Below are 576,716 nucleotides of genomic sequence, written 5' to 3'. Positions count from 1 at the left end.
TCTTCTAATATTATGATTGATTCTTTTCTTAGAATTTTTTTTTTTAATCCCCTAAGATCCACTAGAAGAAGAACATTTCCCAGAATAGAACGTTTTCCCTGCATGGACTGGTCTGATGTTAATAATTCTATTCTCCAAATTCACTTAACTGAAAAGTGATGAAAGTAGCCCCTCTCAGAAAAAAACCCAACAACAGCACATCCTTTGTTAAGACAGTGCCTTGTTGCTATTAGATTGAATTCAAAACCACATCAATGGAAATAATTTAATCAACAAAAGGGATCCCGAATTCCAGCAAAGAAGAGTTTTAGAATTCCCTCAGAAGGAATTGTGAAATTGGCAACAAAATATTTGGTGTTCACTAGAAAGACAAAAGAACCTGCTGATGTTCACTACACTTATTCCTGGGACAAATTCCCTAGGCATCTGTGCATATCAGGGTGTAGTGGAAAAAACAAAGACTCCCGGAGTAAAGCAAATCTGAGTTTGAATCCCAGGTCTGTTTCCTAGTGGTGTGGCCTCCAAGATGTTCCTTACTCACTTGTCTCTGCTTCTCTATAAAATGTGAATAATGGTGCTTAATATGTGCCATTGTTTAAGTATTTAAAGTATATATTTAAAGTACCCAGCAAGTTGTCTGCATTGAATGAATAGAAACAATGAATATTTTTATTTCTGTAATCATCATTATTATTATCAATAGTACACATCTAGCTAAGTGATAAGTTCCTTGGAAACAAGTTAGGGTATGGTAAGGCTGATTTTGGAGATATCCCTGGCAATATATTCTGTTTTGCCCAAATTCAAGTCTCCAAAGTTTTATTCATTCCAGCTATTCCTAGGGAATAAAAAAAACCTGTGAGAAGGGAATTTCAAACAAAAAAAAAACCTCACAAAATTCTGCAGGACCACATCTTAACAATAGAAATTTGCTGGGCACTGGTGCTAATTGTTTTTTATGCATTAACTAACTTAATCTTTATAACTTTATAATCTTTAAGATAGGGACTATTGCAAATGAACAAAGCCTTTCAGAGGTTAAACAACTTGCCCAAACTCATACAGTAGAATGCAAAGCTTGGATTCAAAGTCTCATCTCTGAAACCTTTGCCCATTAATTTCCACTCAGTCCTGTTCTCCAGATGATCCAAACCCTCTGTGTTTCAGTCCTCCCGGCAGCTCACCTGGCCAATTCAACATTTGCACCTGCTTAACCGCGAAGTGAACATGACCCAGAAAGTAAAGTGCCATGACATTAGGAAATCATATGTTTTAAAGGTGCTACAAATGAAAATGTCTAATAAGGCAGGGGGCAACCAATATTGGTGGGCATTTGCAGTTCTGAATAGGACTCACTTTTGTTCCTAACACTTTGCTGTTTTTCACTAACACTCACAAGTGTTGGCCTGTTGGCATTTCCCCTGCTCCCACCCACGTTTACCAATGGAGAGAGCAGAGCCGGCTTCTATCTGCAGACCTTACCCACACAACAGAGTCAATCATCCTCGAAGCCAGCAAAGGGACTGGTTCTCTGCTTTGTCATCAGAATTCTTTCCTTTTTGTTGCTCCAGGTTAATGAGTGAGAAACTTCAGGCCTAGAGGGAACAACAACAGATACTGAGATTCATTGCAGAGATCATATTTTTAAACGCATTTGAGGACAAGAAGCCTATGTTCTAATCTGAGGATGTGTGAACTGAATTGAAACATTCTCTTTCCCTCAAAATGACTACAATTTTTTTGAAAATGATTTTGTGGTCCTTATTAAAAATAAATAAAAATATCACTCTATCACTCCTAAAAGGCATGCCGTAGCAGAGCTATCGAGGCAAAAAGGTTTCAAATTGGGCTTTTGTTTTAAGAAAGGTATGCTGATTTAATTCCTAAATTTTTGGAGTGTGTGTGTGTCTAAGTGACATGTAATGGAGTTTTAAGATTTAAGTTCTAATAAACTCTTCCTGGGAAAGTGTTATGATGATGATCATTTGCAATTAGTCAAAGCTATTCAGAGAGTCACAAAGTCCAACAGAATTCCTTCATCTCTTAATACGAATCAGGTTGCCCCTAAATTCCCACTTAGCACAGAAAAGCAAATCTGTATGTATGTATATGTGTGTGTTTGTATGTGTATGTGTATGTGTGTATGTTTGTGTTTGTATGTGTGTGTATGTGCATGTGTTTGTGTGTGCTCACATGTATACATTCCTGCAAGTATCTGAAAGAGAAAGGCAATTCACATTTTTTGACTTTGGGTTTAGTTAAATTTTTTTCTTTTTTTTTTTAAGAAGGAGTCTTGCTCTTGTCACCCAGGATGGAGTGCAATGGTGCAATTTTGGCTCACTGCAACCTCCGCCTCCTGGTTTTTCTAGTGGCTCACCTTACACAAACTGAGAAGTATGACACAAGAAAACCAGTAGAAAAATTTATAGAATGCTCCAGAAACTAAAATGTACAGGTTCAGGGCTCAATTTTTTTTTTTGGTTTCCAAAATTTAAAAAGATCCTATAAAAGTTATTTATAGCTTACCGTATAAAGAAGAAAGGAACTAATCTATGTAACGTACTCTCCTTGAAAAATAAAGACTGACATGGATGTTGAATACTGTATGAATCAATAGTATGCAAACATTTTATATCTTTTTAAGCTGGGCAGAACCGGTACTGTCTTGATTAAGAAACACAAGAGGACATTTGCCCTTGCCCTAAAAAAAAAAAAAAATCAAAGAGAAGATGAGGTAAACCAGATTACCACATACAGTTGTATATTTTGTGCACTGCTTAAACATGCCTGACCAAAAGGTCAAATGAGGTTGGAAATGTAAGTTCTAGTTGCCTAGCTGGACTCTATGGGTCTCTAGTGTGGATTAAGCCAAATCAGAGAGAGTATAGTTGACCAGTGTGTGTCTTCTAATTTATCCACCCAGGGGGAACACTTTTTCTAAGGTCCTGTAGAGGCTGGCTGTGGCCTGATGAAAATATCACATTCTTCATGACATGCATGTTCCTTGTTTAAATGCACAATTTCTTAGGCGCCATCTCAGCTCACTGGAAGCTCCGCCTCCGGGGTTCACGCCTTTCTCCCGTCTCATCCTCCCTAGTAGCTGGGACTACAGGCGCCCGCCACCACGCCTGGCTAATTTTTTGTATTTTTAGTAGAGACAGGGTTTCACCGTGTTAGCCAGGATGGTCTCGATATCCTGACCTCGTGATCCGCCCACCTCGGCCTCCCAATCTTAAGCTTAATTTCTTACCTGCTTAATTAATTCAGCAATTATTTATTGAGTCCTTTGGCTATGCCAAACACTGATACAATCAGAAACAAAACATAGCGCCTAATCACAAAGAGATTTTAGCCTAAGGACTAGGGAGCCTGTCACCAGATGCAATTATCTTTAGCCCCTTGTGGGGCTCTGTTCCTAAAATTATTGGGACTATCAAAATTACTGGAACTATCAAAACTAAAGCTGGCAAAATTAAGATCTGGTAGAAAATAAGGGGTTTGGAGAGATCTTGTTTCCACGACAGAGCAGATTCTCCCATGTTAAAAACCTGCTCCAACAGTGAACTTTTCTCTTGATGAATTTTATCTATTTAGAAAACATTATTGCATCCCTGGGATTTGGGAAATTACAGAATTTCCTACCGATTCCACAATTTGTAGACTCTAGAATTAGTTTCCCTAGGTCTAATACAAATGCTGCCTTTTATTAATATACGACCTAGGGCAGGTTCTGTGCCTCACTTTCTCATCTGTTAGATATGGATTACAATAATGCATTTACCTTATGAAATTCTTATCATGATAAAAATGAAATAAATCACAAAAAGTGACATACATGAATACATATTCTCTCTTTTCTGCATTTAAGTTGCAAATCTCATGTTGCTGCTAAGTTTGAATGTAATGGCTTTGGGTGTTGGGGGTTTGTCATTGTTTTGTTTTGTACATAGATTCTCCCTTGGTTTATTCTCACACTGTCAAAGTTCTCAAAAAATTCGTCTTTACCTCCTGAGTCTCTCACAACCTCTCAAGTATCTTCAAGTTGAAGACTGATTTTCTGAATCTGAAAAGCACAGGGTAATATTTTACAAATACTGGTTCTGAAGTCAAGACAGTCCTGAGTCTAAACTTGCCTCTGCTGCTCCTCAATTCTAATGCCTCTGACGTCAGGGTCGGTCTTACAATGTGCATATATAAGGTCATGTTTCCTTCTCTCCCTGTAAAGCTGTTGTTAAACCTACAATGTTTTGGTGGTGGTTTTGAATTTTTGGTGGGCTTTTGCCTTGTTTTATTTTGACAATCTTCATATTCAGGAAACAAATTATTTCTTTTTAAACAAACAATTTATTTAAACTCTGTAAGTCACTGTTTCTTCATTTACAAACATATGTTACACATAAACTTATTTCTTAAAGTTGATGTAAAGAGTAAGTGAAATAATGCATATACAATGCTTGGCATGGTGTCAGGCATGTAGTAAATGATTTATACATGTTATTAATAATTTGTGTCTGCATTTTGCATTTGGATGTTGAAATATAGCTAGATCCCTTTTCTCTACAGTAAACCATAAACTGGCCCCCATAAGGGTCTGTGGTTGGAGGAGTCATTATCACCACTTTTTTTTATCTTTTTTGAGACGGAAATTCACTCTGTCACCCAGGCTGGAGTGCAGTGGTGCGATCTTAGCTCACTGCAAGCTCTGCCTCCTGGGTTCACACCATTCTCCTGCCTCAGCCTCCTGAGTAGCTGGGACTACAGGTGCCCAACACCATGCCTGGCTAATTTTTTTTTGTATTTTTAGTAGATATGAGGATTCACCATGTTAGCCAGGATGGTTTTGATCTCCTGACCTCATGATCCACCCACCTTTTCCTCCCAAAGTGCTAGGATTACAGGCGTGAGCCACCATGCCCGGTTATCACTACCTTTTTTTAATAGGAAATGCATTAGAATATTACAGATCTTAAATGTTGGGTGTTTATATATCAGTGGGGGATGGCTATAGTATAGTGGCTATTTTGACAGGCTGAGTGTAGAGACCAAAGTAAAAGCATCCTTGGGGAAGTATCTTAGTCTATTTGTGTTGCTATAATGGAATACAGAAGGTTGGGTAATTTGTAAAGAAAATAGGTTTAGTTGGCTCCCCATTCTGCTGGCTAGAAGAGTGGGCATCTGGTGAAAGCCTCAGGCTGTGTCCTCTCATGGCAGGAGGTGAAGGGGAGCTGTTGTGTGCAGAGATCACATGGTCAAAGAGGAAACAAGAGAGGGAGTAGGGAGGGGCCAGGCTCTTCTCAACAATCAGCTCTCACTGGAACTAACAGAACAAGAACTCACTGATTACCATGAGAATGTCACCAAGTCAAGAGGGATCCATCCCCATGACCAAAACACATTAGGCCCAACCTCCAACATCGGGGATCAAATTTCAACGTGAGGTTTGGTGGTACAAACATCCAAACTCTAGCAGGAAGTGACCTCTAGACTGAAACCTGGAGGATAAGCAGGAGCTAGTCAGGTAAGCAAAGGGGAAGGAAATCTACAAGCAAGGGAGCAAGATGCACCAAGTCCTCAAGGTGAGAAAGAGTTGGTGTGTTAGAGAGACCAGTGTGATTAAATTATGATTTGTCATATTTACGGAATATTGCATATTTGACCATAAGTAATAAATGAACATCTTTCAAGCTTAAGGGAATTGTTCCTAAAACACAGGCCTTTAGATTCTTAAATAACTCAGAAAATAAACCCTTTCCTTTTTGAGATAAGAAAACCAAAGCCCAAAAATGAATGAAAGGGAAGGGGGGAGATAGAGAGACGGTCGCTAACATAATGGGCATCTATTATGGTCAGGCAAGTGACATCATACACTGTTGAGGCTCAGAAAATGATATCCCAAAGTGAAAGCCTCAGAAGCAGCTCACTCTGATTTTCTCCTACCCTCCTGTTTCTGGCCCCTCATTCTTCCCTAAGGCAAGCCATAGAAGCTAATTCCTTCTTCACCAAGACAGATCACAGAAATCAGAACCTGTTTCCCCCAAACAGTCATGAAACCTAAAAATCTTACTCTAACTTTCCCTCCATCTTTCTGTGTAAAAATTGGTTATAAAAGAATTATCTGACCTACCTGGTTTGATTGTAGGTCGTAAAACTTCCACTGCAGAGTGTCCTGCCTCACAGAGGGAAGGAATTCTGCACAGGGATGCCAAGAAGAATCTGAACAGACAGGTCTTCCTGAGTTTCCCCACTCAACCCATTAGCAGGAGAACATACCCTTTTTTCCAATCCTATTTCTATTTGGCTGTCCATAATATGTTGAACCTAAGCATAAAAATGGACAGTTTCATCTGTATGTCTGGGTCTTCATTCTGAAGGCTCCTGTATCATACCCAAACTCTGATCAAATAAATTTGTATGCTTTTTCTCCCATCAATCTGTCTTTTGTCAGTGATTTGCAGTGAACCTTCAGAGGGTAAAAGGGAAGTTTTCCCTTTGCCCCTACAACATACCTAATTGAAGAGGAGATTGTGAAATAGACATGTGAAATAACTCACTCAAAGCCATAGCTTTAGTAAGAGTAGAGCCAGAATTCAAATCCAGATTTATAGTTCTCAGAGTCTAAGATTGTTTTTGTTAGACCCCTGTGGAACTTGCGTGAGTTCATCCACATGTGAACTTATCTCTACAATGGTGTTGAAATTGTTCGTATGTTCATTTCTGTACTAGTCTGTGAGCCTCTTGGCAGTCTTTTTCTATTTGCAAGCACAGCTCCTGGAAGATGGATAAATTCAACAAGGTAGTGGATGGATGGATGGATGGATGGATGAATAGATGAATGGATATCTGAGAGAATAGTTGAATGGATTTTTCTGAAGGTTTATTCAATTACCTTTCAAAGGTATTGTGATACTCTTAAGTGTATTTTTAAATCTAATTAGTCACATGCATTTCAAAAAATTAATAAGAAATCTTCCATAATTTTAAAAACAAAAAATATAAAACTGAATGGTTCTAAATCCAGGAGCAGAAGTCGTTCCTATATAGTGAGTTCCTTGCAGACACAGCATGTGGCCAATTTGTTCTTTTGTCCCTTATATCTGGCCTCTGAGCATATTTGTCTGCATATAACGAAACTCTAATCAGTCAACAGTTTTGATTAGAGTACTTTATGACTGGCCCTTTAAATGATAGAATTTAAATCCACTTCTGAAAATAAAATTTTTCTCGTGGACACATAATTCTAGCCTCATCCTAAGAGGGGGCTAGAGCTAATATTTTACCACAAAAAGAATCTTCATTTATTGCAGAAATATCTAACCACTGGTATATACAGGCATCAGCTAGTCAGAACAGGTGCCGTGGCTCACCAAAAAAATGCCTCAATACATCGAAGCAGATATCCGTGTAAATAACCAGCCCAATCCACTCTGTAGGGCATAAATATCAGCCCTGCTCACAGGTCCTTGGAGATGAGCAGAGACGTGGTTCATGTGGAGCAGAGAAAAATAGATGAAAGGAAAGAGAATCATAGAACTAGGCTGCAATGTGAGGACTTGGTTCTAGGAACAGAATAAAGTACAGTTTCTAGAATTTAACCACAAAATCCCCATCAGCCTTCTAATAAGGCACAGGGGTTACTAAGAATATGGAGCATGGATCAGTTTGCATATCTGGCACTGAATAATCCGAGTATTGACTTAGGGGTCCTGACAAATGATGGAATTGGTCCAGTGGCTTTCAGAACAAAATAGAAACTCTAGGTGGAGGCTCTAGCTGATTCAGCTGTGGAAAAGAAAAAACAAGAAAACCACTTCTGACCTTGAAAAGAATATCATGTGTTAGCAGGGCCAGCTCCATTTCTTCTTTCCCCTCTGTTTCTTTCTTTTCCGTCTGAATTAGCTAGAGTCAGTTTCTGTTGCTTGCAACCAGAGAATAACTAATATATCAAATACTTTTCCTTGTTCTTGACACATTTCTATTAATCCGATCTAATCTCATTAGCTCTTTGAACAACCCACTGCTTATTCATTAGTTACTTCTGCAGATGTTCATGTAATTTTGAGGTCTTGTTCTAAAATAATTTAATGCAAGATTAATGAAGAAAACTTAGCAAGATTTGACAATATAAGTAATGAACTTTTCCCCCATGGCTTTATAGTGAAGAGGCTATTGTTGGTTATTGATCACTGCTAAGTTCCAAGGCTCTGTCTCCCACACAGCCCTGTCCCTTAGTTCATGCTGCTTTTTCTCCCTTAAATGCCTTTTCTAATATCTCCACCTGTACAAAGCATACTTATCCTTAAAAGACTGATTTAAATATCAGTTCTGCAAAGTATTCCCTATTTCTCAAGATAGAACTAATCACTCCACATCTGTGATTCCTGGCAACACCACTGCTGTTGGAACAGTGCCTTGGACTGCAGGTAACTGAGCTTCTCAGAGGATTCATCTTGGGTTGCCCAGAGCTATAGCAAATATTAAAAGTTACATTTTATGACTCATTGGTATAAGGATGAATATGTTAATATTATATATTAAAACATTTACTCTGACCTAAAAGTTCACTTTTTTCTTCCAATTTCAAAAGACATTAAAACATTTTTATGGACATTTAAAGGTATAGTGGACCCTTGGCCCTGTGCCTGCTACATTTAGTGGGTAAGTTATCACTGCCTGCATGTGCCCTGACTTAGACATTTTTCTCACTTATCAGTCCATAGCTTAAAGGGGCTTCTCTGCAGGGGGACAAAATTGGTTCTCATCTGGTGATGAGACAAACTTAGCATAAGGATTAAGTGATTCAGCTTCCAGGGGATTCTCTTAAAGGAGGTTTGAGTTTATCCCCACCAAAGAGCATGTTGAAATTTGATCCCCATTGTGGTGATATTGGGTGGTGGGGCCTAGTGCAAGCTCTTTGGGTCAGTGGGGCAGATCCCTCATGAATGACTTGGTGTCATTTTCGAGGAAGTGAGTGAGTTCTTGCACAGGCAAGATTGGATTAGTTCTCAGGGAAATGCATTCGTTCTTATGAGAGCGTGTTTTTATAAAGCCAGGATGCCCCTCAGGTTTTGTTTCTTCATACATATCTACCTCCCCTTTGACCTTTTCCACCATGTTATGACACAGCACAAACGCCCTCACCAGAAGCCAGGACCATGCCCTTAAGCTTCCCAGCCTGCAGAACTGTGAGCTAAATAAACCTCTTTCCCTTATAAGTTATCCAGTCTCAGGTATTCTGTTAAAGCAACACAAAATGGATGAAGACAGAGGCTTGTATTTTTTCCTAATTGAATTATTTCAAGTATATAATGATCCTTTCTTAAAACAAGAATTCTAAATCCATTGAAAGTTTGCTAATTCAAAGTTTAAAAAGAATTTCTAGATAAAATCAGGGCTACTATGGGCATCAGCAGTCATTTGTTTTATCTAGGGATATACCAATTGAGAGCAAAATTTTAGTTAATCTGAAATAAAATTACTATCATTTGCATGATGCTTCACAATTTACTTAGCACTTTCACATATATTATTTATATCATCTGCACACCAAATCTGAAATATCGCTGTCATTTATTTTTCATTTGACAGGAAAGAAAAACAAACCTCATACAGATTAAGTGACTTGCCCAAGGTCACACAACAGGTAGTATAGTCTGGAAGTCATGCCCAGTTCTTCTAATTCCAGAACCTTACATTCTTTTTACTACATCATGCTGCTTGTAGAAAAAAAGCATCTATGTAAACACATGCATAAAAATGATGAGCTCATAATCTAAGTAGGTTGATGCTCTGTTAGAAAACCTAATGGCATTTTGTGGAGATGTAATTGTGTTGTGTGTTTAGTTCTAAACATTTCTAAAACATTTTAATAAGAAGATGGTTGACAAAATTTATTTTCAATGAGAGTCAAAACAAACAAAATAAACAAAATTTATTTTCAATGAGAGTCAAAACAAAATTTTGTTTATGCAAAATTCTATGGATCATGAACTTTGGTTGAAATTATGACAAACATATCAGAAATACATAGATATGTGTTTATCTTTTTAATTTCAAGTTCCAGGTCTTTGCTGTTTAGGTTGTTACTGTCCCTCTTCTTTCTTTCTCTTCCCAGCCTTTCAAGCCCACTCTTTTCAGGTATACAGGCAAAAGCAAACTTGATTTTGAGAGTGTTTTCTTTCATCAACTCTTGTGCTCCTGAAAGGGGTAATTTCTCCACAAAAGAAATAAATGAAAGGGAGGAAATGGCATCGAACAAATCTGATCATGAAAAAGGCAAAATTCTTTACAGCATGAAGACTAGATCATACATTATTTTCTTCATGAAAGCTTATTAAAATCAGCCAGAATGGATCTTTGCTCTTCAGAAGAAAGTTGGGCAAACTAAAGAATGAGGTTTCAGAGATTTCAAAAGGATGTGTGACTCAACGCCATACAATAGACAAATTGACTATGTCAAGTATAAATATGATTGTAGTTTTCACTGTTCTAGGAACTAGTCTGAACAGAAATTATATTAAGGTAAGTCTCCAAGGTCAGAATGTCAATAATTGAATAATTTAACATACACATTTCACCTCAGTTCAATTTCATTTCAATTACCCACAGGAAGGATGGTGAGCAGTTATAAGATTTTTCTGGAATGTATTTCCAGTTTAAAAATATGTGTTATTTGGGGGTCCGTTCCAAGATGGCCAAATAGGAACAGCTCCGGTCTGCAGCTCCCAGCATGATCAACCCAGAAGACGGGTGATTTCTGCATTTCCAAGTGAGCTCAGAAGAGAGCAGTGGTTCTCCTAGCACACTGTTTGAGCTCTGAAAACAGACTGACCTCCTCCTCATGTGGGTCCCTGAACCCCATGTAGCCTAACTTGGAGACACCTCCCAGTAGGGGCCATCTGACACCTCATACAGCTGGGTGTTCCCTGCGACGAAGCTTCCAGAGGAAGGATCAGGCAGCAATATTTACTGTTCTGCAGTCTCTGCTGGTGATACCCAGGAAAACAGGGTCTGGAGTGGACCTTCAGCAAAATCCAACAGACCTGCAGCTGAGGGGCCTGACTGTTAGAAAGAAAACTAACAAACAGAAAGGAATAGCATCAACATCAACAAAAAGGACATCCACACCAAAACCCCATCTGTATGTCACCATCATCAATGTCCAAAGGTAGATAGCACCACAAAGATGGGGAGAAACCAGAGCAGAAAGTTTGAAAATTCTAAAAACCAGAGTGCCCCTTCTCCTCCAAAGGATTGCAGCTCCTCACCAGCAACGGAACAAAGCAGGACGGAGAATGACTTTGATGAGGTGACAGAAGTAGGCTTCAGAAAGTCGGTAATAACAACTTCTCTGTGCTAAAGGATGATGTTCGAACCCATGGCAAAGAAACCTTGAAAAAAGATTAGACGAATGGCTAACTAGAATAACCAGTGGAGAGAAGTCTTTAAATGACTTGGTGGAGCTGAAAACCATGATACGAGAAGTATACGACACATGCACAAGCTTCAGTAGCAGATTTGATCAAGTGGGAGAAAGGGTATCAGTGACTGAAGATCAAATTAATGAAATGAAGCAGGAAGAGAAGTTTAGAGAACGAAAGAGTAAAAAGAAACAAACAAAGCCTCCAAGAAATATGGGACTATGTGAAAAGACCAAATCTGTGTTTGATTGGTGTACCTGAAAGTGACGGGGAGAATGGAACCAAGCTGGAAAACACTCTTCAGGATGTTATCCAGCAGAACTTCCCCAAACTAGCAAGGCAGGCCAACATTCAAATTCAGGAAATACAGATTACACCACAAAGATACTCCTAGAGAAGAGCAACTCCAAGACACATAATTGTCAGATTCACCAACGTTGAAATGAAGGAAAAAATGCTAAGGGCAGCCAGAGAGAAAGGTCGGGTTACCCACAAAGTCACAAAGGGAAGCCCATCAGACTAACAGCAGATCTCTCAGCAGAAACCCTACAAGCCAGAAGAGAGTGGGGGCCAATATTCAACATTCTTAAAGAAAAGAATTTTCAACCCAGAATTTCATATCCAGCCAAACTAAGCTTCTTAAGTGAAGGAGAAATAAAATCCTTTACAGACAAGCAAATGCTAAGAGATTTTATCATCACCAGGCCTGCCTTACAAGAGCTCCTGAAGGAAGCACTAAACATGAAAAGTAACAACTGGTACCAGTCACTGCTAAAACATGCCAAATTGTAAAGACCATCAATTCTAGGAAGAAACTGCATCAACTAACGAGCAAAATAACCAGCTAACATCATAATGACAGGATCAAATTCACACATAACAATATTAACCTTAAATGTAAATGGGCTAAATGCTGCAATTAAAAGACACAGACTGGCAAATTGGATAAAGAATCAAGACTCATCAGTGTGCTGTATTCAGGAGACCCAGCTCACATGCAGAGATACACATAGGTTCAAAATAAAGGGATGGAGGAAGATCTATCAAGCAAATGGAAAGCAAAAAAAGAGCAGGGGCTGCAATACTAGTCTCTGATAAAACAGACTTTAAACCAACAAAGATCAAAAGAGACAAAGAATGCCATTGCATAATAGTAAAGGGATCAATTCAACAAGAAGAGCTAACTATCCTAAATATATATGCACCCAATACAGGAGCACCCAGATTCATAAAGCAACTCCTGAGAGACCTAAAAAGAGACTTAGATTCCCACACAATAATAATGGGAGATTTTAACACCCCACTGTCAATATCAGACAGATCAATAAGACAGAATGTTAACAAGGATATCCAGGACTTGAAATCAGCTCTGCACCAAGCAGACCTAATAGACATCTACAGAACTCTCCACCCCAAATCTATAGAATATACATTCTTCTCAGCACCACATCACACTTATTCAAAAACTGACCACAGACTTGGAAGTAAAGCACTCCTCAGCAAATGTAAAAGAACAGAAATCACAACAAACTGTCTCTCAGACCACAGTGCAATCAAATTAGGATTAAGAAACTCACTCAAAACCGCACAACTACATGGAAACTGAACAACCTGCTCCTGAATGACTACTGGGTAAATAATGAAATGAAGGCAGAAATAAAGATGTTATTTGAAACCAATGAGAACAAAGACGCAACGAGGCAGTGTGTAGAGGGAAACTTATAGCACTAAATGGGACACATTTAAAGCAGTGTGTAGAGGGAAATTTATAGCACTAAAACCCACAAGGGAAAGCAGGAAAGATCTAAAATCGACACTCCAACATCACAATTAAAAGAACTAGAGAAGCAAGAGCAAACAAATTCAAAAGCTAGCAGAAGGCAAGAAATAACTAAGAACTGAGCAGAACTTAAGGAGATAGAGACACAAAAAGCACTTCAAAAAAAATCCATGAATCCAGGAGCTGGTTTTTTGAAAAGACCAACAAAATTGATAGACTGCTAGCAAGACTAATAAAGAAAAAGAAAGAATCAGACGCAATAAAAAAATGATAAAGGGGATATCTCCACCGATCCCACAGAAATGCAAACTACCATCAGAGAATACTATAAACACCTCTATGCAAATAAACTAGAAAATCTAGAAGAAATGGATAAATTCCTGGACACATACACTGTCCCAGGACTAAACCAGGAAGAAGTTGAATCGCTGAATGGACCAATAGCAGGCTCTGAAATTGAGGCAATAATTAACAGCCTACCAATCAAAAAAAGTCCAGGACCAGACGGATTCACAGCCGAATTCTACCAGAGGTACAAAGAGGAGCTGGTACCATTCCTTCTGAAACTATTCCAATCAATAGAAAAAGAGGGAATCCTCCCTAACTCATTTTATGAGGCCAGCATCATCCTGATACCAAAGCCTGGCAGAGACACAACTTTTTTTAAGAGAATTTTAGACCAATATCCCTGACGAACATTGATGCAAAAATCCTCAATAAAATATTGGCAAACTGAATCCAGCAGCACATCAAAATGCTTATCCACCAAGATCAAGTTGGCTTCATCCCTGGGATGCAAGGCTGGTTTGACATATGCAAATCAATAAACATAATCCATCACATAAACAGAACCGAAGACAAAAACCACACGATTATCTCAATAGATGCAGAAAAGGCCTTCGACAAAATTCAACAGCCTTTCATGCTAAAATAAACTTGCAATAAATTAGGTATTGATGGAACGTATCTCAAAAAAAAATAATAAGAGCTGTTTATGACAAACCCACAGCCAAAATCATACTGAATGGGCAAAAACTGGAAGCATTCCCTTTGAAAAGTGGCACAAGACAGGATTGCCTTCTCTCATCACTCCTATTCAACATAGTGTTGGAAGTTCTGGCCAAGATAATCAGCCAACACAAAGAAATAAAGGGTATTCAATTAGGAAAAGAGAAGTCAAATTGTCCCTGTTTGCAAATGATATGATTGTACATTAGTAAACCCCATCGTCTCAGCCCAAAATCTCCTTAAGCTGATAAGCAACTTCAGCAAAGTCTCAGGATACAAAATCAATGTACAAAACTAAGCAACTTCAGCAAAGTCTCAGGATACAAAATCAATGTACAAAACTCATAAGCATTCTTATACACCAATAACAGACAAACAGAGAGCCAAATCATGAGTGAACTCCCATTCACAATTGCTACAAAGAGAATAAGATACCTAGGAATACAGCTTACAAGGGATATGAAGGACCTCTTCAAGGAGAACTGCAAACCACTGCTCAACAAAATAAAAGAGGACACAAACAAATGGAAGAACATTCCATGCTCATGGACAGGAAGAATCAATATTGTGAAAATGGCCATACTGTCCAAGGTAATTTATAAATTCAATACCATCCCTATCAAGCTACCAATGGCTTTCTTCACAGAATTGGAAAAAAAAACTTTAAAGTTCATATGGAACCAAAAAAGAGTCCACATTGCCAAGACAACCCTAAGCAAAAAGAACAAAGATGGAGCCATCACACTACCTGACTTCAAGCTATACTACAAGGCTACAGTAACCAAAACAGCATGGTACTGCTACAAAAACAGATATATAGACCAATGGAACAGAACAGAGGCCTCAGAAATAACACCACACACCTACAACCATCTGATCTTTGACAAACCTGACAAAAACAAGAAATGCAGAAAGGATTCCCTGTTTAATAAATGGTGCTGGGAAAACTGGCTAGCCATATGTAGAAAGCTGAAACTGCATCCCTTCCTTATACCTTTATACAAAAATTAATTCAAGATGGATTAAAGACTTAAATTTCAGACCTAAAACCATAAAAACCCTAGAAGAAAACCTAGGCAATACCATTCAGGACATAGGCATGGGCAAGGACTTCATGACTGAAAGACCAAAAGCAATAGCAACAAAAGCCAAAATAGACAAATAGGATCTAATTAAACTAAAGAGCTTCTGCACAACAAAATAAACTACCATCAGAGTGAACAGGCAACCTACAGAATGGGAGAAAATTTTCACAATCTACCCATCTGACCAAGGGCTAATATCTGGAATCTACAAAGAACTTAAACAAATTTACAAGAAAAAATCAAACAACTCCACCAAAAAGTAGGCAAAGGATATGAACAGACGCTTTGACACGTTTCAAAAGAAGACATTTATGCAGCCAACAGACACACGACAAAAATGCTCATCATCACTCGTCATCAGAGAAATGCAAATCAAAACCGCAATGAGATACCATCTCACACCAGTTAGAATGGCGATCATTAAAAAGTCAGGAAACAACCAGCACTGGAGAGGATGTGGAGAAACAGGAACACTTTTACACTGTTGGTGGGAGTGTAAACTAGTTCAACCATTGTGGAAGACCATGTGGTAATTCCTCAAGGATCTAGAACTAGAAATAATGTTTGACCCAGCCATCCCATTACTGGGGATATACCCAAAGGATTATAAATCATGCTACTATAAAGACACATGCACATGTGTGTTTATTGCAGCACTATTCACAATATCAAAGACTTGGAACCAACCCAAATGTCCATCAATGATAGACTGGATTAAAAAAGTATGTACATATACACCATGGAATACTATGCAGCCATAAAAAAGGATGAGTTCATGTCCTTTGTAGCAACATGGATGAAGCTGGAAACCATCATTCTGAGCAAACTATCGCAAGGACAGAAAATCAAACACTGCATGTTCTCACTCATAGGTGGGAATTGAACAATGAGAACATGTGGACACAGGGAGGGGAACATCACACACTGGGGCCTGTCGTGGGGTTGGGGGCTCGGGGAGCAATAGCATTAGGAGAAATACCTAATGTAAATGACAAGTTAATGGGTGTAGCAAACCAACACGGGACATGTATACATATGTAACAAACCTGCAGGTTGTGCACATGTACCCTAGAACGGAAAGTATTAAAAAAAACACATTATTTTATTTATAAATAAAAATTAAATTACCTTTACAAGTGCCTTGATTTTATATATCTTACATTTTATTCACTTCATTTGTGATATGAATACAAATAATTACACTGTATGTTTTTAAAATACACAACCTAATTTTGTTATTCATTCTATATTCTTCAACTTTTTGGTCTCTGGGTCACAAAATAAAAGACATATTTCAGGTGCTGTCCCATGAGGTTACCACTGCCACAGATTGCTTTTTATCTACAGTGGGCATCCTAATGAGCAAGTCCACAGGTCAACCAAATGCTGCATTACAACCTGGCTCAACACAGCAGTGAGGCACTTGAAGCCATGTTTGCACAGTATGTGTTCCTTGTAGTCAGGTAGTTTGTTGCTGTAGTAGTAAATTTCATCTGACAATCTAAGAACAAGATTTGCTCCCCCGTATTTTACTGATTGGCACATGGAATAGCCCCCAAAATTTGGATAAACATTATAGGAGCTAAGATGAAACAGTCAGTACAGATGGAATGTTTCACAGGGCAGATGGGCTTTTGAGGATACTATTTTTTTTTTATGTATACATTAAGTTCTGGGATACATGTGCAGAATGTGCAGGTTTGTTGCATAGATATACACGTGCCATGGTGGTTTGCTGCACCCACCAACCTGTCATCTACATTAGGTATTTCTCCCTCCCCCGGTCCCCACCCCATGCCAGGTCCTGGTGTGTGATGTTCCCCTCCCTGTGTCCATGTATTCTCATTGTTCAACTCCCACTTATGAGTGAGAACATGCAGTGTTTCATTTTCTGTTCCTGTGTTAGTTTGCTGAGAATGATGTTTTCCAGCTTCATCCATGTCCCTGCAAAGAACATGAACTCATCCTTGTTCGTGGCTGCATAGTATTCCATGGTGTATATGTGCCACATTTTCTTTATCCAGTCTATCATTGATGGGTATTTGAGTTGGTTCTAAGTCTTTGCTATTGCGAATAGCACTGCAATAAACATATGTGTGCATGTGTCTTTATAGTAGAATGATTTATATTTCTTTTGGTATATGCCCAGTAATGGGATTGCTGGGTCAAGTGGTATTTCTAGTTCTAGATCCTTGAGAAATCGCCACACAGTCTTCCACAATAGTTGAACTAATTTACACTCCCACCAACAGTGTAAAAGCGTTCCTATTTATCCACATCCTCTACAGCATCTGTTGTTTCCTGACTTTTTAATGACTGCCATTCTAACTGGCATGAAATAGTACCTCATTGCAGTTTTGATTTGCATTTCTCTAATGACCAGTGATGATGAACTTTTTTCATATGTCTGTTGGCCACATAATGTCTATTTTTGAGAAATGTGTTTTCATATCCTTTGCCCACTCTTTGATGGTGTTGTTTGTTTGATTCTTGTAAATTCCTTTAAGTTTTTTATAGATTCTGGATATTAGCCCTTTGTCAAATGGGTAGATTGCAAAAATTTTCTCCCATTCTGTAGGTTGCCTGTTTACTTTCATGATAGTTTCTTTTGCTGTGCAGAAGCTCCTTAGTTTAATTAGATCCCATTTATCAATTTTGCCATTGCTTTTGGTGTTTTACACATGAAGTCTTTGCCCATGCCTATGTCCTGAATGGTATTGCCTAGGTTTTCTTCTAGGATTTTTATGGTACTAGGTCTTACATTTAAGTCTTTGATCCATCTTGTGTTGATATTTGTATTAAGTGTGAGGAAGGGGTACTGTTTCAGTTTTCCCAACACCATTTATTATATAAGGAATCCTTTCCCCATTGCTTGTTTTTGTCAGGTTTGTCAAAGATCAGATGGTTGTAGATGTGTGGTGTTATTTCTGAGGCCTCTGCTCTGTTCCATTGTTCTATATATCTGTTTTGGTACCAGTACCATGATGTTTTGGTTACTGTAGCCTCGTAGTATAGTTTGAAGTCAGGTAGTGTGATGTCTCCAGCTTTGTTCTTTTTGCGTAGGATTGTCTGGGCTATACTTTTAATAGTGATTTATGGAAGATCTAACATTGGTCAGGTGTGTGTTAAGCTCTAGGGAATACTAGGAGGAAGAAGACATACGCCTAATTTCAAAGAGCTCAACAGGATTATCATTATCTTACCTCCAAAATCTAGCACTCTGATTGACACACAATAGGTGCTCAGTAAATCTTTGCTGAATCAATGGAAGGTCTGCTTAGTATTACAGAAAGATTGCTGCAAACACAGTCATAAACACACAGGAACTCCAAGCTGGAGGGGCAGAGTAAATAAAAGGATCAGGCATGAATGAAATGAGGGGGGATAATAATAGGTGTGGCTGGGATTAGACAATATGGAAGAGAAATGTGGTGTGAAAAAAAAAATGTTCTTAAAATGGAAGATGTAGGCTGGGCTCCATGGCTCATGTCTATAATCCACACACTTTGGGAGGCTGATGCGGGTGGATAACCTGAGGTCAGGATTTTAGGACCAGCCTGGCCAGCATGGTGAAACTCCATCTCTACTAAAAATACAAAAATTAGCCGGGCGTGGTGGTGCATGCCTGTAATCCCAGCTACTCGGGAGGCTGAAGCAGGAGAATTGTTTAACCCTGGGAGGCGGAGGTTGCAGTGAGCTGAGATCATGTCACTGCACTCTAGCCTGGGCAACAGAGTGAAACTCTGTCTCAGATATAAATAAATAAATGGAAGATGTAAATTAATTTTATAAGAAAGGCAAAAAGTTAATGAAGACACGAAAACTAAAAATTTTCCAACACTTACTTGGAAATTGAAAACTTTGACATCATTGATAAATATGCAATATTGTATTAATTTAAGCAAAAGATAAATATTAAAACATATTTTGGAGATTTTAATTACGACTTGCCATGAACAAAATCAGCAATGTTTTAAAACTTCCATTTTTTCAACCACTTAAGTTTCTATGCTGAATAATTATAGATTGTTAAGCATTGTTTTCCCATAGTAATCCTTAGTTTTTGAAATTAGTCTTTTAACTTAAGGAAGGAATGTTGTGTCATAGATGTAGTGATGGGAATTGTCAAAAATAAAATTAATAAAGAGCACACTTTAAGAAAAACTAGCACTCACATAATTTATAACTATCCCAGAAAGTTCTTAATGTTTTTCAATTTTACTTTTAATGAAAGTACATAGAGTAATAACTAATGATTTGCATAAGTCTACTGAGAATACCTTTTAATTCTTCAAAAAGAATCCCTTTGAATTAATAGAACTGGAATCAGAAATATAAGCAAGTCATCAATTTGACTTTGCCGGTGAAGTCTGCCAAGGTCCAGAGAGCAACTGAAAATCTGACAAAGCAGACAGTGCAAATTTAACATTTCAGATCTCAGTTGCATTTTGGCTATGGGAGTTTTTTTTTTAATTGAAAAGCATGACAAATCTTAAAAGGATAATTTCTTAAAAGGACAATCTTATAATATCTATGTGAGATATAGGCATTGCTAACAAATATATATGATTCTCACCAAGATTTCTTCCTTCTTATAGCTAAAATGTAGCCAACTATCTAAGAGTTATCTGTTGCTAAGACAGCTCTTAACTTTTGTCTCCGCCAATAGAGACTTTTTTGTTTTAGAAACCTGACAATGTTTAAAGCCCTCTCACAGAAAACCCAGCTTCCCAATAAGATATATTTATGGGCTGGGCGCGGTGGCTCACGCCTGTAATCCCAGCACTTTGGGAGGCCGAGACGGGCGGATCACGAGTTCAGGAGATCGAGACCATCCTGGCTAACACGGTGAAACCCCGTCTCTACTAAAAATACAAAAATTAGCCGGGCGCAGTGGCAGGCGCCTGCAGTCCCAGCTACATGGGAGGCTGAGGCAGGAGAATGGCGTGAACTCGGGAGGCGGAGCTTGAAGTGAGCCGGGATCGCGCCACTGCGCTCCAGCCTGGGCAACATAGACAGACTCCATCACTTAAAAGGAAAAGATGTATTTATGCCTTCTTTACACATCAAAGTAATAAAAGGCATAATACATTTTTTGAAAGACATACAATAATAAATGCATTTATGTAATTTTCAACTTTTTTCGTTAACAGAAACATTCTGAATTACAAAAGACAAATTTAACCTGATTATTGATATTGGTTAGAGGTGAATGTTTCCATTTTACTTGATAACATGTAATTTGGTCCTCTAATTGCTTAGGCATTTAAACATTAGTTAGGTAAGTTTTACAGTGTTTCAAGCAACTCACAGAATAATATATTAATTTTTAAGATTATTTCAATGAAATATAGATTTATTTAAATATTTGGAATTTACCTACTCTATTCTTGCTAAAGCTTGGGACAAACCAAAATAAATATGCCAGTAGCATAATATTGCTGCCAGATTGTTAAAAAAAATCTTACCAAATTTGATTATATTCAAGACCAAATTTTATTTTCAAAATATATAATGGGAACTATCAAAATGACTAAAACTTTCTATACACACAGGCCTTTATAGTCTATGGATCCAAGTTTATCCAAGTTTTACTCTATTTAAAATTGGTTTGGGTCTATCAGTTTATTTTGGAAATAAAGGGATTAATTTCCTTAGAACCTATAAGAGTAGAACCTACAACAACTCGCCCATTAGAAGCAATGCAACTATTTTCCAAAATACTGGAAAGAGACTACTAGAAGATGACAATGTTCTGGAGATGTAAAGCAAAGATGTTCTGAAGAGGAAAGACAAGATGTTGTGGTCCCAGAAAGCAGTGAGGTTCAAATGATATAAAAAGCGATAATAAGAGTAGGGCATAGGCAGATTTGGCTCAGAGGGGTTGAGGGAGAAGACAGATTGATAATTGTTAAAACTGTGGCAAGTAATTAGAAAAGGCCCAAGTAAAATTCTCTCTGTCTGATGTTGATACTAAACAGAGCACTTATGCTTTGGCTGAGCCTACTGTGGAAATCAACTGAACTTAGCAGTTGCTAGGGGGATAATTCTGGGCAGAAGCCAAACAAGTCAGTGTAGTCTCAGTAAATTGTACCCAAAAAAGGACTGTGCTCCTACACAGGTAGCCAACAATTATTCTTATCTCCAGATGTTCATGCCAATCTTCTCTTCAAAAAGGAGAATCTATTTCCCCTCTTCTCAGCTCTGACCTGGACTTGTGACTTATTTTGGCCAAGAGGATATAGCAGAAGTGATGGACACTGTACCTCTTCTGAGCTGAGACATTAAGTACCCTGGTAGCATCGATTTTCTCTCTCTTTTGGAAACCAGTTGTCATGCTTGAAGGAAGCCAGCTTAGACTGCTCGAGGAAGAGATCTACCTGGAAGAGGACTAAAGTGCTCCAGCCACTCAAACCACCCCAGCTGAGCCACCAGATGTGTAAAAGGGGCCCTTTTCAATCTTCCAGACCCAGCCCAGCCACCAACTAATTATACTTGTGTGACCTCAGTTGATACAACATGGAGCAGAAGAGCTGCCAGTCAACCTGTAAGAGAAATAACAATTCATAAGCCACTAATTTTCAAGGTACTTATACAGCAACAGATAACTAGAATTTACAGCAATCCAAAGGAAATGTAACAAGAGCAGAGACTAGTAGCTGGAAAGTAATAGATGAATTTTAAATGAACTATTTTTCTAAAGTAACATGAACTGACAAATGCTAGGGTAGACAACAGAAGAATGGCAATAGAAAGTGGCAAAGAAAGGCAAGTAATGAGCCTGGGAGACTGATAATTGAACGTCTAGAGTCATTAAACGAAAAAGCATCTTGAATATAGGAGAAAATTTCATTGTTGTGATAAAAGAAAATTGGCCATTTTTGGTAATAGTAAAAGAGCTTACTGCATTCCAATTTGAATATGACTAGGGCAGCCGAACAAAAGTTAAACAAAAATCTCTTTGGAGAAATCGGGAAGCTACTAAAGCAGTCAATACTTCAGGAGCCATGATCCCAGAGAGAAAGGAAGCTTGTTGACATGACCTCAACAATCTGCGGAAGTCTGATGCATTTGATGATTTCTAAGCTACAGCTACGTAGGACTGAGAGACTAATAAACCAATAAGCAGGTAATGTCTAAAGGCTGGAATCCTAAACAATGTTCAACAATCTCACTACTGAAAAATTAGAGTTCAGGGTGCTCCCAGGAGGAAGACTAGTAGTAAGTTTCTTCTACTTACAGTCGAGACTTCAGAAGGACTATATTCAAAGAATAAATGTGAACTACAATTAGACTTAATTTCACCAAGTACTGAAACCATCTCTGAGTCAACTCAACCTCAGGTAGAACTGCAGTGAACTTCTCTTAATCTAATTGCTAATTAGAAAGGAGGGAAAATCCTCCCTTGAAGAAGGTAACATCTATGAAAGCCTCAAATTATTTACATAATTTTTCAAACACAACGTCTGGTACTCAGTTTAAAAATTAGAAGGTATGCCTGGAAAAGACAAAATATCTGGCATATAATAGAGAAAACAGACAATGGGCACAGACCTATAGGTGATCCAGATATTACAGTTATTACTTGTAGTCTTTGAAATTATTGTAAATATATCCAAGAAAATAAATGACAAGATGGAAAGTTTCACTAGAGAACTGGAATCTATTAAAAAATTACATTTAAGTAAAAAGCCTGTAAATAGACACTACAATAACAAAACACAACCCAATAGATGAGATTAACTCCAATTTAGACATAGCAAAAGAAAAAACTAGAAACTAGAAGGAAATTTCATAGAATATATTCACTAAAGCATGGAGAGAAAAAAATGATAAAAGCCACAGTAAAAAGTGTAAACGTATAGGCTAGGTTGAAAAGATCTAACATACTCATACATAGCCTATAAAAAGTTTGAAAACAAAGAATAGAAGATTATACCTTACCAAAGATGGTCATATACTCTTTAGTATGGTACTTCTCCCACTGAAAGGTGAAATCTAATTCCTCTCTCCTTGGATTTGGGCTGGTCTTAGTGACTTTCTTGACCAGTAGAAAATGGTAGAAGTGACATTCTAGGACTTCTAATCTTGGTCATAAGAAGTCTTGAAGCTTCCACTCAAGCTTCTTCAAACACTATGTTTGCTAGTCTTGAGCTATAATGTAAAAATTCAACTAACCTGAGACCACCGTACTGGAGAAGTCACATGTAGCCACCATGGTGAATATCCCCAGCTGAGCCAGGTTTCTAGTGATCCCTGCCAAGGGGACGTGTAAGAGAAGCCATCCACCAGCTGAATACCTCAAAGTGACCGCTCTTCATACCATATGAAACCCCAAAATTTCCCAGGGTTATGTTCATTATTAATGTAGCAGTTGATGAAGGGTCAAGGACATCTTGTATTTAAATGGTATGGGGTGACAAATGTTACCAACCATTTTCAGATTAATGAAAGAGGATCTCCGATATCATAAACTGCTGAAATAACACAGAGCATCTCCTATCTACTTAGTTCACTAGAACAGAGGTCAGCAAACATTTCCTGCAAAGTTTCAGATAGGATATACTTTAGGCTTTATAGGCCAAGCCTATACCTACTATATATATGTAGTAGGTACTTACGTATATGATATTTATGTTATATATATGTATATATTATATAATGTATATATTATAATGTGTATGCATGTTATATATAATATATATGTATATATAGTAGGTACTTACATAACAGAGAATAAACTGCCATTAAAATTTTATTGAAAATATTTTAATTAAATATTAATAATAGAGTATAACATTTTGTAACACAGGTCTACTAACGAGAAGAATGAAATTATTTTGGGGATGATAGCATTTAGTTTAATTGGGGTTCCAAATTAGTTTGCCCTATCATCAAATAAATTGGACAAGTTCAGCTGTAAAAACCATTCTTAGCTCATAGGCCATACAAAAATAGGCATCAGACCAGATTTGACCCACAGGCTGCGGTTTGCTAACGCCTGTACTATAATCTAAAAAAAGTAAATTGAGTAGCTTTCCTTGAAGCTCCTCTGCAATTAGGTAAATAAACACACAAGGTTAGGGTTGGTTTTGTTTTATATGCTCTTCTGTTGGCTTTGCACAAAGCAGGGAAGATCCACAAACATTTTGCTGGGTGCCTTTATGTAATTACTGAGACATATGAGTAATTATGTGGTTTGGCTGTATCCCCACCCAAATCTCATTTTGAACTGCACCTCCCACAATTTCGTGTTGTGGGAGGGACACAGTGGGAGGTAATTGAATCATGGGGGCAGGTCTTTCCCATGTTATTCTCATGATAGTGACTAAGTCTCATGAGATCTGATGGTTTTATAAAGGGGAGTTTCCCTGTACAAGCTCTCTTTTCTTGTCTACCACCATGTGGGACATGCCTTTCACCTTTTGCCATGATTGTGAGGCCTCCCCAGCCACGTGGAAGTGTGAGTCCATTAAAGCTGTTTCTTTTGTACATTGCCCAGTCTCGGGTATGTCTTTATCAGCAGCATGAAGAAGGACTGATACAACTAAAGTGATAAGAAACTGCCCTTCAGGTTTCTCCTCCCTTTTTTCTACATTTCTTGACTTCACTTAAGACCCCCTTTAGAAAGCCTCCCCATCTCTCTGGCACAGAATCACAGAATTGGCTCTATCTGCTAAATATATCTGGGCATTGAGACTCTGGGTTACTCATCCTCTCTCTGTAAAATCTCCCCTACTTAAGTGTAAGCATCTTCATTATCAAGAACATTTTTTCCAACTGCAGTCATTTAAATTATGATATAAATTGCTTTGAATTTAACTAAAGTAGAAGTTGGTTACTGGTCTGCAAGTATCCCCTCCGTACCTTACGGATAGTCCTATCTCTTCCTCTAAGTGTGTGACAATGTCTCCTTTAATATAGGGAGTGTTTGCTAAGAAACACATTGTTGTGCTAGATCTAAGACAAAAACCAACACCATCAATGAAAATAGTTACATGGTATCATTATGTTCACCTGTAATTAGCTATGGGGTTTTTGTTAAAACCCAACAGACTGTATCTGAAAAACAATGTGATCTGAGGTGAATCAACGTTCTTAGAAAAATTCCAGTAACTCCTACTAAAAATTGCACACTACCATTAAATAAATTCACATGTTGCTAACAAAAACGCACAGTTTAGATAATTGAATTCAATTACCCTACAATGGAAACAGTACTATTTTGGAAAAGACAGAATTTTAACTGTCATTACTAGGCATCCTCCCATTCTCCCATTTTATTTCTTTGTATGAAAACATTTATTTTGTAAGAACTAAACTATTTTTGAAATTCTCTAGAGGCACAATTTGTCTGAAATGATAGATAATGAGAAATGTATAAGATACGTAATTAGCAGATACTTGCACAAAAAAATGAATAACCTAAAACTGGAATTTCTTCATTATTTTTTCTGTGCCTAGAAAATCAAAGAAGATTATATTCATCTTTTCTTCAAACTCTCTTACATGGTGTTTTGTTACTTTTATATTTTCTTATAATGAGTGAGTTATCTTAAATGACTATCTTATCTTGCCCAATCCTTTGTCCACATATTTCCATCTACAGAATTACAGCACTAGAATTTGGCCCAATGATGGGCCAAACTATGTTGGTTAAATTACCAACTCCTAAGAGTTCCCACCAACTTGAGCAATTACATTTTTGTTCACAAGGACATGAAAGGATTTCTGTCAACGTTGTCTGCTTTCCTAACAGAATTACACTTTGACTTCTGATAATTGAATCTAAACTTTAGGGTGGGCCTTTCCTCTGGAATATGTTAATTAAGACCCCAAGGATCTTAGCATATTTTGCTTATCTAACATATCCAATATGTCATGCTCTTTCTCCTGGAACAGATTCTCTTATGGAAACAATATATATACATTTTTTTGTCTCAACAAAGATGCATTAAGCCTAGGCATGGCAGTTCCTAAAACCATAGTAAATGTCATTGTGCAAATTTTAGTTACTTCAAAAGGGCAGAATCATCAGAAGACTCATAGCTGTTGGCTTCGTTTGTCACGTGAGAATGGAATTGAACAACTGCACCAAAGATTTTCTGTACTTGGTTCTAAGAGCTTTTCATGAAAACATAAATGTGTTCCATCATTTTATTTTATTTCCTGTTTCCATATGTCTTCATCATGATTCCTCCATTTTGTCACCATGCATTCTGGGAAGGATAGTTCATTTTTGGATTATCAGTAACCACACATGGCAAGGATTTCATTGTTAATTAATTGAGTTGTAAGTGAATTCTACTATTAGCAACATCTAGAGTATCTCACTCTTCTCTGAATTTTCCCAAAGCATACCCTTAGTACGTGTTATGGGCTGAACTGTGTTCTCCCCAAAGTTTTATATTGAAATATCAACCCCCTTACCTTGGAATGTGATTGTATTTGGAGATGCGGTCCTCAGGGAGGTAATTAAGTTTGAATGAGGTCATGAGGGTGGGCTGTAACCCAATATGACTGGTATCCTTATAAGAAGAGGAGAATAGAGCCGGGCACAGTGGCTCATGCCTGTATTCCCAGCACGTTGGAAGGCTGAGGCGGGTGGATCACCTGAGGTCAGGAGTTCCAGACCAGCCTGGCCAACATGGTGAAAACCCATCTCTTCTAAAAATACAAAAATTAGCTGGGCATGATGGCGCATGCCTGTAATCCCAGCTACTCAGGAGGCTGAGGCAGGAGAATCGCTTGAACCTGGGATTCTTGCAGGTTGCAGTGAACTGAGATGGTGCCATTGCACTTCAGCCTGGGGGACAAGAGCGAGATTTCATCTAAAAAAAAAAAGAATAGGACACAGGCACAAAGGAAGACTAAGTAAAAACAAAGGAGGAAACACATTATAAGCAAAGGAGAGAGAGATCTTAGAAGAAATCAATCCTGTGAACCCAAAATATCTGAGACAGGTCTCAACCAATTTAGAAAGTTTATTTTTGCCAAAGTTAAGGACACGCATGTGACACAACCACAGGAGGTCCTGATAATGTGCCAAGGTGGTCAGGGTACAGCTTGCTTTTACACATTTTAGAGAGACATGAGACATCAATCAATATGTGTAAGATGTACATTGGTTCGATCCCATAATATGCGACAACTCGAAGCAGAGGCTTCCAGGTCATAGGCAGATAAGAGAGAAAAGGTTGGGTTCTTTTGAGTCCTTGGTCGGCCTTCCACTGAATACACAATTTAGTCTGGCTCAGTGATTCTGCATTTCTACATAAACAATAGTTTAGAAGAAGCAATCAGATAGATGTGTATTTGTTTCAGGTAAGCAGAGGGATGACTTCATGTCCTGCACCTGTGGAGATAAGCTATCCTAATGCAGTTCTGCTGAATTTCACCCTGGCAATGCCAGCAGAACTGCATTAGGGCAAAGATCTTGAGCCCCATGAGGAATTTTTGGGTGGGATCAGATGGGGTTTTGCTCTACCAGAAGGTAGTCCAGCCAAACCAGACTACCTTAATTTAGCCAGCAGTATAGCTCCTCTTTTCTTTTCATGGTTTGCCTTCCTTATTTCTGAAAGACTTAGTGAAGCCATAGTCACAGTAATAATGGGTATGGGGATAGCATTACACCATGAATTTTTTGTCTTACCACATTATCCCAACTGGTTCAAAGCCCTGAGGGTAGTAGTCACTTTATTGGCTACTTTTTCATTTATAACCACTTTTGTAGTTAAAAGTATTTTTCCAGAAAAAGGACATAAGAGACCTGATCAAGTATAAAAAATATAAAAATACACTATAGATAACATTAGTATGCCGGCTACACCTTCTTCTACTTCTGTTTGGCTCTTTTTTCCCACACCAATGGTAATTTATTCTTCATAGATTGTTCTTCATTTCTAGAAGTTGTTATTTCATAGTAATTACTTGAGCAAAAGCTTGAAAATCCCTGACAAGTACTTTTCTTTTCTTTTTTTTTTTTTTTTTTGAGACGGAGTCTCACTCTGTCGCCCAGGCCGGAGTGCAGTGGCCGGATCTCAGCTCACTGCAAGCTCCGCCTCCCAGGTTTACGCCATTCTCCTGCCTCAGCCTCCCGAGTAGCTGGGACTACAGGCGCCCGCCACCTTGCCTGGCTAGTTTTTTGTATTTTTTTAGTAGAGACGGGGTTTCACCATGTTAGCCTGGATGGTCTCGATATCCTGACCTCATGATCCGCCCGTCTCGGCCTCCCAAAGTGCTGGGATTACAGGCTTGAGCCACTGCGCCCGGCTGACAAGTACTTTTCATCTCATAGTATATTAGTTTTCACTCATTCATTTTACGAATAGTTATCCACTTAAACATTTCAATTATTTTAACTGTCTTGAAAATTAAAATAAAAGATTAAAAATCCCCTTTGTTAAAAAAAAAAGAAAAAAAGTCCACGTCCTAAACATGTCCTCTGCAACATACTCTTTTGCACATAACAGATGTTTAACAAGTATAAACTGAACAAATTAATTTTAAAATACAGAAATAGTACATGATTTGTCTACAAGAATATTTTAAAGCAAGCTTTGAAATACATTTTTTAAAAAATACGTTTAATTTTTAAACACAATATTAAGGAGAAGGACTTGTAAGTATTATGATGTTCTACTATGAATAATACCTAACATGGTATTATGATCTTGAAAAAGCTTTTATATATATGGTAATTGGATTAGTTCCTTATCACCACTATAACAATTTACCATAAATAGAGTAACTTGAAACAACACAAATTACCCTCTCCCAGTTGTGGAGGTCAGAAGTCTAAAATCCAGGTCTTGTCAGGACTGCTGCCTCCCAGAGGCTTAAGGAAGAATCTGTTTCCTTCACTTTTCCAGTTGGTAGAAGCTGCCTGCATTCCGTAGCTCCTGGCCCCTTTCCCCATCTTCAAAGGGCATCCCTCCAACCTCTGATTTTGTCACCACATCTTCTTTTTTTGACTTTGATCCTCCTGCCTTCCACTTATAAAGAAACTTGTGATGATGTTAAGCCCATCTGGATAATCTCCTCATCTCTAAATCCTTAACTTAATCATATCTGCTAATCCCTTTTACCATAAAAAGTAATATACTCACAGATCCCAGTGATTAGAACCATGGACATCTTTGGAGGACCATCCATCAGCCTACCACATATTTGGGCAAGCTCTGGGCTAGTCACGCTGTAATAGAAGCAAGTGAAGAGGCTAAAGCAGCCCTGGAGACTGCCCAGAAAAGGAAGTAGAGAAGAGAACCTGCTCCAAGGTGAGTATAAGTGAAGGCAGACAGGCAGGCGAGGGTCAGTGTTTAAAAGGCATATCAAGCTCAGGAGTGGTCCCAGAAAATGAAAGTAAAACTTGTTCCCAGTTCCTGTCAAGCCCACCGCCATGGTAAATTAACTTTTAATTTATTTAGTAGGATGGAGAAATGGAAAGTATATGCCTGCTAAATTTGAAAATTAATTCCATTTAAACGATGAATTCTGGAAATCATTCCAGGTCCATGTCCTAAAAAGTACTTAACCCTTACAGAGATATCATATTAAAACATAATTTAATGACCAATAGGTATATGAAAAATACTCAACATCACTAATTACCAGGGAAATGCAAATCAAAACCACAGTGAGATATCATTAAATATTAGTAAATTAGTATAGTTATTATGGAAAATAGTATGGAGATTTCTCAAAAACAACAACAACAAAAAAAAAAAACCAGAACTATTATATAATCCAGCAACCCCACCATTGGATATTTATCCAAAGGAAAAGAAATCAGTATACCAAAGGGATACCTCCACTCGCATGTTTATCACAGCTCTATTTACAATAGCAAAGATACGGAATCAGCCTAAGTATCCATCAGTGGACAAATGGATATAGGAAATATGGTATATATACACAATGGAATACTATTCAGCCATGAAAAGAATGAAATCATGTCACTTGCAGCAACATGGGTGGAACTGGAGGTTATTTTATTAAGTGAAATGAGCCAGGCACAGAAAGACACATATCGCATGTTCTCACACACATGTGGGAGCTAAAAAAGTTGATCACATAGAGATAGAGAGTAGAATGATGGTTACCAGAGGCTGGGAAGAATGTGTCTGTGGTGGGAAGGGGGTAACAAAGACAGGTTTGTTAACGGGTACAAACATACGGCTAGATAGAATAAGTTCTAATGTTCAACAGCAGAGTATTGTGACTATATAGTTAACGTATTGTATATTTCAAAATAACTAGAAGAGAGCACTTAAAATGTTCCTAGCACTTGGAAATGATAAACACTGGAGGTGACAAGCACCCCCCAAACCCTAACTTGATAATTACACAGTCTATGCACATAACAAAATATCACATCTACCCCCATAAATATGTATAATGTGTATTAATTTTAAAATGTCAAAAAAAAAAAAAAGGACTGAGCATGATGGCTCACATCTGCAATCTCAGCACTTTGGGAGGCCAAGATGGGAGGGTTACGAGAGCCCAGGAGTTCAAGACCAGCTTGGGCAACATAGTGAGGCACCCTATCTCTACAAAATCTTTATTTTTAATTTCAAAATAATTTGATATGTAATAGTTTAATTGCTTTAATAGCACTGCTGAGAAAGTGACACCATTAAATTTCAGATATATATATATATATAATGATTATATCTCAGTAGGAAGTATAGACCATAAAGTTTAGTAACTTATTTTGAGATTATGATCAACTGGGTATCCTGGGTAGGAATTTTACAGAAATATAAAATAAACACAAATAAGCAAAAAACCAAAACAATTTTGGCTTGGAAAATAAATGGCAAACTTGGTTGTTTTGTTTTGTTTTGATATTTTGCCAGAATTTTTCAGATGTATTATCTACTTTGCTTAATTAGTTCAACCTTATAGCTGCATGAAGTGAACATACTTTATGACTCTCTTTAATCTTTCTACCAGTATCTATTGTTAAAGCAAACTAAATATAGCCTGAGAAGGACTCCATACTTCTATATTTGAGTCCTTGTAGATGAACTGTAATGTAGCTTAATAGTCAGACAAGATTGAAAACCTAATTTAGAAGTATGCAGTTGTAATAATAGCTGTGGCCAATCCCAGCAGCCATACTTCAACCACTTATAGGCTGCTAAGTGTTCAAACTGTGTTCAAATAAGGCAAACGCCAATCTGTAACCAATCCAGCCATTGCTGTACCTCATTGCTAATTTTTGTACATCATTACCCTCTTTTTGTTCTATAAATCTTCTTCCACCACGTGGCTGCACTGGAGTTTGTGAATCTGCTGCAATTCTAGGGGCTGCCTGATTCATGAATCGCTCATTGTTCAAGCAAACTCCTTTAAATTTAATTTGGGTAAATTTTTTCTTCTGTCACTATTTACCAACTAACTATAAAGTTTTAAGATTTTTCCTAAATATAAAACTAAATTATTTTTATGACTTACTGAAAGTTAAAACTACTAAAATTATGCAAAGTTTCACACACACACGAACGTGTGTCATGCCATGAAAATATTCAAAACATACAAAAGCATCTGAATAATTTTGAAACCTCTAAAACATAACATGTTCCAGGGACCGAGGGAAAACTTCCCCTTAGCTTTCCAAAGGTTCACTTAAAGTCAACTGACAAAAGGCAGATTAATAGGAGGAAGGCATACAAATTTATTTATTTGATCATAGTTTTATATATGACACAGGAGCCTTCAGGATGAAGAACCAAAGATATAGAGGAAACTGTTCATATTCATGCTTAGGTTCAGCAAAGTATGGACAGCCTTGTAGAAATATGACTGGACAAAAATGGCATGGTCTAATACAAACAGACTGAGCGAGGAAGCCCGGCAAGGCCTGTGTGTCTGGATTCTTCTTGGCCTCTACACAGCATTCCTTCCTTCTGGGTGTAGGACAGGATCCTCTAGAATGGGGGCTCTTACAATCTACAATCAAACAAAGTAGGTCAGATAATTTCTTTATGACCAGTTTTTACACAGAAAGGTGGAGGTAAAGTTAAAGTAATATGTGTAGGTTTTTATGGCTGACTTTGGGAAAAAGGGTTCTGGTTGCTACGACCCACCTTGGAGGAGGGATTCTAGTTTCTATGGCTAGCCTCAAAGGAGAATGAGGGGGCTAGAGACAGGAGGACCAGAGAAAGTCAGAGAAAAACTTTTGCTTCCAAGCTGCTCTGAGACCTTCATTTCGGTGTATTATATTCTGACCCCTAACAATGTAAATCACACATCACCAGGACTGTTTTTAGTCGCTATTGTTCATACGTCTGAGTAAATAGATGCATTCAGTATTCTCTGTCACTGAGTAGAGTAGCAAATAGGAGTTCATTTAACAGTTTAAACTTTTTACTAGCTGTGTAACTATAGGCAAATCACATAACTTCTCTGAGCCTCAGTTTCCTTCTCTGAAAAATGAAGGAACTAAATTAGAGGATTGCATAAGTTGCTTCCTACTCTCAGATTCTATTATTTTTAGGTCTGTGGGTCCACTTTACCCACATAGTAAAACCCCACTATGGTGAATTTCAGATCAATTTTATAATTTTTAGTCAAATAAAATGTTAGGAAGTCACATATTATTAGAATTAAGAACCTAGAAATAAAACAACTGAGAGAGAGAAATTAAGTGAAAAAAAGCCCTGGTGCATGTAAAGTTCTTTCACTTTTTTTTATTTCAATAGGTTTTTGGGGAACAGGTGGTGTTTGGTTACATGAATGAGTAATTTAGTGGTGATTTCTGTGATTTGGGTGCACCCATCACCCAAGCAGTGTACACTATACCCAATGTAGAGTGTAGTCTTTTATCCCTCACCACCTCCCACCCTTTCCCCCAAGTCCTCAAAGTCCATTGTATCATTCTTATGCTTTTGCATCCTCATAGGTTAGCTCCAACTTATAAGTGAGAACATACAATGCTTGATTTTCCATTCCTCAGTTACTTCACTTAGAATAATAATCTCCAATTCCATCCAGGTTGCTGCAAATGCGATTATTTCATTCCTCCTTATAGTTGAGCAGTATTCCATAGTATATATATACAACAATTTCTTTATCCACTCATTGATTGATGGGCATTTGGGCTGGTTCTGTACTTTTGCAATTGAGAATTGTGCTGCTATAAACATAGGTGTGCAAGTATCTTTTTCGTATAATGACTTATTTTCCTCTGGGTGGATACCCAGTAGTGGGATTGCCAAATCAAATACTTTTTTTTAAAAAAGGAACATCCATACATCAATGTAATAATAGCCGTCTATGACAAACCCACAGCCAACATAATACAGAATGGAGAAAAGTTGAAAGTATTCCCCCAGTAACTGGAACAAGACAGGGATGCCCACTCTCATTATTTCTATTCAACATAGTACTGGAAGTCCCAACCAGAGCAATCAGACAGGAGAAAGAAATAAAGGCATCCAAATCAGTAAGGAGGAAGTCAAACTGTCACTGTTTGCTGGCTTGCTGATGATATGATTGTACACCTAGAAAACCCTGAAGACTCCTCCAAAAAGCTCCAGAACTGATAAATGAATTCAGCAAAGTTTCAGGATACAAAATTAATGTACATAAATCAGTAGCTCTGCTATACTTCAGCAGTGACCAAGCTGAGAATCAAATCAAGAACTCAACCCCTTTAACAATAGTTTCAAAAAAAAATAAAATACTTAGAAATATACCTAACCAAGGAGGTGAAAGACCTCTCTACAATGAAAACTAAAAAACACTGCTGAAAGAAATCATAGATGACACAAAGGAGTGGAAACACATCTCATGCTCATAAATGAGTAGAATCAATAGTGTGAAGATGACCATACTGCCAAAAGCAATCTACAAATTTAATGCAGTTCCCATCAAAATACCACCATCATTTGTCACAGAACTAGAAAAAAAAAAATCCTAAAATTAATATGGAACCAAAAAAGGAGCCCGCATAGCCAAAGCAAGGCTAAGCAAAAAGAACAAATCTGGAGGCATCACATTACCTGATTTCAAACTATGCTATAAAGGCTATAGTCACCAAAACAGCATGGTACTGGTATAAAAATAGGCACATAGACCTATGGAACAGAATAGAGAGCCCAGAAAGAAACCCAAATGCTTACAGCCAATTGACAAAGCAAACAAAAACATAAGACACCCTATTCCACAAATGGTGTTGGGATAATTGGAAGCCACATGTAGGAAAATGAAACTAGATCCTCACTTCTCACCTTTTACAAAAATCAACTCAAGATGGATCAAGGACTTAAATCTAAGACCTGAAACTATAAAAATTCTAGAAGATAACATCGGAAAAATCCTTCTAGGCATTGGCTTAGGCAAGGGTTTCATGACCAAGAACCCAAAAGCAAATGCAATAAAAACAGAAATAAATAGGTGGGACTTAATTAAACTAAAGAGTTTTGCACAGCAAAAGGAACAGTGAGCAGAGTAAACAGACAACCCACAGGGTGGGAGAAAATCTTCACAATCTATACATCTGACAAAGGATGAATATCCAGAATCTACAATGAACACAAACAAATGAGCAAGAAAAAAAATCCCATCAAAAAGTGGGTTAAGAGTATGAACAGACAATTCTCAAAAGAAGATATACAAATGGCCAACAAACATATGAAAAGATGCTCAACAGCACTAATGATCAGGGAAATGCAAATCAAAATCACAATACGATACCACCTTACCCCTGCAAGAATGGCCACAGTCAAAAAAACAAAAAATAATAGATGTTGGTGGTGATGTGGTGAATAGGGAACACTTCTACACACTGCTGTTGGGAATGTAAACTAGTACAACCACTATGGAAAACAGTATGTAGACTCCTCAAAGAACTAACAGTAGAACTACCATTTGATCCAGCAGTCCCACTCCTGGCTATCTACGCGAGGAAAAGAAGTCTTTATATGAAAAAGATACTTGCACATGCATGTTTATAGCAGCATAATTTGCAATTGAAAAAATGTGGAACCAACCCAAATGTTCACAAATCAACAAGTGGAAAACGAAACGGTGGTGTGTGTGTGTGTGTATATATATGGAATATATATGGAATACCACTCTGCCATAAAAAGGAATGAATTAATGGCATTTACAGCAACCTGGCTGGGATTGAAGACTACTATTCTAAGTGAAGTAACTCAGGAATGGAAAACCAAACATCGAATGCTCTCACTCATAAACGGGAGCTAAGCGATGAGGATGCAAACACATAAGAATGACAAAATGGACTTTGGGGACACAGAGGGAAAGGATGGGAGGGGGTGAGAAATAAAGACTACAAATTGTGTTCAGTGTATACTGCTTGGGGATGGGTGTGCCAAAATCTCACAAATCACAACTAAAGAACTTACTCATGTAACGAAATACCACCTGTTCCCCCAAAACCTATGGAAATAAAAAATTTAAAAACAGTAGTATTCATAATAATTTTACCCTTAAAAATAAAATAAATGAAAAAGAAACATCAATTTCCTTCTCTTGACCTATTCTTCCACAAGCTCCTAGATGCTGCCCGGGTGATCCTATTGTGGAGGTTGCAAATTCAAGTGTATTCTCCAGAAGGAGTTGTTGACATATATGAAGCAAGAAAACAAACAAACAAAACAAAACAGAAGCTAATTGTTGTCCTTGGCAAAAGAATTACAGAACTACATACAGGTGTGATCTCAGAGCTGCAATGCAAACAGCACAGAAACAAGCTATTTGACAATGTCTAGCAAAGACCAAGAGGAGAATTTCTATAAGAAGACTCAGAGTATAGAGCCAGGAGAAGGCTGTGGGCCAAGAAGAAAACCATTACAAAGAAGAGTTTGCTGTAACAAAGTTATTTCTCCACAGAGAAATAACTAATGGCCCACAGCAGGGGCAGAGAAGTAACTTTATTATAGCAAACTCTTCTTTTTTAATAGTTCTCTTATACTTGCACATTTAACCACGAATGTCCCCTTACCTGACTGAGGCTTACCTGGCCTGTCCACCTGCAGTAGTCACCCCCACCACCCACTGACTCTGTGTGGAAAAGGCCAACGCATTTTCGTAGAGAAGAACAGATGGGTGCATATGGCCGTAGGCAGTTCTGTCTTCCCAGAAGAACCAGCTTGTTCTGGCAGAAGGGTTTGGAAAATGAACTGAAGGAACCACTCTGTTCAGACAAAGCAAAAACATCACCATTTCTCCTTTTGTATGCATAATTGGAAGCTACATGTATTAATCCTGTTGATCAGAAAAAGCTGGTAAACAGAGTATGTTGTTTTCTGGGACCAGCTGAGAATAATTTCATTCGATCTCATATTTAGTAAACTGGGTTGTAGGGGATTGAGGTGGGAGGAGGTAATCTTGTTTCACTAAAGAATCTTTTAAGTGAAGCATATTTGGTCAGAGATGCTATCAAAACCCTTTCAAAAACAAAATATCCCCTGCCCACTAGCCCAGTTTGACCCATGAGAAAGACAATGGTTTAGAGACAAAACAAAAGCAAAATGTATGCAATTACCTATTATTTTTATCAAATCTAAGCTGCTTAGACCACCATGGTTTGCTTTTTTCCTCTCCATATCAGGTACATATTGTGGGAAATCTGGGTGGTTTCCCAAAAGGCATAGTAGGAAGTATGCAGTCGTTCAGGAAAAATCACATTCTCTAGTGATCTCCAAATAAGAAAGTGTCCTTCCTAACTCCTTTATTTATTTGCTTTTCCAGTTCATTGCTCAGCACTTCATCACTGACCTCAGGGATGAGGCTGGCTTGTTTGCGAATGGGCAGATGTCCCTCATTGGACTTGGTATGCCTGTGACAAGAAAGGCTAGAGAATATGAGACCAAAAGAACATAGGGGATCAATCTTGAGTGCAGCTCCTCAGAATCTGCTTAAGGCAAGCAGAAGTCCAAGTTGCCCAAACACTTTGAGTTCTGCTGTATCCTAGTATGGTGGGTCTGGGAGGGCAGCTGATGTCATAACACCCAAATGTGAAGCAGAAAGCAAGTGTATATAATGTGGGACATAGTTCTTTCATGGTCTGGCTTGCCTCAATGGTAAAGCTATAGTACATGTACCTATGAATATTAGATATTCATATATGTTAATATTATTGCTTTAGGCCAGGTTTTAAATATTAGTCAAATGTATTCATTTTGTTCTTCTAAATGGAGTTTTTGAAAATGATTGAGTAGTAGGATCTTCAGGGTTAAAATTTTGGGTAAGAAACCTGGTGTGGCTAGTCTATGGGTCTAACTAGTGGCAGATTAATAGGTTTTCAAATCCACTGAAACTAATGATTATTTTCTAAGAGTGTTGAAGAGCTAAACTAGGACTCCTGGTTACCAGGCATCTGCATGAAGGGAGCAATAAAGCATTGTTATTGTAAGGTCAGGTCTCAAGCTACCAGCTAAGCATCACAATCTTGGCATAGCATATTACTTAAACAGAAAAGACAGAGTCCTAATAATACTATATTTTTATGTTTCTCTAAAGTAGATTAAACAATACTACACTTTTTATTTTTCTCTAAAGTAGATTAAAATGTCTCTGTTACATTATTTCTTTCTGATTGTGTGTGTGTGTGTGTGTGTGTGTGTGTGTGTGCACGAGAGAGAGAAAGAGAGAGAGAGAAATGGAGCAAATTGAGCCCAGCAAAAACAAGTGTCTTGTTCAGCAAGGTAACAGATTGAATTAGATATACTGGAGTTTCCTCATTCTAAAATTTCTCTACAAGATGCCTAAGCAACTAGACAAATCAGTTAAAGTCCGTGATTGATATCAAAGAGGGCAAACCACAAACAGATTGAATTTTCACTTTCCACCAGACACATGCTTCTGCTTAAAAAAGCTACCAGTAAATCTTATCAATTATCTCATGTGAAAAATGGTACTCATGTTGCAATTTCAAAATTTCTTCTTAGGATAAGCCATTCAGCAACAAGATCTGCAAATTATCTGATGTTAAAAGACGGGAAAAATTGTATTTTCTTCCATCTGACACAAACAGAAATCACTCAAACTCAAGAAAAGACAGGTCTGTGATGTAATCAGATTATTTTAATTGTGTAAGCCAAATGTTTTTCTGTTGCATTATAGAAGCAAAACAGCAGGACTGTCGCTTTTCATGCTCATAGGTCAATATCAGCTCCTTAGGGATGCTGATGTGAACATGTAATAACTTCCAAATCCGAAAAGTTGTTCAATCTTCTACTGGAGAAGAAAAAGGAATGATATTTTGAACATATCTTCTCTACCATACCAGGTCAGCCCTCAGATATATTTTGAATTTTATTTAAAATTGTTTTCCACAAAAGCTTTATATGGAGCATTCTATATATGATAGATTCATACAATTTTAAAAAGTCAAGGTAATAGCCTGCTAATGAGCTTTAAAGCTTCAAACAGACAAAGGTATTTCCTATTCAATGCAGGAAAACTTTGGTTGACATTGTACTTGCTCTCATGACATGTTGTAACAGATATTCCACTGAATTCATTTTGTCAACATACAATTTACCTCTACTTTGGTAAACATGAGCTTTCTCAGTTATGCTGCCAGACCAAAAGGTCCAATTTTCAAAAAGATTTCACAGTATTTAAGCAGATGTTTAAACAATTGTTTCTGTGTAAACAAGTAAAAAGTGAGCAGGCCCTAGAGAGAGGTATCCCACATGAAATTAATATCCTTTGTGTGACACTGCCTACCCTATGCTGAGCTGTCGGTTATGCACGTTAGCTGGTGTGCCCAGGGGCCTGGAAGGAGCTCAAGGGTGAGACGTGGCTTGGCCACAAACAAAAATTTTCCCAATAACTGTTTATAGCAATGATGAAGCTGGCTTCAGAGCAGACTCTGTGTGGTTTGTCTCATGTTTATGAGCAGCTCTTAGTAAACAGGAACCAAAAGGTTTGAGCATGGGTTGTGCAGACTGTATACTACTGTCAGGCTTCGAGTGGAATGCAGGAAGGAACTCTGGGTTCCCATGGAGTCAGTCAGAGAGATGCTTGCTTGTCCCTGAGAAGGCTGATGCAATGGTTCTATCAGCTTCAAGTCACCACGCACCGAGGAACAGCCCAAAGGGACCCTTGGAAAAGATGATGTTGCTTTTACCTGGTCTCATGTGACAACATGTAAGTGGGAAATCAGAACTGAAATTGTTTCCTACACAGGAACTAGCCAACATAGGTGGTGTTATCTGCTTCGGGTGTGTTCTGTGTGAATCCATGCCCACGTCCCAGGCCCCAAGAGTCTGTGTGGAGCCGAGTGATGGGCTGATGGCACCTCTTACATGAGGCCTTTTGGGAGATACTGAGAAAGCACTGGACTAGGAATTGAGGCTCCAAGCTCAGATTAGTCATCATCTGTGTGTCAGAGCTGGTGTCTCCTCTTAAGTTTCACTTTCCAGAGTTTCACCCTCTTCACAATCCCTTCGTCTCTGCCCTGGGTCCGCCCCTCATGGCCCTCTCCAGGGTCTTTTAAAGTCTCCTAAATAGTTTTCCTGTCTCCAGTCACTCATCTTTTTAATCCATCCTTCAAGAATTATCTTTTCAAGGTTACATTTGTTTTTTGAATATAAAAGAAATGTGTGTCTATAATGAAAATAATGATGCTAAATATACAAAAGCAAAAAAGCCGAAATCACTCATACTCTCACTTTTTTTTTGTATATGAAATGAAAAAGGAAACTCCTCCTTTCCTTCTCTCCTGACACTTCAACCCCCATTCCTGTAGCCACCATCAAGAGATTGTTTTATATTCTTCCAGACTTTATTCTGTGTTTATAGGAACACATATTTTTGTTGTTATTCTTTTGCAAAATGAAAATAGAATCAGGCTATGAATATGGTTTTGCAATGTGCTTTTTCTTTTACTTACAATGAATAGTTTTCCAAGTCAGTACATATGAATCTGTTCTTTCTTCTTAACTGCTACCTGAATTTCCTTTGATGAATATTCTGTAATTGATTCAAACATTTTCCCAAAGATTGAGAGTTTTTCTCCAATTTGTGACTAGTTAACAATACTGCAATTAGCATCTTGTGACATATTTTTTATACAATTAAGCTAACATTTCTGTCGGGTAGAACTCTAGAAGTAGGATTCCTTGTGAAACTGCTGGGTCAAAGGTCATGCATATTTTTAATTTTGATAAATGATGCCAATTTACAGATATAGCTTTTAGTATGTAAAAGCTATACCTGTATTTACTCTCATCAATACAATATGACAGTGTCCATTTTTCCTCACCAAGTGTGAATGTTATTAATCAATTGAAATGTTGCTAGTCAGGTGGGTAATACAGTATCTTATTACTGTTTAATTCTCCCTTTATAACTGAATCCTTTTTTTTTTTTTTCAGAGTACTGCTCTGTCGCCCAGGCTAGAGTGTAGTGGTGCAATCTTGGCTAACTGCAACCTTCATCTCCCAGGTTCAAGCAATTCTCCTGCCTCAGTCTCCCGAGTAGCCAAGATTACAGGCATGCACCACCACCCCCGCTAATTTTTTTTTTCTATTTTTAGTAGAGACGGGGTTTCACCATGTTTGCCAGGCTCAAATCAAACTTCTGACCTCAAGTGATCCACCTGCCTTGGCCTCCCAAAGTGCTGGGATTACAGGTGTAAGCCACTGCACTCATCTGGTGAATCCTTTTTCAGGTTTATTGGACATTTATATCTGCTCTTCCATAAATGTCTTGTTTATATTCTTTGTCAGTTTTTTTATGTGGCTAATTGTCTTTTTTATTCTACTTAGTAGATTATTAGTAAAATATTCTAGATATTAATCTTTGCTTTAAATATGTTGCATATATTTTCTCCCAATCTCTCACTTATATTTTAACTTTATATTATCTTTTCAAGTAAAAGATATCTTTTCAAATAAAAGATAATATAAAGTTATAATATATTAATAGTTTCTTCTATGATTTCTAGGTTTTCTATCATGCTGAGAAAGTCCTTTGCCATCCCAAATTATTAAAATGTGTTTCATTCCTTTTCTTCTAGCACTTTTGTAGTTTGGGTTTTTTTTTTCTTTTAATGTCCAGGTCTTAAATCAATGTGGAGTGTGTGTTTGTGAAAGATGCAGCACAGAGATCTAATTAGATAGTCAATTATCTTAACATCATTTAGAATAATGCTTTTGTCTATTACTTCTTAAATTCCCCAATTATCATACCAAATACCCTAATTTGTTAATGGATGTTTTTAATACAGACATAGTGTGTGTGTGTGTGTGCATATGTATATGTGTGTGTGTGAGTGTATGTGTGTATTTGTTACATACATGTTTTAATATCTGGCAGGCAAGTTTTCTATACCACAGATTTCATCCTAAAGGCAGCAATTATGTCTATGATCTATAGAACATAAAATGACCAATGAGATTTTGTCCAAAAAACTGATTCCCTTATTTAAAATGATGTTATTTATTTTTAAGCACATACAGAAAATGTGTTTTAATTAGTTCTTTTAAAATATTGCAAAAAGTGTATTGTAAATTAATGTGTAAAATAGTTCTAGAAAAGTTTTTTTTTAACATTATCTCACATTCTAGTTGAAAAAGAAATGCTTTCTGTGAAAGCAGATGATTTTCTGTCATTTCTTTAAGCTGAGAGTAAGTTATTGCTACCACATTTTACAGTTCATGTCATGACATAGCTCCAATTAGGAAACAATTTACTCTGTCCAGTGAGACAGAATAAATGGCTTGCAGTAGCAGTCCATTTTGCAGTTGGCAGCACTCTAATCCAACAGGAATATAATTTTTTCACAGATGGGCCGTTCCCGAGAGATCTAATGTCTGGAATCTTCTTCCCTCACAAAATCTGCACTTAAAAAATTCTTTGTTCCAACCCAGAAGAAACAGTTTTACCCCAAACCTTATTCTGAATAACACCAAAAGCATAGAAAAGAAACTTTTTTAAAAAAGATTCCTGAGTAACCCAGACAGAGTTAGCATGAAGAATATCACCAGCAAGGAGCATAGGTGCTAATAAACTGCCACCCCACCTTCACCTTCAGCCAGGTATTCGTTCCACTGTCGCTGCAGCCACCGACATTATGGAAGGAAAGGAAGCATGGGGACAGGGTGTCAAAGGGACACAAAAACATGACCCCACTTCAGGACCCTGCTCTTCCCAACCCTCCAGCCCTCCACCATTTTTATGCAGTGTAAACATCTTCACAAAGGGAATGGATGGAAATGCATACACACGACTGAATTACTAGTGTTCTTCACATTGTGAAGCTAAGTGATGAAATGTTCCCCAAATTAGCTTGACATGAAGATGTGGATTTTGTCATCCACTAGGTTGTCTTTGTAGCTGCTGAAGAATGTTCAGACACAGGTCATATGTAGCTGAATACAGTTTGAGAAAAGGCCTGCCACACGGTTCTTAATGAAAGTAAGGTCAATTGAAATCAGTGGGCACCCCCCATGTCCATAAGAAGGCACAGATTAAGTGCCCCCAAGGGAATCTTTGCATCTGTCTATACACCTGAGCATCTGCTCCTTCAAATTGATGGAGACAATTAAGCCAGGCATAATTTGCATTGTGGCCAAGAGCTAAGATCGTGCCAATATTAATCAAACTACTTTCTTGTCCTTTAAAGATTATATTGCCTACCATCCTCTATGTCTATGTGTAATGTCTTAATCCCTCCATATTAGAGGGCAAGGACCATGCTTCACTCATTTTTATATGCTTTAAAGCATAGAGCATACAGTTCCTTGCAAGTAGGTACTCAGTAAATACAGTAGGCGAATTATATGAAGCATCAAATATTTTCTAGAATAGCATCGTTTAGATGGACATCTAGTCCCATATTACTATATAAAAACTCAGCACTCATTTGAAAATGCAATTTTAATTTTAAAGATAAAGGTTTAAAGATATAGTCATTAGAAATTTTAAAGCTAATGTACAGAAAAAAAATGTGTAGCTATAAATTGTAAAACAGTTAAATCTCACATTCTTTTGGATAAATAATAATTGTTATAGTACATGCCAAAAGAAGGCAATGCACACCTAACTTCCTAAACATTTACCTTGCTTGTTCCTCTGCATATTGAGAATTAAATAAGTAGTTGCTAAACTAAATGTGTTCTTATGCATATTTCCTTATACAATCTTCAGGATTGAGCAGGAAGCAACACTTCAAACACCGCAAAGAGAGGTGACAAACCCTGGGTCAATTACTCTGATAAGGATACTCAGGCAGCCCTTCTAAGAACCAGAGCCATGTCAATTTTGTGGTTCTGAGCTGTCCTTTTGCTCTTAAGAGGGTTCTAGGGAGAATTCACATGAAAAGTGTTGACAAGGTATAGGAAGAGTATAAGGTCTAACAAAGAGTGCTGGGGTTAGAAGCATAACATTCATCCTGAAGGTAAAACTAGAGTACAGAAAAGGAAATCACTCACAGAATGCTGTCATAAGGCTTGGGCAAACATGATGTGGGAGAAGTGGGAAGATGCTTAGGGACACTCAATGTGAACTTATTCCAGACCATCACTAGCTACAGCTGAGCCCACTGACTGACTGTTGCCTTGGGCGGCATGAGTTTGGAGTTGGGCAGGAGAGGAGCCTGCTGCAGGGAAGAGCTTCTGTGTCTGCAGCTGAGAGGGGCCAGGTGAGGTGGAAACTAACCAATTACATTCATTAATGGGCCTCTCCCACAATCTCACTCATATGCAGTGACCATCTATCAGAATAATTGAGTATTTTATGGACACAGCTCAAGTATGCTACTTTATAAAAATACTTATTTTATCTTTTGCAGATGGTAGGATTTGTGCAGGACAAACAAGGAGAGTAGGTGGAATAGGAAAAGCATTTTAAAACATTTGTAAAACAGACTTGGGGGTTTCATTGCTACCATGATACAATGTACAACAAATTTATAAACCAGTGTATGAAATGGCCATTAGTATAATATTTTCCTTGGGGACTATGCTATGAAATTGCCTTCCCGAGAGCTAATTTATTTAAACACATATAAACCACTTTCTGTACTTCATCCAATAAATCTTCACAGATAAAACAAAGAAGACTCCATTTTATGCCAAATTTCTCTATATTACGGATCCTAACTGAATACCATAGATTGGGATCTGGAAGGAAGACCTTGGAATTGACAGTCAAAAATTAGTATCATGGTCTATAACGCCCTAGGCCAAGGCCAATAACCTGAATTACAGCATCCATCAAAGTGAAGAGAGTAGTAAACAGTGTGGAAAATAGCCGGAGTGGCAAAGCCAGATTCAAAGTTCTAGATCAAAATCCCAGAACAACATAGGAAAGCCAATGTGATGTGAAGAGGGTCTTTTGGCTCTCATTCATTACAGAGGATTCTAAGCACCTCTTTTTTTTTTTTTTTTTTTTTTAATTTATTTATTATTATTATACTTTAAGTTGTAGGGTACATGTGCATAACGTGCAGGTTTGTTACATATGTATACTTGTGCCATGTTGCTGTGCTGCACCCATCAACTCGTCATTTACATCAGGTATAACTCCCAATGCAATCCCTCCCCCCTCCCCCCTCCCCATGATAGGCCCCGGTGTGTGATGTTCCCCTTCCTGAGTCCGAGTGATCTCATTGTTCAGTTCCCACCTATGAGTGAGAACATGCGGTGTTTGGTTTTCTGTTCTTGTGATAGTTTGCTAAGAATGATGGATTCCAGCTGCATCCAAGTCCCTACAAAGGACTCAAACTCATCCTTTTTTATGGCTGCATAGTATTCCATGGTGTATATGTGCCACATTTTCTTAATCCAATCTGTCACTGATGGACATTTGGGTTGATTCCAAGTCTTTGCTATTGTGAATAGTGCTGCAATAAACATACGTGTGCATGTGTCTTTATAGCAGCATAATTTATAATCCTTTGGGTATATACCCAGTAATGGGATGGCTGGGTCATATGGTACATCTAGTTCTAGATCCTTGAGGAATCGCCATACTGTTTTCCATAATGGTTGAACTAGTTTACAATCCCACCAACAGTGTAAAAGTGTTCCTATTTCTCCACATCCTCTCCAGCACCTGTTGTTTCCTGACTTTTGAATGATCGCCATTCTAACTGGTGTGAGATGGTATCTCATTGTGGTTTTGATTTGCATTTCTTTGATGGCCAGTTAAAATGGGGTTCATGGGTGAGTGAGAACTAAGAGGCAGGTATAGCACAACAGATTATTAGCTCCTTATCACACACAGCCTAGCTTTTCAGCCCAAGAAAGCTTACATAGTGAGATGGTTCGGCTCTGTGTCCCCTCCAAATCTCATGTTGAAATGTGATTGCCAGTGTTGGAGGTAGGGACTAGTGGGAGGTGTTTGGATCATGTGGATAGATCAATCATGAATGTCTTGGTGCCCTCCTCACAGTAATGGGTGCGCTCGCACTCTACGTTCATGAAAGGTCTGGTTGTTAAAAAGTGTCTGGGACTTTCCTTCTCTCTCTCTTGCTCTGCTTCCTGTTCACCTTTCACAATGAGGAAAAGCTTCCTGAGTCCTGACTAGAAGCAGATGCTGGCACCATGCTTCTTGTGCAGCCTGCAGAACCATGAGCCAAATAAACCTCTTTTCTTTGTTTCAAGAATTATCAAGTCTCAGATATTCCATTATAGCAACATGAAACAGACTAATACACAGAGTTGAATCTGAAACTTAAAAAAAAAAAAATCATTCCAAAGCATTTTAGGAATGCATATCAGAAACACTTTCTATCAGATCTCATCTCTACTTACCATTTGATATAGTTTGGATATTTGTCCCTTCCAAATCTCATGTTAAAATTTCATCCCCAGGCCGGGCGCAGTGGCTCAAGCCTGTAATCCCAGCACTTTGGGAGGCCGAGGCGGGCGGATCACAAGGTCAGGAGATCGAGACCACAGTGAAACCCCGTCTCTACTAAAAATACAAAAAAAAATTAGCCGGGCGCGGTGGCAGGCGCCTGTAGTCCTAGCTACTCAGGAGGCTGAGGCAGGAGAATGGCGTGAACCCAGGAGGCGGAGCTTGCAGTGAGCCGAGATCGCGCCACTGCACTCCAGCCTGGGCAACAGCGTGAGACTCCGTCTCAAAAAAAAAAAAAAAAAAAAAAAAAAAAAAAAAAAAAAATTTCATCCCCAGTATTGGAGATGGGACCTAGTAGGAGGTGTTTGGGTCATGGGGGTGGATCCTCCATGAATGGCTTGGTGTCATTCTCCCAGGATTGAGTGCATTCTTACCCTATTAGTTCATGGGAACACTGGTTGATTAAAAGCCTGGAACCCCCTCACCCGAGTTTATTCCTCTCTCACCATGTGATGCCGACTCCCCTTTGCCTTTTGCCATGAGTGGAAGCTTCCTGAGGCCCTCACCAGCGAAGCAAATGCTGGTGCCATGTACAGTGGGCCGAACTATGAGCCAAGTATCAATTAACCTCTTTTCTTTATAAATTACCCAGCCTCAGGTATTCCTTTGTAGTAATGCAAAGTGAACTAAGACACCATTCTGGTGTTATCTACCACCACTCTACAACTTGAACCCACTAAACAGGTTCATGCATGTCTCCCAAATATGCCTTGTGCCTTCCCATCTATATACCTTTTGTTAGCTATTCCCCCTATCAAACAATGCCCTCTATCACACCATTTACTCAAGTATTTCCCATCCAATGTTCAAATTCGACATCTCCCATGAAGTCTTTTTTATTCATTCTGACTTGAAATGATTTCTCACTCCTCTGAACTCTCAGGTCACTCATTTGACCTTCACATATATTATCTTGCATTATTAATTTTATTTTCCTGTTCCTATAATTAACTGTATTCCTAGCACTTTGAGAATGCAGTGATTGTATCTGATCACCTCTGGATATCTGTTGTACATTAAGGTACTCAGTAAAGATTTAGTGGACTGAACTTAAGGTCAGAGGCCCTGTCTTGGAGTATCTATCTATCTCTGTATCTCCCCAGCTCCGGCAGTTGCTAAATAAAGCTAAGCAACTAAAAATTGTACCCAGTACTGGCTCAGATTGGTTGAAATACAAACACATGTTTTCCTTTTTTTTTCTTTTTTTGCCAGTACACATATTCTTTTCTAAAGCAACATTATATTGCTAGAATTTGAAAATGTTCTGCCAAATGGAATTAGAACAAAACTACAAACTACAGGAAAAAGTACAAGCCACATTGTAGTCATATTATTTCTCTGTTTCTCAAATCATGCACAATCATTATAGGCAAATTTGAAAATAAAGAAACATGCAAAATACATATTTTAAAAAAATCATTTACAACAGCTACCCAAATAATGTCATTTAGCTATAACATTGATGAGAAAAGGAATCAGACGTGGGGACCACTGTTTGTGTGGAGTTTGCATGTTCTCCTCATGCCTGTGTGGGTTTCCTCCAGGTCCTCTGATTTCCTCCCACATCCCAAAGATGTGCACATTAGGTGTGTCTTAACTGTCCTCATATGAGTGAGTGTGTGTGTGTGTGTGTGTGTGTTTATGTGTCAGTGCACCCTGTAATGGGATGGTATCCTGTCTAGCATAGGTTCTTGCCCTGCACCCTGAGCTGCCAACACAGGCTCCAGTCACCATCAATTCTGAACTGGAATAAGCAGGTTGAGAAATGAATGAATGGATACAAATTGTTGTAAGATAAAAATCAGTCAAGTTTATGATAACCATACAAATGCAGGACAATAAATGAGGCAGTAGGAAAACATTCATCAAACCACCATATTTGTGATTGTTTTTGAACCTCATGGTGGGAAGAGGTGCTCCTTACAAGTTTTGCTTTGGAAGCATTTATTCCTTAATTTAAACCACCACCACGACAATAGTCATCACTCACTCATTCACCAAAAACTGGGTAAATCATTATCGTATATTTATTAATTTTTCTTTAGTATGTATGTAGCTCACATTTATTTCAGTACGTAATAGTAGAAGTGTTTGGGGTCTTTATTTAGAAGTTTGGTGATGTTTCCAAGTAACAATTTCTGTCTTGAGAATTTAAACTGAAAAACAGCAATAAGTTCTGAAACCAAAAGGTTATGAATTGAAGAAACTATACTGTGCTACAGGCATGTGCATGATGCCTACAAGCACCAGGCATCATGCACATGCCAGTTGAAAGTGGAACAGAAAGAAGCTGGGAGTCATAGTCACAGTGTGACTGAGTCACATTAAATGGGAGTGTTAGAGGGAAGGCTCCAAATTCTGATCCCCTGGAGCCTCCTTAAATCCAGAACTCCCTCGAGCTCCAGACTTCATGACGTCTGCTGTATAATGGCTTCAACTCCTGGATTCCCAAGAGATTTCTCTTACAATTTCTTACATAACCCATCAATGAGATCGCATTACTCAAGCAAGCTTGAATATTTTAAGAACAAAACTAAGGACTGTCCCAGACTTTTTCCACATACCTATGAAAAAAAATATATATACATATATATGTATATATATTTTAAAATACTTTATATATATATATTTCAAAGCATAGTACATATGCTGCTTAGAAGCCTGCTTTTGGACACAGTGATATGCTATAGACATTAAATATTAATGTGCATCTCCAATGCAAATGGCTTAATGACATTTTGTTATAGCATAATCTGTTTATCCTACACTCCTGACATTTAAATCGTTTCCAGTTCTACCTTACTATAAACTATTCTTTATTTGACACTCTTGGCATGTATTGTATTTTCCAGTTGTTTCCTCAGGATAAGAATACACTCTTCATACAATATTATTAACATATTTATCAAAATTCTATCCTTTAAGTTATAAGCTGACAAATATTAATTAAAATAAATAGGGTTTGGAAACAAAAATGTGATTGCAGTTACATTCTCTAAGCATTATTCTAAGGCATACAGAACAGGAATTCATAAGGTCGAAATTCAGGGATGGGCATCAGAGATTTCATGGATCCCCTAAAATTATATGCAAACATTTATGTTCATGTACATATTGGCATCTTTCCTTAAGCAGGTCTATAGCTTTAAACAAATTCTCAAAGAGTCCATATCTATATGAGGTCAAAATATCTCTGATATGGAGACTCAATAAACTTCATATACAGACATATAATATATATATATAAAATGATTATATGAACCATAATTATAATAACAAAATCCATTGGATCTACTTTGCATTATGCCTGACACATGTTTAACTTGAAATAAATTTTAATTAATATAATTAACAATAATCATATATACCAGATTTTCCATTGCGTTCTACAGTCTTTTAGATGACAGATGATATCTATCATTAAAAAGGCATCCACAGAAATGATGGATATAAATGGATGTGAAAGATATCCACTGAAATGATTTCCATATGTCCACAAATTAAACATAACCTTGCTAATCTATGTCCAGACTCCTAGCATGCAGCTGTAGCATTTTTATTAATTGTGGACAGACAGCAATTTATTTTCTGCTTGATAAGGTAGGTGATAGTAGTATGATGAACCAAATTATGTGAATAATTCTCATTTTCCCATCTACTTTAAGATTATCAAATAAAGTTGTCAGTCTATTATTTTATCTTGAACAACTCACTGCAGCTATACTTAACTTAGTCTTTACTGGTTTTGTTATGGCCTTTTACTCTTCCTTGAGAGAGAAGATATTCTGTCAACATGAAATAATCACCTACAAAAAGTTATTTTTCATACAGTCTGAGTTTAAATCACCTTAAAAAAAATTCATCGGCCGGGCGCGGTGGCTCAAGCCTGTAATCCCAGCACTTTGGGAGGCCGAGATGGGCGGATCACGAGGTCAGGAGATCGAGACCATCCTGGCTAACACGGTGAAACCCCGTCTCTACTAAGAAATACAAAAAAATAGCCGGGCGAGGTGGCGGGCGCCTGTAGTCCCAGCTACTCGGGAGGCTGAGGCCGGAGAATGGCGTGAACCCGGGAGGCGGAGCTTGCAGTGAGCTGAGATCCGGCCACTGCACTCCAGCCTGGGCTACAGAGCGAGACTCCGTCTCAAAAAAAAAAAAAAAAAAAAAAAAAAAAAAAAAATTCATCGATGCACTTATACAGATCCAGGCACAATTTTTAATGATGATACTGATAGTGACTTCTCCTGAAATTGAGTTACAGCTTCTTAGGTGATGAACGTATTATTTGATTACTTTCATTTGAAATCTTATTGTATATTTTTAGTGACGTGTGGCCCAAAACGTCATTCTAAATTATTGTTATAGTGTAAATATACAACCAGTTCTCACAGAATTCCTTTCTTGGAGCCATTAGAACAACCTCATTTACCTAAGGCAAGGGTTCCCCACTAAGAAATGCTGTGAGTGTTTGGTAATTAATGTCTATATACTGATCACGGTAGGGACACATAATAATCACATTTGCTTCCCAAAATATAAAGAACTCAAGACTAACCTCAGCTTCCCCTTCTGTAAAATGAAATTAGTACCCACTTTATAGTTTTGTTTAAGGATTAAGCAAGATACATATGAGAAATCATTTGGTTAGCCTCATATGTGGCACATAATAGGTATTCATAAGTATTTGTTGTATTTGAATCTGAATTAGCCACCATTAGGAAACCTAGCACTGTTTTTGGTTGGAAGCTGGAAGCCCATGAAACAGCCCAAGGATTTGTGACAGACTTTACAGAGGTAGTTCTATATAATCCTCAAAAAATCTGGAAAAAATATATCAAATTATCAGAAAATGTCAAATGTTTTCTACTCACACTCACTCATACTACTGAAGACAATCAATAGAAAGAGAACACCCAAAATTATCTATCTTATGTTACTTCTAACATAATCTAAGTTGGACACAGTAGATCATATTTATTTATGTTAACCAGATTGTGTTGAGGAATAAATCGGTTATAAAATATTATGTCAGCCTTAAATAAGAGAAAGGATTTTTAAATGAGGTAGTAGAGCAACAAGAACATTGCTACAGAAGGGACTTGGTTTTGAAGCATGAGGCCAATGGAGCTCCATTAACCAAACAGGAGGAGTAATTGAAAAGCAATAAATAGTCTTAACTCATCAATTCCTACTTATTTTATTAAATTATAGTATTATCTATTCTCTTTAGATTATTTATGTCTATTATATGTATATGGCAAAAATGCTATATAATGGCGTACCACTGTGACTCTCTCCCCGACTCCAAGTTCAGTAATGTTTTATTGGTGGCTTGGAATCAGCTATGATGAAGCATTTACACTATAGAAATCAGCCAATGCTGCAAATCAGAGCTTTTTTTTTTCTTTTCTGTTTTACAGAGAACCAGTTATTAAACATTTGTCAGCATACCACTGAGTATCAGTCTTCTATTTGCTTTCAGAAAGACATAAATTCTGACCAACTGGCTTTGGAAAGGAGATAGGTCTTTTTAACCTTGTTCGGAGACAGTTCCCCATGAGTCTCCCCTGTTTCCACACCTCTCACAAAACAAGGCTCTTAACAGCATTTATATTGAACCATGTTTTCAATGATTTTTGTAAAGTTATACAAAACTTGAAAGTTATAATGTCTGTATCCAGAGCAAAAGCAGGCATGCATGTTATCTGTTATAAAAGATTCGAGTTCCCAGTCATGTGCGGTGGCTCACACCTATAATCCCAGCACTTTGGGAGGCCGAGGCAGGCAGATCACTTGAGGTCAGGAGTTCAAGTTCAACTTGGTCAACATGGTGAAACCCCATCTCTACTAAAAGAAATAAAAGTGCAAACATTAGCCGGGCGTGGTGGCAGGTACCTGCAATCCCAGCTACTTGGGAAGCTGAGGCAAGAGAATCACTTGAATCCAGGAGGCAGAGGTTGCAGTGAGCCGAGATCGTACCACTGCACTCCAGCCTGAGTTCCCTAAGCTCAGCATTCCTCTCCTATAACTCAACCCACTGCCTGTGAAGGAATCTACCTGGGCTCATCTGTCACCTCTGTGGAATTAGGGGCAAAGGGAACAAACCCAAGTCTGCTGATGCTCACACAGCTTGCTGTGCTGTGAGGATTTGTGTCACCCTATGCCCCGGAATTCCAGAGTCTTCTGCCAGCCTCCATCAAACTGTGGCAGGCTCACTTGTTAGCTTGCAATTAGGGTGAAATCTTAGACACATCATAATTCTTAATAATCCTTTCCTGAGAACAACAGTAGTCTCATAGTTTGGTATAACCTACAATAAGGCAAGGAGGGGCTAAAAGGGTGTTGTTGCTGTTGTTGTTTCTATTTCAGCATGTTAATTTTCCTAAGTGTAGTTTCTGGGAAAATCAACATGTTGAAATGTAAACAACAAACAAACAACAAGTTGCTAAATCCTAAATACTTCCCTAGGCCCATTTCTACCTGCCAGAATCTTCACATGCTCTCTATTCCAGACTGGGCGTCTTCTGCCTCTCTTCCACGGTATAAGCAAAAAAGTGTTATTGTCAAGGGAAGATGGGGGAAAATGTAATAGCTTAGAAAGAAAGATAATATCTTTCATTTTCAACAATGAAAATTAAGTTTAAGCTACCAGTGAAAAGTTTAAAAATCAAAAGACTGTTAGAAAAATCATGAAAATAAAAAATAAACCTGTTTTGAGGAAATGATCGTTGATATCAGAGTAATCGATGAAGTCCCCAGGGAAAATAGTGCCCAAAGTTTCTAAGAAGGCCTTGCTTTAATACATTTATTATTATTATTATTTTCATATGATACTATATCCGTTTGAGAAATATTCATGTTCTAACAACACAAAATCTTATCTTTTAGAGGGTCATGATACCTTGAGGTTGTGTCCTCCTTAGCCAACCCTGAGGCTCTGTGCAGCCATCTTCCCCTTTAGTTACTCTGACAGGCTGTAGGCACTAAAGACTACTGTGAGAGTCACCAGAATGAAGATTTGTGAAGACAACTTCTGTATTTATCACTAAAGCAATGCTTGATCCAGGTGGCACACGTTTGGAGCATTGCCATCAATGTTTATGACAATTAAATTGCATCCATTCACAAATAAGTGGGTAGTAGCATTTATAGCCTATCACCCCTTGATAGTATACTCTGACATAAAATCTCTTCAGTTGAACATTTTCACGTCAGTGACTCTGTTTTATTTCTCAAAAACAAATGAGGAAAGCATAGCAATAGAAAGATAATCCATTATACACCAACATGAACTTAAAGGTAGACAATATTTTTTTTTAATCTGGTCCTCTGCATTCTTCACCATTTACAGACCTGTAAGAGCTTTGGAATTAATTTGCACTTAGAAGTCAAAGCAAAGTTTTCATCATCTAAAAATAGTTAAGCAGCAAGGAAATAATTTTTGTGCAAAACAAGAGGCTTTTTAAAAATAAAGACATGTTGATGAGTAGTTGATTTTACCATCTTTTTTTTCTTTCTCATAACTCATTAAATTGGATTTAAAATATAATATTTCAAATTAACCTAATCAGTACATGTTGCCCATATTTAACCTTATAATACCCAACTAGAGAATAGAATTAAGGCACATTCATAGTAACAACTCGTATTTCTTCTGACTTTGTCCCTTCAGGCACAATTTTGGGATCCCCAGATTCTCTTGAAATCGCTCTCCTTCTACCTGGGAGTCCTCAGGAGCAAATCTATTCTGCTTCCACTACCTGCGAAGAAGCAGCCACAAAAACCCTGCATCTGCAGTAGCCATGCCTCATGACGCTGAGTTGTCATGATGCTAAATGTGAGAAATCTCTGGAAGCTACATTGTGCCAAAGCCATGTGTACTTCCTCCTGAAAGGGGAAGATGCATCTCTTCCTTTTTGGCTTTGTACCTAGAGACCAAAGTGGAGGTGCTTAATGTCCTCATGTCTTAAATATACCCACTCTCAATGACTATTCCCTGCAAGTCCTGTGTGACACTGGGCCAAGGACAGCACTGAGAAGCTCACAAGGTGCTAAATCACCAGAAACACAAATTTAAAATCTTAAAAAATCGATAAACTGGTGCTGTGATCTAAATGTGTGTGTCCTCCCAAAATTCATATATTGGGATTTTAACCTCCAAGGTAACGATATTAGGAGATAGGGCCTTTGAGGGGTGATTAGGTCATAATGGCAGAGCCCTCATGACTGCAATCAGGGCCCTTATGAAAGAGACCCTAGACCTCTAGCTTTCCCCTTCCACCATGTAAGAAATCAGCAAGACAGCACCATCTATGAACCTGAAAATAGGCTCTCACCAGACATCCAATCTTCTGGTGCCTTGTTCTTGGACTTCCCAGCCTCGAGAACTGTGACAAATACAGTCATGTTGTTTATAAGCTACCCAACTTATGGTATTTTGTTATAGCACCCCCAATGGACTAAGATAATTGGCTTTTTTAAATTTTAAAACTTGTGTTATTAAAAAGCCACTGCCAAGAGGGAAAAAAGGAATGCCACATACTTAGAGAAAATATAAAGAATATATTTTTTAAACTTTCAAAGCTTGACAGGAAATAAAAACCAAGCCACATAATTACTTTAAAACAGTCAGAATATTTGAACAGACATTTCAGCAAAGAAGGCGGATGAATAGCAGACAAGCATATGCAAAGATGTTCAACATCTTTAGTCATTAGGGAAATGCAAATTAAAACCACAATAAGTTACCACTACACAGCTCCTAGAATGGCTAAAACTCAAAAGACTGACTACACCAAATGTTGGCAAAGATAATGGAGCAATTGCAACTCTCCTCCACTACTAGTAAGAATGTAAAATGGTACAATCCCTTTGGAAAACAAGTTGGCAGCTTTTGAAAAATTAAGCATAGGGCCGGGCGCGGTGGCTCAAGCCTGTAATCCCAGCACTTTGGGAGGCCGAGATGGGCGGATCACGAGGTCAGGAGATCGAGACCATCCTGGCTAACACAGTGAAACCCCGTCTCTACTAAGAAATACAAAAAACTAGCCGGGCGAGGTGGCGGGCGCCTGTAGTCCCAGCTACTCGGGAGGCTGAGGCCGGAGAATGGCGTGAACCCGGGAGGCGGAGCTTGCAGTGAGCTGAGATCCGGCCACTGCACTCCAGCCTGGGCGACAGAGCGAGACTCCATCTCAAAAAAAAAAAAAGAAAAATTAAGCATAAACCACAGGATCTCATGATTCTATTTCTAAATATTTACCCTAGAGAAATGAAAATAGGTGTCCACACAAAGATTTATCTAAGAATGTTCATAGCAGCTTTATTATAATAGCCCAAGCTGAAAACAACCCAAAAAAGACAAACAAAATGTAGTGTGTCCATATCATGGAGTACAATTCCGTATCATGGAGTATGACTCATCGAGACACACAACATAGGTGAATCTGAAATATCTATCTTGTCTGAAAGAAGCCAGACAAAAATAGTGTATACTAGCTAAATCCCTTTATCTTAAATCTGAAGACATACCAACTAATACACAGTCGCAGAAAACAGATCAGTGATTTATTGGGGAGACTGGAAAGAGGGAAGAAAGGAGGAATTACAAAGTGGGATAAGGAAATTTTGGAGTGTCACAGGTGTGTTCACTATTATAATTGTGGTAACAGTTTCACAGGTATATAAATAAGCTAAAACATCTCATTGCACACTTAATAAATGAAGTTTGTTGTATGTCAGTTATACCTCAGTAATGCTATTAAAAGCAAATGAAACACACACACACAAAGTTTTTCCAAACTACAAACAGCAAATATCACTTGAAGTTTTAACTTTAGTTGGCACTAATATTAAGAATTGTTAACATTCATATCAACTTCCTAACTTCTAAACAATATGCAAAACCTAAAGTAAACGGAGATTTGGAATGACATTCTTTTTGTAGAATCTAAGAAGTGACATTTCTGAGACTATTGAGTCCTTACAGGAACATACAAATATCCATCCCTAAAAACTAGAAACAAGCTATCTCAGAAAATGCCTTGTGATGTGCTGTTTTATATCAAGTCACTAATAGTCTTATTTTGCACTTTAGTGAAAGAGTAAAATGTTAAATTACCACAGTTTTTTGTTTTGCTTTGTTTTGTTTGAGACAGAGTCTCACTCTGTTGCCCTGGCTGGAGTGCAGTTCCCCAATCCCGGCTCACTGCAACCTCTGCCTCCTGGGTTCAGGCAATCCTCAGACTCCTGAGTAGCTGGGACTACAGGCATGTGCCACCATGCTCCACTAATTTTTGTGTTTTTAGTAGAGACAGGATTTTGCCATGTTGGCCAAACTGGTCTTGAACTCCTGGCCTCAAGTGATCTGGCCACCTCCGCCTCCCAAAGTGCTTGGATTACAGGTGTGATCCACCATGCCAGGCCATTACCACAGTTGTTGAAGCAGTTAAATGATAAATTGCTATTCTTTAACAGGAGAGTCTTGCACCAATTTGAGAAGGACTTGATAGGATCCTGGATGAGAAGTTCACTCTTCCTGAAGTTTTAGCTTAAAAGTGATGCAGGACAGGTAAACCTCAAAATTGAGGCTCAGCCCAGGAAGGTCCTTAGCTCGGGAGGGTCCTTGACTTTGCCCTTGGAAAGAATTCAAGGGCAAGCCCTTGGTGTTAAACAGCAACTTGTATTGAAGAAACAGTTACAGCAGCAGCAGAGGCACTGCTCCTTGTGGATCAAGGCTACCCTCTCGGCAGTGTGCCCAGAGTAGCAGCTCAGACACACGTCTGCACTCACATTCATACCCACTTTTAATTGTATACAAATTAATGGGTAGTTTATGGCCCTGGTAGGCATGTCTTATGGGGTGGTGCTTCTGCCCTGGACCCCTTTAAACTAATCCTCAATTTGTTCCACTGTCCAAGCCCGCTTCCGGAGTTGCGTTTTGCCTCCTACTTCAATGCTATTGTATCATGAATATAATTTAGTAGACATATTGCTAAAGAAAAAGACGTAACTCTTTAATTGTAGAAATATTTGCTTTGAAATCTGTAGGGAATATGGCTTTATGCCTAGAGAGCAAAAGGTTTACTGGATGGGACTGTGGTTTTGATTTGTGAACATCCTGTGAATCAGACATTCTGACATAAAAAAGATTATGCATGGTGCTTGGATGATACAGGGAAAGAGGGAAAACCAGGCACTGTGTAGCAAATTATCTGTTCACTAAGTTGCCTTTCACTTGAATTTATTTTTGCCAAATATGAAGATTGCTATTTCATATAATAGACTTTCTTTTGACATCTGCAGAATGTTTCCAAGTTGATTCATTTACCTTGGTGATATACTTCAAATCCTATTTCCAGGCTTTCTTCACAAATTCCAGGACCAAGATCAACTGCTTGCTGTGTTCATTTCTCAAATAAGAAAGTACCTTGCATCATTCGAATAGATGTGTCCTAGATTGTGGTCAGCAAGTTTAAATAAACAAATGCAACTTCTGATAGGTGTAGTGCCTGTATAATGAGTGTACTTAGGTAGGCAGTTCCCCATAATTAGTTTTTGACCTTTCACAATAACTCTCACTCCTATTAAAAAATCATTATAGGTTTTGCATTTAACTCTGCCTTGGCAACTTGGTTTAAATTCTAAATGCTTTGGTCATGTCAATGCAGCACAAAGCAAAATAAAGATCTTAAGAAGTTAACTTGGATACAGTAAATCTGAGTAATTTGAATGTATGTTGTTGACCTATGAAAGCTAAATAACTATTCAGCCCTAAATTTTGTTTCTCTTACTAAGTAAAACATTTGATTCAGCTAGTACAAACTAGAGATAATTATGCATTGTACTCCTGGTTGCAATGCCCAAGCCTAATTAAAAGGGCTTTGGTGAACATCTGAAGGTGTTTCAGCTCTCTCTATAGCTTAAAATTTTCCACCAAATAATGTAAGAAGTGAGTCAATAGAAAAATTGACTATGTTTACTAATAAAAGATAACCTGTTAGTTTGTAGACCAGAATTGGCTGGACAAGTAACTAGATTACTATACTAACAGAAAGCTCTTTAAGAGTTTGTCTAACTTCTCTCCTCAGTCAACATCAATCACAGATAGCATTGTGTTGCTGAACAAACTTATTTCTATCAGCAAGAGCCAAAGTTAAATTAATACAGATTGATTTAGCTTACTGGAGTACATTTTTAGTGTAAACAGCTATCAACTTGGCTACACTTTTCTTAATAGTACACTATTTCCAACTTGCTAATCCACTCAATGCGCCTTATTATACAAATGTCTGTAGTATCATCATAATATTGTAATGAAGCAAATTTCATAATATTTGAAGTGAATGAATGTGAATCACTGAAATATGAGCCTCCTTCGGGAATTTCTAGAATGCACATTCTAACACCAGCAAGAGAAATGAAAACAAAGCCTAGCTTTAATGATTCTGCTCTTTTTCTAGACATTCCTTCACTAAGAATATATCTACCAATGCTAGTTTTTATCTATAGTCAGAATAAAGATGAAATTTTCTAACAAGGAACCAACCTGTGCAGGATTGTGTAGAGAATTACAAACAGTACATTTATGCCTCCTCCAGTGTTTTCTGCCTTCTCGATTACATCCTTCAATTGCGTTAACATTACTTCTCTTGGGAATTTCCCATTAACTGATCAATATGTCCATTAGGATATTTTCCCTGATATCATATTGAGCTTCTGCTCTCATTTGTTATTTCCCCCCTATTAGTGCTAATTAGGTCCCCTTGGATCGAGAAGAATAATGCTGTTCCATCTTGGCATTGCCTCTCAAATGCTGTAAACAATGATGCACAGCTTTATTTATTATGCATTGAATACATTTAAATTATCCTCAATAATTCTGGGTGGATTGTAATTATGCCAACTTGCCCTTCTTCAAAAGTTCTTAAACTATGTGATCTTTTCAAAGATAAAATATTTGAAATGTATTATAATACATTAGAAAAAATGCTGAATTCCACACCAGTAACTTCTAACAGTAGTTAAAATTTAACATAAAAAGAAGAAAGATAGGCAGGAAGGAAGGCAGGAAGGCAGGAAGGAAGGAAGGAGAGAAGGAAGGAAGGGGAGAAGACAGAGAAAAAAGGGAGAAGGAAAGGAGAAAGAGAGGAAGGAAGGAACAGGGAGGTAGGTAGGGAAGGCAGGGAGGAAGAGAAGGAAAGAACAAAAGAGGAAGGAAGGAAGGAAGGAAGGAAGGAAGGAAGGAAGGAAGGAAGGAAGGAAGGAAGGAAGGAAGGAAGAAAGGAAGGAAGGGAAGAAGGTGGTTTACAAAAAAATTAGATGCGGAATTCCACACAAAAATACATTTATAACCATTTTCACTATGAAATTGATAAACCAAATTTTTAATTTAGGGTAAAATATTGTAAGTTTATAATAAGTCCAGTTCTTACACTTAATGAGCCGAAAAGTTGGTGACTCTATTTTCTTTTGTATTTTTCCTCTCATCTGCTAATATTCCCTTAAAATGTCTTTTGTTCAAACCACCTTAGGCATTCAAAAAATGCTGGCGAATTGACAAGTACTGTATTGATGAATGATGGGGGAAATAAATACTTCCAAGTAGGATTAGAATGCCTTCGTTCCATAAGATTTAATGTGTAACATGGGTTGCCATATAATTTATCTATGGGAATCTATGTTTGAATTACTTATTTTGATAATCAATAACTTACAATAAGTAAATGGTATAAAAATAAGTGAAGGGAACTGTTCTAGACTAAAAGAGACAAAAGAGATCTAACAACTAAGCATAATGTGAGAATTGTATTTGAATTCTGTTTTAAACAAACTACCTGTAAAAAGATATTTTTTAGCCAACTCGGGCAATTTGATTATGGACTGAGTATTACATGATACCAAAACATATTGTCAATTCATAAGGTATGATGATGGTGCTGTGGTTATGTAACAAAAGTTCTATAACACTTATGGAGCCATACTGAGTTAGGAGTGAAATGATATGCTGTCTGAGATTTGCTTTAAAGCATTTTAAGAGCAGTAAATAATTGAAAGAAAGGTAGGTTATATGTGAAGTAAGTGAGTTAAAACTGATGAGTTTTGGCTGCAGTAGATGGTGCATATATGGAGATTCATTACACTATTTTCTTCTCTGTGTATGTTTAAAATTTGTATGATAAAATATTTTTTAAATAATACAAAAGTAATATGTACTCAATATACAAAAGTACAAATAATACAAGGCAAGTTTAAGTTAAAGTACAAAATTCTCCCTCCTACCACCCACAAACCCTACTCTCAGGAGAAAATCACTATTAACAATTCCTTGTGTATATCAATAAGGACATTTCTATCTCCATATATACCCATTACACAGTTTTTTTTACTAATATGTATTTTAATTTTTTTTTTAAGTTTTTGAGACAGGGTCTCACTCTGTCACCCAGACAGGGGTGCAGTGACATGAACATGGCCCACTGCAGCCCCGACCTCCTGGGCTCAGGTAATCCTCCCAGCTCAGCTTCCCAAGTATCTGGGATGCAGGCGCGTGCTATCACACCCAGCTAATTTTTGTATTTTTTTTGTAGAGACGACGTCTCATCATGTTGCCTAGGCTGGCCTCCAACACCTGGGCTCAAGCGATCTCTCCACCTCAGCTTCCCAAAGTGCTAAGATTATGGGTGCGAACCACCATCCCTCACCTTAACCTTCTTAAAATAAAAGTTATATCTTGAAGATTTTTCCATGTTAGTGAATTTAACTCTACCTTATTCTTAGTAACTGATACAGAGTATTCCACTGTTTGGATATTTTACATGAATGCGTTCATTTTTACATTTCCATATAAATGAATATTGAGTCTCTTCCCAGCTCTCAACTATTGCAGGCAGTATTACAGGGAACCTTTCCATACATGCCTTTTTGTCCATGTGTCTGACCATGTCTGTAGGATGAAGCTGAAGAAATAGAATTGAGAGGCAAAGTTAGTGGACAAGGGTGTGGACACTCCATTCAGGCTCCCTGGGTCCTAATTTCAGTGCAGTTACTGACAATCTGAGTGATCTTGGGCACATTGTTTAACCGTCTCAACATCAGTTTTTTCTTCTGAAAGTGAGATTAGTAACAATCACATTTACTTTGTGACGTTATGAGAATAAATGATATATATAAAGAGTTCAGAACAGCTCATGACACACACAATGAGTGCTCAGTAAATGTCAGTGATCATTACTGTTAATATAGCTTGGGTAAATTTATATTCCCACCAATAAGAAAATCGATCCTTTTAACCTAATCTGATGGAGGAAAATCATCTCCTTGCTTCAAGTTCAATTTTCTTACCATTTATTAAGGTTGAACATTTGTCTATGGATTTCCTGGCCACCTGCATATTATTACTATGGAATATTAATTAGTGCCCTTTGCCCATTTTCCCACTGAAATATAAACTTAGTGATGGCAGATTCCAGAGAGGTAGACAGCCACCTACAAGTCCTGATTGGACCTAAATTTCTAGATAGAGAATCTGCATACTTTAGTTTTAATCTATCCTAAGGAAATTCCAGAGGACATCTATCTACAGGTATGGATCAGACCAGCACTCTCACCAAGAAGGTGGGTAAAATTCTATTTTAAAACATCAGTTATTTGAACCCACTAGGAGGCAGCTCAGCTAGTAAATACTTAAAGGCCCAAGATCACAGGGAGAAGAAAAGTACATAAATGTGAATTCAACATTCTCCTCCACGTTGCCCCTTGATAAATTTGCCAATTCTTAAGCACCACAGGGCCTAGTGGCCAAGCAGAGCTTTCAAATTTCAAGCTCAGAACTTCCAGCAAGTTTACAAGGATGCGAAAATAAAAACTGATGTTTAAAAACCATCAAGGTAAATGACTTGGCTTAAAGTTAGAACCCCCAGAAAGGCTATGTCCAAGGATTAAGAACAAACCAAAATATGCCAGACCTTACATGGACCTAAATTCTATCACACATCATCTTAATCATTGGTTAAATCAAGGTGATCTACCCTTACACTAACTGCCTACCAACAGAAAAGAATATCCTCTCTGGAAGGAATATAAAATCACCCAAATGTCAACAATTTTATATACCTAATATCCAGCATTCAATCAAAAATTACTAACCATGCCAGGGGACAGGATGAAATTACTGAAAACCAGAAACCAATACAACAACAACAAAGGAAGACAATGGAAATGGATTCACAGCCAGGTTCAGTGACCATGCTTGTTGTCCCAGCTACTCAGGAGACTAAAGTGGGAGGATCGCTTAGTCCAGGAATTCTAGGCTGCAGTGAGCTATGATCATACCACTTCACTCCAGCCTGAGTGACAGAAGAAGTCCCCAAATCTTAAAAAAGAAAAAAATAGAAGGAAGAAGGAAGAATAAAGAAGGAAGGAAGGAAGGAAAGAAGGAAGGAAGGAAGGAAGGAAGGAAGGAAGGAAGGAAGGAAGGAAGGAAGGAAGGAAGGAAGAAGGGAAGGAGGGAAGGAAGGAAGGAAGGAAGGAAGGAAGGAAGGAAGAAAGGAAGGAGAGAGACAGAAAGGAAAAGAAAAGAAAAGAGAAAAGAAAAGGATTCACAGACAATCACATAATGCACATAATGGAGTTATCACTTATGGCCAAGAAACATGAAATATTTCCTCCAAATAACAATTATAATGACAGCTGACTTCTCACCATCAATTATGGAAGAAAATAACTTTCAAGCTATATTTCTATGCCCAGAAAAAATAATCATCAAAAGTAAAGGAGAAGTTTTGCAACATGAAAACATTCTGGGGATTGGTTGCACAACAACGTAACTGTATTTAACACTTCTTAATTACACACTTAAAAATGGTTACAATGGTAAATTTTATGTTGTGGATTTTACCATAATTTTTTTTTAAGTGAAAGAAAGAGGAAAAAAATAAAGTGAAGGAGAAAATGGCTTTTGTGGTACTAAAATTGTAAAGTTTTTTTTTTTTTAAAGTAAAGAAGAAATAAAAAGATTTTTAAACAAAAACTAAGAGAATGCATCATTAGCAAACCGGCATTAAAAGATACAGTTATTCAGAGGAAAAGAAAATAATCCCAGGTAGAAACAAAGAAGCTCAAGACAGAATGAAAAGCAGAGTAAAGGATAACCATAAATAATTATAACTGTAGAAAACAATAGTATTCTTAAGGGAGAAGGACTAAAATACACACACATACATAAAATATATACACATATATGTATGAAAATAAAGAAAAATGCCGAAGTATAGTATATAAAGTCAACGTGTTCTGATGTCCTGATATTGTTCAGCAAGTGGTAAAAGTATTGTTTTGTAGATTCTAATAAGTCAAGAATTCCTGTTGTGATGTTGATGACAACCACTGGAAAATATTGTAAGATAATACATAAAGAACTACTAATAGAGGAAAAAATAGACATAAAAATAATTCAAAAGAGGTAAGAAAGGGAAGAAAATTTAAAAAACAAAGAACAAACAGAAAACAGATAATAAGATGATAGATTTAAACCCAACTATATTAGCAATTTAGATGCAATTTTCCAATTGAAGAAAACCATCATGCTGGATTAAAAAAAAAAAACTCAGTATTGTTTATAAGAAACACACCTTAAACATAAGGACACAGAAGAATTAAAAACAAAATACTGGAAAAGCATATTCAATGCAAAAACAAGAGAAAGTTGCTATTACTATACTAATATCAGAAAAAAAGACATATTACTGAAGGTGGTGAATATTTTATAATTATAAAAGTGTCAATCCACTAAATTGATTTAATGATTATAAATTTGCATACACCTAGTAAATAATAGTAATAGCCTCAAAGTACTTGAAGCAAAAATTGACAGAATCACAACTAGATTTGAATATATCTATCTCAGTAAAGAAGAGAAGCAGAAAAAAGTACACATTTTCTTAAGTGCATATTAAACATTTGCCAAAGTTGACAAAGTGGTAGGCCAAAAATCAAGTCTCAACAAATTTCAAAGCATTAAAATCATAAATCTTATGAAATTTGGCTAGAAATTAATAATAAAAATAACTGGAAAAGGCCTAGATGTTTGGGTAAAAGGCAGCACACTTTTAAATAACCCATTGGTCAAAGAATTACTCACAATAAAAATTTTGAGCTCAACTATAACAGAAAATATGCCATATAAAAAGTATGAGATGCAACCGAAACTGCTCTGAGTGAAATTTAGAGCCTGAAACTCTGATATTAGGGAAACAAAAGGCTGCGATTCAATGATCTAAGTGTCCATCTCAGTAAGTAAACATGTGCTTTTGATTTTTAGTATGTGGGTTCTACTTCAATTTTTTAAAGTTTACTTTTTAAAAAGTTTTTAAGAAAAAGAAACTCCACAAAGTCCAGTCTCGGATTCTATACTAATTGAAAGGATCTCAAAGTCTGTTAATGTGCTTGATAAACCACAGTCAGCTCTTGCTGCTCCTTAACATGTATTGAAAATCCTGTGCACGTCCTAATCTCCCAAGGGTTTTTATTTGCTTGCTTGTTTTTGCAACTTGGTGTATATTCTAAAGTTAGCTTCGCTGTTTCAGAACCACTCTGCAGCAGGAAAGAATAGAAAAGCACTCAGTGCTTCAGACTCACCCTTTCAGAACAGGCAGACACAAGCCTCTGGGCCAACAGAAAAAACCAGTTACTCTCCAGGCATTCATCTCACCACACCCAGATAGTAAGAAATATCTATGTAGCATATATATTTTCACACTGGCCTCAAAACAAGCTTTGCTAAGTATGAAATGATAGAGGCAATACCTGACCTCCTTTCCTAACACAGTCAAATGGAAAGTCAAAAGTCTTTAGTTGCATGTTTTAGATTACCTGAGCAGCAGGCGTTTCATTACTGCAATGTACTACAGTTGACCTACTACTGTACCTTATTCATAAAACTAAATACTGTTTGAGAAAGCAATACATTCAGTATTTTAGTTCTAGAATTTAACAACTAATGTATCTGAAAGAGAATTTTCATAATGTACATGTTACTGTTCACTTGAAAAAGTATTTTGGACCAGGGTGTATTAGTGGAAGGTATTCAAATTTATTCCCCATATAAATAGATTATCGGTGAGCACCAATTAGGAAGGCTTAATTGAAAACATCAGATTAACGTAATATCAGTGTGATCTATCCCAGCCACACTAAATATTCAAGAGCTTTATAATTTTCTTGCTTTCTTTTACAGCACTAGTATGACACTAGTACATTTATATAGTTTGGTTAAACAAAAATGTAGGAAACTGCTTCTTCAGTGAAATGGCTAACTTCATTTCTCATATTTTCCTGTTTATAGAAATATTATTGGAAATAATACTCTTGAGAAATCAAGAGTCCAGTGCTTCCCACTGTGTGCAAGCAACGCATCGCCTTAAGCATGGAGGGACAAAGAACCTTCACCCTACCCTACACCTAGGTTTCCGTGGCAGCAGGTCACCTCTACGGCCCTTACAATCAGCTTTCTTTCTCTAGTCAGGACCTGAAACTCAGAAAAAATAACTTTCTCTGCTGTAGCCTTTTCTTCTTGAATGTTCCCAAGTCCAAGTCAATGTCTCACTGCTCTCTGAGTTATTTTGAGAGGAGGACATTCCTTCTTCCTGCGAAACACACCCAGGGACTCCTTCTGGAAGTTTGCAACAGCCTTGCAAATGGGGAGGGAGGGAGGATGACTGGAAAGAAGGAGCTTGGAGCAGATATTTAATCCTAGACCTTGATCATTGTTGAAAGGAAGATTTATGCCCCTTCTGTAATGCATGTGCAACAGGCACCACCCTTTGTTGAAAGATAATAAGCGTCTTGCAAATCTCTCCCCATTTCCTTCTATTTCTTCACTTCTCATCTCCTTTGCACATTTAAACTTTTAGAACAGATGCTGTACTCCTGTTGCTCACTCCTTCTGCTTCCACTAATCCTGATCTTGATGACTTTCTGTCTGAATTCTGCAGCCACTTTTTAAAGTGCTCTTGGAAATTACCAATACCTTTCTCTCAGTCAAAGCTAAAACTCTCTTTCAGAGCAATTATCTTTCACAAAAGTGCCACCTATTTCAATGTTCAAAATATCTGGAATTACAGAATCAAATATCTGTCAATTTGCAACTAGAGCCCTGAAATACAGATAGAAAAAAGAGCCTTAAATGCTACTCAATGCATTGAGACACTGTTAAAAAAAACAGCTCTATATGACATTTTATAAATTTTTTTCCATTTATTTGTCAATTTTTTATTGAAGTGTCTCTAATACCACAGTAATTCCTTCCTACTTAAAAGATACATTTCAGAAGAAAAATGTGCTCTTTTTTTCCCCCAGAAGCAACTCAAATAATAATATCTTCTGTTTGAATAGCATTCTCCTGACACCTCATTTTCACATAGCTTCTGTAATTTAATCTTTCAAATAACCACATGAGGTGGGCAAGGCAAGCCTCATTACTTGCATTTTAGCACCAGAACCATCAGTCAGGTAGCTAACACAACATTCTGGCACTTTCACTATGACACACTTTGCCTCTTCAAGCATTCATAGCAACTTAAATATTCATAGCAACAATCCATCACCATAGATAATACCTAGGCAGCACTAAAAAACATGACATTTTCATTTTCTATGACATCTTCAAGCAAGAAAATGAAATGCTAAATATAAATTCAACCCCCAAACTGTAGGACCTAAGGGATATGTCCTCCACGGGTGAAAGTACCCAGAGATTGTTGTAAGTGATGCTCCAGAGTCTGCTATTTAGTTAGACAGGCATGAGTCCATCTCTTTCTGCTAAGGGGAGGGCCTAAGGAAAGAGTCTTCATGAGCTTACCAGGGTATGCCAGTTTGTGACCCAGTTCCAAAAGCCCGAGTGGGAGGAGTGCTAGAATCTCAGCATGTAGGTCTATGTGCAAGAAAGAGGTAATTTCAACTCCCCCTCACCACTCCACCCCCGCCAGTCCAGAGAGAACTTAGACTCTGTTTCTTGGTAAGAAGACAGGAATTCCAATGAAGGGAAACTTGCCTAGGGAAGGGCTCACAGACAGTTAAGAGAGTCACTATTGCTCATTATTGGAGCTGGTCTGAGCGACCTAAAAGTGAGTGGTTGAGTTTCTCACCATAGCAGAGAAATTATGACATACAAAATGCTCCTTATGACTCTCCAGCCTCAGCAGCACTGAAATACTGAGGGTTCCTGACTGCATCATACTCTTCCAGTTCTCAGGATTTGCACAAACCTTGGTTTAGAATAAGCTCCATCATTACCTACCTATCTCCTACTCATCCTTTTTGACACAGCTCAATCATCACCTCCTCCAGGAAATCGTCTTTCATGATATAGGCTCCCCACCAGCAGTTTGCATGCTCTTGCAGAGCCCTGTATTTATCTTTATTATGGTTCTCACCACACTGGATTATCATCCTCTTATCTAGCTTACCTAAAAGACTAAATTATTGGAGGACAGGGGCTTTGTCTTAGCATCTTGGTAGTCACAAAAACTTAGCATAGAACCTCTATGTAATAGACACTGAATGAATGAGGGAAGGAAGAAAGTCTTACCCTGATTCCACCCGAGAACTTCTGATACTTCCATTTGGTAGGATACCCAAAGCTCATCTCTGAATCACTGGATTTATCTCTTAGCTCTACTCTTGCTCATACACTCCTTGGGAATGGTTGAGAGGCTCTTGACCAACACAAGCCTAGTGGGACCCTGCAAGTAAAGGAAATTTTGTCCTCCAGCCAAAGGAGGGGGACACAAACAGACCCATTCTTGCTCCAGTTACTTCTAACATCACTGCCATTAACAGGCAGTCCTACCTAATTCCAGAACACGCTGGATTATAATTTAGCAGGTTATTAGTAGCTCTCTCTCTACCTGGTTTGCTTTGTTAAAATAGTCTGGTGAGACACTCCCTGTCTGCTGTTTTGTTTTTGTCACAGTTATCCTACCTTCCCTGAGCTGTCAATATGCCTGAATCCCTTTTACTCACATTAGCTTTTCTCAGTCTCTCTATCAACAAGCCAAACTCTTCTTTTGTATTCTAGCACTAATGCAATGACCTCAGGTGATCTGCCTGCCTCGGCCTCCTAAGTTGCTGAAATTGCAGGTGTGAGCCACTGTGCCTGACCCCTTGATAATATCTCTTATTTGTCTTAGACCAGTACTGCTTTTCCCTGTTAACCAGCTGTCCTTGAAATCCATGTGGCCCAGCATTTCAGATTCCACATTGTGTTACCTGCTTCCCCCAGATCGCTTTACAACTCTGCCCTTCAATTTCCACACCTCCTTCTGTACTTGGGTTAGGACAGCCTGTTCTACCCTGGGGCCAGGACCTGCACTTTGCTTAGAGGGTTTTCCAGTCTACATTCACTCATTTTTGCCCTATTTATTCCAAATTCAACTTCAGAAGCATATTTCCCACTGAACTTAAGAATAATCAAACTGAAAGACAGCATATGACATTGTATATTTTGAAGATAATTAAACCACTCCTACATGTTCCCCTAAGAGTTATTAAAAATTATTTTTGATAGATCCTGCCAATAACATTGATGGAATAGCTGACCAATCATTTAGAAGAACACTATAAATCAAGCCAAAATTAAGAGTCTGAAATAGTTGGAGAGTTTTCTCTATAAACTTTCATGTGATTACACCACAGCCATTATGTTTTGTGGCATATTCATTTTTATAAGTCTATTTATGAATACAAAGAGGTAGCCTCCACTGCCTTAGCTTGCCAGCTTGGACTAACTGCTGCTATTTTAACCACTTCCCCCTTTAGAAAGAGCATGGCCAACAGTTCCAAATTCCTAGGGGAACTGTAACTGTTTGTGCTGAGAAAACTGAATGACACATCATTTAGAAATTTGTTACTATTTATGCCACTATCAACTTGACTTTTTAAAAATTTGTCCAGAATGATTTCTTAAGGTCCAGAGTCCAATACCTCCAACCCTACCCCAAGGGTGACTGGTCCCAGGAGCAGAAAACTATTCTGTGAAAGAGCCTAGACAATCAGACACCAAGAACCAACACACTCTAAAATGGGCTGAGCCAGTGTTCCCCAATGGGCCAAGAACATCACCTTCCCTTAAACACCGGTAGTGATAATGACTAGGGCCTGGCATTGGGCTAGAACAGCCCAAGGACTTGGCAACTTAACAACTAAAATGCTTACCTATGGGTCACTTTTGGAGGAAGGAAAAAAGTCCAATCTGTGAATAGCCGTGCCCTAGAGCAGAAAGGAACCAAGGGTTAGTTTCTGTGAACCTATTTCTGACCACATTTGTCTGGAATACAAGCCAACCTAACCTCAGATGCCTACTCATTTCTAACTTTGTCTATTCATTCAGGTCTGCTCTGAACCCAGGTTAGGCAGCTTTCCTTGGATAATATCAGGTCAATCCTGTTCCCTTGATAATGTCTCTCTCTCTCTTTTGGTATTTTTTTTCTTTTTTTTGACATGGAGTCTCACTCTGTCACCCAGGCTGGAGTGCAGTGGCCCAATCTTGGCTCACTGCAACCTCTGCCTCCCAGGTTCAAGCGATTCTCCTGCCTCAGCCTCCCAAGTAGTTGGGATTACAGGCACGTGCCACCATGCCCAGCTAATCTTTGTATTTTTAGTAGAGATAGGGCTTCACCATATTGGCCAGGCTGATCTCGAACTTGTGACCTCTGATGATCCACCTGCCTCAGCCTCCCAAAGTACTGGGATTACAAGTGTGAGCCATTGCGCCTGGCCCCTTGATAACGTCTCTTATTTGCCTTAGGCCAATACTGCTTTTCCCTCCAGATTTGACCTCTGCCTCACATTTGCCATCCAGCAATGATTTGCACCAGAGGTCCCAATCCAAGACAAGCCTGATGGCCAAAAAAAACCAACCTGGGCCAAGAACTGTTAAGGTTCTTTTACCAAGCTTTGCAAGCCAACAAGTTAGCCTGCCATATTTCTTGGATACTGGTAGAAGACACAAGTCTCCTGGGTCAGAGACAAAGAACTTTATTACTCATGATGTAGTCAGCACCCTGAGCTCCATTTTCATGTTGCTCCCCTTATTTCTCAAGTCCCATGAGGGTTATATGGAGCACCTTAGGTAGAGGCTACTCACATCATGAGTTTGAGCTGAGAAACCCTGAGCTGGGAAACCCCAATCTTTTATTATAAACAATTTGGCTGCAAGAAAACCTGTCCAATAAATAAATGAGCTGCAAGAAAACCTGTTCAACTTTTGCTTTGAAGGAAGGCATTATTTATGGTATGCTGGACTGAATCTGCTCCAGAAGTTTGTGTCCAGAAGTAGATACTATCTCTATCTTGTGTTCACTATCAAATATCTTTTAAAAGATTATTCAGGAAAAAAGGCTGCCAGTGCCTCTGCTCACAAGATATGCAGAAACATTAGAAACCTATGGGAAATGGCTCCCGACAGTAAGTTGAAAAAGCTAGTGAATGAATGAATGACAAATTTATGGACATCTTAGAGAAAAAGACAAAGTAATGAGTAATCAACACAAATTTTTCATCCATTTGCCACTTTTCTAAATAAGCACACAAGCATATGTCAACAAAGATCATTTCTGTTCACCAAGGAAGATTTTCATTTTGTTTTATTAATTTAAACGTATGTTGCTCTTTCAATCATTGGTACTCATTTGAATAAATGTTGCAAAACTGCAAAACTTAGCAAGTGAGACTTTTGAACATACCAAGTACTATCTACTTCATGGAAACTTTTTTTTCAAATATCATTCCATCACTACACTCATAAATTGTTTGTACATAACTCTTGATTCTGAAAATTTCTATCTCAAAGACTAAAATGTAAATGACACAAAATCCTGAGATTTAATTTAGTCAAATATAAAGAAAAAATACAGAACACTTATATATTAAGATTATGCTTCCAACTACAAAGTAGAGTAGATTACACACCTCATAGGGCAAGTAGACATGTGTTTAAAATACAGGATTAGTTCCATAAGTTCTCCCCATCTTGTGTGGCTTTCTTACAAATGTCTTTTTGGGCATAGCACCTTTTTCTGAGTAAATTAAATTATTCCTGGCAGAAATGGCATGAGCAACATTCAAGGAATTCTAAGCATTATGATGATTAGGCAGCAGTTTGCAAACTATATTCTGGGAAGCACAAATGTCTCTCATAATGTTAACCAATAGTCTGCCACTTCAAAACTTTTTTGGTCAAATAAGTTTGGTAAACTATTAGAATGGCTTCTTGCTGTAGAATTTTCAGAAACTCTAATTGGGTTAATGTGTCTCATGAATATCCAATAAGGGGGCTGGTCATGGTGGCTTACACCTGTAATCCCAGCACTTTGGGAGGCCAAAGCAGAAGGATCACTTGAGGTCAGGAGTTCGAGACCAGCCTGACCAACATGGCAAAACCTCATCTCTACTAAAAATACAAAAAGTAGCCAGCTGTGGTGGTGGGTATCTATAATCCCAGCTACCCAGGAGGCTGAAGCACGAGAATAGTTTGAACCTGGGAGGTGGAGATTACAGTGAACTGAGATCATGACACTGCACTCCAGCCTGAGTGACAGAGCAAGGCTCTGTCAAAAAAAAAAAAAAAATCCCAGTAAAGGGTTAGGGACATGGTATTAAACGTTTCTCAAACTTGTTTCACCATGAAAAAATTTTAACATTAGATGCTTTATGATAAGTGTAGAGGACTACGTGCTCGCAAACAGGGCGTTCCCCATAAGTCCTGCTCTCGCAAACGAAGCAGGGCGTTCCCCATACGTCCTGCTCTCACAAACGAAGCAGGGCGTTCCCCATAAGTCCTGCTCTTGCAAACGAAGCAGGGCGTTGGGGGCTTGTTTATGTGTAAACATCTTGAAAATCCAGAAAGTCAGGGAAAGGTCAGAAAAACAACAATGTGTCTTGTGACTTGGCAACATTCCACAAAGGACTGTATAAAATAAAGCAGAGCTCGACATTCGAGGCGGCCGCCATGTTTGTCTTGTCTGGTGTTGTCTTGTGTGTTCATTCCTTTGTTTAGGAAACACGCGGACCCCAACACTAAGGGACACTAGAGTTCCAAAAAACCCAGTCAAAAAAACCCTGGACCACAACTCAGGCTAGATGTGGGACAGGAATGGTAAAGTTACGGAGTTAGCTGGGAGTTAGTTTTACAAAGGACCTTGAATTACATGCTAAGATACTTTATTATGTAGACAATGGTGAAACATCCTTTTGACGTTCTTTTTTACTATGTGGCATAATTAAATGTAGTCATTTTAGACAGAAATCTATTAAAAGATCCTAAAAACTTTCTAGTTTGCAGTAGATTATTCCAGAGAAGTACATCTACAGAAGAGAATTACCTCTGTAAACAACCCAATTTCAAAACTTAGCCATCACTCTTAAAAAAGTCTCCTTTATGCCTAAGAATTCCCATAAAGTTGTTTTGAATGAATTGTCCTTTTTTCTGTTCTGCATTCATTGTTCTTTTCTTCAGAGATGAGCTGAGATACCAAGTCCATTTATAGATTATCCCAGTCTGAATAAGCTCACTCTTCACATCTCCAAATTTTTATCATTTTGACTTATTTTCCAAAGCTTGGTCAGCTTTGGGATTGTCTTGGTTATTCCTATCAAGTTTATTTGTTCTGACATTCAAGGAATATTTAATGAGCAGCTGCCTGAGGCGAGGCACTGTAATAAGTGCTGAGAGAAATAAAGGGATTTAGACATTCCCCTCAATATTTGAGTACACTTTTAAGCATTCTACTTTAGATCAAATCAGGTTTCTTTCAAGCTTTGAGTGATTTCTGCATCTTGCAAGGGCCAAGTGTGTAAAGAACAACCCAGTCCATCAGTCAGTGAAAATTTATTGAGCTCCTATTACAGTCAACCATTATGTTAAATGCTGGAGAAGCAGCAATGAACAAGACAGCCCTAGTTTCTCCTCTCGTAGAACTTATAAATTTAGCTATAGCTACAGACACTAAAACAAAAGTGAATTTTTTTTTTTTTTTTTTTTTTTTTTTTTTGAGACAGAGTCTCGCTCTGTCGCCCAGGCTGGAGTGCAGTGGCCGGATCTCAGCTCACTGCAAGCTCCGCCTCCCGGGTTTACGCCATTCTCCTGCCTCAGCCTCCCGAGTAGCTGGGACTACAGGCGCCTGCCACCTTGCCCGGCTAGTTTTTTGTATTTTTTTTAGTAGAGACGGAGTTTCACCGTTTTAGCCAGGATGATCTCGATCTCCTGACCTCGTGATCCGCCCGTCTCGGCCTCCCAAAGTGCTGGGATTACAGGCTTGAGCCACCGTGCCCGGCCAAAAGTGAAATTTTTATTAGCTATGTTCCCTAAATTCTAAAAAAAAGTTATTATTTTAAATGGAGATAAAACATACATGGCAAAATGTTAATAACTAAGTCTAGGAGAATGGTATATGAATATTCACTTTAATATTATTTCAATCTTTTTGTTGATTTGAAAATTTTCCAGTGAAGAAGTTGGGGGAAAAATTTAAGAATAAATCAAGTCGCAAAGTTAAAAAAAAAAAGACAATTTTTTTTTCCGTAATCTAATACCTCTTTATTTAGTTGTAACAGTTTGAGGTTCCATGACTTCTTATTCGGTTGTTTTCATACCAGAACCTCAAAGACAGAAGGCAAAACATTACCATATGAATGAAAGTAAACTGGGATTGCATTTTTCCTTACCACAGAATGCCCTGCTGCAAATCCACACTGTGCCTTTTGAATTTGGCCAGGGTTTTTGTAAAACGTTCTATAAAATATGTCAGAATATTCAGTCTGTGGCTAAGTAAATAAAGAGAATTGCAATGTTCAAACATGATATTTGTTGCCATTCATTGGACATTTGTTAAGCCATTTTCTAAGGCAAGTATATATGATTTAGCGATAACCTATAACCACTAAACTCAATGCATTTGCTGTATATACGCTAAAATATATGAGGAAGAATCCCTTCATTTTACTAGTGGCAAAGAGAGAATTGTAGTGTATCCAAATAAAACAAAAGATGTTAAGAGAGAGTGTGAGTGAATATAAGTGGCTTTTAACACTGTCTTTCCCTTACCCTTAACCCCACTCCCACCAAACAGAGAGTATCATTGTTCACATTTTTTATTTTATCACCATTTCCTAGTTGCCAGATGCAACTTTGACTCCGATGCATGACATACCTGTATTTCCAGCAAGGAATGCAAATAGGAAAAAAACCAAGTGTGTAAAAATGAAAGTCAGTGATTAAGAGGGAAAAGGAGCATAAAGGAATTTAATGGAGGAAGAAATATAAAATCAAAGTCCTGCTACTGATATTCCCAAAGAATAAAAACACAGGTTAAAGACTAAGTGGCATTTTGCCTCTATTCATTTATTCAAAAATGCATTGCATGTCTGCCATTAATCAGACACTATGCTAGGCAGTGGAGGTAAAATAATACAATATAGTCCTTACCTTTAAAAACTTACCAGATGCCAGCTAAGTACACAGACAACAAAAGAGAATCCAATATGCATGCTAGAGATAAGAGAGATGGTAAGTGTAGTGGAAACAGCAATGTGGACCTTGGAATCAGACTCAATTAAGTCTCTGTCATTTACAAACTACCTTCGGGACTAAACCTCTCTGAGCTTCAATTTCCTCGTCTACAAAATGCGAAAAATAACACTTAGCTTGCCCTATAGTTGTAATAATTAGGAATAAGGAATGCAAAATGTCTGACACACATAAACTACAAATACTTCAACAGGGGTATGTGCATAATATTTAAGAAACACCAACTTTTTCCCTTCTACAATTGTATAGTCTGATGAATCCCAAAAGTTATGGTATCAATTTATGTCTTAAAAGAAATTGGGATTTTGAAAAGAACTTGATGACAAGGCTTTTTACAGAAATGAGGACAGCTTTAGGAGACTCAACAAGGGATGTTGAGTTCCCCAAAGGCCAATAATAGAAGAAAGACATTACCACCCCTAAGCCCAAGCTCAGCGAGAGGTAGATCCTTGGAAGATCATCCCCTCTATAGAAACATCTCTGGGGTGGAGAGGACAGCTCAGGCTATCACAGTCTGATGTAATCAAAGATAACTACTGTATTATCCTCACTCAGTAATCAGCTGGCTGACTGTGATTTCATTTTTTCATTTAGGTTGCCTTCAAGAAAAAAAAGTTGCTGTCCAGTGAACTCAACAGTTTACATGGTTCATTGAAAAACAATAAATTGGAACTGAGTGTAAATAAAATATTAAGATGATCAAATAACCAATACAAGCATTCCTGCTCAAGATGTGTGTTAAGCCCAGCAGAATATGGTGGCACCATTATCTAGAAATTGTATCTCTATTAATCAGCTTACCTATTTTAGCCACCAAACAGTCTATAATTGAAATTCCTAGGTCTTTTTGCTCATGAATTCCTGCTAAGCTACAATTTTTCATAGTGGATTTTTTAACTTATGTTTTACATTTTACCTTTATCTCTGTTAAAATAGTTTTACTCCAGCACTTCACAACTTGACATCAACATACTGTATATTCAATTTAAATTAGCAACGATTGTCTAACTTCATGTCATCTACAAATTTGATAGGCATGTCTTTCTTTCATTTCTTTTTTTTAAGAGGCAAGTTCTCCTTGTAATGTCCAACCTGAATTTGAACTCCTGGGCTCAAGGGATCCTCCTAGCTCAGCCCCTGGAGTAGCTGGGAATACAAGCATACCCCTGCACCTGGCTTGATAAGCAAGCCTTTCTATTTTTTTCTAAGTTGCTGATAAAAAGGTTGAATGGCATAAGGGCAAGAACAAAGCCATATACATGCATTCATTTTAAAAAAATATTGAGTACCTAATATGTATGAGGCTTTATGTGAATTGTTGGGGATACAGACAATGTAGAAAGAAGTTAAAAATGTTGGTTAGTGATAAATACTACAGATAAGCAAAATACAGTAATAAACTAGTGGCTGGGTAGGGTATAGGCAACTTTAGACAGGGGACCAGGGAGGCCACACTGAGCCCTAAATGATGACGATGAGACTGTCCTATGCATACCTGATGGAAAAGTGTTCCAAGGAGATGGGAATAGGAAGTTCCTAATGCTAGAAAAATTTATATTTATATTATCTATATTTATATATAAATTAACTTTATTATGGAAATTTTAAAACACATAAAAGTAGAGAAAAAAGTACAATGACTTCAATGTACCCATCATTCAGCTTCAGTAATTATCAATATTTTATTATCTTTATCCTCTCTGGACCTCAAAATTTGGTTCTTGGGGTATCTTAAAATAAATGCCAGAAATTGTATCATTTCACCTTATAAATACTTCAGTATATATTTAAAGTAACAATAATTCCTTGGTGTTAGAGGCTATTGGTATACATCCAGTTCTATAAGAATTGTTTTGGGCCAGGCGTGGTGGCTCACGCCTGTAATCCCAGTGCTTTGGGAGGCTGAGGTGGGTGGATCACAAGGTCAGGAGATCGAGACCATCCTGGCCAACATGGTGAAACCCCATCTCTACTAAAAAAAAAAAAAAAGAAAAAAATACAAAAATTAGCCAGGTGTGGTGGCATGCGCCTGTAGTCCCAGCTACTCAGGAGGGTGAAGCAGGAGAATCTTGAACCCAGGAGGCACAGGTTGCAGTGAGCCGAGGTCGCACCACTGCACTCCAGCCTGGGTGACAGAACAAGACTCCACCTCAAAAAAAGAAAAAAAAGCAATTGTTTCTTGTTTTCAAAGAGCTTACAATCTAAAGGCATAATAAGATCTTTATTTAAGTAACCAAGAGAAGCAAACATCATAAGAAAAGTAGATATAAAGTGCCGTGTGAGGTCGAAGAGGGACATCTCTATTAATCAGGAATGGAGACTTCAGCACTACGATAAAATCAGAGCCCAGAATCAGGTATGTGACCAGGAAATCAAGATGATATCCTAACATTGAGGAAGCTGAGGACCCAAAATCAGCACCTGGTGAAAGGGCTTGGCACAGCTCAGAATAACAGGAACAGAGAACATAGAGACAAGGAAAGGAGAACCAGTTATCTTGGTCGCAACCGAGGGGCAAATAAAAATCCCCAGTGAATGGCCCCAGTGATGAAACCAAGAAGGGTTAGGAATTGGGGGCCCTCAGCTGGGATGCATTGGTCTGGCTGAATCTGTTGTACACTGCTCGCTTCTCTTTGGATTGTAGGGGACTGTGTTGCATGAGTTGTTAAATATTTGAACATTACCATTGATTACAGATGATATTGCCATAACATTGGCTTTTACCCAGAGGTATTCCTAGAGCTTAGGTCAGTGCCTGAAAGAGAAAACATTCAAACATACTCTGATCGAACAGATTGGTGCATGAATTTCATATTGTTGTTCAGACCGTTTGTTAGGCTATTTCTAAAGCTATATAAAAAAATCTTATTCATTCATTTAACTTAGTTTTTAAAGCTCCTATTATAAGAGTTTCCAGCTGTGAAGACAGATTTCCTCATTAACCCAGGCATAAATCGACTCTAAGAGAAAAATGAAGAAAGAAAATTTTAGAGAAATGTTTGTCTCAATATGCCTCAAAAAGTATACACTGCCTAGTGATAATCAGAGAAAAATCTTAAAAGAGAAACTGAAGATTATTGTCAAATTAACATGACTGTCAATTATTGGGTTGGTGCAAAAGTAGTTGGGTTGTTTTTGTCATTGAAAGTAATAGCAAAAACCGCAATTAGTTTTGCACCAACTTATTAGATACTAATCTTACTTGCAGAAGCATGAATGTAAAAAGACATACTAAAAGAAAATATCTGACTAATAAATGCTCTTAACTGAAAGAGAAAATTCCTTCTTAAAAATCATAAAGCAGTATTATCTTAAGATTACCTTATTCTTTCATAAAGCAAGAGTTACCTGGAGATCATATATTTCTGTCATTTCTAATAGTATTGTAATCTTCCTTATTAATAGTTCACTATTGGAAAAAACTAGATGTCAGTGTGACTATCATTTGTTGCTTACACAAACATTTAATTCACACTCTCATTTACATAAAGACTGTAATAGTCAAACCTGTTCCTGAGCAAGTTTTATCTTGTATGGGAGGGCTAAGTCAATTAAGCTCCTAACACAATGTGTTAGAATAAACAAAGCTGGTTAATAACAGGTCATCAAATTATTGGGCAGGTAACGCCTTTGTTACACAAACAAGTTTATAAAAGTACAGTGCTGAGTAAGAACTTTGGTTTGGTTCACAAATCACTGAAGGTCATAACTTAAAATTATATGTAGCCTTTTCCAGCACCCACTTCAGAAGGCTGCATGTCTGTTTTTGTCTGAGAGGTAAACATTCACATTATATTAGAGTAAATTTTTGCTTTACAATAACAAAAATAAAAATGCAAAGCGCTATTCCCAGAGTTACACAGAAAGTTACGGCCACCACCTGCATCGGTCAGTATCCCAGCTGGATATAGATGAGTAAGAGGAGAGGTTTAGAAAAGTATGAGCTGTGATAGTGAAGTGATAGTGAAGCATCCCAAAGCTAAAATAATTGCAAGCCATTCCCTTCTCCATATGTTAAGGGGCAAGGGTAGCAAACAATTACTAGAACCTGAAGCGGGTTATAGCCGTAGGTGTAGAAAAAAGATGCTGAGAAGAACTTGTGGACACGGGTAGAGCAAAGCAGCCACAAGGCTCTGTAGAGAGAGGGTTGGGTAAGTAAATGCCCTAATCCCACTCTCCTGCCCCTCCTGTTTCTTTCCCATGCCTCCTATTGGCTGAACCCAAATGGAAGCCAGAAGGCAAGGGAATCATTTGATACAGTTCACAAAGGTTAGTCAAAGCAGGACAGAGAAGAGTGGAGAGTGGGTCTGGAAACCAGTGAGAAATATTCAACACATACCCACTTCCACCATTATAACTCCAGTTTTACTAGCCTTATACGTATTTTTCAGCAGTTTCTCTCATCTCCATGAGGCCAAATCAAAGAAGTAATCAGTAGGTATTTAGGAGACTCTATCCAGACTTTAGTGCTATATTATAGGAAACTGTTATAGAAAAATAGAAAGCAGTATAATATGTGGACTCTGCTCCCAGGGTCTTTAAATTAGTTGCAGGGTAAGATAAAGACATGTGGCACAAATAGGAGCAAGATAAATAACAAGTTGTAGATCCTAAAAAGGACTGAAGATTTGGGTTTAGGCAAGGCCAAGTGTCTCCTCTAAGACATTTTTTTAGAAAGCCTGGTGTGTAAATTGTGGTTTTTTCTATTTTTATAGATAATTCAGGAAAAGGAAGCTGCAGAGCAAAGATGTTCTTTAGGAGTGGCAGTCACATAACATCCTTAGAAACATTCTAGTAGCAACCTGGAACTTTGCCCGGCCTATTTCACTGGATAGTAACCTCTTCCAGGATAGGAATGAAGGTGAAGGAAGGAGAAATTGCCAATTCTTTTTGCTCTCTTCACATGTACCTTTCTGCAAAGTGCAAAGACTGACCATCACCATAGCATCTGTTTTCCATTGTAAGGCTGTCACATCAAAACCAAACTCAACATCAACTGGTGGAAGCTATCCCCCCACCTAAAACACTTTCACAACTTCGTCATCATGCAAATTCCTACTGATTTCTTCAAGACTCCACTTACACAAGAACTCTATAGTTTTTGTTGAATATCCCAGGCAAAATCATACCCTCCTCTGAACTTTAACCTCCAAAATGATGTAAAAGGGTTACTTTACAGTGATGCCCTCTTTCGTATAATTACTTCTAAAGCAGTTATATCTTCTTTTACTTCTTTATCCCAGCATAAAGTTGTCAAAAAATATACATATGACTATCTTTGTGCAGAATCAAAAGCATTGCCTAAAGAGATTTTTTCATGATTAATAAAAGTCTCTAGATGAGAAAAATAAGAATTTGCAACAACTATTGTATCTTCTGAGATAATAACTCTAAATTTGAAAATATGGGAACTTTTAATCTAGCAGTGAAAGAAAAACCCTCTTCTCCCATCAAATATCTCATTCTTTATTGAATAAAAAGCTATTACCCAATCATAATGTATTTATTTTTCATAGATTTTCCATAGCAATAATTAAGATTGTATTTTTTGTTTGTTTGTTTCCTAAGCATACCCGTGGTATCTCATGGCTTCATAACTTAGCAAGTCACCATTGAGCCTGATTAATTTTGAGAGAAGAAGAACAGAAGTACCTATAGAGAGATGCTCAACAAATACCTTTTTATATGAAAACTAGCCATGATGAAACCAAGGAGAATGTGTACTGGAACTTCAAAGAGCAAAATAATCTAAATGGAATTAATATATAAATCAAATGGATACAAATATGAAGAAATAATACTTTTTTTCACCTCGTCCCCATTTATAATTCTGGAAAGTATGGTCATTTGGAATCTAAAACAAGTTGGGGGTGAGAGACGTTGAAATGGCTCCAACTTCATTCAGTTTTCCATTTGAATCAGGTATGTGTCTGGTTGAATACAGATTGGTTCACTTAAAGCAGGTAAAAAGCCACCACAAGTTCCAAAGCAATTTGGAAAGAAATCAGAGCTACTCATTCATTCATTAAACATTTATTGAGTGCCTGGCCTAGGCCAGACACTGTGCTTTATCTCCCTCCCTGCCTGTATATTCTAATGGGAGATGTAAACACATTGTTAAAATTATACATGTTATGTGCTGAAAGGGGAAGCAAGGAATTAGCATTCATTAACAGGCCAGACACATTATACACAGAATTCCATTTAATCTTAACAATGATCCTGTCCACTAGGTACTATTCATCCAATATTCCAAATGGGAAACTAAGGTCAGAGAGACTCAATGAGTCACCAAGGTTACCCCACTAATGAGTGGTGAGGTTTAAATGCCAACTAAGATCTCCTTGACTCCAGACTCCATTCTCTTTTCTCTGTGCAAGTGGTTTTTAGGATTTAAAAAAAAAAAAAAAAAGGACTCTTTTTTCAAACATAATAGTTTTCTATGGAAACTCTGTGTAGAAAAAAACAAATAAAGTAGATTTACTCTGTTGTAGGAACCAAAACATCTTTTTTCACTCATTACTAGGTTCAAGCTGATGCTCCTATAACAAAAGACAGGTTAAAAAGAGAAATGCATACACACTTATTTAATGTACATTTTACACGATACAGGAGATTTCAATAATGAAGACCCAAAGAACAGGGAAAACTGTGTATATTTACTCTTTGATCAAACGTGAGTAGTTGTGAAGTATGATAAGGACATTCCTTTGCTCTGGGTCTAAGGAAGGCACCTTTTGAACGAGGACCTCTTCAGAAGAAGGTCGGATAATTCTTTTAGGGCTTTGCTTCATGAGAGGGGAGCAAGGAAGAGCCAGACACACCTTCCTGCTTCTGCTGCCAGATGCCAAGGTGCCATATTTTGGGGCAGCACTTTCTGAACCCTGTCATTATTTAACACTTGGGTTGGAAGGCCAGAACGTCTGCCTACCCAAATGCCACTAACCACACACACACACACACACACACATCACATCACATGAGGAGACTCCTGAGGCACCCGTGCAGAAGTCATACTTCTTCTCAGAGTGTGTGCAGAGTGAAAAGTCACCGTCAGACACTATGTGAGGGGGAGCAGAGCATAGTAGAAACACCGAGTGACTGATCTGTGTGGTGGAGCCAAGCCTATGTTCACAGAGAAAATGGACAGAAATGGAGCAGGCTAAGAAGCAGAAAGGAACATTCAGGAAAGGAGAAAAGTGGTAGGGACACAAACATTGAAAAACAAGGCTAATTTCGGGAATATTGAAAAGCCCAGTCTCTGTGGCTGGCAAATACCAGGAAGTAGCAGATGGTGCCATGCAAAGTAAGGCTGAGTTAAATTATAAAAATTAAGAGGCCTTTTTAGCCATGCTGACAAGGAATGTGATGATATATTATGTATTCAAATTCAGATTTCGGAAAATAATGCACAGATTATAAAATATTAAGATAAAAACATTGATGTACCCTACAGAGAACAAACTTTTCCTTTAAAAAAGACCAAATGCCCAGCTTTTCTAATGCCAAAATAGTTATTGTTATGTAAATCACTATTTATATTTCTGTTAACTAGGTCTTGTTCTCAGCAAAAAAAGGAGATAGTTTTTATCCTTAAAAATGGAAATTAAGCCAATTTAAAAATATACAATAAAACTCAACAAAAATTACAAAATGTGTTTTCCTATAGTTCATACTTTTCAGTGACCCTATTTTCTATGTTATCAGTATACGATGTTTCCACAATTTGTATTGGTTGATTTTTTTTCCTTTTTGCCATCCAGTAATGTTCAGTAATTAAGTAATTTTTTAAGTAATAGTAAATATTCTCATCATTTGTTAAAACTTGTACAAAAAGTAAATCGCCGTCCACAATACAAGACGAATAAGCGTTTATCACTTTAGAAATTCCTCCCAAGCCGACATATAAGTCTAGGATTTTTTTTTTTAAATCATGGCTGATTGGATCTAGACTTAGTTCTAACTCTAAGGTCTACACAGAGGGAAAACATTGCGACTCTGTAACCGGTAAAACTGAAGCATTTTCTTTATGCTCAACAATATCATCTGGTCTCTGTAGTTGATCTTGTTGATCTATTAATTTTGCTGAGGCAAAATTAATATAAGTGAAGAATCTATTTGGACCAAACTTGAGGATTCCAACCCAGAATCATCAATTCATGTTGCTTTGAATATTACTCTAATTAGCAGGAGTTACAAGTAGATTTTTAAAGAGAAAGAAGAGGCCGTTTCTGAGCTGTTTGCCAATAATTTACATTAAAATAACTTAAGCGATTGATTGGCTATCCATTATTAAGCTATTGTGTGTAGGTTATACTGTCCAGCGCAGCATTAAGTTAATTTATAGCTACTTGTGAAAATAGCAGGCAGTTTCAAGAGATGAATAGATAGCTCTAACGGGGGTCAATAGACATGATTACTATCTCAATTTCTCTTTGGGCCTGATCACTTCAAACGACTCTCACTCTTCAAATACAAGTTCTTTTACCTTCTCAATTTTCTATTCCAATTCCTGTCTCCTCCCAATGGGAGTGAGGCTCCTGAACCTTCTCCTGCTAGAATTGGGGCTCTGCTGTTCTTGCTTGTCCCTCGAAAAAGGGGAAAGACCCATGAGCAGAGTTCTGTTCCATAGAGAGTAAACTATGAATCCCACTTCTAGCCAGATTGCTGGAGTATTATCACTGCCAAGATATTCCTCCTGCTGTACTCACAGAAAAGACTACCTCCCACTCCAATGCTACCCTCAACTTCCAACCACTCTCCATCTGGCTTCCTTCTTTTCCTAACAGCAGTTACCCTCAGATCACAGCAAGTGTCATGAAATCGGATGGTTTTATCCACTAAGTCATGGGTCACTCTTGCTAAAAAGTGAGAAAGGTAGGGATTTTGTCTTATGTTAATGATCATTAGCATCTAAATGAGTGGGAGGCACTAGGGCTAGTAAGGCCAGAAGCAAACATTTTAATGTTGCCTTCTTCTAAATTCATCAGTATTTGTATCTTTGCATGACCTACATCAAATGTTAAACCCTTCAAACCCAACTATTCAATGGAAATAACTTTATTATTAATGGCTAATGTCACCCATTAGACCACCAGGATGGCTAAGTAGTAGAAAGGAGAACTTTATTGGTGCTATCAGTTTGCAAGCCCGGAAGAGAAAGTCTCCAGCATGAAACAAAGACACTCTCTCTTCAAAGACAGGAAGAACAAGTTGGGTTTTATTCTTTATAGTCTCCAAATTACACAGAGAATTATACATGTTCAGCAGGTTTCGGAGAAAAGCTTTACATCTTTATGGAGGGAATCAAATGCATGGGTAAACATATATGTAACATACATCCCATGTTCACTTTGAGGCAGGATTTTAGCATTAAAATGAGGTGGAATTTGACTCTTACATCAAACAGTGAATCATAGGACACAAAGACAGTTTCTATGCAGCCCCTATAAATGGACTGAAACTGGCTTAAGGTCTGCAGTCACTTACCAGAAACCAATATTTGTAAGGCTAGTCCTCTATCCAATCAGAGCTGAAGTTGCCTGGATTGTAAATCAGAGATAGGAGGGGTGTGATAGATCCTGTGGTTAGAGAGTTTAGCAATAATTTGTTTTTCTTGTAGCCATGGGAATCTATAAATCTGCCATGCCAGCTGGGTCCTAAACCCTCAACTAATAGGTAACTTTTTTTTTTTTTTTTAATTTTTTGAAACGGAGTCTCGCTCTGTCGCCCAGGCTGGAGTGCAGTGGCGCGATCTCGGCTCACTGCAAGCTCCGCCTCCCGGTTTCATGCTGTTCTCCCGCCTCAGCCTCCCGAGTAGTTGGGACTACAGGTACCCGCCACCACGCCGGGCTAATTTTTTTGTATTTTGGGGGGTGGGGGACAGGGTTTCACTGTGTGAACCAGGATGGTCTCGATGTCCTGACCTCGTGATCCACCCGCCTCGGTCTCCCAAAGTGCTGGGATTACAGGCGTGAGCCACAGCGCCCGGCCACTAATAGGTAACTTTTTAGAGTACATCTTAGTTAATAAAGGAGCATCTATTTTGGTCTCCTAGATGACACTAAGCACTAATGATACACTTTATTTTTCCTGGCACATATTTTTTTGAGATATCATTTACATACCATAAAATGCACCATTTTAAAGTGTACAATTCAGTGGATTTTTTTAGTGTTCTCACAAGGTTCTGCAACCATCACCACTGTCTAATTCCACAATGTTTTCTTCACTCCAAAAGAAACTTATATATCCATTAGCCGTCACTCTCCATTCCTGTTTCCCCCAGACTCTGAAAATCACTATTCTACTTTCTGTCTCTATGGATTTGCCTATTTTAGACATTTCATCTAAATGGAATCATAGAATATGGCCTATTGTGACTAATTTCCTTAGCTTTGCATAACGTTTTCAGGTTAATCCATGTGGTAGCGTGAATCAGCACTTCATTCGTTTTTATGACCGAATAATATTCGATTGTGTGGGTTTACGATATTGGTTTATCTATTCATCAAATGATAGACATCTCCATTGTTCCCACTTTGGGTTATTATGAATAGTGGTGCTCTGAACATCTGTGTGCAAGATTTTTCGTGAACATATGTTTTCAGTTTTCTTAGGTATACATCTAGGGATGAAAATTCTGGGTCATATGATAGGTAACTCTCTGTTTAACTGTTTGAGGAACTATCAAGCTGTTTTCCAAAGAGGCAGTGCATTATTTTACATTCCCGCCAGCAGTGTAGAAATATTCATTACTGTTTTTTTTCAGTAGCCACGCTACTGGGTGTGGAGTGGTATCTCATCGTGGCTTTGATTTGTACTTCCCTAATGGCCAATGATGTCATTTATAAAAACAACAATAATAATGAGGAAAGTGTTTTTTGTGAAAAATAATAAGCTATTTATATATTAATATAGTTTTCAAAACTGAAAAATAATAAGACTGGTATTATTTTACATATTGGCAAATCTCTTTAATATTTTGCCAAATAGAAAAGAATTCAGATTTCCATATCTGCTTCTACACTCAATCTGTTCTAGTACATTGTTGTGGCTGAAGTAGATAAAGAGTCTTATGTAGACCCATAGTTGAAAAAGAGAGGAGTATTTTAATAGCCTTTCCAGATAATTGTGGATATTATTATTATTATTATTATTATTATTATTTTGAGACGGAGTCTCGCTCTGTCGCCCAGGCTGGAGTGCAGTGGCCGGATCTAGGCTCACTACAAGTTCCGCCTCCCTGGTTCAGCCCATTCTCCTGCCTCAGCCTCCGGAGTAGCTGGGACTACAAGCACCCGCCACCTTACCCGGCTAGTTTTTTTGTATTTTTTTTAGTAGAGATGGGGTTTCATTGTGTTAGCCAGGATGGTCTCGATCTCCTGACCTCGTGATCCGCCCGTTTCGGCCTCCCAAAGTGCTGGGATTACAGGCATGAGCCACCGCGCCCGGCCGGATATTATTCTTTAATAACTACATCAAAACTGCACAAGTGACAGTTTCTTAGAAGTTAGTTGCAACATGGAATCTAAAATCATAGCAGTGAACTTTACATTCTCTGTTACATTAAAATCTATTGATCTGTCTTGCACTTTGAATGGATTTCTTACCCCTGACTTTGCAACATCCTGCCTTCATCATTTGGCAATTATTGGCTCACTGAGCTATCTAGATCTTCTAAATATTGTCATAGTTCATTATACCATACCAAAAAATCACATTTATTAATTTCACTAACAATAATTAGAAAAATTGTTAAGTGTTAGGATACCATCAAGTTCATGGTGGCTGATAGAAATTTTTCAAAATTCTAATTTTATCATGGGCAACAAGTATTATTGTTTTCTTGAAGTCACATGTTCGTTTCATTCACTTTGAAAAAAATACTGCCAAATAGCCAAGGATGGAAGACCATATTTGTCATCAATCTTTTTTTTTAATAATGTGAACTTTTATTTTAGATTCAGGGAGTGTATGTGCCAGTTTGTTACATGGGTATATTGCATGATGCCAAGATTTGGATTCCGATAGATCCTGTCACTCAGGTAATGAGCACAGTACCTAGCAGTTTTTCAATTCTTCCCCTCCTTCCCCACATCCCCCTCCAGTAGTCCACAGTGTCTATTGTTGCCATCTTTATGTCTTTGAATACCCAATGTTTAGCTCCCACTTATAAATGAGAATATTTTGCTTTTCTGTTCCTGTGTTAATTTGCTTAGGATAAAGACCTCCAGCTACATCCATGTTGCTGCAAAGGATATAATTTTATTTCCTTTATGTCTGTGTAGTGTGTACCACTTTTTATTATCCAGTCCACCACTGATGGGCACCTAGGTTGATTCCATGTCTTTGCTATTGTAAGTAGTGCCATAATGAATATACAAGTGCATGTGTCTTTTTGGTAGAATTATTTGTTTTCCTTTGGATATATAGCCAGTAATGGGATTGTTGGGTCAAATGGAAGTTCTGTTTCTTATGTTCTTTGAGAAATCTCCAAATTGTTTTCCACAGTGGCTGAACTAATTTCATTTCCACCAACAGTGTATAAATGTACCCTTTTCTCCACAGCCTTACCAGCATCTGTTGTTTTCTGAATTTTTAATAATAGCTATTCTGAGTAGTGTGAGATGGTGTCTCACTGTGGTTTTTATTTGCATTTCTCTAATGATGAGTGATATTGAGCATTTTTTCATTTGCTTGTTGGCCACATGTATGTCTTCTTTTGAAAAATGTGTGTTCATATCTTTTGCCTACTTTTTAATGGGGTTGTTTGTTTTTTGCTTATTGAAAAATGTTCCTTATAGATTGTGGATCTTATACTTTTGTCAGATACATAGTTTGTGAATATTTTCTCCCATTCTGTAGACTCTCTATGTACTCTGTTCATAGTTTATTTTACTATTAAGAAGCTCTTTAGTTTAATTAGGTCCCACTTGTCAATTTTTGTTTTTGTCGTAATTGCTTTTGATGACTTAATCATAAATTCTTTCCCAAGGCCAATGTCCAGAATGATGTTTCCTAGGGTTTTTTCCTAGGATTCTTATAGTTTGAGGTCTTACATTTAAGTCTTTAATCCATCTTCAGTTGACTTTTGTATATGGTAAAAGGCAGAGGTCCAGCTTCATTCTTTGGAATAGGACTAGCCAACTATCCCAACACCATCTATTGAATAGGGAGCCCTTTCCTCATTGCTTGTTTTTGTCAACTTTGTTAAAGATTGGATAGCTGTAGGTATGAGGTTTATTTCCAGGTTCTCTATTCTGTTTCATTGGTCTATGTGTCTGTTTTTGTACCAGTACTCATGCTATTTTGGTTACTCTAGTCTTTTATAGTATAGTTTGAAGTTGGGTCATGTGATGCTTCTAGCTTAGTTCTTTTTGCATAGGATTGCTTTGGCTATTCAGGCTCTTTTTTGGTTTCCTATGAATTTAAGAATAGTTTTTTCTAATTCTGTGAAAAATGTCATTGGTAGTTTGATAGGAAGGGTGCTGAATCTGTAGATTGTTTTGGGCAGTATGGCCTTTTAACAAAATTGATTGTTCCAGTCCATGAGCATGGAATATTTTTCTTTTGTTTGTATTATCTATGATTTCTTTCAGCTGTATTTTGTAATCCTCCTTATAGAGATCTTTCACCTCGTGGGTTAGATGTATTCCTAGGTATTTTACTCTTTTTGCAGCCATTGCAAATGGGATTGTGTTCTTGATTTGGCTTTCAACTTTAACGTTATTAGTGTATAGAAATGCTACTGATTTTTGTACATTGATTATGTATCCTGAAACTTTACTAAAGTTGATGATCGGCTCCTGGAGCCATTTGGCAGAGACTTTTGAGTTTTCTAGGTATAGTATCATATTGTCAGCAAAGAGAGATAACGTGACTTCTTCTTTTCCTCTTTGGTTGCCTTTTATTTCTTACTCTTGTCTAATTGCTCTGGCTAGGACTTGTGGTACTATGTTGAATAAGAGTGATGAGAATGGGCATCCATGTCTTTTTCCAGTTCTCAAGGGGAATGGTTCCAGCTTTTGCCCATTGAGCATGTCATTGCCTGTGGCTTTGTCATAGATAACTCATTATTTGGAGGTATGTTCCTTCATGCCTTGTTTGTTGAGGGTTTTTGTCATGAGGGATATTGAATTTTATTGAAGGCTTTTCCTGTGTCTATTGATATGATAATATGCTTTTTGTTTTTAATTTTGTTTATGTGTGAATCACATTTATTGGTTTGTATATATTGAACCAACCTTGCATCCTAGGAAGGAAGCCTGCTCGATCATGGTGCATTAACTTTTTGACATGCTGTTTGATTCTGCTGGGGAATTCTGTGTCTGTGTTCATCAGGGATATTAGCCTGTATTTTTCTTTTTTTGTTGTATCTTTGCCAGGTGTTGGTGTCAGAGTGATGCCGGCTTTGTAGAAGGAGTTAAGGAGGAGTCCCTTCTCCTCAATTCTTTGAAATAATTTCAGTAGGATTGGTACCAACTCTTCTTTGTACATCTAGTAAAATTTGGGTGTGAATCCACCTGGTCCAGGGCTTTTTTGTTGTTTGTTTTTGTTTTGTTTTTCAGTTGGTAGGATTTTTACTACTGATTCCATTTTGGAACATAACATTGGTCTGTTTGGGGTTTCAATTTATTCCTGATTCAATGTTGGGAGGTTGTGTGTTTCCAGGAACTTATCCATTTCCTCCAGATCTTCTAGTTTTTGTGAACAGAGGTGTTTGTAATAGTTTCTGAGGATCTTTTGTATTTCTACAGAATTGGTTGTAATGTCACCTTTGTCATTTCAGATTGCGCTTGTTTGGATCTTCTCTCTTTTTTCCTTTAGTCTAGCTGTCACCTGTTGATCTTGTCTATCCTTTGAAAGAACCAATTTTGGTTTTGTTCATCCTTTGTATGGATTTTTGGGGTCTTAATTCTGTTCAGTTCTGCTCTGATTTTAGTTATTTCTTTTCTTCTACTAGATTTGGGGTTAGTTTGTTCTTGTTTTTCTAGTTCCTCTAGGTGTGATGTTATGCCATTAATTTGAAATCTAACTTTTTGAGGTAGGCGTTCAGCTCTAAAAACTTCCTGTTAACATTGCTTTTGCTGCATCCCAGAGATTTTGTTTTGTTGTTTCTCTGTTTTTTATTTCTGTGAAATAATTTTTTGATTTCTGCCTTAATTTCATTTACCCAAAAATCATTCAGGAGCAAGTTGTTTAATCTCCGTGTCTGTCAGTCATACTTTCCAGAAAAAAAAAAAAGTTCCAATGTAGGGGGGAGACTAATTCAGTTTGCAATTTAAACAATGACACAACTGTTTTCCTCAAAATATCTCTATATATTTTGATATGCAGTAGAAGTGTTTGTATATACTTCCCAGCTGGGTGTGGTGGCTCAGGCCTGTAAACCCAGCACTTTGGGAGGCCAAGGTGGGTGAATTGCTTGAGCTCAGGAGCTCGAGACCAGCCAGGGAAACATGGTAAAACCCTGTCTCTACCAAAAATACAAAAATTAGGTAGGCATGATGGTGCACACCTGTGTTCCCAGCTACTCAGGAGGCTGAGGTGGGAGGATCACTGGAGCCTGGGAAGTCAAGGCTGCAGTGAGCCTTGATTGCACCACTGCACTCCAGCCTGGGTGACAGAGCAAGACACTATCTCAATATGTGTGTGTGTGGATGTGCACGTGTGTGTGAGTGTGCGTGCGTGTGTGTGTGTGTGAATCCTTGAGAATCCAGGATTCTTGCCTGGCTATGGCTGAACATAATGAAAATACATCCAATATTAAGACATGGGACTCTTAGGAGTCCATGGCAGATGGCAAAATAGCTAATTAAAAGAGTCCATTAAAAGCTTTGGGGGACTGCCGTAGAAGAGCATGAAGGGTATGAGTAAATCAAAGACTGTGGGTTAATCAGATGGTTAATTTTAACAATCTTGGATGCCTTAAACAAAGAATGACAATATCAAAATTACACTTTGTTTTCTCTGTCAGGTCTCCTATGTGAAAGGTAGGCCATTTAGTGGAAACAGCAGAACTTCAAGAATTAGAAGGAAGACATATGGGAGAATTCAAAGGTCTCAGATAGCTTCAAACCTGGAAGCCTCCACTACACCTCCTTGCTGTCAGTTGAAGCATCCCTACCTCCCCTGTCTGACGACATGGTTTTTGTACACATGCACATACACACACACACACACACATATCCCATTTTATCAAATAGATTAGTAAAAAGCTGTGTACTCAAGGGTCAAGATTTAATAAAATTAATACCTATTACTGCATCATCGATGTCATCAATGATATTCTTAAGTAAAACTGGCTTTTTTTTTGAGACAGAGTCTCGCTCTGTCGCCAGGCTGGAGTGCAGTGGTGTGATCGTGGCTCATTGCAACCTCCGCCTCCCGGGTTCAAACTATTCTTCTGCCTCAGTCTTCTAAGTAGCTGGGACTACAGGTGCATGCCAGCACGCCCAGCTAATTTTTGTATTTTTAGTAGAGACAGGGTTTTACCATGTTGGCCAGTATGGTCTCAATCTCTTGACCTCATGATCCGCACACCTTGGCCTCCCAAAGTGCTAGGATTACCAGAGAGCCACTGCGCCCGGCCATTTTTTCTTTCTTCCTTTTTTTTCTTTTTTTTTTTTTTTTGTGCTACAAGTGTATGAGTAAAGAATACAATGATCAATGCCTGCTACAGTTTAGTACCCCTGCCTTGAGTCATGCTAAGGAGCAGTTTTAGCCACTAGTACTTTAGCATCATCAGTATAAATTTCAACACAGTGGAAAAAGGCAAATAACACTTTAGTATGACCATGAAGGTAGTTTTAACCTTGCAGAACCACTACAAGGGTCTCGGAAACCCCAGCTGTCCATATTCTGAGAGCTGCTGCCCTTGGCAGCCACTGAGTTCACTTGGGAATAGAACATTTCTAAATGAGACCGTGGTACTTTTATCATCAAGAAAATTGAATATGGTAATACTTTGGTGAGACATGGGTTCTGTTAGGGAACTCTAGCATTTAATCTCTGCAATACTGTCTCCTGTTTTTACACCTTCATTGCTGCAGACAATATCTAAGTTCAGGCACATATCACCTTCTATTTAGAGAGTTCTCTGAAATGTTCTTTGGTTCTCTGCCTCTAAAATCTCCTTTCTCCAAATGTGCTTCTACACTAACTGTTGCGGATTAATATTCCTAAATCCCCCTTTTATTCCTTTGCACAAATTTCCTTTGAAATTTCCAGTAAATTTCCAGTAAACTTTTTCCGTCTATCAAAAAAGTCTAACTGCCTTTATTTGATTGCCAGGGGTCCCCTTGTTCTGGACCCAACTTCCAATCCAGAGTTTTTTCCACCTTTTCTTCATAATTTCCAACCTCAGAACATACATAGCATTTCCCAACTCATAGTAGACGTTTATCTGAAACCCCCTTTTAATGTTTGGGGCACTTCCTTACCTTTTGAGTCTTTATACATGGCAGAGCCTACCTCCCCCTAAAGAAGTAGAGGACAGACACTTCCTTTCCAGGAATTGTGATAGTGAGGTCATCAGTGCATAATCAAGCCTTAGCCAGTCATTAGAATTAGCCTCTTAGGGCCAGGCATGGTGGCTCACACCTATAATCCTAGCACTTTGGGAGGCCAAGGCAGGTGGATCACCTGAGGTCAGGAGTTCAAGACCAGTCTGGCCAAGATGGAGAAACCCCATCTCTACTAACGATACAAAAATTGGCTGGGCATGGTGGTGTGCACCTGTAATCCCAGCTACTTGGGAGGTTGAGGCTGAAGAATCACTTGAATCTGGGAGTCGGAAGTTGCAGTGAGCCGAGGTGTCCCCATTGCACTCCAGCCTGAGCGACAGAGCAAGACTCAGTCAAAAAAAAAAAAAAAAAAAAGCCTCTTAAAGATGTTGAATCTGGAGCTAGTGACATAAAGACCTAGGGAGGCTTTGGATTCATCAGTGGGAGGGCAGGGCAAAGGACCACTGTGGTATCAGGATTCAGTACTGCAGTAGCATTCTGTGTTCTAGGGCCACAGTGGTATCAGTACTCAGTACTACAGTAGCATCCGGTATTCAGGAGCCACAGTGGTATCAGTACTCAGTACTACAGTAGCATCCGGTATTCAGGAGCCACAGTGGTATCAGTACTCAGTACTACAGTAGCATCCGGTATTCAAGAGCCACAGTGGTATCAGGATTCAGTACCATAGTAGCACCCAGTATTCAAGGGCCATGGTGGCAGCAGTGGCAGCAGCAGCAGCAACTGCAAACATGCTGACTGTGCCAGTGGTATTACAGCTGCTAGTTTTTGTGCTCAGGGTGTGGTGAAAGTGGTAACCATGTCCTACCCAAATCAGTTTTGCAGTAGGATTTTAGCCATTTTCCTTGCTGAGTTTCTTCTTTTTTATGCCCATTTTCTGAGTCTACCTCTCTAGCACCCTATATGATTCTTTTCAATATCCTTTCAGTATACTTCTTTTCTGCTTGTATCAGCTAAAAACCATTTTTGTTACTTGCAACTGAGAGCCCTGACTAATTCTGAAATTAGTTTGTGGAGGTTGCATCAACGATCCTTCAGGAAAAAGAAGGTCGGCGAGAATCCAGGATTCTTGCCTGGTTGTGGCTGAATATAATGGAAGCACGTTCAGTATTAAGACATGGGACTCTTAGAAGTCCATGGCAGATGGCAAAGTAGCAATTGAAAGAGTCCATTAAAAGCTTTGGGGTTATGGAAAAAAATAAAAGAAAATTTAAAAAGAAAAAAAAAAGCTTTGAGGCCTGCCATAGAACAGTATAAAGGGCATGAGGAAAATTAAAGACTGTGGGTTAATCAGATGGTTAATTTTAACGATCATGGATATATCACACAAAGAATTACAAGCTCAAAATTACACTCTGTTGTTTCTGTCAGGTCTCCTATGTGAAAAGTAGAGTATTTAGTGGGAAAGAGCAAAACTTCAAGAATTAGAAGGAAGACATATGGGAGAATTCAGAGGTCTCAGACAGCACCAAACTTGAAAGCCTCCATTAAACCTCCTTGTTGTCAGTTGAAGCATCCCTACCTCTCCCGTCTGATGACATGGTTCCTGCCTTGCTCTGATGGCATGGTTCATGCCTGTGATGGCATGAGGAAGAATTACATTATCGTCACATTATCTCTAGAGCTATACCTAGAGTCAGAGCCCAGGATTCCTCAAAGAACAATTTAAAAGTCATACCTGGGAAGATACAGAGTACATATCAATATGGTTGGCAAAAATCTGGAGAATATAGATGTAAACAGGTTCTGAGTATGTGACAACAAGGAAAAAAGGACGCAAACTTAGTCAAGCTGAATTTGTGGATATGGGGGTGCTTACGAATTATTCTGGATTCCTTGTGAAAACTTAGGCACTTTGAGCCTTCCGATTTTTGGTTTAATTGGTTGACTAATGCATAGATTGAAGAGTGGCCCATGCTAACTGAAGCTGAGATGCTAAAGATGGCAAGAAAGATGAGAGCCTGGGTCACTGATGACAATGCAGAGCTGCCAAACAAGCCCTTGAACAGTGCATCATCAGATTACATTTATATGAGCAATAAAAGTTTGATCTTATTTGGGCGAATATTACAAATATATCTCTTCTATGAAGCAAAGTTAATTCTAATTAATACAATGTGAAAAGTACACATCTCAAATCTATTAGCCTTTTTCAAAAGGACAGATGAAAATTTATCAAGACAACTGTATATTAGAATTCATGATGTATTTTTTTCTTGAAAAAAAAGTACACATTCCTAATTCTATCCACTGAAAAGACCCAGGAACAATGGCAAACCCAGTAGCAATGAGCACCCTAGTACCCACTAAAATGAACAAGGGCACCTTGGAGAAATGACCAATAGTGGAGCTGAATAAAGAAATATACAAAATGAATGTCCTTCCTTGGATCAGGAGGTAAGGAATCTGTCAAAGGCTAATGGGATGCCAGAAGGACACAGGAGCCAACTTGAATGGTCTCTCATTGTCCAACGATTAGATCATTTGAGGATCAAAAAGAATGACTCTAATTACTAAAAACACAACACATACATACAAATGAAATTGTCAATGATAATGCTAGAAGAAAATCATCCCATGGCTTATCATTAGAAACGGCTAAGACATAACTTATTACCACGAAAAATAAAGGGACACATAAAACATTTATTCTGTCTTTCTTGTATGTATTTTATTTTTCTGGTAAATAAGTGATCGATAAAGAGCTCTTCTTTATAGAAGAGTTTTTGTTAAAAAATACAGAAAGAATGAAAGAATTAGAGAATTATCACATTTCAATTCCAAAATGACAAAAGAGGCCTAAGACTTAATCATTAATAAGTGCCAAAATTGGCCAGACACAGTGGCTTATGCCTATAATTCCAGACTTTTGGGAGCCTGAGGCAGGAGGATTATTTGAGTCCAGGAGTTTGACACCAGCCTGGACAATATAGGCCCCCATCTCTACCAAAAAAAAAAAAATCACATGTTTTTAAATTAGCCAGGCATGGTGGCATGGGCCTGTAGTCCCATCTACTCAGGAGGCTGAGACAGGAGAATTGCTGGAGCCCCTGAGTTCAAGATTGCAGTGAGCTATTATCGTGTCACTGTACTCCAGCCTGGGTGACAGAGTGAGACCCTGTCTCTCAAGAAAAAGAAAAGGAGAAGGAGAAGGAGAAGGAGAAGAAGAAGAAGAAAAAAGAAAGAAGAAAGAAGAAAGGAAGAAGGAAGAAGGAAGAAGAAGAAAAGGAGGAGGAGGAGGCAGAAGAGAAAGAGAAAATAAAAGAATAAGTGCCAAAACTATTAGATGAAATATGGGTGGGGAGTTTACAGTGGATGGATCAGGCTGATCACACGTGAACTCACTGATCAGTCCTGGCTTTGGAAAAACGAGACCATCGGCCAATATGAGCCTCCTGATGTAAGACAATAGGATCATCACCATCTCTGAAATACTTTTAACCCCAAAAATGAAACTGAATTTAGTCATGTCTCAATTTAGCCAAGTCCCTACAGAAATATGTAAAATAAAACATAAAGCCACTTCCAGGATGTGGGAAATTCTTTAAAAACAATTTTGAACAAGTAAATGACATAAAAATAAGAGGCATCTATATCACAATAAATTACAAGAGACTTAGCAACCAACATTGTTTGGCTCCTGATTCAAACACTTGAGAAAATTAGGAGGATTTGATTATGTTCTAGGTACAAGGTGACATTAAGAAATTATTGTTGACTTCAGGCCTGGCATGGTGGCCCACGCCTGTAATCCCAGCCCTTTGGGAGGCTGAGGCGGGCGGATCACGAGGTCAGGAGATCGAGACCATCTGGCCAACATGGTGAAATGCCATCTCTACTAAAATCCAAAAACAATAATTAACCATGCGTGGTGGCACGTGCCTTAGTCCCAGCTACTTGGGAGGCTGAGGCAGAGGAATCACCTGAACCCAGAAGGCAGAGGTTGCAGTGAGCCTAAGCCGAGGTCGTGCCACTGCACTCCAGCCTAGTGACAGGGCAAGTCAAGAAAGAAAGAAAGAAAGAAAGAAAGAAAGAAAGAAAGAAAGAAAGAAAGAAAGAAAGAAAGAAAGAAGAAAGAGAGAAAAAAAAGAAAGAAAGAAAGAAAGAAAGAAAGAAAGAAAGAAAGAAAGAAAGAAAGAAAGAGGGAGGGAGGGAGGGAAGGGAAGGGAAGGGAGGAAGGAAGGAAGGAGAAATTATTGTTGATTTTATGTGATATAGTGATATTGTAGTTATCTTAAAATGTTAGAGATTCATTCTAAAATATTTATGGATGAAATGATATGATGTCTGGGATTTGCTTTATTATATACTTGTTAAAGCCAGAAGGGAACTGATGACACTAGGTTGACAAAATGCTGATAGTAGTTGAATCTGGGGATTTACAATATCAATAGTCCTACTTTTGTGTATGTATGAAGAAGAAAAGCAAAAGGAGAAGAAAATGCAGATGACTGCTGGTGCTTCTTCTTCCTTCTTCCTGTTTCTTCATTGTGAATGATATATAACTACAGGACTTACAGTGTAGCCACCATCAGGTGACAATAAGGCAAAACACGAGCATGGGAATAAAAATAATGTAAGAATAGTAGACAAATACAAAGGAAAATGCTGAGCTGCTACACTAACTCCTCACCTACTGTGGATACCTTTTTGCATGAGACACCTCAATCTTTACATATGTAAGCCATTGTGAGTGGAATTTTCTGTTCACTGCAGACTCACATTGTGGTTACTAATACAGTTTGACTTAATTACCACTAGCGATTTGGGGTTCTTCGTGTCCCCTGGGTAAACTTAGCTAGAATGACTGGCACTAACAAAAAATAGGGTTGCTGCGTCACAATAAAGTCAAGTCCCAAAATTAACAGGCTCAAAAGAAGTTTGTATTCTCTTTTGCCATGCCAGAGAGAAAATATTGGAAGGTCATATGGAAGATTTTACCTTTTGTCAGTTATTTCTGGGTAGTTTATTAGAGCTTGGAACTAATGAGGCCATGGATGCCTTTTTGTTTATTTTAGTGACCAAATCAATGGTTTTGCTGTAGTTTGGTATCACACCAAACTTTTAAAGTATAGTTTAAATCAATGGTTTTGCTGCAGTTTGGTATCACACCAAACTTTTAAAGTATAGTTTAAATCAATGGTTTTGCTGTAGTTTGGTCACACACCACTGACTAGGGCCCAGAGGTTTTTGCGTGGTCATACTATAATCCCAGGGTAAATGTATATTTGGATCACTGACAGTATTAAAACCACATTCTAACTGCATGGTTCAGTGAAGCAATTTCATTATCTTCATCTATGTTAAATAGAGCTTGTTGACTGAATCTGTCCTTCAAAACCTAATCTGATAGAAAATTTCGTTTATTTCACAAAATTTGAATTGGCACTTACTTTCTTGCTACTTACATCAATACACTAGAAGAACTGAAACAGTTCCCTCTGTTAGGTTCACAAGATAACTAACAAAAAGGCATCATATTAAACAAACCCTCTGCTACCCAATTTTCTACCTAGGGGAGTGACATGGGAAATTATTCGGCCTTTACTGATTTCTTTCACATCCAAAGTTTGCTCTTGTTTTCATGATTCTATTGATCTCTGGATTCCACAAGTATACAAATGACTTACCACTGTGCAAACAACTATGCATTAGTCAGAACTTTGATAAAGTTCTGCATGGGAAGCTGGAGGAGGTTCATGATCAAAGACAGATATAATTTAAAATTTGGTGGTAAGGAGTGAGTAAAGGAAGTGAATTTATATGAATTGAAATAATGAAGATGTAAGAAGGACCGAGTCTTGTTTTTGAGTATTAAAAAGGCTTGTATATAAACGATACAAAACAATTATTCTCAGTCCCATGTGGCAGATAGAAATTACAGCAGAGAGAATTTAAACCAGACATTAGAAGAAATCTAAAGATTGTGAAACATGGATCTATATTTCCACATGATTATAGAGTTAGTTTTTTAAAAATTAATATGGAGTTATTATTTTCAAATAACTTTAACTCAAACTAAAAACAGGATAACTTAACTCAATTTCCTAAAACAAATATTCACATCAACTCTCTGCAGGAATAGAGTGATAAGTGAGACACATCTCTGCCCTCTGAGAGTTACAACGTTGGAAGGATGGTGAGTAGAATTAGCCAAATACCAAAATAACTGCAAAATAATGTGTAACTGCCAGGCGAGGTGGCTCACGCTTGTAATCCCAGCACTTTGGGAGGCTGAGGCGGGAGGATCACTTGAGGTCAGGAATTGGAGACTAGCCTGGCCAACATGGTGAAACCCTGTCTCTATTAAAAATATAAAAATTAGCCAGACATGGTGGCTCATGCCTATAATCCCAGCCACCCAGGAAGCTGAGGCAGGAGAATTGCTTGAACCCAGGAGGTGGAATTTGCAGTGAGCTGACATCACGCCACTGCACTCCAGCCTGGGCAACAGAGTGAGATTCTGTCTCCAAAAAATTAAAATTAAAATTAAAATTAAAATATAAGGTGTAACTGATAAATACCAAAGCAAAATCCTGTATTTCTCCAAGTCATGTCACTGTAATAATAATGTATCAGGCTATGTTATTGGTAGCAAAAACTGTGATTCAGATGTGTCAGCCCGTAGAGCTATGTTTGCTCCTCATGGCGAAGCTGCACCTTGGCTGAATGACCAGAAGATGGATTCACTACAGACGATAAAAAGAAGCTGCCATTTGGCTATGGTGTGCAGCAATATCATCTAGCACAGTTGGTAACCAAGGCGGAGCATTACTGATTTTCTTATCTCATCTTTGAGGAAGTATATAACGAGAAGGGAGGTTTCAAGTTAGCAAAGCTTGCAAAAGGCAGAAACTGTATTTAGCTAATCTTTCAATTTCATAAATTCTAATTCAAAATAGGCATAGACAAGTTTTTTGTTTTTTTTTGTTTGTTTGTTTTTGTTTTTTTTTTTTTTTGAGACGGAGTCTCGCTCTGTCGCCCAGGCTGGAGTGCAGTGGTGCGGTCTCGGCTCACTGCAAGCTCCACCCCCCGGGTTCGCGCCATTCTCCTGCCTCAGCCTCCCGAGTAGCTGGGACTACAGGCGCCCGCCACCTCACCTGGCTAGTTTTCTTGTATTTTTTAGTAGAGACGGGGTTTCACCGTGTTAGCCAGGATGGTCTCGATCTCCTGACCTCGTGATCCGCCCGTCTCGGCCTCCCAAAGTGCTGGGATTACAGGCTTGAGCCACCGCGCCCGGCCGACAAGTTTTAATTTTAAAATTTCTACAGTATGACCAAGTATTTGCACCTCTGGTAATTGATAGAATCACCATATAAAAAATACCATGAGTAAACCTTGATGAAGAAGCTGAATAGCAAAGGAAGAATAGTTTTAAAACTTGCTCTCTGAGTATTGCTATGCTTTGGGCACTTAATAAGTACAGGCAACAACGAGAACCTTTGCTTAGTATCACATTTGTCTGTACTGCAATGATACACAGAAACAGCAATAAATATGCTGCTTGATGTTTTTCAGTATATGTAATTCATAGTGGAAGGTCATATTTCCTAAGAAAATGTCTGGCAATTTGCGAGAAATGTGTTAGGAGTGGAGGTGGGACAATAGGTTCAATAATACTTAGAAAACTCTGTGGGTTAGACAGCTTGGGCTGCCGTACAAAATAACATAATCTGGGTGGCTTTCAACAACGTAAACTTATATTCTGACAGTTCTGGAAGTCAAAGGTGAGGTTGCCAGCATGGTCAGGTTCCAGTGAGGACCCTCTTCCTGGCTTTCAAATGGCCACTTTTGAGCTATAGCCTCACATTCAAAGAAAGAGAGAGGGGCACAGGGAGAGAGAGAGAGGGCTCTCTGGTGTCTCTTCTTTTAAGTGCGCTAATCTCATCATGAGGGTCCCACCCTCATAACCTCACTTAAACCTAATTATCTCCCAAAGGCCCCATCTCCAAATAGCATCGCATTGGAGGTTAGGGCTTCAACATATGAATTTGAGAAGGAAACAATTCAGTCCATAGTGCTATATTTAAAAAATAATGTTTCTATGTCAATTTAACTATATAATAATACTAATAAAACCCATACTAAGTTTAACTCATGTGTTAAAGTTCTAGCACTCTACTGTAATACTTTTAAAAACAAAAAAGTACTGAAAAAAATTCTATTTGGTATGACAGGATTAGAAAATCATGGTTTTGCAATACTTAGTAAATGTTTGCTGAAATCATAACGTGGAACATCCTGTTGGGAGAACAGGATATTCCTGCGGTGTCCTAGGATCACCTCTGAGATTATTCATTAACTCCAAAGAGTAAAATGTACCTTTACAACATGGTCATCTGTAGTTGCCATCCAAACTTAGTATCACCAGTAATAGGATGACCTGACATGTGTCACCTGATAACATATGAAGCCACAATATTACCTGTCTTGAGTATAAAATTGAACATTCTTGACAAATAGGTTAAACCTGAATTTAATCAAGTCTAGACCTAAATACATGAAATAAAGGGGATAAAAAAAACAGGTTGAACAACACCATGGGAAACAGTCAGGATACGGGACATACTATATAGGAAAACTGGCTTATCCTCTTCAAATAGTCAACGTCATGAAAAAATATTTGGGTAGAGAATTTTTCTTTTTTTCCTTCCTTTTTTTGTTTTTCTAGAGACAGGGTCTCATTCTGCTTCCCAGGCTGGAGTGTAGTGGCGTGATCACAGCTCACTGCAGCCTCGAACTCCTGGGCTCGGTTGACTCACCCACCTCGGCCTCCCAAAGCACTGGGATTACAGGTATAAGCCACCACACCGAGCCAGTCGAGGATTATTCTAGATTAAAAGAGAAAGAAGGGCGATCAAACTCAATAATCAAATTCCATACATTCAAATATACATCTGTAAAAGGAATTTGGAGGCAAGATGGAGCATTTGACTATAGACTGGATATAAAATAATATAAAACTATTGTTAAGTTTCTTGAGCATAATAATAACATTGTGATTAAGTAAAATATTCTTATTCTTAGAAGTCTTATAGTGGTATATTTAGGAGTGAAGTTTCATATGTCTGCAAATGACTTTATAAAAATTATTTTATGCATGTATATAGGCAGAAATATTTAAACATTTGCCAGCATGTTAATTTTTGAAGTAAGGGGAAGGTACATGAATATTCTTTGTACCATTCTTTCAACTTTTCTCTGTATTTAAAATTTTAAAATGAAACGTTGAAAAGTACATTTAAACTTGTTTTATTTAAGAATAAGTAATACGATCAGGCACAGTGGCTCACTGTAATCCCAGCACTTTAGGAGGCTGAGGCGGTTGGACACCTTGAGCCCAGGCATTCAAGACCAGCCTGCGCAACATGGCAAATACTTCATCTCTACAAAAAATAGAAAAAAATTAGCCAGGCGTGGTGGCGCATGCCTGTAGTCCCAGTCACTCAGGAGGCTGAGGCAGGAGGATCACTTGAGCCTGGGAGGTTGAGGCTGCAGGGAGCTGTGATTGCATCACTGCACCCCAGCCTGGGCAACAGAGTGAGACTCTGTCTTGAAAAAATAAAATAAAAATAAAAATACATAGTACTAGTATATCAGATATGTGATAAATATGTAAGTTATAAAAATTATACTCATGATCTGATCTAAGATCCTGAACATGAGCAATTTCATGAAATCTGGGTATATGCTCTCTTCATCCTAACCCTCTAACTTCTCCCCAACTATCTTGATATCTGTAAAATGTATTATAGACATTTTCAAGTATACACAAAAAGCTCTAGCCCCAGCTCTGCAGGTTTTTTTTTGTATTCATGTTGTTGTATGTTCTATGTTATCCTTAGAGAATTCCTTTATTATTTGCAAAACAAGCAATGCCTCCAATGTGTACCAATAAGTTAAATAAGAAGGAAGATCCACTCAGAGATATTTAGTCCAACATAGTTTCAGAAGTGGAAATTCTTCATGCGATTTTTAACCTTTTTGTGAATAAGTATACACTCTTATTTCAGTTAGGGTCAGTTTTTTTAAAATAGCATTGTTTCGGATACAATGTTTCTTTCTATACAAAAACAAATCGATTTTAATGTGAAATGCAGAATATATCTGATGACTGTCATCACCTGGAGACCCTGTCCTCTTGCTTCATTCAGTTAATTCATTGCTACTGTAATTTCTCTGTAAAACAGAAGTGAAACTCAGTTCTCTATTCTGAGCACCAGTTGAGCGGAATACAAGTATGCCAGTCAGGAGACTGATATTCTTGGAGTTCAATGAGAAAAATAGCACTTAGTTGAGCATAAAGAAAGAATTCTAGTTAGTAAATAAAATGAACCGAGTAGAACACTGAATAACTGAGAACAAGAAGCATTGAAAAAAAAAGAAAGGAGAGAAAGACTTGAGTCAAAACTTGGAGTCCTAATAAAGAGGAAATGAGAAGAGGAAGTGGTTTATAGAGTAAGAGTTTTTATTAACTTGAGATTTTTTACCTCTATTGACAAGAAACATAATGGTGGCTGTTAAAAAAGAAAAGGAAAAAAAGAAGAGAAGCAGAAAGAAAAGAAAAAAGCTGGATTTAGAGCAGTGGCTCTGGCCTTTAATCCCAGGGCTTTGGGAGGCCAAGGTGGGAGGACCATTTGAGGCTAGGAGTTCAAGACAGCCTGGGCAACATAGTGAGACTCCATCTCTACACGTACAAAAAATTAGTCTGGCATGGTAGCACACCTATCATCCCAGGAATTCAAGGTTACAGTGAGCTAGGATCATGCCACTGATCTCCAGCAAGACCCTGTGTCAAAAAACAAAAAAAAAACAAAACTAATACGTTATGGGAAGAACCTGTTAAGGCATAAAGTAATTACGCTTTTCACACTAATCAGTTTTCCCCTGTGTATCTAGAGGCTCTCTCATGGTTTGATTTTAAAGAAAGATAAAATGTTGTACACCTTTTACATGCCAGATTTTCTTAAGCGTGATCTCATTTAATTCTCCAAAAACTCTAGAAGACAAGGAACATCCTCTCCATTTTATGACTGAAGTTAATTTGGGCTCAGAGAAGTCAAGTACATATACAAATGACACGACTAGTAAGAGTAAAGATAACTTTTGAAATCTGATTTCTCTGACTCCAACTTAATGCTTTTCATTTACAAGGCTAAACTACCTCAATAGCCTAAATAAATTTGTAAGTTAAACCAACTTTCATAAGACTAGCGTTTCCGAGCTCTTAATAAATGTAAGATTAGATAGTTTGATTATTACTAATCAATCTGAAAAATAAATCTTAATATAATGAAATTTTAAAAGTTGCCAGTGGTAGTTAGAAAAGCAAAAAACAAACAGTTCCCAGAAGATAAAGTAAAATAGGTACACACACACAGATTTTGTGTGTATGTGTGTCTGTATATGGTAAGAACACTTAACATCCACTCTACATTTCTCAGGAATATGTGGTCCTTAACTATAGTCATCATGCTATACTTGAACTTACTCCTACTGTAATTAATATATTCTTTGACCAATATCTCACAGCCCCCTCTCCCTACTAGCTCCTACAACCTCTAATAACCACCATTCTACTCTCTACTTCTATGAGGTCAACTTTTTTAGATTCCATATATGAGTGAGATCATGCGGTATTTGTCTTTCTGTGCCTGGCTTATGTAACTTAACGTTCTCCAGGTTCATCCATGTTGTCACAAATGACAAGATTTTTTTTTTAATTAAATGTATATTTTATGTGTATTTAAAACATCCATCTAGCAAACAAAAAATGACAACAGAAATTATGCATTCTTTTTGCCTTTAACCTTGGCAACTTATATTTATGCTAGCAGAATGCCATGACACAGATGCTTCTATGATTGTTCTTTGGAGTTACAGTGGACATGAAATTGATATGTGCTCACTTACAGACAATTTTGGCAATCCAGTTTGCCAAATGCATTTTTCTTTCCTTCCTTTTTTAAGGTTTTCTTTCTTTAAAAAGAAAACCTGTTCATGTAGCATTTCCATTTCTAGCCCAACAGAAATAGAATTGGAAGTCAGGTCAAAATTTTATGGAGAATGTTACGCATCCTGCCACTATTTACAAGGGTGAAAGAACAGAAAGAAATGAACAATAAAGGGGAAATTGTTGAATAAAATATGGTACTTTCATATGTTACTTATTATATGGCCATAAAGAATAATTTCTCAAGCAATTATTAATTATATAAAAATTATTATAACCTAATTTTAAGCTCAAAAAGCAAGATACAATATTGGATATACAGTGCAATCTAAAATACCTTCAGAAATATACACACATAGAGAAGAACTACTAAATTAAAATTCACCAAAATATTAACAGATGTTATTTCTGGGTTGTGGTATTATGGATAAGGTTTTTCTGCTGAATTGCCAAAGTTGTCTACAAATGAGCACATATTAATTTTAAAATAAAAAGGCTACAAGCCTGATTTTTAAATGACAAGGTTTAGTCATCTGTTATTGATGTATTGGTAATGATGTTTCCTAGAAAAGATATAGTATCGATCCTTGAATTCTTTTATTTTTAAAATGTATTTGTCTATAGACAACATTCCTTTTGGGTTTAAATATTGGGGACAAATAAGCATCATATTCCTTAAATGCTGACTGGTCAACTAAAATTAAACAATCAATGTATTTTATCGTGTACCTGATTTATTAAAGAATTCTAATTCAGGAGAGGTATAAATATAAGATGGTTTTGTTCTCTTTAATCAAGCACACTTTGTTAATAACTTCTTAAGCAGATTGCAGATTCCACAGGATGCAGTCACTTTTTTCTCAGCTTCCTCTCCCTCTAGTACAGGTTTGACCAGTAGCCAAAGACCTAAATTGTGAAGAGAGGTGTGGTCTGCTCACTTAGTTCCCTTTTTCCTTCTTCTTCAAAGTATAGGTTCAATGGGGACAGGAGCGAGGAAAGAGGGATTGAGGCAAATCGACCAGGTGGGAAGGCAGTTCTCTGTACATTAGTTCTTGTTATTGGACTGGTCATGAATACCCACTGTCTCAGGCCTCCAAACACTGGCTCTCTCATGTGGTGCCTGAGTGAGTTCTTTGGCAATGGTGAAGGACTTCTCCACCATACAGTTCTCTAAACCATGGGAGACCTGGCTCCAGTTCAACCCTTTTAAGTCCCTTTTACTTACATACTCCCACCATCTCTGGGATTCCCACAGTCTCCAGCTATTGGAATCTCCTTTCCTGGCAGGAAGTGATCCTAAGTGGTATTCCAAGTAGATGGCTCAAATCCAGCTCTATTCCTTCCTTCTCACTGGACTCACAGAAACTCACATATCCTGTCCTGTTGGAAGATTGGTTGCATGAAGAGTTCCAGTTCTTGGCTGGGCGTGGTGGCTCACGCCTGTAATCCCAGCACTTTGGGAGGCCAAGGCGGGTGGATCATGAGGTCAGGAGATGGAGACCATCCTGGCTAACACAGTGAAGCCCCACCTCTATTAAAAATACAAAAAATTAGCCGGGCGTGGTGGCGGGTGCCTGTAATCCCAGCTACTCATGATGCTGAGTCAGGAGAATGGCATGAACCCGGGAGGCAGAGCTTGCAGTGAGCCAAGATCGCGCCACTGCTCTCCAGCCTGGGCGACAGAGCGAGCCTCTGTCTCAAAAAAAAAAAAAAAAAAAAAGAGAGAGTTCCAGTTCTTTACCCTCCCTATGTCCACACCCTTTAACATGACCTTGCCTTGCAGACTCCTTCAGTAAAGATATGGAGTTTACTTTCCTGTTCCTCAAGTCTAGGCTTGCCTTTGGATTTCTTTGTCCCCAAATGATTTTATTTTCTTTAATCAATGCTGTTTTGGGTATGAGGGATTTCTTTGGCCAATGGGTTATTAGCAAATAAGACACAAACAGGAACTTGGAAAGTGTTGATGCAACTGGGCTTGCATGCTGTTGCTCACTGCCATCAACATGAGAAGGCCATGTTTGTGTTGACCCACTGTTCCAAGATCAGAAATGCCAAAGATATCCTAGTTGACAAATTCCTAAGTCACTCAGCAGCCATCGCCCCTCAGAAAAATAAGTGAACCCAGCCCAGATCAGCTGAAACTCTCAGATTTTTGAGTGCGATCAGTGCCTGTTGTAGCCACCACAATTTCATTTTGTTTGTTGTGGGACATTATTGTGGCAATAGACAATTTGTGTACTTCATCCAATGGTGGTTATACAAGCTGGTCCATTCAATTTCTTCTTTCTGTCTAGCCTTCTTTCCCTGATTCCCTTTTCCTGTGCTCAGATAAGCACAAGGGAAGAGCATCACGTTGACTACCTAAGCAAATTGTCATGAACTTTGAAGAGTCTGAAACTTACTTGCAAGCTAAGTAGTTAGTGTGCCATAGCTACAAGGATGCTGGTAAGAAACACAAGACTCCTAGGTCAGAGAAGAACAGTTTATTCACAGCAAGAGCAGTATCCAGAGTATCATCAATTTTGTGCTGGCTCCTCAAGCCCCAGTTCCCACAAGGAGTCATGAAGAGGGGCAGATGACACCTATACACATAGGTGTGAGCTGCATTTCAAGAAACTTTGAGCTTAGGGAACCCAAATCTTTTTTTTTTTTTTTTTTTTTGAGACAGAGCTTCATTCTTGTTGACCAGGCTGGAGTGCAATGGGGCAACCTTGGCTCACCACAACCGCCACTTCCAGGGTTCAAGCGATTCTCCTGCCTCAGCCTCCCAAGTTGCTGGAATTACAGGTATGCACCACCACGCCCGGCTAATTTGTATTTTTAGTAGAGGTGGGGTTTCTCCATGTTGGTCAGGCTGGTCTCAAACTCCCAACTTCAGGTGATCCACCCATCTTATCCTCCCAAAATGCTGGGATTACAGGTGTGAGCCACTGCACCTGGCCAGGAACCCAAATCTTTTAAGACGGGCACTCAGAGAGCCTAACTTTTGCTTAGAGGCAAGTATCTTTACGATACTAGATAGCAAGCATGCATGCCCTTTGCTCTGGAGGGATATACCATCTCTAACTTTCAAAGCCATGTGCTAGACAAACATCCTTGAAAAGACCAGAAAAGGTGGTCCATGCTTTGCTTGTAGGACATCTGGGTATGTGAGAGAATGTGGGTATGAGAAATTTTCTCTTAACGCAGATGTCTTCCAGGAAACAGAATGACAGTCTCTTCTTCTAGTCAATTATTCCCAATTTTTAGAAGAGATTCTCTGGGTTTCTCCCCTCTCCCTCCACTTCCACTAGGCTGACAACTCCCAACTCTTTCTTATTCTCTTGACTTACAATCTTCTTATATAGACTGAGAAAGGATGTTGGGCACCAGTCATTGCAGCACCAGATCTGTGGTCTCTAAGCAATCCCAACCGAATTCTCAGTTAACAGGAAAAGTCCCTGTTCTGTTACAAATGGACCATATTGCTCAATAAGTGTGTGGAAAACAGATTGACTTAAGAAATAATGCAATCAAGCAGCAGATACTTGACAAAAACTCAGAGATACCCAAATTTCAATGTACAGTATAGATGTATACTATTGGAACTTGGCAGCAAATGCTATATGAATAATTCTTGCAACAATCTTGGGTAGAGTTCTTTTTAGGCTATTCCACATCCCACATAATATACAGCCTATGAGGCAAAAAACACTTAGACTCACCCAATGATAAATACACTTTTTGTGAATGACATCTCCAAGTTAACAGGCAAGTCACAGATATTTGCAATATTGTAACAAATAAAGGATTAATATTCAAAATATATAAGGATTCCTTAGTATCCATGAGAAAACAATGGGCAACTGTGATGGCCATGGAAATGCATTACCCAGATCTCCCTTCAAGAGAAATTGCTAAGGAAGAGTAGTTGGCAGATAGCTGCAACACCTCTGGATCCACTGTGGTGTTCATATCAAGGCCAGGTTCTCCAGGTCAACTCCCAAACAGCAAGTGAACATGGCAAGCGTCTAGGGCCTGACTATTCCCTCCCAATGCCAGGTTACTCTGACAAGTGTTCTTTATTCTGGGGCTCCCTGTTGGCCCAGCTGAGACTTTCTCAGAGCTGCATTGCAGTGAGAGACTTTCACCCTGACACTCATGCTTCTCTCTTTTCACAGGTGTCAAATCTGCATTGAGGCCTGGAAGTTTTCCCTATATACCCCAATCACATTTATCCTTCACAGGCATTCCCCCTAACCAATGTCTCTGTAGATGTCTGTCTTGGTGCTTCTGCTTCCTGGAGAACTCAAACTGACACAGGAACCCAATAAAAGATAGCAAAATATTTGAACAGGGCTGGGCGGGGTGGCTCACACCTATAATCCCAGCACTGTGGGAGGTTGAGGCTGGTGGATAACTTGAGGTCAGGAATTTGGGACCAGCCTGACCAACATGGTGAAACCCCATCTCTACTAAAAAAAAAAAAAAAAAAAAAAAATACAAAAATTAGCCAGGCGTGGTGGCATATGCCTGTAGTCCCAGCTATTTGGGAGGCTGAGGAAGAAGAAACTCTTGAACCTGGGAGGCAGAGACTGCAGTGAGCCAGGATCACACTACTGCACTCCAGTCTGGGCAACAGAGCGAGATTCCATCTCAAAAAAAAAAAAAAAAAAAAAAAATCTACCTCAATATATGAAACTGAGGATCCATTGAAGGAAAGAAAATGGAATTAGAATTCAGAAAAGTAAGCCCCATTGAAAAAAAGTGGGGTTATTTATGGACCAAGGAAAGGACCATAAAGATCAGTGGTCCTGGTAATTGTAATGGTCTATATTTACTTAGCTCTTACTATGTGTTGAGCACTGTTCTGAGTTCCCATGAACAAACACAGGTACTACTATAACCTCTATTTTAGAGATGAAGACATTGAAGGACACAGAGATTAGCTAGTGTGTCCAAGTTATTTAAAAAAGAATCCACTCAAGCTCTATTTAAAAGGTCGTATATACACATGGTTTAGAGAATCTATTCTAAATGCTATTTAAAAATATGATGGGAAATTAAAATAGGAAGAAATATAGCATTCAACAACATTTTAATTTTGTGATCTTGGGCACATTTTCTTTAACCTTCCTGGGACTCAATTTCCTCATCTAGAACATAGGGATGGGGCTTTTTAAATTTTGAGACAGCATCTCACTCTGTCACCTCAGCTGGAGTGCAGTGGTACAAGCATAGCTCACTGCAAGCTCTGCCTCCTCAGCTCAGGTGATCCTCCTGCCTCAGCCTCCTGAGTGAATTGGACTACAGGCATGCACCACCACACCTGATTAGTTTCGTATTTTGTGTGGAGTTGGGGTCTTGCTATGTTGCCCAGGCTAGTCTTGAACTCCTGGTCTCAAGCGATCCTCCCACCTCAGCCTCCCATAGCACTAGGATTACAGGCATGAGCCACCACACCGAACCAATACTTTCTATTAACAGTTACATTTTGGAAATTATGTTTAAATCTATAGCATGCTATATTAATATCAGTTTATTTGCTAAAGAAATTGAATTTTTAAAAAGAGGATAGCATACAGCTTAGAAAATCCTAAATTTGAAGGCATGTAGTAAAGCCAAGTATCAACTGAAAATTTACTTTAGCCAATTATTTTTATTCTTCCTCAGCTATGCAGCTATGTATTTAGGCATACATGCACTACTGCATTACTAAAGATCTGTAAGCAGGTATTTATTTTTGCAGAGCTCATAGAAAGTAACAAAGTTTTAATATCATTACCTTTCAAGTTCACTCTCTTGAAAATTAACAATGAATCAGTTTACTGAAGTTCTTGTTTTGATAAATAATTTATCAAAATCATAAAGCACAAGAAGCCACAGTGATGATTTCTGTGCAGAATGGAATGCGAAGAACCAGAATGAAATGTTCTCATTGATTCTGTAAAATTCTGCTAAACCTCTACTTACTTTAATGCTCTGTCCTCTTACATTTTCTCTCTCCAACCCAATTATTTCCCTTTATGAAATTCTTTCTAAATGTTACCTGTATTAACATGGTCAAATAAACTAAAAAGTACAATGGCCCCAGAAGTATTTGACTTTATTTATTTATTAATAAGGCTGCACCATAAGCCCATATGGTAACGTATCCATGTCATATAGGACACACTGTTTCTGTGGTAGTCTGCAGAGGCATTGTTCTATAACCAATTACATAAAGTATCAAACCATTGCAGTGGGATTTACATAGTTTATAATAGTTTATTCAATAGTTATACGTGTGCAATTATTAAAAAGCAATAACTTTAATAAGTAAAAAAAAATCTACAAAATAACCCTGATATTCTGAATTTGTGAATTGTAATAATACTACTGACTAATGTGTTTATCAAATCTTGAATTGGGGGATGTACTTCTCTTGAACAGAACAGGAAATTGATGATTTCCTTTGTATTATTTTATGTCAGGGTAAAGAAAGAAATTTAGGGGTGCTCCTCAGTTCTGTAATGGTGGCTAGAAAATGGATTAATGGGCAAGATATTGTATACATACACACACACACACACATTGAGACAATGCTTCCTTTTGTCAAAAGAATTACTTTTCTCTTGCATTCTGTAAACACCCTTATGATAGGCCAATGTTCATTTTTAGAGGCCTTATATTGTTTTGAAATAAAGATAAATTAAAGAATGTTAGAGATTTGCAACTAATTCAAGTACATTAAGCACCAATATTATAAACAATATTGGGTGGCTTCACTTTCAGAATTTACCATCTGGTGGCACATGTCTGCAGTCCCAGCTACTCAGGAGGCTGAGGCAGGAGAATCACTTGAACCTGGGAGGCAGAGGTTGCAATGAGTCGAGATCGTGCCACTGCACTCCAGCCTGGGCGACAGAGTGAGACCCTGTTTCAAATAAAATAAAATAAAATAAAATAAAAAGGAATTTACCATCATCTGATTTTCTCATTATATTTTCCTTGGTATAAATATTAAATAACGTTAACTTTTTAACCTATTAAAGAAAGATTTTATTATTTGTGTGGGAAGAAAAAGGGGATTGTCAAAGGAGATGAGTATGTCAAAAAAATTTATAATAGCCTTCAAAACTACGTTTCCTGTGTTTTAAATATTACGGGTTAAATTAGTCACTATTTCCACTTAAAAAGAGTAACACTAACTTTTCTCTTTCCACATTAGAATTGAGGCCAACTGAGTTCCTCAAACTAAAACTGAAGTAGACAGACTGGCTGGCTTAGGCGGGGAATTTCTCTCTGTGGTAGAACACTCAGGGGGCTTCCATACGTGTTCAGTTTTTATAAAGCATGTAGATAAAGCTTAATGTGAAGCTGGATTTCTCTTGCCCTTCTTGAAATAGGTTAAGAAGGAAAATAGATACTGTTTACCCGAGACTATTGTAGCAACAGTAGTTAAGTAATTATGCCTCTACATCCTTTCCATGATATACTTCTCAGGGGCCATTTATACCTTACACAAGTGTTGACTAACACAGAATCATTTACGATATCCTGAGTAGACGCTGAATGATGATTTATGAGACTATTTTAGTTAGAGACCTTGCCTCTCTACTGCTCTACCAGCAGGAAAGTAAAACCTATGTACTACACAAAGAGAGCAGCAAATCTCTACCCAGCCGGGAGGGCAGTATTTGCCAGTCAGACCAAGAGAATGGCATGTGTCTACTAGACCAGACATGTGATATCTTCCTACCAGAACCAAAGGTCAACATCTGTCTACCAAGCAGGAGGGTAGCCTCTGTCTACCAGTACAGGACGGTAACATTTTTCAGAGCCAACGTTAAGTGCATTTATGTGGCTTTTGTATTTGCCTACTTGCTTTAAAAGGTTATATTGTGAAAAATGCGAATGATTTAATGACCAAAGATCCATGTATGTATTTTGATATGAAAGTATAAATATTAGAAAGCAAATCCTTGAATGCAGAGTAACACATATACTTACAAAAGCAGTAGGAAGTCATAGAAACAGATTATTAGTAGATACACCTCTAAATAATTTAGTTTCAGATGGTAAATATATTCTAAGCACAGTATTTATTCAACTTAATATTTTAAGGAAAACTATGTGATAAATATATTTGTATATAGATTGACCTCACTAAAAGGTGGTCTAATGGTATTTTTCTTGAGAACATCTTAATATGAGGTAAAGCACATTGCAATGTCAGAAAGCTAAAATAGTCATATATGATTTGTTTCACTCAAAAATATGATTATGTAGTAGATAAATCAAGAAGTCTTTTATATTAAGGTATACAATAAAACAAAACAGTGTTCATACAACACATATCTAGATTTTATTAATCTGGTTCAAACAAGAAAATAACAAAGAACTATTCTGGTGGGAGAAAAATCAGGTTTAAAGATACATATTACATATTCTACAAGAATTACAGATTGTCATAATTAGGAAAAACACAAAGCTAACTATTTACTTATTCATTTACTTACATTCTCTGTGCTATCGCTCAGAGATTTGAGTTGATTTGGACCCAAAGCACACATTTTGAGATAGTAAAATATAAATCAAAGCAGAATATTAAAATCAAGGAGAAGACAAATATAGCAACCAAGCAGGAATGCCAGACTAGTAATCAGTGTTTTTTTCCAACCCTATCAGTACACCTCCTCTTTATAACAAATATGCAATAACTTCTTTACTACCCTGGTGGGAAATTTAAAAATACAGTTTATGTAAGTAATAAAGAATACAAAAGAAAACTAAAGTTAAAAATATATATACAATACTTTGGCAAGATTTCACTACAAGACATGAAGAAGTAATTGGATACTTGAGTATAAATGTTGAGTCACCATGAATGCGACAACTCCAAAGATGAACTGATACAGGATACAGGTGTGTTATATCGATCACTCAGACACAACCAGTGAAATTCCAAGCCAAACAAAAGTCACATTTCCCTTGGTTTATACCTTTGTTATATTCTGGAAAATTCTTACAGCTGGATAAAATCACTAAGTGTCTGAGTGAGGTAACTAGTGTCTGAAGTTGGCCCTCAGTCTTCCTCTCCTCCCTGTACTGGCAAGCTGCCTCTCACATCAAGAGTCAAGTTTACTTGTCCTTGCCTTAAGCCTGGACCAGCCCTGAGTCTGGCCTTGACCAATAGAAAGCAGCTGAAGTTCTGTTTTGGGGCTCCTGAACCCAAGCCTGAAGAGGACTGGCTGTTCTACTTGCCACCTCTTGGACCTCAGCTACTATGCTATGAGAAGCCCAAGCCCTCCATTTGATGTAGGCCTGAGGTGCTCTAACTAACAGCTCCAAACTCAAGTGGCAGCCATGTGAGTGAGCTATGTTGAGCCCCCCGCTGACTGTAGTGCCAATCAATATCACATGGAACAGGGGAACTGCCCAGGTGAGCCAGTCGTCCCACGGGGTCTTAGCAGATAATAAACTTCTGTGGTTTTAAACCCTTATCTGTTGGGTTGTTTTATTATGCACCAATAGACAACCAAAACATCATTTATATGTAAAATGGAATTAAGTTCTAGTTTCAGAAAGATATAAATAGGCTTTTAATCTATTTGAAAATTCAGTGGGACACTTGAAAGTCTTGTTGGACAGGGGATAGTTCTTCATGATGAGTGATTGTCCCATTTAGTGCAGGATGTTTATCATCTGTGGCACCTACCCTAAATGTACGTAATGTTTCCCGGTTATTATGACAACCAAAACCATCTCTACACATTTCTAAAGTGCTTTCTAGGCAATGGTACTGACTCTTACTAAAATAATTATTTAGTTAGTGACTATGGTGGTAGGTAGTGGTAAAGGTAGAAATGAATTATAGTCCATGTCTTCAAGAAATATTTAATTAGTGAGGTAAAGAAATGTCAAACCGTAACACAAAATAGTAAATGTTGGCTGGGCACAGTAGCTCATGCTTGTAATCCCAGCACTATGGGAGGCTGAGGCAGGGGAATCATTTAAAGCCAGGAGTTTGAGACCAGTCTGGTCAACAAAGTGAGACACCCATCTCAAAAACAAAAAAAAGGACACAAAAATAGGCTGGCCATGATGGTGTGAGCCTATAGTTCCAGCAACTCCCAAGACGAAAGGTGGGAGCACTACTTGAGCCCAGGAGTTTGAGGCTGCAGTGGGCTATGATTGTGCCATCGCACCCCAGCCTGGGTGACAGACTGAGACTCTGTCTCAAAAGAAAAACAAAATGGAAATGTTATGATGGAGACATCTTCCTGGGACTGTGGTAGCACAGAGAACCAGCTTAGGAAGGGATGGTCAGGTTAAGTTTCCTGGAGGAGTTAATTATTGAGATGAATTTTGAAGTAAATACATGAGCATCCAAGTGGAGGAGAAGGAACATGGAAATTCAGGCAGAAAAACAGCTTACGCAAAAGCACAGTCTGGGGCAGTGGCAGGTATAAAGATGGCAAGGTGGGCTGGGGCCAGAGGGTAACGTGTCTTTTATGCCTTTTTAAGGAGTTTATTAAAGCCTGAAGGCAATTTCGTAGCCAAAGTCAATGTCGTGTGTTTGCCACATCACTCTCCCTATCTCCCTTGCAGTTGGCTTGGGGCCTTGTGACTTGTTCTGGCCAAAAAGAAAGGTGGAAGTGATATAAGCCACTTCTAGGCCTGGCTCCTGATAGCATCCCAAGCAGTCTTCCAACTCACTCTTCCTCTGCGTCATGTTGGAGGCCATGTATTCCAGATGGCAGAGCTCTAAGAATAAAGAGGGCTACCTGACCTGTGTGAGACTGGCATGTGCAGGAATTAATCCAGTATATTATCACTGAGTTATCACTGAGATTTGGGGGGTAGCAGTCAGAATTCTGTCAAGAGACAAATTGCCCCCAGATGGTTCGAGTAAACAGATTTTAATGAAAGAACTCCTTTCAGAATTGTGGCAGGGTAAGGGCAGAAATATGATAGGTGGGAAGCTGTTACGACCTCTAGATCTGAAGGGGCATAGAGAGGAACTGGAGTTATGAGAGCCCTAACAGTGGAGTCAAAGAGGAGAAGCTACCCAGAGGAGCTCTAGTCAGAAGCACAGCCTGGGCACGGTGGCTCATGCCTGTGATCCCAGCACTTTGCGGGGCCGAGGTGGGCAGATCACCTGAGGTCAGGAGTTTGAGAGTTCGAGACCAGCCTGGCTAACATAGTGAATAACTGTGTCTACTAAAAATACAAAAATTAGCCGGGCATGGTGGTGGGTGCCTATAATCCCAGCTACTCAGGAGGCTGAGGCAGGAGAATCGCTTGAACCTGGGAGGCAGAGGTTGCTGTGAGCCAAAATTGAGCCACTGCACTCCAGCCTGAGTGACAGAGCAAGACTCCACCGCAAAAAAAAAAAAAAAAAAAAAAAAAAAGAAGCAGCACATAGGCCCTGTCAGAGGCTGTGAACCAGGAGGAAGCGAGGTGGAAACAAATACCCTGAGCTGCCTCTTCTCCTGCCCTTCCATCTCCTGAGAGGGGATCCCCATTGGCCAACCCCAATCAGAAGGCAGCCTGGAAGGAGCCCAGGTGGCAGAGTGCACAGGGGCCAGCCTCCAGGGGGCACAAAGCCGTTCAGTAAAGAGAACAGAATGCCTCTAGGGGGTGAAGAGATTCAGCAGCTCACAGGTTTGGCTGTTGTGGCAAATAGCTCTAATTACCCTGCTTAATAAAAATCATGGAAGGATTTTAAGTGGATTTTAAAAATAAGATTTATTGAAATATAATGAACATACCAAAAGATTCATCCTCTTAAACTACAATTGAGTGCTTTCTGTGTAGTCACAGTTGTGCAATCATACACAGTAATTGTAGAACATTTTCATCACCACCCTGCCCCCACCACCAACCTGCACACACAAATCTCATACCCATGAAGCACTCACTCCCCAAACTCCTCTCCACCCCCTCCCCACCCAGCCACTGGAACCACCAGTCTACACAGCCTGTTTCAGTGGATCTGTTGACTCTAGATGTTTCATATAAGTGAACCCACATAATATGTGGCCTCTTGTGTCTGGCTTCTTTCACTTAGCATTATAATCTTTTTTTTTTTTTTCCCATGGTAAGAAAGACTTTATTCAACACAATTTCAATAGGTATAGAGACTACTACAACAGGGTCTGCAGTGAATGGGAGAGATTGGCCTCAACCTTAGCAACATATTTTCAAGGTTTATTCATGTTGCAACATGCATCAGTATTTCATTCTTTTTTATTGCCAAATTACATTTCATTGCATCTGGTACAATTTTAAAAGATCACAACAGTGTGGAGAATAGACTGGATGGATCCAAAATCAGTGGCAGAGGTATGTGTATAATGTGTCTAAGTGGAGGAGTGATCATGTTCTCTAAATACGTTCTCAAATTCTTATCAGACCAGGAAACAAGTTAGAGAAGATAAACAGCACTCTTCATCTCCCATCCCCAAATCTCCTCCTTTTCCTGGACTCCCCATCTCGATGAAGCCATTATCCATCCAGAATCTGGGGTCCTATTAGGAACCTCCATTTTCCCCACCCATGTTAGATCAGTCACTTTTTCCTGTGCATGAAACTTCCCAAAGGGCCCTCTTTTCTCTATACCAACTGTTTCCACTGAGGCCCTCAATGGGGCCTTGTTGAACTACAGCAGTAACTGCCTAACTGGTATCTTTGTTCATGGTGCCCAGCCACATTGTATCACTGGGATAACAACAATGATAGAATATCAGTAGTGAAATGTAACAACTTATTTTATTGTTGAGTTAGGAAGGAGAAATCAGGCATCAATAGCCTATATCCCCTTCCTCTTTTTATCCAACGAGAAGGTAGGAGCCTTCGAGAACTATGCAGTTTCCTCCCTGTTGCATAGGGAGAACTGCCCTGCCTCTACGAGAATGAGTCGATGGATACAATTGCTAGCATTTGAGGTTTAGAGGAGAGAGCTTTGTTAGCTTTACATTAAGCTGTATCCTCCCATTAAACCATTATTGTAACAAAAGTGATATGGACTTCCATTTGCTGCAGGTGTTTTAACCAGTTTTTCAGAATTTGGGGAAGGACTGTAACAAAATATCAAGTTTATTCTCTCAGTAGCCAAACATAAAGGGAATAATGATCAATTGCCTAGTTTTCATTAATAAAGGGAGAGAACGGGTTTTCAGGAAAGTAATGTCTTCCTGAGTGCTTAATTCTAAAACAAAATCTTCAGGTGAGAAATTCGGGTCATGACACCATGTCATAAATAATGTCATCAATATTTTAAGCAGGTGAAATGACAGATTACATCCTTTACTCATTATAACTGTCTTGGTTTCAGTTCCTCAGGAAACCGTCTCTGAGACAAAAACTTGTGTGCAGGAAGGTTACTAGCAAGTATACTCAGGAACACAACCTGTAAAGATGTCAGAGAAGCAGAATCAGATAGAGGGAGAAGTGAACTGAGGATAAATTAAAAACAGGGGTATCAGCCAAACCCACAGGGAGTTCTGGAATTGGCCTGGCCCTGGGAGTTGCCTGCGCATTAGGGGGACAGGACTAGGTCTTTGTACCACTGCAATGTTAAGTCACTTGAAGCAAACTGCACCTCAGGGAGGTGACATGACCATAAGCCAGGCAGCAGTCGTCAGCTGAGGACAAGTCTCAGCAAAGGGCTCAGCTGTGAGCTGTCGGCAGCCAACGCTTCTGACAGCTGGGAAATAAGGGACTCGCTCCCAAGAGAGCAATCTGGGCAATGCACTGCAAAATCCATTACAGTCCATCCCCAGCATTGCTCAGACCCGCTTGCTTCTCTAGAGAGTTCATCCTATGTCCAGGATTGTGGGTAGTTGTTTGTTTTTTCCTGTTGAAACCTAAAAGAGGAAGACACATGGTATGAACTGGAGCCCTTGTTGCTATAGCTGGTTTCAATGCTATAACTGAAACTCATAATGCCTTTCTTCCACATGCGTCCTAGATTGCTTTCTCCTTCAGCTAGAACCCCTGCTAGTCTAGAGGGCCTATGAACAGAATCACCCACATCCTCATCTCAGAAATCTGAGCCCCTGTTCACCATGCCCTTCTCAGACCATGGTGACTGTACTTGTTCATTTAATGTCAAAATTAAGTAAGGAGTACCAAGAGACGCAGTCATGGATCACCTAAGTGCTAGACATATTCTTCCCTGTGGCCATATGTAATGGCAACCCTATCTACTCCTGCTAATAGAGGTCACTTATAGCTGCCAGTGTAGGACTCCTTTCTTTGTCTGCTGGTCTCCTGGACTGAAGGGCCTGAAGCGACTGAAAGAGACCCAACCATAATTTAAAGTCCAATGGGGTTCTTACTATGTCCTGTGGTGGAAGTGTTACACCTTTTGGAACCAGGAGCCTGAGCAGAACAGAAACCACAAATTCTCTAAGAGGTTACTGAAAGTAGAGCTACTACCACTTCTGCTCTGGACTCCTGAACTCATATATTCTATCAGAAACACAGCATCACAGAATAGGTGTTCACTTAAAGTCTACTATGTGTAGCTGTGCCCCAGTGAGACCTTCAAAAGACCACAGCACTATTCCATCAGCAGCAGGTTCTGGGTGGCATTTTAGGTAATAGGATAAGTGGATCCAATGGACATTTTATCAGTTTCCTATTGCCGTTGCAACACATTTCCTGGATTAAAACAAACTATCTTGTATTTCTGGTGGTCACAAGTCCTGAAATCAAGATGTAAGCAACGCTACATTTCTTTCATAGGTTCTAGGGGAGACTTTGTTACTGATCTCTTCCAGCTTCTAGAGGCCACCTGCATTTCTTGGCTCCCAGCCCCTCCTCCATCTTTAAAGCCAGCAGCGTAGCACCTTCAGATCTTTCTCTTTCTCTTGCACCTCCACTCATTCGCGGCATCTTCTTCTCTGACTCCGCTTCTGGAGTCACATCGCTTTCTCCCACTCTCACCCGCCTGCTTCCCTCTTATCAGAACTCTTGTGATTACATGGGCCCACCTGGATAAGCCAGGATAATCTCTCCATCCAAAGATGCTTAAGTTAATCACATCTGCAAAGACCTTTTTGCCACGTAAAGGAACATATTTACAGGTTCTGAGGATTATAACATGGACATCTTGGGAAGGGGGGCATTATTCAGCCCACCATAGACATGTATCTACTGTCACATATCAGATACCATAAGGTAAGTGGGCTTCTTGGTCTGAGCCAATGCTTTTCAGGATCCCATATCTATGTGAGTCTTCAGATAATGGTGCTGGCCAATGAATGTCCTATGGACAAAAAAGGCAAACCCATATCAGAATAGGTACCAACCTTAGCCAAGTTAAATCACTGACCCTTCCAAGGTGGAATGTAATCAACTATCCAGCCAGTGCCTGGCTGGTTGGCTTGAGGGATCATGCTGTCTTAAGGGCTTAGTGTTAGTCTCTTTTGCTGGCAGTTTGTGCATTTGGCAGTAGCAGTAGCTAGATCAGCATTGCTTAGTGAGAGTCCTTGCTGCAAGTTCCATGCACAACCTCCATCCTTGCCACCCTACAGAGCCTCCATCTCTGCACCAGAGCTACACCAGAGCTACTCCATCCATGTGCCTTTTGTGCCACCATCGGGTGGACAAAAACAGAGAGTAACTTCAACTGGTGGAATCGTCCTATATGATTGTTCACTGACTCTTCCAGGTGAGATGCTCTCTGATGGGCGTCACCGTGTGATTCAAAGATATTCATGCTTCGTGCTCACTCCAACAACTCCACTCACATGCCTCTTTTACAGATCTTCTTCTCCCCAATCTTCTAATCTTTTTGCTTTCAGTCCCTTGACCAAAGAGCCAAGCCATCTGCCACTACCATGAATATTACATATTCTTACTTCAGACTACTTCTTTTATGTGTAAAATGAATGAGAATGTATACTGCATAAAGACTGAACCACTGAGAGGATTTTGCCTGATCACTATCTAGTGATCCTGCACTGTTAGGATCACAGTGCAACAGCTGTCCATTTTCAGCTTGCTCCCACTCACCAAGCCAACCATTGAATGAACCAAGCTCAACTTTTTTCCTCCCCTACACAAACAGCCATATATTTGAGCTTAGAGGCAGGCATCTGTGCAATAGTGGGGGACAACATAGGCGTCTGGCCTCATCCTCACGCAGCTTACTTGTGCTTTGGCCTGCCCATGCCCAGTTCTGGGTATATCACCTTCACCTTATCATACGTTGACATTGGGCCCACTGGACCTTATGAGTTGGTGGGTCTGACAAAACGCAGCTCCTAGTGGGCGGTTCTAGCCACTTGACATATCTTGTGATCACCTGACATCTCAAGAGGAGATATTCTGTCTCTCTCAGAGCTCAAATAGTATGCCAAGAGCCATTTTTCAAATAGTGTATAATGTTTTTGCTAAAGATCACATGGTCTTGCTCCAGAGTCCTTAAGCTCATCTTTGTGATTTTCCCACTGAAACTTCTCATTAATTCCAAAGCATCTTTTCCTGTCACTGACATCTGTAATTTCATAGGTTCTGTCATGTTGTCTGGCCCAAGGAGCAGAAGTGCTTTTTGCACAGCCTAGAAATGATGCAGAAATTTTTTTCTGCTTTGGGCATCACTTAAAGCTGTCAGTCATCTGTGTCATTCAGGAAATGTGTCAGAGTAATATTCTCAAGTAAATATTGTGCCTTCGGAAAATAGAGAAAAAAGATAGAAAGAACAAGATGAAATAATTTACCCTTTACCTTGTAGGAGGTATCTGGCATGCCTCAGACATCTATGCACCCAACAAGGGGAATCTAATTCCACTAACTTTATAACTAACACCTTCCTTGAACCTCTCAAAAGCTTGAGTTACTGCACCTGCAGGCGCATTGACATCCACAGGTATCCCATCCTAGCCATCTCCAGTGAAAGTTTTAGCAATTGTACAGTTACACTTACCACATGTCAGGGCTATCAGTGCTCCATATTCTATCCATCCATCATCAGTGATAGCCCATTAGTATTCTATTGCTGCATAACAATATTACCACAAACTTAAAATGACACACACTATCTTCTAGTTTCTGTGTATCAGGAGTCTGGGCATGACTTATCACTGTCCTTTGCAAGTCTCTAGTCAAGATGTCAGCTGAGGCTGCAGTTCATCCGAGGCTCAACTGGAAAGGAACCACATCCAAACTCACATGGTATTTGGCAGAATTCAATTCCTTGCAGGCTGCCAGGCTGAGGACTCAGTTCTTCCTTGGCTGTAGGCCAGAAGCTACCATTAACCCTTTTATCATATGATCCTCTCTGTATGATGGCTTACAAAATGGCAACTTGCTTCTTCAAAGCCACTAAGAGAGAGAGGATCCCAGCAAGATAGTTACAGTAGTATGCAACTCAATTACATAAATATAATCAAGTACCTCTTGTCACTTTTCTCATATTCTATTGTTTTGGAGGAATTTGCAGGTCCTACCCACAGACAAGGGGAAAAGTTTATACAAACACAGAGATATTAGGATATAGAGATCACGAGGTCACCTTAGAAACTGTCCATTACAGAGGGCCCTCATTGCCACCTAACCAGTGGATAATCCAGCTCCAAAATTCCATTTTAGAGTTTGGTTCTTCAGACCACTCCCCTTACAACTGAATTAAGTTGGGCTCCCTGGGAAAGAGACTGGGAAACAGATGTAGACTTGCATGCAAGAAGTTTATTGCAGAGTTCTTCTGACAATACTACTAGTGAACGAGTGAGAAAAGCAGGATCAGTTGAGAGAGAAAAATGGAACTGTAATGTAACCGCAACAGAGGCCTTAGCTAATCGCACGAAGGGTTCTAGGAGCTGGGATGGCTTTTCAAAATCATTCTGAATTAAGGTAAGAGTGCCTGGTCTTTGTATACCACTTTGAGCAGTTATTTGATGCAGGCACCCCCTGGAGAGGGGTTGTAACCTGGCATAAGGCAGTTCCCTAAGGCCAAGAGCAACTTATGGGAAGTCGTTTAGCCTTGAGCAGCCAACAGTCAATATTCTCAACAGCTGGGGAATAAGTCTCATACCAGAAGGGGTACCTGGGAGGCACACTATTGTAGTAATCTTATAAAATCCAAAGGCATCATATAAAATACAATTCAGTGAACTTTCTGATGCTTTGACTTGACTAAAGGAAGAAAATTTAGGATCCAGGGGAATGAATGGGTTTTTATGCTTTTAAGTATTTTCCATAAATATATATTTCTTTCAGACAGATTACTGACAGATTCTAGACAGGGAATGCATCCTGAGAAGATGCTGGAGTTGGTATATCAAGTAGAATGCTTTGACTGCAAGTAACAGAATACTTCATTAACAGTAGCTGAGACAATTAGGAATTTGATTTTTACCTTATATAAAAATAAGTTTGAAACTTTGTTCAATGGTTCTATGATGTCAGGGTCAATATTTGTAATGCTCTTGGCCTTATCTCATGCCTCTTGTCTTAAGGCTATGAACATCAGCCATTCTGTCCATCTTTTATGTAGAAAGAAAGGGAGAGAGAGAGAAGTAGTACCAGCAGATTTTCTCTCATTGTGCTGTTCTGAATTGTGTCACAGTGCCAACTCTAGGTGCAGGACAGACTCGCAGAGAAAATATTTCACTTTTTCCAGCATCCAGAGTGGAGGCAGGCAAGGAAGGGGATTCAGAATGGGTGTGGGTGAGCCAACTAATATTTTCAAAGCAGATTTCTGTTTTGCTACTTGAAGTCAGATCTGCAAGCTTTCAAGACCAGGTGAAAGATAACAAAATGCCATGCTTTGGCTGAGAAACCAAATCAGGTTTATTATTTGGATGGAAGACCATCTGTATCATTCAGGGTCCAATCAGGAAAACAGATAAATGCATGCCAGGTCATTAAGAGAGAGAATTGAATATGGGGAACTAATTGCAATGCTACTGAAGGAATAGAAAAGCCAAATGAGGAACAGAGATATTTACAATCCCTAGGGCTGGAGACACCAAGGAGAAAACACTGCTACCAGGGTCCACAAGCTGGGGCTGCTCAGTGAGAACTGGCTCTACAAGAGGTTACCTGATTGCATCTGGACCGTGGAAGGAGAAGCTGTTCAGCAGGAGCTGGAACCACGGAGGAGATGTTGCCTAAAGAAGGGGGAGAGAGAGAGAGAGAGAGAGAGAAAGAGAGAGAGAGAGAGAGAGAGAGAGAGAGAGAGAGAGAGAGAGAGAGAGATTCTCTTGCTGCCTACTTGCCAGTCACCCATTTCGCCCCCAGGCTGAAGCTAATTTGAAACTAGCTGGCAAGGGAAGCCTGGTAAATGGAATTTGCAGGGATCGTTCCCCTGCTGTACAGAGCAGAGCAGGAGAATGGACAGGAATGGACTCAAGAGCAAATAAGCAGATTCCTGTCACACCACTCCACCAACACCCAGGCAGACTTTAGAAGTACCTGCAGGAATGTCACAGTTTGTCTCTGCAAGCAGTGCTCTTTGCTGCACCACAACAATTAGTATTTAATTAAGTTCACAACATTTGGCATCAAATAGATAAGATTATTTTGTCTATCCAAGAAAATTCTGTCACCACATATTAATTTAGGAAGACTGTGAAATATTTTTTATGACCTTTTTGTTCTAAAAACTTTTTAAATAGCTTCCGGTCTAGTTTGAAGGCAAACCTGATACGATATCCAAAAAGGGGCAAAATATTCTTAAGAAAAATTTTTTATGAAGGACTGGTAAATTGGCTTTTTACTTTCTAAATATAAATGTAGGAATATTTATCAAAATAGAAAGCCAAACTAGGCAAGGTCAAGATTTTGATGTTAAATTTACAGAATTTAACATCAAATGTAAATTATATATATTTTTACATCAATAAATTATATATATTTAACATCAAATGTAAATTATATATATATACATTTACAGAAAATGTAAATTATAGATGATTTGTACTTTTTGAACCTGGAGAGATACCATAGCTACTAGCCTTTTGAGAAGAAACTATAGTCTGTTTTGGCTGTTACATGTCAAAATGTATCCATCAGTGAAAATTCAAAACACTTATTGAATTTTTGAAGGTAGGCAATGTGTTTTGTGAGTTAACAAATTACACAAGAATGGGTATTTTAGGGAAACAAGTATTGTCTTTGGATTCTATTCTTCCTGTCATGTCAAGACACAGTAAATCTTTATTTGTGGACAGGACTCTTTGTTAAGAAAACAACAACAAAACCAACTTTCAAATCCAAGTCTGTATAACTCAAATTGTATAACTCTTTTGTTACTTCTTCTAGCACAAGATTAGGACATCCCTCAAATAAGGGATCATTAAGATATTAACATAATATTGACAATAATAGCTATGGCCTGCTAGGTAGTATGTTAAGCAAGTAAGTCATACAGATTATTTAATTTAATCCTCAAATAATCTAATGAAGTAGGTGCTATTATTATTCACTTTACTGATGAGGAGATGTAGCATGAGAGAGGTAAAAATCTTTGAAAAAAAAGACCATGACTAATATAGTCATTTTAGAACCATTTATTATATCTGGTTATCTGGATTTGGCAATAACCCTATTAAATATATTTAAAGGAAACACTAATACAACACAATTGCTATTCTATATGGGAATTTCAATTATTCTCTTATTATTTAATTTTAATAATAAAGATCAATCTAATATCACCCCAGTTAAAAATGGCTTATGGCCAGGCGCAATGGCTTGTGCCTCTAATCCCAGCACTTTGGGAGGCCAAGGGGGGCGGATCACCTGAGGTCAGGAGTTTGATACCAGCCTGGCCAACATGGCGAAACCCCGTCTCTACTAAAAATACAAAAATTTGCTAGGTGCGGCAGTGCACGGCTGTAAGCCCAGCTATTTGGCAGGCTGAAGCACAAGAATCGCTTGAACCCGGGAGGCAGAGGTTGCAGTGAGCTGAGATCACGCCATTGCACTCCAGCCTGGGTGACAGAGTGAGACTGTCTCAAAAAACAAACAAACAACAACAACAAAAAAGTTTCTATCCAAAAGACAGGCAATAACAAATGCTGGCGAGGATGTGCAGAAAAGGGAACCCTTGAACACTGTTGGTGGGAATGTAAATAAGTACAACCACTATGAAGAACAGTTTGGAGCTTCCTCAAAAAAACTAAAAATTGAGCTACCATATGACCCAGCACTCCCACTGCTGGGTATACACCCAAAGGAAAGAAAATCAGTATATAGAAGAGATGTCTGTGCTCCTGTTTGTTGCAACACTTTTTACAATGGCGAGGATTTGGAAGCAAACTTATTGATGTAAATGTCCATCAACCGATAAATGGATAAAGAAAATGTACACACATACACAATGGAGTACTATTCAGCCATAAAAAGAATGAGATCCAGTCATTTACAATAGCATGGACTGAACTCCAGATCATTATGTTAAGTGAAATAAGCCAGACACAGAAAGACAAACATCACATGTTCTCACTCGCTTGTGAGATCTAAAAATCAGGCCGGGGGCGGTGGCTCACGCCTGTAATCCCAGCACTTTGGGAGGCCGAGACGGGCGGATCACGAGGTCAGGAGATCGAGACCATCCTGGCTAACACGGTGAAACCCCGTCTCTACTAAAAATACAAAAAAATTAGCCGGGAGTAGTGGCGGGGGCCTGTAGTCCCAGCTACTCGGGAGGCTGAGGCAGGAGAATGGCGTGAACTCAGGAGGCGGAGCTTGTAGTGAGCTGAGATGGCGCCACTGCACTCCAGCCTGGGCGACTGAGCAAGACTCCGTCTCAAAAAACAAACAAACAAACAAAAAAAACAATTGAACTTATGGACATAGAGAGTAGGATGGTTACCAGAAGCTGGGAAGAGTCATGAGGAGTTCAGGGAGGGGAGGGTGGTGATGGTTAATGGGTACAAAAAAAAAGAATGAATGAATAAGACCTACTCTTTGATAGCACAATAGGGTGAGTATAGTCAATAATAACTTAACCATATATTTTAAAATAACTGAAAGAATGTAACTGGATTGTCTGTAACTCAAAGGATAAATGCTTGAGGGGATGGACACCTTATTCTCCATCATGTGCTTATTTCACATTGCATGCCTGTATCAAAATATCTCATGTATCCTATAAATATATATACCTTCTATGTATCTAAAAATTTCTTTAAAGTAATAACAAAATTTTAAAAAGATTAATCTAATAACTTATAAATGACACTAAAGTTTTCAAGGTTGAAATACTATAGTTTTAAAATTTCTCTTTTTAGGACAATTATACTTTATATAACCTTCTACATCAGTTGTGAAAACATCCTCTGGGCTAAATGTATCACAACAATGAGATTTTGAAAGAATGTGATTTGCATTCAGATATATAGTATTGAGTTCACATACTTAAAAAATATATACTAACACATTTTAGAATAAATTTTCAAGGATGAAAATGTCAATATATAACTTAGGACCCCTGGAACCTAAATTTTTGGATGTGGGAAAACTTGGACATATAATTTACATCTTTTAAAACTACTATGAATAAAAAAGAAAAACATTAACTCATCATGCTTACAAACTACTGAATATCCCAAGGCCCTAAAAATATAGTTGTTTAAAGCAAGAGGTTAAGATAGCCAGGGGATACAATATGTAATTTATGTTTAAAATAATTTCAATCGCCATGTTGAATTTTTCCCTTCAGTTTGGAGTATTAAATATATTACATGAAATATACTTTATTTTACAGTGCAATATATTTGTTAAGAATGCATCATCTTATTACCCTTAAAAAGCGAAGGTCACTGAAGGGTAGAGCATGTCTTCACTCTTCAAGCCTAAGCTTTTTTTTCCCCCCAAATTGTTCCTAGCTACCAATTTTGTTTTTAAATTCCCCAATACATTGTTGTACAAATCCAGGAAACAAACGCAGACTTGACCACAGCATTTTCAGCAGTCTTGATGTATCTGATAATATACATACTTCCTGTGTTTGTAATCTTGTAGCTTTAGTACAATATTAACCTTTTAAATGAAACTAACAAACAACACTAATCTGTCCTCTTATATACACGTTATGGTTCCTGTCCTGTCATTTACTACATCAGCACGGGTAGCTTCCTTTAAAAACAAAATCGTTAAAGATGAGAGTAGGAAAAATGTAAATGTGATGAGTTCAAAAAACTGTGGTCCAGGTTTGTAATGTTAAGTGGAAAAGAACGACTAAATCTGTCATCACAAGGTGAAAGATGAAGCCATAGTCTTATACATGGGCAGAGGCCAGAGAGATCTCTTTTGCGAAATGAGCATACCAACCACAAAGACTAAAAAATACTACGCCCGTAATAAAATGGGCACAGGCAGGATTTGCCGTAGTTCAGTGCTATTCTTCGAGGGCGAACGTGTCGTAGGTGAACTGCTGTCTAGCCCATTCCGACACCCAAGCCGCCCAGGCGGCCCCCACGCCCCACCCCCGGCTGCAGCCCTCCCTGTACACACAAATGCACACACGCCCAGCCCGGCCGCTGGAGGAAACTAAGATGGCAGCGCCGAAAGCACGGGGGCCGTGCTCGGTTGGGTGGGGAAAGAAAAGCAAAGCCCTCTGTGTTTTTTTCATTCTGTATAGGTCCCCCTCTTTCCCCAAACACATGGGCTGCGTAAGGCGTTCAGTAGTAGAGCTCGCTGGAGCGGTGGGAGGGGACGCTTGCTTTGCATATTGCCAGAAACCCACGTCTCCGATCTGCAGCGACGGTTCAGGCGATCCTCGCGACTTGTGACCACACTCCCCTTCACGTCCCCTTGACAGTAGAAATAAGGGTGCCTCCAAAGGCCTTTTTCTTCCTGGCATGCGCCCCACTACCCCGCTATCCCAGGGGAGCCTTCTAAGGTGCCCAGCTGCCAAGGCGGTAGCTGTGGCAGTTGCGGGGACCGGGGAGCGCGCGGTGCGGAGGCAGGAAGAGGAGGAGGAGGAGAAAAATCGCTGCACTGGCTATCAATTTAGAGGAGAGCGAACGCTGCCGCTGCCGTGGAAGGAAACGCTGCCAACCGCAACAGAAACGCCACCCTCGGATACCTAAGTGAGCATGTGTGCGACTCTGCGCACGCCTAGTTGCGCAGCTCAATGACATCGGGCTTCTTAGGAAGTTATCCAGTTTCCGGGTTTTGAGTGTACCCAGGAGGCTCCGAAGGGGCCTGTCTGGGACTGAACAGCAGTAAGGATTGAAGCGAAATTAATGAATGGTGGGAAGAGCCTGGAGACCAGGGCAGCCGCGCAGGTCAATGTCCACTAGAAACTCTAAATGAGCAGTGACTGCACATTCCACCACCTGGCCCTGCGCTGTAAATGTTTTCTGTGCAAGCAACATTCATTTAGCCAACATCTATTTCCCTCCTGTTTAGGGCTAGACCCTGTGCTAGGAGCCTGTGATGGTTGAACAGACACCATTGCTACCTTACAGAAAACCTAGTGTTTTGTTTAGTATGTGCTACCATTTGTGAAAATTCATGTGCCAAGTTGGACATCCTAGATCCTTTAAGTCCTCCCTCAATCTCATGTAGTTGGTATTCTTTTGAGCATTATTCAGAGGAGATATTTTGCCCAAAGCCAGACAAGTATTAAGTAGCAGAATCAGGATCCAATTCCAGGGCTGTCTGATTTCAGAACCTTTTAGCTACCCTGCTAGGTCTTGCAATAGTAATGGGCCCTCTCATTGCTTACCTGTCAGGCCTTAGAATTCTTAGAATTTAGCTGCCTCTACACCATTGTCTTGGCTCTCACTCCAGGGTGAGGGGCTGCCTGGTCAACACGGAGGTCTTGAACTGTGCTGAAGCATTAGGATAGAAATTTAGTCTAATAAATACTTACTGGATACCTAGTATGTGCAAAGTCCTGAAGTGGCTGAAGAAGACACAAAAACAACAAGCTCTGAAGGAACTTAAGATAGGTAAGGAGACAAGACAAGTAACAAAAACTTAACAGGACTAATTACAGTACTAAAATGCTATGATTCCACATGTCTGTCCTTTGTTCCTATGTTTATCCCACTGTTAATTATCTTTAAAAAAATTTAAATGAAATCCATCTATTATTTAAAGCTTCAGAAAAAATGCAATGCTTTCAGCAACCTTCAACCCTAAAACTCGAATTACTTTACTTTCTTATTCCCTGTTGTTTGCACTTCTCAAACACTAAGGAGGATTTTTTAAAATTTTTTTTTTTTTTAAGAGAAGGCCATCCAAAGAAGAGGCACAGATATAAGAACTAGTACATAGATGAAAGATACAGTACGGGGATGATAGAACTTATAAATTATTTTGTCAGGACTATAAATTAGGCAACTAATTGAGAGTCAAAGGATAAAAAGGTAGTAGGAATCAAGGTGCATTGGCACGTATATTTCTAGAGCATATACTTAGACGGGGTTCATAGGTTAGTTTGGAACAAAGGACTGAGCACATGTTCCTTTATAGATACTAAGATCTGTCAGGGATCTGACATTTTCAGATGCTATACAGTCTCAGTCACAATTATTGTTTCAGATCACATTCAAGAATTATCTTTAAAAATGTAAGTTTGGGCAGAAAAAAATAAACAAGTAAATGGCCACTGCCAAGAGATAAAAGTGCACTCTTAGGTGAGTGAGGAGTCAACAAAAAGAGTAATTTAAAAAATATTATTGCTCTGTTGAGAAGAAGAATTTGGGAATGATTCTGGCTTATAAATACTAGCCTATCTGTTAATTCTACTTTCACACACAAAAGAATGTGCTAGATTACTACCTCTCTTTGTAAGTAAAAGCTATGTTAAACAAGCTTAAATCCTAATGACAGAAACCATCTAAAATAAGATCTCTAAAGGCACTTCTAATTGGGATGGTTTTCTCTGCCTTAAACTCTGAATTAACCAGCACAGTGCACAGGAAATCTTCCTGTTGGCAGCAGAGCCTTGGGGAGGAGGTAGCAGGAGTGCGTGCCACTCCTCCTTGGTCGATGGGCACGTTCCCTCTTGCTTTCTGGTCCTTGTTCTTCCACCTGGAGGGAACCTGAAGTCAGACGCCAGCAGCTGATAGCCTCCCCGGCACTTTCCTTACTCTTCCTTAAGCTGCCAGTAAAACCCGGAGAAGTGGATTGCTTCGGATTCCGCACCACCCAACCGCCCCAAACCCAAAGCCCCGAGGCGGAGGGAGTGGTGGCGGAGAGGGGGTGGGGAGGAAAAGGGGCTGCAGTTACTGAGCATGTGCGAGGAGTGGCGCATGCTCTGTGAGGCCGGCAGCTTCCCATTGCGGGTAGCCCCGGCGGTGGTAGCGGTGGTGGCGGCGGCAGTGGCGGCACCGCCTCCTCCTCACACTCCCGGGGTGGCGGGGTTAGATGAGCGGCCCCAGTAGCGGCGAGGGCGGCGCGGGGGGGAGGAGGAGAAGAAGGAGGAGGAGAAGAAGGTCGCTGTCTTTGTAGTCTCCCTGCTGCGGGAGCCAGAGGCCGCCGCCGGAGCCGTCGTCGTTGGAAAAGGGCTGTGTGTGCGCGCGCGTGTCTGCCCGCCCGGCCCGCGGGGACGAGGCGGCGGCGGCGGCGGCGGCGGCGAGGATGATGATGTGCGCAGCGACTGCCTCCCCCGCCGCCGCCTCCTCGGGGCTCGGCGGGGACGGATTCTACCCAGCCGCCACCTTCTCTTCCTCCCCGGCGCCGGGGGCGCTGTTCATGCCGGTTCCCGACGGCTCCGTGGCTGCTGCAGGGCTGGGGTTGGGGCTACCCGCTGCGGACTCCCGGGGTCACTACCAGCTGCTGCTGTCAGGCCGGGCCCTGGCCGACCGCTACCGGAGGATTTATACAGCTGCGCTCAATGACAGGGACCAGGGGGGCGGCAGCGCTGGACACCCAGCCTCCAGGTGCGTCCCCAGGGTGCCCTTCCTTGCTCCCCATGCCGCGCGTGCACCCGCGTGTGTGTGTGCGTGCGTGTGTGTACCTGCGCTTTTACTGAGCTTTCAACGCGCTCTGGATGTCGGCTGGTAGGAGCGCTTATCGAGATAGGAGGGTGCGGTGGCTGCAGTTTCTGCTCTAAGTGTGTGTGTGTGTGTGTGTGTGTGTGTGTGCGCGCGCGCGCGCGCCTATGTGGGGGATAGTGAGGAGTGGCAGGGGAACCTGTGATCCTGGAAAAGGCGATGGTGCTGGTCGGCTGTGACACGTGTGTGTATCATTGAGGTAGGAGGTGGCATAGGTAGAGAGGGTAAGAGGATGATACACGAAGTGAATGGCAAGAGTGGCAAAGGAAGTGGCATTTTCAGTGTCTCTGCCGCAATGTTATTCGCACGTGCCCCCTCTCCCATGACATTCCTTCCAGCCCTTTCCACCTCCCTTCAATCTGCCTTTCACGAGTCATGGTATAGATTGGTTGAGTTTTGGATAGGCAGGCCCGAGGGATAGGCGTGAGGTCTGGTTTGAAAAGATTTATGGATAAGAGACGCAGAAGACGGAGATCTATGTAGATGCGAAGGGTGTCTGATAGAGATTTTTAGAGCTGTACTTTGATAACGGGGCCGTTTGGTCTTCTCGAAATGAGGTTGCAGTTACTCTTGTGATCTGATGTCCCATCGGCCATTTCTCTTCATCCTCTGTTCGATTTCCTCTGTTACTTACGGGCTTTAGAGTAGAGAGGGTTTTGTAGGGAAAAGGGGAAAACTGCAGAACTTCAGAATATGACAGCTGGTACAGCGTTCAACGGCCACTAGCTAGAAAATCTGAATAGCGCGTAGATCTCTCCCTTTTACTTAGGCTCACTACACCTTCAGCTTCCTTGATGTAGATGTTCAGTTAGTTTCATTTTCTTTTTGTTAAAATGTGGGTGCTTTTTTTTTTTTTTTTTTTTTTTTTGCTGAGGACTCTCCTATTGTTTTCTTTTCCATGCCCTTGCATGCCGCATACCCTGCAGGATGGTGACTGACTTGTTCCACCAGCTTTGACAGTGGTAATTGGGAGTTGGCTTCATCTTTTTTTCCCACAGCTTCTTGCAGTACATGGGGAAAACATAGTAGGAAACTGTCAAAATGAGTTAAAGAGTTTACTGTTATTTTTTGAATGTGCAACTTATTAGGCAATTGTTAGATGTCTTTTTCTGCCATTATGAAAGGGAGGAGGCAGTAAGTCAGGTATTTGTAGTTTATCACTATGTATTATGGCTTATCTGTTGGAGAGAGTTGTAAAGATGGAGCTTTGTTCACGCTTTTTCTAGGTTAACCAGTCTTTTCATGTCTGTGATTGTTTACAGGATTGGGCACAGGAGTAGTTTTACCATATGGATGTAAACGTATGTAACTACTTTTTGCTATCTGAACTGAAGGCCAGAATGGTGCAAGTTTGTTTTTGCTAATGTTTTTGAAAATAGCACAAAACCACATGAGACAATTTGCTCTGATAATTAGGTATAATTTTGATCTGTAGATCTCTAAATTATGGCACCGCAGGAACATCTTTACAAACTCCTCTTAAAGAATTTAGATTTATTTTGTGTATGGTTTCCAGACTTAATAATTTGTGACTGGTATATTCCTGTTTTGACTTTCTACTACTAGTGTAATATGATTTCTGTGTATCTAGAACTATATTAACAGTTTTAGACAAAATTAACATAGATTAATCACATAATATTTGTGAATGAATTTTTAGCCTTTGGTCCATTTTTGTACAAGCTGTCAATGAAAAGTAATGAAGAATTAGTTCAAGTATTTCAAGAACTACTCATGGAAATCAGCCTTACATTATGATATTGCCTGCTAATGCTTGTTCAACACATTATTGTTTATTAAAGTGCACATTATTTTATTACAAAAAGTAGCCTGCAACTACTCTATTGATGATTTGATTAAGAATTAAATCACATTTCTTATTAAAGATGTTGGGGAAAGTAGAACTGGGGTTTCAACTCTGAATGAATGATAGAATTATTTGTATAGGGACACTAGTTGAGTTAGAGGAGAAGATGAGATCATTTAGACTGAATGGAGGAAGAATAGAGAATGACGCTCTAGTGAGCATCAGGTTTAAAAGTGTGAGAGAAAGGAGACAGTGAAGGAAACAGAATCAAAATTAAGAAGAAAATCATGAGACAGTAGCCTCTGTGGCTCTAGGAGAGTGGATTGAAAATTCTCAGAAGTGGTAAATGTTGAAGAAAGTGAGAACAGTGTTCAGGTGATTGATAACTTTTGAGGAAGTGGTGAGAATAGAGGGATGTGGTGAGGAGTGAATGGAATGTGTTTTTGGTAACTCAAGGGGATTTCAAAGTTGAGGGAAGGATATTCAAATATAGGAGGTTGGGTGGGATATGCAAATGTGGGAGGCTAAATGGAGAGACAGAGTGAAGAAGTGAGAGGGGATAATTGATAGGAAAAGGTCAAAGGGATCTCAGGGACAGAGTAAAGGTGGCAGGTGGGGAGGTTAGCCATTGAAAAAAGGAGCAGTTAATATAGAAGGAGTGGAGGTAAGTACTTGTAAATACAAAGACTGGGAGTTTATTGAGGATAGGAATCATATCCTGTTCGTTTTGAAAATCCCAATGTCTAGCACATTTTTTGGCATGAGTTCTGTAAACATCAAGTGCCTGCTCTGTGCCAGGCACTATTGCAGGTGCTGAAGATGTAGCGGTGAGCAAGATAGACAAGGTCTCTGCTGTCTTGAAAAATCCACTCCAATGCGAGAAATAGACAACTCATAATTTCACTTAGTATTAAGTGACTATGAAGCCAATAAAACCTATTTCAGGTGATAGGGCAATTTGTAGTGGGGCTATTTTAGGTAACATGGTCAGGAAATGTCTCTCTGAGAGTTGGCATTTAAATTGAATTGCAATGATGAGGAGGCAGATGTAGAGGAAGAATGTTCTGGGAATTTATAAAGGCCTTATGGGAACAAGCCTGTGTTCAAGGAACAACAACTTGATGAGTGAGTTATCAGTCAATGTTGAATGAATGAATTGCTCTTTGCTTTAGGTGTACAGTTGAGAAGTTGAGAGTTTCAAACCTAATGGACTCAGTGACTTTGATGACAGTCTAGCAAAGTGGTTAAGAGCTTGGACACAGAAGCTAGACTGGTTTTGCATCCTGGTTTTGTCATTTGCTAGCTGTGTAACCTTGAGTATGTTACTTAACTTCTATGCCTCAGTTTTTTAAATATGTAGAATGGGGATCATAATACGTGAATTGTTTTGTAGATTAAATCAGTGTATGTGCTTGGCATGTTGAGTGCTATGAAATATTAGTTACTGTTTTTTTTTTGTTTTTTTTTTTTTTTTTTGCTGAGAGTGAGGGTTTTGGGGACTTGAAGAGAAGGCAAGGATCATGTCTTACTCTTTTATTTTTGGTCTCAATGACTGTGTAGAATGTGGGAATAACTCTTTCATTTATCCCGTGACTGAATAGATATATTTTTGGATGAATGAGGCCAATCAAAATCGGAACATTCTCTTGGGGAAAAGGGGTTGGACAGAAAATGTATAAAGGAATGTTTGATCTGTTCTGAATGTGAATGGCGGTATAGCCATGCACTTGGGAGGCACCATAGCACAGTGGCTAAATGTTAGAGCTCTGGAGGTAGACTCCCTTCAAATGCCATGTCTGCCTTTTTCTTTTTTTTTTTTTTTTTTTTTGAGACGGAGTCTTGCTCTGTCGCCCAGGCTGGAGTGCAGTGGCCGGATCTCAGCTCACTGCAAGCTCTGCCTCCTGGGTTCACACCATTCTCCTGCCTCAGCCTCCTGAGTAGCTGGGACTACAGGCGCCCGCCACCTCGCCCGGCTAGTTTTTTGTATTTTTTAGTAGAGACGGGGTTTCACCGTGTTAGCCAAGATGGTCTCAATCTCCTGACCTCGTGATCCGCCCGTCTCGGCCTCCCAAAGTGCTGGGATTACAGGCTTGAGCCACCGCGCCCGGCCCACGTCTGCCTTTTTCTACTTGTGTTAAATTGGGGAAGTTAATTGGACTTTGTCTGTTTCTTTACTTGTAACTTTATAGCGTTATCAAAAGGACATTATGTCTGCACCTGGTAAGTGCCCATTAAATGTTACCTGTAATTATTAAAATCACATTTAAAATTCCAATCAGTATGGCACTGTATGTTTTTCCACACAAAATAGAAATGGAGAAAACCTAGTTGAGTTGATTTAGGGTTAAAGAAAAAATAAAAGGAAGGTTTTGGGGACAGTGTTTGACCATATGGTAAAAAGGAAAGTGATGCCAAGAGGGAACTGATAGACTGGAAGATAAAGAGGAGTCAGGGTATCTGGGTCCTGAAGTCATAGAAGAACTATGTTACTGAAAACAACAGACGGGATTGTGACCAAAATGGGGAATCTAAACTTAACCCCCTTAGTCCTTTCAGCTGCTTTATCTCTTTCTTGTTAGAAATGGTATTTGAGTCCATCCTTCAGATGCATGGGATTTTGGTTGTAAGAGGTTAAGTAGTCATTTTAGCAAAACTTCAGGGATTATTTTATTTATTTTGAGACAGGCTGGAGTGCAGTGGTGCGAACGTGGCTCACTGCAGCCTTAACCTCTTGGGCTCAAGTGATCGTCCTGCCTCAGTTTCCTCCAGGGACTACAGGCATGCATCACCACGCCCAGCTTGTTTTTTTATTTTTTGTAGACACAGAGTCTCACCATGTTGTCAAGACTGGTCTTGAACTCCTGAGCTTAAGTGATCCTCCCACCTCCGCCTCCCAAAGTGCTGGGATTATGGGTGTGAGCCACCATGCTCAGCTTGTTCAGGGATTATTACTTGGCACTAACCATTGGCCCTATAAAAATTTATAAGACACAAATTCATAAAACACAGATTCTAGACTTGAGTTTATTGTTTATCTGGGAGCGTAAGATACAAAGGCAGATACTTATAGAAGTGTTAAATGAAATGACCAAGAAAGTATAACCTACTATGACAAAGACATGGCATTCTAAGCTGGCTCAAAAGTGTGGGCAGAGACGGGAAAGCACAGTTTGTATGTAGATAACAGTAGAAATTCTGTTAGAGCTAGATTGCAGGTGTCATGAAGAACAATAGTGGAATTCATTCTGGAAATGGAGGCTTTGGCTAGTATGGGGCATCTTGAAGACCAAGGTAAGAGTTAGATTTTATTCAGTAGACACTGATCGCCCTTGATGGTTTTAAGCTATGAAGAGACGTTATTTATTGTAGGAGTATGTCAGGAAGTAATGTGGGATTGAATCTGTATGTGTGCATTTGTATTTGTGCATAGGTAGTAATTTTCTTCATGTTGCTGTTACATCAATGGAATGTGTATGTGTATAAACACATGTTAAGGGAAAACTGCTCTGTTGGTATACTGGTAAGTAGAAATGTGAAATGAATTAGTTTCCTAACTCAAGAGAAGAGAAAAATCTTGCCTTTGGGCTTAAGAGGAAAATAAAAATGTCAATCTAAAAATACTTTTGTCCTTTAAAATATTTGTTTAAAAAATCAGCAGAATAGCCTTACTTTTTTCTCAAAAACCAGATTAAACATTTAGGTTTTCTGAGGAGGGGTTAGGTTAATTGAGGTTTAATTTACATACAATAAAATTCATCCTCTTTAAGTGTTCATTTGAAGAATCCTGAAACCATCACCATAGTCAAGTATAAACTGTTTCCATCACTTCAAATAAAAAGTTCCGTCAGACCCTCCTACCCCTGGTTCCTGACCACCGCAAATCAGTTTTCTGTCACTAACATTTTACCCATTCTAGAATGTCATATAAATCTAGCTCCTTAAGGGCAGCGCCCCCAGGTATTGTTCATCTTTCTGTCTTTTATCTGTATTTCCTGTAAGTGGAAGTTAGACCTTAAGGGTTTATTGGGTGTTGGTTAGAAATGTTTTAGCAAGAATATTGTATATGGTGCTGGGTACTGCATGTTGCATCCCATCCAGAGGTTGTGAGGTTGTCTCACTATTTAATATGTTAAATCTGATTACTTGGGTAAGATGGTACCTACTGGATTTCATCTCTGTAAATGTATCTTTTTTCCATTTGTAAAGAGCAAGTAATCACAGGGTAAAAACTTGAGCACATTGTGAATATCTTTTACCTAATGCTTTTAGCATTTTTTGGTAACCTTGTCTGAGTCAGTAATTTCATTAGGGTTTGCAAAATGATGAATTAAAAAATAATTCTGTTATTTCTTCTGTATTTATTAGCTGGGACTCTTCTGCAAAGAAGAGTTTGCCTTCACTGATGGTCAATGAAATGTAGTTTCTCTTCCCTCATTAGCCAAATTGGTGTAATAGTCCAGTGGTAGTGTGGCAGGTGCTGTGGTTAGACATTCAGATCCCGCTTTCAGGCACATGTTCCCCTAGCTGTTGGGAATATTGGCAGCTAAAACTGATTGCAGCTGAGTCCAACTCCACGCATTGCCCTGAGCCAAGAGTTACCTCCCCCAAAGTCATGCCTCCTCTTCAGGGGCAGTTTACATCTAATATCTATACAGTGTAGGGATATAAATGCCTGGCGCTTTTGCTGTAAGACAGGCCAACCTTGAAGTGTATCCCAACACCAGAGAGCTCCCCCATGGGTCTGTCCCCCATGGGTCTGGCTGAGGCCTTCCTGTGACTGCATTGCAGATCAGCTCCTTCCTCTCTTCAGTCTTACATCTTTCACTGCCCCACAGTTTTTGGTTCGGAGAGCACTCCCCATTAAACTTCTGGTGTGCACATCTGCATTTGAGAGTCTGTTTCCTGGGAACCCTACTACCCAAAATAGTTGGTGCCAGGAGTAGTCTCAGAAAGTAAACTTTACAGTGAGATTTTGAAGCTGGATTATTGGCTGGCTGGCAATGAGAATCGATTCTGGTGCTAGATGGAGAACTACTACTGATAACGCTTAGCATGCACTGTAGTTATGCAAACTGTTAAAACTTTCACTGGTGATGACTTGGAATGATATTCCTGTGGAAGGTAATGCGCTGGTGGGTACACTAGGCTTTTGAGAAGTTCAGAAAAATTATTAATTGTGAGGACAATCATCAGATGGCTTTTGGTAAATAACATTGATAGATTGGAGAAAGATGATGCAAAGTGGAAGATAATTGGGGGCAAAATGTAAAAGGAAATTTATTTAGCAGCATGTAAAGAAACGTATATGCACTAAGAGGAAAAATCTAAGGATTAGACCCAAAACTTAATTTTAAGGATAGCAGAGCGCCAGGGTGGGTAGAATTCTCTCTCAGCTATGCTGAGGTCAGTGTTCTGGTTGGGAAGGAATCCTGACCCTTAGGATGGGGCATCTGAGTGCACTTGAAAACCCTGAAACCCCAAATTCCTCTTAACCCTTTGAGCCTGCAGAAGTGGCCTTCTTCTCCTAGCTAGAGGGTAGTTGCTTGAAGACTGTGCTGTCCCTCTTACCCCGAGCTCCTCCTCTCTCCCCTGCTGACTATCACCAAACCAACAACTAGGGTTAAGTCACAAGAACACCTAGTTCGGGGTGCTGGATCTGCGAAGAGAGGAAGGGACTGTACACACACACACACACACACACACACACACACACACGTACATTCCCAAACTGCATCGAGGCACCCTAAAGCACTAGCACGGACACATAAGAATACCATGGGATATTTCATAATTTTAAAGGAAACACAGCAATATCTGTCACAAACTACTAGCTCGAGGTAGTTCACAGTCTTGACATTAGCTCATGCTATATTCCTTTTGATGACATCATATTTTTGCAGGGTTGGATTTTTAGTAGTTGTGATACAGATCAAGCACTGCACAAAAATCAGTGTGGAATAGGAAAGGAGGGTGGTGTGTTCAGTCTGATTTCAAGTTTGAGAAGTTGTTCTGTGTCTAACAGGCACACATCAAGTAAGTCCTAATATCAAGTAATTGAAGTTGTTTGTTTGTTTGTTTTGAGACAGAGTCTCGCTCTGTCGCCCAGGCTGGAGTGCAGTGGCGCGATCTCAGCTCATTGCAACCTCTGCCTCCCGGGTTCAAGTGATTCTCCTGCCTCAGCCTCCTGAGTAGCTGGAATTACAGGCATGCGCCCCCCACACCCAGCTAATTGTTGTATTTTTACTAGAGACAGGGTTTCACCATATTGGTCAGGCTGGTCTCGAACTCCTGACCTCGCCCACCTCAGCCTCCTGAAGTGCTGGGATTACAGGCGTGAGCCACTGCGCCCGACCCAGTATTTATAGTTTTTAAGAAGGAAATAAAAATATTTTTTCTGCCAATTTATATGTGTTATTTATTTCTTCCAATTTATATGTGTTATTTTTTCAAATGTCTACTCATTTGTTAGGACATGAATTCTTATTATTTGGATCTAACTACTTAATAAACACTACTGTTTGGTATTTCTTTTGGACTGTGAGTGCATGGAAAAATTACTGATGATGGCTGTGCATGGGCCCAATAAAAGGATTTTCATTCACCATTGCTGATCTAGCAACTGCTGCTGCTGAATATCCAGCCTGACAGCAGCAGAGACCAATCATCCTTCAAGCAGGCCAACCAGTCCTTATCCTGTGGAAAGGACTGTGATTCATTTTGATTGGATTTGAAACATATTCTGGGTCTGAATTTGTCTTTCTAGCAGGGTCTCACCCAGGACTACTGTTTGAGGGCTTGCAGGATGTTTGATCTTCCAGCACAGGGATCATTTCAGACTAAGGAACCCACTCTTATTTATTTATTTTGGTTTATTTTTTGAGATGGAGTCTCGCTCCGTTTCCCAAGCTGGAGTACAACAGCATGATCTCAGCTGACTGCAACCTCTGCCTCCCGGGTTCAAGCAATTGTCCTACCTCAGCCTCCTGAGTAGCTGGGACTATAGGCGCACATCACCACACCCGGCTAATTTTTGTGTTTTTAGTAGAGACGGGGTTTCACCATGTGGGCCAGGATGGTCTTGAACTCCTGACCTCGTGATCCGGCCACCTTGGCCTTCCAGAGTGCTGGGATTACAGGCGTGAACCAACGCACCTGGCCGGAACCCACTTTTATAGAATAGGAGAATCATTTGTCCCATCTTGCACCAACCATCCAGAAGCTGATGACTTGATAGAGCAGTAAAACAGTCCTTTGATGGCACAACTGATGATGAGATCCTGGAGCTTGGGCATGATACCCTGCAAGGGTGAGGTGCCCATTCTCCAGTGTTCCCAGTAGGAAGAACACATGAAAGTGGGAGTGGCTCCGCATAGCATCACTCTGTGATTCACCTGGGCAGTTTCTGCTTGCCATCTCTATAGCTCTGATCGCTAGGGGTTAAAAGATCCTGGTTCTCAGAAGAGAAACATTTCCAACAGAGGGCGCTATGAGAATCTTGTTCTGTTTTAAGCTACGGCTGCCCCTGGGATTTGGGGCTCCTTTTCTAAATAAATAAGTCACCAGGGCTGGGCGCGGTGGCTCAAGCCTGCAATCCCAGCACTCTGGGAGGCCGAGACGGGTGGATCACGAGGTCAGGAGATCCAGACCATCCTGGCTAACACGGTGAAACCCCGTCTCTCCTAAAAAATACAAAAAACTAGCCGGGCGAGGTGGCGGGCGCCTGTAGTCCCAGCTACTCGGGAGGCTGCGGCAGGAGAATGGCCAGAACCCGGGAGGTGGAGCTTGCAGTGAGCTGAGATCCGGCCACTGCACTCCAGCCTGGGCGACAGAGCGAGACTCTGTCTCAAAAAAAAAAAAAAAAAAAAAAAAAAAAAAAAAAAAAGGTCAGCAGGTCAGGTGGCTCACGCCTGTAATCCCAGCACTTTGGGAGGCCGAGGCGAGTGGATCACTTAAGGTCAGGAGTTCGAAACCAGCCTGGTCAACATGGTGAGACCCTGTCTCTACTAAAAATACAGAACAATTAGCCAGGTGTGGTCCCAGCTAATTGGGAGGCTGAAGCAGGAGAACTGCTTGAACCTCGGATGTGGAGGTTGCAGTGAGCTGAGATCGTGCCACCGCACTCCAGCCTGGGCAACAGAGCAAGACTCCGTCTCAAAAAAAAAAAAAAAAAGTCAACATTTGGACGGAGTTAATGTCCTTGTTCATGTGGAGGAGATAGGGCTGTGTTCCACAATGGAGCGTGGAGGTTTGGCACACAGGTGATCAGTAGGTGTCTCTTGGTACTTCCTTGTCCAGTGTTTCTGATAAATGGACATGAGAAAGGCCCAATGACCACCCCATGAAGTCAGTCACCTGGACCAGCAGATATACCAGCCATAGATTAAAGGAATCTAGAATGGCTAGTAGAGAAGGGTTGTCTATATCAATTTTACCATCTGTAGTGGCTGGGACTGTGGTTTGACCCACTTTCCTTCCTCTGGAAAGTTTCTCCAGGAAATGACACTCACCAGAATTCTGGAGGAACTTTTTCCATGCCTTATTGAAGCAAGTGAATCCTAATCGTATAATAGGCAAAATACAGTGAATCCTGTAGTGTGGAACTCAGAGCCCCTGCCCAGCACTGATGTGCTCATTCCTCCACAACTGCTGGGAACATTGGTTGGCTACAGACTCTTGCGTAGTTCCAATATGGGCATTGCCTTTGGCTGAAGAGAGCTGCCTTGCCCTAGGTGATGGATCATTCTTGAGGGCAGCCTGCATGAACTGGTTGATTGGGGCATTTTATGGTTTTTAGTGCTACTGTAACTAGTTTTGCCTATTTTTCAGTTGTTTGATATGAATGTATAACAACACAGTTGCTTTTGTATGTTAACCTTGTATCTCTGATCTTGTTAAGCTCATTTATTAATTTTAATGGTCTTGTAAATTCCCTGGGATGTTCTGTGTAAATAATCATATTGTCCTTCTTTCTGATCTCTAGGTTCCCTACCCCTCAGCACCTACTTTATTCAAATTAGAAAAGCCTCATTCTTTCTTGTTTTCAATCTGAGAGAAAAACAACTATAAATTAATCTTACAGTTTTTTTACTCATTAAGTATGATATTAGCTGTAGGTGTTTCAATGGTCTTTATCAATTTGAAGATATTCCCTAGTATTCCTACTTTGCTGGTAGTTTTTATTTTTTATATTTTATTTTATTTTTTGAGACAGAGCTTCGCTCTGTTTCCCAGGCTGGAGTGCAGTGGCATAATCTCGGCTCGCTGCAGCCTCTGCCTCCCAGGATCCAGCAATTCTCCTGCCTCAGCTTCCTGAGTAGCTGGGATTACAGGCACATGCCACCATGCCTGACTAATTTTTGTATTTTTAGTAGAGACGAGGTTTCACCATGTTGGCCACTCTGGTCCTGAACTCCTGACCTCAAGTGATCCACCTGCGTCAGACTCTGAAAGTGCTGGGATTATAGGCGTGAGCCATCACTCCCAGCCTGCTGATAGTTTTTAATTATAAATGTGTATTGAGTTTTGTCAAATGCTTTTCCTCCACCTGTTAAAATGATCATATAGTAAAAGAACAAAGGAAAATTGAATTACATTAATTAATTTTTGAATGTTAAATCAACTTTGCATTCCTGAGATAAAACCATCATATTTGGAATGTATTACTCAATTTGATTTGCTGATATTTTGCTAAGAATTTTCAGGTTTGTATTCATGAGGGATATTGGTCTGTAATCTTTTTTTTTTTTTTTTCTTGGTAATTCTGTCAGGCTTTAGAATTAGTTATCCTCGTCTCATAAAGTAAGTTACATAGTAATCCTACGCTACCCAATGCTACTCAATTTTTAAAACGTTTGGGTAAGATTGTTGTTATTTCTTCCTAAATGTTTGATAGAATTCACCAGTGGCACCATCTGGTCCTGGAATTTTATTTTGGGGAAGCTTTTGACAAATTCACTTTCTTGAACAGATAGAGGGTTATTCAGATTTTCTGTTGTTATTCCTGTCAATTTTGGTAACTTTTTTTTGGACAAATTCATTCATTTCATCTAAGTTGTTGAAGTTTTTAGCGTGAAGTTATTCATAGCATTCTTTTATTATCCCTTAAGGTCTGTGGGATCTATGGTAATAACTCCCTTCTTCTTTTTTTTTTTAAAAAACGTCTTTTAAGAGCAATCTTAAGTTCGTAGCAAAATTGAGAAGAAGGTACAGAGATTTTCCATATATCCCTTTCCCCAACTCATGCATAGCCTCATCCATATCAACATCCCCCACCAGAGTGGCATTTTTGTGGCTGTTGTTGAACCTCCACTGACACATCATAATCACCCTCAAGTCCAGAGTTTACATTAGGGTTCACTCTTGGGGTTATACATTTTTTGGGTTCAGAAAAATGTATGATGACATGTATTTATCACTGTAGTATCATACAGAATATTTTCACTGTCCTCAATATCATCTGTGCTCCACCTATTCCTGTTTCTCTGCCACTCAACCCCAGGTAATCATTTACTGTCTCCATGGTTTTGCCTTTTCCAGAATGTCATATAGTTGAAATCACACAGTATATGGCCTTTTCGGATTGGTTTCCTTCACTTAGTAATGTGCATTTAGGTTCATTCTTTTTGTGTGTGTGTGGCTTGATAGCTCATTTCTTACCGCTGAATAATCCACCATCTAGATGTACCACAGTTTATTTATCTGCTCACCTACAATTTGGTGAATTTGGAGGACAATTTGGTTGCTTCCAAGTTTTGGCAATTAGGGATAAAGCTGCTATAAACATCTGTGTGCAGGTTTTTGTGTGGACATAAATTTTCTTTTTTAGAAATTGACAAGTAACATTGTATGTTTTTATAATGTACAGCATGATGTTTTGATGTACATATACATTGGGGAATGGTTAAATCTAGTGGATATGTTTTCAGCTCCTTTGGGTTAATACCAAAAAGAGTGATTGTGGGATCCTGTGCTAAGAGTACGTTTAGTTTTTGTAGGAAATCACCAAACTGTCTTACAAAGTGGCTGTTTCATTTTTCATTTCCACCAGCAATAAATGAGAGTTGCATTAAATCCTCACCAACATTTGATGTTGTCTATGTTCTGGATTTTGGCCATTCTGATAGGCATGTAGTAGAATTTCATTGTTGTTTTTTTGCATTTCTCTGATGACATATGATGTGGGACATCTTTTCATATGCTTATTTGCCATCTATGTATCTTGTTCGGTGAGGTGTCTGTTAAGGTCTTTGCCCCATTTTTAATTGAGTTGTTTCTTTTCTTATTGTTAGGGTTTTGAAAGTTCTTGGTATTCTGTGAGGGTATAACTGAGGAGATGGGGAAAAAATTTCTTGGTGTTTTGGATAACAGTCCTTTATCAGATGTGTCTTTTGCAAATATTTTCTTCCAATCTGTGCCTTGCCTTCTCATTCTCTTGGCATTGTCTTTTGCAGAACAGAGGTTTTTAATTTTAATATTCAGCTTATTAATTTTTTTAATGGATTGTACCTTGGTGTTGTATCTAAAAAGTCATCTAGGTTTCCTCCTGTGTTATTTTCTAAGAGCTTTATAGTTTGCATTTTACATATAAAGTCCGTTTTCCTTTTTTTTTTTTTTTTTTTTAAGACGGAGTCTCGCTCTGTCGCCCAGGCTGGAGTGCAGTGGCCGGATCTCAGCTCACTGCAAGCTCCGCCTCCCGGGTTTATGCCATTCTCTTGCCTCAGCCTCCCGAGTAGCTGGGACTACAGGCGCCCGCCACCTCGCCCGGCTAATTTTTTGTATTTTTTTAGTAGAGACGGGGTTTCACCGTGTTAGCCAGGATGGTCTCGATCTCCTGACCTCGTGATCCACCCGTCTCGGCCTCCCAAAGTGCTGGGATTACAGGCTTGAGCCACCGCGCCCGGCCCCGTTTTCCATTTTGAGTTAATTTTTGTGAGGGTGTAAGGTTTGTTTCTAGATTCATTTCTTTGTAAGTGGTCCAAAGAACCAACTTTTGGCTTTCTTCATTTTCTCTATATTGATCTGTTTTCTATTTCATTGGCTTTTCCATCATCATTGTAATTTATTTCTTTCTACTTTCTTTAAGTTTACTTTGCTGTTTGTTCTAATTTCTTAAGGTGGAATGCTAGACCATTGATTTTAAATTTTTCTTCCAATATAAGTATTTAAAGCTATGAATTTTTATCTAGGCTGTGCTTTAGTTATATCCCACAAATTTTGATTGCTATATATTTGTCATTTAGTTCAAATTATTTTCCAATTTGTTGTTTAAAATTATTAATAAGTTTCAGATACGGTGTTTTCTTACATAATAGTATATTATTGTTTTTACTTTCTAATGTAAACCTTGTATGATTTTGATCTTTAACATTTATTGAGATTTGTTTTATTGCCCAGGATATGTTCTGTCTTGGTGATTGTATCATATATGCTTGAAAAGAATATGTTCGGTCATCTTTGGACATAAAGTTCTCTAAATGTCAGTTAAAGTTGGAAGATAAGTGTTGTTTGGATGTTTATGTTTTTATATTTAAAGTTTCTCCTCTTAGGCAACTAGTATAGAATCTTGCCCTTAAAAAAAGAAATCCACTGTCAATTTTTGCCTTTCAGTTGGAGTGTTTAGATCATTAATATTTAATATGATTAATTATTTACATATTTACCATATCAACAGTGATAGGTCTGCCACTTTATTATCTTCTGTTTCTCTTTTTTTGTTCCTTTCTTCCTCCTTTTCTGCCTTCTTTTGGATTATTTTTTAGTATTTCATTTTAGTTGATCTATTGGTCTTTTCTGCAATATCTCTCTGTATTTATTTTTTTAGCCCTACGGATTACAGTATGCATACCTAACTTTTTACAGGCTACTTAGGGTTATTATTATACAAATTCACTGAAAACACAGAAACATTGCAACCATACAGATCCTTTTATTCTCTCCTCCCCACAGACCTTTATTTTATAGTTGTCATGCATACTATACCTTGCAAACCTCACCAAACAATGTTATAGTTTTTGTTTTTGACAGTCATGTGTACTTTTTAGAGCTTAAAGGAAAAATCTAGTATTTTGTGTTTTCCTATATATTTATTGTTTCTATTGCTCTTTCTTCTTTCCTGAAGATACAGCATTTCCTTTCAGCCTAATGTTGACCTTAGCTTTTCTAGGAGATCAGTCTGCTGGGGATACATTCTCTTTGTTTTTCTTTGAGAATGTGTTTATTTTACTTTCGTTCCTAAAGGATATTTTAGGTGGATATATAATTCTGAGTAGATGCTTGCTTCCTTGAGCACCTTAATGATGCCATTTAGCTGTCTTTTCACTTCTCTGATTTCTGGTGAAACATCTTTGTAATGTAAACTTTATTCCCCTCTATGTAGTGTGTAATTTTTTTTTTTTTTTTTTTTTTTTTGAGATGGAGTCTCGCTCTGTCACCCGGGCTGGAGTGCAGTGGCCGGATCTCAGCTCACTGCAAGCTCCGCTCCGCCTCCCGGGTTCACGCCATTCTCCTGCCTCAGCCTCCCGAGTAGCTGGGACTACAGGCGCCCGACACCTCGCCCGGCTAGCTTTTTGTATTTTTTAGTAGAGACGGGGTTTCACCGTGTTAGCCAGGATGGTCTCGATCTCCTGACCTTGTGATCCGCCCGTCTCAGCCTCCCAAAGTGCTGGGATTACAGGCTTGAGCCACCGCGCCCGGCTGTAGTGTGTAATTTTTTTCTAGCTGCTTTCAAAAATTTTGTCTTTGTTTTTGGTTTTCAACAGTTTAATTTAATGTGTGTCTAGTCATTTTCTTTGAGTTTATTCTCTTTGGAGAGTACTGCGCTTCTCAAATCGGTAAATTTTTGGCTTTCACTGAGTTTAGAATGTTTTCTACCATTGTGTCTTTCTTCTCACCTTTCAAGAGTCTAGTGGCAATTATGATAAAACTTTTGAGATTGTTTCACAGGCCTCTGACTGTTCAGTCTCCTCCTATCAATTTTTTTTCTCTGTTTTTCAGATTAGGTTATTTTTATTGATACCTATTCAGGTTCACAGACTCTTTTCTCTCATCTCCATTTTCTTATTGAGCCCAACCAGTGAACTTTTTACGTGTTGTTTATTTCACTTTTAACATTTACATTTGGTTAAATGTAAAAAAAAAAACTTCTCTTTCTCTGCCGAGAACCTCTTTCCATTCCATTCAGTTGTCCTTGTCTTTCCTCGATGTAGCATATTTATAGTGGTTACTTTCCATTCATTGTTGGATAATTACAACATGTGCATAGTCTTAGGGTTGGCATCTTTTGATTGTCTCTTCCCTTGAAGTTGTTCACATTTTCCTTTTGCATTGTGAGAATTTGGAGTTGTATCTTAGACATGGTTAATGTTATATTTTGTAAGCTCTGGGGTTTGTTATAATTCCCTGGAGGATGTTGTGTTTTTTGTTGTTTAGGGGATCCCTTTCTGTGTCCTTCTCTTTTTCAGGACTTCCTGCACATTTTCCATCATATCAGTTTCTCTTCGCAGTTCCTCTGGCCAGAAAGAGTTTTAACTTGGACTTTTCGCTTCTGGGTTGTGGCCCTGTAATGCAGTGATCTCTTCCTGGCCTTCAGGCAAAGCTGTTAGTGAAAGGAGAAAAACACCAAACTGGGAAATTTACTCTTCTGTGGATCACTTTTCCAAGTTTTGATTCCCCTCCAGAATTTACTTTTATTTGTTTTTCAGAGTCCTGAAGTACTTTTTCTGTCTTTTTAAAAAATTTGCCCAAAGTAGTTGAAAACAGTGGGGAAAATAGGCCATTTTGGGGTTTATGCCAATGTACTGGAACTGGAACTGTCTTATCTAGCTTTTAAAAAAGATTTTACTTTTTATTGATTTTTAGCAGCTTGATTGTATTGTACCTAAATATGGGTGGTGTGTGTATGTGTGTGTGTGTGTGTGTGTGTATGTGTGCATGCGTCTGTGTCTGTGTGTGTGTGTATCCTGCTTGGTATCCACTGAGTTTCTTAGATCTGTGTGATATTAATTTTTATTTAACTTGCAAATTTTGGTCTTTATTTCCTTAAATATTATTTCAGACTCAATTTCTTATTTCCTTCTGGGGATCCAATTTTATATATATATATATTTATATATATATGAGATACTGTTTGATATCATATGTGTCTATAATCATATATATGACATATTTATATGACCAAATAGTAAATAACTTAGACTTTATGGGCCATAGAGTCTCTGTTGCAACTATGCAGCCCTGTTCTTTAGTTTGAAAGCAACCATAGACAATATATATAAATGGATAAGCATTGCTGTGTTCCGATATTACTTTATTTACAAAGATAGACAGGAAGCTGTTTTTGGTGTGTAGACTATATTTTGCTGACCCCTGAGTAGGTGGTAATAGTTGCTGGAGCTACATTGTGAATTCAGGGATAAAAATCAAAGAAGTGCAAAACAGAAATGTTGGAAATAACTAAAATGTAGGGAGCGGGGTGTATGAGAATGAGGAGGTGGGAGATATGACTAGAAAGATATGTTAGGACCAGGTTATTATGTTCCATGTATTGCTTTATTTGAAAATAGTATGGAACAATCATAAGGTTTTTTGGTTTGTTTGTTTTTTGTTTTCTTTTTTTTTTTTTTTTGAGACAGAGTCTCACTCTGTTGCCAGGCTGGAGTGCAGTGGGGTGATCTTGGCTCACTGTAACCTCCGCCTCCTGAGTTCAAGAGATTTTTCTGCCTCAACCTCCTGCGTTGCTGGGACTACAGGCACCCGCCACCACTCCCAGCTAAGTTTTGTATTTTTAGTAGAGATGGGGTTTCACCATGTTGACCAGGATGGTCTCCGTCTTTTGACCTCGTGATTTGCCCGCCTCGACCTCCCAAAGTACTGAGATTACAGGCGTGAGCCACTGTGCCCGGCCAATCATAGGTTTTTAAGTAATATAATGGAAGAGTTAAACTTTCAGTTTTTAAAGGTAATCTCTAGTAGCATTATAGAGGATGAATGAAAAGGAGCAGATCCCCAAAGCAGGGCTACCTTTAAAGAGGCCGTTGCAGTAATTCTGACAAGTGAAAATAAATGCTGAGAAAAGAGAATGGGAATAGATGGAATAAAGTGGATTTGATGATATATTTAGCAGGTGACTAGATCTCAAGTGCAAATATAATAATGACTTTCATCTGAATAGAAAGAGAGGAAGAGCGAGTTTCTCAAGAGTCCATTCTTGGGATTCTTCTCTCTGAATTTTCTTCTTTGGTTATCTCAGGCTTATGATTTCAGATATGCATTTGATTTCCTGGTGTGTGGTTTTTAGGTAAAACCTCTTTTCTTAAGCTCTAGCCTGTATTTTGAAAAGTCTACTGCTAGGATTCTCTCAGTCCTGTTCAGATACATTATGTTCAGTATATTCAAAGTCTCCTCGTGAACGTACTGTCACTCACAAACTGCCTCTTTTCCTTTAGGCCAGTGAAACTGAAGTCTCAGGTGGGTCCTTGAAGTTGGCAATAAGAAATTATAATGAACCAACACCCACTCACTCTACCTCCTTTTTTCAGGAGGCAAGAAGAAGTCACATTTCAGTGGGAAAGTGAGGCAGGACATGGTAGTATTTAGAAATAGTGTTTAATAGTGCTTAAAGGGAAAGAAGGAAAGCAGTAGCTGAAGGAAGGAGACAAATAATTAATTTATCTTTTGGATTAGATACCTGTAGCAGATGTTCTTAGTGTCCTAGCCATATCCCTTTGGCATCCATTTGCATACTGTCTTCTGCAAACATCTATGACTATCTTCCTGAAAAGAAACACACTTGGCCTGTGTGCAGGGCAACTCACACATGCCAGAGAGTTAAATGCCTTCAGAAAAACTTTCCACCAGTGATGGATGGGGAGTTGTTAGATAAATACCTTTGTCTCACCTGCATTGGGATAACTGAGCCATGTTTTCTGCTGTCTACCAGAGTTCTCCACTGGATCAGGCCCTAGTTCCCCATCAGGGTAAATGGCTTCATAATATATCCTTTCTTGACTTCCTTCTTTTCCCTGTTTTACTCTTGTTTTCCCTACTGGTGTTTTTCCTGGGATCACCTCTCAAAATAACTACTGCACTTGAATTCTTGAATTGAGGTCTGCTTCTGGGGAAACCCAAACCAAGGTAGGCATTTAATTTGGCATGGGAATAATAATAAAAATGTGTTTAGCACTTACTAAATACCAGGCATAGTTCTAAGTGTGTCATCATCCAGTGGGAGAGGTACTGTTTTCACCCTGTTTCATGGATGAGAGAACTGAGGCACAGAGAGGTTAAAGTAACTGCCAAGATCGCAGTGCTGGTAAATGACAGAGCCTGTGTTTGAACCCAAGTCATTTGTTTCTAAATTCTGTACTCTTAACCTATCTTGACCTAGTAGACTGAAGGAAAAGGGCAGGAACAGTAAAAAAGAGAGAGAGAGAATGGGAATAATTAATAGAGTAAGGCCCTGGGGTGGAGATCATTTCAAGGTGGGTAGAAGAAAAGTAAAGGGAGTGCATCTGTAATTGTGTCTCTGTTTTATCAATTATGGTTAGATTCTCTGCTCTGAGTTGATGAGTAGGGGAAGGATTTTGAAGTAGCGGGAAAGGTTCTAGATTTTCATGGTAGATGTACCTTGATAGAAAACTTAACTGGCTCTAGACCAGCAGTCTGATGATGTTCAGTAACTCCAATAGCTATTATTGTTTAGGGTTGTTATAGCTTATTGAGCAAGGTTTGTAACTAACTGGTATAGAAGTAAATATAGAACATGAGCAGATAGCTCACATTAGAAGTGGTATATGTAGTAAAGACTTAAGGGACAGGAAAAGGAAGAAAAAGGAGCCAGTAAAGAAGACTGAGAAGGAACCATCATCAGAGATAGAAGGAACACTAAATAGGGGTTCTAGAAGCTGGTTGGTTGGACAGGGGGCAGGGATGTAAAGAAGTAGGCACTGTTTGGTAGTTATCATATGTGGGAGAATGTGAAGGATAAAGACTGAAGATGGGCAGTTGAATTGGCAACTAGAAAGTTTGCATATTGAGACGTCTCACAGACTTGCATGAGTTTGATAGTAAGGTGTTAAAAAGTTCAACACAGTGAAGCTTTTTTTTTTTTTTTTTTTTTTTTTTTTGAGACAGGGTCTCACTTTGTCATCCAGGCTGGAGTGCAGTGGCATGACTGTAGCTCAGTGCAACTCTAACTCCTGAACCGAAGTGATCTTCCCATCTCAGTCATCTGAGTAACTGAGACTACAGGCACATGCTACCATGTCTGGCTATTTTTTTTTTTTTTTTAACAGAGATGGGGTCTTGCTATGTTGCCTAGGCCAAGACTATTTTTTTCTTCAAGAAATTTAGTGATGAAGAGGGATAGAGGATTATTTAAACTTTTTATCCCTTTTGAATGGGAGAATGATAGTAGGCCTGTAAGGTTAGAAACCACAGAAAAGAGCATGAACGGTAAACAAAGAGAGGGATGTGTGGTTGAGCAAAATCTCAAGGATGGTGAATGAAATGGGATCTGGTGTATGAGAGTGAGTGCATACTTGGATAGAGTAAGGGCTGTCTCTTTTGGGATGGGGAAGGAGGAAGTTTCAGATTTGAAAAGGTCTCAGGGACATATTTTTAGCCTTTTTATCTTTCTGTGAAGAATTCCAGGTTTTTTTTTCTGATCTCTTTTCTAGATCTTAAATTTTCTATTCAGCTGTGTCCTGTACACTTAAACCCACCTATGGAGTCTGTAATGTCAGTTATTTTTCATGTCTAGTTTGATTTTTTTTCAAATGTGCTCAGTTGTTCCCCATCCCTTGCAGATATTTTAGCGGTAGTCTTTTATTTCTTTAAATTTGATAAACATATTCTTGTTACAGTCTTTCAGAAAATCCCACCATCTGAAGTCTATTTGGGTATCTCTCTGTGGTCTTGTTCTGCTGTTCTCACTCAGGGTGCCTTGTATCTCTATGTGCCTAGTTATTTGCTTGCTCTCATTCCTTTTGTAGTTCTCTGAGGCCTGGGATGAATAGATTGTCATTCATGCTATCAGTAGAAAGTATTACAGTTTTACAATTGCTTCAAGGCTTGAGTTTCCCTGGCCTACCTAGGCTATGTTTACTTAGAGTACAAATATGCATGAGGCTGAGTCTATAGCCACAACTTTTCAGAGACTTCTCCCCTCACTCATGCTCCCCTCCACGTTCCCCTACCCTCTTTTTTCTTCTGCTGCTCTGCCCATTGCCAAGGTAGCTTGCTTTATAGTCCTCCTCCCACGTGAAGATTTCTGAATAAGATCAAGAGACTGAAGCTATGTATAAGACATCTATTTGCATCTTTCCCCTAAATCAAGTTGAACTGTTACAAATCTCTTTCTTATTACTAATTAGCAGGCTAGGTTAAGTAAATAAAAGTTTTCTACTTAGTAGTGAGACAGCTATTCCTCCCTAATTTATTCATTGATGCTTGAACATAATGGGAGTATCATTACATTAATTACACAGAATGAGTCTGGCTTCTGTGCAAAAGTTTCAGTTTACATAAGGTGCTTCATAGATCGATTTTTAAAAGTTAGGCTTGTATCCAGTGACCTTGGTAATTCACTTGTTAATTCTTTATTTGTGGATTATTTTGTATTTTCTATAAATACAATTATCTGCAAATAAAAAAATGCTTTACTTTTAATTTTTAATTATTACGACTTTTAGTTCATTTGCATCACTTACTGACCTTCAATATTGTGTTAACAGAAGTGGTGATAGTACAAATCCTTGCATTTCCCCCCCATGCTTAAGTGGAAATATTTAATTTTTCAACATTCAGTATAATTGAATACACTGTTAAAAGTAGGTTTTTTGTAGGTAATCTTTATTAGATTAAGTAAAATCTGTTCCTGGTTCATCGAGGAGTTTCATCACTAGTGGTTGTTGAGTTTTAAAAATACTTTTCCTGTTTCTGTTGAAGTAATCATATGTTTTGTTTCTTTTGTTCTCTTATTATATTGAATTATGTTGATTATGTATGTATTCTTTCCATATGTTGTTAGACAAAATTATTTGTAGGTAAATGACTCTCTTTTTTAAAAATAAAAGGGGTAATTCACATACCATAAATTCACCCTTTTAAAGTGTACAACTTACTGCTTTCCAGTATATTCTCAAAGTCATAGAACTAAACATTTTTGTCACTCCATAAATCCCAAAGCTATTAGCAGGCAGTTTCTATTCTCCTTTCTATCAGTTTCTGGCAACTACTACTTCCTGTTTTTATGAATTTGCCTGACTAGACATTACATATAAATGGAATTATACAATTTATGACCTTTTGTTGCTGTTGTTTCTTTCACTTAGCATAATGTTTTCAAGGTTCATCCACGTTGTAGCATGAGTCAGTACTTCAGTTCATTTTTTTTATGGGTAAACAACATTCTCTTATATGGAAGTTCTACACTTTATACATTCATTAGTTGGTGAGCATTTGGGTCGTTTCTACTTTTTGGCTGTGCAGTATTTTTGCTTCTATATTCATAGGAGATACTGGTCTGAAACTTGTATTTTGAAATGTTCTCTTCAAATTTTGATATCAGAGTTATGCTTGTCTTATGAGTTGGGAAATGTTTCTTTTTATATTGTCTGAAAGAGTCTAAGGTTGATAATGTTTGAAAGAACTACTAGTGAATTTTTTTTTTTTTTTCACTGTTCAAGGTTTATTGGGGTTTTTAGTTGGTATAACACTTGGATAGTTGGTTGTATTGTTTATATGTAGATCTTTTTATGTTATATGGTAATGTACACTACTGATATATATAGTTCACAAAATAAGCTCCTTTGGAACAATTATGCACAAGACATACGATACTGGATTTATACACTGGATCCCAGGATGTGACTGACTGGGAAAAAATGTTGGACTAGGCATGTTCAGTGAAGGAGCCAGGAAATTATATAACACACAGTAAACATCCACCTGGCTCAAGGGGCAAATGCAGCATGTACAGAATTGGCAGTGGTGCGTCAGAACTATTTCACACTAACCAGTTTAGGACTACACAAGATTAATACCATCTAGCATCAGGATATAGCTGTGGATTTCACAAACCATTCCTATTTCTAACTTCAGGAGTTAATGCTTTTCCCAGTCCATCTTAAAATATTACTGTTTTAATCACAGATCAGATAAAAAGGACAACATGCACAACCTCCAACTAGAATCCTGTTGTAGCCTAGACAGTGAAATGCTATGACATCAGAAGACTTTAAAATTGCAGCTCTTTTTGGATCCCCCAAAGTGTATCTGCACTCTTCTTCAAACGGGCCTCTTCCTCAGGAGTCAGAGTCACCTTCACAAGGTCTGAGATTCCATTCTGTCCCAAAATGCAAGGAACACTGAGGAAGACATCATCCTTTATTCCATAGAGACCCTTAATCATGGTGGAAACTGGGTGCACTCGCCTAAGATTCTTCATTATACTCTCTGCCAAATCTGCTACAGAGAGTCCAATGGCCCAGGATGTGTAGCCTTTGAGTTTGATCACCTCATAAGCACTCTCAACCACCTGCTTGTGAACCTCTTTCCATTGTTCCTTATCTTTATCAGTCCCTAAATCTGGGTGCAGAGTCTTCAGGGAGACACCAGCAACATTCATTCCACTCCATACAGGCACACTGGAATCTCCATGTTCCCCAAGGACCCACCCATGACAGCTTAATGGGTGAACTCCCAGTCTTTCCCCCATCAGGTAACGGAATCTGGCTGAATCCACATTGCAACCACTTCCAATAACACGGTTTTTGGGAAAACCACTTATCTTCCAAGCCACGTAGGTCAAGCTATCCACTGGATTTGAAACAATAAGCAACTTGCAGTTCGGGCTGTATTTTACAACATTAGGAACGATGAATTTAAAGATGTTCACGTTACGCTGGACCAAATTAAGACGGCTTTCTCCCTCTTGTTGACGTGCCCCAGCCGTGATAATGACCAGCTTGGAGTTTGCAGTTACACTATAGTCTTTCCCAGAGACAATCTTTGGTGTTCTAAGGAAAAGGCTGCCATGTTGGAGATCCATCATCTCTCCCTTCAATTTGTCTTCGATGACATCAACAAGAGCAAGTTCATCTGCCAAGTCCTTCATTAAGATACTGATGGCACAGGCCATGCCAACAGCACCAACCCCAACAACTGTAATCTTATTCTGGGGAGTCTGTTCTTCCTTTAGAAGATTATGAATCAGCTGATCCTTCAGAGTTGCCATATTGGACTTGGAACCAAAAGGAATCGGGAATGCACGTCAGGCGGTCGTCCGGGACACGCGGCAATGAGATCCCGAATCGGCGGCAGCGGCTGCAGCACTACTAGTGAATTTTTAAAGTATTTGGAAGAATTCACCAACAAAGCCATCCAAGTCTAGCGTTTTCTTTCTGGATAGGTTTTGATTAGGGATCCAGTTTTTTTTTTTTTCCCGGTATATAGAAGGCTATTCAGACATTATATTTTTTCCCTTGTTTAATGTTGAGAAGTTATATTTTTTCGAGGAATTTATCCATTTTATTTGTCAAATTTATAGGCAGCATCTGTAGTGATGCCTCCTTTCTTATTTCTCTTATTGATAATTTGTGCTTTTACTTTTTTCCTGACCACTTTTGCTCTAGGTTTATATTCATTTTATTTAAAAATATTTGTTATATATTTAATTCACAAATAATTGTGCATATACATGGGGTACAATATATTTTGATACATGTTTACAATGTGTAATGATCAAATCAGGATAATTAGCATATTTATCACCTCACACATTTATCATTTTGTCATTTCTTTGTCATGAGACCATTCAGAATCCTGTCTTCTAGCTGTTTGAAGTTGTATGATACATTGTTGTTTATGATAGTCACCCTGTGATGCTATATAACACTCAAACTTACTCCTACTTTCTAGGTCTGATTTTGCATCTATTAGCCAACCTCTGGCTACTCTTCAAAAACTCTTCTGCTCTCTACTTTTATGAGATCAACTATTTTAGCTTCCACATATGAGTAAAAACATGCCATATTCATCTTTCTTTGTCTGGCTTCTTTAACTTAAGATAATGTCCTCCAAGCTCATCCACATTGCTGCAAATGACAGAATTTTACTCTTTTTTTAATCACTAAATAGTATTTCATTGTGTATATATATCACATTTTCTTTATCCATTCATCTGCTTGTGGAAACATAGGTCGATTCCACATCTTGGCTATTGTGAATAGTGTAGCAGGGAAAATGGGAATTCTGATATCTTTTCAACATACAGATTTTTTTCCTTTGTATATATACCCAGTAGTGGAATTGCTGGATCATATGGTAGTTCTGTTTTTAGTTTTTTCAGGAGCCTCCATTTTGTTTTCCACAATGGTTGTACTAATTTACATTCCCATCAACAGTGTATGAGTTCTACTTTCTCCACATCTTCAACAACATTTATTTTTTGTCTTTTTGTTACGTATACTAATCTTTTTAGAGAACCAATTTTTGGCTCTTGATAATCTCTATTGAATGTCTGCTTTCCATTTCATTGGTGTCTACTCTTATTTTTATTTCCTTTCTACTACATATTTTGCATTTAATTTGTGGTTTTCTTTTTAGTTTCTTGAGTTGTGAGTCTAGATAATTTACTTTCAGTGTTTTTTTCCAATATATGCATTTATGTGTATGCAAAAAGCTATGCATTTTGTGGAAGTACTGCTTTAGCATTCTACCAATTTTGTTATGCCATATTGCATTTTCATTTTATGGAAAACACTTTCTGATTTCCATTGTGACTAGTTCTTTGACCCATAGTTTATTTATGAGTCTTGTTTTTTTGATTGCCAAGCATTTGGGAATTTCTTCGTGTTTTTCTTTTTTTTTTTTAATTTCTGGTTTAATTTTTCCATGACCAGAGAATTACCTTATGATTCAGTCCTTGGAAATTAGTTTAGACTTGGTCTGTGGTCCAGCATATTATCTGTTTTGGTAAATGTTCTATATGCACTTGAAAAGAATATGCATTCTACTGTTGTTGGATATGTTTCTGTATATATGCCAATTAAGTCAGGTTGATTAATCATGGTTTGTTTGTTGGTTTGTTTTGAGACGGAGTCTTGCTCTGTCGCCCAGGCTGGAGGACAGTGGTGTGATCTTGGTGCACTGCAACTGCCACCTCCCAGGTTCAAGCGATTCTCCTGCCTCAGCCTCCTGAGTAGCTGGGACTACAGGTGCCTGCCACCACGCCTGGCTAATTTTTGTATTTTTAGTAGAGATAGGATTTCACCATGTTGGTCAGGCTGATCTTGAACACCTGACCTTGTGATCCACCTGCCTTGGCCTCCCAAAGTGCTGTGATTACAGGCGTGAGCCACCGCACCCAGCCGATTAATCATGTTTTCAAATTTTTCTATGTCAGTGCTGTTTTGGTCTCTACTTGTTCTGTCAGTTACAGAGAGGTATGTTAAAATCTACTCTTTCAATTGTGGATTTGTATTTTCTCATTTTACTTCTGTCAATTTTGCTTTATATATTTTGAAGCTGTGTTACTGGATGCATTCAAATTTAGGATTGTTATGATTTCCTAATGATTTGACCCTTTTGCCATTTAGAAATGCTCTTCTCATTTCTTATAATACTGTTGCCTTAAAAATTACTTTGTCAAATATTAAAATAGCCACACCAACTTTTTTTGGGACACTGGTGGGTGTGCTTGTGATACATCTTCTTCTATCCTTTTAGCATGTATCCTTTAGTTTAAAATTATGATATTACAGTTATTAAAGGAAGACTTTCCTTCAGTATTTCTTGTAATATTGGTCTCTTGACAGTGAATTATGCCAGCTTTCATGGATCTAAAAACATCTTTATTTTTGTCTTCATTCTTAAAGGATACTTTTAGAATCCTTTATGTGAATTATGTCAGCTTTCATGGATTTAAAAACATCTTTATTTTTGTCTTCATTCTTAAAAGATACATTCTTCAAGGTTATGTGATTCCAGATTGCTTCCCCCAACCTCTAACCCCCATCCCTCCAGTCCACCACCTCCCCTCCCCACCCCCCAGCACTTTTCAACACCAAGAATGGAAACTATCAATTTTATTGTTCCTTTAAGTGTATCTCTTCTCCGGCTGCTGTGAAGGTTTTCTCTTTATGCTTTGCTTTTAGCACTATGACCATGTTGTGCCTAGGTATGCTTTTCTTTGCATTTTCCTGCTTCAAGTTCCCTGAGTTTCTTGAATCTCTCAGTTGATTTCTTTCTTCACTTTTGGGAAATTGTCAGTAATTATCTTGTCATGTATTGCTTTCGTTCCATTCTTCTTTCTCTCTTTCTGGGATTCCAATTATATGAATATGAGACCATTTGACTGTGTCCCACATGTCTCATTCTCTGTTTTGTTTATCCCATTTTTTGTGTGTGATTGAATTTATTTATTTATTTTTGGCCTGTTTGCAAGTCTGTGAAACCTGTTTTCCTATAATTTACTCTGCTCTTAAAATCATATGAGACATTCTTAATTTCAGATGTTTGTTTTTCAGTTTCAGAATGTCCGCTTGGTTCTTTTTTTAATAAATTATGTTGAAAATTGCCAATTCCATTATTTTACACACTTTGTTAATCTCTGCTTCTCAAGTACTTGCCTCCTAATGTTAATATCTGGGTTTTCTGTGAGTCTGATTTTCTGGTTTTCTCTTGATTATGTGTCTGCCACGTATTTTGCTTCTTTTGATGTCTCTTAATGTGTTTACTTAGTGTCCCCAAACTAGAGTAACACTGTGTATGAATGAACAGGATTTTCTTTCAGATGATGTGTTTTCTCCCAGAGAGGTTTGCTCTTTGCTGTGTCAGACAGATAGAATGAGGAGTTTGATTATCTCAATCCACTGAGGGATTACAGAGACCGCTCCCTCCGTCTACTAGGAATCTGACTTCTTACAGAAGTTTTCTCTTCCCTTTTTACTCAGCCTCTCTCTCTCTTTTTTTTTTTTTTTTTTTTGAGATGGAATCTTGCTCTGTAGCCCCGGCTGGAGTGCAGTGGTACAATCTCGGCTCTTGGCTCACCACAACCTCTGCCTTCCAGGTTCAAGCGATTCTCCTGCCTCAGCCTCCTGAGTTGCTGAGATTACAGGCGTGCACCACCACAACCAGCTAATTTTTTTGCATTTTTAGTAGAGACAGGGTTTTACCATGTTGGCCAGGCTGGTCTTGAACTCCTGACCTCAAGTAATCTGCCTGCCTCAGCCTCCCAAAGTGTTGGGATTACAGGCGTGAGCCACCACGCCCAGCCTTGACCTAGCCTCTCTATCATCCTTCAGTGTTCCATTTCTGAGGAGATATACCACTGGGAAAGCTGTTTATGTATCTGGAGCTTTTCTAGATTCTAGTCTGTCATTTCACCCCACGTGGACATCTAAAGCACTACTAGTCTCCTGTTTCCTTTATTAAAGTTCCTCTGCGTAAGCCAAACTCAGTCCTTACTCATGCCCAAACTCTGCAATTACCCACATGGAAGAACAAGCCAGTGGTCTCAGCTGTCTTGGAAGTGCTCTTCCACCTCTGGATTGTTCATTCTTTTAGTCCTCATTGCTTCCACAGCTTTCTTGTGTTGGTTAGTCTAGCCTTTGAAGCAGGCGCATTGGCCTGCCTCCTATCTAATCACTTACTTTAGGGAAGTGGAAGTCCAAAGTTTATCTTTATAAAAAGAAAAGGCAGATAATTTTAGGCGTGCTTATTTTTATAAGCGTGGTGATGTTTTGAATAGTTTTATCTGTGCTGCATACTCATAGCTATAAAGCATTTTTTTCCTTTCTGATATGGGCGTGTTTATCAAAATACGCCCCAGATCTGGGGTGAGCAAACAATGACCCACAGACCAATGAGGCCCAATTCTTGTTTTTATGTAGCCTGTGAGCTAAAAATGGTTTTTACATTTTTAAAAGGTTGAAATGAAAATAAAAAAGGAAGAGAATGTTTTGTGAGCATTTTGTGAAATTCGGAAGTTTTATTGTAATATATGCACACTGCTGTCTTTATGTGCTGCCAATGGCTGCTTTCATGCTGTAACCATTGAGTAGTTGCAGCAGAGATCTTGTGACTCACAAAGTGTAAAATATTTGCTATCTGGCCCTTTGCAGAAAATAATTTCCCTATTCCTGCTTTAGATCACAGCCTCAGAAATTTTTTATTTCTTATTATGAAGGGAAATTAAGCAAAAGATTGAAACCATTTTATTTCAGAAGTTCTGTAAATTTGGATTTATTAAAATCTTAGCATTTTACCGGATGTAGAAGGAACCTCAGTCTCCTTCATCGCTTTATTTTGCAAATGAAGAAGCAGATTTGAGTGAAAGAGGTTTTAAAATTATGACTCTATTTTTGGTATAAAGTATACTCAGTAATAAGCTGATAGAGAAACTGTTGATCTATATCACTGAACAATTTGCAAAATTCGTTTGTTCTTATATTGCAGAAGTATATGGTTTCTCTTAAACAGCGTAGCTCTTAAGAAAATCTTTTTGGAATTTTTAAAGTAAATATTTTAAAATAAATATTTAAGGCATGTTAATAGCCTTTCCCTTTTATTGTCAACCACAATTCTTTCAAATCTCATGGATATGAAGTTATTTTTGTGAGAAGACTAAAAGTCTTACAGGACCAATTCCAGACATTCTTCATTAAGCTTCGATTGATTTAGAATATCAAGCCCTAAATCATCAGAAATTTCAAGGTAAATTTTAAATGTGTAAGACTGGTTTTTAGAGTTTCTCTTTTATATTTCTATCCTCAGATATTGTGAAAGGTTTAAGCTTAGTTCTCAAATATAGAGATATAATGGTGTGTTATATTACTAGCAAATGGCATTTTAAAATTTTCCAATGTTGAATACAAATTTCATTTGTATAATTTTCAACTTATTACTGGCTCTTTTAGAAAACCTCTACCTCTACCTCTACCTCTACAAAACAAATCAGCAGCAACAAAAAAAAAAACACAGTAAAAGTAATTTATAATTAATTTGGGAATAGCTAATTCTTGGATGGTCTGTACTTAAGAATTGATGGGTTCAGATTCATTAGAATTGTTACAACCAATTAAATGCCATCATGCATAGAAAGAAGTATTTTAGAAATGTACGTAAAGTCATTTGAACTTTAAAGAAGTTCCATTAGATAAAACAGACACAAAAATTGGTCTCTAATTGAGAAAATTTAAGTCAGTTATAACTAGTCTTTAGGAAATCTATCTGAATTTGGATTTATATATTCTACTTCTCTGAAAATTGGTTTGGGATAAATTTTGATGCTTTTATAAGTTATATAGAAGGGGCTAACCTCTTAGTAGTTATGTATTCCTGTTGCTCAAATACCTGATTTCACTCAGGTAATCTTTAATATAAAGGAAAGTTGGTTTCCTAAATAGTATGAAGAATACTTATTGTGTTTTATTTGTTTATTTGTTCATCTGATATTTATTGGCCATCCATGATGTTTCACATTGATGCAGGTGCTGAAAGTACACAGTTGAAATAGACATTCGTCATGCCCTCATAATGCTAGTAGTTTAGTAGATTCTATAAGCAGGTATATGCATTTATGTTTAGCATTTGGCACTGTTAATCTTTCTCTTTCTCTTTACTTTTATGGCATACTATCTTGTGAAAATCTCATCCACATACATAGTTTCCATGACCTCCTTTGTACTGAAGTCTGTGCAAAATAATCCCATGGATAGCTCCTTAGTGGGCCTTTCTGGCTAGATATGCTTTAAATGCACTCATGTATCCATACCATAGATGTAGATACCTTAGAGTAGTGAACAAGAAAGACAGAGCCTCTGCACTGTTGGAGCTTATAGCTTGGCGAGGAAGCAATACATTAAACAGTTCCATACATAATTACAGTTATTGACTATACAATGAAACGTAAGTATACGATGAACTGAGAGTGTATATTAGGGAAACTCATCCAGTGTGGGGAGTTAGACTTAAGTGACACTTATGCTGAGACCTCGAAGATAAGTAGTGGTTAGCAGGAGAAGATGTGGTAGAGAATTTCAGGAAGAGGGAAAACCTTTGTGAAAGTTGTGATGAAGCTTAACAGGTTCAGACAACTGAAAGAATATCCTTCTTGCTGGAGTATGATGAACCAGGTGGAAAAGAATGCAAAATGAGGCAGGATAGATGGGTGGAGGTCAGTTATTGGAAGAGGATTTTTTAAACGATGTTGGTGCTTTTGGACTTTATCTTAAGAGAATTGAGAAGATACTGATTTTTAAGCTGGGGAATTATCCACTCAGGTTTGTGTCTTTAAAAGTTCAGTTAGGTTCCTATGTGAAGAATGGATTGAAGGGTATGGATGTGCAGAAATGAGTTAAGCTTTTGCAGTGGTCCAGGTAAGAGGTGGTGGTAACCTAGCTTATTAGCATTGCAGCAGTAAAGATGGTGTGGACAGATTCAAGAACTGTTCATGAGATATAATTGACCAGATTTTGTGATTATTTTGATTTCAAGAGTGAAACTGAAGGAAATGTCAAGGATAACGTTTTCATCTGCCTGTTACTCTTATCTATTTGTTGACATTTTGGTATTTTGAAGTTAAACATCTTTTTTTTTTTTTTTTTTTTTTGAGACGGAGTCTCGCGCTGTGTCACCCAGGCTGGAGTGCAGTGGCGCGATCTCGGCTCACTGCAAGCTCCGCCTCCCAGGTTCACGCCATTCTCCTGCCTCAGCCTCCGAGTAGCTGGGACTACAGGCGCCCGCCACCACGCCTGGCTAGTTTTTTGTATTTTTAATAGAGACGGGGTTTCACCATGTTAGCCAGGATGGTCTCGATCTCCTGACCTCGTGATCCACCCGCCTCGGCCTCCCAAAGTGCTGGGATTACAGGCTTGAGCCACCGCGCCCGGCCGAAGTTAAACATCTTCAAAATCAAACCCATTACTTTTTTTCCAGCAGACTAACTCTTCCTTCTGACTTCTCAATTTTTATGAATGACATTGTCTACCTCCAGGTGACCTAGGCTTAAAACTTTTCTATTTTGTCACTGCTCTCACTAAATTAGTTACCAAATCTTAAGGACTTGACCTCTTCAGCATCTGGAACAACCTCCTCCCCTTTGCTCTCCCCTGATTCCCTCTTTGATCACCAAAGTGTGCTTTCCATTCAAGTCTCTGAGCTCCTTGAGGACAAGAACTGTCTTTTTCATTTTGTGTCTTTACTACCTAGTATCTCAGCATGGTGAACATAAAACATATTAAGTGAAATGAAAATAAAATGTTTTCCTTGCTTCTTGTTTCTTGCACCATAATTCTTATTCTTTATCACATTTTTTTTTTTCTGTTTCTCAAAGTTATTCAGGGGCTTCCTTATGCTTAAAGAATAATTTGGTCTTAGGGCCATGAGATAATGAATGTATCCAGATTGGTTGCTGGATACATAAAGTATATGAGTTGGGAATTTTGCTATAGTAGTTTAGTAAAAAGTGGCTTTTAAGTCCCTTTGCACTATAGCCCTCACTACCAAAAAGAGCAGATTTTTTTCTTGGAAACATTACTGATATTTGTAAACATCCCCACTATGGATAAAGTGTAAAATACTTCATTTAATGCCTTTTTAATGTTTTAAGTTTATATATGTTTTTGCAGAATTCAAATTTTTATTATCATTTAATGTATATTGCTTAGCTGCCCCATGTTATCTTCTCAATAGCTACTTTATATGTTAGTGTCTTATATGTGTATGTAAAGTATATTGTTTCACATAAAGAAAGTTTGCAAGAAAAAGATCCAAATGTCTCTTTTGGAAATACGCATTTTTGATAGCTTTGTATGTCCTAATATGAACATTCATATGTTTTTTTCCATTTTTCTTTTAATTTTTAGGAATAAGAAAATATTAAATAAGAAGAAATTGAAAAGAAAACAGAAGAGCAAATCAAAAGTGAAGACAAGAAGCAAGGTAAAACTGTTGGTAATTTATAAGGAATAGGACTGTTTCATATGGTGATTTGAATAAAAATGCCAAGATTTAAAAATATAAGTATAATTAGCAAACCATTTTGTTTGTATGTGCTGAAGTAATTTTGTAAAAGCCCTTTATGATTTGGTTCCTCTTTTAGTTTCATCTTTCTTTTGGGTGTTTCTTTTCTTTCTTGCTTTTTTTTTTTTTTTTTTTTTTTTTGAAACAAGGTCTTTTCTGTCACCCAGACTGGAGTGCAGTAGTTTCCTGGGCTCAAGTGATCCTTCCGTCTCAGCCTCCTGAGTAGCTGGGACTACAAGTAAATGTCACCACACCCAGCTAATTGTTAAATTTTTTGTAGAGACAGGGTCTCACTGTATTGGCCAGTCTCGAACTCATGGGCTCAAGCAATTCTCTCACCTCAGCCTCCCGAAGTACTGGGATTGCTGGCGTGAGCCACTGTGCCCAGCCTATTTTTGGGGGGTTTCTTGACCAGTAGCCTGGAAGTTAATATCTGAATGTTGAAAATTATTTATTATTTATTCTTAATATCTCTGATCAGTCCTTTGGGGGAACATATCCACTTCTGTTCTCTTTTTTCAATCTGACTACAGGTACTAGAAACTTAAGTAAAATTAGCTTGTAAACCAGGACTTGGGTTTGGGTTTGTCATATGCCTTTCTTGACAGAAATTAGGGAAACTTGGTGTGTCCATATTGTTCTGAGCCTCTTTTGACTGTTGGTAGCTGTACAAAAGAAAAGGCAGTATGGAATATTTGAATTAGGTGAGAGCTTAGAAACCAAGAATCTATTTTCACATAATGCAGAGATCTCTATAAAATCCATCTTTTTTATACTAAACGTTTTCAGTGACCAGAGCTCTTTATATAATAGTCTCTTTTCTATTGAACATCTAGACAGAAGGAAGAGGAGAGTCATAACTGTGATTCCTGAACAGCTTCACTTTGAGTTAAAGAAACAATAGATTTGCTGGGCCTGTATATCAACTGTAGAGGCAATTGTTTCCTACACTTTTTAAGTTAGTGTTCTTGCTATTGTAACTGAGAGAAATCTACTTCAAAGTAGCAAACCCAAAATAAAATGAAAGGTTGGGGGATGGCATTTATTTGGTGGCTCTATCTTGAGACACAGCTGGATCCAGGGATGAAATAATATCATCAGCCAGCCACAGTGTCTCATGCCTGTAATCCCAGCACTTTGGGAGGCCGAGGCTGGCAGATTATGAGGTCAAGAGGTTGAGACCATCCTGGCCAACATGGTGAAACCCTGTCTCTACGAAAAATACAAAAATTTGCTGGGCGTGGTGGCATGTGCCTGTAGTCCCATCTACCCAGGAGGCTGAGGCAGGAGAATCGCTTGAAACTGGGTGGCGGAGGTTGCAGTGAGCTGAGATCGCACCACTGCACTCCAGCCTGGTGACAGAGTAAGACTCCGTCTCAAAATAAATAAATAAAATCATCAAACCCGTATTTTCAGCTCTTAACTTCTGCCTTCCTCTGTGTGTGGACTTATTACCTGTGACTGAGGACTGAGGCTGCCAGCAGCTCCAACTCCATTTGCTCTGAGCAAGAGTCAATCTGTTCTACTAGTCATAGCAGAAAGTCTTGGGTAGGATTTTCGGTTTACCTGCATCATTTGCTTTGACCACGGAGACATGGGATGCTTTGGTTAGACTGAGTTGTATTTTTAACCCGGAGATGGGCAGTGGGTGAGCACCCTGGTGTATAGGCCACATGGAATGAGGGAGGAATAGTTACCCTAAGGAAAGTGTTGCTGGGCGGGCAGAAAAATAATGTCTGTTCACTGTATCCCTTCTCATTACTTCTGCTTCTGGGATAGAGGAGGGAAGTGGAATGCATTCTCAATGTACAGAAAACCTCTAACAAATACAGTCATTCAGATTTCCAACCTCTGTCCCTTTCCAACTTTTTGGTGCTATGTGCAAATCAGAGTATGGGAATTTTGAGTATCTTTGAAGTTTTTCTAAGGTTTCATTTGGTGATTTCCTGAAGTGGTGGCATATGATATCCAGGAAGAGATGAGGAGAAGTCAAGGTCTTTTGTCCCTTTCAATTTGGCCTCCAACTAGCTTTGTGCCCTTAGCAATTCAGTTTTTTTCCTCTTGCCCTCAGTATTTATATATCTTCTTTTTAAGAGTAGTTTGAGATAGCAGTGATATAAATAAGTTCATTAATTTGTTCCTCAAACATTAATTGCGTGCTGAGTATGTGCAGGCATTATACTGGATGTTTGGGATACAAAGATGAGTAAGAGGCATTTTTTGCTCATGGAAAGAGTATAAAGTAGTAAAATGGTGTTGTTAGTCTCCTTGACCTGTATTACTTTTTCCAGATTATTTTTCATCTACTTTGTTTTTGAAAGTTATTTTCAAAATGCCATTTAGCTGGCATTTTATCTACTTTATATCTACTTTATGTATTACATATACATAGATGTTACATCTACTTTATATCCTTTATGGCTATCAACCCCTCTATTTCTCCTCATCTCATCCATCGGTCATCTCCTTTATTTAATTTCCATCTTACCCAGATTAGATACCACAGTCTTTCTTTTTAGAAAAACTCTTACTTAATCTGCAACAAATTACACAAACTTGGTGGTTTAAAATAACACTAGTTATCTTACAGTTCTGGAAATCTGAAGTCCAAAATGGATCTCACTGAGCTAAAATCAAGGTGTCAGCAAGGCCGTATTCCTTCTGGAGGCTCTAGGAGGGAATCTGTTTTTTTGCCTTTCCAGTTTCTATAATAGAGGCTGCTCAAATGTCTTGGGTTGTGGCCCTATTCCATCTTCAAAGCCAGTGGTGGTTGGTTGAGTTTTCTCATGTGGCATCACTGATAGTTTTCTGTTGTTTTATCTCTTCCTCTCACTGTCCAGCCTTCCTCTTTCACTTGTAAGGACCCTTGTGATTACATTGGCCCATCCAGATAATCTGTGCATTTCAAAATCCTTAGTTTAATCACATATACAGCGTCCCTTTTGCCATGTAAGGTAACATTCACTTAGGTTTTGGGGAATTAGGGTGTAGATGTTTTTGGAGGCTATTATTTACCTACCATATCTCACTTGTATGTTTTTGCATTAATCTGACAAAACTCAATCTTGTATGAATCCAGTTATTTTGTCCCTCTCTTAAGGTGAGTTTCATGTGCTGCCAAAGAGAGTTATACAAGAGTTAATTGATGACAATACACATTCATGATCATCAATCTCAAGTATACCATAGCCAGACTATCTTACTATTTTTTCTGGTCAAATAGTTCTCTTTTCTTCTGTGATTATTTCAGACCTTTGCCATGCTCCTCAAACCTCTGATAAATTCTACCCTCCAGCATATGACTTCACTTTCTTACAGGAGAAATCAAATTCATTAGTCAGAAAACTTCCTCAACTTCCTGATCCCAAATGTGTCTGTCTTAGATCAGGCTTCTCAGTAGCTGAGCCTGACATAGAGATTTGAAGTTTGCAGTTCTGTGAGTTTTGGAAGTTAACATTTATGCATAGAAGCACTACTGCAGTCAAAGTTCAGAACACTTCCATCATCTCCAGGGATTTTCTTTTTATTTTTCGAGATGGAGTCTCACTCTGTTTTCCAGGCTGGAGTGCAGTGGTGTGTGATCTTAGCTCACTGCAGCTTCTACCTCCTGGGTTCAAGCAATTTCCCCACCTCAGCCTCCTGAGTAGCTGGGATTATAGGCACCAGCCACCATGTCCAGCTAATTTTTGTATTTTTAGTAGAGACAAGATTTCACCATGTTGGCCAGGCTGGTCTCAAACTCCTGACCTCAGGTGATCCACCCGTGTTGGCCTCCCAAAGTGTTGGGGTTACAGGCATGAGCCACTGCGCCTGACCGGTTTTCTTATCCTCTGCTGATTCTATCCCTCCCTATAACCCTGGCTCTAGACAACCACAGATATATTTTCTGTCACTGTAGATTAGTTTTCATTTTCTAGAACTTCGTATAAATGTGATCATATTGTGAGTACTCTTTTTTTAAAAATCTGGTGTCTTTCCCTCAGCATAATTTGTGTTTATGTTGTTGTATATCAGTAATTCATTCCATTTTTTTGCTGATTTTATATACCTATATATGCACTTGTGTGTGTGTGTGTGTGTGTGTGTGTGTTCATTTTTCTTGGGTGCATACTAGGGAGTGGAATGGTTAAGTGGTTTTTCCTTTGATTTGCCAGAAGGACTCATAAGTCTCATAAGCAGTTTATACTCATGGCTAAGATTTATTACAACAAGGGATGCAGAGCAAGCAGCAAGAAAAAGATATGTGTTTGTGATGTATAGGGAGTTATGGCATAGGCTTCCTAGTTCTTTGTTGACTGAGCACACAAGACATGTTTTCTCTCTGACAGTGAACTGCAGAGAAATGTGTGTATTGTTTTTGCTCAGGTGAATTTTAGAATTCAAGACTTTTTGTGGGTTTGGTCACATAGACATATCTTGTTAGTCAGCCACAGTAAGTGAAACTCAGGTACACATCGTAAAGCTTGATGTTTGTACATGCAGAGCAGTCTGATAGGCCAGGAGACATGGTCCATTGCTCCATGTGTTCATAACAAAATCATCAATCACTACCACAAAGAAAACTCTAAACATCCACATTCCCGAAGGTTGGCCAAGGGTCAATCATGGTTTCCTTGGGGAAATATAAGCAGTAAGCCATCATGCCTGTGGCATTAACTTTTTCCTCAGCGTTGGCACAGTAAATGTACGTTTAGCTTTTTAAGAAACCAGAAAACTCTTTTCCAAAGTGGTTGTTCCAGTCTGTAGTCCCACCAGTAGTATATGACCAATCTAGTTGCTTCACATCTTTGAAACACATGGTATTAGCTTTTTAAATTTTAGTCAGTGTACTGAGTAGGGGTTTCCCATTGTGATTTTAGCTTGCTTTTCTCTAATGGCTAATAATGCGAAATCTTTTCATGTACCTTTTGCCATTCTTATTTTTTTGATGTGAAATGTCTGTTCAGATCTTGCCTCCTTATTTTTGTAATTGTCTTCTTATTACTGAATTGCCAGAGTTTCTCATATATTCTAAATACAAGTCTTTTGTCAGATGTCTGCATTCCAAATACATTTCTCCTATTCTGTGGCTTGTGTTTGGGGGAAGAATTGCCATTTTAATGATGTTGAATTTTCCAATCCATGAACATGGTATGTATCTCCATTTATTTAAGTCTTTAAATTTCACTCAGCAACACTTTTTTGTTTTCAGTGTGTAGGGCTTACACTTATTTTATTACTTTTATTTACAATTTTATATTTTTGATGTTATTGTAAATGCAGTTATTTTTGAAAATTTATTTTGCTTTGAGATGATTTCAGTATGAATGCGGTGTGTATGTGTTCGTGTGCACGTAAGTCTGTGTAATTTTATCACATGTGTAGGTCCATGTGACTCTTACCACAGTCTGGATATACAGTAGTTCCATCACAAGAATTCTCTGTGATATCCTTCATAACCTTTATAGTATCTTCCTTCCTCATCCTCTCCTTAGCTTCTGGCAACCACTGATGTGTTTAGAATTTATAATTTTACCATTTTAAGAATCTTATCCAGTGGAATTGTGTAGTATGTAATCATTTAACGATTGGCGCTTTTTTCCCCCACTCGGCAAAATGTCTTTGAGATTCACACACGTTGTTGTATATTGTTTGTTCCTTGCTGAGTAAGCATTTCATGGTATGGATGTACCATAGTTTGTTTAACCATTTACCCATTAAAGGATATCTCGGTCATTTCTAGCTTTTGACTGTTTTAAAAGAAAGCTGTTACGAACATTCATATACTGGTTTTTGTGTGAACATAAGTTTTTATTTCTCTGGTATAAATGTCCAAGAGCATAATTGCTGGATTATATGGTAAGCACATATTTAGTTTTGTAGGAAATTGCTGTACTTTCTTCCAGGGTGGCTATACCATTTTACATGACCATCAACAATGTGTAAGTTTCTCCTCATCCCCATCAGCATTTGGTGTTGTCACTATTTATTTTAGCCATTCTGATAGGTGTGTACTGTATCTCATTTTAATTTGCATTTCCTGGTAACTAATGATGTTGAAATTCTTTTCATGTGCTTATTTGCCCTTTGTATATCTTCTATATTGATGTGTTTATTCCTATCTTTTGCACATTTTCTAATTAGATTCCTTGTTTGTTTTTACTGTTGACTTTTGAGAATTCTTTATATATTCTGAATACTCATCCTTTGTTGGATATGTGGTTTGCAGATATTTTCTCCCAGTCTGTGACTTCAATGCTATTATTTTTGAAATTACATTTTTCATTTGTTCATTCCTAGTATGTGGATATACTACTCTTTTTATATAGTAATCTTATATCCTGATTTTGTTAAATCTGCATACTATTTCTGGTAGCTTTTTTGCAGATTCCTTAAGATTCTTTACATGTTTTTTTTACAAGTAAAAACATTTCTTTTTTAGAAAATACTTCTTCTTGCCTTTTTCCCTTGGCTGGATAGGATATTTTCCTTGTACTAGGTAGGATATCCAGTACAATGTTGATGAGTTGCTGAGAGTAGACCTATTTGCCTGGATCACAATCTTAGAGGGAAAGCATTCAGTCTGTTACCACTTTAGCTGTGGTTATTTTGTAGGTACCCTTTATCAAGTTGAAAAAATTCCCTTCTATTCCTAACTTATACATTTTTTTTTCTGTCATGAATCAATACTGGATTTTTTGTCAAATTATTTTTCTGTGTTTGTTTGCAGTATAATATATTTTTTCTCTGTAGTGACAGTGATTACTTTTGCAGTGTTGCACCAACATTGTCCCTGGATTGAACCTCAGTTGGTCATAATATATTACTTTTTTATATATTGTTGGATTTGAATAGCTAATATTTGTAATATCTCTGGATATTTGGATAAGAGATGTTTGTAATATCTCTTATGCATATACTCATAAGTTATATGCCATGCCAGTTTAACTTTGATATATTTCTTATTTAACAAGAGTATTTTGTTTTGTTTTTTTCCAATTCTTTATGGAAGAAGAGTTGAATTTTTGGGACCAAGTTTTTTTGGTACTTGTGGTATCATTTTGTTTATCTTAGATACTTCCTAGACATACTTTAATTATTCGAACTTGAATTTCTAAAATATCTTAAAACAGCTTTTTATATTTATAATGTAAATGTTGATCTTGAAATTGTAGTTGCTGTCTGATGAATAAAATATTGGGCATAAAAGAGAAACTGTTTAGTCTTAACAAATTACCAAGCACATGATTTTTAGCCGTTATCAATACTGATAGATGAGAGAGAGCTTAGGGAAGCATCTACAGTTTACTTGGCATTACTGTTATTTGAATGAGAATGAAATCGGTTGATGAAAATTAAGTTTTTTGGGGGGAGACCCTCATTTCTGTGTAAACTTCTTTTTTTTTTTTTTTTTTGAGACGGAGTCTCGCTGTGTCTCCCAGGCTGGAGTGCAGTGGCGTGATCTCGGCTCACTGCAAGCTCCGCCTCCCGGGTTCACGCCATTCTCCCGCCTCAGCCTCCCAAGTAGCTGAGACTACAGGCGCCCGCCACCACGCCCGGCTAGTTTTTTGTATTTTTAGTAGAGACGGGGTTTCACCATGTTAGCCAGGATAGTCTCGATCTCCTGAACTCGTGATCCACCCGCCTCGGCCTCCCAAAGTGCTGGGATTACAGGCTTGAGCCACCGCGCCCGGCCTCTGTGTAAACTTCTATATGTACTTATAAAAGTATTCAAAATGCAATCTAATGTTTGTAGTAGGTCACTGAGACTCTACAGTATATCTGGTGTCTCTTAGGAAGGCATCAAATGAACTTCTTTGATCCAGAACTCTAGCAGTTAAGCTTTGTTGAGTCTATTCCTGTCATGACGATAAGAGAATATTTCTAGGTTTTTTTGCCCATCCCTTTCAAGTGCTTGTCAGATTGGTTGGTTATTGCTGCATTACTCAAAAAATAGTGAGGTATAGAAAAGGGGACTAGAACTTGGGTCCATAGACTTAGACTGTCTCTGCTGTGTCATATAAGGTGTCTTCTGCAAGTCAGTTAGCCTGTCTAATCTTTACTTTTATTTAAAATGGGACTTGATGATAGAAAAGAGTGTGAAATGGAAATACTCTGTTTTGTATTTCAGTCTGAAAACTTGGAGAATACAGTAATCATACCAGATATCAAACTACATAGCAATCCTTCTGCTTTCAATATTTACTGTAATGTACGCCATTGCGTTCTGGAATGGCAGAAAAAGGAAATATCGTTGGCAGCTGCATCTAAGAACTCTGTGCAGAGTGGAGAATCAGATAGTGATGAAGAAGAGGAATCCAAAGAGCCCCCTATCAAGCTTCCAAAGGTAAGCCACTGAGTTCTATTAATATTTAGATGTATAACCTGCAGGTGTTCTGGCTGTAATGCATATATATGCATTGTTAAAATACCTTGCTTTATGTAAAATTACATGCTAAAGATAACATGGCTTATGGGCAAAAATAGATTTGGAGCAGAAAAGGAAAACTCTGCAACTTTATATCTAAGGTGCTAACAAAGTCAATAATTGATAATTCACTGGAAAGCGCAGGAAGGGAGATGAGTGGATTGGAGTCTGTTACAGGGGCAATTAAAAAATGTACAAAAAAATGTACAAAATGCTGGTATAGAGGCATGGAACCATGGCAGATGGAAGTAGAGCTCTGAGCCAGTGGGCTGAGAGAAGGTGGACACAAGAAAAAGCCAAGAGCCCTGGAAAGTGGGGAGGTGCTCCTCTCCTGGGATGCAGGTATGCAGTTTTATTTCTCTTGAAATAGAACTACAAAGCCTCTCAGCTGTGTGGTAGCTAGGCTGAGAGCCTTTTCCTTTCTGCCTAAGCTTATAATTGTACTCTTGATATTGTGGCTTCCCTTGATTAGGGGAAAAAAAAAAATCACATATGAACCAACTTAACTTTTGCATTATTCTGATATTACTCCCTTATTTACCAGGAGCATATAAGCTAGTTGGTATTTCTACAATAGAAACACGTATTGTAGGCCGGACGCAGTGGCTCACACCTGTAATACCAGCACTTTGGGAGGCCGCGGTGGGTGGGTCACCTGAGGTCAGGAGTTTGAGAACAGCATGGCCAACATGGTGAAACCCTGTCTCTACTAAAAATACAAAAATTAGCCTGGTGTTGTGGCGGGCGCCTGTAATCCCAGCTACTCAGAGGCTGAGGCAGGAAAATTACTTGAACCCGGGAGGCGGAGGTTGCAGTGAGCTGAGATCATGCCATTGCACTCCAACCTGGGTGACAAAGTGAGACTGTCTCAAAAAAAAAAGAAACCTGTGTTTCTTTTTGTACTCTGTTCTGTTTAAGCATTGGTATATTTAAGACTGGAAGGTTATTTTATGTATTTAATATATTTTTTTCTATATAGTAGGTATAGTTAATATTTATAACAAAAGAATAGGTGAAAATATAGACATTTTTAAATGGTGCCTTTATATGACTTATGCATGTTGCTTTTTTTCTAAACAGAGATACTCAAAATGATTTTATAATTATAAGTGATTTATGTACTATTGCCTTTTTACTAAACTGATAACCTTAAAATTATGCCTTGAAAACTTACACATTTCCACAAGGGATTGTGTAAATATTTTTTATGACTTGTAAATAGCAGCATAAATGGAACCTGGTCTGAGTTCTTTTGCACATTTTATGGTGGCTGTTCCTAAGTATACCACCATCCTTAATCATATTGTCAGGTTCTTCTCACCTTATTCTTGGCACATGGCTTGCTTCATATTTCATAGAGTAATAAAGGTTTTGTCAACTTACTCAGCTTCTTGATCAGCCATCTTCACATGTCCTTTTTGCCTCCTGTTTTAGAGTTGAGACCCTTTTCTTTTTCTTATTTCCTTTGTCTGCAACATCCTAATTGCTACTCTAATAGCTCCTTCCTTCCTTCCTTCCTTCCTTCCTTCCTTCCTTCCTTCCTTCCTTCCTCCCTTCCTCCCTTCCTCCCTTCCTCCCTTCCTTCCCTTCCTTCCCTTCCTTCCCTTCCTTCCCTTCCTTCCCTTCCTTCCCTCCCTTCCCTCCCTTCCCTCCCTTCCCTCCCTTTCCTCCCTTCCCTCCCTTTCCTCCCTTTCCTCCCTTTCCTTCCTTTTCTTTCTTTCTTTGATGGAGTTGTGCTTTTGCTGTCCAGGCTGGAGTGCAATGGCATGATCTTGGCTCACTGAACCTCTGCCTCCTGAGTTCCAGCAATTCTCCTGCCTCAGCCTCCTGAGTAGCTGGGATTACAGGCATGTGCCACCACGCCTGGCTAATTTTGTATTTTTAGTAGAGATGGGGTTTCTTCATGTTGGTCAGGCTGGTCTCGAACTCTGGACCTCAGGTGATCCACCCACCTCGGCCTCCCAAAGTGCTGGGATTACAGGTGTGAGCCAACACACCCGGCCAAAAGCTTCTTTCTTTAACCTAAAACAAACATGTTTATCTTCACTATGGGAGCCCCTCTAGGTAGAAATTATGGTCTGTAATTGTAATTTCTTATGCTTAACTAGGAGAGATTGAGATAAAAAAAATAGTTGAGTTAGGACGTAAGGCTGCAGGACTTGTATAATTTACTTTTTAGTTAGAATACCAATTCTGTGTATGTGTGAGTCACACTGTATTATAGTAATTGTGCTACTTAAGTTCAGTATTGTGAGAGAAAACAAAAGCCTGGATAAATTGTTTACGTAGGTATGCAGGTTTTGAATAGTAAACTGTAGTTCAAATTAAATTGCATAAACAAGAACAATGGATTCTTAGGCTGTTTTAAAACATCAGGATTGGTGAGTATTAAATAAAATATCAGGCATTCTTAAGATAACCTTTTGCAGCATAATTAACAGAGTCAAAGGGGGATCTTTCAAAGAAAATTAAAGAAGATCAGATAGCCCAAGTGATTAATACTGAATTTTCCACCAAGTACTGACCTGTCTGCAAACAGGGTTAACATGGGTTATGGAGCCAAACTGCTGGGGTTCAAACACCATTAAAATTACTAGCTATGTGACACTGGAAGTTATTTGACACATCCATGCCTCAGTTTTGTCATCTATAAATTGGGGGTTGCATCTACCTCATAGGGTTGTAGTGACAATTTAAATGAATTAATGGATGTTGAGTGCATGAGAGAACAGTACCTGGCAAAAAGAAGTGCTCAGTAAATGATATATATAGTTATAAGTGTCAGGTTAGGTGCAAACAAGAAAATGTGTAGGTGCAAATGAATTTGAGAGGAACTCGTCAGTTTATTAAAAAAATTATGCAAGCAAATGAAACTTCTAGAGAATCAGTGCAATCACCTGATGAATGAGAGATGAAGAGAAAGGAAGAAGTGATGAGATGCCTTCATGCAGAGGCAAGCAGATGCTATGGGTGGGGAGTGAAACTTTCAGGTGATATTTTTTGGCAGTCATTTCCATGACATGAAGGATTGACACTGAGGACAAAATTAGTCTCGTAAGGTTTGAGGTGATGGGATTTGAAGGCAAGTGGGAAATGTTGGTATTTTTGTTTTCCTTTTGATCATCTCTGTACCTCAGCCTCAAATGCTGCTGTCTAGTATCCTAGTTTGCTTCCTTTCTTTGTTCCTCTGTTGCTCCTAAGCATGTGGCTGTCCCATTCCTTCTCACGTGAGGTTTCTGTCTCTCCTACTCTTTTTTTTTTCTTAACATGATTAAGACAGTTTTTAATCTGTTGTTGAAGTGTTGTTGTAATACAGTTTTATTTTTCCCATTCTTGAGTTTTAAAATTTAGTTATTAATAAATTGAGTTTGACTGTTATATAGATATTGTCACCCTATTTTTGCTTTTTGCGTTTGTTTTTGTGTTTTGCGGATCAGTAATCATTGATATATTTAAAGGAGCTTTCTATTCCCTGAATGCTTCTGGAACATTAAGTTTTTTACCCAGCTCAAACTGTCAGTAAACTCTACATCCTCTAAAACTTTACAGATTTTACACCTACATAATTTTTATTTTTATTTTTGTTTTTATTTTCATTTTGAGACAGAGTCAGGCTCTATCATCAGGGCTGGAGTGCAGTGGCATGATCTCAGCTCACTGTAACTTCTGCGTCCTGGACTCAAGCGATCATCCCACCTTACCCTCCCATGTAGCTGGGACTGCAGGCGTTTGCCACCACCCCAGGCTACTTTTTGTATTTTTAGTAGAGATGGGGTTTTGCCACATGGCCTAGGCTGGTCTCGAACTCTTGAGCTCAAGCAATCTGACCGCCTCAGCCTCCCAAAGTACTGGGATTACAGGCATGAGTCACCATGCCCAGTGCATAATTTTTAAATAGTAACAAACACTTAGAATTCATATTTCCCATCTGAACCCATTTGAAGCCAGTCATGCCACATTATTAAAAGATTTAGACTTACATAGGATCATTTCTTTCTTAATTCAGTATATATTTTTTGAATTTGTAGCCAGCATTGTATTAGGTCCTGAGAACAAAAGGATGAAACATAATTCCTGCCCTCAAGAAAGCATTGTCTTGTAGGGATAAGAACCAGGTCAATAAATATTCTCTAGTGCCTTAAGGATTGATAGGGAGTGCTAGATATAGTGGAACACGTTAGAGAAAGGACTCAACACTGGCTGAGATAGAGCAAGAGAGACAGCAGGAAGCTAAATCATGAAGGGCCTTATGTGCCATGTATTTCAGATGTTATCTCGTGATTAGTAAATATTGAAGATTTTAAGCAAAAGAATATCATCAGACTTGCGTGATTGCATCGGACTCACTACCCTTTAGTTATGGATATGCCTTACTAAGACTGGAGTAACTTTGTAAGTTTACTCCTGTTAGTAAAGCATATCCATAACTAAAGAGTGGTGCGTGAGACTGGAGACAGAGGAACCATTTAGGCAATTATTGCAGTTGTCTAGAGAGTGTTAATGAGGGTTGGAATTATGGTAGTGACAGTGTTTTGAATCTAAGAAATGTTAAGCAGAATTGACAGGAATTAGTAATAAATTGGCTCTAAAGGCTGAAAAAGAAGGCAGAATATAAAGTTATTCTTTAAGGTTCTGTGTGTTGAGGCTGTTGACTGAAAGAGGGAAAACTGGATGAGGAACAGTGCTTGGCTGAAATGATGATCAAGTTTAGTTCTGCACATGCTGATTTTGAATTAAATGTCAGGGGTCCAGTGTGTGCTATGTAGGGCTGAAGTTTGAAAAATAATTGCCAGCTAGAAATATAGATTTGGGAGTTATCACTATGTAGGCACAAGTTGAAACAAATTTCTATGAGAAATGGGAGGGAGTGGGATCAAGAACATTGAAAAAATAGCTTTGAAAAGTTGAAAAGTTTTGAAAAGTTCTCTTCCTCTGAGTGTGAAGAGAAGGGAAGATGGTAGTAGTCATAGATAAGTGTGTTTTTTAGACAAGGAACTCAGAAACTTCACACTCATACTTTTTTTTTTTTCCCTGAGATGGAGTTTCACTCTGCTTGCCCAGGCTGAAGTGCAATGGCACGATCTTGGCTCACTGCAGCCTCCACCTCCTGGGTTCAAGTGATTCTCCTGCCTCAGCTTCCCAAGTAGCTGGGATTACAGGCATGCGCCACCATGCCTGGCTACTTTTGTATTTTTCGTAGATAAGGGGTTTCTCCATGTTGGTCAGGCTGGTTTGCAACCCCTGACCTCAGGTGATTCACCCACCTTGGCCTCTCAAACTACTGGGATTACAGGCGTGAGCCACCGCACCCGGCCCCACATTCAGAATTCTCTGCCTTAGCCTTCTCGTCCTCTCCCTCTGCTGCTGCCTCTTCCCCCTCCCTTTTCCTCTGTCTCTAGAGTTTTAAATTTTTTATTACTTGTAGATATTATCACTGTACCAAATATTTGCTTTATACAAACAATTTTACAAGGCAGTATACTTCACTCTGTGGTAATATGTAAATATAATTTTGATTTCCTTTTGACCTTTTTCAAATATATAAGTATTGGAAGTGATTTTAGGACTTTTAACTGAACAAGATACGATTTTTAAGGGTAAAGAGTTAATTATTAAATCCAAATGTGATGTAACTAAACTTTTATGATCACACTTATTCATGAAATAATAAAGTCACATTTGGAAATACATGGTTTGAGATGGGCAAAATAAAACCTTGAAATTATATATCATTTTATATCATTTTTCTTTGGCCAAATATATTTTTATCTTACTTTCCTAGCATATTAGACTGGCTATATCAGGTAATTATTTTGGCTTTATGTTTATCTTTCAAATATAATAGATAACCTTCAAAATTTAATTATTTGAGAGCAGCAGTAAAGATAAAATTCAGTAAATTTACAAAAGACTTTTCTGAAGAGAAGTGTGAAACCGTGTGTTGGGTAATTAGTTATAGTTTGTTATCAAAAGTATTGAAGCTTCTTGTGCTCTTTTATTGTTGTAATTATTATTTTTCTTAAGTGTCACGTTTATTTATTTTGCTAATTGTATGTATTTATTGTAGATAATTTGAAAAATCAGAACATTTTTCTAAAGAAGAATGAAAAATCAGAAGTAATATTTGAAATCCTGTTAACCAAAATATACCCCTATATAAATATTTTTATTTCTTTTGTCATTTTTTCTAGGTACACATTAAAATATGTTTTTTATACACAAATGAAATAATACTATATTGACAGGACTATATTTTTTCTGCTTATGCTTCCTTCCTGATACTGAAGGAGGGAGAAATATATGTTTTCACTGACTATAAGACTTCTGTTTTAAAGTCTACTTTCAAAGTTCAAACTTTTGGTAAATTATTTTATACTTAGCCAAACAGCAGAAAAAAACTTATTTAAAAACTTGTCTGGTAACTGTGTGCAATAATAATCCATAGCTAAATATTAAAACTTCTTTAATAGTTGCAGAACGTGAGGTTGATTTTTGTTGTATATTGAATATATGTTCCTATTCTGAAAATGAATGTTTTCCCATTTGTTAAACAAAAAGTCTACAGTGAACCAAGATGTAGATAATTAGTGAGACTTCCACAGTGTTTAACCCAGACAGATGAAGAGTTCTCTATCATGATCATTGTGACCAAAGTTTTATGGGCCAGTCTCACTAAAACTGGCTGGCTCTGTTTCTAGGCAGCCTACCCGAGTTGCCTATTGCCATTCACTTATTATTACACCTTAAACTTACCAGAGAGATCAAGAACCTGTTCATTAGGTAGACTTACTGTTTCTGGCAAGGTTCAGTAATTCCTTTGTCACTATAATAAATGAACCTTAGCCAAAAATGTCATCTGTGAAGAATCCTCTTGGAGTTATGAAAAATCATGGTTGGTAGCAGAGTAAGCAATCTGAAAGAATAGCAGAATATAGTAGTCTTCCATTGGCTTGAGAATAGAGCACCACATTTTGTACTTTGGAGATCTTTGACTTCAGATTTCTCTTTCCTGTAAGTACATAAGCAGATACAAACCTTGGACAGCATGTTTTTATTTTCTAGTCCATTCCAGGAAAAGAAACTATATCAAGTGTAAAAGTTTCATCACTTAATGTGTTTAATCAATTGAAACTCGCTATGCAAGTTCTTCTGTAATATTAGTTATAATCAAATCTGTTAGGATTTTATATAACTTCTCTAAAGATAGTCCTCCTAGTCATTTGACTTCTCAGCTATAGCTGTTGTTTCCAGAAAACTTGTAAATGTTAATCAGAACTACAATTGACTTACCTTCAGCTGATTTACCTCTTGTCTAGAAAATGTGTTTCTGAGATGCAGTGGTTTTTAGCAAACAACTTAGTGAATAATTCAACAAATATTTAATGTATGCCTACCATATGCTAGGTAATTGGCTAGGCATGAGAGGTATTAAGCCATTTAAGACATGTTCCGTGTGTATTGGAAGATCACAGTATAGTTGGGAAAATGAAAACAAAAATAGTTACACTATAATGTAATAAATGCTGTAACAGAGGTCTGTACTGAGTATGAATTATATACATGACTAATTTACCCTGTTAGATTATAAACTCTTAGAGGACAGGGTCTAGTATACCTTCATATTTCCTAAAGTGAGTTTGCACAATGTGAGTGCTTAGGAGGTATTTATGTAATATGTGAATTAATGCAAAAATATCAGCAGAGAGATTCTTCCACTGTTGTGTTCAATAGAATTAATGGTTTCAGGAGTTTCTACTAATTAGTCTTATTTTGATTTTTCTGTTACTTCTCCAAACAATTTACTTAATACTTCCTGAACTGGTTCTCAGAATGTTGACATTGCCTAAGAAATGGAATTTGTCTTTTATCAGTCTTGTGAAGGTATATCCTTAACTCATTCTTTGCAATTTGCTCTCTCAATCTTTAGTAACAGATTTATCTCTTTTGCTGGATATAGAGTCTGATTTTTCTTGCACCTGATGAGGAATGGTAAGATAATTAAAGGAAAAGTACCAGTGATATTTTTAGCTAAGCCGTTTTAAATTGTTTTGTGATCATCCTACAAGAAGGGATATCACCTATAAATAATAATATAGTGATTGTACCATTATAGAAAAGGCTAAGATGAAAAGCTCCTTATAAAATCTTTTTACTGTATGTGCTATGTTGACTTTATTTTTGGTTGTAGGTAACAATTAACATGACTTTTGACAAAAAGAGTACTGAGTTTTCCTTGAGTACAACCAAATGAACTTTGCAAATTAATACAGTTTATTCTGAGTGAATGCAATCTAGTCTCTAGTTCATTGTTATAAGCCATTTTCATGATGTTTTATATGGCTCCATTATATACATATACATATACATATACATTATCATTTGCTGTGGAAGTAACTTGTACCAACTAAACTGCTTAGAAAGTGTTACTAGCTTACCTGTCATAAAGTATATATATTTTTTCCTTTTAAATAGATTATTGAAGTTGGCCTTTGTGAAGTTTTTGAATTGATCAAGGAGACACGATTTTCTCACCCATCCCTGTGTCTCAGGAGTCTCCAAGCCCTGCTCAACGTGCTGCAGGGCCAGCAGCCAGAAGGCCTCCAATCTGAGCCACCCGAGGTCCTAGGTAAGAGCCAAGACTCATTCAGTGAAGCATTTAAAAGTGAATATAGTTAATAATAGAGTATTATACACTTCAAATTGTTAAGAGAATATTTCTAAAGTTCTCACTACAGAAAATGTTAAGTACTTGAGGTGATAGATGTTAATTAGTCCACATTTTATTCATGAATCACTTTATATCCTATAAATTTATACAATTATAAATTGTCAATTTGCAATTTTTAAAAAGTGAAGAGCATCTTTTATGAAGCACACACAATAGCCTATAATGTAGTCTTTATTTAATTGTGGTATGGAAACAGCAGGGGTATAAGTTTTAGAGTATTTTTTTCTGTGTTCCTCTGAAGTTATGGTTTAAGAGTTGAAGTTCATGCACACACATTTCTCAATTAGCATGATGAAGCAGGGGGCAAACAAAACATAAATCCCTGAAATCCAGAAATAATCCTCAAACCTTAAGGTCACTATTAAATTAAATCGTTCTTATTAAACTTTTGGCCAAAATAGCTAACATTCACTTTCTCTAACTTGTTACTCTCAATAGTTTTGAAAAACAGGGAAAAGGAAATAAATGCCACAAACCCAAAACAGTACAATTAGTTTCTAAATTGAGGGGACATTTTTTTTTGTATTCATCATAAATAAAAATCTATTTGTGTTATGGATTAAACTTCTGACTTAGCAGCTTTCATTAAGTAAATAAAATGTTTGCTTTTCTTAAAGTGTGTTCCGATTCTTGCCTTTCATATCAGTGACCTAGGCTCGACATGTAATACTTTAAATAAGATAAGAGCTTTTACTCAAAAGGTAGTAAGGAATAGAAATATAGATGGAAGCATAATTTTTAGCTTGTTAATTGCTTTTTTTCTCCGATGCTAACTATGGGTCTTTAAACTGTCTAAAGTTTTCTAGATCCTTCTAGTATTATAGGAAAATTCTCTGAAGTACTAGATCTGTGGTTCTCATTATGTGGTTCTCAATTCGCATTAGCATGTATCAGAGTTATCGGGGCCTTCCCTATGGTGTTTCTGATTCCATAGACTTGGGGTGGGGCCCAAGAATTTGTATTTGGAGTAAGTTTCTTGGTGATGCAGATGCTGGTTTGGGGACTACATTCTGGTTTAGACTAAAGCTTGGTCCTTTTTTTTCTGCTTGGCTGTTTGGATTTTGTAGGACCCACCTGTGAGAACCAAATTGCATGAACCTAACTACATGTCAGATTTTTCTTTTTTTGGTCGCATGTGGTGATTCAGTTTTTGTGTTTGACTTGTTTGTTGGTTGGTTGGTTGATTTTAATGGGAGAGAGGATGCTGGTCATTAAAACAAGCTGAGGATTTTTTAAACCATCCCCCTCACATACACAGTTATTAAAAGCTATTATCAAATAAAAGCTGTCATGTTGACAAGCAGGCGCCGTGTTGGTTATTGTTAAGATAACACCATTGATCATATTAATATTGTGAAGTGCTGCTTGACTGGACAGCATTTTACTGAAGATTTGACTTATTTTATTTAACAATAGTTTGCTGGGTTTTCTTGGCTTTGGTTTTGTCAGTTAGCAAATAATTGGAATGTTAAAATACCCACTAAGACTTGTATGTCATATTTCCTCCTTTGAACATGTTATTTCTCTCCTCCTAAGTCTTCTACCATTCTCATGTCTTATGTCAATTGTTAAATACTTTTCCTTCGTATCCGTTCTGTATATACTTTCTTTCCTTTATTCTTTTAAAACTAGACTTGTTCTTAATACTAGCTTTGAAACATAATGTGTGCTTTAGTCTTACTGTCTTGCATCAAAACTTTCACATTGGATGGGTGTGGTGGCTCACGCCTGTAATCTCAGCACTTTGGGAGGCTGAAGCAGGAGGATAACTTAAGGCTGAGAGTTTGGGACCAGTCTGGGCGACTTAGACCCCTATCTCTGCAAAAAAAAAAAAAAATTTGGTCATGGCAATGAGTGCTACTCAAGAGGCTAAGGTGGGAGGACCGCTTGAGCCCAGGAGTCTGAGGCTACAATGGGCTGTGATTGTGCTACTGCACTGCACTCTAGCTGGGTGACAGAATGAGACCTCATCTCTACCAAAAAAAAAAACCCCGAAAAAAATCCTACAAAACCCAAAAACTTTTCACCTTATTAATCTGTTTGTTTTTATTTTCTTGTTAAAAGTTTCTAATTCTGCTGTGCTGCCTTTCGTCTGTCTTCCATCCTTTCAGTGTTTACTGCTGATCTCATCACTGCTTTGGCTTATTTTTCTATGTAAGGGATTTCTTATCACTTCATATTTTCTATTTTGTTAAATTAGCTCAAAGATAAAAGCACTGATTTGGTTCTTTTATAATAAATTTCTGTTGAAACTTGCCTCTCCTCCTTTTTTTAATCTAATATCCCAATCTTACTGGTTATTCTTTTTTTCCCTATTTGGTTATTTTCATGTTATTCATGAAAATATGTGTATATTTATGTAACTCTTACTGTAGAATATCTTGATGATTAGTATACACCAAGCCTCTTCTCTTTGCAAATAGATTTTGATTTTTAAATTATTTATTTAAAAATGTATTCCCTTCTGTTTAGTTAGATTATATTCTCAAGTATTCACTGAAATGTAATAGCACCCCCTTTGTTATGTGCTAAGAATGTATGATACCATTGCTGTTATTATGGAACTTAGCATCAGATATGTGTATAATTACAAGTGTGGATAAATTGTATGGAGGAAAGTAGAAGGAGTTCTGAGAGTCCTTTTTTGTTTTTTGAAACAGAGTCTCGCTCTGTTGCCCAGGCTGGAATGCAGTGGTGTGATCTTGGCTCATTGCAACCTCCACCTCCCGGGTTCAAGCTATTCTCCTGCCTCAGCTTCCTGAGTACCTTGGACTACAGGAGCATGCCACCATGCCCAGCTAATCATTGTATTTTTAGCAGAGACAGGGTTTCACTGTGTTGGCCAGGCTGGTCTTGAACTCCTGACCTCAGGCAATTTGCCTGCCTTGGCCTCCCAAAGTGGTAGGATTACAGTCATGAGCCTCTGCACCTGGCCGTGATTCCTTTTTTAACTTAAAAAAATTTTTATTTACTTATCTTTAGGGACAGGATCTCACTCTATTGCCCAGGGTAGACTCAAACCCTGGACTCAAGTGATCCTCCTGCCTCCACCTCCCAAGTAGCTGTGACTATAGGTATACACTGCTGCACCCAGCTCCCTAAAAGCCTCCCTGAAGATGCGACATTTGAGATTTAGAGGGTGAATAGGAGGGAGTGAACTAGATTGTAAGTGCTCCAGGTAGAAATAACAGCATGCAATAAGGCTCTGAGTCAAAAGGAGAATGCATGAAAAGAAGAGCAATATGGCTAGAATGTGGAGAGTGAAGGGAACAGTCTTGTGACAGGTGAGGAAAGAGGCAGGGACATGTGGAGCTTTACATGCCATGTTAAAGAATTTGATTATTGGGCTAGGAGGAATGGAAGGTCATTCTGTATTTCATTACACTAAGAATATTGTTTTTAAAATAGCCTGTTTTCTTAAATTATTTGCTTAAATTATTGACTGTTTTCTTTCCCTGGAATCTTAACCTTTTTGAAAGGGTAGAGACTTTCTTTGTCATGTTTGCCAATACCCTAATGTAGAGTAGTTGCTAATGTGCGAGAGTTCAGTAAATATTTGCTGAATAATCAACAGATGTACTCGCTGAAGGGTAATAATTGGAGGAAGGATGGGTAGATGGAAATATGGACAAACAGGGGTAGATGAAAGGATGGAAGGAAGGATAGCTGGAGGAAAAGGTAGAGGAAAGGATAAATGGAAAAAAAATGAAAGTATAGGATGTGTACAGACAAGTGAAGAGAGGAAGGGAGAAAGAAAAGAAGGAAGAGGAAGACAGAAGGGAGGAAGGAATTAACAAAAGAGTGAAAGAATTTTAGGTAGACAATTAGATGTTTGGTTTGAAATTCTCCCTATTGGGGCAATAGCGAATGGTAAGAGATAATTTCTTAACACTTTTTAGTCAAAGAGATGATGATAGCATGGATTGGAAAGATGGTGATGAGATAGAGAAAAGTGGTTATCAGTTAGGATGTAAAATAAACAGGGCTTAATTTGGGATTAGCTGTGGAAGATGAGGGATTGGTAGGGGCTCCCTAGGTTTCTGTAAGTTACCAGATAACCCACAGGTGGCATTTTAGTTTTTAGAGAATTGCAGTACATTACTCCTCTTTCTCTTGTTCTCCTCCCTCTCTCCCTTCCCTTTCCCTCTCTTCATCTTTCTCAGTTTTCTGACTCTCTTTTTCTCTCTCCATCTGATTATTCACTCTGTAAGGATTTTTAGATCTCTCTTCTATGGAAGAAATACCCAGATGTCTGTTGATTGAATCTTGGATGGAGGTGTTCAAGGAATTTTGTGTGGAGACCTCTGCTGGTTTTAAAACATTTGTGTGTGTGTGTGTGTGTGTGTGTTTCATCTTCACCACTAAATGACTTTATGATTTAGGAAAAATCTTTTGACTACCCTGTATCTCAATTTCATTGTTAAAGGAGGAGAATATCTGTCCTATTGACTTGGAGGTTTTTCTAGGGTATAAATGAATTACATCCTCTCTAAGTGTGAATTGCTATTATGTTAATGATGTAGCCAATTTTATATTAAAGCACATTATGGCATATGCTTTATGTTTCTGTTACTTTGAAAATATATACATAATTTCCTGGACACTTAACATCTTAAGAAGCCTCCTAATCTAAAAGGTAAAATAAGTATGATGAGTAGTCTGTTACTTGATAGGATGAGTTTCTTGAATATGTGAATGTCTCTAGGCAAGCTTGTTTTAAAAGACCTTAGATTTTCTCTTTTTACTAAGAAAAACAAGGAGTTGAACCGAATGTTCTTTAAGGCCCTTGTTACATAAATATTTCAACTTTGGGGGAAAAGAGTAACTGGAAAGAAAGTAATGCAAAGTAATTGTTCTAGATTCCTTAAATTTTGTTTATAATGAGACTAAAAATAAATAAATATAGGCATATAATGTTCTGTATGTTGGATGAATATAATTGAATTCTATTTATCCACAGAGTCTCTCTTCCAGCTTCTTTTGGAAATCACTGTTCGAAGTACTGGGATGAATGATAGCACAGGACAGTCCTTAACAGCACTTTCCTGCGCTTGCCTCTTTAGTCTGGTGGCTTCTTGGGGAGAAACAGGAAGGACACTTCAGGCCATCTCTGCTATCCTCACCAACAATGGAAGCCATGCTTGCCAAACTATTCAGGTATTTCATATTTATGTCTGCTTAGAAATTTGTAAGATGACAAGTTACAGTTTCATCTCAATTTCTGTCAATAGGAATTCTGCTTTTTCACACTCATTACAGTAACTTGATCTAAGATTGATACATAAGTAATCTACAGTATTTCAATTACATGATATGTATGTTTAACTCTGAAGCTTTAAATATAATAAAATGAATTTTGGCCAGACCTCTTAAATCTTTAAGCTGGTCTTTGCCTTAACACTGTAGCCTTCTCTTTCCTTGCTGTTGTCTTACTCTCTGCGTTCTCCCCTCTTCCCATCTTTCCCTGAATTTTTTAGAATGGAATTCATTCTTAGTTTTAAATATCTTTTCTCTGTTGAAAGAAAAAGATATGGTATCCATCTGATATATTTTTGATTGGTTGATTATATGATTTTTAATGAGTTGATTTGTTTCTGAGTTGCTTCAGCTATGTATAAAACATTTTAGGCTTTTAATATTCAGTTGTGGAACAGACAAGCTCGTCACCATTTTAGTAGTGGGAAAAATAATCCTTCTTATAGGCAAACTTGACTTAATTATTTGGGAAGGCTCTGGAAATTGAGAAAGAAGTTAAGATTTTAAGACCTGACTGTCTACTCTTCTCTGGCCCCTTGGGCAACCCCAGAGCAAGTGGAAGGGCTGCCCCAATCCTGTTATTAGCAGACCAAAGATAGCAAAAGGAGTATATTGGTCATTTTCTGTCTTATTCAGTGATCTTGAACTCCCCTTGTCAAACAAGAGCCATTCCCTTACTCTGGATTTCTGCTCTTTTCTTCCTTTCTGCCTTGCTTGGAATCCTTTTGTCCCTTTTTATGGTCCTTAATTATTTTGAAGTTGCTCTAATACAACTGTGGTTTTCAAGCTGTGTTCTGTAGATGTACTTTCAGGGTTTGGCAAATGTTTAATTTAAATATATGTTTAAAATATACAAATATTTTAAAAATTGTAATAAAATAATGCAAACATTCAGATACTATATACCAGATTTTAATAGGATAGTGCCCACCAACATGTGAGCTTATGAATTTTGATATGATTTGCTTTTATGTAGAGACTTAGGAATGCCATTAGAGCTCATAGCAGGAGTACGTGAACTATGTTCATGGAAAGCCTCCCAGAGGATATGAGGTGAGATCTAAACAATGGGTTGAAATTAGCCAGGAGAAATTGTTGGTGTTGGTGGTGTAGAGAGAGAATGTTCTAGGTATCCACATGCTAAGGCATGGAGGTGAGAGTAAGAGTGGAGTATTTAAAAGCTGAAAGAAGTTTAGTATAGCTATAGCATAGAGAGCTGGCAAATAGTATACGCACAACATAGAGAGCTGGCAAATAACAGAGACAGGACTCGAGGGCTTATCTGTCTCCAATATTTTCAATCACTAGACAACACAAAACTACTTGATCCTCTGAATCAGTAGCTATGGTTCTCTACAGACCTGCCACATCACTACATCCCCAGCTCTAGCTGAAATATATGTTTAAAATATACAAATATTATATTTGTATATTTTATATACCATATTATATTTGTATATTTTATATACCATATTAAAGCCCATTACCTTAACATGACTTACAATGCTCTTCATGATTTGGCCTTTTATCTACCAGCTTCATTTCTCAAAACTCGCCTGACTGTTGGTAGAGGGAGAAAAGCTTTCCCTGATGATGTGTGCAGTAGTCCATTTTCACACTGTTGATAGAGATGTCCCTGAGACTGGGCAATTTACACAATAAAGAGGTTTAATGGATTTACAGTTCCACTTGGCTGGGGAAACCTCACAATCATGGTGGAAGGCAAGGAGGAGCAAGTCATGTCTTATGTGGATGACAGCAGGCAAAGAGAGCTTGTTCAGGGAAATTCCTCTTTTTAAAACCATCAGATCTCGTGAGGCTTACTCGCGATCATGAGAAGAGCACAGGAAAGACTTGCCCCCATGATTCAGTTACCTCCCACTGGGTCCCTTCCACAACACATGGGAATTCAAGATGAGATTTGAGTGGGAACACAACCAAACCCTATCAGTGTGTATAACTATTCACATCTCAGATTTATTTTGGCACCCAACTGCATATTACTTGTCCATTTCAAAAAGCTTAGCAGAGAGTTTAAAGCAAGGTGGACATGGTAGTACTGCAAGGTGCTGTATTAAAGGAGACTGAAATCCTTTCTGGAGGGTTGAACTCTCGACTTCAAAGGTTTTCTGCAGATAAAACACTGTTTATTGCATTTGAGCTCAGAAACAAATCAATAAAAAAAGTACATGGAAAAAGGCACCATTATTGAGAATTAGCAGAAACAAGTATGGTAGAATCAATCCTGCCAAATCCTTAGATATTGAAATTATTTGATATAGAATGTGTATGTGTATGAATATATAAAGTATGGTTAAAGTAATAAAAGAAAATACCAAAAGTATGATTAAGGAGTGAGAATATAAAAAGTAGTCAGACATTAGGAAAGAAAACAAATTGAATTCCTAGAAATGAAAAACCAAACAATTACAATTAGAAACTTAAAATGGGTTAACTATTGTATAATATGATTGAAGGTGGAAATGGCAAACTGAAGGATAAAGAGGAAGGAATTATCTTGAATGCAACAGAGTGACAAGGAGAGAAATATGGAAGATAAAATAAGAAACATGGATCAAGAGTGACAAAATCTAATGTAATACAGTCTGAGTTCCACAAGGCAATAATAGATTTGTGGAGATAGAGTACTTGAAATAATGGCAAAGATTTTACAGTATTGGTGAATGACATGGAATCCCAAGAGTAAAGAGTTCTACCTTGCTTGAGATTTGCTTCTTATAGATGAACTTTTAGTTGGTACTTTTTGCTGGCATGCGAAGTATCATTCTGAACAATTTATTGTCTTATCAATGATGATATGTTACCAAAGTATCTTTGTTTTGTGTTTGTAACATTTTAAAATGTTTTTTCATTTTTTTCTTCTCTTTTGGCTAGGTGCCAACAATTCTAAATTCGCTACAGAGAAGTGTACAAGCAGTTTTGGTGGGGAAAATTCAAATTCAGGACTGGTTTAGTAATGGCATTAAGAAAGCAGCTTTAATGCACAAGTGGCCATTAAAAGAAATATCTGTTGATGAAGATGACCAATGTCTACTTCAGAATGATGGATTTTTTCTTTATCTGTTATGCAAGGATGGATTATATAAAATAGGCTCTGGATACAGTGGAACAGTTAGGGTAATGTGCTTTCTTACAGTTCCTTAATTATACAGAGTTATAACCATAACGAATTGTGTTCTGTGTGTTTCTAGTTTCATTTCTAGAATGTGACCTAATTTGGGTGTAAAAATATTTATTTGAAAACTATAATTGAAATACAGGCGTTAAATGTCATTCACCCATTTGTATTATTTTTCATTGACTGTTGATTATGAAACCACTGATAGACTAACTTTTTTGATTTTGCAGGGCCATATATACAATTCTACATCCCGTATTAGAAACAGAAAAGAAAAAAAGTCTTGGTTAGGGTATGCTCAGGTAAGAGACTATCCACAATAAACCAAAATTTTCTTATCTTTTAAAACATGTGATTTGTCCTTGTTTAATCAATAATGTCACTTCTATTTAAACAAAAATGATATAGTTTTACTAATATGGCCATAACAACTGAATAGTGTAGTGTAAAGAACACTGGCTCAGAACTCATAAGAGGTTCAGTTTTAGTTCTGGCTCTGCTTATTACTAGCTATATGACTGGACAACTCATTTAACTTATTTGGTCCTCTGTTATTTAGCTTTAAGATGGGATTAAACATACCTTCTTTAGAGTTCTTGTTTAAGTGAGTCTCTAGATAAGAATTGAAGACCACCTTTATCATTAGCACTTTTTTTTAAAATTGAGACAGAATCTCGCTGTGTCATCCAGGCTAGAGTGGAGTGGCGCAGTCTCGGCTCACTGCAACCTCTGCTTCCTGGGTTGAAGAGATTCTTGCACCTCAGCTTCCTGAGAAGCTGGGACTACAGGCCCATGCCACTGTGCCTAGCTAATTTTTTTTGTATTTCTAGTAGAGACAGGGTTTCACCATGTTGGCCAGGCTGGTCTTGAACCCCTGACTTCAAGTGAGCCACCTGCCTGACCTCAAATGAGCCAAAGTGCTGGGATTACAGGCCTGAGCCACCCCACCCAGCCTGATTAGCATGTTTTAATTGGAAATGTGTACGTGTCCTGAGGCCAAATTAGGGTTTCTTACTAGAAACTCTTTCATTTTAGTCTAGTTTCAGTACTTTCTAGGAAACAGTGTTTGGCCTGCTCAGTAGACAGCTACCTGCATGGAGAATATGCAAAGAATCACAAGAGAGAAAAGCCATGGGCTGGTGTGTCTTTCTTAATGTTGTGATCTTATCTCCTGACCAACATAGCCAGATAGGTGTCACCCTTTTACAAGGTCAGCAGCCAGATGGATACATTACTCCTCCTCTTATGGAGAAAAGCAAATGAAGGATGGACAAGAGGGACTAGAAATATTTTTTTCCATATGGTACCCACCTGAACAGTGAAACCCAAGTTCCCTTGTATAAGGATAGAGAATAAAGATTTCCCTGCATGCCTGCCTTGCTGAGCTCATGAGATTTGTTGTCAGGATCAAATGATAAAAGATATTTGAAACTATTTTGAAAACTATGGAAATTATTATTGTTGCGTGAAGAATAATTCTACTATATCAACTGTTGGGGAGAATTTGGAATTAAAATTTTTTTTGGTGCTGTAGTTTCACTTTTGTCACCAAGGCTGGAATGCAGTGGCACGATCTCAGCTCACTGCAACCTCTGCCTCCCAGGTTCAGGCGATTCTCCTGCCTCAGCCTCCTGAGTAGCTGGGACAAATCCCAGCCTCCCAAAGTGCCTCAGCCTCCCAAAGTGCTGGGATTACAGGCATGAGCCACCGCCCCCAGCCTGAAATTAAATTTTAGATAACAAATTAGTTTCTCAGTAATTGTCGCTTAAAAGTTGAACTTAGCTTAAAATATGTCATTGAATTTTTATTTGCCACTCTACTGTGTTTTATCTAAGAAATAATGCCGTGGAAAATATTTTATTATAGAAGTGTGTTCAGTGACATATCACACCTTCTGAAACCACTGTGCTATTCATTTTCAAATAGCAAACTCAATACTTGTTATTTTTCTTAAATTATTTGTTAAAGTAACAGTGATCATTTATATCATTTACTTGGCTAGTGATATGGTCATATACAAAATGTTTGTACCTGTACTGTCCTGTTTAGTATACCTAATTATGTTTCTGGGAATATGTTAAATCAATTTTCAATAATGACTTTTCCTCTAAATGAGAGGAATGTTCTTATATTTTTAATCTTTAACATCTTTTAGACATCAATATTGATGTATTATTGTAACTCAAAAACCTGTAATATGGAGTTGTATGGCTGCTTTTTCTGCTGAATTAGTAATAAATATTTTAACAGGAAAATGTTTTGCTGTTATCAGGGTTATTTATTATATAGAGATGTGAATAACCACAGCATGACAGCCATAAGGATAAGCCCTGAAACACTGGAGCAAGATGGTACTGTAATGTTACCAGGTATGTTTCAAGTAGTCATTTTTTTTTCCACAAGCAATTTTAAGAAATGTGCATGTTAGGCTATTTAGACACATAAAGAATGATTAGCAAGGGATAGTGCTTGCTTATAAAAGGGTTTTAAAAATCTTGACATACAAAGCATTTTATAGTCTATGTAAAGTTAATACATATCAAGACAATAGACATAGAAATATAAGTTTTAATATTTGTTTTCAAAATTGGCCAGCTATGGCCTAATCTCTGACCTCACCCCACCACGATTTTCTTAGCTGCTGAATTAGTGGAGTGATGTAACTGTGTTGCTCTTAATAAAATCAGAACTCTGACTCTCATGTGATCCAGTATAAAGAACCTTCTGTTTATTTTTACTTTAACAACACTGCAGTTGAGTTTTCCTCCTTTATTTTATTTTATTTATGTTAAAGAGGTTTCAGAGACAGAGTTTAGGGTGGATCAGGAATTTTTTTAAAATTTCATCATTTATGCTTCTTATGCTTCTTATGCTTCTTAATAATGCTTTGATAAAGGTCTTTGGACATAGTTTATTTTGCTTTAATTTTGAGGCTTTTATATATTCACTTAAATCACTGCTAAATTTTCAGGCAGTAGGTCTCAAATTTTGTCAAATGCTGGAAAAATGCATATTCTTTATTGTAAGGTCTTTGAATTTGCTTATAATGTTGATACTTTCTGAAGCTGTTTATATTAAAATCTTGAACGTCTAATGTGTCTGTCAATAATTTCATAGTAGCAATATTACTTGTAAGCACTTGACCATCTGAAAGTGAGAGCTACTTCTGAAGAGTGCGTTAAGAAGAATAGCTGCTCCTGGGCTGCATGTTAATTTTTAAATATAATCTTAATAACTTCATAAAACATTTATTGGAACCTTAATACCTATACATAGATACATATTAGTGTACATGACACTATGTTAAAGTAAATACCACATTTCATGTCCATTTCAGAAATAGAGCAGCTTTGGAAAGCGGTTGACTTAATAAAATCATTTTGAAAATAGCCATCTATTTTCAGATATGTCAACAGTTTTTTGTTTGTTTGTTTGTTTTTTCATTACAAGTCCTGGGCCATGTCTTTGGTCATAATAACAATAATGATAATAATAATATTAAAAAATACTTTTGATAACATGCACACTCCCTGCACATATTTATACATATATTAAAAGTAATCATGTTTGTTGTATAAAAATCATATGAACTAAAAAGAATGAATTGAAATAATTATAATCCCACTTCCCATATATAAACACTATGAACATGTTGGTAAATATCCCTCTCGTATTTTTCCTGTGTGTATATGTCCATACTTGTAAAAAAGTGTGATCATATGCTACATATTGCTTTTTTAATCTATCTCTTTCACTTAATATTCTGAAAATATTTCTAGGTCATTAAATAGTCTTCTACAATGTCACTTAAATGTTACAAAATATATTCCATTGATTAATGTTTGGGAATGAAAGCCTTCCAGTGTTTTGCTATATAAATTACACTGTAATGAGCATTCCTGCTGTGCTATCTTTGTGCCAGTCATTTTAGGATAATGATGTAGAGGAAAAATTCTAAATTGACACATGCCCTCCGCTATAACTCATGGGTACTAATATCAAGGATTTACTTCTGAGAAACCCTGCACATGTAATAGAGACAGTGACTGAGAAGACAATTTGAAAATATCTGCCTACAGCTGTTTTATTTATTCTGCCTTGATAAAAAAAATTACTCAATGTCTTTATTCAGTTTAAATTCCATTGCTTCGTTTAACTTCTGAAATGCAACTTTGAACGATATAAGCGTGGCTTTCTGTGTTTCATAAGTGTGTGCTGTATTAGTGGTGAAGAGTGAACCAAACTTCGGGAAGATAGTCCCGTATTTGTCTTCAAAACTGGCAGACATTGCTTGATATATTCCTGAAGATATGATCTTAAAATACTACATGATGGATAAAGAAACCATAAAGAGAAAATCTTGAAACCACGTGGCAGAAGACTCCTCCCTCAAGCCTGAAGAAGCCTTTTGTAATTTTCTCATTTTTTTGACCTGGACTGAATTTTCATCAAATAGCACTTTTTGTTTTTCCTGGGTAGGGATAGCTCCGCTCTGTAGCCTTCCAATCAAGGAGCAGAAGTAAATTGTCAGGTTTGTAGATGGTAATGAATACCATGTTTCAAGTTGACATAAATCAGGTAATTCCCTGAGCTTCATGTTCCAGCTTGTCTTACAGTATAGTTTATTTAAAAAGTATTTCAACCTAGTTTTGACGAGCTTAAAACATACTTTTTTCTCTGATAATTGTCATTTTATTCTTTAAACCTCAGCTTATCTTACAGATTGTATCTTTATGTCATTTTCTCCCCATGTCTGGTGACAGGTTGCCTCAGTTCTGAGGCTTTTTGCTACTCTTCTTGCGCCGCTTCACTCCTCACCCCTGCATTTATCTGAAATTATAATGAGTTTTTCTTCTTTGCTTTTTAGTTTAAAATCTTACTGCTTAGAGCTTGAGAAGCATCTTTCTTGCGCCTCTTTGTGTTCTGTACAGTGGACTAGGAACTCTTTCTTTTGATTTCTCCTCTCTTTGATTACCAAGTCTCTTGGGCTACCAGTGGGCCTTGTCTCCCAGTTTCTATTTCCAGTTTGTGATCCCTGAATTCTCTATTTGGTAAGGGTCTGCCTGTGTTTTGCATATTTATGATAAGGAAGTATGCTAGTATGAAGCTCCTGGGCAAAGATAAAGAATAATCTAGCTTATTCGGGTGGGCTCCATTACTGCATTCCAAAATCAGAATTTTATGTTTTATTGATTCAGGTGCAACTAGAAATGAAATGTTATTTTTTGTTTTGGTATTGTGATTAATGGAGAGATTCATCCTAGTTCTCTGCAGTTATTTTGGGAAGTATGTGTGTGTGTGTGCTTTTAACTTGCTTGCTGAAAATTTGTTTTTCCAAAAGGATAGAATTTATACTTAGATGTTGATTTTGCTTGTAGTTTTGTGTTACTTAGTAGCAGTCACTAACACATGTTCCTGTGGTCCTTCTGTAATACTGGTATCCCTTGTTACAATTGAGCTTGTGCATTATTTTGATCAAAGTATGTGGTGTACTATTTTATGGAGATGCATACAGTATTGATGAAATACGGTATTCTAGCCAAGATACATGACTGCTTTGAGATAAAAGTAAAAACGTAAGCATGTATTTGTCTGCTCTGTGTTGGACAAATATTTAAAAAGTTTAGAGCACACTAAATGCTAAAAATGCTGTGAATAAACATAGAATTTCTAAGTGGGAAATGCACAACTGGTTATGAATATCCATTTTACAAAGCAAGGGATATCTAGTTGGGCACAATAGACATCAAATACAGAAGCTTTAAGTCTGTATTTTTCTGTGACACTAATGACTGTGATGTATGTCTGAGAGTAGAGTGTTGCCTCCATTGCATGTGATTGTATTGAAATGATTGTAACCAACATTATAGTTTGTTCATTGTGGTGCATGTTTACTATCAGACTATATCTAATACTAACTCATTTTGAAATGAGGTGGGATCTCAGGTCCTTGGTTATGGAAGATTTATAAATATAAGCAAAAATGTAATAAGTATGATTAGTTGAATTAATCTGCTAATTTGTAATTCTTTATTAAAAAGCACAGTCTCCTTTTGAGTTTAAGTTTATCCTTATTGCGTGGAGAACTCTCATTTTGACTTCAACAGAGGAGTAAATTCATTTTGCAAGGTATTTGCTTGTATTGTAATATAAATACTTTTTCTTCCTTTTGCACAGATTGCCACACTGAAGGTCAAAATATTTTATTCACTGATGGAGAATATATTAATCAGATAGCTGCTTCAAGAGATGTAAGTATCCTGAATCTTAAGTAACTAGTGTAAATTGAATTTCTCTGCCTTAAATTATTTAGCTTTTATTAGATAGACTGTAGAGCCTTGAACGACCTCTTTCTGTAATATAATGCTGCGGATGTTTTATTTTTCTTAGGATGGCTTTGTTGTCAGGATATTTGCCACAAGCACTGAACCTGTTCTGCAGCAAGAATTGCAACTTAAACTGGCTAGAAAATGCTTACATGCCTGTGGTATCTCACTATTCGATCTGGAAAAGGACTTGCATATTATAAGTAAGATAGCAAATCAAGTGTTTTCCCCGTATTTTAATTTTCAATTTTTAATTCTCTTAAAAATGAATTGTGTTTTCACCAGTTCAGTTTATATTGTAGCAGCTGTTTTGTGTCTGTTACTATTAATATAAAGGATAATTTTGAATTAATATGAATAAATAGGAAATGCGGCCTTTAAACAAAGTACAATATTTGAAGACCATTCTAAGGAAATGACTAATAATTTCTCATTTTTGTTTTGAATAGAGCAAAAGAAAATAAAATTTAATGAGAATTATGGATGGATATTGGTGAATGCCATTAGTTTATATGCTGCATCATTATTCAACTATTTAAAAATTTGAAAACTTACGTTGTAAATGTCATTACAACAATATGCATAGTTCTCTCATTGAAATTTTTTAAGTTTTTACTTGAACAGATTTTCAGGGTAACTATAGAATGGTGTTATAGATTGTGACAGTGGTAATTGGCCTTACACACAGGTCAGTAATCTTTCATTTGGATAGAGAAATGCAGATAACCACAGAGTATTTCTTCGGCTTAGATTATTTGCTGTTGTAATGTTGTAAAAGTAATTAGGATCATGAGTTCTCCTGAGAGTTTTAGTTTTGGCTTGCCACGCCACTCCAGGTTTAATAGTGACCTTCCATAACTTGTAGGGTTCTTTGCAAGATCCTCCTCCTTTTTTGACTGTTATCTCATTATATTTAATAAACTTGGCATTAGTGCTTTACTTTATATATTCTAATTTTGTAGTATTTTTATAATTCTTCCCTAGAAAAATATCGAATTGAAATTACATATTTAAAATTTTAAAAGCCCAGAAACTAATTAGTAGTTTGTATAGTTGGACAAAATCATAAAATGTAGTATATATAAAGTTACAATTATTCATAGTTTTACAATTTGAAAATATGCATAAGGATCTGTGTGTATATGCATTTTATATATATATATATAAAATATATATTTGAATTCATGGAGTAGCTATATAAGATGTTCTTCTGTAGAAAAAGACATAGGCAGAGAATCTGAAATACTTTAATTCAGATATCTGCATGGCATTGTTCCAAGCTCAAATGACTGTGTCTGGACTAACCTCTCCAACCTTTATATTTGCTTATTTGTAAACCAAATGGTATAGTTGAGGAATCAAATGAGATAAATTTTGTGAATGCATGGTACCTAATAAATGCTCAATAAAAATTTGGCCATTTTTACATTAATTCAAGGAATATTACTGACATTGAATTTTTAAAATTTTTTGTTGTATATTTAAAAAATTAATTTGTTACTGGTTTGGAACAAGAGAAACAGATTATGATAGCTTTATCATTCCTTGGAGTACTATACCTATGGTTAATATGTTTAAAAATTTGAGTGTATAACATTTTGTCATCCTTGTTTTTTAGTGATTTTGAATTGACATTGCAATCACTCAAAATAGTACATGTTGTGTTTAGAATTCTTCATATTAGAAATGCAATAGTATTTATTAGTCTCGTATTTCAGGTACAGGATTTGATGAGGAGTCAGCAATTCTTGGTGCAGGACGAGAGTTTGCGCTAATGAAAACAGCAAATGGAAAGGTAAGTTATTCTCTTTGGATTAAAAATTAGCATTCTCTGATTTAAGAGATTAAAGTACAATCTGTTGATTAGTTTATATAGTTTGCATCTTTAATGAGAATAATCTTTTAAATTTTGATTTAAAATTATTTTTTATGAGATAAAATTTTATTCATGTTGGAAACAGTACAGGCATGCCTCATTTTATTGTGCTTAGTTTTGTTGCACTTCACAAATAATTGCTCTTTTTACAAATTGAAGGTTTGTGACAACCCTGAGTTGAGTGAGTCTGTTGGCACCATTTTTCTAACAGCATGTGCTCACTTTGTGTCTCTGTGTCACATTTTGGTACTTCTCTAAATATTTCAAACGTCTTTATTATTACATCTGTTATGGTGATCTGTTATCTTTGATGTTACTATTGTAGTTATTTTAGGGTACTATGAAGTGTGCCTATAGAAGACAGAAAACTTAATGGATAAAAGATAAAAAAGCTATTATGAACTGTGTCTTCTTGGTAAAATATTTGTATTTCTTGCTCAACTCCCATAAGTTGAATAGTGTGAAAAAGAGTTTTTTATGTGAATTTTGTTTTTCAGTAAAATATTGATGTCCTTTTTTTTTCTGTGTGAAATCTGATGCACTATTACAAAAAGCACCATAATTCCTTTTTTTTTTTTTTTTTTTAAATGTATAAGATATATTACACTGGCAAATACCAGAGTCTTGGAATCAAACAAGGTGGTCCTTCAGCAGGAAAATGGGTTGAGCTGCCAATTACAAAATCTCCAAAGATAGTACACTTCTCAGTTGGACACGATGGCTCTCACGCCCTTTTAGTTGCAGAAGATGGGAGCATATTCTTTACAGGATCTGCTAGTAAAGGAGAAGATGGAGAATCAAGTAAGTTGAGTGATCAACTATGCATTTAGTAAAAATAAATGCTTTATTTTAGTAAAAATAAATAAAAGTTTATTAACATAAAGTTACCAATTTCAACAACACTAACCTCACCAAGTTAATAGAGGATTTTACACTGGGGACATATTTAATTAATGGCAGTGGGTTACTGTTCATTGAAAAAAAAATGTGCTTGCTAATTTCATTCTAAAGTTCATATTTATGAATTTTTATGCTTTATGGGAACATGGCTATTCATCTGAGAGTATATGCTTATTTTATAGCAGTTAATGTTATTTTAAAAACTTACTTGTTGCAATAGATTATTTTAGGAAACCCAAAACTTTGGAAGGAATGTATACTTCAGAATGAAGGTAAACTTTACGTAATCTTTTGTAATAGTATTGACTGTGGATTATAGTTTTTGTTTTTGTGTTTTTTGAGACAGGGTCTTACTCTGTGACCCAGGCCGGAGTGCAGTAGTGTGATTAGCTCACTGCAGCTTTGACCCCTGGGCTCAAGTGACCCTCTCACCTCAGCCTCATGAGTATGTGGGACTATAGGCACATGCAACCATGCTCAGCTAATTTTTGTATTTTTTGTAGAGATGGAGTTTTGCCATGTTGCCCAGGCTGGTCTCAAACTCCTGCACTCAAGCAATCTGCCAGCCTCCCAAAGTGCTGAGATAACAGTCACGAGCCAGCATGCCTGGACTGTATTACCATTTTTGGTGTTATTTCTCTGTGATGGAATCATTGCTAAGCAATGACAAAGAAAATTATTTTGTTTATGTCTCATATTTCTTATGTTTCTGTGCAGTCTTCCTCAAAGTGTCATTTTTCTCTTGTTATAAATTCTCACGTACTTTATATATTTTAGCACATTGGAGAAGCATCTTATAGGGATTAGGTTGTAAAGCCAATACATAATGTAAAAATAATGTGAAAATAAAAATTATTTGGAAAAACCCTTTAAAGTAGCCATAAAGTGTATTATTATCTCTCAGAATAGTTTTTCCTTCTGGCATTTGGAGGACATTGTCCTTTCTTTGAGGACCAGGTAAAGTAGTTGTAGTGTATGTGTCTGTATATATACGTATGTATGTTTGTGTATACGTGTGTGTGTGTGTGTGTGTGTGTGTGTGTCATGTCGTATGAAAAGTAGAGTATTTTAAGCCCCAGCACAGCAGCAATATATTTTTGTTCTGAAAGACATGCAGGGACTGGGGTTGACTGAAGGAACAATTGGTTTCTTGTTTCCCATATTTTGCCTAGTTCAAGGATTTAGTTTTTGAGAGCAGTGGCTGCTTGAATCACCACATTTAAAATTATTCACTCTCCTTCCATATATATATATATCTCCTTTCCTTATAATAGCTCATTGACAGCTGGGCACGGTGTCTCACACCTGTAATCCCAGCACTTTGGAAGGCCAAGGCGGGTGGATCACGAGGTCAGGAATTCGAGACCAGCCTGACCAACATGGCAAAACCCCATCTCTTCTAAAAATACAAAAATTAGCCAGGTGCGGTTGTGAGTGCCTGTAATCTCAGCTACTCAGGAGGCTGAGGCGGGAGAATCACTTCAACCTGGGAGGTGGAGGTTGCAGTGAGCTGAGATCCTGCCATTGTGCTCCAGCCTGGGCAACAGGAGCAAGACTCCATCTCAAAAAAAAAAAAAAAAAATATATATATATATATATATATATAGACTTGATGTAACTGCTTATTCAATATATATGTTGAATGAATGAGGAACTTCTTTTACTTTACAGGATCTAACAAGAATACATGTGAATAACAACTTGGAAAAAAAGGAGATTTTACATATGTGTTAGTAGAATGGTATTAATAATGCAATAGCTAATTTAGAGATTGGGCCCTCCAGGAGTTTGGTAGAAAACTAATATTACTCACTGAGAATTTGAATGTACTTCAAGGAATGAGGATCTAGCAATTATAGCATAAATATTAATTGACCAGATGAGGCTAGCAGGTTCACTAATTTTAAGTGACATGTTGGGAAGCCCAGGCCTTTGTGAAAATGGACAAATAGAATAGTGTCATAAATGCAAATAATACATGTTTTTTTTTCTTTGAGCTTTATATACAAACCATTATTATTATTATTGGTACATAGAGGTCTTGATTTAATCTAATTTCTTTTTTAAAGCTAAGAGCAGACGGCAATCCAAACCTTATAAACCTAAAAAGATAATTAAGATGGAAGGAAAGATTGTGGTGTATACAGCCTGCAATAATGGAAGTAGTTCTGTTATTTCTAAAGATGGAGAACTCTACATGTTTGGAAAAGATGCCATTTACTCTGATAGTTCAAGTAAGTTAAAAAAAAATTTTATGCAAAGAAGTTTCAGTATTAGTTTTGTATGACAAAGACATATCTAGAAAATTTATGTTTGTAGCATGCTTTCTCTACATTTTTTACATTTCCTTCCAAATGTGAAATATTTCGAAAGAGAAATTCTCTGTCATATCTTGTCATTAGGAGCACTGTCCCTAGTTTCGTGCAGAGCTAATCATAGAGCTTGGCAAGGGAAGCTTCACTGTAGCTGTGACTTCTGGGGAATGCTTTCCCTAGATTCAGGTGCTTATGGGACATGTCCCTGGGACAGTGGCAGTATCCTGGGGAAGTGATTTTCATGACAAAGCTAGTTTATAATTGTTGAAGTATTTTTTCTCCCCCATTAGGGAGTTTGGCTGGGATGATCTGTCTTATTTACTGTTCTATCCCCAGTGCCTAGCACAGTGTCTGCCACGTTGTAGGGTCTCAAGAATTATTTTCTAGTGTCTGGGTGACTGATAAACCAAGTTTAAGAAGTGGATATGAGGGGTGGAACTAGCTAAATCGTTTTATATTTATAAATGCTAATCTCCAAAACTTGTCACATTTGGTTACTAGATTTTCTTTCTAGCAGCTAGAAATGAATATAATGAATGAGGCATCCACTTGGAAGGATTTTATGTGTGATAAGTATGTAAAACCTTTGAGTTTCTTTGGAAAAAAGGAAACTAGAATTAATGAAGTTTATGATTAGAAATTTATGTGATTGTCTCATGCTGGGGAAATTACATCTGTAGAACATTTATAGCCATTAATTATTAAGTCAAGAGGTACCCAGATGATAAGTGAACTGGCTTAATGCTATAATATTTAGATTCTCATTTGGAAGCAGCTATCAGAGTAAATCAGAATTTGGGAGTGGGCTCTTGTACACTTTAAAAATAATATTCAGAATAATTGTTGCTTACTAACATTCACTGGGTAGAGCTGATGGAAACTTGTATATCTCTTCAACATATATTTATTGAGCATGGATGATACATCAGTGATTGACAGACCTGTCAGACCTGGTTACTGCCTTTTTAAGGATCTAAGGACAGTTGGGTATTAGAGGACTTAAATGTTGGGGAAGTGGCATTGAATGGTTATGGACATAGACTCAGATCCTAGCATCAACACTTTTTTTTTGGTGGGGGTGGGGATGGAGTCTTACTCTGTCCCCCAGGCTGGAGTGCAATGATGCAATCTCAGCTCACTGCAACCTCTGCCTCCTGGGTTCCAGCGATTGTCCCACCTCAGCCTCCCAAGTAGCTGAGATTATAGGCACACATCACGACGCCCAGCTAATTTTTTGTATTTTTAGTAGAGATGAGATTTCACTGTGTTGGCCAGGCTGGTCTCGAACTCCTGACCTCAAGTGATCCACCTGCCTCAGCCTCCCAAAGTGCTGGGATTACAGGTGTGAGCCACCGCACCCAGCCCCTGGCACCAACACTTTTAATTGGGTAACAGTTTTCTTAACCTTTAACTGGGTATCGGTTTACTTAACGTTTAAGAGTTTTCTTTTTGTTTTTTTTCTACCTGCAAAAAATAATGATAGCACCTGCTTCATATGGTTGTTATGAAGATTATAGGAGGTAGAGCTTAAGAAATGCTTAGCACATCATGTAAGGTCTCAAAACATGTCAGCTAGTACTGTTAATAATAAATAACTACTGTTTTATATATACATACACATACACTTAACCTTTTTCAAATGCGCTAGATATTAAAAGTGGAAATTTTTGAGGTATAATTAACAAAAAGACCTAAGCTAGTGTAAGGTGAAAGTGAAGGCCACCTCAAGGTGGTGATATCTGAGCTAATAATGTAGAACAGTTTTCCCAAAGCATACTGTGAGATTGATATTATTTGTAATTTAAAACAAATACTTGAAAACGTGTTTTTATTTTAATGTATATTGGAAAAATAGTCAATAATCTATTAATGTTATTACTACTTGATAAGGTTGAAGATGCTACGATCAATTTAGAGTTGATACAAAACATATTAAATAGATAATATGAGTGGCACTTGGACATGACAAGTATAATAAAAATAATATATGGATAAGTGAAGTTTAGAAAATAGTTGTGTATTGGATTATGGAAGAAAGCATTGTAGGTTGAAAAGGATTGAAAAATACTGTTTGGAAAGTCTCACTAGTTTCTACAAAAACAATTTCATGTCAATACACTATGGCAATTATTTTACTTTGTTTTGCTGAGGCAGGTCAAAGCAGGTAAAACAAATTATTTATGGACTCCTTTGTGCTTAGACCAGAAAAGTTTGAGATTTTCTGACCCTTCTGAGTACTGTGGAGAGGGGTTACCATTTGGAGGAAGCATTCAGGAGAAGTAAGCTTGAGAGAAAGCTACAGTAAAGTTATGCCCCAAGTCTGGATGATAACGTTTTAGGATTCATTGAAGCTACATTACAATGTTACAAAGTTAATTCAGTGATACTCTGCCAGACTTTTGGCTACTTATTTCTCATTTTGTTAAGTTATTTTGCCCCAGAAATAAACAGTTCTGTATTGAGGTAGTTCTTTTACTAGGCTCAGAAGGGCCTTTTTATTGTGTTTAGTAAATTTGTTTCTTTCCTTTAGGTTTGGTAACTGATTTGAAGGGCCATTTTGTAACTCAGGTAGCTATGGGCAAAGCTCACACTTGTGTTTTAATGAAGAACGGAGAAGTGTGGACATTTGGTGTAAATAATAAAGGACAGTGTGGACGAGACACTGGTGCCATGAACCAAGGTGGGAAAGGTAGGTGTTGAATTCTTAGATATTACAATTTGTGTTGTCTATTCATTAGTTTTTCAGAACAACATAGTGAAAAGTCTTGTTCTTTTCAAAATGAGTGGCTCTTCTTTTTCTTTTTGTTCCTATTTAAATTTTTAAAAAAATTTTGATGGATAGATAGTAGGTATGTGTATGGGGTACATGAGTTATTTTGATACAATGTATAATAATCACATTAGGGTAAATGGTGTCTCCATCATCTCCAGCATTTGTCCTTTCTTTGTGTTATGAACATTCCAATTGTACTCCCTCAGTTGTTCTAAAGTGTACAACAAATTGTCACTGACTGTAATCACCCTGCTGTGCTATCAAATAGTAGATCTCTTGAATCTAATTATGTTTTTATGCCAACTAACCATCCCATTTCTCACCCACTCTCCCCGACTACCTTTCCCAGCCTCTAGTAACCAGCATTGTACTATCTTCATGAGTTCAATTATTTTAATTTTTAGCTCCCACAAATGAGTGAGAACATGTGAAGTTTGTCTTTTGATGCCTGGCTTCTTTCACTTATCATAGTATCCTCCAGTTACATCTTGTTGCAAATGATAGGATCTCAGTCTTTTTTATGGTTAAGTAGTACTCCATTGTGTTTATGTACCACATTTTCTGTATCCATTCATCTGTTGATGGACACTTAGGTTGCTTCCAAATCTTGGCTATTGTGAATAGTGCTGCAATAAACATAAGAGTGCAGATATCTCCTTGATGTAGTAGTTTCCTTTCTTTTGGGTATATTCATAGCAGTGGGATTGTTGGATCATATGGTAGTTCTAGTTTTAGTTTTTTGGGGAAGCTCCATACTGTTCTCCAGAGTGGCTGTACTAAATTTACATTCTCACCAACAGTGTACCAGTGTTCCCTTTTCTCCACATCCTCTCCAACATTTGTTATTGCCTGTCTTTTGGATAAAAGCCATTTTAACTGGGGTGAGATGATATCTCAGTGTAGTTTTGACTTGCATTTCTCTGATGATCTGTGATGTTGAACACCTTTTCATATACCTGTTTGCCATTCATATGTCTGCTTTTGAAAAATGTCTATTCAGATATTTTTCACTTTTTTTTTAATTGGATTTGAGTGGCTCTTTGACTTTATACTTGTGAATTAGGAAAACCACTGGATTTCTTATTTATTTGATAATATTTACGATAAAATATCACCGGAAAAGCAAATATACTTTAGATTTTTGATTTTTGAGCAAATGAGCTGGCTTACTCAAATCATCTTCTAAATTCTACATAAAATAATGCTTCTTTGACTTAGCATCTTTGATGACTACATTACCCCAGAAAAGTCTTTTCCAAACTTTTTGCTTTTATACCATGTTTGAAATTTTAACCATTTTTGACAGTAGTCTATCTGGCAAATATTATCATCCCATTTAACAGCACATGCTACCTGTAATTTAACCTGTTCTTGACAACTAAGAGTGATCCTTATGAATATCTGACACTTTACCAAGAAAAGACTAAATTGTAGACACATCTTCTTCACAGTATCCTTTGCCCCAACCCTCAGGCCATTGAAGAGAACGAAGGTCGTTATCCTTTGATTGCCCTGTATTTTGTGGTCTTGTTTTGTTGTTGTGGTTTTAAATAGCATGTCTACTTCTTGCCTTCAGTTTTTACATCTAGCTGCTATCATGTTTATACCTTTCACTGCAATTTCTGATTTTCTGTTTTAAATTTTGTATGGACAAGAGAATAAAACAACACATATATATTATTAGAACTAAGCATTGAACTTTAGTTAAAGTACCAATAATTTCGAGGATTAATGCTGTATAAAATAACAGAACCTGGTTTTTCTGTTTTGAGGCTTTGATGTCAGACTCATGTGGATCTCAGGAACCCAACCTTCTTTGTCTTTGCCTTATTTGTGTGTCTGTGTGTGTATTTAAAATGCATCAGTTTAAAAATGAGCAAGTTATTAGAATATATTGGCAAATGAAGAAGGAACAAAAGAAAGAAATGGATTACTTCACAATGGAAATACTTTGATTTGCTAAATTAGTGAACTTGTTTTGGACAATAACTGCTAGGACAAAGGGGAGAATCAGTTTTTTTTTTAAATGTATGTTCAGATTATGTTTTATAAGAAGTCTGAAGTGAAAAACATTGTTTCCTCATTATTCTGAAACTCTTTTGTGAAAATTGAGCATAAATTTACACTTGTGTTCTAGATTCTTCAGTGAAATTTTGTAATAATCAAAGTAAAATTGTTAAAAGATTTTTTTAATAGGAATGATACGTACCTTCTTGGTAAGTAATGAATTAGAAAGCAGATGAGTAAAGTAAGACACATACAATGCATACTGATTGCAGAGTCATAACAGATGCTGGGGAGGATGTGGAGAAAGGGGAATGCTCATACATGGCTAGTGGAAATGTAAATTAGTACAGCAACTAGGGAAAACATAGATTTTTCATTCGTATGAAGGTGACTCAAAAAACTGAAAATAGAACTGCCACATGATCCAGCAACCCCACTTCTGGGTATATGTATCCAAAAGAAAGGAAATCTGTATGTCAGAGAGATGCCAGCATTCTCATGTTTATCACAGCAGTATCTGCAACAGCCAAGATATGGAATCAACTTAAGTGTCCATCAGCAGATGAATGGGTAAAGAAAAATATGATACATACGCAATAGAATATTATTCAGCCCTAAGAAAAGAATGAAATCTTGTTATTTGCAGCGACATGGATGGAACTGGAGGACATGAAGTTAACTGAATAAACCAGGGACAGAGAGACAAATATATGTGGGAACTAAAAAATTGATTTCATGGAGGTAGTAAATAGAATAGTGATTACCAGAGGCTTATAAGGATAGTGAGAGGGGGCGAAGAAGAGGGGTTGGTTAATAGGTACAAAAATACAATCAGAGAGAAGGAATAAGTTCTAATGTTCAGGAGCAGAGTAGGGTGAATGTCGTTAACAACAACATATTGTATATTTCAAAATAGCTAGAAGAGAGTACTTAGACTATCCCAGTTACCCCGACTTGATCCCACTTACCCTGATTTGATCATTAGGCATTGGATGCATGTATGAAAACTCACATGTATGCCATAAATAGGTACAACAGTTATGTATCAATTTTAAAAGAACATAAAGGAATATTTTAAAAGTTTATTTAAACCAGGAAAGTACAGAAAATATTGAAGTATTAAAAAATTGTGTATGTACCATGTCTTGTCATTTTTTTTCAGTTAAAAAAAAAATCACAGATAAGATTCAAGTGCCCCATATTCCCCTTCTAAGGCTTATTATCATATTCCATTTCTCTCCAGAGCTAACCGTGATCATGACTTTGATAAGTATATGTTCAGTCATGTTCTTATATATTTTTACGTGTTCTTTTATATTTTATGTGTAAAATAATATTGCATAATCATATCTCTTTTACACATAAAAATATACTACTGTTTTATGTGTTTTTGTAAGTATTAATCTGTTATTTATATTTTTCTACAAATTGTTTTTTTCCTCATCATTCTGTTAGAAATTTGTCCATGTTGGTTCATATAAATTTAAATGATTTATGTTAACTAATGTGTAATATACCACACAATGAACATGCCATAGTGTATCCATTCTCCTGTTGATGGATGGGCTTATTTCCAATTTTTCATTGTTATAAATTAGTTTAAAACCTGCTTTATACATGTTTCCTGGCAAACGTTTGAGACGTTCTCTGGTGTGATTGCTCTGTTGTGGATTTCAGTTTCATTGGATTTTTCTTGAAAGAGATTGTAGCAGTTTATACTCTGACCGGTAGAGTTGGATTTTCCACATCACGTCAAGTACTTGATATTGACAGACTGATTTTTGTCAATTTGGTGGCTATGAAATGGTATCTTATTGTAATTTTTTGTTATATTGAAGTATAATATGCATGCAGGAAAGTATACATAGTATCTTGATGAATTTTCTCAAATTGATTGTATTCATGTAATCAGCACCCAGATTAAGAAACCACATATTACCAGCACCCCAGAAAGCCCCACTTTATGTTCCTGTCTGCTTCCCAGTTAATTACCATAAATTAGTTTTCTTTTTATACTTCATATAAATGAAATCATGCAGTATGAACTCTTTTGTGTCCAGTTTCTTTTCATTGTTTTATGTTTATGAAGTTCATACATATTGTTACAAGTAGTTATAGATTGTTCATTTTTGTTCTATTAAATTATACATAGATACTACAGTTTTAAAATTCTTTCTAGTATTTGGGTATTTGGATGGTTTCCAGTTTTGGTTATTATGAATAATATTGCTGTGAACATTCTAGTAAATGTCTTTTGGTGAAAGTCTTTAGTCATGTCTTTTGGGTATATACCTAGGAGTAGAATTGCCAGGTCTCTCATTTTTCTTTTATTTTTCATCCCCTTGGTTATTAATACTGAGTTTGAACATCTCTTCAAACTTTATTTTACTTACTTTTAAAAATTGATTTGTAGGAGCTTTTTTTGCGTATTATTTTTATATATCTTTGACTAACCTGTGGTTTAAAGTTTCATTTGGTATACATAATTTCGAAACTTTGATGTCAAAATTTCCAACCTTTTTCTTTTTAAATTTTGATGAATGTAGCCAGGTGGGAGATTTTATTTTCCATATAAATCAGAACCAACTCTATCTGCTTGACATTGTGATTGAGATTCCATTGACTGTAAAGATTAATTTGAGGATAATAGTTCCAGTACTGTTGGAATGATTAAATGAGTAATGCTTATAGAGCTAGTTACAATAGTGCTCAGTACATTTTAGCTATGATTATTAAAAATAGTCACTGAGGCTTCCTTCAGGATCACCTTATTTTAATCCTAGATATAGCTATCTGATGCTTGGTTGTCTAATTTTTCTGCTTGCCCATAGATTAGAAGTGGCAAAACCCCAAAAGGCTACATATGCTATAAGTTTATTTCTTAATTAGATAGACCTGTATTGAGTGATAGCTATATGTTAAGTGGATGTTATAGGTATAGGAGAATAAGGTTGACTAAGAATAAGAGATAGTATGAGCAAGACATAACCTCATAACTTAGATCCTTTAGGAAAGTCAAATATAAAAAATAATTACTAGACTCCCACAGATTTGTTCTCCCATCATATGGTCCTATAGTACAGTGTTCCTTAAAAACCCTATCAGTTGTAGTTTACATTTTTATTTGGTTATTTGATTAATGTCTGTTTTTCTCACTATATTATAAGCTTTATAACAGCTCATTATTAACAGTCTTCAGTTTCTAGAGCAGAGGTCTGCAGAGTATATAACCTGATATCATTTTTTACATAGCCCTCCAAGCTAAAAATTGATTTTACATTGTAAGGATTGTAAAAAATGTGACAAGGATTTGTATGGGCCACAGAGCCTGAATTATTTACTGGCCCTTTATAAAAGGTTTGTTGATTTCTTGCCATGAAGGAATCCCTGGAGTATAGTAGGTGTTCAATTTAGAAAAAAAAAGATGAATGAATTGTAACACCATTTAAAAAAGTTGTAAGCGAGGTATAAACAGGCACTAAGGAGGTAGTGACTGACTGCCTGGAAAAGGTAGCAAGTGCTTTCATAGGGAATGACTTCTGAGCTGAATTTTTGAAGGCTGAAGTTTCTCTGCTAGATAAGATAGGCAGAGGCGTCTTGTAAATGAGGAAGGAAGAGGCAGAGGGAGCAAGAATGAACAAAGGCCCTGAGCATATGGAAGGACACAGAGTATTTGGAGAGCAGAGGGAAAAGAAATGAGATTGGAGAAAATTAGGAGCCATCTTGTGCCTACTGCATCTTGCTGAGTTTTGCTCTTCTGAAGACCTTGGAAAGTCATTGGGGGTTTGTAAATTATGAAGTTGTGGGATCAAATACGTGCTTTGGGAGGATGATTGGTGGCAGTAGGAGGATGATCTAGAGTGGGGGACTCTTGGCGTGGAGCATGGTGGGGAGGCTTTCTTTGGTCTGTTGAATGAAAGTGTTGGTAGTGAGGATGGAAAACAGGAAAAGATTTAAAAGTATGATTGGCAGATGGTAACAGTCAAGAGACATTTGATAATAGCCTTCCTTGCCTTCTTTTGCAGAAATGAAATGGGGAGAGTGTTTATTAGTGATCTGTAAATTAAAATTTATTTTCGTTACTCAAATTTAAGCATTTCTTTGTATAATTGCTTGGATTAGCATGCTGTTATTTTTTAAACTGGGAAATATAGTCATCCATCTTTTATACATGAAAGTAATCTGTATAACAATTATAAATTGATCTGTCAAATAGGGTTTGGAGTTGAAAATATGGCAACAGCAATGGATGAAGACCTGGAAGAAGAACTAGATGAAAAAGATGAGAAGTCTATGATGTGCCCTCCAGGCATGCACAAATGGAAGCTGGAGCAGTGCATGGTTTGCACTGTCTGTGGAGACTGTACAGGTTATGGAGCCAGCTGTGTCAGTAGTGGACGGCCAGACAGAGTCCCTGGAGGGTAAGAGAGAGTGATTCCTACTAAAGAACATGTGCAGAACACATTTCTTTGCAAAATCGTTCCAGAGTATACTCTACTATTAATATTTTTTTCTTAAAGACACCATGGCATCTTCACTTGATCTTAGCCAAAAGGCCAAGAAAGTATAATTCTTAATTGTTTTCTGTTATAATAATTTATATTTTAGTGTCATTTTTAAGGTTGGCTTTCTTTCATTTGATTCATTTAAACCATTATTTAAAAACAGGTCATAAGTTTTTCAAGATTTGGGGCTGTGCCTCTATTTGTATCGTTTTTCTAAGCCTATTTACTGCCAGATATCTATTATTATTTCTTTTTGTTGAACATGAATCTTTTCTAAATAAAATTATCAATATCATATAGAGTACTTGATTAGATATATAATTTTGTTTTAAATTAAATTTACCATTTATAATTTTAGAAATTTTGTATGCTTCTAAAGTTACATCATACCTGTTATATTTATCCTTGTTCTCAATGGACCACATTTTTCAGGGTTCTATATTATTGTAAATTTAAATTTAAAGTTAATATGTAAGTTTGGCAGAAGAATAATGCAGGTTTTCTGCTAAGATGTTAGGAAGAATTTTGAATTTGTTTTATATATTGCTAGTTATAGTCACTGTAACATAATGGGATATTCTTTGTAAGACCAGCTTTCTGATAATTGGCTGATTTGGGGGAGTAGAAAAAGTTTTGTGAAGAGAAGCCCAGAAGGAAGACAGCCATCCCTGCATCTTGACCTTCCTCTTTGGCAACTCGGTAATAGTTGCTTCTTCGCAAATACTGTCTGGATCTAATAGGCGTTTATTTCTGAGTTTATGTTTGGCCTATCATAGTTAGATAGGTCATATATAACAGGCCTTTTCTTTAAGGCTGCTGAGATGTGATTTTTTAAAAACAAATTTTCTTTATATTATTAGTGTAAGCAATAAACAGTCATCTTTATCAAAGGATAATATTTATTCTGTCGTGTTTTATGTTTGGCTCTGTTTTCTGTTTTTAAGCACCTAACTTCTTTATTTTTAAATTTAATTCGGATGCAGATAGATTCTATGATTATTTTTTAACAGTGTTGGAATTGAAATTTATTCTCCTGGATCTCTCCAACACTATTTCCATTAAAATTCAGTGTTAGGTGGGTGTAGTGGCCCATGTCTGTAATCCCAGCACTTTGGGAGGCTGAGGCCAGAAGATCACTTAGGCCAGGACTTTGAAACCAGCCTCGGCAGCATAGCAATACCCCTATCTCAAAAAATATATAATAAAAATAAAATTTAATATCCCTACTCTCTGAACTTGAGCAGCCAGTATATATCATGAACAAAATCTATAAATTCTCTGGTCCCTTTTGAAATTAATTATTCTTCATATTTTTCTTCCAGAGACTTATATAGTTTATAACAATTATTCATAGACTTACATGGACAATACTAACCAAGTATAATAATTGCTTTATTAATGAAGCAAACTGAATATATCAGAATACTAAGGACTATTAAGCTGACTTCAATTATTATAAAATTGTGACTACATATCTTATGATAAAATAAATATGAAATTGACCAGCTTAACCATTTTTAAGTAGACAGTTCTGTGGTATTAAATCCATTCATAATGTGCCACTCTTACCACCATCCATCTCTATAACTCTTCATCTTATAAAACTGAGACTCTGTACCCACTAAACAATTACTACTCATTCTTCCCTCTCCCCTGCCTCTGGCATCCACTATTCTGTTTGCTTTCTTTCCTCTATGATTGACTACTCTAGGTACCTCTCGTATAAAGAGAATCATAGAGTATTTGTCTTTTGGAACTGGCTTATTTCACTTAGCATAATATCCTCAGGGTTCATCCAGGTTGTCACATATATCAGAACATCCTTGCTTTTTGAGGCTGAATGATGTTCTATGGTACATATATACCACGTTTTGCTTATCCATTCACGCACTGCTGAACACTTGGGTTGCTTCCACATTGTAGCTATTGTGAATAATGCTGCTGTGAAGATGAGTGTACGAGGAGCTCTTTGAGACCCTGTTTTCAGTTCCTTTGGGTATATACCCAGAAGTGGAATTGTTGGACCATATGGTAATTTTATTTTTAATCTTTTGAGGAACTGCCACACTATTTTCCACAGCAGCCAACCAGTTTACATTCCCACCAATAGTGTACAGATGTTCTAGTTTCTCCACATCCTTCTTAACACTTATGATCTGTTATTTTGGTAGTGGCATCCTAATGGGTGTGAGGTAGTATCTCATTATAGTTTTGATTTGAATTTCTCCAGTGATTAGTGATGTTCAGCATCTTTGCATATGCCTGTTGGCTATTTGGAGATCTTTAGAGAAATTCTATTCAAGTCCTTTCTCATTTTTGAATTGGATTGTCGATTTCTTTTTGTTCAAACTATATAGTTTGAATATTAATTCCTTATCAGATATATGATATGAAAGTGAAAAGCCATGTCTGTGGGTTATGTTTTTACTCTGTTGACTTTGTCTTTTCAAGCACAAAATTTTTTAAATTTTCATGAAGTCTAGTTGTCTATTGTTTTTTTCGTTGTTGTTGCCTGTTCCTTTGGTGTAATATCCAGGAAATTATTTCCCAATCTAGTGTTGTGAAGGGTTTACTGTATCTTTTCTTCTAAGGGTTTTTTTTTTTTTTTAATAGTTTTAGGTCTTACATTTAGGTCTTTGATTCATTTTGAGTTAATTTTTGTATATGCTGTTAAAGAAGTATCCAGATTCATTCTTTTACATGTGGATATCCAGTTTTCCCAGCAATGTTTATTGAAAAGATTATCCTTTCTCTATTGAATCATCTTGGCCCCTTTGTCAAAAATCATGTGACCGTATATGTGAAGGAAGGTTTCTCGGCTGTCTATTCTATCCCACTGGACTGTATGACGGTCTTTGTGCCACACCAAATATTGTTTTGATTACTGTAGATTTGTAGTAAGTTTTGAAGTCAGGAACTATGAGTACTTTGTTCTTCTTTTTCAAGCTTGTTTGGCTCTTTGAGGTCCCTACAGATTTTCTATGAATTTTAGGATAGGTTTTTCTGTTCTGTAAAAAACATCTTTGGAATTTTGATAGGGATTACAACGAATCTGTAGATTGCTTTGGGTAGTATGAACATCTTAAAAACATTAGTCTTCTAATCCATGAACATAAGATGTGTTTCTATTTATGTCATCTTTAATTTCTTTCAGCAGTGTTTTATAGTTCTCATTTCACCTCCTTGGTTAATTGCTAAGTGTATTCTTTTTGATGCTGTGGAATTGTTTCTGTAATTTCCTTTTCATATTGTTCATTGTTAGTGCCTAGAAATACAACTGATTTTTGTGTGTTGACTTTGTATCTTCCTACTTTGCTGAATTCATTTTCTCTATTGGTTTTTTTGAGTGGAATCTTTAGAGTTTTCTATGTATGAGATTGTATTATCTGTGAACACAGATAATTTTACTTCTTCCTTTCTACTCTGGATGACCTTTATTTCTTTTCCTGTCCAATTGCTCTGGCTAGAACTTCTAGTGCTGTTTAGGAGTGGTCAAAGTGGGCATCCTTGTCTTCTTCCTGATATTAGAAAGGAAAAACTTTCAGTCTCTCACCATTATGATGTTCACTGTGTGTTTTTCATGTGTGGTTTTTATGTTGAGATCATTTCCTTCTATTCCTAGTTTGTCAAGTGTTTTTATTATGAAAGGGCATTGAATTTTGTCAAATGCTTTTTCTACATCAATTGAGATGAGCGTGTATTTCTTTTCTTTCATTCTGTTAATGTGTTATATTACATGGATTGATTTTCGTTTGTTGCATTCTGGGAGTAAATCCCACTTGGTTATGGTGTATAATTATTTTAATATCCTGCTGAATTTATTTTGTTAGTATTTTGTTGAGGATTTTTACATCATTATTCATACGGGATATTGGTCTGTAGGGTTTTTTTTCTGCCGCCTCCTCCGCCCCCTTCTCTCCCGCTCTCCCTCCTCCCTTTCTTCTCTTTCTCCTTCTCCTTCTCCTTCTTCTTTCTTCTCCTTCTCCTCCTTCTTTTCCTCCTTCTCCTCCTCTTCCTGCTCCTTCTTCTTCTACTCCTTCTCCTTCTTCTTCTACTCCTTCTCCTTCTTTTCCTTCTTTCTTCTTCTTTTTCTTCATCTTTTGCCTGACATTGGTAATCCTGGCCTCAAAGAATGAATTAGTGTTCTCTCCTCTTCAATTTTTTGGAAAATTTTGAGAAGAATTGGTGTCATAAATACTATCTTAAAATTAGTGTCAATCTGGCATATTATGTATCATAGTTTTTACTGTGTAGTAAGTGATCTTCCAAATAGTTTGTAATGCTTGCTTTTAAAAGTGACACATTTCACAGGTGTCTAGCTACGTCTTTTAAACTGCTGCCAGGTATGTTCTTCCTTTTGTACCTTACGAAATCTGTATAACCTGGGGTTCAACAAGGCTGTCAAAAGTTTTAAGGACTGATTCGATGAACTACATTAAAGCTATGCCTTCTACAAAATATGTGGCTAAGAAGTTAGTTTCCCTGACCCCAAGTCAGTTTCTGGGAGTGTCTTTGTCAACGAATACCCCATATGGTTCACAATTGATATGAAAGAGACGAAGGAGAAAAAGAACAGGTAATTGGACTCTGTAAAAGGAGAGAATGGGAGGTGATGGCATGTAAAGAAGAGAGGGGGAAGGAGACGTGTGTGTGTGTATATATATATATGTGTGTGTATATATATGTATTTTATTTTTCCTTTCCAATGTGTGGATATTTTTATTTCCTTTTTGTTGTTGTTGTTATTTATGTTCTGGAATACATGTGCAGAACATGCAGGTTGGTTACATAGGTATGCAAATGCCATGGTGGTTTGCTGCACCCATCAACCTGTCATCTACATTGGGTATTTCTCCTAATGCTCTCCCTCCCCTAGCCCCCACCCCCCAACAGGTCCCAGTGTGTGATGTTCCCCTCCCTGAGTCCATGTGTTCTCATTGTTCAACTCCCACTTATAAGTGAGAACATGCAGTGTTTGGTTTCCTGTTCCTGGGTTAGTTTGCTGAGAATGATGGTTTCCAGCTTCATTCATGTCCCTGCAAAGGACATGAACTCCTCCTTTTTTTATGGCTGCATAGTATTCCATGGTGCATATGTGCCATATTTTCTTTATCCAGCCTATCATTGATGAGCATTTGGGTTGGTTTCAAGTCTTTGCTATTGTGAATAGTGCTGCAATAAACATACATGTGCATGTGTCTTTATAGTGGAATGATTAATAATCCTCTGGGTATATACCTAGTAATGGGACTGCTGGGTGAAATGGTATTTCTAGTTCTAGATCCTTGAGAAATTGCCACACTGTCCTCCACAATGGTTGAACTAATTTACACTCCCACTAACAGTGTAAAAGGTTTCCTATTTCTCTACATTCTCTCCAGCACCTGTTGTTTCCTGACTTTTTAATGATTGCCATTCCAACTGATGTGAGATGGTATCATTGTGGTTTTGATTTGCATTTCTCTGATGGCCAGTGATAATGAGCTTTTTTTCATGTTTGTTGGCTGCATAAATGTCATCTTTTGAGAAATGTCTGTTCATATCCTTCGCCCACTTTTTGATGGGGTGGTTTGTTTTCTTGTAAATTTGTTTGAGTTCTGCCGCATAAATAAACATCTTCTTTTGAGAAGTGTCTGTTCATATCCTTTGCCCACTTTATGATGGGGTTGTTTGCTTTTTTCTTGTAAATTTGTTTAAGTTCTTTGTAGATTCTGGATATTAGCCATTTGTCAGATGGATAGATTGCAAAAATTTTCTCTCATTCTGTAGTTGCCCGTTCACTCTTATGATAGTTTCTTTTGCTGTGCAGAAGCTCTTTAGTTTACTTAGATCTCATTTGCCATTGCTTTTGGTGTTTTAGTCATGAAGTCTTTGCCCATGCCTGTGTCCTGAATGATATTGCCTAGGTTTTCTTCCAGGGTTTTTCTAGTTTTAGGTCTTATGTTTAAATCTTTAATCCATCTTGAGTTAATTTTTATATAAGGTGTAAGGAAGGGGTCCAGTTTCAGTTTTCTGCATATGGCTAGCCAGTTTTCCCAACACCATATTAAATAGGGAATGGGAAAATATTACATGAAGCTGGCAAGCTTAGGCTTTCTTGCTGAAGGCTACCAACACCTGCCTTTACTTATCTGCTGGACAGCAACATTGTTTGATTGTTTTTAGCTAACCAACCCATCTTGGTCGCTTAATCCTAAAGCTTCTGGTGCTTCACTAACTGCAAAAAAAAACTTTTAAAACATTGTTTTTAAAATAGTGACTTTGATGATAGTTGAATCTGTGTGTATTTTCTGTAGAAATATACCAATTATGCCTATTGGGAGCTTAATCAGAGTCTTGTTTTTAATTATTCTGCTATTTATACCCTTTCTTTAAAATGAGCAATCGTGATCTAAAGAGGTGATTTCATTGCTTACTCATTTAACAATTTCAAAAATGTGGAAAATGAGTTATAGAAAAGAGTTTTAAGGAAAAATTATGAAGATCTCCGTTGTCTTTTTTTCCCCCCCTAGGATCTGTGGTTGTGGTTCCGGAGAATCTGGTTGTGCTGTGTGTGGATGTTGCAAGGCCTGTGCAAGAGAGTTAGATGGTCAAGAGGCAAGACAAAGAGGAATTCTTGATGCAGTGAAAGAAATGATACCTTTAGATCTTCTTTTAGGTAATTTTGATTGATTATACTATGCTACACTGAGTTGTCTTCAACTCATTAAGTCTGAGAGTTTAAACAATTTCTTTTAGGTATATGTTAAAAAATTAAGATAATAATTAATGTATGCAATACTGCTCTTATGGTAACTGACAATATGACATTGTTTAAGGGATGAGATTCTTTTTTTTTTTTTTTTTTTTTTTTGAGATGGAGTCTTGCTCTGTTGCCAAGTCTGGAGTACAGTGGCTCAATCTCAGCTCACTGCAACCTCTGCCTTCTAGGTTCAAGTGATTGTCCTGCCTCAGCCTCCCAAGTAGCTGGGAATACAGGTGCCCACTACCATGCCTAATTTTTGTATTTTTAATAGAGACAGGGTTTCACCATATTGGCCAGGCTGGTCTTGAACTCCTGACCTCAGGTGATCTGCCCGCCTCTGCCTCCCAAAGTGCTGGGATTACAGGTGTGGGCCACCATGCCTATCCAGAATGAGATTCTTTTTCCCTTTTTGGCTAAGAATTCTTAAAGTAAAAATATTGTGTGTTTTAGACAATGTTTTTGCTATCTTTTCTTTCTTGAATTTTAAGTAGTTCTGTTATAGTTATTATATAACATGTATGTTGTTATTATTTTTTTTGGCCAATCCTCTAGCTGTCCCAGTGCCCGGGGTTAACATTGAAGAGCACCTTCAGTTACGACAAGAAGAAAAACGGCAACGTGTAATCAGAAGGCACAGATTAGAGGAAGGAAGAGGTAAGATGTAGCTACAGAGAAAAAGTACATGAAAATCCACTTTCCTACCCTATCCTGAAACCACTGAAAAGTTCACACAATAAACTAATTTTGGGTAAGAAATCATCAAAATTAAAATTAGTAATATTCTGATAACTCATGAATATAATGTGAAAATATTCAAGGTATTCATAATTGTTCTAATAACATATGTTGAAGGTATTTATAATTGTGCTAGTAGCATACGTTTAATTCAGCAGAGTATTTATGGTGTAAGTCACCATATTAAGATTTGTGCCATCTGCCAAGTATCAGTAACTATTAGAAATGGCTACTTTTTAAAAATAGATATTCTCACAACTTGTCCTTCACCCAGACTTTGGACTCATCTATTTGACTGTGGAACAAAATTCAGTTTAGTCTTTTCACTTCTGTTTTCTTTTTTTTTTTTTTTTTTGAGATGGAGTCTCGCTCTGTCGCCCAGGCTGGAGTGCAGTGGCCGGATCTCAGCTCACTGCAAGCTTTGTCTCCCAGGTTTACGCCATTCTCCTGCCTCAGCCTCCCGAGTAGCTGGGACTACAGGCGCCCGCCACCTCGCCTGGCTAATTTTTTTGTATTTTTTAGTAGAGATGGGGTTTCACCGTGTTAGCCAGGATGGTCTCGATCTCCTGACCTCATGATTCGCCCGTCTCGGCCTCCCCTGTTTTCTTATTCTTTTATGCTCCTTATCATTTGGGCATAGTCCTACTATGCTTCACTCCAGATCAGTGCAATGCTTTCGTGTGTCTTTTTTTGGAAAAAGCTCGTTCTAGTTATGTACAGGAAGGGTAAGATGGCAGGTCTGCAGGTTTTATTTACAAAGATAGGTCTATTGTTTATCTTTTCCTCATTGTTTATGATAATTTCTTAGCTTAAAAATACATTTAACTGGCCAGGCATGGTGGTTCACGCCTGTAATCCCAGTGCTTTGGGAGGCTGAGTTGGGCGGATCACGAGATCAAGAGATGGAGACCATCCTGGCCAACATGGTGAAACCCCATCTCTACTAAAAGTACAAAAAAATTAGCTGGGCATGGTGGTGTGCACCTGTAGTCCCAGCTACTCAGGAGGCTGAGGCAGGAGAATCACTTGAACCCGGGAGGTGGAGGTTGCAGTGAGCTGTGATCACACCACTGCACTCCAGCCTGGTGACAGAGTGAGACTCCATCTCAAAATAAAACAAACAAAAAAATTTTTAACTGTGGTTATAATTGGTGTTTGAATACGCAGAGATAAATATATGTATTACTAAAGATTTCCTTGCTCAGTAAATTTTTTTTTTGTACGATTAAGACAAATTGTTATGGAGGTCTATGATTTTATTCTTCCACTAGGCAAAATTTTGATTAGAAATGTTTACTGATACTGCATATTTTAAATGCTTATTAGATACGGCATGATATTTGATGTGTGAAATAAACCTTTTACCCATTTAACCATCATTATACATTTTTTTCTAGCTATTGTTTTTGTTAATATATGGAATAAGTAGTAAAATGTATGACACACATGGTGAATTCTAGTTTTATTAAACTTAGATTGTAAAACATACTTGGCATATGAAGAGTGTTCTTCATAGCATCTGATAAGTGAAGTTGATTGAAAAGGTGAAAATTTACTATTGTTTGGCTTTGCTTGCATCATGTTCTTTAAAGGATATTTTAATGAGATTAATATAGATACTGTCAGTATTTACGTTATATAAGTATGTGGGAAAATTGCATGTTAAATGTTTCCTACAAAACAGGATAGAATTAAGTTTCTGACATGTGGTAATTAATACTTTTTTATGTTGATATAATTTTTTAAGATTAGTTATCATTATATCTATTCACTACCTGTTTTTTCTTTCTTTAGAAATATTAGGTTGAGCAACATGAATGGACCTACAAAATGCAGCTGTCTTTTACGTTTAAACTACAGTATAGCACATCCTTACACTTAATTATTCACAGTTAATTACTTGCCAAATGCTGTTTATCTTGTTACTCTTTTTCTCTTCCCTCCTAAAAAAGCTATTCTTCTCTAGGTATAGTGTTTTTGTGCATATAGGAAATCAAGGAACATTGAATTGTGCATTGGTAACTTGACATAACTTGGTGATTGTGGAATATTTTTTTGCCATTTATTTTTAAATTTGACATAAACCTGTGAAACATAATTGTAAACACTAACCCTTTAAAGTTAAAAAAAATCTTCAACTAGTTAAATATTTAAAGAAATTATGTTGTTGTATCAGAATTTCCAAAGATAGATTGAGGTGCTAGGTACTTAGTGTATATTTTGTGACAAATAGGTTTCATCTGCAGTCCTAAATATGTAGAACATCTGTAGAAACACTTTATTCAGATTATTGGTGCACATAAATTTTGTCTTGTCCTTATTTTTTGGTAGAACTCTTTCTTACACAGATCACCCTCCTTCATGTTTGTTAAAACAATATGTAGTGAATATCTTTTCTTGATGAGTGGAATCTTCAGTGTGAACCTCAATTATGGCAGTCCTTGCTTTCCATGGTACTGAGATTAACAGAAATTTGTGCACATTGGAACCATGTCCTCCCCTTTCACAGTCAACACAGTTACCTAGAATCATGCAAAAGGAGGACAGAGTTCCCATATGCCTGTGTTTCAGTTAACACAGCACTATGCAAAGTGATGCCTGCTTGTATGTTTTGTTTGTTTGTTTATTTATTTATTTTGACATGGAGTCTTGCTATGTTGCCCAGCCTAGAGTACAGCAGCACAGTCTTGGCTCACTGCAACCTCCCCTTCCCAGGTTCAAGCAATTCTCCTACCTCAGCCTTCTGAGTAGCTGGGACTACAGGTGCCCACCACCATGCTCAGCTAATTTTTGTATTTTTAGTAGAGGCGAGGTTTCACCATGTTGGCCAGGCTGGTTTCGAACTCCTGACCTCAAATGATCCACCTACCTCAGCTTCCCAAAGTGCTGGGATTATAGGTGTGAACCACTGCGCCCAGCCTATTTTATTTTAAACAAATATTTTTGCATTTGGACAAGAATTCTAACTGTGTATTCATTTTTTAAAAAATCAAACTTCAGAGTCATTCAGTGACTTTGAAAATCCTTATACTGTATTAAGTAATTAAAAAACTATTGTGATATGACACTTTTATGATTTTATATTATTCTTAGGACTCCATTAAGCAATTTTATTTAAAAACACATTTTTATAAGAAAACAAAATTAGATGAATATGATATACCCACACTCCCATAGGGATAAAACAAGAAAGATAAATACCAAAATATTAACAATGCTTTTTCCTGACAGATGAGTTTATAGATGATTTTTTATTTTCTTCTTTACAATTTGTTTCCTAAATATTCTCCAAAAAGCATATTAGTGTGTAAATAGAGTAAAAGTTACGTTTTATAACTAAAGCCATTTAAAAAAAAATACTGATTAGGTTTAAGGCATCTATAGTTTGCTTACCTTTGCTTTTTAAGAAATATTTTTATTTTAATTGGATAGAGGAATCTCTTTCAGGTGCTGTGCTTTTCATTACTTTTGGGCCATGGTTCTCAAGTTGTTCTCAAAGGGACCAGCATCACTTGGGCACTTGTTACGAGTACTCAGGCCCCACTCCAGATCTCTACTGAAACAAAAACTGGAGGAGTACAGCCAGTAAACTGTGCTTTAATAGTGTTCCAGGTGATTCTGATGGTCCCAAAGTGTGAGACTTAGTACGCTAAGTCAGTTGTTTGCACTTTGCGGTTTTATCCATTGACCTTCTGTATCAGAAACACCTGGGCCTAATGAATCAGAATTTATGGGTCAAGGGCCTTGGAAACAGATTTGAGTCACTTGCACAGTGTTCTAAGGCTCTTCTCTGGCACTGTGCTAGAAAAGATGGTATTGGCTTTGCTCCCATAAGGAATAGAAACGTCAAATAAAATTTTAGTTTTCCAATTGCCATACATACATGTCTTTTATTTCTTTGGCCTGTTGATACTTTTTAGAAACTAATAATTTAGTAGTATGTTAGTAATTATACTTGCTAGTAATTGGCTTTTACCTGTGTTAACATTTCAGAATTTAAGAATTAGATTATGTTAGATTATTTTACTTGACTTTTCTGTCTTATTTACCAAGTCTGATCTAAATTTTTCATAGTTGATCAGAACTTTGGGCTCTAGTTCTTTTTTTTTTTTGAGTCAGTGTCTCACTCTGTTGCCCAGACCGGGGTGCACTGGTACGATCTCGGCTTATTGCAACCTCTGCCTCCCAGTTTCAAGCAATTCTCCTGCCTCAGCCTCCCAAGTAGCTGGGATTATAGGCATGCACCACCACACCTGGCTAATTTTTGCGTTTTTAGTAGAGAAGGGGTTTCACCATGTTGGCCAGGCTGGTATCAAACTCCTGACCTCAGGTGATCGGCCTGCCTTAGCCTCCCAAAGTGCTGGGAGTACAGGTGTGAACCCCTGAACTCAGCGTGGGCTCTAGTTCTTGTACTAAAGCCTTGCTCAGACAGCCTCAGGCCTGTTGACATAATTTAGTTACTGTTTTATCACACCAGGTCTCCTATAATGGAATGAGCTATTGAAACCCAAAAAAGCAATGTTATTACTGCTTTTTCATAAATTTTGAACTTTGTCTTTAATTTTAAATCTTTGTTACTAATATTCTAGTTAATTTTTTTCTTCAGTTTATCTTTTTAGGTATTAATAGTATTCATTTATAGATTTTAGTTCAATGGTTTGTGATAATTTTTTAGATTATATTGGGTTGGTTAATGTATTAATTTAACTGTGTAAGTGAAGTGCTTATTCAGTGAAATTCTTAAGTAGGGCTCTTGAAGTCATCAGAAGAACTAATGGATGATTATATTAATGATTTAATCTTTATATTCCTTATCAGCACTCTGTTTCATAAGGAAAATTAAACTCCAATAATGTTAGCTTTTTCTTCTTTCTTCTAAGTATCCAAGTTTCATAATTATGAGCTGTGGATGGGCTAAACCCATGTCCTGGCTTAACTGGGAGAGTCCCATTTTATAGGTGTCCAGGCATATTTCTTAATAGTGCCCTTTTTTACTCTCAGTAGAGTCTCATTTGGGTAGTAAGTTATATGGTTAGCCTCACTATAGAGTATGGTGGTTGAGAGCATCTGTTCTGCAGTTATTAGACTTGGGATCAAATCCTGGCTTCTTAAGTTTTGCCACCTATATATGACCTTGGAATTTTAGTCACCCTGAACATCAGTTTTCTTACCTTCAAAATGGGGATAAATTTACCTACCTACCTAAGGATGTTCATGAGGATTAAGGGATACGGGTAAAAGTGCCTAGCATATAATAATCCCTAAATAAATGCTTCCTGGTGATTGTGGTGGTGGTGGGAGACTATTTAGTAGTCTATACTTTTCTTTGAGCTTGATTCTCTTTCAGCTCTGGCCTTGACTTAATTACTTTTCTTACAACATTGGCATGCTAATCACAAAACTTTGATTATTACTGGGAAAAATCCACAACAGCTTTTCTAGAATAAAACATTCAATTTTCATAGGAAAAAAATTAGTTACAAATTAGAAAAAAAATTATTTTTTAATTTTTGTTATTTTTTTTATTATACTTTAAGTTCTAGGGTACATGTGTACAATGTGCAGGTTTGTTACGTATGTATACATGTGCCATGTTGGTGTGCTGCACCCATTAACTCGTCATTTACATTAGGTATATCTCCTAATGCTATCCCTCTCCCTCCCTCCACCCCACGACAGGCTCTGGTGTGTGATGTTCCCCTTCCCATGTCCAGGTGTACTCATTGTTCAGTTCCCACTTATGAGTGAGAACATGCAGTGTTTGGTTTTTTGTCCTTGCAATAGGTTGCTGAGAATGATGGTTTCCATCTTCATCCATGTCCCTACAAAGGACATGAACTCATCCTTTTTTATGGCTGCTGCGTAGTATTCCATGGTGTATATGTGCCACATTTTCTTAATCCAGTTCTCATTGATGGACATTTGGGTTGGTTCCAAGTCTTTGCTATTGTGAATAGTGCCGCAATAAGCATACGTGTGCATATGTCTTTATAGCAGCATGATTTTTAATCCTTTCGGTATATTCCCAGTAATGGGATGGCTAGGTCAAATGGTATTTTTAGTTCTAGATGCTTGAGAAACCACCACACTGTCTTCCACAATGGTTGAACTAGTTTACACTCCCACCAACAGTGGAAAAGTGTTCCTATTTCTCCACATCCTCTCCAGCACCTGTTGTTTCCTGACTTTTTAGTGATCGCTATTCTACCTGGTATGAAATGGTATCTCATTGTGGTTTTGATTTGCATTTCTCTGGTGGCCAGTGATGATGAGCATTTTTTCATGTGTCTGTTGGCTGCATAAATGTCTTCTTTTGAGAAGTGTCTGTTCATATCCCTTGCCCACTTTTTGATGGGGTTATTTTTTTCTTGTAAATTTGTTTGAGTTCTTTGTAGATTCTGGATATTAGCCCTTTGTCAGATGAGTAGATTGTAAAAATTTTCTCCCATTCTGTAGGTTGCCTGTTCACTCTGATGGTAGTTTCTTTTGCTGTGCAGAAGCTCTTTAGTTTAATTAGATCCCATTTGTCTATTTTGGCTTTTGTTGCCATTGCTTTTGGTGTTTTAAACATGAAGTCTTTGCCCATGCCTATGTCCTGAATGGTATTGCCTAGGTTTTCTTCCAGGGTTTTCATCGTTTTAGGTCTAACATTTAAGTCTTTAATCCATCTTGAATTAATTTTTGTGTAAGGTGTAAGGAAGGGATCCAGTTTCAGCTTTCTACGTATGCTAGCGAGTTTTCCTAGCACCATTTATTAAGTAGGGAATCCTTTCCCCATTTCTTGTTTTTGTCAGGTTTGTCAAAGATCAGATGGTTGTAGATGTGTGGTATTATTTCTGAGGACTCTGTTCTGTTCCATTGGTCTATATCTCTGTTTTGGTACCAGTACCATGCTGTTTTGGTTACTGTAGCCTTCTAGTATAGTTGGAAGTCAGGTAGATGCCTCTAGCTTTGTTCTTTTGGCTTAGGATTGTCTTGGCAATGCAGGCTCTTTTTTGGTTCCATATGAACTTTAAAGTAGTTTTTTCCAATTCTGTGAAGAAAGTCATTGGTAGCTTGATGGGGATGGCATTGAACCTATAAATTACCTTGGGCGGTATGGCCATTTTCATGATGTTGATTCTTCCTATCCATGAGCATGGAATGTTCTTCCATTTGTTTGTGTCCTCTTTTATTTCACTGAGCAGTGGTTTGTAGTTCTCCTTGAAAAGGTCCTTCACATCCCTTGAGAGTTGGATTCCTAGGTATTTTATTCTCTTTGAAGCAATTGTGAATGGAAGTTCACTCATGATTTGGCTCTCTGTTTGTCTGTCATTGGTGAATAAGAATGCTTGTGATTTTTGCACATTAATTTTGTTTCCTGAGACTTTGCTGAAGTTGCTTATCAGCTTAAGGAGATTTTGGGCTGAGACGATGGGGTTTTCTAAATATACAATCATGTCATCTGCAAACAGGGACAATTTGACTTCCTCTTTTCCTAATTGAATACCCTTTATTTCTTTCTCCTGCCTGATTGCCCTAGCCAGAACTTCCAACACTGTGTTGAATAGGAGTGGTGAGAGTGGGCATCCCTGTCTTGTGCCAGTTTTCAAAGGTAATGATTCCAGTTTTTGCCCGTTCAGTATGATATTGGCCGTGGGTTTGTCATAAATAGCTTTTATTATTTTGATATACGTCCTATCAATACCAAATTTATTGAGAGTTTTTAGCATGAAGGGCTGTTGAATTTTGTCAAAGGCCTTTTCTGCATCTATTGAGATAATCATGTGGTTTTTGTCTTTGGTTCTGTTTATATGCTGGATTACATTTATTGATTTGTGTATGTTGAACCAGCCTTGCATCCCAGGGATGAAGCCCACTTGATCATGGTGGATAAGCTCTTTGATGTGCTGCTGGATTCAGTTTGCCAGTATTTTATTGAGGATTTTTGCATTGATGTTCATCAGGGATATTGGTCTAAAATTCTCTTTTTTTGTTATGTCTCTGCCAGGCTTTGGTATCAGGATGATGCTGGCCTCATGAAATGAGTTAGGGAGGATTTCCTCTTTTTCTATTGATTGGAATAGTTTCAGAAGGAATGGTACCAACTCCTCCTTGTACCTCTGGTAGAATTTGGCTGTGAATCCACCTGGTCCTGGACGGTTTTTGGTTGGTAGGCTATTATTGCCTCAATTTCGGAGTCTGTTATTGGTCTATTCAGGGATTCAACTTCTTCCTGGTTTAGTCTTGGGAGGGTGTATGTGTCCAGGAATTTACCCATTTCTTCTAGATTTTCTGGTTTATTTGCGTAGAGATGTTTATGGTATTTTCTGATGGTAGCTTGTATTTCTGTGGGATCCGTGGAGATATCCCTTTATGTTTTTTTGTTGCTTCTATTTGATTCTTCTCTCTTTTCTTCTTTATTAGTGTTGCTAGCGGTCTGTCAATTTTGTTGATCTTTTCAAAAAAACCAGCTCCTGGATTCATTGATTTTTTTGAAGAGTTTTTTGTGTCTCTATCTCCTTCAGTTCTGCTCTGATCTTAGTTATTTCTTGCCTTCTGCTAGCTTTTGAATGTGTTTGCTCTTGCTTCTCTAGTTCTTTTAATTGTGATGTTAGGGTGTCAATTTTAGATCTTTCCTGCTTTCTCTTGTGGGCATTTAGTGCTATAAATTTCCGTCTACACACTGCTTTAAATGTGTCCTAGAGATTCTGGTATGTTGCGTCTTTGTTCTCATTGGTTTCAAAGAACATCTTTATTTCTGCCTTCATTTCGTTATGTACCAAGTAGTCATTCAGGAGCAGGTGGTTTCGTTTCCATGTAGTTGAGCGGTTTTGAGTGAGTTTCTTAGTCCTGAGTTCTAGTTTGATTGCGCTGTGGTCTGAGAGACAGTTTGTTATAATTTCTGTTCTTGTACATTTGCTGAGGAGTGCTTTACTTCCAACTATGTGGTCAACTTTGGAATAAGTGCGATGTGGTGCTGAGAAGAATGTATATTCTGTTGATTTGGAGTGGAGAGTTCTGTAGATGTCTATTAGGTCTACTTGGTGCAGAGCTGAGTTCAATTCCTGGATATCCTTGTTAACTTTCTGTCTCACTGATCTGTTTAATGTTGACAGTGGGGTGTTAAAGTCTCCATTATTATAGTGTGAGAGTCTAAATCTCTTCATAGGTCTCGAAGGACTTGCTTTATGAATCTGGGTGCTCCTGTATTGGGTGCCTATATATTTAGGATAGTTAGCTCTTCTTGTTGAATTGATCCCTTTGCCATTATGTAGTGGCCTTCTTTGTCCTTTTGATCTTTGTTGGTTGAAAGTCTGTTTTATCAGAGCTTAGGATTGCAACCCCTGCCTTTTTTTGTTTTCCATTTGCTTGGTCCGTCCCTTTATTGTGAGCCTTTGTGTGTCTCTGCACATGAGATGGGTCTCCTGAATACAGCACACTTATGAGTCTTCTTTATCCAATTTGCCAGTCTGTGTCTTTTAATTGGAGCATTTAGCCCATTTACATATAAGGTTAATATTGTTATGTGTGAATTTGATCCTGTCATTATGATGTTAGTTGGTTATATAGCTCGTTGATGCAGTTTCTTCCTAGCATCAATGGTCTTTACAGTTTGGCATGTTTTTGCAGTGGCTGGTACCAGTTGTTTCTTTCCATGTTTAGTGCTCCCTTCAGGAGCTCTTATAGGGCAGGCCTGGTGGTGACAAAAATCTCTCAGCATTTGCTTGTCTGTAATGGATTTTATTTCTCCTTCACTTATGAACCTTAGTTTGGCTAGATATAAAATTCTGGGTTGAAAATTCTTTTCTTTAAGAATTTTGAATATTAGCTCCCACTCTCTTCTGACTTGTAGAGTTTCTGCCGGGAGATCTGCTGTTAGTCTCATGGGCTTCCCTTTGTCAGTAACATGACCTTTCTCTTTGGCTACCCTTAACATTTTTTCCTTCATTTCCACTTTGGTGAATCTGACAATGATGTGTCTTGGAGTTGCTCTTCTTGAGGAGTATCTTTGTGGCGTTCTCTGTATTTCCTGAATTTGAATGTTGACCTACCTTGCTAGGTTGGGGAAGTTCTCCTGGATAATATCCTGCAGAGTGTTTTCCAACTTGGTTCCATTCTCCTCGTCACTTTCAGGTACACCAGTCAGACGTAGATTTGTTCTTTTCACATAGTCCCATATTTCTTGGAGGCTTTGTTCGTTTCTTTTTACTCTTTTTTTCCTAAACTTCTCTTCTGGCTTCATTTCATTCAATTGATCTTCAATCACTGATACCCTTTCTTCCACTTGATCGAATCAGCTACTGAAGCTTGTGCATTCATATTGTAGTTCTTGTGCCATGGTTTTCAGCTCCATCAGGTCATTTAAGGACTTCTCTATACTGGGTATTCTAGTTAGCCATTCATCTAATCTTTTTTCAAGGTTTTTTGCTTCTCTGCGATGGGTTTGAACTTCCTCCTTTAGCTAAGAGAAGTTTGATCGTCTGAAGCCTTCTCTCAACTTGTCAAAGTCATTCTCCATCCAGCTTTGTTCCTTTGCTGGCAAGGAGCTGTGTTCCTTTGGAGGGGGTGAGGCGCTCTGATTTTTAGAATTTTCTGCTTTTCTGCTCTGCTTTTTCCCCATCTTTGTGGTTTTATCTACCTCTGGTCTTTGATGATGATGTCATACAGATGGGGTTTTCGTGTGGATGTCCTTTCTGTTTGTTAGTTTTCCTTCTAATACTCAGGACCCTCAGCTGCAGGTCTGTTGGAGTTTGCTGGAGGTCAACTCCAGACCCTATTTGCCTGGGTATTAGCAGCAGAGGCTGCAGAACACCGAATATTGCTGAACAGCAAATGTTACTGCCTGATCGTTCCTCTAGAAGCTTCGTCTCAGATGGGTACCTGGCCTTGTGAGTTGTCAGTCTGCCCCTACTTGGGGGTGCCTCCTAGTTAGGCTACTCTGGGGCCAGGGACCCACTTGAGGAGGTTGTCTGTCCATTCTCAGATCTCAGACTCCGTGCTGGGAGAACCACTGTTCTCTTCAAAGTTGTCAAACAGGGACATTTAAGTCTGCAGAGGTTTCTGCTGCCTTTTGTTCAGCTATGCCCTGTCCCCAGAGGTGGAGTGTACAGAGGCAGGCAGGCCTCCTTGAGCTGCCATGGGCTCCCCGCAATTCGAGCTTCCAGGCTGCTTTGTTTACCTACTTAAGCCTCAGCAGTGGCGGGTGCCCCTCCCCAGCCTCCCTGCCGCCTTGCAGTTAGATCTCAGACTGCAGTGCTAGCAATGAGGGAGGCCCCATGGGCCTGTGACCCTCCGAGCCAGGCATGGGATATAGTCTCTTGGTGTGCAGTTTGCTGAGACCGTTGCAAAAGCACAGTATTAGGGTAGGAGTGATCCGATTTTCCAGGTGCCCTCTGTCACCGCTTCCCTTGGCTAGGAAAGGGAATTCCCTGACCCCTTGCACTTCCTGGGTGAGGCAGTGCCTTGTCCTGCTTCATCTCACGCTCGGTGGGCTGCACCCACTGTTCTGCCTCCACTGTCTGACAAGCCCCAGTGAGATGAGCCCGGTACCTCAGTTGGAAATGCAAAAATCACCCCTCTTCTGCGTCACTGGAGCTGGGAGCTGTAGACTGGAGCTGTTCCTATTCGGCCATCTTGGAACTGCCCCCCTAGAAACAAATTTATTAAAGCCTCTTATTTCAAAGTGATTGAGTTGATGTTGCTATTAATTTTTGTTTGTTTGTTTGTTTTGTTTTGTTTTGAGACGGAGTCTTGCTTTATTCTCCAGGCTGGAGTGCAGTGGCGCGATCTCGGTTCACTACAACCCCCGCCTCCCAGGTTCACGCTATTCTCCTTCCTCAGCCTGGCGAGTAGCTGGGACTACAGGTGCCCTCCACCACGCCCCGCTGATTTTTTGTATTTTTAGTAGAGATGGAGTTTCACCGTGTTAGCCAGGATGGTCTCAATCTCCTGACCTTGTGATCCGCCCGCCTCCGCCTCGCAAAGTGCTGCTTTACTGGCCTGAGCTACCGCACCCGGCATGTTGCTATTACTTTTTAAGCCCTTAAAAACATTATGGTTTTCTTGATTTGACACATCGAATCCAAAATTAGCTGATATTCCAGTAACACATAAAAGTCTCTTTTTAAATTAAAATATTATATGAGGCACTTAAAGAATATAAGTAAGAAAAAGTAGATCAGTATAACCCTTTATACAAAAAGAACCATTAGGAGAATTTTAGTGTAATTTCTTACACTTTTTTACTTATTTTATATAATTTCATACTGCGATAGATATTGATGTCCTGTTTATATTCCCTTTAATATTATATCATAAAATTTTTTTTGTGTTTTATTGCAAATACCATATTAAAGTAATACAGGAATTTAGGTCAAGGTTTTGCATAAATCTATTCCTTAATTCAATTATTGTTTCTATTTCATTGTCATCTTCTAATCAAGTTTTACTTATTTCTGGTTATATCATTGACTGAATTTTATCTTATATTTTTGCTTAGTGTTATAATAGATATATTTTTATATTTTGCTAGTATTTTACCCCCACCTTCCCATTTCCATCCCCCCAAAAAGTAAATGTTAATAGTCTAATATCTTACTCTATTAAAATATAATCGTGTATAGAGACTTATACATATGTGAAAGTGTAGACATACATTTATTTACAGAAGTATTATTATGTATACATTTGGAGCATCTTTTTCTCATTTTACAATACAAGAAGAACACACGCTAGGTCAGTAAGTGTGGATCTACCACATTCTATGCAATAACGACCTAATATCATAATATGGCTATACCATAATTTATGTGACCATTATTTATTGATGGGCATTCAGGTTATTGTAGATTTTTGTGGGTTTTACTGTAATAAATATTCTTAAACTGAGAGCTACATATTAGTGTTTATATAGCAGAGCTTTCCAGAAATAGAATGTATGGGGCAGAGAGTATAACTGTCTTAAATTTTAACAGATAATTCACATTGTTTTAAAAATGTTACAGGAATTTATACTCCCTAGACTAATGTATAAGAGAGTAGTGTTTTCGTCTAGCATCACCTGTATTAGTTATTCTTTTATTTATTATTATTATTATTTTTTGTAGAGCAGAGTCTTGATACGTTGCCCAGCCTGGCCTCAAACAACTGGGCCCAAGTGATCCTCGCGCCTCAGTCTCCTGAGTAGCTAGGACTGTACAGGCGTCTGCAACCACACCTGGGTTTAGTTACTCTTTTTAATTCTTGGAAAACAATGGTGAACAATGTTATCTCATTGTTAATTTAACACAAAGTCATATTCTGTGTAAAATTATTTCATAAATCTCATTTTAAACGCTGCATATTATTCCATTGAGTAGATGTATTAGAGTTTTTAATTAATTACTTTAATTTGGGTATTTTTTAATGCTTGCTATAATGAATAAAGTTGTAGTAAACACCTTTGAGGTGAAATCCTTTAAAAATATTTTAGAGTTTTCTTTAGGATAGATTCCTAGTGTGCAGATACTAGGTCAAAGGATAATTTTGAAGATCCTGAAATGTATTACCGAGAGCTTTCTGAAAGGCTTGTACTATTTAACACCACCACTTATTCCATGCTTTCTGCCTGTGTGCCTACAGATGAACTCTGAATTACCCATTGTCTACACATGAGCGTAGCTTCTATTCTAAACCTGGTTATCTCATACCCCTATTTTATTCACTCCTCTCTCGATGAAAGAAATAAATCACTGAGTTCTATTTATTCAGCCTTAATTCTTTAATAGCTTTTTAATACCTACTTTTCAGAATTTTACTGTTTCCTTAGCCGAGGCTGCTTCTCTTCTTTGCCTAAATGACAGCAAGAAGCCTTTTAACTGGCCTTACCTCCAGTCTTACCATCTTCTAAGCCATTAGCCACCTTCTTTCCAGAATATTCATTCTGCAATACAGATCAGATCAGTAGCACTTCTCTGTTTAAAACCAAAAGGCTATTCATACTCCTTAGGATGAAGGGTACACTTTTATCTCTACAGCCTCATCTCTCTCTATTCTCATTTCTTTTCCCTATCCCCTCTTTTTTTCCCCCTATCTCTGAACCTTTATGCTGCTTGCTACCTCCTTTATTTGACCTCATCTTATGTGGTGGTTTCTTTTATCTCTATACTGTCTGCCTTCCGACCTTCAAGTTTTGTTGGCTCCTCCTCCAGTTTGTGTGCCAGTTTAGTCATAGCACACTGTCATAATTTCTTGTTAAGTTGTGTGTAAACCCTCCCTCCCCTCATTAGAATGTGAGCTTCTTGAAGCAGAGATTGTATCTTGTTTATCAAGGGTTCCCAGAACTTCACATGGTACCTGTTAGTACCATGATTTGTAGTATGTCTTTGTTGACTAATTGAAAGCAGTTTAGGGACTTATCATCTCTAGAATGAAGTTTTATGGTATAAAAAGTTTTTAATTATCTGCTTTTTTGGATGCCTCTCCAAACAAATTTCCCAAGACTTTTGCTCCTTCACATATACTCTGTGAAAGTCAGCTACGTGTGTTTTTAATGACTATACAATACTGTTTAACATCTTTACGCTTTTATAAAATCCTAATTTATATCCTATTCCTTTTAACTGGAATGCCCTCCCTTCCTTGCCTTTTCTCTTGTTAAACTTTTTGTCATTCTTTGAAACCTCGCTGATTGTCCTGAGTTTAATTAACATCTTTTCATCCTTCAGGACATAGTATGTATAGATTTCTTTTATAGCATTTATTGTAGTATTTCATAGCTTGTGTTTTTATTTCTGTTTTTTTTCTCCTAGTGGACTGAGTTCCAATGAGACCTGTATCTTTGTCATTATATTCATTTCACCTAGTGTCTGCTAAATAAAAGATTATCAGGAAATTTGGTGAATAAATTAGTGACTCAGCTATATTTGAAGAAACATTATTTTAGCCTATGGGATACAATATTATTTTAGAGCCCGATTGCTTTAATTTTTAGACATGATTGCCCCTGGGCCTTTTTGATTTATAAATCAGAAGATTCTAAAAAGATTGAATTTAGCAAGACACTAAATGAGTGTGGGTGTAATGTATTTTCATGAGGAGAAACAATATTGTAGACAGACCATAGAAATCAGAAAATGGTAATATAACTTAATATTATTACCTTAATATCTATAAATTTTTTATATAGTTAAAAAATACTTTTTATAGTAATTTATATGTCTGCTTTGTAACAGTTGAGAAATAATGCATGTTAAGAAAATAAGGCATTTTGTTCATATTTGCAATATCAATTTTATTACATTTTTAGAAATGGAACTCAGTTTGCATAACCTTAGCTTGAAAATAATTGGTACTGCATTACTGGGAAATAACTTACTCTTCTGTTAACATTAAATTAGCATGTTTCTATCTGTAGTAGTCATAGAATATGTTATTCATGGTTTTTCATACAATTTGAGGTATTTGCATTCTTGTTTATATCTGGAAACATAATTGAAATATGGTTCCTTTACCCACTTATACATTTAATTTAGGGTACTTTGGTATTGAATTTGACATTTATGAAATTTTATTAGAGGGCAATAGGCTTAATTTGTCCCATCATTAGAAAAATTAATTAAACTGAAGATTAGTAGGGAATCATGAAAAAACTTGTTTTAATTAAAAATGTTCATTGCTTATATAGTGTCATAATTCCTGTTTCAGTTAATGGAAACCTGTCAAATTTAGAGTGTTTTCAAATTTGAAGACATTTTTGATGTTGTTAAAACTCAAGGAAACTTAGTTCTGCTGTATAAGAATAAAACTAAAATTTTAAGTTATAACTTAAGTTTATTTTTCTTTTCAAGGTAAATGTTAATGGGAAAAGTGATTTATTTTATTTTATTAAAATAAGTTTGGCTATAGATTTTTTCCTTAAATACCATATAAGTGAAAAGAACTATAACCTGTGTGGGTATGTATTTGTATATGTATATATATGTACCTAGTGGCATTTTAGAAGAAATGATTTAATGAAAAATGTTTCCAAAATGTTATTTGGGTTAGGTGCTCCCTTTACCATCAATATGAAGCCCAGGCTCCTTCCTTTCTGTCTCTCTCTTGTTCTCTCTCTGTGTGTGTGTGTGTGTGTGTGTGTGTGTGTGTGTGTGTACATATATCTGTATGCAGAATATAGACATTTTTGTTTTGTTTTTGATCATCTGGTTTTCTTAACCTCTATGATGTGTAGTAAACTTGGTAACATTTTTATTTTGGTTTTGTAGCAAGATTAATACAAATATTAAACCTGGAAGACCTTGTTAAAATGTAATGGTTAATTTAAAAATTAGTTTTTTATGTTTCAGTGGGAAACATATTTGTCTTCAGTGAACACATGGCTTACTGACTCTGAATATATATGATATTAAAAAGTATTTGTAAGATAATTTGATTGATTTAAATTGAACTTCTTGATTATCTATTTGAGACTATTAGTAACTACTCAATAATTTTATAAGTATAAAAAGATGGGATTTGTACTTTATAAATTATATTTAAGGTATTAACTTTTATGTGAAATAGTGAGTAGGTTATGGGTGGGGGTGGGGAGCTGGAGTGGGGAAATTGGAAGAAAAGTATAATGTCCAAAAGTGTTAAGAATAAATTTTTATGCTTTTTAGTTTGAATTATTTTTTGTTCATTATAGTGTTTTCATTTTGTGAGTTTTTCTATGCACATACAAAATGTTTCTCCTCAGGCCCCCTTGTATTTGCTGGTCCTATTTTTATGAACCATCGAGAACAGGCTCTAGCCAGACTCAGATCCCATCCAGCACAGCTAAAGCATAAACGGGACAAGCACAAAGGTATTTGGTCTTCCTTATCACCTAGGTGGGATACTTTCCCAATTTCTTCCACTTATTTGAATTTTGTCTCTGGGAAAATGCACAAACCTGATTCTTCTACTTTGCTTCTATCATTATGATGTAGCCTGAGGAGAAAGAACATGCTGAAAGTGGTACCATTTGTCAGTGACTCTCATGCTTCTTGTTTCATTTTTTGTTGTTGTTAGCTTTCATTAAGGAGACATTTTACAGTATATTTTTTTCCATTTCTTTTCAAATTTCAAAAAATTAAGGGAAGGTGGAAAAAATTATTGCTTTCTATCTTACATCCTTTATTATTTGCTCCTTAATGACAGATCTGGCCTTTTACAATTCTTTCTTGAATGCTGTTTATATGCTTTAGGATGAACAATATTACTAAATTCACTATATTAAATGATGATAGTAAGACTGCCATTACACTTTTCCACTGTTTATTAATTAAGTTTACATATACGACAAATGAATATACAAATATTTGATGGTTGTGGGTTAAGTAGAGATAAGTGCAAGCAAAGCACAAATCATGAAGACTTTCTGTAGTCCCTGGCATTGGTCAGAGGGCTCTCCTAGTCTGTAAGGAAGTAGGAATCTAGCTCGGTATTGTTCTTTGAGATCTCAGAGTTCTGGGTTAATTAAATATATTCTTAAAGCATACTTATTTTCTTATAAGCCACAAATTATGGGTCAGCTAAGATCAGGAAAGAATTTAATACGAAGAATTTATAAATTTATATAAAATGTTTGCCTTGTATCCTGGCCTTTGAACCAGTGCTCTTCCTTGGCTAGCACAACTGAAAATTGCCATTCTCTTAAATGCCTAAGATAGGTCCTGCAAAATAGAATAGGAAGTTTTAAAACATGCTTTCCATGTGGACAAATTAATCTAATTAATGTTTGGATCCTTTTCTTTTTCTTTTTTTTTTTTTGGCTGCAAAACTGTCATAGTGTAATTAAAAAAAAATTTTCATAGGCAATATAGTTTAATCAACTTTATTTTGATCTGCCTCTTTCAGTCTGTCAGTTTGCCACTCAAAACAAAAACATAAAATAGACAAAATTCATCTTTAGTAAAGGTATAAATAGAGCACAACTTAAGATATACTCTGCAGAAATAAAAAGTGTTTTAAATCTAATGCAATTAACCACAGTAAAATTTGTGATTGCTTTATTTACTGAGTGCTTTAACAATGCCATAAATATTTAAGGAATTTTCAACCTGAGACAGCTGATTCCAAAAAGAAAAGATATATATAAGGAGTAATATTTGGAGTATGCAATGAAATTGTTATTGCCAGAATGTCTGATCTCTTATGATTTCTACTATGTCACAGTTAGAACAGATTTTTTTTGGTTTCTTTCTCCCACCAAATACATGAAAGTGAAGTTTTCCCAATAATTTACCTGAGGTTAAATATTCACATTTCATGAAACAGTTTAAAACCTTTTCAGCTCCATGTGAGTATCTCATGGACAAGTATCTTTATTCTTTCCAGATTTTTAAATGAAATGTTAAATGAAGACCAAGGTTACAAATTTAAAGCAGACTTTTCCCAATGTCACATAATGATTGGCTATAGAAATTATTCAGTGAGGCTAGGCACAGTGGCGCACGCCTGTAATTACAGCACTTTGGAAGGCTAAGAGGGGTGGATCACTTGAGGTCAGGAGTTTGAGACCAGCCTGGCTAACATGGCGAAACCCCATCTGTACTAAAAATACAAATAATAATAATAATAAGCCCAGTGTGGTGGCACATGCCTGTAATCCTAGCTACTCAGGAAGCTGAGGCACGAGCACAATAATCACTTGAACCTGGGAGGCAGAGGTTGCAGTGAAAAAACAAATTATTCAATGATAGCTAGCCTTAAAGTTTGTTTGTCAGGGGGTTACTTTATAACAAGTTTCTTTGTATACTTGTGGCAACCACTCTGTGAGGACCTACTTTGTAATGTCACAGTGTAGGACCAGTTTTATTGGATTTTAGGGTTTTAGAGAGTGAGATAGTTTTCTCTTTTTACTCCCCAAATACATTTACAATGCAAATAATAATTTATCAATTGGTACCCTGTTTTTTTTTTTGTAAAGAGTATTAATTTACTGCTCACTAATTTCCCTCCAGCCACTAACCATTTACACTCACTGTCTTGTCATTTAATTCTCTCTCCATTCACTGCTTTTACTTTTATGGCATGTCGAACATCCCTAATTTGAAAATTCGAAATGCTCCAAGATCTGAGCACCAACATGAAGCCCCCAAGTGGGAAATTCCACACCTGACCTCCTGTGACGGGTTGCAGTCTCAGCACACAGCTTATTCAGTGTCCTTAAGTAAAAACAATCCTCTCGGCCCTCTTCAGCTGTGATAAAGCTTTTCCATGCACAGCATGATGGTGACACCAATCACAGTTTGTCTACATGGGTGGCGGGAAGTACCTTTGCTTTCTGATAGTGCAGGGTATACAAATTTTCTTGCACCAAATTGTTTAAAATATTGCATAAAATTATCTTCCGGCTATGTGAGTAATGTGTATATGAAATATCAATGAATTTCACATTTAGACTTGGGTCCCATCCCCAAGATATCTCATTACTATATGCAAATGTTCCAAAATTTGCAAAAAGTCCGAAATCCAAAACACTTCTGATCCCAAGCTTTTCAAATAAGGGATGCTCAACCTTTACATATTTTCATAGTCTTGATAAGTGTTTTTTCTACATATATTTTTCTCTTCACCTTACCCAGTTTATCTTCTAGTTTATCTACTGATAAACTGGAAGTTTATGGTATTAATTGTTATGTTCTGTCTTACATTTAATTATGTTGGTACAAATTATAGGATGATAATAGTTAAAATTTTTTTAGACTGACTTTTTTGTGATAGTGTATGGAGAGTAAGAACTGTGGATTCGTTGTTAACAGGGCTAAGTTCTAAGATGGAAAGTTGGAGAACTTCTGGGTGATTGGAGAAAATTCAGAGGAGGTCACAGAATTCATCCTATACAGGCAGATATTGACTAAAGGCAAAATAGAGTATATAGACTGAATCAATAAGTACAATTCCATATGAAATACAGTAAATTATTCTAAAATGCACCCATAAACTATATTTGAAACAGAATTAACATTTGTTTTAGCTATTCAGTACCTTACATAGAAAAATATGTTAATAGTATACATAGTTAGGAACATCTGAATTGTTTTAGAGATAGTCCTAAAATCTATTTTAAAATGACAGATGTGAAAATCTGAAGACACACGGATAAACATCCGAGTCTATTTTGTACTTTCTGTTTGGAAATGTTACAGTGTGATGAAAATATCATAGCCTTTGGAATTAGGCTTCAATTTTATTTCTGATTTTGTCATTTACTAGAACTACATGGCTGTGCAAAATGTCTTAATCTCTTTGGCTTCAGTTTTCTTATTTAAAAAACAATAACAGGTAATTCTTAACTGATTGTGTTGCTATGAAGATTGAAATATGTGTGTAGTCTTTGCACACACACATATGTAGTCCTTGCACATATAAATCCTCCATGAATATTAGCTTTAATATTTTTAATTGAATTATTTGTTTTCTCTTTCAGAATTATCTTAAAGTACAATATTTGAGATTTATGAAATGCATAGTTTATTTTTACAAAAGATTTAAGGTTTCAACCATTTGGTGGTGGTAAAATGCATGAGCCTTATTTATGATTAAACTCCAAATTCGTTGTGCCGTTTATGATTTTGGGCTGATTACTTAACCCCATAACCCTTTAAGCCTTATTTTTTTCATCTGTAAAATGGACAAAGAATGCCTATACCATCAGATTGCTTTATTCATTAAAGAAAGCAACAATAGTAAATATTGATTGAGCACTTTTCATATATTATTTTATTTAATTCTCATGGGACCCTGATGAGTTTTATGTCATTGTTACTATATTATAGATAGGCAAGCTAGGACCAAAAGGTCCAGTGTCCAATTGTCATACAGCCAGCAAATGGTAGAGCCAAGATTCCAATCCAGATTCTTAGGTTCCAGTACCCCCAAGCACTCATCCACTGTGGTATTTGTTTACAGTGTTCAGTTAGCACACAGCAAGTGCTTAGGAAATTGCAACTACTTTTGTCCTTGCTGATTTGTTTTAATGATTTTGCTCAAAGTACTCACTGTGTTCTGTGGTAGTTTCTGTTATATGCATAACTGTAGGATTACCCTCCATAAGTATAGATTTCAGTAAAAATTAAAATTAGAAGTTAGAGTTCCTTAGATATTGAACCCTCTTTTTTCTCTGTGTATACAAATATGTGTATATAATTATATATAATGTGTACATACATACAATATTTTAGTTACATAGTTGCCAAGACTTTGTAGCTACTGTAGTTTCAATGTTACATAGTACACACACACACACACACACAACATATTCATCTTAGGGAAAATACAGATGTGCTCATACTTAAATGACCAATTATAAGATTATTCACATCTGTCAATTTTGTTTTGACAGACAATATTTAATTTTTTATATAGATCTAAGCTTTGGTCTTATTGCTGCTCATTAACACTTTACTGAATAATGAGCTTGAACAGATTTTTTTTTTTTTTTTTGGAGACAGGATCTCACTCTATCACCTAGGCTGGAGTGCAGTGGCACCATCACAGCTCCCTGCAGCCTTGACCTCCCGGGCTCAGGTGATTCTCCCACCTCAGTCGCCCAAGTAGCTGGGACTACAGGTATTCACCACCACACCCAGCTAGTTTTTTGTATTTTTAGTAGAGACAGGGTTTTACTGTGTTGCTCAGGCTGGTCTTGAACTCCTAGGCTCAAGTAATCTGCCTTTCTCAGCCTCCCAAAGCCCTGAGATTATGGGCGTGAACCACCACGCCCAGCTTGAGCAGAATTAATCTTGCTGAATTCACTTGCTGGTTCTGGAATTTGCACTAATTTTTTGGCCGCTTATTAAGTGCCTTTTTTCTTTGATAAACTTTGATTAATGTCTGAGTTATAGGAATTATACTCAATTTTTGACATCAAATACCATATACATATATATTTTAATTCTGCCACTGCCGCTGATATTAAGACCCTCATCTCAATTTTTTTACTTGTAAGATTTTCACTATCTGTAATAATTGAGAAGTAGTTTTGTACAGATATAGTTTGTTTCAATGAACAAAATGTTCTAGTATTATTTTGACCTCTAAATAATAGCTGCTACTTTTTTAGTCATTGTAGTTGTATTCAGTAAATTACCAGCCCTCAAAAAAAATATCCTTCTCTGATGCTATGTCTTCTATTGTGGGATTTATGCCTATAAATATAAATCTCCTACTCAACGGAGGAGACGAAATGCTAAATTCAAAGATAAAACCTTCTAACTAGGCATCAATACATTTATATAAAGTGGAATGATACTGGAAATGTTTAAGCCTGGCAGAATTGTATGAATGCAATGTATTTTCTATGTTAAATCTCATTTGGTTTTAATAATTAGACATTTTTACCAATTGAGATAAAGCTGCAAAATTTCTTTACATCTGGCATCTTATTAAATAGCCTTTGGAAGATATGTATTTGTGTGTGTGTGTGTGTGTGTGTGTGTGTGTAGGCCTTTGCATATATTTTACCATTCCACTATCTTTCCAACATGAGGAGACTTTGAACTGAGTATATTTTATCTTGGATGGAGTGAAACTAAATGCTGTGTGTGTGTGTGTGTTTTTTTTTTTTTTTTTTTTTTTTTTTTAGTCCATCCATTCTTTGGTTTAATTTGGCAAACCCACATTAGATAATTTAGCAGAAGAGGAATTATATTCTTCATCCTATTATAGTAAAACCTCTCACTAATTCTGAATTTATGATATTTGAGATGCAGTATTTGTGATCTTTTTTGAGTAAAAAATTCAAAATAATTTCTTCCTCTGAATTTTCAGGGTCATACTTATAAGGGGAAACCTGTCTAAAATCACTAGCTTTTCAAACCAAGGGCTCAAGAAATGAAGGATTCCTTCAACGTGCCTTCAGCCTCTGGGTCCAGCAGTTAATTCTTGTATGTTAAAGGACTTTTATGTTTATGGTACATTTTAAATGTAATATTGGCCTATTTTGAAATATAATGTAGGTAACCACACTCTATTTATTGTAGCATTTAGTTTAATCTGTAATCTGTACTGCTTGAAGGTAACAAAACTGAATTTTTACTTCAGTGTTCTGTATGATTAAGACTTTCAGTGAGCCACACAGGCCTACCTGTTCTATGTTATTCCGAATTAGTGAGATTTTACTGTCCTAGTGTCATAAAGAGTTTCAGGCTTTTTGAAATCATAGTCATTTAGTTATGGAAATGAAAGTAATAATGTAGGTGGATTTTGTCTCACCTGGATGTTACTAAAGGTTAGATAAAAAAAGAATAAACACAAAATGATTTACTGTTATTCTGTTTAACATTCTAAAATGCACAATGAAAATACAGAATAAAAAGTGTGTGTCTGTAGATTCACATATGTATCTTCATATAATACACACTTGTTTAGAGTTTCTATACCACTCGAGAGTGGTTTAGACTAGTTGAACTTGTGAAATTCCTTCCAGATTTACATTTATTCTGTGTACAAGGAATTTGAATCTTGATGATATAAAGGTCATATGTTAGTGATGTATAGGAGAAATACATTGTGATTAGAAAAGTAAGTTGTTGTTATTTACACATTCCAAACAAAAATTTTTATATTCTGGAATGTGGTTTTTGATGCTATGGTTAGATTGTTGGAAAATTCAAAGTTGGATTGCAAAAACCAGGGTAGAGAAAAGGCTTGAAGCAAGCTAAATGAAGGAAATTATAAGAAGGGAGGAGGAGAGAAGGAATGAAAGCAGAAAAAAGGTTTGGTTGAGAGTAGTGATTGGGAACGGGGAGACAACCACAAAGCAATATGGCTGAAGGTGATGGTGGCACAGGAAACATGAATAAGAATAGGCCATTGAACTGCAATATATTGAATAAAGCTCTTTGGTCTTTATACATTTTGAAAAGTTCAGTTGAGTTTCACAATACTGGTGGACAGTGTAGCCTTTCTAAGATCTGTTTAGGAAATCTAAGTCACTTGTGAATCCATTAGCAATTTTTAAAAAATGGCTAGTACTAACAATATCACTAAGTTTAAAATAATTGTTAAATGACTTTGCATGCAGTAATTTTTTATGCAAACTAAATTTTCCCATATAAACTGTTACATTTTAAATTTTGTTATTTCTATAACCTAATGACCCATTTATTATATAAGGTTTTATCCATAACTAGATTTTTATCTCTGTTTTTATTAATTCAGTGATATTCACAAATGGAAGTATATAGTCTATCTTTCAAAATTGCTTCTTTGCAGGTAGATTCTTGATCTATCACTTCTAACAGCTACAGATTCTTCTTGCTTGTTCCTTTTAACATTTTTCTCTTGTTCTTCCATAATAAACTGATTTAAATTTTTATTTTGAAGATGAATAATGGCTTAATTATTCATAATTCACAAATTATAACACTTGCAGATGGAAGTGGAGAAAGAGGCGAAAAGGATGCAAGCAAAATCACAACGTACCCTCCAGGCTCTGTGCGATTTGACTGTGAGCTCCGGGCAGTCCAAGTCAGCTGTGGATTTCACCATTCAGGTAGCAGCTGGAACTTTAGGGTATAACTGCATTTTTACAATTGTGCTAAGTAACTTATTTGTTCAGATTTGATTAACATAGCCTGTTAACTGTGTGTTAAAAGCTATAGTGTGGCAATCTCTCAAATCTGTAAGATCTTTGTATTTATTACAGAATCTGTTTAAACAACTGTGGCATGATAGAACAAGTACTTGTCTAGAGATCTAACTTCTAGTCTGTCTTCCTGTGGACTTCTTTTATTCAAGACATTCTTGAAGATGAAATAATCCCTTAAATCTTTTTCAATTCTAGAATGCTGCGGTTTTTTGTAACATGTTCCCTTATTTTATTAATGTTCAGTGATAAATGTACGTCAACAAATTTACTTTCTTAAAATGTAGAAAATAATTAAATTCTTAGTAAATTATTGGCATTTGGGTTAGCTTATGCTGTACCGTTCAGCCTTTATAAAAATGAAAAATGTTAAATTCCTTCCTTGAAGATTATTTGATAAGGCATTAACAGACATTAAAGTTCTGCTCTTTCATTGATATTGTATGTAATTGTGCAGATCTCCTATCCTAGATAGGAGAGAACAATATTTTATATGTAGTTACTCATTATTAAGATTTTACAGTTGACCTGAACCAGTGTGTTACTAAGAATTAATGTTATTAAATGGCATTCATAAGAATTTTTAAGTATGTATTACAAAAAAAATTATACATTTATATGACCTACAAAAATATTTTGCAGAACTAAAATTAATTTCTCATTAAACATAAATTTGTCCTTCAGTTACCTATTTTTAATGGTGCTATAAATCTTAAATAGTGAAAATTACACTGCTTTTAGTATAGTTATGATAGAAGTGTAAAATGAAATAATATAATGAAAAAGTAAAGCTGTGTGTTTTGGTTTCAGTGGTTTTAATGGAAAATGGAGATGTCTATACATTTGGTTATGGGCAGCATGGGCAGCTAGGACATGGAGATGTCAACTCCAGGTACTTGCTAACTTTTCATTTGAAGATCCTGAGTTATTTTTTCTTCATTTCTCTTTTCCTTCTTTTTTCTTTCTTTTCTCTTTTTAAATATATATTTCTATAATTAAAATAATATTATACCACTGCTTTGCAAAGTGTGGCCCGTGAATTATTGGGTGGTTTCTGATCTTATAGTTGAGTGCTTTTGTGGGGATAAAAGATTTTGTAGTTTCAGGAGAAAAGTTGATACATATTTTAAATAGGAGAGTGATTATGATTGTCACAAAATATCACTATATTCTTAGCAGTTATCTTTTAAAAGGCTGTGCATGGCAATAGAAAAGATAGTGAATTGTGTTTTTTAAAAATGTCAGCAATGGATTCAAACATATTCCTGATGTCTGTTTTGAAATTTTGGTCTAATAACATGCAGCCATTGAAGCTTTTGAATAATTTTTTAACAACCTATTGGTCTCTCTGAGTAACTATTTTGACTTACTGCAAATAGCAAAGAACTAATTGTAGTAGAGTGACTGGTAGTAATTTCCTAATATCCCTACTTCATTTGGTAGTGGAGTTTTAGTTTGTGACATGATCATGCAGCTAAAGATTCCCTTTCTCAGCCTCCATTGCAGCAGGATGTGGCCATGTGAACTTAAGTGATAGGTGCCACTTTGGAATCTTGCTGTTAAAGGGAAAAGGTATACCTTTCCATTTTCCCTTCTCTCCTCGCAGCTTGCTGGCTGGAATGAATACGTGGTAGCAGAAACTAAAGAAGTCATCATAGAGATAAGTTGGAGACTGTGTATTGAGAATGGCAGAATTATAAGATAGGAATAGACTGGGTCTCTGACACCATGAACCACCTCATCAGCTTCTTACAATTGCATGCTTCTTGCGTGAGAAATAACTTCTATCTTGAAGTCCCTCTTACTTGTCTGTCATTACAGCAGCTGAGTTTGTATTGTACATAATGCAGTCAGAATACTTTTGGTCAAAAGTAATAGAAAATCCATTTTTATTTGTTCAGGTCTTCCAGGAAGCAGATGCCAAGACAGGATTAGATGTGCAAATAATTTATTAGGGGAAAACTCCTGTGAAAAAGATAAAGGGGAAAAGCACAAGCACAGACAGGGAACACCTTCGGATACGATGTAGTTTTGACCCTATGAAAGGAGAAAGAGAAGGAAGAATTGGGTGGGAGGAGTCTTAAGTTACAGCATAGCATTAAGAGAGTTTTAGCCAGGCCAGTGATGTGTCCCCAAGCCGAGGATACCTTTGGAAGGGTCCTGCATTGGGCAGTAATAGACCAACATTCATACCTTCACCATGCTCAGTCACAGCTGGTAACACCCCAGGGTACGAATGTCCTCATGCATCCAAAGGGACAGCACCTGAGGCTGTTACAATAGTTACCTCTGCTCTCTGTAGCAGATTGTCTTGAAGGAGATGTGAGTGGTCTGTGTCTGTGGCTGTTTCACCATGGAAACAGGAGTATTTATGAAGTCTGGAAAGATACAGAACAGCTTCAAGCCAGACTTCACTCAGCAATTCACTTTGCTGCAAAAACTCGCCTTTTTGACCCTCTACTCTGCCTTATTCTTCCTTGTAGTCACAATGTGAATTAAGTGAAGACTTTTATGGTTTCTCCTTTACATACAGTGAAAGAAAGAGAACTTCTCTTCATGTAATCATTAAATAAAATTCAACGTTGTTACTGTGTCTTGAACTCACCCTACTATTGTGGCAGGGATGGAATTCTGTCATTTACATGGTAAATACTAGTGATTCTTAACCCTGGCTGTATATTAGAATTACTTAGGGAATTTGAAAAAATATCATACATGGAATCTACATCCAGCATTTCTGAGAGATGTGTGTGTTGGAAGGCTTGTGGGTGGGACAGGGGTGGGGAGTGGTCCTTGATAGGATGGCAGCATCAGTTTTTTTCTAAAAGGTCCCCAGATTCTATATGTATCCGGGATAAGAACCACTCTCTACCCCTCGAGCTGAGGCAGGGTCAGATCCATGGGCACTGCATTAAAAAATGGCAATGAAAGGGAGTGTCCTGAGTTACATTTATGAATTTTGTTCCTAATGATAAGAGACTATTGAGAAATCATTGAGTTGAACTTCTTGTTAAAAACACAAGTGAAACATAAAATTGATACTACTATCAAGAGGTTTGTAAAACTATCACAATCACAAATACTTAATGATGAATATCATGGTTGCAAAGAGCAAAGATGTCTTTGGCAGAATTACTTTATCAGATGTGTCTGCTGGATATGACATAATAGCAACAGGATTGAGCAATTACTGTCACAGGTGTTAGATGCCAACTGATATTTTGCTCTGCAATTGAGTAACATTACTGAAATGCAGAGGCTGAATCTGGGTTGTAATTACAGTTGGCCCTCTGTACCTGTGGGTTCTGCATCTGTGGATTCCATCAATCTTGACAGAAAACCTAGTTAAGCCTATGATAATTACATCTGTACTGAACATGTACAGATGTTTTTGTCTTGTCATTATTTCCTAAACAACAGAGTGTAACAACTATTAACATGGTGTTTACATTGTATTAGGTATTATAAGTAACCTAGAGATGTTTTAAAGTATACAGGAGGATGTACCTAGTTTATGTACAAATACTATGCCAATTTATATAAGGGATTTGAGTGTCTATGGAGTTTGGTAGCTGCAGGGGATCCTGGAACCAATTCTCCATGGATGTTGAGGGATGACTGTAATATGTGTGGGGAAGAACGTGGCAGCGTTTTGTTCTGTTTCTCATTTGAGAGTTGGGACACAGAAGAAGAGGGTTTATTTGTATCATCATGGCTATTGTTGTTGTTGTTATTTAGCTGTTGTTTATTTTGTGAGCCGTAGAAATTGGGAAAGGTGCATTGCAGTTAGGTAAGATGGGGTCTCAGTCATGTATGCAGCAAAGAGGGCACTTCACAGAAAATAATTGGCAAATAGCAGTATTTCGTGGTCTTGCCAGAGTGGAAAGGGAAATAATGAAAAGCATGGCCATGTTATAGTCAAGTTATGTTATCTTACTCTGCACTTGACATTCAGAAGAAGGAGCAGCGTGAGCACAACATCCTTCCACTCTGCACTGAGGTGTGATGGCGACTGAGAGGGAAGGTGTTCATGTCAGCTTTTAAAATGAAGAGATACCTAAAAACATGACTTCGTGGTCCTGGTTATAACAGTGAACACAATTCTTTGATTCCCAAGTCTGAAGAGATACAGGGCAGTTTCAGGCCAGACTTCCTCAGGTGATAATATTGTAGTAATATACTCCCTATTTTAAATAGCTTGAATTTATCATCTTCATGAAATATGATAGCATTTAATGTTGAAACAAAATATCAGAGTTTCTTATAAAGATTAAACATTGGTGGGATCTACACAGGGGTGTAGTAACTGGTAGATGCTACATAGTGGTGGAACCTGGAACTGTAGAGGCAAGGTTCAGCCCTTCACTTCTTACCAACCATGTGACCATAATTTCTTAAGATTAAACACTGGTGGGATTTGTTTTAACTGCCCAAAGTTCTTTTCCAACATGGAATATTTTGGTCCTTGTTCCATTGAGTGGTAACTGAAAGACTGATTGCATGAAGTGTGGGCAGAGCTAAAATGGATAATGCAGTAGTCATACCTATATACTGTACCTAGTGGATTAGATATTCATCAAGACTGCTTCAGTCTTCAGCACTCAGTTACCCTGTCTGTCTGCACCTTTGTGGGCCTTGCAAAGTAGCAGCCAAGAACTCTGTTATTAATTCAGAAAGGAATTGATTACGTCTGTGGAGGAGCCATGTTGGGAGGAGCAAAGCTTCTATAGCATATGTATTAACTACAACAAAGCAAAATATTTACAGATAATTGAAATAAAGGGTTACAGTTGGAGAATATTTTTGAAAAGTCTCTAGTAATCAAGAGCTGTTAACTGGAATTTATGGTATAGCACACATTAAAAATGTGTTGATTAAGATCAATATTGTGGTGTGCATGATAATGAAAATGGAAAAATGTTGTTGATATTCTCTTTATTTAATGTGTTATATTGCCAGAGTGACCAAGTTCGGTCTCTAGATTGGGTCCTGATTCTGTTACTTGGTAGCTGTATGATCTTGGCAAGGTCACTTAATCTTCTTGTGTCTCAGTTTCTTCTATTAAATGGAAATAAGTCTCTCTCCCACAGAAGATTGTGTGAGAATCCAGTGAAATGACACAGATGATTTAGCACAGAGCCTAGCCCGTAGTTAGTGCTCAATAAATGTTAGTTGTTCCTATTGCTGCTTTTTAAAGTGAATGTCAAAAAGCCGATGAGGGCTTTTATATATTCAGTCAGGACGTGTCTGCCAGCCTTTTTTTTTTGGTTTGTTTGGTGTGCTCTTCAGTTTCTGCATTTCAAATTCTTTTACCATGTTTAGTAAATTAGGGGTAAAACTGTATAGTTTAGCTGCTTTTATTCTCTTTTCCAGCAGAATTTTTATAATTCTTACAGTGTTTCTGAGTTTCATCCTTTTCTTGCTCTCCTATCCTCCTGTGCGCTCATGTGCTACACAGTCATCAAACCTGGAACTGTAGAGCCAAGGTTCAGCTCTTTTGCTTCACTCCTTATCAACTGTGTGACTATAATTTCTCTAAGCCTTAGTTTTCATATCCTATAGGATTGTTGTAGAATTAATGTGATGTGTGTAAAGTGCCTGTTGTGCACACATGCATACACACATACACACAGTTTTTCTTTCTGTTCTTCCTCTGTTTTTCAAGTAACTTAATGAATGGACTCTACTATCATTTAAAGAGTTTGAAGACTGTGTACTAGAAGACCTGCCACCAATTCTTGAGAAAATCTTTCAAACTCTTCAGATCTCCCCATAGAGTTATTTTGATAATCAGTGGTACAGTTATCACAGTGGTGATACAATTTCACATTTTGTATGTGAAAGCAATTTGTAAATTGCAGATGAGTAAACTGTTACAGGAATTCTCCCTTCAGTTTCTTGTTTGCATTGGACTGGATGCTTCTGTGAGGGGATTAGTTCCACTTTTGGCCCTTTGAAGTGGTAATCATTTGCAAAATCTTTCTGTACTGAGAATTGAGAACCACTTTCCTTTCTACTGTTGTTCCTATCTGTATTATTCCATCCTCAAGTGAAAAACTACTGCTCTTCTGCAGCATGGCCATTCCTCTCTCCTCTCCTGTCGTTACCTACCTACCTTTTAGTCACTGCCTTTCATTCGTTGAAAATTTAGCATCTGACTCAGAGTATTTTCTTACCCTGAGTCTTGTTACGGACATGAGTGATATTGGTGTCCACATGAATGGTCCCATACAGCATTCTTACCTTTACATCTGTATTTCTGGATTCACAGAGGAAGTTCTGTGAACCCATGCTGGATCTAACACAGCTCTGACTCTGAATTCTCAGGTTTAAATATCCATAATCTAATGATACTTTCTTCTTCTGTGATGCAGCCCTACTTTACTTCCCTTTGACTTTATGCCCCACAACCCTCTACTTTTTTACTCTTTTTTTACCCTTTTTTAACTTTATGTCCTACTCAAGTTAAAGACTGTTGCTTAATTTCTTCACCTATACTCTTACCAATTTCTTCAATTTTCCTACTTTCTTGGTCATGGTACTAGGACATGATAAAACCGCAAGCATGAATCAATCTGTTAATATTTCCTATGCCTACTCTTAGGCTTCTGGAAGGTAAGAAATACCTATGCAGATTGATACATAATTTCCAAATTCAACCAGTTCCTCTACAATGGTCTTTAACCCTCCGGTTGTGTAGTATTGAACTATTTGACTTAATACATTTTGAGAGTTTGATGAAAGACATGGGTCTCTATCCAGAAATATACAAGAATATACACTTAAAAATTTGCTTGCAAATTTAAGGGATCTTTTGAAGCTTACTCATGGACTTCCTAGAAGTCCTTTATATCCTAGTTGAAAACTCCTGCTCTTAGTATGTATCTGTTCCATCTACAGTCACACCTTTTCTTGAATCTTCAAACTCTCCACTCACCTGCTTCCTCCTTTTAGCATAGGACCTCCGTGTACATTGCAACAAATATAAGAAATTATTCAGCCCACCAACCCTGCAAACCTACTTGTATCCATACCACTTCTCTGCTTCTTTCCTCATATTACAATTAAAGAGGAACCTGTCATGTCCATGCTGTGAAACCTAGCTGACTTTTCCGTAGAGATCTATTTCTGTTTCCTGTCTTCTCTCTAACCTTTGTCTTTAGTGTCTTTATCTTGAGTAACCTTTTAAACTTCCTGATCTCTATCATTAAAAAAAAAAAATCCTCTCCTTCAGCTTCATTTTTCCTTGAGCTGCTGGCTCTCCTTTCTTTTCCCGTTTAGTCCTGGGATACTTAGAGCTACTTTGTGTATTCCCTGACTCCTTATCTGCTGCAGTGTGGTACCTGCTTCCACCAAAGAGACCTCCTTCTGCTAAATCGAGTGGTTAGTTGTATGTCTCCTTAGAGCATTTGGCATGTGCTTTATTTTCCATGCTTGAAACCTACTCCTCCAATGAGTCTCCTCGAGTTCTTTCTTCCTGTGTGGTTTATTCTAGATGTCTGTGAGCTCTTCTTCCTCTGTCTATATCTAAAATGTTAGAAGATACTCATAAGGGAAATTGGGATCTCTTTTCTCTCTCAGAGTCTTCCTAGATCTCATTCATTCTTATAGCTTAAGTGAATATTACCACTATACTCTGTTGCTTAAGCAAAAAAAACTTCCTTGCCCCATATCAATCATCTGCCAAGTTTCGTCAATTCTGTTCCTTACATAGCTGTCAGAGTCACCATCTCTTTCACTCTGCACTGCTCCTAGTTAAGGCCTTCGTCATAAATTACCCAAACTGCTATAACATTTTCTTAACTAGGTTTCCAGCTGCTAGTCTTGCCCTTTTCCAATTCATTTTTCATTGCAGTCTCAATAATCACTAAAAATATATATTTTGTATAATTTTAAAAATTTGAAGTGTCACAATTACATTGTCTGAAAAGCAGAGCTCGTCTACTATGTGTGGACTATTTCTATAATGGTTGTTTTTCTAATTACAGATAATGGTTACTAAAAATGGCTATTAAAAGTAGGAAAGGATACTAGGATGTCATTTATCATAATAGTTACTGTTCATTAAGTGTTAACTGTGTGCCAGACACTGATGCAATGTCTGGCACACATTGACCTGTATGGGCCTCTTTATTATTCACAGGAACTCTGGGGGAGGGGGTAGACACTGTTTGTTAGTATTTTCCATGTGATAAAGAGAAAACTGGAATACAAAAAGAATGAAAAACTTGTTTGAAGTCTGGTCACATTATTATTAAGTTGGTGAGCCAGGATTCACACCCAGCCACTCCAGCTTTAAATCCTGAGCTTATAGTCACTGCTCTAATGCCTCTCATGATACTGTGTTTTGCTTCATTAACTATGATTCTAAGATCTAAACTTATAGCTTAGTGATAAAAGTTAGAAAAGGGGATCATAACATTATTTCATCTAGTTCCTGGATTGAATTTCTGTTAAGGCATTACATGATCTTTATTTCATCCAATAAATATTTATAAAGATCTCTAACAGGCCAGTCAGTATACAGAGTACCAGATTAAAAATAAATGTAGCACCAGTTTTTCAGAAATATAAAAATTACGTGTCTATAATTAGGACAATTACATTTAGAAGATCTTTCTGATGATCTCCTTAAAGTCAGCAACTGTCTTTTTCATCTTTGTTTACCTAGTACCTGGAATGGAGATAGGTGTTTAGCACTTAAATGTTTACTGAATATTCTTATTAGTGCCTTTTATCTTTTCTACTCCTTATTGCATTGTTTACTTATTGTTTTTATTTTAGTTGAGTTTTGTAAGAAATTGACTTACTTTTTTTTTTTTTTTTTTTTTAACCTAGGGGATGTCCCACTCTTGTTCAAGCATTGCCAGGCCCTAGCACACAAGTCACTGCAGGCAGCAACCATACGGCAGTACTTTTAATGGATGGACAGGTCTTCACATTTGGAAGTTTTTCTGTAAGGAATTTTTAAAACATTAATAATATTGCATTATACCATTGCCTTATAATTTGTCTATATTAGCTATTTTTTTTCTGGTTCTAGTACAGTTCTTATAATTGTTACATATGCATATTTCATACCTTCATCTGCAACACACACAAAACTTGAATGATATTCTTTGAAGTAATTTTCCTCTCTAGCTCAGCATTAGAATTTATTGAATTTAACAGCTTTGTTAGAATTGGACATGTTTATTTCAGATTAAAGTCCTTTAAGCATTCAGTAGAGCTAATTCTGTCATATGAAAGGTTATTTCTCATCTAACTGGTAGAGATGAATTTTTCTTAACATATAGAACTATGCTATTTTGTAACCTTTTAAAAGCCTAGTTTTATTTGTTCGATTTGTTTAAAATTATACTTTCTTTTTTCCTTTTCCGCCCTCTGAGTCTATCTGCCTGTCTGTTGCATAGGCGCTTGTGGGCATTCTCTCCCTCTCTCTGCACCACAACTTAAAGAGTGGAAATGCTGTAAGAATTTTGTGTGTTTGGGCATAGTAGATATCAAGAAAAATCTTTGCGAGACTGTGCTAATACACTTGTACCATTTCTGATGTGGGTAATTACTAAGAACTCTCAAACCTAAGTGTCTGGGATGACATTTACAGCTTCTGATTTTTAAAAAACTGTAACTATGTACTTAAAATATTTTATTTGGAAATGGTTTCAAACTTACAGAAAGATTGCACAACTAAGAACAGTGCATAGAATATCTGGTTAATGTCTGTAACCAGATTCACCTGTTGTTAACATTTTGATCCAGCATTTGCGTTATTATTGTACATGTGCCTGTTCTCTCTCACATACATAGTGTGTGTGTATGCACAGATGTGTGTGTGTATGTATGTATATAAAACATTTTTTTTCTCAAATCCTTTAAGAATGTCTTGTGTACATTGTGGCCTGTTACCTCCTACATACTTTAGTTTGTATTTTGTGAATTAACCTAATAATTATTTTTTGTCATTTCTTTCCCCTCCAATCTAGGATCAGGCATTATGTTTGCCTGTTGTGTGTCTCTAGTCTCCTTTAATCTGTAACATTTCCACAGCTATGTATTGTCTATTATGACATTGACATTTTTGAAGAGTATATAGTACTGTTTTAAAAAATAGAATCCTCCTCATTTTTGTTTCTCTGATATGTCCTCATGTTTAGATGCAGGTTGTGCACCCAGGCCAAGATACTCTGTAAGTGATATTGTGTTTGCCTCACTGCATCACATCTGGAGGCTCAGAATATCCATCTGTTCCTCCTTGATTATATACATTTTGATCACCTGATCAAATGTCTATTTCTATACTGTTTCTTCTTTGAAACTATAAGCAGCCTGTTGGTTGACACTCTTAAGATTCCTGCTTCTCATCAAAATTTCTCCCTAAATTTAGCATCCATTGATCATTCTTTCCTGAGCTAGTCTTTACTATAATGTTTAAAAAATGGTGATTTTTTTCTACTCCAGTAGGTCCTTCGCATTTTACTCTAAGCAAGAGCCCTCCTTTCCTGTTTACTTATGTTTCTACTTATTATTGATATAGACTCAGGTATTTGTATTTTCTTCATTATCATCTTTAATTATTTGGGTGCTTAGATTATCTCAGATTTGGCCGGGGGGGGGGCCCTTCATGCTGGCTCCTGTATTCTTGTGACATACCCCTTCATTTTTGGGGGCACTTCCTTTCATTCCAGCATAACAAGTTGTTCAGGGTTTATCTTGTACAGGCCTTGTATCCGTCCTAGAATCAGCCATTTCTCCAAGAACCCTGATTCTTTTTAGTGGGGAATAGTATTAGACACCAACTGGGTACTAGTTCATTGCTACAGGACGTCTTTGGATCTCCAGTACACATATATTTATATGTCCACATATATGGATGTATTTTAGAAATCATAGGCCAGGCGTGGTGGCTGATACCTATAATCCCAGCACTTTGGCAGGTGAGTGCCGGAGGATCACTCAAGCCCAGGAGTTTGAGACCAGCCTGGGCAACATAGTGAGATCCCATCTCTATTAAAAAAAAAATTATCTGGGTGTGGTGGCACATGCCAGTGGTCCTAGCTGCTCAGGAGGCTGAGGTAGGAGGATCACTTGAACCGTGGAGGTTGAAGCTGTCGTGAGAGCCGTGATTCTACCATTGCCCTCCAACCTGGACAGCAGAGCAAGATCCTGTCTCAAAAAGAAAGAAAGAAAAAGAAACAAGCCCACACTGTGACTTCTACTTCCAATCCATTCCCACAAGGTTCTTTCTTACCTGTCCTGTTCTATATTTATGTTCTTTCTTCCTCAGTAAGAATCTTTCCTCTCAACAATATCAATATATTTATTTCTCACTTAATCCCCAAATATGTTTAAAATAGTTTTACATTTGCTTTGCCTGTACAAGTTCAAAAAAACAAATTCACTGAAAGGTCATTCTTGCGCCTTCCCCTCCCACCTGCTCCCCACCCCAGGTCTGAAGGTGTATAGTCAAGCACTGTCTGTGTGTGGCCTGGATTCTCTCTCTTACTCCCTTTTAGTGGAAACTGTGATTCCTTTGGAACAGAGTTGGGCTCATTTGTTTCAGTTTAAGATTCCCCTCACCCTGTCCTTTGATTGAATTTTATTTTATTTTTTAAATATATAGAACATTTACATGTTGCTAAAAGTTAAGTTATACAAAAATTGTATACTCAGAGGTGTTACTTCCTCCCATATCCTTGACATTCCTGCCTCCCCACACCTTTCACTCCACACTTGGAGGTAATAAATGCCATTGTTTTACAGTTTATTCTTCTTGTGTTTCTTCTGGTGAAGATATATAAGCATGCACACACACTGTTTTACCTATGTATATCTATATATGTATGTATGTGTATACACGGTTACGCACTGCATAACAGTATTTTGGTCAGTGATGGACTGCATGCATATGCTAAGGTGTTCCCATAAGATTATAATAAGTACTTTGACTATACCTTTTCTATGTTTACATACAGAAATACTAGTGGGTTACAGTTGCCAGCAGTGTTTAGTACACCAGCATGCTGTACAGGTTGGTAGCCTAGGAGCAATAGGCTACACCATATCACCTGAGTGTGTAGTAGACTATACCGTCTAGGTTTGTGTAAGTCCACTCTGATGTTCGCACAATCACAGAATCACCTAATGACACGTATTTCAGAACATATCCCTGTCATTAAGTGACATGTGACTGTACATAAATATATGTATTTCCCCTTTCTCATTTTTTAAAGCTAATAGTCTGTATATGCTCTTTTGCACTTTGCTCTTTTCGCTTCAGTATATCTCCTAGAAATCACTCCATATCAGTTCATAAGCTCTTCATTTTTTTTTTACCTCCATCGAATACTCCATTGTGTATATATATGATAGTTTATTCATTCAGTTTCTTATGTTTGTATATTTACATGGTTTCCAATACTTTGCAATGATAGTAATGAATATTGTTCGAGGTGTATCTTTGAGATAAATTCCTAGAAGTGAGATTACTGGGTTGAAGGTTAATGCCTATGTAGTTTTGTGAGATATTAACAATTCTCTTGTATTTTGCTTTCACACTAACAGTGTATGAGATTGCCTGTTTTCCACAGAATTGCCAACAGAATGTGTTGTGGTACCTTTAATTTGTGCCAGTCTGATGGGTGAGGAATGGTCCTGCTTACTTTCAAGTTCCTTTGCCTTTAGTTGGTGCTCTGATCCTTAAATTTCGGATCCATATTTTGTATTTTGGCATTGAAGGTTAACTTTCTCTTTGGAGGGATGTGTTTCCCTGTGCTTTTTCTAACTTCTCCACACGCCTCTGTTCTTCTTAAGAACTTCCCCTTTCATGCTGTGCACATGCTCAGGTTTGCAGTAGCAGGCGGGTGGAGAGAACTCTTGGAATTTGGCTTCTGCTTACAGGAAACATAAAGATCATGACACCCGCTGTCTCCTTATACTGCTGAAGGTTTGAGTCACCTGTAGATTTGTTTGCACAGCATGTTTTTGTGTCTTTTGAGGTGGGTATGTGAGTGATAAGATTTGAAGCCAGGCAGTCATTGTCCTCCAGTCGCAGCAGTCCTAGTTGTGAGCTTTTATGAATTTAAATGTAGCTTATTTGTAACCACATTCTGAGTCTTTACGGGGTTGTGCAGATATCTAACACATTTTTGGACTGCTTTTCTTCATGTTTATTGGTAGTAAGGGAATACATATTTATTTCAATAGTCAATGAAAAAGATCAATGAAAAAGAAAAGAATTTATTTTTCTTCCAAAAGCAGAATATATCCCTGAATGTGATATATTTTGCTATTTACCTTTTTTTTTTTTTTTTTTTTTTTTTTTGAGACAGAGTCTCGCTCTGTTATCCAGGCTAGAGTGTAGTGGTGTGATGATCTCAGCTCACTGCAACCTCTGGCTCCCAGATTCAAGTGATTCTTATGCCTCAGCCTTCCGAGCAGCTGGGATTACAGGCGCGCACCACCACACCCAGCTAATTTTTGTATTTTTAGTAGAGATGAGGTTTCCCATGTTGGTCAGACTGGTCTCAAACACCTGACCTCAAGTGATCCTCCCACCTTGGCCTCCCAAAGTGCTGGGATTACAGGCATGAGCCACAGCACCTGGCCTCTGTTTACATTTTTATGCTCTCTTATTTTTCTTTGTCAAAAAATAAGGACAGATCTTAAAAGAGGGTGAGAAATAAATGTTGAATGTTTTGGCTGCTTCTCTAATCATGTGCTTGCCATGTTTCCTTTCCTGGTTCTGTCCAGGGATTGAAGCTCAGTTACTTCCACAGTTAGTTTGTGGCTGTGTTTTCTCGCTGTGCTACCTGGTGGTTGGATGAGAACGTGACCAGAGTGTTCGCAGTGCTCCAGGCTCCCTTGTTCCAGAATGCTGTGGGGGGAGAGAGGTCCTGAGCCAGGGGTGGAGGAATGTCTACTGAGTCAGTGTCGTCATTCTTTTATTCTTTTTCAGCTACAGGCTTACTAGTGAGAAACTTCCTATTACTTTTTAAATTAAACTCTTACCTGACCAGGTCCCTATAAACAGCCATACTTTTAAAGTGGTTAATAGTTATTTGCTTAAAACATGATACCTTGCCATTGGTTGTGCTGTTTGTTTTAAAACATAAATGAAATAACTTAGGGACATACCATGTGAAAACAACATTACATATTTTTCTAATTGTATTCACAGTTCCAGTATTTATTTTGGTCTTTTTACTTGAATATTCTCTGGTTATATGAGTTCAATAGTGACTTTCTTTTATACTATCAACTTATGTCAAAGTGACTTTTTAAATGAATAATTTGGAATACCAATATTTTAACATATTGTGTATATTTATCATACTTTTCATTTAAATGTAGGTGAAGACAAAGTATTTTGGAGATACTTCTTGCGTGGAAAATATTCCAAACTTTTTTTTTAAATAATGCACTTTATAAGACTTTCCAGGAATAATAGAAATTATTTTATTACTTTATACATGTTTGGTCCAAATTTCTTATATATTGAATTTATTTTAAAAACCCAAACTAACAATTGGTGAAAAATAAGGTTTCACAGAGTGATTTTTATCTACTGCCTCCTTAACTTTATGAAAATTAGATTGTTTACACAGCAATATTGTTAATATGGTTTATTTAATCTTTTAGAAAGGACAACTGGGCAGACCAATTTTGGATGTGCCATATTGGAATGCAAAGCCAGCTCCCATGCCTAACATTGGATCAAAATATGGAAGAAAAGCTACTTGGATAGGTGCAAGTGGGGACCAGACTTTTTTACGAATTGATGAAGCACTTATTAATTCTCATGTACTTGCTACATCAGAAATTTTTGCCAGTAAACACATAATAGGTAATACCAAAAATAAACAAATGCCCCTTCCAAACTCGTCTTGATTGATAGCAAACGGTTTATCTTTCCCTATAATGAAATATACTTTTATAGCTTTTTGTTTTCTTTTTGGTCAAAGAAATTTAAATAAAGCCTGTAAATGTCTGTGTTTATATGTGTCTGTGTGCTGAAAGAATGGAATAATTGGGAGATCTGGAAACCACAGTATTCGTGAGCTAGACAGTGGTAGAACTATAAACTAAATTCTAGTAGGATAAAATCCATATTGGAGTAAGAGATTTTTATGTATTGTTTCTTGCTAAATAAATGTTAGAAATTAATTTTTATGGGAGGTTATATAAATCAAACTTTGAAGTTTCACGAAGACCAACGTATCAATCTATACTGTGTCCATGATACTGTGAATAATTATATAATAGAGTCGTATAGCAAGAGATTAGGAGCATGTGTTGTGGATTTAGACATGTTGAGGTTTTACTCCTAATTCTCCCACTTAAAGATTTTTTAATTACTTAGCCTCTTTCGTTCTCCGCTTATTCATCTGAGAATGAAGATGATATTACTTACTTTATGGGTTTTGGGGAATTAAAAAAGGTAATATATATTAAAATTATATATAAGTGTTTTTTTCTTAAGGCTTGGTACCTGCTTCTATATCAGAACCCCCTCCATTTAAATGCCTTCTGATAAATAAAGTGGATGGGAGTTGTAAAACTTTTAATGACTCAGAACAAGAGGATCTGCAAGGATTTGGTGTGTGTCTTGATCCTGTATATGATGTAATTTGGAGGTAAGCATCTCAGTTTATAAAACAGTAGTAAATAAGTTTTGATGCTGTTATACTCTTATGGTAATATAAACTATATTTACAGGTGGACTTTTCACACATGAGTACTCTCCTGTTTATCTAATAACTGCAATTCTGTCTCAGTGATTCACAGGGACCTTTATAGTATAGCATAGTGGCTAAGAGCATGCATTTTGAGCAACACTACCTAGGTTTATCCGAGCTCCACAACTTGCTTTTTGTGTCAACCTGGAGAAATTATTTTGACTGTGTGCCTCAGTTTTCTCATTTATGACATGGGGATGCTAGTACTACACAGTGCATAGTAGGTGCCGTAGAAGTGTTTGCTATTATCATTATAATTATTAATTTTACTGTTGAGAGTTCTGTTGTTATTTTTAATCTGTCATCAATCCTGTTAATATTGTATATAATTCATTCTATTTTTTGTTCTCATAATTATTACTATGAGGAGGAAATTATGCTAAAGACAATAAAGAACAAAGAAGATAATTGAGCTTGCCCTTTAGAAATGTGCATTAAAAAATACTCTTGTTGGTAGAGAAATATACAGGATTATATGCACTCTGGGAATTATTAAACTGTAGAGATAAATAGGGCACAAAAGAGACTCAAGAATTGCATGTGTTTAAAATTTATTGTGGTGCTTTATATACAAAATGAATAAGTTACCCTTCTTCGGGTTTCTAGCTTTGGATACTAATAGGAAGTGTACCCTGCCATCACCACAGTGTCTCATCACAGGGCTGAGTACTTCTTTCCTTTTGCGGCTGGCCTTAGTGGGCAAGATTCCAGTAAGTTGAAAGGTTGAAGTGGTGTGAGTGAGGAGAGTGAGGAAACTTTTTCACTGTCTTTCTTCTTCTACCCATGCCTGCTTGCATTCTCATCAGACAGCCAAGTTCTGAGAGGCTACGTGGTAGCAATGGGATAGACTATCTCAAATGCCTTGCCAACTCCTTGGTAATTTTCTTCCTTGTTCCAAAATAGAGATTAATCATGAGGCTTGCATTCAGAGTGAAGAGACTGCTGCACTTCCCAGGTTGCTGGCCAGCTGACTCTCTTATTTGGGCATTTTATGAGAAGGCATAGTGGCCAGTATTGAGTTGAGTACATCTCAAATCAATTACATCTCCCTGGCAGCATCGTGCAGGGTAGATGAAATAACAAGAGACTATGGGTGAGTGGTCTTTTGTGATCATTCTTAGGCAGACATGAAGTATTAAGAACCAAAGTTAGAGTGGTCACAGTGGGATAGAATGGAGGGGATAGAGAGGAGAATAGATGTAAAGATAGAATTGGCTGCAGTTACTTACTGATTAGAAGTCAGTGTTCAAGAGACTTAGTTACCAAAGAGCAGGCTCTGGTTTGGACTTACGTGTAAATTGATGTTTTATTGTTTTGTAGTTTTTACATGTTTTATTTTTAAAAGAAGTAAATTTGCATTAACAAAACAAAAATTAAAATTGGCAGTATGGAATCTGTTTCTGGATGCGTTCACTAAGTTAGCAATAACAGTATAACTAAGTCTAATGGCAAAAACTTACTTGAAAGAGAACCATTTCCCTGGGGTCTTAACAGAACTCTGAAGTATGATATTTAGCTGGTCGAATCTTGTCTTTTTCACTTATGGTGGTAGCAGTGGGACAGATGATCTCAGATGCCTTGCCAGCTCCTTGATCAATTTCTCCATCGCTGGCAAACAAAGATTAAGAGATGTTTTGGTGAAACAGCTGAGAGGTATTTTTCTTTAAATCAGGATCAGAATTTCTGTTATCCTGACTTCTGGCTGCTTTGTGCCTTTTGTGTTTTTCGGTGGGACACTTATACTTTACAATTATCATATGCATTGCACATCCAATATTAGCTTACTTTGACTTTCCTTCTGGCCTGCATCTGCTTCCTTTTATATTCTTCAGGAGCAAACTTTGCCTGAGTAATTTGAAACATCTATAAAGAGCAGATAAATGTTAAGAACACCTATTTTATTTCCCACATACAAATTTACACAAATAATATGTGAATTTGTGTTATTTAAAAAAAAAAAAAGCAAAAATACATACAGGAAAAAGGATGGTCATACTCTATATCTGTTTCTTTTCCAATACCAAATCCCACTAGCCTTCTCTGTGGATCACAAGTATGAAGTTTGATTTATATTGTCTGCCATCTTTTAAAATGCATGTATTTTTCTTTTTATGTAAATCAAAACATGCCTACTCTAAAAGTTAGATTTTTGCTCAAAAATAATTTAGAGATCTTTTCAAGTCAGTATTTAAAGAACAGCTTCATTATTAAAATTGTGGAATTCTATAGTCTGGATATACCAAATATACTTAATTGTTTGCCCATCAGTGAACATTTTAGATTTTTTTTTAATATTACAGTATTACCTACAATGCTACAGTGAACAAATACACAGGTATCTACATACAGAGTTTTATACACATGTGGGAGTATTTCTGTAAGCTAGTTTTTACAATGTAGAATTGCTGAGTTAAAAGATAGGCTCACAGAATTGTAAAATGACTGAAGTAAGTCTCAATCACTTTAGAAGTTTATTTTGCCAAGGTTGAGAAGATGCCTGGGAAGAAAAGACAAGCCACAGACGATCTGTGCCCTGTACTTTTTCTGAAGAGGTTTGAGGGCTTCAGCATTTAAAGAGGAAAAGCGAGCAGGAGGAGAAAGGGAAAAGAAAAAATTAGAGGATGTGGTCACATTCTTGTAAGGTTTTGATTAGGCTTACTGAATCCACATGTTGCACATGAAAAGGAAGGGGTAGAGGAAACAGTGAATTTTGTATTTGGAGTTAAAGTAAACACAGAGTAGAGGAAGTAGTCAAATATGCATTCATCTGGAGCGGGTGGGGCTTGGTGGGGGGTGCAGATAATTTCTAGTCTCTTCTTGTCCCTTACCATGAATTTTCCAGAACCAAAAAGAGATTTGAATCCATGGATATTAGAAACTATATGTTTCCATTATTTACCATCAAGAGAGTTAGTGAAACTGTTGAACACTGAAGACCGAGGGAAAATCTTAGAAGCAACTAGAGAGAAAAGAATGGTCACCTGAACAATGAGATCAAGGCTTCCCAAAAGCAATAATGCAATAATGTTAATGCTACTAATTATAGAAGCTACCATGATATAATTTATTTTCCTCCAAAGGCTTTTAAAAAATAATAAAAAAATTTTTAATTGTGGTAAAAATACAATGTAAAATTTACCATCTTAATTGTTTTGAAAGTCTGCAGTCAGTAGTGTTTAGTGTATTTATGTTATTGTGAAATAGATCATCAGAACTTTTTTTTTCTCGGAAAACTGAGACTCTATATTTATTAAACAACAGCTTGCATCCCTCACTTCCCCACCCCTAAGAGAGGTCGGGAAGTGGAGATAGCTTTTTGAAGTTTTTGTTACAAAAGAGATAAGAGAAATGGGATGATGAAGATATTGTGGGTTCCTAATAGTTTTTTATTGGTTTTTACTGTTTGTTCATATGGTTGAACATCCACATCCATTCTATCTGTGCTTCCTTTCTGTGGATAGCATTCCATGTCCTTGCCTATTTTTGCTATGGATTGATTGTTTCTAGCTCTTATACATTGAGGATATTGTAGCTTTGTCTCACATGTACACTTCACATTTTTCTTCAACTTGTCCTTTGTCTTTAAACTGTTTTAATGGGGTATTTGTTGAGTTTCATATTTATATGTATGTATCAAAACTTTAAGTATACAGTCAGTTGCTGTATTTTTAAAGTATTATAATCTACATTACTGTTTTCAAATTATTTCATTTTTAGTGATGTAGTTTTTTTATATGTTTAGCTTAGATCCAGAAGATAATGAGCTATATTTGTCCTCTTTGAGCTGACTGTATTAATTTATTCTCTTTGTATCATCAGTTATGTTTTAGGAATTTTTTTAAAAACAAAACCAGGTGCTGTAATTATTCTTTTTCTTTAAAGGTTTCGACCAAATACTAGAGAGCTGTGGTGTTACAATGCAGTGGTTGCTGATGCCAGGCTTCCCTCTGCAGCAGACATGCAGTCCAGATGCAGTATTCTAAGTCCTGAACTTGCCTTGCCAACAGGATCAAGGGCCCTCACTACCCGATCTCATGCAGCTTTGCACATTTTAGGTAGGGTTGCCATTTGATGTACCATTAATTCACATAAATGTGTGCTATCCAGGGTTTTTTTTAGAGTATTTAAATTTATATATAATTCTGTCTTGTTTGTTAAATAATAATAATATACAAAATAAGTTAAATCCTCTAAGAGGCTAATTCCACAGAAAACAATACCTGAGACCTGTACTAACACCATCAAAGATTTATGTATGCACATTTGTTTAATTTTCCCAGAGGTAGACCCTTAAAAATAATGTTTTTGCTCAACTTGAATGTATAAACTTTTAAAGATATGATAAAATGTTTTTGCAGCATGCTTATTTTGTAGCTGGAAACTTTATATCACTCTACATAACTATGTATTTTGTTGCTTTTAAAAATGATCCTTAAAAAGACTCATTTTAAGACTCTAACACTTGCAGTTGTGAAATCATATTCCTAAATATAATTACTAGATCATAAATATAACTCTTTGTTTCTTTTTTCTCAAATTTCATTTTGGTTTCCATTGTAGACACCCAAAACTAGCATTGATTAAGGTTCTGTGACACTAATGTGTCTTCCTCAAGTAGTACTTTAAGAATCAAACTAATTTGGAGAGTTTCATAAAAGGAAGAACCTTGTAAGAATTCAAAGGTTAAGTGATTTCAACTTTTCAGAGATCCAGTTTTCTGTAAAAGGTTGTCATATGGCATGTTTAAATATGATCATTAATCAGACAAGGGAGAATTTGTATTGGTTTTAAGCATTCTTCCATTAAATGAAGAAAATTATTTATTTTAATTTATCCCCTATAGCATTTAATGTCATCAATACCATAGGACATTTTGATTTCAAGGAATTAAATTTTGTTTATTTATTTTTAGGTTGTCTTGATACCTTGGCAGCTATGCAGGACTTAAAAATGGGTGTTGCAAGTACAGAGGAAGAGACTCAAGCAGTAATGAAGGTTTATTCTAAAGAAGATTATAGTGTGGTAAACAGGTTTGAAAGTATGTATACTTAGGTTTAGGAAATACTGTCTTACCGCTGAAATATATATGGATCTTTTAAAACAGATTATGATTTATATATTCTAGGTCATGGAGGAGGCTGGGGTTATTCTGCTCATTCAGTAGAAGCTATACGTTTCAGTGCCGACACTGATATTTTACTTGGTGGTCTTGGTCTGTTTGGAGGTAGAGGAGAATATACTGCTAAAATTAAGGTAAAGTTCATCAACAGTGTTGCCCTTTTTTGTTTGAAGATACTGATTTGTACTTAATTTATTATTTTATTATTTAATGTCTCTTTTTTTCCTTTTTAACTTGGTTTATTTTGTTGTTTTTAATGCTTTTTTAAAAGGGATAGAGAAAACATTGCTAAAATCAAATACAGTAATACTACATTGGTAATTCATTAAAAATCAAAATTCTGTAAGAAGGGAAGAAATGAAAAGAAAATTATTTTTCAACAATTTACTACTGAAAAAAGGCTATATCTCAGTCCTTTGTATGGAACTTCTGCTGGCCTAGCAATACCAGCGCCTGTTTATGTGGCTACTTTCTTATAGCCATTTTAATGACAGAGGAGGCACAACTGTTTAGGGACATTTTGATGTAGCTAAAAAGTTGTGAGCATTTTTAATGTCAAATACTATGTAAACAGACATCTTCACCCCAGGAGTGGAGACCAGGTATGAGTGAGCGATAGTGTTAGGGGAGGATTCCATCTGATAGGCAAACTAAAAATCATCGAGAGTCATATGTTCACTACACCTATTCGTGTCCAAAAGGGCCAACAATCATCCTAAACAAAGTATATGTTCATTCTTTGAATATCCACTAATAGCTTGAAGGTTCTGCTTCTCAAATTACCTGATTTTGTCCTAAAAGTGAAAGAAAAAACTAGTTTCTGCCTGGATTTCAATAGCAGGCTTCATAAAAAAATCTCAATTAAATGTCATCTGTTCAGGAGGTATTTTCTTAGTTCTCTCAATAATATCTAAAAATGATACCAATATGTTAACACTCTTCTTCATAATGATGGTTTCCAAGGACATTCCCCATGGAGGCTCAACTAGAACTGACAAACTTAAAGAAATATTTGCTTATTTCTGGTTATAGTTGGAATACATACGCTAAAAAAGCAGATAATGTAAGAATGAATAAAGTAAAAATTTAAAGCTCCTGTAGGTATATGGAGTATAGTGATAGAATAATGATTAAGAACTCTTGTAGCACATGTATTTTGATAATAAGAAAAACAGTAGTTTGGCGCTTTTCAGTGCAACTGCTTTAAGGTGGTTATTTTAGGATGTCTGGATTCATCCTCACGTTAGAGAAGCAACCTCAATGTGTTATGTCGTTCTACTTGACAACGTCTAATAAGCTCATCAGGAGGATGTATTTTTTCTAGCTCTAAGAGATTTTTTATTTTCGCAATAGTGAACAACATAGTGGACCTTATCTTCAAACACTGTGGTATGTAGAATTATAGAGGCCTTCCATATGTGTTGTTTTTATATTGGCCTTATTTTTCTTTTTCAAACTTAAATTCTACCTCACTCCTCCTGTCCTCTGGAAATGATCTTGCCTTTTGTATTCAATTATCCAGTGAGTGGACTAAGGCCTTTCAACAGTAGTCAGTCTTTTTTCCCCCTCCCTTTACCTCTCTGTAATGTATACATTTGTTAAGCCCTTCTTTATTTTTTTGTTTTGTTTTCATACCTCTAGTTGTTTCTTCTATCTCTTCGTAGGTTCATTCCCTTCCACCTGGCCACTGAATGTAGGAGTTCCTCAAAGACCTAGCCCTAGGCTCTTCACATATTCTCATATGTATTCTCTTTTAAGCCCAAAGTTTTAATAGGCATCAGCATACCATAATCCCCAAATTTGTATCTCCAATTCAGACTTCTTTGATGCATTTTCATGTAAATATGTTAAAGGCACATCAGTTATCAGTCATAATATCTCAACTGAATTCATGCTCTTCCACTGATCTCTCTCATGATTAGTACCATCCTCCATATGCTTGATACATAGGCCAGAAACCTAGACATTTTTCTTGATAGGCCTCCTATATCTCTGTCTTCCCTACAAAAAAAAAAACACTTCTACCACTACCCTAGGCAAAGCTGTTTGTCTTGGACTATCCCCCTAGCTAGTCTCTGTACATATTCTTTCTATACTTTCTCTCTCCATTCTCTCTCTCACCATTCCTACTTGAACCTACTCCAGTCAGATTTTTGCCCCCACCACTGACATTGCTGTTGTCAAGGACACTGATGACTTTCATATTGCTAAATTCGGTAGTCAAGCCTCAGCTCTCATCTTCCTAAACCAGTCAGCTGAATTTAACCCAATTGAGCTCTTCTTTGAAATACTTTCTTCCCTTGTCCCCAGGACACCACACTTCATTTTCCTTTTGTCCCACTGACTGCTTTTCTTAGTCTCCTGCTGGTTGCTCATCATCTTCCTGACCTGTAAATGTTGGAGTGCCAAGAACTCAGTTTTTGAAATCTTTTAAAAATATTCTCTTCCTCATAGTGGTCTAGCGTCATGGACATTTATCTCTGATGACTTTTAAACTTACAGACCTCTTCTCTGACCTTTAAACCAATATGTACAACAGCCTATGCTGTGTCTCCACGTGACTGTCTGATAGGCGTTTTGGAGGTAACGTATTCAGTACTGTGCTTCTGATGATCTGCCTAAACCTGCTATCCTCATGTTCTTCCCCATCCCAGGTAACTGACTCAGCATGGAGTTAACTTCATTCTTCTGTTTCCTCAGGCCAAAAATCTTGGAGTCATCCTTGATTCCACTCTTTCTTTTACACACATCTCCTTGGCAGCAAATATTGTCAGTTCCACTTTCAAAATAAATCCAGAATCTAACCACTTCTGAAAACTGCCACTGGTATCAGGTTGGGTCATGCCACAGCTATTCTCATCCGAATTATTACAACAGCCTCCCAACTTGTGTTCTGTGTCTGTCCTCACCCCATTTATTCTGTTCTCAGTATGGCAGAGTGATTCTCTTAAAATGTACAACAGATTGCGTCATTGTCTCTTCAGAATCCTGTAGTGTCTTCCTATGTTAAAATGAGAACCAAAGGCCTTAGAAGGACCTACAAAGTCCCCATCAGAACTGGCTGTCATCACCTCTCTGACCTTTTGTTTCACTAGTTGTTTCACTCTAATCTGGTGACACCTGCCTGCTTATTGTTCCTCAGACATTCCAGGCACAGTCAAATCTCAGTACCTCTTCACTTGCTGTTTCCTCTTAACTACAGCTCTCTTCACTTCAGCACCTACATAGCCCACTTCCCCATCACCTTCAGAGCTTCATTCCCTGGTAAGCCTATTTAAAACTAAATTCAATTACCAACCATAGACTTATTCCCAATAGCCCCCAATTCTTTGTTCGTATTGTTTGCCCCTTTATGCCCAATTTCCAGAACTGTGCTTGGCATACAGTATGTGTTCAGAAATATTTGTTGAATGTAAATACAGGAGTCGGGTTAGGGATAAATTATTAAGAACCTTCATATCATGCTGTGGAGGAGATGAGAAACCAAGGAATAATTTTTAGATTAAGAAAGTATTCTGATAAGATATTTTTATAAGGGTACTAAGGGTCATGAAACAATTGCAAAAATCCTCAACTTTGTGGAAAATGGGTTAGAAGAAGGAAAGAATGGAGATAAGACTAAATAGTTGTTGAAATATTCCAGCCAGCAATAGGGGATATGGTTGAATTGACAAGCTTTGGTACCAGTAAGAGAATAGAAACAGTAATGGCAGAGAAATGAAAAAGGATTATTTCAGACTATTTTGTTTTAAGACAGAATCTCTTTGGTAGCCCACACTGGAGTGCAGTGATGCCATCTTGGCTCACTGCATGCAGCCTCTGCCTCCTGGGTTCAAGCAATTCTCCTGCCTCAGCTTCCGGAGTAGCTGGGACTACAGGCATGTGCCACCACACCCAGCTAATTTGTGTATTTTTAGTAGAGATGGGGTTTCACCATGTTGACCAGGCTGGTGTCAAACTTGTGACCTCATATGATCTGGCTGCCTCAGCCTCCCAAAGTGCTGGGATTACAGGCGTGAGCCACCAGGTCTGGCCTATTTCAGACTTTTTATCTGAGAGACTAGGTGAATGAAAGTACCATTAACCAGAACAGAGAAGGCAGGAGGAAGGTATAGAACTAGTAGGATGAGGGGAATCCAATGACTGTTGAGAGTAAGAGCTGAGCTGGAGAAAGATTTCTAAGTCATTAGCATATAATTTTGCATTTTAATCTTTATCTGCCTCTCTTGCAATTAACCTGCCATAATTATCGAGAGGAAAGGCCTCTTCCTCATAATTCTTACTTTCACTTAATTTCATAACCTTTTTCTATTGGATATTTTTTCTGTTTTTTTTTTTTTCTTACCCAGAGGATCTTCCCCTCTTTTTTAAGAGTCATTTTTTTTCATGCTTTTTATCTATCTTTTTCTCATGCCATATTACTCGAACTATATTTTGTTACCTATTGTTTTTAAGGATTCTTGCATTGCTCTTCTTTCTGTGTAGCTAATATTTTTCTACCCTTTTTTATTTATTTATTTTTTTAAGAATTCTTGGCCGGGCGCGGTGGCTCAAGCCTGTAATCCCAGCACTTTGGGAGGCCGAGGCGGGTGGATCACGAGGTCAGGAGATCGAGACTATCCTGGCTAACATGGTGAAACCCCGTCTCTACTAAAAATACAAAAAACTAGCCAGGCGTGGTGGCGGGCGCCTGTAGTCTCAGCTACTTGGGAGGCTGAGGTGGGAGAATGGCGTGAACCCGGGAGGCGGAGCTTGCAGTGAGCCGAGATCACGCCACTGCGCCTGGGAGACACAGCGAGACTCCGTCTCAAAAAAAAAAAAAAAAAAAAAAAAGAATTCTACAGTATTCACTGAATTTTTAAAAGTACTGTGAGATGGGAACTGTTAGTATCCACCCACCTTTTATGGATGAGGAAACTAGGTCCCAGGATCTCACAGCTAGTAAGTGATGAAGCTACCTCATTCTAAATGAGGTAGAATCTCACTTAGTGAGAAACTCACTTAGCTAAAATTTTTTGGTTGAGTACTCTCACCTTTTTCATATGCTTATGTCATGTACAAAACTTGTATAGAACTATTTAGGGCATTTGATATAAATAGATAAATATATAAATTAGGAAAACAGAGATTAATGTAGGCCATAAAACCTTGTTTCTTATTTTAAATACATATATTTGTGTATTTCACATAATAATGTTAAAAAGCAGGTACTCTGATTTTTACATTTGGTATGGTCCAGCATACATTGATCATGCACAAAATTATGAACACATTGTTCATCAGATTTGTATAGCTGGTTTATATAAATGATTATCTTTCTCCTTTCCTTAGCTGTTTGAATTGGGTCCTGATGGAGGAGACCATGAAACTGATGGTGACCTTCTTGCAGAGACTGATGTATTGGCTTATGACTGTGCTGCTAGGTAAATAATTTGTGCATTATTCATTGTAACTCTTGCATACTTAATATAAAAAATTTATTATAAATGAATAAACATACTTTAAAAGGAAGTTTTAAATCTGCTATGAATATCAAATGCTTGAGAAATTAAATTATATATTAAGCAATGTAAGTATTGCTTTCAAAAATGCTGAATTAAAACTGATAATACACTTCATAAATTTATTTCACAAGTTAATTCAATTGTTTCAATATTGAAGATAAAAATAGAAATATGCATATATTTTACACACCTTTATTTTCATGCATCTCTTACGGAATACCTAGTATGTTAGTGTTCTAGTAATAATACAGTTATTTATTATTCCTAGCATTACAGGCAATAAGTAATTAGTGTCAAGTGGTCATATTTGGCCGTAATTCAGATTACCCATGTACTCTGACATCATGCTGGTAGAATATACTTGATAATAACACACTTGGGGAGGTGAGCAGCTTTACTGAAAGCTTTTGGGAGTTTATAAAAATTAGTATGTTTATTTATGAAACTTCATTAAGTAGGAGGATACTTACACTTTATCATTCCTTTGTATGTAATCCTAAGAATTATCTCAACATTGTGTTATGATCAGTATTCCCTGTTTTGAAGCAAGGAATATTATGATAAGAAAAATTATAAACTGAGCTTCATAGTAGTAATAGTGTGCTATGTTTCCCAACAATAACTATGTTAAAGCCTTGTAGGTTTTTTTGGTAGTGAAAAATGTATATTTTCAGAAACAAGAATGATCGTAAGATACTGACTTTGCTTATACAAGATAGAAATACTTTTGAAAATGAAAGAGTAAATCTAAAGAAAATTTTGACTGTTTCTTAGGCATTAACTAATATCGCAAGTTTTTTTTAGTAACCTTTAGTGTTTTATACAAATGAATATTAGGGAAAAATCTAAGAAAGCTAATTGATTAATTTTCAGCAAAGCCTTAAGGTGCCATTGTCATTTGCTGTATTTATTTATTTATTTATTTTTATTTTTGAGACAGAGTCTCACTCCGTGGCCTAGGCTGGAGTGCATGGTGTGATCTCAGCTCACTGCAACCTCTGCCTTCCAGGTTGAAGCGATTCTCATGCCTCAGCCTCCTGAGTAGCTGGGACTACAGGTGCATGCCACCAAGCCCGGCTAATGTTTGTATTTTTAGTAGAGATGTGGTTTCACCATGTTGGCCAGGCTGGCCTCGAACTCCTGACCTCAAGTGATCCTCCTGCCTCGGCCTCCCAAAGTGCTGGGATTACAGGAATGAGCCACTGTGTCTGGCTACCATTTGTTTTTGACCATATGAGTTTGAGTCGAAAATATAAAGCACAGTTTCATTTATAGAGAATCATCTAGGATTTCTTCATTAGCTCGTGTACAAAGCCCAGACTCCTAAGGCATTGGGAGCATTAAAGGATTTCCATAACATCCAGCATCTTTTTTGACTTTCTACTGCTACTCTTCTGTAGCTGTCTTAATGCATTAATGAAATTGATAATGAACACCTTGCCATTTCCCGACCTCTTTTGTGCTTCCATACCTCTACAGATTTTTTCATGACCTTCTCCTGTTTCTTTAAATGCCCTTTATTTCTTCTTTCAATTCCAGCTACAACCAATAAACATTACTTCCACTCTGTTACCTAGTACTTTTTAACTTGTTTATAGCCTTTAGAAGATGCCCTTATTTATTGTCTTTTTTTCTTCTTCTAAATTAATAATGTTTGTATAGATATTATGTGACAGACTGCAAACACCCATCTGACTTAATTCAATCTTCAGGACAACCCTATGAGCTAGATATTATTTTCACCCCAGTTTTCAGGTGAAGAAGCTAAGGTACTGAGAGGATAGAGTAACTTGCCCTGTGTTGCCCTGCTAGCAGGTCACAGAGCTGGGCCTTGAACCCAGGCCACCTGACTCCAGGGCCATTTTCTTAATATTCTGCCTCTCAAAACTATTTAACTGAATGAATGAGCTTTAAAACTAAAGTTCAGATTTTTATTTTCCAGCAAAATTTGCATGTTTTTTAACATCAGTTTAAAACATTCTATCTTATTTTAATATGAAAGTTTTATAACATTTAAGGATATTGTAGAATTCAACAAGAGGAGGAAGAAATGTAATTCTATCACCATAACACAAATTACTATACTTGGCTTGCGTTCTCGTCCACACTTCTTAGAGTGTTTTTAATGTTGTTTGATAAGAATTTTATAATACAGTTAGTTTCATGTTTTTCTTCATAAGGGATTTTGAAAAAATAAATATATGTGACAGAGAAGTAAAAAAATACTGTCTTTGACTCACTAATTTTTTATCAGAGAAAAATACGCAATGATGTTTGATGAGCCTGTTCTCCTGCAAGCTGGGTGGTGGTACGTAGCATGGGCCCGAGTGTCAGGACCCAGCAGTGACTGTGGATCTCATGGACAGGCGTCTATTACCACAGATGATGGGTAAGTAAATGCCCAAGTGTTACTTAAGCAATTCTTATTTTTGTTAGAGGAATATTGTTTTGAAACCTCAGAGGACTTTCAGCAGGATTCAAAAGCTTAGGAAGACTAGAGCATGATATAACTGCTAAAAATTAAATTCATGTAACCTCATGCCAAATTAAGGTCTAGACAGAACAAGGAAAGAGTAAGACCACGGTACTTTGCTCCTGTCAGATAGTATTTGTATATATTTCTGGTTATTACATAGTTTATGAGCTTGATTACCAAATTAGAAATTATATAGAGGAAGGTGACAAGGATAATGAGGAGTTTGGAACCCTAAAAAAGAAGTAGATATGTGATATTAAATTTGATAATGCATGAGAAAGCAGTTTAAAATTTCAAAGCTTCAGCAATGTGTGTTATTTTAATAAAATATAGGGAAATTTTGCTGTTTTAAAATAACTTTCATGTATAGAGTACTTTTCAGTTTATACTTTCTTATGTTTTATCTGATTTGATGCCCTCAATAGCTTTGTGAAGCAGTTATTGGCCCCATTTTATACTCCAGGGACTACAGAAATAAAAAAGGTGAAATTACTTGCTATTTCCTGAGAGACTTGTGGTTAAAACCACATTCAGACCTGTAACCTGTTGACTCTAAATCCAACGTTTCAAATATTCTAATACTGTGATTTATGTATTCTAAAGGACTATCATTTGTAAGATAAATTCAGTTTATTCTTGATTACTCCTGAGCATAAACTATTTGAAATCGGTTGAAGTTATATAACAGTATATATTTCAGTGCAGGTCAGTTCATAACAAAGCTGACCAAGAAAGAAATAGACTTATTTGTGAGGTGAATTACCTGTTGTTAAATATTTGAGGAGACTACTGTAGAAACATCACATCTGTTGTTGTGTGCATCCCTTCAACTTAAGAACGTATTTAGAACTAAGAGACTACTTTGACTCTGGACTGTATGATTTTCTTAGACTGTTCATTCAGACTTGGAATGTCATGGCACACTGAGGCTAAAGCTTATCATGCAGCTAGTCAAGCAGATATTATACTACTACTTGTAAGCAGAAATTTTAGAAGTTTCCTGCTGTGGTTGAAAGCTCAGTTGGAGAGCTAGGAGGGACAGGACAGCTGCTCATTTAGGAGTCCTAAACGGGTTCAGTTCTTTCATTTTACTGACTAACCCATTCAGAGCTAGAATGAAAATCTAGAAAATACCTTTTTGCTTTTCTTTATTTAAAAGAGTGAATCATTTTCATTGACATAAGGTTTGAAAATATGTTTCTTAAATTTCTTATTTCCTGTGATGATCATGTTGTTTTTGGTGTCATTGTTTTCTCTTCTTAGGGTTGTTTTCCAGTTCAAGAGTTCAAAGAAATCAAATAACGGTACAGATGTTAATGCTGGTCAGATACCTCAGTTATTATACAGGTATTTAGCATATTTATACTGAATTAGTATGGTTTATTATTTTGCTATAATGAAGTAGAATCATTACAAAATATGCGGCATAATAGGGAGAAATTATTTGAAGCATTCAGCAATTATAATATGCCAGTAGAACTATAAATATATTTAAGAAAAACAGTTAATATTTTGTATGTTTTTAAACATTTTCCACACAGGATTAATTTTAAACTTTGCCTGATTACTCAGATTATCTGCATTATACCAATAACAATATTTTACTGACTTAAAAAAAAATCTATCCACTGATTTTCTTTAATTTCGAATGTTATAAAAGAATAAAATTTGTCTTAGAGAAGTGAGATTCCAAGGAAGATAGGGAGGACTGTAGATGCAGGCCTGGTTGATATATTGTAGTCTCATAAGATTGATAAAATGAGTTGGAAAATTCCCTACTGTTGGTAAATTTTCACCTTTAGCTGAAATACCAAATAATAACTTGCTCATATAAAAATATTTACTATATTTTTAACATTATGTAAAAATTTTAACTTACAATCATTTAAACATGTATAAAGGCATATGCCTGTGTGTGTGTCTTATTTATTTCTAGACTACTGCAATACTGTTAGAATAAAGAATTCAAATGGATATAAACCGTCACTAAAAAATGTTGTCATTTGTTAAGTAGTAAAAAAATCAAAGGAAATGGTCTAGAATAGTGATTCTATCTCCCTTTCTTTCTTTCTAGTAATCACTTAATGAATCTAGATGGTTACAAACCTTATTTTTCCCCAAAAGGGATTTTTGTTTGTTTGGTTTTTATGCAATGTGCAATCTGTTACAGTTACTCTTTGTAATATGTAGCTTTACGAACATAACATGTTGCATCGGGCTACTCCTAGGTACTCACTGGTTGAATAACTTTTAAATAACAGCATTAATAATAGCATTACTAGAGAATACAAGTTATATGTTATATAAGTTATATATGTTCTCTAACAAGAGGAAAAAGCCTCTACTACTCAGTCTTGCAAAGGTAGGATTTAAAGGAAGTGCCCATATGCTAAAAGCCTTGTTTAGCTTGGAAAAATGTTTCAAAAAAGCCCTGTATTGGCATTTTACCTGGCAAAAAAATTTAAATATATAATTTATTTTCCCATTCAAAAATGTATAATATACTTTAAAAGGAAAAAATGACATTGGACATCCTAACATAATTTTATGTGTGTCTACTACCTTTAGACTTCCAACCAGTGATGGCAGTGCTTCGAAAGGCAAACAGCAAACCAGTGAACCTGTACACATTTTAAAGAGGTCTTTTGCAAGAACTGTCTCAGTGGTAAGCCATTTTTTTTATTTCAGCTTTTCTCTTCAGTCCTCAGATACATTTTGATGTTTAGAGTTTAGCTGCTATTCTAAGTTTATCTCAGCCTAGATTTATAAACTCAGATTTGGTTTTGTATTAGCATTTATATTCTAGACCACAGATAATGTATACTTTAAATCATAGAAAAATGGAGGTGTTGCCTGTGATTTTAACGTGACCGGATGAATTGGCCTTGCTGTTTTTGAAATAAATAACTGGTTGCTTTTCTAATAAATCATGTATGATTGCATATGCTGAATGAATTAGAAAATGAAGGAAAAGTTGAGGATGGTGCTGACCCAAAAAAGCGTTACTACTACTTGAGGAACTAGGTGGAAGAGTTGCATATCTAGGTAGGAAGTTTGTTGAACCACTTGCCATCCCCATTGTACACTTGAAGAAGCACAGTGCCATTGAGGTTAACGGTGCAGAATGGAAAGTCAGCATGATGTAAATAAATGGAAGTTTAAATTAAGGTCTAGATCTCTCATGTATTAATTGAGGATTCTTATGTATGTTACCTAAGTAAATTACATCATAGCATTTTGAATTTCTAATGTGGTAAGGGGTATAAGATGTTTTTGGAACTGTAAGATACCATCCGAATGTGATTTATTAATGTAGCTAGTAGTCTTTCATATTAGTAAAATGCATAGGAAGAATGTTTCTTTCCCTTTTAAATTTATTTTTTAACCCACTAAGTGAATATATATTCCTAGTAGGAATGAGATAAGTATGCTAAAAGTATATGAAAGTTTTTTCCCCCATTCCCATTATCACCATATATACCTACTATTTACATTTTGGTGTATATCTTCCCAGACCATTTTTATATGCAGACAAACTTATTAGTATGTATCAAATGCAGGATGCTCTACAACATGCTTGTTTGTTTCTCATGATACTTACAGTTTTCATCTTTTTTAGAAAATTTCATATTATATATCATGGACATCCTTCCCTGGCAGTACATTTGGCTCTCTCAATCTTTTCTGTTTGCATAGTATCCCATAGAATGATATTAGTCTAATTTATTCAACCCGATTCCTATCAAAGAACCACTTTGATTCTCATTTTTTACTGTTTCATCTTACTTCATGAGCATCTATTCACATGTATCTTTAAATACTTGTGTGCTTATGTGCATACTTCTACTGGAAATGTGCCCATTTAAATTTTGATATATCCTCTCAAAGTTGACCTTCCAAAAGAGCCATGGCAGTTTGTAAAGCTTGTGCTTTGAATAAGAGACTATGAGAACTTTGCCTTCTTGGTAACTTTACATCCTATTAGTATTAAGTTGAGTTTGGTATCTTTTGTTTCAAATAAGGATCTTTGACTCTGTTATGCTTTCTCTTGTGATCTCATTTTCTGTGCTTGGTAACGCCTTTGTATTTACGTCTAAGTGGTTTTGTGGCCATTAGGTAATTGCAGACTTTATATACAAAACTTTTTCAGTCATTTCTTTAAAAAGTAAACTATAGGGCTGAGCACATTGGCTCACACCTATAATCCCAGCACTTTTGGAGGCCGAGGCAGGAGGATTGCTTGAGCTCAGGAGTTCAAGACTAGCCAGCACAATGTAGTAAAACCCCCGTCTACCAAAAACTTAAAAATTAGCTGGGTATGGTGGTGCACACCTGCAGTCCCAGCTGCTTGGGAGGCTGAGGTGGTGGGAGGATAGCTTGAGTCCAGGAGGTTGAGGTTGCAGTGACCCATGATCACACCACTGCATTCCAGCCTGGGTGATAGAGGAAGACTCTATCTCACAAAAAATAAATAAAATAAAATAAAATTGATTATATAAACTCATTTTCAGGAGGTCTGGGATTTGGTGGGAATGGGGCAATAAGTGCTCTGCTTTGAGATTCAGATAGTGTCTGTCATCATGTAACCATGATAAAACCAGAAGACTAGCTAGAACTGCCAAGAAAATCTACCATCTTAAACTCATATGCTACAATTTTAAATAATCAAAATAGGAATTTTTTAGTATTTTCTAGTTAATTTTTATCTTCTATTAATGTATTTAACAATAATTGACTATAGTTTGTATTGCAAATTTCAATATGTAGACATAAAATAAGTTATTTGATAGTATCAGTATATCTTAATACTAAAACTCTTTTTTTACTACAGTGACTGTAAAAAGCTTTTTCTTTCAAGTAAACATGCATTGTTTTATAAGTGTTTCTCATTTTTCCCTTGTTTATATGATAAGCTAGATAGCTTGATGGCAGGAAAACTGAAACATTTATTTTTAAATAGGTAAATATTGAAGAATGTTGTTTTTATAAATGCTTAACTACTTTACCTTTTTTGTAACAAAGTTACTGTTAAGGGTAGTTTAGTAAATGAACTATAAAAGTGTCGGGCTCAGTAAAAAAAATTCAAGTAAAAAAGTCAGTAAAAAAATTCAAGAGAAAGTTTTGAAGTTATCTGCCATTGCCTTTCCATTTGATTCAGTTTCTGGTATCATTTGAATTAATCGTTGTCTGTTTTTTCATATTCTGGATTAGGAATGTTTTGAGTCATTGTTGAGTATTCTTCACTGGAGCTGGACCACCTTAGTCTTAGGAGTTGAAGAACTTCGAGGATTAAAAGGATTCCAGTTCACAGCTACACTTCTAGATTTAGAGAGACTGCGCTTTGTGGGTACCTGTTGTCTGAGGTTGTTGCGTGTCTATACCTGTGAAATTTACCCAGTGTCAGGTATGATGCATTTTTTTAAATGACTGTAGGGAGAAAATATTAGAGACATTGAGAAGATTTACTTTGAGATAACTGAGCATTCATGACCCCCAGCTGCCTTTAAGCTGCTTCTAAAATAAGGGGAGAAAGTCAGCTTGCTCTGATGCTTATGTATTTGCTTATAAAGAATAAAATAGATTACGTGTCATTCTGATAACAAAAATAATAGTGGGCCAAAATTAAATAATCTAATAAAGTTTAATTTTAAACAAATTCTGTCAAATAGAAATATTTTGAACAAGCAATTTGGACTTAAATGCTGAAACTAGATTTTTATTCACCCTCCCATTTAGATTAAAAAAATAATTTGGGACTACACTTAATCTCTAAGTTGTTTTGTTTCTAAGATATGAGTACTTGTGATATTTAGCTGTATAGGGAATTACTGAGTTATATTGATTGTTTTCATGCATATTTAATATTTTGCTTAATTATCAATCTGCTTTTTTTCCCCTCAAAGCTACAGGAAAAGCAGTTGTAGAAGAAACTAGCAAATTAGCAGAGTGTATTGGAAAAACCAGAACTTTGTTAAGAAAAATTTTATCAGAAGGAGTTGATCACTGCATGGTGAAATTGGATAATGATCCTCAAGGATATCTCAGTCAACCCCTGAGTCTCCTAGAAGCTGTCCTTCAGGAGTGTCATAATACTTTCACTGCCTGCTTTCATTCTTTCTACCCAACTCCTGCCTTACAGTGGGCTTGCCTTTGTGATCTGCTGAATTGTTTGGATCAGGTAACTTAAGTTTGTAAAATGTTAGTTGAAAATCTGATACATTGCTTTATTCTCTTCAAGAAAATAAATTGCAGTGCCCTATCTTCTTAGCTTGTATAAAAGATAAATTAGGAAATTGTTTGGTGTACATGACTTACATAAGCACAGTTTAAAATGTTTTAAATCTGCTTCATGATCTTTTAATTACAAAATTGGTAGGCACATTGTGCAGTTGCTGATTGGTCTTTGAATTGGCATGAGTGATTCTGAAAGAGGGAGAGAGGAAAAGAACCGTAGTGACCAGGTGAGAGCAGGGATAGCACCAGGAGGCCCCTGCCACCCTTGTCTGTGAGAACAGGAAGAAGAGAGAGCTGCAAGAACAGGCATACTAGCGTTGTTCATTCATTCATGAGGAAGGCACAACCTTTGTAAACCTTTATGCACCAAGTCACAGTGTTTCACAACACCTGAGGTAAAACACTGACAGAACTACAGGGAGAAATAGACTCACATTGACAGCTGGGGACTTTTAACGCTCCTCTTTCAGTAATTAACAGAGGATCTAGGCCAAAAAATTCAGCGATACAGATTTGAACAGTATTGTCAGCCACCTTGATCTAACTGACATTTATCAAACAGGACATGAAACTACAAAATACATATTCAAGTACACATGATTTTTAAAAGAAATATTTGGGACCGTTCACCAAGGTAGATCATATGCTAGACCATAAAATAAGTCTTAATAAATTTCAAAAGATTAAAATGTGAAAGAATATATTTTCAGACTACAATAGAGTTAAAGTAAAAATCCATAGCAAAAGATATCAAGAAAAGCACCAAACATTTGGAAAATGACAGCACTTCTAAGTAAGCAGTTGATTGAAGAAGTTATGAAGGAAATTTTAAAATGTTTCACATAGATAAAAATATGATATTAGAATTTGTGGGATTTAGCTAAAGCATTGCTTCAAAGAGACCTTTATACCCTTAAATGCTTATATGAAGAAGACAGGTTTAAAATTGGTGACCTAAGCTTCTATGTTAAGAATCTAGAAGGCAAAGCAAATCTAACCCAAAGTTAGAAGAAGGAAGGAAATAATAAAGATAAAAGCAGAAATCAATGAAATAGAAAGTAGAGAAAATTAACAAAGCTAAAAGTTGGTTTTTTGAAGAAAAAAAAATTGGTAATCTCCTAGCAAACCTGATTGGGAGAGAAGAGAGAAAGAAAAAACATGAAATACCATAATCAGAAATGAAATAGGGGTTCACCAGGCATGGTGGCTCATGCCTGTGATCCCAGCACTTTGGGAGGCAGAGGTGGGTGGATCACTTGAGGTCAGGAGTTTGAGACCAGTCTGAGCAACATGGCAAAACCCTATCTCTACCAAAAATACAAAAATTAGCCAGGCATGGTGGCACACAGCTGTAATCTCAGCTACTCGGGAAGCTGAGGCACGAGAATCGCTTGAAGAAGGCGGGAGATGAAAGTTACATTGAGGCAAGATTGTGCTACTGCACTCCAGCCTGGGTGACAGAGTGATACTCCATCTCAAAAAAAAAAAAAAAAAAAAAAAAACCAAAGAAAGAAAGAAATAGGGAATATCACTATAAACAACTTTATACTGGTGAATTTTTCAGCCTTAGAGGAAGTTGACAAATTCCTTGAAAAATATAATTTTATCAAAACTAACACATTAAGAAATAGAAAAATCTGAATTGCCTCATATCCATTTAAAACTTAGCAAATACTTTCCTACAAAGAAAATTTCAAGTCCAAATATTGTCATTTATGAATTCTGTTAAACATTAAAAAAAGAAATAATGTCAACCTTTTACAAACTCTTTTGGAAAATATAGGAGGCAATACTTCCCAAATAATTTTATGAGTTTAGCTTTATCCTATACCAAAACCTAACTAAGATACTACAAGAAAAAATTACAGATGAATATCACTCAGAAATAGATGCTCTTTAAATATTATCAAACCAAATTGAGCATGTAAGTAATATATCATGACCAAGTGGGATTTATCTTAGAAATGCTAAGTTAGTTAAATAATTGAAAATCGATGTAATTTACCATGTTAACTGAAAAAAAGAAGGAAAGTTGATGATTTCCTCAATAGCTACAAGAACAATGGTTGATGAAACTAGCAGTTATTCGATGATGAAAACCTCTGAGGATATAAGGAAACTCCTAAATCCGATAAAGCGATATTTACCATAAAATCTACGCTAACAACATCCCACTTACTGGTGAATTCTGAATATGCCCCTAAGTTTGGAAACAAGACATGTGGTATCTACACTCACCACTTCTGTTCAACAGTGCACTGGAAGTCCTAGACCTCCCCACCCTCCTTCGTGAAAAATTCATTGTCATCACTTGTAACTCTGCGTCCATTTAGCAGGGTAGTATATTTTAGCACTCAATTTCCAGGGGCAAGATTATTGCCTGGACTAGTGCACAACTTAATTACCTCTCACTCTGAACCTTCCCAGTCAGATACGGTTCTTTTCTTCTTTGCTACAGAACAGGCTAGGTTTAGCAAATGTTGGTTTAACATATGGAATGTTACTCTGCTTTTATGCTTAACTTTGTAACACAGATGTTTGAAGATCTAGGTAATGTGTATGCAGTTTTGTGAATTAGGGTATCCTGTGTTGGTTTTAATGCTTTGTTATAAAAGTTTATAAGTATGCTACTAATTTTTCTTGATAAACTGTGAAATGTGATAATGTAATTTTGTGACCTCAGTGAAATGTGGTTATAGTAGCACAGATTTATAATTTGCATCATTTATTATTTGAGAAAAATAGTCTCAGTCCATACTGAAAATGACTTATATATATTCTGATTGGGGCCTTTTTGGCATCTCCATTTGAAACAGTGCTAGGGAGTACTGTGATTGTGAGGATATGAAAATATAAAAATGCTCACTTACTAGAGGACAGGAGGCTGATTTTTCTTGACCAGACTTAATTTTTCATCTTCATTGAACAGTAACTTAAACAGTTGTTTTTTTAATGTATTGATGTAGTATTATTCTATAACAAGACAATTTAAGTGACCGAGTGACAGAAAATTTTGGTATAATTTAAAAGATGGTTTACCTTTTATGTATCTAGAAACGTAGATTATACTGATGCTATCTTTTTTGGTGGTGATGGGGCATATATTTTTATTTTTAAAAGGATATCCAAGAAGCAAACTTCAAGACATCAAGTAGCCGACTCCTAGCAGCTGTTATGTCAGCTCTGTGTCACACATCTGTTAAGCTGACTTCCATCTTCCCGATTGCGTATGATGGAGAAGTATTACTACGATCAATTGTTAAACAAGTTAGCACAGAGAATGACTCAACACTAGTTCATCGTTTTCCCCTTTTGGTGGCACATATGGAAAAACTTAGCCAGGTAGGTCTTTCTCTGAAATCTCTTTTATACTGAGGCAATAAAACTGTAAATGGAAGTGTGTTTAGCTTTTTGCTTGTTCTTCTCTATTAAGTATATTTACAAAATGATGATTTAATGAATGACATCTGTTTTTGAAATAATATTTTTAAAAAATTTCTATATTTACCTATAAAATGAAGTTTTTTTGCTCTAATGGTTTAAATAATCACTCACCTTTAAAAAAATTTGAGAGTTATACAATAGATACCTACATATTGGTTTTTCCTGAACCATTTGAAGGTAAGTTGCAGATACTTTACATTCTAATATAATATTTTAGATTTCTAAGATAGAATGATAAGAAAATAAAGGATTTTTAAAATACCTTCTTAATAACACTTTGGTATATTAAAATAAGCACTGTAAATAATAGGGATAGGAAATATTCAGATAAATCATTTTCATGCTGGAAATCAGCTACGTTAATAATCTTTTCCCTTTTTTTCTGAAAAATAAAGTATTTTTCCTTTATTGAGACCTTATGACTTCTTGAAATTTTTCTACTGGTAGGGGTCGGAATTTTCTTATCTCCACTTAGGAAATCAAATACAGTAGAAATTATAAAACTACATAGGAATCATAAGTATGTACAAAAAGAATTTTGTTAAAAAATTGATTTACACAGACTAGAGTTGATTATAGCTAAATATACTGGAATTTATTATCTCAGATTAAGATCTTGTCCTATAGAAGAAACTTTTTATTTTTGTTTTTTAAGACGAGCTCATTCTGTCACCTGGTCTACAGTGCAGTGGTGCCATCGCAGTTTACTACAACCACAACCTCCTAGACTGAAACGATCTTCCCACCTCAGCCTCCCAAGTAGCTGGGACTAAAGGCACATACTACCACACCCGGCTAACTTTTTAAAAAAACATTTTGTAGAGACAAGGTCTTACTATGTTGCCCAAGCTGGTCTCAAACTCCTGGCTTCAAGTGATCCTCCCATCTCAGCCTCCCAAAGTGCTGGGATTGCTGACACCACGCCCAGCCAAAAAAGCTTTTTAAATTGAAAGAATAGTTTTCTGTCTGTCATATAGGATTGTAAATGGAAAGTTAAATAAGAGAATAAAATATGACTCAAAGCTAATGAAAACGTTTTGTAAATGTGTGGTACTTTGATACATAGAGACAGATAATTCATAAAAGAACTTCTAAGTGAAAAGTAGATACAGTGGCTCCACGTATAACCAGAAAGATTTGTAGAAATTGACTCTGGCTCCAAAGTCTGAATTTTAAGAGTATCAGAAAAACAAGATTTTCAAATTGAGTATTCCTATGAAGGAAAATGAAACAATATCTTAGAGCTTTTTCTTATGTATCATAGAGTGAAGAGAATATCTCAGGGATGACAAGCTTCCGTGAAGTTCTGGAGAAAATGCTGGTCATTGTTGTGCTACCAGTCAGGAACAGCCTGAGGAGAGAAAACGAACTCTTCTCCTCCCACCTTGTCTCGAACACCTGTGGATTACTGGCCAGCATTGTCAGTGAACTGACAGCATCAGCCCTGGGATCTGAGGTAATACATTATATTTTGACACTGGATAAAAAGCACATGTGTAAGTGTTTTACACAGTTTCTTTTTTCATCTATTTTGGCTTTCCAGAAGCTAATTGCAGATTGGATTAGCAACCCCAATGCATTGTTTTTCTTTTTTGCCCTTCTCTCTACTTCCTACTTGCTCCAATTTGTTACTTCTCCCTCACCAGTTTACCCAACATCCACAGGAATATAAAGTATACATTTTCCTCATAGAGCAGGTTGTCATCTGCCACATTGCACAAGCCCACCACCATGCCCCGGGAAAAGCAAAGCTAGTTGTCACTGCTGGGAGATGAGTAACGTCCACTCAACTGACCCTAGAGAAATACATATTTAAAATCGGAATAGTAATTTTTATTTCACCTCTATCACAGGTTTTTTGAAATTGCAGTAAAATATACATAATATAAAATTTGCCATTCTAATCATTTTTATGTGTACAGTTCGGTGGCATTAAATGCATTCACTTTGTTGTACTTAGTTGTACATTGTCACGAAGTTTTCAAAGTATGAAGTGTTATTATGTTTGAGAAAATCACTTTGAAAGTGCCTTTACAATTTATACAGTAACATTATTTTATTCCATTTCACTGTCTTACTCTTTCTTATAACTTAACTGAATGTTTTGATTGAATTTGGGGAATGTTTCTGTTTTTTCCTCCTAAAAAACAGACAGTAGATTGGTTTGGAAAATCATGTCCTAATGTGAAATATCTTACATCATTCAAATGAATGTTTAATAACCAGCATGTATTCAGTGACCCTAGCTCTCAAGTTCTTGTCAAGGAACTTCTTTTCTCTATTTTACTTTTATAATTCCTGATCTTTGCTTTTTCTTTTAAATTTATTTTAACACCTATTCTGAATTAACCCATCCAGTGTATATGCATTATTGATTCATTATAACAGTTTAGCCTTTAGAATTTGTGGTTCATTGCATATACTTGAGCTAATTTTAGTCCCTCATCCTGGGAAGCACTTTCTAAGTTTCTTGGTTAACTTTGAGTTTGGCCTTGGAGACTATTGCAGCCCTTGTCAGAAACTTTTTAATTTTTTATATTTGTTCATTTAGTCTACAATACCTTCCTACTCTGCAGGATGCAGGAAAGTCTGTAATGTGTAGATCCCCTTCCAAAGTTTACTAAAGAGTTCTCCCCTTTAAACTTACCTTTCCAATGAAAAAGAATACCAAAAGTTACAGGGTGCCTGGTATACAACTTTGGGAGTTCCCACAGGTCCTGGCTTAGAGATGAATATTTGTTTCTCAGAGCAGTTTGCAGTTTTTGTTAGAATCATAAACATCCATTTTTTTCTCTATTTAGTCTCCCAAAATTCTGCAGCCAGCTTAGATTAGAAGTAGGTTTTGTAAATAAAAAGAGCAGTTTCAACCCAAAATAAGTTCTCTAATCCTCTCTAGTGAAAGTCTATAATTAGTATAGTTGCACATGTGTGTGTATGTATTCAAATATTGAATGCTGTTACGGAAATATCGCTGTATATATTCGTAGTATTCAATCTTAGGCTATAGACCATTTTCTTCAAATGAAGTCTTGCAAATTCACAGGTGAGAGGAGAGAGGACATAGTCTGGTTGAAGAGGGGAACCATAAATTTACCTCTTCCTTGCATACCTTTCTCTGCAGAATATCTAGAGCTCTATGTCGCATAGTTTGAAAACTGTTGATCTATAGAATTTCGATGACATTTTTAGCATCTCTTTTCAAAGTCTAGTGATTTATTCATACATTATGACTGATAAGACAAGCTTGTACTTCTAACGTTATAAATTAAGTGGAAAATATAGTTTCATATGGCTGAAGGAAGAAAATACTGTCAAGTGACACTGATTTGTGAATTTAGAATGATAAAATCTGGTTTTATTGTGAGTTAATCTCTCAGTAGAACATACGTTTAGAAATGCTTATACCCACTTATTAAATAAAGCTTATTTTATTAGACTTCTTAGAAACCTTTGGATGGTTTTGTTAAAGGTGTACAAACTACTGATGCAGTTGCTTTTGTTGTCCACAGGTTGATGGACTTAATTCTCTTCACTCTGTAAAAGCTAGTGCTAACCGATTTACAAAAACAAGTCAGGGCAGAAGCTGGAACACTGGGAACGGGTCCCCTGATGCAATCTGTTTTTCAGTAGACAAACCTGGAATAGTTGTAGTTGGTTTCTCTGTCTATGGAGGAGGTGGAATTCATGAATATGAATTAGAGGTCTTGGTTGATGATGTAAGTATCACCCTTTCAGCATTTATCCTGATTAGTGGGTTGTGTATCAGGATTTACCATTGTCATAGTATGATGGGTCCATACCTTCAGGGGTTTACTAGATCAATTACAGATGAATGACACTAAAGAAACTGAAAAAGGCTGGCCACAGTGGCTCACACCTGTAATCTCAGCACTTTGAGATGCTGAGGCAGGTGGATGACTTGAGCACAGGAGTTTGAGACCAGCCTAGGCAGCATGACAAAACCCCATCTCTATGAAAAATACAAATATTAGCTGAGTGTGGTGGTGCACGCCTGTAATCCCAGCTACTCTGGAGGCTGAGGTGGGAGGATCACTTGAGCCCGGGAGGTTGAGGCTACAGTGAACCATAATCATGCCACTGCACTCAAGCCTGGGCAGCAGAGTGAGACCCTGTCTCAAAAAAAGAAAGAAAGAAAAGAAACTGAAAGATAATGATTTTACCTCATTGCTTGTGTTCCATCTTTCCACCTTGGATCACTACTGCTTATATTTTTTGTACTTTCAGAAAGAGAAAGATTTAAAGTGGAATTAAAGACTAAAATTTATTTAGCTAAGTCCCTGATGACAAGTCTTGAGTAGTTTTTTTTTTATATTGTAATTTTTCAAGAAACACAATGTTCAGATGTCATAGAGTACTAATTCAGCTATATCTTTCTAATCCATTCTCTAAAATTACTTAAAGTACCGGAGTTTTATTAAAATAGGACAGAAAGGGGTAGCATGTAAATCATTGCCTAGTAAATAGCAAGTTTATCTCTATCTCTAACTTGATTTTTTTGTTTCCTTTTTTTTTTTAGAGTGAACATGCTGGAGATTCAACTCATTCCCACAGATGGACATCTCTGGAATTAGTGAAAGGAACTTACACAACAGATGACTCACCCAGTGATATAGCTGAAATCAGACTTGACAAAGTGGTTCCTTTAAAGGTAGTTTCAACTGTATGTTTCTATTGTGAATAAGAAGAATTATTATGTAGTTAAAATAGTGAAGAGTATTCCATGAATTTTGTTTGTTAGATACAGCTATTCGTAAGTTATCCTTTATATGGTAGGTACTTCAGATATTTATGGAGTACCTACTATGTACCTGATGTTGTACCACATTATATTATATTTTTGTATAATGTTTCTTAAAGTCTGGAGTAGTAGGAAGCTTTGTAGTCAAACAGATTAAACTCTGGATACCTGCTGTTCCAACATACTAGCTTTAAGACACTGAGTTCATTATTTAACCACTTTGAGACTTATCTGTAGATTGGAAAGAATAATACCTGCATTGTAGTATTCTTGAGATTAAATAATAGAAATAAAACACCTGCCTCAGTGTCTAGCACAGTATGAAAAATAAGCATTAGCCCTGTCTTTTCTTCTCTTATTGTTTGTTGTTTTGTTGTTTTGTTTTGCTTTTGTTCTTTTTTTTTTTTTTTTTTTGAGATGGAGTCTCACTCTGTCACCCAGGCTGGAGTGCAGTGGCATGATCTTGGCTCACTGCAACCTCCACGTCCTGGATTTAAATGATTCTCCTGCATCAGCCTCCCGAGTAGCTGGGATTACAGCCACGTGCCACCATACCCAGTTAATTTTGTATTTTTAGTAGAGAGGGGCTTCGCTGTGTTGACCAGGCTGGTCTCGAACTCCTGCCCTCAAGTGATCCACCCCCGTCAACCTCCCAGAGTTCTGGGATTACAGGCGTGAGCCACCACACCCAGCCTATTTTCTAACAATATTTGGCAAAATAGAGAAATTTTACCACATCAAAGTAATTATAAATGTTAAAGTAACATTAAAGTATTTCTGAATTCAACTGAAATAAATTTCATTATAGGACAAAATTTTGGATAAGATCGGTACATGAGAGATTTCATCAGGAAGAATTTAGATACTGAAAAACCAAAAAGCTTTTATTGTGAAATTTATATCATGGTTCATAAAGCATTAGTTTCTATAGCTCACATTTTCAAAGTACAGTGCATTATATTTTGGACAGCTTTTTTCCTGTGGGTTTTTTTTTCTCATGTCTGTTTGCCTATAAATTTCTATCTCTGAGATTTTCTTAAAAATATAGCAGAGTCACCCTTATTTTTTTCTCACATCTAAAATTATTTTAAAAGTTAAACTAGTCAAGGAAAAGTATCAGCTTATGCAATTAAAATCTCGTATTGCTGGGCACAGTAGCTCACACCTGTAATCTCAGCACTTTTGAGACACCAGGGAGGGAGGATCACTTGAGCTTGGGAGTTTGAGGCCAGACTGGGCAGTATAGTCAGACCTTATCTCTACAGAAACACCTTAAAAAATTGGCTGAGTGTGATGGAACGCACCAGTGGGAGAATTGCTTGAGCCCAGGAAGAGGAGGCCACATTGAGCCAGGATTGCACCACTGCACTCCCAGCTGGGTGACAGAGCAAGATCCTGTCTCAGAAAAAAAAAAAAAGAAAAATTATTATGGCTAATATTCTAGCAGTAAAATTACGAGCAGGCACTAGTTACATTGGTTGTGTTCAGACCTAGTTCCATCACTTACTAGCTGTGTGACTTAGAACAAATTACTTAACTTCTCTGAACCTCAGATTCCTCATCTGTAAAATAGGGATAATAATGATACTTACCTCATGAAGCCATTTTAAGGATTAATTGAATTCCATAAAGTACTTAGGACAGTTGCTTTTATGCAACAGGCATTCAGTAAATATTAGCTGTCATCATGTTTGATTCATTAAAAACTTGTATCATCTGTAAATATGATAAGAAATTTCAGTATATTTGCCTATTTTACTGCTAGAGTTCTTTTTGTATATCCTCTGTACATTGTGAATAAATGTAAACATGTTTTACATCTTTATAATGAAGGAAAATGTTAAATATGCTGTGCGCTTGAGGAACTATGGAAGCCGTACAGCCAATGGAGATGGAGGAATGACCACAGTTCAGTGCCCTGATGGTGTGACGTTCACATTCAGCACGTGCAGCTTGAGCAGTAATGGCACAAACCAAACCCGAGGACAGATCCCACAGATACTCTACTATAGGTGGGTGAATGTATAGAGATAAGGGAAATAGTTTACAGTGGTAGAACATACACAGTCTATTACCAGGTAAAATTGCTAAGTGGATAATTATAATTAAATTATACAGTGTATCTTCTTAGCACATACTCGTACAAATTCATATAAAGAAATCTTTTAATATATAAATTCAGTGTTTGCTACAAAAGTGAATGCTTTATAATATTTTTGCTGTTATTTCTTCAATATCATTGAAATGTTTGTGCACTGGGCATATGTGCTGTTGCTGTCACTCTATAATTTCTGGTCTGCAATTTCAAATTTAAAGGGTATTCATTTCTTTTTATAAAATGCCTCAAACTAATGATCAGATAGACTGTACTCAGATAGTGGTGTTGCCTTGATCCTGTTGGCCAGTCACAGAATATTTTGATGTCTGTGAATCTTGGACCTGCCCTGTCTAACCCCTGGGGCCCTAGAATATATAATAGTGTGTTTCTTACAATGTTTTTAACAAAAACCATTCCTTATGTAAACCGTGGAAAATAAAAGAATGATAACAACCCTCAGGTTAAAAAAAATCTTTTAAATACACATTTCTCACTGAGTCTGAATTTTTCTTGTAGTGGTGAAGCTGATATCTTAGGTAGTCATGAGTACCGTTTGCTACATTTGTCCTCAGCCTGACTTAGCATTAAATCACTGAATTTCCGTATCACTTTCAGAGGCTTGCTGCTTCCTCTGTTTCCTTCATAAAGAGTCTAGGGATGGTGCCTAGGTAGATAGTATAAAATAATTTCCCTAGATATAGATTTTCTGCTTCCTCTTTCCATGAGAAATAGAATAGAAATAGCAGGCAGTAAATAGCTATGTAGTTCAGTGTTGCTGCTGAAATATAAAAGCTGTCTAGTCTTTTGCCCCAGTCAAGAAAAACTTTCTGTTCCATAAGCACTACAATAAATAGTACATTATTCTCTTTCTTAAACTATGGATTAAAAACTCTGTTATGCATACAAGTTACATACTTCAGAAAGCTGGAGAGCCACTAACAGCATCTGCCATCCAAACTTTGTATCTTATACAAAATACAGTATTTTGAGTATTTTCTTGTTTTCTATAAAGCTTTAAATACCCTTAGCTTTAAATTTTTAAAAAATGAAAAATACTAAAGTCCTTTAGTTTTAAATACCATCCTGCTCTGATAGCTCCCAAGTTTACATCCCTAGCCTTCATGACCTCTGAACCCCGGACTCCAGGTCTTTCTCTGACATCTTCATTTGGATGACACTAGTGGAGGTGGTGTTAGTTACTGTGTGCCAGGCTGTGCTTTGAGTGTGTTACCTGTGTTATCTCAGCTTGTCCTCGCAGTAACCCCAGAAAGTAGGTACTTTTCTTATCTGTGTTTCACAGATGATAGAACTGAGACACTGGGTAGTCCAGAGTCACACCTCTGGTAAATTATGCTACTGCGACCTGTGGGCAGGAAGTCAGATTTCAGGTGATACACCCTTAACCAGTATGCTGCACATTCTGTTTAAGGACGTTCGCTATAGTTGGCTAGTAAACATCTGAGGTTTCATGTGGCCAGAATATTCATCTCCCACAGTTACAGCCAGACACCTTGGCGTCATTCTTGACTTCTCTTTCCCTCATACCTACACCTAGGTCATCAAGAAGTCCTGTCAGCTGTACTTCTAAAATGTCCTAAATCTGGTCTTTTCTTCTACCTCCATATTTAATAGTCTAGACCAAGCCACTGCAACCTCTACCTGCTAACTGTAATGAGCCTCTAAACTAGTCTCCCTCCTTTCACTGTTGGTCTCGTACAATCAGTTCTCCACAGCACAGTCAGTGATCTGATAAAATCATACCAAGTTCCACCCTTACTCCAAACCCAGCTTCCCATTCCCATACCAGTATAAAATGTTATTATGTTGCTTACAAACCTTACACAGTTTGACTCCTGTTTCCCTTCCCACCCATCACCCTTCACTCCTTCTCCTTTTCTTCTAGCCATACATGTCTTCATTCTGTTCCTTGAATTCACTAGTGTGTTCCTTTTGCCCTGACAGTTTTCCCTCAGCTCTTCGCATGAGTCTTTAAAAAAAAAAAAAAATTCCTGTCAGCTGAGCGCGACGATTCACTTCTATAATCCCAGCACTTTGGGGTGGATCACGAGGTCAGGAGTTCAAAACCATCCTGGCCAACATGGTGAAACCCCATCTCTACTAAAAACAAAAATTAGCCGGGCGTGAGGTGCATGCCTATAATCTCAGCTATTTGGGAGGCCGAGGGAGGAGAATCGCGTGAACCTGGGAGGCAGAGGTTGCAGTGAGCCAAGATCGTGCCACTGCACTCCAGCCTGGGCGACAGAGCAAGACTCTGTCTCGAATAGATAAATAATTAAATTAATTAATTCAGGTCTTTGTTAAATATGAGTTCCTCAGAGAACTGATCTTATTTAAAATAACACCCTTCCCTTTATGCCCTATGCTGCTTTATTTTTCTTCAAAGCCCTTATCATTCCCTATAATTATATAGTTGCATGTTTACTTTTTTAACTTTAAAAAAACTATGAATTAAATGAGGATCTCAGATCCTGGATGATTTCTGGCATTGGATCATGTTTTACTTACCATTGTAAAATAATCTCATGTTTGCTCATGCTACAGGAGTGAATTCGATGGAGATTTACAATCCCAACTTCTGAGTAAAGCCAATGAAGAAGATAAAAACTGTAGCAGAGCGCTGTCTGTTGTAAGCACTGTTGTTCGAGCCTCTAAGGACCTCCTGCACAGAGCTCTTGCTGTGGATGGTAAGACTTTTTCTTTCCCAATAGTCAGATTTTAGATTCTTTATTCGCTAAATTTTTGCATAGAACTATTGAAGAGGAACCTTCTATTATACAATTGTGTAGAATCTTAAGTGTTTTCTTTATTTATAGATCCACACATGCATTAATTTTGGATAAGTCACACTCTCCATACTGTAACACAGAATTATTTAGAATGCTCAAAAGGAGTTATCATATATTCTTATTTGCTTAGTTAATTTAGTAAAAGAAAAATTGTATTTGGTTTAAACTGGGTCTTTAGTCTTCTTTTAGTAGTCAAAAAGCTTTTTCTTCCTCTCTGTTCTGTTTCCAGTAATGTATCACTATCCACCCAAAACTCTGGGGAACCGTAACCATCTCCTCAGAGGCACTTGTCTAAATTCAGCTCTAGGAGTTTTCCCCTAAAAACTCTCTAGTTTGTATTCTCCTCTCTCTCAGTTCTTCCCTTGCCATCGTTTAGGCTGCCATGGTGCAAGTACATGTCATTTTGTAATATAGGGATAATACCCAATAATGTCACTGCTACCTTTCCCCCATTCTCCATCTAGCTGTTTAGTTATTCTTCACACTGGCACCAGAGTTATCATTATGAAAACATTGTTATGGCCGGGCACGGTGGCTCATGCCTGTAATCCCAGCACTTTGGGAGACTGAGGCGAGCGGATCACAAGGTCAGGAGTTTGAGACCAGCCTGACCAACATGGTGAAACCCCATCTCTACTAAAAATGCAAAAAATAGCCGGGCATGGTGGCAGGTGCCTGTAATTCTAGCTATTCAGGAAGCAGAGGCAAGAGAATAGCTTGAATCCGGGAGGCGGAGGCTGCAGTGAGCCGAGATCGTGCCACTGCACTCCAGCCTGGGTGACAGAGTGAGACTCCATCTCAAAAAAAAAAAAGAAAAACAAAATTGTTACCGCCACCTCCTTACTGTATAACGTTAATTCCTAATCCTAGTTTAACATCAGAACAACCTGGAAAGCTTGCTGAAAATAAAGACTGTTGGGTCTATCCCCAGGGCTTGAAGCTAGGTTAAAAAACTGTTTTTTAAATAAGTGTGCAGCCTGTTGTGATGTCACAGCAGACCTAGGAATCAGTATTTGGGAGAATAATTGGCCTATAAAATAAAGATCTTCACAGTATAGGCTTAGCTTATCTTTCCAGCACCATGTTCATGGATAACTGAGTAAAATGTTAATCAGTAAAGTGCTTTTCTTGGAAAAACAGAAAGCCATATAGCTTAATAACAGTAAATGTTTTTGGAGTGCTGAATATGTGAGGTGTTGTTCTCAAGTGCTTTACGTATATTACCTTGTTTAATCTTCACAACATCCAAATGGGGAATACTGTTGTGATCCTAAGTTACAGATTAAGTAATTTGCCTAATGTCACTGATAGAGCCATGTTTGGTGCCAGAATGGTAATTTAAATAAAGGCTCCATTACCCTAGGTTCTGATTCCAGCTCTATCATTTTACAGGTACGTGTATTAAGTATTTTGGGTAAGATACTTAAACACTGTGTGCCATGGTTTTCCTTTCTAAAAATTGGGGATAATAAAAGTTTCTTATTGTGAGTATTAGTTGAGATAAGGCATGTATTCTAAAAAGCCTTCAGAATAGTATCAGGCCCTTGACAAGCACCCAATTAGTGTCAACTATAGTTTCACTCAAAAGAACAGAATATAGATTTAGTATGGCATGTATACAGTACAATGAAATTACATTCTAACTGTAGTTTTAATGCCTTTTATGCGTTTTTTAGCTGACGACATTCCGGAACTGCTGAGTTCTTCCAGTCTGTTTTCCATGCTGCTCCCCCTTATTATAGCCTACATAGGACCAGTAGCTGCTGCTATTCCCAAGGTGTGTAATTTAATTCTATAACTTTGAATGTTTTTTTTAAATACCTTTTAAAAACAAAGACTTTGTGTCTTGTCTTTACAAAAACTTGCATCTTTGAGGCATCTGGGATATAGGTAACAAGCAGAGAGAGATACTAATTATTATACTTCTCTGTTCTTCTTAGTATTGTTTACTGGATTGCTGTGCTTATTTGTTGGCTTTACATTTGAAGAATTTGTGAATGAGAAATAGATTTTAGAAATTTTAGAAATATGATATGTAAGGAAAGATTATGTTAACTGAGATTTTTCAAATTTATAAAGTTGATGCCAGATGGTCTTCATTAATAACAATAGCAATGTTAAAGGACAAGAGCGTTTTAAAACAGTGACATATTCAAGAGATGGAAGAAATGATAAACTATTGATTCTTTGGCATAATTAAGTAAAACGTGATTTACTTCAGATCATGAAAAAACAAAAGTGTTTAAAAATATAGATTTAGATATTGTCATGTAACATCTAAGATAAATCTTTTTTTAATCAATTGAACAGATTTCTCTTTGAACAAAAACTTAACTAGTAGAAAATTTAGACAGAAATTGTTATTAGAGTAACCAATAATTATTGTAATTCATAATTTTAGAACTACTTTCACATGTATCTCATTTAACCATATTTTTATATGTGTACTAGGTGGCTGTGGAAGTCTTTGGCCTTGTCCAACAATTGCTTCCGTCAGTTGCCATTTTGAATCAGAAGTATGCACCCCCTGCCTTCAACCCTAATCAGTCGACAGATAGCACCACAGGAAACCAGCCTGAACAGGGCCTCTCTGCTTGTACCACCTCCAATCACTATGCTGTCATAGAGAGTGAGCACCCGTATAAACCTGCCTGTGTGATGCACTACAAGGTAGGCACCAGTTCTTAGTGTGATTCGACTGTAAAACTTGGTGTGAGGTTCTCTGATGATATCTTAAAGAATGCCTGGCCTGCATTTATGAGTGTAGCTTCTTTTATAGTATTTACATATAGAGAATCAGCAGGTGATTAGGCATTGTTGGATATACAGAATAATTTAAGACGGAATTTTTATCTCAAAGATGATAAAATTTTATTGGTTTATGAGGGTTGTTCTGAAATCTGCCTACAAGTATAGTGTGGTATATAATGCTAAACTTCATGCTGTGATTTGTGATAGTAGTAGATATAAGCATTAACAATTTAAATTATATTTTTTGAACTAGCATTATTTGTACCACAGCCTGAGCTCTGAAAATTTACAACCCCAATGTAAGATTTAAAGTAGTCTATACATAATGTTAAAAAAACTATGTATAAAATGATTATAAATTTAGTGTTATTAGAGAGTGTTCAAAATCCATGTTCTTTGTTTTTTCATTGTATCATGCAAATTAAGGAAGAAAATGATAAATTTATATTTTGTGTGCTTGTAAAATATTCCACTTTTCATGGTAGAAGCTATTAAGCGTCTGTAGAGGTAAATAGGCTAGTACAGTGCACTTATTTATCCATCTCCCGGATTCAGCAGTGTCAACTCTTAGACCTGTCTTATTTATTCCCTACCTGCTTCCTAACCCTCCTGTATTGTTTTAAAGCACATTTATAATACTTACTGACACAATGTCTCCAAAATATAAGGACCCTTAAAAATAACCATAGTATTATCACACTGAAAAAAAACAATTTAATGTCTTCAAACATCATGTAAATTTTTAATAATTTGAGTTAGAATCCATGTAAGATCCATACATTGTGATTAGTATGTCTCTTAAGTCCCCTTTAATCTTAAGTTCCTTTAAATCTGTAAGACTCCCTCTGTCTCTCTCTTTTTTTGTTCCCTTGAGTTCTATTTGTTGAAGAAACTGGATCCTATATGTTTGTTAGATGGGAGCCTCTTCAGCTTACCTGCTGGGTCTTTCAGGCACACCCCTTGCAGTCATTCCTAGCTTCCTTGCTTTCTGGTAGGATAAGATGTTCCAGGCTCCTTTTATATGTTTAATGCCTCAGACTTGGAACAAACCATTTTTTCCAAGTGTCCTAATTTCTGTTATACATACACACACACATGTTATGTTTACATATGTATATATATAAATGTGTATATGTTTATGTATAGATTTATGTGTATGTATAGTTTTTAAAAGATAAAATACCTCATGAGTTTATACCGTTGATACTAATTCAAAATAAGGACAACAGACACACCTCAGTCTCCTTTCTCCTACATCTAAAATTCCTATGGGAATTCTAAAATTCCTATATTCCACTGGGAATATCAGAATTCAAAAATCATTTAAATTATTTCATTTGGGGGAGGTGTGTGTGTGTGTTGTCTTTGAAGTATATCCCATCTAAATGTATGGTCACATTACTGTGTTTAAATCTAGTTGGAATGCTCCCTCTTTGCGTGATTATGCGTTCATTGGATATACACTTATAGAGTCGTTTAATTTTAGAGTTTAGGAATTGCTTTTTAAATTTGGATTTTGTTTTAGAATTCTTTAAATACTTACATAGTTTGAAGTCAAATTTATGAAACAAATCTAGCTTTTATCTCTGTCCTCATCACTCTGTTCCTCCTTCTCTGTCATAGGTAACATTTTATTCTATTTTTAATTTTGTAGTTTATCCTGTTGTGTCATTTAATAAAAGCATAGACACATATACATATACAGATGCAGATGTGTGTGTTTGTATGTCTATATATCTGTATTCATGTTGCCTTGCCTATTGGCCTCAGGTGACATTCCCAGAATGTGTGAGGTGGATGACAATCGAATTTGACCCTCAGTGTGGTACTGCACAGTCAGAAGATGTCCTTCGTTTGTTGATTCCTGTCAGAACTTTTCAGAATTCAGGATATGGACCAAAATTGACATCTGTTCATGAAAATCTTAATTCATGGATAGAATTAAAGAAATTTTCAGGATCCTCTGGGTGGCCTACTATGGTTTTGGTGTTGCCAGGTAAGTTTTTCTTTCATTCTGTTTTATGTGGTAAAATAAGTGCATTTATGTATATTGAGTAGGGGTGTATCATTGAAAATGTTTATCTAATTTTTAGAGAAATTTATTAAAGACCTACCATGTATCTGGATTGCATTTGAGGAATAAATAAGATACCCTGGGCAAGGGGCACAGCCTGATCCAAGTTTCGGAGAAGACAGTGTTTTAAGGATTTTGTGAAAAAAAGATTAGCTTGACCAAAGCAGAGTGTTAACGTTGAGGAGCAACCAGCTAGCTGTGTAGTTGGGGCCAAATTATAGAAAACAATGGATTAAATCTTTTATTTTCCCAGAAAGTGCTAAATTTTCAGAACTTAATGAAGGACTGAAGTCCTTCCTTGTAAGAGAATTTGTGAACCACTTTCTTGTATGAAAAGTTGTGTGAAAGCTGTTTCAGTTGGCTTGAGGGTATGTGTGAACGGGAGAGTCGGAGCATACAAGCACAGTTGTTATTGCTGGTACTGTGCTTTTCTTTAAAAGAAAGTTATTTAAGTAAGTTTTTAAAACTATGCTTTAAAACTTACCATTTGTTGCATTCTTAACCGGTTAACTAGGACTACTCTTGTTATCCTTCAAACTAATAGGCAATTTCAATTCAGAAACTTCTTCTTTCCACTCTGACCACCTATTTGTTTGTTTGTTTGGGAAAAGATCAGAAAAAGACACATGCCAGGGTAGAGGACTGCCCACTTTGAAAAACAAAAAGGCTAACGTCAGTATTTGACAAATAATTGAAAAATGATTGCCCATGTAACTTAAGTACTTTATTAAGCAGGGGAGTTTGATTATGAAAAAAAGTAACAATTTATTTGCGATAGACCTGTTGTTTCTAGTGTTATTTTTGGTACAATTTCCTCAAGTAGATATAGGAACGCTCCCCGCCACAAGTCTATTTAAGTTATGTAGTATATGATGTGTGTTTCTGCCTATCTTGTGATAAAAGAGAAAGTCCATTGGATAAAAGAGGGAAATTTTAATAAAATTGTTTCAGAGTTTGAACTCAATTCTGGCATTTTTATTAGGAAATGAGGCCCTTTTTTCATTGGAGACCGCATCAGATTATGTGAAAGATGACAAAGCTTCTTTCTATGGTTTTAAGTGTTTTGCAATTGGATATGAATTTAGCCCTGGACCTGATGAGGTAAGAATGAATTGCCTTTTCATTCTTTTAAGGAAGATTGTGTTTCTAAGGGCTAGTGAGTTGTGCTTCTAACTGACTTAAATTGTACTGTTGCCTCTATTCAAAAAGTCGGGGCCAGGTGCAGTGGCTCACACCTGTAATTGCAGCACTTTGGGAGGTGAGAGAAACCCTTGAGGCCAGTTTGAGACCAGCCTAGGCAATATATCGAAATCCTTTCTCTGCAAAAAAATGAAAAGAAATTAGTTTTGACCTAGGGGTGTATAATTCTAAATATTTTGTAGTTTAATTATGTACAGTGGTCTGTTTTGCTACTTTTAATACATGAAGAGGATGGAGTTTGTGCAACATGACCCAGCCTTTGAAGTGTAGTTATACCTGCCCTGAACCTGCTCAGTTGGCTATACCTTTCTGAGTAAACGGTTGAACCTGTTTTCACAAAGGGACTGTCATCTTGTCTAAATGTTTTAAATCATACAATAAAATAAAACCGAGGACAAAGTGGACCAAAGTAATGAATGAACAGTTATTTGGACAATGAACCTTTAAACCTGAACCTTACAACCAGCCTGAGATAAAACATTGAGTGTTAAAACATCTCCTCTCAATTTAACCATTAGCTTCACGTGCTTCCTTCTGATTTCAAAAGTAATGCTTGAATTCAAATCACATTTTGCTGATAATCCATATTATCATTCAAACATTTTTAAAGCAGCAAATTTTATGCAATTCCATAGGGAGTCATCCAGCTGGAAAAAGAATTAGCCAATCTTGGTGGGGTTTGTGCGGCAGCTCTGATGAAGAAGGACCTAGCACTGCCTATTGGTAAGTGTGGCCAATGCTGGATGTTGTGATAGTGTTTTGTTTTGTTTGTATTTTGAGAGTAGAATGTATGTATTATAAAAGGTCTGAAAATAGATTTGCAAAATATTCATGAGCAATAACTGCTTCATGTACTGGTAATTTGAGTTTGTCTAAGAGACTGAAGGGTATCCTCTGGCCTTTTTAAATTTACACACGTACATGGACACCCTTTTTATGCATATACATGCTTTGAGCCAGGGGGTATAGTGTGTATGTTCAGCCAAGCACTGAATATATAGTATTAAACCAAAAATTCTAGATATTTCTTAAATATTCTAGTGGAAATATCAAGTAGATAACTGAATATTCATTGTCTAGATCAGAGGACAGGTAGATAGAAATGTAATTGAATATGCTCATTATTTAAAGATATGGGACTGTATGAAAGATATGCTAGAGAATGTAGATAAGAAAGAGAAGATAGCTTAGGATTAAAGCTGTGACTTACCAAAATTTCAAAGATGTACAGAACAGGAAGAGGAGGCTGCAAATGAGACTGCGAAGGAACAGTCAGTGAAGGAGGAGAAAAACCAGGAGAGGGGATGTTCCTGGGATTTTGGCATGCTCTGAGAAGTGCATTAAAATCTGTCATTGGACTTGAAGACTTGTTGGTTGCTTGTATATGCAATAAGAAATATGTTAGTAAAATGAGAGAACTGTAAGTCATTTCAGAGTAGAGAGGGAGAATGGAAAGTAAGGAAGGGCGGTCCATTTGAATTTAGATATCTCTTTAGAAGAATGTTTCACTGGAGCAGAACAGAGATGAGGCAGTGGCAGAAATGGTACTTTTTTATATGAAGCAAATTTGTATGATCCACGATTAATCTATAATCAAGGGAGTAAAGTTGAAAATAAAAATGCTTACTGATTCTATAATGTTTATACATGGTTTAAAGTTTTATTTTCTTATCCCCCCCCCAAAATCCATCTTTACTCCTTCCTTTAAGACTACCCTTCCCACTATTATTTTTTCCTCCCTTTTCTGCCTCTGACTTTCCTTCTTTATTACGTTTTCTCTTCCTGGTCCCTTTTATTCTTCTTCATTCCTTTTCTCCCAGTTAATATTGGTATGTATGTGCGGAAATGAGACCTTGTATTATATCCACATGAGGAAAATTGCTAGCAACCTATTTTTGTCAATAGCTGTTAAAGTTTACCTTATATATACTTTTTGACTTAAAAAAATTTTATACATATTTGCACAAATACTCAAAAAGTATATGTTGAAGGATGGATTAATATAGCAGTGCTTGTGATTGTAAAACCCAGAACCAACCAAAATGTCTTTCAGTTGGGAACCAGTTAAATAAGTAATGGCATACCCATTCAGTGGCAGTCTGTGCAGCTCTTTGAAAAAGTAGACCTATATGGCCTAACAAGGAAAGCTGTCCAAATTATATTAAGTGAGAAAAGCAAGTTGCAGAAGAGGGTCCCATTTTTGCATACATTATTCTGTATATTACAAAAGAGTATGTTGTGGCTCACACCTGTAATCCGAGCACTTTGGCAGCCTGAGGCGGGTGGATCACGAGGTCAGGAGATTGAGACCATCCTGGCTAACACGGTGAAACCCCGTCTCTACTAAAAATACAAAAATTAGCTGGGCATGGTAGCACACGCCTGTAGTCCCAGCTACTCGGGAGGCTGAGGCAAGAGAATCACTTGAACCTGGGAGGTGAAGGTTGCCGTGAGCCGAGATCGTGCCACTGCACTCCAGCCTGGGCGACAGAGTGAGATTCCATCTCAAAAGAAAAAAAAAGAGTATGTTTGTGTGTGGTTGAAACACATATACATTTTTGGTTTGTTTGCACACCAAGTTTCTAGAACAACACATAAGCTGTTGACAGTGGATAGTTTTAAGGGGGCATGGCACTGGTTAGAGATTTCGAATTTTTTGTTCTACACTTCTATACAATTTGAGTATTTCACCTTGAACAAGCATTACTTTATTAGTAACATTTAATAATGTCAAAGAAAGATCAACAAATATGTTCTATATTAATTAATAAAGGAGAAAGTGGCTAGGGGATGCAGTCACTGCCTTTTATTTTTCTGTGAGTCCCTGTCATTTACTAAAGTTATAGCTCTTCTATAAGGCAACCAAAATATAAAGGCTCAGATTTGAAATAATTTGCTCCCTCTTTTTTTAGACAAAACGAATACACTAAGTTCAGAAAGTATACATTTATATTCATAAATGTAGGATATATCTTTGGCAAATCACCCATGGGTGCTTCTTGAGTATTGCCTTGAGAATTGTAGTATATTCCCACTGAAAATATCTTATATATTAAAATGTATGCTGCTGGGATTTTTTCCAGAATCACAAATCTTTTCAATCTGGAATAACAGAATTATTTAAAAAAAAAAAAAGTGTAATGAATGCAAAGAACTAGAAAATTAAACTGAACTAAGTATTGACATGTTTTAGTAAAACGTTTTATTCGCACAACAGGTAATGAATTAGAAGAAGACCTTGAAATTCTTGAAGAGGCTGCATTGCAGGTATTGTCCCAAATGTTTTAAGGATAAACTTTGTACATTAATTTAAAAAGTATTATCACTCAGATCAGCCTATTTATCTTGACCATTGGGTCCATTCATTAAGTACTTCACTCTATTCATTGGCATTATAGATATAAATAACTTATAATTGCTCCCTTTGGTGGGAGAAACCCATGTGAGCCCTATGTATTTGGTGGGTAATTGACTCTGGAGTTAGACAAAAATCCTTTGGGAGAAAAAACAAATCAAGTACCAAGGGTGCAAAGGATGGCTTGCAGAGCTGTGGCCATTTAAACTGCATCTTGAAAGAATTTTTTTTTCTCTTTTTTTCTTTTTTTTTGCCAGCTAGAGAAAGGGGAAAGACATTTCACAAAGGATGTATAGTTGTGTTATAGGAAGCAGCAAAAGGTGAGGTCAGTACAGTTGGTGAGCTCAGTCTGTGACAAACCAGTATATCATATTAAGTGGTTAGGGCTAATTGCCTGTGGACAATTGGGAGCCATCATTTGTTGTTTTTATTACTGTTTGCTTTACCTTTTTTGCTCGTTTAGGCATTAACTAGCACATTTGACTCTGAATGGAAATACATGAGTACTGTATTTCAGTGCAGTACCCTTTTGGATCTGTTACATCAACCTAATATTTCTTAAAATTGCTTAGAGATGACTATATTGTATTCTTACTTCATTAGTCTGACTTTAGCTGGCTAGTAATCTGTAATAGGATGGAAATATCAGAATCTATAGGCATCATTTGTCAAATTGTAATACCTACTTAGGCCAAACCAGAGATTCTGATGTACTGCTAAGTGAGCACCGTTGGTTACCACACACTGAGAACATCAGTGATGGGGAAAATTTTGCATCTAGCAATGGTGTGAAGATAGAAGAAAAGTTGAGAGTCTCTCAGCTGGATCAGTGGTGCTCAGACCCTAGGATTTGATAGATTTGTAAAATTTTCCAAAAATATTTTTCCTGAGAACTTATTAGGTAAAAACACTCTTTAAAAATGTACTACTTATTATCAGCAATGTCTTATAAAATAAAAGACATTTTAATAGCCCCAGATGGAAAGGTCTTAGAATGGAAGACTCTATTATATCCTTAGTTTTTCTAATTCGGCCATGGATCAGAGAACTTTGAGCCCACATTTGGAAAACACCAATTTAGATCATACTTATTTTCTGTACTAGGTATATGTAGTTAGTAGTAGTGATTTAAATAATATCTGTAGAGCACTTGATAGGTTTCAGCATCTTTAATATTATCTCTCTGTTTTTGTAATTACACTTTGAAATCAATGTTAGGTCTTGCATCTTACAATTATAATAACTGAAGTTCAAAGAAGTTTTGTGACTTCTTGAAGACTCAGGTGGGAAACAAAGGCTGGTACCCAGTCCTTGTAATTGCTAAGGCTAGTGCTTTACATTTTATTTATTTCCTGAGATGAATTAAAGTGGTAATAATGAAAACGTTTATTTCATGTTTATCAAGCACTATTTTAAACATTTTGTGCATTTTTAACTCCCCACAACAACCCAATGAATTAAAAAGTTTTATCTCCATTTACAAATGCATAGAGCATTTAGGCAGTTCACCCACGATCACACAGCTAGTGAGCAATTGCATTGGGATTTGTTCGCTGGCAGTTCGGTGACAAAAGAAACCCTGTCTCATTAGCTGGGCATGGTGGCACATGCCTATAATCCCAGCTACTCAGGAGGCTGAAGCAGGAGAATTGCTTGAACCCGGGAGTTGGAGGTTGCAGTGAGCCGAGATCACACCATTGCACTCCAGCCCAGGCAACAAGAGTGAAATGCCATCTCAAAACAAAACAAAACAAACAAACAAACAAACAAAAAAAGTTCATGATTTTGAGCACTGTCTTCTGATCATAGGGAGCTGTAGTGTGTCAGTAATGTTAAGAAACTTCTGAGTTTTAAAAAGCCACTGGCATCTTATGTGTATTCTTTTTTTACAGTTAAATCTTTGTACCTTAAGATTCAAAAATAAAAATTAATTCAACAGATATATAATAAACAATATGTGTCAGGCAACATTCTAGTTAAAGGAGAACTGTCAAAGAGTTTCTATTAGTCCGTTTTCACACTGCTATAAAGAACTTCCTGAGGCTGGGTAATTTATAAAGAAAAGAGATTTAATTGAGTCACAGTTCCCTACATGGCTGAGGAGGCCTCAGGAAACTTACAATCATGACAGAAGGCAAAAGGGAAGCAAGGCATGTCTTACATGGCAGCAAGAGAGAGAGAAGGGGAAAAGCCTCCGGACTTATCAAACAACCAGATCTTGTAAGGACAACAGCAAGGGGGAAATCTGCCCCCATGATTCAATCACTTCCCACCAGGTCACTCCCCCAACACGTGGAGATTATAATTCAAGTTAAGATTCGGGTGGGGACACAGAACCAAACCATATCAGAGTTCATATATTGTTTATAATTTCAGGGATTATTATGGCATATAAAGTGTCATCTAGGCCAGATATGGAGAGATCTTTATTGTGTTACTGTTCAAGAAAAAAAAAAAAAAATGATGTCCCAAATTGCCTATCTCTTTGGCATGTAAGGTAGTTTTTGTGATAATCTAACATGTATTAAACACTTACTGTTTGTTAGGCAATGTATTATATATTTTATATGCATTATTTAGTTTAAATTTTATAATAACTGTATAAAAGAGAGATTATTTACCACCAGTTTATATAGTTTACAGATTCAGGGATGGTAACTTTTTAGCTTAAGAGCACACAGCAAATAATTTGTCCAAAGCCAGGATTTGAACTTAAGTCTATTTGATTCCAAAGATGATTATTTTTGAAACTGCATAATTTCAAATGTGATAGTACTAGAAATGTAATTATTTTCTATGAAAAAAATTTTTTGGAATTTATTTTATAGTCAGTAAAAAGTTTTTAGACTTTCAGCATTTAAAACAAACCTTTCCAAAAATGTAAGACTTACTTGTCAGATAGGTGAAACCTAAAATTTGTTTTATCTGCCTCTTCTTCTTAACTTTAATAAGGCTTAGACAGGCTAATGAGGTTTGCGTGCTGCCACAATCAGGTTTCCACTCACTTTTACCCAAGTCAAGACCTTGGTGCCCACCCACCCAAGAGAACAGCCACACCTTACTCATGATAGCTGCCTGTAAGGGGAACTTAAAAAGAGGGAAGCTGGGTGCAGTGGCTCAGGCTTGTAATCCCAGCACTTTGATAGGCCAAGGTGGGAGGAGTGCTTGAGGCCAGGAGTTCAAGACCAGCCTGGACAACATAGCAAGACCCCATCTCTACAAAAAGTTTTTTAAAAAATTAGCCAGCCATGGTGGCATATGCCTGTAGTCCCAGCTACTTGGGAGGTTGAGGCAGAAGGATCGCTTAAGCCCAGGAGGTCGAGGCTGCAGTGGGCTATGATGCCACCACTGTACTCCAGCCTGGGTAACAGAGTAAGGCCTTGTCTCAAAAAGAAAAGAGAGGGAGACATCCACAGCTGCTGACAGAGGACGTAACACATAGAGGACTGGCGTGGGAGGAGATATACCATTTTATCCAGCATGCAGATCTCTGACAAGGCATTTATTTTTGAGGGAGGAAAGAAACGAGAAATATTGTCTCATAATTTTTCTCCTAGGAATTTCCTATTCTGTGGGTTAAAAGAAGGAACAGTGGGGTATGTGGAGAAAATGATTTCTCCGTAAAGGCCTGTCTAAAAGTATCTGCATGTTGAAAAATTACATGTAATTAAAGTTTTATTTTAAAATATATATAAATATTCTTTTTTACTTAACAGGTGTGCAAAACCCATTCTGGAATTCTTGGAAAGGGTCTAGCTCTTTCTCATTCACCAACTATATTAGAAGCACTTGAGGGAAATTTACCACTCCAAATCCAAAGCAATGAACAGTCTTTTCTGGATGATTTTATTGCCTGTGTCCCAGGATCAAGTGGTGGAAGGCTTGCAAGGTAAATGTACTTTAAGTTACGTACTTTATTTTAGGGCTTTCATCTTTCATCATTTCTGAAAGAGGGGAGTCATTAGAATATTAAAGTGCTACCTTAAAAAAGTCTGGTTTGCCGGGCACAGTGGCTCACGCCTGTAATCCCAGCACTTTGGGAGGCCGAGGCGGGCAGATCACAAGGTCAGGAGATCGAGACCATCCTGGCTAACACGGTGAAACCCTGACTCTATTAAAAATACAAAAAAAAAAAAAAAAAAAACCATTAGCCAGGCGTGGTGGTGGACGCCTGTAGTCCCAGCTACTCAGGAGGCTGAGGCAGGAGAATGGCGTGAACCCAAGAGGTGGAGCTTGCAGTGAGCCGAGATCGCGCCACAGAACTCCAGCATGGGTGACAAAGCGAGACTCCGTCTCAAAAAAAAAAAAAAAAATTAAAAAGTCTGATTTATGTATATTTAACTTACTGAAATATAAAATGACAGTTAATATTTTTGTTTGGTAGTTTTTTGTTTGTTTGTTTGTTTGCTTTTGAGAGAGAGGGTCTCACTCTGTTGCCCAGGCTGGAATGCAGTGGCATGATCTCAGCTCACTGCAACCTCCACTTCCTGGACTCAAGTGATTCTTGTGCCTCAGCCTCCCAAGTAGCTGGGATTACAGATATGCCACCACACCTGGCTATTTTTCTTTTTTGTATTTTCTGTAGAAACAGAGTTTCACCATGTTGCCCAGGTTGGAATAGTTATGATAGTATATGATAAGACTCAGTGTGATGGCTCATGCCTGTAATCCCAATACTTTAGTAGGCTGAGGCAAGTGGATTGCTAGAGCAAAGGAGTTGGAGACCAGTCTGGCCAACATGGCGAAACCCTGTCTCTACAAAAAATACAAAAATTAGCCAGGCATGGTGGCCCACTCCTGTAGTCCCAGCTACTTGGAGGCTGAGGTGGAAGGATTGCTCAAACCCTGGAGGCAGAGGTTGCTGTGATTATGCCAGTGCAATCCATGGTGAAACCCTGGCTCTGCAAAAAATAAAAACATTAAGCATGGTGGCACACATCTGTAGTCCCAGCTACTTGGAGGCTGAGGTGGGAGGGTGGCTCAAAGCCTGGAGGCAGAGGTTGCTGTGATTGTGCCACTGCAATCCAACTTGGGCAACAGCGCAAGACCCTGTCTCAAAAAAAAAATGAATTAATTAAATTAAATGTATTATAGTTGTTAATTGATTATTTTTGTTGCTTTTTGTTTGTAGGATGAAAAGGGACAAAAATATTTTGGCCTCCCTGATTTTACTAGTAAAAAAATTAAAAATAAAAATCCCAACTTTTTTCTGGTTTTAATTTTAAAATTGCAGAGATTACTCTTTAGTTTTTAAAAATCACAAAATAGTGATTGGAGAGGAATATCCAATCACTTAAGTCAGCCTCACTACTATACTGTGCAGATATTTTTACATAATGCATGGTAGAATTACTTATTACTCAGCTCACAGGACAACTTGAATGTGTAGATTACAGAATGAATTCAGGAATGGACATCACAAATTACAGAACATTGATGCATTTTAGGTGGAAAGCAAGGTAATGAGGAAGATAGTTGAGAAACTGTGATAAAAAGTTGGGCAGTACACCTTGAACCTGGCTGCTGTCAGGCAAGCAGAGGGCCATTTCTACCCCTGCTTTTATAGAGACATTGCTTTTTCCAGGCTTCCCGGATGGCAGAGTAAGGCGGAGCTCCTTCAGAGAGAGTGAGCCTGCTCAGGACTTCAAATTATACACAACCTACATCGTGTTCTTGGTGATTTTAAATTAGCCATAGTTAAAATTTCAAGTTTCCTGGTTTTAAAAAGTTTTTTATACTGTATTTAAATATCAGAAATCTCCTGTGCTTGGCATATTTTTTAAATGAATTTGTCCTTAACAGTTTCCGAGGGAGACACTCAAGGTTATCATTGAGTTGGAAATGAAGATAATGTTTTAGCATTTTGTTTGATACAAGTTTTGTTCATTTGGCTTAATTTTATATTAATCGTTGAAGATGCTGATCGGTGTTTGGGGTTTTGTTTATTTGTTTTTCATTGCTATTAGGTGGCTTCAGCCAGATTCATATGCTGATCCTCAGAAAACATCTTTGATCCTGAATAAGGATGATATTCGTTGTGGTTGGCCTACCACCATAACTGTTCAAACAAAAGACCAGTATGGGGATGTGGTACATGTTCCCAATATGAAGGTAATTATAACTGGATTAAATTAGCAGACATCCATATACTGGCTATGGTGACTGATAACATTTTAGAAATGCTAAGTGCTGAGAGTCCATTTGTTTTACAAACCTCTTTATATAATGGGTGGTGCTGAAAGTTTGTTTAAATGACTTGTTTATATTAAGTAGTCCCCAAGTTTCCAAGTTACATGTATTTTTTTGTGAGTTTGTTCTTTACATTTTGCTACCTGTTACGGTGACTCAAAGGAGGGATAAGAAAGTATCCATCTAAAGAGTGCCAGGCACATAGAGGGAAGACCCTCAATACGTATTGATTTATTCAATACGTATTGATTGAATAAATGCATTTTTAAATTTTGTATATAGCTTTGAAAGACTCAAGTACATTCTGTGTTTGGTATAATTGAAACCACATTTAAAAAATAACACTCATTAAATAATTTAGAAATATATGAGTTTAGATTGTAAAAGAATGAGGAATTGAAATAGTTGCATAACATAATGATGAATATAGAGTTTTTAGGATACCTCTTACCTGAAATAATAATTCATAATGATGTTTCAGAGCATGTTATACATAATTATTTGTGATTTAATCTGTTAATATGAATATCTCATTTAAAACTTTTATTTCTGAAAAATTTATATTGAATAAAATTTTATATAGGCAGTCCCCAGCCCTCTCCTCCTTCAAAGTTGTCTTATAGAGTGATTGGTTATTTGAAGCTTAGAGTTGATTAAGCCACAAAATCCTCTTTGCTCATAGGACAGCTAATTTTGCCGCAATATTATTTTCAGTAGAACTATTTCAACTACTTCATGCATTTATTCATTTATAGCATAAAGAAGTACAATGCCAATGTAGCATCTTACCTAAGTAAAAAATAAGAGCACATTGTTTAAATGACTTAAGACTAGTAAATAAAACTGTATGGAAAAGCTTTCAACCCTGATGCTAAATCAAAATCAGTCTTTTAGCAGTGTCTTTCAAATATTTGGCCATGATCCATAGTTAGAATTTTTATTATAACCCAAAGATATAAAATAAATATATGATGGAGTAGTGTCTATGCAATAGCATATATTAAGTACATATAATTTACTTTATATATTCATACACACATACGTACATAATATGCTATACTCTGATATTTTCTCTAATTTTTTAAGGCAAGTCATACCCTTCACAAAGTGAGTTCATGCCTACTTGGAATTATTCTATAAAATGCAAAAAGCATCACAAATTATAAGAAAAAAATGAATTAAAAATAAAGTTATCCTGATAGTGATATGAAAAAAATGACTACTGGAGGATGGAATTTTGATCACAGTACAATACACATTAAGATATTGAAGGACTTGTATATTGTGTATTCACTGATGAATTTCTTAATGTAGTGAGTTGTTAAATCCAATCTTTGAACCCTCAAGATTAAGTTTTTTATTCATGTGACAACATTCTAATACCATGTTCATACTGTTATGCTTCTGGTATTTCTTTAGTTGTATTTTCTTTCTTGTGTTTTCTCCTTTGCACCTTTTATTATCTCTTTTGATATCTGGGTTGTTTATATCTTGCATTCATAGTCAGACTATCTTTTTTTCTTTTCATCTTAGAGTTCTTTTTTTAACCATATGATCTACTTTTTTTTTTCCTCTCTTCCCCTTCCCTCTCCTCTTTCACTTTCCCCTCCTTCTGCTTTTTCCCTCTTTTCTTCCTCTTCTTTCTCCTCCATATATTTGCTTCTCCTGCTTTGTATCTTTCCTTCCCTTAAACCTCTTACTCAGTGTACTCTAAATTCCTTTCAGATTTATCCAATTTAGAAACTTTATAGAAAATCACTCTAAATACTATCTAGAAGAAGTGATTTGTGCTTCTACTGATATTTAATTTATTAATATCATATTATATTAGCTGGAAACAAAATTAACCTATTTTACTTTCAGCCTATTAGTATATGAAGTCTCAGAAGTACTTTAGACTGTTCAGAAATTGTTAAAAAGCTTTATGCAGCAATAGCTAATTATTTGAAACATAAAAATTGATTTGCAGCTAATATTTCAATGAGTTCCAAAATGCTTTAGAAAGCAACAAGTGTTATTGTTACAGTTTTTTTGCTTATAAAATGACTTGTTTCCTACATGTGATAAAATGAGTTAGAACTAAACACACATATTGTACCAATGTCAATTTCCTGGTTTTGGTTCAGTACCATCAGTGTTTGACAGTGTTGGATAAAATGTAGCCATTGGGGGAACCTGAGTGAAGGGTACATAGGACATTTCATCTATTTTGAAACTTCTTGTGAATTAAAAAAAAAAAAAAAAGTTTATTTTAAGGAAATCTTACTTATTGACAAGAGAAAGTCACATAGGAAATAAAAGAGTAACTTTTTTAAAGTAGCACAGTTTGTAAAAGAAAGCAGAATGGTTATTCTATAATGTCTCAGTTTTCTTAGAGTATAAATTATTCAATGATTTACTTCAAGGTTCATGGTGTATACAGACATAGACTCTAGTGATAATTTGTTAAATACTTAGGGTAAATATAGTTGCTTACAGAAAGGTTAAATTGAAATAGTATGTATAAAAATAGTGCCTGTTATTTAAAATCAAATATGTTTGAGACAAGAGAGTTCCCTTGACCCCTTTGTGAAACTTGACGTGGGTGTGGTATGGCTCATTTACTTGGCTTCTGCACTCAAACCCCTTGCAGGATGGGGAGCACCCAGGCAAGCCCCTTTGGGCTTGTGTCTAGGGGTGTGTCACAATTAATGCTATTTTAGCTTTGTTGTCGGTGGATGGCTAAGTGTTAAACAGCTCAGTGAAGAATCAGCATGACACCCTTTTTGGATTCCCGCACCCAGTGTGTCCTGAATTCTTGTCCAGCATTCAGAAAGAATCAGGTCATACGAACAGGTGATGAATGCGTGAATGTGGCGTTTTTGTTTTTTGGTTTTTTGTTTTTTGAGATAGTCTCGCTTTGTCGCCCAGGCTGGAGTTCTGTGGCGCAATCTCAGCTCACTGCAAGCTCTGCCTCCCAGGTTCACGCCATTCTCCCGCTTCAGCCTCCCGAGTAGCTGGGACTACAGGCGTGCGCCACCACACCTGGGTAATTTTTTGTATTTTTAGTAGAGACGGGATTTCACCGTGTTAGCCAGGATGGTCTCGATCTCCTGACCTCGTGATCCACCCACCTCGGCCTCCCAAAGTGCTGGGATTACAGGCGTGAGCCACCGCGCCCGGCCACTGCGGATTTTGTCACACAGTGGAAGTGGCCCTCAGCGGAAGGAGAGCTGGAAAGGGCATGGTGTGAGACGGTGATATTTCCCTGAAGCCTAGCAGTCTCCAGCCAGGCTCCTCTCCGAAGTGGTGCCGTGTGAGGTTAAGCCGCGCGTCTGTCAGTTGCTGCTTCTCCACTTGATATTCACCACTTGTCTCTCTGCTAGCTGAAGTCTGGGATTTATAAGAGCATAGGGTAGCGGGGCAGAGCTGGCCAAAAAGGCAACATTTAGGCGGAATACAGGGATAAACTGGTCTCAGGGCCGTGGTTTCCAGGCTTGAGGGTGGGGCCTTTGCCAGGGAACCACCTTCTCCTTTCTGGTATATCTCTGACTCCTGTCTGTATCATCTTCAAATTTTTAAATTATATTTAAAGTTTAAAGCTTTTCATACTGGCACGTGTTTGAGTTGAAATTTTAACCATATACCTGTAAACTGCTGTTTTTTAAATATAAGAATGGGTTTTTAATATTTCCAGGGGATTGTGTCAGTCCAAATACTGATCTCTTGTAACCTCACCTGAAGATAGTGGTCACTTAATGGAACCTATTTGTCACCTGTGCCTAACGTTATGTAAATGGTGAAAGTCTCAAACTACTGATTCCATAGAATGGCATTATTAAGAACAATAAACATTAAAGACAGTCTGTAGTTCTGAGGTAGTCCTCAATTACTTAAAAATGCTATCACTTTTATCTCTGCTACTTTTTCTATTTCTGTGACACTCCTGTTGAATTACCTATTCTTGCCAACCACAAAAATGTTGTCTGTAAGGAACAGCAGAAACTTTGAGTAAAGCTCAGAATGGTGATACCTGCTGAAGACCTAAAGTGATATTCAAATTGTGTGTACATTTGTGGTTGCCTAGGGGTCAAGTGTTTTTCTGCCAATGCATAAACAAATAAAAACAGAACGTTTTCTTATAATTCCTGGAAAATATTTCTGAAAAGTCTTTTTATAAGACAATTTGTATTTTCAATATATTAACATCCCTCAACAAATCTGTGCTTTGTATCTATATAGTAGAGTTAGTAGATGAAAGATAGTCCCGTTTTATTGTTGAAGAAATTGAGTTGCAAAGTTATAATTCCTGGAAAATATATCTAAAAGGTATTTTTATAAGACAATTTGTATTTTTAATATATTAACATCCCTTAACAAATCTGTTTTTTGCATCTATACTGTAGAGTTAGTGGATGAAAGATAGTCCCGTTTTATTGTTGAAGAAATGGAGTTGCAAAGTTTAATTATTAATAGATTGTTTAAATGTTTATGTTAGTGATAGAGCTGTCTAATAATATTCTTTCTTCACTAGAGTAAAGAAATATCTTTGGGCTTTAAGTATAAGATTTGTTTCATTAAGTGTTAATTTTTGAAACTTCTATCAATAGAGAACATTTTCTTCTTTAGAACAGTGCAGCTGAAACTGACATTAGTGCTTTAAAATGTCCTGAGATTGTGGGAAAGCATTTACACTTGCATTACCTGATAAAATAATTTGTTAGTCCCTGCTATAACTTAATGTAGATTCATTCCACTGCCTTTTCCTGTACTTTATTAGTGGTGCATTTGTTTTTATGTTTTGATATCTCTGATTATGTATTCCAAAATGATGAGGCCTTGTTTTACACTGTGTTCATGATTCGTATTGTCAACCCATCTTGAGGTCATTTGAACTCTGTTGAATAAGCCTTTGAAAGGAATGCCAGAGATAGACCAATGCTAACATAAAGTATGCATAATTGTGAGTTTATAATTGTAAGTTGCTTATTTTGATGTCAGTGACAATTAAATAATAATAGTATTTGGTTTCTGTAATACCATGTTTAGGTGGAAGTGAAAGCTGTCCCTGTTTCTCAGAAAAAAACATCTTTACAACAAGATCAAGCAAAGAAACCTCAAAGGATTCCTGGCAGTCCTGCAGTAACAACTGCATCTTCTAATACTGACATGACTTTTGGAGGACTGGCATCACCAAAGCTAGATGTTTCATATGAACCAATGATAGTGAAGGAAGCTCGATATATTGCCATAACAATGATGAAGGTAATTTATTTTACTTATCAGAAAAATTTTAGTTTTCAACATTCGTTTATTTAACCAACATTTCAGTGTTTCAGATGCAGACACGAAATTATAAGTCCGAAGAGCATTTGATGGATATTAAATTTGCAGCAACACTTTTAAGATAATGTTATCCTATCTTCAGAGAGGGTTTTCATTGGTTTTTGACAGATGTCCAAAGGGGATCATCAATTACAGATCAAGTTAATCCAATCAGAGATACAGGTGTATTAGGCTGTTTCAGTTCCTGTGAAAGTATTTGACTACTTTTGACCAGGAACAGTGGCCCACACCTATAATCCCAGTGCTTTGGGAGGCCAAGGAGGGAGCAACACTTGAGGCCAAGAGAGTTCAAGACCATCCTCAGTAACATAGGGAGACCGCATCTCTACAAAATATAAAAATAACGTAAAATTTCTAAGTACTTGTCTATTTGCAGTTTACTATTCGTGCTAGAATGTATCTCTTGAGGGTTTCGCTATTTACCTATGCCCCCCTTCAGTTTTGGATTCTCTCAAATGCCAGATGTATCTCCTAGAACTCTTTGGGATTTTTAGCTCTCTAATAACTTTAGACATTAAAAATATACATTTTGGATGTTCTAGTTATCTTCAGAGGCAGCGTTAGTCTGAATTATCAAGGTCGTCATTATTCGAAGCTGAAGTTTATAATTTTGGCATTTTCAGAGAGCAGTCATGAGCCATTGAAGGCTTTTGGGTAGAAGAATGGCTTGATTAGATTTGAGTTTTATAAAGATTATAGTGGAATATGGACGGTGTAATTGGGCAAATGATCAAGACACATGGCTTGGTTTTAGTCTCTTTAGGGGACTGTTGACTTAAGTTGGTTAGATATGCTGATCAGTTGGACTACTGAGTTGTCAATCAGGATAGGTTCAATAGAATCGGTAGAACCTGGTAGCTAGTGGAGGTGGAGTAAAGAAGAAAGGTAGGAAATAAAAGATGAAATTCACATTTTGAGCTTGTGTCCAATTGATAATGGAAGAAGGGCAGGTTTTGGTTAAGAAAGATAACAGATTCAGTTTTGGATGAGATGAGTTTCAGGTACTTCTGAAATACCTATGTGAAGATGTATAAAACAAAGTTGGATGTACAGACCTGAGTGATCACAGTCTGACCTCAAGAAAAGGATTCAAGAATCATTAGCACTTACATTGCTTATGAAGTCATGGGAATAGATGATACCTTCTATGGTAAATGAAGACAGAAGTTCCAGGATAGGATCCTAAGAAACACCAGTATCACTGAGTCTCAGACTCTTCTCTACATCAGAAGCATCTGGAGCACTTACTTTAAAAAAAGATTTCCAAACACCCAGAGATTTAGATTCAGTGGGTTTGGAGAGAGAGTCAGGAATTTGCCTGAAACAAATATGCAGAGTGATTCAAATTCAAAACCTATACTTTGAGAAATATTGATTTACAAGATAAGAGAAAAAGAAAGGAAAAGGAAAAACAATTCACACTGGTAAGAATACTAGCCAAAGAAGCAACACATAATTAAGGGAATGGCTGAAGTGAGTGTAGATAAGCCTCTCAAGATGTTTGACTGTAGAAAGAACCAGAGGAAATGGAATTGAGTGAAGGCTTTGGAGTATGGGGTCTTATTAATAGAGATAGACTTACATATTTGAGTGCTGATTAGGAGATAATTCAGAGAAAGAAAACAGTAAAGACACTCTGAATATAAAAATAGAATCTAGAGCTCAAGTGGTAGCAGTGGCCTTAAATAGGAGGAGTAGTGCTTGTTTTCATTCTGCCAGGAGAAGGAAAAGAAAGCTTAATACAGATGCTAGTAAATTTTTAGGTTTTGCAGCCAAAGGAATTATTTAAAACCGTGATTTTGTGTTTGGAGTTGGAAATGGAAGTGATGAATCTTAGGGTCAAGGTTTTGAAACAAAGGGGAAAAAATGAAATTGTTATTCCTTGAGATTGAAAGAAAGCACCGATCAGAAAAGATGTATTAGATGCCTTTGAATAATAAGTTGAAATTGAAGATTATTTGTAAATAACAATGTGAGTCATATGAGCATGGGTAAAATAATCATTTGGATTGATCTAGCATTAAAATTTTGCTAGATAGTTCAGCAAAAGAACAGTGGAACAAGAAGTTGAGTATATGGTAGCTAAAGAGAGGACAGTGGAACCTAACTTAGTTTGGAAGGGAAGAAATTTCAGAGAGTCAAGGAAGTTAGAGGGACTAGACATCAGAGTAGATATAGGAATAGTTATTGAGGTTAAAAAAAAAACTGAACAGCCCACTTTATTTTGATTTCAGAGACAGAACAATTCTGAGTAGTGTCACAGGTCTGTGACTTTTGGTGTGAGTGGCTGGAAAAAAGTTGAAGTTATTGAGGTTAAAGAAATCAGGGAATGAGAAACTGGAGTTCTAGATGAATTGTCCACTGGCTGTTAAAGAAGTCAAGGCTACAAATTCTTCTCTATTCCAACACTTATTTAAGGAATTTAGTTTCTTGTCTCCTTACCTCCCTAGTCTTTTAGTTTCCTATGAACATGCTTCAATTTGTATAATTTCTTTTGCAAATTTTGTTACCACAACAGAATGCAGTATTTCAAACATGTTCTGAGTAGCCTAGGTTTAGAGCAGGTATAGAATACCATTCCCAAACAGTATCTGTGAAATGTTAATTCAGGTTCCGGGAGGAAATTTTCCTTATCAACCATTCACAGATACTATGTACTCACCCAGTAGTGAGCCAAGTATTGTAGAGGATGGAAAAATGAGATATGGTCTCTTCTTTCATTACTAAGTGTGTTAATAATATGTATTTGAGGGAAGGTGATGAAGTAGAAAATACATTGTACTCAAAGTCTAGAAACCTGGATTTCCTTCTTTTCTCACCTTTGTATGGCCAAAGACTCAGCCTTAATTTGCGTTTTTCTCACGTGTAACTTTTGAGTAGGTAAAGTCAGCTAGATCATTCCTAATTCATTTTTATGAAAACAAAAAGGGTAGAGAGAAGGAAAGGGGCTTTGAGTTTGCTTCCTTTTACTGTAAGTACAGGAGGAGTTAGAAGTGGATGGGCAGTTGGACATCTTGACCTGAACTTGAAAGATAATGATTTCTTTGCTAATGTTGCAGGCATACAGAAGTATTGGGAATAATGTGCCAAGTTTCATGTACCTACAGCCCATTTTTGTCTTTACATTTTACCATAATTGTTTCAGGTCATTTTGTTATTTTTTATTAAGAAACAGATTGCTACACGTACAATTGAAGCCTGCATAAACCCTTCCTCAGACCCATTACCACCCCTTCCTTAGAGGTAACTGTTGTCCTGAGTGTAGTAATTCTCATTCCTATGTATATTTTTAGGCTCTTGTTGAATACAAATTTATTCATAAGCAGTATATTTTGGATTGTTCAATATGTTTTCCAGAAGTTTATAAAATAGTATCATATTGTATGTATCATTTTGCCAGATTTTTGCTTAATGTTATTTTTGAGGTTCAGCCATGTAGCTATAGGTCATTCATTTTAACTGCTTTAAAGTATTCCTTTGGGTTACTATTCCATAATCTGTCCATTCCCCCATTGATGGACACCTATTATAAACTGTACAGAAATAAACATTCTGTATTTGTCTCCTTTTGTACATGAGCAAGAGTTTGTGTAAGATGCATACTTAGAAGTGGAATTGTTAAGTTGTAGGGCTTGCACACCTTCAACTACGTTAAGTGTTGTCAAAACTCACATTCCCACGAGCAATGTATGAAAGTAGCAGGTGCTGCATGTTCTCCTCAGCGCTTGGTTCTTACCAACACAATTTGATGACCATGATATGATTTATTTTAGTTTTGTTTTCTTTCGTGTTTTCTTTCAAGTTTAGTTAAATAACTTTTCTGGTCTTTATTGACCTTTCAGATTTCTTCTTCAGAGAATTGTCTTGACTCTTTTTTTTGTTGTTGTTTATCTCTTTTGTATGGATTTGTTCTTTATATATTATGGATGCATATCACCTATGGGTTATACAAGTTAAAAATCTCCTTCTCCGAGGTGGAAGCTTTTCCTATCTTTATAGTATCTTTGTTTTGGAAAGCTTTAAAATTTTAATGTACTCAGAAGATGTTATCTGTTTTTTTCTTTTGCTTTTTTTGTAAGTTTTGGTGTTTACTGTTGGATCTTCAAACCACATAGAATTTATATTTAATAAATAGTCTAATGTAGGTAATTGAGTTTTTTCTTTTTATCCTATATGGATAACCAGTTGTCTCACAACCATTTATTGAATAATGTATTACTCTATTAATCGAGAATGTTTCTAAATGATTTTACAGTTGTTACTGGTCTCTTTTTTAAAGGTTTATGAAAATTATTCATTTGAAGAACTACGTTTTGCATCACCAACTCCTAAGAGGTAAGAATCGCTTTCTCAAAGTATAACCAAAACATGTGTTGTCGCTTGCAACTAAAATCGTCCTGCATTTCAACTTTATTTTCTATAAATAATTACTTTATAGCATTTTTCTAGGTTGCCATTGCTGATAGAGATTTGTCACATAATAATGTATAGATTTGCAGAAAGCATGTGTTTACATTCAACTGTAATACTGCCAGCATGTTACATAATACTACTTACTAATGAAAGTAGGTATGTAAAGTAGGTATCTAGTATCTAAAAATGTTTAAATTGACTTGTTTAGGATTGATTAGTTTGTTTTTCATTTGTTTGCTATTTAAAAATTAATCCTTTTGTCCTTCCAATGAATTGTGGAGAGATTTCAGCATGTGGTATACTTCTATTTGATTGTACTGTCTTAATTTTTCAGCCCATAAGTAATTCTGTTAACTTCAGATTTAAGCACATTTTTTTGAGTTAATATTTTATTTGTTAGTAACAGTACTTCTTAAAATAGACACTTGGAAAAAATAATTAGATGCATTATAGTTTGGAGAGATCACCTCCATAGAATTTAGAAAAGTCCCTGAAGTGAATCTGGGATAGCAGAATTATGTATAGGCTGGAAATGCCAGTTTGAAACTCATGGGGAAAATACATTTGGGAATCATCTACATAGAGATGGCATTTATTTAAAACTGAGGAATGGATGTCACCTAGATAGATGGCATAGGTAGAAAAAAGATTACCCAGACCCAAATCCTGGGGCATTCCTTAAATTAAACGGTAGTCAGAAAAGGGAAAGCAACGAAACACTGACAAAGAATGACCAGTGAGATAAGAAAAAAGCCAGGAAAATAAATGTCGCTGAAGCAACAGGAAGGAAGTATTTCAAGATAGGAAGAGTTGTCAGCTATTAAATGCTACTGAGAGATTACTGAGGATGAAGTGACCATTGAACTTGGGGACATGGTGGTCATTGGTGACTTTGACATCAGCAGGTGTAAGGAAATGTTGGAAACAAAAGCCTAGTAAGGATAAATTGTGGGAGGGAAGTAAAAGTGAGAAAATGGAGTTTGATATAAATAGGAGAAGAGATGTTAAGACCTTACTAGAGGAGGCTGTAATATCAAAGGGAGGTGTTAGCGAAGGTTCTAAAGTTTGTGTGCTAATGGAAATGGTTCAGTAAATTGAGAATATTGATGATGCATGAGAGAGAACAAGGTGATTGCAGCATAAAAATGTTGAGGGAATAAGATTCACAGGACAAGGGCAGGGGCTAGCTTTGGATCAAATCCAGGACACTTCCTCTATTCTACCATGAGAGAAGGCAGGGGCAAGTAGGTTTATTAATCACATTGCAACTTTGAGGTTGTATCTGATTGCTTATTGTCTCACAAGAAAGAGGTGAGGTCATGATCACCTGAGAGTGAGGAAGAGAGGTGATGCAGGTTTGAGGTAAGAAAGAAGTGAAATTCAAGCATTTTGGAGAGTAGACAAGCATACTATGGCAGGGTGGTAGGATTGCGAGGAGGTATGCAAACAAATTAAATGTTTGCTGAACTATTGTAATGATGTTGGCTGCTTAACCAAAAGTAAAATTTCCAACATCCATCTTATTTCTTTCCAGACCCAGTGAGAATATGCTGATCCGTGTCAATAATGATGGGACTTATTGTGCAAATTGGACTCCGGGGGCTATTGGACTCTACACTATTCATGTTACCATTGATGGCATTGAAATTGGTAATTTTTTTTTAAGCTGTGAGCTACTACTTACTTCGAATAACTAGAATCAAAATTATTTTTATCTTCTAGTTTTGCCCTTTAACTCGCCTCATACATATGGATAGGTTTCATAAGTTATTTGAGGCCTTGTTTTCTCATTCATAATGAGTAATTAGTGCGTTAACATTTTGTAATAATTTCTGGTGTCCACCCAAGCATTGTAGCCCTCATGACTCCTTCCCTGCATTCCCTGATGTGAATAGTCAGGTGTGCTCTCTTCCACGGTGCTGTGTTACCCTGTCTCTCCCTTGTGGGTGTGTCTGTGCTTCGCCTGACTGTGAGCAGAAAGCATTCATGCTTGGATCTCCCAGTGTAGCTCAGTGCCTGGCACGTAATGACAGTAAATATGGATGAATGAATGCATTTTTCAATCTATCAATGTGTTATAGGATATCTATACAGTCATGTGCCTCATAACATTTTGGTCAGTGATGAACAACATATATAGTGGTGGTCCTGTAAGATTTTTACTGTACCTTTTCTATGCTTAGATATGTTTAGATATGCAAATCCTTACCATTGTGTTACAGTTACCTACAGTATCCAGTAGAGTAACATGCTGTATAGGATTGTAGCCTAAGACCAATAGGCTGTACCATATAACCCAGGTAATCTGTACCATCTAGGTTTGCATAAGTCCACTCTGATGTTTGCACAATGATGAAATTGCCTGGTGATGCATTTCTCAGAACATTTCCCCCATCCTTAAGCAATGCATGACTATATTAGATACATGAGAGGGGATTTATTAGGGAAAATTGGCTTGCAGAGTTATGGAGTCTGAAAAGTCCCATGATAGGCCACACCTGCAGGCTGGAGACCCTGGGATGCAGGTGGCCTCAGAACCAGAGAAGCAGATGATGCAACTCTCAGTCTGAAGCCAAAGGCCTGAGAATCCAGGAGGGGCACAGATATAAGTCCTGGAGTCTAAATTTTGGGGACCCTGGAGTTCAAATGTCGAGGGACAGTAGAGGAAGTGTTTATCCAAGCTCCAGAAAATAGATATGCATTCACCTCTCCTCTGTTTTTGTTTGCTCTGTGTCCCCAGCTGATTGAACAGTGCCTGCCCACATTGAGAGCAGATCTTCCCCACCTACTCCACTCACATTCACATGCCAGTCTTCTCTGGAAACACCTTCACAGACCCAAAAGTTATGCCTTACCAGGTTTCTAGGTATTCTTTAATTCAGTTAGGTGGACACCTAGAACTAATCATCACAACCATTAACTTTGAAAAACATACTGCTTGTCTTTCAGGCATTAATCTTTCCTTTCCTTTACTTTTAAACTGTGTGTATAATAGGATAACAAGGAGAAAACTGTAGTACTTATCAGTGTGAATTTCTTGTAACGTTATTTTTCCTGATGCTCCTCAAGAAAAGGGGTTTCTGTGATCAGATAGATTTCAAAAACCTGGTACGGGATGAGTATCTTTTATCTGAAATGCTTGCAACCAGAAGTATTCTAGATTTTGGACTTTTTCTGATTTTGGAATAGCTGTATTATAGCTACCAGTTGAGCATCCCTAATTCAAAATTTCAAAATTCAAAATGCTTCAATGAGCACTTTTTTTGAGCATCATGTCAGCATTCAAAAAGTTTTAGATTTTAGAGCTTTTTGGATTTGGGGTTTTCATATTAGAGATGCTCAACTTGTATATGGTAGTCTCACTTGAGACATTCACACAATCTACATTAACATATTAGGGATTCTGAGAAGTTCTGAAATCAAGAAATTTGTCTATGTTTAATCCTTATCATGGGACCCCTTGCTAGTGGGAAAGAGAGAAACAGGGTGGAGATAGTAATAATACCAATTAATATTTCACCAAAATATTTGGAAAACTCTGCTTTAAGTAGTTTGCTTTGTCAGTGGAGGTAAAGAGGTACTTTACATTGATGTAATTGTATGTTCTCATACATTAATATAACTATATAGACTCAGATATGTCCAGTTCACCTGACCGTTCTAGAGACCTTCGCCAGCAGCCTTTGCTGCACTCTTCTTTATTTCAACATATCCATAAAGCCTTTAGTTCAGCAACTGTGTTTTGGTTCTGAGCATACATTGTCCTGAGTAAGACAATTCCTGTCAAGTGTTAACACTTTACTGAGGACTGTGAAAGTAAAACAGGCAAACCAAAATCATATGAAGTAGAATATAAGTAGTGACATACAAGAGATACAAATTACAGTAGGAATTCAAAAGTAGAAATAGCCAAGAACGACATTGTGAAGATTTTCTTCTCTCTAAAAATTCTGGTAAAATTTCAGTAGATAGAGTTTTTTTCATCATCTTATCTAATTGTGGGATGAAGGAAACTGATACAAATTAGATAAGAAAAATCCACTTGTATTTGTTTTTTGGAATGAAGCTGAAGAAAAAGACTTGCTTACTTAGAATCATCCATTTTCTTCCATACTCAACTTCACTGCTCTTCTTCGTAAGTTTTCTCCCATGCCATCAGTGGGCTGCAACCTTGCTTGACCATGGACAAGCAGAGATAATAATTCATTAGAACAATTACAATAATAATAGCTAACATTTATTGTGCATTTAATATATATATCTAAATTTGTTCTACATGTACTTTTTTTTTTTTTTTGAGACAGAGTCTCACTCTGTTGCACAGACTGGAATGCAGTGGCACAATCCCTGCTCACTGCATCCTCCACCTCACAGGTTCAAGCAATTCTCATGCTTCAGCTTCCTGACCTGGAATTACAGGTGTGCGCCACCATGCCCAGCTGATTTTTGTATTTTTAGTAGAGATGGGGTTTCGCTATGGTGGCCAGGCTGCTCTTGAACTCCCAACCTCAGGTGATCCGTCCGCCCCAGCCTCCCAAAAGGATTACAAGTGTGAACCACTCTGCCTGGCCCCTTGTACATTTTAAGTCATTTATTTCCTACAACAGCTCGGTGAGTTAGATACTATTATTTTTCCCATTTTATAGATGAAGAAATTGAGGCACAGAGAGTCAAACAGTTAGTGCAAGATATCGGAGTAACCAAAGCAGTCTAACATGAGAACCTCAGCTTCTCATAACCATGCTACATTGTCATAGAGATGACTGGTAGAGATGATGAGTGGTATTCTGATTTGATATTGTCTGATAAGATTTAATTCTCAAGGGTTTTTTTTTTAATTATTTTCCATTTTTTCTGTATCATTTCATATGTTCTAGTTAAAGATAGGGAGCCCCTTCTTTTCCTTAACCTCCTGAGATATTCCTTTAGAATCTTAGGGCCATTTTAAAAATATTTCTCTTGTTTAGCTTACTAAATATCCATTACCTTAAAAGGACAGAAATCAGATATTTGTGTTAATTTTTTTTTTTTTTTTTGAGACGGAGTCTCGCTCTGTCGCCCAGGCTGGAGTGCAGTGGCCGAATCTCAGCTCACTGCAAGCTCCGCCTCCCAGGTTTATGCCATTCTCCTGCCTCAGCCTCCCGAGCAGCTGGGACTACAGGCGCCCGCCACCTCGCCCGGCTAGTTTTTTGTATTTTTTAGTAGAGACGGGGTTTCACCGTGCTAGCCAGGATGGTCTCGATCTCCTGACCTCGTGATTGTGTTAATTTTTAAAAATAGCCTGTGGATGTTTGTAAGATTAGGTTTAAGGATCTTCCTTCTGTTTTTTTCTCATATGTTACAGTTCTCTTATTTTTCTGACAGATGCTGGTCTGGAAGTAAAAGTAAAAGACCCACCAAAAGGGATGATACCACCAGGAACTCAGCTGGTCAAACCAAAGACTGAACCTCAGCCTAATAAGGTTAGGGCAGAATGAGCTGAGAGCCAGAATCATTCAATTTTTACATGTTTGTCACTGATGCTTCAAAATGGCCAGTAAACATCTAACGTTTTACTTGATTTCAGGACTTAAATTCTAATTATCCCTAAATAAATTTAGAGAGTAGTTTATGGTAATATTTCTAAGTTATAACATATGTACTTCTTTATTTCTTTGTGTAATGCTATCGTAATTGATACATATTGTATTCTTCCTGCTATATAACATTTACAATGAACAAAAAGTCTACTGAAATAAAGTGTAAAGTTTGCAAGGCAAAAATGTCCTCTACTGTCAAAAGAAAAGTTAACTTCTGAAATCTAAAGAATAAGTACAGGCATTTTGGTAAACTGCATGTTAAAAAATGAAATATTGGTAATTGAATTTGTTTTTCTAACAGAAACAAATGGTTTTTATCCTTCTTAACACATATCTTCAATATTTAGAAATGAGTTAAAATATATATAATTGTCTAAGTTTTATTTTCAGTAATATACATTTCAGTGCTTAAAAGGTCTGTGGTTAGTGTTGTTATAAAGCACTGTTATTTGCAGAGGGAGCCTCACTACAAATAATTCTGGAACCTTGTTAAGAATTATGATACTTTCAACCCTGCTTAATTTTACTTCTAGCTACTTATAAGATCTCTATTCCATGTTCTTCCTACCTCACTGTTTATCTTTGCCTTTCTCAGGTTCGAAAATTTGTGGCCAAGGACAGCGCAGGGCTTCGCATTCGTAGCCACCCTTCCCTTCAGAGTGAGCAGATAGGCATAGTGAAAGTCAATGGAACTATCACTTTTATTGATGAGGTAATTGATAAAGGAGCTCTTGGTAGTAAATTTTGGACAGAAAGTTTTTGCATTGTTTTCTTAATAATAAGGTTACTGAGTTTTTTGTCAGAATGTGTTTTAAGCAGTTTGGGAAATATTTTAAAACTACTTTATAGAATGTGTTCATTGAGTTTCAAACAGTTCATTTATTTTATCGTTAAAAAATAACTAAAATTATATTTTGAACATGAAAAGAACAATGTTCAACATAGTATTCAGAAATCTATACATGTATTCACTGAAAATGGGTATAGTTTTTCATGACATTTTAAAATGTTGTTTGTTTTGAAATGTGTTTCTTACTGCTTTAACTTTAGACAGTATATTTTTCTGGTAATACAACCAAGTAACTTCTGATTCTTAGAATATAAATATAAGGGAAGGAAGATTCGTATTCTTTTGGGTAACATCTGATTTTACTGTTTAAACTATGTATCTTAAAGTGTGGTTTCCTTGTGTGTTTATTCCTAAGTGAAATTGTTTTTATAATCTTGTCACATGAATTATCATATTGTGTTGGCACTCTTTGCTGCTTTTTTTTCCCCTGGAAGGTCTCTCAGACTTACTTTCTACAAAAACTAGATGCTTAATCTCCACATCCACCATTATTTTCCTGCTTTGCAGACTTTCAGACGTTGCTAGCCTCATAGGACTTACAGGAAGGCCTGGCTTGTTTCTGTTGCTTTTTTTCTATAGATCCATAATGACGATGGTGTGTGGCTGAGGCTGAATGATGAGACAATAAAGAAGTATGTCCCTAACATGAATGGTTACACTGAAGCCTGGTGCCTCTCTTTTAATCAACATCTTGGCAAGAGTCTTCTGGTCCCTGTTGACGTAAGTAAAAGGTGGTTTTAAAAAGCATTATAGATACACGCTGTTTTTTTTTTTTACAGGGCTTTCTTTAATTAAGGCTTTTCAGTTCTGAGGTAACCCACAACTAAGTAACTTTTACTTTACAATTTTTTGAATTCTTAAGGGCTTCTGTGTAATGAAAGTGAAGTTGGGCAAGGTTAAGGCCCTTAGTGCAGATTATGATCCATCACAGATAGGCAGGAAGTAGTAAATTTAATTAATTACTACTTAATTAAAACTACTGAATTCCTTTCCAAGAGGTAGAAAATGAGACTGGTTACATTTTTTTCTTTCTTACTTATACAATTGTTTGGAATGAATTCCAAACTAAAGTTTATGAACTCAGAAATATACATTCAAAAACATGTATAAATGTATGTTATGGTCACATTTTGCAATTAGTGCTGTGTGTTTTGTCTAATTTTGAATTTCTTCTTTCTTGGCTTATAATAGTATTATTTAGACTTGTGGTGCTATGTAGTATTCTAATTGAAGTTAAATCCTAGTCTTTGAGAGAATTCATTTTACCTCCTTGTTAAGTATAGTAGAATAGAGCCAGTGTTCACAAGATTGCTACTTCATGAAGTATAATAATAACCCACACTTCATATTATATATTAACCAGGAAAGAATGATTTTTCCCTTTTTTCATTACCATCAAATGTGTGTGCTCTTTAGGACAGGGCTAATAAATAGCACAGGTAAAATTTTATTTAAAAACTTAGTATTTTAAACAGTTGAATTTCTTAAAAATCAGTTTATAAAGTTAGCTTATTATGTCAAACCATTCGGTATATTCCATTTGACTTTCTCCTTGATTGTCCGTAATAATGTTCTCCAAAGCAGTAATTTATATAATACAAGACAATTCTTTGGTGAACAAAACATTGGAATTTCTATTTGTATTTATTGATCTTATTTTTTTTTATATGCTTTTGTGTATGTTTTATAATAGCACAGTGGAGACTTTGTATATATAGAGAGAGCAAGGAAGAGAGAAGGAAGATATGTGATCAAGAAAATTTAGAGTGTTGGCTTACTGCTTTACGGAGGTTAAGTTGAACAATGATACATCTATAATTAAAATACTAAATTTTAAATCAAAAAATTACATCAATTACATCTTATTAAATTTTCCTCAGATTTATACCTGCAGTTAAAAATAAAAAGGATTTTGACCTTCTATGAAAGTGTATTTTAAAGAGATAATTATAACCACCATTTTTGTACAGTTTTTTTTCCAATGTAAACTTTTTTGTTGGGCAAGGGGGAGTTGAGTTTTGTTTTTTATACAAATGGAAGAACCGCTGGAACTCAGGAGGTGGAGGTTGCAGTGATTCGAGATTGCGCCACTACACTCCAGCCTGGGAGACAGAGCGAGTCTCTGTCTCAAAAAAAAATAAAAATATGGTGATGGGGTCTTACTATGTTGCCCAGGCTGGTCTGGTCTCAGACTCCTGAACTCAAGCGATCATCTTGCCTTGGCCTCACAAAGTGCTGATATTACAGGTATGAGCTACCACACCTGGCCATTGTGTGTTTTATTTAAGATAATTTTCTTCAGTCCCTAATAAAACGTTATTCCAGATTATATTATCTTTTCTACCTCCCCAGTCCAAATTTTCTCCGATTTCTTTGCTCATTTGAGGAGCTGCTTTTGGGAGAGAAAGATACTCACACAGATAAAGCAAGTCAATAAACAAAGGTAGAAAGGAAGAGCAAGAAGTACCATCTGTCAAAGTTCTGAATCCCACGGTTTTGTTTTAAAGCATTGTGTTCTGTTATTTGATGCTTTTGAACACCATTCAAGAGACTATCTGTAGTAGACAGTCTCCTTAAGGGAAAGAAGGGAGTAACAAATCTTAGAGGAGCGGTAAGGAGTGGAGTGAGGCATGCAGATACTTGCCGGTGGTTTTCACTGGAATGTGAGTGCGGAGGTTGTTAATGTAAACAGCTCAAGAGTGTCTGGTATTGTTAGGAAGCTAGGGTTTTTTTGATTTCTTCATTTTAAGAGTAGTAGTGACTTGAGAGTTTTATAAGTTAGAAGAAAGATACTAGTAGAAAAAGGGAGAAATTAAAGATGTAGATGACAAGGCTGAAGACTGAAAAACAGGAGGAGGAAATGGAATTAAGGGCACCTTGGAGAGCTTGCTTCTGTAAAAGAGCGGGGGATATGCATGGCAGTAGTTATGTCTTGGAGGAGGGAGGGACGAGGGGAAGAGGTTGAGGGAGACTACAAGTTCCCTTAAAATAGAAGATAGGAAAACCATCAGTTCACAATGAAAAGAATGAGTTAAGTTAGGGGGTTGAGAAATGCAATGAATATTTGGAATATTGTTTGAAGGATTACTGGGCCACTAAAGACTCAATGAGACCACTGTATAGACCCAGCTGGAATCCCGCGCCTAGTCCTTTATTGCCCTAAGTGTCCAGAATTAAAAGAGCCAAGAAACAGCCAAGAAAGCAAATTCTAGTACTAGTTGCTGAGCTGCTGTGACAGAAAGAGCAATTAAGATAATCAACTCTGGGAATGTGTACTCAGACCTAAGTTAGAAATGTGAAAGGACAAATGGAAGGTCCAAGGGATTTAGAAGATTTAATAAAATCCTAAGACAATATAGTGAATGCACTGTAGTTAAAGAGCTGGAAAAATACAGACAATAAAGTAGAGTATTTGTATTTGATATCATAGGTAGAGCACTTTAACGAATGAGATGCTCTGTTACATTGCCATGGGAGGGTGGCTGAAGTGCAGTGCACATGGAAGTCACTGCAAGTGCCTGAGTCTGGGAACTAAGAAGCTAGGCAGGTGGAAGATCATCTGCATGGACTTGAAGACACACAGATGATGTGACTCACAAAGTTAAAGATAAAAACAGGCTGTACGTGGTGCACGCCTGTTATCCCACCTCTTTGGCAGGCCAAGATGGGTAGATCACAAGGTCAGGAGTTCAAGATGGTGAAACCCCGTCTCTATTAAAAATACAAAACTTAGCCGGGCGTGGTGGCGGGTGCCTGTAGTCCCAACTACTCAGGAGGCTGAGGCAGAGAATTGGTTGAACTAGTGAGGCGGAGGTTGCAGTGAGCTGAGATCGCACCACTCCACTCCAGCCTGGGCGACAGAGCGAGACTCCATACAAAAAAAAAAAAAAAAGATAAAAATAGTGTGTTTACCGTTGGAGGAAGGGGTCCATAAGACACAATTTAAAGTCATGGGGGGATGGAAATAGCTTGATGTTGGATCAGGAAGAAACAGAGCAGTTTTGATATAAAAATGAAAGAACAGGCCGGGCGCGGTGGCTCACGCCTGTAATCCCAGCACTTTGGGAGGCCGAGACTGGCGGATCACGAGGTCAGGAGATAGAGACCATCCTGGCTAACACGGTGAAACCCCGTCTCTACTAAAAATACAAAAAATTAGCTGGGTGTGGTGGCGGGCGCCTGTAGTCCCAGCTGCTGGGGAGGCTGAGGCAGGAGAATGGCGTGAACCCGGGAGGCGGAGGTTGCAGTGAGCTGAGATCCGGCCGCTGCACTCCAGCCTGGGCGACAGAGCGAGACTCCGTCTCAAAATAAATAAATAAATAAATAAATAAATAAATAAAATGAACAGGTGGATGACATAAGGGTTTATGTTTTGGGTGGTGATCAAAGATGACAGAGGGAAATTAACTGGCATAGGGCTCTAAACAGATCCGGGATAAAGTTACTTAAGTACAGATGTTAACTGAGGGCTCACACAGGGTCAGAGGCCTGACATAGGCAGGGACAGGCATGATTTTCCAAGGTTTTATCTGTAGGGACTAGGGCAGACCCCTTACCCAGTCAGTACATTCTTCTTAAGAGAATCCGACTGTGCAGGGCTAAACATGATAGGGCATAGAGGGAATAATGATTCCCTCTCATCCCCTCAAGGAAATAACACAGCTAAATAGTTGCATCTTGCTACCTCTTCCTTTGTATCTCTTATATATTTACTACTGGAAAAACACTCTTATCTTTTCTCCTTCTTCAGTTCCTTTAGAGTAAACGAACCTTAATCATGGCTATTAATTGTAAAACATGACTCAATAAAAAAATGAAAACTGGGAGATATGAAATAAAATTGGAAGTATTCAAACACCAATGCTGCTAACTTAAAAAGAAGTGAAAGTACTAAAAAGTTGCCTTCCGCACTGTTTACATCTATCTCTTCAACCTTTTCTAGTTAAAACAATTTTGTGTTGACATCAATGTGTGCACCTTATTTGGATCCCGACTCAAACAAACTATAGAGAGGAGTGGGGGCAGAGATTGGAAGTTTGAACACTGACTGAATGTTGGATGAATTATTTTTTAAAATAAGATTGCTATAATTACCCATATTAGATAATCCTTAAAGTGATCTTGTCACGCTGTCTTGTTTATTTACTCATGTTTTAGAATTTGTGTATTCATTATAAGTATGAACTTTAGCTCAATTTTGATCTATCAGTCATTCTATTTAAACATCATATTTGACTAAAAAATATTGATATCCTAATTTAGTTCAAAGGTGACTTTAACTGTTTTAGCACTTTAGTAATGCTCTAGTTTAGAGACAAAATAGCATTAGACATTCATATTATGACTGTATCATTTCCAAAATAATTTTTAAGTCAATGGGAAAGATAGAGCTAAATAGATGAAGGGTTCAGATCCTCTGTGAGGCATTCATTATCAGTTATGTAGAACTTTTTGCCCTTTTTAGAACACTCTTCTTTTTTGTTTGGTTTTGTTTGTTTGTTTTGTTTTTTATAGCACCTTGCCTTGCCACCCAAGCTGGAGTTCAGTGGCACAATCTTGGCTCACTGCAATCTCCACCTCCCAGGTTCAAGCGATTCTCATGTCTCAGCCTCCCCAGTAGCTGGTATTACAGGCATACACCACCACGCCCAGCTGATTTTTGTATTTTTAGTAGAGATGGGCAGGGTTTTACCATGTTGGCCAGGCTGCTCTTGAACTTCTGGCCTCAAGTGATCCACCCATCTTAGCCTCCCACAGTGCTGGGATTACAGACTGGGATTAAAGACGTGAGCCACTGCACCCAGCAGAGAACATGCTTTCTGACTTTACGTCTTAAGAGTCTTTGTTTTGTTGTCTAATTTATCTAGAATGGTTTCGCTTCCATTTTTTTCTAATCTTAAGTTGTCCAGACTCAAAAATTTATTGATGATCTTCTTCATTTCCCAATTTTGCTATAGTCATTAATTTCATTAATTGCTCCTTTAGTAAATATTTGAGGTCTTATTCGTAGACTTCTTATTTGCATTCTTGTTAGTAATAAATACTAAACTGGAAAGTAGGCATTGGGTAGAGATGCAGAGGGGAGGGATACAGAGTAAATAAGATGGGGTGAAGTTCTGATCCTTGGAGTACTCGCCATGTAATGTGGTAGACATACCATATTCACATAATTAAGTTGCTTTGTGATAAGTTGTGGGATGGCTTCACATTTGAGGAGGTCTTGAAGAAAGGTTGCCAGGAAACAGTAAAGGAATTTCTAGACAGAGAATCAAATGTTCAGAGTTTTGGGGACATGCTATGTACGTGAATTGATGAATAGTTGATATAGGTCAAGCAGAGAATTGAGGGTGGAAAAGAGATATGTACTGGGGAGATTAGGTTTCCCTCTTCCTTCTCAGGCAGCACTTAATCTGTACAAGTAGAAAAGGCTTACTTCTTTCTTCAGCTGCCTATAATACTTGTTTTTCTTGCCTTCAGCCCATTTGTGTTTATGTACCTCTTATTTCTGTTTTTAAACTACTTAAGGGTAAGGACTCATTCAGGATCCCTTCTTACTCACATTTGGTTTCTTCTTAAGCGTTAGAAATTACACTTTGCTCATAGTAGGTTTTTACAATTTGTTAATACTTTGCACATTTGTGGATGCTTAATTTTAGTTCTTTGCATTTGATATGATCATTCTCTTTAAAATAATTTCTAACATATATATGCTCCTTGCCTTAATTATGTCATTTAATCCTCATTGTGACCCTGTGATGTTAAGCATATTATAATTCTCATTTTTTCAATGAATAAAGATAGCCACTCACCCAGGAGCACAAGTAGAAAGTAGTGGAGCTGGTATTGGAACACCAGTTGATATGATTCCAAAGCCCGTGCATTTATGTTCAGTATGCATTAATCTAGTGGAGAGATAAGGATAAATACAGTTATAAAAGGATGAAGCAACTATAGCTGTGATAATCCTATTACTTTGACTAGAACTGCCAAACTACAGAAAGATACTTATAACCTTAATGGTTGAATGAGGATGAACAGCATGATATGTGTTGAAGATGACATGAGTCATTCTGAGATGGCATACCTGGGGAACATTGATTGATTTTAAATTAAAATTCTAAAGATGTGGAATCTACAAAATGTGGGCTAGTACAGTGTTTCAAATATCAAGGAAAATGCAAATAAGAAAATGAAAAGAGAATTTATTATGCACTTACCATGGAAGACACTAGACTCTCTGGAATCACGAGCTTAATTTTTTGGAAAACAGTGTACTTCTGTGATAGGAGACGTTAATAGTTTGAAACTTACACACCCAATTCTTTGGGTACTGAGATCTTTTAACATTGTGAGGGGAGGTGAGTGGAAGAGAAAGTTTATATGAAGGAAAGTAGAGGATAGACCAATGGAAGTATTCTAAGGTATCTTTATAGTTCCCATATAATCTGAATTCTTGCAGAAGCAACTTGGGTCTCTGTATATCTCCATGCATTTATACAGATTACTTCTTATTTTAGGCTGATGGGTGTTTACATATAGAAAGTATACTGATTTTCCACAATTTGGGACCTGAAAAATTTGAAGTAAAGTTGAAGAGAAAGTATCATTTGTTGATCTTGTTTGTATAGCATCACCTGGGTTAATTGATAAAATTGGCAAATGTTTCTTGCATTTTAAATTCAATTTCATTCTTTTGGGTTACCTAATAACACCTAGCAGTCACAGCTTTAACATACCCCAGGTTTCCTGATTTTGTTAATAGGTTTGTCTGTATGTATATGTATATATATACCTGTTTTTTTAATCCTCATGATATTAACTTTAATACAACATTAGTAAATGTGCTGTTCTTAGTTAAGAACAGCTTTATTTCGTTATTTAGCTTAGTGTTAAAGTTTCATAAACAGAATGAGATTAAAACAGTTAAATTAAGACTGTAATAATTAATATATATATGCTATGCTTGATTTTCCTGAGTTATTTTATCATTTTGCTTTAACAGTGGCAATTCTTAGCTTTGTGCTTATCTAACACAATGGAAGATTTTTTCTTTTCTTTCCCTGAGCGTTTGGCATGGTTGGTCACATAGTTTCACTGTGATACTTATTCACTTACTTGGTCTCTTCTATGCCTTGAAAGATTATCAGCTTAGAGTTACAATTTGGTGTTCATTAATTTAGTTAGGTTCCCAGTATGCTTTAATTTTCTAATTTTCTTGACAGAACTTTTCTGCCTTTAAAATAGTATTCGAGAATAAAATGTTATTGTATATATATATGTGTGTATGTATATACACATGCACACACAAGCTGTGCTTGTAATAATCTGTGAAATTATACTATATGAAAGCTGACATATTTTAATAGTGAGAAATTGGGGCTTTGGAGAAATTAACGTTTTCATGAATGTTCATCTCTTTAGACTAAAATGTTTCTAAATTTTCACAGAACACTATTCAAGAGTGTGTGTGTGTGTGTGTGTGTGTGTGTGTGTGTGTGTGTGTGTGTGTGTGTTTGAGATGAAGTCTTATTGCCCAAGCTGAACTTGAACTTCTGGGCTCAAGGAGTCCTACCTTCTGAGCTTCCCAAGTAACTGGGACTACAGGCATGTACTACTATGCCCAGCTAAGTTTTAAAATTATTTTGTAGAGACGAGGTCTCTCTATCTTACTCAGGCTGGTCTCGAACTCCTGAATTCAAGCGATCCTCCTGTCTCAGCTTTCTGAATAGCTACAAGTATAGGCATGCACTACTGCACCCAGCTATTCAAGTATATTTTATTTTTAAACTCCAGCTGTCTGTTCATCAAATTTCTGCTTCTTGATAAATGCAATTTTATTAGAACATTGCATTTTGAAAATAATCTTATGGTAAACCAGTGTGAATTAATAATTTTCTACAACTGCAGAACAAAAGCAAAAAAGTATAAAGTTTCAGTTTATATAGAAACATATACAGAATTGATTTTATTGGCAATTTATTACCATAGTTAGCAGTTACATCATTTTAAAATATCATTGTACATGCTGTTGACTGAGAAAGCACTTATGTTTGCACATTGACTTAAAAGAGATATAAGCTTTAAATATTGTCAGCCAGTTACCACATTGCTTCTTTATCACTAACTTTACCTGCATTACTTTTAACAATTGCTTTTCACATTGTTTTAATACTAATTTATGCTAAAAAATAGAATGTGCTAAAAAGAAGTGATATTGTTTTATGTAAAAAAGTCTGTGCCACTATGCTTTGTAAGGGAGAGAAACCATTGACCAAGTACTCTACAAATTCTTATATACATGGATGAACCAGTAAAGACATTTTTCCCCTAAAACATAGCACTTCAAAATGCTCTGCAATATGTTTTTCACTTTACCTAAAGAGAAAGGACCTTATTCACTATCCACTTTTAATTAGGGGGCAATTGGCTTTGGTTTTGGTTTACATTTATTTTTAGGCATATTATTTGACACTTTTTTAGGGTTTTATATGTCTTACATTTATAAGTTTCTTATATATATGATATATATACACATATATATATTTCTTACATATATATGTATATATGGATATGGAAATATAGAACTGGGGAACAGTAAATAAAGTCTCATTTCTAACATGACATAATTGATAGGGAATTTTGATGTTTCTTTTTTGTTGAAGTCTTAGTTGATCTTTTTTATTAACATTTTGAATGTCCGCTTTTTTGGTTCAAAATAACCTTCTATCATAATATTTACATAAGCAGTAAAATTGTGCAATTGCTACTCACTGGAAAGATTTAAATTTCAGATCAGATAAATGTAGATTGATAGCATGAGATAACTATGAAAATATGTATCATTTAAATTATCAGTAAAACATTTTGTGAAAATGTTGATTTTTCTGGGGTGTTTCTGTGAATTGATTGTTCCTTAACAAAACATTTTTAGACTTTGACTTAGAGATCCTAAATGCTCTGCATTTCCTAAACTTTGAGATGGAGAAAAGTAGGCCTGTCTTTTGATAAAATTGATTAAATTTTTATCTTTTGATAAAAAATTAATTGTATTATTTATGTTTTTCTTATCAAATTTGTTAGTAGCATTCAGAAATATTTCCAAATGATTTTTTTCCTACTTATAGAGGGAAGGAAAATTGAAAAAAAATGACTGAGACTTTTTGTTTTATTTTTTACTTTTTTATTTTTGTACTTCAAAAAGTGATAAGTTCACATAAACTACATGCCATTATTATTCATAATAATAATTGCATTTTCTATACAATCTACATCATTTCCATTTTTATTATAAAACAGCAGACTGGTTTCTGTCATAAAACAAATCTGGCTTGTATTAGAACAAATATGTCCTCATTTAAAGAATTTTAAGGTTTCTGTCTTGCATTGAGTATCTTAAGCTTTGTAACAACGTCTGGCTCTTAATTTTAGTAAATGGCATGACACACTATATCCACGGAGAGCTTCTGACAAAAACTTATCAGACAGAATTTCTTCAGTGTGTTGTTTACTCAGATGGCTTCAGTTTCTCTTTAGTAAAATAATAATTCTGTGTTGGTGCTAGAGTACAGAAAAATGTTGTTACTGTGCACGCATCTTCTGCAGATGATATCCTGTTCCCTTTCTTTGTTGATATTTTTCTTTCTTAAACTTTGTTGCTCAGAATATCTTTAATGCTAGCCAAGGAGTCAGGGATTTGGACGTATTTTCATGGACTTCCAAAGCTTTTTTCCCCCAGGTGAGTTAACTGTAAGGAACAATCATGTTTTATTCAGGTATTTCGGCATGTATAACAAGTTTTGTGTCTTTGAAACCTTTGCTTAAGATTAATAAAACCTTTTAACCAAAAAACGATCTATGTGAAGTGCTGCAATTGAGTTTTCTCCTTGCTCCTGCCAAAAAGAATGTATTATTAGTTTCAGTGATACTTCCACATGACTTCAAATTTGCTATATTTAGTTTATGACTGACTTTTCCAATGATTATATCTAAGATTAGTGTTTTCACAACTAACTTATTTAGGTGGCAGTGTCCTGGCCTTATGGCTCTTTTATTTTTTCTGCTGCCAACTCTTTCACATTCCCTCTTTGAATGTTCATCTGAGAATGGGATGGGAATGGAGGGAGAAGATAATAATATTTCCACGAATTTAATATGCTGGTACCTGGGTCTTACATTTCAGTATTGAATAAAACATTTATTTTACTATTGCTTGAGTGTGATAGGCACAGTTCTATGACTTTATGTCTGTCCGTTTTTTATACTGTTTAGCACAAGAATTGGATAAACTTTGTTTTATACTTATTAATATAGTTTTATTACCTTTACAATAAAATATTGTTTTAAATTTTTAACAAGTTTTCATAATTGCCTTTCAGTGACTAGTTTGCAATTATAATTAGTTTTACCAAGGCTTAACTCCCAGTGTTACCCTGAATGATCAAAAGTTAGAATTATTGTTATAATTAATTAAATGCACTAGGAATATTATTAAATACCAATGAAATTGGGGTTTTTTGCTTAATCTGTGGATATTTGCTTTTTTATGTCACCATGTAATTTTTAACAATCATTTGTGAGTAGGATTAAAACTTGCCTCTTCCAACTGTGAAATGGCATGATGTATTTATTTATTGACCATTTACAAATAGACATTTTAAAATGTTTACAGAAAATCTTGTGAGTGTAATAGCAAGTATTATGTAAAGTTTAGACCTGTGCTACTCTCAATTTTTATCTTGAGCGCTTTCTGTGTATTCATATAGGTTTGCACATATATAAATTCTTACAAATATATATGATGAGTATATAAAATATGTATTTTACATTTATTTTTGGTTGTAAATCTAAGCTTTTTGAGTGTTTAAAATTCTCATTTCCATTAAATTTCCAATATGTAACAAAAGAATATTGGTAAATTATAATTATAGTAAATGTAAATTAATCGTTCTTAGTACATATTTGTGTAAGTAAAAATTGGTTATTCATCACTACAGTGAGATTCACAAAATATGTGAAAGTTAATGGTGACTTTAACGTTTTCCCTGACCAGTCATGTGTGGAAATAACAAAGTAGCAGGTATACAGAATTCTTGAATCCACATATTTTTAAACCTGAGGATCTTGTTTTTAATATTCTGTGTTACTGTCTATATGAACATGTATACATATCTTTTCATATGAGGCTACTGGTAGGGATAGAACTATTTAATACAGTTTTGTCTTGTATAATGTTAGTTTTAAAATTTTTATTCTATTTATAACATTATTAAATATCAGTTTTAACCTAATGTTTGCATGTGTGTCTCTTTATGGTTATCTAGTACTCTATCTGAATATGAAATAAATTCTAGAGTTCATATTACTGTATTTAAAAATGCAGTTTTAAATCTCTTTTAAAGGAGTAGTGATGGCAATGAGAACACCCAGTGTGGACCCTTTATTTGCATTTAGTTCGGAAAAAGAGAAAATATGGAAAGGTTATTATTTCTCTTTATTCCATTCACATAGGAAACAATTTTATCACAGCATTGCAATTTAACAGCAAATTTAGGGTAGGTTCTTTTCTTTCATTTTAGAAGTGACTCTTTTCAGTAATATAAATTTATGTTATATTTACTTAAATCCATGTTTAATTTCTCCTTTCTACTAAAAATATAGTCTTTTCTGTTACTAGCATTAATGTATCACTGCATAGTAATGGCTTAACAAATCTAGCAAGACATTTTTATTTCTACAACATTAGAAAGTATATGTTGTTAAAATTTTGTAAGCATCATTATTTCATTCATAATGAACAAATACCAAGATATAGCTATATTTTAATGCATATTTTTCATCATCTCTGCTTATGGATCAGTTTTCAGATTCTTCATACCTGTTTTCTCTATTTATAAATAAGTATTTCAACATGGGAAGAAGTGAATATTTAGACTTTTTTTTTTTTTAACCCATAACAATATACAATAATGCAGTAATAATGATTCAAAGTTATTCCCTTGTGGTTCACATAGTATAGTATTTTTATTTTTCCTACTGTTAAATTTAAACATTGCATTAAAGATAAAAGTAAAATCAAGAATGATTGTATTTCTCAAATTGTGTTGGGCAGAAGCCAGAGGTCGATTGGTTTCCTGCTATATTTTCTTGACTTCAACTTTATTTTAAATAGCATTTATTGTTGAAAAACAGATTCTTTAGTACCAATGACTAATTCTTCAGTTATCTTTAGTTATGTGTTTTTTTTATATATACTGACAGTACTGTAGACTTGCTATAAAAGCTGTTAATAGGAAGGCTTTGAAAGTGATAATAGATTGTATTTTGTTTATTTTTCTTTCCTATTCAAATTTTCAGGAATCTAAAACTAATACTGATGACTTTTTCAAAGACATAAACTCCTGCTGCCCACAGGAAGCAACAATGCAAGAACAAGATATGCCATTCTTGCGAGGAGGGCCAGGCATGTACAAGGTAGTGAAGACGGGACCTTCAGGTCACAACATCAGAAGCTGCCCTAACCTTAGAGGTATCCCAATTGGAATGTTAGTTCTGGGAAACAAAGTCAAAGCAGTGGGAGAGGTATGGATTCTTGTAGCTTCATGACTTCTAAGATACTCATTTTTAATATAATACAACCAAAGCATCTCTTCTAAAGGTTGCCATTTTTGCCACTGGTTTTTCAATGTTAATGTATTTTATCCTTACTTGTATTGCAAATACATAATTTTTCTGTGCTTCTGTCTAATGATTTGCATAATTATCCTTGTGAAAACAATATATTAACAAATGATTTGTATTGTATATATAAATGTTTGGTATTTGCATATATTTTTTCATTATTACAAATGTACTATACCATCATGGATTATCAGCACTTAAAATATTCTATGTGATCGGTATGGAGATGTGATCATATGCAAAAGGTTTCACTTCTTTGTTCCCATTCATAGGTCTCACTGAAGTCCTGAGCAAATAAAATTACTCTTTAGGCTACTGTGGCATTTGCCTCAGCTGATAAGCTTGAAGATGTAGTGTGTCATGCTATTTCTCAGTAAGGGTCATTTTCAAGTTACACTGTGGATACTCTCAACCTAAATAATAGCAAATCGGCTGTGTTAGGACATTTTAGGTGCAGAAAAAAGAAAATGAGCCATGTGTTTTTGGGTAACACTTAAAATTATTTAGGGATTATCTTTGTGCTTTGAAAGTTATTATTTTAACCAAATTCATAAATAAGCAGTATTTTACAGAACTTTTTATTGACTTCTGTCTTACCTCAGGCTGTGGCCTTAATTTCAGAAACTAATTTCTTGGTAGAAATGTATTGGAATGATTACACTATTCAGACACGTGAGCTTTTTACTGGTTTTCATACTGAGTTCCCTAAAAGAATCAAGCCAATCAATCATGCTTTTTGTTATGTACCAGGTAACCAATTCTGAAGGGACATGGGTGCAACTGGATCAGAACAGCATGGTAGAGTTCTGTGAGAGTGATGAAGGAGAGGCATGGTCCTTAGCTAGAGACAGAGGCGGAAACCAGTACCTCCGACATGAAGATGGCAAGTTGGCTTAAATTTGTGATTTATTCCAATTAAGCTTTCAGATACAGAAGTTTTATGCCTATTGTATTGCTTTTGTTTTAAAGAGTTTTTTTGTGTTTTTTTTTTAAGTAAAAGCAAAACTAAAAATTAAAAAATCTTGCAACTGTTAAAATTGGTTTGTAAAATACGTGAGTACTTAATGCACAGTAAATAAGAAAATTAAAAGAAAATTGGAAACATATAAAACAGGCTTTTTATTTCATTAATATAAAGTTGTATACGTCTTTCTTCCGTACCAGTCCAGGACTTAACATTTTATCCCTTCTACAATAAAATGAAAATTCAGTATTCAAACTACCAATCTCAGTACTTCTCCCAGGCAATTTCATTTGATTGCGTTTTGTCTTAGGGAAAGAACATTGAATAAATGCATAGTGTCTTTAGAATTTCCTGTTGTTAGATTTTCGACTTTAAATTTTATTTTACCTTTTTCAACATTGATCTCACTTAATAAAATATATTCCTTTTTGTTCCCCTCTCTTTGATATCTTGGCAGCAAAAATTTGTTCTTCAAAGTTGAGACCACATTATCTCTTGTGTGAAGCTTTAACTGATCACAACAGAGCCAAGAACTTCTTGTGTTCCTAAAGAATAGTGCTCACCACTAGAAAAAAAATTGATTCTATCACAGTGAAGTTCATGTTTATTTCTTCATACCCAGTTATGAGTCCCTTGTGGACAGGCACATGGTTTTGGTCTTTGCATTCCTAGTTCTGAAACAGTTTGACACATACTAGATGCTCATGAAGTTTTGTAATATAACTTGAATTATAAAAATAATAGCACATCAAAATAAGTATGTAAGCAAACATGGACTTGTCTGCCAAATCCCAAAATTTATAGGATGAGGTTAGATGAATAAGAGAACATGCATCTTTATTCAAAAGATAATAAATTTATAATACTTATTATTCCAAGAGGCCCAATATGACCATAAATATGGATTCAAAAAAGGTTTGAAATTTGCAGTAATGATGGAGTACCTTTGGAGATATCTCCCTTTTTCCCCCCACAACACACCTTTGAGGTAGGTGATATAATCTTCAATTTATAAGTAAGGAAATTCAAGCTCGTAGAATTTAAAATGATGTGTCTACTGTTGTACAGCTGGTGACATAGCAGATGTAAGACTTCAGCCAGAATCTTCATTCATGTTTTAAATGCTGTACTCATTACACCATGCTGTACACATTGAGCACAACTTGAGAACCTACCTCCTCCCCTTGTTTTTCCCAGATAAACTTTTTTTAGTGTAAGATGATGTGGTCATAAAATAATGTCCTGAGACAGTAGAACTATTCATTTGAACAAGATAAGGGTTCCGCTTGATGTAAATTGACATGTACTAAATGACTTTTTCACTTACTACATGCTTATTATATATTTTTGTATATTTACTACATATTCATAAATTTTTAAACATTTTTCTTTATATAGGAATATTCAGATATAAATGAAAATACCTAAGGTGAAATCAATTTTATTTAAGATAATTTAAATATGAGAACAGCTTAGGCGACTTCCAAAGGACTTTTCTAGCTTAATGCTTAATAATTTTTTAACTGGTAGTACAACAAAATATATAAGAGTGGATTCTGAAGCAGGACTGCCACGGTACTGATCCCAGCTATACAATTTTTACTCATGTGACCTTGACCAAGTTAACCTAATATCTCTGTGCCTCAGTTTTCCCATTTATAAAAGGATTTTATAAGTCATAACCATATAAATTTGATATGAAGACTAAATGAGCAAGTAACAGATAAAGCTAATGGATGATAAGTTAGGTATTATTGTCAAAACGCAAAATGCCTTCCATACTAAGGATCAAGTTTTAACCTGGGAAATTTTATTCTTATAAACTTAGAAGATAGAAGCTTCTTCCAAGATAAAATGCCCTTAAATTAGAGTATCATTTAAGAGAAGTTTAAATTTTTCTCTGTAATCAGTTAATCATCTTTTACTCTTGATATATAGATACAGATATAAATATAAATATTTGGTGATCATGTAAATTTTAATATTTAAATATAAAATCTAGAGCGACAAGGAAAGAAATGATATGAAGTTAGTGCCTTTAAATCACTAGTATTAGTTGATGTACTGCCCAAATAGTCTGTTCAGTGGTGATAATATTTAATATGGAAATACAAAGATTTGGCACTATGGTAATTTATATGAAGTCGTGTGAGTAAAACAAAAGCTTTCCTCTTTGTAAAAATTCTCTATTGGTCTTTGAAATCTGTAGTAGGTAAAGTTACTGCTGTGGTAGAAACAGACTTCACTCTGGATGCTAGACCATTCTTAGTCTAGAGGGGAAGCACTACTATCTTTTCCGTTCAGTTTACTGTTCATGGGTGTTTTTTGAAGAAATGTTCCACTGCTGAAATAGTGCATGCTGAAGAGTATTGCCTAATAAGGGAAGTGCTAGGATTGACTTTTTAAATAAAGTCTACAAATGCTGGTAAAGGGATAGATTATACAGTACCACTGGTACAGCAGAATTGCAATTTACAGGTAGGAAGGAAACACTCTACCACACCCTGTCTGTAGTTCCCTGTTCTGTTTAAAGGAATATTGACTTTCAAAAAATATATTTAAGATATCTAAAGATATTTTAAAATAAGATATTTAAAAATATACTGAAGATATTTCATTTTTCATAAGGTTATTTTAATGGAATTAATACCTTTTCCCCCCGATTTTACTTGACAGACTTTATTTTGCCTTTTTTGGCTGGCATTAATATGGATGTTTAGCTAAGGTATTGTTTTATATCAGACAGAATCTTGGAGTCACTTGATTGTTCATAGGGGATTAATTTAGTTTGCATATTTTATAGGTCGCGTCTTGCCATTTGTAAATGGATAAAACATTTGCCATTTTCTGATTGAAATAAGAATTCTGATACATTTATAGACTTTGATTATGTAACATTGTTTATTATTATCCTTCTATTTGGGAAAAATATCTTTATGTAATAAAAATAAGTTAAAAGTTAAGTTTTCCATAATTTTCACATTCATGACTTAGAACAGTTAACAAATGAAAATTCCTTTTGGTACTAGATACTTAGTTTTTTTCTCTATTCTAATACTAATATACAAAATACTTTTATTTCTGGTGTATAGGTTATTCATTTTTGTTTTACAAAATTCTCTTGTATAAATTTGTTACAAATACAAAGAGTTCCTGGTCCAGAAGTATTAGTATGCATTCAATAATATATCCTATCACAATAAAAGTAAATTGGCTTCATAAGAGCATATCTCATTTCTAAATTTCACTGTGTATTTGATAAATAAAAATAAAGATTTGTCAGGTGCTTTGTTAATGTTAAAATGACCTGGCTGGTATTTTAATTTATCAAATCTAGACATGAGCTTATTTTAAAATCTAACCATCATAAAATCTTTTGTAATTTTCTCTCTTGGTTGTATGAATAGGGAATAGCCTATAAGAAACTAATGTTACAGCTGTGGCTTTTATTGTAGAACAAGTTCTTCTGGATCAGAATTCTCAAACTCCTCCTCCAAGCCCTTTCTCAGTGCAAGCTTTTAATAAAGGGGCAAGTTGCAGTGCCCAAGGATTTGATTATGGACTCGGAAATAACAAAGGTAGGTGTTTAAAACTAAGTACTTTACTTACCTAACTTCAATATTTTTTATTACCTTCTCTTGTATACACTTTTTATTTGTGTTCACCCAGAAATCTTTATTAAATTAAAATTTGTTTCTGGAAAGCTAATACAAAATGTTTACAAAGGTCTTCTTTTCATAGTATTGTTTTTTTTTTTTTTTTTTTTTTTTTTTTTGGTTTGTTTGGTTTTGGTTTTGGTTTTACCAGTTTTGGCTTAAATTTCTGAGTGTGCTTGCTTATTTTTTTTCTATTTAAAAAACACTCATTTTTATTTCATATCCTAAAGATTCTATTTCACTAAATCTAGTAAAATGTTATTTTTATCATCCACTTATTAGGATGGTAAGGTTAATGAGCAACAAAGAACTTTCTCAAATGATCCATTTAAAATCAGACTATTACTTAAATAATCAGACTATTACTTAAAATAATATTTTAAGTAATGTTACACATGAGCTTTATAAAATTTATGTGGTTTTGAATTTCTAACCCAGTAATCTTAATTTAGAATTATGTGAAATGATATGTTTGGTTTTAGTATCTGTAATAAAACCAGAAAGTTGTAAAAATTAAAAAATCCAAAGTCATATGAATATAAAATATATATAGCTGTTTTGGCTGCATTAATGGAAGAGACCAGCATCATGGACTGTCCAAACAATAGTTAATTTTTAAAAATTTATGCTGGAGGTTCATCAGAAATTGCATTTTTATGTGAATTCACACACTCTTGTTCTTTCCTATGTACCTGATCTAGACTCCTTCAAAATCAGCCCTAGTGTCCACAGGTAACATACAGCTGGGTCATGGGTAAAAGGGAGCAGATAGCCTACGTGGAAATAATTTTATTTTAATTTTATTTAAATTAATTCACAGGACTTGATTCCAAGGGACAAATACAGTGTCATTATACCTGACTTGCAGAACAAGTGAAAAAATAAAACGGTGAACAAAATACAGAATTACATCAATGTATAAGGAATATTCTGTTTAAAATAAAACTACTTCTATTGAATAGCTTCGTTACTTTCCACAGAGTATTTTTATGAAGGAAACCTAGCCACAAGATTTTTTTTTACTCTCTTGGATTAGCCTATCCCATAGGATTGGGTATTATCTGCTCACTTACTTCGGGTACCTGATTTCCATTAATTTAAGCTAGATCTTTGTACTTACATAGTGTAAATGCTTGGTGGTGTTTTCTTTATGTCCCTTTCTCTTTACCTTTGTCAACTCTTAAAATCTCAGCATTTGCTTACTGCTACTATATCTCTATATAGTAATGTTTTAAAGCCTTGTTTAACACAAGTTGTATGCTTTCAGTCTTTAAAATGTCTGTCATTGTACTGATAGCTATCACAGTAAATCAGTCTTTATAATTTATTAAAATAAATGTAAATGTTTAAGAGACACAAACATTGCCGAGAAAATTTGTTATTATGTAGAAATAATAAAGTATTACTTTTTAAACATGTGATTTTTGTGAATATCGTTCAAAAAATAGCATGCCTCATGCCAGGCATAGTGGCACATGCCTATAGTCCCAGCTACTTGGGAGGCTGAGGCAGCAGAATCACTTGAGGCCAGGAGTTTAAGGATGTAGTCTGCTATAGTCGTGCCTGTGAATAGCTACATGCTCCATCCTGGGCAACAGAACGGGATCCTGTTTTTTTAAAAAAATATTAATAAGTCTGCTCTTATTAACAAGCTTTTAAAATATTTACATGGAGCAAAGAAATAATAAATTTAAATTTGATGAAATATATCTGACTTTATTATCTGTAACAGTAGTTCCCATTTTAACTCTTAATACTGTCCAAAATCAAAGAACTGTTTTTTGTAAAAGCTTTTTTTTTCCTTAAAACAGTATTTTAGAAAATTACTCATGATCGCTAATTTTTTTTCATATAATCTACAGCATTTATTTATTATTGCAAAAGAAAAATATGTGGCTTGTGTACACAGTTCTTTCCACATAAATCTATCCCTTGTAGGTACTTCAGTTGAAATTTTTGCATATGAAACTTTATTATATTTAGGAAATATGACTAGAAGGTTAGTATTTTACAGTTTCTGCATCACCTAGTCTGGATATAGTTCCCTCTCCCCACCTCGAGCATCATTTAAACTATTTAATGTACATATTCTCACAAATAAGAAATTATCCATCAGATTATTTCATTATCTTAAAAAAAATTTTGTGAAACCTTTTGGTTCAAGGAAAAATGTTAGAATTGATATTTTAGATACTATTCAAATTAGGTAGCTCATAATCCTTTTTGTCTTATAGGACTTACAGATTTTTAAATTATTCCTCTAAGCAAAATATTTCATGCTTTTAAAGTAGAATTTCTTTGGCAGTAACAACTTAAAAAAGAAAATATTAATTTATAACTATAATGTAAACACATTGCTATGTTAATAACATACTTTGCCCCATTAATTCTGCTTTTTAAAAGAAAAACTGCTAATTGCTTATTTTCTGCATGAAATATACTGCCGATGAGGCAGGGTGGTATTAGTCATTGTTGGGAATTATGAAGAAGGCATCATTTACTTAGATCTTCATTTATGTATGTTCAATATTGAAGCAATTTATCACTGATTCTTCATAGAGTCTTCATTCTCCCATACATAATGAGAGATGTTATATATGAATGTAAATGGATTTGTTTTTATAGATGGGCTTCTATATAAGATTTGGTGGGGTGCTTCCATTAAAAAAAAAAAAAAAAGCATGCAAAATTTGGTCCCTAATTTGAGGATGATTAATAGTCACCAATTTTCACTCATTTCTGAATTGGCATGGTTTTATTTAGTGTTCAACTCTATCTGAATGTCATAAAGCACCATTTACTTTGCCATTTTGGATGTTAATGAATAACGAGTTGCAGTTTTGACTGTTTTACCCACTGCAGGTGACCAACTGAGTGCCATATTGAATTCCATTCAGTCACGACCCAATCTCCCAGCTCCTTCCATCTTTGATCAAGCTGCAAAACCTCCCTCTTCCCTAGTACACAGCCCATTTGTGTTCGGACAGCCCCTTTCCTTCCAGCAGCCTCAGCTTCAGAGTAAGTCTGTCAGCCTTACCTGCCTCATCAAGCATTTCTGAAGCTTTGTTCTGAGTTATTTATCAGTTACTAATTAGTTATCAACTCACCTGACTGGTTTTTTTAAATTAGGATGTTTTCCCCTCCCACATTTTTGAAATATTTAAGCTATTCTGAGCTAAGACATTCTGCAGCTAAGACATTTAAAGTTGCTTTAAAGTTCATATGCATGACTATGGTAAGCATCACATATAGGGACAACTTTCAGTGGATTTTTGTTACTTTAGGATGTCCCAAAAGGATAAAGCTATTTCACTCTATCAGTGGGTAGAAGAAAGACTGTACTTGTTTGGGCAGGTTTGTTTGTTTTTTCTGAGTTAATTTGGTATCTATGAAATGTATGACAATTTAGGTTTCCCGGTTTTCTCAAATTGTTGTTTCCTGTCTTTATTTTTTGTTGTTGTTGTTCCTTATATGTTAAATTGATCATTTGATTCTAGTTCTGCCTTTTAGGATTGCTCTAGTCCTTCATCCATGATAGTAATTCACATTGGTTTGGAAAAGATACCCAAAAAAAATTATACTTAACTGAGTGTTCTTTTTTCTTGACCTCCTGAACCTTCCACGTAAACTTTTCAAAGCTCTATTCAGTGTGACAACAGTGTGCTCTTCTTGGCATTCAGTTCTCATTAATTGAATCAGTTAGTTTGTGAAAGTCTCAGCTTATATACCATTGTTCAGATTCAATTGCACAACCTCTTTGCTTTGGTAAAGGACATTCACACTTAGGTCTAAGTTATTTTTTAAACAAAAATACTTTAATAACTGTTACTAGGGTCATGTAAAAGAGTGCTAGCTGGTTTAGTTTTTATTAAGAACTAGGATAGTATGTAGCTAGCAAATGATGTTATTCATTACTTTATTCACTTTAGGTAAAGGGTATACAAGAGTATAAACTTTTCTGGGTTTCCACTATCCATTAGGAAAGTTTAATTAATGAAACTAATTAGTTTGGAAATATAAGTACTATCAGTTTCTAGCTTATCATCTTCATTCATGTATAATATTAATTTGAATGTTGAGAAGAATTTCAAATAAACAAAATAGTGTCACGTGTGTGAAATAGTTTTTTCCTTCTATGATAAATATTATTTCAGAAGAATGAAAAAGAAGTGAAGAGTTAGTTTATTAATTTTGTGTTGCATCAGACTTTTTACATTTACATGTACTACTTAAGCTTCAAAAAGTTTTAAAGGTAAGGACAAGGGGAAAAACGTAAAGGAAAAACATCAGGATCATTCAGGTAGAAAATTTATACTAGAAAATTTAAATTCATTCATATTCAAATTCAGTTTCAAACGAAAAATTGCCTATGTCATAGCAGTAGCAGACAAAAGAACTAAGGAGCAAGGAGAACCTTTTTGTTCTATCTAAAGAATCATTGCAAGTCTTTACAAAAACAAGCGTAATTACTATTTTTATTTTACCAAATTTAATTAATAAAATATTTCAAAACAATAAACAGTAATAAAAGTTGATTTGTGTCTTCCAGGGAACAACAGTTTCTAGGTGACATTGCGTCAATACAATTTTATTACATACGTGTTATCAGTACCAGCACTTTATTTACCACTGTCTTGGAGCAAATTTGAAATCATGGCTTAACTATGTTTCAATTAGCAATTTTCTGAATCATTACTTGCCTATAGTCCAACAATGGAAATTACTCAGGTCTTGTTTTAAACTTCTTATTCGCAACAGGATGTCACTAAATTTTGACTTGCAAATTCCAGAAAATGGAAGTCTCAATCTTTAGCATAACAAAAAAAAGTATGGAATCTGAAAATAGTTTTAATTTTTTTAAATAGTTCAGAATTGTATTTTTTACATCATATTAGGAAAGGTAAATGTGGCAGAGTGCCAACATCTGTTAAGACTCCCCAAGCACGATATTCTTTCCTGAACCTCACTGCCGTGTATCCCACTAGCATATCACCTATACTTTAGAAGATGGTTTATTCATAGTGAACTTCCCTATGCTATTTAGTAAAATGAGAATCATTTTTGTCTTATACCCTTGTGATACTAAATAAATCATTATGTAGAAGACCGTATTTACTGAATTTTGTTTATACTGATAGTCGCCACTGTGTACTAAACACTGTACTTAAGCACTTTAATACAGCCTCATTTGAGATACTGTCTCTTATCTCTGTTTTACAGAGACAGAAACAGAGGCTTAGGGAGGATAAATGATTTACCCCAGAAACATACATAGTAAAATGGTAGAGCCAGAACTTGAGGTCAGTTCTGTTGACTACAAAGGCTGTTTTAAAAATTCAGCCTTACCTCAGTAAATATTGCAAAATCTGTTCTAATGTATATATATTTTAAATTTATATTTAAACTAGGTCTGGCATCTAGAGTATTAGCTTTGCTCAGATTTGATTATTTTTCTTTTTATAGTTTGATTTTTTTTAATGTAACAGTAGTTTGAATGGAAAAGAAGATTTCCTAAATGTCATAACTCAAGATCCTGGTTAACTAGAAAAATTCTACAAAGAAACACATCAACTGATGCATGGTTTAACTTCATCTAGCATTTCTATGAGCATTATTATCTGTAATTCTTTGGGGTTTTTTTCTGAATCATAGTTTTTTCACCTATCTTTGGAAATTTAAAAGTAATCTGGCACATTAAGTTAATTTGATACCTTTTCTTTAGAATCAGGCAACATTTTATTCTGTAAAATAGAGTATTTGGTAATTTTTAAATTAGCAAAATTATTTGATTTTACATACATAGAAATTATTTCAAGTGTTATTCTAGTGAGGTAGAATGTTACAGAAGTAAAAGTTAACAAATTTCCCTTATGTGTGTACACACAGAGACATGAAAAAGAAAAGTGTGTATATGGGATTTTTCTTTACTGTTCTGTAATTTATTTTTTAATGTTAAAACTTGTTATATAGTTTTTAGAATTGGTAAGCAATTTGGCAATAAAATTGTAGTGGACCAAAGTGGAGAATGGTATCTGTGGCTGCTTTCTTTAAGAATATTACATTCCTTATTTTCATTATCCCCATTTCTCTTGAAAGCTTCATTTTATGTCCTATAGCTTCTGACAGTGTCTTACACATCACAGGCATTCAAGGAGTGTTTATTGACTATAGGTACTTAAGATTAGCATTTCATCAATTTAAGATCCTGTGTTTTTCTATTATGATATTCCAGTGTTTCCTCAGAGAACATCTTCAAAGAAGAGAATTTATTTCTTTCACTTAGTAATTGAAGCCAACTATACTGTGACAGTATGATGTATGATAATTGCGGGTTTATACTGATTGAATTCTAAGCAAGATTCTCCAACTGAGAAACTATATTGCAAATGGCTTCATTTAAACATAGCATTTTATCACTTTCTACCTACTGCTCCAGAGGGTGAATAGTTTTTCAACTTTTATTTATTTATTTGTGGTAGAAAAATGGCAAATAAAACTGAAGACAATTTACTTTTCTCCCAGATACTTTTTTATAATTTTTTTTATTTTTTAATGTTTTAATTTTGGTGGGTACATAGTAGACATCTCCCAGCAATTTTAAACATGAAATATACAATATATGTCAAAATACATAGTACTTTCAAGCACAGATATGATAGATCTAGATTAGCTTGCAACAGGAGTTTTTCTATTATACTCGTAAGTCACATTCTTATGTGGGACAAAAAAAAATGTTAAATGTGACCCCAAAATCCATTTGGATATCTGCATGACTATTTATTTACATTTGAGAATACAAACACACTGAAGTACTATGTTTACTTAGCTTGTAGAAACATAGTCGTGGGAAGACTTTCAGCTCAGATTTCCCCTCTGGCTACTTACTAGCTCGCTAAGTTATTTGACAGGTCTGAATTTTTGTTAGCTCATTATAAAATGGAATTCCCAATAAATGTTATCTTTTGTTATTATTATTGCCTTTTGATGCAAATACTTAATACCTCTCATGCTTTGAGGAAAGTATAGAAAAAGTCCCTCTCTAAAAGAGAGCAGTCTATTCTCAGTGTGGAATGAGCTGCAGGAAAGGATTTAGAAAGGGACAAATGAGGTTTCCTAGCTCCTTTTGGGTCTATTTTTGCAATATAATTTGATTACTTGTTTTAAGATTAATTCTTAATGTATTTAGACTACATTCAGATGTTAGCGTGAATGTTAGCATAAAAGCCAAGTTTGTTTGTAAGGCTTAGACTGGGTCATTTCTACCCTGGATTATAATCTCAGCACTGTATTTGTCAGTTTGTTGTTTGCCTGCTTTGAAGGTATGTGGATGAAGCACTTGATTTAGGAAGGAGGACCTGTGGGATTTAATCCCTGTTTTAGAAAATTAGCATTGGTTCAAATATCGAAGTTTAATAAAACTTTTCCACTTCACCCTATAACATCTGTCACAACAACCAACATATTTATTTTAGTTTTGGGTCTAACATCTCCAGCATCCCTACAAATACTAATCATTTTATTCATTTACTGAGCTGAGCCATCTTCTCAGTGACATAAAAGCCTTGACCCAAGTATTTTGTTTTGCTGCTTCATCAGTGATTTATTCATCCACACTTTACTTCATCGTAGGAATTCAAACTGCAAAGAATGCTGATGTTTCTAAAAGACATTTTGTCCCAGTCATTTGTTTGCTTTCTCCTGGCTTGATTTGATCTTTTATCTCTCCCTCTTCCCCTACCTCTTTATTGGCTACTGTGTTTATTTCACCCTTCATTACCATCTTTCTTTAGATGACTTACTCATTCTTCCATTTATTCATCTGCTTTTATTAAGTATCTACTCTGTGCTAGATTATGGTGATGAGCAAGGTAAAAAAAAAAAACAAAAACCATGATCGCTGATCTTGAAGGCTTCTAGAATGTTGTAAGAGATAACATAGTTAAAGAAAAAATGATGGCATGTTTTAAGTGCAACAAGAGCAGTAGTCACAGGATGCAATGGAAACATAGGAGAGAAGGCGTCTGGCTCAGCTAGGAGAGATTAGAGAAACATTCTAAAAAGAGGCAGGTCCTCCTCAGAGTGTTGAAGGACTTGTGAGAATTTATCAGGCAAGGAGGAGTGAAGATGAGGAAGGAGGTTAATGGAGCATTCCAACTAGAAGGATAAAATGAGCTACATTACAGAGATCCAATGAATCACAAAGTATTTATTGAGTCCACCTACGTGCCATGCAGTGTACTAAGCACTGTTCATGCAGAGGGCCAGTTTGGAGTAATGAAACTCCTAAGTTTGATTAGAATAGGCTCAGCAGAAAAGGGGGAAAGAGAAATTGGAGACAATGAGTATAGAAAAGTGTGTCAAGATTTGATCTAAAGAGAAGATACGAGGAGAGAAGATAGAAGATCTGGAGAGGTTTTTGTTCCGTTTTGTTAGTTAATGGGAAAAAAAAAAAGTTTATCAAGGCTGTTTTCTAATGAGAGTAATTCAGTTGAAAGAAATATTAATAATGCAGGAGGGTGAGGAGAATTACTGGCACAATATTCTTTAATGGAAGAGGGGATGCAGACCAGGTATAGTGGCTCACACCTGTATTTCCAGCATTTAGGGAGGCCAAGGTAGGAGGATGGCTTGAGGCCAGGAGTTTGAGACCAGCAAAGACAACGTAGCAAGCCGTCGTTTCTATAAAAATTTTTTTAAAAATCAGCTGGGCATAGCGATGCACACCTGTAATCCCAGCTAAGTGGGAGGCTGAGGCAGGCAAATCACTCAAGCTCAGGAGTTCAAGGCTGCAGTCAGCCATAATTGCATGCCACCACACTCTAGCCTGAGCAACAGAGTGAGACCTTGTCTCTGTATGTGTATAAAATCAAGAAGAGGGGATACAGTCCAGTGCAAAGTGGAAAGGTTGGCTAAGTAGGATCATAAATAGTTACCATCATAACAAGCAAGAAAGAAGAATGTATATTATTGGGAGCTGTTTTTTCTAAGTAAAATAGGAGGCAGTTATCTACTCAGAGTTACCATGGAGAGACTGCGTTGATTGAGGAAAGAGAAGATATGAGATAGTAAAAGCTAACATATGTCAAATATTTATCACGTGCCAGGCACCATTCATGGGAATCAACTTTGGTCCCCATCCAAGAACATTGTTCATTTGAGAAACTTCAGGCATGTGCAGCTTTAAGTGACCTAGTGACAATGTCTTAGATTAGAGAGGATGGGGCTGGATCATGAAGGGTCTTGTAAGCCATACTTATTTTAGACTTTACGTGTAGTGAATAAACGGAGAGAGCACGTGGAGGAAGTTGTTGTGCAGAATTTTAAATAAAAAGTGATATGATCAGTTTTACATTTGTGACAGATAACTGAAAATATTATGAAAAAGGTCCTGGAGAAAGGGAGAATGTTGGAAGCAAAGAGTCCAGAGAAGAGCTGAGTAGGGTTAAAGCTAAGGTTAATTGCAGGGAGAATGTAGAAGAAATATTTACACAGTAAAATGCTTAGGACCAGCCTGGACAACAAAGCAAGACCCTGTCTCTACTTAAAAAAAAAAAAAAAAAAATAGCCAAGCATTGAGGGCTGCACCTGTATTCCAGGCTACTTGGGAGGCTGAAGCAGGAGGATTCCTTGAGTCCAGGAGTTTGAGGCTGCAGTGAGCTAGAATCCAGCCTGAGTGAACAGAGCTAGACTCTGCCTCTTTAAAAAAAATAAAAGAAGTGACATGCTGATTAAAGTTAGGAGCCAGTCTCAAATGACATCCACTTTTATGCTCTGTTTTGAAAGACAATATCTTACCTAGTATCAAGAATAAAGAATAAAACCATCTTTTAAGAAAAAATGAGTTCAGTTGGGTGACTTAGCTCCAATTGGCTATAACTTGAAATTGAGAAACATATTTAGCATTCTCATAGTTAAAAATGGCATTATTGACTGACAAGTGGAAAATATAAAATTATTCATATATTACATACATTTTGTTAAAAATATTATTAAAGCATTCTCATGATTTTGCACTCAATTTAGAAAGGATTAGGTCTGCTACATCTCCCACTATTCTCTCAAACGTCTGTACTGTAGTATATTTCATTACTTAAGCTGAACAAAACAAAATGTTCATTTCTTATAATCAGACGTCTCGTCCTTATCATCAGATTTTCTTTCCTCCTAAGTTTAAGAAATGTGCATCATTAGCAACCAGTATGTCTTATGATGGCATAATTTCAAGTGTTCTAGGGGCCTAAGAGGTTATCCAGCTCTCATTTTGAGATGAGAGAATTCTTGCTGACTTGCCCAAAGTCATAGCTGGCTAATCTAGGACTTGAACATGAGAGTCTGCTAACTCACTCCAGTGGTTTTTTCCAACTGCATCTCAGTTATCTTACATAGACTGCAAGAAGTGAGAAAGACGAGGTCATTTAGTCCAACCTTGCTATTTTATATTTTAAATACCTCGCAACATCCCTGATAAACTTTTGCCAGGCCGGTAATTAACAGTATCACAAGGCCGTTCTGATTGTCTGTATTTCTCAGTGTTTGTTAGAGCAGGGATCTCCAACCCCCCAAGCCGCAGACCAATACTGGTCCACGGCCTGTTAGGAACCGAACTGCGCAGCAGGAGGAGAGCATTACTGCCTGAGCTCTACTTCCTGTCAGATCAGCAGCGGCATTAGATTCTCATAAGAGTGCAGATCCTAGTATGAACTGTGCATGCAAGGGATCTAGGTTGAGAGCTCCTCATGAGACTCTAATGCCTGATGATCTGAGGTGGAACAGTTTCATCCTGAGACTATCCCCCAGCCCCCCATTGATCACGGAAAAAAATATCTTCCAAGAAACCAGTCCCTGGTCCCAAAAAGTGTGGGGACCATTGTGTTAGAGAAACAAGGAAACCCTCCTCCACCTGCCACATAAGAATAAACGAAACAATGGAACAGTTCCCCTACTTTCCGTAATTAACATGTATTCCCATTTTGAGGCAGTGAGTTGCTGGCACCTGTTTTCTCCTTTCTCCAAACAGTACTTTAAAAGTATCTTATCCTGGCTGGGCGCAGCGGCTAACACATGTAATCCCAGCGCTTTGGGAGTCTGAGGCAGGTGGATCACGAGGGGAGATTGAGACCATCCTAGCTAACACGGTGAAACCCCGTCTCTACTAAAAATACAAGAAATTAGCCGGGCATGGTGGCGGGCACCTGTAGTCCCAGCTGCTCGGGAGGCTGAGGCAGGAGAATGGTGTGAACCCGGGAGGTAGAGCTTGCAGTGAGCCGAGATTATACCACTGCACTTTAGCCTGGGCAACAGAGCGAGACTCCATCTCAAAAAAAAAGAAAAAAAAGTATCTTATCCTAAAAGCACTTCTGTTTTTGGTTTAGGTTTTAGCTGTCTTTATGCTACATAAGCATTGCCTCTTTCTCAGGATGTCACTTCTGGAGGCAGGAAAGGGTTATGGTTAATGCTAATCACTTTATCAAAATGTCTGATTTCTCTGATGTATAATTAATATTTTTCCCTTGCAACTAATAAGCAATGTGTGGAAAGTAAGATTTTTACTTTTAAAAGCATATCCAGCCTTCTTGTGTCTCAAGTTAATGTTTGGGAAGCAATACCTGTCTCTTCTTATATTTTGAAGTTATTCTTTCTAAGGCCTAAGATATATACCCATCAAATGATGCTCAGAATTTTTGTCTCAGCTATCACAAACCCTGAAATGATACGCTTTTCCTAAGTGTTATTTTCCTTAACTATATTTACTGGAGATTTAGAACATATTCAATAATATACTATGAGTATGTTTTCTTCAAGTCCAATTATGTGTAGATGTCATTTAGAGAAACAGTACATTTTATGGGTGATCCACTTTATGTATCCCCTCTTCTTTCCATATTCAGATCATATGGATTAATGTCATAGTCTAGTAAAAAGCTTGTTTCTATTTTATCCTTAAGTTTAAAATGTTGTTTTTTCTTTCTATTAGTATAATTCTTTTAGTGTACTAACATTTATGTAAATAAGCCTTACATAAATACTAACATTTATATAAATAAATCTTTAGCCTAATTCTTTTAGCATGCCAACATTTATGTAAATGGATCTTAGTTTCTGTTCCATGTCCTAAGCTCCTTTACCATTCACATAATTCTATATTCCTCCTGATAAGTTTACTACAAAGAAGAATATTGGATGTATTGATTACGCAGTGATACTGCGTCTAAAGCTGTCAGTCAAGAATGGCTGCCATAGCTAAGAGTATCTACTAATCATCACTGTCACTTTTTTTTTTTAAATTTTATTTATTTATCTTATTTTATTTATTTATTTATTTTTTGAGACAATTTCACTCTGTCGCCCAGGCTGGAGTGCAGTGGCGCGATCTAGGCTAACCGCAACCTCTGCCTCCCAGGCTGGAGTGATCCTCCCACCTCAGCCTCCGGAGTAGCTAGGACTGGAGGCGAGTGTCCCCACACCTGCCTAATTTTTGTATTTTTTGGTGGAGACGGAGTTTCACCATGTTGCCTAAGCTGGTCTCAAACTCCTGGACTCAAGCAATTTGATTGCCTTGGCCTACCAAAGTGCTAGGATTACAGACTTGAGTCACTGTGCCTAGTCCTGTCACTTTCTAAAAAATCCTGTGAAGCACTAATAGAAGTGGGAATAATAAACACACTTAATTATGCCTGTTTTTAAATCTGCATATTGTTTGGTTAATCATATCTTTTGGCCAAGTGGAAGGCATGAATTATACATAGTCTCTACAAGGACCAATAAACTAGTTTCTAAATATGTTTTAAATAAATAATTTAAAAGTTAATTTCCCAAATATCCTCAACTATAAAGTTAGACCTATTTACTGTTTTGTAGGAGCCTATTGCTGTCAAAGTATCTGAAGTTCTATTCAGAGAAAAATAGAAATGCACAATGACTGGGATTTAAGTTGAGTGAGGAAAGTCAGCAACACTGTTCCCATCGTTCTACCATAAATGTGGCAAAATCTTATTGTTTGTGACAGATCGGTAGAATTAGATTTTCTTATATCTAAATAAATATATATAAATACATAAATGTAGGTATGTATAGCATGAACAGAATACAGTGCTATTTGAACATTGTCATAAGACTTATTTATAAAACTTCCTCAAGCTCTTTCCAATATCTTGGTTAAGATTACATCTAAGGTGAGAGGAGGATGAGGATTGAAAAACTACCTGTCAGGTAATGCTTGATTACCTGGGTGACAAAATTATGTTTACACCAAACCCCCATGACACAGAATTTACCCATGTAACAAACCTACACCTGTCCCCCTTGAACCAAAAATAAAAAGTTGGAAAGAAAAAAATTGGAAAGAAAAAAAAGGAACTTAAAGAGAAAAAGAAGATTGTATCTAGTAGTTTTGCTAAGACTATAATATTTCTGACTGCTCCACTCTCTCCTCAAGATTGAGAACTAAACAACATGAGAGGCACAATTACATGCCAAAGATTCTTCTTGCCTATGGTTGTTTGTAGCATCCCAGTGGAATGTCTTTGAAAGTAAACTTTTTTATCTGTATTTTCTCACCTGCTCTGAGTATTGGTGGCAGTGATATATGCATTGTAATTAGACACCTAGCCTCCTGAATATAATGTATTCCAATTGTATTGTCTTTCTGAATAGCCTGTTTTCAATTCTTTCAACATTGCCTGCCAATAATTTAGCAAATTATTATTGAATGTCACAACTTGATTATAGAACATAGTAAGAAATCAATAAATTAAACACCAAACTGAATTTAATGCTAAAACTTACCCTTTTTAAAAATGTATTACTGATTTTTACTCGTGAAATTTAACATTTCCAGTCATCACTTAGTTGTTGACTCAACACTCAAAAATAATATATGCTACTTTTAAAATCCCAAAACCTCCAGATTTGTGTATTGCCACCAGGTGATGACAGTTGATTTTAATATTTTTGCACATCCTTCATTTTGAACAAATCTGTAAACCTCAAAAGATGTCAGGTGCTGCAAAAGGAGCTCTTACGCTATTTAAGTGCCATATAGTAAGGAGTTAGTTGACAGCTGATGCCTTGATTCTTCCAGTTTATGGTTCCAACGATAAGGTCAGGGTCCTGATACAGCAAAACCACCATTTGTTAAACAGAAATGAGAATGCGTTCCTTATTAGAAAGAAAAGTTACACAGTTTTATTATCATGAGTACTTTAAAAAGACTTGAAAAGTACAATTTACAATGAACTCAAAGTTTCTATGACTAGGAAATGATATGACTCAGGGAATTTAATACTTGGGATCCAAAACAAAGAAAGCAAAATGACCCATGAAGAACCATGTTGTTTATAAGGGCAAACTACAGGAAACAAACAGCATGAACTTCACAGGAGCACTGGAAACAAAATCCTGACTCTTTAAAATTGTTTTTAATATTATTCTCTTTAACTTTGTGATACCCAAAAAAGAATCAAAATTTTGTGGAAATGAATATAATAATTGGTTGTCTTACCTGTATTAACAAGATTTTTTAAAAACATTATTATTTCTGTCAAATGATTTTTAAAACACCTATCAACTTTTTTTCTTTTGGGTATAGATATCAATATATCTCTTATAGCTTGCTTCCCTTTTTAAATTAAAAAGTATAAATCTTTATAAAAATTAACTGTAACTTTATAAAAATATGTTTAAACTTGAGCAGATTTTATAAAAATTTAATGTGTAGAACATGTGTTGTTTCCAGCAACAGCTTAATTTCTTTAGTCACTTAACCTTTTTTAGACTTTCATTTTTTAAAATATTTCTTTTTTTTTTTTTTTTTGCTCTGATTCATACCTAGGAATCCAGTCTCTCTAGCCTTTGTAATACATTGAAAAGACTTGAAGGCCATTTTGCCTTCAAACTTTTTTCCAGGAGTTTGTCCTTAAACCTCTAACATCTTATCTTACAAGTTTCCTCGTAGTTTTTCACATTTCTGTTTATGTATGCTTCCAATTAAGATGGTATTCTGATTTCCTGTTGCTGTGTCTTCCTGCTATATGGAGTCTTCACAGATTTTTAGCAGCCAGGCCAGAAGGTTGTATTCCTTCCTACATTGGCAGGTTGAATTCTCCCTGAATTAACTCTTCCATTCAGAGGCTGCCACCGTCCTAGTTCGTGTCTTGAAGAATTGTATCACTCTCCTAACTGATATTTTAATAATAGCTGCAAACTCCTTACTATATGACACTTAAATAGCGTAAGAGCTCCTTTTGCAGCACCTGACATCTTTTGAGGTTTATAGATTTGTTCAAAATGAAGGATGTGCAAAAATATTAAAAATGTAACTTTTTAAAACTTAGATTAAGATGGTTTTATGCCATGTATGTTGCTATCTACTCCTTCTATTGTCTTTTGAGCTCACTGCATTCCAGCTTTAGTCCCTATCCTCGGAAATTGCTGTAGTCGGTCTGGGACTTTTGTGTTGCCAAATTCAGTTGTCGATTCTAAGATGTCATTTTACTTAATCTGGCAGCAGTGTTTGCTGGAGTTGGTCTTTCTTCCTAGAAACACATTCATTTGCCTGCTGGATGTTTCCTGCCTTACTGACTGCTGATTTCTAGTCTCCTTTCTACATCCTCATCTATTTCATCATCTAGAAATGTCCTAGGGCTTTGGCCTCTTCTAGGCGTCACTCCCAAAGTGGTATTCTGCAGTCATGAAGAATGACACATCTGTAGGCATATGACTCCCAAGTTTCTCAGCACCTGATATGATGTATACTTATTTGTTCATTCCCTCTCTCCTTTCTCCTAAATATGGACTCTATGAGAGCAGGGACTCTGATCCTGTTCACCACTGTGTCTGCAATGCATAGAATAGTATCTAACACGTAATATATACTCAATACTTTACATTGAGTGACTTCTTAATTTATGGGTCATTCATCATTAATCTTGACCATAATAATGAATCAGTCGAAAACAGCACTTATTGTATTTTAAGCAAAGTGTGTGTTGTGTCTAGTTTATTTCAATAATACTAAGACAGCTATCTCCTTATTACCTGAATTTATTTCAGTACAACCGATTAATTTTGTTTTAATTGCCATAAGTTAAAAATTTTAAATACTGTGAGTTGTTTTTAGATTCAGATAGATATGTTTTTTAGCTTACTGCTTTCAAACGACTACACTTTAACGGTTCTGTTAATTCTTCAAAAAAAAGGTAAATTAAGTACTTCATTTCCTGCATAGTAAATCATTGACATTCCTAACATTTTTCAGTGACTTATAAATTTTCTTTGCTTTGTTTGTGTTGTGACATGTTGTGTAAACAAGATTTGGTATCAGAAGTAGGATCTACAAAACAAACACTAAATACTGGGGTTAGTACTAACGTTTTCACTGAAGATGGACGCAGAAAAGTAGCCAAACACAGTGTCACCCTGAGTCCGTTCTGAGATACATACCGGAAAATTATAGTAATCGGTTCATTCAGGAAACCAGGTGACAATAGGTTAAGCCATAAGTAATATAAGTAACATTTCTTTATCTTCCACTATTAAAAAAAAAACTTGTAAATCTTTATTTAAATGAGCACCAAATTAAAGAAAACCAAACAAATAAACGCAAGTCTAAAATGAAATGTTCAATTTTGATTTGTCAGAGATATGAGCCTTACTAAGTTTTAAGTTAACAGATTTGGACATTAACACATATTAATCTAAATTAATTAATTCAACCTTTGTTTTCAGTTTTAGAGAAATGTAAGCTTGTTGAAAAATTTAGCAGAATATAAACTATTTAAAATAACTGTTGATACTTGCATACCATTTGAAATGCTTTGTTTTTGCTTGTGTTCTCTGCTAAATTTTTTTTCCATTGAATCTGTGCTGCTTCTTTGCCAATGTTTTCCACTGTAGAATCTCCATCTTGCAACCTTGCTTCTCGTGAGCGCATTTACAAAAATTATGGTGTAGCTGGGCCTGCCTCTGCTCTCTCATCTCTGTCTCACAAACTGAAGGGTGGGTATACATGCATTCATGGATGGGCCATTCTTAATGAACATAGGGAGTGTCATTAAAGATGTTTCCGTTCATCTCAGTCATGTTCATGTCATTCCATTTTTTTAATTAAAGTTTATCATTTTATTTAAATTTGTATATGTTTGAGTAATTTATGATGCTCCTATTCAGTATTATAATGTAGATTGTCATAATAGCTATGCATGTTTATTACATCTATAGGTTAAACATTACTCTTATTTAATTTTAAAACTTTATGAGATCTTTAAAACAGGTATATAGAAAGAAAGAATTACCTAATGGGGGGAATTTTTAAAACCATTTTTATCAGAAAAAGATGATATATGTGCAAGGCATAAAGCACATTTTTTAGTCTTAAACTTGTTATGTAATATAAAAATCACTTTACTATTTTAGTTTTTTGTGAGAAACACTGATAATGAACTTAAAGTTTTTAAGTTTAAATTAGTTATTAGGACCCGTGTGTTTGTTTATATCTATATGTCAACCTACCTGTCCTGTCTAGCATAAATTTTTCTAATATTGTTTTCCTAGTAACTAAGTTTTAATATTTTAAGCTTAGAAATGTTTAAGCTGTTGACAATTGACAAAATTTCAGACAATTTAAAAATATGATTTTGGTCTTTTAAAACCCTACAGATGCCTACTTAAATATTTTGTCTTAAAGTATTATTTAATTAAATTTAAATCTTGTAAATATTTTAAAATCTTGTATTTAAAGAAAATTTTATCAAAAAGAACTTTTACAGCAATGCCTAACATATTGTGTGAGTTTCTCAACTACTGATTTTCTTTTTTTCTTAGAAATAGATAAAATAGGTATATGTTTCTCATTATACAATTGACGGTATAAACATATAAATAGGAAATATAAAAATAGAGTAAATAGTATTGTACAACCTGTGCTATATAGTATACAGTATTGTGTGTAATAGCATATAGTATCATGTAACCGATATATACTATATATCATGCCATGTGATATATGCATGTAGTATTACGATATAGTACGATCCTGATAATTTATGATTTTGGCATGAAAAAATATGTGGGTAAGTGAATGAATACTTACCATTTAACATGTTTAGTAACATTTAATTTGCTTGCCCTAAGTTTCTATCCTGTCATTATTTCTTCAAGATTCCTTTAAAGTTAGAAAAATGTTTGCCTATTATCACTTAAATTTAAAAATACAGTCATTAAATAAATTAGGAGATGAATGTGAAAGTTTTATGTATAGTCTGAAGATTTTTAGCAAACTATTTGTTTATATTTGTTGATATTTTGAGCAGCCACAACATAATAATTTTAGTAATAATATGCTGCAAAACATTTGAAACACAAATGAAGAAGATAAACATAAATTAGCACTTGGGCTTACCCCACTTAACAAGCATAGTTTTTTTAATATATAAAATATATTTTGGAAAAATAAATTTTTCAAGAAGATTTAGTTATCGTTTGAGAAATACATCAGAGAAAGAAACGTTTCTGCCATTATTTATATGCTTAAACTTCAACAGGTATTTAGCTGTCACCACTTACAGATCTTAAGAAAATATTCACCACTATTAGAGATATAATAAGATATACAGATGCCTATTCTTTCTAACACCATGTAATAAACTTTTTTGCTCACGTATGACAAGTGGTGTTCCTGATATTTGGCAGATTCCATTTTTCAGGCAACCACAGAGGTTGTTTTCATGATGAGTAAATACCTGCCATCGTAAGTGCATGCATTCCTAGAATAGAGGTATCATCAGCAGGTGTTCACCATTCCTTTGCTTGCAGCTGTTGTGCAGGTCAGCCACTGGGACACATCTGACACAGGGAGTAGGTAATCTTTGTCACAAACCCTTCCCATTTGTTAGAAATCCTACACAAGTTGTCCTTTTTTATAAATTAGAGAGAAAACCTCTTTCAGTTCACAGACGGATTTTTTGGAGTAAGGGATACCAAATATAAAAGACTTACTAATTGTTTGTCTAGATTCCCAATATGTGTGGTTCAGTTTCTGAAATAAATGTAATGATAAAGGTGATAAACATGTCTCCAGCTGTCAGATTAATAACAAAAAACAAATACTCCAAACATCACATACTCAAAATTAATGGCCATGACTACTGATGTTTAATCTATGAAATATAATTTGTTTACCAAGTTTGCCGTATACTGTTACTAGGTCAGTAAGATTAGATGGGCAGCAATTTTTTAAACTACTTTTGAACAGTTTGAGGGTACTTATTTGTAGATCACCTCTGTTTATCTGTGTTCTCCCAAGACAGCATTGATAGTTAGAATTCTAAATTGGGATTTTTTAACCCTTTTTTCAAAATTTAGCCCCATCTGTTAATACTCTATTTATAAAACAGAGCATATAATATGATAAAGGAGGTTCATGATTGAATAATGAAGCTTTGCAAGAAACTAAAAAGCATTATGTTTTAGTTACTTTTTTTCATCCAAAGAACAGGAAAATTTATCCTAAATATTGGCATTTTGCAATTAAACATTTAGTTCATCAGTGTGCCCTATCTAAAGTACTTGCCATACTCTATTATTTCACCATGTAATTACTCAACATGCAAGCATCTAACCCTCACACATCAGTAACTACTGTCACCTCTGTCCTGTGGCCTTGGGAGCCTTAATTCTAAAAAGTAGACTTCTAGAGAAGCTGAATACTTGGGAGTAGCAGAAGAAAAAAAAAATCAAGAAAATTGGAATATATTACTCATTCAACAAATATTTATTGAATACCTACTGTATTCCTGGACTCATTCATAGTATTACATAAGTGAAGAGTAACAGACAAAAATACCTGCCCTTGACAAAAATGGGGGCAGATTCTCCAGCACTACTGTCCTGAGCCATAGAGAACTAGAGCGTGACTATACACACTTAACACATGCACACAAGCATAAAAAACATTTTTCTACATAATCTGAATTTGTTCACTTCCTTTTTTCTTTAAAAAAAAAAAAAAAAAAAAACAAACCTGCCATTAGAACCAGTTAACAAATGCACCTTAATTTCCTAGGAACTCTCTTTGAAAAAATATGAATACTTCCAGATAGGTTTATGGATTTTCAGTTTCTTATACCACTTGAAACCCCTCAGTCAGATTGCTTTTCTCCTAACAACTAACTGGTATCACTTGCACTAAGAGTAGAAGTTTTTATTTTAAGGAGGAAAGGTGATGTTGAAGTTTGTACCGTTTACTTGGGTCACAGACAGCCTGGCTCTAATGCCTCAAAGAAAAGCATAAAATAGAATGAAGGAGAGACACTAAATGAAGCCAGGATGCTAAAAACAATTAATGTCCATGCAGAAATATCTAATGGTTTGCTTTAGAAAAGGGAGGTAATTCTTCTTTTCATCCTGTTTTTCTGTCATTCTCCTGACTCCTTGTTTTGAGGGTCCACAGTTCAGACTTTTACTACTCATTCTGAGGATCCACCATTTCTGTGGTTTCCAAGGGGACACAGCCTCTGAGTTCTAAGCAGCTAAGCTTACTGAACTTTTGGAGTGTAACCTGTTTATAAGTAATTAAATAATAGCTTTAGGGCATTCATGTGCTCATTATAAACTAGTCTAATCTGATCATAAAACAGAGTGCCTCTTTGGCAACTCTTTATTAGCCTAATCGTATTTATGCATACACTTAAAAATTATAATTGTGTCTATGCATAAATTCATTTCTCTAATTCAACAAAACCCATACCATTGCCCTAAGGATGCGACATATCACTCTGCTGGAAATTTAGCGCTACTTCACATTTAAAATACAAGTTTTAACATTAAATAATTTCTTATTCCCCAAAAAATTAATTTCTCTTTCTAGTCTCTCACTGAATTTAAATTCTAACTAGTTATTGCACTAGGGCAGAGGTTGAGATATCACTGATAGTTCACACTGAGTTTGTTCAGCCTGTTTTGCATCCATGAAAATAGTTTTTGGTGGTAATGGTTGTGTAATGATGTGTAGAAATTTTATTGGAAATATTTCCCCCAGAATTCTTCAAGTGTTTTAGTATGTGTGACAAACAATAAGAATTTCGTAGCAATGTTTTTTATTTCAGTGTTTAGTGGCTAAATCATTACTAAGTTATAATTTTATTAATAAGTTTCACTATAAAATGGACCATACAGGTGATCGAGGAAACATCTCAACATCTTCTAGACCAGCTTCTACATCAGGAAAATCAGAGCTGTCCTCTAAACACAGCAGATCACTTAAACCTGATGGACATATGAGCCGGACTACTGCTGATCAGAAGAAGCCAAGGGGCACAGACAGTTTATCAGCTAGTGAATCCCTCATCTTAAAATCTGATGCTGCAAAGTTGAGGTCAGATTCCCATAGTAGGTCATTGTCCCCTAACCATAACACCTTGCAGACATTGAAATCTGATGGGAGGATGCCTTCTAGCTCCAGAGCTGAATCCCCAGGACCAGGTTCTCGGTTGTCATCTCCTAAGCCAAAGACTCTCCCAGCCAATAGGTCTAGCCCATCAGGTGCTAGTTCTCCACGCTCCTCCTCACCACATGATAAAAATCTACCTCAAAAAAGTACTGCTCCTGTTAAGACAAAACTTGATCCTCCTCGGGAACGTTCCAAATCAGACTCTTACACACTTGATCCAGATACCCTCCGCAAGAAGAAAATGCCCCTCACAGAACCTTTGAGGGGACGGTCAACATCACCAAAACCAAAATCAGTACCAAAGGATTCTACAGATTCCCCAGGATCTGAAAATAGAGCTCCCTCTCCCCATGTGGTACAGGAAAACCTCCACAGTGAGGTGGTCGAAGTCTGCACCTCAAGTACTTTAAAAACAAATAGTCTAACAGACAGCACCTGCGACGACAGCAGTGAATTTAAGAGTGTGGATGAAGGTTCAAATAAAGTTCATTTTAGCATTGGAAAAGCACCACTGAAAGATGAACAGGAAATGAGAGCATCCCCCAAAATAAGTCGAAAATGTGCTAATAGACACACCAGGCCCAAAAAAGAAAAATCGAGTTTTCTTTTCAAAGGAGATGGATCCAAGCCTTTAGAGCCAGCCAAGCAAGCCATGTCTCCTTCTGTGGCCGAATGTGCCAGAGCTGTGTTTGCTTCCTTCCTCTGGCATGAAGGCATAGTACATGATGCAATGGCTTGTTCTTCTTTCCTAAAGTTTCATCCTGAACTTTCCAAAGAACATGCTCCTATAAGGAGTAGTTTAAATAGCCAACAGCCTACAGAGGAAAAAGAAACCAAGTTAAAAAATAGACATTCGTTGGAAATATCATCTGCACTGAATATGTTTAATATTGCACCCCATGGACCAGATATATCTAAGATGGGTAGCATCAACAAAAACAAGGTATTATCTATGCTTAAGGAACCACCTCTGCATGAAAAATGCGAGGATGGGAAAACTGAGACCACTTTTGAAATGTCCATGCATCACACAATGAAGTCTAAATCTCCTCTTCCCTTAACTTTACAACATTTAGTGGCTTTTTGGGAAGACATCTCTTTGGCTACTATCAAAGCTGCTTCCCAGAATATGATTTTTCCAAGTCCTGGTTCCTGTGCAGTTCTTAAAAAGAAAGAGTGTGAGAAAGAGAATAAGAAGGCCAAAAAGGAAAAAAAGAAAAAAGAAAAGGCAGAAGTGAGGCCCAGGGGTAATTTGTTTGGAGAGATGGCCCAGCTGGCGGTAGGAGGACCAGAGAAAGATACCATCTGTGAACTGTGTGGGGAGTCACATCCGTACCCAGTGACCTATCACATGAGACAAGCTCACCCAGGTAAATGATACTGGCGAATGTATGTATAAGTACTTCTTTCTTTACTGAACCGGATCACTTCATTTGAGCTGTTATATGAATTTTGGCAAAGGATAGGGAATTTATAGTATCTTAAAGTACATTATCAGTACAGGGTTTTGCAAAAAACAGATAAAGAAATTCTAATATTATGATGACAAGGTCATTTAGTGCTATTTCACTTTCATGTAGCATGTTTTAAAAAATTTTATGTGTTACCCAAAGGGTGTGCCATTAATGTGTCTGTCTCACACAACAGAATCAGTGGCGTGCCCATACACATGGGGCATCTCCTTTGATTTTACTATTTTCCTGTTCAGAATTGCAAATTAAATTAGATTATATTGATTTCGATAGGCTTTTTCCTATGGAAGTGATACTGTTTTATCAGAAGACTGCATTTTCAGTAAATGTAATGATTTCTGTAACATTGACTAATATTCCAAATTCACCTAATACAAATTTGTATTTGTAATTTTTTTCTTTGTCTACATATTATACTTCAAATGTTTTATGTGACTTCTGAAAATATATCATTGTTATAGAACTTTTTTACTTGTTTTGTCTAATTTTATTGACATAATTAAGTATATCTAAATGTACCTATAGTCTACCTCTCTTTTAATCTGCCTGAATAGAAACTAAGTATCTCTCATATTTGGGGTATCGTTTAATTAATTGCTTTTTGATCAAGTAAGCTATTTTTCTGATATAGTTAATAGCCTGAAAAATCAGATATCTATTTCAGTATTTTGCTTTCTTTGAGAAGGTAAATCTGTCGTTAATCTATGAGTAATAAGGATCAAACTATTAAGGACACTTGGAGTGTTAAATATTTATTTTTGGTATTGTTTCAAGGTTGTGGCCGATATGCTGGTGGACAAGGTTACAATAGCATTGGGCATTTTTGTGGAGGATGGGCTGGTAACTGTGGTGATGGTGGCATAGGAGGAAGCACTTGGTATCTGGTATGTGATCGCTGTAGAGAAAAATACCTCCGTGAAAAACAAGCTGCTGCAAGGGAGAAGGTATTTTATTCCATTCGGAGCTATAGTTTTAATGATATGGATACACTTTATAAAAATAGCTTTTTATGATCTTATTACATCAGATAATTCCGCATAGTTGATATAAAAGATCAGCTTTTACAATGGAAATCATATACAAATTTAATATTTGTACTACGTCAGCTGCTTTTAATTTTAAAAATTAACTATATATTGGAATAACACTAGATAACCTCTGCTACCTGTTTTTTTGGCTCCTTTGTTTTCCTATTCCATAGCTACTCTCTCTTTTCCTTATTCACTCTAGTGGCTAACCTAACTAAAAAATTTCACTGAATACACACAGATGATTTACTTTTTAAAAAAATGAATTATATTTAGATTTAACTAGTTAGGTGTTAAATTTTTCTGAAGAAAGAAAGGAAGTATAGTTTGTGTTTAATACAGAATAGTCAGCCCAGGATGAATATGAAGTGAATGTTGTTTTTTTATAATCTTAGTATTTTAAAATAGCTTTACAAGTGTTTAATAATTTTTATTGGAAACTCAAAATACTTAGCTTAAGGAACGAAAGATTTTAATATAAGTCAGAAAAGATTACTTTAATTTTTTTTCTTTGCCAGGTCAAACAATCTAGGAGAAAACCAATGCAAGTCAAGACCCCTCGTGCCTTGCCCACCATGGAAGCTCACCAGGTGATTAAAGCCAATGCACTCTTCCTGCTCTCCCTGAGCAGTGCAGCCGAACCGAGCATTCTGTGTTACCATCCTGCAAAGCCATTCCAATCTCAGCTGCCCAGCGTGAAAGAAGGCATTTCTGAGGATCTTCCTGTGAAAATGCCTTGTCTCTACCTTCAGACATTAGCTAGGTAATAAAATTTTGTTGTTGTTTTTTAATCACCTTTGGATTAACAGTGATTGTTTATTGATATCTAGGGTAGTTCAGTATTTGACCTATACTTTATTAGATACTATGTACTGTAAAGAAACTTCCAGGCATTTATTTTTTTGAGTTGCCTTGACTCACATAATGACTTTATGGTAGTAGGTATTTAAAAAACTATAAAAATGCTTCATCAATTTACATTGTTACTAATACAAAACATGTCTTAGAAAATAAGACTATAGCTATCTTTCACTCTTTGGTAGGCTGACTTCAGTCTGTTAGTGTGAAATGCTGAAGTAGAAAAAAGTTGGTGTTTTCTTAGCAGTCTTTTATGTCATAAATTATTCATTGTTAGCATTTAAATGAATACTAACTGGGCACCTGCCAGCCTTGTGCTAGGCCCTGAATGAATGAATGAATGAATATAACAAAATCCTGGCTTCTATGTACTCATACTGTGATGTCAAGTCAGACATGTCAGTGAAACATTTGAAATGCCATGTGAGGAGTGCTACAATAGAAGTATGTATGTAGGATGCTGTTACAGCATAAAAGATGGAGAGTATCTGAATCTTCCCAAGGAAATCAGAAAAGGCTTCCCAGAGGGTCTGACCCTTTAGTGGAGTCTTAAAGGATAAATAGAAACCTGTCAGGCAAGTGATGGGAAGAAAGCAACGCCTGGAAGAATAACCCAGGTGAGTAAAGACACAAATGAAATCTCATTACACATTTGAGGAATCACAGGTTGTTAAAGGACTGACTACTGGAGGAAATGTGTGAAAGCCCGTTCAGAATGATTGGTTCACCCAAGTAACGTCGGGCCCTGTAGCCCAGGTTAAGATTGCATTTTATCCCATGAGCAGAGGAAACAGTGGAAAAATTTTAAACAGAGAAATACATGAATTGGTTTGCAATTAAAAGATCACTGTAGAATGTGGAAGCTAATGTGGAGACTAGATAAAAGTGCATTACTAGAGATAGAGAGAAACCTGTTAGTATTCTATTTTCATATATTGGACCTGAATGGTGCAGCCTATACTTTCACACATCATGCACTGACACTCCAAAAGAGCCTTTCATATACCAAAATCAGATTTTTTTCATCAGCTGACAAATGAAGATATCTAGATATTGCCTGCTGACATGGCTTGCCAACCAACAGTTCCATTTTGGAAATTGTCCTCTTTGTGTGGCAGAGTTGTGTGATTTTTTAAATTTTGTGCTTACTATTACAATAAAATGAATAAGCAACAAAAATGAAAACGTGAGACTAAATACATTTGAGACGGAGGTGGAAATCATCAGGTATGCCAAATACAGTAGATCTTTAGTGTGAAGCATACCACTCAGTGGACTTAGGTTAGCAACTATTTATTCATTTTGAAAAGGAAAGAATCAAATTGTAAAACGTGAAAAATGCTCACACAGCATTATTACAGACTTTTTTTCTTTTTAGCTCTCTGGGGAATGGGCACCCCCTCCACCCTGAACCACAGAAAATTTCATATATCTAATATTTTTCAAATATGATCTTATGTATGTTCCTACCCAAAAAAGTAACTGCCTGTATTTCAGTGGTCTGTGCAAGAAATAATAAGCATGAACCAAGGCAGTGGTGATAGGGAATGAGAAGAGAGAATGGCTCTGAGAGGAAACCTAATATCATGGGCTTGAAAGATGATGATGGTAGAGGGCTAAGCCTACTACAACACTGGAAATATTTTAGCTTAAGCACCTGGATGGTTGGTGGGATCATTCACCAAAACACTGGAAGATGGAAAAGCTCTCAAAAGGAAAGAAACTTAGTTCACTTTTGGATTTGAAATGTTTGTGGTACCTGAAATGTTGATGAATAACATTATCAGACTTTTATTTTCACCTACCTACATCTACAATTATTTTAATACTTTGCCTTTAACTGTGATTTACGTGTGCTGCTTTTCCTGTTATGAAGGAGATTAAAAATGGAGAGGATCTGTATTGCCATCATACTTTAAGTTATTGGGTTTGATTTAATGCAGGCATCATCATGAAAATTTTGTGGGCTATCAAGATGACAACCTATTCCAGGATGAAATGAGATACCTACGTTCAACATCTGTACCTGCCCCATATATATCAGTAACTCCTGATGCAAGTCCTAACGTATTTGAAGAGCCAGAGAGCAATATGAAGTCTATGCCACCAAGGTATTTTAGTTCTCTCCTGTTTGTTGAATAGCTAGTGTTTGGTGGAAGAAAGACTTTGAACTAGAAAAGAGTCCTTTTCTAGTTGTTGTTTCTAGTTGTTTCTACTTGTTGTTTACAGTGCCTCCTAACTTAGGTATGGTAGTATCAGAGTAAAGAGCTTCTCGAAAAGCTGAATAGAAACGTGTTATAATAATATAATACACAAGAAAATAGAGGCCAGGCGTTGTGGCTCACAACTGTAATCCCAGCACTTTGGGAGGCCAAGGCGGGTTAGATCACCTGAGGTCAGGAGTTCGAGACCAGTCTGACCAACATGGTGAAACCCTGTCTCTACTAAAAATACAAAAGATTAGCCAAGTATGGTGACACACACCTGTAATCCCAGCTACTCAGGAGGCTGAGGCAGGAGAATTGCTTGAACCTGGCAGACAGAGGTTACAGTGAGCTGAGATCATACCACTGAACTCCAGCTTGAGAAAAAAAAAAGAGTACCACTGAAACTTTTTTAGAGGAGGAATGATGTGATAAAAATGCAAAGGTAGTCTCACAGTGACAATTGAGAAACTGACATATGGATTAAAGAGATACATTTTGTAGGAAAAATAAGTGTGACTTGTTGACTAACTGGATAATGAAAAAGGTAAGTTTAAGATGACATGAAGATTTCAGGCACGAATAACTGTGAACATGGTATCATTGGAAAGGAAGACGTTTGCTGAATGAAAAGAGAATGTGCTTGTTAAGAGCATGCCACTGTGTTACTACTATACAGCTATAATTATAAACTAATATAATCACAATAGAACATATATATCCAAATGAGGTTTTTTTGTTGTTGTTAAAAATACATACAACTTCTCCCCTCCCCAACTGCATGGATTACTCGTCAGAATTTCTTTGAAGCTGCTCTTGACATTTTCTCCAGAATGCAGTGTAACCTTTAATATCTTTAAAAGTAATAAAGTATTTCTAAAGGAGATACACTGTTTAAAGGAGTCAGAAACCATTTTGACGCTAGTCTGACAAGTGTGATTCTCATTGGATTATTATTACCCCTTAGGATCAAAATTCAGAGGCTGAGGCAAGAGGATGACTTGAGCCTAGGATTTTGAGGTTACAGTGAGCTATGAGTGTGTCGCTGCACTTCAGCCTAGGTGACAGCAAGGCTCCATCTGTTTAAAAAAAAAAAAAAAGTTGATGGATAAATGAATTCATTAAATCAGTGGTTCTCAACTGGGGGCGATATTTGCCTCCCTGTTGACAATCTGGCAATGTTTGGAAATAACTTTGTTTGTCACAACTGGGCTAGTTGAGTGGGCATCCTAGTGATGTGAGGCCAGGGATATTGCTAACCATCCTGTAGGAGGCAAGACAGCCTTCATAACAAGGAATTACCTGTCCCAGGGTAGCCATTCAATTAAAGATGTCATCTCTGCTTTCTTCTTTGGATTTTCTTGTGTTGCTTGAATTCTTTCACAAGCATTGTTATTTTTTTGTAAAAAAAAAGAAAAAAAAACAGTCACTTTTTAAATTTGTGTAATGTTTTCTTTAAGTTAGTAGAAAACTTCCTCTGAAAACAGAGCAAATGTCTGTGCTTTATAGTAACACCATATATAAAGTGAATTAAGTTAATGTTTCCCTGTCTTCTAGTCATTCTGGAACCAAACAACCTATACTAACACCCAGGGACATTTACTGCCAATCAGTTACGTACAATGTTTATAGTCTATGCAAACAAGAATGTACATAAGCTTAGAGAAGTGGTGAGTAAAGAAAACACCCAGGCAGTTAGCCATCCGTTGGAAAATAGACAATTTTACCAAGGGACACAGGATTTCAAACCTGGCTTGAATGATGGAAAAAACTCCAGAACCAAAGGTGAGCAAAAATATTCCAATTTGAATTGAGGTGACAGAAAAAGGAGCTCACAAAAAGAATAGTTTCTAAATTTGTTTTAGAGAAATAAGAAAGAGAAGAGATCTTTTTTTTATAAAATGTGTCAATAAAGGAAATTATATAGCTCAAGATCTTAATAACTTTTTAAGTATTTTTAAATGTTGCTTTAATAAATAGAAAAACTGTTAGTTTACTTAAGCCTGAATAAAACCATTAAGTTCTTTTATAGAGTATAAATACAGCACTGGTGCCAAAAATCAGTTTGTTCCCTCTCATGACACCTTGACACAGCCATCCTCCAAGGGCTTTGGGCAGTGTTTCCCAAGAGTGAGAAACCTCACAGAACACTGAAGACACCAAAAGAAAACTTTGGAGCCAAATTTTGCTTCCTATTTTATTAGGTTTTCATGTGTACATAACCATTTTCTTTCTATTTGGTGCACTTATGATTGTATCTGCCTGTTTTTCCTGAATATTACAACACATGAGTTCCACCCCAGTGCTTTTGATTCTAAAAGGAGCTTGGAAGCCTTTCTTCTTTTTCATTTAATATGCAAAGTAGATTTAAGAAAACCACAAGTTTTAAGGTACAATGCTGAAATCGGTCCAAATGTTACTGCATTTGAAAATATCGAATTATGATTCAGAGAGAGATTGTCAATTTGGCTTTGATTTTGTTTCTCCACGTGAAATCTTGAGTCACATATTTTGCATCATTATAAGTATAGTTACATTTCATTTAGCTCTTCTGAGTTTGTATCTGTTGTATTGTTCCATCTACAGTTTAGAAACCAGTCCCATAACTGATACTGATCTTGCAAAGAGAACTGTCTTCCAAAGATCATACTCAGTTGTTGCTTCCGAGTATGATAAACAACACTCCATTTTACCTGCACGAGTTAAAGCCATTCCTAGAAGAAGAGTTAACAGTGGAGACACTGGTAAGTATGAGGATAAAAAAGAATATTGAGTGATCTGACTACTACAAATAAAAAAGAAAATGGTTTTATTTGCACATAATTTTTAAAATTTAATTTTTGAAGGAAAAGGCATGGGATAATTTCTAACGTGTGATTGACATTCCCTCTGTGTGACACAGCTATAAATGTGCATCTCTAAATTTTGCATCTCAGTTGAAGGGAAATCGGTGATTGTTCAAGAATAAATTGGCCTTTACAATCTTACTTCTTAGGTATCTAAGCCAAATGTTACAGCCATTATCCCTTCCACTAAACTTGTGGACCGGCAGTTCCAGTGATGTACACATTCACAGTTATCTCTCCACCCCAATAGAAGCTTGTAACTCTTGCAGCTGCCATCATTCTAAGTAGATAAAAAACTTTGGGGATATAAATAGCCCTTAATCAGTTAAAAAAAAAAAAAAAAAAGAAGAAGAAGAAGAGTTACATGATCTGGACCAGTTGGTATCAATAGCCCCAAATTGGGGTGGGGATTCTACCTCAAGAATAATTAAAGAAACCCAAGAAGAACAGGATAATATAGTGATAAATTGTCAGAGAAATCACTTGCTAAAATGAAGATTTGGCCTAAAAATGATAGTCAGATGATTAAGTATCTTATTGAAGACTTTTAAGAAAAACATTATTGAAAATTGCCCAGCAATTTATAGGTTCATTCAACAAATATTTTTGACCTCCTGTTGAGAAATGTTTCTTATAAAGCCATCTTTTAGAAAGTGATGCAGATGAGATGTAGATTTCATTTAGAATATAAATCACTTAGCTTTTAGAGTGTTTTAGAAAATGTGAACTGTAGATTCAGCTCTGGATTCAAAACCCACCTCTACAACTTAATGGCTATATGACTTTCAGAGAGTAACATATTTAATCTTTCTGAACCTTGGTTTCTTCCTCAGTAAAAGTTGAAATTGTTATGATTTGTGTCATGTGCAAAAAACCAATAACAAAGGCTCTAAAGTGAATATGCTAGATATTATCTTAAATATATATGCACTGCCTATGAAAATTAATAATTTTCTTTTTCTTTAATAGAAGTTGGTTCTTCCCTTTTGAGACATCCGTCTCCTGAGCTTTCTCGGCTAATCTCAGCCCACAGCTCTCTTTCTAAAGGAGAACGAAATTTCCAGTGGCCAGTTTTAGCTTTTGTTATACAACATCATGATCTAGAAGGTCTTGAAATAGCAATGAAACAGGCCCTAAGGAAATCTGCTTGTCGAGTTTTTGCTATGGAGGTATGAAGACATTAATGAAATTACTGATTCCTTGATCATACAAATCATGTGATGATTCTATTTAATGATGCCACTTTTTTACCAACAGAAATTGTATGAAATTAAAAGGCATTAGCCAATTAAAAGTATCAAGTGTTCATATAAAAATTAGACTCTAAAGTTTATGAATATAAACGAATTTAGAATTTCATATTTCAGCACTCTAAAGAAATTTATTTCTGTATTGCTTTATTATTTGAATCTTGAGATTATCTTTTTTAAAAGCTTTTATACACTCAGAATGTCATTTTATTAGAAGGAAATGACAGAGTAATCATGGAAAGAAGATAAGGAGTAGGACTTTTGAGTTATAAGTGAACCAGTAATAACTTCTCTGGGCCTTTGGCCTCTGGAAATAATAGGATTACTGTATATTACAGGCCTGTATATAGTAAATCTTTATTTTTATCAAATGTGATAAATAACTTACCACTTCATGGATGGGAATTATATGAATATATTTAAGTAAATGGTTGCTTTCGTAGAGCTTGAGATACGCTTTGTGTTCATCCAGATGCAAGTTGGAAAAAATGTGCTTGAATAAATTAATATTAAAAAGAATTTTCAAAGTAAAAAGTGGTTTGAAAAAGTGTTTTGGTATTGTATTTTAGAAATTATTTTTCCTATTTTTTTAAATTAAAACCCCAAATTATTAACTGTTTCAAGTTCCGTGTGCTTTCAGTGAAATAAAGGTCAGATTTTCAAGGAGCCAAGCATAGTATCCCATGATTGTAATCCTAACACTTTGGGAGGCCAAGGAGGGAGGATCACTTGAGCGCCAAGAGTTTGAGACCAGCCTGGGCAACATCGTGAGACGTCATTTCTACAAAAAAATGTTTTAAAATCAGCTGGGTGTGGTGGTGCGCGCCTATAGTCCCAGCTACTTGGGAGGCTGAGGTGGGAGGATCATTTGTGCCTGGGTGCTTGAGGCTGCAGTGAGCCCTGATCACACCACTGTACTCCAACCTGGGTGACAGAGCGAGACACTATCTCTTAAAAAGAAAAACAAATAGTAAAACTATAAGGTATTACTTTTTTTAATTAAAAAAGATTTTCTAGCATCTTTCTTTGAAGCCCTAATCCTTGGAGGTACTTTATTTCTGAGTACGTTTTAACTCATGTATTTTATTCTTAAACTCATTTAACCATCATTTCTTCAGGCTTTCAACTGGCTTCTGTGTAATGTCATCCAAACCACTTCTCTCCATGATATTCTGTGGCATTTTGTGGCATCACTGACTCCTGCACCGGTGGAACCAGAGGAAGAAGAGGATGAAGAAAATAAAACAAACAAAGAAAGTTCAGAACAAGTAAATGAGATTTTTATTTATTTTGATTGTGCATATTTTTGTAGAAACTGGTAGTATACCTTCAAATAGTCCAATAATTTGCACAAAATCATTCACAGATCTAACTTGAGCAAAAAGAATATTTTAGTGCTGTGGGCAAAGTATTAACAGTGAGACCTGGATTTTATAGAAGGCAGCCTGTATAATGGGACAGAGCATTGAACTAGGGCACTAGGAGCCTGAGTTCAGCCTCATTTCTACCCTGTTGTAGTTGTATGACTTGTAGGCCTTGGTTTCCACGTCTGTAAAATGAAAGAGTAATCTAGATGGCATTTATCTTATTCCCAGCCACTCTGAAATTATGTGAATGGCATTTTAGGATAATTTCCAAGGATATCAGGCGGCATTATCATAGTCAAATTCTTAAAACTCACAAGAAACAAGATACCATGAGCAAGAACTAGCAAAAACAATAGGCAGCAGAAATAGACCCTCAACAGTGGTTGTAATTGTCTGTGTAAATGTAGAATAATGTGTTAATATGCTTAAAGAAATAAAAGAGAAACTTTAAAATATGAGAAGAAATTGTAAGAAGGAATATAATGATGAATTTGATAAAGAACTAAAGAAAATGTAAATATTAATCTAAGTATAATTGATATTTTAAAGAATTAGTTTTGAGATTTTTATAGCATGTCAGTGAAAAAATTGGTTAAATATAAGAGAATGACAGATTTGATAAAGAACTAAAGAAAATATGTAAAAATTAAGTATAATTGATATTTTTTTAAAAAATCAGTTTTGACATTTTATAGCATGTCAGTGAAGAAATTGGTTAAATGTAAGAGATCTGCAGAAATTATCTAGACTTCAACACAGAAAAAGTAAATAAAAAATACAAGTTGCTAAGAGCAATGAAGGGCAAAATGATGTATAACACTTACCTACTTGGAGTTTCAGAAGGAGAAGACAGAATGGAAGAGAGACAGTATTTAAGAGTTAATACTTGAGAATTTCCCAGAATCGATTACAGATAACAACCCATTTCAAGAAGCCCAGTAAACCCCAAGCAGAATAAATACAAATCATAGTGGGCAAATTATAGTGTATTACCTGAACACCAAAAACAAAGCAAGAGATCTTTTACGCAGCCACAGGAAAAAAATATTAGCTTTCAAAAGAGGGACAGTGAGAATAATTGCTTAATTTTCGGTAGCAACATTACAAGTTTGTTTGTTTAAATACTGAGTTTGTTTAAAAGGCTGTCAGTTGGCTTTTTTCAACATGCTGAAAGAAAATGCTTGTTAACCCAATTGAAGGGTCTTTGAAGAACAAGACCAAAGACATTTCCAGAATAAAAACTGAAAGGAATGGCCAGGGAGTGTCAATGAAGAGAAAAGAAAGTGTAAATATGAGGGCATATCTTAAAAAACATTGACTATGTAAAAAGTAATGATATGTCATGGTGATCTACAAAATGATAAAAGATCAATCCTGGATATGTATCTACCTAATACTGTAACCTTAAAAAAAGTAACAATTGACAGACTGCAAGGAAGAATAGGACAGTCTGCAGTTACAATGTGAGATTGTCATATACCTGTAACAGCTATCTGTTCCTGCATATCCACCCCAAAACTCACCGGACTAAAACAGTTGTTTATTTGCTCACAGTCTGTGGGTTGGCAATTGCAGCAAGGCTCCACTGAGAGGAAGGGCTCTTTCCTGTTTTGGTTACATAGTGTGCTTCAGGTGGTACCCCCTGAGCTCTTTTATCCTCCAGGATGCTGGCCTAGGTTTGTTCAGATGCCAGAAGCATTCAAGAAAGCGAACACAGAAGCTGCAAAGCCAAAATGGCCAAGACTAAACTCAAAAACCATGCTTCTGCCACCTTCCGTTAGCGGGTATAATTCACAAGGCCGGTCAAAATCAAAGACTGAGAAATAAACTCCACCTGTTGATAGGAAGAGCGACAGAGAATTTGTGGCTGTTTTGTGCGTAGTACCATAATACTCTTTTTAGTACTGGATAGGTCAGGCAGAGAAAAAGAATCAAATAGTACACAGATTTGAATGATTGACAGTCTTGATAGAATATACAAAACATTGCATATGGTTGTTTACATTCTTTTCAGATACACACAAATGTCTATGGAAATCGACTGTTTACTGGACAGATGAAACAAGTTTCAACAGACTTTAAATAATTGGTTTTCTTCCTACCATGTCCTCAGTCTTTATTGCTAGTGTATAAGAATTAGATAACAAAACAATAACAAGAAAAATATTGAAATGATGGAAATTAAGAAACGCTTCCAAATGAGTTGCATCAAAGAAGAATTATAACAGAAAATATTTTAAATGGAATGGCAATAATAGTACATCTCAAAACTTGTTGTTTGGCAGAGTTCTAGTTATAGTTATGATGGAACAGCCAGTGTCAGGATTAGTTCTTATAGTAAACAACAAAAAGCTGGACAAAATATTTAAAACAATTGTTCATAGGCTCTGAGCAGTGACCAGTACAGGGCTATAATCCTTGAGAGAAGAAAAGTGCATGAAGTGAGCCCCACAATCGGGAAAAGAGCCCAGCAGAGTATGTTGGTTGTGTTGGCTGAGATCAAAGTTTAGGGCTGTAACTTTGGGATGTGGGAAGCACGGCACCAGTGCTATAGAGCTGCAGAAAGGGAGGCTAAAATTTTTGCATAAAAATATCCCTGCCGTCCTGGCCACTGTTAGACTGGGCATGCAATTTCTCTGGAAGACCTAGCAGTGGAAATGAATCGTAAACTGAGAAATGAACAGATTCTTAGCTTCAGAGCTGGGTTCTAAAGTTTTAGCCCAACCAGAGGTGGGGTGAATGAATACTCCTGGCATGCACCTGAAACCCCAGAAAGATCATGCCCAGGGAATACACACCATGCCTTAGGAGTAAGGGTAATGCCTAAAATCAAGGGCAAAACTGAAATAACCCCAGTCTAACAAAGTTGAATGCCAGGTCTTGATGGAATCTAGATGGCCTGCTATCTCCCTGTAAGAACTAAACTACATTCTTTAGAAGAAGATAATGTAAACCAGAACTTCTGTATCAGTAATCAATAGATACACAAAGAAGGAGGTAAAAAGCAACCATCTTTTAAGTAGCTCAGTGACATAGTTTAAAAAGTTTGATGAGCTTACATTGGTAGCAAGATGGAAGAACAAACATTCTTTGCTGTGGAGTAGCAGCTTCTTAGAGAATGGTTTGGTAAGATCTATCAAAATTCACATTAAAAATCATTCAGTAATTCCACTTTCATGAAGTTCTCCTTGTATATGCGTGTGTGAAAAGACAAATATACAAGTTGATTCATTGCAGAATGTTATATAAAAACAAAAGATTGGAAACAGCCTAAATGGCTGTTCTGAAATGGACTGATGAAATAAACTGTGGTATTTTTATTCATCAGAATACTATGCAGTAGGATAATATATGTTACATACATATCTAATAAGTAATAATCTCAAAGATATATTATTGTTAAAAGGGCACAGATCAGTTTGTTTAGAGTGCTGCCATTTGTATAAATGAACAATATTTATAGACAGTTCAAGAAACTGGTAATAGAAATTGCCAGTGGGAGGGCACCTAGGTGGCTGGGCTTTAAAGACAGGGAGACTTTTTATGATTTTTTTTATACCTCTTGAATATTTTATTATGATGTATGTTACCTACTCAAAATGATAAAAAGTTATTCCATAGTTAATATTATTAATGGAGCCATCTGAGGGTTTGAATGAGAAATGAAATTCAACACCTGCTTCTCTTTCCTAGCTGTGGTCCATCTGCCTAGAAAGGAACTTTTTTTTCTAATTCACATAAAAATGCTATATGAGTTAGTGGCCACCCCAACTTTTAAACATGTTATTTTTTATACATAAACATACACGCAAAACATACCTACATATATGTATGTGTGTATATACATACACGTATCTGTATATGCACACACACTACACATACACATGCATACACATATGGATTCACCCTACAGGTAGATTTGTGAGTACACTAGAATCGATACATTTATTCATTTGCATGCTGATTTTACTTGTGACTAAACTTACAGCTTTTTTCCCTAAAATAATACAAGCATAATTAGTTAACTGGATACAATTTGGTTTTGTTGTTTATATTTGTGTTACACGACCATTTTTTAAGTATACATGTCTTTTGTGAAGAAGATTCCTTCCAGCACACACACTGATAAACTTGTTTCAATTTCTGCCTTAGGAGAAAGATACAAGAGTATGTGAACATCCACTCTCGGACATAGTGATTGCCGGGGAAGCTGCTCATCCTTTACCACACACCTTTCACCGCTTGCTGCAGACCATCTCAGACCTCATGATGTCTCTCCCCAGTGGCAGTTCATTACAGCAAATGGCCCTGAGGTAATTTTGTATCCACATATCCTAGGTACATTGGACAAGAGATTTTATGGATATTCAAAGTATGAAATGCTCCCAAAAAAAGCTCTTTAAATAGTAAGATAGAATCCCTACATTATACAGATGGTGCCTCCCTCCTTATAGTCATAATTTTTAGAATGGTCCTTCCTCTTAGTTAACACTTGTTTGCCCTTCTGTAAAATGTGGCTAATGTGCTTCTTAGTGCCCTAAATTATCACTGTAACAATCTCCCTCACTTTCCCCACTCTCCTACCTCAAATCACTTAAATGTTCTAAAAAGAGAGAGGGAAAGTGAAATCTCAAAAGCAAAAACCAAAATAGAGTTTTGACTTGAAAAGAATCTTAGGAAAAACAGAGCCTGTTTATATGCTGCCAATCCTGAAAGCACCTTAAGGAGCATCACAGATGCTCAACAGATTCCAATTTCAATTTGAAATGTATTGAGAGTTTAGCATTGCTTTTACACTGTGAACCTTGTTACTAGATTCACATACTGGACTCACACTTATAAATAAATTCTCCTAATTAATGTGTACAAGAAATAGATTGATGGAATGACTGGGCTTCCCATGTTTCTAATGATAAGACCAGTGGAAGAGAGATTTCTCTTTGTCCTCCTCACAAGATTTTTGAAATACAAGATACATTATACCCTGATGAATTAGTATGGCATTATAAGATTCATGAATTTGAGGGGTCGTGACAGTTGGTGTAACACTTGTTTACACAACAGATTCATTACCCTTTTTACTTCTGTAGCCTTGATCTTTATCTGTCTAATTTTTTTATATTTAAAATGGGTCAACTTTCCTTAGTTTTACCTTGTTCCAAAGAAGTTACCTTTATTTCTCAAAAACAAAAATAAGAGAAATGATTTTCTTCCCTGAATTTTTAAAATTTCTATATTTTACTAGAACATTAAAATTTCTTGAGCTATTAGCTACAGAGTACTCATCTAAGAGTTCCTTAGATACTCCTGGAAAATAATTGTTTCATATATTGCTTATATATCACCTTTTTAGGTGCTGGAGTCTCAAATTCAAGCAGTCTGATCACCAGTTCCTTCATCAGAGCAACGTCTTTCATCACATTAACAATATTTTGTCAAAATCAGATGATGGTGATAGTGAAGAGAGTTTTAGCATCAGTATACAATCTGGCTTTGAAGCTATGAGTCAGGTCAGTCATTTCACAGTTATTATCCTGGTTGTCTTGTTAGTTAATAATACATCAAAGGAGAAACTGTAAGTTATTTATAGTCAATTTGATCCTGTCTTCCATTATTTTTTATCCTATATCTGTTTGTTTTATCATCATGGAAGATTTGCTTTTAAGTATCATAAGTACTTGTATTTGTTTCTGATAGGAATTATGCATAGTAATGTGCTTAAAGGACTTAACCAGCATTGTTGACATAAAAACTTCAAGCCGACCTGCCATGATTGGCAGCTTGACAGACGGCTCCACAGAAACCTTTTGGGAATCAGGAGATGAAGATAAAAACAAAACTAAGAATATCACCATCAACTGTGTAAAAGGAATCAATGCCCGCTATGTGTCTGTTCACGTGGACAATTCTCGAGATCTTGGGGTAAGAAAGCAAACTTGATTTATGACTCTTTATCTCTTTTCAGACCTTTAGTATTCATACACTCTCATTTCTGAATTTAGCAACAAGCTTTATCATCTGGAATTTCACCAACCAAACGTCATTGCTATAATCCCCAAATCTTAAGTCTAAAAACAAATTAATATGATGCACTGTGGAATTCCATTTCTGAAAAGAGATCTGATCACAAATATACCATGGCTACAGCTAAGCAAAATGAAAGTCTGCTCTACAATTTTCTGTTCTCATGCCCTTGGGTTAAGATTTTCCTGTGACCTGGAAGTCCTCCCCTTAAACTCCGCTGAGCAGTTCTCCCAAGGTCTCTCAAACTCAGCAGAGAAATTCTAAGTAACTCCTCTAAAAAGTTATTCTTTCCCTCTGCTGGGTTTTTTATTGTATTACTCTGGTGGCACCTAATAATAGTCTTTGACCTGTAGTGTAATGAACTTTTTTTATTATTTTTATTTATTTATTTATTTATTTTTTGAGATGGAGTCTCCCTCTGTCACCCAGGCTGGAGTGCAGTGGCACAATCTCGCCTCACTGCAACCTCTGCCTCCAGGTTCGCGCGATTCTCCTGCTTCAGGCTCCTGAGTAGCTGGGATTACAGGCACACACCACCATGCTTGGCTAATTTTTATATTTTGTTTGTTTTGAGACGGAGTCTCGCTCTGTCGCCCAGGCTGGAGTGCGGTGGCACGATCTTGGCTCACTGCAAGCTCCGCCTTCCGTGTTCACATCATTCTCCTGCCTCAGCCTCCCAAGTAGCTGGGACTACAGGCGCCCACTACCATGCCTAGCTAATTTTTTGTATTTTTAGTAGAGACAGGATTTCACCATGTTAGCCAGGATGGTCTCAATCTCCTGATCTCATGTTCCACCCACCTCGGCCTCCCAAAGTGCTGGGATTACAGGCGTGAGCCACCACACCCGGCCTAATTTTTGTATTTTTAGTAGAGACAGGGTTTCACCATGTTGTCCAGGCCGGTCTCGAACCCCTGGCCTCAAGTGATCTGCCCACCTCGGCCTCCCAAAGTACTAGGATTACAGGTGTGAACCACTGCACCCAGCCTATCTTTAAGTGTCTACTTCTTTGCCACAGTCCTCATGAAATAAATAAGTTTCAGACTGTCCCAAATAATCATAATTTATATTCTCTTTAGCCTAGTTCGTCCACATGTTTCAACTGAGTTAAATATTCTTTTATAAAAGGCACTAAAGAAAAAAGAGTCCTATTTACTTGAGTGTTAACAACCAAGAAAGAAATAGCACTAACTGCCAGACTGCCTTTCTTCTACCTCATTTAGAATTTTTTTCCTCAGAATGGATGTGGCTTTTTAGCAGATACAGTATTAATGGTTCCCTTGAACCATTGCCTGGCTCCTTCTGTGTTATTTGCATATTTCCTTTCTCAGGAAGAGCCACAGTGGTAGGATTGGGTCTCAGATAACCTGGATGCAGGCCAGTCTGCAATCAGAGCAACCTCCAACTCCTGTACATCAGTGCAGGTTCTATTCCTCCCTGGTATTGAATAAGTAAAAGAGGCTTAGCTAATATAATATGAGCTATTTCCTCTTCAGACCCAACAATTTCCCCTGGTGTAACTACTTTATCTTACTGGCAAGTCAAGTGTAACAAAACATTTTTGTGACTAGAACTCAGTGTTCAGTGCAAAGCTATCTTTGGCTCATGGTACATTTTAAGGCAGGACATACTCTCCCTCAGAACAATGATTGCAATCAATTTAACATTTCTGTCTTTTCTAAGAGGAAATAATCATAACAGTATTCATTTTCAAAATCCCCAGCATGTAAGCTGACATCTACTTTCCTTTTAAGAGGCTTCCTCTATGTTATAGGTTGAGCATTCCAAATCTGAAAATCCAAAATGCTACAGAATCTGAAACTTTTCGAACACAGATGTGACACTTAAAGGAGATGCATATTGGAGCATTTCTGGTTTTAGATATTCAGATTTGGGATGCCCAGCCAGTAAGTATAATGCAAATACAGTATTTCAAAATCCTAAAAAAAAACCCTAATCCAAAACACTTCTAGTCCCAAATATTTCTAATAAAGGATACTCAACCTGTATGTATGTTTTCCTTGAGTTATGTACCTCCGTGTTCCCCAGTCTGCCTACCACAGAGCCTTGTACACAGCGTTTGTTGATTTGAATTTGAATTGTATCAGCCTACAGCACTCATATTATACAACTCTCTAAGGAATTAATGTTAATCTATTTCTTGATGTGCTTTGCATAAAACTTATTCAGCCTTAAGATGTTTGGCACTAGTATGAATGTGTATTGACCTTGTACTGTTTGACATTTATTTTGTGTATTAATGTTGCCTTCCCTAGTTCGGCAAGTATCTTGGGGGATAAAACCTCCTCTTGTATATCCTATTTCAAAACTGTAAGGAAGTCTGGGTACATTGTGACACTCATACGTATTTGTTAGTTCAGTTAGCTTCCCTCTTTATACTTCCAAAAGTAATGAGAATATAGCAACAAGAATCTGACGTAAGTGACAAGCAGATTTGTTGAAAGGCTTCATGAGAATGGAATCTGAATATTTACTTTGAATGAGGAGAGGGAATGTCAAGCTATGAGAGAGCACGTGGAGAGAGGCTGAAATGTGCAATTTAAGATGGAGTTTGTGAGAATAAGACTAAAGTTGTAGGAACCATGGTTAGTTGGAGGGATGGGGTGGGGTCAATCAGGAAGGATCATAAGAGACTGGCAGAAGATGTGGTATTGATGTGGTATTGGTAGGTCATGAGAAACCATTATAAGTTCTGAAGCAGGAATATAGCATAGTAACTATATATATATATATATATATATATATAAAATTGTATATATAAATATACCATTGTAAATTGTCTATTTCAGAATAAAGTTACCTCAATGACCTTCTTAACTGGCAAAGCAGTAGAAGATTTGTGCAGAATAAAGCAGGTAATTAAAATTCTGTCATAAATGTTTTGCTATCTAGAGAGAAATTTCTTCTTCTCAGCCTTCACTACTGAATTCCACCTTTGGCACACAACCGAAGTATTATAGGGAATGATCTATTTACAGAACACTAAATTGACAAGTGGTCCATACGTAGGAATAGTAGCCACCATCCCTGTGCTAGACATCTCACCTATTGTCCTAAATGTTCCCCAGTCATGAGCAATTATATTGTACCTACAGTCTGCCATACCCCACTCCCCAAAACTCAAGGTATTTTTTTTTAATTAATTAATTAATTTGTTTATTTATTATTATTATTATACTTTAAGTTCTAGGGTACATGTGCATAACGTGCAGGTTTGTTACTTATGTATACTTGTGCCATGTTGGTGTGCTGCACCCATCAACTTGTCATTTACATCAGGTATAACTCCCAATGCAATCCCTTCCCCCTCCCCCCTCCCCATGATAGGCCCCGGTGTGTGATGTCCCCCTTCCCGAGTCCAAGTGATCTCATTGTTCAGTTCCCACCTATGAGTGAGAACATGCGGTGTTTGGTTTTCTGTTCTTGTGATAGTTTGCTAAGAATGATGGTTTCCAGCTGCATCAAGGTATTTTAAAATTTATCACAGATCCCATTCACACTTAAAGCCTTAATTCACCTATACTTTAGTTAAAACAGGTTATTGTCCTCTGGCCTGAAAAATCTGTCTGTTATAACACTTATAACAACGCAGCTATATCCAGGTTGCAAGTCAGTTTAAACCAACTCTAGAAACAAGTTTTATCTAGGCATGTGTCTGAGCAGCTCAAGCTTCTCCCTTACTTGTGTTAGTGAAACTTTGTCAAAATTGTTCCTCGCTGACTACTTTATCTCACAAAAAGTTGGCCAATTTCTTGCTTGCTTGCTTGTTTTCAAATCACATTGAAGGAATGAATTAAGATTTTGGACTAAACATATAATAAATGTTGTTTAAATTGTTAAAGAATTTGGGAAAATAATCCTATTCAATGAGATTGTTTGTTTATACTTAATACCCCTTTTAGAAAATTGACATTATTAATTAAAATAATGTCAACTTAATGTCTATGTAAATCACATAGAAATCCCCAGGTCATTTCTTGGTTATTAAATGCCATAAGAACAGTTTTTATTTTATGAAGGGAATAGTGTCAAAAACTATTTCACAGTATATTAACATTTAATCCTTGAAAAAAAAAGTCATATTCTCAATGGAAATTAGTGAAATAAGGAATCACAAGTGTGAAGTTATATATTATATAATTTTTGTTCAAAAGTAAAATAAGTAACTGCACATTAAAAGTCCTGTATCTTTAAATGGTTCTTTAATGTGAGGATGCACAAAAAAAGATTCTGATCTTGTAATGTTTCTGCTTACAGACAATACAGGTAAAGCACAGTCATATAAATTATTTGTAATTATTTCAGTCATATAACTTTGCTTGGAAGCCATATGGTAGTCAGGCCTGGATTTTAATTCTCAATTCCACCTTTTACTGAAAATCCCTTAACCTGTGTTAACCTTAGTTTCTTCATCTGTATATAGCTACTATAAATAATATCACTTATCTTCATCAGGTTGAAATAAAATAATCAGTGTGAAATAACCTTTACTCTGTACAATTCTTTGTTATTTGAGCTTGCTGATACCAATGCTAAATCTAGCACAGTGATAAAAGTGATCCAGCTGAAGCAGGTTCCTGCCTCTTTTCTGCTCAACCAGGTTGATCTGGATTCCAGGCACATTGGCTGGGTAACAAGTGAACTTCCAGGAGGGGATAATCACATCATCAAAATTGAATTAAAAGGCCCAGAAAATACACTCAGAGTTCGACAAGTCAAAGTCCTCGGCTGGAAAGATGGTGAAAGCACAAAAATAGCTGGCCAAATTTCAGCCAGTGTGGCCCAGCAGAGGAACTGTGAAGCTGAGACTCTGCGAGTATTCAGACTGATTACGTCTCAAGTGAGTGTCCTTACAACATAGTCTAGCACGGGATAATTGATGTAATATATTTTAAGAGTGTAACAAAATGTTCTGTGAAACTTGTTATAGAAAATTCTGGCTACAAATGTTGCCCATTTTTTCTTTTCATAGCCCTGAACACCTGAGTTTCATGCTGCATTTGTAATTAAGAAAAGTAGTAGTGTAAATTAGCAACAGTAGTATATTATAAAACCTGTGGAATCAGCTGATGAGTCCTCTGGCTATTACAGTGTTAATGCCTGTCATTAATTCCTTCTCACATGCATATCTTCATCAGGTATTTGGAAAGCTCATCTCTGGAGATGCTGAACCTACACCAGAGCAAGAGGAAAAAGCACTATTGTCATCACCTGAAGGAGAAGAAAAAGTATACAATGTATTTATTTGTATTCTAAAGATATTTATTTCCCTTTTTATTCTTTTTTTCAGTGAAATAATTCATGTATTGTATATTTTGATGGATATGTAATAATAGTTTTATGCAGTTCGTATTTTTTCTTAGAAGATGAAGGAACTATCTAAAAGAAATTCATTATTCATGTATAATCTAGCTAATATTTTAAGTAACAGCAAATTTGCTCTATGCCTTGGGTTTTTGTGTTCATTTGTTAGCATTTGTAAAATTTACTTAATCATTTCTGTGCTATACCCCATCAATTATCTTCTCCCTCTTCCATTGTCCCTGTCCTTCACAGTTCAGCTCAAAAGTACTGTCTTCTTCATGAATTTTTTTATGATTTATCTTCTTCTTGAAACTTGTTTATGATTTCCCCAAACAAAAGCAGTTTTCTCTCTGCTGGAGTTCATAATAATCTGTATGTGTCTCTTCTTCATTTTTCTCTTATGTTTATCTACATAGATGCTTTACCTCTTCTACTGAACCATAGCTTTTTTTTTTTTTTTTTTTGAGACGGAGTCTTGCTCTGTGCCCCAGGCTGGAGTGCAGTGGCGCGATCTCGGCTCACTGCAAGCTCCGCCCCCCCGGGTTCATGCCATTCTCCTGCCTCAGCCTCCCGAGTAGCTGGGACTACAGGCGCCTGCCACCTCGCCCGGCTAATTTTCTTGTATTTTTAGTAGAGACGGGGTTTCACCGTGTTAGCCAGGATGGTCTCGATCTCCTGACCTCATGATCCGCCCGTCTCGGCCTCCCAAAGTGCTAGGATTACAGGCTTGAGCCACCGCGCCCGGCCGAACCATAGCTTCTTAAAGACCAAGTCCATGCCTAATTTGTCTTGTATCCATCATGGTATAATCACATACATGTTCAGTAGATTTTTATTAGAATAACTACTCTTTATTACTGCTCTTGAAATTTCTTCTAAAAATAAAGTTGCTTTACTTTTTTGGTCCTCACTAAAACACTATACCTAAGACTTTTGTACCTTATCCATTTCCAAAAAGAGAAGTCAATTCTGACTAGTCTCAATATTCTAGTGTCTTTAAATGCTGCAAATAATCACCTTGGCAGCCCTTTGAAAGATAAATTTCAAGGATTTCCCTTGTCTCATCCTGTGTTTCCTAATACAGTAGTAGCTAAATCATTGCCCTGTTTTTGTTTGAGGTCTGAAAAAATAAGATTTCTTAAATGCTGGTAACTTCTTTCAGCATCTTTTGGAGATACCATTTGAATGACTACAAGACTGCGTAACTACCCATTAAATCAATTGAATTTTAGCAAATGTCGACTCTGTACTAAACAGTTGTGAGAATGGCAAGCCCTCAAAAAGCCTGCATTCTGTTCTTGGTTATGAACCCTCTGCATTCCCCTCACCCCCCAAAAAGAAATCAACAAAGATGCTACATAGTATATAAGCAAGTTATTAAATGTGTGAAAAAATTGCACATGACATAGGCTTTCAGAGTACCTTGAGATCACTGTGCCTTGGAGTGGTCAGAGAAGGCTTCTTAGAGGATGCTGGACTTGAGTTAGATCTGAAAGAGAATGAAGGGATTCAAATGAGATTAGTAGAGAGAATGGGAGCAAGGACTGATCGGAAAGACTCGCCTAACAGTAGGAGAGTGTACGTTGAGGAGTTAAGGCTGAATAGGAAAGGTTATACTGTCACTTGGGTGCCCATGAAATAACATGATTTTTAAGATAATCTTTTTTTTAAGTTAGATTATTAAAGCATAATTTACATACAGAAATTCCTCATTTTAAACTGTATCATTCAATGAATTTTTACTCGTGTACACTAATGAAATCATTATCACAATCAAGTTTGTTTTGTTTTGTTTTGCTTGAGACAGGGTCTCTCTCTGTGACCCAGGATAGAGTGCAGTGGTGTGATCATGGCTCACTGCAACCTCAACCTCCCAGGCTCAATGGATCCTCCTGCCTCAGCCTCCCAAGTAGCTGAAATTACAGGTGCACGTCACCGTGCCCGTCTGATTTTAATATATTTGTAGAGATGTGGTTTTGCTGTGTTGCCCAGGCCGGTCTCAAACTCCTGGGCTCAAGCAGCCTGCCAGCATTGGCCTCCCAAAGTGCTGAGATCACAGATATGAGCCACCATGCCCAGCCCACAACCAAGCTTTAAAACACATCACTCCCCAAATTTCTCTCATGTTCCTTTGCAGGCAATCCCCCAGCCTCACACTTAGAACCTAGCAACTACTGAACTATATTCTGTCAGTGGTGTGTTGCCTTTTCCTGCATATTATATAAATGGAACCACACAGAATATAGTCTTTTGTCTTGTTTCTTTTCACTGTAGTGTAATGCTTTTGAGATTTATCCATGTTGTAGCATGTATCCATGGTTCGTTCTTTTGGTTGCTGAGTTTTCCATTATATGAATTTGCCACAATTTGTTTACCCTTTCATTTTTTGATGGATATTTGGGTTGTTTCTGCTCTGTGGCTACTATTAGTAAAGCTGCTGTGAACACTTACATACAGATCTTTGCAGGTCTTTTACCAATTATGTGTTTTCAAATATTTTCTCCTAGTCTGTGGCTTCTCTTTCAGAGAGCAGAAGTTTTCAATTTTGATAAAGTCCAGTTTTTCTGGGGTTTTTGATTCTTGATTTTTGTGTGTGGTCTAGAACCCAAGGTCACACAGATATTCTCTTCTTTTCCTTTAGAAATGTTATAGTTTTGGTTATTTTGTTTAGAACTGTATACATTTTAATTTTTATGAACCCTCTGCATTCCCTGTGAACCCTCTGTGCAGGAATTGAGGTTTATCTTTTGCATATAGATGTTCAATTGTTCTACTACGATTCATTGAGAAGACTATCATTTATCAATAGTGAATTTACCATAAATGCGTAGATCTGTTTCTGGACTCTATTTTGCTCCATTGATCCATCAAACTGTCTTAATTACTGTAGCTTTATAAAAAGTCTTGATATCAGGTTCTAACTTTGTTCTTTAAGTTATTTTGGCTACTCTAGATCTCTTGCTTTTCCATATAAAGCTTAGAATCAGCTCGTCCGTTTCTTTTAAAAAAAAAAAAGGATGGAATTTTGACTGGAATTAACACCAAATTGATAATTTAGGGAGAATCACCATGTCAATAATATTGAGTCTTCGTATCTGTGAACATGATATATATCAGGGGGTTTTTTTTTACCTCTTTTTAAAGTTTCTCTCAGCAGTGTTTTGTAATTCAATGTACACATCTTGTACATATTTTATTAAATTTATTCCTAAACATTTAACGTTTATAAAGCTATTATAAATGGTATTTTTTATTTCACTTTCCAGTTGTTCATTTCTAGTATATAAAAATAGAATTGATTTTTGTATATTAGATTTCTACCCTGTGATCTTAAATTTATCTACTAATTTCAGAAACTTTTTATAGACTCTTTGGGGTTTCCTCAGATAATCCCGTAGTCTTCAATAAATTTGGGTTTTTTCCTTTCTAAACTCTATGACTTAAATTTCTTTTCTTATTTTACTGTGTTATTGCATTGATTAAGCCCTTAAACACCATGTTGAATAGAAGTAGTGAGAACAGATAGCTCTGACTTGCTCTAGATCTTGAAAGTATAAACCATTCATTATTAAATGTGATGTGAACTATAGATTTTTGGGGGGTAAATGTTTTTAATAAGATTGAAGAATTCTTCTATTCCTAGTTTGCTGAGAATTTCTATCAGAGTGGATTTTTTTTTTAAGAGATCTGATCTTACTCTGTCACCCAGACAAGAGCACAGTGGTACCTTTATATGTTTCTCTTTCTCCATTTCTTTTATTCAGTAAGATAATCCATATATTGCTATGCATTTTAGTCAACATGTGATATTAGCTTATATACAGTTCATTTTCCTTAAATGAACAAAAAAACTAGGTGATAGTAGCTACATGACATAGTGCTTCTTTTAGAGGTAATAAAAATGCCGTAATATTGACTGATGATAGTTGCACATATCTGAATGTACTAAAAACCATTGAATTGTATGTTTTAAATAGGTGAATAGCATGGTATGTGAACTATATCTCAATAAAGATTTTTTTTAAAAGCAAAAATAAATGATGAAAGAAGTAAACAAGAGTAAGATGAAAGAACTATCTAAAAGATTCATATATAATCTAGCTAGTACTTAAGTAGCAAATTAATGCTCTATTCTAAAAATTCACTTTCTTTAATAGATAACAGGACTGTTTCAGTCATCTGTTTCTTTTTGGGTAAGCTTTAGTAGTTCTGACACTGAAGCAATTTGTCCATTTCATCTAAGTTTCTGGATTTATTGGCATAAGTTGTTCATAATATAACCTTATGTCCTTTTAATATCTGTAGAACCTGTAGTGATGTCTCTTGGTGATTTGTGTCTTCATTCTTTTTTTCTGAAATAGGTTCGCTAAAGATTCATCCATTTGATCTCTTCAGAGAACTAACTTTTTGTTTCATTGATTTTCCTCTATTTTTGCTTTTTTAAATGATTTCAGCTCACATCTTTATTTCTTACCCTGTGTTTGCCTTGTACTCGTTTGTTCATCTTTTTCTGACTCCTTAATGTCCAAGATTAGATCACAGACTCCAAGACCTTTGTTTTAAGTATTTAATGCTATTATTTTCTTCTAAGCACTATGTTAGCTGCATTCACAAATTTGGGGTATTCTGTTTTTATTTTCATTCAATTCACAATGTTTTCTTATTCCCATTTTGATTTCTTTTTTTTTTTTTTTTTTTTTTTTTTTTGAGACAGAGTCTTGCTCTGTTGCCTAGGCTGGAGTGCAGTGGTGAGCTTGGCTCACTGCAAGCTCCACCTCCGGGGTTCACGCCATTCTCCTGCCCCAGCCTCCCAAGTGGCTGGGAGTACAGGCGCCACCACACCCAGCTAATTTTTTGTATTTTTTTGTATTTTTTTAGTAGAGACAGGGTTTCACCACGTCAGCCAGGATGGTCTCCATCTCCTGACCTCGTGATCTGCCTGCCTCGGCCTCCCGAAGTGCTGGGATTATAGGCATGAGCCACTGCACCCGGCCCCATTTTGATTTCTTCTTTGACCCTTGGGTAATTTAGAAGTACCTTGTTTAATTCCCAAATATTTGGGAATTTTCCTGTTAGCTTTCTATATTATTAATTTCTGGTTCAGTTTCATTGTGGTCAAACTATATACTTCATATAATTTCAGTCCTTTTAAAATTGTTAAGATTTGGATTCTGGCCTATAATATAGTCTGTTTTAGTGAATGTCCATGTGCACTTCAAAAGAATGTGAACTCCGCTGTTGTTCTTTGAGGGGTTCTATAAATATCAGTTAGTTCAAGCCGATCAATAGTATTTAAGTCTTTAAGAGCCTTAATATTCAAGTCTTTAAGAGCCTTACTGGTTTTTGGTTTTTTGCTTATTTACTTGTTCTATTTGGTACTGAAAGAAGAGTTTTGAAGTATCCAACTAACTGGATTTGTTTATTTGGAATTCATTCTACCTGGTAGCTGATCTCAACATTCTGATGGACTCCAAAAAAAAGTTTTGGTTTTGTAGACGATCAGCTTTTTCCTCATTGTTAGGGCGAAAGGGACATTCTCTTGTGGCTCTCTATCCTAAGAAATGTAAAACCAAGCATCATTTTTGATTCTTAAACAAAAGAGTTTCTTCAGTTTTCTTACCTGTAAAGTAGGCACAATATTACAGTTTACCTTCTGGGGTTGTTGTGAAGATTAAATAAGATTTTGGGTGTGTGTGTGTATGTGCGTGCGTGCATGTGTGCATGTATGTGTATATATACACACATATCTGTCACTTAGAAGAATAACGTGCACTATAATAATAATAAGCCTATAAAATTTTAGTCTTTATTTTTTTCCTTATGATACATTTCTTTGATGACTGTTAGTGTTCCAATAGCTTAATTTAAGACCACCATCATCACAGAGGTTTGTTAGAACACTTTCCTTTTATACAAATGTTATTTTCATGGATTGTTCTTCAAGCAATTAAATGTGGGATGTGAACTAATAATGTTTATAATTTAGAAATAGGTTTAATCAAAGCAACTCAAATTGACTACATTGAAGAAATTTGTGAAAAGATAATATACTTCTCTGGATTTCTTAAGTTCTGAAATTTTGTTCTTTTTATGGTCACTTTGGCCAATAGTGATTTCTTCAAACTTTATCCTTTGTCTTAGCATTATAAGCCTCAATTTAAAATAAATTTGCTTTAAAAATATATACACAAAATTATTTCTCAAGATACTTTGAAATATCAAATATACAAATTTTATTTAAAGAGACCGCTTCATTCTTTCTTTTTCTTCTTTTTCTATGTAAAGGCAACATCAGATGCTGACCTGAAAGAACATATGGTTGGAATTATATTTAGCAGGAGTAAGCTGACTAACTTACAAAAACAGGTTGGTTAAGAGCTATTTCATTGTCTTCATTAGTTTTTTTGTTTGTTTGTTTGTTTGTTTTGTGTGTGTGTGTTTGTTGGGTATAAAGCAGGGATGTCCAATATTTTGGCTTCCCTGGCCCACATTTGAAGAAAAATAATTGTCTTAGGCTACACATAAAATACACTAACACTAACAATAACTGATGAACCTAAAAAAAATTTTGCAAGGAAAAAAAACTCTCCTAATACTTTAAGAAAGTTTACAAATTTGTGTTGGGCCACATTCAAAGCCATCCTGGGCCACATGCAGTCCCGCGGCTGCAGGTTGGATGAGCTTGGTATAAAGTATTTTGAAAAATTTATGAAGGCTTCTTTATGCTCACCCTTTTATAGGTCCTGCAGAATGTGCCTGCCGTTTTTTAGAGAGGAATGAGTATTTTGGCATACCTTCATCATTTTAAAGATTTTAATTGTGAAAACTTGCTTACCTTGCTGCTGTTTGTTTTGGGTAGATTTTTTATTTGGTGTCAAATACCCAGTTATATCAGATTTGACTTGTATTTCCTATATTTCTTTTCCCCCATTCTTTTGTATGTTGGCTGAGCAATTAACAGTGTTAACTATACCAGTGTTAATATTTTTAAATATAACCAGGTGAGGAAATAGCACTATATTGTTCATATAATGGGGTGCTCATAACATAAAAATATCACTTCAAAAGTCAAATAAAGTATAGATTTTAAATTAACCTGTTATTCTAACTTTTTTGAGATGGTGTCTCGCTCTGTCGCCTAGGCTGGAGTGCAGTGGAGCGATCTCGGCTCACTGTAAGCTCCACCTCCTGGGTTCACACCATTCTCCTGCCTCAGCCTCCCAGGTAGCTGGGACTACAGATGCCCACCACAACGCCCGGCTAATTTTTTTGTATTTTTGATAGAGACGGGGTTTCACCGTGTTAGGATGGTCTCAATCTGCTGACCTCATGATCCGCCCGCCTTGGCCTCCCAAAGTGCTGGGATTACAGGCGTGAGCCACGGCGCCCGGCCCTATTCTAACTTTCTACACTATTATTCTTTTCAATAAATTACAACATGAATTTATTTTTGCTTTATCTTTCTAGCAGTGTTTCATTTAATCTTAGATGCTTTCAGTTGTAAAATGTCATGTATAATTTCAGTATTGTGAATCTTACCAGCTATAAAGCACCTTATGCACATAATGGTAAACCATGAGAAAAAGTGTCTTCGGTGATAAAATTGATGATTGGTTTTTGATGTGCTAAACTGCAAGCATAGGCATTAATAACTTGCATATAATTCGTTTACACATAGTAGTTGATTTAAATATTTCCATTTTTATTGTGGCTCCCCTAGCTTTACCTGTTTTTGAGATGAGTTAAGAGAATGACATATGATGGAGAATTAACTGGGAGAATAGTATTAAAATTGGGTGTCAATTTACATTCTTGTCTTATTCTTTTGTTTGCTTGTTTTGCTAGGAGTAGTAAATCAAACTTATATTTTTACATGTTCTATGCTAACTTTAAATAGGTGTGTGCTCATATTGTCCAAGCTATTCGCATGGAAGCTACCAGAGTCCGTGAAGAATGGGAACATGCTATATCAAGCAAAGAAAATGCCAATTCTCAGCCAAATGATGAAGATGCCTCCTCTGATGCCTACTGCTTTGAGCTGCTCTCTATGGTTTTAGCACTGAGTGGCTCTAACGTTGGCCGGCAGTATCTGGCTCAGCAGCTAACTCTGCTTCAGGATCTCTTCTCGCTGCTTCACACAGCCTCTCCTAGAGTCCAGAGACAGGTGACTGATCACACCACAGCCTTGCCATTGCTTGTGTTACTTGACCATTGTTAAAAGTTGCAATGCAAAGATAATTATCTAAGGACCCTAAATATAGATTTTTATTTTGTAGTTTATTTTGTTTGGGGCCTGTATTTTACTCCTTTTTTTTTTTTTAACTGTTTATTATGAGAGTATAGAATACTAAAATATGTTCCATTTTTAATGTGTTGTGATAAAAGAGTATTCTGGCTACTGATTACCATATTACCATGAAATATATAATGTCATTTAGCCCTGACCAGAAAGAAAAGGTATTTTTTTTTTCTTGCTGCCTTGGGTTAGTAATTACCACTACTATTACCATTTGAATATTATGTATATCATATTTCCTTCCTTCGCAAAATGTAAAATAGTGTTTAAATCATATTTCTTTTCTTAAAGATTTTGAAGTTACAGAATGGTAGTTAGGTACATTAAAAAATGAAGCCTGGGACAGTGTGCAGTGACTTATGCCTGTAATCCCAGCACTTAGGGAGGCAAAGCTGAGAGGATCCCTTGAGCCTGGGAGTTCAAGGCTGCAGTGAGCTGTGGTCGCTCCGCTGCACTCCAACCTGGGCAACAAAGCAAGACCCTGTCTTAAAAAAAAATGAAAAAGAAAAGAAAACCTTAAAATACCAGTCTTTACATGGAATTCTCTCATTTTATTTTTCTTACCAGGTAACCTCTTTACTAAGAAGAGTTTTGCCTGAAGTAACCCCTAATCGTCTGGCCAGCATCATAGGAGTGAAATCCCTCCCCCCAGCAGATATCAGTGATATCATTCACTCAACAGAGAAAGGAGACTGGAATAAGCTGGGTATCTTGGACATGTTTCTAGGATGCATTGCCAAAGCACTCACTGTACAGCTAAAAGCCAAAGGAACCACCATCACAGGAACAGCTGGTACCACTGTGGGCAAAGGAGTTACAACAGTTACTCTTCCAATGATTTTCAATTCCAGGTTAGTTATTGCCTCTATTTTAGTACCAAAACAGAATAGAGTGAGCTACTGTTCAGAAATTTAAGACATAATTTCAAATTTTACCTTGTTAGGTTACTCACGAAATAAAATCCATAAACAACTGGCTCATATATAAAAAGAATGTCATGTATATAATAAAAGTATCAATTACAATTAGTGGGGATTAGAAAGTAAGCTGAATATGTGATGTCAGAATATTTGGATATCCATGTTAAAAAAATTCTAGATACCCACCTCCCATCATACGCAAAATTAAACTTCAGTTTTAAGTAATTTTTTTTTTTTGCCACAATAAAAAGAAATAAACATGGGGGAATAAAGTAAAGTTCAGGTCAATTAAAGCTTTATGTACATTTCTTTTTAAAACTACTAGGACAAATTATAGAAAAATATTTTTGTAATCTTCAACTTGGTAAGATCTTCTTAAACAAAACACAGAACCCAAAGTCATATAGGAAGAAATTTATAGATTTGACTATATAAAAATGAAAATTACTTGGTAAGTGATAATAATTAAATGTTTTAAAATATAAGCAACTAAGAAAAATATTTAAACCTATATAATAGACAATGACTTATTAGCATAATATAGGAGAATGACTACAAATCAATTTTAAAAAGGCAAACAACTGATAAGAATAATAAGTGACAAAAACAGTCAGTTCACAGAAAAAAACTTATAAATGCCAGTAAACAAATGAGAATACCTCACTACTAATCAGATAAATGTAGATTAAAATAATTGCAAAGTGTCTTTGATGCTTTGGTAACATTATGAGGAAATAGGCATTTTCATCTCATATAAATTGCTGCAGCCTTTTTGGATATCTGTTTAATAATATCTACATTTTAAACATGCATATCTTTTGACCTACCAATTCTACTTCTAAAACTTTCATACATTTGCACCAAGATATATGTACAAGGATGTTCTGTAATTGTGTGTAACAGTAGAGAATTAGAGACATCTGGAACAGTGCTGCTTGTGGAGTCAATCCATGACAATATGCAGACAACATCAGAATGTTAATCATTGTATCACTTCTTCCTGTAGTCTTGCTAGGAAAAAAGTCAGCTGAACTAAATAGTAGTGTGCTTAGTGATATAGTGAATTTATGTTCTGGCACAAGCTTCACATTATCTGCATATGCACTAGAAATAAGTTGTGTGTGGTTCCTGGACTGTACTTCTAAAAGATGCACACAGAAATAATGTGCAAACAGAGAAATACTTGGAAACTCCAATTGCTTTAACTGCTGTCTTGGGATTTGGGGTAATGGTTTGATGAATTTTCTTTTTAAATGTTTTAATTGATTGTCACTTAAAAAATCTAAAATGCTGCATTCTGAAATAACATTTTTATCTTTTTCATTTGTAAGTGCTACTGATAATTTATTGGCTTTGTAAATGCTAATTTTTCTTGTAGTTATCTCCGACGAGGTGAAAGTCATTGGTGGATGAAGGGCTCAACCCCTACCCAGATCTCAGAGATCATCATTAAACTTATCAAGGATATGGCAGCAGTAAGTTCCCATTCTTCTGACTGTTTTGGCAGAGAAGTGCAGCAGGAATCTGACTGACAAAACAGCTTACTCTGCTGAACTGATAGGAGTTGTAGATTAGTGTAACTTTACTTAAAGACTATTTTTAGTATGTTAATTATCATGCTGTTTGTCTTTTCAGTGAGTGATAAATTTGTCATTTATGTAAACCATGTTCATTTCCAATTTTCCAGTTAATTTGTGTGAGAATTGTTACGTGACTTTAAAATCTAGTAAAATAAAATATGCCCTTTCACACCCTAAGAAAGAACTTGATTCCAAAAACCTAAAGGAAAAAAGGGAGAAGAGAGCTCTCGGAAGTGGAAGTTTCTCATTCTCCTCAGTCTTCATGGTTTTTAAACTCTTTATTCTTCTTTATTAATGTCCTATGCCCTCTGTCTTAAGATGGTGGCTTCCAAAAGAGATCTGGGAGTGTGGAGGTCAGGGAGTTACTTTACAGCATGCCTGGCTCTGATGAGTTGCTCCTTGACATTTGCCACACATTCTATTGTATTTCTAGGAGACCAGCCTGAGAAGGACAAGATAGTGTGGAATGTAGAGTCAGAGGGAATAGAAGGCAGCTTGGAGAAGGAGGAGGAATTGAACCGCCCCTTAAATCGTGTGGATATAAGAAGTGGGAGGATTTTCTGGGGGAAAAATGAAATTCTATCACTTTTCCCAATAGCATAGACATTTTCTCAACCTCTGTGGCAAGCAGACTTTCTCAGGGTGTTCATTGGATTAAAATATTTAGGAGTAGTACTTAGGAACACTTAAATTATATGACAGCTAAATGTTTGTTCATTACAAATCAAGGTAGCAAATAAAGATAGTTGCAGTTTGAACCTGTTTATATTTTAGGTTCCAGTAATGCTCATCTAAAGCAGTTAGCTTCACTGTGTAAATTTTATGCTCAAACATAGATAACCTTAGTATTTCTGTTACGTTTTTATCAGATGTGAGAGGAATTACCCTTGATTTTCCAGGAAAAGAGTATTGAGCACTTAATTATTTATTTATTTATTTTTAAATATCAAAATGATGATTAGAAGTTGAATTTTGCATAGGATCGCAAAGAAATTTTAGTTCAAAAGTCTGTGCCCGTGATCTAAAATTCCATGGTCTCACTAAAAACAAATACTTCCTTTTGATAGGAGATGTTATTTAAGAAAAAAGAATTTACTATGGTAATATATTTCTGGTTACTTATTAAAATATTCTGTTCTACTCAACAGGGTCATCTGTCAGAAGCTTGGTCCCGAGTGACAAAAAATGCTATTGCAGAAACCATCATTGCCTTGACCAAGATGGAAGAAGAATTTAGGTCTCCAGTGAGATGTATTGCAACAACTAGAGTAGGTTTTGCTTTATTTTGTTTTGTTTTAAATTTGGTCTGTATCATTGCGTGTTCTTTTTCAGTAATAGATTTAAACAAATTTTAATCACTAAGTCAATGTAATTATTTTTTGACCAAATACTGTATTTATTGAAAAAGTATAAAGAGCTTTTATATTATGAACTAGTCATTACTTCTCACTGTTATGTGTTCTGTGTCACTTGTTTTTGTTATTGTTCAGGAAGCCAAGGATACACTGGTTAGAAAAGGCTAATTGCATTATACGTTGTTTGTGTGTTGTCTTTCTAATGATCTGTTTACTGTAGTTTACCACAGTAAGTTTCATGTCGGCATTATGCTGTGATAGACCAAAGGTCCTTTGGAGACAAGACCCCTGCCTATACCTGGTTGTTCTAATGTAGAGCCTTATAACTTACTTAGAGGGTTTATAGGTCTTATTTCTAAAAAGCAAGAAGTGCTTGTCCCAGGGCAGGGTCAGGGTGGAAATCTCTGAGGAAATGAGATTGCATTCTTCGGATGACACATTTATAGTAAGTTTTAACCTACTAGATTTCATGTCCCATATGCTTCCAGAAAAGATTTGAGATTTCCTTGAAGCAGGGCAGTCTGACAACATTAGGAAGAAGTGAATGCTGGTAAAAATTGCTTACGTTAATCCTCAGAAATCTGAAAAAGAAGATAAACTGTATATCCCTAGGGCAGAAAGAGTCAATTTATGCCATCTTACTATTGTTGACTGTGACACCTGAAGCAGGTATTTTTGACAGTAATCCTTTCCCACCACTCATGTATTGCTTTCTTTCAGTCTGCATTCCCCTTCCTCCTTGCATGCATTATTTGTCTTTTTCTATTTTTCTGTCCCTATTTTAACATCTCTTGCTCTCTGTATCCAATGACACATACGCTTCTTAGAGTTGAGCTAGTTAAGTCATTTTCTATTCTTCATTAATGAGGGGATATATCATTCTATATAAAACTGAAGCTTACGCTTTAAACCTCAGAAATTTTTAACAATTTCTGAGAACAGTTGTCTTTTCTTTTTTTTTTTTTTTTTTTTTTTTTTTTTGAGACGGAGTTTCACTCTTGATGCCCAGGCTGGAGTGAAATAGTGCGATCTTGGCTCATTGCAACTTCCGCCTCCCAGGTACAAGCAATTCTCCTGTCTCAGCCACCCAAGTAGCTCGGATTACAGGCATGTGCCACCATACCCGGCTAATTTTTTTTGTATTTGGTAGAGACGGGGTTTCACCATGTTAGTCAGGCTGGTCGCAAACTCCTGACCTCAGGTGATCCACCCACCTTGGCCTGCCAAAGTGCTGGGATTACAGGCCTGAGCCACTGTGCCCGGCCATATTTTTGAGAACATTTTCTAAAGCTTGTTAGACGTTTATGTATTTCTGACAAAGTGCACTGAGTATAGTATTAGGCCTTCTGGGGCAACAAAGACTTCCGAGGAAATTTTATTATCTAGAAGGATTTAATGTGTACCTGATACTCATGGGACTATACACAATTTAGCAGTTGCTGTACCACCTTCTTTGGCATTTAATGCTTCAGTCAGGTGATACTAAATGGAAAAATATGCAGAAGGCATTAGTACAGTAAATATTAAATATGCCAATTCATTTATTCATATGTTGTTTACATAGTAGAACAATAAAGGATAATTTTATTTGTCAGATAGAAGACGAGGGTTCATCAGAGAAAAGTCACTTGTTCAGTAGATATCTGAGTGCCTTCTTTATGCATGGCACATAGGACAGTGATCGTGTATACCTGCTACCACATCAGGAAGACTTGAGTGCCACTGAGTATCTGTGTATTTCAAAATCAACCAGCATTTATTGAGCTGTTGTGATGTGTCACAGTCAGCATTTCATAAGTCTTTCCTGAAAATTCAGTAGTGTAACAGCTTTCCCTTTCAACAGCTCTGGCTTGCTCTCGCATCCCTATGTGTTCTTGATCAGGACCACGTAGATCGTCTCTCCTCGGGGAGATGGATGGGAAAAGATGGACAACAAAAACAAATGGTGAGATCAGAATTTTGTAAAAATTTATCTTGCTTTCCTTTACAGTAAGCTTTAGCTTAGCTTAAAAACAAACAAACAAACAAAAAACACATCAATGTACACAGTTAGTGGATCTCTTGAAAGACTGTGTCCCTTTGGCCAAGTTCATCTCACAAGTCTATTTCACTGAGAATCCCTTCTTCATAGTATATGGAAACTTCAGGGGCTTTTAAGTGTATAAAAGAGCTTTCTTCTTCTTCTCTGAGTCATGTTTGCATCATATCAAAATTTATTTTTAGCCAGAGTCTGATTCAGTGGCTAGATATTTTCCTAAAATGTAGTCAGTCTTATAGTAGGAAGGAAATAAAGCAATAACACAGGCAACATGACACACCACCTGTTCACATATATACTTAAGTAGGTTTGATGGATATCTTTAAGTTCACTAGAAGGGAAAACTTTCTATAGGCCCTTTACCATTTTCTTATTAATGTTCAAGTTTCAAAAATAAACAGTTTATTCCTTTGGCATACAGAATGTTTGGATACATAATGGGGCAGACATTTCTTAAGTCTCTAAGTAACAAAGTATACCTGTTCATTGTATTAATCATTGAACCTGCAAAGTGCGTTAATCATTGAATTTGGAGTTTTGAGAGATAATTTTTATAGTTAAGTACATTTGCAATAATTTCTATCTAATATTCAGATTCTAAATTCTTAATAGACTTCAGAATAACCATTTATTTTTGTAAATAAATTACATTCAGTTTGTCTGAGAGTCTGGGACTTTCTTGTTAATCTAATGTAACATATGGAAATGTCTTATTTTAGCCTATGTGTGATAACCATGATGATGGTGAAACAGCAGCAATCATTTTATGCAATGTCTGTGGAAATTTATGTACAGACTGTGACCGATTCCTTCACCTTCATCGAAGAACCAAAACTCATCAAAGACAGGTGAAGATTTTTGTCTCTGGAGCATAAAATATGTTCAGTGAATTTTGAAATAAATGTGTGTCGAAGAGGCTTGGTGTTGTAGGGGGAGAAAGTGGACTTCGGAATCAAAGACCTTGGTTGAGTTCACAGCTGTCTCACTTACCATCTATAAATAGCAAGTTGTTTTATGTTTAGAAATACTTAATTTCTCCATTTATAAAAAAGGGACTGCTGTGAAGATTAAAGAGAAAATTGGAAATATTCAAAACTTCTTAGGGTACTTAAATGAAAGCCATTATTATTATTGAATAATTAAATTTTATACTCTCCCTTTCAGTGTGATAAATAAGCATATTTTTCCCTGTTCTTTAATGAAATAATAGGTCTTCAAAGAAGAAGAAGAAGCTATAAAGGTTGACCTTCATGAAGGTTGTGGTAGAACCAAATTGTTCTGGTTGATGGCACTAGCAGATTCTAAAACAATGAAGGCAATGGTGGAATTCCGAGAACACACAGGTAAAAGGTTTAAAGATTAAGCCTCGCCTTTAAAACTCACAAAAAAGATTAAACCATGCTGACTGATTATAACTAAACTGTGAATAATTTTGAGTGATATTCTGATGTTTAATTATGACATCATTGTTCACTGTCTACGTTATTATATTTACTAAATATATAGTGTTCTATGGTGGAGAGAGCATTAGACCAAAAGTCAAAAAACCTGATATGCCACTAACTAGCTGTGTGGCCTCGAGCACGTCACTTAACCTCTCTGGAACTCATTGACTTCATTTATAAAGTGAGAGGGTCACAACTAATGGGGCACCATAGATAAAATAGATTTCTCCTGATAATTCCCTTCTAGTTCTGCTAGTTGTTGCCCCACAATAAAAATTGCTGTACTTGTTGATCACTAAGATCTCTATTTATTATAAAGTTGTATGATTTCATGATATTTTTAGAGATTTTTGTAGACCTAATGCTTCTGAAGGTTTTGTGAATGGTACTGTTTCATTGATAGCAATAAAGTAATTAACAAAAATGAATAAACATTAAACAAAAAGTAACTTATGTATGTTAAATGTATTTTTATCTCTAAAACATAGTTTTCATTTTGCTGTTTTTCTAAAGTAAATCTTGTATATTCCTAGTTCAAAGTTATGTTGAATCTTACAAATTCTCAGTTTTCAGCACATCTGCAGTCTGTCATTTGACTGACACAAACTTCCAATGTTGGAGTTAGGTGTAAATCTGAATCAATTGAATTCTAGGGTGACTTTTCATGCTGCAAAGGCATGACCTTCTTTTCTTATAGCTGATTTCTTCCTCCTATAATCTGTCAGTGCTGTATATTACATTAATAAATGTTCTAATGTCAAACCATCCTTGTAGTCATGATATAAACTATCCTTTTTAAATAGATTTTTCTGTAAATATTGCTGAATTCAATAATTGATATTAATTATAGTTAGATTTTTATATCTGTGTTTAAAAATCAGCTTGGTCTGTAATTTTCAAACCTTCACATTCTTTTTCTTATTGCTCTGTTCTTGTTTTATGGATTCTGTTTCTTCTTTAAGTATTTCAAACATATTTAAATTCCTTTTCAAATTGCAGAGTTCCTGAGGTAGGAATTCTGTTTTTCAAGTTTCATACTCTGATGATAGGCTTTATACTATGCCTTATAATTTTGTTATATAAAGATACTTAAAGATTTCCCTAACTTCTGTGTAGTTTTATTTAATTTTTGGGTTTTTTTTTATGGTATTGTGCATTTGGAGTCAGGGGCTTGTCACATCTTCTCAGTCTGGTAACTTGACTAGAAGTCTAGTCTGTTTCTTTCACTGAAAAAAATATGTTAGTCAAGAATGTGTTTGGCTTCAGATAGGTCTTTAATTTCTTTTTTGTGTGTGTCATTATTTACTTTATAATTAGGACAACTTAGAAACCTTCCGTTCTAAAACTGTCAGGCTGATTTACCAAGGATAGCAACTGATATAAACCTAGTTTGCTTTTTAAAATTTAGTTCTGTTAAAATATGTGGAAAACATATCCATCAGAAGGATTTTTATTTTTCTGCTTGAACCTAGGCAAACCCACCACGAGTAGCTCAGAAGCATGTCGCTTCTGTGGTTCCAGGAGTGGAACAGAGTTATCTGCTGTTGGCAGTGTTTGTTCTGATGCAGATTGCCAGGTGAGTATATAGTGACACAGGCTATCCCATTGAGCAATGGTCCATGTTCCCCTGTGACACCTTTACTTCACATAGATAAGAGTTATAGCTCAGCATCACTTCAGCGTCCTAAATGAATGTATTACCTATGTGAAGCGTCAAATGCATTACCAAAGTTGGAGAATGGGTCAAATAAAGCTCTCAAGCCCAAACCACACTCTTTTTGTGTGTTTCTGTTACCATGATCATATGTATTTAATATTTACTTTTGTATTAGAAACAGTTAAAAATTTATGAACTATATTTCCTTTATCCCTTACACACATTATTCACTTATTTCCTTAAAATACATTTTCAACATCTAAAAGTTCTTTAGTCCTGAACATATATAAACATATTCTATGTTGTCCAAATGTTTTTGGTTTCTCAATTCATTTAATAAGAATGTGGATATGCTCAGAGAGTGAGAGGTACCTTTTAAAAAAAAAAACAAAAAAAAAACACGTTTTGGTGATGCAGGGAGTGGTGACTGGGAAATCATACGTTGGGGAGCTTTTTTTTTTTTTTTTTTTTTTGAGACAAGAGTTTGGCTCTGTCGCCCAGGCTGCAGTACAGTGGTGTGATCTCGGCTCACTGCAACCTCCGCCTCCCGGGTTCAAGTGATTCTCCTGCCTCAGCCTCCTGAGTAGCTGGGATTACAGGCGCGCGCCACCATGCCTGGTTAATTTTTGTATTTTTAGTAGAGACAGGGTTTCACCATGTTGGTCAGGCTGGTCTCAAACTCCTGACCTCGTGATCTGCCCACCTCAGCCTCACAAAGTGCTGGGATTACAGGTGTAAGCCACGACTCCCAGCCAGGAACTTTTTGCTTCATATCTGTGCATGATAACAAAGATGAAATTATAATTCACTTATCAGCATTCCCTTTATAGAGAGTGGCATCTTTTAAAAATCTCATCAAAAAAACCAGACTTTGTTAAGAAACCTAATTTATATTCAAACAAAGATTAGAAATAACTTTACTTTGTTGTTACTTGGCCTGCATAGATACTTCCTGTGGGAAAATAATCTGTGGAAATTTATATAATAAGGAAAATTACCAGAATGTGTGCCTTTTTAAATACTTGTGTAACATTGTAATTCATCTTTAACAGGAATATGCCAAGATAGCCTGTAGTAAGACGCATCCTTGTGGCCATCCATGCGGGGGTGTTAAAAACGAAGAGCACTGTCTGCCCTGTCTACACGGCTGTGACAAAAGTGCCACAAGCCTGAAGCAAGATGCCGATGACATGTGTATGATATGTTTCACCGAAGCGCTCTCAGCAGCACCAGCCATTCAGGTTGCCTCAGCTTTTAAAGTATTGAATGTATCCAGACATTAACATGGGGAATATATTTGTCAAATAAACAGTTGATTGAGGCCGGGCGCGGTGGCTTACGCCTGTAATCTCGGCACTTTGGGAGGCCGAGGCGGGCAGATCACAAGGTCAGGAGATCGAGATGATCCTGGCTAACACAGTGAAACCTCGTCTCTACTAAAAATACAAAAAAAAAAAAAAAAACTAGCTGGGCGTGGTGGCGGGCGCCTGTAGTCCCAGCTACTCGAGAGGCTGAAGCAGGAGAATGGCATGAACCTGGGAGATGGAGCTTGCAGTGAGCCGAGATCATGCCACTGCCCTCCAGCCAGGGCAACACAACCAGACTCAGTCTCAAAAAAAAAAAAAAAAAGTTGATTGAAAATTTTTTTTTATATCGCTAGGCAGAAGTGTTCTTTTAATCTGTGCATCTGCCAGGCTAATGAGGAGTAAATTCTGCCTCTTTATGCTGTGCTTCCTATGTTGCATGCTCAGCATTAGTTTGTGAATTTGTGTGAGCCTCTATAATCAACAGAATGTATAAAATGTTCAGGGGGGATTATTAGATTATCCCCCAATAGCTAAGGCTCTTCTTAATTTCCAAAATCCAGAATGGTATTTTTACAACATTATATAATTGATCTATACATAATGATAAATACTTTTATACATGTATAAGTTACTGTGCACTCAATAAGTTTTTTTAACTTTTACCCGTTGCTTATATTTTCAGTTCTCATGATTCCAAGATAATAATAGTCTCCAAAACAAAATCATAAATCAGTAATTTCTTCTTCTTTCTGTGAGATACAAAATTGAATAATTTTACATTTTTTCCTAACTTGGCTTACTTTATGTAGGTGGCATTAATATATGAATGGTAAAAAAGTAGGAGAAGCCGAAGGCCTAGTTAGTAGTGTCCCAATTTACTATAATGAAATTTAGTAAATAATAATGTCCCAATTTCAGTGTCCCATTGAATTTTCATTATAGCAAATTTCTTGATTTTTCTCTTACCTTCTTTAAGTAGTGCCTTGCATTAAATAATCTCCCAGTCACTCAATTGTTTATCATTATTATATTTGCTTATGTCCTTTTCTTTTCTTTCTTTAAGCTGGATTGTAGTCACGTATTCCACTTACAGTGCTGTCGGCGAGTTTTAGAAAATCGATGGCTTGGCCCAAGGATAACATTTGGATTTATATCTTGTCCCATTTGTAAGGTATGGAAAGAATCTGAAATCGTGTACTTTCTTTTTCTTTTGTTCTTTCTTTTCACCTTTCAAAATAAACATATGTCAGCATTTCTTGGTTTCCTCTCCAGTTTACGTTTTACACACCAGTCACTAGCAATTTCTTCCATTCTCATTCATGTGGAATGAGAGAGATAGAAACAGAGAGAATATAATCTCTCTGTTATAATGCATCTCAAAACAGTAATTGTCCATTTAAAACTGATTACACTCTGTTAAACATATTACATGAAAAAGTTCATTTAAACATCCTGATGCATTAAGGGGCATGCATCTCTACTCAGACCACCAGAGAGGTCAGTTGACATAACATGACAACGACTACTAAAAAGAATGATCCTCTGGTGTTTGTAAAAACTGATACCTGTCCGGGCGCCGTGGCTCAAGCCTGTAATCCCAGCACTTTGGGAGGCCGAGACGGGCGGATCACGAGGTCAGGAGATCGAGACCATCCTGGCTAACACGGTGAAACCTCGTCTCTACTAAAAAATACAAAAAACTAGCCGGGCGAGGTGGCGGGCGCCTGTAGTCCCAGCTACTCGGGAGGCTGAGGCAGGAGAATGGTCTAAACCCGGGAGGCGGAGCTTGCAGTGAGCTGAGATCCGGCCACTGCACCCCAGCCTGGGCGACAGAGCAAGACTCTGTCTCAAAAAAAAAAAAAAAACTGATACCTGCCATTAAAGAGTGAAATTGGAACCCTCAGTACCACTAGAACAGATTCTTTTAGAGCTTAGTTAAAACAAGGAGAAAGTTCTTGGCATTTTGACACGTTTCTACAAAGGTAGTCAGCAAGTAGGAAGTTGTTTTGGCAAGCTAATAATGATTAACAAAAAGCTCTTTTTAAAGAGTGTGGCAGCATTTTCCCTATTAATTCATCTTTCCTTTTTGTTCTATTAAGCTGTTCCTATTTTCTTATCTTCATATTTGCAAACTAATATGAAGAGTATAATATGGAAAGACTTAGTACAATCATTGTCTAGATAGACTGAGGAATAATCAAAAAGATTGTAGTATTTTGCTCTCCCCTCTCATATGTTGCCGCAAATATTAATAGATACATGAAGGTTTTATAGCAAATACTACCTGTTCACTTCTGTCACCTGGCATTCTGCCTTCCCCTCAAGGAAGCATTACACACACACACACACACACAGACAGCGTGTCTTATTTGTGGCAGCAAGGTAACTTTATTTCCACAATAGCTAGGGCAACAGGAGATATATTTCAGACTCAGGAAATATAAAGCTAATAAAATGGAATTTTCATTCTCTGTGTCCCGTTTGCCCCATTTTCCCTGCTCTTGGGAAAATATGGGCTTCTAAAGACTTTACAGGGTGTTTTTCAAATGACATTTTATTTAGAATATGTGTGCTGTGTGGTTATCTTCTAGCACAATGCTTGGCACTTAGGTGCATAGTAAGTATGTGTTGAGTTGATTGATAAATGATTCTTCTAAAGGATGTTCATTTTTTATTGCAGAACAAAATTAATCACATAGTACTAAAAGACCTACTTGATCCAATAAAAGAACTCTATGAGGATGTCAGAAGAAAAGCCTTAATGAGATTGGAATATGAAGGTCTGCATAAGAGTGAAGCTATCACAACTCCTGGTGTGAGGTTTTATAATGACCCAGCTGGCTATGCAATGAATCGATATGCATATTATGTCTGCTACAAATGCAGAAAGGTATGCTATAAATTATACTGAGAAGTTTTAAAAACTAGAGCTTACCTATATGATTAAGAATTCAAATTGTACAGTGATATCTAATTATTCCATCTTACGCCTGAAGTTAAAAATAAGATAGCTTGGTACAATGTTTCCCAATGTTTCCAGTAAAACTAGTTTACTTAACTTGTTTGGGGATTCTTTATTTAACCTGAACAAACTTTTGGAGACATGCAGTATTTCTGTATACAAGCCACTTCCCATCAGTAATAACCTGTTTGCCCAGGGCAATTCCTTCTCTAATAAACTTCTCTCACTTGACTCTGCTAACCATTCCTTCCTTAAAACTCTTAATTCCTTAGCTTCCAGGACAGCACTCTCTTTTTCTGTCCTCCTTCCTTCCTGGTCGATTATCTTTAACTACTTCTTTTTTTTTTTTTTTTAACCTACCCCTTACATATTTGTTTTCCCAGAGCTCCGTTCTTGGCTACTTAATAAATACTTCTTACCTTGAGTGACCTCTTTTACATCTATACCTTCACCACGTATACCTTTATGACCTTCCAAAATTGTTGAGATTTAGTTACAAATATCCAACTGTGTACCAGACATTTGAATCTTTCACACATACTTCAGAGTTCACGTGTCAGGTATTATATTCATCAATCTTGGCCGGGCACAGTGGCTTACACGTGTAATCCCAGCACTTTGGGAGGCCAAGGTAGGCGGATTTCTTGAGCTCAGGAGTTTGAGACCACCCAGGGCAAGATGGCAAAACCCCATCTCTACAAAAACTACAAAATTTAGACAGGTAGGTTGGCATGTACCTGCAGTCTCAGCTACTTGGGGGACTGAAGCAGGGGAATCGCTTGAGTCCAGGGGGTTGAGGCTGCAATGAGCTGTGTTCATGCCACTGCAGTCCAGCCTGGGTGACACAGTGAGACCCTGTCTCAAAAAAAAAAAAAAAATGACTTTACCAGTCTCTGATCTTTATTGACAAAATCCTATCAATTCTGTCTCCAGATCTCTCTTGAGTCCTTTTTTCTTTCCATTACATCTCCAGCAAACCTAATCATTTTCCTTGGTAATTACAGTAGCCTTCTTCCTGAGCTTGGGTGTAGAACCCGTAATTCCTCCATTGCATCCCTTACACTGCTGCTAATTAATACTTCTAGATCTGAAATCTAATTGTATCATTTTTCTACTATAATACCGTAGCCCAGTCTCCCTCTCCAGTCTCATCTCCGAAGGTGCTATCATTTGCTCTACATTTGCTACAACATACCAAATAACTTGCATTTCCCATACTCAGCCCTGTCTGCCCACCCACTGACACCCCCCTGCCATTGCACAGTCCGTTGCTGTTCAAAGGATGCTCTTCCCTACCTCCACCTACAAATTTTACTCTGACCTGGCACCCCCAGCCCCATACACACATGCTGTCATGCAGAGCCTAATCTGTCTTGTCATACCTCAGCCTTCAGCTCAGGTTTCACCTCCTCTGTAACATGCCTCCATCTCACTTCCATCAACACCACCACATGATTTTGGTATCTTGCAGGCGTCTAGCATAGTACCACTTATTCTGCATTGTGACTACTGGACCACTTATCTCTCTGCCCCACTTGATAAGTTCCTTGAGTAGCATAGTACTGCCTATTCTGCATCATGACTACCACTTATCACTCTGCACCACTTGATAAGTTCCTTGAGGACACAGACTATGTTTTTTCATTTTTCCATCTCTAGTACTTGGCACTTATTAGATACAGAGTTAAGTGGAGAGTGAATAAATGAGTGAACGAATGACTACATGAGAAAGATGCATAGTCCCCCAGTGTAGCCAAAAGAAAATACAGGATGAATGGATGTCTGAGTAGCGAGATGATAGCTAGAAAGGCAGATAGATACGTGCACACCCAATAGTGTACATTTATGAAACTTGTATTGTTACAAATAACAAAATAGTATTTCTGTGCGTTTCATGTACTAAACATTATAAATGAATATTGTGCTATTTCAGAGGAGCAATCAAATGTTTAGGAAGCCAAGCAGAGGATATAGAAAAGTGAAACAGCTGGAGTAAGCAGTCCCCAGGACAAACCAAAATACTTCCAGGGTTAGGTTTAGCTGGTGAACGACCGTTTATAACCTCTGCATCAGTGGATCCTGTCTTTGAACCTGTTTTTCTAGTATAAGTAATAGATTTATATTGACTCAGTTTGTTTATTCCCAATCCGGACATAGCTTTTTCACTACGAGACATGATGTGCATGCAAATTGTCCCAGTTCCTTGGTGTCACTTATTCTCTGCCCAGGGCAAAATACAGATAAATCACCCATCATGATATTTTTATTTATTCATGATAATTTTATTTATTCAAATTCTATTCAATTGTCTCTATTGGAAATTGTTGAGTTCCTGCCTATTGCATAACTTTATAACTATGAGCAGTATTGTGAATAGAATTACCAAATTTGCCTTTTTTTTTTTTTTTTTTTTTTTGAGATGGGGTCTCACGTTTTACCCAGGCTGGAGTGCAGTGGCATGATCTCAGCTCACTGCAGCCTCCACCTCCTGGGCTCAAACAAGCCTTCCACCTGTGGCTCCTGAGTAGCTGGGACCACAGGTCCACACCACCACACCTGGCTAATTTGTTTGCTTGTTTGTATTTTTGATAGAGATGGGTTTTGCCATGTTGCCCGGGCTGGTCTTGAACTCCTGAGCTCAAGGAATCTGTCTGCCTCACCCTCCCAAAGTGCTGGGATTACAGGTGTGAGCCACCATGCCCAGCCTGCCTTTCCTTCTTAAAAAATGTGTGATCAGAAGATGCTTAAAAGTACTTTTTTCTTTCCCATTAGCCTTGGAATTATGATTCTATACTAATTACTTTTGCAGTATTATAAATTGAGAATTGCTAAGCATATTTATTAAAATAGTAGAAGGGAATATATATTTTAACATTTCAAAATGAGAAAAGTTTCTCAAACTTGACCCTGAAAAAAGCATACCTTTTACTACTTAACATTCTGTTGATACTTATTTGGAATATTATGCTTTTTTGTCATTTTGTTTTAATAGGACAATGTATCTCCCTACTTTAAACGTGAATCCATTTGAGAATCGAAATAGCTTTAGGCCAGGCATGGTGGCTCATGCCAATAATCCCAGCATTTTGGGAGGCCAAGGCAGGAGGATCACCTGAGCCCAGGAATTTGAGACCAGCCTGGGCAGCATAGGGAGACCCTGTCTCTACAGATAATTAAACAATTAGCCAGGCATGGTGGTGTGCACCTATGATCCTAGCTACTCAGGAGGTTGAGTTGGGCGGATCGCCTGAGCCCGAGAGGTTGAGGCTATAGGGAGCCATGATTGTGCCACTGTGCTCCAGCCTGGGCAACAGAGTGAGACCCTGTCTCAAAGAAACAGAGAGAGAGGAGGAAGAGGAGAAGAGAAGGGGAGGAAGGGAAGGAGGGAAGTAAGGAAGGGAAGGAAGGAGGGGAAGAAAGAAAAAGAAGAAATAGTTTTATTTTTTACCCTGATCCACCCTACATACAGTCAGCAATATGGGCATGTACTTGGCATTTCAAGGGATGGTCTAGTAGATATTAGTATTTTCTAAAACCCCTTGATCTGACTTTCACTATGCCCATACTGTATCTCCCATGCCAGAGTTTTATTTTTTCCTGCTGTAATCTAGATGTGTTTTCTCCACAGGCATATTTTGGTGGTGAAGCTCGCTGTGATGCTGAGGCTGGACAGGGAGATGATTATGATCCCAGAGAGCTCATTTGTGGTGCCTGTTCTGATGTTTCCAGGGCTCAGGTAGGCAAGACATTGTATTAGAAACAACAGTTTAGAAATGTTAAATAATATTTTTTTTAAACAATAATATGGTGGGAATATAAATCAGGCTTTTCTCCTCAGTATTTTCTGATATTTGTTCAGTGTTGTATAATTTTTCACATTATTTCATATATATTATTACCTTTGGGTAATTATTTTATAATTTTGTCTTCCATGAAATGATCACCATAGTTAAACAATGTAATAAATTTACTTATTTTCTTAGTTTCTTAAACCTGCAGTGAAACTTTTAGGTTTTCCCCTCTTCAGTGAAATATTCCCAGTATATCTGTGAGATTATGAGAGAGGTTAATTTCATTAATTTTCAGTTTGACAGGCCATAAAACATTCATAAAGAAATTAAGTAGCTTGCTTATTAAATCAGATAGATTATGATGGAAATGGGATTAGAACTTGGATCTTTGTCCAGACCTTTTGGGCAGAGCCACATATTTATTTGTTAGTTTTCAAACGTGTATCATCAGTTTTTCAATCAATTTTTAGAGTTATGTATGCCCTCAAAATATGAATTAAGGAGCTATCTATGTATATGCCTATCTTAAGTGTGATTGAAATAGTCTCACTATGATCTTGTGTCTGTCTCTTCTCTTTTGCTATAGATGTGTCCCAAACATGGCACAGACTTTTTGGAATATAAATGTCGCTACTGCTGTTCAGTGGCTGTCTTTTTCTGTTTTGGAACAACACATTTTTGTAATGCTTGTCATGATGATTTTCAAAGAATGACTAGCATTCCTAAGGAAGAACTACCACACTGTCCTGCAGGTATGCTTTCAATGTTTTAAAATCACAATTATGATCTATATACCGTAGTTTCATGTAAACATTAATATGAACGCTCTTTGTTTCAAGTGACAGAAACTCAATTCAAACTAGTCTAAAGAAGCAGGAGGAATTCCTTGATCCTTGTAAGCATAGGACTTTCTGGGTCAAGTAGGAAGCAAGCTGATCATCGTGAGTGAGGAGTTAGCTCTGACGGAGCAGATCTCTCGGGGAGTGAGAATGCAGTCTACTAAGGATTGGTGAAAAGATGGCTGTTCAGCACTAAAAAGTCATATGAAGTTCAATATTACAAAACCATTTAAAAGGATTCAGTGGTTTTTTTTTTTTTTAATGAAGCCTGGAACCATTGCCATAGAATGAACAAATGATTTAATCTAGAATGGCTGGGAATCAGCCGTGTAGTGAGCATCAGAAAGTCAAGGGAATTAAAGAAACCACTCAGAATACAGGAAAAATGATTGTCTATGAAAAGCAGGCTGAGGGGAAAGAAGTATGAAACCAAAAAGAAGCTAAAAGTACTGGAAGAGGACAGGAAGCTGCTGGTAACAGTGAATTGGAATACCAGGCTTCACGGAAGTGAGAGAAGTGGAAGGAGAGGTCCATGCGACCATAGGAGAGAATTTTACATATGATGTATCTGAAATTAGTGAAAATACATGCACAAGTACATACAACACAATATACCGTGTTGTCAAAGCTGGAAAACACATACTGCCATCTGTTGCTTATCAGAGTGCAAGTGACAGACCTCTCTGGAAAACAGCTTGATAGTGCCTCTCAGAATTACCGGTGTGTGAACCCTTCAGCACTCCCTCTTCAGGGATATAGCTACAAATGTGAGGACAATAAAAAAGGGCAAATAAACAAGGTTATTAACTGCAGCATTGCTGTGATCATAAAAATGTATAAACAATGCTAGTATCCAGTAGGGTAGTAGCTAATATTATAAATCAGTAAAAAAAAAAAAAAAAAAAAAGGCGTTTCTGTGTGCTGATTTGGAAAGATATTTAGGAGATAGTATCAGATGAAAAAAGCAAATTAGACCGGATTGGGTGGCTGACACCTGTAATCCCAGCACTATGGGAGGGCAGGGTGGGTGGATCACTTGAGGTCAGAAGTACAAGACCAGCCTGGCCAACATGGTGAAACCCCATCTCTACTAAAAATACAAAAATTAGCCAGGCATGGTGGCGGGCACCTGTAATCCAAGCTACTTGTGAGGCTGAGGCCGGAGAATCACTTGAGCCTGAGAGGTGGAGGTTGCAGTGAGCCAAGATTGCGCCACTGCACTCCAGCCTGGGCGACAGAGCTGTTTCAAAAAAAAAAAAAGCAAATTGCAGAACAGGGTATGTAGTATGCTGCCTTTTGTAAGAGGGAAAATTAGACTATCTAGTCATATTTACATAGAGAAACCCCTGGAAAGATACTCAAGAAACTAATACTATTGATTAACTATTGGGAAAAACAAGAAAAAGATGAGGGTAGAGACCGGGGAAGTGGCTTCCAATCGTATCATTTTTAACAGTTTGATTTTAAACCATGTGAAACATATACTATCCATTTCAAAATAAGATATGTAGGGTTTTTTCAAGTATGACTACTTTTTACCATTTGCTCATGTCAAAAATTGTTTTACTGTTTCTCCTCAAATACTGTTTTTTTAAATAGAAGTAGCAGGCTTTGAAGGAAGCAAGGTCAGAATGATGTGAAGCCAAGGTTATGTAGGATAATAGACAGAATAGAGATGTGAGCCATGCATGGAGGGAGGGGATGATGTGTTGGAGATCAGCAAGTGAAGGGAGTGTGGAAAGGGCAGTATTCTAGATGACTCTAGATGACTTTAGCTTGGAGGAAGGGCAATTACTGAATGAAAGTTGTAGGTTGTGGTCTGGAAATAGGAACCAAGAGAAAGATCAGTCACACATTGTAACCATATGACTGGAGGAGCTTGGGAGATAACCAGCCTCCAGTTGAGAAAGATTTAAGGCAAGCAGTGTCTTCAGGGGAAATCTAGATTTTACTTAAAGTTTCCTCTGCCTTAAGAAACAGAAACAAGTATGCTAAAAATAAGGAAGTTAACAATGAAACAAGTTCAGAGAACTCAGTGGTGGGTAGTACCTGAGAGAGGAGGGTCAGGCTTCCCCTCATACAGTCACAGGATCAGGGCAGCCAACACAAAGGAATCACAGGAGGGAGGCAGGGGAGGAGCCAGAGTCGGCAGAAGGAAGGAATGACCTCGGTCCTGGGCATTTTCACACATGCTTTCTCAATTTTTACAACCTACGAGGAGATGGTATTATCCCTATGTTATCAAATGGAAAACTGAGGGCTAGGGAGGTTAATGAACTGGCCTAAGAAGTACACTGAGATTGAGGTATACTCTCCCAGCCTCACACATCCCTCGAACTCATCCATTCATTTAGAGAACTGGAATAGAATAAAGGAGATCCCACAGGGATATGGGTAGGGAAGATGGCCATATACAGTTTACTTAGAAGGACAGAAGAAGCAATTCTCTAACCACTCTCAACCCTGTTAATTCTAATATTTTTAGATAATCAGTCTTCATCCGTTCAAGCCGCTATAACAAAATACTGTAAACTCGGTAGCTTATGAACAGTGGAAATTTATTCTCACAGTTCTGGAGACCAGGAAGTCTAAGATCTAGGAACCAGCAGATGAGGTGTCTGGTGAGGGCCCACTTTCAGCCTCATAGGTGGCGCTTTCTTGCTGTTGTGGAAGGGCAGGGGGCCTCTCCTGGGTCACATTTATAGAACAGCACTAATCCTATTCATGGGTTCCACCCCATGACCTCATCACCTCCCACAACTCTACCTCCTAACACCATAACATTGGTGTTACTGTTGTAGTCTCAGCAGTGCACCAAGATATAATAGTCTCTCATTGTCTGAGATAATGCCCGGAGTTCTTTTTCCTATCTCCAAGATGATTAAGGAGCACAGACAGGAAGATGAGGTTAGAGCGAAAGTTTAACAAGCAAAAGAAGAAAGCTCTCTGCCAGCAGAGAAGGGGACCCAAACGGAGTGCTCCCTATGAGGCTGGGGCCCAGGGTTTTTATGGACTGGAAAGGGGAAGGAATGGGCTTAGTCTCCCTGCTGTCTTGGAGAGAGCCTGACTCAGCTGGGCCCGGGACCTTGGCCCAGGAACCCACTGGAGCCCACTGTGCCTATGCCCACAAAAGGAGAGAGCCCCCTGACTATACGAAGGACAAAGGCATTTCTTTTTTTTCTTTTTGAGGTGGAGTGTCGCTCTGTCGCCCAGGCTGGAGTGCAGTGGCGCAATCTCGGCTCACGGCAAGCTCCGCCTCCCGGGTTCACGCCATTCTCCTGCCTCAACCTCCCGAGTAGCTGGGACTACAGGCGCCCGCCACCACGCCCGGCTAATTTTTTGTACTTGTAGTAGAAACGGAGTTTCACCGTGTTAGCCAAGTTGGTCTCGATTTCCTGACCTCGTAATCTGCCCGCCTCAGCCTCCCAAAGTACTGGGATTACAGGCGTGAGCCACCGCGCCCGACCGAACAAAGGCATTTCTATCCCAGGTCTTGTCCTTTATCTGATGGAAGGTTTTTCTATCTGTGCAGCCGTGGGCATGTCTTTAGGCACAATGCCCTGTGCTAGTTCCCTCATCGGTGCCTGCAGCTTGACTTTTTTTCCCCAGGCTGCTTTTTATGTTATATGGGGATGAGGCACTGACCTGTGGACCTGGGGCTCTCCGGGGACCCTTCCCTTGCTATCTACCTAAGGCAAACTAACTCCTTTCATTAACACGTCAGTATATAAATTTGGAGGGGCACAAACACATCGAGACCATAGCATAATCCCTTTATCCATTTCTTTCTAAAATTTTTATTGACTACCTTCTTGTGCCAGGATACTTAATCTTCACAGCACCCCATGAGTTAGGTATTGCTGTGCTTGTTTTAAAGATGAGGAATCTAAGAATCAGAAAAATTAATTTTACTTCAGTTTCATATCTACAAAATGAGGATAATAGTTTCTGCCTCCTATGACTGTTAAGCAGTTAAGTAGTTGATATACTAGAACAGTGCCTCAGTAGTAAGCACTCAGATGTTTGCAGGTGTGTTCTCACTATTTTTATTTCTCACCATCATGTTGGATTATGAACACCTCGAGGATGGGAGCCATGCACTCTTCATCTTTAATCCCAAGTACCTGACAATGCCATTCATACATTAGGCATGCAGTAAATATTTGTGGAGTAAATGACTCATTTTTTTCCTTGAAAAAACCCAAGGGCTGCAGTTTGTGTCACCACCATTGATATGTTGTGTATCTGAACTAGATCTGCCATTGAGTGTCCCCATCTTGCTCACTCTCCCCCACCCACTGGTGGGGTGGACACCAATCTGCAGTGTGATTTGAAGCAGGAGCTACTGAACTTTCTAACAGGAATAGTTAACGTTCTAGCAAACCTCTGGCATCCTCCCGTGCTGACCCATCCTGGGTCTGTTCCTGCATTTGTCTGAGGTGGCACTCATTGCTACTCTCATGCCTGTTAGCTCTAACCTGAAGTTGACTTCTCTGTCTGAGATTAGCTGTCTTCAGTTTGACACTTACTTTCATGTCTTGGTCTTACTCTTATATGGAACTTACTTTTTATTCCTCTAGATCAGGCCTCAGTTTGTGGTTGTTCAGTAATAGTAGTAATAGCCAACGTTTATTGAGTATTTATACTGTGCAGGCTAAGAGCTTTATAAATGCTAGCCTTTTGTCCATCGTGGTTTCCTTATGTCAGAGATGTTTTTAACCCAGAAAAGGTAAAGTAAATGAGATGTCATTCCTCATTGATCAGTGTAAGCTCATTCCATCCAATCGCGTGATATTTTTCTCTCAAGCACAATCAGAATTTACATTTATTATTTTGAAAACTAGCTGTAGAAAACTAATGCACAGTTCCTATTCCTTCATCTACTATTAAATAGGGACTCTGCTTTCAAGTATAATAAGCCTAGCGTGTTTTCCTGACAAAGTAAGCCTCCTCGTTTCTAAAGAAACTAAAAATCTTTTTGAAATGATATGAAACCCATGACGTGAAGCACATTAATATAATAATTATCTTTTTTAAAATACTGTTTTGGGTACATTTTATACTTTGACTATTATCAACAAATTCATATCTTCCCCAAAGTGTTTTTTCCACTTTGTATTTTATAATATTGTTCATATTTTTAACCTGATCAATTTTCATTTTCCTGCTAATATCCTTCAGCTACTTTTAAAAATTACAGGAATCATTGGCCTTCCCATTTTACCAGTGTGTGCTTCCCATTTTACCAGTGTATGCTTTTTTATCAGTGAAGATAAAAGGGAAAACACGGCTTCTTTAAACTTAAATTTGTTTTTACTTATAGAATATTCTACACAAAAATCTCCCTGTTTTCTATTCAGAAAAATAATGTTCTGCCAGACTAAATTGAGGGGTTTTGTGACCTTTTTTGTTCATTGCTCTTTGTTTTAAAATGATATATCTAATGCATTCATTAATAGAAGAAGATCTGTAGCTCAAAGTGATCCTCTCTAGGCAGGATATAGTAAGAGATCCCGTCACTACTTCCATTATACATATCTCTGTTATGTTGAATTTTTTATAGTGAACATTTTTTACTTTTGTGATCAGAAGAAAAATTGCTAATTGTTATATTTGTATAACCATAGTGATGTTACTTCTTTGAATAACCTATCAGTGATTTACATTTCTATAAGATTTATATGTGTGTGTTCTTAAAACATTATTTTCCTTTGCCTCCTTCAAATTTATACAGGTCCCAAAGGCAAGCAGTTAGAAGGAACTGAATGTCCACTCCATGTTGTTCATCCACCCACTGGGGAAGAGTTTGCTCTGGGATGTGGAGTGTGCAGAAATGCCCACACTTTTTAGAACACTCAGATCCTTTGTCTACAGAGAGAAAAGTTGCCTTCATCCCCCAAGAGGATGCGGTAAAGTTTAAACTCTGCTCAGGATAAGGACGGGACCATTTTTACATCCATGAAAATGAACCATTCACAGTACAAGAAGGATGCCAAATACCATGTACATAATTCTTGCTATGGAAAGTTTCCCCATTATTTTGGTTTATCTTCTTTTGAACAAATGACATCAAACTTGTGAGGTGTTTGCATGTGGCCATTACCGTCATTGGCCTGTGAAGCATTGGACATTTATAGATAATTGATATAAAAGAATCGCCATGCCCATGGGCTAAGAACGATGCTGGCTTTCAAGCAAAAAAGAAAAATAATCATTGTTTATTGTATACTGCCTTTTTGTAATCCTGTACAATTGCATCACGGGTGGGGATAAAAAGAGGAATATTCTGGTTTATTTCCTAGACTGTTATTTAAAAAAAAAAAAAAATTGTGTTAGGACAGCATATAAATGTAATAAGTATCACACTGTATATAAAGATATCAATGTTTGTCCTGTATAAGAATTACTAAATTACAAATGCAATTTCATTTAAACTTCTAGGTTAAGTTTGAGCCTGAAATTTTAATGAAGTGCAATACTGAGTGTGCCTCATTATCTTGCAGCTGTAAACATATTGGAATGTACATGTCAATAAAACCACTGTACATTTTTATACAGTGATAAAGTCTACCACTGTGGGAGGTGTTGTTTGAGAAACAAAATTTAAACACCTTTAAGGTCTAAAAATCTAGTTTTCTTCAGAAAGAAATTTACTAACACAACACAATCAAAAATTTCATAACTGTTAGGAAAAATAAGAATAGTAATGAAGTGCAATGTTGGAATCTTGAACCCTAAGCAGATGATCATATATATATTCATAGGTAGATGTATTCATACCAAAGACAGAAGAAAACATTTAGGAAATTAATCAACTTCTATTTTAACTAGCAGCATTTTTAACTTTTATTTATTTATTTATTTATGAGACAGGGGCTTACACTGTCTCCCAGACTGGAGTACAGTGGCGTGATCTCAGCTCACTGCAGCCCCCACCTGGGCTCAAGCGATCCTCCAGCTTCAGCCCCCTGAGTAGCTGGGGCTACAGGCATGCACCAGCACCATGCCCAGCTAATTTTGTATCTTTCGTAGCGATGGGGTTTCACCATGTTGCCGAGGCTGGTCTCAAACTCCTAGGATCAAGCAATCCCCACCGTTTCAGCCTCCCAAAGTGCTAGGATTACAGGCGTGAGCCACTGCACCCAGCCCTTTTTGAACTGTATATAAAGTAATGAAATCAATAATTTTTATTCATTTTCTATAGACAACGGTGTGTTTAAGTACATCTTTTTGACACTTGAGTCACAAAATTGCCAAAGTATTGATTGTTGACTCATCATACATCAGATTAGCAAAAGTTTTTTTTGTTGTTGTTATTGTTTTTGAGACAGTCTCACTCTGCCGCCCACGCTGGAGTGCAGCGGCACCATCTCGGCTCACTGCAACCTCCGCCTCCCAGGTTCAAGCGATTCTCCTGCCTCAGCCTCCCCAATAGCTGGGACTACAGGCATGCGCCACCTCACCCAGCTAATTTTTGTATTTTTAGTAGGGATGGGATTTCACCAGGCTGGTCTTGAACTCCGACCTCAGGTGATCCGCTCGCCTCAGCCTCCCAAAGTTCTGGTATTACAGGCGTGAGCCACCACACCTGGCCAAGACTAGCAAAAGTTTTAATCACATTTTGTTCTAAATTCCAACTGTGGGAAATACAGAACTTAATTTGTCAATATAGAAATTACTGACAAATTTAATGACATTTGTGTTAAGCATTTATGATAAATTTAAATCAATCTTTGCCTTGAAGGAACTTAAAATATAAAACAAAGATCAGATCTAAGCACAGGTAACTATTTTATAGAATGTTCTAGTAAGTTTCATAAAAATATCCAAGCCAAATTCTTCAGGATTTAGGAAAAATCATTATTGTTTTGTTGTTATTGAGAGTGTAACTAAGAGGCCATTTAAGCTGCATTTTGAAGAAAAGGTAGCATTTCGAGCAGAGATGTGGAGAAAGGCATGAGAAATACCTAAGTAGGAAAATCTAGAATATGATCGAAGAACAGTAAGTATGAGTGTTCAGACTTAGGATTGACTGCAGATGTTTCCAGAAAACACAAAGCAGGTAGACTAAAGCTGTTCCTAGGTGCACCCCTAAGAAAACTGGAGGGGAGAATGCAGTGAGGCCACTGTGAGTATATTTGACTTAAACTTACAGGCCACAGGAATGGAACTAACCTTCAGAATGCCACACAGATAAGAGACTTTATGGACACTTAACAACTGTGAAGAATACCATCTTGCGTCAGTTAACTTTGCTGGCAAACCGGTCAGCTCAGTTGGTAAATTGTAGAGGAAAAGAAACAAACTATTGAGATGGCTTAGCTAAAAAGGCCATCTCAAGTTATGAAACGGATAAAAGCAACAAAGCCCTGTAGTGTATACTCACAATGACTTTAACTTATCTTCATTTATGAGGAAGCCACTTTTAGTCAGGATCTCTAGCACCTCAAAACCGGAGAACATAAACATCTTAGGAATAAATTATGACAAAGCACAGGAAGGGGTGGCTTTGGCAGGCATTTTTAGCTCAAGCATCCTACACACAAGGACCATCCTTCAAACACTGCGTGTAACATCCAAGGCAGGAGACAGAAAACAGAATCACAATGGTAGATGTCAGTGAATCTTTCTGGAAAGAAATTTTCTGTTACATTTTCAAGCCTAGGGAAAGCCATTTTCCTTAGTATTATGGCTAGATTGTTTAGGCCTAAAATCTCCCTATTCTATCAATAAGCTTACTTGGTTTTGTTTATGGGTTTTTTGAGTTTTTTTGTTTGTTTGTTTGTTTTGAGACAGGGTCTCTGTCACCCCAGCTGGAGTGCAGTGGTGTTATCTCGGCTCACTGCAACCTCCGCCTTTTGGGCTCAAGTGATCCTCCCACCCCAGCCCCAAGTAGCTGGGAGTACAGGCACGAGCCACCATGCCCGGCTAATTTTTGTAATTGAAACAGGGTTTCACCATGTTGGCCAGGCTGGTCTCAAACTCCTGAGCTGAAGCGATCTACCTGCCTCAGCCTCCCAAAGTGCTGGGGTTACAGGTGTGAGCCACCGCACCCAGCCTCAACAAGTTTATTTGATAAATGCAATACTCCCTTTATTCACTTTTCATTCAGAATGTTTAGTAATTTGTATTGTTTTTCAGATTTTCAGCCCATTATATCTCCCTGCCCACTATGTCACCATATTCTACCTATACATCATCACGTGTTTCTGCTATTGGCTGTATGATGGAACACTGCGGCTCATTTTCCTGAAAGCTGCCGATAGTGCATAGACTGCTGGGATGGAAACCAGCAGCTTTGAATTCAAGCCTTGGCTCTGCCTTGTTTTTGCCTGGGTGGCCTTGAGTCAGCCCATACCTTTTAAAATCTCAATTTATTAGAAATTATGCCAAATCTAAATCAAATGAGAAAGTATATACAAAAGTGCTTTATCCCACAATGAACTATTCAAGAGAGAGCACAGGCGAGGACATTTATTCAACACCTCCTAAAGGGCAGGCACTGAATTTAGGCATTTTATTTAATCCTCCCAGCAACTCTGAGAGTAAAACATTATTAATCCCATTTTGGCTGTTTAAAGAAATTATTTGCACTAGATTCCAGCTGTAGCTTAGCTTCAGAAAAAAATCCTGAGATGTGAATTCACAGCTTTCTAGATTTAAAAGACCAAGCTCTATCACATCATGCAGTTATTGTTACATTACTGCTAGTTCTATGAAAAGAAATACTAATTTATGAAATACAGGTTGAGAATCTCTTATCCAAAATGCTTGGGAAGTGTTTCTGATTTTGGGTTTTTTCAGGTTTGGGAACATTTGCATTACCAGTTGAGCATACCGAATCTGAAATCCAAAATGCTCCAGTGAGCATTTTATTTGGGAGTCATGCATGTCGGTACTCAAAGTTTTAAATTTCAGGTTTTCGAATTTGGGATGCTCAACCTGTAGTAACAGGACATTTGTGGTATGGCCAAGGCTGCACAGGGGACAAGACAGCATATGCCTCCAGGAGTGTTCAGTGTCGTCGGGAGGTACCACCACCCAGATCTCCCTTCAGAGGAGGCCCCACCTCAAAGAGTCCACTTAGCTGACAGCCTCCAGCTTTAATCACCCCCACATATGACCCAATGCCACGCTCCTCCAGGGCAGCCCCAGCCTGTGATAGAGTTCAGCTGAGGTTCTCGGGCCTGGCCATTTCTGCGCAAGCGGCACTCCTGCATGGGCAGTCTCGCATCAGAACTCAGGCTGACTGAGACTGCCTTAGAGCTGCCCTGTAGTCGGAGGCTTTTCCTACCCAATCTTTCCTTCTCTCTCTTCTTTCCTAGATGCCAGACCTGTATCATAGTCTAACGGCTCTCCCTGCCCACTCCTGCTCCCTCACCACTTCATCTTTCATAGGCATTACCCCCAACAGATTTTCTGCACTTCTCACTTAATCTTGGCATCTGCTTCCTAGAGGACCTGCCTGACACAGGAGGGTAATACATTTTAAATGACTTACTTATCGCCTCATTTCTCAAATGTCTTAGGGTGGCTTAGAAAAAAATAACAAGACTATAAAAAAAATATACTGGAGGGAGTTACAGTGAAGAAAAATTATGAAAGAAAAAGTCAAATGGGAAAAGGCATTCCAGGGAGAGATGATGGTGAGAACTGAGGCATTAACGTGTTCCTCAGAAGCATCAGGTAAGCTGTTTTGCTTTGTTAATAAATATTTGAACACCTGGTCTAGGTCCACACTTGACGGTACACTCACATGAGGGGGTTAGTAACCATGACTTCTACAGAGAAGGTGCTTGATGAATGAACTGCATGAGAGTCTGTCAAGATGTGCGGCGCACTCTGCCAGATGCTAGACTGAGACAGCCATGGAACACAAATACAGAATCCTGTAAATAATGCAATGTTATTAAGGACCTTAATCCAGGTTTTATAACCATAAGGCAAAGCATTTATTGAGGGCTTACGGTGGCCCAGCACAGGCATGACAGGTAGAATAACCATCCCCCGAAATCTGTCCGCGTCTGAGCCCTTGGGGTGTGTGAAGTTGCTGCCTTACCTGGCAAGTGGACTCTGCAGATGTGATTAAGGGTACAGACCTTGTGATGGGAAGAGTACACTGGATTGACCCCATGGACTCAATGTAATCACAAAAGTCCTAATATGGGAAAGAAAGAGGCAAGAGGGTCTCGGTCAGAGAAGGAGATGTGAGGATAGACGCAGAGGCCAGAGATAGAGACTTGAAGATGCTACACTGTCGGCTTTGAAGATGGAGGAAGGGGCCAAGCACCGAGGAATGCAGGCAGCCTCTGGGAGCTGGCAAAGGCGAACACAGGTTCTCCCCTGGAGGCTCCACAGGGAATGCAGCTCTGCTGACACTCTGCTGTTAGTACATTTCAAAATTCTGATCTCCGGAACTATACAATTGTAAATGTGCTGTTTTAAGCCGCCGGGTCTGTTGCAATTTGTTATAGCAGCAATAGGAAAGGAATACAACGGGCTTCACAAGCATCATGATGTGTTAATCTTCCACAAACCTACAAAATATTATCTTTTTACAGATGAGGCCACTGAGTCTCACCAAGAAAAAGAATGGAAAGTATTTCAATAATTTTTCATGTTGATTACACAGAGAAACAATATTTTGGCTATACTGGGTTAAATAAAATATTAAAATTCATTTCACCTGTTCCTTTTTTTAGTGGCTTCTAGAAAAACATAAAATACATATGAGGCTTGCACGCATTTGTCATGAACAGTGCTGGCCTAGAATCTCATTCTCAACAGTTTGATTTTATCATCCATCATTGGAATTTTTTTTTTTAAGCAAGAGGCATGCACGAATGTGTGCTCTAGGAAGATGAGGCAGGAAGCAGGTCAGAAGGTGGTTTGAAAAACAACACCCCTGGATAAGACCAGTTAGGAAGTTATGGCTGTAATCTCAGAAAGAATTGATAAAGGCTATAATCAGAGTTACAAAACACACTTCCTTCCTTTGAAGAGTTTGCAATCGAATCCTAGATAGAGTTAACACACAAAGAGGTGGCTTACAATGAAAAGGGTTTAGTTAAGCTGACTTGCAGAGCACATGCTGTATGATTCCATTTATGTAAAGTTCTAAAAACAGGCAAAAATGTATGATGATAGAATTCAGAATACTGGTTACCTTTGAGAGGGCATTGACTAGGAGGGTGCATGAGGGATCACTGGGTTACTGGAGTATTTTTTGTCTTAATCAGGATGGTGGTTACTCAGGCACGGACAGTGTAGCAATTCATCACACTGTACACTTAAGATTTGTGTACTTCGCCGTTTATAAATTATACCTCGGCAGGGCATGGTGGCTCATGCCTGTAATCCCAGCACTTTGGGAGGCTGAGGCAGGTGGATCACCTGAGGTCAGGAGTTCAAGACCAGCCTGGCCAACATGGTGAAACCCTGTCTCTACTAAAAATACCAAAAATTAGCCAGGCCTGGTGGCAGGCGCCTGTAATCCCAGCTACTTGGGAGGCTGAGGCAGGAGAATTGCTGGAACCTGGGAGGCAGAGGTTGCGGTGAGCTGAAATCATGCTATTGCATTCCAGCCTGGGCACCAAGACGATACTCCATCTCAAAAAAATTAATAAATTATACCTCAGCAAAAAAAAAAAAAAAGGTCATAGAAGATGACTTGGATGCAGACCAGATTATACATTAGTTTATAATGGCAGGCCTAAGAATTTCCCTTCAACCTTGCAAAGAGGGAAGCACTGAATGCTTTTGAACAAGAGGAATAATTGCAATCCGTGCTTTATGAAGATGAACAACACTGACCAGCCTTCCAAGGCCCAGCAAATACATCAGTTACTTCCCTCAATTATTGAAGTGGGAACAAATGACTTGGTGTTTGGTGACAAATAAAGGTAGCGTCAATACAAAACCTTTAATTTAATGGAGCACAGCACATAATACCAGAATGCTGAGTTCCTAGAAAGAGAAGAAATATGTTCCTAGTGCCTAGAAAGGGGATTTAGCAGGAGATTCACTGGCTTCACACACAGAATGATGGACCTCATGCAAAGGCCCAGAAGAGAAGGGGTCCGGTAATTCCCAAGTACACTAATGGAAAAATGGGTCCAATGTTGGTGTCCCACTGCAAGGGGTATTAAGAACCTGGACATTTTAACACAAAGAAGTACAATCTCACAGTTATATCCAAGATATTACATGAAAGAATCAAGCACTAAAATACTTTAATTAGAAAGTGCACTTTGTCTCAAAGAGTCGTATCTATCAGACAAGTAGAAGGGGCAGCACGAAACAATGCTGCAAGTGTGTATGGTGTTTAATTCCTAAATGTCCACATGGAGGATGTGAACAGGAAATAAGAAAATCTGATGGAATTGTAGAAGAAGGTCAATTCGGGGTCAATTAATGAGCTGTGTGAAAGTGCCCACCTGGAAAGAATAACTCCAGCTGAAGCTCAAGATGTCTGTATTAGTCTGTTCTTGCACTGCTATAAAGAGCTACCTGAGACTGGGTAATTCATAAAGAAAAGAGGTTTAATCAGCTCATATTTCTGTGGGCTGTACAGGCTTCTGCTTCTGAGGAGGCCTCAGGAAACTTACAATCATAATGGAAGACAAAGGGGAACCAAGAGCATCTTCAATGGCCAGCAGGAGAGAGAGACTAAGTGGGGTGGGAGAGGTAGGTGCTACACACTTTTAAACAACCAATACTGGGGGGGATGGTGCTAAACCGTTAGAACCACTAGGGGGTTGGCGCTAAACCATTAGAAACCACTCCTATGATCCAGTACTCTGGGATTACAATTTGACATGAGATTTGGGCAGGAACACAAAACCAAACTGTATCAATGTCCATGCCTTTTAGTAAGTAAACTGTGTGCAAATGGACATTCAAAACCTATGCACAATTTGGGGCCTGATCAAAAGTAATTGTATCTGTGTCATTGTGAAGTAATATGGGGTACATTTGAAAAACAGGCAGTGAAAGAGATTTTTGCTCTTCTGGATTTAGTTTTAACCAACAAGAATGGAACTGATTGACAAAGTGGACACGATAGGAGCTGAGGTCCTTAAACCTGAATGTCATATAGGAAAAATGCCACATGCCTAAAAAGGGAGCATGGCTTAATATCATTTACTTTAAAGGCAAAAGTAAAAGCCAGGGGTGAAAATAACAAAGAAATCCCTTTTGGTTACACCTACAAAAAATATTCTAATGAAGCCCTGTGGAACACATATCCTTGGCAGTGAAACAAATATTATCGGTAACTAGTGAGCCCATCACGGGAGCTATTCAAACAGAGGCTAGGCTGATAGACATCTGTCAGGGATGCTGTATTACAATGGTAGAATGAATGGGAAACCATCCTCTATTGGAAGGGAGTAGAGGGAGCAATTTGAAATTTAACAGAATCTTTTTTCCATCTGCAAGGCTGAAAGAGAACCATTTTCAGCTAGTGTGCTGTTTCTTGAAATGCATGCCAGGTCCAGAAAATAGTCAAGAGCATTTTAGTGCTTGCCTAGGTTACGGCTTTTCAAGGACAAAGCCAGTCCTGGCAAGAAAAACACTTTTCACATAGGCTGTTAGTGCCCCTTTGGTGGTGTTCCTGCTGCTTAAGCCAATGAGAGAGAAAACATTACAGCTCTTGCGGCTATGAAGGCCTAGAATTGAAACAGCCACTGCTGTCCTCACTTGTAGAGTTAGGGCCAAAAGTAATAGTGGGACAGGAGAATAGGGTCCTGAGGCAGGGAACCCAAGGCCAATTCATGCTGACTTCCTAGAACTAAATCAAAAGGAAACCCCCAACTTTCCACACCTAAGTAACAGAAGGAACAAAGGCTACTCCCTTTGCAACCCCCGTTTCTGCGTGGCAAATGAAAACTTGAAAGTACCTCTGATTGGTCCCCTCCCACAACCAATCAGGCTGGCCATGGACCAAGGCCTCATTTGTATGGGAGTATAACTTTGTAACTTCAGCCTCTGATTGGTCACTTTCCACAACCACTCAGACATTTGCATAAAATGTAACTTTGTAACTTCCCTTCAGCCTCTGATTGGTCCCCTCCCACAATCAATCAGACTGATCACAGACCACTACTTCATTGACATGGGGTGTACACCAAGTAACCAATGGGAAAAACCTGTAGAGGGTATTTAAATGCCAGAAAATTATGTAACCAGGCTCTTGAGCCATTTGCTCAAGCCCACTCCCACTCTGTGGAGTGTACTTTTGTTTTCATTAAATCTCCATTTTTGTTGCTTCATTCTTTCCTTGCTTTGTGTGTTTTGTCCAATTCTTTGTTCCAGAAGCCAAGAACCTGGACACCCTCTACTGGTAACAATAGTAACAATGATGTAGCCAGCATTTACTGGGGATTTACTGTGCGCCTGCTACTGACCTTTTTGTTCTATGGATGTTGACACATTTAATTTTCACAATAACGCTATGTGGTATATATTATTATTATTCCATTTAACTTTATTTTATTATTTTAGAGATGGGGTCTCACTCTGTCACCCAGGCTGGAGGGCAGTGGCACTTTCTTAGCTCACTGCCACCTTGCACTCCTAGGCTCAAGCAATCCTCTCACCTCAGCCTCCCAAAGTGCTGGGATTAGAGGTGTGAGCCACCGTGAGCAGCCTTATTCCCATTTTATAGACGAGGAAGCTGAAACATGAAGAAGTAAAGTAACCTGTCCAAGCTTGCGTATCCTGTAAATGGCAGAATGAGACTCAAAACCTGAGCTCCAACCCAATCCACATCTTCTCCATCCCACTCTGGAGCAGCTTTGACTGAGCAGTGGAGGCTTGAGGCTTTCAAAATTTCAAAGCCTGAGAAGACGCCTAGGTGACACTACACTAAAGGACCTGAAAGAAGAGAGCTTCAGGAAAAAGAGATCAGAGAGCGGAAAAGTACATGTGGAGCATTCTCCTCATAAAACCCTGAGTCCATAAGGCCCTTGCCTTGTGTGACTCAAAGGAATGACTAAATTTGGGTGAAAAGCTCTGTTCCTCCCCAACTTAACTGCTCTTTAGAGATTTATCAGCCCCTCAGGAAAGAATTGCATGCATCTTTCTTCTAGTGATGTCTTTAAGTTTGATTTCGTTCTAGGAAGTCGGCATAAATCAGTCTTCGGTTCCCTGCCTCCAGCCCCTGTGGTTGATCTGTCAACTTGGAAAACAGGGAATCTTTCAAAAGGGGCAGTAGTCATGCCCAGTGACTTCTGGGGCTCCATCCAAGACAGGGCCATCCACAGCCACCAGCACCCCTTTAGGACCAGGCAGAATCATCTTTGGTCAAAGGGCAGCTGTGGAGAGGATGCAAGGCCCCACTCCCGGACATAAGACACAGCAAGACCAAATTCCATGATCACCTTTCAGTGAAAAGCAACATCATTTGAGATCCAAGGAGCAGCCTTTCCAGATCAAGTTTGCAATGGTAAGGAGTCTTGATTGCAAGCAAAAGAAAACAAAGTCGAAAGAACTTTGAAAAGCAAGAAAAAAATATGTGAGAGCTGAACTACCTCTTCCAGTCTGTGGGAATAGAGCAGAACCAGGGCTGGTGGCTCCAGCTCCATCTCTCCTCAAGTTCCTCTCTATGTATCTGTTTTCTCTTCTTCTTTCTCAGTGCAGGGCACCTTTCTCTGCTTTGCAGGCCATGTGGTAAAAAGATTACCTAAAGCTCCTGGGTTGATGTGTTACAAGTCTAAGCACCCAAGGAACAGACTACTTTCTTTCTGCCGATATTAATTCCAAATTCCCAGCAGAAAGACTGTCCCAGCTTGGATGGCCCCTGTTTCTATAAAGAGGTTTACCATTCACTGTGGAACATGAGAAATTGGTGAATCACAAAAGAACAGGGTTTTTTGTATTATATGGATCCTCTGACTCATAAACTTACTTATGACTGTGTCCACTCATCATCTTCCCATTCGCCTCTTAAGATTCTTCCCTCCTCTGCGACATCTAAGTCCCTATCTATTCCTCAGGACTGATTTATTTTGGGTTAAGTCTAGGTAACTACACTATGTAATAAAATGTAAGTCCTGTTTTGCCACATTCTTTCATCCTTGGAAGAAACATTTACAGACTGTTTTAGGAGCCTAGGATTGGTGAACCAAGCAGACTAAGATTCATGGTTTTTTTGTTTGTTTGTTTGTTTCATTTTGTTTTGTTTTTTTGAGATGGAGTCTCGCTCTGTCACCCAGGCTGGAGTGCAGTGGCTCAATCTCAGCTCATTGCAACCTCTGCCTCCCGGGTTCAAACAATTCTCCTGCCTCAGCTTCCCAAGTAGCTGGGATTACAGGTGCCTGCCACTACACCCAGTGAGTTTTCGTATTTTTAGTAGAGATGAGGTTTCTCCTTGTTGGCCAGGCTGGTCTTAAACTCCTAACCTCAGGTGATCTGCCCACCTCAGCCTCCCAAAGTGCTGGGATTACAGGCAGGAGCCACTGCACCTGGCCAGATTCCTGTTTTTGCCATGCTTATATTCCAGGTGGGAGATGGATACTAAACAACTGATGTACAATTCCTAATAAGCTAGGAAGTGATATATGCTGTGGGAAAAGAAAAAGAGGAAAAAGAGGATCAGGCATGTTATTATCACTGTTTTGGTTTTATTTATTTCTTGGTTTTGTTACACTGTTGTATTTGATTAACTAATAAAAGTTGAGTATCTCTTACCTGAAATGCTTGGAACCAGAAGTCTTTTGGATTTCAGATTTTTTTCAGATTTTGGAATATCTGCATATACATAATGAGATATCTCGGGAATAGGCCCCAAACCTAAACATGAAATTCATTTATGTTACACAGACATTTTATACACTTAGCCAGAAGGTAATTTTATGCACTATTTTAAATGATTTTGTGCATGAAATAACGTCTTGACTGCATTTTTACTGCGGTCAGGTGTGGAATTTTCCACTCGTGGAGTCATATCAGCAATCAAAAAATTTTGGATTTTGGAGCATTACAGATTTCAGATTTTTGGATTAAAGATGCTCAACCTGTATTTATTTTAGCATTTTTGCATTTATTTTCATTGTGGGCCATGGGGCTATGGTTTTCCTTTCTTATTTGGTTGGGGAATCATGATTATACTAGCTTCATTAAGATGACTTGGACCACTTTATTTCTTTATCTTTTTTCTCAACTGTATAAGAAGGGATTAGGTCATGCTGTGCATGGTGGCACATTCCTATAATCCCAGCTATGAGGTTGAGGCAGGTGGATTGCTTGGGGCCAGGAGTTTGAGGTCAGCCTGAGCAACATAGCAACATAGCCTTGTCTGAAGAAAAACAAAATTAAAGAAATAAAAGAAAAAGAAAAACGGCCGGGCGCGGTGGCTCAAGCCTGTAATCCCAGCACTTTGGGAGGCCGAGACGGGCGGATCACGAGGTCAGGAGATCGAGACCATCCTGGCTAACACGGTGAAACCCCGTCTCTACTAAAAAATACAAAAAACTAGCCGGGCGAGGTGGCGGGCGCCTGTAGTCCCAGCTACTCGGGAGGCTGAGGCAGGAGAATGGTCTAAACCCGGGAGGCGGAGCTTGCAGTGAGCTGAGATCCAGCCACTGCACCCCAGCCTGGGCGACAGAGCAAGACTCTGTCTCAAAAAAAAAAAAAAAAAAGAAAAGAAAAAGAAAAGAAAGAAAGGATTAAACTCTTAGAAATCTGATAAGGCTCATCTCTAATTCCATGTGGGCTTAGGGTTATTTGGGAGGAAAAGGCTTTGATAATTACTTCAATGTTTATAATGAATTCAAATTCCCTACTCCTTGTTACTAATTTTGACCTGTTATTTTTAAAAGAATTTATTCATTTTATTTAGGCTCTTTATTTTATTAGTTAATAATTATTCATAACATATTTTTAGTATTTTAAATCTCTATAGCAGCTATATTAGTTCCCCTTTTTAAAATTTCTGTACTTTGTTAATTTCCAACTTCTCTTCTTTTACTAATCAATTTGACCAGACATGTGTCTACCTCATTTGCCTTTTGCATAAACCAGTTTTTGTTTTTGCTAATTCCTCTATTTATTTTTCCTATCTTACTGATTCTTTCTCTTGTCTTTAGAATTTAACTATCTTCCAGTTATCTACTACTGTATAACAAAGCACTCCACACTTAATGGATTAAAACAGTATTTCATTATTGTCTCTCAGGGTTCTGTAGGTTCACCGAGCTTTGCTGGTGGATTCTCAGTTTGGATTTGTGTTTGCAAATAGATAGCAGCCGAGCTGGAGTCATCTGGATGCTTAACTAGGACAGATACTCAAGAAGGCTCACCCACATGGCTGGCAGTTGATGCTGACTGCTGGCTGGGAGCTCAGCGGGGGCTGTAAACCAGCACACTTCTTTATGTGACTTGGACTTCTTATTAGCATGGCAACTGGGTTCCAAGAGGGAGTCGCTAAGGAAGAAACATGCCAAGAGATGCAGACATCCAGACAAAAACTGCAAGGCTTTTCATAAGTTAGCCTTGGAAGTCCTAGAATGTTACTTCCTTTACATTCTCATGATGGAGCAAATCACAAAGTCCAGCCCATGTCCAAGTGCATTTCCTCTTAAAGACTTGTGAACTAAAGAGACACGTGATCTACTCATATGGAACCAATATACAATGGTGAAATAGGCATACCATAGTAAATTCTCCCATTTATAAAGGGGAGAAGAGGAAACAATAGCAGTCACTTGTCCATGGTGATTCCGAAATCTACCTGGAAACATGTAACTAGTTTCTTAATTACGGTCCAGTCCTGCTTCCTGGAAGTGACTTTCAGTAGCTTTTGGCTCTGCCCTCTGGGTCCTTTCTCTGCACTCTGAGTCACCATTCCTTCTTTATAAGAAACGGTCTGTGATTGCTGATAAGTTGTTTTATGGACCTATATTTAAATGACAGAAGATGGGAGCCCCAAGGACTCTTCATTTTCAACTGTCTCTGTATCTTTTATTCAAATTCACAGTGTTTCTGTTAATACAATTTTCTTAAACATATTGTATGTTTCCTATGACTCTTACCTTGGTTCACTCCTTCAGAAAAAAGTCACACCCATAAATCTCCTTGAGATATATTCCTCTCTGGTAGGGCTGAGATTCAAGATGCTATGGTTCAATGCTTTTAAAATTCTTAGAAGTCTAGGGAGCATACACATAAAATCCTTAAAAGATCTCTTAACTAGCTAAGATGGTCTAAGAGGTACCACCTGACATTGTTCTAACGTCCAATAGGTGGACTCTTGATCTGAACCTTACTCTGAGGCCATGTCTTACTGATAGTACCCAGGCATTTATCATTTCCCTAAAGGTCTTTTTAAATTTTGTGAATCTTTTGATGGAAGGAAAGACTGTTGCAGGCCCTCTATCTTTCCTCTAAATTCTACTCAAAAACTAAACAGTTACTTCTGTAATTAAGTTCTCTCTATCTGAACTTTTACTTTTCTTTTTCTTGCTTTTTTTTTTTCTTTTTTTTGAGATTGGGTCTCCCTCTGTCACTTAGGCTAGGCTAGAGTGCGGCACAATGATCACGGCTCACTGCGCTGCAGGCTGGATTTCCCAGGTCTCAAGCGATCCTCCCACCTCAACCTCCTGAGTAGCTGGGACCACAGGCATGCACCACCACACCTGGCTAATTTTTGTATTTTTGGTAAAGACAGGGTTTTCCCATGTTGCCCTCCCTCAAACTCCTAAGTTTAAGTAATCCAACTGCCTCAGCCTCCTGAAGTGCTGGGTATCTGAACTTTTTCATATGCAACCAAAAGAAACCAGCAGATACGCTCAACCTCCTGCTTGGTGATTTCTTTCCTTTTTTTTTTTTTTTTTTTTTTTTTTTTTTTTTTGACAGGGTCTCACTCAGCCACCCAGGCTAGAGTTACGGTGCAGTGGCGCAATCTCGGCTCATTGCAGCCTCCATCCCCAAGCTCAAGTGATCCTCCTCCTAACTCAGCCTCCTGAGTAGCTGGGACTACAGGTGCATGCCACCACGCCCGGCTATTTGTTTGTAATTTTCATAAAGACAAGGTTTTGCCATGTTGCCCAGGCTGGTCTTGAACTCCTGAGCTCAAGCAATCCGCCTACTTTGGCGTCCCAAAGTGCTGGGATTAGAGGCGTGAACCACCATACCCAGCCTGCTCAGAAATGTCTTTAGCCAAGTCCAACAATTAAATAAATGCATTTCTCTATTTTCCATGTTGCCATAGACAAATGTTTCACTGGGTTTGCCATCATTACGTGAAAGATATCCAAAAATATCCTGATTTCTCTGTACTCCATTAACAATTCCTTATTGTCTTTCCAACACTCACTAACAATCTCCTTCCCTTCCAGCTTCTGCCTGTTGTGCAAAATTCCTACAGCTAAAGTTGTACAGAAGATGAACTCACAATCCAAAATTATAAAATACATGAGGAACAACCCACCATGAGCAAACATTGACACATATCATTAGACCCCCAATTATTTCATATGATTAACATGATTTAAGAAAAAAAGAAATTACAAAGTGAAAAGAATATCAAGAACGATCAGGCAGATATGAAAAATAACCAAATAAAACTTTTAGAAATGAAAAACACAGGCAAAGGTAGTCTTAGCAAAGACTAAATAGACTAAATTAGTGACTTGGAAGACAGATATACAGAAATTACAGACAGAAAAGTAAACATATAAAATTAAGAGATATGTAGATACACCTCCCAAGGCAGAAAAATTTCAGTAATTTATATAGACATTTCCCCCTCAAGGAAAAGTTGCAGTTCAGGTAAATCCACATTCTTCAGTGTTGGCTGCACATAGTGACTTTCTTCCAGTACAAAAAGAGAGGGAAAAAAGTAACTTTAAGTAGAACAACTTGATCTCAATCTTTGATTAATGTTGACATCAACAAGGATAAGTCGTATTAATAGATGTAGCTTTGATATGATGTGATGAGAACAGTACTTTATACCTCTGTGGTTTTCCTTCTAAAACATCCACAGTCCCTATGTAATTATGAGAAAAAAACCTAAGACAAACCCCAATTGAGGCACATTCTACAAAATACTAAAGCAGTACTCCTAAAAACTGTAAAGGTCGTCAAAAACAAGGAATTACAGGATGGTATTTAAGGAACTACTGCAACACAATCTAATCTATCCTGATCATTGGTGTACCAAGGCTGGGGTGGTGTGGGAATAGTCTACACCATTCTACATGGTGAAGGGGTACATTGTCTGTGGATAATTGAAAACAATAATAAAGAGACTAATTGTTCATCTGCTTTTTATTACTACATGCATTGGCAATTCCAAACAGGGTCAGTAATAAATTATTTTTCCCTGTTGGATCAATGTGCTTCACACTCATCCTTTCTCCCACCCACCATGCCACTAATCTTGATGATACAATTGATAAATGTAAATAAGTACTGACTGATTGAAAAAAAAACACGTTTCTTTTTTCAAAAAAAGAAAAGTGAAATAAAATCTTTGCCAATAACAGGGAAGAAAAGGGATATTCAATAGGTCAAGTGTGCCAAGGTCCTTGTCTTGTTTAGGAGGAGAATAGATCATACTGGTGAAAAAAAAGAACTATGATTGGAATGTGACATAACTAATGTGATACAATATTAACGTAACGCAACCCATGCTCATCATGTTTACTGAATTGGTTTAATGTATTTTGCTGATCATTTATACCGTTCACTCAACTTTAAATAAATGGGCCTGTATTTGACTTATTTGTTTTTCTTTGATAATTATCACTGTCTTTCTTAGAACTTCCTATTGTTCCTCATCATCTAGTCACTGAGAGACCTAAAAAAATGTTGTAGTTCAGGTAAATCCACATTCTTATGCTAGTAGAGACTTTGTACAGTTTGATTCAGTGATCTGACAGCTGGCATGCCCTTAAAAAATACCAAACAAACAACACTGGCATTTCCCCACATTGAATTCATTTTATTATAGAAACAGAGTCTCACTCTCATCCAGACTGGAGTGCACTGGTGACATCATAGGTCACTGTAACCTCCTACTCCTGGGCTCCAGCCGTCCTCCCGATTCAGCCTCCTGAGTAGTAGCCGGGATTACACCAAGCCTGTCTAATTTTTTAAATTATTACTCTTTTATTTTTTTGTAGAGACAGAGTCTGGACATATTGCCCAGGCTGGTCTCCAATTCTTGACCACAAACAATCATTCTGTCTTGGCCTCCCAAAATATTGGGATAACAGGTATAAGTCTGTACCACTCCTGGCCTCACAATGAACTTCGGTGTAACTTTATACATGGCTTCCCAGCTCAATTTCTTGGGAAAATGGGAAGAACGGAGAGCTCCCTGGGCACCGCTGCTTTTCAGTCTCTTACACATGGGTCTGAGTGTTCTAAGACACCTTTGAATGGAAAATTAATTTCTCTCTTTTTTTTGGAGGTGTAGAGAGGAATGGCGCATGATTCAACTTATGATATTGTACCTAAGAATATTTCTAACTTTAAGAAAACCCAGTATCAAAAAATCCAAACTTTAAGTCAACTAGGTAGCAGTTACACACAAAGATGCCTTGATTTACAAAAGGATTCACCAGAGGTTTTCTTTTCAGCAGCTTTGTAATCCTTTACTTTCCCCACTGTGTTTCAAAAGCTATTTACAAATTTCAGGACTCTATTTCATAAAGCAAATGTCGTTTTTAAAATGTAATAACTCTAATGATAAAAGTCACTTTACAAACATATTGGGAAATACAAATTTTGAAAAATAAAAATCATCTGCAATCCCAGCGTTAATACTGTCACTATTCTGGTACAATTCCTTGGCATCTTTTAAGCACCACTTAGGCACACCGATGCGCGGGTCTTCAGAGACTGTAACCCCTCGGTTTCAGGCATCGGGGCGGCCACCCACGGGCCGCGGTCCCTAGCAGGCTCCGGGGGGACTCCTTCCTTTCTTTTTTCTGCTCCACCTCCCTAAACCTTCCCGTTTCAGCCACAGACAGTCTCTTCCACATAAAGCTAGCTCCAGCCCTCCCACATTCGGTCTCAAAACAACAAAAAAAATCCCCTTCAAGCGGGAGTCACATCTACGGCAGGAAAGCAGAAGACCGTCCCACAGCGGGGAGGCAGGGGAGGCCGCAGCGCGCGCTCCCGCTTGGGCGCGGCCCCACTCCCGCCGGGCTCCGCCCCGCCCCGCCCCCTCCCCGCCCCCTCGGGCCGGGACGCGCCGGTGAAGCGCGCGGCCGCGAGCCCTGGGCGCCATTTTAGACTCGCTGTCTGTAGCAGAGGCGCAGGAAGCATACGCGGTGGCAGCCGCTCGCTGAGGTAGTCTGTCGCGGCGCCGGGGGTCCCTGAACAAGGCGCAGACAGCGTGGGACTGGGAAGGAAAGCTTCTCTCTGGGCAGCCAGAGCCGCAAAGGTGGAGCCGCGTTGGCGCCCTCCGCGGGACCAGCGCCTCGGATGCGGGAGAAGCGCGGGGGGCCGCGGGAGCGCGAAGCGGGGGGCCAGGGGCGCCTCATGTGAGAGCCGCGGGACCTGCGGCCGCCGCCGTCCCCGGAGCACGGGGTGGTGTGTGGGGGAAGCCGCCCCCGGCAGCAGGTAACGGCGGAGGGACAGGGCCGAGCCCTGTTGCGACGGCGGGGCCGGGGAGGGACCGCGGACCGTCTGTGGGCGGGCCGAGGGGGCGCGGGGGCCGGGGCGCGAGCTGGCAGCTCCTCAGGAGTGCCGGGCGTGGCGCGGGGCGCGGCACCCAGACCTTGGAGCTTGCTTGGGGGCGTTTCCCCGCTGTGCTTGCTTCCAAACATGTCAACAAGGCGTGGTGCGTGTGCGGCGGCCGCCTGCAGCGTGCCCGCGACGCCGCCGCTCCGGGGCTAGCCGCGGCTCCTGCCTGGCTTTATGACCCTTGGCGCGGGCTGGGGACAGGCACCGTGGAACTTGCACTGTGTGGGGCTCTCCCGGCGTCGGCTACGCCGGTGCTGGGAGCTTGAGCAATGAGGCACTGAAATGTCAAAGTGCCCAGGGTGGGGCGCATGAGAAATGTCAGGGGAAGCCAATCGGGAGGTGGCGCAGGGAGGATGGGACGCCCCCGCCGCTTAGCCAGGCGAAAAACTTGGTCAACTTGAGCGGCTGCGCTCCTGCCTTTGGCGTGGGCAGTCCTTTAGGTGGAGTTGCAGACAGGGATCAGGAAGCAGCCGAGTATCTCCAAGCTGAGAGGTGGGAGAGATCATTTTTATTTCGTCGTTGCTAATGTCCAGTTGAGTGACCCAGATGTTTTAATTAGAATCCTCCTTTTCTAACTTGAAAAAAAAAGTAACTTAGTTTCTGTTATCTCTGAAATATTTATAAAAGTACCATCAACTATCAGTTTATCTCTATGACCTGTGGACACATTTTCGCCACCGTGTGCTCTCTAAACATTTAGTTGTGAGTTAACCTCTTTATAGTGTTTTACTGTATTTCAGCCGAAGAATGGATAGTAGTTTGATATTAGTGAAAGCAGAACAGAAAGGAACTGTGATGCCAAAATAGGCTTTTTAGAGTTAACTACAAATGGGCATTTAAAATTACTGCATGGCCAGTGTAAAAGTGCCTAATACAATGATGGACACAGCTAGCTGTTCACTTCTGGTCTTGATCTAATGATGAAGTTGACTGCTTCTTTCAAAGTTTTTTCTTTTTTTAAGACAGGGACTCACTTTGTCACCCAGGCTGGAGTGCAATGGCGCGATCTTGGCTCTAGCGATTCTCCCACCCCAAGCTCCCTAGTAACTGAGACTACAGGCGTGGGCCAGCATGCCCTGCTAATTTTTGTATTTTTTGTAGAGACGGGTTTCATCGTGTTGCCCATGCTGGTCTCGAACTGCAGAGCTCAAGCGATCCGCCTGCCTTCTCCTCCCACAGTGCTGGGATTACAGGCGTGGCCCACGGTGCCCACCTCAAAGTTTATGGAACATAGAGTTAGCTCACTAACTCCTTGTGCTGCTCAGCTAGCCTGTGGTCTTTCCTCAATAGTTTGCTATTTAGCAATTTGTAGTCGTATCAGTCCCTCACCAAAAGCTCTGGTGGCCTAAGTTGCATTATTTGGGGCCTAGAAACTTTGCAGGAAATTAAACTGCCAGAGTCCTGAAGAGGCCTAGTTTTGGTGCTCTAGATTTCTAGAATCTAGAAAGTCTTATTGACGTTTTATAGTACAGCTTGGTCCTCCACACTTCTGTTGAAAGATAAGAGGTGTTTTCACTTTGACAAAAATAGGAATTATAGGGTCCATTGATGTAAATTATTTGCAGGCTGGAAGATGCTCTGAGATGTTTAATTTTCTGTATAGCAGAGTTTCATGTGTAAATAGATTTAATAAGATACTATTAAAGTAGTGTAAATTTTTTCATACATAAAGGAAACCAACTTGGAAAATTGACATGTAAAATTTTTATTAAGTGTCCACTGACTCCTGTTATTTTCATGCAAAAATGAGGATAGTCCAGAGGCTGTTTTTATTGGAATTTGGCCTTAGATTTTTTTCCATTGCTTATTGCACTGTAATTGTGACATAAACATATTACATAGGACAGTTTACAGACTTAATTCAGCTATTTGTAAACTGGTAAGTGCTTAAAATATGCTTTGGTGATCATATAGTGTTTTTATATCTAGATCAAGAGATACTGTCCCTTAGTGTTGCATACTGTTAAAAAAAATTTTTGTCAACTTCTTTAACCTGAACTTGGAAAGGTATTTAAGTACATTTTATTTAAAACAGTACTATAATAGACAAAAGAAAGTTTCTATTTTTAGGACCAGCAAGGTATTTATTAGCAAAGATTATTATGTGAATAAGGCTACCTTTTTATACATGTATATATCCATATACTCTCAAGTAAAATGAATCATTCCGTCTTTAAGTTGTCTAGTTCTGGTTTTAGAAGATTGTTCTCCAGAAACAGGCAATCAGTATTCTATAATAAGGTGTAGAAATCACGAAGACTGTCATTCTTTTTTGAATCTCTGTATCTCAAAATTGTGAGTAGTTTTAGGTGGTCAGAAGAGAAATTATAAGCTCTGGATAGCAAACACTTTGTTCTTTGACCCAAATTTTATATACTAAAATTAAAATAAGCCTTCAGGGTAAGTTAAAGCAGAAAAATGGGTCATAATGACAGTGTTATCTCAACCTCTAGTGAGGGATTATTATTAGGAGAGACAATATTAAAGATTACAATGTAGATTATACACTTTTCTCTAAACTTATAAAAAAAATCTATTCTCAGAGTTACACATAATTTCCAGTCTTCCATCAAACTACCTTCTTGCTGTCACCTCTGTCATTCTGTGTTCTTGTTCTCTCCCTGATCAGTGGGGTATGTGTAATATATTTTATTTACATAGTTGAGAATAGGAGCAGTGAAGAATGGGCAGTTGATTGCACATATGCTAAGACGTCTTAGACTGACTTTCATGGCATTAAGGTCAGAGGCCTCTGCCATTCTCTTTTTACTCTCCAGCCCTCAATCCTCTTTCACAAGTTTTTCGAGGTACTGGATGGAGAAAGTGCAGAAACATCTCTTTCACAGTAATGCATATGCATATCCTTCATCTCACACAGGAATGAGAAATTCTTTTATGCTGATAGGCCAGAAGAGAGTTGGAACAACAAGCCATCTTTCTGAAAGGTTGTCACCCCAAGTTTAGGTCAAAACCACTACCCTGCCGGAACTGTTCTCTAGAAACAAAAGTATTACAGGCTGTAAACTAAATAACTACCAGTGAGTGGTCTGCAGCCATTTACTTTAGAGCCTGCTGTACGTTTCCAACAAACAAATCAAAACAAGACCTTTTAAAAAATCCAATTACACAGTAATGCATTGATAGTAAAAGAAATGTGTAAAACATAAAAAGGGAAAAGATGTTTGCAAGAAAAAAAATTACCTGTGATCTGCCATCTACTGTTAGTTACTATAATAATTCAGTGAGTCTGCTTCCAGGGTGTGTTTTCTGGTACACAAGCTTGCTTGCTCTCTCTCTCTCGCTCTCTCTTTCTCTCTCTCTCTCTCTCTCTCTCACATACACACACACACACACACACACACACACACACACACACACACACACACACACAATCTCTCGCTCTCCCCCCCCTTCTCTTCCTCTCCCTCTCTTGATTTTAAAGCAAAAATAGAGTCGGGTGTGGTGGTGCATGCAGATACTCTGGAGGCTGAGGTGGAAGGATTGCTTGATCTCAGGAGGGCAAGGCTGCAGTGAGCCATGATTGTGCCACTGCACTCCAGCCTGGGTGACAGAGCGAGACCCCATCTTGAATGAATGAGTGAACACAATGAATGAATGAACGAATCATTCTCTGCCTTCTGGGTGGTAACCCCGGTTTTTAGCGTGTTGTATACTTTAATGTCGTTAATGCTGGACTGCTTTCCTATACAACAGTCATATCTCCCCTTTGAAAAACCTTAATAATATTGCATTTCTCACAGAAACCCTATGTTTTATTAAACTCATTTTGCAAATTGAAGCACAGGAATATCAAGTAATTTGCTCAAAGCCACATAGCCAGTGAGAGGTAGAGCCAGAATTCAAACCCAAGGAGCTTGGTTCCAGAGCCTATTCTCTTTAACCATAAAACTGTTTTGCCATGAAAAAACTATCTTTCAAAGAAACTAATGGAATGAAAGTGCTAAGAATACATAGAATAAACAAATAGGTATAATTCAGAAACACAACTTGGGGAAAACAGTGCAGTAGTAAGTGATGTGTTTGAAGAAGCAGCTACATTCCAAACCAAACAATTCATAGCTGGGGTGGTTTTGCTTATTTTAGGCAGAGTTAGAAATGTCTGGCAGGTAACACATAGCCCAGTGCCTGTCTGTGGTAGGGGGTGGTTTCAGGAAGAAACTGTTCCACCTCAGATCATCAGGCATTAAGAGTCTCATAAGGAGCACACAACCTAGATCCCTCACATGGACGGTTCACAATAAGGTTCGCACTCCTATGAGAATCTAATGTAGCTGCTGATCCGACAGGAGGAGTTCAGGCTGTAAAGCTTGATCACTTCCTGCTATGGGGCCCAGTTCTGGTCCTTGGACCAGAACCACAGGACCCCTGTATAGACTATTAAATGTGGAACATCTGTTGGCTACTTAATTAACATCCTCTCTGGAGGTTCTTGAGACCCTGGTCGGCCTCAAATTCAAGAACGAATATCCTTAGATGACTTTTAAGAAACCTTTACAAAGTATCACTGTAGGTTCCCTTTTATATTCATTTAGTTAAGTTGACCACAACTTTTGAAATATAAATTGTTAGTGTAGTTTCAAAACCATAATAATCTTTCTCCCATGTAGTATATTATACTGTATATTATACTGATAAATGTAAATGTTTAAAAACATATGCCAAAAAAGTATAAAATTTATAAACCATTGTTGGCTTTCATTGGCATTTTTCAAAATAGTTTGTTTTGGTAGTCTTGAATTACTGATCCAGTTTTTCCTGCATATTTGTGTTTGTGTATATAAACACACATCTCAGTGACAGAAGAATGAATTTTGAGTTTATTTCTATTCAAAAGTTGAGTAGGAAAAAAACTGATGCATTTTTCGGAATAGGATGAAACGAGGAGGAAGAGATAGTGACCGTAATTCATCAGAAGAAGGAACTACAGAGAAATCCAAGAAACTGAGGACTACAAATGAGCATTCTCAGACTTGTGATTGGGGTAATCTCCTTCAGGACATTATTCTCCAAGTATTTAAGTATTTGCCTCTTCTTGACCGGGCTCATGCTTCACAAGTTTGCCGCAACTGGAACCAGGTATTTCACATGCCTGACTTGTGGAGATGTTTTGAATTTGAACTGAATCAGCCAGCTACATCTTACTTGAAAGCTACCCATCCAGAGCTGATCAAACAGATAATTAAAAGACATTCAAACCATCTACAATATGTCAGCTTCAAGGTAATATTTTAAATCCTTCTTTTAAAAAATAAGTATTTTTAGTGGCTTTTGTTTCCTAAACCGGTACATCTTCTCATGCCTTTAAAATATTTGCTTTTTCAGGGAAAATGCTTAAAAATTTAGAATTATTGTATACCTTAGAAGCTGTCACAAAATAATTATTATATTTGATGGAGCTAAATTACTGTTAATTATTAATCATTTCTTAAAACAGCAAAAGCAGCCACTAAATAAGCATAAGTCATTGATAAAGCTGTGAATTACATTGAATTATTGTGAACAATTTTGAGGAAAAAGAAATATAAAATAAAAATTGCGCGATTATAATTGAGTAGAACTTAATTGCTATTTCTGTCTAACAGGAACTTAGTGTTACTTACTGATGACTTTTTGAAATGGGATCTTCAAATGAAAAGGAAGCTTAGAAACTTTATGTAGAAGATTTAGATGTATATATTTTAGAAAGAAATAGAAAAAGGTACATGGAAGAATGCCAAAGGGAACTGTTTATTTCTTTTTGTTGCTGGAAGGAAGGTATTGGAAATCATGCAGTGATGAGATAAGTGGGTGGCTTTTTGAGATATCCAGAATAATTTAAGATATCATAGCTGGATGTGCGCACTTGTAGTCTGATAGTCCCACCTTCTCAGGAGGCTGAGGCGGAAAGATTGCATGAGCCCAGGAGTTTGAGGTTGCGGTGAACTATGATTGTGCGGCTGTACTCCAGCCTTGGTGACAGAGCGAGACCTTGTCTCTGTTTAAAATAAAAAATTACAGTGGTTTGTGTGAGGCTTGTCATGTTTTGTTTGGGTAATGAATAAGGAAATATGGGCATGTTTACTGAATCTTTAAACACCAGATTTTGTGGTGATAAATAACTTATTGAAAAAAAACAATGCATGAATACTTGATTTACCTGGATGTAGCAATTGCTGAACAGTCCAGGCTAAACCTAGGCAAAACAATAGTTCTTAACCCAGAGCTTCTGGCCATAACTAAAATCTTGTCTTCCCTTGAAGAAGGTGATTTCCTCTTAGATGGAGATTACCTGCTTATTCTCCCATGTGTGTCCAAGGAGGAGGAGAGAATTGGTGATGGGAATGGTTGGATATGTTTTCACCTTTTTTCCCAGAAAAACGCACAAAGGCACTTAGGCCACTGATTGCCAGGTTTTACAAATAAAAATGTAAGATGAGTATTTAAATTTGAATTTCAGATAATCAATAATTTTTAGTATAGTTACATCCCGTTTAATGTTTGGGACATCTTTAATACTAAAAAAAATCTGCTGTTTACCTGAAATTTAATTGGATGTCTAGTATATTATCTTGCGATCCTACCTGGGGGTAAGGGTAGGGGGATCAAACAAAAATTCAGGACTCATCCCCATACCCCCAGGGGAGAAGGCTGAAGAGGTTTCTGTTTGGTTTTAGTTATCTTTGAGTTGTCTAAGAGTGTTCTAATGGTAAATCACATACAAAGATGCGTATAATACATTCCTCTGATAGGTCTTAAAGTCCAGTTCCACCTAGTAGATTTGCTGGGTCATTTTTATTCTTTTACAGCCCTGTGATATAATTCAGGTGTATCTAGTATAACCCTCATAAAATCATTTGTGCAAAAGTTTAACATTTTTATTAGGGTTTTTTTTTGTTTTTTCACCTGAGGAAATAATTTCTGATTTACAAAAAAGAGTCACATCACAGGATTCTTCTGGGCTCTCCTGATAGTCTTCACCAATTGTAGACCAAGGAGGCTTATAGTTAGAATATTTAGTCTAGAAGAGAGGTTCTCTAACTTTATGTGCATCAAAATCACCTGGAGGGCTTGACCCCCCCCGCCCCCCCCAACAGTTTCTGATTCAGATGGTCTGGGTTAGATATCAACATTTGTTCCCATTCAAGTTCCCAGGTGATGTTGATTCTGCTGGTCCAGGGACCACGTATTATCTATAAGTAGCTCTGAAACTAATATAATTAGCACATTAGTTTTACCATCCACTCAACATTTTTGGGATAAAGTACTGTATCTGAATCTGGAAATTAATAATATCCTTTTAACTATTGTTTTAAGGTGCTTCCCAGGAAACAACTAACTTTTTGATGGATGAACTCCTTTTTACATCCTTGAGGGATTTTTTGGCCCTATTATCCTTCCCTTAGGAAATGTCTTTGCAGAAGTATGTGTGAGAATAGCTATCTCTTATTTAGTTTAGATTTTCATGCCTGACTGGTCCAGTACACTCATTTTACTTCACATTCATCTTTCCATTGATAACATTAATGATGAATCCCAGGTTGTGATACACATGTACATTTTGAGTAAATACTCAGTTTCTAGTGCATACCATAGAGCCTGTATTTACATCTATTATGTGATCCACTACCAAATATATAATTATTTTTTAAAGACTATAAATTGATTTACTCCATTAGTTTATATAGTCACTTTGGAATAAATCAGTGTAAAAGCCAACATTAAATATGTCTCTTATAATGAAAGCTAGGTCTTGTCTTGACAATTGCCCTTCTACTTTTTCAGAGAGACTCAGAAAAGGTTAAAGTTGGAGGTGAGGGTGGAGGGTGGATGATTGAAAGAATGTTCTTTAAGTTATAATGCAATAAACTAGTAATGATACTTCTATGAAATGAATATGTGTACAGAGAAATATAAATATATACATGAGTAATCTTGAAGTCTGGGTATTTGGGGAAAAAAGTAAAAAGACAATATAATGTACATGAGTAATGGTGTTTCTTAGGTGGACAGCAGCAAGGAATCAGCTGAAGCAGCTTGTGATATACTATCGCAACTTGTGAATTGCTCTTTAAAAACACTTGGACTTATTTCAACTGCTCGACCAAGCTTTATGGATTTACCAAAGGTATCTGGTCTTCTTGTTTTATTTTCTATTACTGAGAAATCCGGTGAAAGTCTAACCTTTTTTTTTTTGTATTGACAGTGTGAGTATAAGGAAAGTAATATATATACATAATGGAAAATCAGTTACTATTTACAATGAAAAGAAATAGTATTTTTTAAGCTTTTTTTTTTAAATCACCGTACTTCTAAATTGGTATGGTTAAAGAAATTTAGACAGGCGTCTATAGGAAGTACTCAAAGAAATTCAGTAAGTAAAACAGAGTCAACCATATTAGAAAAAAAGGGACACATAGATACTCATTTTGGGGCTTCCAGAGCAGATTGGTGAAGTTAGAATCAAAAGTAGAGAGTGCCAGTATTGAGAGCAGGTCTAACTTATAAAATCTTTTGGCAAATGTTCTGTAAAGATTTAATCTTGACCAAGGTTAGTATCAGCACAGTTTAGATTAATTTACAGACTTAAAGACATCCTTTATTTGGGGGAAAAGTTAACATATATTCATATATATATTCTAACGTGATCCTGCACATAATCAGAGATCGTGTCTCTCTCACAACTATTCTCTTAAAATACAAAAATAATAAGGGTACATTTTTAGAAAGGTGGTAAAGGTGTCTGAGTATGTTAGCTAATGGTTAGTAGGTTAGTCTCCAACAATAATTGATAAGTTTTTTCCCCAGAAGACACTGAAAACTAAAATACGGACATCCTTTTAGGTACCTGGTAACATACTGGGATGATTGAGGAGGGAATATAACTGAATTGAATATATAACCCAAGTGGTGGTTTCAGTAGAATGTCTGTACCAAATAAATCACCAGTTGATGTCAAAGTCTTGATTTTGAAATATTTTCATTACATATGTATATTTTGAGATAAAATGTTTTTCTTCATGTATAAAATAAGGGAAATGGGCAGGAGAATCTAATTTTTTTTTTTTTTTGAGACGGAGTCTTGCTCTGTTGCCTAGGCTGGAGTGCGGTGGCCAGATCTCAGCTCACTGCAAGCTCCGCCTCCCGGGTTTATGCCATTCTCCTGCCTCAGCCTCCTGAGTAGCTGGGACTACAGATGCCCGCCACCTCGCCCGGCTGGTTTTTTGTATTTTTTTAGTAGAGACGGGGTTCCACCGTGTTAGCCAGGATGGTCTCGATCTCCTGACCTCGTGATCCGCCCGTCTTGGCCTCCCAAAGTGCTGGGATTACAGGCTTGAGCCACCGCGCCTGGCCCTAATTATCTTAATATTTTAAGATCCTAAGTACAGAAGTTAGATCAGCATGGTACTCCGACTTAATGTGTAAAAATCTTCTGAATAGCCTCCTAAATTTTGGATTTGTATCCCTTTTTCAAATTCGGGGTGATTCTAAGTCTCCTCTTCCTGTGAGCAGTCCAGGTGATTCTGATTAAGATGGTTAAGGAAACTCACTCTAAGAAATACGGGTTACATGGTATAGCGCCACCTTCAAGCTTCAAATGGGAAATGAAACAATCTGAATTGATTTTTAGTGTACCTACCATAGCTAAAATACAAATGTACCTACTGACTCATATAGTATATTTAAAAATACCATATTAAAAGATATGTTGAACATAAGTTTTCTTTTTTTTTTCTTACCATTATGCTTATATCTAGTACTAATTTGGGAACCATGAATGGAGCTAATGGAAAGAATGCTTCTTATTAAGTGAGTCTAGGATACTTAATACTGTTTTTCTTTTTCTTTTTTTTTTTTTTTCCGTTTATGGCTTTGGTAGAAGATTGAAATAGGGCATTGCAATATTTTGGAAATCTTGAGAGAACTGAAGACAACATAGAAGAAATGTTTTTGACTAGAGCTAAATTGGGGAAATGGAAAAAGACGTCAGTGATGCAGTCATTAGATTGCAAATGAAATATGTTTGTACAAGATATAATTGAGTTTGATATGAAAATATTAGGAGAAAGATGTTAACATTTAAGTAAATAGTTACTTAATCAAAATCTAAGTAGTTAACCAGTTGTTTAATCACAGTAGGGAAAAAGTAAATTAGGGAATTATGACCAAGAAGACAGTGTTTTGGTTGGGTGTGGTGGCTCACAGCTATAATCTGAGCACTTTGGGAAGCCGAGGCAGGAGGTTCCGTTGTGGCCAAGAGTTTGAGATCAGCCTGGGCAGCATAGCAAGACCCGTCTCTACAAAAAAAAAAAGTTAGCTGTGCGTGGTGGCTCACACCTGTAGTCCTAGCTACCAGGGAGGATGAAACAGGATTGCTTAAGTTCAGGATTTCAAGGTTGTAATGAGCTAAGGAGGTGCCACTGCATTCCAGCCTGCGTGACAAGAACAATACTCTGTCTCAAAAAAAAAAAAAAAAAAGTAATGTTTCATTATACTTTCTTGGCTCTTAGCCTGCCCTCATCCTTTTTCACTCCTGTAGAGAATTTGTAAAGCTAACTGGAGCATGAAGTTGGTTTTGTAGAGAGGAATATGTTGGACCATGTATTAGCCTGCCTTTACTCTCCTAGATTCTTTGCCTAATGGTTTCAACTCATATCTTAGCTCCAACTGAGAGCTGCATACTTTGAGAATGCTTTAATTCCTGTTTGCCTACATTGATTCCTTTAGGTCATATTCTGTCCAACAGATACATACGTGTGTATGTGTTTATACACACATATGTACGTACATATATACATATATATGATACATGATGAATGATTTCATTGGTGCTTTTGTGGATCAAAATACATTAAAATAGAAGACTTGAAAATATTGTAGATAACATTTTGAAGGAATTTTAAACTTGGAATTTTAAGTATGATTTTGATTGTTTTAGAATCAAAATTTCTATGAGTTTTCATATCTCAAATGAGTCTCAGATTTTAAATAGATTATTAATTTTTAATGATGGTGTTAATAGTTACTGTTTAGTGGGCATACCTATCAAACAGAAAAGAAATGCAGTTTAGTGTTATAAAACACTAGGGTTTCCAGATACGGCAAAGTGAAGTATCTGAGAGAGATTCTCATCCCTGGTTCCAGAATTCCTCTTTTTACTTACCAGTGGTTTCTCCAATTTAGAGACACTTATTCTGAGGCTTGAAATGTTTTTTTCCCCTACACATAAATAGGCTCTTCTCAAAGATAACAGATAGTCACCTCTTTTGCCATACTCCCAATAACAGAGTGAAGGGGTGCCACCCCTAAAACATTTACAAAATATTAATGTCATTGTGACTCAGATAAACTGTAGTACTAGGAAACCCCTCAATTCTCATTCCTAAAAATTGAAATAATTTTTTTTTTTTTTTGCTTTTCAGTCTCACTTTATCTCTGCACTGACAGTTGTGTTTGTAAACTCCAAATCCCTGTCTTCGCTTAAGATAGATGATACTCCAGTAGATGATCCATCTCTCAAAGTACTAGTGGCCAACAACAGTGATACACTCAAGCTGTTGAAAATGAGCAGCTGTCCTCATGTCTCTCCAGCAGGTATGTTGTGTTTTTTGCTAGACACATTTTCGTAAAATGCATTGGTATGTTCATCAAATTAGAAAAAACTATGATCATTAACCTTAAAGGTGGATTGATACGACTGCTTCATCTCTTTAAAATATTTTTAATATAGTAATAGAATAGCATAAGTAATAGAATAGCATAAGTTACTAGCCTAGACACTGGCTTTCAGCTTATTTTCCAATCTTATTTGGTAAATTTATGAATAGCACATGCTAGAAAATGGACAGGAGAAAAAGAGGAAAGGACAGTATGAGGTCAGCCTGAGGTGTCCCATTAAGTACAGTAGAATTTTTTCTCATTGTAGTTGAGCTAATAGGGTAAGTTTTGAGTCAGAGCAGTCACATAATTGCTTTTCTTCTCACTATGTAGAGGGAGAAGAGTTGTACTAAGTGGTGGCCTTACATTTTGCAAGATGGTGTTTTTCTCTAAGTTGAATTTTGGAGCCAAGAACCCATCAAATGGGAGAAGAGCATTATAAAAGCTCTTTCCAGTTTCTCTTATATAGGATTTTCTGAGCATTACTGAATTATTCAGTTTGAGATTATTTAAATTCCAGGTGGTTTGTATTGAAAAGAGAGTGTAAATCCTACTACTATATTATATATACTGCTATCTGCTGCTTCATTCCTGACTCCTCCCACTATTGACATGTTTGCTGATCCTTTAGCTGTGTTATTTCGGAAACCTGTTCTTTAAGGGATAGTGTCAAATCTTTGATCTTTACAAAACACTTCCAACCTTCTTGCCATCGGTAAAGGTCAGCCTTCTCCCAAGAAATGATTCCATTTTAGATGGAGATTGCTTGCTCATTCTCCCAAGTCTCCTTGCTCATTCTCTTTTCTCCCACAGGAGGCTCCTGGTGATGAGAATGGCTAGGTCTGTGGTTGTATTTTCTTAGCTGTCTCTGCCACTTACAGATTACCACTGAAGCTATTATAAACCAGAAGTTAGGAATAGGCTTTGGCAGTTCTTATATGACTTTTATTACGTTTTTTTAATTTACTGTATAGCTCTGCTCTCAGAATAAAGTCTGTGCTTCCTGGCTTCATAGTGTACAAGGTCCTTTGTATCTTGATCTCCATCTGTCTCTTGCTGGTCACTCACGTGGAGCTTTTACTTGGGTCCTGTGGAACTACAGATTTTTGTTTGTACCTTTGTTTGTGGTTGCTCAGTACACTTTACCCTGTGGAATACTTGCTCAAATGTTTTAACTTCACCTTGCTAACTGCAGCCAGCCCAGGCTTCAGAGTTCAGCTTAGATGTGATCTGTGTTGACCCGCCTGTCAACATAGGAGAAGAAGGGAACTTCTCCTTTCTGGTTGAGATTTCCCACCTGTGTATTTCCAGAACACTCTGAACGTTTTTGCTAACATTTACCACATTGTATGAGTCTTTATGTCTCTGATTTCTCTATAAAACTGAGAGTTCATAGTTCTCTTTATTCTGGTATATCCTGTGTTCATTCATTTTTATTAAATATACACAACAGTTCTGATAGTATAGTATAAGCTTACCTGATACCACTTAATTGTAACTGCCCAATGAGTTCACCTTGCCGGTTGTCCAGACAACTGATTTATCAAGATGGGAATTGCAATGGAGAAAGAGTAATTCACACAGAGCCGGCTGTGCAGGAGACTGGAGTTTTGTTATTACTCAAATCAGTCTCCCTGAGCATTTGGGGATCAGAATTGTTAAAGATAATTTGGCAGGTAGGGGCTTGGGAAGTGCTGATTGGTCAGTTTGGAGTTGGAATCATAAAGGGTCAAAGTTAGGTTTTCTTAATGTTTTCTGTTCCTAGGTGCCATGGCAGAACTGGTTGGGCCAGATTACCAGTCTGGATGGTGTCAGCTGATTCATCTAGTACAGGGTTTACAAAATATGTCAAGCACTGTTCTTAGGTTTTACAATAATGATGTTATTGCCAGGAGCAATTTGGGGAGGTTCACATTCTTGGAGCCAGAGGCTTCATGACCCCCACATTGTAGTTTCTAATCTTGCAGCTAGTTTGGAAGTCCTGCAAAGGCATACTGGACCCCACACAAGAAGGAGGGGTCTTTTCATGAAAGGGCTGTTACCAGTTTTGTTTCAGAGTCAAACCATGAACTGAATTCCTTTCCAAAGTTAGCTGAGCCTATGCCTAGGAATGAACAAGGGCAGCTTAAGGGTTAGAAGCAAGATAGGGTCGGTTAGGTCTGATTTCTTTCATGGTCATAATTTTGCAAAGTTGGTTTCATAGTGACTTTTGGACTAGTACTTCAGGAAAGGAAGGGAAGAGAAAGAATACTTTTTAATACAACCGGGCACGTTGGCTCACGTCTGTTAATCCCAGCACTTTGGGAGGCTGAGGCAGGCGGATCACAAGATCAAGAGATCCAGACCGTCCTGGCCAACATGGTGAAACCACATCTCTACTAAAAATACAAAAATTAGCTGGGCGTGGTGGCGTGCGCCCATAGTCCCAGCTACTTGGAAGGCTGAGGCAGGAGAATCATTTGAACTCGGGAGGCGGAGGTTGCGGTGAGCCGAGGTTGTATCACTGTACTCCCACCTGGCAACAGGGCGAGACTCTGTCTCAAAAAAAAGAAAGAATACTTGCAATACTTTTTATTTGAAGAGTATAACCGCATAAGATTTCAGCTGAAATTTCATATTTACATATTTTCTATCTATATTTTGCATATGTGGACAGTTTTTCTGAGTTGAAATTAGGGACTGTATTCTACTTTCCTCACTGAACATTTAATCAATTTTTTTCCATTTCGTATAGTTGTTATAATTGTCTGTAACTGGACCTCTAGGTTAGTATGCCTGTTGCTTTCTTAATATTAATTATCAGGTTGAACTAATGAACATTTAGTTACTTAGTTTCCTTGTTGATAAGCCAACGTTGCATTATAGTTCTAAGGCTGGACACTTGTTTTTACCTTTTTTGCTGTGATTAAAAAAAAATTGGATTATAGCAGTTTGCTTGTATTAATTTCTTACTTAGGGTACATTCTTAAGAAGTGGAAGTCCTAGGACAAAGGGTCTTTGTGTTTTTGTGCTTTTTGCCATGTTGTTTTTTTTTTTTCCCCAATGAGTTGTATGAGTTTACCACCACCAATCACCAGCTTTGTAACAGCTTTATTGGTATATAATTCACAATTCTCATTTAAAATGTACAATTTATTGACTTGTAGTATATTGATAGAGTAGTGCATGCATCCCCACAATTTTAGAACGTTTTTATTATTCTAAAAAGAAACCACATACCTCTTAGCTGTTGCCCCCAAAACCTCTATCCCAGCCATCCGTACGCAACCACTAATCTATTTTCTGTGTCTATAGATTTGTCTGTTCTGGACATTTCATATAAATGGAAATCTACCTTTTGACTTATGAATAATGCTTCTTGTGTGGACATACGATTTAATTTCTCTTTACGTATATACCTAGTGATCATATAGTAACTCCCCATTCGAGGAAATGCCAGGCTGTTTTCCAAAGCTGCTGTGTACCACTTCACATATCCACTAGCAGTGTCTTCTAACACTTACTTGTCTTTTTTATTATAGCCATCCTACGGGGTGTAAACTCATCGTGGTTTTGATTTACATTTTCTTGTTGACTAATGATGTTGAATATCTTTTTTTTTTTTTTTTGAGACAGGGCCTCACTGTCGCCCAGGCTGGAGTGGAGTGGCGTGATCCTGGCTCACTGCAGTCTGGACCTCCTGGGCTCAAGCGATCTTCTCACCTCAGCCTCCCAAGTAGCTGGGACCACAGGCACACGCCATCATGCCCAGCTAATATTTTGTATTTTTTGTAGAGATGGGGTTTTGCCTTGTTGCCTAGGCTAGTCTCGAACTCATGGGCTCAAGTGTCCCTCCGACCTCAGCTTCCCAAAGTGCTGGGATTATAGGCGAGAGCCACTGTGCCTGGCCTTGAATATCTTTTCATGTGTTTGTTGGACATTTGTATATCTTCTGTGGAGAAATGTCTATTCAGATTCTTTGCCTGTTTTTCTTTTTTTTTGAGACAAAGTCTCCTTGTTGCCCAGGCTGGAGAGTGCAGTGGCGTGGTCTCGGCTCACCACAACCTCCACCTTCCGGGTTCAGGTGATTCTCCTGCCTCAGCCTCCTGAGTAGCTGGGATTACAGGCGCCTGCCACCACATCCGGCTAGTTTTTTATTTTTAGTAGAGACAGGGTTTCACCACATTGGCCAGGCTGGTGTCGAACTCCTGATGTCAGGCGATTGGTCTGCCTCAGCCTCCCAAAGTGCCGGGATTACAGGCGTAAGCCACTGCCCCGGCCCCTTTGCCTGTTTTCTAATTTGGGTTGTCTTAATTTATTGAGTTGTAATAGTGCCCTACTTTTATTTTACTTTTGCCACTGTTATGTTTTTAAATACTTGGAACTATGTATTAGTTTTCTTACTGGTGCATAACTGACAGCTCTACACAAAGCAGCTTAAACCAACACACATTTATTGGCTCCACTGTTCTGTACATTAGAGCTGTAGGTAGGGCTCAAGTGGCTTCTCTGCTTAGAGTCTTAAAAGGCTGAGAGGAAAATGTCAGGAAGACTGGGCTCTTACTTGGAGGCTCTGCAGAAGAATCCACTTCCACACTCATTCAAGTTATTGGCTGAATGTAGTTCTTGTGATTGTCAGACTGACATCCAGTTTCCTTATTGGCTGTCAGCAAGAGGCTGTTAGGGGGTCTTTCTGCTCTTAAGAGACTGGTTGTGATTTTTCTTTTTTGGCCCCCTCTAGCTTAGAGCCAGCAATAACACATTGAGTCCTTTGCATTTTGAATCTCTCTGACTACTTCTGCAAGCAGAGAAAACTGCTTTAAAAGGGGCTCATGTGATTAGACTAGGACCATCCAGATAATCTCTTTTATATGGTCAGCTGAACCATATATCATAATCATGGGCATATCTTATGGAATTCACGGATGCTAGGCATTAGGGTATGGGATCTTGGAGGCCGTTTTGAGCATTATGCCTGCCACAACTGCTTTGTAGTTATTAAATGATACTCCAAAGTTTCTTTTATTTGCATTGTTGGTTACCACTTCCCGTGTATATGTGTGTGTGTGTGTGTGTGTGTGTGTGTGTGTGTGTGTGTTTTAAATTATTATTACACTTTAAGTTCTGAAGTACATGTGCAGAACGTGCAGGTTTGTTACATAGATATACATGTGCCATGGTGGTTTGCTGCACCCATCAACCTGTCATCTACATTAGGTATTTCTCCTCATACTATCCCTCCCCTAGGCCCCCAACTCCCAACAGGCTCCAATGTGTGATGTTCCCCTCCCTGTGTCCATGTGTTCTCATTGTTCAGCTCCCGCTTATGAGTGAGAACATATGGTGGTTGGTTTTCTGTTCTTGTGTTAGTTGGCTGAGAATGATGGTTTCCAGCTTCATCCATGTCCCTGCAAAGGGCATGATGAACTCATCCTTTTTTATGGCTGCATAGTATTCCATGGTGCATATGTGCCACATTTTCTTTCTTTAGTCTGTCATCGATGGGCATTTGGGTTGGTTCCAAGTCTTTGCTATTGTGAACAGTGCCACAGTAAACATACGTGTGCGTGTGTCTTTATAGTGGAATGATTTATAATCCTTTGGGTATATACCCAGTAATAGGATTGCTGGGTCAAATGGTATTTTTAGTTCTAGATCCTCGAGGAATTGCCACACTGTCTTCCACAATGGTTGAACTAAGTTACACTCCCAGCAGTGTAATAGCATTCCTATTTCTCCACATCCTCTCCAGCATGTTGTTTGCTGACTTTTTAATGATCGCCATTCTAACTGGCGTGAGATGGTATCAGAACAGAGATGTGCTTAAGGTTACCTTGAGTAATCAGGGTATATTTCAAAGTATATAAAATAGCCAGGCATGGTGGCATGTGCCTGTAATCCCAGCTACTTGGGAGGCTGAGGCAGGAGAACCACTTAAACCTGGGAGGCGGAGGTTGCAGTGAGCCAAGATCGCACCCCTGTACTCCATCCTGTGTGGCAGAGCGAGACTCCATCTCAAAATAAAAATAAAGTATATACCTACCTGCAGAAAACAGAAACTTTGTGGTTGCTGAATACTGAGACATTACTCTGTTTTCTGGTGACTCATTCTGGCAATTCAGTTTATCTTTTCTGATAATTCTAATGCCTCTCTTTTCCCACTGTTATAAAGCTATGGCTTATTGGTGGCCTCTGTCTTGTCACTTCTTAAGCAGTAGTTAAGTGCATGGACATAAGAGTTATTTAGCCTGTGTTTGTATTGCAGCTTTGCTATTTTTAGCTAGCTGTCTCCACTTCAAAATAGAAATAATACTTTTCCAGATTTTTAAAATTATTTGTGGCATAACCTCTAGTACCTGGCATATCATACTTGTAACAATAGTAGATGAAAATATGTATGTTTTGTTCCTATCCTTGTTTCTAAACATAAGGAAGAAATGGATTGAGTGGGTTACTTACCAGGTATTATAAGGTGCCTCTTTGGGGTAGAATTCTTATACTAGGCAGGGCACAGTGGCTCACGTCTGTAATCCCAGCACTTTGGGAGGCCAGGGCAGGTGGATCACTTGAGATCAGGAGTTCAATACTATCCTGGCCAACATGGTGAAACCCTGTCTCCACCAAAAATACAAAAATTAGCCAGGCATGGTGGCACACGCTTGTGGTCCCAGCTACTCAGGAGGCTGAGGCAGGAGAATCACTTGAACCCGGGAGGCAGAGGCTGCAGTGAGCTGAGATCACACCACTGCACTCCAGCCTGGGCTACAGAGTAAGACTGACTCAAAAAAAAAACCAAAACAACAACAACAAAAAAACAGAACTCTTATAGAGAGATCAAATATTGACCTTTAAAATGTCATCTATTGCTAGGATGATAGTTTTGGTAAGTTATAAAGCATAGCACCCTAAGTATAGGGAATGATCTAAGGGAGCTGCTTTCTGGGTGTGTTAGAGCTTCAAAACTCATAATGTATATTTCCATTAATGTGAATTGAGTAGTTACTTTGACATGCTTATTTAGTGATATCTTGGTATTTTTTCTTATAAATTCGATAAGCTGCCTGTACACTATTAGCAATGAGACTGTTGATCATTTGATAGAAATCTTTATTCATTACCTAATTCATAGTTTTATATGGTTCTATCTTACTCTGTTTTTATTAGGATTAGGTTTTGAACTTCAAAAAATGTCCTTTGGCTTCTGTTGCAGTGATCATGTAATTACTTAACCTATAAGTTTAGTGTTAGTAATAATTTTTTTAAAATATGGCACTGTCTGTGCATTACTGGAATGCCCTAACCTTAGTGATGGTGTATTTTTTTAATGACAGAGTTAATTAATTGAGTTTTATTTCTTTTTCATAGATGGGATTTAGAATTGGTTTCATTTTCTTGTAGACAAAATTAGTAATAGATTTTGAATGTTTGTGACTTCCCTTCCAATTCAGCTATACAGATTTTAAGTTACATAGTTTTGTGGTAAGGGAACTGTGACAGACATCTGTGGGACATGTACTTGATTGAATTTTTGAACAGATAAACTTTTACAAAAACTTGCAAATAATTTGTTTTTTTTTTTTTTTTTTTTCTTTCAAGGTATCCTTTGTGTGGCTGATCAGTGTCATGGCTTAAGAGAACTAGCCCTGAACTACCACTTATTGAGTGATGAGTTGTTACTTGCTTTGTCTTCTGAAAAACATGTTCGATTAGAACATTTGCGCATTGATGTAGTCAGTGAGAATCCTGGACAGACACACTTCCATACTATTCAGAAGAGCAGCTGGGATGCTTTCATCAGACATTCACCCAAAGTGAACTTAGTGATGTATTTTTTTTTATATGAAGAAGAATTTGACCCATTCTTTCGCTATGAAATACCTGCCACCCATCTGTATTTTGGGAGATCAGTAAGCAAAGATGTGCTTGGCCGTGTGGGAATGACATGCCCTAGACTAGTTGAACTAGTAGTGTGTGCAAATGGATTACGGCCACTTGACGAAGAGTTAATTCGCATTGCAGAACGTTGCAAAAATTTGTCAGCTATTGGACTAGGGGAATGTGAAGTCTCATGTAGTGCCTTTGTTGAGTTTGTGAAGATGTGTGGTGGCCGCCTATCTCAATTATCCATTATGGAAGAAGTACTAATTCCTGACCAAAAGTATAGTTTGGAGCAGATTCACTGGGAAGTGTCCAAGCATCTTGGTAGGGTGTGGTTTCCCGACATGATGCCCACTTGGTAAAAACCGCATGATGTAGGGCATGATGAATAGCACCTTAACTTCAAGCAAATGTATTATAATAAAAGTTTTATTTGCTGTAGTTCTGATATAATTCTACTATTTTGTGGCACAGAAATTTGATATCTTCAGTCAGTATATGTAAAGATTGTTTATTGGAAGACCCATGAATGAGTTTTGGTCAGAAAACTCCATTTGTTTCCTTAGGGTAATAGCAATCATATCTCCGAATTTTTTTAAATGTGGTTCAGATGTAAAAGTAATAACCAGTTATACATGTTAAACAGTTTACAGTCTAAAGGAAACAAAACCTGTATGTTATAATATCCAAGAAGTACTAATAGGTTTTCTGAAATGTTATATTCTCTATGCATTTAAAAAAAATGTAAACTTGACATTTTAGGGTCTTCAGTTATACATACACCTGTTATAAGGTGTTTAATATAGCTCAGGAAAGTGAGCATTTTGTGAGAAAAATGAATTTATTGTATCTAATGAGAAAGATTGGATGAATGTTCTCAAATGTTACAAAGCTGTTAAAAAGGTATATATAAGTAATCGGAACACTTAGAAAACTGATAAATGTCACACAGTGGTATTATAGAAGGATAATACAGAGCCAAGATCAAATTAAAAGACAATAAATGGAACAGAAGGGAGGCAATGTTTAGCTTTGTATAAACTTTTAGGTTTGCTCTGTAATCTGCTAAACCATATACATTCTTTTGTGATATGTTACCATGTATGTGGCACTTGAGGCACTTATGTAAAGTAAGGAATGCTTTACTAGTTCTCCTTTGTTTTATCTTTGTTTAAACTAGCTTTGAAGTATTAAACAATAATTGAAATGAAAAGCTTATCTATTTTAAAAAGCCAAATTTAAATAAATATAGAACTTTAAAATGTTTATCAGTTGTTTCCATGAAAGAATATTAGTTTCCAGTAAATTTTAGTGATGGCTCACTCATTTTTCCGTTTTGGAATTACATAGTTATATAAGTAGAATTTTTAAAATCATAAAGGGAGCACCATTGTACAGTCTAGCATAAAAAGCAAATTTTAAAGAGGATATATTTAAGTTCATAATCATTTTTCAGTAAATATTGCTCAGTGAACTGGAAAACTTTAATAGAAAAATGTCTGCAGTTTTGTGATTGTTAATTTGGTTAAACTGATATTTTATATTATTTAAGTTAGGTAACATTTTATATTACTTTCATATGAATAAAGGTAATCCATGCATTGTAGAGCCTAAAAATGTTGCGTTTTTTTAGATGATATAAACTTTGATTCTGGGCACTAGTGCTAGTAGATATTACTGCCCTTCTGAGGGAAATCAGAAGTGATTTACCCCCAATGGAATACATTAATTCTCGAAGTGGCTCCTTTCAGTAGTGTGACTTTTAGAAAATATCTCAGTAGTTAAGGAAGCTAACAGTCTTAGATCTTTTAAAATGGATGACCTTCTTAAGAATAAAGCAAAAGGTGATTTTCTACATAATTTATGCTTTCCAAAAGTGATATGTTCTCCTGCAGCAACATATAAGTGAGAAGAAAAAAGGCTTATCTAGACTCGAAAATTAAAAGCAATTATAGTAATATTTCCCCTCCTCCTAAATAGTAAAAAGCTCTGATTGTACAAGAATTACCTGTGCTAGTCAAGTTTTTTTTCTTTGAACAACTTTGGAAAAATGGATTTGACAGTACATAATCAGTTCTAACCAAAGCTTGTATTTGGAAATTTACTTTTTGTACAAATTGAATTATATAATGCTTAAAATACTTTAATTCACTTTATAAGCAAAATGCATAGTACTTAATTTGTTTATACTGTAAAGTATATGTTAAATGCTTTTATCACTTTGAGAATAAAAAGTTACTAATGCTGTTGTATTTTACTTTTTAAAAACTACACATATTTGACTTTAAACTTAAAAATGTTTCAAATCCATATTTGATGGATATAATATTTAATATTAAACAATGTTTATGATAGACTTGCTTTTTTGAAGATACGAGGTTAGGCTCATGGAACCTATTCTTGAAATAAAGTCTGATGCCTAAAGAAATAGGAAATTTAAAACCTACCATGAAATACAAATTTTTAAATGTTTATACAGAAAATAAGGAATGGGTTCTTTCTGCATTCAGAATGAGAACTTATAAAACACATTATTTAGACAAAGAATTAGTCTTTAAGGGTCCTAGAACCCAACCAGTCTTTTTAGAGATAAATGTCTTTATATAAATTAGAATAGTTTTCAACTACTGAAATTATTTTCATTGTCTTACTGGCTTTCAATTTGGTAATTTAGGCTGTTTTAACCATATCAGAAAAAATAGGTATGATTGAAGATTAAGTCAATTTAGTGCATTTAAAGAACCTTTTTGTATTTTTGGGAAAGTTTAGGCTGAAAGGAAGGAGTTTGTGTGAAGAAGGTTCAAGCCTCCACTACGTCCTTTAACACACTATAGTTAATCTCTACCCCACACATAGATGATGATCTTTTCACAGACTCCAACCCCAGTTTGTGGGGCTGGTTTTAATTTTTACCAGGCAGGAAAATTCCAGCTGCTTGCTGACACCCAACTTTAAAAAGGGCACAAAGCCTTTTACTCCAAAAGTGAAATAAGAGCTTATCCTTAGAATAATCAGTCCAATAAAAGGATAAATAATCCTAACTTGTTTTAAATAGAGAAAATTTTGAAAGGAAGGTTTGAAGAGCAGGAAACTACTTGGATGATAAAGGGTAAATAATGACGAGGATGCTAGAAACACTGGCCAGCCTGTTTGTGAACAGGGAAAAAGCATGTGTGTAGTTTTGGAACATCACTCTTTGTATAGCCTGCCAACAATTTATTTAAAACAAATCTTACAGGAACTGTAATCCCAGGTAATTCAGTAAGTGCCACCACAGCAGACCATAAAACTGGATAAGACTTCCTAAGACTTGATTTTTTTTCTTGAATTTTTAAGGAGCCGCCAATATCGAGGGTTCCAAATAAAGTTTAGTAGATTTTTTCACTGTCCGTTTTCCTCTACCTGCAACAATGTATTAGATGACACTTTGTGGGTATACTTACCTAATTTTGAGCCAGATTAGTGAGAGGATATACTCACTGTAAAGCCCCAGTCAGACAAAAAATACATACATTTTAACATCTATAACATTTTTTTGAGACAGTCTGTCTCACTCTTTTGCCAGGCTGGAGTGCAGTGGTATGATCCCGGCTCGTTGCAACCTCCACCTCCTGGATTCAAGTGATTCTCCTGCCTTAGCCTCCCAAGTAGATGGGACTACAGGCATGCGCCATCACGACCAGCTAATATTTGTATTTTTAGTAGAGACGAGGTTTCACTATGTTGGCCAGGCTGGTCTCAAATTCCTGACCTCAAGTGATCTGTCCACCTTGGCCTCCCAAAGTGTTAGGATTACAGGCGTGAGCCACCGTGCCCAGCCTACAACAGCAAAATAGAAACTGCATTTAAGTTGTACTTAAGTTATAATTAAAGTAAATCACATTACATCATATTGTTCAAAGGGCAGCAAAACTTAATTGGCAGATTTCTGCGTGGCTATGTTTTGGTTTCTCAACTACTATTTTGAAAGCATGTTCTTGAATCATCTTTATCTGAAAGCTCTACATCTTGTAAGTAGAGTTGACAGGTTTAATTCTTAAGAAATACTTTTGTAAATGTTAATGCTGTCTGTGCTGTAGTTACCTGAATCTATGGTGCTTTCTGTCTTCATTAAGATTCTTAGGAACATTGAAAAATCATGGTTTTTTTTGAGACGGAGTCTCGCTCTGTTGCCCAGGGTGGAGTGCAGTGGTGCCATCTCAGCTCACTGCAACCTCTGCCTCCTGGGTTCAAGTGATTCTTCTGCCTTAGCCTCACGTGTAGCTGGGATTACAGGCACGGGCCACCACGCCCAGCTTTTATTTTTTATTATTTTTTTTTTGGTAATTTTAGGAGAAACGGGGTTTCACCACATTGGCCAGGCTGGTCTTGAACTCCCGACCTTCAGCAATCCTCCCACTTCAGTTTCCCAAAATGATGGGATTCCAGGCATAAGCCACTGCACCTACCCAAAAATCTTGAATGCTTTTTTCACATAACTATTAGAATGTTGTTTAAAAATTCCAGGTACAGATGTCCTCATTTGTTTTTCCTACATAACCAAGTTCTTTGATTTGCAGTTGACCAAAACTTGGTACAAGAATCTTTGTCTCTTCAAGGCAGTTCTGGAAATCCAAAATCCTGAACTGTTTTTCCAGAGCAATTTTCCTAAGAGTTTGGCAGACGTTGGTGTTGCCTGAGTTTAGCCACTAGATGGTGATAATGCACAGATCCAAGTTTTCTTGTGACATTGTAAAAACAATTAGCAGGTTAAAGAGGCAGTATTAATTTGGAATGTTTAGGCATTATTATCAGGAGTAGACAGGCTAAATAGGAGGTGTGAAAGAAAGTTCTCCCTCTGTATTTGAGGAAGATACCTGGTGACTGGGTTATTTTCAGACTGTTGTGGAACTAGTTAAAAAAAACAACAGTAAAAATGAATTCCTAGACAAAATAAGACCAAAGACACATAAAATACAAGCTCCAATTTTTTTAATTAGACCCAACAGAAACAAAAACACTCCAACAAATTGCTTTAAAAGTTTATAAAAGCTTCCTGTCAGTATCTGTACTTACTTCCTCACAGACTAGTAACATCTGGTTGGCAGGCACTGGTCTGAGGACCACACTTTGGTGCTAAAAAGCCTGTACTATAGTGCATCCAATTCAGTCGGCAGAACCTGGGTTCAAGACCTGACTTCATTACTACTAGCTGGGTAGCCAGAGAAAGATCACTTAGCCTTTCTAAGGTCCAATTTACTCATTTGGATCAGGCTAATTACATCTATGATTAAGCTTTCTATGAACGCTCAGTAATAATGTACTAACCTCTCAGGAAGCACTTGAATATCAGCTGAAACTGAATCACATAATTGGTACATTTACATATTAAATGTGAATTGTTTTCTCGGACATCCACTCCATCTTCTTACTGACTGGTGTTTAATCCTTGAATAGAAACGTGTTCAGTTGATCATCAAATACTTAAAGGACCTTGAAAGCTTGTCTGGCTCTAATGAAAGCACAGCTGAACTCGGACCGAAACCTGTCCTCTCTCGGAGATGTGCAACCTCTTCCACTGCGCTGACAGCTTTGTGGGAAGAGGGAGAACTACAGGAAACAGTGAAGAAGTCAGACGCTGCCTGTTTACGCAAACATGTCTGCAGCCATATACCTGCACACCCCGGCTGGAAGAACTGCGGAAGCACTATGCCATCAGCTTAAAGTCTAGGTGACTACAAAACCCGGGAAGGTCTGGCACATAAACTACATGAGGCAAGATCAAGGATGAAAATTTGTTCTTTGATATTATCACTGCCATTCACTGTGACCTGCCAAACATATACAACTTCCATCTTTACAGCAATCCTAAATCCTAGGATTTAGTGATGTTAGGTTGCTTAAATAACACAAGCCAGTTACTAGCTAGTTCCAAAATGCCAGCCAGAAATGTGTGTTAACACTGGATTTGCCACATCTAGAAGCACAACCACTCCAGTTACGGTTTCTAAACGAATCTCTAAAGTTATGTGAATGGACTGTAATCAGACTATACTAAACTTGGTTCCAGAAGTTATAAAAGTTGTAAAGTCAGTCTAAACTAAAGCACTTGAGTGAAAAAGTGTAACTGCCATACCAGAAAAAAGAGCTCCCATCATGAAAATGTCACTGAAGGTATTTTTTTTATTTTTGAAGGTATTTTAAAAATCTTGGCACATCATATCTATCTGTGGGACCTTGGGTCCAAAGGTCCTACATAACTGATATGAACCATAATTCTCTGTATTAACAAAGGCTCGGAAATTGAAACCAAGATCACTTAACTTGCTCACTTTGGCCAATATAGTATGAATTTCAGTTTCTTTCCAAGAGAAAAGTCCTGAGATGTTAATATGCAGCAGTTCTGCTGATGTGCATTTTAACTTCCTGCACCAAGGAAGAAAAGCTAAGAAATTCACAAAAGTAAAATCAGCCCCTGAAAAACAGATGCTGGTGATTGGCGAAAAAAGAGCAGTAGAATTAAGGTGTTTTATAAACCAGAGAGTGTTTTGTTTTTGTTAGGTAAAGGGATTTCTTCATATGTTATTTTGATAAAAGGGAATTTCATAGGTAAAAACCAATATTCAAAATTGTAAAACAAATAGAACTCTCTGTGCACAATCACTGCATCAAAAATTTGCAAGAGATTCAACAGAAATTCTTTAGTTGACAAATGTGGTTTGAAGGGGTAATAAAATCTTTTTATGGCTAAACCAAGAGTCTTGTTTCCTGTTGGCCCAAAAACAGATGTTTCATTTCCCAGATAAGTAGGTTCTCCACTGTAAAGAAATATTCTTGTATAGTTTGTTTCTATGTTCTTGAACTCTGCTCCAAATTCAGCCAACTTGCTAAAGGTCCTTAACACAAACTGGGAACAGTCGTAGGAATCAAACCATGTCTCTGCCCCTTTTTCTGGGCTGGCTTTTACATTCCATGTCTCGTAATAAATTCCTGTTTCATTGTCCTGTTTCACCCACTTTGCCATTTGATTGAACATGTTTCCTAGTTCAAAAAAACAAAACAAAGTCACCTAGTGAACGAAGCTAATCATGTTAATTTTTTTTTTTTTTGAGTCAGGTCTCCTCTGTTGCCAAGGCTAGAGTGCGGTGGTACAATCACAGCTCACTGCAGCCTTGACCTCCCAGGCTTAAGTGATCCTCCCACCTCAGCCTCCTGAGTAGCTGGGACTACAGGTGTGGGCCACCAAAGCCAACTAATTTTTTACTTTTTTTTTTTTATTTGAGAACAGCCTGGGCAACACAGGGTCTTGCTGTATTGCCCAAGCTGGTCTCAAACTCTCAGCCTCAAGTGATCCTCCTGCTTCAGTCTTCTAAAGCACTGGGATTATAGGTGTGAGCTACCATGCCTGGCCTAATCATATTAATTTTAAGTAAAATGTTCTAACTTGATTAAGACTATGGATGCATGTGAGTAAACAATGGTTTTGGATTTCCACACCTATGGAACCAAAAAAGAGCCTGCATTGCCAAGACAGTCCTAAGCCAAAAGAACAAAGCTGGAGGCATCACACTACCTGACTTCAAACTATACTACAAGGCTACAGTAACCAAAACAGCATGGTACTGGTACCCAAACAGAGATATAGACCAATGGAACAGAACAGAGCCCTCAGAAATAATACCATACATCTACAACCATCTGACCTTTGACAAACCTGACAAAAACAAGAAATGGAGATAAGGATTCCCTATTTAATAAATGGTGCTGGGAAAACTGGCTAGCCATAAGTAGAAAGCTGAAACTGGATCCCTTCGTTATACCTTATACAAGAATTAATTCAAGATGTTTTAGAGACTTAAATGTTAGACCTAAAACCATAAAAACCCTACAAGAAAACCTAGGTAATACCATTCAGGACATAGGCATGGGCAAGGATTTCATGTCTAAAACACCAAAAGCAACGGCAACAAAAGCCAAAATTGACAAATGGGATCTAATTAAATTAAAGAGCTTCTGCACAGCAAAAGAAACTACCATCAGAGTGAACAGGCAACCTACAGAATGGGAGAAAATTTTTGCAATCTACTCATCTGACAAAGGGCTAATATCCAGAACCTACAAAGAACTCAAACAAATTTACAACAACAACAAAAAAAACCCCATCAAAAAGTGGGCAAAGGATATGAACACACATTTCTCAAAAGAAGACATGCATACAGCCAACAGACATATGAAAAAATGCTCGCCATCACTGGCCATCAGAGAAATGCAAATCAAAACCACAATGAGATACCATCTCACACCAGTTAGAATGGCAATCATTAAAAAGTCAGGAAACAACAAGTGCTGGAGAGGATGTGGAGAAATAGGAACACTTTTACACTGTTGGTGGGATTGTAAACTGGTCCAACCATTGTGGAAAACAGTATGGTGATTCCTCAAGGATCTAGAACTAGAAATACCATATGACCCAGCCATCCATTACTGGGTATATACCCAAAAGATTATAAATCATGCTGCTATAAAGACACATGCACATGTATGTTTATTGCAGCACTATTCACAATAGCAAAGACTTGGAATCAACCCAAATGTCCATCAGTGACAGACTGGATTAAGAAAATGTGGCACATATATACCATGGAATACTATGCAGCCATATAAAAGGATGAGTTTGTATTCTTTGTAGGGACATAGATGCAGCTGGAAACCATCATTCTCAGCAAACTATCGCAAGAACAGAAAACCAAACACCGCATGTTCTCACTCATAGGTGGGAACTGAACAATGAGATCACCTGGACTCTGGAAGGGGAACATCACACACCGGGGCCTATTATCGGGAGGGGGGAGGGATGGCATTGGGAGTTATACCTGATATAAATGATGAGTTGACGGGTGCTGACGAGTTGACGGGTGCAGCACACCAACATGGCACAAGTATACATATGTAACAAATCTGCACGTTGTGCACATGTACCCTAGAACTTAAAGTATAATAAAACAAAACAAACAAAAAAATGTGACCCAAGTCACATAAGGAGTTACCAATGGAAGAGTTGCTGAACTCTTTTCATTACTAACCAACAATGCAGCATGTGCAACAAAATTCTAACTTTCGGCAACTTTCCAATACATCCAAAAGAAGAAAAAAATCTCAAAGATAAAATATTTAAACTGCTCAAGAGGGCCTCAAATATAAGATCATATACATTTTGGGAGGCAATGTATCAAAGCAGTTAGGAGAATGGGCAATGGGGCGTAACTGCCAGGGCTAGAGTCCCACTTACTAAGCTGTGTAACCACTCTATGCCTCAGTTTCTCCATCTGTAAAATGGGCAAAATAATAGTAACTACCTGCAGAAGTTGTGATGATGAATGGTGTGATATATGTACAGTACTCAGAACAGTGCCAGAACCAGTCTATATGAGTAGTAGCTATTATTTTTCATCATAAAAATATCACTAAAATTTTTTCAGATATAGTTAACATATCCTTTAATCAGGCATTTTATGGATTTCTCTTACTATTTCGTTTAGAAAGTCCAATTTAATTGTACAAAATGTTTTATCATTTTATTCATTTTTATGATAGGAAAAGAGCATTTTTAGGGAGAAATGCAAAGATCAGAGATACACTACTCATCACCTACAGGTGAAGTTCTGCATGAGTAATAGTTTGGGTCAGAGTTTAGCGGTTCCACCAAAAGCAAATGCAACATAAACAAAGATAAATAGATGAGACTTAATTCAACTAAAAAGCTTCTGCACAGCAAAAGGAACAATCAGCAGAGTAAACAGACAACCCACAGAGTGGGAGAAAAAAACAGACAACCCACAGAGTGGGAGAAAATCTTTGCAATCTACACATCTGACAAAGGACTAATATCCAGAATCTACAAGGAACTCAAATCAGCAAGAAAAAACAATCCCATCAAAAAGTGGGTTAATGGCTGGGGAGTGGTGCTTCACTCCTTTAAACCCAGCTCTTTGGGAGGCCGAGGTGGGCGGATGACCTGAGGTCAGCAGTTTGAGACCAGCCTGGCCAACATGGCAAAAACCAATCTCTACTAAAAATACAAAAATTAGCTTGGCATGGTGGCGGGCACCTGTAATCCCAGCTACTTGGGAGGCTGAGGCAGGAGAATCGCTTGAACCCAGGAGGTGGAGCTTGCAGTGAGCCGAGATCATGCCATTGCATTCCAGCGTGAGCGACAAGAACAGAACTCCACCTCAAAAAAACAAAAACAAAAACAAAACAAAACAAAAGGGTGGAGGGTTGCTAAGGACACAAATAGACAATTCTCAAAAAAATGCTCAGGAAAATGCAATGCAATGATCAGGGAAATGCAAATCAAAACCACAATGTGATACCACCTCACTCCTGCAAGAATAGCTGTAATCAAAACATAAAAAAAAATAGATACTGGCAGGATGTAGTGGAAAGGGAACACTTCTACACTGCTGGTGGAAATGTAAATTAGTACAACAACTATGGAAAACAGTGTGGAAATTCCTTGAAGAACTAAAAGTAGAACTGCCATTTGATCCAGCAATCCCACTACTGGGTATCTACCCAATGAGGAAAAGAACTCATTATATGAAAAAGATACTTGCCCATGCATGTTTATAGAAGCACAGCACAATTTGCAATTGCAAAAATATGGGACCAGCCCAAACACCCATCAATCAATGAGTGGATAAAGAAAATGTGGTGTATATATACCAAGGAATACGACTCAGCCATAAAAAGGAATTAAATAATGGCATTTGCAGCAACTTGGAATAATGGTCTCCAATTCCATCCAAGTGAAGTAACTCTTCAGGAATGGAAAACCAAACATTGTATGTTCTTACTTATAAGTGGGAACTAAGCTACGAGGATGCAAAGGCATAAGAATGATGAACTTTGGGAATTTGGGGGAAAGGGTGGAGAGGGGTGAGGGATAAAAGACTACACATTGGGTACAGTGTACACTACTCAGGTGATGGGTGTGCCAAAATCTCAGAAATCACCATTGAAGAACTCATTCATGTAACCAAACATAACCTGTTCCCCACAAACCTATTGAAATAAAATAAATAAAAAATACAAGAGATGAAAAAAATTCCCAAAGTTTAGTGGTTCCAGAAGTACATTTTACAAATGACCTCTAAGTAAAACATTACTGAAATGTTTCCATAGAAGTATTACAATTTCTTTCATTTGGATTTTGATGTAATTATCAAATATTGCTATATTTTCAAAACTTACCTGATATAGTCGCTACTTTAACTAATGTACCATTTTCCTTCCAGTGAACATCATCAATTCCCTCAAAAAAGCAGGCAGCGCCTTGATTACACCAGAAAGGGGCATCCATTTCAGGTCGGAGATGGGGAAATGTACAGTTGCCAAGTTGGAAGAGTTCATACCATTCCATTGTGTAGTTCTTGCCAGTTAATGTACTCCTGAATCCAATGGCATCATGCATAATTTTCTGTGTAAACACAATACACGTATAAAAGCAACTGAGACATAACCATGGGTCCAGGTAACCTGATAGGAGAAAATGTGGCACATCACAAATGCATATCAAGTAGAACAGCTGTTCAGCTGTTCTTCCATGCTGCTATTGTCATATCCACTCTGTGGCCCCAATCTCCAGGCCCTCCTCCACCCTGGCTTTGGTCCCTACAGCTCATTTCAAATAGGAGGCATGCATATTATGTGGAGAAGCTCGTAATTTCCTCAGAGCTTAGAATAAGCTGCGGAGCCCCCTGCCGGTCTCCGGAAGGAGCTCTACAGACCTCACGTGGTGATGGGTTAACCTGGAAAAGTGACTACAACAGGATCTGGAAATCAAGAGGTGTTTTCTGCCTACCCTGCCCCTTCTGGGCCTCTTCTCATCTTCCAGGAGCTGGATACAGGAGCTGGATTCAGATTCATAATATTACAACGGATAATGGTGATTACATTTGTTGTCAAGATTATAAAATCTAATAGTAACTATTTTTGACTACTCATTTTAAATGTACTAAGAGAAACACCAACATGATCTAAAGTCAGCCATCTAAGTAGTGATTACTCCCTAAAAATCAACTTAATAACCAAATCATTGAATTAACCAAAGTTGTAAGACCAAGATGCATCCTTACCAAGTGTCCCAGGAGGTCTCCATATTTAAATTCCCATACTGGGGCTTGTAATCGAAAGACTTCAATGTCATCATCACCCTCCATAACTGGGATAGGTGAGCCAGTTGGACAGAAAGTATATTTAGCTTGACAATAAGGATCAGGTTTTGGACGGGAGTCAAAGCGTCTAATAAAGAAAAAGAAACCATCTACTTAGATTCCAACAGGAATTGGATTCTTCTCCCATCTTTTAGAATCCAGTAACATTTTTAGGGGACCATTCAAAGGTCAGACCATAGTTAATAAATATAAACATACATTTTGTTATCTTGTGAACAAACTTCCAATAATGTTTTTAATAGCAAATGATAAACTCAAAGCACTCTGATAAATCCAGGATTCCCTGTTCCCTGATCCCACTGTGAAAATTTTGAAGACAGGAATCCTATCTTAAAATTTTATAGCTCCAGGTCATAGTAGACATTTGCAAATGTTTACAGATTAAATGAACATTTTTCCAATGTGTTCAGTTTTACAAACAATCCATACATTAAGATTATTCAGATGATTATGAGTCATAGTATATATTTTATATTTACTTACAAAATAACATTCAACCAATATGTATTGAGGTTCTACTAGGTATATAGGGAACTATAGGAAGAAGGAGGGAAACAGAAATTAAAACACTGTTGCTTTTCTCTGTGGGTGGGAGCTGCAAAGACATTCAACAAGTAATGAGTGTGGGATGTGCTAGACTAAAGAAATGAGTTCTACCTGGCACAAAGGAAGGACAAATCATTGTTAACCAGGTATGGGATGAATGGGGTGGGGAGGGCAAAGAAAGAGATGAAGGCCAGGCCTACGTTTTTAACGTACTTGGCTAGAAGGTTAAGACAGAAAGGCAGAGGAAATGTTAAGTATTATAAGACAAGCCTGGCACATTTGGTCTCCGGTAGGTACGGAAGACTAGGATTCAGGCTTCAATGCACGAGTGGAGACAGAAGAGACTGGCAGGGGCTGTCATTCTGTCACTAGGAGAATGTGTATGGAATTCCCTGCCTTACAACTGGGGGGGGGGGCTAAGCTTAAAGGATGTTAAGTAGCAGATCTGATAGGACTGAATTTGCTATAAAGTAAACCTTATTTCATGAATTAAAAGAGGGTAGGGAGAGAGGCCAAATTAAACATGAGAGATCAGTTAGAAGATGACCTCAACAATGCAGGCAAGAAAAGAAGACCAGAGAAGGCCATAGCAATAGGACTCGAGGAGCACCACAGTTGAATTCAGCTCAGCAGACACACTGGTCACCCATAATCTGGCATTGGGAAAGAAGGAAGTGGTGGTGACAAGAGCTTCTATCTAAGAATACTAGATCCCCAACCCAGATCTACTGTTTTACAATCCCAACAAATCAACAAAAATTTCTATTTTAACTTAAGAAGTTAAAATCTTTATGCTGACCAAAAACATTAACAATGTTCCCAAAAGCTTCTGCCACTTGGGTACAGTGTTTTATAGGCACTTACCTGGTTTAAACAAATACATAATCACATAGAGATTGCACTGACCCACAGCAAAGTCTTTTAGTTCAAAGGTAATTTAAATGTGAACTTAATAAAATTAAATATTATATTCAATTGAGGGGATCAGATGGGGGCATGTACTTAATATCTGAGACTTAAAAAAAAAATCCACTAAAAAGCTATGGTCAACACCTTGCCCTAATGTTCAATCAAAGCGTTTGGATTTACAATTCTTGTTCTATTGAGTAATTTTGACTTCTTACAAACAGTTTTTTATTAACATTTTTCAGAAAACTAGCTTCAACCACAAACTTCTCTTTCCACGTAGTATATCACACGAAACAAAACAGTGCTGCAAACCTTTCAGTGAGCAGAATACACTAGCTAGATTTGATAACAGCTGGCATTCTGCTAGATTTAATCCTTCCAGCAAACCGATAAGTGCTACCACTATTCCTATTGTGTGACTCAGGGCATGTGGGCACAGAGATTCTGAGTAACTTTCCCAAGATCCCTGGTGATGATGGAGCCAGATTTGACCCGCAGCAGGCAGAACCTAAAACTTGCTCCTCACAAAGAGGAAATCCTGCCTTCCCACTCATACTGTCATGCAAAATAGCTGTTTTTATTTTTCAGGTTTGTTGTGTGCAGTTTTAAGCTGTTGATTACTTATGCTGGTATGTTAAAATTATGTCCATTATAAATTGAATTAAAATAATGATGCTTTTGGTTTAAAGAAAAACAGCTGTTTTCAGAAACTGCTGGTCGTTCTCCTGCCTGATGTTGACACCATGTTTTCTTTCTCTGTGTTTAGCTATCTCTGACCGCCGGAGGCTGTGTGTCTTCTCTGTCAAAGGCTGGAATCGGCCTCCCAGGAGTGCGGGCCCTGTCCTCGTCTTAGGACCGGCGTCCTACCTCCAGGCTGAAGACCGGACAAACGCGATGACTATCTTCCCGGTCTAACCAGGACTGCAGGAGACGGGGATTCCGGGATGCGGGACTTTTGAGTGCAAAACTGGGAAGTTCCAATAAGGACTTCGGATCGGGTTCTGATCAGGTTCAAACCAGAGCGAGTTGGTCGCCCAGTAAATTGTACCAAATGTTCTGCAGTAATAACTAATGACAGTGCATGATATAAATAAATGCGACAGACAGTGTTTTTAAACTACTCAATAAATCAGCTACTTGTATCCAGAAATCCCTCCATTAAATAACATTACTCTCCTTTTCTGCTGCCAAGATTCGGGACTGTCCTGAGTCTGCCGCAAGTGGCCAGAGGGAGGAAAGATCCCAGGGCTGTGCATAACAAGCGGCTGCGACTCCCCAGTCCTCAACTTTGCTCTCAAGTGCGCTCCGAGCATCACCCGGCGCTGCCCCCGCGCCGTCTCGTGATCCGACACAAACCACCGTGCGCGGGGCTCCCCGCGCGAGCACCCCGTCCCCCATCGGCAACGCCGACTGCGACCCCGACCCCGACAGTGCGCGTGCCGCCGCACTCACTTGTAGGGCACCGGCCAGTGGCGCCGGGAGAGAACGCCCGAGGCCCGGGGCCAGCCCGGAACCGCCGCGAGCCATAGCAGCGCCACGGCCGGGCACCAGGAAGCGCGTCCCCGAGCCGCGCCCGCGCCCCGCCGCATCTTGGCGCCCTGTGCGGTGTCTAACTCCGGCGCCATCAGGCTGCACCCAGTGCTTCCGGATCCTCTGGAGGCCTGCGACGCCTGAGGGAGGAGCATGCGCGGAGCCGCCAGCCCAGGACGCGGGACGCCCCACCCCGGCTAATCAGGCCCAGAGCTTGGCAGCAAGCGCAGGTTCCGGCGCGTGACGCCTCCCCGCACCCTGCCCGCGGCGGCTGCCGCACTTTTCAGTCCAGGAAGGCGCCTTGGTCTGGCTCCCAGGAGAATTCGATCCAGACCTGGGGCCTCTTCTTTTATGAACTGACCTGTCCCTGCCCAGCAGCCACCACCAAAACCAAACCAAAACCGAAAATCTGTCACTGGGGCTCCTCCCAACACCGAACTTTTACCCCATCACACAGGGCCCACGCTAGGTGTCAACAAACGTTGAGTGAATGAGAATGTGTATTTGGGGCTGAGGGTGCGGAGCCGGGGGTGCAGTAAGGAAGAAGAGACAATAGTGGGGAAATGGCTTGTCCTCACCCGACCTGGGCCGGTGATAACAGTGGTTAACACTGACAATATGTGGTCCCTGCCACTCCCCAAGAGCTTAGTGGGGAAATGACTTGTCCTCACCCGACCTGGGCCAGTGATAAAAGTGGTTAAACACCGACAATATGTGGTCCCTGCCACTACCCGAGTGCTGCCGAATCCACCCCTCCCCTACCGCTCCCGCCACCGGCAGGTGTTCCTTGCTTGGATCTGTCACTTAACTGGAAAGAAGCTTCTGCATCACCTTCTCTTCTCTGACTCTTCAACCATGTCGAGAAAACAATGGCATCAATTACCTGACTTTTGAGGAACCTCTCATGGCTTGCTTTGCTGTTAGGCACAAATACTGACTTAAGTCTGTACGTAGTACATTCAAGGCCTTGCCATAGTCACTTGTTTTTACCAGAGAGCAGTTTTGCAGAGCCTTAGACCGGGACTTTCCAACTCTTTCACTTCACCCACAACTCGTGTGAAGCATCATAATGTTTGTAAGGCTATGGGAATAAGCAAGGTGGCTTCGGTAGCCAGGGATGACCACCATAATCCATTGGAGGGTGTGTGGCTTGTGGGGGTGTCACTGACTTCCTCAGGCCCTCCAGATCTCTTCCACAATCCATTGGAAGGTGTGTGGCTTGTGGGGGTGTCACTGACTTCCTCGGACCCTCCAGATCTCTCGATTACAGATGGGACTGAGTACCCTGCCCTGAACACACACTCCTTTGCCCACTTGCTGCACCAGGTGCGGGGCTCCTGCGGAGGTTCAGACCGGGCTGCATTTTCCCACACATCTGTCTGAGCGTTTTGAAAGCTACCTAGCTCTCCTCCCTATACTATGGCCAAATTCAAAACTACCAAGGCTAAACTGGCTTCTTCAAAGACCTGCCCAAGTAACAGCGGGAAGCATTCTAGCCCTGAGGGCTGAAACTAGTATCTGATTCGAAGGGCACCTGAAGTATTCCCTGTGGACCCACACTTGAGCCTGGCTTAAAAAGCAATTAGCAGGAACAGCTTAAAAACAAAAACAAAAACCAACACAAAACAAAAAACAAGAATTAGAGTGTTTACAAATCCTGGAACCATACACTAGAGGGCCACAGTAGAACCTCCCATTCAGTTCAAGACTTCCCAGAGCTACAAAAACAAATTCAGGTTGACCTGGTTCAGTGGTGGAGACCTCTGGTCCTGCTTCTGCTGTATCTGTCTTCTCACTCTGGTTTGTGGGGAGCTCTCATGGTAAGAAAGCACTTCCTGGTATTGGATTTATTTATTTATTTTTTTGGAGACGGAGTCTCCTTCTGTCGCCGAGGCTAGAGTGCAGTGATGTCATCTCGGCTCACCGCAACCTCCACTTCCCAGGTTCAAGTAATTCTCGTGCCTCAGCCTCCCTAGTAGCTGGGATTACAAGTGTGTGCCACTTGTAATTTATTTATTTATTAGAGACGGTGCTTCACCTTCAAGTTGGCTCCTCGGTCCCAGGAACACCGTAGCCAGAGGCCCCTACCTCAGAATTATTTTCAGCTTTGAGAGCCAGATGTGGTGGAAGAGGCCCTCCCATGGTTGTTGGTAAACCTCCTTCAGCATTTGCTGTAGTGTCAGGAGTATCAGTAAGTGGGGGCAGAGATGCCACCCCAAAAAGCTGGAACTTCTTCACTCTTTATTTCATTTATTCGAACCAAATAGTTAACAAAGTCTCTGCCAGCATTGCTCTGTGCATCTTTTTTATTGGTGGAATTTCCTATGCCAGTGTAGTTATACCCTTCCACCTGAACCTCACACATGAATTTCTGCCTATTTTTGTTCCCCAATGCTCTAATTTCATAGGATGGGGTCATCTTCCTTTTGCCACGCCAGGCATAGAGAAAATTTTTAACATCACCCATGATTGAAGTGTCTTCTTCAGATCAGCCTACGCTTCCCGGTGCCCAACTCTTAGGACCATGTGGCTCTGGCCTTCCACGGAGACAACAGAGACACACACAGCAACTTGCATAAAGGAATCGGCAAAAATAAAAAATAAAAAATTTTAAGGAGAAAAGAAAGGAGGTTGTTATGACACTTTATGATTTGCTGTGGTTTGAGAGAAATATTGTTTTCTGGTAATTTTGAGGCTGGTTTTATCAGTCCGCGCTAATGAATACCAGGGCAGATTAAAGTCCAAGCTGATTTTTAGTTTCTCACTTACAATCTCATTTTTTATCTTAGGCGTTAAAAACATTATTCTGAGAAGGAGCTTCACCAGTTTGCCTAAGAGCTCCGGCCTTAGACACACTAATTTTCTACTCTTTTTTTTTTTTTGTAGGACAGGGTATCACTTTGCCACCCAGGTTGGAGTGCAGTAGTGCAATCACAGTCACTGCAGCCACAGCCTCCTACCTCAAGTGATCCTCCCATCTCAGCCCCTATAGCAGCTGGACTACAGGAATGTACCACCATGCCCAGATAATTTTAAAATTTTTTGTAGTAATAAGGAGTCTCACTATGTTCCCAAGCTGGTCTCTAATTCCTGGGCTCAAGCGATCCTCCTGCCTTGGCCTCCCAAAGTGCTAGAATTAAAGGCATGAGCCTGGCCCTGACACAAATAAGAGGTTAAGAAAATCTTGAAGGTAACCAAAAATTAACGAACCCCCAAAGTGTTTCTGAAACTTGGATATACTTACCTGTTGTTTACATGATTAACTGGTCTAAACAAATACATCAACTATATGTAGGTTCTATTTTCAGAGTTTTGACAATTTCACTTGCCATAATTTATTTTAGTTCAAAGATAATTTTATTTTATTTTCATTTTTATTTTGAGACAGGGTCTCGCTGTCTTGTCCAGGTTAGAGTGCAGTGGCATGACCATGGCTCACTGCAGCCTTGACCTCTCAGGCCCCAGCGATCCTCCCACCTCACTTCCTGAGTAGCTGGGACTACAGGCCTGTGCTACCATGCCTGGCTAATTAAATAAAATGTTTTTGGTAGAGTCAGTCTCACTTTGTTGCCCATGCTGGTCTCAAGCTCCTGGGCTCAAGTAATCCTCTTGCCACAGCCTCCCAAAATGTTGAAATTATAGTCATGAGCCACTATGCCCGACCCAAAGATAATTTTAAAAGCATAATTTAAGTGTGAATTTAATAAAATTAAAATTTATAATATTCACTTAAGGAAGAGATTGGAGTGTGACATCTACTCATTAGGTGACACTTAAAAACAAACTGTGGAGCCATAATGAATACCTCACCCTAATCCTAAATCGAGTGATTTGGATTTATAATCTTTCACTTGTTACATTACATTTTTTAGACAATTCTTTAATCTTGTACTTGTTTATTGAATATATTTTTTAGTTCTGTTGTGATCGGTTTATCAATAGCCTCAAGAAAATCGGCTTCAGAACAAAAACTCTTTTCTTTGTGTTGTTAAATAAAACGTATGAGAGGCCGTGGTTTTGGACTGAGCTCCTGCATTAGGTCGCAACAGATTGAACCAAAATGGGGTCACTTGTGCTAAGTGCCATGTAATCAAGCTGAAACGTAAACAAGAAAATTCCCAAATAGACTGGCTTTTCCCAAAAACAAGAGATTTACAGCAAGCAATCAGAAAAGGCCCAGTCAGCCTGAGTCAGCATGATAAGGAAGTCCTCTCTGCTTTAACCCTTTATAAGGAAAGTAACCTGAAGTAACCTGATGTTAACCAATTCACTTTTTATATTTCGGTTTCCCTATTTCTGTTCAAGTTACCTTAGGAGAACCAACTGGTCTGCCAGGCTTATTGAAGCTCCCTCTATTTTGAATAGCAACTGCCTGTTTTATGAGTCACTAATAAAAGCCAATTTGACATTTTAATCAATTTTTTTTTCTTTTTTTGAGACAGAGTCTTGCTCTGTAGGCCAGGCTGTAGTGCAGTGGTGCAATCTCAGCTCACTGCAACCTCTGTCTCCCGGGTCCAAGTGATTCTCCTGCCTCAGCTTCCAGAGTAGCTGGGATTACAGGCATGTGCCACCAGGCCCACATAATTTTTGTAGTTTTAGTAGAGATGGGGTTTCGCCACGTTAGCCAGGCTGGTCTGAAATGCCTGGCCTCAGGTGATCTGCCTGTCTCTGCCTCCCAAAGGGCTGGGATTACAGGTGTGAGCCACGGGGCCAAGTCAAATTTTGTTTTTGTTTTTTTATTCAACATATATCAAGGAAACTAACGTGGTGCAAACAGTGAACAGAAATACACTAGTATCAAGGTTTTGACACAGATGACATATACTATTTTTAATCTTTCCAACAACCCTATGCAAAAGGTGCTACTTCCTTCAGACTGAGGAAATGTTGGTACAGATATTTTGAGTAACTTCTCGGGATCACATAAGGCAGTGAGGGTGGAGTGAGATTTGATCTTAAGCACTCAGACCCTCACTAAGTTATCCTGCTTTTCAAATTCACACCTTGTCCTCCTTTTCCTCCTCATCCGCAGTGATGATGATGGATGCATGTGTGTTTCCCACAAGCAGTTGCTCTTTGCCCTGTCTGGTGTCGACAGCATGTTTACGTCCTCTTTCTAAATCTGGGCGTCACTGACAGTAAATACCCTACTGGGTCAAGGGCTAGAATCACCCTCGGGGATTTACAGTACTCCACCTGTCACTTATGAGCAGCAATCTACCTCCAGGTTAAGAAAGGTAGGTTTCTTCCTGAAAGCAGTTGCAGGGTTTATTCAGCACCCAGGATGTAAAGGCTTAGTGAATTTGTATTGGAGGAATGTGGGACTAATAATTTAAAGATCCAGTAGGGAAAGTAGTGTTTGCTGGAGATTGCAGATTTCATCTTTTTAATAATAAAAGAATAGTTCCTCGTTTCCCGCTGGAACCATGGAGAGTGTCAAAGAGAAGAAGAAGCAGAAGGTTCCTGCTGTACCAGAAACCCTCAAGAAAAAGCAAAGGAATTTCGCAGCGCTGAAGATCAGATGCCTGAGAAAGAAGTTTGCCCAAAAGATGCTTCGAAAGGCAAGGAGGACGCTTATCTAAAAAAGCAAAGCACTACCACAAGGAATATAGGCAGATATACAGAACTGAAATTTGAACGGCAAGGATAGCAAGAAAAGCTGGCAACTTCTATGTACCTGCAGAACCCAAATTGGCATTTGTCATCAGGATCAGAGGTATCAGTGGTGTGAGTCCAAAGGTCCAAAAACTGTTGCAGCTTCTTCGCCTTCGTCAAATCTTCAGTGGAACCTTTGTGAAGCTTAACAAGGCTTCGATTAACATACTGAGGATTGTAGAACCATATATTGCAGGGGGTACCCTAATCTGAAGTCAGTAAATAAACTAATCTACAAGCGTGGTTATGGCAAAATCAGTAAGAAGCGAACTGCTTTGACAGATAACGCTTTGATTGCTCCATCTCTTGGTAAATATGGCATCATCTGCATGGAAGATCTGATTCATGAGATCTATACTGTTAGAAAATGCTTCAAAGAAGCAAATAACTTCCTGTGGTCCTTCAGATTATCTTCTCCATGAGGCAGAATAAAGAAAAAGACCACCCATTTTGTAGAAGGTGGAGGTGCTGGCAACAGGGAGGACCAGATCAACAGGCTTATTAGAAGAATGAACTAAGGTGTCTACCATGATTATTTTTCTAAGTTGGTCAGTTAATAAACAGTACCTGCTCTCAAAAAAACACAGAATAACTTTTCTTCAACTATCTGGTCAATGAATGATGTTGTACAGAAGAAACCCAGGGAGCATCCTACCTGAAATTTTATTAACAGGTAACTTTTATTTAAAAATTATCAAATAAAATGCAAATTATCTGCATTTTTCCTATTTATTTCCTGTGATCAGATAAGAAAACTAGGCAACACATACGGCGTTTTGGACTTTCTAAGAACTTGCTAAGTTTGTGAGACAAAATGTCATGAGGAGCAGCGGCATCCTAGCCAAGGCCGCCTGCTTCCACTGCCCTTAGTTACAGCCCACAGTTGTATCCTGATCTCAGACTCTCCATGTTAAGTGTCCTAAGAATTTTTTTTGCCCTCCAGCTCCGATGAAGATGCAATGGGGTCTTTTCTTTAGTCTTCCCTGTCAAAAACATCACTTCAACTTCCAGCTTTGGAACTGAGCAGTTAAAAAAATTATTGCACACAATTAAATATTTTAAAACAATTAAAATATTGCATATCAAAATCGACATTCTCTGTTGAAATAAGTTGAATGGAAGTTACTTTTTAGTAGTCCAGCAAAGGATAGAATCCATTTTTTCCCCCTTGCTCTTTCGTTTAAAGATAATTTTCAAATAAAAGTTATCTATTAATAAAAATCTAGCTTATGGCTTCCTGGCGCCCTCTCTCTTCCCTCCCAACGAAAAGGACAGAATCTCTGCAGCTTCCGCAGGACCCGCGAGGCGCAGGTTCAGCGGACAGATCTCTCTCCCACCTGGGACCCCATAGCCAACACGCCAGCACTCCAGTGGGGCTATGCGCCAGAGCGGGATCCGCCGCAAGGGGGCGCGCGGGCGCAGCCGAAGGTGGGAGCTGGCGGCTCTACACGCAGCTTCGGAAGTGCTGTGATAATATGGGGCTGCGCGGCTAGGTCCCGGCTGCGCGGGGCTGGGTCCGGGCTGCACGGGCCTGAGGGCGCCACGGGGGCGCTTTCTCTTTCCTCTGAAGCCTGCGGAGTGGCGGGGGCAACCCATCCCTAAGCTGTTTTCCCTCTCTCAGTCTTCTAATATTTATGTTATGTTATGTTATGTTATGTTATGTTATGTTATGTTATGTTATGCCATGCCATGCCATGCCATGTCATGCTATATTATCTTTAAGTTCCAGGATACATGTGCAGAACGTGCAGGTTTGTTATATATGTATACATGTGCCCTGGTGGTTTGCTGCACCCATCAACCCATCATCTGGGTTTTAAGCCCCACATGCATTAGGTATTTGTCCTAAAGCTCTTCCTCCCCAGGGGCTTCTAATTTATTTATTTTTTTTTAAACGGAGTCTCGCTCTTGTCGTCCAGGCTGGAGTGCATTGGAACGATCTGGGCTCACTGCAACCTCCGCCTCCCCGGTTCAAGAGAGTCTTCTGCCTCAGCCTCCCGAGTAGCTGGGATTACAGGCGCCCGCCACCACGCCCTGCTAATTTTTTTTTGTTTTTGTTTTTGAACAGGAGTTCACCAATTTGGACAGGCTTGTCTCGAACTCCTGACCTCAAGTGATCTACCCGCCTCGGCCTCCCAAAGGGTTGGGCGGGCCTGAGTCACCGGCCCGGCCTGGGGCTTCTCATTTTTTAAACCATATCCAACACGCCTCCCTCCGCACAATCCTCTGGATCTCCAGCGACCCAGCTGGGCTTCAGACAAAAAACAGGCAGCAGGGATGTTCGCAGTCCAGACCAGCCCGCCCCTCACCGGCTGCCCCTTTGCCAACAGTGTTTTGTTTTTTGGAGGGGAGGGGTAGGGAGTAAAACATATGTAACATGAACTTTACCATTTTAACCATTTTTAAGTAATGTGTGAGCGACTGGCATTAAGTGCATTCACAGTGCTGTGGAGCCATCTCCACTGTCCATCCCCAGAACATATTCATCATCCCAAACTGCAACTGCAAGCGTGAAACACTCACTCCTCATTCTCCTTTCTCCCAGCTCCAGGCAGCCTCTATTACATTCTACTTTCTATCTCTAAGACTTTGTCTACTCTAGGTGTTTACAAGTGGAATCATATACTCTTTGTCATTTTGTTACTGGCTTATTTCACTTGACCTGTGTCCTTAGGGTTCATCTGTGTGGTAGCGTGTGTCAAAATTTCCTTCCTTTTTAAGGCGGAATAATATTCCCTTGTATGTATAACACCACATTTTGTGTACCATTCATCTGTTGATGGACATTTGGGTTGTTGCCTGTCGTGAATAATGCTGCTATGAACATGGGTGTACAAATACCTGTTTGAGTCCCTGTTTTTAATTCTTTTGTGTATATACCTAGAAGTGGAATCATGGTAGTACTCAACTTCATGAGGAACCACCACAGCCGCTGCACCCTTCTTTTTAATAAGTTAAAATATACAGTTCATTAATTTATTTGTCTACAGGACTTGAAGTTTGAAGCTGGAGGGCATCTCTGTTCAATTTCCTGGCTGAGTTTCCCTGGGAGGAAAAATGACTTCTTTAAGGTCATCACTAGGTAGTGACAAAGTCAGTCCTAGAAGTCAATTCTCTTTTCTCTAAAACTTAGGAAAGGAGATATCTAGCACCTGTTTCACTTGAGGGGTATTAAGATTAATGTGGGTGTTATTCATTCATCCTTTCCATGAGTAGTTATTGATTTCCTAATAGGTGAAGGGCGATGTCTTACACGCTGGGGTTTGTGAGTATTTAATGAACTCAGGTCTCTGTACTTGAGGTGAAGACCAGGAGAGGTACATGGACTTACTGTGTCTAGATTACAACCCAGTAAATGCCTCAGTGCTTTCTTATCAGTTCCAAGGGACATGCACATGTCGAAAACATGTTTCACTCCTTGAGCATGTTGATCTGATTATTCTGTTAAACAACTGAAGGCCAATTTGTTTGGAGAGTTCTTTAAAATCAAATCCATGGTTCTTAGCAATTTTTTTTTTTTTGAGCATGTTGATATGATTATTCCGTGAAACAACTGAAGGCTAACTTGTTTGGAGAATTGTTTAAAATCAAATCCATGTTTTTACCTTTTTTTTTTTTTTAACAAACGGGGTCTTGCTCTGTCACTCAAACTGGAGTGCAGTAGCACGATCAAAGCTCATTGTAACTTCAAACTCTTGAGCTCGAGCAATTCTCTCACCTCTGCCTCAGTAGCTAGGACTGCAGCACACACCTCCTTTCCTGGCTAATTTTTTAGTTTTAATTTTTGGAGGGGAGAGGGAGGGAGTAAAACATACATAACATGAACTTTACCATTTTAACCATGTTTAAGTAGTGTGCAAGCGACTGGCATTAAGTGTATTCACAATGCTGTGGAGCCATCTCCACTGTCCATCCCCAGAACATATTCATGTTGCCCAGGCTCATCTCAAATTCCTGGCCTCAAGCAGTCCTCCCACCTTGGCCTCCCAAACTGCTGCTATTACAGGTATGAGCCACCATGCCCAGCCTGTATCTGCATCTTTCTTGTCCTTCAGAATATTCAAAGTCTTTTCACATATATATGTGTGTGTGTGTGTATATATATGTATATATATGTGTGTGTGTATATATATATGTGTATATATGTGTGTGTGTGTGTGTATATGTATATATATGTGTGTGTGTATATATATATGTGTATATATGTGTGTGTGTATATATATGTATATATATGTGTGTGTATATATATATGTGTATATATGTGTGTGTGTGTATATATAGATGAGATTCCAAGCACATATATGTATGTATATATGGTATGTCAGATAGGAGCTATTATTCAATTTTGTAAAACAGTATATGAAGAATGTTTAGAATCTTAGCATATACTTTAGTGAAATACAAAGTTTAGTAACAAGAGGCTGAGACTCTTGATTTTATGCCTCCCAGCCCTAATGCCACCCTTTCAGAGAGTCAAGGGACATTTGATTCAGACCAGCCTCGTGCACTTCCTGGGAAGCTGACCTGTGAGTTTTCGGTTGGAATAGAAGCCAGTGAAGAAGGTGTGGCTCAAAGGCAACCCCCAATATACAGGTGTCTCCCCTGAGCTTCCTCCTTTGCCTCCAAGTCCTCGTGTTTCTCCAGATCAGCGCCCCTGCAGGATCCCAGGGTTGGGGATAGGGAAACTGGAGTGATGTCCTCCCCTCTCAAGTGTTTCTGAGGATGAACCGGGGGGTGACCCAGAGCTTGGTGGGGCTGGATACATGGAGGTGAATCAAGCGAGAGCTACCAGATGCCCTGCCTCAGGGTCTTGGCATTGAAGCCTCTGGGGTTTTAACTCACAGTCCTGAGTTTTATCTTCCATTTGCTTTAGATTAGTGGTTGCCAGCCCTGACAAACAGAATCGCCTGGGGAGATTTTAAGCTGGAGCAAGGCTCAGGCTGCCTCTTCACTCCCAGAGATTTCCACTGAATTCGCCTCGTTGGTGCCCAAGCTCACCAGGTGATTCTAATGTGCAGCCAGCTTGAGAAGCACTGCTTTGAAGGATCTCAAGGGCTGATTTAATCCTCCAATGTTTTTGAGTCCTATATGTTCTTATCTATAAAATTATGTCCTCTCGTTCCCTTTCATCTATTTAAAGAAAGAAAATATATATATATGTATTTATCTGAAAATCCACCTCTCTGTGATCTATCTGATCTCCCTTCCTTTTGGAAGCTAATTTATAGCTCTTTTTTTCCCCCTCTAGAAGGCCCCTGCACTTTCTTCTTTGTGGTTGAGCTATAATATTTGTAGCTGATGTTGGCCCTGAAGGCATACAGAATCACTTTGTGGCTTTCGGTCTTGGCTTTCTGGTTTAGATTCTGAGATAGAGTTGCTTGATTGTTTTCATAGAGGCAATGACATCATGTGTTTTCATTTCTATTTTTGAAGGTGAAGGTATTTGCGCCTAATGTTGAGCAGATGCTCATCGTTACTCACTTGAAAGAGAGCCCAACAGAAAGAGGAGCAATGTGCTGGCGGAAGGTGCCAGGAGAGCCCGGAGGGACGTCCGAGACTTGGCAGACCTGAACTTGAGCGAGCTTGATGCTGTCATTCTACCTGGTGAGTTAGCTGAAAACTGTGAGGCCAACTGTTCGTTTTAATTAAGGCTCACGACTCTAAAACCTTCTTTCCCAAGAAGTGGTGCAGGCTCAGCTGCCATTTTGAAATCTTCTGTGCCTGGCTCCAGGTCTGTGGTTCTCAAACTGCTGTACGTGAGAATTACCTAGAGCTTTTAAAAACTCCAGTTGCATGGGTCATACCTGAGACCAGCGACATGAGACTCTCTGGGGGTGGAAACCAGTATTAGTGTTTATGCTCCCCAAGTGATTTCCCAGTGCCCTATCGAGGGTGACCAGTGGGTCTCAAAGTTGGCTGCACATTGGAATCACCTGGTAGGCTTCAAAACCATCAATCCCTGTGTCCCACATCCAGAGATGGTGATTTCGTTGGTCTAGGGTATGGCCTGGATTTCAGAATTTTAAAAAGATTCCCAGATGATTCTCATGTGCAGATAAGTTTGGGAACTACTGCTCTATGCCAGTACTTCTTCAACTTCAGTGGATGTGTGACTCACCTGGAGATCTTGTTACAATGCAGATTCTGATTCGGCTTCCAGGCAACAAGTGGGGTGTTGCAGGCAGATCACCCTTTGAGGCCTTCAGACTTTGAAAATCACAGTAGAGGTTTTGCCTGTTTCTGGAGCTTTTCAGGGCAGAAATCAGTTTTAGATTGGTAACACTCCCTTTTCAAATAAAAGATTTAAAATTAGACTTTTATTTGACTTATGCTCAGTAAAACCATAAATCAATCTTTTATTGAAATAAATTGAAATAAAAGATTGATTTACTAGGCTGGGCATGGTGGCTCACACCTGTAATCCCAGCACTTTGGGAGGCTGAGGTGAGCAGATCACTTGAGGTCAGGAGTCTGAGGTCAACCTGGCCAGCATGGTGGAACCCCATCTCTACTAAAAATACAAAAAATTATCTGGGTGTGGTGGCATGTGCTTGTGATCCCAGCTACTCAGGAGGCTGAGGCAGGAGAATCTCTTGAGCCCGGGAGGCAGAGGTTGCAATGAGCCAAGATTGTGCAACTGCACTCCAGCCTGGGCAACAGATTGAGACTCCGCCTCACCAAAAAAAAAAAAAAAAAAAAAAAAAAAAAAAAGATTTATTTACTTAAATAAAAGATTCATGTATGAGTACAATTTTCTCAGATATTTTTCTTTGACTTCTTTTTGTTTAATTCCCATCATAAGGAATAGTATGCCCTATATATATCTTTTTCAGACTAAACGAAGTTTGTTTTATTGTCAGATTATATCAGTTCATTCACAATGTTTCTAAAGTTTTTGGAGACACTTTGGAGATGTCCCACTGTGAGAACTGGGGACCATTGTGTTGAATCAGGAGTGTGTGTTGCTTGTTGCTATCTATACATATCTACCAAATAGGTCGCTAACTGCTATTTTACATATATAGTGTTCCGGACATTTATTGCTTACATTTCATGGCTTAATCAATAATTTATTATCTTTCTTGGTTCTGTGGGTTGAGTAACGTAGAGGTCAAAGGAAAGCTTCCTCTTTGCCCTCTGAAGATTCTCGGAAAAATCAGCCCACGTAAGGCAGATTAATTGGAGAAAAGGCATACAAATTTAATTACTGTGTACACCAGGCGAATCACAGAGTGATTACCCTTCCCCCAAGGGAGTTCAAAAGCTTATACATCATCCTGGCAAAACAGGTTATAGGAAGGGGTGGAAGAATTCCATTGAGAGGATTTCTAGGGACAGTGAATGAATGGATCAGGGAACAGATTAACTTGCACGTTATCTTGTGAAAGAGTCTGATCAGGTATGGTGACATTCTTGGTCTTAGAGGGGGTGGAAATCTTTTGGTGCGTCTGGATCTTAGGCAGAAAAAGGAGCCCCGACACTAGCTGGGATAGCTGGACTTTGCTTGGGATGTCTAATGATGTTGCAGTGAGGTAGAGGCTGGGGCTGCAGCTATCTGAAGGCTTGGCTTGGCTGGACGTCCACAACAGTGTCTTCACTCTCATGTCTGGTGCCTGGGCTGGGATGGCTGAAGAGCTGAAGGCTGGCCATGCAGCCACGTGACCGTTCCCTGTGGCAATCCTGGGCTTCCGCATACCTCGTAGGCCTCAGGGTGGTTGGGCTTCTTCCATGCGAGTTTGGCATTCCCCAGAACAAGGATTCTAAGTGTGAAAAGATAAACTTAGGCACATTCAAATTTTAACCAGTTTATTTGAATAGACAGCTCATGAATTGGGCAGCTCTAGATGTTCTTGGAAGCAAGGCAAAAAAAAAACCCAACAACCCCACAAAAAAATTTTTGAGTTGTTGAAAGTCACTAGTTAGAGGTTCATTGGCAATTTCTGATTGGTAAAGTCTCTAGTTAGAGGTTGGTTGGTGGTTTCTGATTAGTTAAGGTTAAGTGTCATTTTTCTGGGCTATGACCATGACCGTTCATTCTGAGTTGGGTTTCAGGTTGCTTTTGTAGGAACCCAAAGTGCTGAGCCCTCTCAACCTAATGTCCTCCCAATTAAGAATTTTAGCACAAAAGACTTGGGCTTTCCTCTTACGATCTAGCCAAGAAGGGTCTCTGCATCACTTCTGAAGCTTTCAGTGGATCAAGAGTGAGATTCAATTCAAGGAGAGGGGACCCCAAAAGGGCATAAATACCAGGATGCATGGATATTGGGTAACTGTCTTTGGAGACATGCTACACATTATGAATAAAATGTAAGTTTAGATCTATCTACAAAACCCCAGAGAAAGGACGAGGGAGATTCATTTTGAGTTGTGAATGTTTTGAGAATTCACTCTTTTCTTCAGCTGCTAATAAGGTTATCCTGAGAGATGTTTGTAAAGGTTATTGCTCCTGAGGTCTGGTGCTAATATTAGTGTTTTCACATTTAAGGCAGTATTGTTAGCAAATTAATGTCAAAATTACTGCTACTTAAAAAATCTTTTAGCACATAAGAGTAGGTTTTTGTTTTTAAAATGTACGGAGTTATCTCAAAAGCTTTTTAAAAGTTATAGTTCTACTTTGTACCAAACTTGAAATATTTAGCAAAAATTAGCATCATGATAGATGTCCCAGATTGTATCTTCAGAATTTCAAACTCTTGATGCAAAATGGTTATTTATTATTATTAGGTTAATACAAGCCCTTTATGTCTATTGAGTCCACTTGCTATAAGGCTACGTTGAAGCTATGTAACATCTCTAATGATTGTGTGTGTTTTAGAATTTGTCATCAGTTTTTTACAAAAAGATCTCTGAGGTATCTTGACGATTATAGGTTGTGATACTGAGAGAGTCTTTTTTTTTTTTTTTTTTTTTTTGAAACAGACTCTCGCTGTTGTCACCCAGGCTGGAGTGCAGCGGTGCGATCTCGGCTCACTGCAACCTCTGCCTCCTGGTTTCAGGTGATTCTCCTGCCTCAGCCTCCCGAATAGGGAGGCCACCATGCCCAGCTAATTTTTGTATTTTTAGTAGAGACGGGGTTTCACCATATTGGTCAGGCTGGTCTAGAATTTCTGTCCTCGTGATCTTCCCACCTCGGCTCCCAAAGTGCTGGGATTATAGGCGTGAGTTGACCACGCCCAGCTGCGGTACTGACCTTTTAAAAAAAAGTTAATGCAAAAGAAAAAAACAAAGTTAATGAATTAATTCAAAGTCACTATCAACTCTAGAAGACATTAAAGAAATACTATTTTTACATCCTAACCACATGTGGTATGTGTTGCTCTTCTATACCCTCATTCTTTGCCCAAGATTTGTTCATCCATTCTTCTTGTCAGCTGCCTTAATCCTGGGTCGTCATCTTTGCTGGTGGCTTTGGAATAACTCAGAGCTGCCCTGGATGGGAAAGACTGCTCTGTCGGCAGTTCTGTGAAGGACCCTTCAAGCCTTCCCCTGTGGGAGGAAGCCCATCGCTGCTGCTGCTGCTGCATTTCCCCTGGGTTGGCAGCTGAAACCTTCCTGCTGGTGAAGTCACAGCAGGTCAGGATAATAATGTAGACAGAGGGAAAGAAAAGGATAGAAAGCTGTCTGCCGAGTAAGCAGGTCCTACAGCACTTACCTATTTTCCTTCCTGCAGATGAATATAGACATGACCACTTTTCTAATAGCTTGACAAATTATTATTATTATTATTTGCTCTGTCACCTAGGCTGGCAGTGCAGTGCACTGCAGTGGTGTTATCATGACTCACTGCAACCTCGACCTCCTAGGATCAAGCAACCCTCCCGCCTTAGCCTCTCGAGTAGCTGGGACCACAGGTGTGCACCACCACACCTGGCGAATTTTGTATATTTTGTAGAGATGGGGTTTTGCCATCTTGCCCAGGCCGGTCTTGAACACCTGGGCTCAAGTGATCCCTCGGCCTTGGCCTCCCAGAGTGCTAGACAAATTATCATTCATTACGGGGCTGCAGCATTTGGTGATTGGCACTAGGATGGAGGTGGAGGTGATAAGGGGCTGTGGTTTAAGGTGATAAGACTAGATGGCTTGAATCATATGGAAGATATATTCTTTCAAACTATTGATACATTGGCTTACTCTGAAAGAAAAAGAAATTCAATGTGGCATTTCTGTTATCATTCAGCTGTAAGAATCAAGTGGCGCTTGCTTTAATTATTCCCTATTGATCCTAGTACATTTACCCTTCCCTTTTCTTACTAACTGGGTATTTAAGTGAAGCCTGATGTTGGGACAGATTTCTTCTGTGCATAATATCTGTGAGCTTTTGTTCTGAACTTTGCAGTGTTTGAGAGGCCAGTGTGAGCTAGTGATTTTAGCCTTCTTCACAGGCATGCTGCCAGGTACCTAAGGAACATTTTTTTCCCCACTCAGTTATATCTTCTCTTCACAATATGTTTTCTGGTGATGACAGAGCCACTGCTGTACAGAGCCCTAGCTGTAAACATGGATGTGAGTAAATCCTATGGGGATGTTATCAACAAAATGGCACCGACATGTGCATTCATGGCATGGCCCTTCTTCATGGTTTTTTTTAGGCATAGGGTCTCACTATGTTGCCCAGACTGGAGTACAGTGGCTATTCACTGATATGATCATTGTGCACTACAGTCTTGAACTTTTGGGCTTAAGCCAGCCTCCTGCCTCAGCCTCCCGAGTAGCTGGGACTATAGCCACGCACCACTGCACCTGGCTCTTTGCATGCTGTTTCTGGTGGAATAGTAAAACTGGTAGGACATGTTCTATAGCAGGCTTGAGATATAGTGCTTGACCTATAATATTTAGAAGAAATTGTTCAGGTAAAAATAGTTTAGCTCCTACCAGATGAATTACATACTCTTTGACTTGATGGTAGGTACTTTAATTATGATCTTGACTCACAGCTGAGGAGCAATTATACAGACATACATGGTTTCTAAAAAAGTTCATCTTGGTTAATTTTTAGAGTCAGAAGCAACACTATCATTCCATATTTCTGAAAGATGGGTATTGGGCTGTTTTAAAGTTTTTATTGAACCTCCAGGTTGGCTCCTTCAAGGTGCCAACTGTAACTGGCATTGGTTGACTTGTTTGTAATAACCACACAAAAAGCCAGGATAACTTTTTAAGTGAGATGGAAATATCTGAATGTTGAATTCTGCATTTACAACTGTGCTGGAAGACTAAACTAATTTTATTATTAGTATAAACACCTTATTTCTTGGAAGGTGTTTATTTTGTTCTTTTTATTTTTTATTTTTTTGAGACAGAGTTTCGCTCTTGTTGCCCAGGCTGGAGTGCAATGGTGCGATCCCAGCTCACCGCAACCTCCACCTCCCAGGTTCAAGTGATTCTCCTGCCTCAGCCTCCCGAGTAGCTGGGATTATGGGCATGTGCCACCAAGCCCAGCTAATTTTGTATTTTTAGTAGAGACAGGGTTTCTCCATGTTGGTTAGGCTGGTCTCAAACTCCCGACCTCAGGTGATCCACCCGCCTCAGCATCCCAAAGTGCTGGGATTACAGGCGTGAGCCACTGTGCCCAGCCTATTCTGTTCTTTATGATTCCAATAAAACTATGAGCCCCCCCACCTCCTTTTTTTGAGACAGGGTCTTGCCGTGTTGCATAGGCTGGAGTGCAGTGGTGAGATCTCAGCTCTCTGCAACCTCTGCCTCCCAGTCTGTAATGATCCTCCCACCTCAGCCTCCCAAGTAAGCTGGGGTTACAGGTGCACACCATCATGCTTGGCTAGTTTTTTACTTTTTTGTAGAAACAGCTTCTTCCTATATTGCCTAAGCTGTTTTTGAACCCCTGGGCTCAAGCAGTCCTCCTGCCACAGCCTCCCAAAGTGCTGGGATTACAGGCATGAGCCCCCATTCCCAGCTGAGCCATGAAACTTTAAAAAAGTTACCATGTATCATAAATTCTTTTGATGTGCCATACAGCTGCAAACTACTGGGCACCCAGGGTTTAAGCAAGAGCCTGAGTAGTTGCCTATGACATATTCACCTGCTTTGGATGTCTTGAATTATTACTCTCTGTGAACTATTACTGTGCTATTTTTTTTTTTATGGTCAAAGAACAGAGGATGAGTAATTTTACTAATGAATAATTTTTTTAAATAAGTGAAGTATTGCAGGTAGATTTTGTATTGGGAGAAGATACTGCACACACACGTACATACTTGCACAACTCTGCTGGAATGAAAAGCAGCACATTTTGTCATGACTTTGCCCCTTTGCCCCCTGCCTTGTTTTCCTATAGCTTTGTTCTGTGCAGGGAAGTCTTGCCAGAATCGACAAGGAAGCTACCTTTGTACGGTGCCACTGGTCTTTTGCAGTCATAGGTTATATCATGGCCCAGAAGGAACTGGAAGCTTTTAATTCCATTAAAGTGAGGCTCACATTCTTTGGACTCTTCTGGTCCCTGAACCTAACTCAGCACCAGAAGCTTACGTTGCTACCAGGGGAGGGACAAAGCAAGCAGAGGCTGCCCAGAGCAGGCACAGAGCACTTTCTTCATCTTATTTAATTATTTTGCTTATTGTCTCGCCACCTATAATAGATCGTAAGCTCATGAGAACAGGAGGTTTTGCCTATTTTGTTCATTGCTCTATTACCTGCACTAAGAATATCCCCTGGCAGATAGTAAGCCCTCAATACATCCATGTTAAGTTGAATGAAAGCCTGTTATTTACCCAGCATCCCCCAAAGAGTTTCCTTTATACAAACTATCACAGTACTTACGGTGGTCCCTGGGGCCTATCACACAGGAGTTATCTGACTATGATGTTTTTTAGATAAAACCTTCCAAGTGAAGTTATTATAAAATATGATTTATAAACATTCCTTTAAAACTCACATGTTCGTATTATAAGTAGCTGGGTTAAAATAATCACAGATCTTCATTAGAGAAATGCAAATCAAAACCACAATGAGATACCATCTCACACCAGTCAGAATGGCTGTTACTAAAAAATAAATAACAGATGCCAGCGAGGTTGTGGAGAAAAAGGAACGCTTACACACTGTTGGTGAGAGTGTAAATTAGTTCAAGCATTGTGGAAGAGAATGTGGTGATTCCTCAAAGACCTGAAGACAGAAACACCATTTGACTCAGCAATCTCATTACTGGGTATATACCCAAAGGAATAGAAATCATTCTATTATAAAGACATATGCACATATATGTTCACTGAAATACTACTCACAATAGCAAAGACATGGAATCAACCTAAATGCTCATCAATGATACACTGGATAAAGAAAATGTCGTACATATACACCATGGAATACTGTGCAGCCATGGAAAGAATGAGAGCTCTTTTGCCTGCCGCCATGTAAAAGGTCCCTTTGGTCTTCATCTTCTGCCATGATTGTGAGGCCTCCCCAGCCATGTGAAACTATGGAACAGAGGTCGGAGGCTCCCATCAAAAACCATAACAGCATGGGGAGGGGAGAGGGGGGAGGGATGGCATTGGGAGTTATACCTGATGTAAATGACGCGTTGATGGGTGCTGACGAGTTGATGGGTGCAGCATGCCAACATGGCACAGGTATACATATGTAACAAATCTGCACGTTATGCACATGTACCCTAGAACTTAAAGTATATAAAAAAAAAAGAATGTAATATATATTAAAAAAAACAAAAACAAACAAACAAAAAAAAACCATAACAGCGTGCGAATCCTGTGCCAGCAACTGAGGTGTCCAGGTTCTGTTATCAGAACTGACTAGGTGGCTGGCATGACCTGTGGAGGGGAAGGAAGAGCAGTGTGGTGCTGTGGCCCACCTGAGAGCCACATGGGTCAGGGGAGCCCCCACACCCCAGCTGAGGGAGGTGATGAGTGAGCATGCTACCTAGCCTGGAAAACAGTGCTTTTTCCTCAGAACTGTGCAACCCACCGATCGGAAGATCCCACATGTAAGCCCACTCCACTGGGGCCTAGGATCTCAGCCATGGAGCCGTGGAGATTCTCAACAACCACTCAGCTAGAATCTGCTTAAGCCTGCCAAGTTCCCAGCTGAGGAGTAGCCAGCACCACAGCTGTGGCTGCCTGCTGTCTGAGCCATTTGAGCTCCTTGGGAGAGGCGCAGCAACCAACACTGGAACTGCTAGCTGCCTAACACACTAAGCTCTCAGGGTGGGGGAAAGGTAGCAGCCATCACTATAGCTCCAGGCCACACTTTTCTCCCCGCTGAAACCAGGGAGGCTGGATGGGTTGGTCCCAGGAGATATTTCCCACAGCCCAGTACACTGGCTGTGGCAGACTGCTGCCATAGTGCCTCTTCAGACCTGACCCTGGCCCATCCCTCCTCACTGGGTGAGGCCTCCCTGCAGGAACTCCAACAACTCCAGCCAGGGGCTCAGGGACAGAACCCTGATCTCCCTGGGTCTAAGCCCCTAGGGGAAGTGGGGTGGCCATAGTCTCCACCGCCTAGCTGACTTAGTCTTTCCTCCTGCTAGTTCTGAGGAATCCGGACAGCCCAGATGAGTGCATTTCCCCCCAGCAAAGCACACCCCCTCCACCAAGGGACAGTCAAAGTGCTATGTTAAACGGGTCCTGCTCCCTGTGCCACCCAACTGGGTGAGACCTGAGACCTTCCAACAGGGGTTGTCAGACACCCTACACAAGAGCGTTCCTACTGGCATCAGGTCACTACTCCTCGAGGTCAGAGATCCCGGAGGAAGGAGCAGGCACCCATCTTTGCTGTTTTCCAGCCTCCTCGAGTGACATCTTCAGGAGTGGGAGCGAACTAGATGAATAGGGCCTGAAGTGAACCCCCAGCAAACCGCAGCAGTCCTACAGAAGATGAACCTGACCATTGAAAGAAAAACCAACAGAAAGCAGTAACAACAGCATGAACAAAAAAGTCTCCACAAAAACCTCATTCAAGGGTCAGCAGCCTCAAAAATTTGAAACTCATGAAGATGAGAAAGAATCAACGAAAAAACACCGAAAACCTGAAAGGCCAGAATGCCTCTTCTCCAAATGATCGCAACACCTCTCCAGCAAGGGCACGGAGCTGAACAGAGGATGAGATGGATGAACTGACAGAAGTAAGCTTCAGAAGATGGGTAATAACAAACTCTGCTGAGCTAAAGGGGCATGTTCTAACCCAATGCAAAGAAGTTAAGAACCTTAATAAAAGGTTACAGGAACTGTTAACTAGAATAACCAGTTTAGAGAGGAAGATAAATGACCTGATAGAGCTGAAACACACAGCATGAGAACTTTGTAACACATACACAAGTATCAATAGCCGAATTGACCAAGCGGAAGAAAGGATATCAGAGTTTGAAGACCATCTTGCTGAAATAAGGCATGCAGACAAGGTTAGAGAAAGAAGAATGAAAACGAACAAGCAAAACCTCCAAGAAATATGGGACTATGTAAAAAGACTGAACCTGTGATTGATTGGACTACCCGAATGAGATGGGGAGAATGGAACCAACTTGGAAATCCCACTTCAGGATATTATCCAGGAGAACTTCCCCAGCCTAGCAAGACAGGCTGACATGCAAATGCAGGACATACAGAAAACACCACTAAGATACTCCACAAGTAGATCAACCCCAAGACATAATCATCGGATTCTCCAACATCAAAAAGAAGGAAAAAACGTTAAGGGCAGCCAGAGAGAAAGGACAGGTCTCCTACAAAGGGAAGCCCCATCAGACCAGCAGCGGGTCTCTGTGCAGAAATCCTACAGTTTTAAGCCTACTGGGGATATCAGCTTTAGTTAATACTGTGATGAAAACACACAGCTTACAGGGCTCAAGTGCAAAAGAGCAGTGGCGATGCCTAATGTGAAGGTGAAGTCCAACTTTTATATAACATTTTCCTACCCTACAAAGCTGCACAAACAGGAAAGGAAGGGGTTTCAGGTTTAAAAGCCATGCAGAAAAGAAATAACATAGCAGACCTGAGGCTGCTGCTTTAGGAAGGGCTTGCTCACGAGGCTGGCCCTTGGCTGGTGTCTGGGAGCATAGCACTTTAACCCACTCTCTAGCTGATAAGAATGATTCGTTGTATCTAGACTGCGCAAGCAACTTGGTTTATGCTGAATACCTGCTTTCCTTCTTTGAGTTTGGAATTCTGATTTTTTCTAGGCAGAGGGTGCCTACGTAACCAACCACATAAAACGTTTGAATGCTGAGTCTCTTTCTAGGGCAGAAACATTGCACATACATTACTGAATTTTTCACTGCTGACCAAAGGAGCCCACTTCATGTGTCTCCTCAGGGGAGGGAGAGAGCATTAAAAGCCTATGCATGAATTTTTCCAGACTTTGCCTATGTCTTTTTCTGTTGCTCATCTTGTCATGTATCCTCGCACTGTAGTAAACCCTAACCATGGGGCTACTAAATGCTAGGTCCTTCTCATGAGTTGCCAAATGTGCACATGGCCTCAGGCATCCCTGAAACATATGCAATAGCCAGCACTAGGGCTCTTTAAAGATGGCAAAAATGTTTCTGGTGACTGAGGCAGTTTGACTCAGGGCCGTGGATGTGTGCTAAGGATGCAGAAGTATAAGGAGGGAGCTGAAATGGAAACTTTCTCTGTGAGCCCAAAGCCTTTGTCCCAGGCTCAGGGTGGGTTTCTCCCTGGTGGTCTGGCCTGATCCACGTGGAGGGCTAATTTGCTAGTACATAAGGCCTGTAACAATAAAGATGGACTGAGCAGCATCTTTGGTTGTTCTCTCTAAGGGAATGAGAGGGAAAACACAAGCATTTGCCACAATTCCTAGACTTCAGATCAATTCCTAGACTTCAAATCAAAATTCTAGCCCCATCTCAGGCTCTGTCAGGGCAAGGCAGCTCAGAAACAGTGCTTGGAAGGAAGAGACAAGAGGACTCAGGTCTAACTCCAGCATTCCAATGCAAGGTCTCCACTGGCACTTTGGCTCAAAAATTCCCTAGCTTTTGACCCTCATGGAAAGGAGCCATGATCGGCTGGGCCTGGTGGCCCATTCCTGTACACGCCTGTAGTCCCAGTACTTTGGGAGGCTGAGGCGGGAGGGTTGCTTGAACCTGGAAGTTCAAGACCAGCCTGGGAAATATAGTGAGGCCCTGTCTCTGCAAAAAATAAATTTAAAAAATTGGCTGGGCATGATGGTGCACACCTGTAGTCCAAGCTACTCAGGAGGCTGAGGTGGGAGTATTGTTTGAGCCTAGGAAATTGAGGCTGTAGTAAGCCATGTTCGTGCCACTGCACTCTAGCCTGGGCAACAGAGCAAAACCCTGACTGGAAAAAAAAAAAGAAGCCAGGCACAGTGGCTCACGCTTGTAATCCCAGCACTTTGGGAGGCCAAGGTGGGTGGATCACCTGAGGTCAGGAATTCGAGCCCAGCCTGGCCAACATGGCGAAACCCTGTCTCTACTAAAAAAAATACAAAAAAAAATTAGCCAGGCATGGTGGCACATGCCTGTAATCACAGCTACTTAGGAGGCTGAGGCAGGAGAATTACTTGAACCTAGAAGGCAGAGGTTGCAGTGAGACAAGATCACACCACTGCACTCCAGCCTGGGCGACAGAGCGAGACTCCGTCTCAAAAAAAAACCAAAAAACAAAGAACAGAAAAGAAAAAAAGAAATCATCACCTAGAAAGGAATGTGGAGAGTGGATCTCTCTCCCCTCTCTTCCTCTGTCTGTCTCTTCTGTTTGTATGTGTGGGCCTGCCAGTGAAGAGGAGCCTTCAGCTCTCTACAGGCCAACATTTCCCCGATATATTCTCCTGCCTTCAGTTTACTCAGTGGGCGTAATGACCAACATCAAGGTCATCCTGAGTACTCTTGTCTCCTGAGAGAGTGGCTTCCCCAACCACTACTGGTGGTCTGAGGCATCTGTCAGGGCTTATCTGAGGATATTATTAATAGTCCTTAGATGTTGCCCCTAGAAACATCTGCAATGCCTCAAGAAAGTACAACAATTAAATTTACCTCAGGGCTATGATAAAAGAAATCTTTTTCTACCTTTTCTTTGATCAGCTGTATTCAGACAAATTCATCAGGGATTTGTGATGTGTCCTGTGAAACAGCATAATCCAAGTAACAAGAGAGAGCCAGCGATTCTACATGTTTCAAAGTACTGCTTCAGTTACATCCTACCAATTCTGATTTGTAGTATTTTGTTATTGGTTAGTCCTAAATATTTTATAATTTTCATTATTTATTTTGTGATGCAAAATATAAAATAAAAAAAATTTGTGTATCTTCATTTACAAACACTTTGGGCTTTTCTTTTTTATTTTTTAGATTAAATTTAATTTTATTTTTTAAAGACAAGGTCTTACTTTGTTGCCCAGGATGGAGTGCAATGGTGCCATCATATCTCATTGTAGCTGCAATCTCCTGGGCTCAAGTGATCCTCCTGCCTCAGCCTCCTGAGTAGCCAGGACTACACGAACATGCGTGCCACTGTGGCTGGCAGCTTTTCTAATTATCTTGTTTAAATTATTGATCTTTAACTTAATTGCATTGTGATTAGAGAAAATAACTCTATGATCCAGTACTTTGAAGAGTTGTTGAGACTTGCATTATGGCTCAGTATTGGTCCACTTTGGTAAATGTTCTATGAGATTTCTAAAAGATTGCGATCTCTAGTTGTTGGGTAGAGAATTCCTATTGTATAAACATGTGGATTGTGTTTATTATGTAGTCCATTTATTTTTGGTTTCCTTGAATATCAATTAATAGGAGAAAGTGTTAAAAATCTCAGTATGGTGGTAGATGGATTTATTTCTCCTTGCAGTTCAATATGATTTAGGTGTAGGTAAGGTTAGGATTATTTCAGTTAGCTAGTGATTTGAATTTTTTATCATTACGTGGTGACACTATTTATAGTAATGCTTGGTCCAATACTAATATTTATTTGTTCAGCTTTCTTTTGTTAATATTCTATCCGTATTTCCCCCATCTTTTTACCATCAACCTTTCTGTATTTTTTGTCTTGTATAAAGTATATAATTGGATTTTAGAAAGTCTCCTGATGACATCCAAAGCCAGAATGATAAATTTTTTATAAAAAAATGAAAAGACAAACCACAAAGTGGGAGAAAATTTTTACAAAACATGTATCTGATAAAGCATTTACACCCAGAATATATAAAGAGCTCTTATATATTCCAGGTGTAAGTCCATACCATAAGAAGACAACACAATCAAAAGAACTGGGAAAATGGAGGAGAATGAGTCATTAGGGAAATGCAAATTAAAACCGCAATGAGATAACATTACACGCTCACTAGAATGGCTGAAATAAAAATGACTGACAATTCTAAGGTTTGGTAAGGATGAGGAGAAACCGGAACCCTAATATATTGCTGGAGAAAATGTAGCATGATAGAGCTATGTTGGAAAATTGTTCTTTATAAAGTTAAAAATATAATTACCCAGTGACCCAGAATCACTCCTAGGTACCTATCCAAAAGAAATGGAAGCATATGTTCACACAAAGACCTGTATGTGAATCTCATAGAAACACTATTCATAATAGCCCAAACTGGAAGCACCCCAACTGTCTATTAAATAGTGAATGGTAAACAAACGTTGGCATATCCCTACAATGGAATGCTGTCCAGCAATGAAAAGCAAAAAAGTGCTGACACACATGTGGAAGAATCTCAAAACCATATGACAGTGAAAGAACGCAAACATGTATGACTGCTTATTATATTATTTGATTTGTATGAAATGTCTAGAAACAAAATTATAGAGATATATCACTGGTTACTATGGGCTGGAGGTGGGAATGGGGATTGATCCCAGATAATATGAGAAAATTTCCTGGAGTAATAGAAGTATTCCAAAACTGAATTATGGTGATGCATGCACAACTCTATAAATTTACTAAAACTTACTTAACTGTACACTTAAAATGGATGAATTAATATATAAATTAAACATCAATAAAGTTGTTAAACATTTGAAAAACATGTTCAGGCAATCTTGGTCTTTTTAAACTGGAACATTTAGTCCATTTACTCTTTTTGTAATTATAGATATATTTGAATTTTTTCCTACCATTTTATATTGTGCTTTTTATATGTCCTTTTTTATGTTTCTTTCCCCCTTATTTTTTGCCTTCCTTTGGATTTTTTTTTTTTTTTCTTTTTGAGACAAGGTCTTGCTGTGTTGCCCATGCTGGAGTACAGTAGCATGACCATGGCTCACTGTAGACTACGCCTCTGGGACTCAAGCAGTCCTCCAACTTCAGCCTCCTGAGTAGCAGGAACAACAAGTGTGTGTCACCATATTCCGCTAATTTCTTGAATTTTTGTAGAGATGAGGTATCACTATGTTGCCCAGGCTGTCTCATCAAACTCCTGGGCTCAAGCAATTCTCCTGCCTTGACCTCCCAGAGTGTTGGGATTACAGGCATGAACCACCATGCCTGGCCAGATTATATTTTTCTAATTCAGTTTTTCTCCTTCTATTAACCTGGAAGTGGTACATTCTACTGCTGTTCTCAAATGGTTATCCTAGAAATTTCAGTGTGCATATAGTATGATTTGGCTGTGTTCCCCACCCAAATGTCATCTTGAACTGTAGTTCCCATAATCCCCATGTGTTGTGGGAGGGACCCGGTGGGAGATAATTGAATTATGATGCCATTTACTTTCATGCTGCTGTTCTTGTGATAGTGAGTGCATTCTCCTGAGATCTGATGATTTTATAAGGGCTTTTCTCCCTTCTGCTTGGCTTTTCTCCTTCCTGCTATCGTGTGAAGATGTACATGTTTACTTCCCCGTCCACCATGATTGTAAGTTTCTTGAGGCCTCCCCAGTCATGCAGAACTGTGAGTCAATTAAACCCCTTTCCTTTATAAATTACACAGTCTCAGGTAGTTTTTTATAGCAGTTTGAGAATGGACTAATACAGTAAATTGGTACTAGGAGTGGAGTACTGCTATAAAGATACCCCAACATATAGAAGTGACTTTGGAACTGGGTAACAGGCAGAAGTTGGTAAGTCTGAAGGGCTCAGAAGACAGAAAGATATGGGAAATTTGGAACTTCTCAGAGATGTGTTGATTGACTTTGACCAAAATGCTGATAGTGATATGGACAATGGAATCCAGGTCTCAGATGGAGATGAAGAACTTCTTGGGAACTAGAATAAAGGTGACTCTTGCTATGTTTTAGCAAAGAGACTGGTGGCATTTTGCCCCTGCCATAAAGATCTATGGAACTTTGAACTTGAGAGAAGATTTACCTGGTGGAAGAAATGTCTAAGCAGCAAAGCATTCAAGAGGTGACTTAGGTGCTGTTAAAATCATCCTATTTTATGTATTCACAAAGATGTGGTTTGGAATTAAAACTTATGTTTAAAAGAGAAGCAAAGCATAGAAGTTCAGAACATTTACATCTTGATGATGTGATACAAGAGAAAAACCCTTTATCTGAGGAGAAATTCAAGCCAGTAGTAGAAATTCACATAAGTAACAAGGAGCCAAATGTTGATCACCAAGACAATGGGGAAAATGTCTGCAGGGCATGTGAGAAGTCATCACAGCAGCCCCTCCCAACCCAGACCCAGAGACCTAGGAGAGAAAAATAGTTTCATGGGCTGGGCCCAGGGCCTTGCTGCTTTCTGCAGTCTCAGGACTTACTTGGTTCCCTGCATCCCAGATGTGGCTAAAATGAGCCAAGGTATAGCTCAGGCCATGGCTTCAAGGGGTGTAAGCCCTAAGCCTTGGCAGCTTCCATGTGGTTTTGAGCCTGCGGGTGCACAGAAGTCAGAATTGAGGTTTGAGAACCTCCTTCTAGATTTCAGAGGATGTATGGAAATGCCTGGATGTCCAGGCAGAAGTTTGCTGCAGGGGTGGAGACCTCATGGAGAACCTCTGCTAGAGCAGTGCAGAAGGGAAATGTGGCTGGGGCACTGCCTAGTGGAGCTGTGAGAAGATGGCCACTGTCTTCCAGACCCCAGAATGGTAGATCCACTGACGGCTTGCAATGTGTGCCTGGAAAAGCTATGGACACTCAATGCCAGCCTGTGAAGGAAGCTGGCAGTCGGGGGTGGGGGAGCTGTACCCTGCAAAATCACAGCTGCCCAAGGCCGCGGGAGTCCCACCTCTTGTATCAAAATGACCTGGATGTGAGACATGGAGTCAAAGGATATCATTCTGGAGCTTTAAGATTTGACTGCCCCACTGGGTTTTGGACTTGCATGGGGGCTGTAGCCCCTTTGTTTTGGCCAATTTCTCCCATTTGGAATGGATGTATTTACCCAATGCTTTTACCCCCATTGTATCTAGGAAGTACCTAACTTGCTTTTGATTTTACAGGTCCATAGGCAGAAGGGACTTGCCTTATCTCAGATGAGACTTTGGACTTGGACTTTTGGGTTGATGCTGGAATGAGTTAAGACTTTCAGGGACTGTAGGGAAGGCACGATTGTGTTTTGAAATGTGAGGGCATGATATTTGGGAGGGGCCAGAGGCAGAATGATGTGGTTTGACTGTGTCCCTACCCAAATGTCATCTTGAATTATAGTTTCCACAATCCCCATGTGTTGTGGGAGAGACCTGGTTGGAGGTCATTGAGCCATGGTACCAGTTACTTTCATGCTGCTATTCTTATGATAGTGAGTTCTCCTGATATCTGGTGGTTTATAAGGAGCTTTCCTGCCTTCTGCTCAGCACTTCTCCTTCCTGCCATCATGTGAAGAAGGACGTGTTTGCTTCTCCTTCCGGTGTGATTCTAAGTTTCTTGAGGCCTCCTCTGTAATGAGGAATGTGAGTCAATTAAACCTCTTTCCTTTATAAATTATCCAGTCTTGGGCAGTTTGTTATAGCAGTGTGAGAACGGACTAATACAGCATACTTATTAATCAATATCTAGAGTTAATACGTTGCCCTTTTGTTGAACAATACCAGGGATTTGTAACACATTAACTATGATTGTTAGTGTTGCATTTTTAATCCCCATGACACTTCTATTATTTTCATACAGTTTAGTATTTATATAATTACATATTTACTTCTCTTTTTTCCTTTTCATTCTTTATTGCAACTCTGATTCAAATATTTTTGTACTGAAAGGTGATATATTGTAGTGCTTAAGACCATGGGTTCTAGAGCCAAAATGTGATTTTTCCAGACTGCTTTTTATTTCTGCTTGACAAATAGGGAAACTGAGGCAGAGGGATAATGGTAACACGCTCAAGGCTACATCTAGTAAATGGCAGAGGCAGGATTTAAATCCATCCATTCCCCAGTAGCACCCCTTGCACTGTGGAGGGCTTGGTAGTAAGCCATGGTCTAGGAGATCTGTTGGTGACACAATGCATCAGAGCCCTCTCCACTGTCAGAAAATATACATGCAGGTTCACATCCCTCTAAAGCCTTGGGGCTCATGAAGTCCACACATAATTCCTATGAAAATGTTAATTTTATAAGTAAATCACAGGTGAGTTGAATTTCACCCTTGTGAATGCTTATAAACTCATTTTTTTGGTGTGTGTTTCTCTTGATTTAAGTAATTGGAACTGTCCTGCAAAATTTACAGGAGAAGCCTCCTTCCAGATATATATAGTTCTGTTTCTGGACTCTCTCCATCTTGGTTCATTTTTCCTGGGCAAACTAAGCAGCAGACCCTTGCTTTATAAACCAAATCATTGAATCTCCCCAAATGCAAAGTCATTTAGATGTTGGTAAGCCTCAGGAGAGATTTGTGATAGAATTATTATATGCTGAAGAGTTTGAAGCCACCTCTGGTGGAGAGGGTCCTTTGAGAAGTGTAGTTAACACAGAACAGTCTTCTAGGTCTTCTAGATTTTCGACTATCTTTATGAGGCTTTCCACCATGTCACAGGACAGCATCTTGGAGGCATTGGCTCTGAACTTTTCCTCTAGGTCCTCCTGGCTCAGTGGTTCTCTCCAGTGCCCATAGAAGGTATCAGAGCGATGTGTGAAGGTGGCTCCATCCTTGAGGGTGACACTTATTTCACAGTACAGTGTGTTGAAGCTTGGCAAGTTGTCCGGAGGGTACTCCAGCTCCACCTTACTGAGCAGCTCTCTCACCTGTGGTCTGTTGATCTGGCATTCATGGAATGCTGGGACAGCGATGCTACCATCAAGCAGCATGGCACAGGCCACGTACTGGAATGAATGACGGGCTTCATGCTCCGAGTCTGGAAAGGGCCTGTTTACATACTGGACATTTGGTATCCTGAGCACAATTCTCTTAATGTAGTCAATTGGAAGCAGAGCTGTCTCTGCTACAAGGTTCTTTCTCACAGATGCAGCTGCGTCTGCCACCCAGTGGGTAGATAAATGCGCAGGAAAACGCTTAAAGGCCACATCCTGCTGGTCCAGCAGCCAACTGTAGGAATCTAGGTTTGGAAGGACTTTTGGGGAATAGTTGGCATAAAAGGCCCCAAATCCTGCCTCCAAGTCCAAGACCTGCTTGTTTCCTTGGAGACCCAGCATTGCCAGAAATGCAGCTTCTATCCCATGCTTGGCAGCATTGCCAATGTGGAGGGGCTTGGTCTGAGTGGCAGCATTGGCCATGGGTGCCCCAGCATGGGAAACAGCAATGGCCAGGGCTTCTTGGCACTTTGTGGAGCTAAGTCCTAAAAACTTGGATGCAGCAGCAGCACTACCCAATGTTCCTACCACGGAAGGGGGATGGAATCTGAAAAGCAAAGAAGCAGAGTTGGAAATGTACAAACCTTAATCACCAGGAGGCAGGATAGCATAGTCATCAAGAGCATTGATAATGGAGTCACACTGCCCAGGTTCAGATCTCAGCTCCATTACTTTATTAGCTATGTGATCTGGGGGAAGTTATTCAACTTCTCTGTAGATTTTTTCTTACACAAAATGGTGATAGGCCAGGTGCGATGGCTCATGCCTATAATCCCAGGACTTTGGGAGGCTAAGGTGGGAGGGTCATCTGGGGTCAGGAGTTCGAGACTAGCCTGGCCAACATGGCGAAACACTGACTCTACTAAAAATACAAAAATTTGCTGGACATGGTGGTGGGTGCCTGCAGTCCCAGCTACTTAGGAGGCTGAGGCAGGAGAATCACTTGAACCTGAGAGGCAGAGGCTGCAGTGAGCTGAGATCATGCTGCTGCACTCCAGCCTGGGTGACAGAGTGAGACTGTCTCAAAAAATATAATAAAAAAAAATAATAATAAGGCCAGGCATGATGGCTCATGCCTGTAATGCCAGCACTTTGGGAGGCCGAGGTGGGCAGATCACAAGGTCAAGAGCTCGAGACTATCCTGGCCAACATGATGAAACCCCGTCTCTATTAAAAAGACAAAAATTAGCTGGGGGTGGTGGTGCATGCCTGTAGTCCCAGCTACTTGGGAGGCTGAGGCAGGAGAATCACTTGAACCCGGGAGGCGGAGGTTGCAGTGAGCTGAGATCACACCACTGCACTCCAGCCTGGCAACAGAGTGAGACTCCATCTCAAAAAATAAAATAAAATAAAACAAAATGGTGATAATAATAGCGTTGACCTCTTAGAGTTTTAGGAGCTTTGAATAAATTAACATGTTTACGATAGTGTGTAGCACACAGTGAGTTCTTTATAAATGGTACCATTACAATTATTGCCAGAAAGGCAACAGCTATTGATTGCTGAAATCTTACCTAAGTAACTGTGAGAATTGTGGGCCTTGAAGAAACTGTGAAACTTCACTACCCAGTATTTCAATTTACTTCTCTCCTAGCAGGCTGGCCAAGTGGCAACATAAATCTGAGACTGAGCCATATGATGTGGCCGACATTTGACCATTTTTTATCTGCAGGATGAACAGTCAGGGTAAGGATATTCTGAATGTCCTCATTAGTCTGAGGGACGCTAGCCAGTCTCAGAATAGATTCTGCTCTGAGGATGAAAAAAGGAATACTCAGTACACCCATGAACGCCAGAATGACATGAATCACCTTGCGACGAGAGGCCCAATTTATCTCATGGTCCAGGTTGCACTCTCGAAGTCACTTCTTTAAATGTGGATGGAGGGTTTCGTATGTGACTAGTGTATTGACTTATCTACCTGTGCTAATGTTAACATCTTCCGCTGAGCCGGCCTCTAAGTCAGAAAGCTCTACAGAGATAATGATTGACAGATGAAGGGGATGTGACTACCTTTTGATGGGGCAAATTCTCTCCATACCTCTTTGGTATGTCTTTGGCCTCCTTGGCGAAATGCAGTAATCGGCCTTGCACTTCAATACCAACATTGAAAGCCAGCAGCAGGTCAAGGCCAGAAAACTTTGGACTCCTTGGCAGGGCTTCTGCTAAAGCTGTGAGGACAGGAAGGACAGCCCCAGAAGGGTGGGTGGCAGGGTGCCACGTGTCATCAAAATCCATGGAGTGAATCTATGTAAACAGACACAAACAGCGACAAAAAACCTTAAATTTTCCCTTACTGCAATGGCTTTTGGAACACTAAGGACTTAGTTTAGTAATAACCTTGTTTTATGTGAGATTCTTTTGATCTGATTCTCAGAAAAGAAAATCTGAGAACTGTCTGTGATTTTTTTCTTTTTTCTTTCTTTCTTTTTTTTTTTTTTGAGACGGAGTCTCACTCTGCCACCTAGGCTGGAGTGCAGTGCCATGATCTTGGCTCACTGCAACCTCTGCCTCCCAGGTTCAAGCAAGTCTCCTGCCTCAGCCTCTGGAGCAGCTGGGATAACAGGTGCCCACCACTGCCCTGGCTAATTTTTGTATTTTTAGTAGAGATGGGGCTTCACCATGTTGGCCAGGGTGGTCTCGAACTCCTGACCTTGTTATCCACCCACCTCAGCCTCCCAAAGTGTTGGGATTATGGGCATGAGCCACCGCATCTGGCCTGGCTGTGATTATTAGTCACGTGGCCGGCCCGTGGGAAATGCTGTTCCTCTGCCAGAGGAGCGGAGTACCTTGGAGAGCAGCTTGTGAGACCCAAGGAGCTTGGGTCTTGCCCTGGTGGCCTAAGGTCCCTCTGCCATGGCCCCTGGAAAGATCTATAATCCCCTTTAAAAACAAAGCTGCAGAATCAGGTGGCTGGCAATTCCTTCCTCCTCCACCCTTTAAATAAGTTGCACTGCAAGTTTAATGTCATTTATTCCATATGAGGCCATATGTTTTTGTACCTTTTTATTATGAACTAATTTCAAACTTTTAGAGAAGTTGTAAGACGAGCACAAGAACTCTCAAATCCAAATTAACTTTTCAGCTATATATTTAAAAATCATTATTCTCTGCTTTAAGATTTTATTCCTCTTTCTCCCAGCCATTTTCTTTTTCCTTATATTAAAACACTAATAACCAGAAGTTCATTTAAAAATAGATTTTTATATCTATTTTCTGTCACTGGTACATTTCCCACTGTTTTCAGGACATTACTTTGGAATGCACCATTGGCTTTAACTTTCAATCTCCTGAGCTATTGTCCCCATAAATCATAAAAATATCTCAAAAATCCCAACATATCCGTTTCCAAGTTACATCTTGTAGAATACTTCCCCTGACACACAGAAAAAGCATAAAAATCATCCGTCAGATGAGAAGTACAGATTTTTGGTTCAGAAAATAGACACTGTATGGCTATTGTTCCTTTCTCAATAACTATCTGTTGAATGGATGAATGAATGAATGAATAAAAAGCACATTACTGGAGAGAAACTGGCCCCAAACAGGAAAAACTGAGAAGAAATTTGGTCTGGATGTTGGGTTTTGTATTTTTTGCCATTTATATTCAAGGTTTCGAATTGGGATACCTTAGGGTGTTTTTATCTAAATCCTTCCATCTTTTTTCCTCTACTACAAAATCTCTTTGAAAAGCATCAATTTACTGTAAAAACATGAAAACCGAATTACTACACAGGGGAGAGGGTAAGCCACTTTATCTCTCTGACTTTCAGTTCTTTCATCTGTAAAATATAGAATTTGGGCAATTTCTGAGATATTTCCCGACTCTAAAATTATTGTGATTATCTAATAGTTGAAAAGACGTGTAAACCTCCTTACAGCCACACCGTTCACAAAAGCAGCATATGTGGGTGGAAGCCTGATGTCTGGCCGACCCCAAACAGTGCTGGTTATGTTGGAACTGTAGATCTGGAACAAAAGCAAATCAACCAGTGATAGTGTCAATACAGTATACCAAGTCACCATTTCAAGAGTTATTCTTCATCTTTGGAGGCATTATTCATGGTTCTGACTTGAACCTTTGCCACAGATAGAAGCCCTAGTTATTGAATTCCTCTCATCCTTATAGAATACACAACTTTCCTTCATGAAATGGGGAGGAGATGTTGCTTGATCCCAGATCATGATCCGGAAGTACTCCAGGGAAGCACATCTGAAGTTACTCTTATTTGCTCCTTGGGGTTAATACCAGGAGAGATGGACTAACCGTCTATCTCAAATACACCCTAGGGAGAGCAGGAGCTCTCACGTACATCCCTACTCTGCTCAGAGTACTTGACCAGGCTTTTCTCCAGAGAATAAGAATAAACTGTGAGATATTACTAGTGTATGATTTTGTTTGTTTGTTTTTAAGGTATGGTCTTGCTCTGTTGCCTTGGCTGGAGTGCAGTGGTATGATCTTGACTTACTGTAACCCCAACCTCTCGGGCTCAAATGATCCTCCCACCTCTCAGCCTCCCGAGTAGCTGGGACTATAGGCGTGTGCTATCACTCCTGGCTAATTTGTATGTTTTGTTTTTGTTTTTATAGAGATGGGGCTTTGCCATGTTGCCCAGGCTGGTCTTAAATTCCTAGGCTCAAGCAGTCTGCCCACCTTGCCCTGTGGAAGTGCTGGGATTATAGGTGTGAGCCATTGTGCCTGACTGTGTATGGTTTTAAGACAGTGACTTAGTAAAGAATATGGATGACTATTAAAACTCAAATAATGGAACATAGAAAATTATTAAAACGATATAGAACAGTGCTATGTACATCAAGTGCTGTCTATAAAAAGAAGTATAGATTAAATGTAACACATATGTATGCGCTGGGTTTTATCTCTAACATAGACTTTGACCTTCTTACCTTGCTATATTGGCTGGCTTTGTGAAACACTTCCGTACTGGTTCCCAGGAACCCAGCACCCAGAGTGTCTAGAATCATCCTTTTGCTCCTCTGAATAACGCGATCTGTCAGGTGTCCCGCTTTCAAGCCATGGATAGTTGTGGCAAAGCTTTCTGTGATAGACTTTAAAGGGAAGAGTGTTAGGACAGGGCTACACCCCACTCTGTACTTACACACTTCTGTTCTGTAAAAAACCTTGAGGCACTTTTGTGCAAAGAGTTTTGTTTCTTTGTTTGCTCCAAGAAACAAAGTGGAAAAACTTTGTTTCTTGAGTTTTTCCACTCAAGAAACCCAGTTGATCAGATTTAGTTTAATTTCTAAAAAAAAAAAAGATGTGTACTAAGCATCTATTATGTGTGAGGCAGAGGGATGTGGGAGCACACAGCAGCCAGTTTCTCTCCTCAGTCGAGTTGAGGGGCAGCATAGCAAGCACAGGACACAGCATTGTGTGATGGATGGTGGTGGGGGGAAGCACAGAGAGTTGTGGGAGGAGGACGCGAGGGACACCTCGTCTGTGTAATAGGGATTTCTGTGGGGGCAGTGCGCAGCTGCTATTATGAGATACCTGCCAGGCACTGTGCTGAATGTCTCAAACATATTACCCTTTTAATACCCACAAGTCTCCAGGTAGTTATTTTTGCAGGTGAGGAGACTGAGACCTAGAAAACTAAAGTCACTAATTTTCACAGCTTTTAAATGGTGGAATCTGAACAGAAGCCCCTATAGGTCTAACTCCACAATCAGGGCATCTAGCTATCAAGTCCAAAATGGTCTGATGAACATGTACCTCAGAACCACCTGGAGTTCTTGCTGAAAATGAACATTTCTGGTCCCCACTCTAGACTACCAAAATTAGACTCTCCCCAGAAATGGAACCTCTGGAAGCATAGCTCAGGATTCTGTTTTCATTAGGATCTCTAGGAGGCTCTCAAGTGTTCTGGTGCGCTTATGTCCAATATGGCAGCTACTCTCCAATGTGGCTACTGAGCACTTGAAATGCAGCAAATTGAGATGTGTCATAAGAGTAAAATAAAGACTGAATTTTGAAGGCTTAGTAGGAAAAAAGGATATAAAGCATCTCAATAATTTAAAAATATTGACTACATGCTGAATCAATGTTCAATTCATTGACCAGGTGCAGTGGCTTATGCCTGTAATCCCAGCACTTTGGGAGACTGAGGCGAATGGATCACTTGAGGTCAGCAATTCAAGATCAGTCTGGCCAATGTGGCAAAACCCCATCTCTACTAAAAATACAAAAATTAGCCAGGTGTGATGGTGGGTACCTGTAATCCCAGCTACTCGAGAGACTGAGGTGGGAAAATTGCTTGAACCTGGGAGGCAGAGGTTGCAGTGAGCCGAGATCATGCCACTGCACTCCAGCCTGGGCAACAGAATGAGATTCCTCTTGTCTTAATAGAAACATATTCAATATATTGATATCAATATATCAATAATATATGGGATACAGCATAAATAAAACACGTTATTAATTGATTAGTTTCTTCTAAACATTTTCTAAAATTTAAATACTAGAAAATTTTAAATTACATATGTGACTTGAGAACCACTGCCTGCTCTTCCCTGTTGGTGGAGACATTGATGCTTGATCTGGTTATGAAAACTTAAGAGTAGTCATCAGATAATAGCGCAGGGTGATGAGAATGGAGGGTAAAGGTAGAAGTGGAAGTGAGGGCCGAGGCTGGGAGGTGTGAGAGAGTGGAGGGAGTTTGGCTCCCTTCAGCTGTGGAGTTGAATACAGGAGACAGAGGTGACATGGAGAATGGATTTGCAACTTATGACCGAATGATGAACATTACGTCATGCTAAAGACTGTGATGTCAATGGGGAGCCGAAGTGCTATCTTAAGAAAAGTAGAGTTATGGTCAGAACTAATGTTTTGGAAAGATTCCTGTAGGCAATTGTATAGAGAATGGATTGGAGATGGGTAGACAGGGGCAGTGAAAGGACTGCTGCAGTAGCCCCGGTTCTGGATGGGGAAATGGCAGTGCCATTGGCCAAGAGAGAGAACACAGGAAGAGGAGCAGCCTTCCAAGCAGTGATGATGGGCTCAGTGTAAACTTGTTGAGTATGAAGTGTCTGTGTTCATCCTACTGGAGAAGCTCATTCTGCTTCTACCCATAAGCTATGAAACTTAAATTTCATAAGCAGTGGAGTACTCTGCAGTTCCTTTAAAATTCAAATTCTTCAATACATAGACAGTTATTTTGTTTTCTACACATTTTCGCAGGACAGCATCTATTATGTAGAGTTAAAAACATCCACTCTTAAGTCAGGTTTCACTATCTGCTCACTACCTAGTGAATGTTGGATTGCTTCCCTTTCTTGTTCTGGTTACTACATCATTGCACAACTTAATTTGTCTATCTCAACATCAGATACTTCATTTTTAAATCTTAACTGTAAGGTGAGGGGCTACTGGATTAGGGGACCTGGGGTATCTGGGGTTCTCTGATTCTGAGCTCAGTGCCAGGACAGAGCTACAGAGATGGAACCCGTGCCTAGCTGAACGTCCTTCAACCTGGCCACTGACTAGTCCCATTTACAGAGTCTCAAGTCAGATTTATCAAGTCAAGGAACACTTGCCATTTTCAAAAGGATGGGCTACTTTTCATGTCTCCGCGAGCTTTAATAGAAAGGTGGAGGGGGGTTTGGGGTGGGGGAAAGCAGGAGAGAAGATGGCTGATAGAGAGAAAGGATGCTGGCACAAAGGTTTCAGATTAGGGTGGAAGAATAACAATCATGTTGATTTTCACACTGCTAGAAATTTGAGTTAAAATATTTTTAGGGGCAGAGGGAGAGAAGTAGAATGGGTTTATACTTAAGAGTTTCAAATATTGATTGAATCCCTGACTCTAAGCAAAACTACCTCTTTTAAACCTCTCTTCCAACCCCCACAAGTCTCACAGTTGGGGGCATGTAGTAATTGATCATTCATCTCTTTAGGGCTAGATCTGACCCAGGGGTGTCTTGTGGAGGAATGTGAGACTGGGGAGCAGGTGGGGCAGGTGGATTGGTGACATGGAGCCCTGGAGGTAATTGCACCGTCCATCCATATGAGACCGTGCTGCTGGTGATACAGGAAGGTGGAACACCGGAATCCCCTGGAAGTCGTGAGCAGCACCCTGTGTGCCAAAGAACACATGGCTCTCCCTGGCCCCTGAAGGAATGAAATGTGAGGGAAATAAACACACAGCTGCTCAGCTGTCGGTGGGCCTTGCATTCATCTGTTTCTAAAATATCTTTCTGATCTGCTTGACCTTCTTATGGCATTTGCATCTCTTTTTAGTTAAATACAGTGATTATTAATGTATAAGTTAAGGCATAACATAAAGCCATTGAACAAATCAATTTCACAAGTTCTTTTTTTTTTTTTTTTTGGACAGAGTCTCGTTCTATTGCCCAGGCTGGAGTGCAGTGGCACGATCTCGGCTCACTGCGAGCTCCGCCTCCCAGGTTCACACCATTCTACTGCCTCAGCCTCCCCAGTAGTTGGGACTACAGGTGCCCACCACCACGCCCAGCTAGTATTTTTTGTATTTTTAGTGGATATGGGGTTTCACCAAGTTAGTGAGTATGGTCTCAATCTCCTGACCTCGTGATCTGCCCACCTCGGCCTCCCAAAGTGCTGGGATTACAGGTGTGAGCCACCGTTCTTACTATGAGTCCAGCACTGTTCTAAGCTCTCAAGAATGCCAAGTCAATACTGGATCATTCCTGCTTTAAAAAGCATGATCACACGACTGCACTCCAGCTTGGGTGACAAAGCATGACCCTCTTATCTTCTACAGAAAGTGGTGACAATAAATAGATTAACAAAAACACAATCTGGCAGTGTCAAAATGGACACATAAAACTAGGGGGTGAAAATTTAATGAACTTGTCATGATTCATCCCCTTCCTAACTTCGTACAATAGAATCATGTATCTCATTTGTAAAACAGTAATAAAAGCCACCATGCAGTTAATTAGGTAGCCCACAGGTTATAAGAAAAGTTAAAGCAGAGGCAGGTAGTTCTTAAAAGGAGAGGGCAACTGAAGAAATTGAGAAAGGAAGAAGTCTGCTAGAAAAGCAATTTAAGTAAGTCACATAAAATGTCACAATACCTTGAGCATCATTTTGTTGTTAAGAGGAGGTTCAGTTCAGGAGGAGTGAACCAGAGGAGTAATTTGTTTGCTGGATGTCTGACTGCCTTTATACCCTTCGCTCCTCTCAAACCCATTTCCTTTCATTTTGTTCTAACCCTAGAATTTCTATCATTTCAACATCTCCTGACTAGACTCACTTTAACTTCCCCTTTAAGGGACTGTTTAACTCTTCCATGGATGAAGAATTCAGTGAGGCTAGGATGTACAGTAATCTTGATCATATGATTCCTCACAGGCATCAGAAAACTTAAATTTATAGTAAAACTAGGATTGCCTTTTGTGCCTACATAGCTTATGTCAATACTAGAAGAATATCTACACTCTTTTAAGTAGGTATTCTACTTCTCAAAATGTATCCTAAGGAAGTAAGTATGGATGTATGGAAAATTTTAGGAAAAAAAACTCCACCTGCACACAAACAAAATTCATACCCTTGCTTATAAGATCGAAAACTGGAAACATGGCCATGTGCATTGGCTCACGCCTATAATCCTAGTGCGTTGGGAGGCCAAGGTGGGAAGATTACTTGAGGCCAGGAGTTTGAGACCAGCCTGGGCAACAAAACAAGACCTTGCCTCTAAAAAAAAAAAAAAAAAAAAAAAAAAAAAAAAAAAAAAAAGCCAGGTGCAGTAGCATGTGCCTATAGTCATAACTACTTGGGAGGCTGAGGCAGGGGAATCACTTGAGCCCAGGAGATTGAGGCTGCAGTGAGCTATGATCACACGACTGCACTCCAGCTTGGGTGACCTAGCGTGACCCTCTCTCAAAAAAAAAAAAAAAAAAAGAAAAGAAAAGAAAAAAGAAAACAATCACATGCCCTCAAATTTTGAATCGGTTAGGTAAAATGTGGCATGTGCAATATTTAAGGTACACTCCCATTTTCCCCTTCCACTTTACCCTGTTGGTCACCATTGTCTAGGGACAAATGTGCTGACCAGAAGTTTCTGGCAACTTGAGATTAAGAACCTGGAAGGGCACTGGGGGTTAATGCCACTTGTCCGCAGCTTGTACCCTTGCTCATTCCTGAACTGCTCTTTTCATATTTGTACATCTCTGATTCTTGGTCCTCTGCCTGGCTTCTGGAATATAGTGCCTTCCTCCCTGCCATCCTGCTATTGCTGGAGTCTGCTTCAACACAGCTTGTCCAGGCCTCTTTGCCTATAATCAATCACTATGATATGGCTTGCCTGGAATTAACTCTGCTCCTCTGGGCAATTGCCACTTCCCCTGGATTGCCTAGTCCTATCCAATTGGTTTGCAGTTACAGTGGGTACCAAAAACAAGTGATTTCAAATCTGTGCTTGTTGTTCTAGATATAGTGCCAGAATTTGTCTTTGGAGAAGACTGCATTTAAATTATGGAGGAAATCTCCATGAGCCTTGAGGTTCCATTTCAATCCTATTACAGAAGAGTTTGAGACAAAGGAGTTAAAATGCTCTGTGTAAAAATGCAAAAGCCCATCTTTCTTGTGAGCAGGAGGTCGCTCTGTGAGATGAGATTAGGTAATTGTGCTTGTGTTGGTTGAAGCCTGTAGAGAAAGAATGTTAGGGCTCTGGAGACAGGGCTAAGAGCAGAGTCAGTGGGAACCCCCATGGATTGGTTGGGGTGGTGTGATGGCTATAGGCTAGGAGCTCCAGGGGGAAGTGGCCAGCAGGAAACCCTGCATGAAAGGACATAGGCAGACAGATTTAAAGAGCTGTGAGATCAAATATGTAATTTGAAGTTTATTTTTCAGCATAATAATTCCCTGGTGCTATTGTTATATCTTTAGGAAAATTTGTTACATACTAAACCCAGTGTTAACTATGTTTTGGGAAATGAAAGCAGAGAAAGTTGATCATGCACGGAGTAGAAAGGGCTGGTGAGAGAAGCTCAGAGTACCCGTCAGAGGGAGAAGAGACCAACAGCAACCAGGGGAATGTAGGTGCTTTTTGGTTATCCTAAGTAGTTAATGAAGAGTCAGTGGAAATCGGGGTGTGATTGTACATACTTGGGTGTACAGAAGAAGAATGCAGAAAGATGGGCACTTGGGGATGTTTGAAGTCTACTCATTAGCCAACTGCTACCTCAAGTGGGTTTCCCAATCATGCTGCAGACTGGGGAAACCCAGACCTAGGCTCTGTGCTGACATAGATGGTTGTTTTGTGCATCAAGATGCCATTTCAGATGATCTTTATTTTATACTGGTGGATTCCAAAACCACCTTCCATTAGAAGGATGGATTCCTGCGTCAGAAGAACAAGATGAGTATTTTGGGGCCATTGTGTAAGAAAAATCACATTATAAGATTATGTGGTGCATTGCTGAATAGTCTACATAAATTGATGTTTAGAGTAATCTTATCAAGTTGAAAGGAAAGATAGACATCTAGTTTGATAAATGCTTAAAACTGTCTTAAGCATTAACCTAGTTGAGAATTCTGGAGTTTTCAGCTTAAAGTCTATGTTTCCTCCATTTATATACACGTAGTAATGTAGTAGATTCTTTTATTTCCCAAAAGAGGCTTCATGAGAGTTTTCACTAGTATTACTCCCAATTTAAATAAAAGAAAGTCAAGATCCCAAGAAGCTATATATAGATAGCTTAAAAATATATATGATATATATAATATATTAAATTTATATATATAAATATATATATATATTTTTCAAGTTGAGAGTGAGGTTTGGAGTTGAGGCTCCTCGGATCACTGTTACGTGAAAGTGAAGAATGGACTGTGATGGGCTCGATCATCTCACATGGAAAGGCTTCCTAAAGGAATGATGAGCTTTATCAAGTCCCTTGAGCTTTAATGGAAGTTCCATCGTTTAGCTTCTCTGGGCCTCCAGTTTTGCCACTGTTGCATTCAGAAGAAGAATTAGTTCAATTACTTGGTAGTTTAATTATTTGCTTAATATTTTTATGTAACTGTGATCAGCTCAAAGACTAAGACCCTTTGTAATCAGAGTCACTTTCCCTTAATAAATTGTATATTGATAGCAACTCTTCAGTCAGAAACAATTGAAGATGTCCTGTTGCCTTTTGCTTCTAAGTCTAAATAGAAGCCAGAGCTATTGTGTTTAAATGCAGGTCTTCTCTTTGATCACTCCACCCTGGAAGAAGCAATATTGTGAGTCCTATGGAGAGGCCCACATAGGGAGGAATGGAAGGCTCTTGTTAATCTTTCCATAGCAAGTCAAGTCTTCAGAGACTGCAGCCTGGGTGGCAGCTTGACTCCAACTTCATGAGAGATCCCCAACGAGTCACCCAGCTAAGCTGCTGCAGGATTCCTGACCCTTAGAAACTTGAAGAGTTGAGATAGTAAAGTTTTGTTGTTTTAAAAGGAGAAATTTTGAGATAATTTGTTACATAGTGTATTAGCATTCTCCAGAGGAACAGAACCAACAGAATGTGTCTGTGGGAGGTGTGTGTGTGTGTGTGTGTGTGTGTGTGTATGTGTATGCATATTACAAGCAAGCTGGACACCAGTGGAGTGCCAGTCCACGTCTGAAGGCCTGAGAACCAGGAGAGTCATTGGTGTAGTTATAGTCCAAATACTGGCAGGCTTGAGACCCAGGAAGAGTAGATGTTTCCGTTTGACTCTAAAGGAAGGAAAAAAACCCTTGTGTCAGCTCAAAAACAATGGGTAGGAGAAATTCCCTCTTATCCTGGGATGGTTCTGACTTTTTGTTTTATTCAGGCCTTCAACTGATTAAATGAAGCCCATTCACATTAGGGAGGATTATCTGTGTAACTCAATCTATGATTTAAATGTTAGACATTCTCACAGAAACACCCAGAGTAATGTTGGACCAGCTATCTGGGCACCATGTGGCCCAGTTAAGTTGACACATAAAATTAACCATCACACATAGCCATAGATAGTTAATAAAGCTCCAAGCTGATAATATGACTTATAAGGGCCCTTATAAGACTGTAGTTATCTCTTCATGCTCATATCAAACTTAGCATCTGCCACCCACCACCCATTATGGGGCCATGATTTTTATTGCCTAAGGGACCTTTGTAGCAGTGATTCCCTTTTACTTCTTATGTTTTCTCTGCCCACCCTTCTACCTTTTTCTTCTCCTTCACGCTACAACTTCCCTCTCCTTATCTTTCTTCTAAGCCAGTGGTCTTAACTGGGGATGAGTTTGTTCCCAGAGGACATTGGGCCATGTCTGGAGATATTTTGGTTGCCACCAAATTGTGGCATCTTATGGGTAGAGTCCAGGTATGTTGCTAAACATTCTACAATGTACGGTACAACCCCAACAACAAAATAATTACCAGGCCCAAAATGTTAATAGCACCAAAGTTGAGAAAACCCTGTCTAAAGTTTTACACACTTTTTACTTTAGGAAGTTACATCTAGGGCTGGGCTCATGCTTGTAATCACAACACTTTGGGAGGCTAAGGCAGGAGAATCACTTGAGCCCAGGAGTTTGAGACCAGCCTGGGCAGCATAATGAGACTCCATTGTGGCAGGTCAGGCCTCACTAACCCAGGCCTCCATAACAACTGTTCCAGCACTGACTGAGTGGTTAGATGAAACACATTAAAAGCTGTAGAGCCAGTGCCCTCTTACAAAGGCTAGAATGCAACAAAAACCCACCAAGAGTTTTGCCTAGGCCTTTCCCGGGTTTTAAAGCATGACAAAATAACGAAGGAATTCTTAACAGGACCCATTTAGGAGTAAACAAGTTTTATTGTGGGTCTGAAGCAACTCCCCAGACCTCCACAAACAAGCTTTATTGGGGACTATAGGAACTCTCCAGACCTCCATGATCTTGTCTCCATGAGACAAAATAAGGGTAGTCACTCCAGCACCTGAATGCATTTAGATTAAGTAAATTTACTGAGGCCCCAGAGGAAGGTCTTCAGGACTCAGATCTTAGTTATAGATTACAAGAAGTTAATCATGTATGTCTGTAGATGAATGCACACTTACACACAGACATATTGCTTAGAAGGTATATAAGCTCTGGAAAACTTTGTAATTTTGAGTTGATCTGGTGGTAATTTCCAGGCCTTCTCCCTGTAACTGGTTACAGAAATAAAAACCTCTCTTCTTTTCCAGTTCATCTGCATCTCATTATTGGGCCATGAGAGTAAGCAGCCCGACCCTCAGTTTGGTCCAGGAACACTGTCTCAACAAGAAAAAAAAAAAAAAAAAAAAGAAGAACTATATCCAAGAGCCCTCCACAACATCCTAAGTTTAGGTTATGTGCCCTACCTGTATGTTCCCATGGGATATAAGGTTCCCTTCTTTGTACCCTTTGTTAGATAGGAACATTCTTTTTAGGCAGGGAACTGATCTACCCTGTTGATCACAATATCCCAGGGTCTCACACAGGACTCCACACATAGGAGGTGCTCAGTCAATGTTGAATAAATTAATGTAAACCTGATGCTTTCAATTAGTCAGTCATATTAATACATGAAAAAATTTAACCCCTCTTCATCCCCAACAGAAATGTGTCAGGAGAATCTATTTGTTATTTTATTTTTTTTGAGACGAAGTCTTGATCTGTCACCCAGGCTGGAGTGGAGTGGCACGATCTCGGCTCACTGCAACCTCTGTCTCCCGGTTCAGGCAATTCTTGTGCCTCAGCCTCCCGAGTAGCTGGGATTACAGGAACCCACCATCACACCTGGCTAATTTTTATATTTTTAGTAGAGACAGGATTTTGCCATGTTGGCCAGGCTGATTTCGAACTCCTGACCTCAGATGATCCACCTGCCTCAGCCTCCCAAAGTGCTGGGATTACAGGTGTGAACCACCACACCCAGCCGAGAATCTAGTTTGTAATGGCCATGGCTTTTATACTGTTCTGGAGTGCTGGTCTGCCAGCAAATAGAATACAATGAATAGATCTTTCTCTTCATCCTGATGACAGCAGCTCCCCTATAGGGGATGCTTGTGGGAGGATGTGAACTGTCAGAGTACACTGGAAATACTTGAAACAACAAATCAGGAATGTGAGAATAGAGACTATTTTTAAAAAAGAAAAGCCATTTTATCTGTTTAATTTTGTCCAGAATAGCTGATTACAGTCTTTGAATTTCAGTTTCCTTTTTTTCTGACTTGCCCTTCTTTGCCACTATTGGGTCACATCGGATGAGTCAATCTCTGGATTGTTATGATTAAGTTTCATCTGATTGTAAACCAATGTTTTAGGAGAGAATACAGCGGTAGCAATCAGGGTTCATTTCCCTGACTAATTTTTTTGTTAATTCATTTGGGACATTGAAACATATTTACCATGAGAATGGTTTTATAAAAGATGAAACTTGGGGCAAATTGTGTTTAATTTCTTTTAAAAAACAACAGCAACAGTTATCAAAATTGTTTCCACCTTAGGCCATTATCTATCTGCCATTGTTCTGGTTCCATTTTTCCCAGCCCTTAGGACAGAATCACAGTTTTCTTTTCTCTCTCTCTCTTTCTTTCTTTTTTTTTTTTTTTTTGAGTCAGAGCTTTGCTCTTCTCGCCCAGGCTGGAGTGCAATGGCACAATCTTGGCTCACTGTAACCTCCATCTCCCAGATTCGAGTGCTTCTCCTGCCTCAGCCTCTGGAGTAGCTGGGATTACAGGCCCATGCCACTATGCCCGGCTAATTTTTGTATTTTTAGTAGAGATGGGGTTTCACCATGTTGGCCAGGCTCGTCAACAGCATCACATTTTAACAAGGAAGGTGTAAAACATTAAGAAACTATATTTAAAAACAAATATTTAGGAGAATGCCTCACAGAGTCAATGTTTATTTTGTATGTATATGTACATCCTGCCTTTGTTTTCTTTATTAAACTTTGTATGGAATTTTGTAAGTGTACAGGAAGGGATTAAGTTTCAGGGAGTATAAAGTGAGGAATCAGTACTATTGAATGGATGTGTGGCTGTAAAGGCATTGCTTAAATATGACCGTCTCAACATATTTTATTGTGAAGAAATCTTTCCATTTGCAAAAGCTCAGCATGGTTATAATGCATTCTCCAAATCATCCTACCTCCAGGAAAAGTATTGTTTGTAGCTTTCTCATAAGCATCAAATAGACTGTTAATGTTTTTAGTTAACTAGTAAACACTGAGTGATTATCCACGGGCTGTATTACCCTGTACCAAATGTCTGCTTAAAAACAGAGTAAAATGGGTTGATGCCTTATTTGAATAAATCCAGCAGACTTGAAAAAAAAATTCCATACAGAAATTGTTTATGCACATTTAGCAGACAGAATAGAATCGAGGTAGTTTGTGCTCTTTTAAAGTTAAACTTAAGTATAGAATTATCCCAGACTTCAAAAGCAATATAGTTAAATATCTCAACAGTAGAAATCTAGTTACATTCTTTTGATATTCCCATTTCAAACCAGAGACTCTATTGGAATATCAAGTCTTTTTTTCATCTCAGAGCAATTTTCTACAATTTTCTGGATTCCGTTTCTTCTTTATTTCTCTTTCTGAATATAGATTATTATGACTGCATTTTTTCTCCTTGTCTCCACTTGAGTTTTGTAATCTCCATAGTTTTGCATAGAATTTCCGTTCAATGTTCTGGTAGAATTGTATGACTTGGTCTTCTAATTACTAATTCGTTCTTCAGTTGTGCCCATTTGGCTTTTCAACTTTTAATATGGTTCCTATTTTGGCAATCATGTTTTTCTTTTATACGAACTCTTGTTCTCTGATGAGCATTTTACATAGCAGTATTTTCTTGTGATATGTCATAATGGTTTGTAATCCTAATGTCTCAAAAGGGAGTCACTCTTGTCAAGCAGCATTAAGCCCACGGTGAAGCTGCTCCTGCCTCAATGTGATAAACGTACGTGTAATGGACTGAGGTAATAGCACCTGCTGTTGCCAGGTACAGCTCAACACCTGGACCGAACCCAACAGAAAGTGAAAAGTGGCTGAGGATTGTTAAAGCAGCAAAGACCAGGCCTTCTCAGAGATGCCTTTGGAAACTCTGCCCGGAGTAAGTCTGAGGGCTTCTCCTGTCTTGGTGGCTGTCAGCAGAGAGAAGCAGCAACCCTACCAAGGACTCAGGACCCACTTGACTGGTGTGTTAGCCATTGGTCACCAGCACCGTTGCTACGGTTTGTTACCTGCCTCTGATTACTACCTGTGCGTTGATATTAATTGCATGGTTGGTGGTGCGTGAAGGGCTCTGCATAAACAGTGAATTTGAACACATAGAATTGGCTATTGAGACATTGTGAAAGTGGAATCTTCTGTTGGAGTTAGTGCCTGTAAGTGTGAACTTAATTAACATATCCATTGGCATGGCCGGTAATGTCTTGTTTTATGAATCTTGTAACTTCTCAGTGTCTTTGAGAAAATTGCTTCAAATATTAAATACAGGTTTTCTTCTGGGACCTTTACAAGGCGTCTTCATCTTGGCAGCTCTCTTTCATGCTGTTGGTTTTACCCATGTCAAGTGATTCTGCGTTGTTCTTTCATATTGACAAATAACAGACTAAGTCAGATTGTAGTGTAGGGACATGACCCCCAACTGCAGTATTCCTCTGACTGCTGTCAACATGCCTCTGTGCCCTCAATTCCCCAAGCTAAAATGGCCGCCCCTAGGCTTGGAGATCATGGGGTCTGCTAGTCATTTCTTAAGGAAGCTCTTAAACTCAGCTAAAGTGAGAGGCATTGGTCAGGGTGCCAAAAGAGCAAGGCTGTTTAGCCATGCTTTCATATTACAGTGTTAACATTAAAAAAATCTGCAGGTCACAGACCTACAGAGAAAGCTTCAGGTTTACTCAGTATTATCTCATTTTATTTAATTAATTAATGTATTTATTTTTGAGACAGAGTCTTGTTTCATCTTCCAGGCTGGAGTACAGTGGCACAGTCATAGCTCACTGTAACCCCAAACTCCTGGGCTCAAGTGATCCTACCACCTCAGCCTCCCAAGTAGCTGGGATTATAGGTGTGAGCCTCTCGTCCTGCCTCTGTCATCTCATTTTGGATTACACCAAACGTTAGAATGTTCAGTGTCTGCTGTGGCTCCAATCGGCTGTGGCCAGGGCTGCTGAAGTCTCGTGGGACCTCCGTGGTCACTTTGTCTTCAGAGGGGACCGTGGCATGCCACACGTTATTGGGCTTGGCTCCTCAGGTATGATGATATTCCCTTAAGAACTGTCATCATCTGCTTTTCTTTTTCTTTCTTTTTTTATTTTTTTAGAGACAGAGTTTTGCTCTGTTGCCAGGCCTGGAGTGCAATGGCACGATCTCGGATCACTGCAACCTCTGCCTCCTGCGTTCAAGCAGTTCTCCTGCCTCAGCCTCCTAAGTAGCTGGGACTACAGCCATGTGCCACCACACCCAGCTAATTCCTTTTGTATGTTAGTAGAGATGGAGTTTCACCATGTTGCCCAGGCTGGTCTCAAACTCCTGAGCTCAGGTCTCGAACTCTTGAGTTTAGCCTCCCAAAGTGCTAGAATTACAGGCATGGGCCACTGCGCCCGGCCTGCCTTTCATATTTTTCATGTGACTTTGATTGTCCCATTTAGTAAATCATAGATCATAGTAAAGCAAGATGTTTTGTTGCTATCTTGGTGATTTTATCCCCTTCCCCATTTGTATTTTTATGGTGGTTGGGGCTCTGAAAACAATACCTCCAAATGAAAACCTCAGAAACAGCATCAGAAGCAAAGTCTGTCTCCAACCTTCTGCCTTCCTGTCCTTTGCCCCTCACTCTCCCTGAGGCAAAGCATAGAAATTAGAACCTCTTTTCCCTACAGCCAGCCATAGAGCCTAAAAATATTCCTCTAACCTTCCCCCACATTTCTGTGTAACAACTGGCGATAAGGAAATTAAGACTCTCATTTCAGGCTGGGTGCAGTGGCTCATGCCTGTAATCTCAGCACTTCGGGAGGCCAAGGCAGGAAGATTGCTTGGGTGCAGGAGTTCAAGACTAGTCTGGGCAACATCATGAAATCCCATCTCTACAAAAAATACAAAAGTTAATTGGGTGGTGACACACACTTGTAGTCCCAGCTACTCGGGATGCTGGGGTGGGAGAATCGCTTGAGCCTGGGAGGCAGAGGTTGCAGTGAGCTGAGATCATGCCACTGCACTCCAGCCTGGGTGACAGAGTGAGACCCTATCTCAAAAAAAAAACAAAAAACAAAAAACAAAAAAAAACAAAAGGCTTCCGTTCAGAGTGGTTCTACCGAGGAGAAAGGAATGCTGCACAGAGAAGCCAAGAAGAATCTGGACATGCAGGCCTTTCTGGGTTTCCCCAGTCAGTCTATTCCTATTAGCTCATACCCTTTTTGTCTAATCCCCTTTCTAAATGGTTGTCCCTACTTCATAGAACCTAAGCACAAAGATGGACAGTTTTCCCTGTATTTTTAGGCCTCCATCCTGAAGGCTTCCATGTCACATAAACCTATGATCACGTATACTTGTTAAGCTTTTCTCCTGTTAGTTTCTCATTTGTTATAGGCGTATAGGCTACAACCTTTATGATGGGAAAGAGAGGGATCACCTGGGTGATAAGTGAGAATTCTAAAAATTGCTTTGTGAAATCAGAGGAGAGGGAGTAAGGAAGGGAGAGAGAGAAGGGGCAGGAGAGAGAGAATCACAAAGAGCCATCGGCTGATTGCTGAGGCTGCACTCCATGGAAACATGACCCATGGGATTATCCTGGCGAGTGACCACACATTCACAGGACTAGTTATCAGCTTTGTAGGGATTGAGTCAATCCCAAAGTTGACTAAAATCTTGGGTACTGACTCTATTAACCCAAGTCACATGAGAATGAAGAATCAATCAGAATTCCAATTTATTAATTTACATTGATCTGAATTTTATCATTTTTAGTACCTACAGGAGTCTGTTCTTGAGGCCCTTCTCTGTATCAAGGTGCCCCTGGGAAGGCAAGTTAACAATGCTCGCTTGGTTAGTAGGGAAAAAATGAGTGCTGAGGGCTCCCTCACACAGACCACTGAGAAGCCATGATATCATCCATCTCCCTGGTGCCCAAAACATATGGGTCCGCAAGACTCTCTGCTATGTGTACTTTGCCAAATTCTTATCTTGCTCCTCATAAATTATCTTTATTTTGCGTTAGCCTTTTAGCCTTTATAGCCTTTATGAAACAAGCCTTTTAGCCTTTTAGCCTTTATGAAAACAAGGCATGCGTTAGCCTTTTAGCCTTTATGAAAACAAGGCATGAACTTACAGCACAATGCAATCAGACATTCCTGGATTTTAAATTTATACCCCAACACATTACCTTTGTTTTGTGAGTGGATAAGTGAGATCTGTACCCTCCAAGTAAATTATACAAAACAATACAGTCTCTGAATATTATAAGGATGACAGCTAATACAAAAAGCTCACTATCATCATGTTTCAATGAGAAAAATTCTTGTCAGTTGAAATATGTCATGACTCATTCAAAGTACGCAAATTAGCTATGCATTTCAACATCTTAACACTTCCTCCAAATTTTAGGAAAAGAGTTAAAATTAATATAGCCTCTTGTGATGTTTCGAAGACTTGGTATTTCCCATATGACTACTTGGGTTCTGCCTTCCAGAATTCCTACTTTGTCTTGCTCCCTTCCTCCTTGCCTTCTTTTATACCCCTTGGTATTCACAAAGAACATATTTCCCCACCTGCCACTGTTTAACATCATTAATAAAATCTGGCTTGCAAAGATTTTCAAACTTTCTGACTATGGCTTTATATTTTGAATTAGTATTACCTTTCTCCCCACTAACTAAAAAAAAAAAATCCATCTTGCTCTTAGATGTGTGAAAATGGGAAAAGGAATAGTAGAAATCAGCAGAAAATCTTTTATACATGAGAGATAAAAGTGCTCTCATGTATGTGCTAAGGACTGTGGATGTGGAAGAATACGATGGTAGGGAAATATAATTAAAAACAAAATCTCCTTCCAACCCAGAAATCCTCTCTATTGAGGAAGCAGAGAAAGAAAACACATTTATTGTTGAATAAGTGTTAAACCAGAATGTAATGCACATCACAGGCAATCCTCTAAGAGATGGCAAAGACAGAAGTCTCATCCTTTTATATAACCAAGCAGACACAACCCACTACATGCATGTTGTCAAGATAAACAATAACTAGTTCTCAAGTAAGAAGACATGACAGGACCATTTGTCGCACAGCTCATTCTAACTTTACTTGATAATTAGGGTGACCATCTGTATTAGCTAATTTTCTAGAAGAAAAACAAATTTCATATCATGATGACAGGATTGCTATAAAGATAGTAGTTTTTCAACATGGAGGCATCCATCAAAGTTAGGCATTCCTGTGCTGGGTGTGAGGTGGCCCTCAGCATCCATTCTTCCCTTAATTAACCGAGTGAACATTGATAACTTGCCTTTCCAGGCACCTTGATACAGAGAACGGCCTAATAGCAGACTCCTTACAGTCACTAGAAATGATAAAATTCTGATCAATATAAATTAATACATTGGAATTCTGCTTGACTCTTCATTATCAGATGACTTGGGTTAGTGAGAGTCAGTCCCCAGTATGCTAGTCAACTTTGGGTCCACTGATTGACTCAAGCCCTGCAAAGCTGATAACTAGTCCTGTGACAATATGAGCCCATGGGTAATGTTCCATCTCATTTTCCTCTCTATCTATAGTATCTATTATATACCACATTCTGGGTGCTGAATGAATAAATATGGATCCTGGGTGCGTATGGCAGTTCCAAGTCCTCATCGCATTCTGGTCTTTAAACAGTTAAGACGTAATATTTCAGTCTTGAGAGTGACATTCTGCTTGCATGCCCTAAATTGGACAATAGGGACTTCCCCGAAGGGTTTAAAATTGCCCTGTCTCTGTAAACTTCTGGAATTTTAGGGACCAGTTTCAGCTCATACACTCACCTTAGGGTGGGATGAAACCTGGGAGTGGGACCAGTTGCTATCAGGGAGTAATGAGGGGGAGTTTAGAGAAGCCTGGTGGCCTTCCTGGGAAAATGCCTTCATGTGGTCCTCTGTATGTCCATGGCTGGATCTAGCTTTGGTACTGAGGATTTAGAGACAATTTGCCACTGGGGAAATGACAATCTCACTAACAAACTTGTGAGAGTCTGATGCATAGATCAGAATGCCAGCGTATCATTTTAGTTCCTTTATATTACAAGGCTAGTTTCTTTCATTATCTGGGGTCCTTCCCTATAGCAATATGGCTGGGAAGCCAGATGAGTCATGGAACGTTGCTTGCCAAATGTGGAACTGGAATGAAGCAGTGGAAGGGTGTATTAGTCATGGTTCTCCAGAGAAATAGAACTAATAGGATATATGTAAATATATCAGGGATATATTATGGGGATTGGCTCACATGATTATGGAGGCCAAAAAGGCCCACAATCTGCCATATGTAAGCTGGAGAACCAAAAAGTGGTGTAATTCAGTCCGAGTCTGAAGGCCTGAAAAGCAGAAGCTCCAACATCCTAGGGCAGGAGAAGATGTAAGTGCCAGTTCAAGAAGGAAGAGAGCAAATTTGCTCTTCCTTTGACGTTTTATTCTATTTGGGCCTTCAATGGCTTGGATGATGCCCTCCCACATTGATGAGGGCGGATCTTCTTTGCTCAGTCTACTGATTCAAATGCTGATCTCTTCTAGAAACACCCCCACAAACACACTCAGAAATAATGTTTTACCAGCTATCTGGACATCCCTTAGCTTAGTCAAGTTGATACATAAAATTAACCATCACAGGATTGGAAGGACATTTACCAAGGCCTTGGGAAAGCCAGTTGGAAGTCCCTGCCCCAACATGGCAGATACTTCTCTGTTGGTATTTGCCAGATACAAATTCTCCCCAGTTTATGCTAGTTAGCCTCTGTTTCTTCTTTTTCTTTGTTCCCCTTTTAAAATTCCGTACTAATCATTCGCCTGTTGTTGCAACACTCAGATACGTGACAGCACAGAGTTCTTAGGCCATCTTTTCAGGATAGTTCTTGTAAGAGATTAAACTTGAGTTCTTGTAGCTGGTAAGATGGCAGCTTCACAGTTATGGGACATCTTCAGACATTGTGTCTCCCTGAGGCCATGCCAATTCTTGGAAGTCTCTTGTTTCATCTAATACTTGGTATGGGTCATTTATACACAACTCAGTCATTATCATGAATTTGGCTAGTTTAATCTGTATTTCTCAGTTCTGAGGTGGCTTATGTTGCTTCGATGTGCCAATAACAAGGATTAGGCCCAGTAGTATATGGAACTGATCATGTCTTAAAGTATCAAAATCTTAGGGTAAATAATAAGTAAAAAAGTTGAGGTACAAATAGGAAATCATCTGAGGAATGAAATGATTAAAAAAAAAAAACAAGTCCAAAAGCAAGAAGTCTCTAGTCTTCTGCCACCATCCATGAAACTGCGATAGTCTTACTTGTTAGCTTGCACGTAGGGCACGTAGGGCAACATCTCAGACCATTCTCAGTTCTTGATGAAGCATCCTGAAGAAGGAAAGCATGCTTCGGAATTGCACAAAGCCACCCTATGTACTAGCAACAGCTTGGAAGGAACTAAGTCCAGAGCATAAATATAAGGAATAAAGAACCTGGGCCAGGCGCAGTGCTCACGCCTGTAATCCCAGCACTCTAGGAGGCTGAGGTGGGAAGATCACTTGAGGTTAGGAGCTTGAGACCAGCCTGGGCAACATGGTAAAACCCTGTCTCCACCAAAAAATAAAAATAAAAAAACATTAGCCAGATGTGGTGCACACCTGTAATCTCAGCTACTTGGGAGGCTACGGCAGGAGAATCACTTGAACCCGAGAGGCGGAGGTTGTAGTGAGCTGAGATCATGCCACTGCACTCCAGCCTGAGTGACAGAATGAGACTCCATTTCAAAACAAAAAAAGAACGTGGAGATGATGAATAAGCAGGGACAATGTTTTCTTATCCTTAAGTTTCTCATTTACTTGCAGTTGGGCCCATTACAACTTCCAGCATCAATGCTGACAAACTTAAAAGATGCAAGACACTCAACCCTGGACACTAATAAACTCACTTTCAGGAGATTTTGGAACTCTGATGCCTAGGTAATGCCCCAGACCAATGAAACAGACTCTATGGGGATAGAACCCAGGTATCGGTATTTTAAAAACTCCCCAAGTGATTCCATTTGCAGCTAAGGTGAAAGCCAGTGGTGTGGCCTTAAGTTCTAAGAGTTACTGATGATACATCCTTGTGGGTGGCCAGCACACACACATCTCTTAATGTGTACCCCAGAGATTTAAGGTGTGTTCCTTTTTTCTGATATGCACCTGACTGTGGGCAAAGTCCTGCCCTTTCCCTAGTTCTATCCTACTCTTGCTTGGTCTTTCTCTAGGACCCATAGATCTATTCAGATGGCTCTTCTTATCTGCTTGCATTTCTGACTTTTGTGTAATCTCTCACAAGTTGTGTTAAACTTCATTGGTTTATTGGTTAATTCATTCAATTAATTCTTTCAAGCCTCTAAGCACTGAAAAAAATGTGGAACCCTTATTTTCTTTCCCCCAACTTGTAATAAAAGTTAATATTTATTAAGCACTTACTATATAGAAGGCATTATTCTAAGAGCTTTGCAAATCTGATGTAATATTTAATTCTAACAAAAAAATGCATTATCCCCATTTTACAGATGATAAAACTGAGGCAATGCAAGATGAGTAAATTCCAAAGTCACCTAACTGTTACATGGTAGAGCCAGGACTTAGAGACAGGCAGTCTGGCTCTAGAGACTACACCAAGTCACACTAACCAGTAACATGAATATGAAGAAGCTGAATAATGTCATTTTCAACATGATGTCAATTTTCATGCTTTCTTGAAAAAATGTTATGTTCTTCACAATTGTTTTTCTCATTATTTTAGTGTCTCTGTTTAGTGGACATGCCTATCTCTGTGCTGGGCAATCCAGCACTGCTCTACTAACCCTTGTCAGACTTCCCTCCTGCGGTGACTGCTGGTTTCAATGCCATCCATATGTTCAAATGTAGGGAATGCTCCTGCCTGGTGAAATTTCAGCCAGAGCTGGTGGCAGGGTCTGCTTTTCCAGGGCCCACTCACCAGCATGGGCAGATTTGTTAAGTGCTTCTTTCCTGCAGTTAACTTAGCCATGGCCAGACTGTCCTGGATGCCTCAGACCCAAGACAGCCTTGATTTCTGTCTTAATAGAAAACAATAAAATCGGTCCATATTGGCAGGAAATTTACTTTAGAGCAGGGTGTTAGTTGTTTAGAGCAGTGGTTCTCAAATGTTTTGTGCATCAGAATCCTCAGTTGATCCAGTACAATCACAGATTACTGGGCCTTAACCCAAAGTTTCTCATTCAGAAGGTCTGGGGTGTGCCCTGAGAATTTGCATTTTAGGATAAGTTCCCAGGTGATGCCTGTGCTGCTGGTCCCAAGACGACACTCTGAGAACCATCGCTTTAGATCTGTGCTGCTGAAATGTGGTCCAGACCAGCAGTGTCGGCATCACCTGGGAACTTCCTAGAAACACAGAATCCTGGGCCACAGTCCCGATCAGCCCCTACAGAATCAGAATCCATGTTTAACAAGTTTCTCAAAATGCAATTTATATGCACATTCAAATTTGAGAGGCACAGGTTTAGATCCCCTGTCTTGATCCCATTCAGGACTTTCAATGTCAAACAAAGGAAAACCTTATTTGACAGCAATATCTGAAATAATCATAGCGTTAAACTATATTCTGGCCACAAAAAAGATGAAAGAAGATGATATGAGTGATTTGGGGCAAATCTGTCAGAACTCATTCCAAATGGCTGAGTGATATGTCCTTCTGACAGAGGAAGGGTAATGTCTTCATATTAATAGCAATTTAAAAGACTGTTAATATGCACATGCTCAATGCAGCTAATTCCGGAAGAAAAAAAGAACTTTTAAAAATAGTTTTAGCTCCTTTTATATCAGTAAAACTATAGATTGGTATAAAACATATACTCAATTTAAATAAGTACTTTGAAAATCAGAAATGAAAGCTGTTTGTTCTGGGTCACTACTGGTAAAAAGTGGGGAAAAGGGAAGCCTTTCCTTTTTTTTTTTTTTTTTTTGAGACAGAGTCTCGCTCTGTGGCCCAGGCTGGAGTGCAGTGGTGTGATCTTGGCTCACTGCAACCTCTGCCTCCCAGGTCCTGGTTCAAGCAATTCTCTGGCCTCAGCTCCCGAGTAGCTGGGATTACAGGCATGTGCCACCATGCCCAGCTAATTTTTGTATTTTTAGTAGAGACAGGGTTTCACCATGATAGCCAGGCTGGTCTTGAACTCCTGACCTCATGATCTGCCCACCTTGGCCTCCCAAAGTGTTGGGATTACAGGCGTGAGCCACCGCGCCTGGCCTGAGAAGCCTATTTTCACTATTACTTTTACATTTTGGAAAAAGGATAAGCAGACAAGATAAAATGTATCAGGCTTGTTTTTTAAAAGTTTTTAAAAATAGAAATCATTGTCACTTTTCCTGAATCTTGATAAGAATGTTTGGATTTTGAAAGTCAAAGGATGAATGATCAGTGTCCACATATAGTGAGAGAAAATAATTTGCATCCGTCAACAGTTTCTGAGATACTGTGTGTGAGAATCTTCAAGCAATATCAAAAAAGCTGCTACTTCAAACCAAAAATGTGAAAATGGCAGCATTTAATATTACTGAAATATAAAATGTAAGTGCTACGGAAGTATGAAACTTAATAAGAAATAACAATTTTGAGTGCTTACTATGTGTCTGAAACTAAGCTAAGTGCTTTATTTATACTGTGCACAATCTCATTGAATCTTTACTGAAACCTTTTGGTTCTATGGTTGGTTGCATTTTACAGATAAGGAAACTGAAGCTCAAGGAAGCTTATGAGTTAGTGTATATTCATATGTGCATATTTATTCATGTATATTTCAGTTATAGACATTCTCTGTCCAACCTATCTCTTAAAGAAATAATTATTAGCTTATTTTTTCCCACATGTTGCTTGTAGGAGGATAAAGAGAAAAACCTTCAAAGATTAACAGTTGACCCTTGAACAACATGAGTTTGAACTGAGCAAGGCCACTTATATGTGAATTTTTTTCCAATAAATATATTGGAATTTTTTGAAGTTTTATGACAATTTGAAAAGGCTCACAGATAAACCATGTAGACTAGAAATATTGAAAAAAATTAAGGAAAAGCTAGGCATGTCATGCATTCATAAAATACATGTTGAGACTAGTCTATCATTTACTGCAACAAAATATGCACAAATCTATTAAAGTTAAAATTTACAGAGATATAGACCAATGGAACAGAACAGAGCCCTCAGAAATAATACCACACATCTACAACCATCTGACCTTTGACAAACCTGACAAAAACAAGAAATGGGGAAAGGATTCCCTATTTAATAAATGGTGCTGGGAAAACTGGCTAGCCATAGGTAGAAAGCTGAAACTGGATCCCTTCCTCACACCTTATACAAAACTTAATTCAAGATGGATTGGAGACTTAAATGTTAGACCTAAAACCATAAAAACCCTAGAAGAAAACCTAGGCAATACCATTCAGGACATAGGCATGGGCAAGGGCTTCATGTCTAAAACACCAAAAACAAAGGCAACAAAAGCCAAAATTGACAAATGGGATCTAATTAAACTAAAGAACTTCTGCACAGCAAAAGAAACTACCATGAGAGTGAACAGGCAACCTACAGAATGGGAGAAAATTTTTGCAATCTACTCATCTGACAAAGGGCTAATATCCAGAACCTACAAAGAACTCAAACAAATTTACAGGAAAAAAACAACCCCATCAAAAAGTGGGTGAAGGATATGAACAGACACTTCTCAAAAGAAGACATTTATGCAGCCCACAGACACATGAAAAAATGCTCATCATCACTGGCCATCAGAGAAATGTAAATCAAAACCACGATTAGATACCATCTCACACCAGTTAGAATGGTAATCATTAAAAAGTCAGGAAACAACAGGTGCTGGAGAGGATGTGAAGAAATCGGAACACTTTTACACTGTTAGTGGGACTGTAAACTAGTTCAACCATTGTGGAAGACAGTGTGGCGATTCTTCAAGGATCTAGAACTAGAAATACCATTTGACCCAGCCATTCCATTACTGGGTATATACCCAAAAGATTATAAATCATGCTGCTATAAAGACACATACACATGTATGTTTATTGTGGCACTATTCACAATAGCAAAGACTTGGAACCAACTCAAATGTCTGTCAGTGATAGGCTGTATTAAGAAAATGTGGCACATATACACCATGGAATACTATGCAGTCATAAAAAAGGATGAGTTCATGTTCTTTGTAGGGACATGGATGAAGCTGGAAACCATCATTTTCAGCAAACTATCACAAGGACAAAAAACCAAACACTGCATGTTCTCACTCATAGGTGGGAATTGAACAATGAGAACACTTGGACACAGGAAGGGGAACATCACACACTGGGGCCTGTCGTGGGGTGGGGGGAGGGAGGGAAAGGAGGAGGAATAGCATTAGGAGATATAGCTAATGTAAATGACGAGTTAATGGGTGCAGCACACCAACATGTCACATGTATACATATGTAACAAACCTGCATGTTGTGCACATGTACCCTAGAACTTAAAGTGTAATAATAAAAAAATTATCAAAACATATGCACAAACGCAGACTGCACATGATGCCATTTGAAGTTGAAAGAAATGTAGACACAAAGATTGAGTATTAAATCGTAATTATAACTGCATAAAATCATCTCCACATGAGCAGTTCATCTCTCCAGTAAATTGGGTATTACAGTAAAAAATGATTTCTCACAGTTCTCATGTATTTCTTGTCGTGTTTAGTGCAATACCATAAACCTTGGATAACATCATTAAACCCATTCAAAATGCCATTAGTGATGCTGGAAATGCTCCCAAGAAGCAGAGAAAAGTCATGACATTCCAAGAAAAAGTTGGATTGCTTGATAATATGTACTGTAGATTTTGATCTGTAGCTGTGGTTGCCCTCCATTTCAAGATAAATGAATCTAGTGTAAGGACCATTGTGAAAAAAGAAAAGGAATGTTGTAAAGCCATTGCTGCAGCTATGCCAGTGGGTGCAGAAATCTTGCACTTTTGGTGAAATACCTTTTTAAAAATTATTTTTATTTTTTTATTTTACTTTAAGTTCTGCGATACATGTGTAGAACGTGCAGGTTTGTTACATAGATATACATGTACCATGGTGGTTTGCTGCACCTATCAACCTGTCATCTAGGTTTTAAGGCCCACATGCACAAAGTATTTGCCTAACACTCTTCCCACTGCTTGCCCCCAGCCCCTCAACAGGCCCTGGTGTGTGATGTTCCCCTCCCTGTGTCCATGTATTCTCATTGTTCAACTCCCACTTATGAGTGAGAACATGAAGTGTTTGGTTTTCTGTTCCTGTGTTGGTGAAATACTTTTTATTTCACGTTGAAAATGCAGCTTTTTATGTGGATGCAGGATTGCTATAAAAAAAGGCATACCTATATACTAATATTCAAAAAAAGCAAAGTCATTATATAACAACTTAAAAACAAAATGAAGTTGAAGGGTCTAATGCTAGAGAATTTAGTGTCAGCAAAGGATGGTTTGATAATTTTAGAGATTTTGCTTAACAAATGTCAAGATAACAGAAGAAGCAGCTTCTGCCAATGAAGAGGCAGCAGATGAGTTTCCAGTTGCCATTAAGAAAATCATTAAGGAGAATGGATATCTTCATGAACCTGTTTTTAAAATGCAGATCAAAGTGCTTTATTCTGGAAAAAAAATGCCACAAAGGGCATTTATTAGTAAGAAAGACAAGTGAACAACAGTGCTGAAGGCAGGAAAGGATAGGCTAACTCTACCATTTTGTGCAAATGCAGTTAGGTTTATGATTAGAACTGCCCTTATCTATAATACTGTTAACCCTTGAACCTTGAAGGGAAAAGTTAAACACCAGCTGCCAGTCTTTTGGTTGTACAAGAAGAAGGCCTGGATAACAAGAACCCCTTTTTGGGGTTGGTCCCATTGATGCTTTGTCCCTGAAGTCAGGAAGTACCTTGCTAGTAAGTGACTGAACTTTAAAGTTTTTTTTTGATATTGGGCAATGTCCCTGACCACTAAGAACCCCATGAATTCAACACAGAAGGTGTCAAAGGGGTCTACTTGCTCCCAAACACAGTGTCTCTAATTTACCCTCTAGATCGGGGGTCATAAAGACCTTTAAGGCTCATTACACACTGTACTCTATTGAAAGGATTGTCTCTATGGAAGAGAATCTGAGAGAGAGAACATTATGAAAGTCTGAAAGGCTTACCCGCGGTTAAAGATGCTATTATTGGGATAAAAAGAATCATGGAAGTCATTAAGCCTGAAATAATAAATTCCTGTTGTAAAAAACTGCCCAGATGTTGCCCATGATTTCATAGGATTTATGACAGAGACAGTCAAGGAAATAATAAAAGAGATTGTGGCTATGGCAAAAAAGGTAGGAATAAAGGGTTTCAAGATATAGATCTTGGAGAACTCCAAGAGCTAGCAGACATCACATGAATGGAATTAACAGGAGATGACTTGATGGAGATGAGTGCTTCTGAATTAGCGCCAGACAATAAAGAACAGAGGACAAAAGAAGCAGGGCTAGAAAACAAATTGACATTAGACAACCTGGCAGAAGCCTTCTAATTATTCAAGACTGCTTTTGACTTATTTTATGGCATGAATTCTTCTATAACATGAGCAATGAAACTAAAGCAAACATTGGAAGTGTCGTAGAACCCCAAATTCAGGCTCGTGTGCCTATTGTGCAGCTGGAGCCAAACAATGAGACATTGGTGCTTGGAGATAGGGCAGGTTTTTCAATTTGGCTAAAGTGGAAGCCACGGAGAACAAGCTCTCTCAAATCCATCTTAAGAAAAAGATGAAGCAAGGAGTTTTTATGCAGCTGGAGAGTAAGGGAGGGGGACTTTCAGGGAACCCAGGGGAGAAGTCTGTGTTTCTTCAGTCTCAGATAACACCTTGAGCAGCCAGACTTCTGGGTGTCAGCAGCTGGGTGAAACATTCTTAAAGGCGTTTATTCATTCTGCCAAAGTTTTTTGTGACCCTTAAGTTATTTCCTTCTGCTTTACAAAGAAATAGTACATTAGCAGTTTATAATTATATTGTGGGTAAAAAGGGATATTGGGCAAAGAGGGAGTGGTTAACATGTACCAGAAAGACAAGACAGGACTTGACCAGAATTTTCATTGTTTCAGTCACTAAAAATACAGGGGCACTGAAATCTAAAGGGGCCTGGTTGTAGAAGGATTAGTACCATATATATAGAAATATTTAGATAAATTAAAAAGCAAAGCCAAAAAATAATCAGACAGAATTAACAATGTATTTCCATGAAGTTACATGGTGATATGGTGTGGCCATGTCGCCATCCAAATTTCACCTTGAATTGTAATAATCCCTATGTGTCATGGGAGGGACCCTGTAGGAGGTAATTGAATCATGGGAGCAGTTTCCTCCATACTGATCTCGTAGTAGTGAATAAGTCTCACAAGGTCTGATGGTTTTATAAATGGGAGTTCCCCTACATAAGCTCTCTTGCCTGTTGCCATGTGAGACATGCCCTTGCTCCTCTTTTGCCCTTCACCATAATTGTGAGGCCTCCCCAGCCATGTGGAACTGTGAGTCAGTTAAACCTCCTTTTCTTTATAAATTATCCAGTCTTGGTTATGTCTTTATTAGCAGCGTGAGAATGGACAAATACATATGTAATGTCCCTGCCTCTCCTGCTTCCCCTTTTATCTCCTCCACCCCTTCTGCCTGTGTCACCCCTGACACAGCAAGACCAACCCCTCCTCTTCCTCCTCCTTTTCAGCCTATTCAATGTGAAGATGACAAGGATGAAGACCTTTGTGATGATCCACTTCTACTTAATGAATACTATATGTGTGTATGTCTATGTGTATGTATATATGTGTGTGTACATATATATTTGTATGTATATATGTGTGTGAATATATGCATATATGTGTATGCATGTATATATGTGTGTACACACACATACATATTTTATGAGGCAAAGAACTTTATTCACCTTTGTTTCAAACTTTATTCCCAGGCTTCTTCAGCTTAATTCGCTGCAAAGAGTGAATTGTATATAAGCAAAAACTGAAAAGAGCTGCAGTGTCCAAGGGGCTTGGGCTTAAAAATATTAGAGATCTAGATTTTATTAGATCTGTAAACAAAACATTTGTAAAAAGCAGTCATAATGTGAAACAGCAGCTCCCAGTAACTTCTTCAAGTTTTATCTTCTTCAGAAGTTGACTCAGTTCAGTTTGCCTCGTGCTTGGAAGCCTCATCAAAATTCTCCACAAGATCTAGAACTTCATCACATCATCATCATCCTCTCCAGTAGCAAGTGGTGCTTTTCCTCCCACAGATTGTTTGGGCTGAGTGTTAGCCAGTCTCTTTGAACTAGTCAGACCATCTGCAGCACTGGTTTATGATAGATGCTGAGTAGCATTTCTGTCAGCTGCTTTGTCTCAGCATGGCCTGTCATGGTGAAAGTGTTTGCTGCCAGCGATGCCTGAACTTTAGGGTTGTTAAAGTGAATCACTGCTCCTTGGTGTGTAAACATATTCACCTCTTCAATACCAGAGATATTGTTTACCCCTAACTTCTTTAAGGAGAACTAAAATTTTTTATCCTCTGCTGTCGCTAGGTTTATGATCAGGACTGTCCTTATCTATAAAACCGTTAACCTCTGAGCCTTCAAGGGACAAGATAAATACTAGCTGCCAGTCTTTTGGTTGTACAACAAGGCCTGGACAATGAGAACCCTTTTTCTGGGTTGGTTCCATTGCTGTTTTGTCCCTGAAGTCAAGAAATACCTTACCAGACTGACTTTTAAAGTTCTTTTGATATGGACCACGTCCCTGGACACTCAAAACCTTATGACTTCAACACCAAAGGTGTCAAAGGGGCCTACTTGCCCTCACACACAGTGTCTCAGATGCTATGAACCACCTTTTTTCTGTGAGCAGTTCCTTTCTGACCAATGTGTACTTCTGCTTGCCGTTTGGTGAGTTTTTGGTTCATGATTGTTTCTTTCATCTTATCTGAGTGGAAAAGAGGCTGCGCGGGGGACTAGGGTTGGCACTCGAGGAGTCTCGGGTGAGACCAGCTGAGATTAGAAGCACACAGGGAGGCAGGATGGCAGCTAAAGGAATACATTTCCTTTTCTCTAGCTTACTTTATTGTAATATAATACACACAACATACGTGTTAATTAACATTATGTGTTATTGGTAAGGCTTCCAGTTAACAGTTAAGGCTATGAGTAAAGTTTTCGTGGAGTTGAAAGTTATAGTCAGATTTTTACTGCGTGGGAAGTCAGCACCCAAAACACCCATGTTGTTCAAGGGTTGACTGTACTTAATTTGCCTTTTATTAGGATGAAGAATGTTTCCTGAGACCCACTGTCTTGGTTTGGCCAGGACTGAGGTGTTTCATTGCTAAATCCAAGCGGGTTTCAGGACAGCTGGCCATCTACTGGGATTTCAGGAAAGGGACACATTGAGACTAAGCCTTTAAAATCAGATAGCTTGAGCTATCTCTAGTTTTAGTAAATAAGTGGCTTTTATGATTAAAGGGAACTAAAAGCATCAAAATGCCTTAAGGTCTATTTTTTTTTCTAGATTATAAGGACCTATTTATTTATTGTATTTTGCTTTAAGTTCCAGGATACATGTGCAGAACGTGCAGGTTTGTCACATAGGTACACGTGTGCTGTGGTGGTTTGCTGTACCTCTCAGCCTGTCACCTAGGTTTTAAGCCCTGCATGCATTAACTATTTGTCATGATGCTCTCCCTCCCATCGCACTCCCCACCCCACGACAGGTCCTGGTGTGTGATGTTCCCCTCTCTGTGTCCGTGTGTTCTCTTTGTTCAGCTCCCACTTATGAGTGAGAACATGCGGTGTTTGGTTTTCTGTTCCTGTGCTAGTTTGCCGAGGGTGATGGCTTCCAGCTTCATCCATATCCCTGCAAAGGACATGATCTCATTCCTTTTTTTTCTTAATGGATTAATGAATGCTAAATTTCCAATACTAGAACTGGCTTTTTTTTTTTCCCCCAGCTATGTTTCTGGGCAAATGAGAATCACAGAGTGAAGCCATGGGATCGAACCCTTTGATTTGCCCTACCTAAGGGAATACAGAGAAGGAATCAGCTTCTCTGATTCTGTAGACATGTCTTGAAGCCTTTATGCACTTTGGATTTTTAAACTGACAAGTGAAGGAGCCTACTTCACTTGTAGTACATAAACAACCTAACTGTAATTTTGTATTGTGAGCTTATCTTTGGAGTGCTGAGGTATCATGGTCTGGTGGGCCTTTCTTAGGCTAATTTCTGTCCTGGTAGATGAGGCTCGTGCAGTATAAAGTTGAACCATAAATCTGTGTAAGGGCAGACCCATGATTATTCATTTTTAAGTGGGGATGTTTTTCCCTCCCACCTGTCCCCCACTGCTGAGAGTCCACTGGAGATAGGCAAGCATTCTTGTTGACTCCTTATGCTGGCTGGTGGGTAGTTTTTCTAGTGTCCCTAGGATAGCCAGATAAAAATACAGGGTGTCCAGTTAAATTTAAATTTCAGATAAAAAACAAAAAAATTTCTAGGATAAGTATGTTCCAGATACTGCATTGGACACACTTATATTAAAAGTTTATTTGTAATTCCAATTTAACTAGCTAGCCTATATTTTGATTTGCTAAATCTGGATAGTCTGGATATACCTTTTACTTAGGCTGAGGTCCTTTGTGGATTGTACCTTTATTTGGGGCCTTAGTGTAACTCCCCAAGTTAAGTGGGGTCTGCTTTTATGAAGCCATTAAAACCTCAGCCTCAGGTTTGTAATGTCAGCATCAAACTGGAAAGCCTTTCACGAGCATGACTGTTGCACTTTTGGTTCTTTAGTCTCCTGCTGTAGTTTCCATTTCATTGTCTTTGGCCCCTGCAATTCTCTTATTTTCTTCCAAGCTCAGGCATGCATTTAAAAGAACATTTTATTTTGCTCAGGGTTTTCAGGTGTTTCGAAGTGTGAAAACTTCAAACTTCAAATCAGGCTCTTGAACATATTGCCAATTCTGCATTATTCTGGAAGAATTAGATGGATGGATTCTTCTGCAGTGAAACAACATAGAACATAGATATTGAGATCCAGGTTGAAAAAAGTCCAACGACAGATTATCAGTTGATCTGCTCTTCCCTATAGTAGGAGATGGAAACCCAGACATGGGCTCTGTAACTGTTCACTGAGGCCTCTGTGACTATACCGGAGTGGGAAAAGTTAATACCCCACCCTCTAGACTTCCTAACTCTACAGGGGGGCGGGGAGAGATATTATGCATGATCATGTGTATTTGACCTAACACTTTCGGGAACTAAACCTCTTCTTGCTCTGAATCAAGAAGCAATTTATCAACTGGCTCTTTACATGCGGGACAATTTAATAGACAGTAACTAATTCGGGCCTTGCAAAAGTCACAGGAACATTGCATAACGAAGTTGACAGTACAATAGGATACTTTGAAATGAACTTTTTTTCTAAAACAAGTTTCAAAGACCAAAGGTGAAATACATATATGGGAAGAAATAATTAAAGAGCACTGTATTAATTTAGGAAAATGTAATTTGTAAGTCCAGGTGACTTAATTGCTCAGGTTATGTTATGTGTTATAGATGCATTATTGTCACCAAATATTCCAAACGCTCCCTGCAGTACCTGTCCCTGGGAGGGCTACTCATTTCCTTCCTGGCCATGTGACCGGGGTTTGGCCAATGCAGTGCTAATAGATGATTTGTGGTTTGTCCTATCTCTTTTCTCTTTGCCAGGACAACATTCCAGTGGTTATGAAAGGTAGAGTCACAGCCGACCTCTATAGTGGATATGTAGAGTGAGCAAGAAAAAAAGAGGCCTTTGTTTTTTAAGCCATGGGGAAGTTTTCAGGTTGTTAGTTACCGTGGCCCACTAACCCTCAAGCATGGTGCTAGGCACTGAAGGTAGAACAGTGAGCAAATTTGATGTACTCTTGTCCCTCGTAGAACTTACATTCTAATAGAGGTGACAGAAATTAGTCAAACAGATGAGTTCGTGTAACCATGAAACTGAGGTAGATGTTTTGAAGAAAACCAATTCTTGGGGAAGTTAAAATGCTTTTCTTTAAATGATATTCCACTTATTTTCAGAAAAGCCTGAGGCTGTTTACAAAATCGAACACAATGCACAATTTAAACCAGAGACAAATTAATATAGCAGAGAAATCAATGTCATAAGATCCTTGAGATAAATCAATTACTGCAGGAGAGCACAATAATTGTTTCTGAGTTTCCTAAAGATAAGGCAAACAAGGAAAACTTTGGGTTATATAATTTTTATTGTTTGACAGTGGGACAGAGGCAAACACTTTCAGGAACTAAACCTTTTCTTGCTCTGAATCAAGAAGCAATTTATCAACTGGCTCTTTACATAAGGGACAATTTAACAGGCAGTAACTAACTCGGCCCTTGCAAAAATCACGGGAACATTGTTTAAAGGGATGTTCTTCATATAAACGATATATAAAAGTTAGAGAGAATAAAAATCCTAATTAAGGGGAGTTATTTCTGCTGGGAGCTTAGATGATATAAGCCAGATTCTTGCTTTCTGCTAGGTAACCCATGACTGGGGGCAATACCTGGAAGAGGGGCAACGGATACTCTAGTATGATGACCCTTAGGACTCCCTTAAATATTGGAAGTCTCCCAGGAGCCTTTGGTAAAGGCTGGAATTAAACCGATTTGTCGTTGGATTTTTTCCAACTTGGATCTTAATATCTATGTTCTATGCTGTTTCACTGCAGAAGAATCCATCCACCAAATTCTTCCAGAAGAATGCAGAATTGTCAAAATGTTCAAGAGCCTGATGTCCATCTGTTGTCATATGTCAGCTGAATAGGATATACCCATATCCTGTGGGTAGGATCAATATTTGCCTCAAAAAGAAGCATTGAATTTCCTCAAGTACTTCAAAAGACTAGTGAAGACAGCAGACTTTAGCACCAGAAAACATGGAAGGGATAATTTAGGTCTGAAAATTTTAGGGGCTTTTGTTGACAATGGACTGCTTCAGCCAAACGAGAACCTGGCGGGCTGTACCTGGCTCATCGAGTGGAGGAAGAGTGTACACTTGGTCTAAATCAGCACTGGTTAGCCGGAGTAAAGGGTTGCCACCATCAGAGTCATTACGCTTCCTTCTTGAAAGCTGCTTTGGCTGTATGAACCTGGGTAATGCCATAGACATGAGCATAGTGCCATGTGATTTTAGCAGAATGTTGGTCATTGTTTGTCATGATTTCTGTTGCAGATACATGTCTCTACCCTTAAACTTGAATATTTAAGAAGTGTATCTTTTGTAGAATTTCTGCAACTGAACACATTTTCTCATTGAATCTCCATTCTGCTGAATGGCAAATGCTAAATCTCAGTTGGTCCCAGGATCTCCCTGTTCTTCACCTTTCTGTACATTGTGGGGAGTGGGAGGACACTTATGTCATCTCAAGGCATCGGGTAGGGGACATCAGGTGTCAGGCCTTAGGTTGGCATCATCTATCTAAGCTGGCTTTGATAGAGACACCTTTGCTCCTTCTGGCCCCTGGTCTCTGGTGTTTGTGCTGTGTCAGCCTCATCAATTGAGAGGCCTCATGGGTTTTGCTCTTTTTCTGTTATTTACCCATCCTTCCTGGGCTCATGGGGAACACCATGAGCTCTTCCTTTGCCTCACTGGATTCTGGAGGCCCTGATGATGTTTTAGGCTTGTCTGCCCAGGCGCCCACACATTGATGATTTTTCTACTGTTTCTGCTCTCAATGTGGGAATACCTCTGTGGATGTTTCTGGAATGTTTTCAGTGTTAACAGATGTCCCCAGACCCATTTGGAGTTTCTGTTATTCACCCTTTCCCACCAGTGATGGGGACAGGAGTGGGACTCCATTTCAGAGATACCTTAATATCTCAGCTCTTCTCTTCCTCTGACTCCCCCTTACTCGCGGAATCCTTGTCTATTTTTGGGATGGAACTGGACTTATCTTTGATTTGGTAGGCATCTACAGTCAGTGGTTAAGGCATATACTTTAGGCCTTGAATCCTGCAGCCTACATTTTCAAAGGCTTTAATACTAAAATTCTGGGATCTTGACTCTTTAGTTTTTTTCTGTTCTGCTATGGCAACCCGTCTGAAGGGCAGCAGATGTAGAAAACCATAGCTGCTCCTGAGTTGGGAGGAGGCTCATGGGTTATAGGAAGTTTGAGGAGAATTCACAGTTACTTTATGAAAACAGTGGACTGCTTCAATATTTTCATTTTCATGATCGAGGCAGAGAAATGTGTTGTAATAGTGCAGTGAGGTGGGCAGCGGCTCTTCACGGAACATGGAACAACCGTCTTCATGGAATAGTGGTCCCTTGGATCCTTTTAAGAATCTCATGAAAACTATAGATCTTTTCTTTAGAATATGCCAATTCAGACAAAATTAGGCATATAATATAATATCATGTCAGTGAATTTCAGTAAAAATCCTGGTGATAGAATGTTGTGTACTACATAGGGAGGCTTCTTAAAGTTTTATGCAAACTGCTGTTTTGTGCTTAGCTTTAAAGACCACCTAGCCAAATTTTATAGGGAAATACACAGCAGATCAAAGAGATGAGGTGATTTTTCCTGGGCCAGATAACCAGTGATGCTGCTATCTTCTTCCAGAGCTTTGGATGACGCTGTAGGAGACATTTCACTCAGATTTATAGATGATACTAAGCTAAAACAGATAGCTGAGATGGTCAATCTCAAATCAAATTATACTATCTTAAGTGGTCTTGATAGGCTGAAGAGCTACACTAAAACCAAGACATACCTCTGAAAAGTTTAACAAGTTGCTTTCAGAGATATCCTGTAAGGCATAAGGGTGCAAACACTCTTGAATGCTCGTTGTTCACAAACCAGAAGTGTGACAGGGCTTCTTAACTGGTTGCTGTAACTTGCTTTACATGAATGCCACACTTTCCAAACCTCCAACAGTCCTGATTATCTATTTCTGGACAAGCTAGTCTGTCAATGTCCCCGCCTAGTGCAGACCAGTACAGAGTTCAGAGGGTTGATGCTCTAAACTATATACTCATAAGATTGAGCCTTAAGATTGTATTTGCTCCATCCACTTGCATCAGAATTGACTCATTCTAATAGCACCATGATCTTGGACTTCCCAGCATCCAGAACTGTGAGCAATAAATTTCTGTTATATAAGTCATCCAGTCTATGGTATCTTTTTAATGACAGCACCAGTTAATACAGTGTTGATTTTTGTCCTGTTAATTTTTTAAAAACCTAGAATGTACAAGCCTACCTCAGAGATATTGCTGGGTCAGTTCCACATCACTGGAGTAAAGCAAATATCACAATGAAGTGAGTCACACATTTTTTGGCTTTCCATATAAAAGCTATGTTTGGTCAAATGTAGTGGCTCATTCCTGTAATCTCAGCACTTTAGGAGGCCAAGGTGGGCAGATAGCTTGAGGTCAAGAGTCTGAGATCAACCTTGGCAATATAGCAAAATTCGGTCTCTATAAAAAATAGAAAAATTAGCCAGATGTGGTTGTGTTCACCTGTAGTCCCAGCTCTCAGGAGGCTGAAGTGGGAGAATCACTAAAGCCCAGGAGGTGAAGGTTGCAGTGAGCTGAGATTGCACCCACTGGACTCCAGCCTGGGTGACAGAGTGAGACACTGTCTCAAAAAAATAAAAAAGTTATGTTTACAGTATACTGTAGTCTATTAAGTGTACAATAGCATTATGTCTAAAAATGTATACATACCTTAATTCAAAAATACTTTATTCCTAAAGAATGCTAACATCATCTGGGCCTTCAATGATTTTTCTGGTGGAGGGACTTGCCGCAATGTCGATGGCTCCTGACTGATGAAGGTGGTGGCTGTTGAAGGTTGATGTGACTGTGGCAATTTCTTTTTTTTTTTTTTTTTTTTGTTTAATTATTTATTTTTTATTTATTTTTATTTTTTATTATTATTATTTTTAAATTTATTTATTATTATTATACTTTAAGTTGTAGGGTACATGTGCATAACGTGCAGGTTTGTTACATATGTATACTTGTGCCATGTTGGTGTGCTGCACCCATCAACTCCTCATTTACATCAGGTATAACTCCCAATGCAATCCCTCCCCCCTCCCCCCTCCCCATGATAGGCCCCTGTGTGTGATGTTCCCCTTCCTGAGTCCAAGTGATCTCATTGTTCAGTTCCCACCTATGAGTGAGAACATGCGGTGTTTGGTTTTCTGTTCTTGTGATAGTTTGCTAAGAATGATGGTTTCCAGCTGCATCCATGTCCCTACAAAGGACGCAAACTCATCCTTTTTGATGGCTGCATAGTATTCCATGGTATATATGTGCCACATTTTCTTAATCCAATCTGTCACTGATGGACATTTGGGTTGATTCCAAGTCTTTGCTATTGTGAATAGTGCTGCAATAAACATATGTGTGCAGGTGTCTTTATAGCAGCATGATTTATAATCCTTTGGGTATATACCCAGTAATGGGATGGCTGGGTCATATGGTACATCTAGTTCTAGATCCTTGAGGAATCGCCATACTGTTTTCCATAATGGTTGAACTAGTTTACAATCCCACCAACAGTGTAAAAGCGTTCCTATTTCTCCACATCCTCTCCAGCACCTGTTGTTTCCTGACTTTTTAATGATCGCCATTCTAACTGGTGTGAGATGGTATCTGATTGTGGTTTTGATTTGCATTTCTCTGATGGCCAGTGATGATGAGCATTTTTTCATGTGTCTGTTGGCTGTATGAATGTCTTCTTTTGAGAAATGTCTGTTCATATCCTTTGCCCACTTTTTGATGGGGTTGTTTGTTTTTTTCTTGTAAATTTGTTTGAGTTCTTTGTAGGTTCTGGATATTAGCCCTTTGTCAGATGAGTAGATTGCAAAAATTTTCTCCCATTCTGTAGGTTGCCTGTTCACTCTGATGGTAGTTTCTTTTGCTGTGCAGAAGCTCTTTAATTTAATGAGATCCCATTTGTCAATTTTGGCTTTTGCTGCCGTTGCTTTTGGTGTTTTAGACATGAAGTCTTTGCCCATGCCTATGTCCTGAATGGTACTACCTAGGTTTTCCTCTAGGATTCTTATGGTATTAGGTCTAACATTTAAGTCTCTAATCCATCTTGAATTAATTTTCGTATAAGGAGTAAGGAAAGGATCCAGTTTCAGCTTTCTACTTATGGCTAGCCAATTTTCCCAGCACCATTTATTAAATAGGGAATCCTTTCCCCATTTCTTGTTTCTCTCAGGTTTGTCAAAGATCAGATGGCTGTAGATGTGTGGTATTATTTCTGAGGACTCTGTTCTGTTCCATTGGTCTATATCTCTGTTTTGGTACCAGTACCATGCTGTTTTGGTTACTGTAGCCTTGTAGTATAGTTTGAAGTCAGGTAGCGTGATGCCTCCAGCTTTGTTCTTTTGACTTAGGATTGTCTTGGAGATGCGGGCTCTTTTTTGGTTCCATATGAACTTTAAAGCAGTTTTTTCCAATTCTGTGAAGAAACTCATTGGTAGCTTGATGGGGATGGCATTGAATCTATAAATTACCTTGGGCAGTATGGCCATTTTCACAATATTGATTCTTCCTATCCATGAGCATGGTATGTTCTTCCATTTGTTTGTGTCCTCTTTTATTTCACTGAGCAATGGTTTGTAGTTCTCCTTGAAGAGGTCCTTTACATCCCTTGTAAGTTGGATTCCTAGGTATTTTATTCTCTTTGAAGCAATTGTGAATGGAAGTTCATTCCTGATTTGGCTCTCTGTTTGTCTGTTACTGGTGTATAAGAATGCTTGTGATTTTTGCACATTAATTTTGTATCCTGAGACTTTGCTGAAGTTGCTTATCAGCTTAAGGAGATTTTGGGCTGAGACAATGGGGTTTTCTAAATATACAATCATGTCATCTGCAAACAGGGACAGTTTGACTTCTTCTTTTCCTAACTGAATACCCTTGATTTCTTTCTCTTGCCTAATTGCCCTAGCCAGAACTTCCAACACTATGTTGAATAGGAGTGGTGAGAGAGGGCATCCCTGTCTTGTGCCAGTTTTCAAAGGGAATTTTTCCAGTTTTTGCCCATTCAGTATGATATTGGCTGTGGGTTTGTCATAAATAGCTGTTATTATTTTGAGGTACGTTCCATCAATACTGAATTTATTGAGCGTTTTTAGCATGAAGGGCTGTTGAATTTTGTCAAAAGCCTTTTCTGCATCTATTGAGATAATCATGTGGTTCTTGTCTTTGGTTCTGTTTATATGCTGGATTATGTTTATTGATTTGCGAATGTTGAACCAGCCTTGCATCCCAGGGATGAAGCCCACTTGATCATGGTGGATAAGCTTTTTGATGTGCTGCTGAATCTGGTTTGCCAGTATTTTATTGAGGATTTTTGCATTGATGTTCATCAGGGATATTGGTCTAAAATTCTCTTTTTTTGTTATGTCTCTGCCAGGCTTTGGTATCAGGATGATGTTGGCCTCATAAAATGAGTTAGGGAGGATTCCCTCTTTTTCTATTGATTGGAATAGTTTCAGAAGGAATGGTACCAACTCCTCCTTGTACCTCTGGTAGAATTCAGCTGTGAATCCATCTGGTCCTGGACTTTTTTTGGTTGGTAGGCTATTAATTATTGCCTCAATTTCAGAGCCTGCTATTGGTCTATTCAGGGATTCAACTTCTTCCTGGTTTAGTCTTGGAAGAGTGTAAGTGTCCAGGAAATTATCCATTTCTTCTAGATTTTCCAGTTTATTTGCATAGAGGTGTTTATAGTATTCTCTGATGGTAGTTTGTATTTCTGTGGGGTCGGTGGTGATATCCCCTTTATCATTTTTAATTGCGTCGATTTGATTCTTCTCTCTTTTCTTCTTTATTAGTCTTGCTAGTGGTCTGTCAATTTTGTTGATCTTTTCAAAAAACCAACTCTTGGATTCATTGATTTTTTGGAGAGTTTTTTGTGTCTCTATCTCCTTCAGTTCTGCTCTGATCTTAGTTATTTCTAGCCTTCTGCTAGCTTTCGAATGTGTTTGCTCTTGCTTCTCTAGTTCTTTTAATTGTGATGTTAGAGTGTCAATTTTAGATCTTTCCTGCTTTCTCTTGTGGGCATTTAGTGCTATAAATTTCCCTCTACACACTGCTTTAAATGTGTCCCAGAGATTCTGGTATGTTGTATCTTTGTTCTCGTTGGTTTCAAAGAACATCTTTATTTCTGCCTTCATTTCGTTATGTACCCAGTAGTCATTCAGGAGCAGGTTGTTCAGTTTCCATGTCATTGAGCGGTTTTGACTGAGTTTCTTAGTCCTGAGTTCTAGTTTGATTGCACTGTGGTCTGAGAGACAGTTTGTTATAATTTCTGTTCTTGTACATTTGCTGAGGAGTGCTTTACTTCCAATTACGTGGTCGATTTTGGAGTAAGTACGATGTGGTGCTGAGAAGAATGTATATTCTGTTGATTTGGGGTGGAGAGTTCTATAGATGTCTATTAGGTCTGCTTGCTGCAGAGATGAGTTCAATTCCTGGATATCCTTGTTAACTTTCTGTCTCGTTGATCTGTCTAATGTTGACAGTGGAGTGTTGAAGTCTCCCATTATTATTGTATGGGAGTCTAAGTCTCTTTGTAAGTCTCTAAGGACTTGCTTTATGAATCTGGGTGCTCCTGTATTGGGTGCATATATATTTAGAATAGTTAGCTCTTCCTGTTGAATTGATCCCTTTACCATTATGTAATGGCCTTCTTTGTCTCTTTTGATCTTTGATGGTTTAAAGTCTGTTTTATCAGAGACTAGTATTGCAACCCCCGCTTTTTTTTGTTCTCCATTTGCTTGGTAAATCTTCCTCCATCCCTTTATTTTGAGCCTATGTATGTCTCTGCGTGTGAGATGGGTCTCCTGAATACAGCAGACTGATGGGTCTTGACTCTTGATCCAGTTTGCCAGTCTGTGTCTTTTAATTGGAGCATTTAGTCCATTTACATTTAAGGTTAAGATTGTTATGTGTGAACTTGATCCTGCCATTATGATATTAACTGGTTATTTTGCTCGTTAGTTGATGCAGTTTCTTCCTAGCCTCGATGGTCTTTACATTTTGGCATGTTTTTGCAATGGCTGGTACCGGTTGTTCCTTTCCATGTTTAGTGCTTCCTTCAGGGTCTCTTGTAAGGCAGGCCTAGTGGTGACAAAATCTCTAAGCATTTGCTTATCTGTAAAGGATTTTATTTCTCCTTCACTTATGAAACTTAGTTTGGCTGGATATGAAATTCTGGGTTTAAAATTCTTTTCTTTAAGAATGTTGAATATTGGCCCCCACTCTCTTCTGGCTTGGAGAGTTTCTGCCGAGAGATCTGCTGTTAGTGTGATGGGCTTCCCTTTGTGGGTAACCTGACCTTTCTCTCTGGCTGCCCTTAAGATTTTTTCCTTCATTTCAACTTTGGTGAATCTGGCAATTATGTGTCTTGGAGTTGCTCTTCTCGAGGAGTATCTTTGTGGCGTTCTCTGTATTTCCTGGATTTGAATGTTGGCCTGCCCTACTAGGTTGGGGAAGTTCTCCTGGATGATATCCTGAAGAGTGTTTTCCAACTTGGTTCCATTTTCCCCCTCACTTTCAGGCACCCCAATCAGACGTAGATTTGGTCTTTTTACATAATCCCATACTTCTTGCAGGCTTTGTTCATTTCTTTTTCTTCTTTTTTCTTTTGGTTTCTCTTCTCGCTTCATTTCATTCATTTGATCCTCAATCGCAGATACTCTTTCTTCCAGTTGATCGAGTCGGTTACTGAAGCTTGTGCATTTGTCACGTATTTCTTGTGTCATGGTTTTCATCTCTTTCATTTCGTTTAGGACCTTCTCTGCATTAATTACTCTAGCCATCAATTCTTCCACTTTTTTTTCAAGATTTTTAGTTTCTTTGCGCTGGGTACGTAATTCCTCCTTTAGCTCTGAGAAGTTTGATGGACTGAAGCCTTCTTCTCTCATCTCGTCAAAGTCATTCTCCGTCCAGCTTTGATCCGTTGCTGGCGATGAGCTGCGCTCCTTTGCCGGGGGAGATGCGCTCTTATTTTTTGAATTTCCAGCTTTTCTGCCCTGCTTTTTCCCCATCTTTGTGGTTTTATCTGCCTCTGGTCTTTGATGATGGTGATGTACTGATGGGGTTTTGGTGTAGGTGTCCTTCCTGTTTGATAGTTTTCCTTGTAACAGTCAGGACCCTCAGCTGTAGGTCTGTTGGAGATTGCTTGAGGTCCACTCCAGACCCTGTTTGCCTGGGTATCAGCAGCAGAGGCTGCAGAAGATAGAATATTTCTGAACAGCGAGTGTACCTGTCTGATTCTTGCTTTGGAAGCTTCCTCTCAGGGGTGTACTCCACCCTGTGAGGTGTGGGGTGTCAGACTCTCCCTAGTGGGGGATGTCTCCCAGTTAGGCTACTCAGGGGTCAGGGACCCACTTGAGCAGGGAGTCTGTCCCTTCTCAGATCTCAACCTCCGTGTTGGGAGATCCACTGCTCTCTTCAAAGCTGTCAGACAGAGTCGTTTGCGTCTGCAGAGGTTTCGGCTGTGTTTGTTATTGCCCTGTCCCCAGAGGTGGAGTCTACAGAGACAGGCAGGTTTCCTTGAGCTGCTGTGAGCTCCACCCAGTTCGAGCTTCCCAGCAGCTTTGTTTACCTACTTAAGCCTCAGCAATGGCGGGCGCCCCTCCCCCAGCCTCGCTGCTGCCTTGCCGGTAGATCACAGACTGCTGTGCTAGCAATGAGGGAGGCTCCGTGGGTGTGGGACCCTCCCGGCCAGGTGTGGGATATGATCTCCTGGTGTGCCTGTTTGCTTAAAGCGCAGTATTGGGGTGGGAGTTACCCGATTTTCCAGGTGTTGTGTGTCTCAGTTCCCCTGGCTAGGAAAAGGGATTCCCTTCCCCCTTGCGATTCCCAGGTGAGGCAATGCCTCGCCCTGCTTCAGCTCTCGCTGGTCGGGCTGCAGCAGCTGACCAGCACCGATCGTCCGGCACTCCCCAGTGAGATGAACCCAGTACCTCAGTTGAAAATGCAGAAATCACCGGTCTTCTGTGTTGCTCGCGCTGGGAGTTGGAGACTGGAGCTGTTCCTATTCGGCCATCTTCGGCAATTTCTTAAAATAAGACAAAATTAAAGTTTGTTATATCAACTGACTTTCTTTCACAAGAGTTGTCTGTAGCATGTGATGCTGTTTGATAGCATTTTACCCATGGTAGAACTTCTTTCAAAATTGGAGTTAATCCTCTCAAAGCCTACCATTGCTTTATCAACTAAATTTATGGAATATTCTAAATCCCTTGTTGTCATTTCAACAATGCTCATGGCATCTTCACCAGGAGTAGGTTCTATCTTAAGAAACTACTTTCTTTACTCATCTCTGAGAAGCAACTCCTTATCTGCTAAAGTTTTATCATGGGACTGCAGCAATTCAGTCACATCTTCAGGCTCCACTTACAATTCTAGTTTTCTGGCTATTTCTTTTTTTTTTTTAATTTTTTTTCCATAAGTAATTGGGGTACAGGTGGTATTTGGTTACATGAGTAATTTCTTTAGTGGTGATTTGTAAGAATTTGATGCACCCATCACCCAAGCAGTATACACTGCACTGTATTTGTAGTCTTCTAGCCCTCACCCTCCTCCCACTCTTTTCCCCAAGTCCCCAAAGTCCATTGTGTCCCATATCTTAGCTCCCACATATCAGTGGGAACATACCATGTGTGGTTTGCCATTCCTGAGTTACTTCACTTAGAATAATAGTGTCTAGTCTCATCCAGGTCACTGCAAATGCTATTAATTCATTCCTTTTTATAGCTGCATAGTATTCCACCATATATGTATATACCACAGTTTCTTTATCCACTTGATTGATGGGCATTTGGGTTAATTCCACAATTTTGCAATTGTGAATTGTGCAGTTGTAAACATGCGTGTGCAAGTATCTTTTTTGAATAATGACTTCCTTTCCTCTGGGTAGATAACCAATAGTGGGATTGCTGGATCTAACGGTAGGTCTACTTTTAGTTCTTTAAGGAATCTCCATACTGTTTTCCATAACGGCTATTCTAGTTTACATTCCCACCAGCAGTGTGGAAGTGTTCCCTGTTTACTGTATCCATGCCAGCATCTACTGTTTTTTGATTTTTTGATTATGGCCATTCTTGCAGGAGTGAGGTGGTACCTCATTGTGGTTTTGACTTGCATTTCCCTGATCATTAGTGATGTTGAACATTTTTTCACGTTTGTTGGCCATTTGTGTATCTTCTTTTGAGAATTGTCTATACATGTGCTTAGCCTACTTTTTTGATGGGATTATTTGTTTGTTTGTTTGTTTTTCTTACTGATTTGTTTGAGTTTATTGTAGATTCTGGATATTAGTCCTTTGTCAGATGTTTAGATTGTGAAGATTTTCTCCCACTCTGTGGGTTGTCTGTTTACTCTGCCAACTGTTCCTTTTGCTGTGCTGAGTTCTTATCCATTCTGCGGTTCTGCATCTTTTAAGTGGAGCATTTAGGCCATTTACATTCAATGTTAGTATTGAAATATGTGGTACTGTTGCATTCATCATGCTCTTTGTTGTCTGTGTACTTTGAATTTTGTTTTTATTTTTGCATTTTAACTTGTATTTTTATTTTATAGGTCCTGTGTGATTTATGCTTTAATGAGGTTCTGTTTTGATGTGTTTTCAGGATTTGTTTCAAGATTTAGAGCTCCTTTTAGCAGTTCTTGTAGAGGTGGCTTGGTAATGGTGAATTCTCTCAGCATTTGTTTGTCTGAAAGACTGTCTCTTTCCTTCATGTATGACGCTTAGTTTTGCTGGATTTACAAAATTCTTGGCTGATAATTGTTTTGTTTGAGGAGGCTGAAGATAGGGCCCAAATCCCTTCTAGCTGGTAGGGTTTCTGCTGAGAAATCTACTATTAATCTGATAGGTTTTCCTTTATAGGTTAGCTGGTGCTTCTGTCTCACCGCTCTTAAGATTCTTTCGTCTTAACTTTGGATAACCTGATGACAATGTGCCTGGGAGAAGATCTTTTTACGATGCATTTCCTGGGTGTTCTTTGTGCTTCTTGTTTTTGGATGTCTAGGCCTCCAGCAAGACTGGGAGATTTTCCTTGATTATTCCCCCAAATATGTTTTCCAAGCTTTTAGAATTCTCTTCTTCCTCAGGTACACCAATTATTCTTAGGTTTGGTCATTTAATATAATCCCAGACTTCTTGGAGGCTTTGTTCATTCTTTTTTCTTTGTTTTTGTTGGAATGGGTTAATTTGAAGACCTTGTCTTCAGGCTCTGAATTTCTTTCTTTTACTTGTTCAGTTCTATTATTGAGACTTTCCAGAGCATTTTGCATTTCTAAAAGTGTGTCCAAAGTTTCCTGAATTTTTTTATTGTATTTTCTTTAAGCAGTGTATTTCCTTGAACGTTTCTCCCTTCACTTCTTGTAGCATATTTTGGATTTCCTTGCATTGGGCTTCACCTTTCTCTGGTACCTCCCTGATTAGCTTAATAACTATCCTCCTGAATTCTTTTCAGGTAAATCAGGGATTTTTTCTTGGTTTGGATCCATTGCTGGTGAACTAGTGTGATTTTTGGGGGGGTGTTGAAGAGCCTTGTTTTGCCATATTACCAGGGTTGGTTTTCTGGTTCCTTCTCATTTGGGTAGGCTCTGTCAGAAGGAAGGTCTAGCACTGAAGGCTGTTGTTCATACTCTTTTGTCCCATAGGATGTTCCCATGTTGTAGTACTCTCCACCTTTTCCTATGGATGTGGCTTCCAGTGAGCCAAACTGCAGTGATTGCTGTCTCTCTTCTGGGTCTAGCCGCCCAGCAAGTCTACCTGGCTCTGGCTGGTACTGGGGGATGTCTGCACAGACTCCCATGATGTGAACTGTCTATGGATCTCTCAGCCACAGATACCAGCACCTGTTCCTGTGGAGGTGGTGGGGAGTGCAATGGACTCTGTGAGTGTTCTTAGCTTTGGTGGTTTAATGCTCTAGTTTTGTGCTGGTTGACCTCCTGCCAGGAGGTGGCGCTTTCCAGAGAGCATCAGCTGTGGTGTTATGGGGAGGAAGGGGCAGTGGACGAGACCCTAGAACTTCCAAGATTATATACCCTTTGTCTTCAGCTACCTGGGTGGGTACGGAAGGACCATCAGGTCGGGGTGGGGCTAGGCTTGTCTGAGCTCCTTGGGTGAGTCTTGCTGCGGTTGCCGTGGGGGATGGGAGTGAGATTCCCAGGTCACTGGAGTTGTGTACTTAGGAAGATTATGGCTGCCTCTGCTGAGCCATGCAGGTTGTCAGGGAAGTGGGGGAAAGCCGGCAGTCAAAGGCCTCACCCAGCTCCCATGCAAACAGAAGGGCTGGTCTCACTCCCACCGTGTCCCCTTAACAGCCCCCAGACTGTTTCCAGGCAGAGAGCAATACGGGCTTGAAAACCTGCCCCAGGCTACTGGCCTCCTAGTTGTGAAAGAAAAGGGCTGGGTTTTTCCCCTGCATGGGGAGTTTGCATACTGGATTTGCGCCCTCCTGGAGTTCTGGCCAGGAGGCCTCTCACCCTGTTCAAATTGTTACTAAGTTCAGCTAGATTTGCTTCTTCCTGTGTAGTTTTACCGCCTGCTCCTCTCCTGGTGGATGCCTGTGGTGCCAGGAAGGAATGGCCTGCTAGGGGACCCAGCAAGCTCCTAGGGCCTTCCTGCTGCTTGCTCTACCCCTGTATTTCACTTGGCTCTCCACATTGGCTCAGCTCCAGGTAAAGTCAGAAACTTCTCCCACAAACAGAGCTTTAGCTTTTCCAGTGCGGGTGTGTGTTCAGGACAGGAGGGTCTCCCTTTCCCACTTCCACAGTTGGGGTACTCACAGTTTTGGGGGTTCGCCTGGGTCCTACAGGAGCAGTCTCCTTTCTTCAGAGGGTCTGTGGGTCCTCTCAGGATTGCCGTCTCTTGCTATTTCTGTCATATCTGCAGTTACTTCTTACACTGAAGTCTGGAACCTCTCCAAGTCATCCATGAGCATTGTAATCAACTTCTTCCAAACTCCTGTTCATGTTGATATTTTGATCATCTCCCATGAGTCATGAATGTTCTTAATGGTATCTAGAATAGTGAATCCTTTCCAGAAGGGTTTCAATTTACTTTGCCCAGATCCATCAGAGAAATCAGTATCTATGGCAGCAGTAACCATATGAAATGCATTTCTTAAATAACAAGACTTGAAAGTCGAAATTAGTCCTTGATCCATGGGCTGCAGAACAGATGTTATATTAACAGGCATGAAAAGGACATTAATCTCCTAGTATGTCTCCATCAGAGTTCTTAAGTGAACAGGTGCATTGTCAATGAGCAGTAATATTTTGAAAGGAATCTTTTTCTGAACACTGGGTCTCAACGGTGGTCTTAAAACATTCAGTAAACCATGCTATCCACAGGTGCTGTAATCCAGGCTCTGTTGTTCCATTTATAGAGCACACATAGAGTAGATTTAGCATCATTCTTAAAGGATCTAGATTTTTAGAATGGTCAGTGTGCATTGACTTCAACTTTAAGTGAAGTTGCATTAGCCCCTAACAAGAGGCTCTGCCTGTTCTTTGAAGCTTTGGAGCGAGGCATTGACTTCTCTTCTCTAGTTGTGAAAGTCCTAGGTGGTACCTTCTTCCAATAAAATAAGGAATGCCTGTAGTTGTCTTCAATTTCTTGAAGGATTGTTATCTTCTCGGGTATAGAAGTAGGCTGGGTAGCTCTATAAGATCGAATTAGGACCAGTTGGTAAAAATTGCAGGTAGGCCACCTTGTGTTCAAGATTTAAGAATAAAATAAAACCTTCTAACAGAGAAATGGACTGGGAGTGGGTTGGCTGTCTTTGGAAGTTGAGTTTTATGGATGCCATATAAAGTTTCTTGCATTAATAAGGAAATTGGCCTGGATGAATTTCAAAGTCTCTTCAACTCTAGGATTTTTTAAAGCACATTAAATGTTTTTGGAAACAACCAAAATAGACTTTTCTGACTTTGAAGAAAAACACATTTTTTTCTCAGAGCTTGGACTTCGTGGGTCAAATCTCTGACCAGCTATTATGACAAAAGATGCTCTGGCTACATAGAGGGTCTTAGTAGAGTGGTTTTATTTGACAACTATTTCTTGTGTGCCTATTATGAGTTATATGCTGTGGTAGGTAAAGGAGATACAAAGAAGATTTTTAAAAAGTGGTCTCAGTGGCTGGGTGCAGTGGCTCATGCCTGTAATCCCAACAATTTAGGATGCTGAGGTGGGAGAATTGCTTGAGCCCTAGTTTGAGACCAGCCTGGGCAACATAGTGAGACCCTATCTCTACAAAAAATAATTTAAAAAATTTAATTGGTCATGGTGGTGTACGCTTACAGTCCCAGCTACTAGAAAGGCCAAGGTGGGAAGATCACGTGAGCCCAGAAGGTTGAGGCTGCCGCGAGCCATAATTGCACCACTTCATTCCACCCTGAGTGACAGAGTGAGACCTTGTCTCAAAGTAGTCTCTGCCCTTGGGGAAGCTGACAAAGATGGAAGAGAGAAATCTATAAAATTAATAAAAAATGATATTTATTAAGAACATAATACATGGCAGGTGCTAGTTTAAATGTTTTTAATATTAACAATAATTCTATGAGATACCCATTTACAGATGAGAAAACTGAGGTATAAAGGGTAAAAAAACTTTGCTCTATTTCACCCAATTATTGAGCACTGAAGCTCTTCCCTTAATCTTAGCACTATCCTTCCTCTTTCCTATAATATCTTTCCTTTGTACTGAATCACACCATGTCCTCCTGGTTCTCCTCCATCCTCTCTAACTGTGCTTCTCAGTGTCCTCCATGACTCCTTTTCCTCTGCCAGGCCGTTTTACCTGATGTTCTCCAGAGCTCTGCCTAGGCTTTCTTCCCATGTAGATCCCTCTCCAGGGGTTCTCTGTAGGTCTCATGGTCCCTGATCACCAGTCAGGGGCAGATGACTTGTAGATCTGTCTCCTTAGCTCATTCTGTATCCCCAACCTTCAGGCTCAGACGTTCAGTTGCCTCTTAGATATCTTTACCTGAATGTCCATAGGTACCCGATGTTCTATGTGAAGTATACTGAATGCATCAACTTTCTTCCTAAATTCACTTTTCCTATGTAGTCCATATCCTGCATGGGACCCCATTCATGCTGAAAAACTAGGAGCCATATTTGATTTTTCTCTTATCCTGCACAGTCAATCTACATGGGACCCCATCCATACTGGAAAACTAGGAGCCACATTCTTTGAATTTCTGAAGATAGGGCCCAAATCCCTTCTAGCTTGTAGAGGTTCTGCTGAGAAATCTGCTGTTAATCTGATAGGTTTTCCTTTGTAGGTTACCTGGTGCTTCTGTCTCACAGCTTTTAAGATTCTTTCTTTTGTCCTAACTTTGGATAACCTGATCACAATGTGCCTAAGGGAAGATCTTTTTGCAGTAAATTTCCTGGGTGTTCTTTGTGCTTCTTGTATTTGGATGTCTAGGTCTCTAGCAGACCCCATGCACCATTCATCTTCCTGTTTCTAAGGTTGGGCACCATGTCTGATCCATGGCATATGCTCAATAAATAAGCTTTTGAAATAAATGTATTTATTGGAATAGCTAAATAAATAGAAAGGGTTAGTGTGGCATGACACGGGAATTGATTAAGTACCAAGGAGCCAGTGAACCAGGGATTACAGATTCTGCTTGGGAGACCCAACTAGGCTTCACAGGAGAGATGACATTCCACTAAGACCTTAAGAGAAAAGGATGAGTAGACATGTGCTAGGTACAGCACAGGGGAAAAGGACTTTGTTGGCAGAGGGAATTTTCAGGGTGGGGTGGGCGGTTTGGCAGGGCTGGACACAGGGGACCTGAGGGGGGTGGTAGCCGGTAGGTGGGCTGAGAGGCAGTGTGCAGCAGGACTGGGGAGGCTGCCTCACCTCTGTCGTAGCCAGATGGACCCTGGCTGAGAACCCAGGGAAAGCAAGACCACCTACTATGCCAAAATTGGTTTTCCAGCCCCTTGCGTGGGAAGAAGTCAGTAGATCACTTATTAACTTGTCAGCACACTGGAATTTTTAAGTGAAAAACCTCTCATAGAATTAGAAAATCCATATGTGTGATCTATGGAAAACATTCAACAAATACAGTGAACATTTTTCTAACTTGTGACATGCATTCGCCATCAAGCATTTAAAAAGAGGTCCTGTTCTTTATTATTTTGTAAAACGTGTGTCACCTGATTGCATGATTTTTCCATTTCTCCTCCCTGACATCTTCATTCTAAGTTATATAATCATATGATGCTTAATTGCTCCTGCTACTTTTAGCAGCCTTCACTCACTGTTGAGATTTTTATTTCCATATAGCAATGATGTACCTAGAATCACACCACAATAATTATTGGTAAAGTTAATTGGAATCCAGCTCTTTTACTCTTTCATGTTTTATCAGTAATTCTCACAGTTTAAAGGGTTGTAATCTGTATAGCACCTGACACAGTTCTGAGCACTTAGTGTGTGCTCAATGAACTAGTGAGTAAAAAGACAGTATTGCTTTCAACTGATATGATCTTGTGATTTATAAGCATTCAAAAGTGCTGTTTTATTTTATTTTATTTTATTTCATTTCATTTTCAGATGGAGTCTCACTGTGTCATCCAGGCTAGAGTGCAGTGGTCAATCTTGGCTCACTGCAACCTCCACCTCCCGGGTTCAAGCGATTCTCTTGCCTCAGCCTCCCAAGTAGCTGAGATTACAGGGGCCTGCCACTGCGCCTGGGTAGCTTTTGTACTTTTTTGGTAGAGACAGGGTTTCACCATGTTGGCTAGGCTGGTCTCAAACTGCTGATCTCAATGATCCTCCCACCTTGGCCTCCCAAAGTGCTGGGATTATAGGTGTGAGCCACCACCTCTGGCCTGAAAGGTACTATTTTAATGTAAGGCTACTTTGTCTTCCAAAATTTCAGAGTCAAGTCCTTAAGACTTTTCTTCAGTGAAGAATAGGCAATTGCTGCAGCCCAGTATACTCTCAAGCCTTTTTGCAGAATCCAGAGTTCCTGAGGGGATGACTGTTGCACTTCCGCCATCTGTTAAAACATGAATTGGGTGGCTAGTATGTGACACGGTTGTCTTAACAATGAAAAATACAGTGATCAAGGAGACCTGGTTTCAGCCCTAAAACCTTGCGAATTTAGTACAGATAGCCATACTACAAAAACCCAAGTCTTCTAGAAGAGAACCAAGGCCATGGTGGAGCCACAGAGAAGAGAGTAATCAGCTCTTCACGGAGATTTATGAATGACTTCACACAGGAGGTTATGAGCTTGAACCAAGCCATAAGCGCCCAAAATATGTTCTTACACTACAAGTAGAGGATAGTGGTAGCAGGATGTGCAGTGAAATTGGTGAAGTCAGGTTCATGGAGAACTCTGTTTGGCTTTATAAACGGTTTGCACTTTATCCTGTAAGCAAAGGGGCTTTTAATGGGAGAGTGAAATGGTCGGATTAATCACAAACATCATGCAGGGAGCAGTGCAGACAGTGGGTTCAGGGAGCGGAGTGGGAGGTGAGTGGGTGGGCTGTGCAATATTGGCAGGGATGCCAATTATAATACAACCCAATGGGCTGGGCACAGTGGCTCATGCCTGTAATCCCAGCACTTTGGGAGGCTGGCGTGGGTGGATCACTTGAGGTCAGGAATTTGAGACCAGCCTGGCCAATATGTTGAAACCCTGTCTCTACTAAAAATACGAAAATTAGCTGGACCTATGGTACATGCCTGTAATCCCAGCTACTGGGGAGGCTGAGACATGAGAATCACTTGAACCTGGAAACAGAGGTTGCAGTGAGCCAAGATCGTGCACTGCACTCCAGCCTGGGTGACAGAGCAAGACACTCCATCTCAAAAAAAAAAAAAAAAAGAAAAGAAAAAGAAAAATACAACCCAACAACTATTAAAACAACCCAGATCTGAAACAACAAGAATGTAAAATTAAACAGTAACAGATCAGTAATTTTTTCACTGGGGGCCTGCAGTTTTGTCCCCAGGGGACATTTGACAATGTCAGAAAACATTTTGTCTGTTACAACTCATGAGGGCAAACTTAGCATCTACTAGGTCAGTAATGCTGCTAAACAGCCTACGATGCATAGGGCAGCACTCAACAGCAAAGAGTTATCTGGCCCAGAATGTCAATAGTGCCAAGACTGAGAAGCCCCGATGCAGATGGAAAGAAGAAACGGGCATAAGGGCATTTAGGAAGCAGAATCTACTAAATTTGGTGACCGACAGAATATAAAGGGTAGAGGAGAGTGTAGCTGAGGGTGATTCCAGGTTTCTGTTGTGGGTGTCTAGAGATAAGAAATATAAGAGGAGGAACAGTGTTGGGGGAAAAGAGGATAGGTTTAGTGTTAGACATACTAAACTGCCTGGGTGATGGGATTGATGGTACCCCAAACCTCAGTGTCATGCAATATACCTATGTAACAAATCTGTACATGTACCTCCAAATCTAAAAAGTTGAAATTAAAAAAAATAAAGTTTAAATACATAGAGGATGTGAAAGTGAAGATATCCTGGAGGCAGGTGGGTTATGGACCAGGAGTCCAGATCGGGGATGGAGATGCAGATTTGAGAACCATCAGCATAGAGACCACCTTGAATCTGAATGTGCAATGAAAGTAACTTCAACTGATTTCCTTTGTGGCAGAGATAGTCAACGTTTGCCAAATGTTAGGGAATGAATGTGTGTGTCCCTTTAAAATTTATGTGTTGAAACTGTAAACCCCAATGTGATGGTATTTGGAGGTAGATCCTTTGGGAGGTAATGTTTCTGTTGTTTGATCCACCCAGTTCATGCTATTTTGCTACAGCAGCCAAAGCTGACTAAGACACCAAATATCCAAGTGTTGTTCTATACCTCCTGCCTTCTTTCTAGTGAGATTGGGGCCATGTGACTAGGTCTGGCCGATGGCCTAGGAGCAGAAGCGTCCCTTTCAGGTTAACAGGGTGAAGAATGTGTGTGCGGCCTCCTTCCCTTTCTTTCCCTGCCTCTGTGCCCGAGGAAGCCACGTGTTCCAGAGGCGAAGGAGAAGAACAGCTGATTCTTGACTGAACTTTGTATGAGTGAGAAATTAACCTGGTTTCAGCCACTAAGATTTCAGGGTGTGTTGCAGCTGCTGACTTTGTTTACCCTTAAGGATACATCCTGTAACTGAGTGAACCTCTCATTCTGCCTCATGGACAGGAAGCTTAATCTAATCCCTTCCAAGTCAGCTAAATCATGTTAATCTTTGTCATATAAATTTCCTTTCAGTTCTGAATCTCCTGAGAGTCGCAATGTGGTGGAAATGGGCTCTTGTCTGAGGGCATCTTGTGCTGCCTTCGGCTGTTGTATAGACTTGTCTGATCTTGGGTACCGCCTGCCCTTCAGACTGGTTCCCATGGAGGTGTCCATCATCCATCTGGCCTCTGTTGCACAGACCACACTGTGGCTGCCTCCCTTGTCATGACTGTGGGACCCTTTTGAGCCCGCTAGTTCTCTAAGTCCTATCTATGCTCCTGTCCTTTGGGGTCTGATGAGAACTCTCTGTGAAGCTGCCCAATTCCATCTGCTTTTGCTTCTCACCATTCCATCTCTGCTTTCCTAATGGCTCAGAGGAGCTCCAGGTAGACTGAGGGGCACTGGTTCCTCTATTGTAAGACCCTCAGAATTATATGGAGCACCTTCATCATCTTCTCTTACAGAGATTGAGGGGATGGGAGTGGGTGCAGAAAGCATACTTACAGTAACTAATTTTTCCCTAATTTTCTGATAGGTTCGAAGCTTTACATGACTAGGTAGGGAGGAGCAGAAAAAAATGGATTCTCCATCATTGAATCTTTTGCTAAATCTCTTACACACAGACAGGTAAACATTGTTCTAAAGCCAAGAAGTTGATGACCTTGTTCTTACATTCTTCCGGTTTTCCACATAAAAGTGGGACGCATGGTTAAATAAAATTCAGGAGCACACAAATCAGCAGTTCAGGAACATCCTCACTTTGGTTAAGTGTTGTCATGGGAGTAGATGAAGGCAGTCAAGGGTGGGATGTAGAGCATCTCCTTGAACTTGAGAAATTAGAATCACCTGGAGGACTTATTACAACACAAATTATGGGCCAGATGCCTAGAATTTTGATCCAGTAGGTCTGGGAAAGGGACTAGTAATTTGTAGTTAGGGTTGCCAGAATTAGCAAATAAAAATAAAAAATGCCCAAAGATTTTAATTTCAGATTAATAACACCTTTTTTTTTTTTTTTTTTTTTTTTAAAAAAAGAATAAGTATGTCCCAAATATTGCATGGGACATACTTAGAATTTTTTTGGTTTTTTTTGAGACAGGGTCTCACTTTGCCACCCAGGCTGTAGGGCCGTGGCATGATCTCAGCTCGCTGCAACCTCTGTCTTCTGGGCTCAGGTTATTCTCCCACCTCAGCCTTTTAAGTAACTGGGACCACAGGCGTGTGCCACCATGCCCAGCTAATTTTTGTAATTTTTTTTTTTAAGTAGAGACAGGATTTCGCCATGTTGCCCAACTGGTGTCAAACTCCTGGGCTCAAGTGATCCACCTGCCTTGTCCTCCCAAAGTGCTGGGATTATAGGCATGAACCACTGTACCTGGCCTAATGTTTTAAATTGTAAAACGTATCCAGTACTTTTCTGAAATTCACATTTAACCGGCTGTCCTGTATTTCTTAAATTGCATTTCTAACAAGTTCCCTGGTAATGAGGATGTTGCTGGTTTGGAGACCACAGTTTGAGCCCCAGGGATAGACTCACATGAATACAGAGCCCTGGGGAATACCAACATTAACCAGCAGAAGAATCTCAGAAGGAACATAAGTGAGACAGCAGAATTATAGGTGTTTTCTCAGAAGCCAAAGGAAGAAAAAGTTTCAAAAACACAGAATGATCAACAGAGTAGCATGTCACAGAGAGTTTGAGGGAAGCCGAGGACTAAAAAGAAGACATTAGATTTGTTAACGAGGAGGCCTTTGTCAAAGCATTTCAGCACAGTTAAGGGGGCAGGAACTAGCTTGCAGTGTTGAAGAGGGACCTGGGTGACACGGTAGAGGGGACAGTTTGCATGTGCTTATTCAGGGGGTTCATTGTGAAATTCAATAGAGGGAGATGTGGAGGCACTTGAAGGTAGTTCTTGGTCTCTCTCTCTCTTTCTCCTTAAAAAAAAAAAAAAAAAATGGAAATAGAGACAGGGTCTTGCTATGTTGCCCATGCTGGTCTTCAACTCTTGGCCTCAAGTGATTCTCCCATGTTGGCCTCCAAAGTGCTGAGATTATAGGTGTGATCCTGCATCTGGCCTGAGGGTGTTTTTGAATAAGGGAGACATTGAATACATTTATAGCTGCAGAAGAAGCCAGTAGAGAGAGAAAGTCTGCAGTCACAGAAGAAAGGGAATAGCAAATGGGACACAAAGAGCAGGTGTTACCAGCTGGGGAAACAGAATAAAGATGGAACTAGGGAGAAAATCAGGGACGTTCATAGCTGGATTGATTGCAGACTCATCATCTTAGCCTGGGGCAGTCAGATGTCAATTTTACAATTCGTCCCCTAAAGGAGAAAGAACATCCACTTGGAGAACTGACTGATGCCCTTGATGGCTATTGTTGATGTAGAAAAATGTGTCTGTGTGTGAGAGAGAGAAGGGGTGTTGAAGAGTAGATTTAAAAATGCTGTGTGCTTATAATTTACTCTTTGAGCTGCTCTTTCATTTGGTTTCATGGAACCATTGTCACAATTTTCCCAAACTGATTTTACTTCCTCAGGGTTTCTTGTTCTTGTTGAGTAAACCATTTTAACTTCCATGTTGCGGCTGCAGCCTGTGATTTTGTGTGTGCCTCTTGCATTTCCTTCTAGGACTGCACTTCACTGACTGTTTTATCCATGGACGTCCCCACCCCAGCCTCCCTGGATGGCCTCTGAAGCTTTCCTCCTTGCCTTTCCCACTTATTTCTGTGTTACATTTTTTAAAAATTGACTTTATATATCAAATGACCTGAACCCACCATTAAAGCATGCTTTTTCTCTGTGGTATTACAACTTTCTCAGACTCAGGCTCTTTAAAAGGTCAGTGTCTGAACTGTAATCTCAGGAGCATCTCTGCCCCAGACTCACTTACAGACTTAGTCTTTAGGAGCCTCTGGAAGGGTGAATCTGGTGAGCACTCCAGTGACATTTTTGAATGACAAAGCGACCCACTGTGAGAGATTCTGGAAGGAACCGGGATACCCTGAGGCAGCACCACCAGGGTCTTCGTCCTCTACTTTCACATGGCTTAGCTGTTCTCTGTTGGGGTCAACCTGGACTGTATCTCTTGGCCCAGAGAACTTGGAGGTGGGTCAGCAACACAAAGAACCAGCACCCACCAAACACGCAGAGGTGCGGGCTCCTCCTGCCAGGTCTGTAGAAAGAGCTGGTAAATGGCAGAAGTAGGCAAGCTATGGTGGATCATGGCATGGCGGTGGGAGGGAAGCCCATGAGACTTTGCAGTCAACTTGTCCTCCCCCTGTGGGGAAAGGCTGTGAGGTTTGGAGTTAATATCCGTATTGTATCTTCACTATTTTAAATGTGAACTCCAGAATGTGCTCTCCTCCTCCTTACCCTTTCTCTATTTGTATTTGACTTAATGATTTATGTTTAACATATTGGAGGTTTGATGCTTAATTTTAAAATCAAATTAATGTATTATTAATAAATAATATGTACTCAAGATATATTATTCATATATTAGATAAGTGTTACTTAAATGACTAATCGAATGCTACTTAGTAATAAGATTCAATAATATTATTAAGAAATAACATTTGTTAAAAAGTTATTTAATAACTGGCATTCCATTTCTATGAATACAGATTTAAAATATAGACACTATTTAATTGTGAAACACTATCCATGTTTTCTCACACAATACAATGACTAAGTATTGCATATAAGCATGTTCACATGTATTGATCCCATCCTTGTCATCGCCAGTGTTCCTGGATCTTTATTCCTCCTCTGCAGGGAAGAAGTGATGGGCGGGGGCCTAACAACAGTCCAGGGAGCACAGGTAGTTTCTGCTCCTGACTCCTTCCCAATTGGAGAGAGGAGTTTGGGGAAAACAGAATTACGTAAAATTACACACAGATACTATGATACCCATCGCTCTGGCCTCTCCTGGAAGTTTCTCAGTGGTGTTGACTTTGAAGTGGGTGGACTGTAGCAGACCCAGAAGTAGAAGGGAGCCGCATGGTGCCCAGACAAAAAGATCTGATGAAGATATGAGACACCTTTGTGGACTAGGGAGGGCTGATAACCCATTAAATAAACTTTTCGTTATTGGATTTGGGAGAGAGTATGTGATGTGTTAAGAGGATCCAGAATGGAGTTCCAACTTGTGTAATTCTGAGAAAAGAATTTCTGGGATTTTTTTTGGTGTATCTCACTCTTCTGCTTATTTGAAAGGAGTTGAGAACCTGCACATTTGAAAGAAGGTGAGGACATATCCTCGTCCTTAACTGACACATGACTGACTGTATTTTATGATTGAATTATTGAGAATTGCTGGCAGGTAGTGACAATAAAAAGCAGGCTGACTTTTAGTTAGTTGTATTACTTCTTAATAACTTATTTACACTACAGGTGATATGTCTCATTTTTGTCTGCACCTGAGGCTAAAGAGATTTAGTGAACATGTTGTGTGGAATTTCTGTGAAGTTTGCTTACAGGCAACTGACCCAGTTAGGAAGAGTAATCCTTCTCACCCTGTTTCTTTTCTTCTTTCTGCAGCATGTTAGGTGAATGTGATGGTTAGGGCTTTGAAAGCCTTCCTGGACCATGAGGGGAACTTGAGGATGGAGGCTAGTGATAGAGTAAAACAGGAAAAGAGGACTCAGGTCTCTGATCATGTGGATGCACATGAAGGTGACCCCCTACTGAATCACAATCTTGTATAATCCCCTTTTGTTGAATTGGGATGAAAACTATGACTTGCTTCTAGTTGATAGAATATGGCAAAGGAGATGAGAAACCAGTCCCATAATTAGGTGACATTATTTGCAAAGGTGAAGGAATTTTGCAGCTGTAATTAAGGTTCCTAAGCAGTTGACTTTGAGTTCCTCAAAAGAGAAATTATCCTGGGTAAGCCTGAGCTAATCAGGTGAGCCATTTAAAACAGCCCCGACACCTTCTCTGAAATCAGAGGCTCTAAGCGGCAGAGATTGCTTTTCTCTGTTGTTACCTTTGAAGAAACAAGACCACAGGAATTTTACAGCTGCAAGGAAATAAATTCTGCCAGCAACCCGAGAGATCTTGGAAGCGGATTCTTCCCTAGTTTCCAGATGAGAATGCAGTCCATCAAACACCTTGATTTTAGCCTTGTGAGACCACCTAACTAAGCCATATGCAGAGTCTTGACCTAAGGAAACTGTGAGATAATCAACTGTTTTTTAAGCTGTTAGGTTTGTGCTAAGTTGTTACGCAGCACAGAAAACGAATACATCTGTATCCATGTTGTTGCCGTGACAGTCCAGGAATACCTGCCCCCAAGCTTCTTTTATATAAGCAAGAATTAAATTTCTCACTTTTTTAAGCCATTGTGATTTTCAGTTTTCATTTATAGTCAGCTGAACCCAACCTTAACTGATTCATGGCATAATGAAGAAGGATTTATGAAAGAAGAATCATTTGTAGTTGATCTTGAAAAGTAGATATAGTTTCAGAAGGTGGAAACTGGTATGGCTGGAGGCAGAAAATAATTTTTATAGGGCAGAATGGATAAGGGAAAGTACTGGGTGTTTTAAAGAAATAAAGAATAATTCGGTTTTACTAGGTTGAGTGAAATTAGGCTGGAAAAGGAGATTAGAGCCAAATAACACATCCAAAAAGAGTTTGGGGATTATTTTTTAAGCAATGGAGAGCAATAAGGATTTTCTGACCAGGGTGACATTATAGCATGATCAGAGCTATGCCTTATTTTTACAAAATGCAGTATGAGTCAGTCCTCTTTAGGCTGCAAAAATATATCTCAAAGTAGATTTTATCTATCTTAAGGAGGCTTATGGGGAGAACACTGGGGAAGAGCAACAGGAACCAGAAGGTTACAGACCTTGTTATTACAAACTTACTGCAGCAGAGAATGAGCATCACCCCTAACCGCCACCCACCAAAGGGGAAGGAAGGGACTTCCCTGGCAGGTCTGGTAAAGATAGCATTGCTGGAAGCTGCCCTTTGATTGAGCAACCTTGGAATAATCCCAAGAGCCAAGGGGTGGGATACAGTGATTGGCCTGGGCCTGGCCCAGGTGTGTGTGTGGGGGATGTCTGCTACTAGATAAAGGAGCATGGGAAATAAAAACAAAACGATTATTGGTGCAATTTGAATTTCACAACTCTGTCTTTTTACATCAAAACCTCAAGGACAGATGATACGCTCATTTACACCCCCACTAAGAGAATAACATTTTAGTTGAATTGACATTTAATTTAGGAGTTGAAATATGCACTAAAGGTTATTCATAGTTTTTAAAAAGTTTATTTCTTCTTACCACTATCAACATCAACTAAACTATAAACTATATAATTGCAACTAGTTTCCACTATAAAAGTTTTTAGTGCTTATTTATTTACTGCATGTCCAAGTATATAAAACACTATGTTATACTACGGCATCTCTTACTTGAATAAAAGGGAATTTCAGAGTGGCTATTTACAGGTACTTACAAGTTCTTGAAATAATCTAAGTGAAATACTGACTTCTTATTTATGAAACCAATGATCTTTTGCTGAAATGTGTTAGTAGACTTAGATACATAATTGTTAAATAAAATCTCAGGCTATCTGAGAAACATACTGCTTTAACCCTTACATTTTACCAGGCATACTTCAAGTACTACCTGTGACGTGTTTGAAAAGTTTAGGATCTTTTCACAAATTCCTGGATATATTGAACATGTATACATTTTTACTTGGAAATATTCAAGCACATAAAGCTGACTTCAAATCTTTAATAGACACACAAAAACACCTATCTCAGGAATCAAAGAAGTAGCGTTTAAAATGCCCAATGACGTTTCAACAAATGAGGATGAAATACTTGGAAGACTTCCAGTTAGCTCCCTGGTGGGTGTAGCTGATGTGTTTCACCACTAGGTGCTACTCTTCCTCCATCACATGTTGAATCTGGAGTCTCAAAAGCAAAGCGGATGCAAAGTCAACCTAATTCCTTATCTCCCGGCTCCCATTTAAACAAAAAATACGACTTTATTTCCTGTATGTACTCATTATTATAATAGAGTATTTTTGGAGTGGTTGGCTAAGCGCTTAACACTTAGGAAGTGAAATTCATATGTGCCTTCTACAGTATTACCTTGTGCCACATGGCAGAAAACTAAACATTATCAATACCCCAGTTGCTATTATTAAAAAGGATTATCAATACCCCAGTTGCTATTACCTAAGGAAGGGTCATAATCTCATTAAAAAATCACTGATATGTCCATGATTTTCCCTGAAAAGGTAGCATATAGTACATGTAAATTACATGTATCTCACATGTGAGATAACCTAAAATTCTAAATTATTAGTTATGTGTTACTAATCACCCAGTGGTGGTATTGATACAGTGTACATCTATGAAAGAGGCAAGGTATGGGATCTGTTTATAGTCCCATACTAAATGTTTAAGATAGATGGTAGGCAGCTGGGTGATAAGGATCCCTGTTTGTTTAACTTGCCTGGAAGCATTTCTCTATCCTCTACTTGTGAACACATAGTAAAAATTTTTGAAGATAAAGAGACAAATCACTTTCATATTTACGTCCATTGGGCCCTTTGGAGAGGAGATTCATATATTTCCTAAGGCATCTGACTTTAATGCACAAATTCTAAATTATTGAGACTTTTAACTAACTTTTCTTTTCCCAATGGATAAAACATATGAGACAAAAAACAACTAAAAGTTAAATAAACTGATTAAAAAATCAAAAGCAGCCAGCAGACCAAGTTGATGCTTAGAACACATTCATTTCTTTCTTCCCTTCAATTCGGCCATCCAGTTTGATTGTTCATTCACTGATATTCATCCATTTATTCATTGATCAAATTTTTCTTGAGGAAGCTCATGTATTTCAGATGCAGAAAGGAAATGAAATGGTATCTATTTTGTGGAAGCTTAAAGTTTAGAGTAAAGAGGGCACTGGTGAGGAAGAGAGCTGGTCATACATATACACAGAAACTTGACACAGCGGTAGCTCATGGGTTCATCTTTCATTTAGGGGTGATAATAGATACAAATACAAGGATCTCTGGATGACTTTAATGCCCCTTGAAGCTAAGTAGACAAAAATGTTTCACTGTCTGAATAGATGTGTTGCTAAACCTACTGATGATTTTGCTATCCATTGCCTGTTAGCCCTCCAGGTAAAATGCTCCCAGCTGCCGGCCCTCATTATGCTATCGCAGCTGGATGTGGCCACAAGACTATGTTTTGTCCTTTTGATGTGACAGTGTTGGGCAGGACTTCTGGGACAGGTGGGTTGCCAGGTGTTGCCCGCTTTCCTCTTGACCATCAGCACATGACATAGTTGTGACTGGTGAAATCTATTCCCTTCCATTCTAATTGGGTCAGGGGAATGTGGGAATAAAACCAACACTTAGTTTTTGTTTTCCTCATATCTGTTGAGTCTAGTTTCCCACTTAAGGACCCATTTTGATGACAGAAACAAGAACCTGCTTCTTAACTTTGGAAGTAGGAAATTAGTCTTCAGCCAGACAGAAATAGATAGAAATGACATAATGATTAAATCTAGCAATTCGACCTCTTTAACACAAGCAAGAGTACAAGTCACCCACAAAGGTTACCTTTGAAGGTCAAAAGAGATTTAAGTGAAAGGTATATTGATCAATCCAGGAGAAACTGAAAAGGCTGTGCTCTCACAGTGGACTCTAAGCTACAGCGTTCAGATGTGTGTTGATAATAAAGAAGGTTAAAGTGGGAGTGAGACAGAGACAGCTAAGGCTAGAGGTGGGAAATGATCCTCCCATTATCCCCTCTTGGTTAGAAACCCCATTATATTCTCTATTGGCTTCCTGGACCCCTCCTTTTAGGAGAAAATAATATTGAAGAGTAATCTGATGTCTTTGAGTGCTATTTTGAGAAAGCCCCACTCACCCATCTCCTCATTTGCCTCTTTCCACAGCTTGGATTCATTCGATCATTTTTAATAATTCCCTTCTCTACCCCTTCAACTCCCTACCTGGGTAAATCTAACTTTTAGCTTCACCTGAGTAGCTGAAAGTAGCTGGAGAAAAAAACATGTGCCTTTTGGTCTTCCTGTATGGGATGCATTTTTATTCCTATACCCTGCTGATAGGACAATCAGAGAGTTCATGCACTTTTCTTCTCTTGATTAAACATCTGGAGGTTTGATCAGGACCATTTGAGTATCTAACATATGTTAATATATATATTTGGCCTTCCTTCAGTGGTCTGATGAAGCAGTTAGGGCTAATCATTTGGTCAGCTGAAATGCTAACTATAGGGAAAGTATTATTCTTAAATTTAAAGGTGGTTAGGAGTTATTTGAAACTTACAACATCAAATAAATCATTATATGAATCATTTAAAGATACTCAGTTAAAGCAGGTTGAACATTATTTTGTCTATGGTATTAGTTTCTTCTTGGCATTCTTCCTATGCGGTATAAAAGAAAAATTTAACAGAGCCCCAGTCATTTTCTTAATCAGTCAAGTTCATTCAATGAATATTTGTTAAGTGGATTATGAATGTGATAAACCCAGGCTTGTTTTTTCAATTGTAAAATTTGGTTAATATCTGCATCCTCTGCTGAAGATAGGAACTCTGCCTGCCTTAGACATATCTGTATCCCAGCACCTACCATAGTGCATTACATGTGGAAGGTGCTCAAGAAATGGAGACGGCTACTTCCATTGACCAAAAGAGCATCTCTGAATATGTAGAGCAGTTGAGGATGGGACAGTATCACTTCTAGTTTAAAGAGCAAGAAGGATCAGAAGGATGATGTAAAAGGAATCAGATAATTTAAATATGTATATGAACTTCCTAACCATACAATAACTATCCCAGTGTGCTGTGGTATATTAAGGGCATCTTGTCTTATATTAAATTTGGTAGGGTAAAGTTAAACTTGTAGACTATGTCAGTGTCACAATTAGACAGTTCCTGAGATGAACAAAAGCTTTTCCTTTCTATCTGTAGTATCTCTATATATCTATGGATGGGATATTTGTAAACAGTTATGAAAACAGGATGATAGACTCCTTTGGGGAATGGCCCAAGTTTAAATAATTAGAGAGCTTGTGAAAATCTGTTTGCTTTTTTTTTTTTTTTTTTTTTTTTTAGGTTTATAGACTTTGTTTCTTAGGGCAGTTTTAGTTGTACAGAAAAACGGAACAAAAAGTATAGCAATCCTATATACTCTTCTCCTCTTCCCCACAGTTTCCTTTATTATTAATATCTTGCATTGGTGTGGTACATTTGTTATGATTGATTAACCAATATGAATCCATTGTAATTAACTAAAGTCCATATTTTGCATTAGAAATTACTCTGCATTGTACAGTTCTATGGGTTTTGTCAAACGCATAATGACTGCTTCAGTTTTTATACATCAAAAGAACTGATACAAGGTTTTGGTAGAATGAATAGGTGAGAAACCAATATAATTAAAAAATCAATTTGTGCAATAAAATGCTTTAAATTATGTGGAATGGTGCTATATTATTTAACAAATTTTTACTTGCACTGTAACATACTTATAAAAGTAGATATATTAGTAAATGTGTACTGGTTATACTTGTATGGTTGAATTTATTGAAATAAATGAATATTGCCTTTATATTTAGTCAAAGATTTAACAGCAAGAAAAAATTATGTCATTAAAAAAAATCTGCTCATCACTGGGTATTCAAGGAGCTCAGACATGATTGATCTACTGTTTGGCACAGGTTCTGAGACATAGGGAAGATATAGGACATACTAGGTATTTGTTATGATTATAAGTTCTCTAACATGATAGCTGTTAAATCAAGTTTGATCCCTGAAATTGGGAGGGAAGATTAGAAAAAAAATGCCTATTTTTGCATAAGCAGTTGGTGAGGAAAATTGTCTTCTTACATTAGAAAGGAAGTAGAAATCATGTAATAGTTTCTCAGCCCAAATCATGAGTCCCTTCTGTGTTGCCTGTCTATAGCTTAGATCTACAGCAATGAAGTCAACCCAGTTATTGTTTGATATGATTTGGCTCTGTGTCCCCACCCAAATCTCATCCTGTAGCTCTCATAATTCCCACGTGTTGTGGGAGGGACCCAGTGGGAGATGATTGAATCATGGGGGCGGGTCTTTCCCGTGCTGTTCTTGTGATAGTAAATGGGTCTCATGAGATCTGATGGTTTTAAAAATAGGAGTTTCTCTGCACAAGCTCTCTCTTTGCCTGCTGCCATCCATGTAAGATGTGACTTGCTCCTCCTTGCCTTCTGCCATGATTGTGAGGCCTCCCCAGCCATGTGGAACTGTAAATCCAGTAAACCTCTTTCTTTTGTAAATTGCCCAGTTTCATGTATGTCTTTATCAGCAGCATGAAAATGGACTAATATAGTAATTTGCTAACAGGAGTAGGGTGTTACTGAAAAGATACTTGAGAATGTGGAAGTGACTTTAGAACTGGGTAACAGGCAGAAGTTGGAAGAGTTTGGAGGGCTCAGAAGAAGACAGGAAAATGTGAGAAAGTTTGGAACTTCCTAGAAACTTGTTGAATGGCTTTGACAAAAATGCTGATAGTGATATGAACAATAAGTTCCAGGCTGAGGTGGTCTCAGATGAAATGGGAAACTTTTTGGGAACTAGAGCAAATGTGACTCTTGCTATGTTTTAGCAAAGAGACTGGCAGCATTTTGCCCCTGCCCTAGAGATCTGTGGAACTTTGAACTTGAGAGAGATTTAGGATATCTGGCAGAAGAAATTTCTAAGCAGCAAAACATTCAAGATGTGACTTGGGTGCTGTTAAAAGCATTCAGTTTTATAAGGGAAGCAGAGCATAAAAGTTTGGAAAATTTGCATCCTGACAATGTGATAGAAAAGACAATCCTATTTTCTGAGGAGAAATTCAAGCTGGCTGCAGAAATTTGCATAAGTAATGAGGAGCTTAATTTTAATCCCCAAGACAATGGGGAAAATGTCTCCAGGGCATGTCAGAGGTCTTCACCAGCAGCCCCTCCCATCACAGACCTGGAGGCCTAGAGGGAAAAAGTGGTGCTGTGGGCCAGGCCCAGGGTCCTCATGCTGTGTGCAGTCTAGAGACTTGGTGCCCTGTGTCCCAGCCACTGCAGCTATAGGTGAAAAGGGCCAACATAGAGCTCAGGCTGTGGCTTTAGAGGGTGCAAGCCTCAAGCTTTGGTAGGTTCCATGTGGTGTTGATCCTGCAAGTGCATAGAAGCCAAGAATTGGGGTTTGGGAACCTGTGCCTAGATTTCAGAAGATGTACGGAAATGCTTGGATGTCCAGGCAGAAGTTTGCTATAGGGGTGGGGTCCTCATGTAAAACCTCTGCTAGGGCATTGCAGAAGGAAAATGTGGGGTAGGAGCCCCCATGCAAGAGTCCCTACTGGGGCACCACCTAGTGGAGCTGTGAGAAGAGGGCCACCATCCTCCAGACCTCAGAATGGTAGCTCCACTGACAGCTTGCACTGTGTGCCTGGAAAAGTCACAGATACTCAACACCAGCCTGTGAAAGCAGCCAGGAAGGAGGCTGTACCCTGCAAAGCCACAGCTGTGAAGCTGACCAAGACTATGGGAACCTACTTCTTGCATCATTGTGACCTGGATGTGAGACATGGAGTCAAAGGAGATAATTTCGGAGCTTTAAGATTTGACTGCTCCACTAGATTTCAGACTTGAATGGGCCCTGTAGCTCCTTTGTTTTGGCCAATTTCTCCCATTTGGAATGACTGTATTTACTCAATGCCTGTACCCCCATTGTATCTAACAAGTAACTAACTTGCTTTTGATTTTACAGGCTCATAGGGGGAAGGGACTTGCCTTGTCTCGCATGAGACTTTGAACTATGAACATTTGAGTTAATGCTGAAATGAGTTGAGACTTTGGGAAGGCATGATTGGTTTTGAAATGTGACGATATGAGATTTGGGAGGTTCAGAATGATATGGTTTGGCTCTGTGTCCCCACCTAAATCTTATCTTGTAGCTCCCATCATTCCCACATGTTGTAGGAGGGAGCCGGTGGGAGATGATTGAATCATTGGGACGGGTCTTTCCCATGCTGTTCTCATGATAGTGAATGGGTCTCACAAGATCTGACGGTTTTAAAAATGGAAGTTTCTCTTAACGAGCTTTCTTTGCCTGCTGCCATCCATGTAAGATGTGACTTGCTCCTCCTTGCCTTCTGCCATGATTGTGAGGCATCCCCAGCCATGTAGAACTGTAAGTCCAATAAAACTCTTTTTTTTGTAAATTGCCCAGTCTCATGTATGTCTTTATCAGCAGCATGAAAACAGACTAATACATTGTTGAAGTGAACTTTCCTGTAAATGAGTACCTCTATTGTTCAAAACGTTTTTCTTTAACTTCTACTAGTTTTGTCCATTGGTATCAGAAGCAATACAGCTGTGCTATGGTCTAAATGTTTGTGTCCCCTTCAAATTCCCATGTTGAAACCAAATCCCCAATATGATGGTATTAAGACGTGGTCTTGGGAGGTGATCATGTTCTCATGAATGGGATAAGTGCCCTGATAAAAGAGGCCTGCGGAAACTTGTTTGCCTCTTCCGCTATGTGAGGACATAGAGAGAAGGAGCCATCTACACACCGGGAAATAGACCCTCACTAGACACCTAATCTGCTGATGATTTGATTTTGGACTTCTCAGCCATGATAACTGTTAGACATACATTCCTGTTGTTTATAAGCCACCCAGTTTATGGTATTTTGTTAGAGCAACGTGAACAGACTAAGGCAAGCTGCCACACTGCCTCCAGTACTACTCTCTTCTAGGCTGTTCTATGCTAAAATTTAAAAAATATTGCTATTACATTGTTTCTGGCTTCTTCACAAGCTTGTGTATACTCCTTCAAATACACTCTTCCCTATTAAGATAACTCTTAAGATTTTGATGCCTCGACTTAAACATATGTAAATACTAGGTGCTTTACTCTCAGTTATTGTGTTTCTACGATCACATCCTCAGCTTTGATCTGTAAGAGGAAAGATCTGACTTAAATAATTTCTAAGGTCCTTTCCAATGTTGACAGCGATTGTATTTGGTGTTTGTACCTGTGCATGTTACAGTCATGCCACTGTACTGGCTTCTTAAACTTGCAGTAGATGCAGACTTCCAGGTCACTTTTCATGTAAACTGCTAAACTGTGTCATAAGCAACTGCATAACTTTACATTTATACTTACTACATCCTCTCTTTTATGCTTCTCTTTTTCTTGCTGAAACCTATGTGAATAATTTTGAATGTTAATTCCATATTTGTTTGGTTAGTTAGCCCACTAAGCTCTGCATAACTATACATTTTATTAGTATAATTCCCACATATTAATTTATTGATAACAATTCAATAGAAAAAAGCTAAACAGAATCTTGCTCCTAACCCGTTCTCTTCTGTTATGCATTGTTTCATTCATCAATAATCTTTGAGTATGTCTGTTTTTATCAGCCATGTCTCCATCTAACTGATATTATTGTCAAGCCCACATTTCTCTATCTTGTCCAAAAAGATCATGAATGAGCTGTCAGATAGCTTGCCAAAATATACTTTTGTCTACAGTATTATCACAATGCTGAGATATTAGCAATGCTGAGGAAAGTGTTTTGTTTGACCCGACTTACTTGAGATCAGCTGTGTATAGTGTCTTTCCTGTTTCTCTAGAAACCCGTGACTCACGCAGGAAGGTAACTTCCCTCCCTATGATCTTCACCTGTGGCATGTCCCTGCTATTTTACTAGTCACTTTGATATTATACAGGTTCTCGTGGGCCAAGGACATGTGGAACCATCCATAACTTCTGGCAAGATCAGGCACACAGCAGGTGCTCTATAAATATTTGAAGGGATGTTGAATGCAATGTAAAGGGGAGATAAACTTCTCTTGCACCGTTGATACTTCTTCCAGTAAAATCTGTTGCAACCATGCAAAACTTCCGTTTCCTTTACAGTGTGCACATGTGTTCTTCCTGTTGTGGAGCCACTGTTGCCTGGAAGCTGGGGGAAACGCCATAGCTGTTGTTTGGGACGGTGCTCTTGCCCTCTTTAGGCTCAGTTCCTCAACATTTCATGGCTTAAGTCCCTGGGTTTGGAACAGATAAGAAGTCATTGTCTTTGGATTTTAAGGACACCTGGAGTTTTTAAGGCCCTCTTTAGAACACTTCTGCTCACCCCTACCCAGGCTTTACCTCCTAGATGTTGCCAATAGCTGAACTTTTAGTTATGGAGATAAAACTATGCCAACTATACCTTGAGTTGCAGAGTCTAGGTTGACAAATAAGCCCTGGAATTGAGGGTTCCCAGCTGTCTAGATTTTAATTAAATTTTCCAACCAGAGAGTAAATTTGTGTTAGAAGTGACTGACTCCTGGGAAGAAATGGGGAACTGCTGAGGAAATGCCATTTACCCTGTCCATTTTAGTTACTATTAAAGAGACATCATCTAAGAGAGAGTAATAAATGAATTGAAGAATGAAGTAAGCAAACTCGAATTATAGAGGTTCAGTGGCAATGGGGAATGGAAGGGTGGGAGCAGAAACCTACATGCATGATGTCATGATGTATCCATTATGTGTCAGACATTGTGGAAGGAAATGCTTTGTATCGTCTCATTTAATCTCACAAGAGTCCCATGAGGTAGGTATTTTTGCTCCATTTTAAGATAAATATCTGAAGATTAGAATATTTAAATAACTATGACCAACATGTTTGATTTTAAATAAAACCAGGAGAAGGATATAGGTTCGTCAAACTCCAAAGTGTATGATTTTCCCATCTATATTTTACTGTAGGAAAATAAACGTATTTTTTAGAAGTAAATTAACAAAGTAATGTAAATTTAAAGTTTGGCATATTTTGAGGCAATTTTCTTACTGTGAAATACTATGTATATTTCTTTAGTAACTGGAAAGCAAATTGGGGAAAGATATTTTCCCCCCTTAATTATATCAAATAAATGATCTTACAATTACATAAGAAGTCAACCATTACAGTCTAGCCAGTGGCTTGGCTTCTTGTCCAAACCTCACAATAAAATATGCAGACTTTCTGGAACCACATATTAAAATATCTGCAGTTGAATCAGCCCTTCCTTCTAAGTAACCTAAACTCAATGCTATTCAGCATATTAGAGAACTCTAGGGATGAGATCTTTAAAACCCAGTGTCAAAAGGTGAATACCTGAGGATAATCACCTTAGTTTCACTGATGAAAACCGGCTTTGTCCTAATTTATTTTCAGACATGTGGGTCTGTCCTGCAGTGAGATGCCCTGTTTTAGAGCCCTAGAAAAAGATATCAACTACAACTTTGACATAAGTATAAAATAATAGTGTGATATTCTTGTGTAAATTGACGTTGAAGAAAATTTCCAAACAAATGTACCAAAAATGGTGAGTGATTCCAGCATCCCTCAAAGAAGTATATAGTCTTCAAAGTGGCTATTTTGAATGGCAACCTTCATTTGGGTGTTAAATGGGGTGGATATGACTGCTGAAGAGTTCAAAGAGCATGGAATGTGAAGTCAGGAAGCATCCGCGTGCATCCCAGCACTGCATCCCAGCCACCCGAGAGGTGTAAGTCAGCTAACCTTTTTGAGTTTCTTTCTTCATTTGTAACACAGGTTGGGTAACACCTCACAAAATTGTGATAATTAAGTGAACCTGACAATATGAGAAGACTCAAAATAGCAAAAACTCTAGAATGTGATAACTTATGTGTAGTTCATCTCTAAATTTAATATCATGATTGGAAACCAAGACTTTCAAATTCTTATGAAACAGCAGTGATGTTAATAATTAGTCTTAGTCAGAAATTCCAGAATCACTCAAGTGATGAGGGCCAGCTATATTTGTGTTCAGTTTGATATGCAAAGCTACAAGTAGAATGCACTTGTTCAATTTTATGAAGCCCCAGAAGACCAGTGGATACTGCTTGCTTTGGGAAACTGGAACCTAGATCTCAGCAGTTTCCATGGATTCACTTTATCCTTGTCAAGAGTTAATGAGATCAGAATAAAACCAAATGAACATGGTAGGAACTTGGTGCTTTGCAAACCATAATGATATTTGAGAGAGCCAGAAATAAAATCTTGTTTATTTTGTGTACAGGACTGAATTAGGGAAAGATTAGGACAATAGTGTGTCAGTTCTATCCAGGGGCTCAAATAGAGATTCTAATTTGGGTAGGAGTACACATGGATATAAGGAAGGGTACAATAGACCTGGGAGCCTACTTGAGGGTGGAGGTTGGGAGGAAGGTGAGGATCCAAAAACTACCTATCAGGTACTATGCTTATTACCTGGGTGATGAAATAATTTGTACACTAAATCCTGCGACATGCAATTTACCTGTGTAACAAACCTGCACATATACCCATAGACCTAAAATAGGTTGGAAAGAAAAAAGAAGGCAGAAAGAAGAAATAAGGGCCAAGGAATTGACTCTTTCTTAACCCTAGTTCTTTCAAAGTGGCTACTTTGAGTTTCTGGTTACCAGTGCTGCAGAACATAAGCACGTAGACTTTAGAGTAGCATTTCTGCCCCCAGCAGAGATAGAGAGCTGTGCTATCTTGGTCAAGTTACTTTACTTCTCTTTGCCTTGGGTTTCTCGTCTGTAAAGGGGGAAAATAATATAACTTACTTCTTAATACATGTAAAGCACTCCTAGAGGAAAGGGGATTTAAAATGCAATGTTTAAAAGCACAGATTCTAAGGCTACACTGCCTGGATTCAAATCCCAGCTCCAGCACCTATTTACTGTATGATCTTGGGAAAATTAGTTCACTGTGCCTCAGTTTCTCATCTAAAACTTGGGTCTATTACCCAACCTCATAAAGTTATTGTTAGGATTAAATGAGTTCATACATGTATAGTTCTATAAATACGGCTGGCTCATAGTAAGTACTCTATACATGCTTGTTATATTATTATTATTTGTTTCCTGGATAAGCTCCGAACACCATTTTAAAGGTATAGAAATGAAAATTTCAACATTGTTAACTTTTGTTTCTTTGTTTGGCTCTATAAATCATAAAAATCATACTCTAGAGATAATCATACAATGTTGGGATATTCTTTACCATCTAGACCTGGTTTTTTTTTGTTGTTGTTTGTTTGTTTTTTTGAGATGGAGTCTTGTTCTGTTGCCTAGGCTGGCGTGCAGTGGTGTGACCGTGGCTCACTGCAACCTCTGCTTCTCAGGTTCAAGCGATTCTCCTGCCTCAGCTTCCTGAGTAACTGGAATTTAGACCTAGTATTTTGGCAGTGTCCCTTATATAACATTGTGTTCTTTTTTCTTCAGGTTAAATATTGTCACATCTTTTACCAAATCTTTATTAAGATCATTTTGCCTCCTGATTTACTTAATGTTACTCAATTAATCTCTGTATTCAATTATTTTTTCCTTCTGAATGCAAAAAGTCAATGACTTTTAAAGCCTGCATAGAGAAAAGATTCACACATATTAGGAGGGTGACAAATGGAATAAACATTTATTCAGGTCAATTTCTGATTCTGCTTCTCTTCCCCTTTCCCCTATAGTGTTCATTTTAATGTTTCTGCCATTCATTTGTTCATTCAGTATTTATTGGGAAGACTTGTCAAGCACCATGGTAAGTGGTGGAAAATAATGATTCTGACACTTGAATGGTGTTTTACAATGTACAGATCATTTTCACATATATTAAATTCATTCAAGTCTCAAAGGCACTCACTTCATTTTGCCACAGTTCTTCCTCCCCTTTAACTTTATATTTCTCTTCATGTTCCTCATTTCTTTCCTTAAATCTTTGGTATGCAGAATACAGTAGTCTCCTTTTATACAAAGGGTATACATTCCAAGACCCTCAGTGGGTGACTGAAACCGCAGGTAGTACTGAACCTGATTGCTGTCCATTGGAACATGTTTCTCTTCATGTCTTCAATCCACAAGTTTAATGCCTTTTCCATTTTAACTACACACTTATGCACTCTGGGCCATACGTTTTGTGTTTTGAGTGTGACAGCAAAACTAGCACAAATTTTTCCTTCATAATTTCACAGAAAACTTCACAATGTCTACATTCTTATCATATATCTTAGCAACCTTGGGATATGATTTCTTTCTTATGAAGTCGAGAACTTTCACCTTTTCACTTAAAGGAAGCATTTTATGGCTTCTCTTTGGCATATCTGAATTACCAGCATCACTACTCTTGTACTTTTTATTTTGTACTATTTATCTTGTACCATTTATTAAGTAAACTGAGTGTTACCTGAACACAAGAACTGTGATAGGGTGATATTAAGACAGCTGATCTGATAGCTGAGATGGCTACTAAGTGACTCATGGGTTGGGAGTGTAGAAGTGTGGATATTCATGTCCAGGCCAAGACGAAACAGGACAGTGGGAGATTTCATCACACTACTCTGAATGGTATACAATTTTGAATTTATGAATTAATTATTTCTGGAATTTCCATGTAATATTTTCAAACCACAGCTGACCATAGGTAACTGAAACCATGGTAATGGAAACTTTGGATAAGAAGGATTACTGTGGGGAGTGGGAGGGGAAGCTGGTTCAAAGAGAAGGCAGTAGGTGGGGGAGAAGATGCAAATGAGATGAGAATGTAGGTCCAGAGATGTTTCCAGTATCCTCTACTTTAGGATCAAAGGACAGGTTACTTGCAGGCACACTGTATCTTATTCAGGCAAATACAAAGAGTTACTTGAAAAGGAGCAGTGACCATCAATGAGCAATGACTATCGTTAGAAACTGGGTTGAGACTAAACACAGGACTAGTGGGTTTCCAAATCCTCCCCAACCCCTTGCAATTAAGCATATTTAACATACTGGAGATGCTAAAAAGTCATGACTCCCTTCTCATAAACACCCAGGCCCTCAAGTCCCAGCATCAGAGTTCCCCAGTGGTATTTCCTTTTGAATGACCAACCAATTACAGGCAAGAAACAGAACACACAAAATTAACTAGAAAAACATTCCTTGTGTTTCAAATCTCCTGTTTCATTCATTATTATATCTCTCATGCACTACCTGGCTTCTATAAGGAAATACCAATGGCTTTTCTGCAGTAGACTAGCTGGTGGTGGATGACTACCTTATGTCAAGATGTAGAGAATGATGATAGTAGGCTGCAGGTAGTGCATAAGCACACAGTCTCACCCACATTTGAGTCTGTACTGATCACCTCAAGGGTACTTTGGAGATTCACAGGATACAAGTAGATGACACAATACATAAACTTTTAATGTGAGCTCACTCATAACCCAGGTCCCTTTAACTTGTTTGACCCTGTGCCTGGAATGCTCTTCCTCCAAAACTTCCCATGGCTGTCTCTTTCTTATTATTCAGTGCAAATGCCACTTTCACAGAGATGCCTTCCCCAGGCACTCTATATAACGTAGTATTCCACACTCAGTCCCTCTATAACATCTTATAATTTTATTTTCTTTGTGGCATTCTTCACCACCTGAAATAGGTTTACTTATCTTTATACTGTATTTATTTGTCTC

The 576,716-nt window shown here is 38.0% G+C and overlaps 6 protein-coding genes, 1 long non-coding RNA gene and 3 pseudogenes across 47 annotated transcripts; 4 read left to right on the top strand and 6 right to left on the bottom strand.

Annotated features, from left to right (window-relative positions):
* Window positions 1-100,709: 100,709 nt before the first annotated feature.
* LOC135968030 (uncharacterized) lies at window positions 100,710-105,826 on the bottom strand. Its single transcript, XR_010582454.1, has 2 exons — window positions 105,428-105,826; window positions 100,710-101,080 (listed from the first exon to the last, which is right to left on the bottom strand). It is a non-coding gene; the product is annotated as an uncharacterized lncRNA (long non-coding RNA).
* Window positions 105,827-130,417: 24,591 nt separating this feature from the next.
* On the top strand, window positions 130,418-130,590 carry LOC135967983 (uncharacterized). The gene has a single exon (XM_065532972.1). The coding sequence runs from the start codon at window positions 130,507-130,509 to the stop codon at window positions 130,588-130,590; it is 84 nt and encodes a 27-aa protein (XP_065389044.1). The 5' UTR covers window positions 130,418-130,506.
* Window positions 130,418-417,044, top strand: MYCBP2 (MYC binding protein 2). Of its 34 annotated transcripts, none has more exons than XM_074021180.1 (86): window positions 130,418-131,021; window positions 163,809-163,884; window positions 172,076-172,291; window positions 180,845-180,998; window positions 186,061-186,257; window positions 189,252-189,494; window positions 189,726-189,797; window positions 191,768-191,864; window positions 195,673-195,746; window positions 195,886-196,024; window positions 197,540-197,616; window positions 198,294-198,498; window positions 200,667-200,831; window positions 203,443-203,601; window positions 209,909-210,113; window positions 216,710-216,855; window positions 217,495-217,596; window positions 234,377-234,484; window positions 242,042-242,161; window positions 243,065-243,146; window positions 251,093-251,210; window positions 256,895-257,099; window positions 257,736-257,889; window positions 261,874-262,046; window positions 262,904-263,029; window positions 263,117-263,244; window positions 268,442-268,533; window positions 270,869-271,003; window positions 272,354-272,437; window positions 273,659-273,755; window positions 276,302-276,494; window positions 276,994-277,268; window positions 280,445-280,666; window positions 282,033-282,224; window positions 284,278-284,484; window positions 285,306-285,437; window positions 287,361-287,539; window positions 290,188-290,330; window positions 292,109-292,209; window positions 292,884-293,102; window positions 294,954-295,179; window positions 296,240-296,358; window positions 297,093-297,180; window positions 299,675-299,724; window positions 303,529-303,701; window positions 305,779-305,923; window positions 311,030-311,245; window positions 315,606-315,661; window positions 317,274-317,389; window positions 321,104-321,201; window positions 321,914-322,030; window positions 322,748-322,888; window positions 332,829-332,903; window positions 335,579-335,746; window positions 336,596-336,728; window positions 340,265-340,387; window positions 343,328-343,483; window positions 357,359-357,460; window positions 361,637-363,280; window positions 364,157-364,326; window positions 364,929-365,173; window positions 367,212-367,379; window positions 370,059-370,216; window positions 371,288-371,487; window positions 372,687-372,836; window positions 377,088-377,248; window positions 378,289-378,445; window positions 378,633-378,857; window positions 381,770-381,835; window positions 383,581-383,820; window positions 384,119-384,217; window positions 390,570-390,650; window positions 392,182-392,448; window positions 393,148-393,431; window positions 394,879-394,975; window positions 396,229-396,348; window positions 398,279-398,380; window positions 399,193-399,321; window positions 399,684-399,816; window positions 401,391-401,494; window positions 402,628-402,816; window positions 403,946-404,053; window positions 405,563-405,772; window positions 409,473-409,580; window positions 410,222-410,387; window positions 416,209-417,044. In XM_074021180.1, exons 1-86 carry the CDS (start codon window positions 130,720-130,722, stop codon window positions 416,322-416,324), a joined length of 14,313 nt encoding a protein of 4,770 aa, XP_073877281.1. In that variant the 5' UTR covers window positions 130,418-130,719; the 3' UTR covers window positions 416,325-417,044. The 34 variants fall into 34 exon arrangements, with proteins under 34 accessions (XP_073877281.1, XP_045232938.2, XP_045232937.2 ...); XM_045377003.2 differs by having other exon boundaries at window positions 343,304-343,483; XM_045377002.2 differs by having other exon boundaries at window positions 335,522-335,746.
* On the bottom strand, window positions 153,601-155,275 carry LDHA (L-lactate dehydrogenase A chain). Its single transcript, XM_045377018.2, is given in 2 exon segments — window positions 153,601-154,204; window positions 154,207-155,275. Coding segments are annotated over 2 exon segments (1,092 nt in total). The 5' UTR covers window positions 155,177-155,275; the 3' UTR covers window positions 153,601-154,082.
* On the bottom strand, window positions 210,129-210,260 carry LOC123569927 (U2 spliceosomal RNA; annotated as a pseudogene).
* Window positions 417,045-434,710: 17,666 nt separating the features above from the next.
* On the top strand, window positions 434,711-469,505 carry FBXL3 (F-box and leucine rich repeat protein 3). Of its 6 annotated transcripts, none has more exons than XM_074021205.1 (5): window positions 434,711-434,777; window positions 440,066-440,414; window positions 443,176-443,298; window positions 446,594-446,765; window positions 469,122-469,505. In XM_074021205.1, the coding sequence occupies exons 2-5, from the start codon at window positions 440,067-440,069 to the stop codon at window positions 469,268-469,270; spliced, it is 792 nt and encodes a 263-aa protein (XP_073877306.1). In that variant the 5' UTR covers window positions 434,711-434,777; window position 440,066; the 3' UTR covers window positions 469,271-469,505. The 6 variants fall into 6 exon arrangements, with proteins under 6 accessions (XP_073877306.1, XP_073877305.1, XP_073877307.1 ...); XM_074021204.1 differs by having other exon boundaries at window positions 434,711-435,050; XM_074021206.1 differs by lacking the exon at window positions 469,122-469,505 and adding an exon at window positions 460,122-461,416 and having other exon boundaries at window positions 434,711-435,050.
* Window positions 457,887-470,027, bottom strand: CLN5 (CLN5 intracellular trafficking protein). Of its 3 annotated transcripts, none has more exons than XM_065532971.2 (4): window positions 469,808-470,027; window positions 466,802-466,967; window positions 465,918-466,143; window positions 457,887-458,504 (listed from the first exon to the last, which is right to left on the bottom strand). In XM_065532971.2, the coding sequence occupies exons 1-4, from the start codon at window positions 469,978-469,980 to the stop codon at window positions 458,404-458,406; spliced, it is 666 nt and encodes a 221-aa protein (XP_065389043.1). In that variant the 5' UTR covers window positions 469,981-470,027; the 3' UTR covers window positions 457,887-458,403. The 3 variants fall into 3 exon arrangements, with proteins under 3 accessions (XP_065389043.1, XP_005586093.2, XP_065389042.1); XM_005586036.5 differs by lacking the exon at window positions 457,887-458,504 and adding an exon at window positions 459,640-461,705; XM_065532970.2 differs by lacking the exon at window positions 457,887-458,504 and adding an exon at window positions 461,211-464,895.
* A 5,178-nt stretch (window positions 470,028-475,205) lies between these two features.
* LOC107127967 (large ribosomal subunit protein uL30 pseudogene) lies at window positions 475,206-476,191 on the top strand (annotated as a pseudogene).
* A 22,473-nt stretch (window positions 476,192-498,664) lies between these two features.
* ACOD1 (aconitate decarboxylase 1) lies at window positions 498,665-508,797 on the bottom strand. The gene is made up of 5 exons (XM_005586033.4): window positions 508,738-508,797; window positions 504,571-504,732; window positions 503,545-503,634; window positions 501,707-501,912; window positions 498,665-500,212 (listed from the first exon to the last, which is right to left on the bottom strand). Exons 1-5 carry the CDS (start codon window positions 508,747-508,749, stop codon window positions 499,237-499,239), a joined length of 1,446 nt encoding a protein of 481 aa, XP_005586090.2. The 5' UTR covers window positions 508,750-508,797; the 3' UTR covers window positions 498,665-499,236.
* Window positions 508,798-531,819: 23,022 nt separating this feature from the next.
* Window positions 531,820-532,867, bottom strand: LOC102124914 (transcription factor BTF3-like; annotated as a pseudogene).
* Between the last annotated feature and the right edge of the window lie 43,849 nt (window positions 532,868-576,716).

This window comes from Macaca fascicularis, chromosome 17 (assembly GCF_037993035.2).
Source record: "Macaca fascicularis isolate 582-1 chromosome 17, T2T-MFA8v1.1".
Lineage (NCBI taxonomy): Eukaryota > Metazoa > Chordata > Mammalia > Primates > Cercopithecidae > Macaca > Macaca fascicularis.
Note: the sequence above shows the minus strand (reverse complement) of the source record. Positions and strands in the feature narration are given on the sequence as shown.

Coding starts and splice junctions, on each gene's coding strand:
- LOC135967983 (XM_065532972.1), top strand. CDS start 130,507: ATGAGCGGCCCCAGTAGCGGCGAGGGCGGCGCGGGGGGGAGGAGGAGA.
- MYCBP2 (XM_045377000.2), top strand. CDS start 130,720: ATGATGATGTGCGCAGCGACTGCCTCCCCCGCCGCCGCCTCCTCGGGG. Junction 131,022..163,808: donor GCTGGACACCCAGCCTCCAG/GTGCGTCCCCAG, acceptor TTTAATTTTTAG/GAATAAGAAAATATTAAATA. Junction 186,258..189,251: donor ATGCTTGCCAAACTATTCAG/GTATTTCATATT, acceptor TCTTTTGGCTAG/GTGCCAACAATTCTAAATTC.
- FBXL3 (XM_005586035.5), top strand. CDS start 440,067: ATGAAACGAGGAGGAAGAGATAGTGACCGTAATTCATCAGAAGAAGGA. Junction 440,415..443,175: donor TACAATATGTCAGCTTCAAG/GTAATATTTTAA, acceptor GGTGTTTCTTAG/GTGGACAGCAGCAAGGAATC. Junction 446,766..454,403: donor TCCTCATGTCTCTCCAGCAG/GTATGTTGTGTT, acceptor TTTTCTTTCAAG/GTATCCTTTGTGTGGCTGAT.
- CLN5 (XM_005586036.5), bottom strand. CDS start 469,980: ATGGCGCCGGAGTTAGACACCGCACAGGGCGCCAAGATGCGGCGGGGC. Junction 466,968..469,807: donor CACTGGCCGGTGCCCTACAA/GTGAGTGCGGCG, acceptor TTTCTTTATTAG/ACGCTTTGACTCCCGTCCAA. Junction 466,144..466,801: donor GAGACCTCCTGGGACACTTG/GTAAGGATGCAT, acceptor GTGTTTACACAG/AAAATTATGCATGATGCCAT.
- ACOD1 (XM_005586033.4), bottom strand. Junction 503,635..504,570: donor AAGCCAGCCAATATAGCAAG/GTAAGAAGGTCA, acceptor CTTTTGTTCCAG/ATCTACAGTTCCAACATAAC. Junction 500,213..501,706: donor GCCAAAGACATACCAAAGAG/GTATGGAGAGAA, acceptor TTTGCTTTTCAG/ATTCCATCCCCCTTCCGTGG.